The 576,716-nt window shown below is 38.9% G+C and overlaps 2 protein-coding genes and 1 pseudogene across 4 annotated transcripts; 2 read left to right on the top strand and 1 right to left on the bottom strand.

Annotated features, from left to right (window-relative positions):
• Nucleotides 1-214,676: 214,676 nt before the first annotated feature.
• On the bottom strand, nt 214,677-488,976 carry RNLS (renalase, FAD dependent amine oxidase). Of its 3 annotated transcripts, XR_005032408.2 has the most exons (8): nt 488,825-488,976; nt 487,925-488,030; nt 487,361-487,503; nt 471,583-471,741; nt 289,082-289,255; nt 244,903-245,078; nt 238,342-238,489; nt 216,526-216,665 (listed from the first exon to the last, which is right to left on the bottom strand). XR_005032408.2 is itself a non-coding variant. In XM_036924054.2 (7 exons), the coding sequence occupies exons 1-7, from the start codon at nt 488,940-488,942 to the stop codon at nt 216,513-216,515; spliced, it is 1,029 nt and encodes a 342-aa protein (XP_036779949.2). In that variant the 5' UTR covers nt 488,943-488,976; the 3' UTR covers nt 214,677-216,512. The 3 variants fall into 3 exon arrangements, 2 of the variants coding, with proteins under 2 accessions (XP_036779949.2, XP_036779952.2); XM_036924054.2 differs by lacking the exon at nt 238,342-238,489 and having other exon boundaries at nt 214,677-216,665; XM_036924057.2 differs by lacking the exons at nt 238,342-238,489; nt 289,082-289,255 and having other exon boundaries at nt 214,677-216,665.
• On the top strand, nt 488,941-511,722 carry LOC118931510 (lipase member J-like; annotated as a pseudogene).
• A 42,685-nt stretch (nt 511,723-554,407) lies between these two features.
• On the top strand, nt 554,408-569,342 carry LOC118931502 (gastric triacylglycerol lipase). The gene is made up of 9 exons (XM_036924094.2): nt 554,408-554,624; nt 554,790-554,907; nt 555,764-555,962; nt 557,063-557,172; nt 561,386-561,522; nt 563,032-563,178; nt 565,146-565,217; nt 565,646-565,717; nt 568,409-569,342. Exons 1-9 carry the CDS (start codon nt 554,520-554,522, stop codon nt 568,643-568,645), a joined length of 1,197 nt encoding a protein of 398 aa, XP_036779989.2. The 5' UTR covers nt 554,408-554,519; the 3' UTR covers nt 568,646-569,342.
• The last annotated feature ends 7,374 nt before the right edge of the window (nt 569,343-576,716 follow it).

Below are 576,716 nucleotides of genomic sequence, written 5' to 3'. Positions count from 1 at the left end.
TTTAGTTTGAGGGATAATTTGTGCTGGTGATGAGCAGCTAAAATTATTGCCACCAGCCACAAGACCTCTTAGGTGCTAAATCTCCTGGATTGATGCTCCTGGCCTTTGGAAGCCTGAACACTGCTGAGCCCCTTTCCCCAGGCCCTGGGGACAGGACTCCCTCCCTTCCTCCTGTTTTGCCTCTCCTCAAATCCATCAGGTGTCTTCCTCTTCCTTTGCCTGCCACTTCAGTTCTGAAGTTCCTCTGATTTTCATATGTAACCATCTTCTTTCCTCACTTCCTGCTCTTTCTGAGCAATCATCTCTCCTCTTACAATGACTTCATCTTTATTGTACTGAGTCCCAAATCTGCATCTCTGACCTAGGCTCCTTATGTCCAGGGCTGGGATACCTCTTCTTGGATATGCCGTCGGCAAGTCAAGGGAACAGAACCCTTGATGGTTTTCCCCCAAACTAGCTTCAACTGCAACCCCAAACCACTATGCAAATATAAGTGCAAAAATGATCAACCCAGGCAACACTGTAGTGTGAGTAAATTAAGCACTTCACCTTTTCTGAGTAAAATATCTCTCACTTTTCAAATGTCACCTTCTCTATAAAGACTTTGACTCAACCCATCATCTCCCTTTCTCTACTATTTGTGCATTATTACAGTATATATTTAAAAAAATTTTTTTATTAAGCTATCACTGATATACAATCTTACAAAGGTTTCACATGAGCAATATTGTGGTTACTACACTCACCCATATTATCAAGTCCTCCTCCCACACCCCAGTGCAGTTACTGTCCATCAGTGTAGTAAGATGCCACAGAGTCACTAGTCATCTCTGTGCTACACTGCCTTCCCTATGATCCCCACTACATTATGTGTGCTAATCATAATACCCCTTAATCCCCTTCTCCCTCCTTCCCTCCCCACCCACCTCCCCAACTCCTTCCCCTTTGGTAACCACTAGTCTCTTCTTGGAATCTGTGAGTCTGCTACAATGTATTTTATTCTATTGCTATGCTTCATTTATGTTTCTTTTCTTCTAGACTAGGAGGTCAGTAAACATTTTTGGTAAAGGGTCAGAGAGTAAATATTTTAGGCTGTGTGGGCCATATTGTCTCTGTTACAACTACTCAACTTTGGGGTTATAGTGTGAAACCAGCCATAGACAAAACATCAGTGAGTAAGTGTGGCTGTGTTCCAATAAAACTTTACTTACCAACACAGGCAGTTTTGGCTGGATTTGGCCCATGAGTCAGTTTACTGCCCCTGTTCTAGACTTTGGATTCTTCAAGGTTGCTTAGTAAGAATTTGTAGTTCAGAGACTCCTTGATCATCCAAATGCTATGAGAGGCTGAAGACCCAAAGTCAAAATAAGACTCTGTCCCTGACCTCTAGGAGCTCACATGGACCCCAGTCACATGCTGTGGCAGAGGTGTGGGTGACAGTCCCAAGTCTGCCGGAATAAGGTGCTGTGAGTTGGGCAATTTTCTGTCTCACAGTTTCTGAGGCGAAGAGTCCAAAAATCAAGGGGTTAGCAGGGCTGGCTCCTTCTGAGAGCTGTAAGGAGAATTTGTTCCCTGCCTCCCTTCTGGCTTCTGGTGGTTTGCCGGGCATCTTTGGCATCCCTTGGCTTGTAGATCTGTCACTCTAATCCTCTGCCTTCATGTGGCATTCCCCACAAGCCTCTTCACACAGTCTTCCTTCTGTGCAAGTGTGTCTCTGTGTCCAAATTTTCCCTTTGAGTAAGGACAGCAGTTATATTGGATTAGGGCCCATCCTAATGGGCTCATTTTAACTTGATTACCTCTCCAAAGACCCTATTTCCAAATATTATCACACGTTCAGAGGTGCTGGGGGTGAGGACTTCAACACACCATCTCTGAGGGACTCAGCTGAACCCACAGCAAGGCATCTGTATTTACTGTGTGTTTGCCCAGGGTGCTGAGGTGAGGGAGCCGTCCTGCTGGATGAAACAGCGTAGCATTTGGCCTGGAAGAGTGGCTAGTATTTTGCTAGACTGAAGAAAACAGAAAGAGAAATCCAGGCTGAGCAAATGGCTTGAGTGAACGCTGAGGGGCAGGATTGTAAGGAATGTATTTTGAAAAATTGTCCTGGTGCAGCTACAAAATGGTTAGGCTGGTGGAAGGGCTCCTGTTGGAGCTAGAAAGATAAGCTGGGGCGAGGCTAACTGTGCACAGTCTCAAAGAGTTGCTTGGGCAGTGTTTTTTGGTTGAATCAAGTAATGAAGCTGAAAAGGATGGTTGGGACCAAGCGACAGATGCGAGTCCTCCTCTTTCCATGGCGGGGGCTTGCTCAGCCTTCCAACTGCTCGTTAGCTGGGCTGCTACCCTGAAGCTCCTCTGTTCACTAGCCCTGGTTTGGGCTCACAGCTGCCTCATAATTTTTGTGCTTCTCTGTGTACTAGAGGAACTCAAGGACAATAGAACTGGAGGTCTAACTCAAAAGCAGGTGTTCTCTGATGGAATGTGCAACATGTCTATTTTTCAGTAATAAATATGGCCAACACATTGAATGTTTACTTAGCACCAGGCACTGGTTTAAGCATCTTATATGTTAGCTCACTTAATCTGCGTGTGCCTCCAAGATATGCTCTTATTTCCAGTTAATACATGGGGTAATTGAGGCTCAGAGTGATGAACTGACCTGATGTAACATAGCTGGTAAATAACTTACCTTTAGCCACTAGGCAATACTGCCTCCCTTTCTCTCTCCCTTTCCCATCTTCTCTCTCTTGCCATGTGGGTCCCTGGTGGTCCATCTTGGATGGATCAACCTAGTTCTTTTTGTTTGCCTCCACCCACCAGCAATTATTGTCTGACATTCTGATTCCTCTCTGTCTCCCACTTCCTCTTTCCTCCCTTATTTTCATGCTTTTCCCCATTGCCTGGCTCCTGCTTTACTCTTTCTACATTGGCCTACTGGTCTCTCCTACTTTTGATGTCAGCAATAGATCGTTATTTTAAAGGACTCTTCATTTTCCTCAACAGTTACCAAATGCTTATGAGCTGCATATAAAAATGTCATGCCTGCAAATCTTACAGCTAACCCACTCCCTGTTCAGGAGGGGCTGGAGGGTGTACAATTTGTTGCATGTTCAAATATAAAAATATGAAATGTTGTAGCCATCTACATTTCGTTGAAGAGGATTATAGAAATGCTGAAAAGAATAAACTTTTAGAACAGAGTGTACAAAACACTGCCATATAACGTGCATAATTTTCTGGACTACTGACGTTTTCCCCAACTCTGACTTTACCTGTACCCATTGTCCAGTATGGAAGCTTGAGATTATTTCCCTCAATTTGCCATTTCAGATTCTGTTGTGGGAATAGCTGTAGACAGAGCTTGCAGCTAATCATCTAACAGTGGCTCACTGGAATAAAGGCCATGAACTTTGTACTGAGGGAAGCTTTGGAATTTTAGAGGAGTAAGTCTTGAGAGGAATTTTGGGATGATGGTGGGCGGGAGGAGTGGTGGACAATGGGGCCATTTTCAAAATCATTACACTAGATTAAATTAGATTTTTTTCTTATAAAGCGTCCTTGAGGTGGCCTTGTGCTCTTTTCTGGTAACTTTCTTGGATAGAAAATAAACAGAGGGCTTTTGGCTCCTGACCACCACTGTACCTACAGAAAGCAGCTTTTTAGAAACTTGCGAGTGGCTTGTGTGTGTATGAGTGTGCGTGTTTGGCAGGAACTTTCTGGAGAGGCATGAAGCACTACTTTAATTCCCATGGATGCTGCTTGTTCCGCAGAATGGAAAATGTTCTATTTTTGGCCACAAGAATATTTCTGAGGGGGAAAAAAATTAAACAAAGCATGGTAACAAGTTCATGCATGTAGTTTTCCGAATTTGAAGAAGTTTCAAGTTTAATGCGTTTGGGAAAAGGGCAGCTTCTTGAAAGCACTTGTCTGTGAGTGATGTGAGGAACAGTTCCATGTGGGTTCCTGGGCCAGGATGCGAGGGCTCTGGGCAGAGGCTGCTCGGCTGGGTGGGTCCTGGCTGTGAAGGCTTGCTGCTCTGCCTTTGATGGACTGGTCTGGAGAAAAAGGCCCTTTGCACCTGAGCCGGGAAAACACTTCAAGACACGTGTTGTCTGCTTGTCTTAAACCTAGCTGGGATCATAAGGTGATATTCTCCCCCAAAGCAAGGCAGCCACAGGGGCACCCCAGCCTTCACATTATGAAGTTGGCTTAAGAGCCTTTCAAGGGAAGGACTTCCAGGGGCAGTTTTCATCAGAGTCTGATCTCAGGGCAAATCTGTGGGGGCCAGCTACATAGTGAACTCAACTTCTGGCCCTTCTCCCACCAGACACCCTTCCAGGGAACAGCTTTTTGCTGCCATAACATCTTCTGCTGCTGTTTAATATCCTTGATGTGAAAATTGAGAAGGCAGGTGAGCATGCCCTCAACCTGCAACTCTTAGGAAGCATTGTGTGTTGCAGTGTCTTATCTCAGGAGGCACAGAGCCGAATCAGCACAGCCCAGGCGCCTATGGGAGAATCTTGAAGGGGACAGGCTGGTTGTCATCTTTGCAGAAGTAGCTGGAGTGCCTGGGAAGAGCAATCCAGCATTTGGGAAACCCTAAACTCCTGGAAATGGTGCCGTGCCCTTCGGCTCTGATTAAGAAACAGAGGCTTGTGTAGAGGGCGCCTTGTAATCTGATGCCCTGATGCAAACTGGGGTGGAGTTCTGTGAGGCAGCCTGGGATTTTCTCTCCCTGCCGAGCTGTTGAAATTTTCTTGAATTCCAGTTGGTTGTTTCTTTCATCTGCTTCAGACCTAGCCCTTGGGTACAGATGCAGTCATATTTCTGGGTAACATTTAATTCTTGGTAGGAATGGCTCTCCTCGTCTCAGGAAGAGATCCAATATCTTTGGAATTACGAAATGAAGTGCTGGTGAGGAGACCTGTTATTACTTGTTCTGAAGCAAAGCATTTCTGAGGAGTGCTGTTCCTGAAAGTGGCTCTGAGTGGGTGCCTTGTGAGCTCGGGAATGTTTCGTCTGGGCTACAGTCTTTGGAAACACAGGCTCAAGATTGAGGAACTTGCATTGCACTGGGTCAGAAATGTATACATACGGGGCAGGGCACCTTTGCTGGGGCAGCAGGATTTCTTGCCCCTTTATGCTCATTATTTCAACATAAGTGTATTCACCTCATGTGTGTCAGGCATGACAGCAAGCACAAGAGACAGCCTCTGCTGATGTAGTACTTCCAGTCCAGTGTGGGGAGTTAGACAATACACAAATATATTCACATCCTGGGGAGTGCTGGAGGAAAAGAAGGGGGAACTGAGTGCTGGAGGAAAATAAGGGCAGATACACTTTATAAAGGGTGGGCAGGGATGACCTTTGAGGGAGGGTGAAATTTAAGTTAACATCAAAAGAAGAAACCAGTAATGTAAAGAAAGGGAGATGAGGATGAGGTTTCTAGGCAGAAGAAATAGCAAGTGCAAAGGCCCTGAGGTGAGAAAGCTAATAAATAATGAGTTAAATAAAATTCAAAGGACTGAGGAAGCTAATCACACCTGAGATGCAATAGAGCAAAGTGAATAAGGGTGAGGGAGGCCTGAGATGAGTTTGGAGAGTGAGCCATTGGGCTGGGTCACATAGTACCGTGTAGACCAAAAAAAGTAAAGGAGTTTAAAATTTATCCTGAGTGTTGGAAAGTCACTGGAGTGCTTGAAGCAGGGGTGTGACATGATCTCTCTTACACTTTTGAAAGAACACCTTTCTGCTATGTGAAAAGTGGATGAGGACAGAGCAAGGGTGGAAGCTTTAGAAGGCTCTGGCTGGCATCCCCGCAGAAGGGGCCATGGCTTCCCCTGGGGTGGGGGGTGGCAGCTCCTTCCTATCTGTGGTCATTTCAGTCCCTTCCACGTCTTACCTTCCCTGCCACTCTTTTCTGGGGGATAACCTGGTCTTTCTTCACAGCAAGTGCTTCAGAGTGGGGACAGGTGCTTTAGACCTCTCCAATGTTCTTCAAGTAAATCATCCTTCTTGATTATCTCAATAACCCTCTGAAAGAGACAGGGTGCTTAGGATATTGTTCACTTTGACAGGTAAGTAGGAGGGAGGTTGCAGAGGTTTTAAGAAGTTCCTAGCAGAATCAGGTTCTTGTACTTTCAGTCCAGGGAGCTCTGGGCTCCAAGTAACCTATTCTGTTGACCTATTTTTTTTTTACACAATCACTCTGGCTTACCCCTTATGTTAAAAACTAATTTTCAAAAAGAAAATCTTGACTTTTAGAGAAACATAAAAAGAACACAGCCAAGGATTTTATTTAACTCATTAATTAATGAGCAGACCAGTAAGATGTTATGAGCTGCTCAAAAACTATCTAAGAAGTGAGATTATTTACAGGCAATATAATAAAGAAATGTTAGGATAAGATTACTGGGTTAGATATAAACTGGTTAATGTCCAACAGGCCATAAATCTTAGGCATTATCTGTTCCACTGGACAGAAATTATTGGCAGACAAAAATCTGTAAGATAACAGGTAACTTCACTAAGTCAGGGACTTTTAGCCAATAACAAACAATGAGATGAACTAAGCGAATTCTCCTAGAAAAGGGGTTTTGGAGAGATGTGCTCACCATTTTTTTCTTTTTTGCCTGATTCCTGAGTTTTGGTGATTTTTATGGCACTGTTTCTTAGAGCTGTGAGGTGCAATGACTTGATTACATGTGTAGAAAGCCCAGGGAGAGAGATCAAAATGAGTAAGGAATGGATCAACTGAAGTGCCACCCTACCTACCCCAGAATGAGTTGGGATTCAGTCATTTATCCGACATATATTGAGTCCTGTACATAGATATGTGGAGCCCAGCTTGAGGCTGTGGGAACACAGAACTTCCTACATAACAGTTCCTGCCTTATGGACCTCACAGTCTAGACAGGGAGACAGACACAGAAATGGATACATCTAGCTCAGTGTGATTAGGGCCATGTAGAGATGTAGGGATTGTGGGGGCACCAGAGAAGGGAGCGGCACCCGCACCCTGGGGCAGTCAAGGACACTTCTCAGAGGAGGGGCATTTGAGCTTGAGGGATTGGAAAGTTTCGCCCGGTCGAGAAGAACTGGGGGCAGGGAAAGCCATTCAGGCAGGATGTTAGCTATAAACTTGAGAAATAGCATGGATGCGCGTGAAGAGATTCACCTTTTCGGTTACGACAGATTTAAGATTCTCTCCTTGAGTCTCACTGCTAGTTGCAGAATTCTGAGAATCTGTGGGGTAGGTAGGGGAAGGGATTGGAAAAGGGAAGGAGAAGTTAGCATCTCTTGGGCAAGCTTGCAAAATTTTCTTTAAATATTAGGTCAAATTCTCTATAAAAACCTTATTTAAAACTTTTTGAAAGACTTTGAAGTCCCAGAGAAGCAGGAAGTTAATGAGAGTGGCTTTGATATCTTGGGGTATGTTTTAACAGCTGCTTAAGACAGTTTAAACAATGAGAACTTATGTGGTTTGGGACATGTCTGTGATAGCTCTGGTCAGAATGAAATAGCATTGCATCTGAGAGCAACAGCAGTTGGCTTTAATTTTAGAAAGAGTTCAAGCCAAAAAGTTCTCTAAAACCCAAGAGAGGAACTTATAAAGAGGAAGATTGCTCCTAGAGAATGTGTTTGGGGGTAAAAGATGAATTGAGTAGGGAACAAATGATCTTAACTTGGTTGTTGGAGGAGCACAGGACACGTCTGAATACTTCTCTAAAGGTGGAATTAACCAGGGGTATTTGCTGGCAGCTGCCTTTTGTGACGGGAGGATTAGCATCTGTAAGGAGCCCCTGAAAAACAAAAAGGGTGTCCCACTAATTTAAATTTTCTGGGGGTTGTCATTGTGCTGGAATTAACACTTAATTTGTTTCCCTGGTCCACACCTTCAGCCTTCTTAATTATTACCTCAGACCCTGCCCCTGATTGGAGTTTCTCAATGCTGAAGAGCAGGTTGCAGAATCTTATGGTGATCAATAAAGAGCTGCCTGTGGAGTGGATTCCAGGAGTTTCCGGGAAGGCCTGTCCTGGAGGCCCCACGTGGGCAGTTTGCTCTGGGGCTGCTGGAGCTGCTGATGGGGGTGGTGGTGGTCGTGGTGGTGATGACAGCGATGTCAGCTAACGTTTGGAGGAGGAGCAGGAGAAGGATGTTAGCTAACATTTGGAGAGTTGACAGTTATATGATAGGCACCCTGCTGAACATTTTACACCTGTTCTCACTGAGTAGGTATTTTACTCCCATTTTTTAGATGAAGAAAGTGAGGCTCGGAAAGCCCAAGGACTTGCCAAGTCATCCATCCATCCACTAACCCTTTGGCTTCCATCAAGTTCGTATTTCCCAGCAATTGCAAGGGTATTGCAGCCTCTTTCCCCATTAGTCAATGCAAAAATTGACTGAACACATAAAAGTAGTTTGTAGAAATGTACTTTTAGCAATGGGCCAACTGCTGGCTGTCAGATGACTATATCATCCCATTCAAGAAATAATTCATCTTCCAAAAATATTGCCTTGGGCATGTTCTACCAATCTTCTGAGGCCTTTCCATTTTTCACAGAATAAAGACTGATTTTTCTGCCTAGGTAATACACGCTAGCCCACTCTGCATGTTACTCTTGCTGGGAAGGATTTGGGGCTTGACTGAGCCCTTGCTTGCTACTACAGTTGGGGATTGTCTTAATGAAGACTGTTTGTTCCTTAAAAAGGTGCTCTCACCACATCTTTTCTAGAGAAATGCTTGGATTTATTCATAAAATAAAATAAAATGAAAACTGCATGGACCATGTTTTGGCAGCACATACATTCACACTGAATGAACTGAGAAAAGATTGTATGGTTCTTGCACAAGGTAAGACAACCTGTTTTTTTAAAGTTCCACTTCTGCTGTAGTATTAGCAAAAGGAACAGCTTTGTGACTGGGGTGCAACTGTAAGTGAGGAAACTTGATAACATGCCCATGCACAGACAAAAAAAAATACTATGATAGTGAACTTTTCTTGATAAATTGTCCTCAAACTACTTAAAAAAATTTTTAGCAATAAATATAAATATGAAGTATCTTTATATTGATGCATATTTTTACCTCCATACTCAGGTTCACAAGTGAGGGGGGCTGCCCAAGCTCAGTGGGGGAAAGGGTACACACAAGACACATAAGGGAAGTTCAGATAGAAAACATGAAGGGAGAATCTCCTTTCTTAAACAGCAGTCACTTTCCATACAGAGGAGAAGGCTACGACAATATGTCTTAGAGCTCAGTGTCTGCCACAAATGGGAGGTGGGAGGTATAAAAATAAGGGAGCAGAGGAAGCTCATCAGCTTCTCTCTTGTCCTGCACTCACTGGCATCTTCAGTGCACACTGTGTTTTGGGGTCTCTGCCTCCTCCAATTTTATAGCTCATGGTCAGTTTTGACTCCTTTTTTGTCTGATCCACTTGGATAGGTTTTTTCCCCAGATCTTTGTTGTGCAAGTTTGGATGGAAAATTGCATCTAAGGTTCACATATCGTCTCTGGAAAACAGAACTTATTTTTCGTTCCTTTGGATTTAGGTTTGGCTTTATCTTGTTCTTCTTGGTCCCTGACATGCCACCAAAACCCTACAGATAGATGATATTGACCATGTGATGTCACTCCATCAAAAGCAGACTGAATTCTGCACACTGAAGGGAGCACTCTGGAGTTCAGAGCTGACCCCATGTCTCTTGCCTGAGAGCTCATACCAGCAGTGACAGGTTGGTATGGCTTGGGTAAGGGTCTGCTGCTACTGCTTCCAAAAAGCTAAAAAGAATAGGCTCTTGAGCATGCAAAATGATGTTCCACGTTTTCCACTCCACCATCTCATTGAAGAATTCTAGTGTTCCCAAATTTCTAATAGATTTTTGATCTTCAGGTTTGGGGGATGGAAAATTAGAAGTCTCAGAAGTTCCCCAAATCCTAAGTGACTCTTAAAATACTCCAACATTTTCATATTCTTTATTTATTATAATGGATATCTAAGAACATAATGTGTTTCATAAGTAAGAAACACTAAGTTTGTATTTGCAAGGAACTGTTGTCTATTACAAGTATGCAAATGTTTCAAATGCCAACAGATAATATCAGAAAATATTTGAATAATGTAACATTTGCTTTCTAAGAAAGGTTAATAGCACTACAAGGAACTCATGTTAACACTGCCGATTTAAGGACTTATTTTCCTTCCAAAACTTTTTATTTTTTGTTAAAACACTTATAGGACTTTCTATCAAGTATGTATGCATATAAATTTATTAGCACTACTTAAAAAAAAGACCATTGACAGCATTGGGAGCGCAAACACACACTCAGAACACAGCAAGTTATAAGCAAGACTGATTGGCTTAGGGAGCTTCCAGCCCATGTGCACCTGCCCCAGTTCCCTGAAATGCTGGCCTTAACCTTTGCCTGCGTGTGTCAGCTGTTCTGCTTGTTCTTTCTACTTGATGTCAGTGGATTCCTTCAAATCAGTGATGTCTCTATGTTGATTGCTAGGCTAGAGTTCTTGCAATGCAATTTGAATCCTTTCCCCCATTTTCTCAATTTCTTGACTAACTTTTCTTGGGATCTGGGATTCAAGAAAAAAAAAACTTTAATTTCTAGAGAAATGCTGGGAAGGAATTTGTTCATGGAAACACTGAAGTATTCTAATGTTAGTTTCTGTATTTTGTCCTCTTTCTTATCACATGTCCAGTCTTGGAAAAGGCCACTCTTTTAGGAGCAACCCACCAGTCAAGATGGGGATTGAGGAACTCACAAAATCTCTAGTAGCTGATCTCAGACATCTACTGCTGCTGTTACTCAGTGATGTTTGTGAGGTCTTCCCTTCAGCAAAGGACTGCTTTAAAAAATGTAAAAGCTGAATGACAACAGGCAGAGGAAATCCAGGCTAGTGTATAGCATCCATATGGGAGCCCTGTAGATCTTTGATGAAAGTGCCGTATTGGGCCATGTTGAAACCCTGAGTGTTGGTTACCTCATTTTCTCATGGAGTATAGAATAAAGACATAGTAAAGAGTACGAACATCAGACCACCTGAGTTGAAATTCTGGCACTAACTAGTTGTGAGACACTGGGCCACTTGCTTAACTTCTCTAGACCTTAGTTTTCTTGTCTGTGTCAACCTCAAGAATGGGTGTAAGGATTAAACAAAAATTGCATGTCATAGTGCCCTGCACATGCTAACAAGAAGAGCCTACCATTGTATTTTTTTCTTCTAGGAGAGAGCATATAGGATGACTGATGGTGCATCTTACCAGCCCTTTCATCCATTATTCAGAGGTCCAGGTGCCTGCAGCTAGGTGACAGGCAGGCTGGTGGTGGTTCAGAGCCCTGCCATCTATCTTGGCACTATTAATTTCTAGAACAGTGCTGCAATCCCGAGTCCAAATGCACAAAGGGCACCAGGAAAGGACCTTACATCTGGTAACTCTTCATGTTGACATGTCACAGGACTGCAAGGGGCAACGTTGGGCTCAAGCATTGTTATGAATGCATAGGCAGGGCACAGGCTGAAGAGATCAAGGTCGCAGCAGACTGGATATCAACCGCAGAGCAAGACAGACTCCCCATCCAGGGCAGACCTCTGGGTGTTCTGCCCATGCACAGTTTAGCCTGTGAGTGCAAGTTTTATAAGAGAAAGGGCATCAGATAAATTTATCTTTCTGAATCTATCTCAAAAAGATACAGGACCTCTCAGACATGGACACATAATTTGACATCAGAGTCCCTTGGGTAGCTTTGCTATGGGACAGTCAGTGGGCAGTTGGCAGCAGAGTGTGGTAGAAAATTGTAGGTTAAGAATATTGGCGCAGACTTTAGCACATTTGTGTTTAAAAACCTCTTTCTCCTTTTAGTAGCTGTGTGACTTTAGATGAGTTACTTATGTTTTCATGTTGTTTCCTTGGTTATAAAATGGGGATAATTATTGTACTAATCTCATAAGATTATCTTGAGGATCAAATAAAATAGTATATGTAAAAATCTCAACATGGATCCTGGAGCATGGTAAATACTCAAGAAATATTAGCTATTTAAAAAAATTATTACATTTGAGTCAAGGAATTATACAAATACTCTAACATACTCAAATGTTGCATTTTTGAATAGGTCAAAAGGAATTTTCTCATAAAAATATGGTAAAGAAGGGAGTGAGATGAGTTTAGTGACCCTTGGTGACATCATTTTCTATTATCCTGGCCTGTATTCATACAGCCTGATTCCTGGACATGGGCAGAGGAGAGAGGAGTGGGTGGAATGAGCGGAAGGGGGACGTGGTTGTGGAGGACAGGAAGGGTTCTCTGTGTTAGATGCCGGGGAGGAGGGTGTTGTGTGTGGTGAGGTTGACTTTCCCAGCATCACCAGAGGTTGATGGCTGGGCAGTCTTCTTCAGGCTCTTCCTGTTAGTTGTTTAGCTTATTCTGATCCTAGTCAGTTAAGTCACAAGATTTTTTAAAAAAGACTTGACCATCGCATGTGCTCTTCCCTAGAAGAAAAAATTCGATAGTAGGTTCTTCTTAGCTCACAGTTAGCATGTGCCAGGAGACTGTAACATGCATTATTTTATTTAATTCTTACACCCACTTACATGAATAAAGCTTTTAAACATCATCCCAGTCTGCCACCCACAATGTGCGGCTAGCAAGAAAAGCCTTTGCAAAGACCAAGTTTATTAGCAGTCGATCAAGTAAATACAGGGATGAGACTTCAGGGAAGCAAACATTACCTTTAATGACTCTGGATGGAAAACTATTCTTCAAGCACGTTCTGACCAGATACTGGTAGAGGTGAAGACTCCTGAAAGACCCCATTTTCTGATCCATCCTTACATTTCTGATCCTAACTTTTACAGTGAAACCAAAAGAAATGTGGAATGGGAAGGAAGGGCCTTCTTCTAAGATGGCGCTGTGAGTACTGTTGAGAGATTCCTGCCCCTTGATGTTAGCAGCACTCTCCAAGTGTCTTTCCAGATCACGTCGGACCCTCGCACTGTGACGGTGGCATGGATTCCCAGCACCCATGTATACTGTGTGAACGCCCCCTTTCTGGAATGATTTCTGATTTGGTGCTTGCATGATGACAGTCAACATCACAATAATAACATGGGCCATTTTGAGAGCCTGCAGTGTGTCAGGCACATTGCTAGAGAGTTAACTTAGTAGAATTATTTCCTTTAATTGGTACAAAACCAGTTCTGTACCAATAGCTCTAGTTTACAAGTAAGGATACTGAGGCTTGGAAAGACCACTTGCTGCTAATGTGAGTGCCCTGTTAGATTGACATAAGGATTAAATGAGCCAAAGATTTTATAACAGTGGCTACCATCAAGTAAGTACTCAAAACAGGTAAGCTACAAATAATACTGGTTTTGTGACTATTAATAGTTGTGCAGCGCAGCCTCATGAACCTGTGTGAAATTGAAAAAAATCAATTACTTAATTTCATTAAGCCTTATTTTCCCATCTGAAAAATGGGGGATAATAAATAATAAAAAGCAAGTATCTCATAGACTTGTATGCAGATTGAATGATGGACTGCACCCCAGACATGTAGCACAGACCCCGGTACATAGCAAAAAGTCTGAGAATGTAAGCTCCTGGTTTGTTCCTTGTTCTGCACAAGACATTTTTGTGTATGTGATATAATTTTATTTTCTCTGCATCCAATACAGTGGATGATATGATCCCCGCCTTATGGATGAGGGGATTGAAGCATGGGGAGGTTAAATGCTTTGCCCAAAGTCATACAATTGTAGCTGAGTTGATATAAGTTGATAAGAGTTGATAGAATCTTTAGGAAGTTCCTCTAAGCCCATAGGAAAAGGAGTTTTCAGTTGTGCCCAGTTCATGACAATACTGATTTCTACCAGAAAAGAATTAGAATTTTCATCAAAAGAGTTGGAAGTAACTCTATTGAATATTCAGAAAAATCAAAGGCAATCTTGCATTAATCTCCCCATCTGCTGTTAAAACCAAAACAAAACAGAAAAATTAAAATTCAGTATGTGAAACTTATGGCAAGATCCAAAATGAGAAACAGGTAATTATGGATTTCTGCTCCCTGGAGGAGAGGTCAGGGAGTTCAAGCCCTTGTCCCCACCTTGTCTAAAGGGTTCCACAAAGCCCTGAGGAACCCACTTTGAAAACCACTGATCTGGAACTTCTTTGACTGATGACAAAACCAACGGGAGAGGGATAATGTGACACTCCAATGTCGCACACCAGGGACTCAATGGAGCCAAAATTGGCGATTCCTCCTGTGGTTGTTCCAGCTGCTTACTCACTGGTGTTGCTAGCCACCCTGGTATAGTATGTAGAGCCATGAAGAAGCAAGCTCCTTTGTTGTCAAATTCACAGTACTGGCACTTGATTTCCTTTTTTATAATTTTCTGTGATTTCTCAATTTTATATAATAAATATGCATTACTTTTATTAGAAAAAATAATTTAAAAATATTAAGGTGGCTAAGAGGGAAGAGGCCATTTGTATGTCAAGCATGGATTAAATCCCAAATTTGCAGACTTTTCCTGTCTTGGGATTTCTCTGAGTGGCCTATTATAATGACTTTGGATTGGGTCTGCAGGTTGTTCCAAGGAGATAAGGTGCTATATTCTGTGAAGGTGTGCTTCATTTCTATTTGCATATTTTTAATGCTGCCCAAGATAAGGTTCAGCATTGGAGACTTTCCCTCAAATGTCTCTAATCCATCCCTCTAATATCATCTCCAGTGATTCAGTCCAAAATGGCTAAATGTCTGGCAACTAGACAAGCCAATTCCTGACTCTCTCTTTTTGCCCACATTGGTGCCTCTAAGAAAAAACCTTTTTCCTTTCTCTGCTTATCAGAATACTGGTATTGCTTTTCAAAGGCCCAAATTACTTCTACTTTTGTTCATTTGTTCATCCATCAACAAATATTTATCAAGTGCCTCCATATGTCAGGTGTTGACTATTCTAGACCCTAGAGCTAGAACAATGAACAGAGTAGACACTCTCTGCCATTACAGAAGTAAATCAGCGAGAGGGACTGACATGAAAGAAGCAAACATATGAATTCACATATTTATCTACCCATTTATATCTACAAATCTTTCTCTAAATCTGTCTGTCCATCCATCTATCCATCCATCCATGCATCTAATTTTAAAATGTGGTAAGTGCTATGAAAGAGAATACTAAAGTAGTCTTCTTTTAGAATGGGATTCAAAGAAGACCTTTTTGGAGATGTGAACTTTAAGGTGATAGCCAAGGGATAGAAGTGGAGGACTGTGAGAATGGTGAGGGATGAAACTTTTAGGCAGAGGATGTCCTTGGAGGAGCTGGAACACCTGCAGAAAGCCGAAGAGGGTGGAGCGAGCGACTAGTGGTCACCCAACATACTGTCTCACTTATAAATTTTCTTTATTATCTGCCTCCCTCCACTTGAGTGTGAACTTCATGAAAGAAAGTGCTTTTGTCTGATTTATTCCTTACTTTATCGCCAGTGCCTAACACCGTGCTTTAAATGTGGTAGGCATTCAGTAAGTATGTTTGAGCAAATGGACGCATGAATAAATGAGTTCAAGTCCAATGTAAGGAAACAAGAGAGGATGACAAGGGTGACATCATACAGGGCCTGAGGGTTGTGATAGGTGCTCGGTTCTTATTCTACCTGCATTGGCAACTAACAGGTATTTTAACACAAGAATTACATGATCTGATATATGCTTTTAAAGGATTCCTCTGATTTTTGGGTGTAACAAGAGTTGGAGACTGGCAACTGGAGAGTCAAGTTCCGTTAAAGGGCTATTGTGGTAACTTGGTGGGAGGGCTCATGCCACTGGCAGCAATGTAGAGAGGAAGGGATGAATTTGTAATATGTTTTGGAAGGAGGAATAACAACTTGCTGGTGGATTTTGTGGCAGACACTTCAGATTGATTTCCCAATAGCCCTTCTCCCCTTCCTCCTTACTAATAAAATGTTATGTAATGTAAATTATATAACATTTATAATATAGATGTTGTTTGGGGGTGAGAATGTGTCTACCCAAAAAAACCACACCAGCATATATTTCCCAGCTTCTCTTGCAGCTAATGGCAGCCATGTGGTAAAGCGCTAGCCACCAAGATGTAAGAGAGAAATCCTGGGCAGGAAGTGTGGGAAAGCTCTTTAAAAGGAAGTTTATTCCACTAAAAAGATACTCAAATATCTTTCCCCCTTACTCTCCCCCTTCTTCTTCCCTGGAAGGCAGTTGCTGGTGTGCAGCAGCCCTCTTGAGGACCAGGGGTAACAGAATGAGGACGAGGTCCTGCACTGCGGAGGGAGGAGGATGGGAGCTCCATCTCTGATGGCATTCTGGAGCTATCATCCCACCCCGGGCTGCCTATCTGGGGACTTCTTTTGTGAAAAATATAATCAAACTCCTATGTGGTTAAATCAAATCAAAGATCATTTTAAGTTTTTCGTTTCCACACATTACTATTTAAGTGGAAAACTGGATGAAGAACAAAACTTAAATGGGGGTCGTGTGTATCAGCATGTATATGTGTGCATGTGTATGTGTGTGTTAGAGAGACAGACAGACAGAGACAGAGGCAGAGAGATGGGAGAGAGATGGAATCCAAGACTTTGGTTTTAGGTATGTTAAGCTAGAGATATTTGTAAGACATCTATGTCGTGATATTAACCAAATACTCGATTATGTTACCCAAAGAAGAGACTGGAATAGAAATAGAAATTTGGCAGTTATCAGCATCATGATAGTACTTAAAGTCATGTAAATGGCTGAGATTTCCCCTAGCAGGAAAGTATAGAGATGGGAAACAACAAGGCCCCTTTCTAAATCCAGTGCATGTCTACATAGAGGCATGGAGGGGAAGAACTGCTATAGAGACTTAGGAGGAATAGCCATTGCGGAAAAACAGGAGGGCAACGTGATATGTAAATAGTGGGCTTCCTGGGTCCTTCTCACTTTTCCAAAGCACATGGTGTGTGTGCCGCCCACGTGACACTTTATATATCCTTCACTGGGAGGTTCTTTCTTTTTCTGTGTAGCTGCTTTCCCTGCAGTGAGACAGTGGGTCTCCAGGGGCTAGGATCATGTGCGTCCTCTGGAATTCCCCATACCAGGCAAGGCTCCTGACCTTGAGGGGAGGCCCCTTTGCTTGGCAATGATGATCTGTGTCCACTGGGGTCAGGGAGAGAAAGAGAGTGTTCAGAAAAGGGAAGCAGGTTTGGAAAGATGAAAACCTGGAAAGAGTGCTCAGTCCCAGGTTGAGAGACTCATTGAGCAGCAAAACGAGATAAGTTATCTGACCAGAGGGGAGCCTTTTTAGGAATAATTTAGAAGCACAAGTTGGTTGTATCTCATAGGGCCTAGTAAAAACCAGACAGATTAAAGATAAAATGGTGCGGAATCCAAGTATTCCACTGAGTGAGGGTTTAGGTGGCGAGCATAGCTCTGACCGGAAACACCAAGGGCTTCTATCAGCAGCTGAGCAGGAAAGGACAGAGTGTGCCAGAGCTGGGATGAGCTCATGGTGGCTGCTGGGGTGAAATAAAGAGGAAGGAACTATGAAACTCTGGCTACATGCTGACCCACAACATGGCATTGGTTGATTCTCAAGACTTCCTCTGGGGGTCTTTGGCATGAAATACTGATATCCTGCTATAGAGGCTTAAGGTATTGGAGAGATGTGGAGCCCTGAGATAGAAGGCCAAACTGATCATACATTCATTCATTCATGCATTCATTCATTTTTGATATGCAATTATTATATACCAAGTCCTGGGGATACAGTGGTGCAAAAGACAAAATCTATTCCTAATTTCCTTAAACTCATGTTCTATGAGTGAGGGTGGTTTGTGAATATATGAATACAATAACTGGAAAGCATTAATGAACAAGTTAATTTTATTTGGTGATAAGAGCTGTGAAGAAAATGATGATATGCTAGGGCTAGAGCCGTCCAAAGCATGGTCCCTGGATCAGCAGAATCATATCACCAAGTAGAAATGCGGACTCTCAGGAGACACTCCTGAGCTACTGAATCAGAACCTGCCTTTTAATAAGATCCCCTGAAGGCCCCCATGATTCTTATGCCTGTTAGTGTTTGAGATGCGCTGCCCTAGTGAGTGTTTGCAGAAGAGGTTTCCTTTGGGTTGGATGGTCATGGAAGGTTTCTCTGTGGCGATGGCATCTAGCTGAGATCTGAGTGAAGAGAAGCCATCTGTGTGAAGGCTGGGGAGCAGAGCATTCTAGACAGAGGGAATGGGAAGTTCAAGGGGTAGGGGAGTAATAAGCTTGGTGTGTCCCAAAACCAAAAGGACCTATTTCCTCCTCATGGACCCTTTTCTTCTTCCCTCCACACCTGGCTACTCAGACCTCAGTCTCAACCTCACTTCCTCTTAGAGGCTTCCCTGACCCCAAACACCCTTCCTGTATAATCCCACCCCCACTCTGTTCTAGTCCTGTGAGAGAGGTCCAGCTGTTTATCTCTCCAACGTGTCTGTGATCTTGGCACTGACCAGGTGCTCTGTAATTTTGTTTAACGACTATTCCAATGAATATGGAAACTCAGAAAGCTGGAACGGTCAGGCCATAAAAGCAGTCATACTGTAGCTCTGTTGAGGGTCAGGATCAGTAAACTCCTGAAAGCTTCTGGCTTTTGCTTGGGCAGATGCAGCCCACTCTGCTCTCAGTACCATTAGTCTTCATACATTTCCTTCCTCATGACCCTCATTGCTCTGTGATCTGTGGCCAGTCTCTTCTTAAATATTTCCTTTCAGTCAGAAATTCAGAGCCCAGCAGAATATATGAGGTATTAGGATAGGCAGTTAAATAAAATAAAATGCAAATACTAGATGTGGTTACATAGTTGAGAGCAAGTGACAGTTGGAGCTCAGAGAGGGACTTGTCACCAAATTCTGGAGGCATTCAGGAAGTTAATTCGAGTTGGCTTTTAAGAGAGGAAGAAGAATTTTTTTCAAGTTTAAAGGGGTAGTGGTGAGGTGGTGGAGGGGCAGTGATGGTGGCAATGTTGGTTTTGAATGGAAGTGGTGGTGGTGGTGGTGGTGGTGAAAATCACAGTGTCCAGTAGTGGTGAGGTGGCTGTGGTGATGGTAGCGGTCGTGGTAATCACAGCGATGGTGAAGTATATTCCAGACAGAGGCCATAGCATGCCCATGAGCATGAAGCTGTGAAAGCCCCCAAGTTAGGAGAAGTTCCCTTGCTAGGGAGGCTGCAGACAAGATGGAGAGGTAAGGTGGAGCCAGATATCAGGGCTTCATGGGCTAACACGGACCCCATTTCATTAAAGGTTCAAGCAGGTGATGGGCTTGGTTAGCTTTGGTTTGTAGGAAGAGAACTGGCAGCACTGTGTTGGTGGGTGGGGTGATATCCCCTGTCATAATCATCTCTCTGAAAAATATTATAATTGTCCAGTTAGACCCCAAATGGGAAGCATCAAAAGCATGTGTGGAATATGCACAAATCCACTTCTCCTTAAACTCAGCATTCTAAAAAAGGAAAGAATTTCTCCTTTCAGGCAGGATAATATTGAAATCACTCAAGAATGATACTTACAGAGCTTCCTTAACTTATGATGGGGTTACATCCTTATAAATCCTTCATAAGTTCGAAAATATTTTAGGTCGAAAATTCATTTAATACACCTACCCTACAGAACACCACTGCTGAGCCTAGCCTGCCTTAAACATGCTCAGAACACTTACATTGGCCTGAAGTTGGACAAAACCACCCAAACAGGACCTGTTTTATAATAAAGTGTCAGATATCTCATGTGATTTATTGAAGACTGTACTGAAAGTGAAAACACAATAGTTGTATGGGTGCAGAACGGTTGTGTAAGTGCGTCAGCTGTTTAGCCTCCTGATCACGTGGCTGACTGGGAGCTGAAGCTTGAGGCACGGCATCATAAGACAGTGTCATACCATGTATCACTAAACCGGGCAAAGGTCAAAATTCAGAATTCAAAGTTCTGATTCAACTGAATGCGTATTGCTTTCACACCATCATAAAGTTGAACCATTGTAAGTCAAGCCATTTTAAGTCGGGGACCGTCTGTAATTATCTCATTCATGAAATTGCTTTCATCTGTCTACTCAGTCATCCATTAATTCCTTTACTCATCCAGGTATTTTTACTGAATGCTTGCAAAGTTCAGTGCCTAGGTAGGATGGTCAAAAAGGAGCTGACAATCTAACAGATACAGAAGAGTCAGGACTGTGGGAAGCATGCAGAACCCAGAGCCAGGACTCCTGTGTGCTAACCCTGATTTTGCAGACAAAGACAACTCTTTAACTTGTCCATTCAAGACTTTTTTCCTGAGTCCTCAATGTGCTCATGGTACTATACAGGAGGCTGCAAGGATAAATAAAATAGTTCTTGTCCTGGACCAATTTAGTTTACAATCTAGGGAGGAAACTTCTCCAGACCCCCTATACTCTTCATCTATATTATTTATGCATCTGTGCATGAATGGGCATGGAGGGGTTGACGAGATAATTTTTAAGACCCTTCACAAATTTAATGTTTTATGAAAAAAAGATCCAAGATTATTATAGAGAGTGCTTAGGTTATAAATAAACCCAAAATTTATGCTAACTTTGCTATATGCACTAAAAATTAATTACGGAAAGTCTCTCCTTCCCCCCTCACAAACACAGCGTACGGTATTTAGGATCCTTGCAAAAGGCACGTGGTGGATTTGTGAGGGATTGTCAGCCAGTTTTCAAACCTGAGTGTAAAGCGTGGGACCATGCAAGGGAATTTCAAGACCCTGAAGGGTGTGGTGGGGGACATAGTCATATAATGAAAGACCCAGTTGTTCTCTGTTCAGGCTGGAGACTGTGGTTTGAGGGGCTGTGGGAACTTAAACTTTCTGACTTGCCATGTAACCAAAATCTCAACCCCCAAGTGTGTCAAAGTGGCTGCTCGGACACAGCACATGTAACTTGGCTTCCTCCTGATGTCTGTTTTTCTTGCTCTCAGAAGAAGAAATGGCCTAAACAATCCTCATGGGCCAGCAGTTGAAAAAATATTTGTTTTGGTTTTGTTGAGTGCTTTCCCTTTTAAAATGTGAACATTTTGAAGGGTAGGGAGATCCCCATTGCGTACGTTTGATTCATTTCTGCTTAACAGGTCAATTGTGTTAAGGAGAGATTTTATACAAGAAGGCTATAGAAAGCTTTACTGCCCCTTTCCTTTCAAACAGGAAGTTGCATTTTGCCAAAAGTAAACACATGTGAACTCGGGAAGGTTTGTTTAGTTTCTAACGCTGACTTCAGGACCCGAGAATGGAGTCTGTGCTTGGCAAAAATGCCTTCTCCGGGATCTATCTGGGCCAAAATGTTCTCTGCTCAGGACCTGGCCTTTGCGCTCTGGTAAACATCCTCCTCTCACCAGCCCCCAGAAATTCACTGCCAAAGTCCCTCAGCAGCTTTGCTTACTTATCAGGAACATTCTAAAGCTGATGGCAACTTGGAAACGTATTTTCAGTGGGACAAGCTTTCTGAAGAGTGGCCACTGTATGGAAATGGACTGAGGTTTGGAAATCTCAGGGGATGTGAATGCACTTGGACATTCCAGGTGCTCAGACATGGGCTAGCCCCTCTGGGTGGAGAAGCGTCTAAGAGAGTGACTGTTACTATTCAGCTAACACAGCAGTGCTAAACACTTTATAGGACTGATCTTATATAATGGTCACCCAAGCCCTAAGAGGAAGGTACTATTATTATCTTCAGCTTACAGATGAGGGAATTAAAGCTTAGAAAGAGTAAGAAACAGCTCAAATTCACACAACTAGTCAAATGGAACCCTGTGGTCTCTCTGTCTTCTGGTTTGGAGATTTTAACTAGTCCAAGACCAGTATCTGATCTCAGGGAAGTTATTAAATGTTTAGGAGAAACCAGCATGAGTCAGGTAAGGAGCAATGTAAGATAATTTACTATTACAGGTCAAAGAATTGAGCAAATAGCATTTAGAGCTTTTAATGAATATGTTTAATAATGAACCTGTCTTTTTAGGAAGGATTTAAGGCAGCAGATAAAAGTGGGAACATGTCTGAATCAGTAAAGATGGTGAGAGGTCTAAAGAAATCTGTGATGATTCTCAGAGAAGGAACTCTGGTTTACCCTGGAAGAAGGGGTGGGAATTAGGTAAGTGAGGAACATTTAAGATTTGGGGAATCAGAATCAACTCTTTCTTTTGGTGGCTACTTCATGAAACATTCCCAGTACACTTGGTGACCTTCCTTGGGCCTTGGTATTGCATACTGTGAACTCTTATATGATTGAGAGATATTTTATCCCCCTGCCCTGCCTTCCCCAACACCCCCAACCAAAACATACAAAGAAACATTTGGCCTGTGAACTAATCTATCATTGGGAGGCAATGGCAAGGGTCATTGATAGGGAACCAGAAACTCACCCTCCCGCACCTCTCCATTCCATCATGAGCCAATTCTCCCACATCCTAATAGCTCTAGTCTTGTTCTGGCTCTCAGAATGTGTTATTACTTAAGTGCATTTCTCTACTATAGTTTACAGGCATTAGCGCTAATCCTCATGACTACTCTCATATGGTAAGATTAGGCCCATTTCATAGCTGAGAAAACTGAGACTGAGAGATTAAGAACTTTGGCCAAGGCCATACAACTTCTTGATGGTGGAACCAACTAACTGATAGAAGACCAAAGGCTGCTTGCTGCCAGGGTCCATGTTCTTTGCATATACTACTGCAGTGTCCTTAGAATAGAATGAAGACTCCCCAGACAGTTTTCAACGAGTATTCTGGATTTGCTTCGAGTCCTTCTGAGATGTTAACAGCTTTAAGTCCCATGGTGGTGTGGGAGACATGACTACTTTGGTGTATTTTTTTTAAATTTGATCTAATGGGGACACCGATCTCTCTGGCTTCCCTTGTAGAAACCCCGTTTTGAAGTGTCTCTGTTTCCCTCATTCAGAAGAACAGATCAGCATCTCTCATGCAAGGCCTGGCTCCATGCCCATTTCACTTTTGCAATGAGTTTAGCAACATCTGCTTTGCCCATTAAAGTGATTTTTCTCTTCCTGGCCCTGAGCCTGTGTGCTTGCTGCAATTGATTACCAGCAATTTCCTTCCCAAACCAGAGGGTTCAGTGAACTCTTAATTGAATTGTTGCTCACTGGTCAATGCATACAGCTTACGTGCAAAATGGTCAAGCCACTTAGTTCCCGAATCTATAGGCTGATGATTCTGGTTAAATACAGGGGAGGACCTGCTGAGTGACATTTCCCATTTTTACACACAGAGGCCTAGGACTGTGGTCATCTCTGCGTTTCTCAATTTCAAACCTAAGGTGGAGGAAGGGGGTGAAGTCACCTTGTTAGGGCGAGGCTGTGCACACACTCCTGTCTTCCCGTGGCCTCAGACCTAGCTGCTTGGAAGGTTTGCTTAAGAGACATCTGAGAAAAAATTAGCTCTAGCTCTGGAAGTAGTGTAGGATGAGATGCAACCTTGTATCCTTTTGAAAGCAACTGGATCCCCCAAATAGTTCAGGCAGCTTTTCTCAATAAAGCAAAACCCCAGATGAAACAGAGCTTGTGTATCTGATTGGTAGATTCCTAGTCGTCCTTCAAGATGCAATCTGAACATTACCTTCCAGGAAGCGGCTCTCATGCCCCCAGTCCCACCACTGCTCATGATCTCTGGTTACCACACGTATCCTATTTTATTGCATTTGTCTGCTTACAGAGAGGCCTATTAAATAGGTCTTCCACCAGCCTGTGAGCTCCTCAGGCCAAGGCCCAACCTCATTCACTCCCATATCCCCAACACCCAGCACAGGGCATCATGCTAAGGCCCTCAGCAAAAGGGCGAGTGAGGGATGCCACTTGCCTTGTGAGATTTTGAATTGGTATTTTGCCCTGAGCTGTTCCTGAAATGTTTCTCCTCCCCCACAGCTGTGGCAGCTTTATAGGACAGGGAAGAATAGATGGTTACTTAGAGGAGTGGAATTCAGGAGTCTTCTCTACCCCACAGACCTAAAGAAAAATAAATCGAAGGAACCCATTACCCATTACTAATCAAATTGCTGTTGTTTATTAGAGTGGTTAGTTTAAAGGTAGGTGTTGAAAATAAGAAAAAGGCAACATAAATGACTGAATCTAGTAATTGTGACAATTACTTGAAATCATCTGAGTCATTGCATTTTCTGTTTCTTTGAGAAGACATGCCCATTTCCACTGCAACTGCTGACAGAAAGCCCACCTCTATCAGTAAGCACTTCTGAAATGATTATTGCAAATAAGGCTGCAAAAATCCCATTCTTGGGGACCTCTTTCACAAAAATCTTTGGCATGGAACTCGAGGCTCTTTGTTTTTGTTTCTGGAAGGAATCTCACTTACATTATTAACATAGAAGTATTAGAGCACAGTCTTCCGGAAAGTATGGCTTGGCTTAAAGCAAGGAAACCCATTCCTCATAACCAAGTAAATTCTGAGATGAACTTCCAAAGCTCCAAGGGAATCTTAGGGTTTTTTAGCTACTAGCAAGGCCTTCAGTTTATATTTAACTCCTGCACATTGGCAGGTGGCCTTGTAGACCTACTGAGGAAATGGGCTAGTAAAGTTCAAGGGAAACAGCTGGGCCTTCTCTGAAGCTATGAGTTAGGGAAAGGACATTTAGCAACTTTTTTTTTCAGCTTGGAGAACCTAACAGAGGAAAGGCTGGAAAAATGTCCCACTGCCTGCCCTTGCTCTGATAAATCCATTTATCAGCTGCAGTTAAACCTGGTACCCTTTCCCTCTATGGTCCCTGGCAGCAGAGAGGGAGGGACCTCAGCCCCTGTAATGACACAATGGGCTGCGCTTACGCTGTTTCAGTTCTGCTGCCAGGCACCCTGCTAGCTGGGATAGAGAACTCATTCTTCCCCTTTCCAGAGTTTCTGGCTCCAGTTGAACAGGACTTTTCTAAGAGAAGTGGATTACTCTGAGATCCCAGTCCATGTGTGGTCCAGGATGGATCAAATCATCAGGGATAAGGATGTACTCTAATTTATCCAGAGCTAACTAATCTCTACTGTCAAATCACCATTAGCGTCACCAAAATGACTGTTCATTTCAATGAACGCTTATCATGTACCAGCTAATGCCTAAGTACTTAACACACTCGATTCCATGTTATCCCCATACAGCCTCATGAGGTGGGTTTTACCACCCCATTCAACGAATGAGGAAACAGGCTCTAAGAGTTTAATTTTTTTAGCAACTAGTATTTGTTGAGAGTATAAGGCACCATGCTAAGCGCTGGGAATATAGTGGTAAATGAAAGAAGTGGTCTTTCCTTTAGGAAGTTTACATCCATCTAATAGGTGTGGCATAGCCAAGACTAGAGCCTTTGTTGGCCTGATTCTAAAGCTTGCCTTAAACCCTGTATATAATTCCCATAGTCTAAGACTCCTCTTCAGGACACTCTTGGAAACAGCTTATTCAGCATGGCTCCTGGTAGGTAGAACCTGAGCTGAGTTTATTTTTCAACACTATGGTGTTAGCTCACTTGGGCAAGGACCCTCTCTGTCTTTTTCTGCGGGGCACACGGTTGTCCCCAAGTTAAATCTGTGTTAGATGAATGAGTGCCAGAACTTGCATTCTGCGTTTGGGACGTCTGCCTGAGAGGGGTCCCCCCCAGGTTCACAGTGAAAGCTCAGTAAAACCCATGTGCTGTGATAGGCTACAGAGGAAGTCTTTGAGCCCTTCAAGTGTAGTGGGTTTAATGCTTCTTTTCTCTCAATTTTCACACGCCCCCACACTTCCTGCCCTTTCCTAGGCCTGGAAGCGGAAGTACTGAAATACTGAGACAAACTGTTCTTACGGTTTTTAGAGGCTGGTCGAAACCAGGGAGGACAGGAAATCAGAAGGCCAGCTTTCTCTGGGTTCTGTCTTTCTAAGAGATGAGCTGGGCACTGGGACCCTTGACCATGTTTCCTCTCCTCCTTTGACTGGTTGGCTCAGCAAGATCAGTCAAGGATTTGATTGTAGGTGCAGCTCCAGTGTTCAATGACAGGCCTATTACCATTCTTTTGACTTCATTTTCCATCTGTAATGGAAAGGGTATAGAGGGACACAATGCTGATATTTACTTCCTGATTATTGATTTGTGTGCACACTGATTTAGTCATCCAACAAATATTCATCAAGTATCCATTATGCACCCTCCATGAAGATTCCTCATAGAACTTACATTCCAATGGAGGAAACAAAGTTAAACAAAATAAGTGAAATATGTTTTAGATTAGAAGGTAAAACAGATGGAGAAAACTAAAACAGGAGGGGAATGAGGAGTGTTTGGTTGGAGCACTGCCATTTGAAGTTGGGGTATTGGGGAAGGCCTCAGAAGGCAGGGAACATCGGAATGAAGATCTGAAGGAATTGAGGTAGAATGCCATGTGAGTAGGTGGGAAGATGATTCTAGACAGAGAAAACAGCAAGTGCAAATATCCTGAGGCTGGAGCAAAGTCAGCAAGGGGAAGAGTAGAAAGCAAATCAGTCTAAGAGGAAATGGAGTCAGATTGTGTCATGAGGGCCCTGAGAACAGGGGAAGTCTTTAGGTTCTGTGAATAAGAAGGGGATCCTCTGGAAGGTTTGAGCAGAGGAGGGTCATGGGTTCATAAAGCAATGTTGAATCTGCTCTTTCTGCAGAAGCACTGATGCATCCCACTGACTGGCCTGTGCAAGAGAAGCAAGAGATAATGGGTTTGAAATAGGATTGAGCCTTCTGACCCTCCCTGATAAGGCATCATCCCATTTTGGTTGAGACCAAGGAGACTCAGAGAGTTTGAGTGACTCTCTCAGGCCATTAGCCATTCAGCTAGGAGATGGAGGAGGTAAGCAAGGCAAGCAGCATAGCTTTTGAGTGCCCTCTGGCTGCATTCCTTCTGGAGGTTCTAGGGGAGAACTTGTTTCCTTGCCATTTCTAGCATCTAGAAGCTTCCTGCATCCCTTGGCCTGTGGCCCCCCTTCCTCCATCTCCAGAGCCAGCAGAATCACATCTCTATGAGAGTTCTTCTGTGTCTTTCCGACCCCAGCTGAAAAAGAAAGGTGGTTCTCCACTTTTAAGGATTCATGTGATTAGGATGGGCCCATTTGAATGCTTCAAGATAACCTTCCCTTCTCAAGCTCTGTAACTTCAATCACGTCTGTGAAGTTAAAAAAAAATTAAAAAATAGAATATGTAATAGATTTACATAAATTATTCAAAACAAATTAATTAGTTAATTAAATAAATCATATACGATTAAAACTGAAATTGTAGGCCATGGCCAACACTTATCAGTGGTATAATGTAAATATAAATGCCTCAGAGGCCCATATTATCCTTAAGAAAGAAGGATAGTCAGGAGAAAAGACCAAGTAAGTGAAAAGAACAGGAGACCAAGAGGATGATACTTATTCTGAAAGAGAAAATGGGTGGCTTGCTATCTGTATTTCCACACATGCAAATCCAAACACAGCAAAATATCAACATGGAATATACCAAAGGGCAATGGTTCATTATATGTAATATATATGTATTATAGACATGTTTTACACATTATATATACACATATATGCACATATAATATGCAATAGTTATATCATATATTAATATATTTGGCATAACATAATTATAGAATAATTAAGCCTTTATTAATCTATATCAGAAGAACAGGAAGGGTCTAGGTACCTAGTTATGCTTGGATGTCTCTTATCTATGTCTTCCACCTTTAACCAATTCCCAGATCCTAAAGATTCTACTGTAAAGTTGTCATTTTGAGCCCCCAAATTCACACCATTGTTACACTTCTGGCATTCACAGTAACCAGGGTTGGGGCATCAAATAACCTTTACTTCCAGCCCATTTCCAGGCTTAGTTTCCTCCAGTCATGCAAATTCAATCATGTTTTAGTCCTACCTAATCATGCCTGATTTGCATCCTACATCTCAGCTAAGTAGAAGGAACTTTCTACCCTCATACTGCTTCTTTGCCTCTGTATCATTGCTCAAGTGTTTCTCTTTCTCTGCAATGTCTCCCAGCCTGCCTCCTCCCCACCCTCACCGTTTTGGGTCCTTGAAATTCTACCCATCTTTTCCCAGGCTTATCTCAAATGCCATATCAAATCTCCATGAAGTCTTCCTTGTCATTACTGAGCAGGAGTGACTTATCCCTCCTTCGAGCACCTTCTACGAGGACTGTGTACCTTCTTTTGGGGGCTTATCCTATTTTACAGTTATTTGCCTGCTTTTCTTTTCTTTCCTACTAAATTCTACTCTCTTTAGACCAGAGACTAGGGCTGCCTCTTAGTTAGGTTCCCCACAGCATCAACAGGTACTTAGTGCCTTCTGAATGACAGCGAGCTGTCTGCAAGGGCACGTGCAGTCAGAGCAATGCTGTGTATAAGACAGTAGCTTAGTTCATCATCAGTTGGGTGGATAATGGAGCAAATGCCCATGGAGGGGTAGTCAGAGCCTCTTCCTGTTCTATGGACCACAGGCATTTTAATTTTCACGTGCTGTATCTCAGTGAGTAAAAAATGTCAGTTCTTTGAGCTTTTTACAGCCATTGTTGCTTCTTTGTACCACCCTCATAATTTGCCTAACTAAAAAAAAAATTTGACTTGTTATTTTTATCTAGCCTTGTCTCAAGCCATAAAATCCATGAAAATACTGGGTCTAATGGTACTCACACCAAATAATTACAAAATAATTACAAACAATTACAAGTAGAATTTAGTAGGAAAGAAAAGACAAGCAGGCAAATAACTGTAAAATAGGATAAGCCCCCAAAACAATATAAAACATCTTCACTACATAATATTACAAGGAATGCACTTTGGAAAATCCCCCCTGAGGCCCTGACCTTGATGGGCTGAAGGGACTTGACCAAGATCACTGAGCTGTTTTGTCTCTTTTCACTAGGCCATCTTGCCTCAATACATGGGGCCTAGAAATAGGGTGTACAGAGCCCAGAATATAATAGCTCTGCCAGGACAGAAACCAAGCCTGTCTTGTGCACCACTGTGTGGTAGGTGCTCTACGGTTACTTGGAGAATCAGTGTGGAGCACCAGCCTGAAAACACAAACATGTGTCCATGAGCCTGCATGGGTACCTTTGAATGGAAAGTTGGTGTTTGGGGTCACTCTTGACTTTCCTCCTCATGTTTTTCACCACCCTGAACCTCTGGCTTCGGTGAGACTTTGCAAGCTGCCACTGCAGCTGCTCTGCTGGGGCCAGCTGATCCCTGGCTTATTGGTTCCTCCACCACCTCCTAGGGGCCTGGCCATTCATACCTGCCATACGGCTGGGAAGCACTTCCCAACACCTGGGCACGAGAAAGGCTTAGTAATCCAGGCCTTTTGGTCCTTGCTATGGATAGTCACAAGAACATCCATGTCTGTGCATCTCTGAAGTATCTTCACAGAAGGAAACAATTGCTCTGAAGTAAAATCACAGGCAGGAAATGAAGCAGTGGCCGTGTCACTCCAGGGCCACAGAACAGCTCCAAATTCCTTTCTCCTCCTTTCTCTCAGCCCCTGACTTTCCCTCAGAAGGAAAGAGTAACACTAAAAGTACTCAATGATTTTGTTCATCATTCAGTGTCATTTCACATTAGCTCTGGACTGGGACAAAAGCAGATGCTTGTAAATCAGAGATAGATTGCTACAGAATTTCTACAGTGGCACACCGTGCTTTGCTCTTCATCAAAAAAGTGTGTTCTTCAGGAGTTGACAGTTTCTGGGAGATGTTGCCTGGCATAAGAGGTGACAGTTATCTATGCTGCGTTTTGCTTTCTCACCTCAAACACCAGTGGAGAAAGGAAATGGGGGAAGGGGAGGCCACAGGCTCTCATAGGAGTCACATTCATAGGCTTTGAAGTCAGAAGGAGAGAAGTTCAAATCCCGGACCTGCCTATGGTAGCTCGTATAATCTTGAGCAATTAATTCACCTTTTTATGTTTCAGTTATCTCACTTACAAGATAGGAAGTAATCCCTATTTCTCAACATGGCTCCCAACATGGAAGTAGAGGAGGGAAAACATCTTATCACAGTGTCTGGCATGTAGTGGGCTCTCAGAACGTTCCGTTCCCTCCTGCTTTCTGGTAGATGTCTCTGCATCACCTGTGACAGAGCCACACTGGCATTGTTCTCTCCTTCATTAATGTTTACCATGTCTTCCACACAGTGAGCTACTGAGACAAAACAGACACATATACAGTGACTTAAAAATGGGCTTAAATGTGCAGCTTAATAGAGCTTACATTCTATGGTGATGTTTAGAAGGGGATTCTAAGCCCTGGATGGGATGCTGATTTTGAAGGTGTTCAGCTTGCCTTTCGGCTTAGTGTTGCTGTAATTTGGTAGTTTTTGATTTCACATCATAGATAAGGTATCATATAATTTATTGTCCTAGGGAACTTTTGAGAGTTTAAGAGGACTCTATTAAAAGTAAAACTGGTGTAAATTAGGACTGCTTCAGGCAAGTGGGGTATATTTTTACCCGAATTGGGGTGCACACTTTTGGCCCTAAACTCTGTGTGAGTTATAAACCTTCACACATACTGGTTTCCATGCATTTGAATCATGTCAGTTCTTTCCCTCTTTAGACAATGACTCTCATCACATAGACAAGGCCCTTCTGGAAGGAAGGTAAATATCCATGGCACAGTGCATAGGTAAGTGCATGCAAATAGCATGTCAGTTACACATGAAGGGACAAATGAAAGCCACAGGGTGAGCCAATTCGGGATCCAGAGACTATTCCAGCTCTGCCTCCACCCTCCCAAGACACTCACCCCAGCGGGCAGGCCTGCAGCCTCCACACCGACCAGCTGCAGAGGCAGAGCAGGCTGGGGGAAGGCCAGCCCCATGTGACTCCCAGGAAACCCAGGCCAAATTTGCTATCTGTTTCTGGGCTCAGCGGCTGGCTCTGATGTCCCAGGCTCCTGAGGATGAAAGTGGAAGGCAGAACTTTCATCACTGCGATCCTCAGTACCAAGTGAGCCTCTCAAAGGTCTCTGGGAGCCAGGATGCCATAGCTTCTAGCTTCAGCTCACAAAGAGCACTGCCCTAGTGCAGGCCTGGGGTCTGGGAGGCCAGTGCGGAAGCACAGACTGTGAGCCTTAAGGGTCTTTACTGGCTGCTGGGGGGTGAAGAGAAAGGCGCTCTGGGCTTCCAATCAGTAGAGCTGGGTATTTTCAAGAACCTCAGTGCCCTCACCTGGAAATTGAGGCCGACCTACCTATTGTGTCCACTGTCCAGGGTTACTGGGAGGATCAAATGAGGTAATGGGCATGGATGTATCTTACACACCGCAAGTCCCTATACAAGTGCCAGGCAGCGTCCTGATGGAAGATCCTCAATTCAAACCTCTTAATGTGCAAATGAAAATCTGGGGTCCAAGGAGATAGACAGTCTGGCTCAGTGTGGATGAATCCCTTTACAGAGAGAAATGTCGATGGCATGAATGGGATTGGGGCAGGGGCTGGTTGAGAAGGTAAAATTTAAGAAAAATAGAAAACTAGGGACAAATCAAGGTGGCAAAAACATTTGCAAGGAACTTAATTTAAGTCTGTGCTAGAAGAGATGAGAAAAATGATTTTGTGATTATTTTTTAAGGCAGCAGCATTCTTCACATCTTTTATTCCTCATTGTCATGGGCACTAGAGCTGATTTCATGTGAACATTTTCATCTTGAGGCTTTGAGGCTGAAGCTGATAATGCTGGTAATCCAGCAATGTTATTCTCATATTAAAAAGGCTTCTTTGGCCTGGCTGCTCTGCTGATGTTAACGTAAATGAGGGAGGTCTGGCCAGGTTAGAAAAAGAGATGATGGCCAGAGAGCATATTTCTTAAGTAGAAGGTTGGGGCAGTTTAGCAGAGCAACTAAGAGCAGGCTGCCCAGGAAGAATCCCAGTTTTGCTGCTCACCAGCTCTGCTGCCTTGGACAAATTACCTAAGCTCTCTGTGCCTCAGTTTTGGTATCTGTCGAATGAGAACATGAAAAGTACCCACAGGGTCAATTCGAGGCTTAAACAAGCTAATAAATGTAAAGCGCTGATAAAAGCACCTGGCACACATTAAATTCTGTTTACTTGTTTATTAAATAAAAGTAAAGTAAATGAGGGTGTAAAAGATGGGTATGTGTGAGAGGCAGTGAGGAGAAGCAGAAAGGACACAGCCTTTGTCATCGGACAGAGTTGCATTTGAATCCTAATTCCACAATGTTTTTCTATCAACATTTATATTTTTCTAATTATAAAAGGCATAGTCGTTTGTAGTAGAAAATTCAGAAAATCCAGAAGGCTAGCAGAAAGTAAATTAATACCAACCACATGGAGAGAGTCACCATGTAAGCATTGTTGGCAATGGTATTTGCACTGGAGTTTGCTTCTGAGCTTGTTGGTTTTTATTATTCCTGCTCTTTTTGCATACTTCTCAGAGAGAGATCCAGGAACCACTTAAGGGCAGGAAATGTAAATGCCTAGTAAATAAAAGATCTCTGACAATGATGAGCCCCTTGCTATGTACCTCAGAGCCCTTAATCTACACACATTTTACAATTCTCTGTTTCCGACTTTAAGGAGCTCACTTTTCCAGGGATACAGCATGCCAAGCCTTTAGATTGAAACTCATAAATTTCTTCTTCCAACTTGCCTGTTGTAATTACTTGGCCGCCCACATTATTGTTGCCAACTGCCAAATGTGGCCGGTGAGTGACAGGTGGATTATTTGTGCCTGATGTGGGTCACACTTTTGCTTGGGCTGAGCATTTTTGTTTAATGCTCCATGAGAAGGCCATAGATGGGTAGCAGAGGAGGAGTAACAGGAGAAGTCTACAGGGTGATGATTTGGCAGCTCAAGGGAAGTTGTAAATTAGGCTGTTAGGAGGGAACTTTCTGGCAAACTCAGTGAACAAGCACAAGGTGTGAGGTGGCCAGAACCTGTAATAAGCTGACTTTCTCTCTCACTGGTGGTTTCCTCTTGTTGGTCTTTCGGTGAAGTGGTTAGATGTGTTAACTATCGCTCAAACAGGACCGGGTCAGCTTTGGGCTTGGGGGTACGGGGGCAGCCAACAGTGGTAAGAACAGGGGTACAAACGTGCAGGGCCATGGTCAGAGCAGCATTCCGTGGGCTTTGGGGATTGGCTGATGGCATAACTGGATCTGTTCTTGGGCCTGATCCACAAACAATGTCACACCAATTAAGTTTCCTGGTCAGTTTATTTAATGACATCAGTTGGACAGTCCCCAATAATGTACTCTCTGCTTTCAAAGTCAGGGAGGAGAGCATCTATAATATGGAATTATGACATTAACATTACAGGAACTCTCAGAAGGCTCTTTCTCTCCTCTCCTATTTAGTGGATCAAAAACACCTTCATCTATTCGGCCAGTCCAATTGTATCAATGAACTTCCCTATTGGAACTTTCTTCTTTAGTCAGTGTGAGAGCAATTCACACTGATGACACACATAGAAACAGGTCTCTTTTTCCCACTGAGGTCTGTATCTACTTTAATTAGGGTGACCAAACATTCTGGTCTACCCAGGACAGTCAGAGTTCATTCCACCTCTTGTCTCAACCAACACATTTTCATAGAACCCCCATCTCATTCTTAAAAGTGTGCCCGTTTTCTGGGCCCCCTAACAGGAATGAAATCTAGGAGCAGCCTTCTGACAGACAGGTCTGCGTCCCTTTTCATATTGTTGTGATGCTCAGAAAAATTTCCAATGTTTCTGTCTAAAACACTCTTGGCCCTGGGGTCATGGTCTGACTTCTTTCATTTCTCCAGCAATATTCCTTCCCAGCCAGGGACTACTGCCTCTTAGCACATTTTCAAACTTTCTATCTGCAACAGAATCCACTTTTTCAGATGAAATGTTAGGCAGAGGCTCCAATGTTTAAAACAGATAAAGTGGAGCTTTTCCTGGTTGAAGAGAGGGTGGGGGGCTCAGACACCCACACATTCGGCTTCCCTCTTCCCTTTTGCTGTGAGTCTCTACTGAGCCTCATGACTTTATGGAGCACAGATTAAAATCCACTGCCAGAGCCTTTACTAACATCAATTTGAAGTGCTGCCACTTTATAGAGTGAATGTATATATTTTGTTTATTTGTGAATACATATTTTGTTCCCTAGTAAAGTTAGGTTAGCAATACAGTATTTATTTAAGCTTGGCACAAGTTAATAATAACCAAAGTCTTAAAAGCTATTACTACAAGGTTCAGCCTCTGAGGTAGGCTGCTCTTGTGGCCTTGATTCTTCAAACCAACTAAATCTTCACTGTTAGCTTGGTTGTCTTCCCATGGAACATGGCTGGGGAATACCATACAACCGCAGGTCCTCTGCACCCTGAATGTGGCGATTCCCTGATCTTACTTGTCCCCTTTTGGGTCCTTGAGCTTCATTCTGACTTTATGGTTCCTCCTCTGTAATCTTACCCTTTGCTGGTGGTTTGAAATGCTATTCGAGCAGACTTATTTCCTCTTCATCCTCTCAAATCTTGAGCAGTACATTTTGGGTCTTCTCTTTTGTTAAGTTCCCAATCCATTTTCAAGTTCCTTATATCTTTAAAGAACCTACCATACATATCAATGTATTTAAAACTTTCACTCACTGAATCTCAAGAGTCCCTCCCAGCTTTGCTAGTTCCATTATTTTAGACATCCTAGCCAAAGAGAGCCGTTCCGCAGAAATAGCCACATATGTGCTATTCCACACCTACATTTCAACCATAGTCAACTCATCAACCTGATGACCTCATCAATTCTTAGTGATTCTGGAGAATGGGTTATTTTTCTTGGTATAGACCCAAAATGTTGAGGCTAGAATTCAACATTAAGCTGGTCTCCCTCAGACGTCATTAAGAGAGTTTAGTTACTGAAACACTAAAGGATGTCCTAATACAGCACCCAAAATGGCTTCATGCCCCAGAGCATAGTGACTGTCACATTTTTAAGCTCTGGTGTCCGTGGGGGGATGGGGGGATGGGTCCAATCAGGAATGGATGCCTTTGCTTATTTGTTTATTTGTTTATCTAAAAATATTTGAAATGAAGTAGAATTTCTTGACAGCTCAGTAGAGGTACTCGTAATTATTTCTAGATGTACAGAAATACTCAAATGAAGGTTTTCTTCAGTCACTATTATTTGCTCAGGACTTACGGAAAGAGTCTTTTATGCTTTGAAGAAAGTACCCATTCACGTATATTGCACATTGTATACAGAAAGTTGTCTTGAATTTAAAAAAAGGATAATTTTTATATATTCAATAAAATTTTACCATACAGTTCCTCAGACTCAAACTTACATGCTCTTAGAAGATGGAAGAATCAAGTAATTTAAACTTAAACCATAGAACAGAGCTTCTCAACCTCGGCACTGTTGACATCTTGGTTTACTGGGTACTCTCTGTGGGGGGCACTGTCCTGTGCACTGCAGGGGTTAGCGGCTGCCCTACCTCCTGCCCACTAGATGCCAGTAACAACTTCCCTCCTGTCCAGTTGTGATAACCAGAAATGCTTTTAGATATTGTTGACTGTCCCTTGTGGAGCAAGATCACCCTTGGTTGAGAACCACTACCATAAAAACAAGAAAAAAGATGCAAGAGGAAGAATTGGAGGTGGAACAGTCCATGACACTATAGTGAGTTTAGCTCCTGTCCCTTACCATCAGCAGTGGGTGGGATGACCTGTTGGTTCACGTGTTGAACGGGCAACATGGAGCTGGGAGAGATTTTTTTCCAGTTGACCCTGGGACCTCTCCTAAGTTTCTCCTTTTACCAATTAACCCTGTATGGAAAGCAGTCAGAAATTAAAAATATAAGTCCTTAGTATTATTTTACTTCAGCTAAAATGAATGATTCAAGAATGTGCTGGTATTAGTTGGCGTTTGCTGCTTAACAAACTGGTCTAGAGTTAAGTGGCTGAAAAAGACATTTATTATGGCTCATGCATCATATTGGCTGAGGTTCAGGTGATCTAGGTTGGATTTGACAGGGCATATAGGTCTGTGTGTCACCTGGGGCTACAGCAGCTGGCTGAGCTCTGCTCCATGCCTCTCTCATCATCTTCCTGGGACCAGTGGGCTACTCAGAACATTTCATGGTGATGGCAGAGGTACAAGAGGATGAGCATTAACACATGAGGCCGCTGAAGGCCTAGGCTCACAACTCCCACACCACCACTTCTGATTCATTCTATAGGCCAAAGCACATCATTGGCTGAACCCAAAGTCAATGGGAGGGAAAACATTTTGCCCCTTTAGAGGGAAGAATGTGCCAAAAGGCATATGGATACAGAGAGGGGTGAAGAAATGGGGTCTATAATGCAATATATTACAGTCCTTATTTTTAGAGTAATTGTTCCACTTTTATATAATTTCATAACTGTGCTCCTTAATTTTGTGGGACACCTCTGTAAAGAGAGAATAGCTTCACAGGACCCTTTCAAGAATGGAATCATCTGGTAGGGAAGAGGGAGCCAAAAAAACTATCTGAAAATTTATTTTAACTCCAGTGAACTCAATCTTGCATGAATTAAGCAGCATTATATTTCTGTGGTTTTGGAAAATGGAAAAAGCTGGCTTTGCCTGACATGGAGGCAGAGAGGTATTTTCAAAGATATTTGTGAGATTAAGATGTAAAAAACTCTGATTTTTAAGGACTGGGAGATTGCTGTTGTGTTGGCCAGAGGAATGTTGAGTGAAAATATCTGAAATGTTCTAGCAACCTTTTAAATTTATTGCCAAGAAATGTGTGCTGCTTACCTCCTCTGCATCTTTTCAAAAGATCTCTTGTAAATCCAGGCAAGTCGAGTTCAGGTAGGGAGGTTTGGAAGCAGTGATAAGTGAGAGGTGTTTTCTGCAGCTGTGCCTCAGCTCCAGCTTGACCCAACAGCATTAATATGTAACCCAAATTTGACCACTTCTTTTATGTTTACATTTGGTTTCAGTATTATTTTTAACTGGTGAAAGAGCAGTTGAAAGTCATCTTTTTTTCTTGGCACTTACCCATAATCTCTCAAGGCCCAGTCACAGAATGGCAGTAAGTCACGTCAGGGGCATATGAGTCTGGTGGAAATAAAAATCACTTGCCCTATTACACACGTGATTGTGCTGAGGATGGATGAGTCAGTCTGTGCCAGGATAAGACATTATATGAGAAATAATGCTTAATTTTTTCTGCTGAGACCATAGATTAAGAGGACAACCTTCTACCTATTTGACCCACTTGTTCAAAAATGGGTGTGTATAGTACTCTATACCTATTAGCAGGGCTAACACAAAACAAAATAAAAGAAAACAAAATGCTGACAATGACAAGTGCTGGAGAGGTTACAGTACAATGAGAACTCACATATTGTTGTTGGGAATGCTAAATGGTTCCACCACCTTGGAAAACAGTTATGCTTACCCTTGGGCCCCAGAATCCCTCTCCTAGGTAGTTGCCTAAGAGATATTCACATATCTCTTATGTTTTCACACTCCGACCTCTATGTGAATGTTTACAGTGGCTTGATTCACAGTCACTAAATGTCTTTCAGTTGGTGAATGGGTGAACAAATTGTTCATCCATACAATGGAGAGTTACTTGGCAATAAAACGAAACGAGCTGCTGGTGTATGAAATAACATGGTTAAATCTCAAATGCATTACTTTAAGTGAAAGAAGCTAGATTCAAAAGACTATAAACCATACAATTCCATATATATGACATTCTTAAAAAAGGCATGCCTATAGGGAAGAAGAACAGGTTAGTGGGTGCCAGGCAATAGGGGTAAAGGCTACCCACAAAGGGGCATGTGGGAAACTTTGGGGTTGGTGGAACTGTTCTATATCTTGATTGTGGTACATATGTCAAATCTCATAGAACCATGTGTGAAGAAGGGTGAATTTCTACCCCAATAAGCCTGACTTTTAATAAAGTGTGTGGTTTATTGACCCTCAGAGTCTCCTGTTTTTATATTTGTCAATGTGACATATACATGGGGAGTTTCTTTGAAAGTGGTGCCCTACTGCTCGGTCCCTGCTGAAAGGGTGGGCTTCACCTATGGTCTTTTCCAGTTGTTTCCACACCCTGTCCTCACTTGATAGGACCATGGATGGACATGTACCCCAAACTAAAACAGTAACATGCTTTCTTTTGAGACTTCGCTCTGAGAGACATGGAAACCACAGTCCAGAGGGTGTAGATTTTGGCTCGCAGATATGTTTTGTTTGGCCCGTTACAATGTTTAAAGAAATTGAATTAATTGCCAACATTAAAAAATGGGAGATTTCACATAAAAATCCAGATTTCCGGCTTCTCTTTAAGCAATGGGAGGATTTAGTAGAGTGGAGCCCAATTCCTGCCTGGAGACAATGGCTGGAGCAGAGATCCCTCCCCTCCCGCACTCCAGCATACCCTCTCCGTCTGCATAGCTCTCACCACCCGCTTCTGAATACAGGCCATGGCTGTGCTTCTGCTGTTAGTTTGCTTGGATGGGGGTGTTCAGGGAAATAGGAAATATTTCTTGTACTTCTCTTTTTCTATCAAAAGTGGGAAAGCAAAAGGTAAGACCGTGTTTTATGATAAACAAGATGAGTGTGTCACTTGGTCAAAATAGCAATTATTCTAGTAGCTTATAATAAGCAAACCAAATGTGTCTCTACTGGAAAAACACAAATTAAGAATCCCTTTGGAACTAAACATGGTTCTCTACACTCATCCATGGTACCTGCCTGGCCTCTGTAGGCATATGAATTTGTACTATTTTCCCAGTCAAGTAGTTGAGTGGTAGAATGTTAAGGTGGCAGAAAGTTGAAGAAAAGTCAGCACCATGAAGCCTGTATCCATGTGCAAACTCCTGTCACTGGGAGGAGAAAAACAGACTTGCCTTACAAAGAAGCAAGTCTGTTTTGATTTTTAGATTCCACATGTAAATGAATTTTATGGAATTTGTCTCTGTCTGACTTACTTCACTTAGCATCATACCCATTGGGTCCATCCATGTGGTTGCAAATGGCAAGGTTTCATCCTTTCTTATGGCTGAGTGATTGCCCATGTATATATGTACCACATCTTCTTTATCTGTTCATCTGTGGATGGACACTTAGGTTGCCACCATTCCTTGGCTGATGTGATCAGTGCTGCAGTAACCGTGGGGGTGCATTTGCCTTTTTGAATTGGAAATTTTCTTTGGGTAAATTTGTAGATGTGGAATTACTGGGTTGTATGATTTCCTATTTTCTGATTTTTGAGAAACCTCCATACTGTTTTCCATAGTGGCTGCACCAATTTACATTCCCACTAGCAGCATAAAAGGGTTCCCTTTGCTCTACATCCTTGCCAACACTTAACAAAGAAGCAGAGGGCAGATTGGTGGGCACCATGGAGAAGGTAGGGGGATGGACCAAATGGGTGAAGGGGATAAAGAAGTACAGACTGCCAATTATAAAATGAAATACAGCATAGGGAGTATAGTCAATGATGTTGTAATACCTTTGTGTGGGGACAGATAGTAACTACACTTATTGTGGTGAGCATGTAGTAATATGTATAATTGTCAAATCACTGTTGTATACCTGCAAACAACGTAACATTGTATAGTAACTATATTTCAATAACAACTTTTAAGTATCATAAAAAATTGAAAAGAAACAAGACTGCAGAAATTTAAAAAAATTGTGTCTGCAGGTGTCTTGTGAGTGTGCAAGAGAGAGAGATTGCAAAGGGGACAGATGTTCAGAGGAGAGTTCAAGTGAATTTCCTTTAATCACTCACAGTAAGAAGTTGGGATTATAATCCAAATGCTCCAATCAGTGCTTCTCAAATGTTCATGTGCACAGGAATCCTGGGGGAGCTTTGAAAACGCCTACTTTATTCAGAAGGTCTGCAGTGAGGTCTGAGATTCAGCATTTCTAACAAGATCCCAGAAGATGTCAGCACTTCTGACTAGGGGACCACATTTTGAGCAGATCATACTGTCTCCAAAGAAACAGTGAAAATTTGCCAGCCTAAACTTCATTTTTTAGCTATTTGGTCTCCACTGAAGTACTAGTGGGTAAAATCCATCACTTACCAAGAATATCACTCCTTTTGAATGCGGGGTGATTTAAAAGAGAGTGGGGACTGGCACTCTGGGAAGCAAGAATCATTTTGTGATTAACTGGCTGGCATCTTCAGAGAAGCACCCTGGGTGAGCTGCCCAGTAAGTCACTGTGCAGCCGCCCTGCTTAGTCTTGGCAAATCGCTGCAGTTTCTGCTTTCTCACCAGTCAAAGGGGTGAGATTTTGACCTTGTAGGCTCTTATGAAAGATTTAATTAGCATTTGTGAAAGCTTGCAAGATCTATGGAGGAAAGGTACTTCAGAAGAACAAAATAATTTATAGTCACTATCATCATTTCATTACCGGTTCAGCTGATATGCCAGGCAGGTCAGTGTAGAGAAGCTGTCTTCACAATCTACAGCTCCCGCGAGGTTGAAAACACTGCAGCGAGAAACATTTCAGCTTTCTGGGGAGGAAGATAAATTGTACTTCTTTTTCACAATCCTTGATATTACTTGGGCGTCTACCTATTCAGGTTTTAATATGATAATTTTTTCATGTAAAGAAGGAAGATTCTCATTTCAATTGTCTCCTCTTGCCGAATATGGGCCACGGTGATGTCTGTTTAAAACTTATGGTCTCTTGTTTGAAAGGAATATGTCCTTTCATTTTTCTTCCTCTAAATCAGCAGTTTAGAGAAACTCTGTCCAAGACAAATATAATATAGGCCACGTATGCATTTAAAAAATTTGTAGAAGCCACATTGAAAAGGACAAAAAAAAATCAGATAAAATTAGTTTTAATGATGCATTTTGATTTAATCTAATAGGTCTAAAATATTTTTAATATGTAATTAATATGAGAATTATTAATGAGAAATTTTGTTTTTTTTTAGGTATTGTCTTTGAGATTTGGTATATTTTATACTTCAAATGGGATGCTAAATTTTCATTAAGAAATACTCTACCTGTGCTTAGACTTCCTAATATTTTCAGTTGAAATGGTAGGTTGTTCACCTATCCAACTTGTTCCAAACATACTTAACATTTTTCTAATGATTGAGTTGAGTTTTGGTTTTTAAATTTAAATGTCAGTTAGAGAATGAATTAACACTTCAAAATTAGTTTCTTGGTCACATTGGCCACATTTCTGGACTTGATAGCCACACCTGGCTAGTGGCTATAGTGTCCTGGAAGGGCAGGGCTGTACTCTCAGGGGAGGGCAGCCTTTGCCCCAGACTACAGAAGTTGTATCCCTACCCACACCAGGGCCAGGTATGTGTGTCCTTTGTTGATGGAGCTGCCTTAGAGCTGATAAGCCCTGTGAATGTGGTGGGAAGGCCTTCTTTCCATCAATACAGATCGTTTGCCCTCTACTCTTCCCAATGTTGCTGTTTATGGCTCATCTGTCTCTCAGAATGACCCACATTCCCCAGAGGGACCTCGCAGAGATCTGAACTGGGCGCCACTCAACTAAAACAGCATCTATCCACCCACCACTCCACTTATCCATTCAACAAATATTTATGAAGTGAGTTGCTATGCCCAACCCTGCTAAGTAAGCTCCAGGGACTGCTTCAGCCATGAGAAAGGACGACAGGGTCACCGTCCTCACAAAACTTAATGTCTGCAAGTGGGAGACATTAAATGGAATCACACAAATAATGAGTCAATAACAGTATGACATCCATAAAGAAAAGCAGAGGTCTCCAGGACACCCTTAGGGGACCTAACTCAGTCTGGAGGGTCAGTAAATCTTCCTGAAGAGTAGGATTTTCCACTTGGACCTGAATAGGTTGGGCATGAAGAGAGAAGCTTGTTCTCAGCAGACGAGACAGTGTGCTCAAGAAAGTAGCTAAAGGTCAGGGTGGCTGGAGTGTCCTGAGCTGGGAAGGATGGAGAGATGAGTAAGGGCCAGATCTGAAGGGCCTCGAAGACCTTAAGAAGGAACTTAGTCACTGTTCTGAGAACTACTGGAAGGTCTCTGAAGGGTTTTAAGAAGAATGACTTGATCAGACTCCAGTTCCCCTTTTGGGTTTAACAAGATGGCCTGTGGCTGCAGAACTTTCTTGGGATTGTCTCCTTAAATTCAGTCCCAGTTGAAAATAACTGTGGAAGCAAATTGACATCCTCATTTCATTGTCTTGTTCACTAGCAATGGGTCTCCAAATGCTCTGGGGAAAAATAGCCAATAACCGTAGTGAAGAGAAAGGCAACTTGATAACTCCAAAGGAATGAAATAAAACAAAAAGTCCAGAACAAACAAAACCCTGGTAATTCCAGGTCAAATTTAAGTTGGATCTGCAAGGGCTAAGACTCATCATTATTATGTGGTCATTAATGGTACTAGTACTAATTTTGATGACCCCTGCTACCATTTATTAAGGGCTCATTGTTTGCCAGTTGTAAACAGACAAATACATAAATAAATGCATATATACTAATGTATAGACACACACACACTACATATGTGTGTAAAAGAAAAACTCTGCCTGCAAGACAGATATTATTATTCCCATTTCATCTGATGTACAAGGACAGGGAGCTTCACAAAGTTTAAACAATTTGTCCAGAGTGAGTTGCTCATAAGCATAGAGGCAGAGCAGGAGCACATGTCTGTCTGTCGTTGGAGCCCTGATGTGGCCACATCATCACGGCACCTCTGGCCAAAGTAGAGGCCAGGTGGGTCTTCGTGTGACAGCTGAGAAACAATATGCACAGGCTTAGGTAGAAACCACACTGCTCACTTCTGTGACAAGCCAAAGATTAATAGTAGTTTTTGGATATTTGATACTTACCTCTACTTTGGATAGACTTGCCCTCAGAATGTTCCTTCCAGGGTGTCTTTTCCAAATGTTAGGTGTGTAGTTCCATTTTTTCTTCTCTCCTCTAAGTTTTAAACCTTTTCTTTTTCCCTCTTTCTGGTCCACAGTCCAACCAGCTTTTGTTGACTTGAGCTGGTCTCATGGTCTGCAGTTTGTGCAGTCGCTCAGTGGTCTCTGTACCTGGGCACTACCTCCTTGCTCTGCTGGGGTGGTATGTATGGGCAGTGCCTCCTGACATAGGGCAGAAACATGTTCTAGGCTCTAAGGTACAACAGACAGCTGACAGAGAGCAAGAAGGAATGGGCTCGGGGATAGATGTTTCTATGTGCATTTGTGTAACACCTCCCTGCCAAGCAGCTAGAATGCTCAGACTTTTCAATCCCTTAATCTCTAACGTTGTTCTCAGAGGGAGGGAAGTATTGAATATCCCCACAGAAGGAAACTAGCTTGATCCAACAGTTTAGCTTGTAAATCAAGAGGCTTATTCAAATTTCATTCATTCCACAAAACATTATTGTACACCTATACGAGCCAGGAATGGATCTAGGTGCTGGGAGGCAGTGGTAAACTAAATTGATTAAAAACAAGAAAACAAATAAGAGAAAGGATCTTATATGTTCCCACCCCAAAAAAGAAAAGATAATTATGTGATGGGATGGAGGTGTTAGCTAATGCTATGGTGGTAATCATTTTGCCATATGGAAGTGTATCAAATTGACATGTTGTACATCTTAAACTTACATAATAAATCAGTTATATCTCAATAAAGCTGGAAAAAAAAAACCACCCAAACACTCAAATAAACCACCATCACCACCACTACTACCAAAAACTACAATAAAAATAGAGTTTTTTTATAGTAGGGGAGACAGACAATAAACAAAATAAAATATAAAATACATAGCATGTTTGGTGATGGCAAAAAATAAAACAGGAAAATGACATGGGAGTCTAGGGAAGTCAGGCAGTCCTTGTCAAGATGACAGGCCTGAAAGAACTGAGGGGACAGATGATGGGAATTGGTGAGTGAGTGTCCGGGGGCAGAAGGTACCTAGAGTGTTCAAAGAACAGCAAAGAGGCCAGTGTGGCTCGAGTCATGTGTAGCAGGAGGATAGGTTGGAGAGATAATTGGAGGCTCACAGGGCCTTGCAGTCACTGTTAAGACCTTTGGCTTTTCCTTTGAATGGCATGAAAAGCCATTTGAGGTTTCTTAGCAGAGGAGAGGGATTTTTCAGGACCAGCAGTGTGGAAAATAGCAAGGACAGAAGCCAGATGAACAGTCAGGAGGCCACCGCAATCATGCATGTGAGTGACATGAAGCTTAGATGAGGTGAGAGCAGGGGAAGTGGTGAGAAGTGTTTCAATTCCACATATAGTTTGAGGAAGAGTCAAATAGATTTGCCCATGGACTAGATAAAGAAAGCAAATTATTTCAAGTCATTTTTTTCTCCCTACCCAAAAGTTATTGCAGCCATTTTCAGGCCTAGATAGGAAGCTATGTAGGTCATTTGTTGCCCTGGGCTGGGTACTTCTTATGTTCTTTTCATAATGTTTTAATTTTTCAGATTATGCATGTAAACCATCATTCTATTCTTCTTATGAAAAATTGTGTAGTGCAAATGAAAACTTCCATTTACTCCTCCACAGTTCTCATTTTCCAAGAAAGAGATCATCTCTGTTTGATTTTTTTTTCTGTGTGTGCATTTACATGTATAAAATGTTGTATTCTTTTATGAAAATAATATTGTTTATATTATGTTTAGTATGCCTTGATGATCTTTCCATGATAGTGCCTAGAGGTCCACTTCACTATTATGAATTGCTTGGGGAGTTCTCTAGAAACATATCAGACTCCTGCCCCTCCATTCTCCCAATCACTGTCCAAATTAGAGGATCAAAGACAGGTATCCATGCACATGCCCCTGGCTGAGTCTCTGCTTCCACAAAACATCCACAAAATGACATTTAACATCGAGAAAGAGCGAGCCCAGCATTCAGAGCCGATCTATTTGAACTATTTTTCCTCCTCTGGGAGGGGATCACAATTGCCTTGAGTCATTTTAGTTTGAAAGTACTTGTTCTGCGGAAAACTCTTGGGCATTTTGTGTCCTGGCTTCCCTATGCCTCGTTTCCTTGTTTGTGTGTTGGAGAAAGATAAAGAGCCCAGGATAGCAGATTTCCCAAACCAAAATGTAAACCGCTGACTCACCAAGAATAAATGATGTTATAGGCTGAAGAGAATACTCTCTCTCTATGTACGCTTCTCCCCAATTATTATAATGTTGCATTTTGTTGTCATTTATTGTAATCACATAGGTGATACATGGAGGTTATAGAGAAATTAGAAAAAATACAGAAAAAGCTTTCCTCAAAGCTCTCACCTAAAGATAGTTTTTGCTATTCACAAGAGGATTAGAAATTGGATTGTCCAGCTCATACCTGGTTTGCAAAGTCACCACAGTCCAAACTGCTAACTTTGCTGGTCTTCTGCCTGTGCTGGAAAAATATGTCATGAGGAGGTGGCAGGGAGTCCAAACACATCCTATTGGAGAGCCAACTCCAGGGGCTGCTTTTCAATGCCGGGGCCTCTTTAAATATATGGGAGGCAGTGTTATAATGCTAGAGGTAGTTGAGCTAGTGCACCATGATTTCCAGAGACTGGGACAAGCCCCAAAGTTTAGCAGCTGCCTTTTACTGTGCCCTTCTGGCCCCCCATAGAGGCAGCCGGAGCACAGTTCTGCTTTCCTCTGGTGCTTATTCACCTTTTCCAAACTGATGGCAGGGCCCCCTCCCTCAGTTCTCAGCACCTGCATCGATGGAGGGCAGAAGAGAATGGAAATGGGAAGAAGAGTCCGCCCAGCCAGGTGGGCACCTCCAGGACAGGAGGCAGCCAGATGAATAGGAGGATCTGGACCACAAGACGCACTGGGACTCAGCGCCTCCTGGCACAGAGGGGTTGCATGCCTGCTCTGTACCACGTGCCACTTTACTGGGCTTGGACCCGGTGCTGGAGACACTGGCCTGGGAAAAGGGAGAAGCACTTGGGTGGTGCCAACAAGGCTGCTGAGTGCACGTCAGTCCATCACTTTGGGGCAAGTAATTAGGCTCAGTGTTGCTTCTGAGGTGGCAAAAGCTTTTGTTTTTATTATTATGACAGTAAGAATAGTGATATTTATTAAACATATGAACAGTACTACAAGATCGGGTTTTAAAAGTATATTAGACAGAGTTCCTGCCCTCAAAAAACTGTCGCAATCTAGTGGTAGGGACAGAATGTGAGAGAGAAATAGTATTACCAGACAGCAAGGGGTAGTTGCTATCTGAGCAAACGGGAGATCAGTGTTAATGGTGGTCAGTGGACATGAGATAAAAGCTCCACAGAAGAGGCAGAAGGTGTGGGACTTAGAAGAAGTCCACAGTTTAGAGAAATGGACACGAGACTTGGAAGGGATGCCAGGCAGAGGACCTAGCTCTGGGGATGAAGCGGAGATGGGCAAGAAGTATTGCTGGTAATTATCGCAAAGGAAGAACCAAAAAGCACAGATGTGTGTTGAAAAGGGGAGGCAAGGCAGAAACATTTCAAGGTTGGGAAGTGGCATTATTGGACAAATGATGCCATCGACTGAAGTGGGCATTTCTGGAAGGCAGATTAATTTTGCGGGGAATGATGACTCTGGGACTTGCTAAACTGAAGGATGAGGATACATATGAAGGGGATCCTCCCATTGAAGAGGGCAGTCCAAGCTGGAAAAATGTATTTGGAAGTCACTTTCAAGGCTCATTAAAATGATATAACTGGATAAGGGGTCCAAAGATGAGCAGCTAAAAACCACTGCTAGAGTCTTGCTTATGCTCTCATGTTAGGGGAGGAAGGTGACACAGAGACAGATATGGAGCTCTGGTCTGCGGAGCACTGTTCCCTCCTCAACTGCCACAGGGAAGCCAAGAGTGAGCCCTGAGGATCAGCCACTAAATGTGGCAGACAAAAACCACTGGTCACTCTTGAGAGAGCAGGAGTGAGCTAGTCAGCATGGGAGTGTTTGGAGTGAGTTGTGATGAAATAAACATAGGGAGGATAGACCAGTGGTTTTTAAAGTTGGCTGAACATTCTAATCACCTGTAAGGAACCTGAAAAAATACAAATTCCTAGGGCCCACATCAGACCTAAGTCAATCTTTAGTGGTGAGCTCAGGGAACTGACTTTTTCCAGGCCCAGTCCACAGATCAGCCTTTGTGAACCATTAATATGTGATAAAAGGTGAGAAATAGGAAGTCCTTGAGGGGAGATAGGGTTGAGGAAGTCTTTTTGGTAGTTTCTTTTTCTTTAATTTTATTTTTAGGATAGAGGGGACCCGAGCTCTTTTTCCAGGCCATGGGGGAAATAATATGATTGAAGACACAAGAAAGATTGGTGATAGGGGGTGGTGAGGCGTCTCCATGGAGAAATCCGCTGTAGAAATGGGAGCGGAATTTCCAAGGCAGGTGCGTGAAGAACAGCTGGGGAGGTGGCAAGGTGGTAGGAGGTGGAGATTCAAGTGAAAAATCGAGGAAGTGAAAGGCAACTCCTGCATTCTTAAACTGAGTCCAAATCCAGCTTTGTGCGTTCTTCAAAAATCCATTCAATGCACCTGAGAACCTTGCTGATTACTTCTTAAGACCGTGTTGAGCAAATTACACAGCACTTTCGTCATGCCAGCTACGCCCGGGAAATGCAGGTTACGAAAGTTTAGAATTATGAAATGCCACAAGTTGTGTGGTTAAACATGAGCTTATCTTCTGAAAGTTTCTGTTTCACAGCTTCTGAGGGGATGCACTCTGCATGACATTTCATACCCGAGTTTTCAGGAGCTGGGAGCTGAGAGGAAGAGTTCACCAGGCGGCAGATGCAGCCCCAGACAGTGTCGTGGGAGAGTCCTTCTGCTGCGGGAGGAGGGACGCCCTGAGTGCCCTGCCCACGGGCATGTTGGAAATGCAGCAGGAAGTATTGGGTCACAAATTACACCTCACACCTTTCTCTCACTAGCTGGCTGGTCTCTGTGTGAAATCTGGGTCTGTAACCTCCTCCTCCTCCTGTTTCTCCCCTCTACCCAGTGCCTGCGCAGTCCAGCTGTCATTCGCCGATTATCTCTGCATCCTGTGAAGCACATATCTAGTTTGTTTCTATGATGGTAATGAATTCAGTGGCCCAGGTAGTAACCATGACACTCTTTTGAACTCTTATAGTGTGCATTTTTTCTAACCCCTCCCCCCACCTTTGAAATGTGCCTTGGTCAAATTTCTATTTTAATACAATAATTTCCCCTAATTATAAAAGACAATACACATATTATTACTAATAATAGGATTCATTGTATGCCAGATACTGTTCCAAGTGGTTTAGGTCTCTTGATGCGCTTAAGCCTCACAACAGTCTTATGATGTAATTGTTTGGATCCTCGTTTTACAGATGAGGGGATGGGAGCTCTGAGAGGTTAAGATGTTGCTCCAAAGTCACTTAGCTAATGAGTGGTGGGGCACCGATGTGAACTCCTGCCCATCTGACCCCAAAGCTGGGGCTTTTGACCTATAAATGATGAAATAGATTAAAATGTAGTTAGCTAGAAGGGGAATGTGTCTTTGGGAGTTAAAACTAGTCATTCTGATTGCTTCCTTGATTCTTCAGCATAATTTCGGCCAGGCATTCTTCAAATAATCTCAGCAGAATGCTTTCCTGCAGGACTCGGGCACCTCATCTGCATCGTCCACGAGTTGCTCAGGTTTAGAAAAGCAACCTGGATGAGCTTCTGCAAACCTGGAGTACCTTCCTGAGCTCCAGAACAGGTGAGGCAGAGGCCAACCCTGATGCACACATTTCAGAGAGTCGGTGGATCAGGGTGGGGGCATTCATTCACTCAAGGAACAGCCCGCATCTGGCATGCCTCTGTGTGCCCTGTTTGTGCTGTAGACACAGAACTGTGGGAATGTGCTGTCCCAGGAGGGGACACTCATGAGGAGACAAAGAGGACCACTGTGGGTGATCACCCCAGGTCAGAGGGCCCTAACCCAGACAGCAAGGTGAGCTGGAGGTGTGAGTTACTGTGAACTGGAGCTCACCTTGTGAGTGACATAGGGCAAAACCCATAGATGGCAGACTTTCAGGATTCAGGGTAGGAGGGTGGTGCATTCCTAAGATGTTAGGCCACAGGGGTGCTAGGAAGTGAAATTTCTTTCTCACCCATGGGGAAAAGTGTAATGATGGCAGTTTCCCCAGCAGCCACCTTGTGACTGTGTGACTGTCTGAGAATGCCAGCTCAGATGGAGCCAAGGACTGAGAGGGAGGCTGAGCTTGATGAGAGCCTCCCTATAATTTGCTGGTTGAGTGACTTGAGGCATGATATTCACCTCTCTGAACCTCAGTTTCTTTGCTAATAAAGCTGGAAATAATACCTATTTCGTGGGCTGCTGGGAGAATTAAGGACCTAATGAACATGTTCTGCCTTACTTCTAACAGATGCTCAAGAGACAGCACTGTTCTATGTTAGTGGTTCTCAGCCAGGGTCATTTTCACCTCTATAGGATGTTTGGCAACATCTGGGGACATTCTGATGTCACTTTGGGGAGGAGGATGCTACCAATACTATGATTATTCCCCTATTTTAGGTGAGGGAATATTGGAGAAATTAAATGCTTTAGAAATTAAATGACTTACCCAAGTTCAGGCAGCTAGTAAGAGCTGGGATTTGATTCCAGCTCCAGAGTTTCCACTTTTAACCATTTACCCTAGGTCGCCTTCTGTGGCAGTGGGTTGAAAGGCAGTGTAGGTAGGATATCCAGAGGCTTCCCTTTCCCTGTGCTAGTGATTCTTAAACTCTAGTGAGCATCAGGATGCCTTGAGGGGCAAGTCAGAAATGCAGATCCCAGGGCCCCATGCCCAGGCCATCCTGAAGTGGCTGCATCTGGGGCAGAAGGCTCTACACCAACAATCATGAAAACTTTCATGTAGCGGGGCAGCATGATACCAGACTTAAGATATTTCAGGTTGTTTTTATAACCCCAGTTTTTCAGGAAGTACTGTGTGAAAAGCTTAACATAATTTTAGGATATTGTCTAAGGGAAAAAAATTTGACTCAAAAGATTTCAAATCTGGGGATGACGATGTCTCCCTTTTAATAGAGGACCCTGTCTCTCTTAATTGTTCCTAGACTTTTCTCCAAATGAGAACAGAGCGATTGCACTTAGCTGTCCTCCCATCACCTCAAATGCTCACAGCTGGACTCGCTGTACCTCCCTCTCTCCACCCTCACCCTTGCCCCTTATGATATTGTCCACATTGCCATCCCAGGCCCCAGACCTCAAGCTCTTTGGAATTTGCCTTCCTTCCACTAATGCAGCCAGCAGTCAAGTTGTTAAAATTTTTCTTCCCTGACGTGTCTCCTGTTGAGCCCTAACTCTTCATGGCCACCACAGCTCTTCCAGTTCAGGTTTTTGCCCGCTGAGGTTCAGACTGCTGCAGCACCTTCTACCTGATCTGCCAGCCTCAACTCTTTTTTTCTCCAATCCATCTAGCCAGATAAATCTTCTGGAAATGCCACTATGTTTCCTTTGTGGAACTATGATTCGCTCACAGGTATTTATTGACCACTGCTCTGTGCCAGGCGCTGCCTTGTATATACAATGATAAACATGGGCCTATCAGGTGCCTTTCTCACTCAGAGGCCTCCCACTCCTTATACTATCACAACCTGCCCCCATCCCAGCCTCGCATTTCCCTATCCAGCCTCTCAGCTCTATTCATTGTCCCGTGTCCCCACTTTGCTCTTGACTACCTCGGCTGCTTTGTCATGCTCTGCTCTCCCCAAGATATCCTCTCCCTCTGATCCACATATCTAACTTCTATTCATCCTTCAAAACCCAGGTCAAATCTTTTTTCCTTAATGCATGCTTCTTTAACCATCCTACTCCAGGACAATTTCTCCACAGTATCTCCAGTCACCATTATTTTTGGAACTAGTACTTAACATACACATATGGATTCATTTTTATGCATGTCTGCTAGGGGAGAAAAGGTTGCAATCTGGAACAGTTTATTATAAAGGATTTAGTCACTCTGGGCGGCATGGTAGATGTAGACATAAAATAGACACCAGTCTGCCAATTGTAGTTTTAAATTCCTGTGGATGGACTGTAGAGCTCAGATCTGCAGGCTGTGTGCCTGGCTTACCCACTTGGACCAAGTGTTGCTACTCAGAATGGCCAAAATCCACAGAGGCCCCAGTTAGCATCTGTCTGGCAATAATTCCAAGAATTTCTGGATTTGTCCTTCAGTGATTCTTCCCAGAGTTCTGTCAGTTACAGAGAAAGAGGAACACTTTAGCAATGGCTAATATTTATTGAGCACTTACTACATGCTGGGTGTTGTGTTAGGTGCTTTACATGCCTTACTGTATTTAATTGTGTTCACAGTACCCACATAAGGGAGGTACTATCACGTCCATTTTACACGTGAAGAAATGGAGGCTAAGAGAAATTCAGTAACTTGATCAAGTTCACAGCTGGTAACAGTTGCAGTCAGGGGAATTCAAGTCTGTCTGTGTTTATTCTTAGCTTTTAATGCTTCTATGCAATCCAGGGTTAGGTATAAAAAATATAAAGGACACCCAGGGCTTTCCAATTTTTTAAATGAACCCTGGGACTTACAGCCTTTGTTATCTAAAAGGCTTTGTATTGAGGATTATTTTAGAAATGACAGGGTTTGCCATGTTCATTAAACATTTAAACAACTGCTGGTTAGTCATAAACCCATTTTATCCCTCAACCCAGCTCAGGACAACTGGAAAGATAGTCTGCAAAAGAGCACATGAGTTTCATTTTCTAGGAAAACTGGTGAGTGAAAGGATTCCTGAGAAATTTCTCACTGGAAAGGGATCTGTCGGTTACATATTAAGGCAGATAACGAAACATTTTCTTTTGGAGACATGCTCCTTGCCCAGCATTTATCGTTTTCACTAGTTCATTTGGCCTGAAATGCCTTATGTTGGAAATACTTGGAATTTCAGTTCCTGCATTGGTCATAAAGGATGAGGAACGTCTCTTAGTCTTATAAAGAGCAGAGTCATATAACTTAGAAAGGTAGAATTTGTACCCATTGCCAGAGTACAGATTTCATGGTTTTTAAGTGTCCAGTTGAAGAGGCAAACTTGATGGGGTAAATGGTAGCATAATTTTAAAAATTCACTTTTGTCTTGTTTTATAAAAATCCACATTTTGAGAAACATGTAGCTGAGATGAAATGAGCTAACATTTGGGTCCAGAAAGAAATGCAGAAAAGGAAGAAACTTTTGATTCTGAATACTAGGTCTTTTGGAGTCAGTTGTAATTTTTGTGTCAGTTCTTACTAAAGTAATAGTAGACACATTCATAATGAAGCTTTATTAAAGGTGGACAAGTCCCTGAGAGAATCACTAGCAGGAAGAAGAATTAAAAAAATGCTTCAGTGAAACTGCTTTTAAAATCTCCAGTGTTTAAATTCTCCTAGTCTCAAAATGCAGCTTCTCCCAGAATGCCTCACATTTAAAATTTTTCTTAATAATGTGAAATAATCAAGTCATTTTTACTCTTTTTAATTTTTTCCTTTTTAACATTAAACGAGCCTCATTTCATGTTTTCACAGTTAAGATACTTATGATAATGCTGGGAAAATGTAATTTCAGTTATGTTTCTTTCAGAATTTTCTGATGTGAAAAAGGTGTTTTTAAAAAAGATATTCGATTTAATGAGATGTCAAATTTTCTTCCTCAGTTTCTCAGAAGATCAAAGCAGAATGAAATAGAACACTCACTTTTCTTCCCCAGCTTGTGTTAGGTGTTAAATAGTCCTCGTTTGGCTGCCTTCCTGTTTATTGTTCAGTATAAGGATACTATTTTGGAGTATGCGACATAAATTCTGTACTAGTTAAGAATTACATTTGTTTGCTAGTGACAGAGATCTAGCTATAGTGCTTAAACATATGCAGATTTAATTCTCTTAACATTACAAAGGTTGTGATTTTTTAGTTTGGGTTTGCTTAGTACAGCAACTCTATAATATCATCAGGAAACCAGGCTTGTTTTATCCTTTGCCCACCACCCTGAGTTGGTGACTTCAATTGTCAAGGACTCATTATGGCCTAAGATGGCTGCTGGAGCTCTAGTCATTACTTTTGAGTTCTTATCAGGAAATAGGAGGAAGGCCTTCTTGACGAACTCATTGACTTCTACTTACAACACACTGGTCACCCTGAGCTGACATGTAATGTAATGTGATATGATATGACATGATATGATGTGATGTGATATAATATAATACAATATAATATAATATAATATAATGTAATGTAATATAATATAATATAATATAATATAATATAATATAATATAATATAATTTTGAGCTACACACGTTGCCCAAGATTCTGTTAGTAAGGAAAGAAGAGAGAATGGATTACCATCAGAAGTCCCCATCACAAGGCCTGTGTTTTAGTTTGGCAATGATCTGGTTAGGCTAGAATATGCTGCAGCAATAAAGTAACCCCCAAATCTTGATGACTTGATGTAACAAAGACATTTTCTTGCTCACACAAAGCCTGATGCAAGTCCAGGGGCTCTGAAAGTGTAGTGCCCCTCCATGTGCTGACTGCTTCCTTTCATGGTCCCTTCTTCCCAGCGTGTGCCTTCTGGGATGCTGAGGTAAAGGAAGATACAACTGGAGGGTCTCCCAAGGGCTTTTACTGCCTGGCATGGAGTGACACATATAACTTTTGCTTACAGTTCTTTGGCCAAAACTAGTCATCTAGTCCCTTTCAGTTATAATGGGGCTAGGAAGTACCATTTTCCTTATGCCCAAGAAGGATTGTATGGTGATAACTTCTCTGTGCAGTTCAGTCTTATTCCCAAACTAAGCCAGTTGGATTCAATAGGTCATAAAGCAATATAATAGCCTGTTTTCTAGCAACTGCTTATCACGTGGTTACTATGGACTGAAGCATGGTGTCAGATGCTCCGGGCACAGATGTGAAAAAGACAAAAATCCTCTCTCAGGGACCTTACTAATATAGAAGACATAAGCACATATGGAGAATAATAATGGTAATAATGAAAGTAAAAATCAGGTGCTCTGGAAATTGAAAGTTGGGAGGATTTCTTCTAGCTGATGCCCAGGGAAAGGTTTTTGAAGGTGGTGATATTTAACTGGGTCCTTGAAAGACTAGTAGAATTAACCTACGTGATGTGGTTCAGTCAATGGTGTTTCCTTCAAGGAGTTTTCTGAATTAGTTGTAATGTTAGCCTATACTTTATGATGCCAGCATCTAGCTATTTGATCGTAGACAAGATTTTCTCTTCCGTATGATGGGAGAGTTGGATATAATCATCTCTGTTGCCTCTTTCACCTCTACAAGTCTGTGATTCTTCTGTACTTCAACCAACATTCAAAAAGCTTAATGATATGGCTGTGGAACATACAGACAATAAAACCTCAAAAACAGACGGACAGTCAATGCCATTGAAATACATTTGGAAGAAAGGGGAAAATGGAAAAAATAATAATGCAAATATCAGGCAATATTCACTGTCATTTATTTTACTGCAGTTTCTTCCAGGAATTTTATGCATAGGCTTAAATATTTTGTTTTGATTCTTTTCTTTTGCACATATTTGCCAAACAGAGCATGAGCTATATTACAGAATTCTTTATTCTCTTAGTATACTACTGCAAGTAGGTTTTCCTAATTATTTCAAACTCTTTAGAAACATGAGAAAATGTGATAAACAGGCTATTCAGGTCCATTTCCATGCCTCCTGCTGATGAGCCATTTAAAGGTCAAGTTTCCTTCATGTACTAGTGAAACTTAATAAAAATGAAATAATATTGTAGTAACTTTACTCTTGTGACAGCAGGCACTGGGTTGATTTTCTTAGTGTTTACTCATTAAAAAATCACTATCTCACATTTGTTGGACACTAACTATGTGGCAGTAACTTTAACAAGTGCTTTGGATAGATTATTGACTCATTGCTCCCAGCAGCAGATACGATTGACCCCATTTTGCAGATGAGAAAGATGAAAGTTAGAGAGATCATGTAGTTTGCTTGGTAACTAGAAAGTGGCTGGATCAGGCTCCACGTTTCATTTCTGCGCTTTGAAAGCACCTAAGTACAGTGTGGTATTATCCGTTTCCATTGCAAATAACAGAAAATGAACTGAAGCTGCTCTAAGCACAAGGGTCTCATGTAACTAAAGCCCAGAGATAGGTCTGGCTTCAGGTAGGGTAGGATTCAGGTTTCCACTGGGTCTCCCTCTTGCCTGTCTTGCTGACCATCTCTTGGCTCTGTCCTGTGTTGCCTTCACTTACATTTAGGTTGTCTATGTGGTTAGCCTCTGGTGATTCCTAAGTGGCAACCTATCCCAAATGTCCAGTGAAACTGCAGCATTGGAGTCTCATTGGCTGGGCTTTTCCACATGATCATCCTTGACCCAATCAGCTGTAGAGGACAGAATATTCTGACTACTCAAGTTTCAGTCCCATGACCACCCTTTAAGTTGGTGGGAGAAAGGTGGTGACTGAGTTCTGCCCAGATTTTATGGACTGAGGAGGGTGGGTGTTCTCCAAAGGAAAACTAGGGCACTTTTTATCAAATATGGGCAGGCGAAACTAGTCACTGCCCATATCCGCCTATGCAGTTTTTCCTCATGAAGTTGTATTTTCCCCCATCCCCTAACTTACACTTGGCCATGTGGTGTTACCTCCCAAGAACACTTCACTTATGTCTTAGAAAAATAAATACACAGTCAATTTGCAGATTATGCCTTCCTTAGTTTTGCTATAAATTATATGACTTGTTCTTGGCAAAGCCTGAAGTCAAGGCTGGCATTTTTTTACCCCCCTCACCAACTCCAAGAATGGGTGGCATTCACTGAATCTGTGTGTCCAAGGACGATTTTGCCCACCTGAAGGAGATAGCTTAATTTATGGAAAGAATGGCAACTTTTCAAATAGTTTCAAGCCTCAGTGCCAGGGTTTGGAGCCTATGGGCTGGTAGAAAAAAAATTTTTTTTTTCTGTTGAACATGGGCCAAACCTTCATTTATGGTATTTATAAAATTAGTGAATCTGGAGGAAACCCATTATGGTCACCTCAGCCACATTAAAATTCCGAAATTTTCTCAGCATATGCCCTGTGGTTTGAAAACAGCATCATGTATAGTATTCCATTAGTGGGAAAAAACAAAACCAGGAATCAAGATGTCTGGGTTCTAGGCTCCACTCAGACCCTTACAGGCAGGGTGGTCTCAGACTGGTTCTCAGTTTCCTCCTCCATAAAAGAAGGATTCAGTTTATATGGGTCACTAAGCACTGGGGGACTGAGCAGTCTCAGCTTGGGTATCCATTAGAAATACAATTCACCAGCTGGTGGAACTGCTCATGAGAGTTGAACAAGACTCACTTGAAACTTTTCAGTATTCTTATTTTAAATCTTTCTGGAGTTTCTACTCCTGGCTATAATCAGCCTACTTGGTACTATGCCCTTCTCTACCTAGATCTGCTGTAGAGAAGAGATTGTCTTCAACCACTTAAGGAAGTCCAGTTAATTTTAATTTGGGAACTTTTAGATTTCAACATTTCACTTGATATAGCTGAAGGCATCTCAAGGTTTGGGAATTCCTGATTCAAAGAATTCATGGAATAAAGCTCTCATGGTGTTCATCAGACTCAAGAATCCCCTAGTCAAGGATTCTGGGAGTTATTCAGATTCTCGCTGGACCACTGTACTGATTCTATATGATTTGGGAGGCAAAGTCTGCCACACTTCCCTTTTATATTTTAAATTTGATGTATTAAAAAAATATTATCTATTAGGATATTCAGTGTGAGTTCTCATATATATTTATTAATTCACCATTACATTTTTTCTATTGGGTGCTATGAAAGGAATACATCTACTGACACAAATTTAAGTAAATAGCTCTGATAGATGAAGGCTCTTTATAAAGTAGAGGAGGTATAACTGGGAACTAATGTATTTAAGGCTGATTCAGTGAAATTTAATTCCATTTTTCACTCCTAACTTTTCAGTATCTTATAGTCTTTTTACTTAAATTTATTTTCACATTGAGATATAATTTCACATAACATAAAAGTCACTATGTTAAAGTGTGTACTTCAGTGGTTTTTAGTATATTCCCTATGTGGTATAATCATCATCACTATCTAATTCCTGAACATGTCCACCACCCTAAAAAGAAACTCTGCATCTTTAGCAGTTAGTTCTGATCTCCACTCCCTCACCCCCTGTCAACCACTAATCTGCTTTTTGTCCCTGTGGAACTGTCTATTCTGGACACTTCAAATGATGAAATCATACAATATGAGGCCTGTTGTATCTGGCTCTTTTCGCTTAGCATAATGTTTTCAAGGTTCATCTCTGTTGTAGCATGGAACAGCCCTTCATTCCTTTTCATTGCAAAATGGTATTCCATAATATGTATATACCCACCTGTTGTTTATACTTTTTGTGTATTACGAAAAATGCTGATGTGAACCTTTGTGTACCACTTTTTGTGTGAATGAATGTTTTCAGTTATCTTGGGTATATATACAGGAGGGGAACCCTAGGGGTTTTATGGCAATTCTATGTTTACCTTTTTAAGGAACTGCCAAACTTCTTTTCCAAAGTGGTTTTACCATGATACATTCCCATCTTTTTTTGTTGTTTCTACAGAAAACATATAATCACCCCATGAGTTAGATGAGTAGTTTTCTTTCCAATTTATTGATGAGGATGTTTAAGCAATAAACTAGAAAATTCCTTTCCAGGGTACAGATTCTAGGTTTATTTGTTTATTCATCATTTGTTGAGCCCCCTATTCAGTTCCTGGCATTGTTCCCAGATCCGTGGATACAGAGATGAGTACTGTGAAATATGTTGTCTGGGAGGTGTTGAATCTTGAGTCTGTGGAACTTCTGTTGGAATCTTTCTGCCCTGAATTAAAGGATAGACTGAAACAAATAGCCCTCAGGAGTGGATGAGCTTTGGATAGTGTTCCTTAATTATGGATCCAGCTCCCTAGTCTTCACGGTAAACTATCAGTTCATGTTTTATTTTCTTAATGGAGAAAATGTGTGAGCATCTGGCATCTGCTAAGTCTCTGAAATGAACGATTTTATTGTGAAATCATCTAATCCCAGGAGTTTGAGAATAAAGTGTGTAACATAAGTTGAGAAAGAATAACAATTGTGAACATTTGTATAATTCTTCACCCTTTCCAGAGCCAGTTTGTGTATGTTACTGTGTCTCATTCGACCACTGTCCTGGGAGGTAGTCCAGGCAATCACACATTTCCATCTCATGCATAATAACTGAGCCTCTGGGAAGCGGGAGTAATTTGTCCCAGGTCACATGAATAAGCCAGCAGAAGACTTGTCACTAAAGCAGTCATTCCCAAATACTATTCCTTGGACTGTTGCCAGTGTGGGATAGAGTTGTCACTGATACATGAAGAAAGGAGAAAAGCAAGGACAAAGTAGTGAAGTTTACACATCACATAATTTATCCAATGTTAATAACTGTCTTTACTCTAAAATTAAGTACCTCTTATTTTTATGTTCTTAAGATGTCTCTGTACTGAAATGTGGTGATAGTAGATAGTAATTTTATTTTAATATTTATTTTGCAGGATGTCAGCAACCTCAATTACTATTATTTTTTTGCTATTCCATGAAATCTGCTTTGGCAGGGTCAGGCCTGGTCGAACTGTTCCTGATTAATTACTTTGCTCTTTTTCTCCTGTGCACCTAGGTAGAGTAGAAAATATGTCTTCTTACAGATATGGCCACTTTTCCTATGTGCCATGTCACATCCAACCTTAGTATCCAGTCTCTTGGTTTCCAGCTAAGCCCTCTTAGGCTACTACATCTCACAGATTCACTGACTGGGGGATAACCATGTAGGCAGTGACCTTTTCAGCCTTTTGGTTTCTAATTGTGAGTAAATATGTCTTTTTGTTCAGTTTGTTAATTATTCTTGTGATTTTTTTGGGGGAAGGGGTTGGGTATGACATTTCTAGCAGGGTGCAATTGGCTATTTTGAAACTATGTAGCAATTATTCATTTTATGCATGGTTCTCCAGCTGGTAGAAAACAAGACTCAACTCAGACAGGTTAATTAACTGGCCCACATCACATACCAATGAGAGGAACTAGAAGTGGAAAGCCTTCTACTTCTAAATATTACTCATCAACTTTAAAATGTAATCGTGGGAACGACATGCAAATTACCAATGGAAAAATCCACTTGACTCTTTAGAAACATTGAGAAAAAAGATGCAGCAGGATCAGAGCGTTTGCAAGTCCCCCTTGGCTGTTTCACCCGGCTTGTGGGAGGGGAGGGTTCACTGAGTGACAGGTCCCCCTCCCCCACAGCAGCCCTCCCCAAAGCATCAACATCTGCTCCAGTGTTAGGTGGGATGGGGGTGCTGCACTCTGGTAAGTCTGGAGAAAGGGTAGGCTAAACAAAGCAAATCCTAGTTCTGTAATGTAGGACATTGGATTTAATTTATTACAGGGCATTGTAAATATCCAAGTGGCAGAGCTGCAACACTCAAACTTTTTGACTAGAACCCACCTTGTTCCTCTTGCTGCCCTTGCCTTCCTCTTCTGGTATCTCTCTGAACCAGTCTTCTGCAGGAAGTAGTGTTTCATGGGAATTTGAAGTACCTTCTTATTCAAGTCGCATGATAACTCTATAGGTAGTAATATTATCACCTTCATTTCATAGATGAAGTGCTCAAGACACAGAGAGGTTGAGAAACTTGCCCAAGTTTGCACAGTAGTAGGGTTTACAGTCAAACCTGACAACTGGGCATCAGAGGTAGCCTGTGAACTCCTGTGTTGTGCTGCCTCCTATGGCTGAGTGGCATTCTTCCTTTTACCCCACAACCATGTATTTCCTTATGTAAACAAAATTAGTAACCTAAATGAGGAAATACATTGAAAGTTCCCAGTGCACTTGGCTTGCAGGTGAGTCCATTGCAAATGGTAAGATCATGGACTTTGGAGCATAATAGCGGAACTCAACTGTTTTGGTAGCCATTTCCTAACAGTGTGACCTTGACTAGTCGGTTAACTTTAAGAGCTGCAAGTTGCTCATTTGTAAGAGAAAATAATGCCATGAGAAATCCTGCAAAGGAGTCAACTTGAGAATGTAAGTAAAGGCTCAGGAAGAGGATGGTGTAGAGCGCCCTATCCAGCCAGCAAGTGTATGCCCATTGTCCGCCTTCCCTCCTTCCCCCCTCTCCATCAAATGCTCATACACTTGGTGTTTCCTCCAATGACATGGATTTTGTTATGTCACCATCTGCACCATCTAACTTACACCATCTGCAGCTTTTACATGGAACAGGGCAAGGGTAATTCCTATGAGAAGCTGCATGACATAGAATAATGAATTCAGAAAGGAAGCGAGTGTGAAATGTAATGCTCTCTTAGGAAATAAGAAACAACACTGCCCAACTGAGAGAGTGGGTCTGTAGAACCCTGAATTGTCCCTGGGGAGTGTTTATATGGGAAGTGAAACATTGAGATTAAAGGACAAACTGAAAACCAGTCCCATTTCTCACGTGCTCCTGAAGGAAGAAGTGGGAGGTGGTGGGCTGGCGAGGCCACTCCTGTGGTGCCTTCTCACCACCCAGCTGCGTGGGCCTAGAGAATCTGGCTGCTCATCCCAGGGGCCCTCTTCAGAAAACCATAGGAATTGACCAAATTCAAGGAGATGCCCTTGCTTCTCCAGTTTTATTTTGAGAATGTGGAATGGATTATAATTTTTCCTATTACTCAAATCCTATCATCATAGGGAGAGATGGCCTTCTATACCCACTAGCTGCTTATTCTATGTCTCCTGGACAAAAATGAGTATGTTCATAATAACTAAATAGCAAAGGTGATGATTTGGCAACATTTAAAGAAATTCTTATCCTTTAATTCAAAGGATGAGGCAACAATATTAAATACTTTTTTTTTGGAAAATAAGATTAAAAAATCAACCTTGATGCTGCCATCTTAAATTTCTATTTTTATTTTTGTATATTAAATTTTAGTCTTTTCCTTCATATACAGATATTTTACATGGCTTCAATCATAGTGCATATGCCATTAGGCATATCATGGGCCAAGGAATTTGCATCTATATTCTTTATAGCTGTCATGCTAATAGGAGAGGATAGTATAGGTTCCTCTTAGGAACAGAGAAAGAGTGACTCCCAGGCACAATTATAATGATATGACATCATTTGCTAAACCATGTCCCTATTTGTGATTATTACCAGTTTTGTGCAATTATAGGTAATGCTGTTTAGCAGCTAAGAATAGCTTATAGCTACTAGAACCAGGACCTAAATGTAGTATTTTAAACACATCAAAAGAAAAAAACAATCAAAGGTGAGCTGGTCTGGTGTTGGAAGAGCAGTGGCTGCTTCTGCTTCTCTGCTTTGCCATCCTTTCTGCACGGTATCCAACTTCAAAGTTACAGTATGGCTGTTTGAACTGTAGCCTTAATGTCTGATTTCCAGACAAGAAGTGGGAAGAAGATAGAAAGGCAAAAGTTGTCCTTTCCCCACTTCTACTGTCTGTCTGTCCCCTTTCAGAGTCCCTTCAGAAGTTCCATGTCAAAGAGTCTCATTCTCTGTGTGAGCTTGGGAAAATTACACAACCTCTCTGAGGCTCAGTTTCTTCATTTATAATCCATACATAATTCAGCGATAATTCTAATAATTCACAGGGTGTATGTGAATGAATACTGTAAATCCAAAAATGCTATGCAGATGCAAGCATTAAATTAAAATAACACTTGTAGCCCAATGCAGATTGCAATAGCTAAAATATTTCTTGTCTCTGTTCTAGCTGCGAAAGAATACATTACAGTAATTTACCATCACTCCCTTTTCCCATCCCGAAGTACATTTGGGAAGGAGAGAAAGCAGAACCAGATCCTGTTTGGTTCATGTCAAAGGGAAGTTTGAGAGCTGTGAGATTCCAGACAGTGGTAGAGGTGATCAAACCCCAGAGCTACGTCCATGTTCCTCCATGCCTTTGCTGTCTGGGAGGGACATATTATACTGTAGAAATGGACCATCCCTAGGGTCAGAGGCTGAAAAGTCCTACCGGGCATTTCCTCAAGAACTCACAGACTTCTAGGCCAATGGACAAACTGCTGTAGGTGGAGTGGCCCTGATCTCAGTAATCACAGCTATAAGCTCCCTGAGGGCAGGGACCCTGTCTCTATTTACCACTGCAGTTCAATGCTTGGCACCTAGAAATACCTGAGTAAAATTCTATTGATTGATTCTAGCACCATTCTGAAGACTGAGAGTCACTCTTACATGTGGCTTATTTAAGCTATTGTGCTGCTTAGCCTGCTATGGTTGAACGGGGATAAGAATTTAGTTGAAGCATATTTTTGAACAAAAAAAATTGTAATGATAATTATAGATAATCTATTGTGCTTTTAGTCTGTGTAGGCACTTAGTACTTTACATGATTTAACTCATTTAGTCCTTCTCACAATAGTAGGTATAATATTATGCTTATTCTATAGAAGAGATAGAAGTTCAGACAAGGCAAGTAATTTGCCCAAGGTCACAAAGCTAGGAAAATGAGAAAATGGCTCAAATTTACTAAATCTGGACACAGATTTTCCTAGAAAATCACTGTTAAATTCCTCAAATAGAGTGTAGCTATCCTTCAGGGAACTTTATTTCAACTAATTCATTGATTCATAAATGGCCCTTAGGCAAATGATTTAGTTCCTTTAATCCTGTTTTTTCATCCTAAGAATGGGAAAATAATACTGCCCACTCATAGGGTTTCTGTGAGGATTGAATGAGATGAATGCATACTCAGTGTCTGGCACACAGCAAATGTTCAGTCTATTTTAACCATTATTTTTATTGCTAGCTTTGTTGATTTGAATGAATAGTTCTTTTTTTAATTGAGGCATATACAATAAAATGCACAAATCTAAGTGTACAGCTTGATGAATTTTGACATGTGTATGCACTCATGTAACCATCACCTAGATCAAGATACCAAGCATGATGAATAATTTTTATCAGAATCATCAGTGGATGATTTCTTTTCAAAATATGGAAGTCTGGGTCCCAAGTGGGGTATTTTGAAAAAGTTGTCCAAGTGACGGATTCCTATTCCCTAATGAGAATCACTGCTAAGTGTGACCAATATTCTTTAAGGAACTATTTGGTTTAGGACGTTATGTTAGGTGCTAAGAGGGATGTAAGAATGCATAATAATAATAAGCATCACATAAAAATAAGTTTTTAAGATAGGAGATGAGAGATGGGCATGCCCCTTCTTCTAGTGGGGGCAATCAGGAAGGCTTCATGGAGGTGGTCACAGTTGGGTTGGGCTTGAAGGCTCAGTAGGGTTAGTTTGCTAAGAATGGGGTTGGGGTAGTGAGTGAAGGTGAGAGGCAGGAAAAGTCAGCGGTGACACCTTTGGCTGGAAAGTAGTCTGCTTTGGTGAGATTCGGGAGGTAAGGCCAAATGGTTGGTGGGAGTCAGACAGTGGGAGGTCTTGCATTCCTGACCGGTTGGGCTTGTACTAAGTTTGGAAGATCATGGCAAGCCACTGAGTTTTTTCAAGGTGGAGAGTGCGATGCTCACAACTGTTCTCTTGGCAGATGAATCTGGTGCCCTAATGAATTAGACAATGAGGAACTCGAAGGCAAGAGAGAGGCAAGGCCAGAGACATCTATTGCATCTCAGAAGAAGAGTTTGGACAGGCAGGGCACTGAGAGGTGGTCAGGGTGAAGGAACAGTTATGCAGACTCAGAGCTGGGCTGGATGGTGGGGGAAGGGTGGACAGGGGAAGAAGTGAAGATGACTCTGAGACATGAGCCTGAGTGATGGGAAGAAGGGTGCTGTGACATGGAAAAGGGAAGCTGGGATGTGAGCTGGGCTGGGGGAGGTAGGATGACAAGGTTGAATGTGCTGAATTTGAGGTGCCCAGACACACTGACAGTTAGGTGGAAAGGTGCAGTTCAAAGGAGAGGGTGAGGCTACACACAAACACAAAGAGAATCAGCTGCACCATCAGGTGTTACCTGGAGCCTCAGCAGTGGAAGAGAGCAGAGCACGGTTCTTAGGCTTTTTGGGTGGGGAGGTACCTGCAAACTCATTAGCATTTTAAGCAGAATATTATGTTTATGAAAGAGTCCACAGTTTCGCTGGACAATTTACTTTAGGGTAAATTGCAGAGGTGCAGTAAACCAGCAGAGGTGAAGAACCACTGCTGTACACAGACAGAGGTGGACTGAGATGATGCCTGTGGAACTTCTTCTACATAGTAGGTACTGAATAAAATAACCCAGCCCATCTCTGCATTCTTGACTGTCATACTTGAGGTTGTGGGGTGGTTGTCCTTACCGCGGCAGATTCTTACATCACAGGTGTCTTAAAAATGTTTCTTCTTGTCAATGCAAATGTCCCTCAGCTGGTGAATGAACACATAAAAAGTGATATATTCATAAAATGAAAATTTATCCACCCATAAAGAGGAATGAAGTATTGATACATACTATAATATGACTGAAAACATTATGCTAACTGAAAGAAGCTAGTCACAAAAGGCTACATATATGATTCACTTAATGAAATATTTAGAATAGACAAGTCCATAGTGACAAAAAGGGGATGAGTGATTGCCGGGAGATGGGGGAGGAGAGGAATGGGGAGTGATGGCTAATGGGCGTGGGGTTTCTTCTTGGGGTGATGGAAATGTTCTGGAATTAGATGGCGGTCACACAACCTTGTGAATATACTAAAAATCCCTGGTGAATTTTATGGTATGTGAATTTTTATCTCAATAAAAAAAATTCTTTTCTTTCTTTTGTCTAATTCTATTTGCCCTTAAGTGGGATGGAAATAATACCCATTATCCAAGAGGAAGGAATTGCATGAACAAAGTCACAGAGATAGGAAAGTAAAGACAGATGTCAGGGAATGGTGGAGTTAGATGGAACATAGTTGTGCATATGGAGGAATCAGGAGATAAAGCCAAAAAGGTAAGCTGGGAGACCAAAACAGCAAGTTGGTAAGTCATTGAGTGAGTCATAAATATTAATGAGGACTCAGTGCTAGCCACTATTTTGAGTACTTGAACAAAAACACCTGGTCTCTACCTACACAAGGCTCAGCAGTCTAGCTCTGATGACATGAAGCAAATATTTAATTCAAATTCAATTGAATAATGATAAGGGTATGACTGGCTGGAAGTTTGGAGTGTTACAGAAACGTGTGACAGCAGATGCTCCTGGATGTGAGGGAGCTCAGGAAAGCTCTCCAGAGGAAGTGGAGGGTGAAGCTGAGAAGGTCTAACTTCCAGGCCAGAGGATTTCGACTGAATGTGTAGATACTCGGGAGCCATTTAAAGTGGTTGGCCCTGGAAAGAGATGTGATCTGAGCAAGGTCATAGGGAGAGTTAACCAGTGGTGGTTCTTAATCTCACCGTACCAGGCTCTTTCGGCTGCCAGTCTTGTCCAAACCCCTGGACTGCCAGCAAAGCAGCAGCAGGATGAGCATGTCTTCAGCAGAGACAGTTGGTGGGCCATAGTTAGAGGCGCTCTCTGTCATGCCCATCCTTCAGGTGCTGCTGGGGAAAGGACATTTGTGGCTTTTTGTGAAAAAGCGGACCTAGTACTGCAGGCTTCTCTTCCTTCTCGTTACTGAAAGCAGTTCACCAAGGGTCCTTCCCGTTTTTGTTTTTCTTTTTCTGGGTCAGGAAGATACAGCTTCATGTAACAGGGTTACTTCTTCACTGAATTTGCTCCAATGCGAGCTGTCAAATGAACTGCTAAGTCATGACACACCTATCCTCTCAGTGTGTGTGGGTACGTGTGTCAGCGAGAGGTGGGGAACAGTGCAGAACAATATTGTTTAACAAATCTCTCTCTCTAAATATATATTTATATATTACATAAATGGATTTTTACATATTTTATATAAATGTAATAGATTTAAAATATATTATATGATATATATCACATATATTATATAAATATATTTGTATACTTGTATAAATATATTTATCATATAAATATATTTATAAACATATTTATATATAGGAATATTTATATATGCTTATATATTTATAAATATATTTGTATGGAGAGACATGTTTATGTATTTTTATTATTTTATACACATGTATAATTAAAACAAAGGTGGCATACTTGGCTTCCTGGTGCCACCTGCACATTGGTCACTGAAGCCCTTTCTTTCACACCAGACAAGTCTGGTTTTAGAGCCAGTGTTTGTTAGGAGGTCTGGAGAAATTCTTGCCTTTATTTAAAAAGATATACCATTGCAAAGAAATCTTGGCAAAAGTAGCAAGCACCCTGTCTGCCTTTTTCATTCACTCCTCCACCCCCACATTCAAACGCAGCCCCTCAACCGAGGTTTTCAAATGCCTTCCAGCCATTCCTTCCTGGGCAGGTCTGCTGTTTGGAGAGCTGGAGTCTGGCCTGCAGCCTGGGCCACTGACATTCATTTTTTTCCTAGGATGGTCTATCTGGAAAGTAGGGTGACCAAGCCAGTTGGGTTGAGCACAGTGCTTTGAAAAAGTGAGAGCTTGGGAGTGGAGCAGCCAGGAGCCCCTGGCTAATAGGTGGTTTTCAGCCATCAGGATGCAAAGATGCTAAGTCACTTGGACTGCCCTGTTGTACTGGTTGCTATTGGTTTCTTTTGCTGGAATAAAAAACCAAAACAAAACCAAAGTGGCTGTTTGCTGAAGAGGCTTTTGTTCAGTGGGAAAAAGTGCTTCTACCTTAGAACAGGAAAGGCGTCAGCGCGGAGGGAGGCAGTGCTGGGCAGTCTTCTCATGGAGCCATCTGGTGGCTCTTCATAGTAAGCACCAGTCCTGCAGCTGCCTGCGAGCATGCTGAGCTCTCTCCCCATTTCTCTCCTGGAGAAAAGGCCTCCCCAGCTCAGGAAAGGGGCGCCTCTCCATGACAGTGTGCCAAATGGCTGTCCACTTTGATTTTCCTCAACGTGGCTTTCAGGGGCCTGAGGGACTTGCCCTGGGGCTTCCTGTCCACCCTTCTACCCCAGCTGCAGTCCATGGACCCTCTGCCCTTCCCAGGGCCTTTACATTTCCTTCTCTCTGTTCAGGATGTCTCTCTCCAGCATCTTCGCAAGGCTGGCTCCTCCACATTGCTTATATTTCAGCTCAAATGAGCTTTCCCCAGAAAGGCTTTTCTTGACTCCACTCTAAAGCAGTCCCTAACCAAGTCATTCTCCATGACGGTTCTTTCCTTCATTTTACTCGTAGGCCATTTAATGGTATCTAAAGGGACCTCATTCATTCATGTATGTTTTCCATGTCCATTGTCCATGTCATGCCTGAGAGAGCAGGGCCTTGCCTATTTGTTCCATCTCTGTACTCCTAGCATCAAGAAAAGCGTCCGGCTTGTATTTGACATTTAGTAAATAGATGTGAAAAAATGAATGAAATCGAAGGCAGAACATGGAAAGGGAGAAGCTTTAGAGCCCAGATGGGTCCATTTGAGGTTGTGCTGGAGTCCTTCTCATTCCCCCCATTTCCTTCCAGATAACAATATGACAGAGGGTCTATTCCCATGGCTATTTCTCTGGGATTATGTTTTGGTTGCTAGGAATTTGGTTCTTTCTCACCATGCAACCTGCTTTCTCCTTTTCTTGGTTCAGTTTTTCCCAGTGTATATTCATATACTCTCTTTAACAGCTTTCACAGAAGTTGTATTTATAAGGGAAAGTCGTCTTCCAAGTTTGAGGTGCCATGGCTTTTAGACATTTCCAAATATTTGATGTAAAAGCATTGAACCATGAAGAGAAATTCATACTTCACCCAGTGAAACTGGCATGGTCAGTTTCCCTCACTGTAGAGAGCACTTGGGTTACACATTCACATCCCTTTGCAGCCAGGAGCTGCCTCTCCCCCTTTCCCCACCAGTGATGAAGACTACCTGCTCAGCGTCTTCAGTGAAGAGCCCTCAGATTCCAGGGGACATCAGCTACTGTTAGCCAGGCTTCCCTGTATCTGGACCCAGATGTGGCCAAATATTCTCCATCAGCTTTTGCTTCAGTTTTTTCCCCAGTGTGTACGTGTGTGCAGTCATACATGCACACATAGTCTTGCTCCCTAAAGAATCTAGAAAAGGTGAGCTTGCACCACCAATACACTGACTGTTCAATGATTTCCCCAAATCCTTTGGGGGTTATTTTCTTGTGATCGTCCCTGGCTTCTAACATCTGCTGTCTAACTTCTGCTCTTCCATTTCTGTTATTCTGTTCCACATTTGACTCATCCTGAAATTGAGCCTCATCTCTGAGTTCCACCAACATGAACAAATAAACAAACAGACCAACACAAACCCCCCACTCATGCATGGAAGTCTATAGAGAAGATTTTATAGCAGGTTTGAGAGGAAGATGGAGGGGCTTTCATTGCAACAGAATACAAGTACATATTGGAAATAGATATGTAAGTTCAGGACTCCCACCGCTGGGAGTTGTTACTGGCCACTTCCCCCCAAAGGGAGCTCCACACTTACTCACTTTGCTGGCCCCTCTCTCTATCCACCTCTCTTTTTCTTATCCCCTCCTTCTTGCATTCTCCCCACCAGTTCTAACCTCATTAGTTATGCAGAACAGTTCAACCCTGTGACAGCCTCTTTTCCCACTCTGCTCTGGGCCCATTTTGCGTTTGCAAAGTCATCAAGGTACCTAGTAGATCCAAAGGGTTTCTTATTGCTACTCTCCTTAGAAGTCAGTTGTGGTTTAAGCAGCATTTTTCCTCCCTATGCAAGTGATTTCTCTAAGGAAAGGCCGGTGGGAACTTGATGCCCTGTGTGTCATCCAGAGGAAGAATCCAGAAAATACCAAAGCTGGCGTTGGGTTTTCAGAGGCCCACCCATTACCACCTACTGCTCTATCCTGAGATGGTAAATGACTTTCGGCCCTGTATGAGCTGCTCAAGTCAACTGCCAAAGTTTTTGGAGTAGCTTTGTCTCCATAGCACAGCAGAGAGCCCCTGAGGCCTGTTTGTCCTTTCACTGGGGATTTTCCATCTAGGCTGAGCTAGTTTTCATGAGCTTTCCTCAGCCTAGAACTTAAGAAAAAGAAAAAAAGAACGCAGTGGAAGAGCTGGGCTGGTGGTAGAGGATTTCCTGGGGCTGGAGATGTTTTTTGAGCAGGTTGTGCTGTGGAGGTACCCCAGGCATGAGAAGGAAATCCGAGTAATAGAGCGCCCAAGGTCAGTGGTCCTCAGAGAAGCTGCGGGCAAGTCGCCTCTCACTTTGTAGCTGCGGGATCCGAAGCCCAGATCGGTGAAGCGATTCATTTGCTCAGGGTCGCACATCAAGGTAGTGTGATTTATGGTCTACTGCTCGGTTGGGTTAGAGAAGTAGGAATCCCCTTGGACTTTCCTGGCTTCGGGAAGAGGCCCACGCCAGGCATATCTGGGCTGCTCTAGAGAACCCGCAGCTCTTTGAATCAAGGAAAAATGAGTCAATTGCTTGCTCTTTTCAGCTCTTGAACTTTAAAACTCTGAGTTGTGGTTCAGTATTTGAGGTGGTATGTGCTCTTGGTGAGGGGGTGGAAGGTGGCAGGGAGGATTCAGAAAATGGTGATTAGATTCTCTGAGATGTCTGGGGGAGGAGGAAGCACATGCAAAGGCAGTGGGCTCCTCCCGTCAGTGGAATGAAGACCTGTAAAAGGACGAATTGATGTCAGCTCTTTCCCTCCTGTACCGAAGTGCAAATAGCATCCAGTTGAGTTTTTCTTTGGCAGAATGACTGCTGTGTAAACTGGAATCAGAGCAAAAAATCTTGCATAGTATTGTTTGTGACAGAGAATCTGTTGTGACCAATTTAATTCAGCTCAACAAGTAATTCTCAAGCATTTAGTATATGCTCAGCACAAGGACAGATGTGTTGAGGAAACCGGAAAAAGGCTTTCCAGTAAGCTGAGTAAGAAATGAAGACCCATCTAGGAGGAGCAGATAGAAAATGAGACTGGAAAGTGTAAATGCCAGAAGTCATGGTACAGATAATATATGTTCAGAAAAGGGGTCAGCAGTAGGATCATGAAGAGGTGGAACCTGAGCTAGAGTAAAAGTTGGGTGTTTGGAGGGCTGTCTCTTCCTCCTGCATGAGGAAGGTGCTCAGTAAAAACCTCAGAGGTGGAGGGAGGGCAGGGTGGCCAAGAGCAGTGATGTGGAGGTGATCAGAGGCCTGCAAGGGCCGGAGCAGACTAGCAGGCACAGAGGGTATGTGACAGACTTCCAGGGAGCGCGGGAGGGCTGAGCCAACCCCAGGGCAGAGTGTGGACTTGCTGTGAGGCTCAGGGAAGCACCGAGAGGCAGGGGGCTCTGCTTTGGAAGGCCTGCTGGCCATAGGCAGGTTGGGGAGGTGTGGCGCTGGACAGAACTCGGCCCTTTCTCTTTGCCTTGGCCCTTTAACACCCCGACTGCAAAGTGGTGCCATGAATTCGCTCTCAGGGCTATGTTCTAGAGAATGAATCTCAGGGTGGGGTGCAGAGTGGACACTTGGAAGCATAGAAAACTTAGGTTCCAGGAACTCAGGGGCTGAGACATGGACCAGGGTGGTGGCCAAGGGAGCAGTCAGAAAGGGAAGGGTTCGGGATATTCAGAGGTGACTCTTAGGATGCTTTTAACTAAACTCAGTTGGGTTGCAGGTAACAATGGTTGGTTTAGGGGAAGAGAGATTTTTGGGGAAGTGGTACTGGAGTGTGTGGTGACTGTGACATGTCTTAGAAGCAGCAGGATTAGAGACTGGCTAGGCAAAGAAGGGGAGGTGAAAGTAAAGCCTTGGAGGGTGGCTTTGAATCCCACTCTAATGCTTACCAGCTGTGTGGCCTCAGACACTTGACTGGGGTAGGGTGACCAACTCACCCACTCTGCATGCAACTCGGCCAGTTTTAGCTCTGAAAGTACTACATCCCATGGAGTCTCCCAGTCCCAAGCAAACTCAGACAGCTTGCCTGGACCTGTCCTGGTAAGAAAACAGGAAGTCCCATATCCTGGGAACTCCCTTGGAGGTTGAAAAACTGGGATGGCTGCTGAACTACTTGACCCATTTTAGCCTCAGTTTCCTCATCTTAAAAGTGGGAATAATAACAGTCCCTTCCTCAGAGCTGAGTGTGGATTAAATAAGGTAGTATGTATAAAGTAGTCAGCATAAAGGCTGGCGCAAAGCAGTAGGAAACTAATCCTTGTTGAAAGGGTGAGGTAGCTGAGTCCAGCACATGAGTGCGCTGGGCGTAGAGGGGATGGGCAAAGTCCCCCCGTGTCCCCAGGGAACATCTGTGGAGCACTACCTTTGTGCAGAGAACTTGTGTTTTGGGATTCTACCTGTATTTGTAAATGAGGGTTTGCCAAGAAAATTAGTCATGTAAACAAGGGAAATGTTAGACCATTGAAGAGAGCAAACCTTAGCAGCAGCTTTTACATTTTAATAATGCTTTTGCTAATTGTAAGCGAACATTTCCCTTCTCCAGAGGATTTCCAAGACTCTCTAAAGATGCCCATCTCCACTCTGTGGCTCAGTTGACACTTGGCTGTACGTGCTCAAATGAAGTAACACCACAATGTGTTTCAGTGTTCACTCATTCGTTTATTCACTCACATTCAACAAATATTTTAGTATTTTTTTTTGTGTTGGGCACAATGCTAGGTTCTATGGAGGCTACAAAGAAATATGCAAAGTGGACTGTATTCTCAGAGAATTTATGATAAAATTGTTGTATCATTACACTTATTTTCCTTATTTAAAGTGGAACCATGATTCCCCCTCCCCTATGCATTCCCCACTAGCACCAAGGCCTTCTGACAGCTCTGAAAGCTCCATATAAGATTTTACACCACCTTTAGCGTTCTATAAGCCAGAAATAGAGAAATCTGGAAGTCCCCATCAGGGCATCTTGAAGAGATAGGCTGGGAGCAGGAAAAGATAGACCAGAAGAGCAGGAGAAAGGATGGGGGAAGGGAGGAAGGGGGAGGGGGGAAAGGGAGGAGGGGGAGAGGGGAGGGGAGAGTAAGGGGGCAGGTGGCGGGTGGGGAGCAGAGGGGAGGAGTTCCAGTAAAGCCGTCTAAACTGTGAGAGGCAGCTGGAGGGCAGGACAGACTGGAGAAAGGGGGGAAGCTGTGCACAGGGGGCAGGTGGGCAGGCGAGGCTGGAGGGATGTGCTCATTAGGCTATAGTCACCCCCCAGTTGAATAAAAATGGTGAAATTACATACGGGAAGGGTTTTGTTTTATCATGACTTTTTTCTTTAACCACGGCTAAGACACCAGGGCATGCGGATAAAGACGGGGTCCCCGCGCGAGCTTTGCATCTTCTCTTTGCCTGGCGGGTGGATGTCTCCTAGTCCCGGCGTCCCTGCCCACAGCCCCTTCTCCATACCGACCACCGGGCAGGACCTGCTCTCCCCGACCGAGGCCGCCGCCTCCAGGAGCTGGCAGCTCCCCTGAGCTCTGCAAGCCGCCGCTTCACCAAACTGCTTCCTTCTCAGAACCTTCTGGGGCAACCTCCGCGCTGCCCTTCCTCTTCCTTCACCTGAACAGGCAAAGCAGGGTCAAGGTGAGAACTCTGCGTCCGCCTCCTTGCTTTCATTTTCTTCAAAACACATTCCCCTTTTCCATATATCCCTGAGGCTTTCATAAAGTAAGAGATTCGGGATAAAACTGCTGAACACACCCCAGGCCTCAGAGGCCAAGAAGGAAGAGTTGTGTGTAATAATCGGTTCACTTTGTTTTGGAGAATGACCAGGCTGGGGGCCTACAGAGAGCATAACTGTTAGCCAAGAGCTGCGGCCCAGAAGGTGGAACAGTTCTGTGATCTGAGCCAAGTAGTCAGATCACTGGCTGCCTTACTCAGCAAAACCAGAAGGCAAGGGCTGGCCAGCCCCTGAATGGCTGCCCTTGCGGTGGGTTGCAGCAACCCCACCTTGGTTTACTTCCTGGGTTACGGTTTTAAGGGACAAAACCATTGTAGACTTGAGGCCTGACAGGAAACTGTGCTATTACATAGTGATTTGGGTACTTTTTTTTTTAATTACTCAATCTATTTGAAGGATGCACAGCTATTAAGTACAATCAGCCAGGCAATTCCTTTTTGAACATGGCTCCGCTGTGTATCTCAGTCCCTTTTGAATTCAGGCTTCTATGTTTCTGTACCTTGATTTTGCTTTGCAGCATTAGACTCCCAGGATGCTTTTAGGTATTACTCAACAGCCTGGACAGTCCATATTCCGAGCAAACTCACGGAGATGGCATCTGCCCAGTGTTTCCACAGGCACAGGGCTAGCTTGGAGATGATTACATTAAATTATGCTTGCCTATCACATAATAGTTTGCAAAGCACTTTCCCCATGCAGTAATTCACTGAAGCCTGAAACAACTCTGCCAGATGGGTATGATTATCCCCAATTTGTTGATGAGGAAATGGAGGTCCAGAGAGGGGACCTGCCTAACCGAGTCTTAGAGCTAGTGGCAGATTCAGATTTCCTGACTTAAATTGTACGCTTTCCCATCAAACCTGTTGTCTTTCAGCGACATAAAAATAAGATCCAAACTAATACGGATTGAGCTTTTACTGTTTGCCAGGCACCATGTTGAGTACCTTACCTGCGTAATCTCATTTAGTTTTAACAGATACACGAGGGAGCGATGTTATTATTCCCATTTTACAGATGAGAAAACCAAGGCTTAGAGGGATTAAGTAAATTGCTCACTCTCACATGGTGAAGCAGTAGGAAATGAGGGACCTAAACCCAGCTAGTTTGATCCCAGAACTGGAGTTCTTAACCCCTGACCACTCATAGTGTCCAATCAAACCTGGGCACTTCTATTTGATTGTCTAAACAGTTTATTTGTCTCTCATTAAAAAATTTCAATGGTCTGAGATACCAACAGAGTACAGGGCAACAGAGAACAGGGCGTTTGGAAGACCGAGGGGAGCATGAGGCTGGAATGGAGAAGGAGGGGATTTCCCATTCCACCATGGCCACAGGGACAAGGACTGAAGGGCAGGGTGGTGTCATGCATGTGCAGGAACACAGTGCCATCACTTCTTTCCAGCCATATGCACCATTGCAGGCTTTTTTATAGCACCACATATGGTACTTTCTTAATTGAATTTTTCATAATAATTGATCTGACCTGTATCATTCTGTTAGCTTTAGCAAAACAAATTCTGACAGGTTTTGATATTAGAACTAAAAATATGTTTCAGGCTGGCAGAGGAGCCATAAAGCAGGCTGAAATCATCCTAATGATAATGTACAATCTGCTGTTACCATAAAGTTCTTATTATTTACATGTAGCAAACCATCCAGAGATAATGTGAGCCTTGAGTCTCCTTCCAGTTTTTACTGATTTCTCTAATTTACCAAATGGGGATACGGGAGGGCTAGAAAAGGCTCCCCAGGTCACCTTGGCATGCCTGTCGTGGTGCCTCAGTGTGTCACGTGGAGTCTTTGTGGTGCTGCTGCTCATGAATCTTCAGGATGACCATCCTCATGGGGCTCGAGGGCTGTTTCAGTTAAAAAACTTACGGATCAGAAAGGGGAGATGCATGCTCGTTTTATCAGGTGTTTGGGGCATTTTCCCTGCAACAATCCTGATGGCATTCAGAGGGGTAGAGTGAGCAGAATGCCCTCAACCTGGGCGCCACTTTTATAGAGCCTGATCTGGACCTCCTCCTGCCACACCACTCCCTCAGGGTGATGATTCTGCAGGGCTGAGGCATGTCCACGTGGCGCCCACGACCTTCCATACTGCAGGCACCAGGAACCCCCACTGTGCCCTAATAGCCCTGAGCCCACCTCCACAGACAGGCCTCTTCTCTGGCTCTGACTACTGGGGAGGCCATCATACCGTTGGTAGCACACTCCTGAGCTCTGAGGGGATGCTGAGAGGCAGCCATTGCAGCAGGGGCTGTGGCTGGAGCTTGGACATGTGGCCAGAGGGTCTATATACACGTGAGCAAAGTCCCCTCCCAGTGTGGGATGGGGTATAGATGGGAGGGGATGGTGCTGCCTCAGGCTAGGGGCCCCCTTCTCCTTGTGTGTTGTGCTCACTGAGAAGTTTGAAACTCTAAGTAGTTGGAAATTGAACTTGGCCTTCCAGGTCATTATGAAGGTGTATTTGCCAAGAAGGACCAAAAGTATTTCCTGTTAGCTTGACTGGTTATACGCTTTGGTATATGTTATGTGAGCCTCCATTTGCATCTTGCTCCAGCCCATGAAAATGTGACCATGGGCCTGAGAGTGCAGGGACTGAACTTGGTGGACAAAATAGGTGAAGTCGGGGGGTGGCGGTCGGGGGGGAGGTGCGCAGTGTGCAGAACATAGGACTTCTCCTTCTTTCCCTCTCCCAAGGTGATGAGTTCATGGAAAGAATCTCACTAAGGAATAGAGAGCAGGGAAACTGGGGCTCTCCATTTTCATTCGTAATCAAGTAACAGAAAGTCCTGGGCCAGTTCCTTGGAGGGCCCCAGGTTCCCTACTGGTAAAAGAGAGAGGGTGTAGATTAGCAGTTCCCAAAGCGCATTCTCGACCACTTGCTCTCCCATATATCCTCTGAAAAAAGTTCCGTGGTCCATTGCTTTTGGGAAACAAATTCCCTCTTCTTTGAGTCTTAATGCACATTTGCATAATAAAGCCTTCTAAAGTCCTGGAGTTAAAAAAAAACAGATTACTTTAATTAGCCTAGTTTCCTTCACCAAGCATTTATTGAGTGCTTGCTGTGTGCCAGGGGCTATGCTGTGTGCTATATATATGCACATTTTATTTAATTATCACACCAGCCCTGTGATTTGGGCACTGTTAGTATCCTGTTATTACAGATGTGGAAACCAGGGCTTAGGAAGGCTAAGGAACCTGCCTAGGATAAGGGCTGCAGCCTTGCCCCCTGACTTTGGGGCTGAAGTCAGGCCTGCTCATCCCCACAAGCAGGCTCATGATCTCTTTTTTTCCTGTGGGTCATTAGGCATCTTTCTTATACTTTTCTCTTTTAGTGGTTATTACCACAGGCTCAGTGATCATATTTATGTACATCATATTTATATGTACATCGTATGAAAAAGAGACTGTTTTTGTTTCTCATTCTAAAAATCTTTCTGAATTGAAAAAGATTGGAAAGAAATGCCAAGCATACAAATGGCCAATAAGCAGATTAAAAGATGCTCAGCAGTATTAGTCATTGGGGAAATGTCAATCAAAACCACAATACCACTTCATGCCCACTAGGATGGCTCTACCAAGAAGCCCAGGAAATAATAAATGTTGGCAAGGGTGTGAAGAGATTGGAACCCTCCTACATGGCTGGTGATGATGTAAAATGGTGCAGTCACTTTGGAAAACACCTTCCAGTTTCTCAAAAAGTTAAACATAGAATTGCCATATGACCGAGCAATTCTATTCCCAGTTCTACCCAAGAGAAAGGAAAACATTATGTACACATGAAAACTTGTACACAAATGTTCATAGCAGCATTATTCATAATAGACAAAAGGTAGAAACCACCCAAATGTCCATCAATGGATAAGTGATAAACAAATGATGATATATCCAAAAACCTGAACATTATTCAGCCATAAACGGGGATGGAATACTGATACATGCTGCAAGATAGATGAACTCTGAAAACATTAAGCTAAGTGAAAGAAACCAAACACTAAAGAACAAATATTGTATGATTTCCTTTATATAAAAGGTCCATAATCTATACAGATAGAAAGTAAATAAGTGGTTGCCTAGGGCTGGGGGTTCAGGGAGACTGGGGGCAGGTGATAGCTGAAAGATTATAGTCTCTTTTTTTAATAATGCATATGTTCTAAAATTGTGGTGCAATACTAAAAACTGTGAAATATTAAGAGAAATTTACATTTTAAACGTGAAGTTTACATTATATCTCAGTAGATTTGTTACTTCCCCAAACCCCCCAACTGTATTAAAGACAATTAGGAAAAAGAGATCAGCTTGACTTCTTGAATGCCATGGTCTTTCCTATTTCAGCTTGTTCCCTTCTTGCCTCTGTTCATCACATTCCATGTCAGTGTGCATGCATTGTTGGTCACTCAGATAAGAGGACAGAGAGGCTAGTAGTGATGCTATTTATTCATTGATTCCTTTGCTGATTCACTCACTGGTCATTCTCTTATTTATCCATCCATCCAATGCACATCCATTTGAGCACTTCTGCATGCCAGGCACTGTGCTAGGATGCAGCCATGAGTAAAGTAGACAAGATCTTAGACAAGTTCACAAGGAGCTCACGGTCTCTTGAGGGCAATGGAAAAGCACTCAGGCAACTGTAGTGCAAATGTTGAGACAGTGAGGCTTTGGGGACGGTCACAGAAGCCCTCTCAAAAAAGTGACGTCCCAGCTGATTGCTGAATGAAGGGTGACATGTTTGGGAAATTTCTAGGGTCTCTACATACCAAGAGTCAGGGCAGTTAGGGAGTGGGGTGAGTTAAGGTTAAAGGCATAGGTACAGACCAGACAAAGCAGAGCCCAGTGGCCATATCACCAAGACTGTGTTAAAACCTGATGGCACCAGGGAGCCAGCGAAGGCTTGTAAGCAGGGCAGTGTTCTAAACACATATGTTATGTGGGCCTCCATTTGCATTCTTGCTCCAGCAATATTTTCAAATTATTGTAATTGAAATAACCATACTTGCTATGGTCTGAATGTTTGTGTCCCCTGCTAGAGTCATATGTTGAAATTCTAATGCCTGATGCAATGGTAATAAGAGGTGGGGTCTTTGGGAGGTGTTTAAGCCACGAGGGTGGGGCCCTTATAAAAAGAGGCTCCAGAGAGACCCCACCTCCTTCCACCATGTGAGGACACAAGCAACCCAGTCTGGGCTATTTTGTTACAGCCACTCAAGGACATCAGGGCAACACTGTCGTGTATTCTCTAACGTTTCATTCAAAGTATTTTTCTATGCATTTATGTAAGTTTATTAATTATTGTTTATAATGGCTGTATATTTAATCAAATGGACACTATGTCTTACCACAGTGTATCTCTGTCATAGGACATGGAGGTTTTATTTCCAGTTCTTTCCTCACAATCCTTCTATTTTAGTCAATATGGCAATGGATATCCTCACTTTCTCATGCATATATGCCCTCCCCATTCTCCATTCTGGTTAAAATTGTAATGGACATTTTACTTGTATTATTTTTCTAGGAATTCTTCCCAGGAATGATTATCAAAGGGAGTAAAATCTTTCTAAACAGGCTGTGTCAATTGATAGTCTCTTCGCCAGTACAAGATTAGCAGGAGCATTTCTTTTTTCTCCTTTTTCCTTTTTTTGGTGAAGGGAACTTCTGTCTGTGCATACCATTTGTCTAAATTCACCTGCTGAACTATTTATAGGCTGAATGGTTCATCCTATGTTAGACAGGACATCAAAAAATAAGAAAATCACATCAAATTTGAGATTGATTAGTGGTCAGGATTAGATACTTTGGAGAAAGAAAATGTCAGGACCATGAGTTAAATAAACTAAATTCAAGCTTAAATCACAAGTGCTGTTGAGGCAATTTTGCCAGGTTGCCTGCCCTACTGTTTCTGTCAGAATTAAAGTGTTTTCCCCAAGAGAACCATGGTTGTTTAAAAATAAGATTTTGTTATTTGCCATTTTGGAGCCTTGAGTCCATCAAGAGAACCCACTAGGGAAAGGCACTGGTCTTTGGTATAATAAAAATCTATCTAAATACAATGTGGCATTAATGCCCTCCTCTGAAATACTGTCAAAATAAAGATGACATTTAAACATCCTTGCTACTACAGCACATAAAAAGAGAATTACCTCTTATTCGGTGGATCCCACAAGTAATAATATATTTTTATAACAGCAGTAGCAGTTCCTTCAGTTGGATGCATGTTTGCCTTTAGCAGGAGGAGTTGGTTCCAGGAAGGTTTCTGCTGAAGGAGATTGTCTTGGCTAATGTTAGGCCTGTAGGATGGGGCATTATACAGCATGTTGGCTTCAAAATGATTGTTTTCTGTCTTGAATGTTGAAATCCATCATTTCCTCCTTGAGATCTCTCTGCAGAAACATTGATGTGTGGGAGACTTTAAAGGAGCACAAGGTGTGCTGTACAGAATCAGGAGAAACAGGAATCTAGTCTCTACTCTGCTCCTAATTACTTCACAATTTTAAGGCCCTGGGTAGGCAACTTTTTGAGCCTCCCAGTAAAGCGATGTGAATTTACTGTTAAGGAAATAAACAAGGGATAGTTTAGAACTTGCATGCAAAAGGAGGTTTAACTCTCCTAGATTCTCTAAACTGATGGCTGAAACATAGTGGCAATGTCTGGACCAGGCCAGCTTGTTCCGGTGGCTGAGGGACTCAGTAAAGGGAATGTTTGCTAGGAGGTAGTGTGTGGCAGTCGAAAGAACACAGTGTGGGTATCAGGAGGCTTGAGTCCTAGCGAGTCTCTTCTTCCTTGTTACTGGGACTTGAGCATTTCAAATATCTTCCCTGGATTTTAAGGAAGCATGTTCAACCTTTGAGTGAGTTTGCTGGTTCTGTGATATCTGGGAATTACTTCCAGCTAGGGCATTTGGCGGTTCTGTGATTTCTTTCTGAGGAAGTTCCAGCCTCTCCATTTATTTCAACATGGAATGTTCATGTCCTTCAATGGACCAACTCCTAGGGCCTTATCCCAAATGACCGTCCATGGAATCGAGGATTCTCCTGGGCCATTTAGATCACCATTCCCCGAAGGGTGGTTGGAATGGCATATGTCATCACATAGTGTCAAGTGGAAACTATTTTTAGGAACAGAGGAAGAAAAAGGGCAACACTCACATTTTATTCAGCTTTCCATCTGAGGATGCAGACAGGCTTGGATAATTACACTGGTAGAATGACTCACTTTGTGATGTAAGTAGAGGATCAACAGGGCATTCAGATTAGTATTTGGAAACTGAGGAAAAGTTTCAGGTGGTTCTGGGAGAAGATCCAGGTCCTCTATTTGTTGAAAACAGATTTTATTTGATTCTTAGCTCAGCAAGAGAGACTTCACAAAAGAGACTTCAATTAGTGCCTCCAACTGACAGGATACAGATGCAGTGTCATGTGAACATCTATTAGTTTTCAGATATCATATTCAGCATTTGACTCATGCACTTTGTCTTGGTGGACACAGACACCTTATAAATACTGTCATTTTCAGGAGCAAACAAGCTCCTCTTGATGTGTGAGCTGGTCACGCTAGTAGATGCTCAGAGTGTGCTGGTTGTATGGTTGAATCAATATAATGAAAACTCTCCTCTCATTATGTCCTTCATGGTCATTCTGATTTTCTATTTTATATTATTAGGTTTTATTCAAGTCTCAGGGTTGGCTTGGAAAGGAAATGTCTGAATCTCTTTAACTAGCTTTGTTTTGGGAGGGTGATGGTGAAAGAAGTATGGGTGGGGGGAGTTGAAAGGTGTTGTTTCGTCTCTGCTAAAGCCTTCTTTTTGAAGAGGATTTATATGTAGGATTTTGTGGGCCAGTACATTTTCTTCCATTGTTTTCTACCCACTGTTTCCATGAAACCAGCTTACTAGTAATAATTACAGGCTCTAAGATTTAAGTCCTGGTGTTGAATTTGTAAACATTCCATCATGAAGACGTTCTTCTAGGTTGAAAGAGCTCAGTTTAATGAAGATCACAACTTCCAAAAGGCTTTCTGTCCTGGGTTCTCATGACAGCCACCCACTTGGCTGTGCGATGTAGGAGGAGCTCATGCTCAGACACTGAGCCTTCTCCGCAGGTCTCCTCATTCCTTGGTGAAGGCGGCAGGTTCTTCCCATCATTGGTACAGCTAAACTGTAAGAGTAGGAGGCTCAGATAATGTGGTTCATGTACCTGTGGTTTGTCTTTCTGAAGGTGGTTGACAGTTGGGGAATCCCTGGGATTTACCAAATATTCTGTCTGTGCAGAAGTCAGTTATTGATTCAGGAGAATGAGAACTACATGTTATGATGGTTAATTTTATGTGTCAACTCAACTGGGCTAAGGGATGCTCAGATAGCTGGTAAACTTCATTTCTGGGTGTGTCTGTGAGGGTGTTTTTGGAAGACTCACATTTGAATCAGTAGACTGAGTAAAGAATATCACCCTCACCCATGTGACTGGGCATCGTGCAATCCGCTGAAGGCCTGCATGGAGCAAAGAAGTAGAGGAAGGAAGAATTTGCTTTCTGTTGAGCTGGGACCTCCAACCTCTCCTGCCTTTGGACATCAGTTCTCCTGGTTCTCAGGCCTTTGCACTCACCTGGTACTAATACCACTTCTCTTCTGATGCTTAGATCTTTGGGTTTAGGTTGGAACTACACCAGTTGCCTCCCTACACCTCCCGATTGCAGATGGCAGATTGTGGGACTTCTTGGCTTCCATAGTTACGGGAGGCAATCCCTCCTCTTTCTATATATTTATATATACCCTGTTGATTCTTGTTTCTCTGGAGACCCCTAACTAATGCACATCCTGAAGTCTTTTCAAATTATTACTACATTATTACTTTTATTAAATGCATAAGCATTTATTTTCTGAGTACCTAAAATGTGTCAGGCACTGGGGATACCTATAAATCAAAGATATAGCCCCTTACTTCAGGGAAAAGACCTGGAAAAGATATCCCAAGCTGAGGGGCAACATATGTGAAAAGAAGCCATAAAAAGGATGTACCTTTCTGGGAACCACTTGTAGTATGGGATAGTTGGAGTGCAGGTTGCATATGCATATCTTGGCCTAAGGTGGAATGGATAAGTGGTGGGAAATGAAGTTGGAAGTGAAGCAGAGATCAGGTAATGGAGGTTCTGCCTTGTGTATCATTTGAAGGAGTTTGATCTTTATCCTTGACTGATAATATGGGGAGGCATCCAAAGATTTTGAGCATGAAAGTGACATCCACTCAGTAATCCAACAGATATTACCAGGTACCTACCATGTACAGCTGTGGTTTTAGGCACTGAGGTTGTAGCCGTAGACATGGTGCTGGGTTCCTGTCAGACAGGTCTTGATGTGCATTTTTGAAGGAGTTGTGTGGCAGCGATGTGGGAGATAGTTTAGGGCCAAGTGAGAATCCTAGACTCTCATTTTTTCACCTGCATTAAGACTGTCTGGGATGTGTCAATCATTATTTTCAGCAGTCCCCAGAGCAAAACAGTGGCTTATTTGCAGTACTTACAAAAAATTCCAAAACATTGTCACCTGAGTAACTACTGATAAGAAGCCTGATGAATGAGCAGGTAGGACATTTATAGAAATAAAAGTCACCGTTTTTATGTATTAGGTTACAGAACAATAGAAACACGTGGAAGATAAGGGAAGTTGTGCGGCATTTGGGAAGTGATCCTAGGAAATACCTGTGGGGGAGCAGGAAAGTAAAAGAAAGGAGGGGGTGTGTTTTACAGCCAGCAGCCCCTGGGGCCAATAGAGCTGATCTCACAGGATTTGAGGGAGACTGGGTAGAACACACCTCAGAACTATCTCAGCTGAGGGACCAGGAAGCCAGGGTGTTTATCCACCAACTCCTCATCTATCAGTGGTCAAGGGCTGCTTGCAAGGGCATCGACTTCCAAACTGCCCTCTTCACAGGCACCATACTCCTGAGGCCTGAGAGTCCCAGGTATTCATGGGAAGTGGCCATCGGGGCTTTGAGATGGATGCTGAAGGGATGTGGGTGGGGGGCCCAGTGATAGCATCTGCTACAGGAATTAATATTTCTTGGGTAGTTTTCTGTCAGTCATTCAGGGGTACCGAACTCCATACCTGACAATAATACATATAAAACAACAGTCCTAAGGGCAAGGTTAGGTCAATTCTTCTCAATGGGGGCAATTCGGCCTGCCAGGGGACATTAGCCAATGTCTAGAATTGGGAGAAGAAGAGTGCTACTGGCATCTAGTGGGTAGGCCAGGGATGCTGTTAAACATTGTATAGGGCATAGGACCACTCCACACCCCAGCCCGGCCCAGCCCTATAAGAAAGCATCCATCCCAAAATGTCAGCAGTGCTGAGACTGAGAAACTTTGGGTTAGATCAATGTTGTTTCAAAAATAAGAACTCCAAGGTCTAGAGAAGTCGAGTAACTTTTTTTTTTTGTTTGGTTTATAAACCCAGTACATGGCCCAGCCAGGATTTGATCGAGGTTTATCTGTGTCCAAAGCCCATACTTTTTGATTTATGTTGCTCTGCCTTCCTGAGAGAGACGAAGAACCCAAAGCCCAGAGCTCACTGAAAGGACCTCAGCACCAGCATTGGCCACATCTTCTGACCCAGGACTTCAAAGGAGCCTGGAGCTGGCTGGGACTGGAAGGAGGTGGGGAGTACGCACCTTTCCCACCTTTCCCTCGCCTCTCTCCCTCTCTTGGGCAAGTTGGGGCAGGCTCAGTGGGCACAGATCCTGGATCTGCATACCAGGGCTGGCGCATTGCCCTTAGCTGGAAGCCCTGACTCCTTCCCAGAGCACAAGAACGCCCTTCTCTGCCAAAGCTGGCTGGTGGTTCTTTCTGGAATGGCAACTCTCCCCATCCCCCCAGGCTTGGGACGGTCTTCTGGCAAGCATATGTACTGAAGAGTTACAGGTGGTGCAGACACGGTTTGGAAGGAATCCCAGCTGGGCCTCCTCCCAGGAGCCTTCTGATCACTCACCAGATAACTCTAGCTGCTTGCAGAATCCCAGGAATCTTAGCTGCTCCAGGAAACCAGCTTCAAGGGCAACAAGAGCTTCTGAGAAGCTAGAATAATCTTGGAAGCTGAAATTGCTTTGTCCTTTTGCCTCCTTCGGGTAGAAATATTTTTTGCAATATCACTGAAGTCTCCATATTTTTTCCTTATGAAGGGGAGTGACTACAGTAATTGAAAGAGGAGTGGGAAATACGAGGGAAACAAGGACAGGCCCAGAATCTGGTGACTTTATCCAGATACCTTCAGGTCTCTGAACTAGAGTTTCTTTTTGGGGGCGGGGGGCAAAGTATATATATCACTTTGCTTTAGGCACAGGACAAAGCTCTTTTGAAAACTTTCAGCTCTGTAGTGTCACGTCTTCTGGTTTCCAGAGCTACATCCTTCCCCAGGGAAATTCACATCTATCACATATGCTGATCCTGGTCTGTTTAATCAAACTTTCATTTGATGTTAGTTGGAATTTCACATGTGGACCAATTATAGAAAAATTAAGTGATTCCAGCAGCTTAAGTCTAAAGGGAAACATTAAACTTTGGTATTAAATAAATTAAAATGTAGTATATCTCAGCAGCACAGTTTTGGAGTCACTAAGCAGTAGGTAGTTTACTTGCTTATCCATTACTTCTTTTTTTTTCATTCATTTGACAAGCTGTTAATGAGTACTTATCAGGGGGAAGGCTTTTAGTAGGTGCTTAGGGATATTAAGGCAAGTATGATGAAGTTCTTGCTCTTGAGAAGTGTAAAATCTAATGGGAAAAGAGAGATGAAAAGCTATCTCACATCACAGAATATAAGTATTACAAGAGAAGTATGGAAAATATTCTTTTCTGTCCTAGGCTATGAAATAATTCTGGCATGGTAATGAGGCAGCAAATGTGGGATACATTTTTAAGAAAATAGGCCTTGGAGAGGAAGAGAAAAACAGTCCTTTAGTCAAAGGGGTCGGTAAAATTTGGGGAAAGTATATCAAGCAAGGAGGCTTGGTTCCCAAATAATGTCTTTCCTTAAGAACTTCTTGTCCTCTTCTCCCATTATTGTATCCATTAGAGCAACTAAGTTATTGTATTACATACCAGTGCAGCTCAAATTGTGGCCTGTGGGCCGTTGCTACTATTCCATGATGAGATAAGTAGAGAAACTGATGGTGTTTAGAAACAGTTAAAACCATTTGACAATAATTTTAAGTCTGTTGACTCTAACAACCATAAGAAATTGGGGAATGTATTTGGTGTAATTTTAAAAAATTTTGTCTTTCTAGTAGTTTATTTTTGTTGTATTTTCCAACAGAATCAATCTGTGGCATATTGGGTAAAAAAACAATAAAAAGCTATTCCATTCCATCTATTACTTGAGAAGCACTATACCAATGATTGTTTACATCTGGCTTCCCATTAGACTGTGAGCGTCTTCAGGGCAGGAGCTAAAAAACATGTATTTTTCATGTTTGTATTTCAGTCCCAAGACTAAGAGTAAGTGCTCCTTAATTATTTGAGTTAAATGAAAACATAAATGAGATTTGGGTCAATCATCAGTGAGTTATTTTCACCTTTTAGAAAGCCTATATGTATTTCTCAGCTTGAATCAGCTCTTGGAGTCCACATTCATTCACTAAGAGAGCAGTGGGCTTGGATTTATTTTCTAGTGATAATTTTAAGCTTCAAGGTTGTAGCTCTGAATTAGTGTGTCCTGTTATTTTGTGGATGTATTCTTGCTCATCTTATCCATGTCCTCTAGGAGCCTAAAGATTGAATCCTCACCACCCCTATTATTTTTGTGTGACACTCCAAATTTAGCATATTGGACTCTTCCCAGTTTTATATGTTTCTTAAAATGCAGAAACTTAATATATCATTGCCTCTCTTATAATGCCCGTTCTTTTCCTGACATTTATTCATTCATTCTGTGCATTCATTCATTCAACCACATATTCCTCAAAATTTGTAAATACCTATTATGGGCCTGACCCTGTGCTAGGCACCAGGGATACAAAGAATGATAAACCAACTTCTCACTTTTAAAGATTTGCAGTCTGGGCACAAATACAAAAGCATACTAAGGAATTACAGGTACTAGGATGGAACTATAAGAGAAAAGAAAGGGCACAGATTGGAAGTGGTCTGTTCTATGTTGGAAGCCAGGAGAGGCTTCATGGAAGAGGCATTTCATGAGTTGAGGTAGGAATGTGAGAAGGTGTTCATCAAGGAGACAGTATCTGGCAGAGAACACTCAGTGAAGATGCATATATAGCACTGAGGCTGAGAGCACAGAACTTGTAGTCTGGCTCACATACTGACTCTGCTACTCCAAGCTGTGTGATTTGGGCAAGTTAGTTGCCAATCCTGGACCCCAGGTTCCTTATAACTTTGATGGGAATAATAATAGCCACAGCTTCATAAAATTCCTGTGAGTTTTAAAGGAGTGCTTTTGTACATAAAATGCTTATAACAGCATGTGCCTAGGGAACTCTATACATTTTGAAATGAAGGTTTGAGGGTAAAATACAAACCAGGACAGTTTCACTAGGGATAATATCAAGTGGAGCTTTCTATATACACCAAGGAATTTCTACTTTATCTTGCAGATTATGAGGAATTACAGAGGACTCTTAGCAGGAAGTAACAGGATCAGATTTATGTTTTAGAGTTACTCTGGCTCGCAATAGAGAATGAAGGGTGCAATATCAGAGTGAGCAAAACCACTTGGGAGGCTGTAGCAATCTTCCTGACGAGACATGATGAAGGCGTGGAAAGGGAGAGGAGATGGATGTGGTCAATATCACTGAGCTCAAAGCTGAAGAACTGATGGTGAATTACATGATGTGAGAGCACAATAGTCTAGGATGATTTTTCTATCACCTGGCTGGGTGGGTAGTTGGAAGGTAGAGGGTGGTAACTTTTACAGACATAAGGACTACAAAAGGAGTCAGCTCTGATGGAAAGGTGATGAATTGCAATTTGTACCTCTTGAGGTCTAGGTGTCTGTGTGAGATCCACATGGAGATGTCAAATAATTGGAGCTGTGGAGATGGAGTTCCAGTAATAGATCTGAAGTAGATATACAGGTTTGAAACCATCTGCTTATAGAGGGCAGTAGAACCTATGCAAGTGAGTGAACTGACTGGGGAAAGTCATATTATTGAAAGGGGCACATTGAGCTGACGTCTTCAGAAAATAATTGGTATTATTTACTTCAGTCTGGAGAAAGAGTTTGGGTGAAACTCTTAACTGGGTAGAATCATTTGCAGGGAGTAATCAGGATCAATAAGGTCAAAGCAAAGGCTCAAAGAAAGAAAACATTGTAGAGTGGGCAGGAATTGTTATGCAGGTAGGAAAAATAGAAATCAAGACCTGGGCGAAAACAGAGAAAACAGGAAGCAAAATCAGGAATTCAGGTGTTCAGAGAGAAGTTACTAAAGTATTTCAGAAGCCCTGGAGACCAAGAATTCGAGGGATGTGGAAAGCTCCTTGGTTTTTTTTTTTTTTTTTAAGATCTTTATTTATTTTTTTTAAATTTTGGTATCATTAATCTACAATTACAGAAAGAACATTATGTTTACTAGGTTCCCCCCTTCACCAAGTCCCCCCCACATACCCATTCACAGTCACTGTCCATCTGCGTAGTAAGATGCTGTAGAATCACTACTTGTCTTCTCTGTGTTGTGCAGCCCTCCCCGTGCCCCCCACGCACTATACATGCTAATTGTAATGCCCTCTTTCTTTTTCCCCGCCCTTATCCCTCCCTTCCCACCCATCCTCCCCAGTCCCTTTCCCTTTGGTAACTGTTAGTCTATTCTTGGATTCTGTGAGTCTGCTGCTGTTTTGTTCCTTCAGTTTTCCTTTGTTCTCATACTTCACATATGAGCGAAATCATTTGGTACTTGTCTTTCTCCGCTTGGCTTATATCACTGAGCATAATACCCTCTAGCTGCATCCATGTTGTTGCAAATGGTAGGATCTGTTTCTTTCTTATGGCTGAGTAATATTCCATTGTGTATATGTACCACATCTTCTTTATCCATTCATCTACTGATGGATATTTAGGTTGCTTCCATATCATGGCTATTGTAAACAGTGCAGCGATAAACATAGGGGTGCATCTGTCTTTTTCAAACTGGAGTGCTGCATGCTTAGGGTAAATTCCTAGGAGTGGAATTCCTGGGTCAAATGGTATTTCTATTTTGAGCATTCTGAGGAACCTCCATTCTGCTTTCCACAATGGTTGAACTAGTTTGAAAGCTCCTTGGTTTAGACAAAAAGTTGCAATTTATCAGACATGCAGGTATGTTCTCTTTGTCATATAGATTTTACATAGAATTTGAATTCTCAGCTTTTCTTGAAAATTGGAAAATGTGGCAATATTGGATCTTCACCTCCTTGTGGCATTGGCTGGCTAGAGCCGAGTAGCAGCTGCTCTCTGGAAGAGAAGTTCACCCTCTCTAGTTTGTCCCTGTCCCCATCATGCCCTATTTTGTCACCCACTTCACTCACATTTCCTGCCTGGCTCCTGGAGCCTACATTTTCAATCCTTAGAGAGAGGAGACACACATTATCTGGAGGAAAATGCTGCCTTGGGCCTGTATTTGGTCCTGAAAGGTAGTCTTTTGTGTTTAGCTGCTTTTTCCACTGATGCCAAGACCTAACATCCTTTCATAATCAGAGCGAATAGTTGAGACTTCATTATGTTATGGCTAGAGCTTGTGTATTTCTGCCAACATTTTGTTATATGATGAAGCCCATCTAGATATTGTTCTAATATGACCATCATCACCACCACTATCATCATTATACCCACTACACTGCAACCATCACTAACACCATCATTATAACTACCACCACCATCACCATTATCATTATGCCCACCTCACCACCACTATCACCAATACCACCCTTTGCTAATATTTATTGGTTACTTATTATGTTTTAGCATGGTGCTAAGTCTTCATTTGCATTACCTTATGCAAGTTTTACAGCCTATCAAGTAGCCACTCTAGCGTTCCAACTTTACAAGTGAGGAAATGGAGGCATAGAGTAATTAAATAATTTGCCCACTGCCTGCATTTAAGAAGTGGCAAGCTTCCAACTCAGGTTCATTTGACTTCAAAAACTAACCTTTTAACCAGGTTTCTTACAAGCCATAAAGGGTCTTCCTGATATTTAGCTCTTTTATTTTGATAGTCGTCTTTTTTGTGTTATTTTCAGGTATTTAAAATTTGCTTTTTAGGTTACTTTTTATTAGGCAAGATTATTCAAAGGACAAATCTCTGGGGAACCCCAGGTCAAAGTTTTTAACCCAGAGAAGTATATGATTATCTCAGTCTGTTGCTTCATAACTTAAAACCTATTCCAAAACCTTAAGATAGTCCCTGATGGTATGTGACCCAGGAATGGAATTTTATCAAGGATTTTTGAAAGTCTCAGAACAGTGTGTGTTACTGGTTATGCCTTATCTGCATACTTAGAGCAAAGATGAAAGTTAATCAATGGTGGAAATAAGATTGTGTCCTTCAGCACTTAACAAGTATCGAGAACTGTGCCGAGCACTTCATATGCATTATCTTACGTTATTTTCTCAACAGGGATTTGCTCACTGCTCTGGGTGTCCACAGAGCCTGTATTTTTATGCCATCACTTAGAAAAAGGAGTGAAAAGTAGGCAAGTGGGAATTTAGTGAAAATGTCAGCTTCCCAAATGGCTCTATCTTCCTGAAGCTCTTACCACTCTTGCCCCTAGCTTTCGAAAGCCCGTAGAGACGAGGCAGAGGAAACACCCAGAAACATTCCCTGTGCCCAAGAGTCTCCAAGCAATTTGGGGTGGTGCCGGCTATCATCCCTGTGGTTTTATAAGGCACTTTGCCCACATTCAGACACTGCTCCAAATGAACAGTGTGTCTGTTTTCCTTCCACTAATGGGTACAGTTGTTGATTGTGTCTCGACAATTATTATACTGAAAGAAACTTCTTAAAGTTTAATCATTGAGAATGCTTAGTCATGGAATATAATTTCTAAGGCACTTTAAAAACAAAGTACCTACCCTATAAGGTGTGGTAGGGGCCAAGTGAAGTGATGGGCTAAGTTTTGAAGATTACATGCATTTATTCAAAAAAATGTAGGATATGTTATTAGAGCTGGACTTCCTTGCCTTACAAGCAAGGACATCTCGGTGCAGTCAGTCTGACAGGAGATAAAGAAATAAAGTCTGGGCAGAGATGCTGTAGAGGAGGGACAGACAGTGTGCATGCTGTTAATCAGACACTGCACCTTTCTAGCTCTGTGAGTGTTGGCTAATTTTCTAATATCTCCAAGCCTCAGTTGCTTTATTTGAAGGATGGGGATACACAAGGCTCTTCCAGGGGTTAAGGCTATTAAATAAGCTAATACATGTAAAGTACTTAACACAGGATCCCAGAGTCACAGCAGCAGAAATGAGAGCCAGTCTCTTGTTTTTCTTCATCCTGTGTGATCTACCTGATAAACTCATCTCCTCAGACCAGCCGGGCAAGCCCCAGGGTGTCCACTGTTCTTTAGTACCACTGTTGTGATAGAAGACCAGAAGGCCACCTGGTTGCTGACCAGGGATTTTCTTTTGCCCATTGAAATGCTATTATTTTCTCTGTGTACACCCTCAGCACACTGGCAGAAAATAGGGCCTCGCCCACTCGGTTGCTGTGAGTCTGGCCTCACATAGATAGTGAGACATGAGGCAAAGGAGTGCTTTCACCTTACTTAGGGAGAAAAGATTCTGCTATTTTCTAAGTAGGGAATTCTGCAGATTGGCCAGAGTGTGTTTCCTCACATCAACCGTGTTCTCAGGTCCTTCCAAGGAAAAGAAAACCAAACGGAAAAGGGAAAACATGGAACTTCTGCTTTCCCTAGGCTGTTTCTTCAAATGGTAGGTTTGAGGGTGGCCCTGCTTACTGGCCACTGCATTTGGGCTTAATGATTTGGTCAGTTGTTTGCACCAGCACTTTTCCTAGTTATTTGATACTTGTTGCTGTAGGTCAAAGTGACTAGACATTCTGGTTTTGCAGGGACTGTTACACGGTTCAAAGTGTTTCTTTTCAGCCCCCTTCTGATATAATATGGCCTTTATTATTCCTCCAGCCCCACATGGACTGGAGACATGAAGTGATTGCTCTTGCAAAATGTTAACTGGAAGGATTAAATATCATGCCCCCACCTTTTTTCCTTCTTTCTTTTTTTAAATGGAGGCTGGAATTAAAATTGAGAAGGTCCAGGGTAGCCAGTAATTGCAATCTGTAAAAGCTGGGGATTCTGGAAAAGCAAACCGCAATGTAATTCTATGGAAGGAGGAGGCTCAGATTTGGTCAAACTAGTTTGGAGAGGCAAGAGAGTGGCTTATTAGAGCAAGCTGAAAATTAAGAATCAAACCACCTCAGTGTAGTGAGTACAAGCCAGGGTTAAGAAAATTCATCAGAGGAAAGCACTCAAATCAGGGCAAAGAAAGTGGCTCCTGAAATACCAAACTTGATGCTTACTACAAAGTTTTGGGTAAACACCCAACTGGATCTTTGTTGATTATTTTCTACTTGACATTCTACATTTTAAATGTATTATAGCCAATAGAATTCTAACATTCTATAATTAGAAGGACTGTTAGTGGTTATCTAATCTGACTCCTTGATTAGTACATTTTGAAAGCATATGTACAGGTCAGACTGTAGCTATGTCCCCATGTTCATTATAATGAGATCTAGAGGATTACACTGGAAATTTGTTGTCCATTTACAAAGTTTGAATTTTTCTTGATTAAGTTGCTTCCTAGTGCTTCTTTATGTCATTAGAATAACAAACTGTGGTGCAGAAGGTGCTTGAACACTATTATTGGGTTGCCTATCTGCCTTTGAGATATGGCAGTTTAATTGGTTCAGTTGTAGGCACAGTGAACACCAGCCATTTTAGAACAGTGCATGGTGTGTGTGTGTGTGTGGTGGAATGCGAGGCATCTGGCTCAGCCTTGGGTACTCCTGGTCATCAGAAGCTTATAAAATGTTGAATTAACTGGTAACTTTTGTGCAACTCCTGCTACACTTCTTTTGGCTGGACTTTGGGTCTCATAGATAGAAACAAAAAAAAAAATTACAGCTTAAAAATAATAATGATCAAAATAGTTATTTTGGCAGCTAATTTGAGTGCTTACCAAGTGACAGACATTGTTTAAATATACATGTATTATATATGTATTTATGTAATTACTCATTTAGTCTTTTATAAGTTAATCTTTACAGCAATCATTGAAATAGAAATTATTATCTTCAATTTACAAATAGAGAAATTGAGGCACAGAAAGACTGAGTGACTTGGCCAAAACTATTCAAGCTCAAGGGAGATGGGACTATATTGAAAGAATATTGTGAAGTCTCCATTAATAGGTAGGACAGTTTGGACCACAAGGAGGTAAAGTTGTTTTCTCAATAGGAGAGCTGAGACTAGGTCACAGGTCTACTTATCACCTTCTCTTTCACTTTACTGTAACCTCTAACCCCTGTTGTCTGGGAGTTAAACTATGAGGTTTCTAGGCTCCTCAGTCCCTAAACTGATATAATTCCATGAATCAGGGAAATGTGGAATTTCGATGTTGCCATGAAAAATCCCCTTCTAGTTGAAATTTTTTCCTTCAGAGGATAAGAATGTCTTTCCAGAAATGGACTTTAATAGTGAAGATCTAACCATTATTCAGATGAAGTGCTATGAAAAAAATTATTGAGGTGACCCTATACAAAATTACTGAGGTGATCTATCTATACAATAATGTATGCTGTGATATATGGTTGAAATAAGATTTTTTGAAGGGTTCTTTTGACTCTGTGAAGTTTTTCCCTTTAAGTTCAGGCTTTAAACCTAACAATTGGAAGAGATGTACTTCCATTTAAATCTACACACCAAATTCACTGCAAATTCAGTAAAACAATAATGGGAATAGCAACCGTTGCCACTGAGCTCTGTCAGTGGATTGATTTGGGGTTTGATTTTCATTTCTCTGATGATAATGATGGAATACTTTTCCACATGTTCATTGACCATTGGATTCACTCTTTGTGAATTGTCTGTTTATGCATGTCTTTTGCTCATTCTGTATTTTGGTCTCTGCCTTTTTACACTTGATTTGTAGGTATTCCTTACATATTTTGAAATTACATCTCTTTCAGATATTTTCTATCATTCTGTAGCTTGGTCTTTTCACTTGTAATATTATGTCATGTGATAAACTAAAATTCTTAATTTTAATGTAGTCAAATTTATCAGTCATTTCCAACATGGGTATTGCTTTTCTGCTTCTTGTTCAAGAAACTGTTCTCTTCCCTATGGCCATGAAAATATCTTCTATTTTCTTCTAAAAGTTTTATAGTTCTGTTTTTCTCTTTTAGTTCTACGGTCTCCCTGGAGTTGGGTTTTACATATAGTGTGAGTTAGGGGTTGATTGGCATTTTTTTCTCCATGAATTCCCAATTGTCCTGTTACAATTCATCAAAAAACTATCCTTTTCTCATTAGTTTGTGGTGCCATCTCTCATACACCAAATCCATATCTACATGTGTCTGTTTCTGAGTTCTACTGTTCTATTTCTTTATCCTTGGGCCAGTACTACATTGTCTTAGTTACTTTAGCTTTAAAGTAAAGCTTGGTATCTGGGAGAGCTAATTTTCTCACAATGTATTTCTTCTTTAAGAATGTTTTCCCTTTTCTTTTGCCTTTTGCATTTCCATACATGTTTTAGGATCAGCTGGTTCAGCCTCACAAAAGTAACTTGAGATTTTGATTGGAATCGCAATGACTCTTAGAACTCTGTGGGAACTGACATTTCTGTAATAGCAGGTGCTCCCATTCATGAACATGGAATCTCTCTCTTCTTTAATGACTCCCATGAAGGATTTCTAGTTTTTCCCATACTAATCTCACACATCTTTTGCTAGATTTATTCTTAGGAGATTGATTTTTTTTTTTTTGCATTTCAATAACTTTATTGAAAAGTATATCCCTTAGTAGCAAAATTTAATGGTAGTGAAGTTTGGGAAAACTGAAAAGTTATCCATAAAACACAGTTTACGAAAGTGTGGTTCTTGGTTTATTTTCCACTTATTTATTCATAACATGATGTCAAAATCGGGTACTGCCATCCTGGATGGACTTGGGCTGCACACCGCACTGAGTAACTGTTTACAACACTTTTAACGCTGTAGATCTCCTTACACTGACTACTTAGTAGAAAATCCTGAACACTACCTTTGCAACCTCATAATTATGAAGATACCTACTTACTTTTCTTAAGATTTTCTTTTTGGGGAGATTGATATTTTTGATGTTATAAATTATATATGTAAACATTTTTCATTTTCTAACTCTTTATTGGAAGAAAATAATGCAACTGATTTTTGTATACTGATTTTGTATACTGTTATAATTCTAATGATTGAAATACAGTTTGTTTTAAGTTTTCTATGTTCAAAATAATAGGTTGTTTCCATATCTTGACTGTTGTGAATAATGCTGCAATGAACATGGGGGTGCAGGTATTTCTTAAGAGTTTAGTGATTTCATCTCCTTTGGAGATGTATATCCAGTGGAGGGATTGCTGGATCATATGGTAGTTTTATTTTTAATTTTTTTAGGAACCTCCATGCTGTGTTCTGTAATGGCTGCACCAGTTTACATTCCCATGAATAGTGCAGGTAAGAGGCTCTGCATTTTGACTTTTACCTGCCTTACCCAAAAATCCCCCACAACTGCAGTGTAGATTTACAGCCTTTACCTTATATTGGCAAATGCCGTTAGCACAAACAACTTTGAATATTGGGCTTAACTCTCCAGGTTCTTCCTTTTTCTAGATGTTGTCCCAGGAATTTCCTTTGTTCTTAAGTACTTTTAATAGAATGCTTTGTTTTACTATTCCATCCAGTTTTAAAAATTGTTCTCAAGAGGAAGGTGGTTCTTGTGTAATGGTATTCATCTTGTATTTTAAAATTGTATCTTTTTTTTCAGCAGTGGGAATATTTTTTAAAATGAAATCTTAGGCAGATTCATGATACATACAATACATTAAAAAAGACAGCCATGCTTAAAAATTATGCGTGTGTCAGTGAACCATCCGCCTCTCCTTGGAGCCATTTATTTTCTGGGGTCAGGAATAACTTCCTGCTTCCTGTCTGGATTCTGAGGGGGTCTATACTTGTTTGGTACCATTATACCTCCAAATTTCACCTTGAGAGCCTTACCAGGGCCCCTCAGAAGTCCTGACATATTAAAGTATTAACAAGAAATTGTCAACGGGAATAAAAAATATTATGATTTATTGAAATTGCTTAATTAACTAATGCTTTGGTGAAAATGTCAAATGTTGATTCCCCTCCCAAACACAGGGCCGGGGTCTCACATTCCCCTCCTACACTGGTATGTCCAGTCTTACCTTTTGATCACTTACAATATGCTTTTGCTGGTATGAGCCCTTTGCTCATTGCCTTCAGAAAGATGGATTCACATGCCTTCAAGCCATGTGGCCTTTACTGCTTTCCCTACGTTCCTCCTTTCTTCCCTCCCTCTCTTCTTTCCTTTCTTTTAATACATTTGTCTCACAAATGAGTTTTGATCCACTGGAGTATCCTAATTCCTCTGAGGCTCTGGCCTAAAAGAACTGGTGAATAAGAATTTTTCATAGTGAGGACTTGGCCAATTGAAACTCTCTTCCTCAGTGATGAGGGAGGGTGGAGATGGGCAGGTAGGAAAGTGCCTGTGTCTGACCCAGTGGAGCTGACAGCCAGGACCAGTTTCCAGTGATGAGAAGCCAGAGGTAGACTTCTTTAATAAGTAGCTGTGCTCTAGGCTTTTTGCTTCCCATGTTGAGTGGAATCCAGGTGGATGTGCAGGAGTCTTCAACAACCCATTAGAACAGAATTTATTCCTGCTTTCTCCCTCCCAGGTCATTTGGGGAGAGGAAAGCCTTGGTTATTTCTCTTTTAAGTGAAGAACAAAAATGAAACAAAGAAAACTAAACAGACATCTGAAATGCAGCCACTAAAATGATGACTTAGAGCTTTGCCAACAGAAGGACTCTTTTCATGCATTTGAGAGCTTGGCTATGGGGTGAAGGTGGAGGGGTGAGCTGATGTATCCCCAGCCAACTCACATACATGGAGCGGCATTTCTCAGCGCCACTGTTTTATGCTAGTGCCCCACTAGCAAAGAAGTTGTCAGGCTTTACTTTCAAAGTTTGTACTATGAAAGCAACACATTTTATTTTCTAAATATGATATTGTATTATTATTTTGAATATGCTTTTTCAGAATACTGCTCTCCACTGCCCACTCCCATGTTGTCCCCTTCAACCCTAACCCTCTGCTTGGGAATCATGCAATAACACAATTCAACTGCCTACTCATGATACTAGGAATTGATAACCAATTCTGGCAAAAGTTCTCAGGGTATTCGCCATAGAAAATCCAACAGCAATCTTTGCTATATTAAGTAAAGTAGGAGAAGGTTTGGTATTTCTTTAAAAATATAATGCATGCGTAGTCGCCCAGGTTTCTTGATGAGACAGTTTTTAAAATTGTTACTCTGATATAAATATCATTGTTTGGGGTCAATGTGATTCAAATAGGCTATGAATATCATTATGATTTTTGACTGAACAAGATCTTTCATTTAGTTCTCCACAGGTCTTCGAAAGAAGCTTCTAATTTTTGTGTCATGTTGTGTGGCTACAGAAATAGATTGTTGGCAAATGAGGGAACAAGATACAAAGGGGCAAATTTTTCCCAAGAAATAAGCCTAAACCAAGAATTCTTCACAATTCCTCAGTGGCTATTATAGTGCTGGGTGTGTAGGTGATAATTAATAAATATTTTTAGACAAATGAAGTTCCCTGCCTAGACAACAACTGGAGGGTTAGTCTTGCTGCTTTTGGAGGAAGATGTTGGATGAGAGAGCAGGGGTGTAGAGGAAAGAGAAATAAGATAGATCTTGGTTTGAAACTCCATCTCTCCCTCTTATTATGTGACCTTGAAAAAGTTAATTACCTTCTGAGCTTCAACTGTGTCATCTGTAAAATAGGAATTACACACCTTGCCGTACTATTATTTATAGGGATTATAGTGTATGTGAAGTGCTTAGCACATGGTTGTTTCCAATTATTACACTGTTATTAGTAGTAACAAAATAATAATAATATTAACTATAGAATTCTTTTATGAGGAAAAAGCTTCCCTGAGCTAACTCCCTCTAAATCCCTGTAGCAGAATCTGGCTTTACCCCAAGTTTCTGAAACATGTAGCCTGGCGTGAACTCTGCACCCGGTCCCTTTTCTGTAATCCCCACAGACCCCAAGTTCAGCTGACCCCAAAGTGCCTTAGTCAGAAGGGAATTAATGGGACACTTGGCCAAAATCTCTAAGTGGAGATTTTCCAAGGACAGAACATTCTGGGACCTACAGTGTTTTATATCTTCTTCTCACAGTGACTGAGGTCAGTGCAAAGCTAGAGAGAAAGTTGTCTAAGGAGACCCAGTCCCAAAAAAGGCTAAGAACATTTTAAAAAATTTGTGTGCTGTAAATAATATGTATTGCATCATATTTAGATTCCTTTGGCAAACTGGCCGATCCTATTAGCAATGAAGTTAATTTGAAAAATGAAACAAATTTAGTGATCAAAAAGTAATACTTAAAAAATTTCAGTTTAATGATTTGAATAACATTTTTTTAACGTTATTGTATTAATTTTCCTTGCTATGGCTCAGTGAGAATTGTCCCATTTTAAATTTGATCATCTTATTTTCAAATACAGTTTTTAAAAATATGAAGGATCTATAATTGCTAAAAGTATTTTCTATTAAATTCCCTGGGGTGGGGCAGGAGGAAATGTTTTCTTAAATTATCTTGGTTAGAGGGCAAGTACTTTCTCTTATTCATCTTTGGAGACACAGAACCTATTTAGCACAGTGGCTAACATACAAAAGGTAATAAATAAAAGTTTGTTGAATAAATGGAAGAAAAACTAATTAAGATACAGCAGGAAATGGTGGAAAGAACACTCCACACAAAACCAGAAGACCTCCATTCTGGTCTTGGTTTTATCTAATTTTCTGTGTGACCTAGATGAGTGACATAACCTCTCGGAGGAAGACTTCTGACTGTGAGGCAAAGCAGGTGTAATAATACTTATTGAGTTGTTCTGTTTGCCTCACAGACTGTCACAGGGTGCAAATGAGACAGTGAATGTGCTTTGTAAATCAGAATGCATGGTATAAATTATGATTAAAAACAATAGGACTCTTTGCTGTTTCTTAATTTCTAAGTCAAGATGCCTACTAGTTTCTCAGAGGCCAACCCAGTGAGAGTAGCTAATATTCTCACTTTGAGTGTGCTCATTAATGACATAAATAATGATAATATTAATAATAACTGTCACTTATTGAGCAATATTTATAAGCTAGATCCTGTGCTAGACATGGAATATTATTTTAATTTTCACAGTAGCCCTATAAGGTAGGAATTACTATTATCTTTATGGACAAGAAAATGGGGCTCAAGTCATATCCATCACTTTGTCTGCCCAACTTCAAAATTCCTACTCTTTTCACTATGCCATAATGCCTCTTACAAAAAGTTTGAACATGTTTTAAGTCTATAGTGATACAAGTTATTTTATGTAGCAGATTTCATTGAATCCTCACCATAACCAATGAGGTAGGGCATTGTTATTATCACTCCCATTTTACAGATGATAAAACTGAGGTACAGAGAGGCTTACCCAACCCAGTGGGCCTGATTCCAGAGTGCAGCTGTGTTTACTACACAATGCTAGAATTTGTGATAATTCTTTTTGTGTGATTATGTAGGAACAGTGGGCTAGAGTGCTCTACTGTCTGCAAAGATGATAACTTAGTCATAATGTGTTATGCTCCTCCTTTAACAAGTGACATGTTTATCTGTAGAAAGAAATGAATGAAGAGCATGGTTTCGGGGGAAACCCTTCTATACGAGGCAGAAGAGGACCCAAAGGTAAACCCAGTGGAATTTGTGGATGGCGCTTGCCCTCTTAATTTTGTACTGTCTTTCTGATTTGGGGAGGGCCCATGTTATGAATCTTATTACCACAGAAGCCACAGAGTTCTCACCCAGACTCCACTGAAGTGAGGAGGTATGTCCTGGGGTCTGCATCCTGCCTTCTGCAAAGCCATTGACAACAGCAACAGAAATCAACTATGGTGAAAGTATTTATATCACAGAGAGGGGCAAATGCTACAAATCAGGCCTCCCTCACCTCCCAGTAGGTCAAACATTTACCAGCCTCTCACTGTCCTATCTTGTAATTTTGTACTTTTTGCTATAAGACACTTTGTGAAATGTTCTGTTAAGCCTCATTTAATGTTGATAGCTGTGTAAGACGTTTACTGTGAATCAATCTCAAATTGGAAAGCACACTTTTTAAGAATTTTGCCAGTGTTGTTTCCTAAACCTAGAAACCCCTTTGATTGCTCTTTTGCCTGGCAAACTGTAGGATCCAGAACAAATGTCACCTTCTTTGAGCCTTAACTGACTCTCTAGATAGAGTCAATGACTCCATCTTCTAGGCATGTCCCAGCAATTGTACATGAATGTACTCACCTTATAATTCTTCTTTTTTAAACATTTACGCACTGCTTACCTATGTTAGGTTCTGTTGTACTGCCTTAGTTGTACTAACTCAGTAAATCCTCAAAACTGCCCAATAAGGTAAGTACAATTATTAAGTACACCTATTTTATAGGTGAGACAACAGAGGTTGTTCTGTTTGCCTCACAGACTGTCACAGGGTGCAAATGAGACAGTGTCCTTCATAGTCACAAGTCTTAGAACCTACAGAATCTGGCTTAGAGTTTGTTCTCTAAGCAACCTTACTTGTTTATGCATTTTCCTCCCCTGTAGATTTTGCAGGTTGATTGCTTGTCTTTCTGTTTTCTTGTTTTTTGAGGGCAAGGTCTGGACTTAACATTTTTGGATCTGCAGTTCCAAGGGCTGTGCCTATATACCAAGCACTGTGTTCTCACCCCATGTGCATTAGAGGTGAGGATACACCAAGAGTTTCTCAGTCACTTGCCCCTTTTGAAAATGTGTATATGAAAGCATAATTAATAAGAGAAATAAGAGTGGAGCTGCTTTGGAGGGAAATGGCTCCCTTGGACTTTACCATGCTCCTTGATGCAGTCGCCCTGGGCTCCCTGTAGACCCTCAGGCTCTGACAAAAACATTTTGCATGTTGCAGAGTGGACCCATAGCTTGCAAGTTCCCATGTAGAAAATAAGGTCTCAGTTTTAGTTGATGTCAGTGCAAAATTTCAGTGCTGTTAGTGCTAGCATTAGGGAAGACTGAGGCCAGTGAAGAGCACAGGGGAAAGTCATTTACTGAGGAAGATATCTTCACTTCAAGGATAACTAGTTACCATGGGACATACCTTCAGGGACCTCAGGGTGGAAAGGGGAGACTGAGATATGATTTGGGAGGATGGAGGCCCATACTGCATTTTCTGGGCTGCATACATAGCAGAGCCTCCTCCTTGACCCACAAAAAAAGGACCATCTCAGGTTAGACCTTTGACTTGCAGTTCCTTCCACTACCTTGCTGGTGGGACCCTCCTACTCATCACCCAAGATCTTACTCAAATGTGATTGTCTCTAGGAAGTCTTCTTTTCCCTGTGCCATACCTACTGAGCAGATGAGGGGGGCCTTGTGGAATCCATCAAGGTCTATTGTTGATACAGCCAGCACTCAGTCATGGCATGCTGACTGCATGAGTTAAAGCCATGAAAGGAAGGAATTGAGGAGAGTCTTTCTGTAAAGTCCTTAAAGAGCCATCCTCTTTACTTGCATAATTGCCTCAATCCTCCACCTGCTTATGGCCATGGGGCCACAAGGGCTGCTTTGAAAGCTTGTATCCATCTCCCATCACATCTTTTCCTGTCAGAAGACTGGGACTGTGGAAGACTTCAGTGGTGGGGGATGGGAGAGTGTGAGCATGTGTCGTGGGGTTGCTGAACTGTCCTTCTGGCTGATGCCCCAACTCATCAGGCACCTCTCTGTACATCATATGACAGTTTCTTCATTCGTAGTACAGGGCCAGGGAAATGTTTACCATCCAGAGAGCTGTGGAGAACAGTCTATACTCCAGAATGCCCAAGCCCAAGTGAAGTATGCCAAGAGACAACCAATGATAATGCCAGGAGCAAAGTTCTGGTCAATTTGGTCTGTAATTAGGCAACATTCTTTCCAGCCTCCACCTCTGGGCCGTGTCTAGGAAACAGTGGTTACCTCCCATGGTATGTTGGGGCAGTCTCTGTTCTTCCTGGACAGCCCCAGGGTGGAGGCTATGAAGGAGACCAGGATAGACACAGCCTGTACAAGCACTTGGCTCATGGTTAGGCTCAGTAATAGCAACCACATGGTGTTGTAGAGACCTTGCCATGCCTGGAGGGCTTGGGTCCTGTTCTTATCCAACAAGATCTCTGACTACAGCCAGGTTGAAAGTGACATGGCCTTCTTAGTAACCCTCAGTATCCTCTTACGGGATTCTCTGACTCAGAACTCACAGACAGGATGTGATCTCAGCTCCTCACATACCTTCATGCACATGGGCACAGTTGTGTGTTTCCTCCGGATTTAGTTGGGGTTGGGAAGAAATGCCAAACATGTGTGTGTAGGAGACTAAGGGGAATTTCTTGGGAAGGATCTTTGGGGAGCTCCAGAGGATTGCTTTTTCTTCCTGACTTTTTACACTGTTGTCCAACTCTCAGCATTTTACTGAAGAATGACTACCCAGGAAGCACTTGGTTGTCTCCCCTACTTCAGACCCAACTCTTATCCACACAGAGATGCCAGAGCCACTGTACTCAAGCACTGCCTCATCATGTCCAGCTCTTCCCGTCAAACCGAGTCTTCCCTTCCCCATCCATTCCGGTCAACAACGTCGTCCATCAACTTACTAGCATTCCTATCTTCTCTACTTCTGATCATTCCTTCCTTTTGCTTTTCTGCTGCCAGCTTCTCAGTATTCTCATAATGTATCCCATATAGCCTGTCAGTTCCTACAAGAGTTGAAGTTTATCCCCACTGGAAAGGCCTGTGTACTCCACAAAGACCTTCCTGAAAAGACCTTCTTGTACTCCACCACCACCGTCATCTGTTTAGCATATCCTTCACATCCGGCACTGTGCTAAGGACTTTACATGAATTATTCCATTTAATTCTGTTGGTAATCCTACAAGGTAGATGCTATTATTATCCCCATTTTACAAATGAGAAAACTGAGGCTCAATGAGATTGACCTGTCAAAGCCTCAGGGGGTATTAAGCTTATACTAAACTGGGAATTTGAATTTAGATTTGTCTGATATCTAACCCAGGACTCTTAATTATGATAATACAGACTTCCTAATCAACCCCATACTACTTATTTTCTTACCTTGAATTCCTTCAGAGATTATGTATATGGTTTAGGATCCACCCTTGGGGCATTTGGCTTTTTGGGGGCAAAGAGGGATTTTTGAGATCAAATGGTTCAACACCAGTATTATTTTTAGTAGTTGGGAAAATTCAAGATTATAGGACAAAGAGACTTGTCTAAGGGGCTTAGTGGAGGAAACAGAACCTGGTTCCATGTCTCCTAACTCATGAATAACCCAGTCCTTGTTCTATTACAATATATATCATCCTTCTGTAGTCTTGAAAGTTGTTCTCCACCTATTTAAAAATTATATTGCTTGCTTTCTCAATTGTAATGTTAGCTCTTTAAGGATAGAGGTCATATCTTCTCTAAAAATATGTTTCCAGTTTTACGTAAGAAGTAAAGACTAAATCTTCAAGGAAAACAAGCAAGTGAGCTGGTTGGCATAAAAGGGATGCAAATGTTTACATGATAGTCATTAAGTGGAAATACAGGAGAAGCTGGCAGTGCCCGGCACATAGTAAGCACTCAGTAAGTACTTCTCAAGTGAACAAGTGGACGAATGAAATGGTATCAGGAAGACTAGCGTTGAATTTAAGCTGGGGGGTGTTTCCAAGAATACGGATGAAGTTTTGCAACAAAAATAACCAGCTTTGAATGCTGCTGACAAGATGGTCTTTAAAGAAAATTACAACACATGTGTATGCAGAGATGAGTCATTGGAGAAGAGTTATTGGACCTGACAGGCATGGTGAAGAACAGCAGTGGTCTCTGACTGCTCAACAAATATGCCGAACATCTGTTCAGCATCACCAAGACCATCTCTGCCTACTGGCCAGTGGGATGTGCCTCTGTGTCAAATGGTGGTCTCTCATGGTTGGCATTGTTCATCTAAGGGCTCTGAAAGATGTGATTGCTGCAGTGGGTAGAGTGCCAGGTGTTTTAGGCATACTAATATCCACTATTATCTAGTTCCGTGCTTTTCAAACTTTAATGAGCATATGAATCACTTGAGCATCTTTTTAAAAGGTGGATGCTAATTTAATAGGTCTTGGGTGGAGCCTAAGATTCTGTATTTCCAACAAGCTCCCACATGATGCTGCTGCTGCTGGTCTGAGCCACCAGGTTCTAGGTGCTCCTTGGAAAAGTACTTGAGATAGCAGAAACTGAAAGGCACTCTGTTCAGTTCTCCGCATTCTCCTCTGATCAGGAATCTCCACTCCATGGGCCAGCTCACCAACAAGTGGCTGGCCTCCCAGTTGGTTGGCTATGATGCTTTCTTGGGGACTGATTGGATTAGGGGGTCATGGAGTTATTATAGGAACACAAATAAGAAAACATCAAAGCTTCCTAGGATTTACACCTAAAATCCACACATACAAGATCTGCACTACTTAGAGATTTATGTTTATTTCTGGGGCCAAGCACATAGCAGACCATCCAAAATGCCAAATGAATGACCAAAGGGTAAGGGAGGAGACTTTAAACAGAGAATCTATAGTCACACTACATCTCTCTAAAATTAACTTCACTTATGGGATTAAGAACTAAGCCAGAAAAGCATCCAACAAAAATAGATGTTTCAAAGACCATACATTAAGTCTTAGTCATATTGCTTACAGAGGGATTTTAAGTCCTTATTTGAAGCTTATTTGTGTTTTTTATTTTTAAAGAAGAGTGAAATGGCTTATTATCAAGATAAACAGAGTGATGTGATGTCTCACCTTTTCTAAGATTTTGTAGTCAGCAATTAACTTAAAAAATAGCTTTACTGAGATGTAACTCATATATCATAAAATTTACTCTTTAAAAGTGTTATTTGTACATATTTTACAGCCTATTTTACAAAGCTTAGTTGTCCATAATAGTTGAGAAAAGACAATTTAAAGGGGTTTGGAGAGAATAAAAGACAGGACATAATCAGGCAAGGGAAAAAATAGTACTCATGGCAAGAGACAAGAAAAAAATAATATTATAAGAAACACAGAGAAATACTAAGAAAGTCCACTGACCTAGAACTATATAGTTTAGTGGAAACTCCTTTCTAATATGCTTCAAAATATCCCAAGAAGACATTATTCCAGGGTGTCTGTATATAACCCAGTAAAATAATGGTTGTTCATGATGATGTCCTCAAATTGTCAAGGAAAGGCTAAGTTATACTCCATGCACTCTGCTTCGAAGGGCAAAGATGTCTGTGATCTATGACATATTTTCATTACAATAGGATAGTAATATATGTAACTTTCCAGGTGCTTTAGGAATAAGTCCTCAGCTCTTTTTACAGTGATTCAATCAATGGGGATTCCAGAAGGTTGATGTTTTATGGTATGAGCTGAGAGATGTGACCAAAGGGCAGCCACATGCCCTCCACCCTGCTGGCTTGCAGGAGGAAGTCTTCACCAAGCACCATGTGCATAAGCAAGGATGTCCAGGCTTCCGTGTCATGTCTTTTTCCCATGGCTGACACCCTTCCCCTCCCCTTTTGCATCCTGCTGTCTCCTGAGATCCTCCTGACCATAAAACTTAAACCTTTCTGGTTGGGGATCAGGATGGTCCCACCTCTGAGATACAAAGAAAATCTGGAAGATTTATGCTCAAATTTTCCTTTGCTTTAAAAATTGGAAACTCATTTGCTCCACTGACCCTTCCCTAGCTATGATGGGGTACAGACACCTGGATATACAATGCCAGGATGCCGCTCTTCAGGGCTATTTTATTTTTGATTGTGCAACACACTTTCTAGTCCCTTTGCTTGAGGATCTGTGCCCCTGCAGTATCCGGCAACTTTCTTTCTGAGTTTTAGTTTCCTCACCACACAAAGATGGCAATGTATGTCCTGAGCACCTTACAAGGTCAGTGTGAGTTTTATTAATAATCTTAAAACGTTGATAAAATGTACTGAGTGCTTAATATTTTTTTCAGGCACCAAGTGAAGAGCTTTGTATATATTATCTTATTTAATTATTGTACTAATGTTTGGAGTCAGTAGTTTTATTATCTCCATTTCACAGATAAGGACGATTCAGCTCACTGAGGACAAGGCATGGTCCCCATGGCTAACAGTTGGTGGAGACTGAATCTGATGACACACCTTTTCTGAGTCCAGAAATTAAATGGTACAATGCCTACAAAAGTGTGTTGGAAGCTCTGAAGGTCTCAGTTCTAAATGAGATTCATATTCCATCTAGGATTAATTTGCAGGACCACGTTAAAGCCCTCCTGCCTTAAAACTTCCTAACTTAGTCTTCCTAGCTGGCCCCCTTTCCAGACCACAATGGGCTTAGGACTTCCACAGCTTCTTATACTGCTTTTTGTGACCATGGCATCTTTGACTACAGGATCTTGGAGCTCACTGCTGGATTTGAGTCTTTGACATCACTGGTATTTGACATATTGTTGGTATGGGCCTGACTCCTCACTGGGGAGAAATGCTTCCCTGAAAGCTTTGGTAAGGAAATGTCCAAACTGTTATCTGCTCTATTTCATATCTGGGAAGTGCAACACTTTGCTTCTAGGATCGAACGACTTGGATGACATCTCCCACAGAGCCCTGTGGCTGCTGTTGTTCTCTTCCCTTCCCTATGCACTGTCTCAGATGGACTGTTACTGCCTGTCTTGGAGCATGCTGCCCCGTAGCTAATCTCCGACACTCTGAAGTAGGAACTACAATGCCGATGGGGGCTTCAGACCTCTGAATAGTTCCAAGACTTCTGAGCCTTTCATTTCGTTTATGGGCTTCCCCTTCTGTGTACACTGTCTGCCCCCTCCAGTGCGCATGGTCTGCACTAGGAAGAAAGTCCTCATCTTCGGGTTTCCTCCTGGCTCCTGCTTGCTTCGTCCCAATGGTCTAGTCATTTTTGCCCTAGTGTGTGACTCAGTCCAACAGTTTTATCCAAGTTTATCCAGCTTGTAAACATAAGTTACTTTTTTTCCTACTATATTTCACACACGCTATCCCAAACTCAGCATGATTTTCTGTTGGGGCTCAGAGGCACAGTGTTTACAGGCAAATGCTGTGCTTTTGATTCCTCTTTCAGCCCGTTTTGGCTTTCACCAATCAAAACCTCTGATGACATCAATCCTTTATGGCCTGCATCCATGCAAGCCTCCGACATGACAGAATCTTGCTGATGGCCATGGCCAATGCCTCTTGCAACACCATCTTGATAGGATGCCATCAGCTCTCTACCTTCCCTGTTTCCCTTCTGATCCCATGGCTCCAAGTTCTGTCCCTCCCTTCCTTTGACTTCATATGCTTGCTTTTCAGACAAAGCTTAGGAAGAGCTTATGGTTGGACCAAGGAAGAAAACAAGGCATCCAGATGACAGCATAACTTTTTCTTGGATCAGTGATTCATTTTGAACCTGAATGTTTGAGGAAATCAAGACCCAGCCTGACATAGTTCTTTACAAACAAAAGAAAAGGAGCAGAAGTCTACAACAAAATACAATTTGGGGCATGGACTGAACAAAATAAAAATATCTTACAGAGTGATAAAGACTGTGTAAGCTTCTTTACTTGCTTTTGCAAAATGAAAGGGCATGGTTTATGTTTTATTTTGAAATTTATCTGTCTTACATAAACACAGAACTGTGACTTTTAACTTGTCCTGAATGGAAGTACCCTAAAAATCTTATGTAATTTTAATGCTGCAGTTTAATGGAAGGCTAAGGTTTAAGGCACTGACCTGCAGTAAATGAAATGCCCAGCAAAGGAGATTCTTCCCCATACACATGTGCATGGATCCTCTCTTCTTCTAGAGAAGGCCATGGAATCAGGGATCTCAGGGATGACAGACAGGCTTCAGACGTCTAAGGTGCCCATAAATGAGAACAACTTGGGCCCCTTTCCCCCAAATGCACCTTTTGTTCCCCACCAAGCCTATTTCCTGCTTTTTCTGTTCTCTTGTGCCTTTATTTTAGTCTCTTCATGCTTCTATCAGCTCATGTTTACTTGCTAAACCTTGGCATTTTTCATGTTCCTCCCTTGATAGGTGAGCATCTTGGCAGCTCCTTGGGCCCCTCTCAGGTGAGCCCACCTATTTCCCCACAGAACGACCAGCTGCTGGGCCCTGGTGCACATGTTGGCCAAAGCCTGCTCTGCTATCTGAAGTCTGAGGGTCCTGAGGTCTCAGAGACTTGAACTGTTTCCTCACTGATGACTTCCAGAATGGCAGGATGTGTTATTTAAAGAACATAAAACTAAAATTTAAAAAATGCATTTGGAAGTAGAGGCATGTATTGAAGTCGTTTGTTACTTCATTTTCCTATTGCAGATGTGGCCCAGTTTAATCTAATGTGTGCTTTACACACATCAGCACACGAACACATGGATATCTCTCCTCTTTGTGACCATTGGACTTTCCCTGGATTTGGGTTCTCTTTGCAGGACCACTAGTTGGCAATATATTTTGGCACTGGGGATTGTGGTATATTCTTACAGGGAGAAGAAGATCTTGTATCAAAGATTGTCTAGCCCAGCTTTTAAATAATTTGCCTTCACTGGGAGTGACAGACTTCTGACAGGTTAGATGACTCTAAGAACTTAGGCAAAGCTGCTATCAATGTATTTCTAGTCACATTCATCATGAATATTCCCCTGCCTAGAAATAGGTTTGAAACAAAGAAAAGTATTTTGTCATCAGTGACATTCCCTCCTTTTTTTTTTGAGCAGTGAGGAGTCCTTTAAGGCAAAAGTACACACTTGAAGAAAGGGGAGTGCAGGCAGCCTCAGAGAGGAGGCCCACTCAGAGGCTTAGGATTCTGTCTTTAAAGGCTTTCAAGAATGGGGCACAGGTCTGGGGGACATTCTCTCTTTATTCTTGACCAAGTTTGTCTTCGTACATATGTATTATCTCTTTGGCCTTGACTTTCCTTCATATTTAGATTTAGCTACTGTCTCTATAGGTCCTGATGATAATTTAGATAAATTCTTAGTTATTTTTTAATTGATATTTAAGAACTGCTAAGAAAACAGTCCATTCATAGTAAGATCCTCCCACAAGATTTTATATCTACATAACATTTAATTTGCCACCTACTTCTCTCCATACAAAATAATATCCAGAAATGCCATGGTTTATCCCAGTGATAGATGCCTTTCAAATCTCCAATTTGACAAAATAACTTTTGAGATATAAAAGCAACCAAAAGCATAAAATCAATATCTCAATATCTCAGTGCTATTTCTTCAGGTGCTATTGTTTGGAAGTGATTGAATAAAGGATCTAAAGATCTATCTATCTATCTACCTATCTATCTATCTATCTATAGATATAGAATAGGATCTTCTGTCAGTCATTACTGATTTTTTTTTGGCTTTATTTGGCATAGTTCTATAGTCCATTGAAGAGAAACTTATGATCAAAATAATGCTGGAGTTTTTGAAAGATATTCACTGTATCTCTAACTGAGCAAACACACACACACAAAACAACAACAAAAAACACTGATTGTCAAATTACAGATGATGTAGTAAGAGAATTAGCACAATGAAAATAAAGGGGCATGTGGTACCAAACAGAAAATTACTGAACAGGGACATTCCTGAGTAGAATTTTTCACTATCTCAGGAAAGACTCAGGGAACTGTACTAAAGGTCATAGCCATGGGCAATCTAGCTGTGGTTGCTTTAAAAAAATTAATGGATTTTACCTAAGGCTGTGGCCCTCTATCCCAGCATTACCCAAATGACATCTGTACATCAGTCCTACAAGATGAGTGAAGTTTCTGTGGTGGAAGGTATTTGAGATGCAAATTCACAAACATATTAGCAGTCAGAAATCATTTAAATCATTATTTAACCCAATATTTGTCAAAGCTGTCCCCCGTCCCTTTTCTCCCATAGCAGACAGACCTATTGCTACCCCGTGAAAGCAGTCTCACTGATCAAGCTTGGAAAATGGCTGTAACTTCTTACTCCTTGGCTCTTTTCTGTGAGTCCTGCTGTTGCTAGGCAGCTGTGTCTGGGGATATCTCTCCCTGCATACTAGGGGAGACCACACTGGGACACGGGAGAGTTCTTGACTCTGATAGAAAAAGAATTCTGGAACAGGTAGGACAAGTGTAGGCAAGGAAGGAATTCATTAAAGCGGGTGTAGTAGTGAATGGCAGCAGCCGTGCAGGCAGCAGAGAGCAAGGAAGAGCAGAGGGAGGAGAGGGAAGCTCATGGAACTCCTGCTCTGCATAGGGCAGAACCCTTGCCAGCTTGTGAAGCTATAGTCACCTGTCATCCAGTGTCTGCTTTAATTTGCATGGCGTGGGAACAAAGCCCCTTTCACCCCAGGATTTGGAGGAGCCGCAGAGCCCTGGATGGAGTGAGATTATGTTCTGAGATCTTCCCAAAGCAAAGAAAGGAGATTTTTGGGCAGGCAACAAAGAGCATGATCATATAGCTGCTGTCCTGTCTGGGTCACCCAGGCAACAGGAACTTGCAAGCCTAAATGAGAGATCGTACTAGCCCCTCCCTACTTGTCTGAAGTAGAGCCCAGAGAGTGAAGACTTGTGTTTAGGTCTAGAAAATTGAATGAAATAGAGAAGTAACAAAAATGCTTACCACTGGGAAAGAGGTCTCTTATTAATCTTGGAAGAGGCTTGAAAGAGTGCAGAGACAAAACATAGTAAGTTGAGGAGCAAGAAGTCTTTATTTAAGGCAAAGTACACACTTGAAGAAAGGGAAGTGTGGGCAGCCTGAGAGAGGAGGCACTTTTTAAGGGTTTAGGGTTTGGGGTTATATATAGGGTCTCTTGGGTAGAGGTCAGCATAAGGCATGATGTATACAGATGATTCATAATTCCTTTGAAGTTTTCTCTAAAGAATTGGGTTATTTAGGTGACTGTGTTGATCTGGATCTCAGCATTCTTTAACCACATAGGTTCATTTACACTTCAGAGGTCTCTCTCTCTCCCTGGTTATAAAGTTACTTAATTCATTAAGGGGCTGGAAGAAAAGAAAGAACAGCCTATAGATTAAGTTAAAAATAAGCTGAGACTTTCTCCACAAGCTAAGTATATTTTACAATGGCACGACCCTTGTCCCATTTCCCTGCTCTATCTCACTGCAAACATACGGCTACCTGGTGGTGTTTATGAAGAGGGGATGATTTTGAGGCCAGACAACTTTCTAATTGATTCTTAACAGTTTTGCTTCTTCCATTCTTGGCAACATGGCATTTATAATCTCAACTGAAAAAAAGGAGAAGTTGAAGATGACCTGAAAGTCCTAAAAGAACTGTGGAATCCTCATCGAGTCACTGAGCTCTCCAGTCTTTTCCTTCAATGGTGAGTTTGGGGACTGAGTACAGGATCCCCTCCCTTTCCCCAGGGTTCTCCCAGCTCTGATCTCCAGTGATTCCGAGGTGCTGTTTCAGGTTTCCCCTTCTGCTAATCAGCAGCATCCCCACCTGCTTCTGTCTGTATCACTGTTGTCAGTGGGAATTCATTTTCTATTTCTGACATTGTTTTCGTATTGAGGAACACACTCTAACTGCAGGACACCCAGACCCTTATCCTGTCCCTGCCTTGACTCCTGGGGAAGGGGAGTCTTCCTGGACTGGCCAGTCTGGGAGAGGAGCCAGGTGTGGATAGCCCAGCTCCTCCTTCTCTTTGCCTGTCGGAGTGTGCTTCCACTAAGCACATGGAGTCCTACGTGCTCTTAATCACACAGCAAGCTCAGTGGTAGGTTTAAGGGAGGTCTCTGGGGAGGCTGGGTGGTTAAATCTGACTGATTATGAATTCAGGATTCAGGGTAAATCACAATACATCAGAATTAATGATGATCAGCCTTTCAACAGTGAAAGTGTTAGCTGGGTCATTTGCCTTCCTCTTCTGGGTTGTCTCTAACCTGGAACTCAGCAGGAAAGAGAATTGCTGTTTATGACCCCCCTGGACTCTGACAACTCTGACCTGACCATTTATCTCACCTTGAGGCAGGTCGGACTGGTTGAGCTGAGGACCAGATGCAGGTAGTGCTGCCACCTCTCCTTTCCCTTGGAATCCATTTGTACATTATAATGCAAGGAAAGTTTTGTTTTATTACTGGTGGAGGAGGGGAGAGTTTGGATTGATGGGAAGAGCAGAAAAGCTGGTGTGAATAAGAGAGTGTTTTACCCTGCCTAAGGCTTTTATTGGATTTGAAATTTCATGGTCAGAGGAGGCCTCCAAATCACAAAACTCTTCAGGAGTGACTGCCAGCCTTTGGGCCAAGTGGAGCAGCTCTGGGCCCTAGTACAAAGTAGGGTCCAGACTTGGAGAGGGGAACATTTTTTCAACCTTTGGACTAAACCCTGATTGTTTTCTTAAACTAAAATTCCTCAAAGTAAAATTGCAGGGCCCAAAGCTAGGAACAGTTTTAAGGATTTTGATACATATTGCCCCATTTGGCCTGATACACAGTGAGGGGCCAGGCTTGCTTTAGCATAAAAGGCATAGAGAATAGAGGTCCTGTTTTGTTTTGAGCAGGAGGGCAACTAGTGCACAGAAGTTTTACAAAAATGCAGCGTCAGATCTCTCCTTGGTGAAGTGAATGAGCAGTCCCAAGAGCTCAAGGTCACTGGGGAAAATAGCCACAAACCAGTCTCTCATTTTTCCTCTTTCTTCTCATCCCCTATGCTCTCCATGATCACGGGGTTCGACAGCGCTTCAGTGCAGCCAGGTGGGAGGGCCTTTCTCTGACTGCCTGGGGAAGATGGCTTCAGAGTCAGGGTGCTCAGCCTGTTCCAAGGAGCAGAGTCACTGTTCCTTTATCAGTCTGGCACCAGTGCCTTCCTAGGGGAGGGCTGCAAGGAATTCCTGTGTGTCTCATCAAAAGATCAGGCCCTTTGGATTCCTTCTTCCTCATCTGAAAGCACTTGCTAGAGGTGTGCTCGGGAAATACCACACATTGCCTGAGAGTGGTGTTGGCTGACTGAATGGTTGCATGGCTGTCCCAGCCCTGCTTGAGCTGGAAGTCCTGTCTGCTCTGGTGACCAACCGTGGTGCTGAGGGCCCCAGGCAACCGGGATAGTTGGTCACCCTGTTCCCGAATAAGTGCCGGGCCTAAAATTCCCACCTTTGGGAGACTAACAAGTTAGCCAATCAGAAGGTGGAGATAGTGACTCTTCAGGGTCTCGTTAAATGTGGTGAAAATAATTTGGGGCTGGAAACCAGAAGCCCTGGGGTGAATTCCTCCCTTCCTTTTGTTGTACGCTCTGAGACTTGGGGAGTTAACACTCCTCCCTGTGTTCCTTTGCCTCATCTGGAAAATCTGAGCAGTAAACTTGCCCTACCTACTTCCTAGAATGGCTGCAACGATCACACGTGATGTTGCCTAAGAAAGATGTTGTAAATGCTAAGAACCTGGTCAACAGAACGTGGCTTTATTGTTCTAACGCATTTATGGTTAATTAAACATGAGTCTCTGTGGTGATTTATTCCATTTATTCTGAATCTCATTTCTCAGCCTCAAATTTAATTCAGGGTAAACAAACACACACATCAAATGCTATAGACTGTGACAGGGGCAGAATCTGAGGTGGGGCGAGGGTGTGGGTTTCCAGCAGAGCTGCTCCGATGCCACCCTGAGAAAAGGCTGCGTCATTACGCTTGGGGATGACGGGTGCCTCACCATCTGTGGGGCTTCTCCCCCTGCCATCTCAAGGGAGGAAAAGTGAGCTTGGGGTGAAGGTGAACTGAAGATTAACACAATTCTGGAAGTGATGGAACAAGCTTCTCTAATGGGCAATCCGTACATGACTCAAGGATGGCAAGAAGGAGATAAGTTGCCTTTTGCCCATCTCTTCTTTATTTTTTCCATTTTGTTAAGGCCCAGTTTAGTGAAACGGGACTTCAGTGGGATGCGTTTTAAATGAGACACTCTGAGGAGCACAAAACATGTTGGGCAATGTGAATTGCTTTTTGTGTTTGGAGTTTTTGGTGCCCACATTTGCCTGACTGCTGTTCACTACTTGAGAGGAATCAAATGGAAAATGCTGTAGGCACTACAGAGGACCCATTATCTCAAAATAATTCTTCCCTTTTAGAAAGTCACCGCAGCAAGGCTGGGGGCAGAGAACAGATGTGGCTCCTAGTCAAGAATACATGGAACCCAAACCAGAAATCCAACTATGGGAATTGCTGACATACAGGACGAAAGGCCATCCTTGGCTTGGGTCTTACTGAGCAACAGTGTCAGGCCCCTCGAAATGCAAATGCTGCTGTCTGCAGCACAAAAGCACTGATTTTTCCTTCAACAGAGCTTGTACTATTAAAATAGCATGTCTATGTGTAGTTGCCACACATTCTTTCCATTTTTTTTTTTTCTGTGTGAGTCAGAGTGCAGATTCTCGACAAGGCCGAAAAGAAAGAAGGCCATCTAATTTACATGGGCAGAGTATCCACATCTGGATGGAGTTAGAGTGAGCGGGAATTACTTGCAATATTTAAATATAGGCATGCAGAACTTCTTTCTCTTGACCATATGAGGCATTCACATATAATTCCATGAAAGCAAACCTAAACGTCTCCTTCTTATTCAAAGGGGCTATTACTAGTGTGATTCAGCCATTACAGGAACTGACCCAAACTTACAGGAACTGACCCAAGCCTGAAGGCTGACAATGAGTGGCACAAGGCCACCAGATTCTCACCACCCTCGGATGCCCAGAGTTATACACCGCTGTTGGAGGCATGCTAGAGCCCACCATGTCTGTGCCAGGATGCTGGCAGGATCTAAGACCTGCCCCACTGGGGACTTCCAGGCATGGTAGTGAGTTGCAGATGCTGGGAAAGCCGGATGGAAATCATTGATCATATCAGGCCCCACTCTGGATGGACCTTGGGCATATGAATGCCAGCACTGACTGACATGTCTTCAGCTCACATAAAGGTGGAGACAGAGAGTGAAGAGCAGATACCCAGACACCAGGAAAGAGGATATGAATGGCTGGTACAGTCACTGGGAATACAGGGGAAAAGAGAAATGGCTATGTTCTGAAGCTGAGGGCTCACAGATACCCAGTTCCTGGCATCTAAAGAACTATACCATTTTTTTGACTGAGCAGATTCCTGCATTGATGGCATGTGGATGGCGGTAACATTGTTAAAGACCTCAGTGAGGCAACTGGGAGACAAATATAGAAGATTATATTGTTAGAGGTCTAACAAGGCAGAAAATAACTATCATTTTATGTACTTGTTCTCAAAACAATTCACCAAGTGTTAAGACAATGCTCAGCTCTATGGATTTGCTGGATCCTACTTTCTCCATGTTAGATTTTTGTTAGGTGACATCTGGTAGAATTTTAGGCATCTGGCCTTGACTTCTGTATCCTCGCCTGGGTCGCCTGACAGGCTTCTGAAGCAGCATGATAATATGATTTACAGTTGACTCCATCAGAATTTCTTTTTAGGGAAGGTATATCTATCTTTACTTAGGGCAAGTCCTTGATAAGCTATTAGTGATACAAGTGAGACTCTGAGGGCACGGGTTCACCCTTGCTCTACCCTGGGTCTGGGCTGAAAATTGAGAGAGGGAGGAGGGAGGGGAGAAAAGGAGACTGGAAAGGGCCCAGCCCTATGGCTATTGGGGAGCAGGAAAGTGAGAGTAGGGGTGTCTACTCTTCAACTGAAGTTGCTTTAATTATTGTGGTGGGAATCTGGCCCCCCCCAAAGCCATGTCTTCAGTAAAGTCAACCTCTACAAATGCAAATTGCCTGAGTGAGTGAATTTTGGGAGATGAAGCCACTAATTTAGTTTGGTGAAATAATGAGTTGGGAGATAATACATTAGCTAAGGAAACAGGAATTTTCAGGCAGAGGTATTAGTTGATTCCTAATATCCATTCTTTCTCTTTCCTATCATAAAAAAATATTTGCTGAATTTTAGCTAGGAACACTGTTGTCCAGGTAGAGACTACATTTCTAAGCCTTTTCTGAAGTTATGTGTGAACATGTGACTTGAGTTGGCTAATGGATGTGGTAGAAGTGATACGTATGAATTCTAGGTTGTGCCTTTAAAAGGAATGTATATGCATGTCCTTGACTCTTTCCCGTTTTTGCTGGCTAGCAAATGATGGAGGAGCTGGAGCAGTCACCTTGGACCACGTGTTGAGAATGGTAGAGCTGCCCTACCAGTCCTGGATTGTCAATATCTGGACTGTTTTATGAAAGAAAAATCCAATCTGAGACTTCATAAATTGCAAAAGCCCTGTTATTTCATATAACCTCAAGAAGAAAAGCACACATAGCCAATTAAGCTATGACACAATGCTAAGATGCTATCAATTGTGACAATTCCAATTTCAGAATTGCTCAAAATGAAAAATTTATATTTTAAAATCATTGCAATATAATAAATCTGTTTTGTTTGAGCCACGGAACTTTGGGTTTCACCGGGACGGCAGCTACTGCTATATCCTACCTAACACAGAATTTGCCATCAGAGGTGGGATGTTACTATGTCAAAACCAAAAATAAGTGGCTTTGTGACAGGATAAGTAGGAGGCAAAGAAAAACACTGTAAACTGGAAATATGGTGATTCTTGTTATGCCATGGTGAAATATTTGGAAAAGCTGTTTGTAATGAAACCTTGGAAGACAAAATACATCATGCTAGCTCCAGAAACTTTGGTGAAACTGGTTGGGAAAATTCAGACTGTTGACCAGTCCTAGAAATCTCTTGCTGTGTTGAGATGGATGACTTCAGGTTAATTATAAAAGGTGACTCATATTCTAAGGGAGAAGCTTTAGCAGGTGAAAATATTATAGCCCCAAGACCTCCCCAGCCAACACTTCCCAGTAAGACTTCTGGTCCAAATAGTGGAAGCTATCTCAGAAGCAAAAAATCAGATTCAGGGTGTTGTCTTCCCACTCAAACCTATTTTTTCAGATGATCCCAAGGGACCTACAATTAATGAGAGAGAGAAAGAGAGAGAGAGGTGGAACACAAAGACAAGTACATAGAAGATTAGTTAAAAAAAAACCCAAACCCCACAACTCTATTTCAATGAGCTCTTTGGCTGTAGTTACATATACGTGGGATCAGCTGGAACCAAATAGCCAGAGGCCTGTAATTCTTCCATCCCTAAAACAACCCTAATCCCTCAAATATGCCCCAAGCAGGAAGTGCATTACAAAGCTGTATAACTCCCAAGGAAGGCCTGCTCCAGACAAGTGAGAGTAATAGAGAAGGAAGAATTTCTCAGAGGGCAGAAACAGGATCAAATCAAGGAACTTAATTCATTCGTGGGAGGGCAACTTTGTTAATTACTATGGACAAGTGACTGCCGTGTTTTTCCATCTTCCCTTTTCCTAATGGGAGTTTTAAATGGCAGTTTGTTGTTTCTAGTCCATCATTGTATATAGGGTGTGTGTGTACGTGGAAGGGGCAGAGAGCACTCCAGAAGACCCTGTGGAGCCGCATCTCGATGATGGAAAGTGTTGCTCCTCTCTGGAGAGCCCAGGCTTGATGCTAGATACAGTAACTAGATGGGATATTGGGTTGATTTCTCTCAGGGATGCAGCAAGTAGGTTTCATGCTAATTGTGGGAAGAAGAGTGTGAATGGATATTTGAGAGGCTGGACGGGGGACTGCAGTGGAGACAGCTGTTGTCTTCCATCATCCATTCTTTCCTTACTTTACTGATATGATTTCTTTTTGTGGTTAGACCTAAGACAGCCCACATAATGGCTCCAGTTCTAAGCCTTTTTGCAGCTAATTGTGCAATATGATAAGTTCGAGGCAATGGGATGTGAGCAGATGTGATGTGTGCCTTCTGCCTTATACCTTTATCAGGCATAAGCATGAGCTCTGCATGTCATTTTCCTCTTCCTGCTGTCTGGGATGCAGATGTGATGGCAGGAGCTGGACCAGGCACCTTGAACTTGGGCGTGTGCACTGAAGATGACAGAGTGGCTTTGCCCTCCATGTTCTGGCAACCACTGGACCATTGCTTGAGAGAGAAAAAGCTTCTTTCTTGTTTAAGCCAATGCGGTTTCAAGTCCCTTTATTAAAGCGGCTTAGATTGCACTCAAAGGAATATAAGCAGGAACCAAAAACATACCCAAACCATGAATTTACAGAAATCTTGAGTTCAGCTTCTGAGTTAGGGATTCAAGCCAAATCTTACCTATATCTCAAGGGGTTGATGAAAAGAGAAGAGAAGATCTGGATGTCCTGTGGGCCTTCCATTTCCCAGAACAGACCAGAAAACCTAGATGGGAAGCAAAAACCTAATATTGCTTCAGCAGCCGAAAACTGGCCAGGAGGCAATGTGAACCTCACTCTCTGCCCAAAGATGTGGATGATTTTTATTTGCTAAGTGTCATCAGGCCCCTTTCTGACTCTGTTTCTTATAAACCAATACTTTACTTCTGTCAGGGATTAGAAGAGAGGCCAAAACATTAATTTTTTTCCATAACAGAAAAATTTATCCAATGGCTATTAAACAAAGAGAAATGCCAAAGATACTCATTTCTAAATTTGTCAGTCACTGGATGGACTAAACTGGGAGAGTCCTGTTATGGGTTTCTTGAGAGATATTATACAAAACCATAATGAAGATTTCTTAGGATCCCTGGAGCAGTCTTTCCTCGTCAGTCACCAGGATGTCTGGCCAGAGGTGAAGTGGAAAATGCAACTTGCTTTGCTGCTTACAGCCAGAGCTGTGACAAGGGCAACTGAAGCACTCTGAGCATATGGGCATCAAATAAATGCTGGTCCACTGTTTCCTCATTCCACTCCCAACATGACATTTTACATCCAAATGAGCCTTGACCACTCACCTGGGCTTTGTTTTAAAGTCAAAGAGAGCCAAAGTGATCCGACATCTGGGGTAGCAGTGGGACTGGAGCGCCGTCTCCCTACACCCAGCCAGCTGTTCTGCCTCACTGGCTCTTTTGAGAACTTCTACTGGGGACTCTGTCAGGGGAGAGGCACACAGCATGTTAGACTCCCATTGGGGTTTTCAACCGGTTGCTTAGGGTTCTGTGAGTGGAAGCTTGCTATACCCACCCTCCTCTTCAGATGAAGCCTCCCCTCATGAAGGTAAGGTGCTCGTCCATGCATTGATCAAGTATTTCTAGAGCATCACCTACAAGTCAGGGGCCCTTGTAGGTGCTGAGGATACAGCCACAGGAGACAGACAAAAATATCTGTCCTCCTGGATTTACATGACAGCAAACCCAATACATAAATTATACAGAATGTGAGAAATGCAGTAGAAGAAAAGAAAACAGGTAAGGGGAATAGGGAAGGCCAGACTGGGTGAGGGGAGGTTGTCATTTTAAATTGGGTGATCTGGGTGGGCTGTCTTGAGAAATTATTATTGCAAAGTCTTGAAGGAAGTAAGATAATGGACCATGAAGGTGTTTCAATGAAGCACCATCCAATAGAGGGAAAAGCCAATTTAAAGGCGTGAGGCAGGAGGGTTCCTGGCTAGTTAGCAGAACTTTATCTTCTTGCACTCTTTGTAAATGGTCATAATTCTCTTAAAGAGCCTTCCTTCCCTCATCCTTCCTTCCTTCCTTTCCTCTTTCTTTCCTCCCTCTTCTCCTCTTCCTCCCTCTCTTTCTCTTTAATGATCGATAATATCCTAAATAGTATTGCTGTCTCCTTTACTTGGTTCCCTTGCAATTACTACCATATACCAGACAGTGTTCCAAGTGCTTTATGTATTTAGTTCCTTTAAAGCTCATAATGGTCCTAGGATGTAAGTAATATTATTAATATTCGTTTAACAAATTGGGGCACACAGAGGTTAAATAATTGGCCCTTGGTAACACAGATAATAAATGTCGGAGACAAGATTCGGATCCACGGATTTTGTTACCTCAGGATTTTGGTAGGAAGGCCCACATGTTGAACCACAGTGCTGTAAGAGGCCCCATCAGTCTGCCACTGAGAGGACACAGTCTACATTTGAGTCTTAGGGAGAGTCAAAGTCTTTGCTAGGTCTTCTAAGAATGAAGCCCACATTTGTGAATGATTCTAAGTATGGTCCCCAGGGTAGAAGTGGATCTTCCATAAACAGGAATTGTTGGTGAGGGGAGAAAAAAAAAAACCCTCTGTTTTCTTTAGAACAAAACATTCAAGTTACATGGGAAAGCACCACATGATTTTTGTGAATTGGAGTCAATTTGGCACCAACAGAAATAACCTTAGGAACAGAGTTTGTATACAGCATGTTCTTACGGAAACCGCAGTTAGAATGTAGAGTAAACTGTTAAAGATAGACCCTTCTTTCTGGACGTGCTTTAGCTGTCTTTGGGTGGGGACAGCAAATTGTTTCGTTTATAAGCTTTGTACATCAAAAGCTAGATCTGCTTACACTTTAAGCCAAAAAGAAGGGAAAGACTTATTTTTAGCTATCTGGAATTTAAACCAAACCCAGCATTGACATATGGATGTTTCAGGCTGCACCATGTCAGAAAATTTCTGAGATGACATTAAACAATAATATATTATTGCAGCTGTAGAAAGTCAGTGAGGTTCTTCTCTTATAACTTGGTTTAATAGCTATTGGGCCACTGGGCTGAAGATATTGGATTTCTCAGAATTAGGGCAGGCCACCTGGGATTGGCCTAGTCATGTGGGAACTGAGTTCAGTCCCTTGAGAATGAGAATATCACTGTATCAAGGAGAAATAATTTTTGATGTTTTGGGTGGGTCAATTGGCTGGCTGAAGGGCTACCCACTTCATTCAACTTATAAGAGAAAGGTTTAATCGTTACATTTCAGGTGTGTGTGTGTGTTTGTGTGTGCTGTAGATGACATACTAATCTTTTAGGTAAGTTCAAAAATAAATGTTAAGTAAAAAAAAAATCACCAGTAATCCCCAACCTCAAATAAACCCACAACATTTTTGGGTAGCCCTTTCCATCCAGATAGATGTATACATAGTGAATAGATGTAGAGATAGAGACAGATATTTAGACATATCAAACTACTATATAGATTATTTTTACTGCATAAAACATGGGATGAAACCGCCCATCTTATTGGATAGCCTGTTTTTAAAAATTTTACTTCAATGTTTTTGACGTGATACTGCACTTAGCATTTTTCCATGCATTCGTTTTCCATACCATTATTTTTATTTAAATTCCATTTAAGTCCCTGCATGTTTCACACATTACTCAACTGACACCCCATTGTGGTGGGCCCCAAAGATTAACACGCCCTAATCTCTGGAATCTGTGACTGTGTTAAATTACATGACAAAATGGATTTTACAAATGGAATTAGGGTCACCACCTTTAAGATAGGGAGATCATCTTGGATTATTGGCTGGGCCCAATGCCATCACATGGGACCTTCATAGTGCCAGAGGCGGCAGAAGAATAGGTTGGAGATATGACATGAGAAGAACTGGCCCCGCTGTTCCTGGTTTTACAGATGGAGGATGGAGACCATGAATAACAAATGCAGGCAGGCTCTAGAATCTGGGAATGGCCCTCAGCTGAAAGCCGGCAAGAAAATATGCTCTCCTACACCCTCTGTAAGGGAATGCAGCCCTGCTGAAACCTTGACTTTAGCTCAGTGAGACCAGAAACAGAAAACCAGCCAAGCCCACCAGGCCTCCCAGACTGTGAGATAATGAATTTATGTTGTCTCAGCCACTGAGTCTGATGTAATGTGTTACAGCAGCAATAGAAAGTTATTGTGTCTCCTGTTCTATTTCCAGGACATTTTCGATTTCTCACTAATAAAATAATGCTGCAGTGAACATCCTTGTAGCTAAACCTTGCTGTACCTCTTTATTGTTTCTTTAGGACAGCTTTATTTAAGGGGAACTACTGAGTCAGTGGGATATGAAATTTTCAGGCTCTTGATGTGCAGTACAATGCCAAATTTAAAGAGAATAATTTTCTGACTGGGGGTGGGGCAAAGGGGTAAAGGAAGGGCACCATTCCTTTCTTTCAATTTGGTTCCAGCCGTTGGTTTCCACAATGTATACAGTATAATTCTTTCCTCTTCTTAGCTGGCCATGGCAGTCTTTGTGTTTTCTGTGTAGACTGAAATAATTGCTGCATTAATGGAATCATGGCAAACTCAAGAGTTGTTTGGGAAGATCTCTATGGTGAGGCCGCTTCCTAAAATTTGGAACATTAGTCAAAGTGCATCAGAGCGAACTTTGGAATCAAAATGTAATTTGCTTTGCTCTTCAAAAACCACTTGTGCTGGCATTAGAGAGGGGTAAGGGACAGGTCAAATACCCATTACTGGGCAAACAATTTGCTGTATGTTTATTTTATGGGGTTCTCTTCATATATATGAGTCAGTATTGGTCAGAGGCTAACTACCTCTTTTACGAGCCTCAAGGGGATCTGTGCTCAAATACATTCAACAACATCAGAATCAGAATTGTTGGTCGGGAGCTGCTGATGTAGCTGAAGCATTTAGAGCAAAACATCATCCCAGGTGCCTACATGTACCTTAGCTATGTTCTCAGCTCTAAGCCAGCACTCATCATATTTAGGATGGCTTGAAGTTTAAAACAACAGTAAGTTTCAGATAACACATTTAACATTTTGGCCATTTATTCTCTTCTGGAGCCACACACTGATCGCACATTTTTTGATTCAAAATGCTCAGGGATAAAGCTTTAGGACTCCTCAGTTACATTCAGTTTGAAGCAATGAACAATAAATAATAAAGTAGCCGTATTAAGAAATTTCACTTTACAAAAGGAACCATTCCAGTATTCTTTTAAATGCTGAAAGTCTCTAAGAAATTGAACATCACAGTCAATTTTTAAAAAATTGGAGTTACAGAAATAGTGTACAGTGGGGATATTTCTCCCTTTTCCTGTCTTTTTTTCTGTCTCTGTCTCTGTTTGTCTCTTTCTGTCTGTCTGTATGTGAGATTTTAAGTTCCCACAATTTAGAGCACCTATTGCATTTGGTAAATCAGAAACTCATTCCTGAGAAGTAAATTCATCAACAGTGAACCATTTTTTTCTAACTTGGGACTGTAGTCATGACCTTGAAAATGATACTAATAGCAAGTTCAGTTGTGGAAAGACAGCCCAGGAGAGTGGAAAGAACACAGACTTGGATGAGGACAGACTGGCTTTGAATCCTACTTCTCTCACACTTATTAGTTGTGCTTCTTGGGAGCATTTCCTTTAAACTCTTTGAACCTCAGTGTGTAAAAATGAGAACAAGAATAGCCTGCCTGCAGAGTATGGACACTGCCTCTCTCACTGCTTGGCACAGATTTGGGGTTCACTGAAGAAGGTACACATTAATTGGCTATTACTTTATAGTAATATTATTTAGATGCAGAAAGGCAAATCCATATTTTCCTTTGGATGCAGGGGCTTGAATGAATTGCACATAGAAGGAGGAACGCAACAAATGAACAGATGAATTAATAAAGGAAATGTGAGGCTTTTCTTAACCTCATCTTACATTCATGTGAGCTAAAGTGTGAAGTTATCTAGTGGAGTTAATTTATCAGACAGATCAAGCCTTTTCACTTCTGTAAAACTTCATAGATATCTAGAAAAGTGTACTTGTTCATATATGCTCTCAATTAAACATGATTTTTCTATAAATATATAGCCTTACTAATTTAATATACCTTTTTCTCCATGAAAGAGCATTTTTAGTTGAATATTTGAAATTAGAGTGTCATTTGAACCCAAACAGCATTGCCCTGTTCAAAAATATTCAGTGATTTCCCACATTGTTGAGCAAAAATCCATATCACTAAAATTATTGATCATACCTCAGTACTTCCTCCTACCATATTTTCATGAATCCAATAAACTATGTTTTTGTTGTTGTTGAACTCATATTGGTCTACATAACATGCAGGTGCATTAATGCTTTAGTGAACATCTCTTGTTTTGTCTTTTCAGTAATATCCAACACAGCCAGTTATGTTTGGCTCCATTCCCTGGATCCATGGTAAACATGTAATGCAGGCTTGACTTATCAGTGTATTTTATCCTCCTGACCATGGGAATTGGTTCAGGGATGGGTAAGAAACTCGAGGTGGTCCAATCAGGCAGTCCTGAGATGGATCAACTGGAAAGAAGTGATATTTTCTTTCTTAAAAAAAAAAAAAAATCAAAGCATCACTGATATGCAATCTTATGATGGTTTCAAATACACAACACAGTTGTTTAACATTCACCCATATTACTGAGTCCTCACCCCCTCCACTGAGGTCACTGTCTATCAACGTAGCAAGATGTTACAGAGTCGTTAATTATATTCTCCGTGCTGTACTACCATCCCTGTGACCTAACTATATTGTGATTGTGAATTACTGTGTCCCTTAATCCCCTCTCCCTCCCCATCACCTTCCATTTGGTAACCACTAGTCCTTTCTCTGTGTCTATGAGTCCACAACTATTTTGTTACTTCTGTTTTACTTTGTTTTTATACTCCACAAATGAGTGAAATCATTTGGTATTTATTTTTCTCTGCCTGGCTTATTTCACTGAGCATAATACCCTCTAGATCTATCCATGTTGTTGCAAATGGCAAGATTTCTTTTTATGGCTGAATAATATTCCACTGTGTATATGTACCACATCTTCTTTACCCATTCATCTATTGATGGACATGTAAGTTGCTTCCATATCTTGGCTATTATAAATAGTGTAGCGATAAACAAAGGGGTGCATATGTCTTTTTAAGTCATGGATCTGATTTAGGTAAATTCCTAGGAATGGAATTACTGGGTTAAATGGTATTTCTATTTTTAGTTTTTTGAGGAACCTCCCTATTGCTTTCCATGGTAGTTGCACCAATTTACAACAGTGTAGGAGGGTTCCCCTAGGAAGTGATATTTTCTGCTGCTCTGTTGGGACAGTTGAAAAGAGAGGATGTGAGCTTATAGCCAATGTCAGTCAGTTTTTGTGACATGTTGAGGTCTTCTTGAATGTAAACTCAGTACAGAGAAAGGTAGAAGTGGGAGGTGAAGAAAGGCAGAGTTCTGGTGGTGGCGTTTAAATCCCTGTAGATGGACTCCTGTTTGTTTCAATGAGAGGAGCCAATAAACTCCCTTTCTTGACCCAGTGTGAATTAGACATTCTGCCTGCCTAACACAAATTCTTTCTTACTTGAGATCATGCTTCTCACTTTCCAAATACTCTCTCTTCTTCTTTGCTTACTAAAAATCTTCATTTCCATGAAGACCTCTTTCAAGTTCCAGCTCCTTGATGATGTCTTATTCAACCACCCAGGCCATGGGACACCCTTTTCCTGTAACTCACTGACAATTAGCACATGTTTTCTTAGATAGTTATTTAGCTCTTTGAGTATATGTTCTGATTTCTGATCCCTCCAATATCTTGCACATTCTTCAGAGGATGTTTTACTGGGGAGACTGTGGAATGGAATTGTCAATATATGTCTCTTTTTAAGCTTAGTTAGAATAATCATGCTGGAGATAGGGATAGGTCCCTTTTCTCCTTTTCTTTCTTTCTTTTTTTCTCAGCAAAATGCCTGAGAAAGAATACTCAGAATTCAGTTACCAAGTCTTCCTATACATTCATAAGAACCATTATTATGTCTGTGACCTTAGTCTGCTGAGGTAAGATGACTCATCTTTTTGGTTATATAGGTCACCTGAGCAATAGCCCATAAAGATTGCTCAGACACTGTGTGTAATGGAGGGTAAACTATAAAGTTCTTATTATTTGTGAATGTCATGCCAAGCCTATCTAGTAATATATGGATTCAAATAATAATCAATAATATATCAAGTTTATCTCTAAAGCTCAGCACTCTAAATTGCTCTGTTGTAACCCTACCTCTGCCCTGAGAAGTGTCCTTCTGTGCTCCCGAGGCACCCAGGTCTTAGGTTGTCAGTTAGCTCTTTGGCCACCAGCGTAGCAATGCTCAGAGGTGGTGTCTTCAGTAACCCTGTGCTCTTTGTTTATTGGTGTCCTGCCCTTGTTCAGTCTTGAGGCTATTAAGATAAGGGAGGAACTAGGTTTTAAAAATCTTCTCTTTCTTTGCCTTTCCTTCAGCATCAGCTGATCAGAAATATGGACACTAAGGCTAAGGTTATTGGCTTTAGAGATTGTAATAGATGATGAAGACAGAGGGTGTCAATGATCCAGTAAATGCAGACTGGATGTGCCATCAAAAAGAAGTATGGAAGACAGAGGTCATCTAGAAATACTGGTTTTGCCTTTTGCCTTCGATATAACACACCTTCATGAATTAATTGTTTGTGTCTGTTATTTTCACGTTTCAGTCCCTTTTGCCTCCACCTCATTGGTTACTGAGGTTTGATCACCTTGCCTTTGAAATATCTCTCAGTCTGTCCCTTTCTTTTCATTCTCACTGTCACTAGACTAGTTTGGGTTTTATTTAAACTGCTGCCTCCTTTACTGGTTATTTTTTCAATCTAGTCTTCATGCTGGAAAGGTTATTTTGTTATAATATAGATGAGAAAATATACTATCTCTGCTTCGAAGTGCTAAAGGATCTCCATCGTACTTAATACATTCCAAGCTCCTCACCACAGACCTCAGTATTTTCCGTGGTGTGCTTCCAAACTACCTTTCACATATTAATTTGGTGAATTGTGTTACATAAGGACACAGTGTAGATTGAGCATTGTGTTCTTTACTCAGTAGATATATCCTTTAACTAAACCCTATAAATCAATCAAGTGCTGTTAGGTCAGTGCTCTCCTGGATATTTTGAGAACTGTTATGTGATGAGAAGTTAGAGTAAAAAGGAATGTCAGGCTTAAGCTAACAAAGAGAGGTAATTTTAAAAAATTGAGTGTTAAATCTGCATCACTGGGATACAGAAAACAATAATAATTTAATCAATATCCTTTGAAATAAAACGTTACCAAGCACATTGGAAACACTGCAAAAACATCTCTTGGTTTTGATTTTAATAATCAATTTTAATGGAAAAGCCTTTTCACACTGATGTCTGTTAGTATTTCCAGGAAACAGGTCCTCAAACTCTTCTTTCCAGGAAAGTATTGCTCAACCATGTATTTCTAATGTAACGAGCCCAGAGATTACAAGTGAAGACCAGAGGAGATGAGGAAGGTCACAGTTTGAGGAATCCCAATGTAAATAAATAAAATTAAATCAGCTGCTAAAATGAAATAAGCATGTTTTCCAGCTTGGTTGGCACACATGAAGGCAGAGGGTTTAAGCTCACTTGTACAAACCCATTATTTTTTAATAAACGAGCAGAGACTAAGAAGTTAAGTAGGGGACTCTGGAGCTTGGGGGGAATAGAATTATGGTAGAAGACCATTCTTGATTCATATATTTTAGTGGAATAGTCAGAGCAAAATCTGCAAACCCCATTTTTTTAAATCCTCAGGATGGAGTTAACATGCCCATAAATGTTGCATATTATATAAGTGCATAACCAAGAATTCACACCTTGCTCTTAAATTCAAGGAACACCCTCCCTTTTCTTCAAAGAACATGTATTTTACACATGTCATCTCTGTTCCTGTCTGTGGAAATCCAGCAGAAAAACGTTGAGTGACTCCGTCAAGGTCACACAGTGATGGAAGTGCTTGTGAGTTGGAAGGGAACACCAGACACCCCTTCCGGTGCCATACGCCTAAGCTCACACTGCTGGGTAAAGTGCATTGCAACTGCATGTGTATTTAAGTGACATATCAGTGCTAAATGGTAACACATGTAACGCTTCCCACTTAGATGTGTTCTTGGCTAACTCTGTTGGAAAATATTATATGGAGACTTCTCCATGGTAGAGAAAAAAATTTTTGAGCAAAGTTTAAGTAAAAAAGAACACATTCTGAAGCCCAGAAATTCCCACCCTGTTTTTCCAGGAATGGCAGTGTCCCTAGCAACCTCCCTTTACTGAGGCTGTAAGCATGAAGGCAGAATCACACAGTTCAGGTGTTCTTTCTAGAGAGCATCATCAAATTCACATAAGCAAAACCATGTCCTGAAGTGGAAAGTGATATTACAAAGCCAACTTCATGGAAAAGATTGCCCTTTTTACAATGTGGTGCACTCAAGTCTCCTAACTGCCTAACCAGAGTTTCCCGGGGGCTTGGAAATGTGGATGTACTGCTGGAGTTGAGAGCCAGCTGGTACACTAGGAGTCCAATCCATTTGCAGCCTGAGAAACACTGATGTCTGCTGAGAAGGCTCTCAAGAGTCGCATGAAGGTAAAGAGACTCCTGAGTAATCAGTTATGGGTATGAACTAATCAGTTCCTAGCATCCAGGTAGGCATTTGTCAGAGTTTAACAAATTAAAAAGGGGCTGGAGAAGACCTCCTGAGGAGAATGATTGGGTTTAACCTCCAACTTCTCCCAGCAGACTAGGATCACACAATGCAACAGATATTTACTTCCCACTAAATACCCACGTGCTTCCCCCATCTCTCAGCCCCCTTGCACGTAGGTAACCAATGGGCTAAAGCATTTAAAAGCTGATGTGCTACCTTGAGCTTTCTCTTCTGCTGCCACAGTGACCTTGAAGCTGTGTATTCCAGATTTCATAGCTATACAATGCAAACTGATTGAGCCCTGAGTTGCTGTGGAGCACCCCTGCACAGGCAGAGGTGCTGTGGGATTGAGAAATGAGTGAATATTAAGCCACATGGATTTAGGGAATTGTTTGTTACCATAGCACAACCTAGCTTATACATACACAACCTTTGTGTATCAGACGATTACACACAGGATTGGAATAATTTTCTTGTCCTAAGGGAATTGAATAATTATGACTAAGATCTGACTTTAAAAAAGTCAACTTGTTTCTGACTTTCTTAATCTTAGGGTTATGATGATAAAATCTCAGCCAATCCTTTCACATGGACAATAAGACCATATACTTAGTATTAAATTTACATAAAAACAAACATGCACCTTGGCAATATTGGCCCTAAAATATTGGTGTGTCTCTATTGGCCATGTGCTATGTTCTTTGCTTAAAAATAATTCCTTATCTGTTTCTCTATCTTAACATTTTTTTTAAAAATGCACTTTCCATTCACTTGACACCCAGTGGACTTCATTCATTAACTTTTTGATAAACTATTCATCCACAGTATCTTGGATAACCTCTTTTCTCACCAAGGCAGCATTAAGGAATTTTTCACTAGGCTGTTAATATGACATTTCTGATGTTAGATGTATTCTATCACAATAGCTATTTATAAAAATCAGGCTTTACAAGCAAGAGTATTATACCATAGGTGATTGTCAAACAGTGATTGTGGTTACATGGCTTTTCCCTTCAGACCAAACCCTCAAAACACGAAGGCTATAACGATACACTACTCAAGGGCCCAAGACAATATGGCCACTGCCTGAAGTCCGACATAATTATAGTCCGAACACTAAGTTGTATGTCTTTTTGGTTTATTTCAACATGAATCATTTAGCTTTTTAAATAGCCAGCTCTGGTTTCTAGGAAATACACAATGGAGTCAGTTATTCCTAAAGTCACCAACTGCATAATAAGAGTGAGTAGAATATTTCAGCATTTCACTTTTATTTTATTAGTTAAAATTATCACACTTTTGTTAGTTAAAATTATCACATTGTTCTGTGAAAGCTGTGTACCTTCTCTGGGTGCAGGGTCTTCCATTTAAATTTGTATAAACCCTTAAAATGATGTGGTTTGAAACATCCTTTGCTGGTAGCCATTTCTGAGTATGCCTTCTGGTTTCTAAACTAATTATCTAAATTACAGTTTCATCATCCCAAAAATCTTCTTAGAGCTTATCAGTTCTAAGATACTAAGCTCTCATGGTTTAATGTATGTTTGAAGGACACAAAGAGAACCATCTGTAGGTATCTACATATCTAGCTAGATTAATGTGTGGGTGTGTATAAATAGATAAAGTACACACATTTTCTTACTATTTCAGGTATGACTATGAAAGCTTTTAAGGGTGGCTAACTAACATTTGAGTACCATTTTCCTAGGTTATTCATTTTATAATAATTTTTGTTTTTCCTTTGGAAGTGTCAGTAACATCCTTTCCCTCTATTTTAGATTGAGCAACAAAGCAGAGAAACAATTTGGAGCTCTACAAAAATGTAGAAATAATTTTGCTATATAGAAGATTTGGGATGAGATATGACCTGAAAATATGAAAATCGCTCTTCCAAGTCAATAAAAAACACTCAAGAGGAAGGAGAAAGGAAAGACAGCAGGAAGGTAGTAGAACTTTTCCATCAGGCTGACTGGGAAGTTTCAGGATGCTAGGACCGATTGTTGGTGTTCCTCCCTGCACAGTCACCGAGCTTACACGGAGCCTGGTGCACAGTTAGGCAGTCCGTAATCTTTGTTCACTGAAGGACAGTTTCAGAGTGACCAGATGGAACCAAAGCTTTGACATTTAAATAATAAATGACTGAATAAATTACTCATCTTTGACTGGACAAACAAAGCAGCAAAGCACTGGAGATAGAGTTCAGGACACCTGTGGTGTTCCTAGGGCAGAAGAAATGTTTTCTGTCTGTTCTTTGCACCTCTCAGGTGTCCTAGTCAAAAGTGTTAGGCATGTTTAAAATTCTGACCAACTGCCCTTTCAACACCACCACTCCCCCACTTCAAAATATCATGACCACACCTGTGTCTGTCTCCTTCTGTGAGCCAGGATGACTAAATGATAGCAGGAAGAATGATTGTAAATGAGGGCCTCTGCCCTGGGATCAGCCCTAATTTGGGGGTTCCTGCTCTTGGTACTCTTTCTTCAACTTCTCTGGCCTGCTGAGCTCTGGATCTCTCCTGCCTTCATCTTAGGTACCTGCCTAACTCCTGAAGATATTTCTGTCTCCCTAGACTTTCAACTGGTCATCTGCTCTGACAGCCTGAACATCCTGAATGAACGGCCTCATTCTTTCTCTTCCTCAGACCTGGACTTCCCGTTCACCATCTGTTCTCCTCTTGGTAACCTGAGACCTTGGCCCACATCTGAATCCTTGCTGTGCTCTTCTGCAGTCTACACCCTGGCTTGCCCATGGAGACATGACAAACGCAGGCAAAACAATCAGAGTCCATGGCACAGAAAGGGAGGTCTGTGTGGATTACAGAGATTAGGAAAGATTTTTCAGGGTAGGTGGAATTTAAAGGGCAGATTAACTCTGTGTTCTCTCTTCCTGTTGGTAGAAATGTTGCATGTACCCACATGTAATAAAACGGAATGTCTTTAGTATATTATAATGTTGTGGCTCTTCATCAATTCATACCAACCTTTCTAGTTTCCATATATTATAGTATTTTTATTTCCCTGTATGCTATAAACTTTGTGATTTGAGTTGGCTGGGCATAGGATTCTAAGTGATCTCCCTCACCCTCTTCCTCCCTTGCTCATGTACATCTATGCTTGCTCATTTTCCATCTTCTTGGGTTGTAGTTCAGGATCTGGAAAACTCATCTCAGAGCTGGGTTCCCTCTTGGGGAGCAATGGATTCATCCATGTCTGCCATATTGTGTGCAGCCACCCGCCATACATACTGAATGGCAGAGAGTGTGCGTGGCCTCTTAGCAGTGAGGTCCAAGGTGGGTCTGGGCCAGGGCACAGGAAAGCTCCAGGGCTGAGAGGCAGGCCTACCCGGGCTCTGCCTGACCTGATTCAGGACTTGGAAAGGGACGCAAAGAACCATGCCAGGAACTCTCTAAAGTCTCCTGTCCTTAGACCTGGCAGGCCTGGCTCGGTGACAGTGACTTATTTGGGGGTAGAACATATGCTCCTTTGCCAGGAACTTAGGCAGCCCCTGTAGCTGTGGGGGTGGCTCCTAGTCTTCCGCCCACACCGACCTTCACAGGGGGCTCATCTCTTATCCCCCATCAACTCAGCAGCATCCTTCCTCCAGTGAGCCTTGTATATGTGTTTACCTGTTGTGGCAAGTAGGAGAGTTTTGGAGGAATTAAGAAATTACAGCCTGTGCTCTGCAGTCTTATTCCCAGGGAGTTCAACAGGGTGAAAAGAACTTTGCTCTGAAAAAAAGCATGCCAGATGTTTTGATATTTTTCCTCATTTAAGAAAACCAGATGCAGAGATTGGAGGGCAAAGAGGTAAGTCAGCTGGGCCGTGCTCCTGGGCTGAAGCATGCTGTGGTAACTCCATGTCAGGAGAGTCTCGTTTTTGACGGCTTCTGTTGTCAGGGTGGCTCCATCGAAGCTACTCTCAATCTGTAAAATTAGAAGCAATGGAGTTATATGTAGGGACAAGTCTGAGACAAGGAAACAGGAGCCCTGCTGGAGCTGTGAGCCTTTGGGCCACACACACTCTCTGTCAGGTCCACGTTCCTCACTTGTGGGTAAAGTGAGAGGTGTAGACGATGCTCCCGAAAGTCCCCTCCAGGGGACCAGTCTGGGATTTATGATCTTGACTCTGGCTTCAGTGTACCTCTGAGCTCACACTGCCCTTGATTTGTATGTCCTATTGGCAGTTCCACTGTGGCACTTCAGCCTGTGCTGGCTAATGTGTCTCCTTGCCTACCTTTGCCTCTGGCCCATGATAATGCAGAGTGTTTGTTAAACCAGAGCACAGATACCAGTGGGGCGTGCAGAACTAGCAAGCAGATAGGGAACTTTTTAACAAAAGAACCAGATTCCCTTCCCATTTTTTTCCCAGGGCAGCCCCTCTAGGACACAGTATTTCCCACGCCATGTTCCAGGTATGGATTAAGAAACTTGCACTGTGGAGCTTTGCTGCATGGATGACATGGCAAAATAACACCCCTGTACCCCCACGGGACACCTCAGTTTCCTTAACTGTACAATAAATGAATACTATTTGCCTTACAGGTGTGTTATAGCGATTAAATGAGCTAATATTTTGTAAAATATTTACACCTGGGTACACGGTCAGGGCTTGTTCAATACCTAAAGTACCCATGAAATGTTGGTAGGTGAGCTACTAAGAAATAAACAAATGTAGAGATCCCCAAATAAGACGTTTGTTTGGAAAATCTGGGTTGATCAAAGTCCAGTACATTTTTTTTTCTTTAGTACTCAGAGCATTTAGTGTCATGCTGTGCAGGGGGAATTTGGAAACTTCACTGGAGACTATGGAAGGCCCAGAGTATTCTTTGGAATTTCCCAGGCCTATTTGACTATGGAGTTGTTTGAAACCCAAGTGTGTTTCTCATGGAACACTGAGAAATGTGGCACCAGGTCAATGGAAGCTGCTCCCCAGCATGTTCGACCTTTTGTCAAGGGTCTCTTCTGCTTGTTTGGTCTGCAGACTCTCCTCCTCTGGGGGGTTGGCTATCTTTCATTCTGTTGTCTTGTCTTTACCCTTTTCATGTTAGTATAGAAACTGCCTTTCATATTTATACCTTTACTTGCACAAGTACTTGGTAATTTTAAAGATTGAGAATAGTTTGGCTGGAGCCATCCCACTGAAAGAAGCAACCAACGATGAGTCTGTGCCAACATGGAGTTAGTGTGGGCTGTTCAGCCCAGGAGCCCAAGAGCTAACTTACCTCTACCCTCAACCTAAAAGCAAAGGGCTGGCTCTGCTGAGGAGAGGTGGTCTGTGAGCTCCTAGGGTTAATGAGAGACAGGAGCCTGACTCCATGGGACTTAGGAAGGCATTGTTTCTTTATACGCTGGAAATCCTTCTCCTCATACTCCTGATGCAACCTGCAAACAACCAAATGCTCTTACCTGTCACCTTGAGGTCAACAGGCCTTCCTGAGAGCCCAGTCTGCAGCCAGAAAATGTGAAGCTGTGGGGCTAGACATCCGGGGCAGTGTGTACCCATATGCCTATTGATTTTGCTCAAGAATTGTTTAGAGCTATAGGGATTGGATTAGAGATTAGAGTCTCCTGCAACAAAGGTCATAGGTGGCTGCTATTATCCAGAGAATAAAGCCCAAACACATTGGCCAAGCAGTCAAGGCCTTCTAGCCTGGACCAACTTCTTCTCTTCCTCACATATCAATGAAACCTTGCTCACTCTTCTGGGGTCACCAACCCCACCAATGTCACCCTGCATTTTTTGCTTCTGAGTAACCTTGTTTGCTTGAATAACCTTGCTTGTATATCCTCTATCACAATCATACCAGTGTTTCAGAGATTCAGGATCCCCCTCTTGTGTTTACTACAGTCTCATATGCTCTATTTTGAGTTCATCTCTCTCTCTGTCATGACTCCTGTGGTAGACATGATCTCCATTCATAGAAAATAATTTATTTGAGGGCAGGGACAATGCTTTATTTATCCACATCCCCAGCCACATCTTAATGGGTTTGTGTTTAAAAAATAATTGCTCAAATCAATTGCTAGTTAGAGTCACTGATCCATCGTGATGTGGTTTCCTTTGTGTCCAAATTCAACATGCATATGTCTACTAAGAGCAATTTATTTTGCCTTGGTTATCATGACTTAATCTCCTCTGGGCTAATTGTCTGGCGGGTGGTTTTCCTTATTCTTCTAAGCTTTCTAAATATGGAACAGTGTGTACACACCTAATTAGGGCATTCAAGAACCTTCACCATCTGGGCTCAATATACCTTTGAGCACATGGGGCAGCAGTGTACACTGCCCAAGTTCTCTGAGGAATAGCTGGGTCTGCTGCAGAGTTTCTCTACCTCAGCATGGTTAACATTTTGTGCCAGGTAATTCTCTCACAGGGCCGTCCTGTGCCTGGTGGCATGTTTAATAGCCTTCCTGTTTCTACCCACCAGATGCAGTAACACCCTTTCTTATTCCCCAAGCCCTGCAAAATGTGGAGGGCAAAATCACTTCTAATTGAGAAGCACTGACTGTAGGTCTCCAGCGTTTGGCTCAGCATCTTGGGATCAAGATGGCTTATGTCTGCCTCTCTAACAACTGAGGCATCTCCCTCATCTGGAACCTGAAACACATGAGTGAAGCCTGGGTTGCGCCAATGCTTTCTGAAGAGCAGGAACAGGCAAATTTCACTGGTACAGTCAGAAACAGATCATGATACAAGTGTCCAAAGAAAACCAGAGACGTAGTTAATCAGTGCTTCTCAAAGTCTTGTTCATAACCACATCTTTTGGAGAAAGGATTAAAAGTAGAGATTCCTGGGCTCTTCTCTGGGTTTACTATATAAAATTTGGATTTTTACCTCCTGAGGATTATTATGCTAAGAGTTTGAAAACCCCTGCATTGGACAACAGTGCTTATTTATTTATTTACTTATCTTATAAAGATTATTTTTAAAAAACTAGGGACAGTGTATTAATAGCACATGCCAAAAAAAAGAAGAAAGAGACAGAAAGAAAGAAAGAGAAAGAAAGAAAGAAAGGAAGAAAGCAAGCAAGCAAGCAAGCAAGCAAGAAAGAAAGAAAGAAAAGAACTTGGCCTTGATATAATAAAAAATACTGTACCTTTGCTTTCTTTTTTTAAAATGTTCTCTCTTTTTTATTTTTTTCACTTAACTGCCTCCTAAACACTAACACAACCCATATGTTCAAAAACAAAACAATGCCCCCAGGATGTGAGGTGGGCCAGGCACACCGGAGTGAGTCTGTCCAGCCCTCCGACCTGGTGGGTGCTGGTCCCAGTTTTCTCTCCAGCACAATATGGCCACCCAGTGTGGGCAGCACCCTTTACCCATCTGCTTGGTCTGTGTGTTTTTTTCCTGACCTAGGAGAAGGTATTTTTGAGACTTAGAAGGAAAAGTGAAAAGGACAGGGAGCTCAGATAAGGTGCTTTTTGGCAAAAGAATAGGATAAAATGCATTGTAATTGCTTCTAAATTAGTTACCTTATCTGATTTAGGTCTGTGTTTTTATGAACAAAGCCCAAAGCTCTTAACCCCCAGCTCACCAGTTGTCATGCAACTGAAGTCTCTTCTGCTCCAAACCTGATGGCTCACTGGATCATAACCACCTTTTGGGCAAAGAATATATATATTTTTCTTCCTTCATTACCTTTCATTGCCTGGCAACAGTGCCAGGCACCCTGAGGGAGACCTGAACTCCTTGCTGATTGGAATTCAGGGCTGTACTACATTGTGGGCCCTATAGTTTGTCACAAAAATGCATCTGGATATTGACCTGTGCATGAAGCTACGGGGCAGGGTTTTCTGTAGTTCATAAGAGATTAGGAGCAGACGGGACCCAGATACTGCAGGGAACTCTAGAAGGGGCTCATCTAGGGTCCTTGCTTCCTGGAAATTGAAAGAATTGGCATGGTGAATTTTGCCTGAATAAGAGAGAAAACAGAAAAGGATGCCAGGGGAGATCTCTAGTGAAAAGACAGACCAATCCAGTTTTCCATTGGAACAGTGCTGCCCTGTTCAAAAACAAGCCCATCATTAGAGCTGCTGAGCCAACACAATGAAATGTAAATACAGCAACATTCAGTAACATGATACACCCAGAGGCCTACCCTGACTTTCTGCAATAAAATCTGGCCACAGTCCTTTCAGATTAATGTAGCTAGGGGCTTTCCTTGTTTGCTTTATTAGCATGCTTGTTCCTATTTGTCAAGCAGTTAGGCAGGTGTCCATGTGTAGATGACAGGGGTGTAGCTAAAACACCAAATGGGGACTCTGAGATCCAAATACAGAGGGACAGATTTTTCACAGCCATTTGCCAAACGCTACTTTAATTCATGGTTGAAACTTGAGATTGGAGGGATCTCTCCTTTTAGCTAAGCTTGCCTAATATTCTGGCATCCTGCAATTTTGTATACTTTTTAAGGAAAAGGGAAAGGAAAGTAGAAGGGTGGGAGGGTTTGTCTTTCATTATCTTGGTTGTAGAAATGAGGAAATGTGGTGTTCTATTCACAGGCAAAGTTCTTTAAGCAAATCGTTTGAAAGTCAGTGAGATTTTCTAGATCCTCTCTACCTACTCCAACCCCCTCTATTTTAGCCTCCCTCCCCAAATCAGAAAATGTCTTCAGTAGATGGAATGATTGACCTCAATTCTTGATCCACACCCTTTGCCATGTGACTCTGCAGAGTCTCCCACAAAAGACAAGTAAACGTCCCCACTGGCTTGTGACTTGCTTTTGCCAATGGGACGTGGGTGGCAGTGACCATGTGCCAGCTCTGCACTTGGTGGTAAGAGGCATCACTTCTTCCATCCCTGACAGAAGAGCTTTCCCTGGACAGCTGCTTCTCCTCTGCTTGAGGCCCAGATAAATACCCAGGAAATTTGCAGCATGAAGCCAAGTGCAGCGAGACCTACAGCTTGAGGCAGAGCCACCTAGTTGAGTGCAGAGAGGTGAGCAATATCCAGCTGACCTGTAGACCTGTGAGCAAGGATAAAGGATTACTCTTTTAATCCACTGAATTTTGCCATGAATTACTTGTTACACAGTAATAGCCAACTCATACATTGTCCTCAATCCTTTTATCTCTCCAATTCAAATATACATCAGTTCTCAGCTCTATATGTTGAGGGGCAAATGTATACTTTTTCTAGCCCTTTCAAAATGCTGCAAGAGCTGATTCTATACAGTGGGTTCAGGGACAGCACACTGCTGGAGACCAGCTCCTTTTCTTAATTAACAATGACTCTGGGGAAGGGACTACATCTTCCATTCTCTGTGTCCAAAGCACTGAGTTTGTCCATGAGACAGTCCAGCCTAGGAGGAAGTGCATGACTTTGAAATCCATCAGTTTTGGAATTAAGGTCAATCTTATGCCACTTAATAACCATGTAACTTTGGTGAGGCCATTTGACTTTTCTGAATCTCAGATGCCCCATTTGTTCAGCTTGTTGGGAGACAGTACAGATAATGTACATAAAGTGTTCAACACATAGTAAGCATTAAATAAATGGCAGTTTGGGATGTGGGTGTTTGTGGAATAAATTATGTTTGTGGAATAAATCAATGACTAATGTTTTGTGCCAGATTGGTGACCTGGTCCTACATCATTATAAGGTCCTTCCTTCCTGCCAAATATGCCACCTTTCCTGGGCTTTTCCCAGGGCCTGCTGGGTCTGACATTGCATATCAGCAGGAGTCTTCTTTCCCTGGTCCCCACTCAGGAAACTCCTTCCCCAGTGGTGTGCAGCAGGAGACCTGGCTATCCTGGACTTATGCTCTACGTGCTCTGAACTCCTAACACAACAGCATTAGCAGCAACAATAATAATAATAGACATTATCAAGTGCTTACTAGGTTCAAATATTTTGCATGGATGAGCTCATTTAATCCTTAGAGTAATCCTGTGTTAGGGACAGAATTGTGTCCTCCCCAAATTCATATGTTGAAAACCTACCCCCTAACGTTACTCTACGTGGAAATGCAGCTTTTAGGAGGTACAGGAGGGTAAATGAGGGTGTCAGGGTGGGGCTCTTCTCCAATGAGGTTGGTGTCCTCATAAAAGGAGAAGGAGACACAAGCTCTCATTCTCTCCCTCTGGGCACACAAAGGAAGGCCATGTGAGGACACAGTGAGAAGGCAGCTGTCTGTCTACAAGCCAAGGAGAAGGTCTCATCAGAAACCAGCCATGCTGGCACCATGATCTCAGACTTCCAGTCTGAGAGACTCTACAGACTGTGAGAAAATAAGTTTCTGTTGTTTAAGCCACTTAGTCTGTTTTCTTATGGCAGCCAAAGAGACTAAAACTCCCTATATGGTTGATATTATCACCATTTCTATTTTACAGCTAAGGAAACTGAGGTTCAGAGAGATGAGGTAACTCTCCCCTGGACATACCTTCAGCAAATGACACAGCCTGCATTCGCATCTCCACAGCTCTACTCCAGGGCCTGTGCGCATAAACATTGCTCCTGGGGTCACGGTCAGTCTGGACCAGTCCGGTTGGGTCGTGGCAGGCAGCTCTCAGGCCTGAGGTAGACAGTGCATGTAGCTGCCAATTCACCAACTTGTGGAAGCCCTGATCCCGAGAAAGCAGACATAGGCCCTCAGCTCAGATTTCAGAGATGGAAAGGAGCAGGAATATGACCTAGGAATAGGGCTTCTTTTGGTCAGAGTAGAACTCTAGAGAGCAGCCCAATAGTATTAGAAGGGTGGCTGCCTAGAAAAAGACTTCACCCCCAAAAATTGTTTTGTTTTTTTGGGGAAAGTAATAAATATTTTATGGTGTAAGTAATTCCATTCAATGCATATTTCATCAAGTCACTGCCTGGCATAAAAGTAGCTGGTTATTTATTATTTATAAATGTTAATAAAAGTACAATAGAGTATTTTTTGAAATAACCTCTTAGTTTATCTCCCCTCAGTGATAAGTCAACTTCTCTCCTTGCACTCATTCTACAATTTGGGCCCCAGAAAAGGCCCCAGGGCAGATGCCATCTAAGAAAGGAGATGGAGCAAATGATGGGGAAAATCTCTGTGTCTTAAGAAAGGCTGGGAAAGCCCACTGTTTCTGTCCCCTGTGAGGAGTGAGGAGAAGAGAAACAGTTGGAGCATGGTGGTGAGGCATCCCTACCTCCCTGCTCACCCTGAGCTCAGCGTGCAAACAGGGGCCAGGGGAAGAGGCTAGCAGTGCTGGGTGGTAGAAACGTCCAGGTTGCTTTAAGGAGGATGAGAATCATGAATCTAGTGGCCTGCTTTCGTCAGTGTGCTGGGGGTGTTGGGTGCCTTAGGACAGACTTTGCTCAGCCTTGGTGCCGTGGACATTCTGAGCCAGGTAATTCCCTATTACTGGGCTCTGTCTTGTGCAGTGTAGAATGTTTAGCCGCATCATTGGCTAGTTCGTATCTACCTGTTAGATGCCAGTTAGTATCTTCCCCATTGTGATAACCAAGTATAAGTCCAGAAATTGTCAAATGTGTCCTGGAGGTAGAACTGTGTCCCTCTCCCCTTAGGAACCACTGTCCTAGGAGACAGCCAGCATTTGGTTTCAAGCTGGAGTGGCTCAGGTGGGAGGAGGTCACAGGTAGATGAGCCTGAGGTGGGGCTCCTGACTCCCTAGGAGCTGTACATGGAAACCCAGAAATTCCATTTGTCCTGACGATGAGGCTCAGAGGTGCTGGGAAGGCAGTGGTACTGCGGAGATCTGGAAGCAGAGATGGCTGGGGCGCTGGCTGTCGGCACAGTCAATGCTGTTGCAGGACAAGGCATACCCCACGCCACGGACAAGGAAGAACCAAAGGAGGACCAGGGGTTCCAGGCCCTCACCTTCCGTTTATGTTCCGACTCCATTTTTGGTGAGAAGCAGTGGGGAAGCGGACACTCTAGATGACCTAAACAAGATGGCGCCATCCAAAACCATGTTCAAGTGGGAAGAGAGTGGGGTGCTACTGACATACTGAAAATCTTCCCTTCCCAACTACCTAGTACAGTGGGGGGACTCCTGAGGAGTATCACAGCAGCAATGAAACAATTAAGAAGCTACATTTTGTTTGCACACACATGTGATTATGTGTGAGTCCAGGACGTGGTAATAATAGTAATAACAGCAGCACGAGCATGTATCAAGGGCTTACCGTGGTTGAGTGCTGTGCCTGGATCATCTCATTTATGCCTCAGCAAATGTCCTATGAGGAAGATGTTTCCACTGTGGCCTTTTCCTTACCTGTGAGGAAAGCAAGGCCCAGCTAAGAGCAGCCATTGGTCCAAGGAGTCTCAGCAAGGAAGTGATGAGCCTTGGATACAAACCCAGGCAGCTCCAGAGCCTGGCTCACTGCCCTGCTGTGCATCTCCTTGCTGCTGTGGTGCTTTTGTGCTCAAGTCCCACATTCATTCACGTATGCCTTTTGCTGTGCTTGTTGGACAAATGGAGCCATTCCATTTCTTTCCTGTAGCAATGCTTAAAGAGAGCATTTCTAGCATTTAATTCCTATGAGTACTGATTTCTTTGCTCTCAAGAGTTCAAATACTCTCAAGACTGAGAAGGAACTAAAGGGAGCATTTGTTGCAGTAGATTATTCATGGTAAAGAATTTGCTGCACCCAGAGCAACAAAGATCTGTTTGTGCAGAGGCTGTAAGGGTGGCATCTGTGTGGCACTGAATACCATAAGCAGAGCACTGAGTGAGGCGCTTAGTGCTGGCCCATGAAGAGGCCCTCGGTAGCAATGCTTTGTAGACAGAGTTACTGGATACTTCTAGCACTTTCCATGTCACTCTTCCTGAAACCGCCAAGGACTCAGCATTTCCAAAGACAAAAGTATATTAACATGAGTCTTTCTGTTTGTTTTCAACAGCTATCAGTTTCTATTTGAAAATAAGCTTTTTGACCTGTATACAGGGTCTTCATGACCCTGAACTTCCTCAACAACCAGCTTCTTGTCTGGGCATGAAAAGTCCATAAAACAATCACTGGATATCCAAAACTGCCTCCCTGTTTTAAGAAGGCTGTATTCAGTTTTGTGAAAAAAATAAGTAAATTTTTCTTATTTTTTGAGTCATTGGTGTTGGGGAGATCCAGTCATATTGGAAATTCATTTCTATTTTTTATTTAAATGCTGACTGTAGTAGATTACAGATTGGGGATTTTCTGACACTCCTCCCATTGGGCAGTGGGTTCTAGTTTTCCACCTGAATCTGGGTTGGCTTGTGATGTTTGACCAGTAGTAGGATACAGTGGAGTGACCCCCTGCCAGCTCTGGCCTGGCCTTTACGAGGACTGGCAGCTCTGGCATGGTCTGTTGGGCACCAAGGCTCTCACCAAGGGAGTAGTCTGACTGCCCTGAGGTTGCCATGCTGTGCGAAGCGTCAGGCGTGTGGAGGGGTCCTGGGGGATGAGTTGTCAAGTAGACACAGAGATGGAGGAAGAGAGAGAAACAGGGAGGGAGGGAGAGAGGGAGACAGACAGACAGAGAGCATGAATGCAGCACAGTGGCATCAGATAGATGAGGGGAGAAGGCATCCTGGAATCTCAGAAATGGATCCTCCAGGCCCAGCTGGAATCAGAGATGAACCACCCAGGTGGGCTCTTTCTAAATTCCTGACCCACAGAATTACGAGCAAAATAAAATGGTTGCTTTAAGCCCCTATGTTTTGGAGTACTTTGTTACATATTAATAGGTAACCAACTCTTCAGCTACTAATGATTATTGTACCAAATCCTAAGAAACTTTTTGGATGAAGCTGAATTAGAGCTGGAACCAGTCACAGCAATCTTTAACTCGGATCCCTTTATTTTACAGAAGAAACTGAAATCCAGAGATGTTAAAACAGAGGACTCATGGTCACTTAGCTGTAGAGTTAGGGGGTTAACTGTTTTCACAGCTTTATGACAACTTTCCCAAATAAGAGCATTTCTTGGCTTCAAATTTCCTGTGAGGATATTTACTGCTGCCACTAAGCTCAGAACCTCTTGTCACATCCTTCCCCAACTCAGTACCTGCTCTCTGAGGTGGGCTCCTTCTGGTCCTGGTATCCAGCACCCTTCCTCTGTCCTTCCACCACCTCATCCACAAGCAGCGAGGACATTGTGATTCATGTTATCAAGTTCTCTCCCTTCAGAAAAGGCACCTGGGCCCGTCCACTGGAAGCCGAGAAAGGGTAAATCCTAGGACCGCAGGTTTAGGGAAGGTTCCTGTGATAGCTGCCACTTGACTGGGTGCCTGCTTCACTTCACACTTGCGCACACAGCAAACCAAAGCCCTGGATTCCCCACAACACACATGGCAGTGTTTCTGTGGCCATGTACTCTGTGCAGAAGTTGACCACATAGATAGCTTGTAAGTTAACAGGGAAAGGACAACTCACAGGAGACCCAGTTGAGCTGATTTCTCAGTTTGAACTGCTGTTGGTGGGGAGACCCTTAGAAAGGAAACCTTCTAGGTATTTTCTGTCTTTGTCTAGCTGAGGTCCCAAATTAGTGACCCAGCCCTGCTCAATGAAAACTCACTGTAGCTCTCAAAGACTAAATAGCTTCCAAAAAGGGGGAGGGGGGGAAATAATGGAAACTTATGCTTAACAAGAAAATTGGGGAAAAGAGTTAAAAGTACCCCCAGATAAATACAAGGACAGAAAAAAAATATAAAGAAAGAAAAACATAAATTTAGACTAGCATTTTTCAGAATGGTTCAAAGACCATTTACATCACAATTACATAGGATGCTTGTTAAAAATAAGGATTCCAGAGCCCCGTTCTGCATGGACTGAATCAGGCTCTCTGGGGGTAGAAATAGAAATTTTCAGTTGTGTTCCAGGTGGTTCTTGTGCTTATTGAAGTTTGAGAACGGCTGCCTTAGAGTTAGTTATTTTACAAACAAATTTCATGAAACATTTTCTGGGAAGTCAATGCAAATTTCAGCTTTGATTTTTTGCACCTTCTTAATGCCTGCATTTGCACGAGTACATATGTACACACACACACACACACACACACACACACACACACACACACACACAGTTGTATAAGCTCTAGTGGGGGAGGAGATGGAGGTGGACTAATTTAAATCTTTTTGTGTGGATTATAGACCTCAAGACCCACCCCCTTCACTTTACCTTATCTTCTCCCTTTTAACATTTCTCTTATGCATGGCCCCTCTTTGGTTTTCTACCCACAAGGGAAATTCCCAGGTGCAAGAACAGTGGGTCCTCAGCCTCAGGAAAGACTCTGATGTGGATCTTTGAAGATGGAGGAACTTAAATATTAAAGGATCCACCAGGTGCCGATAGAGTTGAGTGGTAATCCCAAAGAGGAATTTGTTTTCAACATAAATACTAATAATATAGTAAATGGTGAAGCAAATATTTATAATGTGTTGAGTGTTCTGATCGGCACTGACCTTGCTCTCTTTGGGATGTGAGGCTGGGTAAGTCAGACGAAATATGGGAAAGTGATGACTTAGGGAATTGGTGTTGAACATGCATTCCTTTATCTCCTTCCTCCTGGACAATTTTTGGTTCCAGGCCTCATCCTCATCAACCCTTCAGTAACGGAGCCTTCCACAAAGGGTCTTACATATTGGAGAATATAAAACTGAGAACTGATTAGAAACTTTGTCAGGTAAAAACTCCTATTTTCATTCCTTAGATACAGAGTAGCCAAATATTGCTTACCTATTCTTCAGGATTTAGCTCGAATGCCCAATTCTCCACGATGCACTTACCATGTCACAAATAGTACTATTATACTATTCATTTTATACTGATTAATATTATAATAATCTGAACAGTAGTAATATAGAGACATATACATAATAATATGCTAGTAGTGTTATTACATGATACATTAATGCCTCTAATAATGACCAGAGATTGCCATTCTCTAGTTAAAGTAGTACTAACTGGCCAGTAATAACAGTCACCACAACACTGGCTAACATTTATTGAGCATTGCCAGGCATTATGCCCAGCCTTCCACAAGGACTATCTCAGTTAATGCTCAGCACCGGTCTACAGTTGGATATTTTAGGTGCTCTTGTTGTATATGAGGAAATCAATTTTCTCTCAGCCAGTAAGTGGTGAGACAGTAATTTGCACGCAGAGTCCATTCTTGCATTAGGGAGGTCACCCCTCCTCATTCCCTCAGGTCCAGACCATGGTCTGCACTTCAGTTGGTGCACTTGATCACATTCTGCCTTCTCTTACAGTGACTTATGAGTTGCCAGCTCCTGCAGGCCAGGATATGGTTTATCTCTGAAAGCTTCAGAATCCTTAGCCCTGTGCCTTGAACATACAGATAAGTGATGTTCAAATGCCTGTGGCATCGGTTAGAATTGTGCACACTAACAGAGTCGGGCTTGCTGGTGACAGCGGCAGCCCAGGCTCTCCTGTGTGCTAGTTACTGACAGCTTATTTCTAGTGTTAGTAGATGGGAATTCCTGCATGATTTCCAGGCCTGTTCTTCTAGCAGGGACCAAGGCAGTTACTACCCACACTTTTACAAAGTGTCAACCAGATTTAAGATGCCTTCCATTAAACTATCTAATAATGATAATGTGAAAGGTGACCATGGAGCACTCACCCTGTGCTGAGCACTCGGCTAAAGCCTTTGCAAAATTAGTCTCACAGCCCGTACCACAACTCTTTGAGGTAGATGCTATCTTTCTTCTGTAGATGAAAGTTGAATAACTTGCCCAAAGTTGCTCAGCTAGTGAATCACAAGGTTTGGATTTGACTCCAAAGTCTATGCTTTTAATCATTTAATCACTATTCTAATCAACACTTTTTCCCTCTTCCTTCCTCTTTGCTTTCCTTCCAAAAACATTTATTGAATGTTTCCTTTGTACTAAGCCTGTGCCAGGAGAATAATGCAAAGGTGAGCAAGCAAAACAAGGTCCTTGCCCAACAGGGTACTGGGCGAAGTCAGAGATGAGATAAGCAATTATAAAACATGGTGGCAAACATTGTGATAGACTCTACAGGGCTGTGACAACAGACACAAGATAGGCATGATTCCTGGTACATGGCTTGGCCTTTGAAGTGCAGCTGAATGCTCACGGCACCCCCCTGGACTGCCGTCATTAACCCCATTTGTATGTGATGGTACTGAATTTCAGACAGGTCAGAATAGTTGCTCAAGGTCACACAGACAGCAAGTGACAAGGTTGTTCTTCAAACCCCAGATTGTGCTAGACCAGGTCACCTGGGACTAATATAAAGTGGACTAATATGGAATGGCTGCTATTCTGTACGGTGGGCAATGTGTTTTCTAGTAGATAAAATGGAGTTAGCATTTTTTCATAGCCAAACTACCATCCTTCCACATGCTTCTGGAAAAAAAAATGTCAAAAATTCCTGCATTTTATGATTATTTTTGTGAGGGACATGGAAGAAACCCTTAACATAGTCAACAGGCCCCATAATAATTTTTCCAAGTTCTGCTGTAATGAGGAGTTTCCTAGGAAAGTTACTCCTTACTTCATATTTATTTAAACTTCAAACCTTCCCATCTTGGATTCATAGCAAGAATCAGTAGCTTCATTTTGGGCTTTGATGAGCTGATCAAGGACTAGTACTCAATGCAGAAAAAAATAACAGAGGCCAACATGTCTGCTTGCTGGTGCAAAATCAGGACTTGGGATAGAGGTAGCTGGGCCTTATCTGTTGATTCACTACAAGTTTCAGGCCATTTAACCTTTGCTGGTCCTCTGGATTTCCTTATTTTTTGTAAAATAAACCCATTAACATGGAATGGCTTCAGAGGAAGGATCAACTCTCCTGCTGTTTTGAGAATACCACAGATGCCCTGGAAAGAGGAGATGAAGGGGCTTCAGAGGCAATATTCTCCTTTAAGGACCATGGAAAACTTTCACTTCTCTGAAAATGCTTTTTACGGGAGGTCAGTACTGCTTCTGAACCATTGTTGAAACAATCAACAGAGTAGCAGAGTCTCCAATGTAAGTTCATACTCGATCCAAACAAGCATCTCAGCTGTAAAAGAAGTTTCCTGGGTCTGCAGAGCACTGGGACTCACTAGTCGCCTTTGCCCCTTTGAAGTTCCCGAAATTGGTTTCAGAGGGTCTAGCAAAACTTTCTCTCAATAAAAGGCTCTGCTAAACTCCTGGTGTCCCTTGCCTGTGGACCGCCCATCTGCCTGATGACATTCTTAAGCCTCTGCGTTCTCGGGGCACATCACACATTCGGAACTGCACGCTGCATTTTAGTGGTGTCTGATTACATTTTTAAGAACTGTTCTTGTGAACAGTGTTTGGACATGAGACAACTAATTTCCTGCATCATGTGTGGATTTCCAGAACAATGCCAGAGGGTCTAAAGAACACTGTTTCTCTGTTGACTACACAAAAGTGCTTTAACATCTGCCCAGGGCCAGAATTTTGTCTCTCCCAGTAAATGAAAAATACTATGCTGGAGTGTTCGTGTTAAAGGAAGAACACGAACTAATTTAATTAGTCAAGTGCTTTTGAAATCATCTTTTTGAGTTCTGAGATAGCGCTGAAGGATAAAGGGCCCCACTGGCATTGACCCTAACCTGAAAACAAAAGGTAAACAGGAAAAGTTGGGTTTCCCTCTGCTCCTTCCCCTTCACCCCATCATCTCCACAATTTATTTTCTCATTAGTTGAAGTTCAGCACGAGTTGGCTGACGTGGTAGACTGTTAGTACATTAGACAAGTGAATGTCATTTTCCTCGGACCAGAGCCCCAAGCAAGTTCAAACTGAGGAAAACTAAGCCATCATTTTCTCAATACCCAATGAAAGTATCGAGACACCCCAATACTTTTTAAAAAGAAAGCACTGATCTTCTGTGTAAAGAAAAGATGACTCTGAACAGGACTTACACAAATTTCTTATGAAAGATGATGTGTTGTGGAAAATTTAAGCAAGGGACTTAATTAGCCTTGCACAGTATAAATTAGGGATATGAGAGATCATGTTATAAATGAAAGGTTAGAAATAGGTGACCCACAGGCCAGATGGAGCCCATAGAGGTGTTTTTTTTTTGCCTACACAGAACTCTCTAAGAATTTAAAATAATTTCCAGCCTTTTAAAATGGGAGTAAAGAAAATATAGAAGAACATTTTAAACCCTAACACCTTTAATTAGGCAAAAACTTCTTAGATCACCAAGAATCATGATCCGGAAGAAAAAAAAATGCTGAACTTTGACAAAATTAAAAAATTATGCTTTTGAAAGACACTCTTAAGACAATGCAAGACAAGTCATGGAATGGAAGGAAATATTTGAAAATCATCTATCTGCTAAAGGACACAGATATAGGTTATATAAAGAATTCTAAAAACTCAATAATAAGAAAAGAAATAACCTAATAAAATGTGGACAGAAGATAAAAAGACACTTCACCGAAGAAGTTAGGTGGACAGTGAATAAACACATAAAAAATACTCAACTGCATGGTCATTGGGAGGATGCAAATTAAAACCATGAGATACCATTATACACCTATGAAAATGACTCACATTAAAAGGCTGATGATACCAAGTGTTAGAAAGCATGCAGAGCAAATGGGTCTCATACACTCTGATAAAAAAGTGAAGTGGCACAGCCAATATGGAGACTGTTTCTTAAAAGGTAATACTTAGCTATTGTATGACCCAGCTTCTCCTCTTCTAGATGTTTATCCAAGAGACAAAGTATATGTCCAAAGATTTACATACAAATATTACAGAAATTTTATTTTAGTAGTCTGCAAACCAGAAACAACCCAAATGTCCATTAACAGAGGACTGGGTAAACAATGTTGGCATATGCAGACAATGGAATACTATTCAGCAATAAAAAGGAATGAACTGCTGATACACATAACATGAGTGAATCTCAAAATAATTATGCTTAGAGCAAAAAACTAGACCAAAGTAAGTGCATATAATATGATAAAATTCTAGAAAATTCAAATGAATCTATAGTGGCAGAAAACAAATCTGTAGTTGTCTAAGAATGGGATGAGGATGAGAAACATGGATTCTAGAGGGACCAAAACAACTCTTGGGATCATTGATCATGGATCTGGCTCACAGGTTTATAAATTTACTAATTTGTACAGGCTGGAACTGAGGAGCCACAGCTTCTGTTAGGCAGGTTGTTCTATTGTATTCATTGCAGCTTAAACCAGCTCCACTTCACTCGTGGAGGTTACCTGCCTGGCCTTTGCAGGCATTCATTCACTCTTAGGATCCCAGCTCGCCAAGGCTCTTACAGGCATTTCAGTTCTCAAGTGTTCTCCTTGCTTCCCAGATTCAGTTCCCTTTAGAAAAGTTTTTCAAGTGTGAGCCTGGTGCCAGTGATCACTATGACAGAAGGGAATCAGGGAACTTTACGAGGGTGAAGCATTTCTTTTGGCTCTACCAGCAAATGAGACAGTTGTTCCCTTGGCTGCTTGGGAGGCTGATTTCAACTTTTCAACTCATAAATGACACTGGTCAGCATAAATCGAAGGAATGCTTTATTAAAAGAAAAGAAGAGTTGATAAGGCTTCTATAATCTTCTAAGCTAAAATCACAGGGCTCAAAGGTTGAGTAGAGCAGTCCTCCACATGACACTAGGCAGTCCTTGAATGCAGATTTTCTTCTTGCTGGACTTAGCCTGATGTGGCCCACAGTTCTTTGTTACTCTTCTAGAATATCTGTTTGCTTTACCAGGGCCTCTGACAAGTCTCCCTGGGCTCCCTAGACTTTTGCATGGAGAGCCCAGGAATCCCTGTGCAGATCTGGGCAATCATTGTAACCCTTCTGGCCCCCCCAGGGGCAGATTAGGACTTCCCTCCTTCCTTCCCATAATAAAAAAGATTAGGTATGCTTTTTTATGTCTTAGCTGCCTCAACAGATAGGAGACCCTAGAACGGGTCATCGTGTCTGCTCAGCCCAATGCAGCCAAGCTTGGAGCTTGGTCTAGACCACAGGGTAGCAGCATACCAGTGATTCAAAACTCTCCCTCCTACCTTGGTGTGCGTCCCATCTCTCTCTAGGGGGAATTCTAGGGTTCTTCCTCAAGAGACCACTCCCTGTTTATACCAGTACTAATTTACTCCTGGGTTTCTCTTCAGAAGAGTCACAGACATCTACCACCTTTAGGTACTCATACTTCATGGAGCTTGTCTTCAAGTCCTATGTCCTTATTTTTCTTTAGTTAATAGCTGATTTTGCCAGCCTGGGGCAAGGAAATTTTCTACCATTTTGGAAATCAAGACTCTGTAGAAATCTTAGTTTTGAGCATCTGTCTTCATCTAAAATCTGCCTTCTTCCATGGAAAGGTTTCAACTGAGTCTAGAGAACATCCTTGTCTTTCTGTTTGCATCAGAAGTTAAATGCTGCCCATCTCTAGAAATTTATGCTCTTTGTACAAATGCAAACTGTATAAGCACACAAAGCTTGGAGTCTGGGTGTGAAAAGGGAGTAACTCAGCTCAAGTCTGTTTCTGGCCAGATCAAATTTAGAGGAAAAGGCCACTTCATTGCAATTAATTAATAAATTAATTTTTTGAGAGGACAGCTCTTCTAGTCCCTTTGAGATGACTGTCAGTTGGTCACCATAGCCATGCACGTATGTACCTGCCATTCTACATTTGTAGAGGGACAAAAGAGTGGTTTAACTAAAATGTTTAAAATCATGGGAAGACATACACAAAGTCAGATATGTTGGTTTTAAATTAATCACGATGGTGGTCAAGCCATATTTTCCAACAAAGCTGCCAGCTGACACTCTTCATGTCTACCTGGAACCTCAGAATGTGACCTTGTGTGGAAAGAGGGTCTTTGAAGATATAATAGGTAAGTTAAGATGAGGTCACATTGGCTGAGGGTGGGCCATAAATCTTATAACTGGTGTCCTCATAAGGAGAGGACAAGAGACACAGAGACACAGAGAACAAAGAGAATACCGTGTGATGATGAAGCAGAAACTGGGTGCTGTACCTACAAGCTAAGGAATGTCAAGGCTTGCTAGGGACCAGCAGAGCTGGGAAAAGCCACGGATGGATCCTCCCCTAGGGCCTTTAGAGAGAGAGCATGGCCCTGCTGATACCTTGATTTTGGACTTTTAGCCACTAGAACTGCGAAGGACTCGTTTCTGTTCAAGTTTTTCAGTGTGCCGTACTTTGTTTGGACAGCCCGAGGACACTAACATGGGGATTAGGTTGTATGACTCCAGGAGTAATCAAGCTGACTACTTCTGCTGCTGGTCATAAAATTCTGTGACAAACCTAATAAGACTGATTTTATCCTATAGATTTAAAACTGAACTTAAGTGTCACAAGTCACGGTTGCCTTTGGTGGTGAGTGCTCTAAGATGGGTACTTTTTGGCACTATCTCATTGATCCTCAGAACACTGCAGGGTGGTATCTTTTCTTCATTTTACAAGAGAAAGAATCTGAGGCACTGATAGGTTAGGGAACTTGCCTATGGTCATGCAGCTAGTGATGGTCAGAACTCAAAGTTTATGTTTCTTTCACTACACCACGTTGTGTCTCAGAGTCTGAAGATGCCTTCCCCAAATGCTTGAGCAATAGACATATCTCTGAACTAATTATACCACGCCCCAAGGTGAAGGATTTGTAGAACAGCTCTCTTGAAGAGTAGGTTCTGGGGTTTTTTTTTGTTTGTTTAAAAAATTCCCAGTCATGACTTTACTGCCACACCTTGTCTATATTATGTTGGATTCTTTGCCTGTCTAACTTATATTATCACTCCCCTAGGAGGGACTAGGACTTCTTTTCCATCTTGTACAAAACTGAAGAAGCTGTCAACGCTTAGTAAATAACCAGTATCCATGCCAGCACAGTGATCCTTACAAATTATGACCCTCAGGCTCTGAAGACTTAAAGAAATGTTCAGTTGTGCAATTTTCCACTCTTTTAATAATCTTAACAGTGTGGGTCATGTTAGTCTGAGTTTAATATTATAATCCAAACAACATTTGACGCTGAATGCAGAGCGAGGCTCGGGAATCACCCAGGCCAATGTATTCAAACACTACTCATGGTAGCTGGTCAGGCTGTTTTGACCTTTCCAGTATCTGCAGACTGGCTGGGCTTTTTGTCCCTCTTCTGCCTACATGGCACTTACCACGCACATAATAGTAGAACAATGGTAACATTTTAATTTTTTCCTTTTCTTCTTCTTTTTTTTTAATCTTGTTAAGAAGGACCAGCTCAACCCTGCAGTTTAGGTAGGCTGAAGACCAGCATTCTGGTTTGAATGAAGTCATGCTTGAGAGTGTCTGTCTCCTGTACTCAGCTGTGTATCTTTATCATTCTCAGTCCCTAACCAAAGAAATGTGGCTCACCCAGATGCATAGGGTTACTTACAAACTGTCCTTGAAATTTCTCTTTCCCGTTTTTCTGTGTGTGTGTGTGTGTGTGTGTGTGTGTGTGTGTGTGTGTGTGTCTGGGTGAGGCATATGCCAGTGTTTATGACATAGTCTTGAGGGAGGATGGCCTGTGTTTGGTCCTGAGGGCCAACTTTGGGTTAAACCCAACCTTATAAGTCCCCCAGTACTAGCAAATTCTGTAAGAAGCATTTCTAGACTGTGCACTTGATTTCATGCCCCCTTCTTTTAAACCCTTTATTTTGTGAAATGAAATCTGACCACTCTTCCTTCATTCTCCAATCTTTCTCTGTAAAGTCAAATGTATTTATTTTTTCTTTTGAATATCAGTTTCACCATCCTTTGTTTTGACACACTTTATCAAAATAGTTTGGTAATTAGGTGCTTTCAAGGTAAAATTCAGAATCCTTGCCTTGTCATTCAAGGCCCACCATAATCCTCAATCCCCTCCCAGTTTGTGTGTACAACTTTCATTTACTCAACAGGAGGCACAGGGTGCTTTGAGAGAGTGTAGGAGGGACAGTTTGCTGAGGTATCTAGGCTGAAATCAGACCTGTGAATAGGAATTGGCCAGGTGAGAGATAAGGGAAAGCTTTCTTAGTGGATGGACTACCATGGATGAAGCCCCGCGGTGAGACAGCATAGCACACTTGGGAACGGAAATGATTTCAGTGTTGCTAGAAGGCAGAGTCCAGGACACGTCTTGGAAGTTGAAGACTGAGGGCACAGAACAGGGTACAGATCCTGCTTGGCTTGAAAGTCTAGTGATTTAAGACTCTGTTGTAAGGTCAGTGAAGAACTATTGTAGGTTTTCAGCAGGATTTACTTTTTAAAAAGATTATTCTTGCTGCTTTGAGGACAGTGGATCAGAACAGTGCAAGACAGAGACCAGAAACCCAGTTGATCAGTGGATCAATCTGGGGATTCATTCATTCGTGTGTTCATTGGCTTGTGCTTTTATTCATTCGACATACACTTATTAAGTACTTGCTATTCTCAGGCTGTTTATCTGCTTTTTATTGAGCTTCTCATTTCATTTTGGGTACTGTTTTTCATCACGGAGTCAGACCCCTTCTCCTGTTTGCCGTATAAATGAGGATTGAGTATACTGGACATGTTTTTCTGCTATAAACGCAGCTTAGCACACAGTCCCCAGATGAGCTTTCTTACCGCAGAGGAAGGATTTAAGGTGTGGAATAAGTCCTTTGCTTTCCCAGGTGGAGCACTAGCCTTCTGGAGTTGGCAAATGTTTTGCCTGAGGGACTTAAACTTGGGTATTTGAATGTGTACTGGGCTGAGTTAATCCTGTCCTGTTTTTTAAATACTTTAAGCAGTTTTTTACCCAGTTGAGGCAGAATTAAATTGTGCCAGTTGCTTCAAATGCATGAATCAGAGGAATGTCAGAGTCCTAATGAAAAGTTCTTAATGTAAAGATACATTTTGGCTTTTGGCCCTGTTACCTCTCCAGCTCGCAGCCTGCTGCATTACCCCGCACTCCACCCTGCTGGGGCCAGTACTGGACTAACTGCGGCTTGGGACAGGGCTGCTGAGTTCCAAGGATCTTCTGAGTGGCGCTGGCTGTGATTTTCATGCTAGCCTTGATTCAAAGATCTTTTTTTGGCAAAGAAGTTGCCATATATGATTAAAAATAATTTGGGGGGCAGGATTTCTACCAGGAATTGAACAAACAATGTACTGTCTTAAGCCGGTTCCAAATTCCTAATACATCTGCTTTGTACAGTCCCCATTTCATAAAACTACAATTCCTCGTTTGTCTGAGTTCCTTCTGCTTCTGTGCTAGAGGAGTCACACCCCTTTATTTCTGACCCTAAAGGCACCTTCCCAAGTTTGGGAAAGCCTCTTACTTGAAGTCACAGAAGCCCTAAGTCATGCAGTCGTTGCAATTATCACTGTTCAGCATTTAGCAAGCTACCTCGTTGCTTTTCCTGATCAGGGCAGATGTAAAACGGCTGACTCCTCAGCTAATTTCCCAAAGAGACCTCCCAAGCCCTGATCGTTTGCCTGCCAGAGCCACCATCTTAGATTCTGACACTTTTCCCAGTTTCTCTCTCGAAACTCCCCAGCTGAACAGATAGGACCACACACTGTTAATCACATGTTTTATTTGTTTGCTTAATTATTTCTTTCTGAAGGTGCATGAGGAGTCTGTGAAAAAAAAACTTGTAGAAATTTCTAGGTTCTACAGGCTGTTGTGCTGAGTCTCACTAGCCCACTTGTGATCATAGGACTTTTCCTAATTTGCATATGTCTCATTTAGATGTAGAAATTCTTGATTTTGAATGCTTTTGATACTGGATCTCTGTATCAAGGGTCGCTTTAATTTGCAAGTAACAAAATCCTAGCCCAAACTGGCTTAAACAAAAAAGGGATTCATGGGCATATATAAACTGGAAAGTTCAGGGGCAAGGTTAGGCACAGCTGGACTCAGTTTCTCTCCCTTTCTTGGCTTTGCTTTCTGTTTTTGTTGACCTCCGTCTCATGCTTCAGGAGCAGGAGTTGCAGCAGTAGGAGAAATGCATCCTCTCATTGTCCTGTGGAAAAAGGAGATTGCTCTCCCCAAGATGTTCAACAGAATCCCGAATCTGGCTATCATTGGCCAGAATTTGTTTACACACCCAGACCTGAGCCAGTCACTCTAGGCAGAGGTGCACTGTGTGGTGCAGAATTTTCCTGAAGCGAGGAGATTAGATGGGAGTCACGGCACAGAGCCTTAAACAGAACAGACATGAGAGATGCCCATGTCAGCTCCTAAGCTGGGGAGGGTTTGGACAGACTACTGTGACTCCCTTTTCTCTTCCCTTTGCTTATCTTAAGACCCAGGTTTGGGTTTAAAGGAGATCCAACCTGTAAAACCATTTAAAACTCAGTTATCAGGATCTGAGTGAACTATAATCATGTATGTGTACACGTTACTCTCACATGTATTGACATGACTTTATTCTTGTGTTTGGTTCTTGTGATATTGCTGTGTGTTTTTCAGTGTTTATCTTTAGTTTAATTTCCTTTGTATGGTGTATTTTAAAAATGGAGTATTCTACTGTACGTTTTCAAAATTCTCTTAAAGATGAACATATTCTGGGTGTCCTTTGTAGAGGCTGGACAAATGAAAACAATGCATTGGATTTTATCTTTTTATAAATTTTATATAATTCAATGATTTAAGAAGCTCTTTGAAGCATTATCTTAAATGTGAGGTTTCACCTGAACTGAAAGTAAGCACAGATAAATGTACAAAATCCTGTGTTTGAGAAATTTGTTTTACTTAAAGTACTCTGGAATGGCCTCAACAAAACTGATCCAAATGTCCTATCTTTTGCTCTCCTAATCCTTATGTGCCAGGCTAAGAGGACAGTGAAACCTACTTATGGTAATTACCCTTAATGCTGTTTTCTAAGCCTAAAATTCCAGTTATCCACACACGTGAAATTTACATAGGAGTAGGTAAACTCCTATTGCCTCTATTATTATTATTGTAATTACTACTAATAATAATTATACTAATGATGGCTGCCAATTATTGAGTGGTTCCTGGGTGCTAGTGACTACATAAAGTACTTAGATTTATAATTTCATTGAATATCCTCAACAACCCAATGAGATTGGCAGTATTATTCCCATTTCTAGGGGAAGAAACCAAGGTTAAGAAATCTCTCCTGAGATTTCATACAACTAGTAAGTTACAAACCTTGGCATCTAAAAGCATGTTTGCCTAATTTCAAAGCGTACAATCCTTGTTTAGGTCCTGTCTAGGTCTATGGACCAGAAATGACGTCACCTTGGGCAGTCCTTTCCCAGGCCCTGATTGGCCAGTTTTGGTGCTTCGACTGGATTGTGTATAATGTGTTCACTGTACGCTTTGGGACTGAGGCACCCGTTCTGTGCTCCAGACAAGTCTGTGTTGCTTCTTCTCACATGCAGAGCTTTCATTGTCTGTCAGTCCTCACACAGGTACACTGTAAATTTTGCTACTGGATCATTACTTTGCCACGTTTGGGAAGAAAAGAAGGATATTGATTAAAATGAGTTGGAAATGATTGTAGTGTTCCTAACAGCTACATATTTCTACACTGTGTCTTACTCAGTGGCTAAAGAGGGATGAATCAATCCATTCCTAGACTTGAACACATCAGTAAAAATAGGAAGTCCTCCATTCACAGTAAGGCTCACTGTATCAAGGAGAGAAAGTCTGTCAAGGAGAGCATACTTGCTCAAACTGTTTTAAGCAAGAAAGGGAATTTTTTTTGGCTTAGGTAATTGAAAAGTTCAGGCAAGGTTGGCTTCAGGCACAACTAGGTCTAGGGACACAAATAATGTCACCAGGCTTCTGTGCCTTTCCACCTTGCGTCTCTGCTTTCCTTGCTCGGCTTGGTAGTCCAGAAAGTTTTCCCCTTGTGGTGACAAGATGGCCACCAGAAGCTTCTTGCTTACAATCTATCAGCTTTCAAACCCAACAGCAAGACAGTATGTCTTTCCCAAGAGTCTCGCGGACCTCCTGAGAATGGCACTTTGGCTTGGCTGGGGTCACACACCCACCTCCTGAGTCAGGTCCTGAAAGCAGCAAAGAGAACTGGTCAGGCCCGGAATGTATGCTGTTCTCTGGAGCAAACGAGACAGATGAACCCCTCCAGAACCATAAATGCTGGAAATGTGTAGAAAGATGATTTTCCAAAAGAAAGTCAGGAAGAAGGTGTGTGTGTGTGTGTGTGTGTGTGTGTGTGTGTGTTTGTGTGTGTGTGTAGCAAATGAACAAAACAACCAAACAAACAAACAAAAAACCCAGGTGTCCACCTTACTTTTTTCTAGAACTCAAAATTTATTTCTCCATTTGGAAACAAATCCAACTCCAGAGTACTGTGTTCTTGGATCCCCACTGATGTGCTGAAGCAGGCAGAGAAGGGTGCGGTGTGGGCTGCTGCCAAGCATTGGTGAGGGCGACAGAGAAGGGCCCTGGGTATGCTAGTGGTCAGGAGGCCTGGAGGCTATGAAAACTGAGAGGAGAGTGCATCCTAATTTGGATGTGTATGAGAAAGCAAGATCAGTCCTGAGGGAAAACAGATTGGTTTTCAAACATCCATTTGGGGTGGTTATTAAACAAGCCTTTCAGAAGACTTCTAAGGCCAGCATTGTGTTATCCCCTGCTGGGCTGCATTCTCAAGCCGTGACATTGGGAGATAACACCCACTGTTGCTAGTGACTAGAAAATAAGGATGAAGCGGCAAACTACGTCAAACAATACAGGACAGTCAGGAACAGGACAGGCGTGGGTGGCACTGAGTTAATTAGAGGTCTTCTGGAAGGTTATAGATTCCTATATTTTGCACAAATTACTTTTTCATCAGTTGGGTAAAAATATTAAAGAGATCCATGGTTTATGTTTCAACATTTTTAATAAAAAAGTAGAAGAACAAAACCCAGAGAAACATCTTGTGTTCCCATTAGTAGAAAGTGACCCTCATTCTACAAGCGTTATTTGATATCGATAGCCAGGAAAGCTTGGGTTCTGGGCAGGGAAACCTGGGCCCACACTACTAGATAATAGAAGAAATTGTGGGCCTCCAGGAAAATAAAGTAGTGGGCCTCAGCTAGAAAAAGAAACCAAAGTTGTGGAGACCCTTTGGGAGTCTAGATCAAATAAAAATTCTTTAGACTTTTCTAAACTCAGAGATGTAATTCAGTTTGATGTTAGAGAAAAGCTCATATTGCTTTCAAATAAAAAAAAAGGGGCAGAAAAAAGAACACCCTATTTTCTGGTTTCCTGCACTTGACTAGTGCCAGAGAGCTGGGCTCCTGGGGCTAACTAAGGCCACCTGGAATGGGTGCCCTGGCCACTCGTGGCCAGCACTCAGCATGGACCGAAGGAGCACCTCCTCCATCCTGAAGCAGATGCTGGCCAAAGCAACCAGCCCTGTCAAAATATAAGCTAAGTATGGCATATGGGATTAGAGAGGGATCACAGAACCTCAGACATTTCCAAGAAAAATGAATACTATAAGGCCAGGCCTTGGACGATCTGCATCTCATTATTCCCCCCTTTCCACAATGGTGGGCGGGCTGCTGGGATGTGGCTGCAGATGGGAAGCATACTTTCCCGGGCTTTTGTTCTATTCTCTAGGCTCCTTTTAGGCACCAGAAGTATTCATTTCCTGGCACAAGCAGGGATGTGGAGCTCGGGTGTCCAATTCTCTCTTTGGACAGCTTGGACAGCTGGCTAGGCCCTGAAATATTTGAAAGGGCCAGTGGGAACCCACTGTTAATGACAGACTCAACGACTCAGACTTCCAGCCCCATCTCTCCGTCCTGGGTCACTGGTGTAACACCCACCTGATCTCTCCTTTCTCAACTCTCCTGCTTCTGACCCACTCCAAACAATGCTGCTGGATTCATCTTCCTAAATCACCATTTAAAGTGATGAACGCTGTCTCAAAAGTTGGCAAGGATTCCCCTTTGTTTCCAGGAGAGCTTTGAACACCTCCATCTCATACCAGTGTCCCATCCCCTGTGCCCTTCAAACACTCTGCTCATGCCTCCCTCCAAAGTTTTGCCAGTCTTTTCTCCTGGCCTGGATGATTTTCTTTGCACCAGCACCCCCTCCCTGCCCTATCACCTGCTCTATCCATACCATTCCGGGGGCCCAGGAAATTCTCCATTAACAGATTGCTTATGTCATACATAGCTGCACTCCTCCTTGGAAAATTAAATGCATCCTATTTTCTCTTAAGCACATTTTTATACACTGATGTTGATGAAACTCTCAATTTCTTCCCCTCTTGTATCTCCCAGTGGGATGAACACAGAGGAGATATTTAATAATTATTTATTGATTAGATGAATACGTAACTAAATGGTATTGGATGGCACTAAAAACATTCAAGTTATTTGAGTAAAATACAGGTTAGAAAATTATAACCTTCCCCCATCTGCACTATTTCCAAATCTGAATTTGATCTGCGAATAGGTCAGGGTGACCTCCCTACCAGTTGTTCTAATCTGCAACAAGAAAAGATACTAGAAACTTCTTCCATCAACAGACTACTGTCCACCCCTTGCTTAAAACCTATAGCAATTTCCGGTTGGTAGTATGTTAATAACCAACCAGCCCCTCAATTTCTCTGGTCTCTCGACTCCTTGCTTTTATCAGCCCCCAGCAAACTTCTCTGACTGGTTTTTACCTCATTCTACTTCCTGGTTGTTACCTCATTTTCAGGGAGGGTGATCAGTCAGCCTTTGCCACTTCCCTCCCCCAGTCAATGGCTGCTTTCCCTGCCTCCTGGGCACAGAGCTAGGGCCTTCTGAAGTTTTTTAAAGCTGTGTGAAAGCTCCTCTGAAGCTGGAGTACTAAAGGGGTGGGGGGGCAGGAGGGTGGAGGCAGAAATCTGATTTACCATTCAGTGTCTGTGACTTGTTGAGATTGAAAAAATAAACAAATGCAGGCATATTTAAAGCATTAAAGACACATCAATTACTTCCAGCTTGTGCTATTTCCTTTTGAACTCTCATCTTGTGCATGTTATTGTCTCCCTGCTCCTGAGTGCCTTCGCCCTCTTCTGGGGTCTAAGCCCACCCTTCAGGGAGATCCCCACCAGGGAACAGGAAGCCAGGGGAAGTACAGCAGTTCCTGAGCCAAGCTGGCACCCTGATGGGTTAGCACACCCTGCCGCTGAATGAGCTGGCAAGTTGCAGATCAGGGCCAAGGCTGGATGGAGTGACCTGGCTTATGGAGGCTGAGCAACCTAAGCCCTACTTGGTGGTCCCTGATTCACACCTGGGAGACCAGAAAGAAAACAGAGCTGGTGATGGGAATTCTTATGAAGGGGCAGAGGCTACACCTCATCACCAAGTCTCACTTTCACCCTTTGCTAGCCCTTGTTCTAAAATCTGCTTTCCTTTGCTTGGAGTCAGCTCCAGGAAGGAGCAGATCATTATGGGATCTCTGGGCGGTCAGGGTCAATCTGCAACATGAGTCAGCCCAGGGACTGCTGAGGTCAAATGCTGCATCTGTGGACTACTTGGGACTGCAGTCTCCTGGCAAGGGCAGTGCCCAACTCACAATGGAGCTGAGCATCTGTGACAAGTACAGAGGTCAAAAGAACATTATTGCTTAAAGGGATCTGAGAAATCAGTTATAGATGGGTGAGAAAACCAGAACCCACCAAGTTTCTATAAAATCCTTTTTGGATTTTGTTATTTGTTCATTCATTCATTCTGCCAATATTTATTTAATATTTACTATGTGCAAGGTAGAGGGTCCATCACTGGTTTGTAAGCAGAGCTGGGACCAGAACTCAGGGCTTCTCATTCCTGGTGCAGTATTGTTTTCCCCACAAAATCTAATAAACCAGCATATTGATTAATTACTTGACCATTTGCCCAAAACCTAACCAAGTCTAGGCACTGTGTACAGGTGTTTGACATAATCACCTCAATTAATTTTTTATAACATCCTGAAAGATATATGGTAAGGAAACTGAGGCCTAAAGAGGTCACCCGGTGCTTTGGGATCCTGCAGCTGAGGTGGAGTCAGGATTGAGCTGAAGGGCCATCTGACTGCAAAGTCCAGGCTCTTTTCACCATGGTCCATTTGCTTCTCAACGGCTCCACGCTCTAACGGGGCTGCCCTCACTCCCCACCAAAGGGTTCCACTGCTGTGCACTGCCACAATTCCTGCTTGGCATGCCCTCCTTTCTTCTCCTCTACCTCTGCATTCCCAGTTGTCCCTAGCGGCTCACATCTTGATGATCTCACACTCAAGAATATTTATAGATGATGAAATCTTGCCACCAATATCAGCTTAGCTGAGCTTGCTGTTTAGAGAGCCAGCATTCCTTCAAATGCATTTTATTTTGTTGGGTCTTACTGACAAGCCCAGGTCAGACTGGCAAACAGCACCATTACATCAATGTTTGCCACTGGCCCCCTAGAAAGAAGAAAGGCCTTGACCTGTCTTCTTTTCTCTTTTCTGGAATAAATTGCTACTTGCCTGGGGGATGGTTATTTGCTATTTTCAAGCAGAGTCAAAGAATGCTCTGAATAATCAGATACTCCAATGACTAGAGTTACATTACATGGATCATCAGCTTTCAAGGAATTAGAAGGAAATACACTTACTACAATACTGCACTAAGCGTAATGTAATTTGCTTGCTGGATTTTGCTGCTGATCCTGTGAGCACCAGTTATCACTTGACAGGAGTTGAGGTGTTATGGGCAGAGCCATGGAAGCCAGGTAACTGCCTCTAACCTGCTAAGTGGTTTGTACACATCCAGCCTTTCATTTTGTAGTCCTATTTCCTCTTCTGCAAAATAAACATGTTGGATTAGATTCAGTCTGGTATACATGCTGCATACATGCCCTAGTTCTCTACTCCTGGGCCCATGTCAGACATCACTAATCAATTGTGGCACTTTTTCCTTTGATCCCTGATAGCTTCAGGATCCTTCGACACACAATGTTCCAGCAGCAACCCTCAGTGGATTGGTGTTGGCACATGAAATAAAGTCTATTCGCTATCACTGAACTGGATGACCTCCAGGGTTTCAGCTTTTATGAATTGCCTGAAGTGAGTGCATGCTGGATGGAAAGCTGGGTAGCGAAAAGTGTAGTATTGTCAAGCATCAAGTATTGGACCACTCAACTGAGCTTTTTTTTTTTTCTTTTCTTTTCTTTTCTTTTCCTTCAATTCAATGACATCTTGGCCAATGTGGCTACTGAAAACTATGGCAGGAATTATATCTAAAATCCTGGGCAGGTAGATCCAATTGAATGGTGACAAGGGAGGTCTGGTCAGCTTGATTCTGTGCCTGTGTTTGAAACAGGCACAAACCACTGCTGGACATGGACTTGGACATAATGTGAAACCAGGAGCTTATATGTTGCCCTTTAAAAATATATATAGGAATATGTACCTTCTAAGTAGACATGACTTTTAGTCTTCTTTTCCATGGTGGGGATAAATTTGCAAGGGACCATTATCAATTCATCATTCATTTCTCCTGGAGACCAGGGCATGCAAAAAAACCATTTTGCAAATGGGACCCCACCACATCCCGAAGTGGGTGGGCCTGGGTCATGCTGTTTGCACACTCTCACCACACTACGGCTTCGCTGACTGAGATCATCTCACTCCAAGGGGAGCCACAGGCTGGCTAAGCCAACTGGGTCCCTTCTTTAGAATTTTTAAACCACAGAGAGGAGGATTCCAGTTGTTCTAAATACTTAAGTGGGGAGAATAAGGAGACTGGGCAAAGATAATTATATTGTGCCATGCCTCAAATGAGCACCCAGAGGAGAAGCACAAGGAGAGAAAGAGAAAAATGGAGTAGATGCAAAAGGGTAGTGAAAACATTAGAAACCACGGGAAAGACCATGCAGGTTTTGGCAAATAGAGGGACTGTTTTCCAAGCCCCAGGTTCTGTCTCTAATCCATGAGGTCTGTTTGGACTTCTTGCCCTAAGATGTCCCCATATCTGAGCAAAGCGTGCCAATAGCACACTATTTATTGGATGAATTATTAATTAAATAACCTCCTTTTTCCTTAGGCTCCTTTGAATGGCTGTTCCTTATATCCAGAGGAGCTTTGATTAGATTCATAGAGCTTTCTCTGGCTGATAATAGGTTGGTGGCTCACTCCAACAATCAGGCAAGGGTTCCTCATTTTTATTTTTAATGTGATGATTTATTGTGTGCTTAACATATTCCAGAATCTGTGAAAAATATATTTTACCTTATGATCTCATTTAAGCTACACAGCAACTTAGGTCAGTACATACAACTTATTTCCTACAACAATCAGCAATAAATATTATCTTAACCCAATTTTATAGAGTATAAAGTAAGGATGAGTGTAAGAACAAGGAATCTGGCCCAAGGTCATGCAGGTAATACATGACAGAGCTCCTACTGAAACCTTGAAATGGACAAGTCTTTAACATTTCTTAACTTCAGTTTCCTAACTATAAAATGGGACAATAGTAATTGTGAGGAAGTACCATTTTGAGGTGTAAGGACAGACATGTGTAAAAGTGACTAACACAGTGCCTACCCAACAGCTTTCGTGAATATTTGTTTAAAATAACAGCACGGCAAGGATTTAGTTGGGGTTCATGGATGGGCTCCAGGAGATTCGTTCACTTCCCCACATTGCACACAGTGTTGTGTGTATATGTCAGTGCCCATGCTTTTCTTCAGGGAAGAGTGAAAAGGGTTCTCAGACAAGTCTGTGTGGCCACCCCACACCGAGCCCCAGCCAAAGTGAAACGTATATACTTTAAAGGAAACAAGCTTCTCCTTTGACCAACTCACCACCCACTTAGCCCCAAGAAGCTCTGTGATGCCATGGTAAGCTGGCTGGAGCTTTCATGGGGTAAGGAAAAAAGATAAACGCTTGAATTCAGCATGGGAGTCCTGGCCCTTTGGACTGTATTCAGTGTTGCTTTTCTCCCCCGGTGATCTGCTTGGTGGAAACTTATTAACATGGGGCCATCTCCTGCCTGGGAGATATTTGAGGACTGGCGTGGTCCTTTAGGCCTCCCTACCTGTGGCAAGATAAATCTTTACAAGTACACAGGTCTGCATCTCACTGGTCAGAGGGCTGGGACCAAAGTCCTGGGGTAATCAAGCCTTCCTTTGCCTGGTCTCTTTATCTGGCCCTCATGGGTGGTGGCTTTTCAGCAGGAGAGAATTTGGAGGTCAAGATCCCATCTGATAGCCCTCCGTCCCTCCATAGAATAGTTTAGCCACTTTTTTTTTTTTTATCATCCTTTGTAATCACACACACACACTAGCAAAGTCTCAGATAGAAGGCTTTCAACCATTTGGCTGCTTTTAATTGATGAAGATTTAGACAATTTTATTTTCTGTTTTAGTTTCAAAATTTGGGAAAGTAATTCCATAAATAAAATCAGCCATTTTTGTCTCTTTTTAACATATAATCTGAATAATAGCACAAAACATTTACTGAGCATTTAATATATACCAGTAGCTAAACTAGTTATTACATGCATCGTCTCTAATTCCTCTAGCCACTCCCATGAGATCAAGCATGTTATTATCCCCATTTATAGACTAAGAAGCGAAGTGTTGGAGGGGATAAAGAACATATCCAAAGTCACCTGATAAGATATCTTACTGGCACCATAAGTTACTAAATTGCCGTTGGTTTGCTTCATGCTACAATAGGACATGTGAGGTGTTTATGCATGGAATGCTGTCTGTGAGGACACTTGGGTTTCATTTTCATCTCTCCCACAGCTGGAAAAGTCAATCTCTGCTTCTACACCCAACAAATCAGATATCCTGATGGCTACCTCCTATATATCAGTGATGAGACCTCTTTTAAGCATACATATGCATCCACGAAGACAAAAAGGTTTTCAGCTTAGTTCTCACATTCCAGATTCTCAGGGGTCAGCCAGCAATGACATGTATAGAGAAGAAAATCCAGACTTGTTACTCTATCAAGCCAGCAAGGATTAGAAAGTAGTTTCAATCACGCCCTTCTCTCTTCTCAGTTCCCCACTCAATAAGAAGAATTGTATTAGCTGGCTGGCGCTGCCATAATAAAATACCATAGACTGGGTGGATTAGACAACAGATATTTATTTCTCACAGTTCTGGAGACTGGGAGGTTTGAGATCAGCTGGTCGGGTTTCTGGCGAGGGCCCTCCTCCTGGCTTGCAGACGGCCACCTTGCTGGGTCTTCGCCTCTCCTCCTCTTCTTATATAGCCACTGATCCCACCATGAAAGGGCCACCCTCATCACCTCATCTAACTCTAGTCACCTCCCAAAGGCCTCCCAAGTAATCTCTCTAAATACATCACATTGGGAGTTAGAGCCTCACCATATGAATTTTGTGGGGGACATAACTCAGACCATAGCAATTGTACCGATATAGGGTTGCTAACGTTATTTAACTATTTAATTAAAATGAATTAAATTTGATTACTTAACATAAAAATAGAGAGATAAAAGGAAGGTTCTTTAAATGGAATGCACTCAGCTATACAAAATACTTAAACTAGTGTCCTAATTTTTCTCATCTCACTATAGACTGACAGAGCTTTGTCATGAAATGCATTTTGTGAACAATTGCTGTTGAAAGGTTTTGTATTTTACTGTTATAGAGACTGAAAATTTGCTTTGATTTTTAAAACATGTTTTTGGGTTGGACTAATTTGTGCACACAGTTTTTGTAATTTTTGAACTGTTGGGATTCTGCTTTGAGGCATTGCTTAGAGGCAAAGAACTTGGAAACATTCAATCATTGATGGATGTTACAATTTAAGGCATGTTTATTCAGTCCCATGTCAAGGATGTCAAAGTGGACGATTTTAGCTCTTTAGCTCTGCACAGTTCATACAACCCTTAGTTATCTAGTATAAAATGGTAATTTCAATCTGCAGTAAATAACCAGACTCAGAGGTATTAACCCCTGCAATTAATGTCTATCTCAACTAACCATATATGCCTCTGGATATAGTTGGAGAAGAATTTCAGTTATCTAAGACTAATGAGGTTCCAGCTCCAGCTGGGACTTCAAATCATGTTTCCAGGACACAAAGAACACTTGATAAAGCCGGAGAGAAATATTTTTCAAAAATATGTCACCAGGCAGCTTGGGAGTGATTTAACAGAACCATCCTATAGGGTATGAATTTAACCTTTGATCTCTGAGATGAAGGTCAGCAAATTTGTTTTTACTCTACATCTCTTATAATCAACTCAATGTCTGGGTAAATCAGTTTCTAAAGAAGAGGCTGTGTTTGCAGATAAGTGATACTTTCACCCTTCAGTTTTTAGCCACTTAACCCCCTCTTCCCTGAATTAAATTCTATTGCTATCTTCAACTTTGTGTGTGTGTGTGTGTGTGTGTGTGTGTGTGTGTAGTAGAGGAATCTAAAATCTTTAGATGTAATATATTAGAAGGAGGAAAATGTCATATTGTTGCCTGCAGAAGAAGTAAAATGTCCAACAAAATGTTTTAGTTATTATTTCCTCCTAGGAGATGAACACATGAAAAGATAGTGATTTTTTTTTTAATCAGTTCACCTGAAGTCTTTCTGCTAATCTAAACTTTAAGTAAGGGTTAAGCCCATGAGCTGAATCTAACCCACTGCTTATTTTTGTAAATAAAGTTTTATTGGAACACACCCATGCTCATACATTTAGCTATTTTCTCTGGCTGCTTTCATGGTACCGAGCTAGAATTATATAATTAAGTAGGTGCAACAGAAATTGTATGTCCCACAAAGTCTAAAATATTTACTTTCTGAGACTTTATACATAATGTTTGCCAACCACTGCTGTAAAGCAAAAAAAAGGGGCTTGGAGTGGTGACGTTGAGAAAATACACCCTTAGCTCAGATACAGCAGTGGCTTGGGAGTAAATGAGGATGGACACTGGTTTTAATCCAAATATTCACTTTGCAGAAACAGTCTTAGAATAACATCAAGGTTATGAAAAGAACACTAGTTGGTGGTGCATTGTAGTGAGGAATGGACATAGTAACTAAATTTACTCCTCTGATTCTCCAGCAGCCTATCTAATAAAAATACACTTATGGTAGAGATGAGTGCAGAATCATCAGCTCATGTCAGAAATTTGGGAATCAGAGTTCCTTCTCTGCAGCAGATGTGTGGCTCAAAGTTCATCATGAGTGCACTCACAGAGAGAGCACAGCTTGTGTTGTTCTGCAAGGGGACCAGCTCTGTCCTGTCAATGGAATAACTAATTTCGTTAAAGGACTTGGGGAAAGAGTGGGGGTGGAGTGGCAGCGGGGCTCTGTGATAACCTGGGAAGAACAGTGTTAACCCTTTCTGGGCATGACTTTATTTTACTTGTTAAATAGTGATGATTCAGTTGAAGAAATGCCTATAGAATTTAAACCAAAAGAATGAAAATGCAGTCTGTAGCAGTCCTTGCCAGTCATTCTTTGTGGACAGCTGCCAGGAGGCTGACCCACAAAGGCGATCAGGGCATGCATGGCTATTTCAGTCCTAGACGCTCGTCATCCCTTGAAATTGCTCCATTCTGAGGATTCCAGATTCCAACCTCCACTCTCCTGTCTCAGAAGTCAAATGCATAGGCTGATGTGGGGGGGGACTGCCTTGACCTCCCTCTCCATCCTGAATGGCCAGGTATTCTTTGTGGATCTGGCTTTTTGCTTCTTTCTTGGAAGAGGGCAGAGTGCCCCCTGGGCTTGTGCGCTGCCAGAGGTCCTGTTTCCTTTCCTCTGTCACCTTTAGGTTCTTCCTATCCACTGACTCTTTCCGGTTTCCTAACAAACAGGCTTGGGTCTCACTTGCCTTAAAAATATAAAAAATCAAAAACAAAAAAAGCAGCTTTCCTCTTTTGCTACTTTCCCACCTTTCTTCTGCTTGGCTATCTATTAGCAAGGATAGGACTCACTTGCAATAACAAACAACTGCTACAAACTCAGTTGCTTGACCAGAAGCTATTTCTTTTTTGTGTAGTGATCATAGATCAGGTGACCCTCCTTGAGTGTAGTTATCCTCTATTCTGTGGCTCAGCAATAAGGGTCTTCAGTCTTTGGTTTTGTCATCTATGAGACGTGATGTCCTTCATGACCCCTGTGGCAGGGAGAGAGGGATGGAACAATCAGGTATGGGCTTTTCACAGCCTCAGTCAGGAAAGGACTTCACGTTTCACAGGAGAACTGTCCCATGGCTTCTCCCAAGCATGAGGAAGCTGAGGAGCACCATCTTCCAGGTGCCAGGAAGGGGAGCGCAAGCAGATAGATATTGGTGAGTACGGTAATGCTTGCCCTAAGGACCGAACTTCTGTAAGGAGATGCCTACACTCTCGCCATGACTTCCTCGGCGTCCACTCACTGTCCCCCCAACTCATATCTTCTAAAATCTGAGCTTTGTCATCATTGCTCCACCAAAATTTCCTTTTCTTCACAATGTCCTCCTACTTGTCTATCTAACCATATTTTCTCTGCTATTTTGTCGTTGGCTTCTTTCTAGGATTTGACCCAAACTTCAATCCTCTTCTTCCCAAATCTCCTTTTTTGATTGCTTGGCAGCTTTTGCAGCATGGCCCAGCCTTCTTGTGTCCTTGTCTACGCTTTTTCTCAGCATCCTTCACTAATCTCTCTTGCTCCTCTTTCTCCGTGTAGGGAGTCCAGGCAGCTCAGACCCTGCTCTCTGTGCTCGCTTGGGCTTCCGCCTTCCTCTCTGACTGTGTAACTCCCGGGCCACCCATCCATCCCTTTCCCAGAACTCTGAACTACACCCTTTCACCTGGATTACCCTTGCACTTTTAAATTACGTAAATTCATAGTCCCTCTAAGAAACCAGTTCTTCTCCTGACCTAAACATTTCCCTTAATGGAACTATATCAGTAAGAATGCTTACAAGAGACAGAATACCCCAACTCAATTGGCCTAAATATAAGGAAATTTATTATCTGAGGTAATGAGAAGTATGGGTGCTTCTCTGGGCTTTGGCCTGCTCTGTGAGTCAGTTCTGACTTCTGCCAGCTTCTGTCATGGTAGGTAGACTTCTGAAACAGTCCTAGTGATCATGTGCATATACACTGGCCTTCAGGAAGGGGGGCCAACTCTTCTTTGTGTTTCTTTTTAAGTGATGAAATCTTTTCCAGAAGTCTCCCTAAAAGTCTTCCTTTTAGTTCTTTGAAAACATTTTAATAATATCTATATGAGATATAATTTGCATACTGTAAGTACAGCTATTTAAAATGTGTAATTCAGTGGTTTTAGTCCATGTACAGAATTGGGTGGCCAAGACCACAATCAATTTTAGAACATTTTCATTGTCCCAAAAGAAACCTTGTATCCATTAATGATCATTCCCCCTTCCCTTCTCCCTCAGCCCCTGACAACTGCTCACCTATTTTCTGTCTGTGAATTTTCCAATTCTGAGCATTTTATTTAATTTGAATCATATAATGTGTGTTTTTTATGTCTGGTTTGTTTCACTTAGCATAATGTTTTGAGGTCTGTCCATGTTGTACCATGAAAGAGTATTTCATTCCTTTTTTATTGTCGAATAATATGCCACATTTTGTTTATCCATTCCTTCGTTGGTGGGTTTTCAGGTTGTTCCCACTCCTTTGCTTCTTTTTGCCAAGAATTTCACCATGTGTTCATCCCTAATCCAATCACAAACAAGAAAAAGGAGTCACCAGGGTATCTTGGGCAAATCAACACCCACGCCCTGGTGCATCCTCTCTGGAGCAGGGCTACTTAGAGGAGGAATATTTGAGCAAAATGTTGGGAGGGAGTAGTATGGGGAATGTGGGGTAGACAAAACAGGGTCTGCTACAGGCAAAAGGCAATACTTTTTAAATCCTGAAACTTTGGCTCTTTCTTTTCCCTGACCTGTGATATCCAATCAGTAGCCAAGCTTGTGTATTTGACCTCTGCACTTCCTTCTCTCTCCCCGCTTCCCTCATCCCACCATGTAACCTCTTCTTTCCCCACCTCATGGTCATGTTATTTCTCATGTATTTTTACCCTAACAGCTTCCTGCTTATACCAGTCTTTCTGTCCTATCCTTTATTTCCTCCAGCCCATCTTCCACATCTTCATGAGTGCTTATCATGGCATGTATCTACTAGTGATGTCACAGCCCCTGTCCTCAAGTCTTCTATAGCCCCGTTGCCTATTAAACCAAGTCCAAATTCATCACTCACACAAGGTCAGCCTCATCATAACCTTAATTATTTATTCTTCAAAGTTACAAATTTCTCTATTTATGAAAATCCTACTCATTCTTTGAACCATCTCAAGTAGTCATAGCTAACATTTACTACACTGTTGTTACTTGCCAGCACTAATACTTACTGACATTATTCCATTGATTCCTCATAAGAAGTCTAGGCGGTCACTCTCTCCCTCCCTCTCTCTCCCCTTTTCCCTCTCTTTTTCCCCTTTTTCCTTCCTTTCTCTTATCCCCATTTCTTAAAGTAGACTTCAGACTCCCAAAAAAGTTTTGTGGTGACCTAATTCAAGTCCATGTGGTGATCTGATCACTGGCTTGGAAGGTGATGAATCTGCCAGACAGCTTCAAACTTGAACTGGGCAGGGGCCTCAGGGAGAGTGATGGAGTCATCTTTCAATGGAGTTACCCCTTCTTGGTTACAGGGCTTCACAGCCTTCTGGAATCCATGTTGCTGCATTTCTCAGCTCCTGGTTTGAGTAGATTCTATTCTAGGTGTCACCTGTGTCACCTGTGATGTGTGACATGCCAAAGAGACACAATAGTAACAACAGTGACTGATTTTTTTTTCTAAAAACCATTTTTTTATGGAAGGATAGTTGACATACAATATCATATTGGTTTCAGGTGTACAACCCAGTGATTCAACAGTGATCAGCATTATCAAATACCGTGATAGGTGCAGTTACCATCTGTCAACATACAAAGAAATTAAAATATTAGCAATGAGTAATATTAAAAGTGCATCTGTGACGGGTCAGGCACTGTGATGAGCGTTGTACATGCTTCCGTCTCATGTCACCCTCATCACAACCCCGTAAACACCCTCATTTTACCAGTGCAGAAACTGGGACCCAGAAAGGTTAAGCAACCTGTGTGATGTGTCACAGGCAGGAAGTGGCAGAGCCAGAATTCCAAACCAGGTCTACCTGACTCCAAAGCCTGTATTCTTTACCTCTGACCCCCTCCTCACTGCCTCCACAATTTGCAGGCCTGGATGGATTGCAGTCTGAAAGCAATTAGCAAAAGCAGATCTCTAGCAAATCCAGAAACAATCCAATCTGTAAAAGGGGAGGAGAAAGCCATCTTAAAAGACAAAGCTTTTATCGTGTCCAGCTGGTTGAGGGGGAGCAGTTTGCCACAGGCTGCTGAGGGCAAGGAAGGGGCAGAATGTTCACTGAGTGGTCATTCTCCCAATTGTTTTTCTATGACATTGGGCTCACTCTCCAGGGAAAATGCAGGGCCTGCATTGAAATGTCGTCCAAAGCCATTCAGCTAGGGCTTTAAAGGAAGCTTTTGTTGGCGAAAATCTCCTTACTGTCCTGACTCTCCCTGAGTTTAGGGTTGCCTGATAAAATTCAGGATAATCTATTTCATTTGAATTTCAAATAATCAACAAGTAGTGTTTCAGAACAAGTAGTGTTTCAATGTAAGTAAGTCCCATGCAATATTTGGGACATACTTAAGCTAAAACATTACTCGTTGTTTATCTGAAATTCAAATTGAACTGGGCATCCTGTATTTTATCTGCTAAGTCTGGCAGCCCTGCTGGGGCTTCAAGGAGAAACCTTCTCCCTTCCGCCTTGCCGTCCAACCAGAATCCAACAGGTTGTATCATTCCTGGAAGCAAGAGTCTAAGGGTGCATTCTGGAAGTTGCATGCTTATGATTCTATCTTATTCCTTTAGGAAAATTTTTACAAAATGACTTGGGCTTTGTAAATAATAATAACAGGGATAATAATAATCCTTTCAGCATCTGGGAAATGTCTTGAGGATTTGGGGAGAGTCAACTTTCCACAAAGGTTCCTAGAAACTGCTCAGTGTATTTGTATTTAATAAAGAGCAACCAGGCTTGCTGCCGCAGCATCTTGTGAGGGCAGCCCACAGAGGAAGTGGGGCACAGCCCTGACCTCCCTGAGGGGGAGGCCTCACCCTGGGAATTAGGGTTGAACTCCTAGCTCCACAAGACCGAGTGATGGTGGAGCGTCAGGTGTAAGAGAGGGAAATGGAAGAATGCAGAAGCAAGAGGGAGGAGGCTTCAGTGCAAAATCTGTGTCAGTTTCTCCACTGCCTTGTTCCTTGCTCTCCTCTCAGTTGTAAAGCTGAGAGCACATTCTTGGCATTGCGACTCTCCTACTTGGACCCTCTCTTTCCTTGGTTCCTGGCACAGGGAACTCGGCCATTTGCTACAGTGATGGGCCATTCCAGGGAGCGCCCCATCTAGCCAGCAGCAGGCCAGCTGTCAGAGAAGCCTCTTGAAAAGGGAAGACACCCTGGGAAGGAGAGTCTTTGCCAAACAACTAAGTGTCCCCATGTTTCCAGGTGTTCAGTGTATGTTTGTGGGTGTGCACAGCCGGGAATACAAGGACCCACTGTGTTCAGCTCTCTGAAGCTGGCTGAGGGCCTGGTAGCCAGGGTGGGTCACGATTCATTGCAACTCGACACATTTTTATTGAGCTTCTAAGTTCCACGCCCTGTGTTCAGCCTATAAAAAATGTGAAGATAAGACTGATGCCTGCTTTCAAGGCACTTAAAATCTAATAGGCGAGAAGGCGAGGAGACGGCAACACAACACGCAGAGCAGCGTAAGGGTTCTCAGAGGGGCAAAAGCCAAAGTGTTTCAGATGTTCGAGAGAGTGAAAACATTCTTTTGGAGGTCAGATCAGGAAAGGTGGAATGGAGGAGGAGGCATTCAAGATAAGCCTTGCAGGATGGGTGAGGTTTCATTAGGTTGAGAATGGAGGGAAGGACATATTTGACAATTGGTGTTTTATTGTGTTTCATATAGAAATAAATCCATTCCTAACATTCCAAACAAAATTTCGCCTATGGGGGACAGTATTCAAAGGAGACAATCATGACCAAGTTTATTATAATGCTTCCTCGTCTCTTGGAGTAGCCTTGGTGATATCAGTGACTGCCATGGACGGCTGAAACAGAGCTCCAAGCCCACAAGCCAGACATTGTGCTGTGTGGTTTACATAGAACTTCTTCTTCAGTGGGGAAGAATGGCAGCTTTCTGGAGAATATTACCATCTCAGTTGCAAGATTAAGAATATGGTCGAGTCAATTTATGCATGCCCACCTCGTCCACCCATCCCCAGATCCAGGCATTCTTCACTGGTATTACCAATCAATTTGTCTACCATTTCTTTCCCTCCAGGTGTTTTTCATCTGAATATAGTTTCTGTCAATATGTAGACTGAGTAAAAATGACCAATGGGTACTGTTATATGATCTATTACTCTTCTTTCCTTTTATTTATATTGTAGAAGTATTGCATGGTGGAGCCTGTAATGCATCTTTCTCTAACACAGGTTTGGATCTCATAGTCATGTGCCATGTTGAACCCTGGTTATCACTGTGGGCTGCTGTGTATGAAAATGTAACATGTTTCCTTAATTATGAAATTATATAGAGTAAGTTTCTGGTAGTCCCTGATCAATATGTCTACCTCTTTAGAAATGTTTGATCTTTGAGTATTTATGTGATGATTGCTACTGAACACCTGTATTCTGTTAAATGCTTAACTATGTAAAATGTTTTGAGAAACCTGTGGCATAAGGCATAACATTGTTTGGAAATGGCTAGGTTTTGCTTAATTGTGTCCTAACATTCCGGAGAAGTAAAAGCCCCTGGCTGCTTCAAGAAAGGGGTAGCTGGCTTTGGCCACCTGTAAAAACTGGTAGGACACTCTTTGACATAGAAATCACTTTCCAAGTCAAGAAAGTCTTGATAAAGGAGGAAAACAGAGCTCCAAGCTGGCTCTATGCAGGCCTAAGTAACCATTTCCTGGTTTGAAAAAGAAAAGGTCATAGGGCGACACTATTATGTAGGGCTTGGTATTTAGCTTTCTTTGTAGCTAATTTTCACGGGATCAAAAGAGTTGTTTTCAACTATCAGCAAAAAAGAAGGAATACCCTTGAAAGCAGCCTTCCAGATAATAATGAGAAGTGGGGTGCTTAGGTAAATGGTTGTCCCGTCCCAGGAGGGCTCTGTACACATGTATGTAGTCAGAGAGAGGTGGCAGAAGTGAGGGCTCAGCCAAGATCTCAGGCAAGTTACTTATTCTCTTCCCATTTCAATTTCCCTATCCAGTGAATGGGTATCATGCTGTCATTTCTTAGGGCTAATATGAAAATTCATTCATTCAACAAATCAGTATTGAGCACCTCCCATGGGCTAGCCCTCTGCACATAAAACAGATAGCGCCTGCCTCAGTGGAGAGACTGAATGAGAGGATGCCTGCAGCGTCCCACGCACCGAGGCAACACATGCTGTGAGAAGCCCAAGTATCTGCAAAGGGCTCATCTCCCAGGCCTCTTTTGGAAGAATACTGTCATCTGAAGCTCTGATAAGTAGTGTTACTCTGAAGTTCTGAAGTGTAGGTAGACACACAGAATCAGCTTTCTTGAGGCCTAGAAGGAATGTGGAATTGGGCAAAGTGGTCTTTGATAATAAAAATGCTTATGAGGAAAAGGTCCTCAAATTCTATTTCTAGGGTGAATTTCTTTCTTTTTTTAAACTTTCCTATATTGATGTATTTGTTGTGCATACATGTCAGCGGTTAACAAGTGGTTAAATCATGTATGTGGATACTTTGACAGAGATTTTTTTCTTTCAGGTTTTCTTTGCCTTTCATCTCTTCTTTCTTCCCTCCCTCCCTCCCTCCCTCCTTCCTTCCTTCCTTCCTTGCTTCCTTTCTACAAAAAGCATCAAGACTGATCTTGTACTCTGAAGAGCCTAATTAGTTCATCAACAAAGGATCTGTCATAATTAAGGCTTCTCAATCTACTACAAAAATGGCTGTCATTGGCCTATTAGGAATTAACCAACGCCTCTGTCAATCAACAGAAAGTGTCACTGCAGTACTGCAATATTTGTGGTGAAAATATTCATACACTTGCTATATTATTTTACTGTATGAAACTCATTATTCCTTCTTAAACACGGGTGTCCGCAGCTTACTTGAGACCACAGAAAAGGTCTTTCACGACAACATTCCTTCTAAGTATGCACTATGAAAAAGTAGCAAAAAATGGAGCTTTTTTGTGTACTGCAACTTTAGCTGCCATGTGGTACAAACCAGATTATATTCCTAATATCAGTAAATGAACAAATCAATCAGTTATTATTAATAACAAATAGTTATTGAGTGTGTGCTTTGTATAAGAATCCATGTTGGATCCCAAGGGAGCTACCCCTGAAAAATTAAGTAAACAAATAATAAGACAGAATTTTCCCTGTGGGGATCACCAAGTTGGGGAGATGACATGAAGTTAATTAACCATTCAGTGCCAAGTGACAGTTGTTCCTTCCAAAAAAGACAAAAGAGAGAGTATTGGGAGGGCTTTGTGAGGAAGGTTGCTCTTCAAACACAAGGGTTTAGGTGCTTCACTTTCTAAAACCTGTGCAATGACAAACCAGGGACCAATGGCTTCCTAGAAGCTTCAGTTGCCATGTGGTACAAGCCAGACTGTATTTCTCATGTTTATCAACTGACAAATTCATCAGTCAACAAGCATTCCTTGAATATCTGCTTTGTACAAGAATCAATGCTGGATCTTTTAAATTTGTTTCTTAATTTTGGAACTTAATGAATTTCAGAACATATGTGTTGAATATTTGAGGACAGACTTTCAACCTCTGTCATGTTCTGGGAGAAGCGGAGCCAGGCTTCTTAGAGCCAGCCTCTTCCCCCACTTCCCAGAGCCTCCGAAGCTGTGCATTTGGCATCCCCCGTAGCATGGATCAAGTGTCAGAACGATGGCATTCTGCTGAGCTCTTCCTTGCTCACAGGAGCTTTGCTCCTGAGTGAAAGGGAAGTTGAGGCTAGGAGGCTGATGAATCTTGAGGGCTACTTTCCTAAACTTTAAAGCAGCAAAGTTTCCCTGCATCAGACCATGGAATTACTTTGGTTTAGAAGAAAGTCAGGTGCACTAAACCTGTAACTCCCAAAGTGAAAATCTGGATTTGCTCCTTGTTCATTTCTAGGTCTTTTGGACCCGAGCCATAATGAAGAATTTTGGCTCCTCAGGAAGGATATGGCCATGCTGTGGGGCCACCCATGTTTTATGATTCTGAGAGTGGGTTACACAAAGTGCACAGAGGGAGAAAGGGAAGATGTTTGGAAATATTTTTCTGCTTAAAGCCCTGAGATTGCAAGGGTTTTCTTAGCCCTGTGGAATTCCTCCAACTGCCTGGGGATTTCTAGGTTTCTAAGAAGCTTGAGGTGGTTGTTAACCTAATACACAGTTGCAGGGAGCCAAGACAGCCTTCTTATGCCAGCTGTGTGGTAGGATGTCTTCTTAAAAGACTCTGTAAAATCAGGCATGTAAGGGAAGCCTCCTTTCCTGAACTAGGGCCTCTGAAACTGGGTCAATGGTTCTCATCCTCATCTTCCTGCTTGCTTTGCTGAAACATAGTGTAAGCAAATAAATATCAATGAGTTGCTTAATGATTTTCATAAGGCTCCATATTTTCAAGGCAAGGGGCTCTCCTGAAATGTTTGATCTACTCCATATGAATCTGTTTTCCAAATGGCCAGCACATGTCGAGGCCTGCTGTCCTCTGGGTTACAGGAAGATGCCTTTGATGGGTTAACCGCAGAGTAACTCAACTCTTTTCAAGTCCCTTTCAAAAGTTCCTTTGCCCTGCTGTGGATCTTGCCACTTGGATCGGATCAGCAGGAGATTGCTCCTGGCATAGCGTTGTAGTACATTCTCTTCTGATCTGGGTTTTGTCCCTGGGTAATGCCATCTGTAATCTGGTGTCCCAAAGGTTGATGTTTTAGTACAAGGCAGTTATGAAACAATTACCAAACTGTAGATGAGCCACTTATACTTTGCCAGGCTTCTCAACCCAACTCATATCCGAATGAATTTCCTTAAAGCCAGATGAAATCATCACCATTCTCAACCGTCTTGGAGAAGGTGGGTCTTTCTTGCTATTAGCAAAACGTGGTACCTGCCTGAAGCTGCTTTCAGTGGGATATTACTGCTTTCGACGTGACCTTCCATGCTCCATATTCTTATCCATTCTTTTCCCGGGCTCGGTAGAAATATTTAGACAATAACTTTCTTGACACTTTGCACATGCTTGGTAAAATGGTGATTTGGTTTGATTTACTTCTGTAGATTTGATACATATTTAAAGTCACAGCCTAACAAGTGGGACACGCATGGACATTAACTAGTTTGGGAAGGCACATTGGAGAAACAAAGGGAGAGGAATAAAAGGCAATTCTGGTAGCTGCCAACATACAAATTCAGTGTCTTGGGCACACAGGGATCATTGTGGACCAAATATTACATTTTGTTATTTTTCTGTAGAAATTAAATCTTTTGTGAACAAAGCTCAACTTTTAACCCAAAAATACAGTAGTAGCTATTTATACATAACAAAAATATATGATAGAGTAAGATCTAAGGAAACAAAAATCTTTCCCTCTTTGCTCGGTTTTCAATGTTAAAAATATTTCTATCATTAATATTATGATTATTAGGTACTTCTTAACCCTAGATTTACTGTATACTTCTGAGATAACCTTTATTTTTTGTGGCCTGTTGGGTGTCCAAAAGCACTGGTTCCTCACCTGTCCACACACTCTGTAAATTGCTGGTAGCTTTCGCGTAAGTAAACATTTATCAAGTGCCAACTTCGCCAGGCCCAGCACCAGCTTGGCATTCAAAATCAATACTCTTTCCCACTCTCTTTCTCTCTCTCTTGATATTTAATTGAAATCAAGTATGGCAAAAGCTCTTCTACAGGCTGCTGGCACTCAGTTCTCTCAAATAGTACTTTCCCCCTCATGCAAGAGAGACTTGCTAATTTCAGACAGACCTTCAAACTGCATTTTCTATTTTGATTAATTGAATTAACATCCACACTGCCACCTAGTCCAGAAAGCTGGGAGCTGTAACAGACTCACGTCCCCTCATTTCAACCCTTCTCCCACATGCAGTCAATCACTGGCTTCCCTGTCTTCCCTCTTAATTACTACCAAAGCCCGCCCTCCCCTCTGTCTCTGGGACTCTTCTCCAGTCTTCCACATTTGTGTCTTTTATCTATATCTGGATTTGCCACCGTGACCTCCTAATCATTCTCTGCCTCCATTCTCTTTCCTTCTCTCATCCATTCTTTTCTTTTCTCCTACAAAACTTAGCTCATTTTTACCTGAATTAAAACATTAATTAATAACTTACAAGGCATGGAACTAGGATTCAAACCAGTTGGCAAAGATTTTTAAAATTATGAATAAGTATAGAATGTTAACTGTTTCTATTATCTACTGTAATACATAAATGTGATAAATTGTATGACTGACATTCTAATGTTCAACAATTCTTGTGTGTCATATAGAATATATTTTACACAATATTTTATATACAAACTCAGTTTGGATTTCTTGCTTGTTTTTATTTAGTATTTTTGCCTCAGTGTCCATCTGTGAGACTGATTCTTGTTTTGTCCTTGTCTGGCTTGGACATCAGGATTATAATGGCTTAATAAAATATACTGGCGATTTAGCCCTTGTTTTCTATTTCCTAGAAAGGTTATTTGTTAGGAGTTATTATTTCTCCCTGGAATTTTTGGAAAAAAATTGTCCTCAAAATATTCTGTTGCTAGTACTTTTTGTGGCATGTAGTATATTGTATACATATGTATATATTGCTGTGGTATATTGTGGCATACTGTCGAGTGCTATGTTAATTTTTCTACTTACCAGTTATAGGTTTATTCAGTGTCAATTTCTTCTCCAGTTGATTTCCATAATGTCTGCTTTCAAAAATTACACAGCTTATCTCAGCTTTCAAATATATTGGTCTGGAGTTGTTCATGTGATTCTCTTATGATTTTTGAGTATTTACTTTTGCTGGTTCAATGTCTATTTTCATATCTAGTACTGTTTATTTCTGCCTCCCCCCAAAATCAGTCATGCCCAAGTCTATCTAATTACTTTTCTGAAACAATCAGCTTTTCATTTTGTTGATCAGTCGACCAAGCATCCATTCTTGACACCACCCACAAGAGTAATTTTTTTTGGAAACTGAAATCCACTTCTGAAAACCCAGCAGGGGCTCACCAGCTCACTGCCCTGTTCCGACCTCCTAAACTACATCACCAGTTCCTCTCTCCGCACTAAGCCTGTGTGCACTCCCCTGTGGGGTTAGCAGATTCCTTCTAGACCCCAAAATGTCAGCTCATTTCATGCTCTGTACCTTCGTACACACTTTTCTTTTTTCTTCCATTATTCACGTGGTCAGAGTCTTTAAATTCCGGCTCAAGTTTTCCTTCTCTGTGAAGCTTCTCCTGGCCCTTTCCTTCTCTCTCTCTAGGTAATTACTTGTCTGCAGCACTGTTTTTGTCCCTTGTACATATTCCTATTTTGTGTCTGCCTCCACTTCTCGACCATGAGATCCTTGAGGGCAGGTGAATTCTCCTTTTCATCTTTATTACTAGAACTTGGAACTTAATTCTCCTGTCCCATTATGATTCCCTTTTCAAACAAGAAACAGAATAGAGAAAAGGTTATTCGTCTATTTTAAGAAAGGTGGGCATCCAACACCTCCAACTGAGATGCTAACTAAATTAACTTCCCTCTTCCTACTTTGTCAACATATACTTATGCATTGGATCACTTATTTGCTAACATCTTTAACTTTCCAACTTTTTAAGCCAGTATTTTCCTCTTATAAGGTCTACACTATTTTATGTTTAGACATTTTAGTGCATTTCAAATACCAGACCAGATTTTAATCAAGTTATATAATGTCTTCCTTACTGAGAGCTTGTTTATAAATGTATGCACTATTTAATTAAAAAGGAGTGATAATATTTTATGACTATCCACTACCTTCATATTTAGGCAAAACGTTGCAAGTAGGTAATTCCAAAAAACCTCCATTGTAGCTCATAATTTTTCTCATCTAGGAACTTACACTTTCCAATGGTCAGCCTAGATGTGGAATTCACAAAATAATATGCAATTTACAAGTGGCAATTGAGTGGTTCTGAAAAATAGGAGTTAGGAAAACTGGATTTGAAACCCAGCTCTACCACTTACACATGAAAAGGGGCTTTAATCAGTTTAAGTCTCATCAGTAAAATAGTGACAATAACGTAAGACCCACCACATTCTCATGAAGGTTTTAAGTCATGTCATTTGTGGGAATATGTCTTCCCCAACACTGGGAACACAGCAATACTTACTAAATTTTAATTTAACTTGCATGATGAGAAATCACAAGTATACCTACAGTGCAAATGACAATTTCACATTTATAACATTATTACTGAAGCATTCAACATCAGCCCAACTAAAGAAAACCTGAGGCTGTGTTTGCTTTCTAGACTTTGGAGCCTGAAGCAATAACCTTTGCTAAACCATTATGTTTTCATTGTTTTAGTCAAAAGACAATGAATCAGACATTGAGATTTGGGAGTCTTGAGCTCCATTTTGAGCCTGCACTCGCTCACCGCCTGCAACTAGTGAGATGATATTCTCTCACGGGCAATTTTTCACTGCCCTGAAGGCAGAGCATCATTCTTCCTGTCTGTCTGCTCAACACTAACTTGGCAATGCCTGTTACCAAAAAGTCAGAACATCGATGTTTTAGTTCACAAGAAAAATCCAATTCATGCACTGTCTTTATCCGTGTATGATCTGTGGGGGAAAGGCAAGTCACCAAGCCTAAATGTTCAGCGGAGAGCCTTTGCCAATATCCCTTTAAGGTAATAATCTCTCTGGAAGGCTGGCAGCTCTTTAACTGACACCTCATTTTGCTGTTGAAAAGAAAACCTTTTCTGCACGCACAGCCTCCACCTGAACGCTTGGTAATTGAAAGTCATTTTGTTTCGCCAAATCACCCTCGGCAGCTACGTGCACATTACCCGTCCACTTCGCTATCTAAATCAGGAGTTGAGGAAAAATTCCCTGTGGGAAACGTGAATGGCCAGCAGCTGTGTTTGGCCTGGCCAGCGGAACTTCAGCCTGCTCCTTGGCCCAACCCCAGAACTGATAAAGCCCTTGCTAAGCTTTAGCTCTCCCCAGCATTTGTGAGCAAAATGGAAGGGCTGCTTTTGTCTGTCTTGATGGGCCCTCCGTGTTCTGTGGGCCTGTCTGCTTGTTTGGGGCAGGAAGAGAGTGAGGGGTAACTGGGCCTGTCTGAGCTCAAAATGTCCAGCCAAGGCTGGCCGATGTTCCAGTGACACACACCAGATCTGAGCAGGACTTAACTTCCTAGGGAGCCGCCCTGCCCTCCTCCTCCTCCTGCCTTAGCCAAGAGGGTGGCCGGATCTGCACGCCGAGTTCTCTCTTGTCAGCCTGATGGCATGACAGGGGAAAAGGGGACAGAGGTTATTAGGGGGTGCGGCCCCACCACATGAACCTCAGGGCCGCCCTACACTGTATTCCCTCCAGGGAATACAGCACTGACCAGGAGGGTGCAGAAAAGTCCATCCCTTGGGTTTGTTCAAAATCATTTCCTTCCAGCCATTGTTTCTGGAATGCTTTGCTGCATTTCTTCAGAGTGGGCAGATGGCAGGATCTTGTAGGTGTAAAACAGCTACAAAAAACAAGATGATTCACACAGAAGGACTATGTAAAAACCCTGCTGGGTCATCCCAATACTAATCAGGAGAGTTCACTTTTTGTGTTTCCTTTCCAGGTTGGTCAAAGTTTTCATGTTTTTTACCCCCCAACATCCCACCCCCTACCCCTTTCCAAAAGAAGGACAAGATGTATAAACAGCCGCTTTGGGGGCTTTGGGTGGGAAAACTGGTGTCATTTTTGGCATTCATTTTATTTTGAGGGTGAGCCCAGTTGAAAGGCTTTGGAAGACCATCACTTTGAGTAGATGGAGGAAAGTGAAAATGGAACTCCCGTTGAGGAAAGCTGAAGCTGGGTAGCCAGGATGGTGCCACCCGAAGTATAGGAACCGTGCCTAAAAGAGATCATTTTGAGTTGAGCTGTGGTTTACCACAGTGTCCTCGTGATCAGTCGAGTGGTCAGATGTCAGGGGTGACTGCAAAGAAGTTCATTTTCCCACACTGAAAAAAAAAAAAAAACTTTTTGCCTGTACAAAAGAAATGCTTGCACATTTGAGAGCTTGGCTGGAGAAGGTTTGAAAATGTACTATCATCCATGTGACTTTTGTGAAGAAAGTGGAAGAAGAAACAAGTTATTGCCCTTGATTAGTGTAACATTTTACCAGCCTGTCCCCCCACCCCTACTTTTTTCCTGAGAATCACAAATAGTCTTTCATGGGGTGATTGCTCTGCCCCATTGTTTGTAAGGCTGAAAGATCTGGGAATGGGGTTATGCATTTATGCTATTATTACTGCTGGCAGGGAGAGAGGAGTCACAGGATGCTCTCAAGTGATCATGCACAGGGAGCTCAGGAGCTGAGCACTAACCAAGGGTCTCTAGACCTTCCCACCTCCATCTACAGTGTAGCCTGGCTTTCTCGGGGGTGGGGGACAGCTGCAGAGGCCTCTCTTTTCGTGCTGTGGGTGCAGGAGGACTCTGGGATTCAAAGTGTTAAAGTGTCATCTGTACTGGGAAAAATGGCTTAACCACAAATTCATCCTGTGTTGGCCTAGTTATGTGTTATTGTGTGTGCAAAATTATTCTACTCCTTTTCAGATGCTATTCTCCTTCATGATCTCATATCCTAAAGTGGCTTCTTTCTAATTTAGTGAGAGGAATTCCATGGCTCACCACCCAGAAGAGGGTCCTTTCTGCCATCACACATGCCAGACCAGCACGGAAAATCTCAACGGTGAAAACCCAGAGCAGACTGAAGGCTTGATTTAGAAATCACACACTAGGCAATTCTAAACCCCACTGTCCTGATGCCTTTTCTTTCTCTGTGTTTTTTTTTTTTTTTTTCATAATGTAGGTATCCTGACCTGATCTCCCCCATGTCACTGAGCCTGGAGCACCTTGAGAAATTTGGTGGCTGTAAAATCCCCTGCTGACTTTGTTTTGGTTGGAATTGTAACCCACATGTGGGAGAATTAAGCTAAAACATCACAGAGCTAATAGTGTGTCTCTGTGCAGTGGCAGCAGACGAGTAGGAAAAAGGTGACATCATTGATATTCCAGGACTTCAGGTCTGTGGTGTAAAGCAGCTTCCCTGCTGTACCTCAGAGTCAGAACCTGGATTCAAGACAAAAACAACTCTCCCTTCCCATAAATATCAGCTCTGGGGCTAAGTGCAATGGCTCAGAAATGGTCCCTTTCCTTGGAGATCCATATGATTTTCCAAATCCAATCACAAACTTCTTAATAGCATGTCATGAACCTGTCAGCTCATTATTTGTCTTCAAAGCCCTCCAGTTTGCCAGCTTAGGGCCTGTGAAGTGCTGTTTGATGATGTGCTTGCTGCACCCATAAATAAATGCATAGGACACGGTAAAATCCATCCTTCACTACTTTTGGCTTTCCCACCAGGAATACTGCCATGTAATCAGAGATGTGTGATTTGCAGCAACTGCTCTGAATTGAGGGTGTGTGCGCGTGTTTTTAACATGTCCAGTGGGTAATGTAGGTAATACAGCAGATTTATCACGTTTATATAAATCCTGCTTTTTGCTCTTCCTGTTCCTTCCCCTCTCCTCTCACCCCTTCTCACAGTTAGGACATTGGAAGCAAAGAGTAGGAATATAGACAGACTCTCTAAAATAGCAATCACAGCTTTAACCATTCTTTGTGGTGGGAAATCAAGGCATTGCATAATTTACCATGTCTCTAATGCCCAGTGTTCCCTTTGATGTTTTTAAGTTGTGAGCAGACAACCATTTTACGTGTGTAACCAGCCATGAAGGTTAGCATACAGAATGGAGGTTACTGTTGTAATCAAATAGAGCTCACACAAGCTAATCTGACATGTGTTTTGACTAACATTTTTATTATATGGTAATTAGACAAAAATGGTAAGCAGTTGACCCAAATAACTGCCATCTGTAATCTTTTGTTGCAAATCGTGGTGAGATTAAGATGGTTCCTAGGTGGGGACATAAGAATACCTGAATCTTATTGTCAATCAGCTTCCTTTCCCTGCAGTCACTGAGGGCAGTATATGCAGAGAAAACAACGGTGTGCAAAGGAACTTTTAGTAATACCTGGGCTGTGGACATAACACCCATTGTATGGCCCCAGGGAGCACCCCTAGAAATACTGTTAAGTGCAGCATGTTTAAAAAACAAATACAAAAACTTGAGTTCTCCAGAAAAATAGAACTGATAGGACTTATATCTTATATTGAATACAATATAATAATAAAATAAAATAATATATATATATTATAAATTTATTGTAGGAATTGGCTCATGTGTTTATGGAGGCCAAGAAATCCCACAATGTGCTGTTTGTAGTTGGAGAATCAAGAAAGCCAGTGGCATAATTCAGTCTGAGCCCAAAGGCCTGAGAATTCTGGGGGTGACAGAGTAAATCTTGGTCTGAGCCTGAAAGCCTTACAGTCAGAAGCACTGATGTCAGAGGGCAGGGACAGATGGGTGGCTCAGCTCAAGCAGGGAGAGCACATTTGCCTTTTCTCCACCTTTTTGTTCTTTGCAGGGCTTCAGTTGATTGGTTCAGGTTCACCTGAATCAGGGAGGGTGTTCTTCTTTACTCAGTCTACTGATTCAGATACTAATCTCTTCCAGAAACATCTTCTTGGACACTCAGAAAAAACGTTTTGCCAGCTATTTGGGCATACCTTAGCCTAGTCAAGTTGGCCCATGAAATTAACCATTACAGTAAGAATTTGTGGAAGCAGAATCTTTGGCCCCCTAAAACGGTCACATCCTAATCCCTGGAACCGACAATATGTTGTTATTTATGGTAAGGAGAAAGTAAGGGTGCAGATAGAATTAAGGTTGCTAATCAGCTGACTTTAAGATTACCCTGATTACCTTGGGAGCCCATGTGGGTGATAACCCATATAATCACGAGGGTCCTTTAATTGTGGAGGAGGGAGACAGAAGAGTCATTGTCAGAATGATGCCCTGCGAGAAAGCTCAGCCTGCCATCGCTGGCTTTACAGATGGAAAGAGCCACTAGGCAAGGAGTTCAGGTAGCCTGTAGATGCTGCAAAAGGCAAGACAACAGAATCTCACCTAGAGCCTCAAGAAAGGAACACAGCCCTGCTGACACCTTGATGGTAGCCTTGTAAGACTCATTTCAGGTTTATGACCTCCAGAACTGTAAGACAATAAATTTATGTTGTTTCAAGCCACTGAATTTGTGGCGTCTTTTTTTACAGCGGTCATAGGAAACTCTTACATTACTTGATAGATGTTAGCTGATGGTTTAATTTTTTATCTTGTTAAGTAATATCCCTTTATAATTAGCAAGTTCAGAGAGATCCATATCATATTTATATATCCAGTGTCTAAGTCTGGATTCATTTTCACATCAATAAATGCTATAAAGAACAATTAAGAGTGCATATTCTTCTTGTATTATTGTCTGACTGCCAGCAACAGAAACCAAATTGACTCAATCTAACTTAAGCAGGAAAGGAATTTGTTGGGCAAGATACTGGGTAGTTTCCACAATTAACTGGAAACCTGGAGGATCAGACTTAAAAAATTAGCAGGAGTTGAGAAAGATCATGCAACAGGCAATAGAGCCATGATCAATTCTAGAGCACTGAGCTTCAATTTTTTTGTCCAAACAATGGGGATTAGAATTTCTACTGATTCTATTCTACCTGCAAAGCAGGGTACATTCCAAATCTAAAGAGCTACTGTAAGTTTCCTGACTGTGAGAAAGCACATTCACACCTTTGCTCTTCTTTTTTGTTGGAAATATTATCCCTCTTTATCTATCTTGTAACTTTTTACTGCTTTTTTAATACCTAGTATGTTAGTCCTTGGCCCATTTGCCCTTAGATCCATTTCTTGCCTTCCTCTGCTGTGCTCTGTATTGGAAGGGACACATGCTTGTAGGCTGTGTTTTCTAGGCTTTTAGCTGGGTCAGGCCAATGGGAGGCAGCAACAGAAGATGTAAGGGCAGAAGACAAGAGACATAGTATTTCTCTTATTCCTTGGGTAGTATTGTTACCCACAGCTGTTTCTTCCATTGTTCCCTTCTTTCTGGAAGGCCTGTTCTAACTTCTGCCAAGTGACTTGGATCCTCAGCCTCATCAACACCAACTATTCTCTTTGTCCCTCTAGCCTAGAGATGGTAGCACTATGTTTCCTGCTGTTGCTAATTTATGGGTTTTCTTCCTGTCTTGTTTAGCTTCTTAGCAATTCCATACCCTATAGTTCTGGATATTGTTTCTATGGAGCAAATTACCCCAAAATTCAGTGGCTTAAAACAGCCACTCCATGGGTCAGAAATTTGGACAGGGCACAGATGACAAGGTTTATCTCTCGTCCCCAGTGTCTGAGCCTCAGTTGGGAAAACTCAAATACTGGGGGTGATGTGACACCTAGGGGCTGGAATGATCTGAAGGTTATTTACTTACATGTCTGGTGCATGGGCTGTGATGACTCAAAGACTCAGACTGCCGACCAGAGCACCCACACATGGTTTGACATGTGGTACGACTTCCTTAGCACGACAGCCTCAGAGCGGTCAGCCCGTTTACATGGTGGTTCAGCATTCCGAATGTGAGTGTTCCAGAAACATATCAAAACTCCCTTTTATGTCCCAACTTCTGAAGTTGTGCGGCATGACTGTCCCCCTACTATATTAGTTAAAACAGCAAAGTCCACCCAGATTCAAACAGGCAACTGGGACATAGACCACACCGCTCAATAGGAGGGATGTTAAAGAACTTTGGAGTCATATTTTAAAACCACCATACCTAGATTATCAATTTGTAATATATAACAACTCCATTTTCCTTACCTAGAAGGTTTTCCATTTTCCTAGCTGGACCCTGAACATTCAGTTCAGTTATTGTTTGCCCTGTTAAAATTCTTTAGATTCCCCTGGTTAGAATTGGTTGCTTCCACCTTTGTGCCTCCATGACTCACCATAACATTTGGATAAACTGTTCTAATCACTTACATGTTTCTCTCTCTCACTAGACTGTCAGCTCCTGGACAGGCTGAACCTTATTTATCTGGATCTTCCATTCTTAGCACATGCCTGGAACATAGTAGACAATAATATGTATTTTAATAAATTCAATAATTTAAATAATATTTAACTCCACTGATCACCAAAACCATTTTGCACTCAGGGAAAAAATTGGTTGGAAGCTTCCACAGTTTTATAAAGGTTTTGACCCTTGATATGGAACAAAGGCCATGAACTCAAATGCCAGCAGGGCCTGGCACATACATGAGTGAAGCAGGCAGGTATAGAGGAGAGCAGAGGTAGGTGGACTATGACTAGTGCTTGCCATCTAAAAGGCCACCCTGCACATAGCTCTAGCCAATTCATGCTGTTGGTGTGAATATAGTTAGCTCTTTCAAGAACTTCTGGTTTTGTAGAAGAAGCTAGAATCTTGATTTTTATATAATAATCTCCTAATTTTTAAGTATTGTAATTCAAAAATTTAAAACCTCTTACATGGCCCAAACTCTGCAAGCCAAACCAAACATAACCAAAGGCTGGATTTTGCTGGGACCACTCATTTGTGGTCTGATTTAGAATTCCCTGGGAATGATTCACAGATAACTTTATTAACCTAAACTTTAGAGGCCTGAGATCATCATCCCCAAAATATAATATCTGTGAAAGAGGCATATCAATCAACTAGACTCTAACACAAAAAAATAGGTAATAATCTAATAGGTTAATATAGTGATCTACACTTGAACTTGTTTAATTCACTTCACTTTGCCAATGTTGGTTGTTTCAAAAGCGGTATACTTGAAATTCACAAGTGCTTTATCTTTTGAGGTTAAATAATTTCCTCCATATTTTGCCATTGATCAAAATGATTGCACATTTGGGAGAAGATACAGATTGTTATCAAGAGATTAGATCACTCTTCCAGCTCCTCATAAAGATGATAGGCAGGTTGATGCCTCTAACTTAGATACCGTGCGTAGAAGACAGCATTTCCAGAGTCTCCAACCTGGCCTTAGTTCATTTACAAATCAATAGGTATTTACTGCTGTAGCCTTCCTCCTCCCCTCCATTCCTGGTAGGTAATTGGTCTGGCATCTGCCAGTCACCAAGGTCCTGCCAATGGCATTACTCCCAGAAGGGGCAGGCGGGAAGAAGAGAATGTGCTGTGGTGGCGGAGCGCAAGCTGCTGCCGGAGGAGGCAGACCCGGCCAGGCCTCGCTAGCAAATTCAAGCAAGCTGGGTTTCTCCCAACCTATCTTTCCCTTGACTTATTTGGGTTTCACCAGTTTCACAGGGAATTCTTCCAAGGCTGGGAACATCCTTCCCCACAGGGCTACAAATATCTAAAATGTAAATTCCAGAATATAAAAGGGGAGCACTGGCTTGGAAGTCCAGATAACTGCCTTCTAGTATTCAGCTCTGCAGTGTCCCACATACAATGCCTAGCAGAAAGCAGTCACTTACCAATGTTTACATGAATTTATATGTGAAAGAATGAGCAGCCATGGGACTTTGAACAATTCATCTAAGCTATTTCCCTATGTGTAACATGAGAAATTTGACATTTTACTCTTGTTATCACTGGTAAAAATGCCAAACATATGCTGAGCCTCACCATAGACCGGTTCTCATTGAATTTCTTTGGCCCACATAAATTCTATAATTCTATAGAATTCTATGGTCCTCTAAAATTCTATAAACAAGGGGTTTCTAAAGACTAGAGATTGGCTGGTTTTGTAACTACCTGATGGACATCTCTCACCTTTACTTTTGAAGGTGAGAATGGACAGAGATCTGAAATTCATCAGAAGTCACAGACTGCAAACATCACCACACATGTGCACACACACATGTGCACATAAGCTGGAATAACACACTTTGGCCTTTAACATCTCCTTGTGACTTAGCTGCGGTTATTAGGGCAGATGCTTATGGAAATTAAATCTCTGAGCCCCCTTTGAAGATTCCTTCATCCATATTCCAGTTAAGCTTTGCCACAGTCACAGGGAGAAATTTAAGTGGGTCATCTAAGCTTTTTTTTTTTTTACTACAAAGCCTCTCCCAATGGTGTGCCATACCACAGCACATTTATCCCTCATTTGAAGCATGTCGGGGACAACTGGCAAGAAATGCTTTATTTTGCTGAATTGAACTGCTTCTTCCAAGTGTATCCATTCCTGTTCGTCTCAGCAGAGATGAAGTTGTTGGTCACAATTGTTGGATGCAAACCAGCCAGTAAGGTGCCACTGGGTCCCCTAGCCTGTATGATGTCTTTCCCTTCTTCCTTTCCCTTCCTTCCTTCCCTTCCTTCCTTTCCATCTCTCTCTTCTCTCTCTGTCTCATGGAATCTTACTTATTTTTCTTCTCCCACTACCTGGAACAAAGTAGGTGCTCCACGTATTTGATCAACTTAAGATTGACCTGACTAACCTGTTCTGACTGAAGTTGAGACAGCTCTCTAAACTGCCAATCGGAAGGCCAGATTTTGTAATAATTCCTGAAAGAAAGAAGCCTTTGCTTTTATTTCTCTGTGTCCAACTTTTCATGCCATCCCTCTCCTCTCACAGGCAGACAGGCTCTTATAGACAGAGAGACCTACCGTGCTACTCCTGCAAACAGGCCCACAGCTGGCCCTCGCGCTATGAGGTGGGCCAGAGGCCATGGCTAGAAGGCCTGGGCCTGTGGTTGTGTTCCCCGTCTTTATCTGCTTGCACCCTTGACTTCCTTTAGGACCCTGCAGGTCTAGCCTTTGCTCTAGGACACTGTCTCTGAACCTTTGAGATCCTGTTAAGTTTCCTTCAGATGCACCATGCACCTGTGATGAATCCTACTAGCATTTATCATGATCATATGGGGGCATCATATTGGAGCAGGACTGAGTCATGCTCACCATTTTATACTCAGCTCCTAACACACTATGGGGCTCATATCATAGTAGGCACTCAATGAATAGTTGGCTACCTTAATGAATGTATGGCTATCTTCTAAATGTGCTATGTAGGTAACTGTATGGGTCTACCAACAGAGGACAGAGGCCTGAGGCTATAGATAAACGCTGCTGAAACTGCACAGGTTGGTGATATTAAGGGCTTCAGTTAGGACCATAGTTATGGAACAGGAAAGGAAGGGCCTCTGGCAACAGGACCCTGGATTGTCTAACCCTGGGCCTTGAACACTGAGGTAAAGCCCTCAGGCTGCCGTGAATTTTTCTGGAGCTTTGGCCTTATATAGCTTTGCTGAAGATAAAAACAGTATTTAAGGAAACATTTGGGCAATGTTTCAGGGCAGCCAACTTGAGCAATTTCAAGAACACTGTTTCCATTCTGCAGATCAGGCTGTGGATGTGATTTGCCCACTGCATCTCAGAGCCTCTGTCACTGTCCAGGCCTGTGTCTCAGGGGTCTGTCTCTGGGGTAGGAGTTAAACTCTCACGATGATCTCAAAGATACTTCCTAAGTCTTTGGCTTTAACATGACAGTGACCATCTGTTCCATCCGGTCCCCAAGGGAAACGCGGGAAGCAGCAGCACACTGACATTCCGGCGAGAGGAAGAAGGGTGCTGAAGCCCAAATGGAAGGACTTCTCCTGGGCCATCCTCATGTGTCCAGGGGTGGGAACAGGAGACGGAGCACCAGCTGGCCTTGGAAACTGCTGGGTTGTGCTTGTGGGAGTATTCGTTGCTATGGGAACGTTTCTTTAGGCTGTCTGTAGGGCCTTTGGGGGTTGGCACCTGCCTTGCTCTGAAAGCCGTGTGGTGCTCTTTCTCAGTGTTCTTGGTGACTTTTTTCTTACCAGAGGAGTTTTTGATAGCTTCTCTGTCTGCTGCCTGGAATTCACTGACATTCTGTGAAAATACAATGTAGGCTTCAGAATTCAAAGCTAGGTTTCTGTCTTTCCAGGGAGACAGGGCCTGAGTATCTATACACTGTGAAGAGCAGGAAGCTTGTCCCCTGTGCCCGTGGCACTCTCCTGCTCCCTCCCTTTCTCCTCCAGGCCCAGATCTGTCCCCTGGGGCCTGGCTCTCAGCCAGGTGTGCACTAATCCTTGCTAAGGCGTTAGGTGGCAAAGGCTCAAGGGTTATTAATCCTTGTAGGAGCTTTCCACATTAAACAAAGTTTTGTTATTAAATCAAGGAGTGTTAAAAAATCATCACCATAACATAAACACAATTTCTTTATGTTCCCTATAAATCTTTGCCTTTATAAATGAATATAGTTGATCATAACATATATATAGCATTTGGGGTAGTTTTCCACATGGAAGTACATTTCACACATTTCTAAATGTCCCATTTTCATTGTTATAACAGTTTGAAGGTAAGTTTTGCAGCGTCTGCCCGTCTCAGAATGATTTCTCCCCAGCAAAGCAAACTGTCCTCCTTCTCTGCCAGCTTCCCCACCAAAGAAGTGGGCCCATTGTGGAGTGTCACCCCTGCCTCCACCTTTGCCTAACCCTTGCCACAGCTGAATGATCAGGGCGAGCACCAGATTCAAGGTGAGTGAACAAGTCTTTCTCCTAGAAATGTGAAATTAAGGCCGGCAAAAAGACTAGTCTTCTTTGTGGGGCAGGGGTGGCTGGGGGGTGGGTGGCAGGTGGGTAGGTGAACTACAAGCTGTCAGCTTCGATGTTGAGAGGTGCATTTTCTCCAACAATGGTATGGACCTGAGAAGAGAAGCCAGGAGAGGAGAACAGAGCTGATGAGCAGAGAAGGGCAGAGGTGATGGTACCTGCCTGAGTCCCAGGTACATGCCCACTCTTGGTTTCTGTGAGACACTACCTGTATTCTTTGCTTAAGCCAGCTGTGGTTCATTCTTACAATTGCAAACAAGAGAGTCCAAACTAATTAAAGTAATGATGATGATATTGACTATACTGAACTTTTGCCAGATCCTTTACTCACGGTGGTTCCTTAATCCCTTCCATTGCCTAATGAGTTAGCACAGAGATATTTTTAGTAATTTTCCCAGGTTAATACACCTTAGTGAATTATGGGCTGGGATTTGAACCCTGATCTATCTGAGACTACAGTGTTTGGTCTTAACTATGATCTTACATGGGCTCCTAAGTAAGTGTGTCATTCCAAAAGTGGGATGAGTCGAGGGAAGCTATTGACATGCCTTTCAGGAATAAATTGCAAACACTCTAATTCCAGGGGTCAGAATGAAGATTCTTGGGGGCAGAAGTCCCTCCCTGCTCAGCTCCCTCACACAACCTCACTTCAGATGGCACTCTTCCCCCTGTGTCCCAGCTCCTAGCTGTTCTTCCCTGGGCTCTGGTACCTCTGAGAAGACTGCCCTTTCTCTACCAGCAAGGGAAATGTGGGCTGAGTCAGTTTCCTGCACACAGGCATGACAATTTTTGGATTATCCAGGTTACCTTTGTAACCACCTCTCCTTGCCTCTGGATGGTATATTCTTAAGATTTCAGACTAGTACTGGTCCCTTGTGCATTTATTCACAATCTATGAATGTTGGTTGGTCACAATCTATGGGCCTGTCCTAACCTTGGGGATACAGGACAAATCAAATACCATCTCTGTTTCCTTAGAGATCTCAGTGGCATTTGTAGATACTGCCTAACAACACAACACATTAATACCAGATAAAAGGCACACCTGGGCTGTTGGGCTGTCTTGGGAGCTCAAAGGAAGGGGTAACTAACTCTGTCTGAGGAACTGGGGAACACTTAATGGAGAAATGGACTTTGGAGGCTATGTGCTTTCATGCTAACCTAAGTAAAGCAAATTCACAAGTTTTAGTCTACTTGATAGATCATCTCTTGGAAACCCATATATTGAGTTGCAAGGTTTTCCTTCCCATGTCTCCCTTCAAGGGAGGGGAACAATGATCACAGGAGCTGACAGGGTTGCATGCTAAGGATTCCTGGCCAATCATCCAGGAGTATTGGTCCAGCAAAAAGAGTGTCTGAGGGAAAGCCTGGTTTCACAGGTCTCCTGAGCAACAATGCATCTCTTCAGAAACATCACTGCAGTGGAGGAAAAGGACGATTCGTCCACACTTTGACATCGTCAAGGATGGCAACTAAGAATTGTGACCATATGCAGAACTTCTCTTCCTCCAGGATGGGAGCAGTGGAGCAAAGTCATAGCTGGACCAGAAAGGCAGCTCAGAGTGGAGAACAGAATTTCAGGAAATTCAGACAAAATGAACCTGTTGGGAATTCTTTTTAGTTCCAGGGAAATGACTGGATAGGAATACAGTCAGTGTTCCAGTGTCAAATCTTGCCTTTCTGGCTGTTGATCTCACAGAGATTCAGAAAGCAGTTCATGAGGAAATGGTCACTCTTTCCCTTTACATAACACTCCTAAATGTGCGGGTGAATTAAATGTGTCATAGATGAAACTGCCACCCAGAATACCACAAGGCTGTCTCATGTGAGCTGTGCTTATGGATCCAGGGTTCTCCAGTGAGCATCGCAAATCCACATCATGTTCCTGAGGGCTAAATTTGGAGCTCTGATTTAGCTGACAGATGTTTAAAATCACATTTAGTTGGACAACTCCCTGAGGACGACACAGCTGCAGATGTGAAAGAGAGCAAGTAATTCCAGTTAAGGTCGGAGGGAACTCAGTCCAAAAATCTTCCATCTCAGTTGGCCTTCTTCAGCCAGGATGACATGGGTGAAGGAGCATTTTCATGCTGATTCCACCCACCTTTGGCCAAACCTCACTCACTTGTTGAATTGTTGCCAAGATAAATGCAAAAGTTGGGTGCCCCAGTCAGCCTTAAATACAAAGGGGGCTCTTGCCCTTTAAAAAATCAGGCAGAATGCTGCATTTTCACTTGCCCCTCTGGTGGCATCTTAGGCCTATAAAAGAGTGTGATTCAGGAATTTTGCACTTCAGGATCTGTTACTCAGATGTCACTCACTCTGGTTAGGTTCAGTGCTGAAGGAGGACAGAGAGGAACATGGTAACATTCCCCCTCGCTCCCTCCTCTGACATCCCAAATAGTTCTTCCTTCATTTTTTAACAACAAATTTAAAATTATCCTAGACTCTTCTTTGCAAAATTACATATTTTAGATTTGTTTCAAGCCTCAGACTGAAATGGATTTGTTTAAAAAAGTTGTGTATTTGATGTGGGAGACTAGTGACCTTTGTGACCTTTGTATTTTGTGTTTAAAAAAAAAAACGTTTGATGTCTAAAATTTCCCTACTGAGCTTGTATTGTTTCTGGTGTCTTTTGGTGATTTTTCCACCCTCCATCATTCCCCACATTCAAAATCAGTTCTTCATTTAGTCAACAGAGGTTCTGACATAGTCATGAACTCATCCTTATGGCAGCCTCAGATCAATGCAAATCACATTATGGTGTCAAAGTTGACATGATGTGAGTGTAAGTTAAATGATCGTAAAACAATTTTAGGACAGAGCCCAAGAGACACTTTTACACTGTCAAGAGAATGGCAGGAAGGGATTAATGGAAATTTTGCTGCATTCATATCAGGGAGCACTGTGTGGACCAAGATTTCAGTCTTGATTTAAAGTTCTTATAAGTTATCCTTGGAGACCACAATATACCCTCAGTGGAAGTTGATGTGCAGCTGGCTAGGGTGACGGAGTGGGTGTGGCTCACAATTTTTATCCACTATGATGAACAGATACTGTGTCAAGTGGGTGACAGACTGGGAACATACCACGCTGAGCCAGTGCCGATTAAGCCCGGGAGCCTAGTTTGTGAGTGGTCAGGCTGGGAGGCCTGTAACCAGGAAGAGGGATTTAGTCATGGGATGAATGGGGGAGGCAGAAGTAGACTTGAGGGCCAGTGAGAGAATCTCAGGTGTGTTCCTGTGCTCAAAATGGTAGAAATTTTACTTGTTGACTTTCTTGAGGGGGTGGCTTTTAGCACCTGACTCGGTCTATGATACTATCTTTGAAACCTGGATTTCCATAGTGTGGAGCAGAAGATTATACACCAATCCATTACCATGGAAAACTTCAGGAGAATGGGACTGGAAGAAGAAAGAGGAAGGTGATTAATCTCAGAGACAGATCTGTACTGCTTGGTTTGTTGGAACTGACACTTTTTCATTTACCTAAAACAATTCAATAAAATAATTGAGGCACACATGCAAAGATACACACTCCTCCTTCCAAAAGAAATTTCACTGGATTAAGAGTCAGGAAGCTTTGTAATCATCTAGACAAGTTTTTTGACCTAATCTCTGAGGAATCATAGTATTTCTGGGAGAATAAAATGCATCAATAGATAGGGATAGTACTTGGAAAAGTTGAAGGGAGTCTAGAATGCATCTAGAATGCTATTGCTATTATTCTTGGTAGGACACAAAGGGTAGTCTATAAATATTGTTGACTGACTGTGACATTAATAATTCCTGTAGGAGAGTCTTTTAGGCATGCATTTTCAGAGGACTTTGGACACTGAAGGTAAGTGTTTAGGGCTATGCCTTTGGGATCCATTAAATAAAACTGCATTTGACTTGTGGAAAGAATATCTTAAAAGTCTGTTTTGAACCCTGGTTCCACAACTCACTTGTTCTGATACTTCTGGGCAAATTAGTTAATTTATTTGAGCCTCAGTTTCCATGGCTGTGAACAGAGAATAAAATAATGCCTTCCTCCAAGGGCTATGGTGAGAAATCCATGAAATGATTAATATTACCTGAATAACCCTGGTATGTATGCTAATCATGACTGCTTACTTCATTAGATGTCCATGCAAAGGGCAATCATTATTTGATTATCACAAATATTCATTTTTCTCTTTTACCAGTGAACAAACTGAGATACTGGGAAAAGTGATCAACTCAGAGCTGCAAGGTGAGTTAAGGTGATGGTGAGGAATACACCTCAGGACAAATATCTGGCCATTGGGCCACCATAGGCACCATCTGAACAAATTCTGCAGAGCTGCTCTTACCTTGGGATTGTTGGGGCTTGTGATGTCTGGGTATTGGAAAAGACAAGGGCATCCTTTCACCAGACACCTAGGGGTCCCTGGCATGGGGATCATGCAGAAGTGGGGAACAAAAGTGCAGTTATGAGCTCAAATCCCTCAATATATCAGATACTTATCAGATACTAGGCAACCATGCCAAGGGCTTTATCAATATGAACTCGTGTAAGGATGTAATTCTTGTAACAACTGTGTGAAGGTAGTTATTATTTACCCATTTTGGATGATAAACATGAGATTCTGAGAGTCACAACACAAGTTAAGAGGCAGAGTTTGGATCTGAACTGATTGACTTTGAAACCCTGCTCTTAAACACTAGCTACTACTGGCCTGGCTACCTGATCTTGGATTATTCATGGAGGTGGCATATGTTATTTCCACTTAAATTTCAGTTGGCCAAAGGAAGTCATGAGGCCATGTCTAACTTCAAGAAGAGAACCGGAAGTCTTGGAGAGCACTGGTGTCCCTACCACACTGTCCCTTTATGTTTCTGTGGGGATTAAATGTTAATTATTATTGTTATGATATTTTTTTTCAGTGCCCACTGCAGCCTAGGCTTTAGGTAACTAAAAATGCCCAACATGGACTCTAATTTTAAGCAGTTCAGAGTTTAATGAAGGGGAAAAAACTAAACCAAGAGCCAAAATATAATGTGGGGAGTGCCGGAAGCTCTGAGGACTGTGCATGGAGAGAACAGAAGAGGGATCAAACCAGTCCTTTCTGGGTGGATGGGTGGGGAATGAACAGTCTTCATGGGAGGCTGCACTGTGAGCGTGACACTTCCAAGTTTTGACACATGAAGGAGCTCATATGGGGAAGGATAGGAAGAAAGTTAATTTCTAGGTGGAGAAAAGAGCCTCCACAAAGCCTTGGAGCTGTGAGAGTTGCTATGGATTGAGTGTTCATGTCCTGTGCCCCAAATTCTTATCTTGAAATCGAATCCCCAGTGGGATGGTATTTGGAGGTGCAGCCTTAGGAAGTAATTAGGTCCTGAGGATGGAGCCCTTAGAATAGGATTAGTGCCCTTAGAAGCAGCAGCTAGGGAGCTAGCTCCCCGCTTTCACCATGTGAGGATACAATAAGTGGCAGCTGACAATCTGGAAGAGGGCTCTCACTGGAGCCCAGTCTGCTGGCAGCCTGGTCTCAGACCTCCAGTCTGCAGAACTGTGAGAAATAAACTTGTTTTGTTTATAAGCCACTGGTTGATGGCATTTTGTTATAGCAGCCCAAAGTAAGACAAGAATGCATAGTGAGTACTTACTGGAAAATATAAAAAACAAGGGTTCATACTGGGGACCAGTGGAAGATGATGGTGGAGAGGTAGACAGACCAGGCCAATGAAAACCTCGTCTGTCTATCTCATAGACAGAAAATTTTTTAAATTGCAGGATTACTGCTGCTAAGCCCATCATATACCTTAACTAGGAGATGGCATGGTTCAGTGTCAAGTCTGCTATCTTAATCCCATAATCTGTCCAGGTAATTGTTTGAATGGTGGTGCTCTTCAGCTCTGTGGCATCTCATGGTCCCACTGCCTCCATCTGTAAATGAAGGATTTGAGCTAGTGGAATTTTGAAGATCCTTCAAGCACTGAAGTTCAAGGAGCAAGACTCAGATATGCACTCCACATGGTGCTTTAGCCCCAGGAAGTCTGCCAAGCCAGTTTGACCAGATAACTTTACACAACCCTCACCTAGTTTCCTCAGGCACCACTCCTGCTTGGCTACTAGTTTTCAGGGATAGTGTACCTTTCTGGTACAGGTAATTTGATAATGACCATGAAAGTATACTACTTATGGTAAGAATGTAAATTCTGGCCCTGCCATGGTTGTTATTTGGGCTTCAATATTTGCAGCCCAGGTAAAAATGTATGTCCTATCATAAAGCACACGTTTTCAAGGCCTTATCTGTCTAAGAATTGCTGATTAGACTTGAACTACATTTTTGTTCTTGCATTATTCACAGGTTCCAGAAAAGGGTTCTGGCCAAAGGATTCAGTCTGTGACTTATAGAATATCTAGCCTTATTATTTGTACTTTATCAAGACCTTGCAATTATTGTACTTTATTCTAGCCTCTGTGTTAATGTCAGATTTACCTGGGGTGGCTGAAGCAAAATGGTATGGGAGTTAAGAGTGCAGATTTCAGAGACAAACTTTATAGTCTCTCAGGGCCTCATCTGAAAAGTGGGCATGATATTAAGTTTTTCAATAGGCAATGAGAAAAGAGCTCAGAGCAATGCCTGGCACACATAGTGACATTAGCTATAATTATAATTACTTGTAAGAAGTTGAAAGTGAGGTAGCACCAATAGAGATGCAAGGAGAACATGAAGAGAATTTGTGCAGGTGAGGTATGACTCAGATGCAGCGAAATTATATGGTAGTTGGAAAGTGGGCATGTGGAGTCTCTGAATGCTGAGAACAACTTTGTTATCTAAAGTAAATTTTAAAATCCTAAACAAAGCAGATTTTCATATATTTGGATTTGAAGAGTTATCATTACCTTTTATATTAACATTTTTGGCAATAACATCATTATCACAATCAGAAGTAGACCTACTGTGAAGCTAGTGAAGCCTAAATAAGCTTTCATCTCCCTCATTTACCTGGACACCTTCTAATGCCCTGTATTAAAATCTGTTTTTGTATATATTTTTTCTTTTTCTTAAAGAAGGCTGCCTTTCCAGATGTATAAGCTTCAGTCTCCCCTAAGCCTGGATCTGCCCTGATCACACGAATTGGGAGATGGGGAAGTATGGTTAAGGGTACAGGCTCTAGAGTCAGAATGGCCTGGGTTCAAGTCTCAGCTCAGCCATTTGCCACCTGGGTTAGTTTAGGCAATTCCTGAAGCACTCTGGGCCTTGGTGTCCTCATTTCTCCAAGGAGGATTATGAAAATACCTTCTTGATGGGGTTGTTCTAAATATAAAATGAGATCATGCAGAAGTGTGTAATTAATATTGGTGATTATAACTGGTTTGTCTTTTCCTTTTGAGTAAGAGGAGGGTCTGGGTTTGCTCACTGGTGACATGAACTGGGAATTAGTCTTTCCTCTAGGGCTAATATCACGCACTACTTTTCTTTGAATTCCTTTCCTTTCATCTCCCAGCAGCCAGCAGGTCATGCTAGAGAAATTTGCATAGAAAACATCATAAAGATTGTAGAAATGATTGTCATTTCTTGGACTTTCCTATATGGGACACTTTCTTGGCAGAAGATGAGTTGGTAAAATTTGGTATATGTAAGTACATTCTGAATGGTTTTTTCACAAGGCTGGTTATGACCTAGGTGACTATGAGTCACCATGTTCCTGGGATATGCAGGCAAGTCACTTCCCAGGAAAGCTCATGTGCTCTAATGACAATGATCTGCTTCTCTGCAGCCACCCTTGAGAAGGTAAATGCTGGATTAGTAACAGATTTGTGCAAAATGCCCTATGAAGAAAAACGCAGGGCACAGAAAAGCACTCTCCAGGCTTATGTTCTTCAGCCCTTTGGAACTCAAATGGTAATGTCTGGGTCACCGATGAGGCTGCTCCCAAAATAACTTCCCTGATTTCTGGCCAAAACAGAGGTCTTTCCCTCCCTTTATGATTAACACAGCACACTGAATGCCCAGCAGCCCCAGAATACTTTGCACTCTTGGAATTTCTAATTCCATTCCTTTTTAAAGTGGTGAAATTATTCTCTTTCAACCAGGCCAACAGCCTAGAAGCTGGGGGCAAGCTTTGTCTCCCACGCAGAAAGATTCTATTCTGGGGTTCATGGTTTTATCACGTCACCATCACACCCCTACTTTCAAGGCTCTTCTTTCTTTTAAACACGCATGCACACCATATGCCAAATGACTTACAGTTTAAAAAAAATACCCACAATGCTTTTTGTACTGCCAGGCAGTACCCTGCTCAGATGCATCCTTAAGAGAAGGTGCAATGAGGAAGGCAGTTGGCTGCACCAGGCAGACTGGGGGCCTGAGGGCTGGGACATTTCTTCCCCTAAAAGGCAATCTTAGTTCTGGGGCTCTCAAATGGCCAGCCTGAGCAATATGAAGATTACTCCATACGGCTTTTCCTACCCAGCCTCTCTTCTTCCTTCCCTTTCACACCTGTCAGACGTGCACCATGTCTGAAAGCTCTCCGTAGCTACTGCTGCTCCTTTTACTCTTTATCCTTCCCAGGCATTTCCCCTCCACATCTAATTTGATATTAGTGCCTGCTTTCCAGAGTGCCAAATGGATACACCATAAATTCTGTTTGTAATGAATTACATCCCACAGAGTGAGACCCTGGCAGTTTGGCAGATATCTGAGGATATGTTGCTGCAAACCCAAGAAACAACATGGAAGCAATGCTATCAAACACAAGGAGTGGCTGGGTTGCTGGAGGAACACACTATGGACACATACTCCAGCCTAACTAGGAAGAGCATATAACCTATGAGTTATAGACATTTGAACAATACAATTAGACCACATGTTGGGTTTGGGTGCATTTTTAAAAAAAATGACAAGTGATGGAAGGGAAGCATGAGAAGAGGGGGTAAGAAAATCAGAGGTGCAGATTGAGAAGGGCATACATGATCCAGAATCTTCCTAAGGGTCTCAAGGGCCACATTTGGAAAGGATGATAGCCTGCCAGAGCTGGACTATTCTCAAAGAAAACTGGATCTTAAATATCTTGGGAAAGAAGTGGAATTCTAATGGGGCTGTCATCATAGGGAGAAATTTTGGTGTAAGATTTTCTCCTAAGCAGAAAAATTTCTACGAATGTCTGTAGTGATCAAAGGATGTATAAAGGATGACACCTTGTTTCATTATGTGCTTTACATAGACTTCTGAACTTCATTTTATTTTTTATTTTTCTATTAAAGTAATACTAATTAAATCTCTTTTACTGTCTGCCACCAGTTCTGGGTTGGGTTATTTCAGTACCAAACTTCATTCTTGGGGGCTTCTCAATGGTAGCTATGGGCAGCTTGGGGGGGATTATCCTTTGTTGGGCAGGGTAGTCCTGCACCTTTCAGACCATCCCTGTCCTGTGTCACTAAATGCTGGTTGTGGCCACATCAGTCAATCAATGTGATATCCAGAGACTTTCTAAAAATACTTCTGAATTCCCTCCCTGCTTTAGGGGCAGGGTACTATGTCTGGTTGAGAATAAAAAGCAATTGCAATTGGCTAGATATAGCCATAATATGAAATGGGGTAAGGAGAGGGTTGACTCCACAGCTTCCAGGTGCCATATATGTCTCTCAGTAGAATGAAAGATCCTTAAGGACAACATATGTCACTTTTGTCCTTAGTGTCTACACAGTGTCCATCATATAATAGGTGGTCATGGGCTGTGGGGTTGGGCACACTGAGTTTTAAATTCCATCTCTGCCACTTTCAAGCTATTGTGATGTTGGTCACCTCAGTTTTCTTATCTGTAAAATGCAGATAATAAAAGTACCAATTAGATGCTGTATGGAAAGCTGCAGGTATAGTGTGTAGGGGAAAAAGTCCTCAGTAAGTAGGACTTACTACTTATTCTTCTAGTGCTACAACTATTGCTACTATAGTATTGTTGGTGGACTAAATACACAGAAATCAGAAAAAGCAAAAATTCTTCTATCCTAGGAATAGCTCTGTGGTCATTGTATAAACTGGAACTCACTTTGTTACAAGTGACATAAATAAACTGACTCAGGTTGGCTTAAGTCAAATAAGAATTTACTGATTCATGTAATTAAAAAGGTCAGGGCAGGATTTAGAGATCAGATGATGTCTGCAGGTCTCAGGTTATCTCCATTTCTTGGCTCAGTCTTTTACTGTGTTGGCTTTCTCCTTGACCTTACTGTGGAGGCCCCAGTAGCCCTCAACTTGCCTTATATAGTGGTGTGGCTATAGCAGTTCCAGCATCAGATCTTCTTAAATTCAAGTCCAGTGGGAAACTCTTGCCAAGTCCTGAGCCTAAATCTAATACAATTAGTTTATTTCATGTTTATTTTACTCCTGAGCTAGTTCTGTGGCCAACAGTGTGAAGCACCAATTAACTCGGGTCTAGGGGTTATACCCCTCTTCCCAAGTGCATGGTGTGTTGCCCCACCCCAAACCACGTGGACTGAGGATAGAAGGGAGAGTACCCAAGTGAAGACTTCAAAAGGGAAGATAATAGGTGTTGAGGAGACAGCTGACAAATGCTCACTAGGGTAAGCGAATTGTTGGAGTCTATGAAAAAAGATCAGTGAGGTTCAAAAAGACATATCCACTTTGGGGTAAAAGCAATATAATGCAAAAATCTAGGTGAATGAAATCTATCAGACATCTTTGGCCAATTTAAAAATATTTAATAGCCAGGAGATTGAATAGGACGTTTTCATGCGGAAGACCCTAGTTTAACATTCACAAGGAATTATATAAATTGACAGTTCTCTGAAAAAAGGAATATTTACGGTGAGATTCCTAAGAGTAGGTTCTCTATATGTAAATAGGATATACTAAACTAAGGTCCCCTATATGTAAATAGGTATACTAATTTAAGGTCCTGTGCAGGAAAGCATTTTATTAGTTTTTTTCTCACTTAATTTCATATATTTTCGCTGCTTGTTTGATGATGTGGCAGAAACCAAAGCGAGAGCAACATCAGCCACGTCTGATTGTCACTCTCATCCATCAGCAAACCAGAGCCCAGCCTATCCCACTCCCAGAGGACATACCTGCTGGAATAGCAGACTTGGGATTCACAAGGTTTAGACACTTTATTTGGATGGCTTCCTCATAATGGGCAAGGACAGAAGTCCTGACATTTGAGGGACATCCATAGCAGGGTCACAGAGTTACAGAATCAGACAGCAAGGACCTAAGCAGTGCCCCTGATTGGTGGTTTAAATCATACTATGAGGGAACCTCAGAGGAACCTATCTGGGGGTACTGTTTCAGCCTGAAGAGCTGCTCCTCCTGCATATGACTGATTGATTTACACAGCAGTAGAAGATTTTGTTTGAATAGCGACTTTAAAATCCATTTAACTCACTAAATCCTTCATGTTTCTGGTGAAGACCCGAGAAGAGGTCCTAAAAGACAGCTGGGGACATCAGCCTTCTAAACTTTGAGGCCATTTTAGCTTCTGGGAGAGAGAGCATCTCTTTGATGAGAGGAAAGAGGGGTGAAGGAAACAATGACATTTATTTCTACATATATAATCTCTATCTGTTGACCTTTGTTCCCCTTGGTGAGTCTTAACAGCCAAGGGATGCAAATTACATCGCTTTGAGCCCCTGCTGTGGTCAAGATCTTCTCCCCATGAGACTGTGGGGCAGGCTTTGTCTTCTAGCTTCTCTCCACATCCTTTTTTCTGCAGATTCAGCTGACTTTGCCTCAGTTTTCCAGCCAGGCACTCCAACAGGAATTTAGGGGTCAAGCCTTGCCTGTTAGGTCCTGGTTTCCTACAGCCTTAGTTGCTGTCTTGTGCTTCAGGGGTTGCTAACTGCAAGGGGTGGTCCGGAGTCTCTTCCATGTGCTGTTTCACTGTCTTGAGAGGGGAACCCATGCTTTGACCTGCTCAGTATTTCCCTCCATGAGCAGCTCGAGTCTGGTTCTTGGCATCTTCTGAGAACTTTGCACAATGACTGGTCATATAGCAAATATTCTATACTGTTTGTTGATTTGAATCTGTAGCCAAAAGCTATGGGAGGAGAAGGCCTTTGTGAAATCCTGCCCATTCATTTTTTGCTAGTTGGTGAGATACCAGTTTTCAAATTCTAGTATCCCACCACTGGGCAGGAGATGGATACAATCTCAACTCCTAAGCAAATTCCTTTTCCAGATGAACCTTGTAGAATTCCAGGGATGAGCTCCTTTCTGAGAAGGTATTTCTTCATGTAAATATCAAACCCTTGCTTTGGGGGATAAAACAAGAAGTTCCTGTGGGATTTCTCTTCTCAAGAGTGTAGACAGGCTTCTGCAGGCTGAGGCGACTTCCATCTTCTTCATACATAAACTGCTCTAGGCGGGCTGGTGGCCTGTTTGGTATTCTGAGGTCTAAGCAAAGATTTAGCTCCAGGTCACCAAGAGGTCACGGGCTCAATGATTTCCTCTGTTATTTATCTTTGGCTTGCGGTGTGGGAGGCTGCCTTTGATAGAGGGCATTTCCACCACAACGGCACAGAATCTGGCATCTCAGTGCTCTGGTTTGAGGTGGAGCAGGCTTGCCTTCTAATGCTGTGAGAGGAGCACATCTGATAGCAGCTGGTTCTGTCCTTTTCTGATGAGCAAATTCATTGCTGGGAGTTTACCAGTGGCATTTCCCAGAGTTGGGTTGGGAAAGGAATTGTCCTGGTGAGGTCAGCAGCTTTTAGTTTGAGTAATTCCATTTTCAGTTCCTTACAAGACATTGCTCTCGCCGCGGTCAGGGAGACATGTGACGTTTCTCAGGCCTCCAGAGTGTGTCTCTACTTCTTCATGCTGTTTATGACTCACCTGTGACTGCCCTCCATGCCACTAGAGGACCGTTTATGCTGAAGCAGCCTTCGGATTGCTCTTTTTTGTGACAGCAATAACTTCCGTGCCAGCTCACCAGTAAACCACAGGAGCATCCCTGGTCTGGTCAGGTCAGCAGGCTCTTGGGTTCCCAGAGTGCCTGAGATGACTTCTCAGCTTGTTTCATGTGGGTTTGTTCACCCCATCCTGTTTCATTTTGATTTAAGACAACGGTTATCTCTCATCTGGGTCAGAAAGCATGGGGTGTGTATGATTTTGACCTGATGTGAGCAGCCTCAGTCAAATACACAGCACTTTGGCCTGGAAAATTGGTTGTGTTAATGCTCTCTGCTCTTTTCTTTCACAAAAGTATCCTAGCAAATGGAAGCATTTGGTCCCAGGAGCTCCTTTCTGTCTGATGTTCTACCTCTTGCCGCACAGTGCCAGGAGAGAGTGTGTCGGGTCTTGCCATGTCTATCAAAGAAAATGATGTAACGTGTGCTGGAGATTTGCCATCTGTGGGAGACGGTAGCATTGGGCTCTACCCAGGAGCAAGAGAAAGTGCTCTACCATTGGGCATTAGGACCTGTGAGTGAAATTCCCAGAACATCCTGTCCCTTATTGAGGCAGCCCATGTGCTCCAGCCTCTCAATGCCCCCAGATGTGGACCAAGGGAGAACTACTGGGAACAGGGGCTAGTGAGTACAAGAGTAGTCATACATTTTATATATCTTATATTCTAGGTTTTCCAGTGACCCACTGCCCGGAAGCCAAAGTTTTATGAGATAATAGCTACTCTTAGCAGATATCAGAATCTCATTCTTTTCTCTCCTTCTGTTATTTTAATTAAAAAAAAATTCTTGGCTCACTGAATTGCTATCAGAAACCATTTATGGGACAAAGCCCATATTATGAGAAACAATACTGTGTTAGTGTATCTAAGCAGTATCTTAGGAATTTTGTAAAATGTGGATCCCTGAGTCCTTTCTGGAGATTCTAATGCAGTCATTCATGGGGCCCAAAAATATGCATTTTATGTTAACCTAACTTAAATATCATCATTGTGAAGGCAGGAAACTGTTTTGATTCCTGGTATATCCCAAGTGTTTTGAAGGGAGAGCTTGGTACCGAATAGGTCCTTGATCATATCTGTTGAATAAATGAATGAATGGAAAGGCATGCCTGGTGATTTAGGTTCAAGTGGCTCAGAGATTACAATTGTGTTTAATATGCCTTTTTAGTTCTCTTTTCTTAGGGATAACATTTTATTTCAATATAATTTCAAGCTTACAGAAAAGATGCAAAACTAGGAAAAAGATCTTCATTTACCTTCTACTTAATTTTTACTTTAATCCCGTTTTATTTCTCTCAATTTTTCATCTACCCATTTATTCATCTACCTATTCAATCATCTATCTATATCTATCTATCATCTATCTATCTATCTATTTATCTATCTATGTATCTATCTATCATCTTTCTATCTATCTACTATTTATATTCCTCTGAACCTTCTGATAGTTGTAGACAAAATGTCCCTTTACTGTTAAATACTTCAGGGTATTTTCTGGGAACAAGAGCATTCTCTCATGCAGCTTACAAGGTGAGGGCCTTTAGTCCTGAGGTTAAATGCCCAAATAAGTAAACAGTGGGCAGCACTGATCTTAAGTGTCTCCATCCTCCATCCCAGCCTCATCCAGCACACTTCCCTTTGTATCTGTCCTTGATTTTACAATGAAAATAATCAAATGGCTCTAGACTTTTGAGCCTCAGAATTGCTTTAAGACCCCACATTGGAAGCAGCCTTAAATCTTCTAATCTGGGGATTCTTAAATTCAAATATTATCTGACTGCCGCTGAATCCCCTGGGGAAATTAAAAGCAAATGCAGATTTCCAGACCTCAGCCCTGGAGCTTCAGTTCAGACAGATGGGATGTGTGGTCCAGGAATCTGCATCCTACTGCTTCACTCTCCACTCCCATTCTCTGCCCTTCCCCAGGTGGTGGTGGCTCAGCCAGGGTGGGGAATCACAGTTCTTGTGACCTCTCCCCACTTGGAACGCTGATCACCCAGCCTCTCCTGGAGCAGTTCCCTGGATGGTGGAGACAAGCCCCCAGAGGTCTGCCCCACATTGGAAAGTTCTGCTTGTTAGAATTCTTTTCTGATATTAACTTCATTTGCTTTCCTACTTCTACTGGTCTTGGTTCTGCCCTCTAAATTACCTTAAAACAAGGACAACTGGCTGCCTGTTTGCTCATCATAAAAATACAGAGTGTAAAATATGGAAAAATAGAGAAAAGCATAAAAATTGCTCAAAATTTCACCTTGAGAACTTAAGATTTTAGTATATTTTCTCATGATCTTCATATATGTGTACACATAAATGTACATTACACACACATTATGTTTTACAAGAATGAAGGTTATAATATATTTTGGTCTTACAGATACACATTTTGGGTTTTCACTCTTAGCATTTTATCATAAGAACTATCCCAGATAGGCAAATGGGCTTTGGAAGCACATTTTCAAGTGACTGCATTTAATTCCACTGTTTTGAATCATTGGAATTTATTCAACCATTTCCTATTAGTCTCTCTTGAGGTTGTTTCCAGTTTTTCACTATTATAACTAATACTTAAACATATTACAAATAAATCATTGTCTGTATCTTTGATTATTTCCTTGATCTAGACTCCTGGAAGTATATCATTGAATCAGAAAACATGCTTGAAAAAACATTCGATACATGTTGCCAACCTACTCTGTAGAGAGGTTGTGAAAATTTTTACTTCTGCCAGTTTTGATCTGTTTTTAGAATTCAGTAATTTTTAAAAAGATGTCAGTTGGCATTTTCTGTGTTTTTTAACCTGCATTCTTTTGTTTATTCATGAGGCAGAACATAATTTATACACACACACACACACACACACACACATATACATATACACACACACACATATATATGTATTTTGATTATTTACCAGGTAAAATATGTTTACATATATTTGTGTATGTGTTGTACCCATTTTTTTGACCATTACTGTTAAATAGGATGTTAAGGGCAAAAGAAATGGACTGAGTCTATTTGAGTCTATTTTTCTGTTGGACAGAGGGACCCTCACTCTTCCCTTATAAATTTGTAAATGGCCTGCTGCCTCTCTTTTAAAAGTAAGAAATACTGATTTTTTCTTTTAAAAAAAAATTATTTAAAATTATACATAACATAAAATTTGCCACTTTTAAGTGTACAGTTCTGTGACATTCAGTAAATTCACATTCTTTTGCAACCATCACTGCCATCCATCTCCCCAATTTTGCTGTAGTGCCTAACTAAAACTCTGTAGGCATCAAACACTAACTACCCACTTCTCCCCTCCACCAAAGCCCCTGGCAACCACCATTCTACTTTCTGTCTCCATGAATTTGACTGTCCTAGGTACCTCATATAAATAGAATTACACACTATTTTTTGATTGGCTTATTTCACTTACCATATCTTCAAGTTCATCCATATTGTAGGATGTGTCAAAATTTCCTTCCTTTTTAAGGCTGTATGATATTCCTTCATATGTATATGCTACATTTTGTTTTTGCGTTAATCTGTTGATGGAAGCAATTTTGGTTATCTCCACCTTTTAGCTATTGTTTAGCTAGTTAAAGCTACTAGGAACATGGGTGTAAAAATACCTGCTCAAGTCCCTGTTTTCACTTCTTAATATATGAGCAAAAATGGAATTGCTGCATCATAAGGTAATTCTATGTTTAAATTTTTGAGGAACTACCATCCCATTTTGCCACAGTGGTGGCACCATTTTACATTCCCACCAGCAAGGAATAAAGGTTCCAATTTCCCAACATCCTCTCCAACGTGTTATCTTTTTGTTTTTGTTTGCTTATTTGTTTTTTGGTAACAACCATCTAATGGCTATGAAGTAAATATCATTGTGTTTCTTTCATTTTTTAATCAATAAAATATGACTGCCTGCCCTGATTTCTAACAGTCAGATGGCAAATTCAATCTCATACATTTTGGGGACATTCCCTATTCTCTAGAATCTCACCAGCACTTAGTTTGAGAAATTAGAGTAATGTCCCTCAATCCAACATTACCACAGTTCCCTCTAACAGTTCCTTGTCTACTCTTAGTGGCTCTTTGCTCAGGAAACATGTACAGACTCAGAATGGGTAGGGTTCTGGCTCCAGGGGTGGTCTTCCTCCTCCTTGAAGATCTGTCACCAACCAAGCTCCCCATTTCTTCACTCCTATCCCAACCTGGGCCCACCTATTTTAATTATGAGAAATTTTATCACTTGGCTTTAAAGTACTCTGCATAATCTTTTTCTTTTCTTAATTTAAAAATCATTAATTATTTAAAACATATAGATAAAAAATACAGTATATTCCCTTGAACTCACAAATCAGTTTTAATACATTTTAACATTATGCCTTGTAAAAACTCTTGCACAAGAATAAAAGAGATGTGTTCAAGGATATTTATTATGGCAACATTTGCGATAGTAAACATTTAAAGCTACTTAATGTCCATCAGTGGGTAACTGGAGAAATAAACTGTGATACATTTATAAAATGAAAAACAGTAGTGAAAGTGAATGAACTAGATCTATAATTATCAACATGGAAAAATATTAAAAATATAATATGGGTGTGGGGAGAATCTCCAATGGTTGCTTTCAATATGTTGTAAATTTAAAAACTCAGAGAATATTACCATATTTTTATGAACATGTATTTAGAAAGTCAAAAAAAGACTATATGGGAGTGTTTTTAAAAAGTGCATAAATGATAAAAAACAAAATGATAAAAATTTTTAAATATGGGAGTAGTTTCCTTTGTGGCAGAAGAGAGAGACTAGATGGAAATAGATGAACCTTCTATCTGCATACTTTTTAATTAACAACAAAAAAACTGAACTAAAATTTTAACCTTTGTTAAGAACTTTTCTCCAGATTAAGGATATTATAATTTTACTATAAGTCATTTTTAAGTGCTCTTTTCATTATTGGTCTGTGAGCTTTTAGTTTTGTTTTTGGGAGTTTTAAATATTTATCCATACTTTCCTCTATTTTTTTAGAGAGGCATGTATATTTGTTTATATTTACCCCTTCAATTCATGTGGAAATTATTGTAATTTATGGTATAAGGATGGAATCACATTTTATTTCTTTTCTTTTTCTTTTACCAAGTAGCTAGCCAATTTCCCTCAAATCATGTGTTAAATAATTCCTCCTTTCTCAGTGGTTTTTTTAATACTTCCTTCATCATAAGTGCTTTTATAGCCATTATTTCCATTGACTGGTGTCAATTCTAGAATAATAAACTGCTTTATTTATCAAATTTTACAATATGTCTTAAGAGCTGATAAGTTTCATGTTTATGACTTTCTCGCTTATAAACTTACTAGTTATTTTCACCTGTTAATTTTTTCCAGATGAATTGGAATTGTAGAATTATGTTTCTTCATGTTAAAAAAAATCCCATTGTGATTATGTTTAACCTACAAATTAATTAAAAGAAAATGGAAAAATTCATAATAATTCACTATTTCCCTTGGGGAACATGGTATATCTTCCTACTTATTCAAATCTTTTAAAATACCATTTAGTAAAATTTTGAAAATGTTTCCTTCTATACATTCAGGATTCATCTTCCTAGAGATATTTTTTGTATTTTATGTTTTTGTTAATAAAAAGGTATACAAGATATACTTGCATTGATTATGTCATATAGAAAGGTTATTGATCTTTGAATATTTATAACTCAGCCATTCAAGTCACTTCTCAGTTCTAAAAGCTAGTTCACCTGAGTTTTCTAAGAGTGTAATCACACTGACAGCAATCAGTAACCATTTTGTTTCTTTTCCAATGTTCACATTTCTTAAACACGTTCAATGACTGAATGCATTCCTAGAAATTTCAAAACACTGATGCAAGGATATTTGACCTCTTTCCAATTTAATATAGGTGGCTCTGGTAATTTGTTCTTAACTGTAAAGTTTGTTATATTTTTAAAATAGTCTTCATCCCTTCAAGGTGGCATCCCCTTTTCTGAATTTACCATAAGGTTTCACCTGGAATGTATGTTAATTTTATGAGATAATTTGTCAGCATCCATTGACATAATATGGTTTTTGTTACTGCAACAAATCTTTGTTGAATGAATGGATTTCTTGGTTACACATTCTTTGAACTCTTTCCTATAACAGAGCTACTTGTCAGAGTGCTGTTCACCCAAGACGAGGCATTTTTCTCAGTTGAGTGACATTCGCCAATTTTTTTTCTCCACAGTGGTCTCTGTATCATGAACATTTTGTTTTCTGACACTCTTTTGGTTTAACAGTGAACGGTTATGGTTTTCCAAAGGATAAGTAAACACAGCTAACTAACGGTTAAAATATATTGCGTGAGTTTGAGGTTGATGAGTTTCTTATAGAAGTGTGCGTCCTACGCTAGGTCTGACTCTTGCCTGCTTTAAATCAATTCTAATAAAAGGAGTAACAAGAAAATAAAAATGTGAGCCAACAAACTGGGATTGCATGTGGTCGGTAGGTGATAAATCACAATGGCAAAACACACTGTCAGAGTTGCTGTGCTGATTGTTTGCACAGGGAAAGCATCTTGTCCTCCCTCCCCAACCCTGGCACACGTGTGTGCATATGCAAACACACAAACTATGCAGAGATGGTCCATTTTAAGCCCTGTATTTCTAGGATAGTTTCTCTTGGGTTCTTTAGGATATAGTCCTCATTCACTTAAACTTTTCCTTCTTTAAGTCATTTGATCATTCCTCAAAAATTTGCTCAGGGTCTACCATGTGACCTGTTCTGTGCTAGGTTTGGGGGAAACAATTTAGATAAATCAGACATGATCCCTGTCTTTATGGAGCTTACTTACATATTCATAAGTAAGAAAAGTTTTTCCATTTTCATTTTTTTGTACCTTGTTAGTTTTTCATATCTTTGCTAGGTGTTTCAATTATATAAGATAGCTTCCTAATTGCTGATGTTCTAAATATCCTTGAATTAGTCACTCACTACATAGCCAGGCACTGTTCTGGATACTGGTAATTCCAAAGTGAAGAAAAAAAAAGACAAAATTCTTTGTCCCCATGGAGCTTACTACATTTTAGTGAAATCCCAATTCCAAGGCTTTGTGAGATTCATTCAACTTCAATAAGCTTTTTAGGCATAACAAAAAGAAGGAGGAGGAGAGGAAGGGAACCAAACATTCTGGAAAGACAGCGGTGCAGGAGTTAGTGCAAAAAAAGGATTTCTAGTCAATAATTATTTAAATTGTAATTCACTTAACCTCCCTCTCCAAGTAATTCAAGAACATGTAGTTCTAATAAACTCTAATATATATGATGCCAGCTGCTCAGGTAGGACACCATGAAATAGATTCAGTTGGCTTCTGTAGCCTGGTAGTTTACTTTGCTTAAATTTTTGGCTTTATAGGCAAAAATCTTTAAATAGTAGGCAAAATGAAAAAAAGTAAAGTACAATTATTTATTAGGTAGTTTCAAATGGTAGAGCAGTTTTCCCACATGCCCCAACCCTCCAAAGAAGAACTTTCTAAATAATGGGAGCCAGCATAAGGTAGGGATGTTCTGAGGTCACCTATTGATTCTGAATAGCAACTACACAAGGAGAATGTGAGTACTGTTGCAATCACCTCTTCTATTGAGGATAAGATTGTTAACATTTTTGTTCCATGGCATAATTCTGTATCAGCAATGTTTTCCTCTGGCAGTTATTGAAATTAGACTAAGAAGTATTATTAGCCAAATTCATTCATTCAATGGGGCAACAACAGATTTTTTACTGAGCACCTCCTATGTGGCAGACCCTGCTTTTGTGGCTCTTGAAATTTTGGTGGCAAATAGATTTAAATAAGTACACAAGTAGTATCAGAGTGGGGAGTGTAAATGGGTTGGGGGAAATAGGGTGCTGGTCAAGGTATATTAAAGAGCATGACAATAAACCACACTAGCACTTATTTATTCATTACCTCAAGGGTCAGTAAGAATTTCTGAACAGAAATGACTCTGAGGCCAAACTTACAGTGGTACTTGAATACAGTCCCCAATGAGTTGTACAAATACTGAAGTGGCTTCCTAGATAGGTCTAAAGCTACTTATAAATGGAGTGATGGTTATGAGAGGGGATTATTTTCCTACATAATATTTCATTAATATGTAATTATAGTAATAATAACAGCTAATGTTCATTATTTTCCATGTGCAGAATATGCTAAACACTTTACATGTATATTCTACAACCTTCAGAATAACCCCAAAGTAGGTGAAATTAGTATCCCTATTTTACAGATGAGATCCTGAGACTCAGAGATATAAGAAACTGGCCCGTGATTACAAGTGATGGATTCAGGATGTCATGAAACTTACCACAATATCATGGAAATTACCAGGAGTCGAGCTTTTTAAAATGAAGGCCAGGGATGGGAAATGACTGCATACTTAGCCAAACATGTTAAGAATGTGAAATAACTCACTCCCATTTTTCACAGTGTTTCAGAGATCAAGTAAATAATCTTCAACAAAATCCAATCCAAGCGTGTAATTCTTTGCATTCAGCACACAAACTTGCTGGGGAAAGACACCATTTATTGCTGAGAATGCTTCTATTTTATGCCATCCCTACTCTGGCTAATGACCTATCCTGGTTTGTTTTTGAGGACCACATTAGAACAAATCACCTTTTCCCCACCTGACAAGTGTCTATTCACCAAATGGAACAGGAAAAGAGAAAAAGGCCCACAGATGGTCTCAGGTAGACACTACTATTCTGTTTCATGAAGCTTTTACAGAAACCTGGAGCTCTGGTTTGCATCACCGTCACCTCTCCTGAGGGCCCTAGGTAAATGCAGAAGAACTGGACTCAAGGGTCTCAGAAGCACCAGCAGGATCTGCTTGTACTCTTCCTCTTCCTCTTTTTTCCTCCCCTTTATCATCATCATCACTATTGCTATCATTAATTAAGCACTTACTAGGTGGCCAGCACTCTGCTAAGCTTTTATGTATATTTATGTATAAGCCTCACAACAATTTTACGAGGTTGCTACCATTAACTCATTTTTCAGATGATAAAGGAGGCTGTGAAGCTGTTTAACTGCCTCAAGGTCACACAAGGTGGAATAAAGTCTAGATTCAAACACAGATTTCTTTAACTCCAGAGGATGTGTTCTTCACCTCAAAGCTGTATGTTTGCCTTAAAGGATTTAGAGTGGGGCACGGGATCAAGGAACAATTGGCCAGATGTGTGGATCTAAGATAGGCTTGTTTTTACATAAAGTGATAGGGTTGAGATTTAGAGGTTCTTAATCTGGGGCCCATAGACCCTTGAATGTCTAAAAATAGATTTTGGAGGGTTTGTAACCCCCAAAACACGAGTCAGCAAATTTTCTTTTTAAAGGACCAGGTAATAACTATTTTAGGCTTTGCAGGCCATATGGTCTCTGTCATGAACACTCACCTTCACTCTTGTAGTGCAAAAACAGCCACAGGCAATACACAAATGATGGGCAAGACTATGTTCCAATAAAACTTTATTTACAAAACAGGCAGGTAGCCAGCAGGATCTAAAATGGTATGTAAATTCTATGTGCATATGTGCATAGTTACTTCTGTTGTGTTATTAGGAGAACAGCCCGTAGCTATTCATTGCTTCTCAAGTAGATTTAAAACATGGTTTAGAACTGGCTTAAATGGTCTCCAGGCCCCTCTAAACTTAGACATTCCAGGATTCAATGATTCTACATGCCTTTTAAATTAATACTCTCTTAGGGATTCTTTCTCCTTAGCAGGCTCATTTGATGGATTCTGCTGTGAACCCTCAAGTGGACTATAATTACTGTCTGTTGAGAATGAAAGATAGGACACATTGCCATTTCAAACTTCTCTTTTTACATGGCCAGATGACACTGGCTGAAACACAATACAGTCCAGAATGGAGAACAGCAGATCCGTCCTGCACCAGCAAGCTTCAGGGTTGCCAAGGCTTTTTCTTCTTCCCAGAGACCTCTTTCTGTGTTCCACTGAGTCTTTTCCACAGGAAGCACTCACTTATCCTGACCACACTAATATGCAGGTCGAGCTCCTGGAGTCTGCCAAGTCTGCCCAGGTATGGCATGGAGAGGGTACATAGCCAGATGTGTTTAGATGATATATCTCTGCATCTAGTCAGGGGCCCTCTCTCATGGAAATATGGTTCTTTCTCTTAGATTCCCTGCTTCAGGCATTACAGCATCTTATTTACTGCCTGGGATTACATCAACATGCACCTTACCCTGCCTCCCACTCCATGAGACTTGTTCCCTAGCTAGAGTCCTTAGGTGACACTGCTGATTATGTCCGCCACAGAGCCTGGTCCCAGGCAGGACTGAGTGCTTTCCATTTTAGAAAAAAAGAGATATGCTAAATAAAAAAAAATCATTAAAGTACCATGCATCATAGTGTGATTGCATTTATATTCCAGGTCTCTTGAGGGTGGAGAATTGGGCATAAGGGAAGAAGCAAGAGAAAAAAAACCAGAAGGGGAGAAAGAAATGATAGATGAGAGAAGACTGAGACAAAAGGGAATGAAGAGCCAAAGAGGAACACTGAAAGTGAGAAAGCCGAGGGCGTGTGTGCTGACCCGCCGACCGCGGCCAGGCCGGGATTCCATGTCATTGGGGTGCAGCAATTTCTCACAGCAAATGACCCCCAAAGAAGGAAATAAACAGGCAAATGAAAATAATGGGAACATGAATCATTTATCCAGTGCTTATGGAGACTTTATTCCATACTGGACTCTTACACGTCATGTCAGGATCAGTGTCAGCTCTTTGAAATGAAACAGCGGTAAGAGGACCACGCAGTGCTGCCTGCATCCTCAACCAGTGCTTCAGTTCAGCTTTAATTATCACGCTCATCTGGCGGCAGATGGTGCCATGCAAATAGACATGGGTCACAGAGGCCAGGCTCTTGTCCTGGCATATCATTCTGTGACCTTGGTTGCACAATCTCAGCCTCGGTTTCCTCATTTGTCAAATGTGAATAAGAATTCCTTGCTCTGCTTATTTCACAAGGGTGTTAGGAGGACGGCAACTGGAGATTATATATATATATGTGTGTGTGTATATATATGTATCTGTATATATACATATAAAAGTGGATATCTATATCTATATCTATATACACTTGGATAAGTATAAAATGCCAGATAAATGTAAAATTGACCCTGTTCTTTTTACTTAACAAGGTAGTTGGTAGGCGGGGGGTGGGGATGGTGGCATTTTGCACAGAAGGCTTGGTGACTCAATGAAGTGTCTTTTTTTCCCTTAGTAATATCTGGTCTGGGATTATTACTGCTTTCTCTATGTTTTTAGACATACTTTTCCCCTTGCTGAAGGGGAAAAATACTATTCTACTGCTCTAAGTTGTCACCATTGCTGCCTGAGCAAGACCTGTACAGACAGTTTAGTAATTAAGCTTTTCAACACTGCATCATAAAGTTTTATTCTGGCAAAGGCTATATTTATCAGCAAACAAGTATTAAATCACCTCAGTCCTCAAGCCATTTCTCACCTGAATATGCTCCTTTCAAAATAGAGCAGCTTTCCTTAGCTGGCTTGATTAATAAAAGTTCCTGTTTAGAAATATTGTGGTGCTGGGTGGTCCTGTGGGCTGACAGACGCGCATCTTGGCAAATGTTGCAAATGACACTGACCCCTGCTTCCCAGGGGATGTGGATCACTGAGCCCTGGGTCTTCCAGGGTACCCTGGCCATCTGAATTTCATGGCAATCTGGGATGGCATCCAGCACAAGAGATTTCTATATATATTTCAGTTTCTAAAGGAGAAGAGGTAAATGAAAATAAAGAACATAGGCATTTGATACATTTTCTTTCTTTATTTGACCATTAGGGAATTGGTCTGTTCTTATCTGAGATGGATCTAAATGTAAAATGAGTTTTCAAAATGATGAACATAGCAAAGTAACAATGATATACACACTAAGCAAGGCTGAGTCTTTTCTCATATTGCCAGAGTCTTCTCAAACCAGATGCAGATTATTAGGGAAACATACTTAGAATGAATAGATATTAAAAATCATCAGTGATAGCTTAGAAGAATACTTTCTCTAGGGGATCCATCCCACCTTTATAAATCATTTTTTTACTGTCTTCTTCGGGGAATATCCATTCATGAGACATATATAACATCATTCTTAAAGCTTCAGGATGCTTTCAGTCAAATTGTTCTAATATTTTATTAGTCAAAAACAAAATAGTTAATACATTTGAATGTATTTTCTACCATATTTTAAGGGCAACACCAAAATAAAGAGAAATGCAAATATGGGCCAAAATGGTGAAAGAAATAATATTTTTCATATATCATACCAGAGGTCACATTAATTTCCCTTTTCCTTTTTTTATTTCAAAAATAAGTGATTGACACTGACCACATGTAGGCATTTCAGTTTTCCATCAGTTGATTGCTAAAGGGACACATATAACAACATTCCACAGGATCACAAAACCCACTTTGTAGATACATAAGCAAATTCTTTCCAGGCTTATGCATGTTATATGTAATAAATGAGCATTTAAGCCTAAGACTTTAAATATTACCAAGATAAGAAGTCTTTAGTTGAGCTTTTCTTAGTTTGAGAGGCTGCAATAATTTCTTTCCCTTTAAAATGATAAAACAGAACTTACCATTTTTGCTTTCCAAATTAGCAACAGGTAGGTTGTTTGGGAGGCTGGCAATCAATTTCTTTTCAGAAAGCAAGTCATGAGGTTGTCACTGAAGCACGTGGGTGATATGGTGAACCATTAGGTTGCAAATATTAAACTATTTTAAGTGCATTTATTTTCTGGTTCAGCCCAATTTTTTTGGTACTAAATTCATTAAACTTGACATAGTCTGAATGCCACAGCATATACTGGAAAGCTCATGAAGATAACAGCACATGCCATAGGAGATAGCAAAAGGTAAAGATCGATATATTTTCTCTCAGTTTCCATTTAATTTGTATCTTTCATATTAAGTTTGAATTTTTTAAAGGTGAAAAGTATTGTACAACTTGGAAAGTCAAGTTGAATCTCGTTATTTTCTGATAATTTGAAGAGGGGGTTCTCTGTCAGTCAAGTTGCCTTTCAAACTATGATCATAAAGATGATGACAAATACAACCTGCAATTCAGAGTCATTTAATAACTTGGAAGAGAAATGAGAAACAAAAATTATACTTTGCTACCCACAGTTTGAGAAGTCTTGTAGTTTGGCAATTTGCAAAAATACTGAATGGAGGACATAGCTGAAGATGAAAAACAAGGCTTTGATAATGATTATTGTGTATTTGGAACTGAATTTTTCAAAAGAATAATAAAGGTTCTGGAACATGAACTGTTACTTTGATTTGATGTAATCTGGGGGGAAGGGTCATTTGTTATTCTTAAGCACTACTCTTCCTCCAACAAGTAGTTCATGGCAGTGCAAAAAAGCAGTGAAAAGTGTAAAGTACAAGGAAGTTTCATTCTAGCATGGGTGGTTACAACCAAAATCATAAAATTGATTTTATACCCTGTATGAAACATGATAATAAGTGATAAAAAAATTTCCCAGTAATTACTCTCAAACTAACAGAAAACAAAATAATCAATAACAGAAAATTGTGGCAACAAAAACCCAAAGTGTATGTAGAGAATAAAGATAAAGGTACTAAATATGATTCTTTAAAGCATCTAGAACACACAGGGCAGAAGTGATACAGCCATCAAAGCTGGACTGGGTAAATCCATCCCCTCCACACACAAGGAAAGGTTTGAGATGAAGAGTCATGTGGCCAGGGTGGTTGGCAGCAGCATTTGTAACCTGAAAAAGTAAAAAAAATTAAGGATTGCAATTGACATCCTGTGTCCTCTTGTGCTGTCACATCTACCCCCACCTGGGGAAGGCTCTCCTACCTGGAGAACTCAAGATGACTCACAAGGAGCAACAGAAAGCCAGACCAAGACCTCGAACGTCCTCCCCTCACTCAACTGTTTACACTGACTTCTTAAATGATTAAATTTTCAGTTATCTGATAAGCTAATCAGAGGTGTGTTGTCCTTCAAAATTAGTAGATCATGATAAACTCAATTAGTTGAAAGTACAGTGATTTTTTTAATAAGGGGAAAATGATATATATTCATAAAATCACCCACAACTGAGTCCCTGCTATGTGCCAGACAAGGTGGACAGAAAAGACACTTGAGGACTGTGTCCCTAAGGAATTTTCAGTTGAGTACTGACTGCTGGTACAGTGTCTGAGGACTAAGACAGGATGCAGGACAGGGTGCTGTGGGAAGACACAGAGAGGGCCTAACCCAGCTCACCCAGAAAGAAACGGCTTCACAAGGGAGGTGGCTGGTCATTTCACTTGAGTTCTGATGGTTGTGCAAGAGTTGGCTAGCCAACGAAACAGGCAGAGAGAATTCCAAAGAGAAGAAGCAGTACACGTAAATGCCCTCAATCTATGGGCAAGAGAGAACAAGGTGGTGGACATGGCTGAGAAGCAAGGTAAGAAGGATATCGCATTTCAAATTACTATGCATAAAACTTACAAGTGAAAGTCTATTAAAAATGTTGACAATACTACTTTTGAGCCAAAAGTAGGGTAACCAGCTAAAGTCTGGGATGAAAAAAGTATAGAGGTTCTTTCCTGGACAAAAATTCTCTCAAAATTAGGATGGTTGCTGCTAATAAACATATACAACCAGGAGAATGAGGGGGAGGTGAATACAGTTATCCTGGACACTGATAGTCTGGCTACTGAGGCATCAAAAAAATTCTGAAAAAAAATTATGCAAAATTATAGAGGCATTGCACTTGGGATTTCTTCCCTGCACAACCTCAGGAGGTACCACTCAACAGACCACAAATTGGCAGTTCTGGTTTCTCAGATGGTGTTTTCCTGAGAGTAGCAGCATAAGGCCCCTGAGGATCTGCTTGTTTAAAAATCACACACACACACACACACGAATCAAGAAATACAATGAATACTATTTAGCTTGTAGAGCTGAGATTTTGGTCCTAGATAGGCTGAATTAGTATACATTTTTATAATTTTTTAAAACCAGAAAGACTTTGCATAGATATTTATTTTTATTCCAAGTTTTGCTTTAAAAACAGAGGGGGTACAATTATTTCTTTATCAAATCTCTAAAAATATGGATCTGTGACAACTTGTGTTGCTCAGATGCACATGTAAAATGTGTCCTCTGGCTTTCTGGATTCACCTGATAGCATCATCATCTATCATAGACAATGCAGATAATCTTTTTAAAAAAAATTGTGTCATAGTTCTAGTTTATTATGTTGAATTCTTATGGAGGTATAATTGACAAAAAAGTTGTATATATTTAAGGTATACCACTTGATGCTTTGATACATGTATACATTGTGACATAATCATCACAATCAAGCTAAATAACACATCTGTGAGCTCACATAGTTCCCATTTTCTTTTACTTTTTCTGGGGGCCAGGAACACTTTATGATCTATCCTCTCAGCAAATGTCAAGTATAGGATACAGTATTGTTAATCACAGCCATGTTGTTGCATGTTACATGTCCAGAACTGGCTCATCCTGCAGTACCATAACTTTGCACCCTTTAACCAACATCTCTCCGTCTCCCCTTCCCACCAGCTCCTAGTAATCATCATTCTACTCTGCTTCTATGAACCTGATGATTTTAGATTCCGCATATAAGTGAGATCATGAGGTATTTGTCTTTCCAAGGATGATAATCTTGAAATGAGCAGGAAAGATCTTTAAGTAGCTCAAATAGACAGCACATAGTACAGATTCTGAAGCACAGACCTGGGTATCCAGTCAGAGCTTTTAAACTCCTGCTTAGATGGAATGTTAGAAGTTGAATTATTTGTCAGTGCAACACTAAGGAAGAAAACTGTTAGTTTCCTACATAGTAGCCATTTCAAGATGGGATGACTGATAGCATGAAAGCAAGGGATGCTCTATAAATACTCAAAGACCAGGCAGGACTGGGAAGAAGCCTGGCAGTCTAGGCCACTTGGTGGAGGCCTAACTAACTTTCTGGCTCTCAGTGGGCCCCAAGGGTGCCAGCTATTAGTTTTCCTATAATCATTAATGCTCATGATGATGGCCTTAACATTCAAGAACCAGTTCTAATACTCATGAAGAATTGCTAGCATTTCTCAGAAGTTCACTGTATACCAAAATGCTTTACAAGCATACCCCATTCAATTTACACAGCTACCCTATGAGGTGGTTACTATTATCCTAATTTTATAGATGAGAAAGCTGAGTTTCAGACAGATTGCTATTTGCCCAATGAGAGAAAGCTAGGAGGTGAAGAAATGGATTCAAGCAAAGCAGGCTGAATCTAGAACTCATCCAACACTGTCAGAAACATTTCCATAAAGACTTAATTCAAATAAAACACAAATGTTTGATAGTCATTTAGTTTTACACATCTGGAGAACTCATATAAATGGAATAACTTATTTCATATATATATATATATATATATATATAAAATACATCACACACACCATATATATAGACACATGTGTGTGTCCACATGTAGGTATAATTTAACAAAACACAAATGTTTGATAGTCACTTAGCTTTATGTTTCTGGAAAATTTACATAAATGGGATAGGTCATTCATATGCACTCATATATTCATACATATGTGTGTGTTTATATATAATTTATATATATATATATATATATATATAAAGCTCTATTTGTGGTAAAGTCTTGATACATTCTGGTTAATATCCCTGTATAGATAAACCACATCTCTATTAAACATTATTCAAGTATTAGGCAGGGGGGAACTAAGGGAAAAGGTTCTGCCTGGGGGTGAGCTGATAATTTATTGGTGCTGTGTAATTTCATTTGATGAGTGGTAAATGCCAGATGCCAGATCACATGGCTGGAAAACGGAGCCACTGATTAGGCAGTCTGCAGTTTGGACGAAATCAATCTCATTGCATTTTGGTGGAATCACCCATTTTGAAATTACCCAATGAGGAAAATATGAAAACATGACATGTGTGCTGGCAAGCTCCTTTACCCATGTGAAGTACAGGGCCCTTTAGAGGAGGAGCACGCAATTGTCAAAGCCACAATCTCTCACAATAACGCAGCCTTTGGCTATGCCTCCAGCCACAGTGAGGAACCGCAGCTCAATGACCATGTTTAAGAGAGATGTCAGGGCTGAAACAACCCCTTGGAGATCCAGGTTGCATTGGCTCACAAGTGTGCCAGGGCTGGTCAGAAAGAATTCTGGCTGCAGAAGCTCGTGCTCCGAGGCCGTTAACATAATGTTTTGATAAACATAGGTGATGACTGGGCTGGATGTACAGATTCAAAGCAGAAAAAGCAATTTTATTTCTAAGCTATTCAAACCCATGTGAATGCATTTTTGTGACTTCTCTTCACCTGCAGAATAAAATGCAAACTCCTCGGCCCCATGTGAAGGCTTTTCATAACCAGATCTTACTTCCATTCAAGCCTCATCTCCAGCCACTTCTCTCACCTTTGTCACATGTCCTATCAACATTCAAAATAAGGTTCTTCAGATACATCCTTCTTTGTTGTGCTTCTGTGACTCTGAACAAGCCATTCTGCTTGGCAAAAAGCCTCTCTTCTCTGCCAAGTAAATTGCTTATCCTTCAAGAACCAGCACAAATGTCACCTGCTCTGAGGTCTTCTTGCTCTGCTAGGCAGAGTAAGTGCCTTTCAGCAAGTTATTTATATCTATTATGTTGCTTGTTATTTTGCACTGTAATTATGTCCACGCCTGTCACCCTTCCTAGATTGTGTGCTCCTAAGAGTGGGGACTGTGATGCACTAATCTTTGTATCCAAACCTGGGAATGGTGCCTACCCTCTATTATATGTGCAATAAATGTTTACTGAGTTAAGAAAAAAAAAGGATATGGTACACACAGTTGATCAAATGAAGGTCTTCACAGGGAACCATGGACACAGAAAATGTTATTTAGAGGCTGCCAGAAGCTCATAGGGAAGAGCTCTTGCATTCAGACAGCTCTAAATAATGATGAATAGAGGGCTGTTTTTCTGTCTCTGATTGTGAACTGTTTTACGTGAACATCTCGTGTGTCATGTATTAAGTTGAACTGTACAAACTTGCTGATTCAGTAGTTCAGAAATGGTCGAATATTGTCAATTCTTACATGGTTTAACCTAAGAGCTTCTTTGTATCATGATTATTAACTGTAAAAATTCACACAAAAAGTCTCTTTGGTGTGGGAATGAAATTAAAGATGAAAAGGAAGAGGGAGGCACACAAGTAGGTAAATGGATAGTTCCATGAAATGATAGGTGACAATTAGCAAAAAAACATCCAGTGGCACATATGACAATTGCATTCTTGCTTCCCTACCTACATGACAGCTGAAAATTGTCCTTGGACTGTCAGACATCCACCCAAATAGAACAATCTTGGTTTGGTTTACAGAATGGCTCTATTTTAGACTGACCAGTTCTAGTTGGCCATCCAGCCATGATTTGGTTACTTAAAACCAACCTTTCTGAAATACGGCACTGGGGATATTCAAGTGGGCGAGGCAAGAATTAAGGTTTCATAAATTCTAATCTAACGTGCAACTAGGTTGATGAGAAAACTGGACAACCTGTGAACAATCAGGCTCTGGGTGCTGCATTTCCTCACTTGTTATGGGAGTAAATTATACTGCATTTCATTGAATCAAAGCACTGTCAGTTGCACAAATGAGAAAAAAATATGGTGTCAACATGACATACAACACTTTATTTTGTACTAACTAAAAAAGTTATTTTAGACTTATCAACATGAAGATCTTTTGCAAACATAAAAAAGGAAATAAAAGAGGAACACATTGGGTTTTTCCAGAAATTTCTTCACATTCAGAGTCTGACTTCTCTTAGGCACCCTAACTCAGAGCTGTTGTCCATGCTCTTCCCCACACAGTCTGTCCTCTGTGCTACCCACAGCACTGGCGAGGCCGCATTTCTTTAAGAGTCTCTACTGAAAGATACTTTCTGGAGTTTTCTTGAGACACTAACACCTTTTTTGCAAGTTCTGATGGTGCACTTTCTCTTTGGTGGGACAGTAAGGTTTTCAGACAGCAAGTTTTCTCTAACGGTCCTTAAATAATTTGTTTATTTAAATATTGAGGGGTTACAGTGGTGGTTCCACTGTGAAGCCACCAGAAATAACCAAGTTCACATGTGTGAAAACAATATCCTGTCTCCTAGGGTATACTAACTTGCTGTGATCTTATAGTTGATGAAATACGGAAAATATTAAATAGGGGGAGGGGAGAAGTAAGGGGAACAGTTAATAGGTAGTAAACGCAAAACACGTCAAAAGGTAATGAGTGGCAGGATCCTTTAAGCAGGGCCTTTTCTGGTATTGGCATCTCAGAGTCAGGACTTGTCCTTCCACATCGCTGGCTTAAACCTTCCATTTTCTCAGTTCACCCAAATGAACAGCCCCAGGTGAAACTGACAGAGATAGACTGGTTATCAGAGGATCGATTTGTTCATTTACAAAGGTAAATGTACCAATTCCAGAACCAAGTCTGGTTGTCTTCCCAGACCATTCATCTTAGTAGGCTAATTTCCTCAGCTGTTTCACAGGGGTGACACACATGCGGCAGCTCCTGACAGACATCACTAATCAACTGTGGCATTCTTTCCACTGAGCCCAGAGTGACTTCAGCATCCTTCTCACTTCATTGCTCCAGGCAGCCATTACCAGGCAACTGCAGTTGGCACTTGAGAGGAATCCTATATACCAATCATGGAGCAGAAGATTGCAGAGCAAACACATAATTAGAAGTAAGGGAATTAAATATTTTTTATTGGATTTTTTTCTTTTTTATTAAGTCAGAATAATCTGATGCACTGCCTTCATCCAAACCAGAGATACTTCAATGCCAAGAATTAGGATCACATCAGGAGCTATTTCCTCCAGATGATGCTGGAGGCCCAATTCCAATTCCTTCTAATAACTTTCTAACAACCTCCCTCCAGACCCCTCTCCTTCCACTGGTCACGTAAGGGCTTTGACTGCCATGTGGAAAGAAAATACAGGTAGTTTGGCTACAACCGTAGTTCAACAAAACATTGCATTAAAAATATCAAGGCTTGTGGGATAAATAGAGTTGGGGCAGATAATTCAAAACCTGTGGAATTTTGAATCAAGCACTACCGAAAACCATAAACATCATAGGAAAGTGACTAGCACAGTTCGCATCCTCCCAGCCTCTGCATCTAGCAACATCTCTGCAGCCTAAACTCTGGGATTTATACTTCCTTCTTTGAGATGTAGGTCCTGGAGGGCAGTGCTTGCTTCATCAGGACTCGCACCTTTGCTGGACAGCTGAACATGCTAGAAAACCCAGTAGTTCTTAAAGCCACTGCAGTTTGTATGTTACATTACATTCCTAAAGGTCACTTGAATTAGACTTGGGTATGCCTGAGTCCTGACAGCAGATGGAGATGTCTAAGCCATCACTTGTGCCTTTGATACTCACACTGTATCTTTTAAATTGATTTTTATCAATTGCAATGTCTGAGGGTGACTCTTTCCTTAAACTGTCACTGGATTCTAGGGAACTCTTATTGTCTCGTAGTGGCACAGTAACTTGATTGGGGGCAAACTCTGAGTAATAATCTCCTTGCACTGGCATTTCCCCTGCCCACTGTGTGTGTGAGGTGCTGACCACACTGGCAATACAAATAACTAGGAAGGCTGAGATGGAATGGAGCTGATTCTACATTTCCTCACTTCCTCTACTCTGTTGCCAGGGTAAACCTGAACCCACGCCATGGTACATAAACAGCAGAAATTGAATATTTGGTTAACTTATTCTTTTATAGCCCCTATGCTAAGCTCAAAGCTAGTGGTTCCCAAAACTCAATCTATGGCAAGAAGAGAAAAAATTAAGGAGAATTATGAGCTTTTACATAGAGCTAAATGTATTCTATTTATAAATTTCTTAAGAGGTTCTGTTTTTATTATTTATTTTTGGGGCTTTGATTCTTTTCATTCAATTCTTGTAGCTGTGTTTTTGCCTTTTAAGTTCTTAATTGAAGAATAAAAAGATAGCAATATTATATTGGTTCCCAAAAAAAGTTAGAGGAATTTTATTGGTCCATGAAATGAAAACTCTTTGAACCACTGTTCTGGGGTGAGGTGTTTGATGTGGCCCAGGGCAGCCTCTCTTGTCAGCCTGAGGAATGTTTTCCATAAAGGAATTGGTGGGGAGCAGCAAAGGTTGGCTTTGAAAAGCCATCAGTAAACTCAGGTGGCACTGGACAACCTTAGTTTGGACTTGGTGAATGATGAGTAATTTCTAAAATTGGAATAAAATCTTGGGAAAGATGTATTGCCCAGGGATGTACACAACGTCTCCATACAAATACTAATCTAGACAGAATTAGACTCTGGGGTAACACATTCTTCATTTATTCACTGATGGCTAAATATTCAGGTAGGAACCTTAAAAACTATGGAGAAAAATAGCCATGGGGGAAAAAGACTTTATCCAACATAAGAGTAAGTTGCATGTACCTCAATAGTAAACGTGGCTTGTATTGATTCTGTGTGCACATCTTCCCATTCTTACCATATTCTCAAGGCATTGGTGATAAGCATTTATCATATGCCTGTTTACAAAAACAGGCATAAATGTAAATAAATGAAGAAGAGACCAGAGCTTAGACTGATGTCAATAGAAATGTCTGCTTATGTATTTACTGACAGGGAACTAGTCAAAGCATTCTCAAGAAGATGAGCCTGCAGTGTTGTGTCAATAGTAAAAAATATTATGAACCCCTACGCATATGGGAACCTTCCATATGGGAAAGGAAGATCTGAGAAATGAGAGTTGAATACAGATTTTTTAATTTTTTTGAATTCAAAATGTTTTCTATTGACCAAGTAGAATTTTTTTAAAATCCCCTTTCTTTTATATTTTAAAAGTCAGTCCTTCTGGGGCTTGATGAAAATGCAATAATGTGTTGCTGATTCTTCCACACATAACTCACCAAACTGCAGCTTAGTAAGATATACTTGATATTTAAAAGGTCTTTGAGTCTTCAGAAATAGCAAGCTACAGGGAATGTGTTTCATTTATTTTTGTACTCCTGGCATTCATTCCCCTATTGTACACAGTAGGTGTTGAATAAATGTTTGCTCAAAGAATGTTTGCATGATGGCCAACACGAAACCAATTCAAACTTCTAAAAGTTTTAAATTTTCAGAGTTCAAATGGTCTTTAAACATGGTGGAAAGAAGATATTTTCCCTATGAAAATAATATTCTATTGTTTCTCCATCTCTACACTCTCCTTTTTCTTTCTTATGTTATTAAGCTCCTTCTGTTTCATCACAATTGGTACCTCACTGTTCTAACCTAGTTTCTTGAGAAGTTGCACTGTCCCAGGACGCAACTATTCTGATGCCCATAATCCTTGCTCTGACATTTATGTCATCATCCTTAAAAAGCTGAATTCTCTGCCTTCAGCTCACTTTGTATAGATACCAGGCAAAGGCACCAGAAATATCTGAATCAGCTTGAATTTCAAATAAGAAGTGATGATGGTTTCTTACCCAGATAATTCACCTCTATTTCATGAAATGCCATTGTAAAGAGCATCTTGAAGAGTGTGTAAAATGTAACTAGATGAATGTGCATGTGTGAATGTATATGTATATGTATGTGCACAACAGGACATACTGATGTTTGCCTTTATTTTCAAGGACACACCATAGTGACATGCTCCGTGCTATTTCCATAGTGAATAGTTAAGTTGTGGTGAACCTGCACAGACTAAAGTCTAGATGATCCTTTCAACTATTTTTTTTTTCTTGGGGTATAGTAAATGCATTATTTAAAGCTTATAGGTGTCAGAGAGAAAAGCAACTATTTTTTTCTGAATGACCTAGCCAAAATTCTTTCTTAGAACAGCTGACTTTTTATGTCCAGATTTTTGTGGCACAGCCAGAAATCATACACACATGGAATATATTTGCTACATTATTAAGAAAAATGATGATGAATATTATTTCTCTACCACATATTGCATATTGTTGTAAGATAAGTGATCCTCAGAACTGGGATAATAATGAAAAATGATAAATGTTGATTTTGTCCTTGAACCTATTTTTAGGTTTATTTCCTTAAAAAAATGTTGTACCTCTTTTGGTTATTGGGGTTTGAAGCTTTCAGTCCTATATTACCTACAGTACTTAATATTCATAAAGAGCTGTATCCACACATGGGTGCTTCCCCACAGAGATGGTATATTTGTAATTGGTTTTTATGTGTTATGTTCATCATTTCATCCTGCTTCTGTTCTATTTGTCTCTCCTGTGTTCCATTATATTTAATGGTGATTTTATAAACCTGGTTATTTGTTGTGCTTTAGGGAAAGGTTTGCTTATGGTGTGGGCTCCTGACTACCGAGCTCTCTATCTGGTGCTATAGAAAGCTGCTGTAAAATTACTATTGGTTGGGAAACCCTAGGTGTGAACAAAGTGATACAGTTTGTTCAGTTCTCAGCGGAGCCTTTCACTGTACTGGTATTTATCTATTCTATTTTAATAAACTATTGGATAGATGCAGGCAGAATGGGCCACAAATCAATTATATGATCCATGCAGCAACTTTAGTGAGCTAGAACTGCAAAGGACATACTTTGCTGAAATTGCATATTCAATTGCTGAAGTCTACATTGAATCTGTTTAGATCTATTTTATCTTTAAGAGACCTGAAAACACTTGAGCAGTCTATTTTGATGAGTTGTTCAGAACAAGCACACAATAAAGAATGAGATACTGTTTTCTCTAGCACTGTAGCAGTAATAACAGACAAAACAATAGTTGTATTACATTCCCCTTCAGAGTTTTTAATTTAATAGAAGATTGTACTGCCCTTCAGCAAGTTTTAGTATATTCATTCATTAGCTCTTCAAATATTGGCTGTGTCGCTTGTAGTTGCCAAGCACTGCATAAGGGATGAGGGTACAGAAACCAGTTCCTAGCTATAAGGTGATTTAACAGGCTGGAAACCTTTTGTTTTCATCTATATATAAAAGTTGCACCACAATCTCTCAAACGATACAATTGCTTGGGATGCTAGGATGTAGAGGTTCCAAAAATGCTTTTGACTTGTGAGTCTAGAGATAAACCTAAAATCACCTTCCCTACTAAACAGAGCCTGATCACTACGGTTCCCCATTTAAGTTAATAGCTGCTGAATTTCCCATTAATTCAATCCTTCATTCCTTCTCTCATTCCCTTTCCCTTGTTCTTGATAACCCAGAAACACAGTCATTTTTTCTGGTTCTCATTCGTGTTGAATGGATCCAGTGTTTTTTTGCTTGGGCCATGCGATGATGGCAAGAGGACATAGCGGCTGTTCTACTACCTTCAGTTCTAGAAACAACCTTCTCTCTGCTTTTAACAATGAAAATAAAACGGTCAATACTTGTGTTCCATGGAAAGACAATAATGGCAGATAAAAGACAAGTGGTTTTACGAAAGTTTCTGTGATATGACTGTCCTTGCACTGTTCACCATGTAAGAACTTGTTCACCATGTAAGAACTTGTTCATTATGCTTCAGAAGATTGGAGACTGTTGAGAATTAGGCTTGGGGTGGATTAATGATTGTGCATTGAGTCCCCTTTACGAATTTTATTGTTGTTTACAACCATTTGATCAATAAATATGAGAGATGCCCTCTCAAAGAAAAAAAAAAAAGACAAGTGGTTTTAAATCAGCTTAATTGAGGTATAGTTTATGCATAGTAAAATTCACCTCTTTTTATGTGTCCAATTTGGTAAATTTTGATTATGTACACCATTGTTAATACCACCATAAACCATATAGAAAACATTTCCATCACCCCCTCAAAATTGCCTTGTTCCCTGTGTAGTTAATCCCCTTCTCTGCCAAAATGTTTTCTACAATATCCGAACCAATTTACATTCCTACTAGCAAGGTACAAGCATTCCAATTTTTCCACATCCCCACCAGCACTTATTATGTTTAAAAAAATATATAGCCATCCTGGGAAGTGTGTAATAATATTTCACTGTGGTTTTAATTTGCGTTTCCCTAATGACTAATGATGTTGGGCATCTTTACATGTCCTTGTTGACTGTTCCTATTTCTTCATTGGAAAAATGTCTATTAAAATCCTTTGACAATTTTTAAATAGGATTGTGTGTTTTTTTTGCTGTTGGATTATAAGAGTTCTCTATATATTCTGGATAGTAGACCATTACCCAGATAAGTATTTCATAAATATCTTCTCCCATTCTATGGGTCGTCTTTTCATTTTCTTGATAATCCTTCAGTGCATTTTGAGATAATTAGGCCATTTGTTTTCTTATTACTGATTTGTGAGAGTTCTTTACATATTCTGGATACCAATCTTTTATCTGCCACATGTTTTTGCCAACATTTCCTCTAAGTCTGTGGCTTGTGTTTCATTTTCTTAACAGTGTCTTTCAAATATGTTGTTTTAAATTTTGTTTAAGCCCAATTTATCAATTTAGTCTTTTATGGTTTGTGCTTTTCATGTTCCATCTAAGAAATGTTTGCCAAACCCAGATCATAAAGATTTTCTCCTATGTTTTCATCTAGAAGTATTATAGTTTAAGCTTTCATATTTAGGTCTGTGATCCAGGTTTAGTTAATTTTCATACACAGTGTGAAAGGTGGACTTTTGATTCCAAAGTGACATTTCTAATTTCTATTTTGCTGTTTACTAGTTGCATCATGTCAGGCAAAACATTCAGCAGGAACCCCAGTTTCCTCACTTAAAGATATTCCTGATCTGTGAGAATTATTATAAGGATCAAATGAGAACAAGAATAAAACTGCTTTCTAAAATCAGAATATAAATGTTAATTATTATTTTTTCTAGCTGACAGCAGCAAAAAAATATGGCACAAGAATGTACTGTAATTGGGAGGAAGCCAGAACCCAATTACCAGCAGTAGACTGAGGCATATAAAAGCACAAGTGTTAAACAGACCTGTGTGTGGATTCCACTTTTGCCACTTTCTAGAGAAAGAACTTCACACAAAGTACTGAGCTCTCTACTTCCCAATTTTCTCACCTAGGCAATGGGGAAGGGAAGGACTATCAACTCCACAGGGTGGTGGGAAGATGAAGCAAGTTACATACAAAACCTGATGAGCTACACCGAGTAGGTGATTAGTAAGTGGCACTTTTGAAAGAGAGAGTAGATGAATATATCTCTATCTATCTCTACTGTCTTAATACAAAGGTGATGTGGACTGTCATGGTTTATAGAAGTGTAATAACAGGTGAGGGCAAAGATCAAGGTGAAAAGAAAGAATGGTCCTTGCTCTCCCCTGCCTTTGGGAAGTGCACATACTGGAACATCATTCCCTTTGCCTGTCTGACTTCATCTTGTAGGTTTAGCTCAAGTGACATATTTTTTTTCAGGAAGCTATTTGTTCCCACTTTTTCCTCAAATCTGCTCTGTGTTCACACACTACATTGTACATACCTTTATAGCAAATGGCATGATATAGTGATTATCTGCTTATTGGTCAGTCTTCTGATTATATGGGCAGCTGCTTGAAGGACGGGACCTGTCTTTGAGTGTTGTGTTTAGAATCCAGTATAATGTCTGGCACAGGGAACTCAATAAATGTGTGTTAAATGAAAAGATGAATATATATTATTAATTTTTAATGTGGGTAAAAATAGCTTTTGTAAACTGAACTTTTCTGTTTGTTATTTTTATAGCATAATACTGATGTCTGCTCTGACTGGATGAAGTAGATGTACTGTTTATGGAGTAGGGATGAAATAAGGCCTATTTCTCTTAGGGTGTCCACACCCATATAATAACAACTATCATCCAGTTATAAGTAGTAATACTGGGTACAGATGAATATATAACATGTGTCCAGGAAAAATGACACAGACTCCTTTTCAAAGTTTTCTTTTTTTTTTTTTTTATAGATAATTATTTTTTATTGAAGGGTAGTTGACACACAGTATTACATTACATTAGTTTCAGGTGTACAACACAGTGATTCAACATTTATATACATGATAATTTTAGGTACCAGCTATCACCATACCAAGTTGTTACAATATTTTGACTATATTCCTTATGCTATACATTACATCCCAGTTACTTATTTATTTTACAATTGGAAGTGTGTACATTTTTTTTTGTTTTTTGTTTTTTTTTTTGTTTGTGAGGGCATCTCTCATATTTATTGATCAAATGGTTGTTAACAACAATAGAATTCTGTATAGGGGACTCAATGCTCAATGCAAAATCATTAATCCACCCCAAGCCTAATTTTCGTCAGTCTCCAATCTTCTGAGGCATAACGAACAAGTTCTTACATGGAGAACAAATTCTTACATAGTGAATAAGTTACATGGTGAATAGTACAAGGGCAGTCATCACAGAAACTTTCAGTTTTGCTCATGCATTATGAACTATACACAGTCAGTTCAAATATGAATACTCATTTGATTTTTATACTTGATTTATATGTGGATACCACATTTCTCTCTTTATTATTATTATTTTTAATAAAATGCTGAAGTGGTAGGTAGATCCAAGATAAAGGTAGAAAAACATAGTTTAGTGTTGTAAGAGAGCAAATGTAGATGATCAGGTGTGTGCCTGTAGACTATGTGTTAATCCAAGCTAGACAAGGGCAATAAAACATCCACATATGCAGAAGATTTCTCTCAGAACAGGGGGGGTGAGGTTCTAAGCCTCACCTCTGTTGATCCCCAATTTCTCACCTGATGGCCCCCCTGTGACTGTGCCTGTCTTAGGTTGTTCCTCCCTTGAGGAATCTTACCCGTCTCTGGCTAACCAGTCATCTTCCGGGGCCATACAGGGAAATGTAAAGTTGGTAAGTGAGAGAGAAGCCTTATTGTTTGAAATGGTTAGCTTTTTATTTCTTTGCATATTTATGCCCTGTAGCTTCTATGCCCAGCATTTGTCTTGAGGTATCTTTACCACTTGGCAGAATTATGATACTCGGTAAATTTGATATGAGGCATGAATTCTATTTAAGGGTTGTAATTAGGAAGGAAGAAGAAAAGCTATAGAAGTAGCAGGCGGAAGAAAACATGGGAAGATTGACTATTTCTTTGACATACCTTCTTGTAGAGTAACTTCAGCATGTATAGGTTTTAAGCTACTACTTAAATTGCACACACACATTATCATAATAGGAGTATACTTACATAACCAAAGCATACCTGTAATTACCAGCCATCTCCAGTGAAACCAAGAAAACCAGTTAGGCACCTTAGGCATTTGTGAAACTTATCTATGATATGGTGGATATTGTCCAACTGAACTTGAACAGTCTGAAAGAAATCAGACAAATTAAAACAACCCATTCCTGGGGAATGTTCACATCCCTTATGTTCTTTTAACAGTAAATAGTCCGTAGTTGTAAGATTTTGGAGCGCTACAATTTGCACTTCTCCTAATTCTTGATTGAGTTCCAACAGTATAGATCCAGTCAAATTTGTTGTTTTACTGTATGCACAGGCCAGCTTAGATATCTCCTTCTTCATTCCCATGAAAGTCCAGGAACTGGTAGGATGAGTGCATCTACAGCTGTAGCAGTGTGTGGATCTTTGTTGGGGTTTTTTGATGATCATCTTCTGGCATGAGTCTTCCAGAGAGTGCTGATGTTGGAAGTTCTTTTTCATATCGTATCTTAGTTCATTTTTGGGTAGCCCAATTAAGCTTTGATCCTCTGTATAAACACAAACAGACCCTTTGCCTACACTTTTATATGCCTTTTATACCCTTGTGTAGAACTCACTGGAGGTTAACAAACAGGAACTGCCCTTTTTTTGTTGTTGTTGTTGTTTTTTGTTTTGTTTTTGGTATCACTAATCTACACTTACATGACGAATATTATGTTTACTAGGCTCTCCCCTATACCAGGTCTCCCCTATAAACCCCTTTACAGTCACTGTCCATCAGCATAGCAAAATGTTGTAGAATCACTACTTGCCTTCTCTGTGTTGTACAGCCCTCCCTTTTCTCCTACCGCCCCATGCATGCTAATCTTAATAACCCCCTACTTCTCCCCCACCCTTGTCCCTCCCTACCCACACATCCTCCCCAGTCCCTTTCCCTTTGGTACCTGTTAGTCCATTCTTGAGTTCTGTGATTCTGCTGCTGTTTTGTTCCTTCAGTTTTTCCTTTGTTCTTATATTCCACAGATAAGTGAAATCATTTGGTATTTCTCTTTCTCCGCTTGGCTTGTTTCACTGAGCATAATACCCTCCAGCTCCATCCATGTTGCTGCAAATGGTTGGATTTGCCCTTTTCTTATGGCTGAGTAGTATTCCATTGTGTATATGTACCACATCTTCTTTATCCATTCATCTATCGATGGACATTTAGGTTGCTTCCAATTCTTGGCTATTGTAAATAGTGCTGCGATAAACATAGGGGTGCACTGATCTTTCTCATACTTGATTGCTGCATTCTTAGGGTAAATTCCTAGGAGTGCAATTCCTGGGTCAAATGATAAGTGTGTTTTGAGCATTTTGATGTACCTCCATACTGCTTTCCACAATGGTTGAACTAACTTACATTCCCACCAGCAGTGTAGGAGGGTTCCCCTTTCTCCACAGCCTCGCCAACATTTGTTGTTGTTTGTCTTTTGGATAGCAGCCATCCTTACTGGTGTGAGGTGATACCTCACTGTAGTTTTAATTTGCATTTCTCTGATAATTAGCGATGTGGAACATCTTTTCATGTGTCTGTTGGCCATCTGTATTTCTTTTTTGGAGAACTGTCTGTTCAGTTCCTCTGCCCATTTTTTAATTGGGTTATTTGTATTTTGTTTGTTGAGGCGTGTGAGCTCTTTATATATTCTGGACGTCAAGCCTTTATCGGATGTGTCATTTTCAAATATATTCTCCCATACTGTAGGGATCCTTCTTGTTCTATTGATGGTGTCTTTTGCTGTACAGAAGATTTTCAGCTTAATATAGTCCCACTTATTCATTTTTGCTGTTGTTTTCCTTGCCCGGGGAGATATGTTCAAGAAGAGGTCACTCATGTTTATGTCTAAGAGGTTTTTGCCTATGTTTTCTTCCAAGAGTTTAATGGTTTCATGACTTACATTCAGGTCTTTGATCCATTTTGAGTTTACTTTTGTATATGCGGTTAGACAATGGTCCAGTTTCATTCTCCTACATGTAGCTGTCCAGTTTTGCCAGCACCATCTGTTGAAGAGACTGTCATTTCGCCATTGTATGTCCATGGCACCTTTATCAAATATTAATTGACCATATATGTCTGGGTTAATGTCTGGATTCTCTAGTCTGTTCCATTGGTCTGTGGCTCTGCTCTTGTGCCAGTACCAAATTGTCTTGATTACTATGGCTTTATAGTAGAGCTTGAAGTTGGGGAGTGAGATCCCCCCTACTTTATTCTTCTTTCTCAGGGTTGCTTTGGCTATTCGGGGTCTTTGGTGTTTCCATATGAATTTTTGAATTATTTGTTCCAGTTCATTGAAGAATGTTGCCGGTAGTTTCATAGGGATTGCATCAAATCTGTATATTGCTTTGTGCAGGATGGCCATTTTGACGATATTAATTCTTCCTAGCCATGAGCATGGGATGAGTTTCTATCTGTTAGTGTCCCCTTTAATTTCTCTTAAGAGTGACTTGTAGTTTTCAGAGTATAAGTCTTTCACTTCTTCGGTTAGGTTTATTCCTAGGTATTTTATTTTTTTTGATGCAATTGTGAATGGAGTTGTTTTCCTGATTTCTCTTTGTGTTGGTTCATTGTTAGTGTATAGGAAAGCCACAGATTTCTGTGTGTTGATTTTGTATCCTGCAGCTTTGCTGTATTCCGATATCAGTTCTAGTAGTTTTGGGGTGGAGTCTTTAGGGTTTTTTATGTACAGTACCATGTCATCTGCAAATAGTGACAGTTTAACTTCTTCTTTACCAATCTGGATTCCTTGTATTTCTTTGTTTTGTCTGATTGCCGTGGCTAGGACCGCCAGTACTATGTTAAATAACAGTGGAGAGAGTGGGCATCCCTGTCTAGTTCCCGATCTCAGAGGAAATGCTTTCAGCCTCTCACTGTTCAATATAATGTTGGCTGTGGGTTTATCATAGATGGCCTTTATTATGTTGAGGTACTTGCCTTCTATTCCCATTTTGCTGAGAGTTTTTTATCATGAATGGATGTTGAACTTTGTCAAATGCTTTTTCAGCATCTATGGAGATGATCATGTGGTTTTTGTCTTTCTTTTTGTTGATGTGGTGGATGATGTTGATGGACTTTCGAATTTTGTACCATCCTTGCATCCCTGGGATGAATCCCACTTGGTCATGGTGTATAATCCTTTTGATGTATTTTTGAATTCGGTTTGCTAATATTTTGTTGAGTATTTTTGCATCTACTTTCATCAGGGATATTGGTCTGTAGTTTTCTTTTTTGGTGGGGTCTTTGCCTGGTTTTGGTATTAGGGTGATGTTAGCTTCATAGAATGAGTTTGGGAGTATCCCCTCCTCCTCTATTTTTTGGAAAACTCTAAGGAGAATGGGTATTATGTCTTCCCTGTATGTCTGATAAAATTCCGAGGTAAATCCATCTGGCCCGGGGGTTTTGTTCTTTGGTAGTTTTTTGATTACCGCTTCAATTTCGTTGCTGGTAATTGGTCTGTTTAGATTTTCTGTTTCTTTCTGGGTCATTCTTGGAAGGTTGTATTTTTCTAGGAAGTTGTCCATTTCTCCTAGGTTTCCCAGCTTGTTAGCATATAGGTTTTCATAGTATTCTCTAATAATTGTTTGTATTTCTGTGGGGTCCATCATGATTTTTCCTTTCTCGTTTCTGATACTGTTGATTTGTGTTGACTCTCTTTTCTTCTTAATAAGTCTGGCTAGAGGCTTATCTATTTTGTTTATTTTCTTGAAGAACGAGCTCTTGGTTTCATTGATTTTTGCTATTGTTTTATTCTTCTCAATTTTATTTATTTCTTCTCTGATCTTTATTATGTCCCTCCTTCTGCTGACCTTAGGCCTCATTTGTTCTTCTTTTTCCAATTCCGATAATTTTTGTGACATTAGACCATTCATTTGGGATTGTTCTTCCTTTTTTAAATATGCTTGGATTGCTATATACTTTCCTCTTAAGACTGCTTTTGCTGTGTCCCACAGAAGTTGGGGCTTAGTGTTGTTGTTGTCATTTGTTTCCATATATTGCTGGATCTCCATTTTGATTTGGTCATTGATCCATTGATTATTTAGGAGCATGTTGTTAAGCCTCCATGTGTTTGTGAGCCTCTCTGCTTTCTTTGTACAGTTTATTTCTAGTTTTATGCCTTTGTGGTCTGAAAAGTTGGTTGGTAGGATTTCAATCTTTTGGAATTTTCTGAGGCTCTTTTTTGTGGCCTAGTATGTGGTCTATTCTGGAGAATGTTCCATGTGCACTTGAGAAGAATGTATATCCTGTTGCTTTTGGATGTAGAGTTCTGTAGATGTCTATTAGGTCCATCTGCTCTACTGTGTTGTTCAGTGCTTCTGTGTCCTTCCTTATTTTCTGCCCGGTGGATCTATTCTTTGGGGTGAGTGGTGTGTTGAAGTCTCCTAGAATGAATGCATTGCAGTCTAGTTCCCCCTTTAGTTCTGTTAGTATTTGTTTCACATATACTGATGCTCCTGTGTTGGGTGCATATATATTTAGAATGGTTATATTCTCTTGTTGGACTGAGCCCTTTATCATTATGTAGTGTCCTTCTTTATCTCTTGTTACTTTCTTTGTTTTGAAGTCTATTTTGTCTGATATTAGTACTGCAACCCCTTCTTTCTTCTCGCTGTTGTTTGCCTGAAATATGTTTTTCCATCCCTTGACTTTTAGTCTGTACATGTCTTTGGGTTTGAGGTGAGTTTCTTGTAAGCAGCATATAGATGGGTCTTGCTTTTTTATCCATTCTATTACTCTGTGTCTTTTGATTGGTACATTCAGTCCATTAACATTTAGGGTGACTATTGAAAGATATGTACTTATTGCCATTGCAGGCTTTAAATTCGTGGTTACCAAAGGTTCAAGGTTAGCCTCTTTAGTATCTTACTGCCTAACTTAGCTCGCTTATTGAGCTGTTATATACACTGTCTGGAGATTCTTTTCTTCTCTCCCTTCTTATTCCTCCTCTTCGATTCTTCATATGTTGGGTGTTTTGTGCTGTGCTCTTTCTAGGAGTGCTCCCATCTAGAGCAGTCCCTGTAAGATGTCCTGTAGAGGTGGTTTGTGGGAAGCAAATTCCCTGAGCTTTTGTTTGTCTGGGAATTGTTTAATCCCACCATCATATTTGAATGATAGTTGTGCTGGATACAGTATCCTTGGTTCAAGGTCCTTCTGTTTCATTGCATTAAATATATCATGCCATTCTCTTCTGGCCTGTAGGGTTTCTGTCGAGAAATCTGATGTTAGCCTGATGCGTTTCCCTTTATAGGTGACCTTTTTCTCTCTAGCTGCCTTTAAAACTCTTTCCTTGTCCTTGATCTTTGCCATTCTAATTATTATGTGTCTTGGTGTTGTCCTCCTTGGATCCTTTCTGTTGGGGGTTCTGTGTATTTCCGTGGTCTGTTTGATTACTTCCTCCCCCAGTGTGGGGAAGTTTTCAGCAATTATTTCTTCTAAGATACTTTCCATCTCTTTTCCTCTCTCTTCTTCTTCTGGAACCCCTATAATACGGATATTGTTCCTTTTGGACTGGTCACACAGTTCTCTTAATATTGTTTCATTCCTGGAGATCCTTTTATCTTTCTCTATGTCAGCTTCTATGTGTTCCTGTTCTCTGGTTTCAGTTCCATCAATGGCCTCTTGCATCCTATCCATTCTGCTTATAAACCTTTCCAGAGTTTGTTTCATTTCTGTAATCTCCGTTCTGGCATCTGTGATCTCCTTCCGGACTTCATCCCATTTCTCTTGCGTATTTGTCTGCATCTCTGTCAGCATGTTTATGATTCTTATTTTGAATTCTTTTTCAGGAAGATTGGTTAGGTCTGTCTCCTTCTCTGGTGTTGTCTCTGTGATCTTTGTCTGCCTGTAGCTTTGCCTTTTCATGGTGATAGGAATAGTTTGCAGAGCTGGGACAAGTGACGGCTGGAAGAACTTCCCTTCTTGTTGGTTTGTGGCCCTCCTCTCCTGGGAGAACAGCGATCTCTAGTGGCTTGTGCTGGGCAGCTGCGCGCAGACAGGGTTTCTGCTTCCTGCCCGGCTGCTATGGAGTTAATCTCCGCTGTTGCTGTGGGCGTGGCCTGGCTCGGGCAGCTGCTCCAAAGTGGTGGAGTCTCGTTGGAGGGGGAGCTGCTGGGAGGCTATTTATCTCCGTAAGGGGCCTCCCTGCTCCCTGCAGCCCAGGGGTTAGGGTGCCCAGAGATCCCCAGATTCCGTACCTCTGGATTAAGTGTCCCGCCCTGCCCCTTTAAGTCTTCCAAAAAGCACCCGCCAAAACAAAACAACGATCACAAAAAAAACAAAACAAAAAAATTTTTTAATTAAAAAAAAAAAAAAGTTTTAAATTAAAAAAAAAAAACAAAAAAACGTGGCTGCTCATTTTTCTTTATTCTCCGGCACCAGCCTCAGGCATGTGCTCACCAGTCTTGCTGCCCTGTTTCCCTAGTATTGGGGTCCCTATCCCTTTAAGACTCCAAAAAGCGCTCGTCAAAAAAAAAAAAAAAAAAAAATTGGTCGTTCGCTTTTCTTATGTCCTCTGGCACCAGGCCTCCAGTGCCTGCTCACTGTTCTTGCTGTCCTGTTTTCCTAGTATCCAGGGCCCTGCACTCTGGCCCGGATGGCTGGGGCTGGGTGTTCGGCAGCCCTGGGCTCCGTCTCCCTCCCGCTCTGCCTGCTCTTCTCCCTCCGGGAGCTGGGGGGGAGGGGCGCTCGGCTCCCGCGGGGCCGGGGCTTGTATCTTACCCCCTTCGCGAGGCGCTGGGTTCTCTCAGGTGTGGATGTGGTCTGGATATTGTCCTGTGTCCTCTGGTCTTTATTCTAGGAAGGGTTGTCTTTGTTATATTTTCATAGATATATGTTGTTTTGGGAGGAGATTTCCGCTGCTCTACTCACGTCGCCATCTTCCGATCCCCCCTCAAAGTTTTCTATAAAGTAATACTGTTCAAAATAATTAGTTCTTCTAAAAAAAAAGTGTGATTATTGACTTCATGGCAGGGTAAGTCCTACAAACACTTGAGAAAAAATGATTTAAGTAAACTCGAATGTTAGAACACTTAATAGTTCATATAATATGGAATTTTGTGAGAAGGGGATAATATCTGCCCATAAAAACATCAATTAGACTGTGAGTGCCCATCCCTAATTCAATGATTACAATTTTTTAGCTGATGACCTAACACGTATGGAACTACCTCATAATAAATGGAAGAAGCTAGTTTGTTATGAGCTAGTGACAAAATGTGGAGGTTACTCACTGGAATGCTCAGGACTGACACCTGGTAGATTTCCTGCTGTTGACTGGATCATGCCATAGTCCACCAAAAGGCCCGTTCTTCCTACATTACTGTAAAGTCGGTTCTTCACACATTATTGCAAACTTATGGCATGTAGGCAAGAGTGCTCCTATGGCCAAAATTTTATGCCAGGAAAGGTTGATTCATGGAATAAATGTGTTAAATTACCAAATACTGGAAAACATGCAAGTTCATTTAGGAATGAATGGCAAGAAACTGAAAAATTGTTAAAAAACAAACAAACAACTGACATGCATTCTGTGCATCCACAGAGATCCACCCCTTTTTCCTCACCTTGTTCTGATGTTCAGCAGTCCCTAGAGGATGTGTGAGTGTCATAGCCCCTGGAGTTGAATCAGTCCTTTGGAAATACTGCTGTCCAGAACTATTTGTACGTGTGAAACAGAGAGAAAAGAACAAAACCCCCTAGAACAGAAGGAGTAAGGGCAAAGAAAAAGGGGGAAAGCCTGTGGTCATGAAGAGAGGTGAATAGGAAAAGAGCAGGGGATGCAGAGCGCTAAGCTACTGAGAAGTGACCATCGGCGCCCCTCATCCCGCCTCCTCCCCATTGGCTCTTGCTGCCCCTACTTAGTAATATTTATTGAGAACTTGCTTTGTACCAGTGTCTGTAGTAAATGTTTTCTACTGTGTTCTCTCATTTCATTCTAGCCACAACCCCGTGAGGCAGGTTCGTTGTTATCATTTATAGATGGGGCCCTGGAGACTTGGGGTTGCAGTCTAGCTTGCTCAAAGGCTGAGGTTGAACCTAAGTCTGTCTGACTCCAAAGTCCAAGATCATAATCACGCCACATTATTTAAAATCTAAGGATTATAAGGCACAAATATGTGAGAAAAGTCATAGGACTACTGGCAGAATGACCCAAAAAGCATGATTTTACTGTAGAAATAAAGTATGAAAACAACATGCCTAATCTACTCTAACTGATAAACACAACTGATTATTGTCTTTCAAAGTACTAATCACAGAAGGTCAAATGTTTAAATTTGTAGTCATGCACTGGCCAGTGTCTTTAAGGGGTACCAGCTTTAAAACTGTTTTCAGAATCAGCTCACTAGCCATATTAAAACGAATAAACACACCCAGCTATATTTCTTTAGTTACGTGTGTAAAAGCATTGAAGTAAATTGTGAAGATTGACCATCTACCTTATTAAAAATATATAAGTCCAAATGACTTTGTTTCTAAAACATCAAATTCAAGCTCAAATTTCAAAGACCTGATGCAACTGATGACACGCTGAAGAGTAAGCGTGAGACTGAAAGAGATGCCCTGCCTTGTTGAAATAATGGCACAGCTTGTCAAGGTGACTGACTACTTTGAAGGGGACAATCTTTCAGATTTGCAGTTTTGGTATAGTCATACGATCAGTCACTGCTTTCTAACCCACCTAAAAGAAGAAAATAAGGATAATAACATAGAAAATGGGTAAGAAAGACAAAAGAAAAAAAAAATCACTGACCATCTAATACTGAAATTAGACACACTCACTCACCAGAAATTAACCTCAGGAGGGAATAAGTACATGGGTGGCCTCAGACTCTTCAGTGTACACACTGCTCCACCACCAAACGGAAACCTCAAAGGAAAAATCCGGCCTCAGGCTGTTGCACATTTCCTCTTTTTCTTTTTTAATTCCTTCTAACTCCTCTCTGTAGTGCTATGCCAACTAGGGTAATTGGTTGGGGGCAATCTGAGGGAACCGGAAGGGGGGAATTTGCATTGAAAAGGGCAAAGATTTACTTGTCTAAGAGAGAAAAAAAGAATAGAGTTCAAAGTGATGAATGTGAATGAGAGGCTGAAGAGAGGAAAGATAGAAAAGGAGACAAGCCCAGATGGCTGATGATCAGCGAAAATTTTGTGGTCAATAAATGAGTTTAGGTGCAAAGAGAAGATTTGAGGGATCTTCCAGAAGTGGGATATACAGGGAATGAGAAGAGACTTCAAAAAATACTGTGAAGAATGATGAATTTTGGATATTTTTTAAAGTTTTATAAAACATAACAGTAAAGATTCTAATTATTTTAAATTCCTTTTGATTGCTGAATTTTGTTTCTTTGGCCACAAAACAAGCCAAACTGTGAGGGGCTCTTCCCTTGCTCAGGTAGCAGCACATTTACAGTGGGCGCTCTTAACGTGAACTCGTGGGAGGACTTTTGGTTGCTTATAAATTCTCATAATTGTATGGAATTTTTGTGTTTATGTGTACATGTATATTTTCAAATGATGAGAAACTTAAGGTTCATAGCTTTTTAACAGATTCTTAAATAGTTCATGATCCTTCTCCTTAAAAAATATGAGACTATCACTGGGGAGAAAGAAGGCACCATTTCAGTGTGAAAGACCAAGTAAAGAAATGTAACTATAGAAAAGAGCCGATTTTTTAATTCTTTAACTTCAAAAGCTTAATAGGTTAGTCCGAATCCATTCATTTTGCTGAAGATACCGATGTATTCATTCACCACCTCCCTTTCCTCCCTCCCCCTAGATTTCTCTTCTATTCTCCTTGGTATTTGAAAATACATTCAGTTATTTTTAAAAAACAAAGTAATACATGAATGTGTTAAATAAGGTGGGGGATGGGGCTGCTGACATTTGCAGGAAGGAAGAAACACGGGGGAAAATCGGAGTTAAACTTACAAGCGGACCAGACATGCACTATAGTTTGAGAAAGGCATTGTGATAAACCCTGGAACAAAAGAAAGCACAGCAAATAGCAATGGTGAGAGTAATAGGATTACCAATTGATTAAATGTCCCCTGTCAAGGTAACTGGAAAGACATTTTCAGTTATTACTCTCTGCTGAAAAATTACATCATACTTGTCTCAGAACCTTGATTTGATGCGTCACAGCCTACGCATCAAATTATATTAACTAGGTAAACATTTAAATTATGGAGGGTAAATAGCTGCAGAAGGGAGGAACTGAGAACCGCAAACAATCTGCCATTGCTTTGCTAAGTTTGTCTGAACCACCTACTCAAGTGTTTTATTGAAACCCATAATGGGAGGCACAGAGCAGCTCCAGAGTCTCAGACACGCCTTTTTTCTTCATCTGCCTGTTTCCTCCTCTAAGAACAGCACCCTCAAGAATGCACCATTATCTTACTCAAGACAAAAAATTAAATTTACTCTCTTAGGAGAAGGCCTTTAGCAACTATTAGTCTCTAGGTTTCCATGAGCAGAGTGTAGGCAGGGTGCAGGCTTTGGTTAAATGCTTACCGAATAAATGAGCACCCAAACGAACAGATGAACAACCCTTCGTCTCCCTGCAGCAAGTGTGGAGATGTGACGTTACAGGCAGCACTGGACATGGGACAGCAAAATCAAGCAAGTGCTCCACACAAAATTCCCCCTTTATCTTTCAGACAGTAGCTGCCTCCTTAGCACCTTGAGCCTTAAAGGGCTGATGCTCTCCCCAGAGGTTTTATGAGGGGAGTAGGAGGAGCCTCCTAAAGGAAACTACCACAGAATCCTGGGGGAAGAGGTAGGCAGAAATAAAGCACATCTGAATTCCTAGAACCTATAAATGTTGTTATATGCCAAGGTAGAATTAAGGTTGCAACTTGAATTAATGCTGCTAATCCCTTGAATCTGCATTGGGAACACTATTTGAAATTACCCAGGTGGGCCCAAAATAATCACAAGGGTCTTTAAAGGAAGAGGAAGGAAGAAGAGAAGGTTAGACTGATTCAATAGGAGAAGGGCTTGACCCTCTGGTTCTGGCTCTGGAAGATGGAGGAAGGGCCTCCAAGACGAGGAATGTGGGCAACTTCTAAAAAATTTAAGAGGCAAGAAAATGGATTCTCTTCTAGAGCCTACAGAAAGAAACACAGTCCTGCAGACACTTTGAGCCCAGAAAGAACTATCTTGAATTTCTGACCTCCAGAACTGTAAGAAAATAAGTGTACGTTGTTTTATGCAACCAACTTGTTGTAATTTGTTGCAGTGGCCATGGTAAGGGGAGGGTCAGTAGGGAAGAGGGAGGGGCTTGAGAGGCAGGTGGACAGTTTTTGTCATTACTAGGCTTGGTACCTCAGAGAACTTATTTTGTGTTTTTGAGGCTGTGTTTTTCTCGCCACTATAGTAGGTTAAAACTAGCAACCTTATAAGGCTACTTTTGGTATGAAATGAGATCACATCTTTGAGTTGCCCAGCTTTGGGCCTGCCACACTACAGGTGCTCGTGAGTGCTCATCCCTGCTCTCTCTCCCTTCCTTCCTCTTCTTCCTCTCTCCACAGACACTGGGTACCAAGATACAGGGTCAGGATCACAGCGGAAGAGAAAAAGGAAGAAAAATAAATGAATGGAAATAAAGAGTTGAGCCTGAGGGGTCTAGGATGGGGAATCCACACCACCCTGGGTCCCCCAGGTATGTGCTTTAGCTAGGGTTTCATAAAATGAGGGCTTTAGGGCACTAATATTTGTCAAAGAGGGAAGAAAGGAAGGGGGTGGAGTTTGAAGGGTAGGAGATGGTTTAGGTGGTGCAGGACAGGGGGAGGAGGAAAAGAAGATGAGCACAGAGTGAGGCCCAGGCTGGAGGAAAACACAGGTGGGATTTTCCCTACAAAGGACCATACCTCTATTCAGAGATGAGGCAAACTTCAAAGTCAGCTAGCTGTTCCTCTTTTTTTTTGGTCCCTATTTCTTCTATACCATCTTTCCCTTCAGGTTAAGCACTATATTAGACCACATTCATACACAAACATCTATGAGCTCATAGAAGGTAGATCACATGTCTTGGGATGGCAAAGGAATAAGGGTGCATATCTTCAAGTCAAATTTCAGAGGTTAGGATGGACCTTTTAAAAGCACTGGAGATATCTCTTGGGGATGATAACTGAAAACTAGTTAACTCCAATTACATCTCTGAATCTTTGGGTAAATACTCCTTTTTTCTAAGGTGGTACGGTTTATCTAGCTATCTATCTCACAATGTAGGTAAGATCTCTGCCATAATGACAATGCTATGTTCTGTACAATGATGCTCAAGGTACTGTGAGAAGGACATGAATAGTGGAAAGAGCAAACTTCTAAGTTTGAAAGCCTTTTAGGCTTTGCAGCCAATGTAGATTTCATGACTACGCTGTAAATGTACTGGGATAATTTCAAGAGAGGACATCCAAATTGCAATAAAAATCATTGCTAGGGTTTGGATGTACTTTGTGTTCAAAGATTTTTTAATTAAATTTTGTGATATTGCACAACTTTGAATAGGTCATTTTGTGGTTAGGTCAAATCTATTTCTATTAATGCATTATTTTAAGAAATGCGTAGATTTTTAATCCATCCTTTCAGTTTCTTAGGTTATTCTGAGGAAGTCACAAGAAGAAACCTACAAACTATATTGTTTCTTTTAAGGGAATATTTATGAATTGCTGTGTGACCTGCTGTGTATTATATCTAGCTTCAAATTCTATCAACAAGATAATTTCCCTGTCTTCTTTTTCAAGCCAACCTAAAATTGAGTTAAATATTTAATGACATTAGCCATGAAGATTTTTCAATGTTTTTAAAAGGGAAAAGTAAAATCTTCTAAAGTGACCATGATATGTTTAAGTAAATATTTTCCCCAAAGGTTTACTGTATAATTTAACTTGAGAAGACATGGGTAAACATGCTATTTTAGGAAGTAAGTTACCATTTCCTCTGATTTTGGAAAGCCCTTTAAAATAGACAAACTATGCTGTGATTTCTCACAACACCACTTTTTCTAAAGGCTTTACAGCTTAGATAACCAATAGTGCTGATAAATCAGTTAATCAATGGGCTCAAAAATCTTAGGAAAAAAATAGACAACTCACTGTTTTTCTCCTCTGCCCTTTGCTCCATTGTCCCTAAATGACTTCACAACTGAGTTTACAGATCAAAAACACTCACAAACTTCTGTTGGAATATGCAGAAATTTTCAGAAAAGTCAACATTTACTTAACAAGCTTTTAGTTTGAACTAACAGAGAGATCAGTAGGTTTATCTAACCCTGAAAACACCTCAACTAGTTGATCTATGCAGGTATTCATCTTTCTCCCCCAAAAGGGCTCTGCTGGCTGCAGTAAAAACCAAAAAGTGGGAACTTAATGAAATGAAAATTGTGGTAACAAAATACACTTACAAGGTTAATTTGACATATTGCAGAAATTTGGGAGGTTATAGTGGTTTCTATATAACCACACTACTGAGTTAGAAAAACCCCAGAGAAACAGCTGCATTTTGATACATGCCCTGTCTTGTTTGCATAGGAAACCCCAGATTTTCAGGGTGTGTGTCTTGAGATGCTAAAATTTAAACATTACTTTGGGGGAAATTATACACACCTCCTATTGAGGAATAACAGGATAACTCTCAGAAGTTTACACCTACACATTAGGCAAACACATATTTGCTCAAAATATCACATCATTCATTTCTTTTCCTAAAGAGTGGCAAAGGACGAGAAAAAGCAGTTCTGTTAACTTAGTTCTGGTTAAGAAAATTGTGTTCATACTGCTGGATCCTCTGAATACCTGGGAATGTCTCCATTTCTGGCATTTGGTGGCAATGGGCTGAGGCAAACCTGGCAAAATATTTTCCAGCTGTTGGAAGATTAACTCCTGCACATCGTCAGTGCTGTGTTCCAAGTATGTAACTCCAAATGGGACAGTGGTGTGGATCACAAGGGAAGGCCCGATTTCTGATGACTCTAGGATAAGAGGAACATAAGGATACATCTTAAAGTGGATCATATGGGAGTGTCTTTCAGCATTGCAATCCAGATTTAAGAATTAATCACAATAGCCAGACAATAAATGGAAGGAAAATAGATTCTAATCTTTGAAGCAGAAAATTAGGCTATTTCTGAAATTCAAAACCAAGCTTCTCTGAAGAGGAGGACAGTCAAGATGTATTTCAGAGAACAAATTCTCAGGTCTTGCTAAAGAACCAGAAGGAAGGGTGAGAAGAGCACCTAATATGTACTGTGTGATTTATTTTATTGCTGTGTTTATCTTCTCTTAATTTATTGCTGGCCTTAAATTATAAGCTCTTCAGGATTGGAGCTATTTTTTATACATAGGTATATTCTCAAATTCTCAAAGTAGATGTTCAATACTTACTCATTTTATGTTAAATGGATTGCAAAAGATTTTGTTGAAATTATATAAATGCCATAATAAAATATCTTTACCATTTTCAAAAAAAAAAAGGAAAACAAGGTTCTAAGAAGTCTTGACCTCATAATATTCTTCCTCATCTTTTAAGCAGCATTAAAAATAGAAGTTTGCTTCATTTACAACATGGAGCTACTTTCCATTTTTTTGTGCTGCTGACTTTGTTTTTGCTATATTTTTTTTAATACAATTTGTGCAATTACAAATAATCAATGCCTGCTTTCACTCTTTATTTGATTTTCTCATATTCTACTAAATTTTGAAGTTGAAAGCAAAGTGATGGAGGCATTAGCACATATAATTTTTGGAAGAATGTTAGCAAGAATTTGCTTGTTATTATTATTTGTTTAAATCATGCAGAAGAGAATGCTGAGGGGAAAAACTAATATATCTGAAATGCATGAAATAATATGAAAGTTGGTGCTCCCCTCTGTTGACAGAAGAGAATATTAAGGTGTATAAGGCACTGATAGGGGCTGGCAAGCTCTATTAGCTCAAACGGAATCTGAAAATTTTTTGAGATTGTAAAGGGTAAGACAATGATCTATTTGATCATTGGTTTGGTGTAGGTTTGCACAATTCTACACAGAAAAAATTATTGTACAACATCAGTTATTTATTTGCTATGTGCCCACTTAACCACTTTACATTTCACGGTTATCTTGTTTTTTTTTTTTTTTTTTTAGATAATTATTTTTTATTGAAGGGTAGTTGACACACAGTATTACATTAGTTTCAGGTGTACACAGTGATTCAACATTTATATACATGATAATTCTAGGTACCAGCTATCACCATACCAAGTTGTTACAATATTTTGACTATATTCCTTATGCTATACATTACATCCCGGTTACTTATTTATTTTACAATTGGAAGTGTATATATATATATATATATATATATATACATATATATATATATATATATATTTTTTTTTTTTTGTGAGGGCATCTCTCATATTTATTGATCAAATGGTTGTTAACAACAATAAAATTCTGTATAGGGGGGTCAATGCTCAATGCACAATCATTAATCCACCCCAAGCCTAATTTTCATCAGTCTCCAATCTTCTGAAGCATAACGAACAAGTTCTTACATGGAGAACAAACGGTTATCTTGTTTTGTTTAATGTTTTGTAAAATCAGAATGTTGGTACCTACCACATAGGTCTGTGGTATGGCTTAAATAGTGTAATGCCTGTGAGGCCCAGTTTCTGGGACAGAGTAGGTGTTTTGTAAATGGAAGCTATGGTGTGTAAGCAATCAACCAGATAAATATGAGGGAAAAGTTCCCTTGGTGTTGCTCAAATGATAGGTGTGAGTTATTTTTCATAAAAGTGCTTCATTTTTTCCACTACTCTCTACTCAGAGAACCCTGGATTATGAACTTTATAGCAAAACACAAGACAAAAGAGTCCCAAAATGCTGTGAGGATTTCAAAGTGAATTGTGCACTTCCAGACATTTTCATATATATGAGGTGGAAGATCTGACTTCAGAATCTGTGCAGTAAATGCAATGGTGAGGAGATTACCCACTGTTTTCCCTTCACAGTAGCTGGAACAACTTAAAAGAGGAATTAGAGGGGCCATCTCTTGGAACGTTCAATGTTTAACCTGTCAGCGTAGACTTTACAGGTACCACACAGAGGGAAGGATTGAGGAGTGAGAAATCTCACCTTCTTTCACTGAATCCCACAAGGAGAAACTGTATATTGCCTTGGGAGTGTTATTTATGTCATCAGTTAATAAATTCAGGGAGGTTTGTTCAGAGCAATGCCACCCCTCTTCCACAAAGCACCACATTTTCCCAGAGACAGAGAAAGCTGCTGGGTCAGTACTGTGAGGCAGGAGAGTTTGGGTTCTGAGTTGACTTATCTGCGACTTCAAAAGAAAAGGCATGCTAGCTGCGTGCTGAGCATCCAGAAGTTGCACTGACCCAGCAGCCGTTTGTTCTCCAGGAGTCATAAAATTACTAAGGGCAAGGATGGCGCCTTGCCAGGTTTCTCCCATTTGCATTAGCCATCCGCTTCAAGAAGAGCAATAAAAAAGGAAATTTAAGACCTCAAATGAAACAGTTCTTGCATAACAATGAAAGAACAACCTGGCTACTTGTTTTTATTGGAGTCAGAAAAATTTTTGAGAATTTAGGTTCAAATTTGAATAGCTGTAACCTAAAACCATGAGTTTGAAGGGAAAGCTCCCCCAACCCCCAAATTCAAAGGTACTTTTAGATGCTCAAGTCCAAATACACAAACAGCCAGCCAGAGTTTAAACGTGACCAAGGTTTGGAAATAGAACTCTGGAAAAAGCCACAAATATGTTAATACGATTCAGAGCATCAGTTGAGTGTAGTCATTATTCCTTGGTCACTGAGAAGATAATGATGTTATCTTTCTTTTCTTTATTCAGTTTAACAAGCACAGCACTTTCTTTTTGGTATTTTAAATGTAAAGTTCATAGTAAGTTGACAACTATTTCTGTATGTTGGGAGGTCAATGGACTTAGTCAGAAAATAAGTATTTGAACCCTTGTGTCCTTAATAGCCCTGTGGACTTGGACAACTTAATCTTGCAGGCTTCACTTTCTTCCATCAATTAAAAGGGAGTAATACTACTTACCTTATAAGGCTGTCTCAGGGATTAAATGGGCCAGGAAACATAAAAGCCTTCCTTCAATATAAAGCTCTACACAAACATAAGTTAGTCCTAGATAATAGTTTTATGTTGACCTCTATGCTGTAGTAAGAGCAGCATTAGAAAGGGATAAAAGGGGTGACTTCTCTCAAAGTATTAAGATTGGTAATTAGATAGATAGATAGAAAGATAGATAGATAGACAGATATAGATGGATAGACAGATACACAGTGGCAGACTATTCTTAGTTATAGGGACAGCAGGTTGTCATTGTTTATTGTGATAAAATATGCACAACATAAATTTACCATTTTAACCTATTTTTAATGTACAGTTCTCTGGCATAAGTACATTCAGACTGTCCTACAACCATCATCACATCCAACTCCAGAACTTTTTTTATCTTCCCAAACTGAAATTCTATACCCATTAAACACTAACCCTTCACTAACGCTAAATCTCCCCATCCCCACCCAGCTCCTGGTAACCATCATTCTCTGGCTCCATGAATTTGACTATTCTAGGTACCTCATATAAGTGGAAACATACAGTATTTGTCCTTTTAGGCCTGGCTTATGTTACTTAGCAAGACGTGTTCTAGGTTCATCCTTGTTGTAGCATGTGTCAGAATTCCTTCCTTTTCAACATCACACAATATTCCACTGTATGTATATACCACATTTTGTTCACGCATTCATCCATTGATAGAACCAACTAGGGTTGCTTCTAACCTGGCTACTGTGAATAATGCTGCAATGAACATAGGTGTACCGATATCTCTTCAAGTCCCTGCTTTCATTTCTTTGGGGCATATACCCAGGAGTGGAATTGCTGCATAATTTGGTAATGCTATGTTTACATTTCTGAGGAACCATCATATCATTTCCCACAAAGGCTGCATCATTTTTCATCCACTAGCAATGAACAAAGGTTCTAATTTCCCCACATTCTCACTAACACTTATTTTATTTTTTCTGATAATGATCCTCATAGGTGTGAAGTGGGCACAGCAGATTTTAGTCTAAAGTTTTGGGTGGGGGTCAAGACCCTGGAAGTTGATGATAACAATAGCAGCATATATTAACAGGTTGACTTCTTTGTTAAAGACATATATTGTCATAATGGGTCCAAAAATAATATCTACTTACATGCTGCTTCTAATAAAATACATTTTTAAAACAAATCCTAACTCACTTGTGTTGAATAAGAGAATGTGATCTGTATGATACTTTAAGATATGTGAATGACTTCGTACATAATCAGTGTTACATGTATGCTTGCGAGGAATTTTGCAGATGTTGAATTAAGACTTTAATAAGTCTATTAGAATAATCCATTCGAATTGGTTCTAATCAACTGTATCCTTATGAACTTTTTGTCTGCTTGATCAGTTATTGAGAGAAATGTGTTAAAAATCACTTCTAATAATTGCAAGTTTGCCAGTTTCTCCTTTTAGTTCTGACAATTATTGCTTCATATTGAAGTTACGTCACTGGTTTCCTGCTGTACTGATACCTTTTAACAATATGCTGTGCACATCTTTACATCTAGAATTGCCCTTAACCTTAAAGTTGATTTTCTGCTTTTTATTTGTTCTGTTGTTTCAACATTTCTTTCTTTTCAAAATTGTTAAAATTTTTGCCACCTTCTTTATTAAACCACTTCTTCTCCTTTACTAGTTTGGGAGTAACACAGTTTATTACTATTTTTAGGGATTGTCCATAAATGTAAGTATCCATATTAAAGTCAAAAGTTAATATCTTGATCCTCCTGAATAAGATTAGAAACTTAGAATTCTTTAACTCTGATTCTCTCTGCCTTTGTTGCCCAGCACCTACTTTGGTTTTGTTTTAATACAGCTAACGAAGCTTACATCATCCTCAGCTTCCTCAGTGGATTGCACATCTCTCCACAGTCATGCTTCTCTTCCCACAGTATCTTCTGAAATTCCTTAATGAAACTCTATTGAAGGTGAACTCTCTCAGTTTTTGTTTTTTAAAAATCTCTTTATTTCACCCTCATTTGTGAAAGAGAGCTCTTTGTACATAGTAATGGGTTTTATATACTTTGTCTCAGGATTTTAAAGATGTCACTTCGATGTAGTTAGCTTTTACTGATCCTGTTAAGGAATCAGCTCTTAATTTGATCGCAGCTCCTTTGCAGGTGATTTTTCTTTTATATCTGGATGCTTCTGTTTTCTTTTCATTTTTCCTCTTTGCCTTTGGTGTTCTGCAGTTTTACATGGTGATCTTGGGATTTGAGTTTCTTTTTGTTTACCTTCATCGACTTGAGTTTTTTGAAGCTAAAGGCTCTTTTTGGTCAGCATTTTTAGAAATTTCTCAGACATTAGTTTTTGCCATTCTCTCTATTCTGTCTTCATGGAACTCTAATTAGAGATAGAGTAGATATTATCATTCTATCTTTGTGTGTCTTCTTCTCTTTCTAATATTTGCCATCTCTGTCTCTTCATGCTACATTCTATGTAATTTCTTCTGATTTATCTTTCACTTCAGCATTCTCCCTACATCTGTGTTTACTGTGATGTTTATCCTTTGGTTTTAAGTTTAAATTATTTTATTCTTCATTTGTAAACATCCTATTTTTCAAGTCTGCATGATTAATGTTGACAGTTTCTTTCTCCCTAGACATACTGTCAGTATTCATTTTTATTTCTTTAATATTCAAAATGCTATGTGTTTGGTTACTCCCAAATCTGCTGTCTTGGATAGGTACTGTTCATGATGGTGTGTTTCTTTGTGTGTTTTGTGATTTTCTTTTTCTCATTTCTCATTGTGAGCCTGAAGTTCCTAGGAAATTTATCTGAGAAATTCTTTGAGGCCCAAATTTAAAGGGTGTTCCTTTGAAGACTTACTGTCATTTCTGCTAGATGCCTGGCGGGGGCAATACAGCCCCTGACCTACTCTAATTAGATTTTTATAATATACTGGTAGAATGAATTGTGGCACCAAATCTGCCTGAGGGTGGATATGAGGTTTGGCATTTTGGGAGAGACATTTTCTTTCTTTATTTTTTCCATTCCATTCAAAGGTAGGCAAGCATCCACATTGTCTTCCTCTGCCAGATAGGATATATTAGATAGAGAGAAGTTTTTTAAAGCCATAAAAGGGTACACATCCATGCTAACAAACTTTTAAACCTTAAAGAAATGGCGATTTTTTTTTCTGGGAAAAGAAAGTTATGAAAATTAACATAAAATAAATCACTAAATCAAAATACATAAAAGAAATCAAAGACAGTCAATAAGGTAATTTAAAAAAGAGAGACTTTAGGATCTGATTGCTTTAGTTGTGATTTGTTTAAAATTGTCAAGTTAGTATAATGCTTGCAGACACATGCATCACATTTTCACATATAAACTACACACTATTCTATTAATAGGTACATTTTTCCATATTAATAGGAAATTAAGAAAAGTATGATAATATATATTTAAAAGTTGTCCATTGAGATACAATATCACTTCATGGAAAACAAATTACAATATGAAAAAAGGTGATGACTTTTTCAAAATGAGATGGAATATCTTCATTAAGCTGATGATTTGTATCATACTTCACAATAAACTAACAGGTTTTCACAGTAAAATCAGTATAAAAGGATGCTTGGTAATAGCCTCTGGTTGGTGCATTAAGATAAAAATAGAAATAAAATTTCTATTTTTTATTATTTATCTTACTATTAGGAAGAAAATCATATGATTGAAAAGATAGTAAGCCAATATAAATACATCAAGTCAATGAAAAAAATTTGATATTAAATTGATTTCCCTTAACACCAGCAATAACTAGTGAGAAAAAAATTCTTAATTTAACAAGAATTTTTTGGAATTTGAAAAAAAATGATTCTAAAGGAAAATATAAAGCAATGAGAATATTTAATTTTGTTTTGAAAAAAAATCAGTGAGACAAGACTCACTTTGCCAAATTTTTAAATGTATTATAAAGCCATAGTGATGAAATTAAAATAGTGCTGGTTGACAATAATAGTCAATGAATCAGAATAGATATCTTTGAAAAAAAATCCTAAAATATATTAAGTATTTAGTATGGGATAATAAACTTAAATCAATAGAGGAAGACATATTTTTTATTTTTTATATTTTCCTAGAAAATTGGACATGAAGAAAAAAATTAACTTAGAATATCCACCTCTCACTTCTAACTGATTTGTCACCATTTCTGATTTTCTGCTTCTATAATCACATGAGGAACATACATTCTTAGGTCACACAGTAAGCTCAAACCCTCACTGAGACACCCATATTCACACACAAATACATCAGACTTTTTCCATCTGACAAATTTTATTTTTGACAGTATGTCTCTAGACACAGAAGTTGGGCCTATCAAGGACAGAAGTCTAAGCCAACTCTAGATTCCATTTCTCCCAGGGAAGCAGGGGATTAAAGAAACTTCTGGATTGGCAGACATTATAGCTGCAGGCCAAGAGCATCAAGAAATGGGTGAAAATGTTTCTTTAATTATTGATTCGGTCAAATGAGTGTGTGGATGTCTAGTGCAGTGTTTGCTACAAGGACAAACTCAACTGAGGCCTTTTAGAAGCTTACCTCTGTAGAGGGGGAGATGACACAGAGGCAAAACCATTAAAGAACTGTTATCTGCTAAATGGTATTGTATTGACAGTGTGTGCAAATGAAGATGAGGAAACAGACTCATGTGAAGAGAGGGACATGTGAAGGAGTTGAGATCCACACAGTTGGGGGTTAGGAGCGGTCTCTTCCCTCCTTCATCCTGGCAGTAGAAATTGGTGGGAAATTTCCCTCTTGCTTCTCCATGTCAGACTGGCTCTACTATCTTTGCCCTCTAGCCACAAAAGCTTTTTATTACAATTTAGCTCTTTCTCATGGCTCCAGGGCCCAGCAGTAAATGTAATGGAGAGGCAGCCAATCACAAGAGTACATCCAACAAGAAACAATCTAACCCACCCTTGATGATGAAAGAATAGCCTGGGAAAGGAAGGAAGACGTGGTGGTGGCAGGGGTGGTGGGATGACTAGGATGGAAAGATAGGTGCTTCTGATGTCTTTCTTCCCTTCCCCACCTTCCCAGAAGAGACAACCCAAAGCACTCTGCCTTTTGGCATTCCCCTTGGCAGTGTGTCTGCTGTTCTGTGTCTACTACTGGCCCAGAACCAGAAACTAGGCCTCACGATTCAGAGAGAACACCTGCAGTTCTTATTTGCTTTTTAATAATCCCAAACATATTTCTTATGTACAGGTTACAGAGGCCAAAAATTCATCTACGAGAGCCCTACTCATGTCATGGAAAACTTTATCACCCGCTATTCATAGGCCCTACAGGCCACTTCGTTGCCTCCAACTTTATCTGCAGGAGTGATTTATATTCATTCAACACAATCTGATGGTTCTAAATGAAAAGTAAGTTTCTGGAATGTGTCAGAAATTTCAGAAATGTCAGCTTCTAAAATGACAGCATGGGCCAGGCATGGAGAAAAGATGGTTTGATTCACAATCCTCCCTTTTACTAATTTCATTTTTATCCTATCATCTTTGAGGAGAAATAGTTATTTTATTTTCTTCCTTAGTATTTCCCTGGAAGTAGGGGACTGTGTTAATTATAGGAGCAATTGCTTTAAATATCCAATGGAAATCAGTGAATAGGTTGGAATGAATAGTCTCACTTGGGAGATGTAAGATAATAGTATCTAGAGAACTGACAGGAGAGGGTAATTGGCCCGAAAAAGATTCAGAAAGAGAAATGAATGGGTAAATTGTGTTCTTGTTAGCAACTAGATACCAAAGTTACCAAACAAGTCCCTGTTTCCCTTTTTTAAAGGAAAAATGTCAGTAGTTATGAGACAAAACAGCGATGAAATTCTTTAGACAAATTTCTTTCTGAAATGCCTGTTTTAAACAAAATAGGACTTCTAAGAGCCCCAAATATGATTATGTACAGTGTTTCTTTAAAAGAAAGATAATATGAAATTACTTTTGGTGCTTAAAACTACTTTAAGTTACAAATTATACCCAAAAAAAAAAGTTTACTCAAACACTGTGAAAGGGTATAAAGTAAAAAATAAATAAAAGCATTGCTTCTCTCTTAGACCTGGCAGTCCTAATCCCTGGGGGTAATATTGGCAATGGTTTCCTGTGTATCCTTCCAGAAATTTCCTACACATGAGACTGCATAGCTATTCCTCTCTTTAAAATGGAAATACAGTCTTATTCTACTTATTGTTTTTGAACTTGCTTTTAAGTTCATTTAACATATCTTGGATAGCTTTTTATCAGTTCATGTGGACTTATTTAATTTAATAGTATGTAATAACCACAGTTTATTAACCAGTTTTTCACAGCTGTATATTTCATTTTTTTTCCAGTTTGCTGTTGTAATAAGCAATTCTGTAATGAGCATATTTCTTTGTATATCTTTGTTACACTTATTGTGAGACTACAGGATAAATTCCTATAAATAGAACTGCTGAATTAAAGCATAAGCACATTTAAAATTATTTCATATATAGCTAAATTGTCCTCCAAAATTTCATTTTCCCCAGTAGCATATAAGAGCTCTTGTTTCTCCATACTCTTACCAGCACTGGGCATTTTTTGCTAATCTGCATGTTTAAAAAGTATTTTATTTTAGTTTTCAGTTAGTTACATACGAGTGTGGTATATTCATACAGAAGCCCAATTCTTTATTCTTTTTGGTAATCTTTTCCTTGTCCTTCTTGTAACCATAGTGCCAACCTCAGGATGACTGTGCAGAGGAAATCCAGTGTTCAGTGAGAAGGTCAGAGTTTGGCACACACTAAGTGCTCATCCAGTGTTACTTGGAAAACCTACCTATCAAGGCCGACTCACTCCATTTTCAGAGGATTAGAATTACTGAGGTTTTATTGTGCTATCACACTACCTTCCACTTTGTTGATGGGAAATCTACATCTCAGAAAATGATGCACCATGGAAAGAAAATGTGTCCCAGAGTCAAGATACTTACCACATTGCATTTTAACTGATCTACTTGCCTGTTTTCCCTCTAGACTGAGAGCTACCTGAACTTATGGAACCTGTCTTACTTGTTTTATATTTCCAATACCTACCTCAGGATCTGGCACATATCTGTTGAATACTTGGGAAAAGAGATGAATGAAAGAAGAAATAGTTCTGTTGTCTTGTCTGCAAGTATAGGGCCTGGATAGGTACAACAAGCTTTCCTCAGTCTATTGAATAAATAGGACAGGGTCAGCTCTATGGACAAAACACATTTAGAATCTGATAGCATTGAATGCTCATAGCTGATCAATTATAGCTCTGGTTCCACATTGGATCTAAGAAACTTTTCCATCATTGAGGTGGAAATACTTAAAAAAAATTAACACACCTATTAATTTCTTCTCTTGTTCGATCTTTGACTTGTTATTCTAGGCCTGTGGGTACTAATATGTCTATGAATATACACATTTGCCTTTATTTAAATAAAGGGTAGGAAGGGAAGTTTTAAAACTGATACACATATATGTTCATAATCCTTGTTGTCCCAGGCTACATATGTTTGGATTTCTTATGTTTAAAAAGACACACAGACATCATCTAAACAATCCCACATAAGAAGATCATTCTGATTGTCATTTAGTTAAATATAAACAAATGTGTAGAACCCCACACGATGAGTTGAAAATAAAATGAGAATTCCCCTAAAGTTCATACTTCCAGTTTCAGAAGATGTTTCCCCATTGCTTCAGTATAAGTAAATGTATATAAATTCAGGAAATAATCTTCCAGTAAACAATGGAAAATTGTTCACAGAAGAGTGTGTTCTGCCTTCAGCTGAAAAAGTAAATGGTAACATTCACCAGTAATCCAAGCTACTTGAATAATAAACAACATGTTATGTACTTCCATGATACCTGAGTGCTAGATGCTAGAAGCTTTGAGATGGGGTCAGGAGAGTGGGGACAGGGACAGGGCTGGGCCACTGTAGATAATTTTCTACTGATTAGAGGGGCTTCCCATAAGTCCTGAGAGTGGAGTACATGTAAGAATCAAGACTTTGAACCAGTTTTTCAATGTAAACAAGACTTCACAACAGACAAGGTGATCAGTGGAAAGGGCTGACTTAGGGGTGAGGGATGACAGGCGGGGCTGGGCATGGAATACTAGTTTTAGGGAGAAAAAATACACACTGCCTACACAAAGTCATTATATTGTTTTTATGCCTATTCGATTAGCTCTGGGTCTCTTAAAGGGGCTCAAACCAGTTTACTAATGATGAAGGTCTTTGGCCCGGTATTCTACTTAATAGATTAAAGAAATCTATTGTGGTGTATTATAGTTAAATATTGACCTCCAGACTAGTTATGAGGTTCAGATGAGCAAATGTCTGTGTGGTAGACATCACCTGCTCAGCATCACTGGCTCTTTTATAGCAGCAAGACCAAAATTTTGTTTTGGGGGATTAGACTTGCCCACTTCAGCCCTGATAAAGGCAGCCTACATTTGAACTGATCAGGCAACCCATTCCTCCTGGTCACAGTGATTGTTTCAGCAATGGGTATACAATCCAAGCCAAACCAATCAGGTCAATAGGATTCAATTATGCGACTAGTGGTGAGCTTATTGGGAAATGGCTCTTTGTGTTTGTAACTTGAAATGCTTGTACTACCCGATGTCACCATAAATGAATCCAATCCAGCAGAAATTAGTTAAGAAATGGGGACAAAGTCTCTTCATGGCATTGACTGAATCAATCCAGACATGCCTGCAGTTTCACTTCTAGATTTTTCAGAAACAGTACTACTGATTTCCCTTTTTTGACATAAAATGATCTGAGTAGGGTTTTATGTCACGTTGCAAACTAAACTCTCTTAAATGCGTGAAGTATCTAGTACTGTGCCTGGCTTATGTATGCTTGCCCCTACAAATACCAGTTTCCTTTTGCTCTTCTGTCTTCCCACCTGCCCTTAATCTTACTTTATATTTCCACATATACAGATAGGATTTTACCAGTTTCTTTACAAAGCTCTTGACCAATTAATCATGAGAAAAACCCTCTGGGCCTCAGTTACTTCATATGTGAAGTAAAGGCATTAGAAAAGTCCATTCTCTTAACATCCCTTTAAGCTTTCATTTTCTGTAATTGCATAAAATAGAGGTCCAGTGTCAGTGACAACTTGAGAAGTAAAGCTCATCCTTTCCCTAACCACTCCATGCGGTCACTATGGTAGAAACTCCATGTCTTCAAAGAGGAGACTAAACCTAGGAACCTCAGGACAACTGTAATGAAAACATTTTAGTTCATCTGAGCTTTCTTGATCCTTGAGTTTGCCCTTGATTTTAGGGCCTTAACCTCCTTTCGACTTTTGAGCTTAAATACAATGAGCTGGTTTGCAGTATGGTGTGGAAAAGTACTGTGTTGTTCAGGGACACCTGGGTCTGTTTTCATCTCTGCACTACCTAGAACAGTTCTTGACACAGCAGATACTCACTTCACACAGTGAATAGATAAATAAGTTTCCAAGTGTACCAGCTTTGCAGAGAATCATGTGTAACCACTAAGAGTTAAATTAGTATACTCAGGATATTGATTTTTGCTTTTTAAAGATGTATTAAGCTGGATTCAAGTTTCCTTGGAAAATAACATTACTCTTGCTTACATGTATTTTGAAATAGGTGATCTTGAGTGTAAGGGAACACTGGGCTTCTTGGGATTCCCAGTAACCTGAGTTATCCTCATGAAGTGTGCCATGAGTGTGAACATCATTTGTCCTGTGAGCTATGGTAGGAGCACTAGATTTCCAAGGTTCTTTTGTTTCCAGGATTCTCAGTGGTGGGCTGGTGCTGGCAGTTGTAGGAGTGCGCTGCTGGGGCTTGTGGCAGAGGCACACACTGAGAATCCAGCTAACCCAAATCTGGGAAGGGGCCATGGGGAGCAGGTGAAATTTCAAATAACACTTTTGGTATTATAATCCCATCTTTAGGAAATGAATTTTAAATCCTACTGTTACTTTCAATATACAGATGACAGAGAGCATGTTTTGGGGTTAAAATATGAAAAAGTAGAGTCTAGTTTCCAGGTATCAGTGTTCTAGGGTAGGTTGTGGGGCAAGATATGTAATCATGGGAAGTTTTTATTAGGCTCTCCAGGATAGAGATTTTTATTTTATCACGTAAGTATGATTTGGAGACAAAGTTCAGGCTAAAGTCATAGTTTTACTTAATTTGTCTAAGGCTTTAGTTTCTTCATCTATAAAATGGCACACAAAATGGGGATAATGACATTTACCTCAGAGAGTTGTGAAGATGAAATGCAATAGATCATGTAAAGCACTTAGCCAGGCACCTCGCTTCCAGTGCCTGGCTTAATAAAGATGATGGGTACAGAGTTTTTACGGTTAAACAACATTTCTGATCTTTCATTTCATCACTTTATACTTTTCAAACTTCTAACAAGCTGTTCTAAGTTCAGGCTATAGAAAGCTTCTCTTTGCTTCTTATATAGAAATAAGTTGTTATAGAGGCAAAATATATTTTCTTATTTGTTATTTGAAATACACTTAACTCATGCATGAACAAACATATATTTATACATTGATATAGCAAGAGGGAAGAGGAGGGTAACTCAAGGCTGTGAGGCAGACCCACAGTTTCCCCTAACCCCAGATATACATTGAACAAATCAGAGCTCAAGACTTTTAAGTATTTCTACATCACACAGTGTCTTAGATAACATTTCTCCTACTTCCCATTCTCAGGACTTGAGACTTCTTTGATTATTTCAATCACATTTAAATACAGAACTGGAAATTTCGATTTTTGTCAAATCATTTTAAGCTTTTCAGAGGAACCAATTTCTTGAAGGTTTCCATTGTGGCGAACCAAGGAGGTAAGATTTTCAGGTTCCATGGCAAAAATCCTTGAAGAATCTCTGTTAGAGTGCCTCAGGAGGTCCTGTGCCAGTCAAGTTTTCCACTTGGCCAAGAGCTCCTGGTTGAGTCCCTGCCTCTCCATCATTCCTTAGGCTCTTGCTTTCCTTTGCATGTATGGGAAATAGATCAGTTTTGTGAGACAGATCTCTTCAGAGAATTATCCTCAGGCATGCTATATAAATAAGGATAATCCTCAGGAGACTGTTTTCAAATTAGAGAACTGTTTCCATCTTCTTTGACGGAATAGGTATAATCTCAGAACTTTTTACTGTCCCTTTAAAACAAGATACATTAAAAAAAAAATATTCCTGTTAGTGTAACTCAAGGATTGCTAAAGATCTGACTAGGATTATTGACCAGATGAAAGACAATGCCTCATGGAGATACTAATGTTCAGTTTCATAAACACTATAGACTTAAAAATACGTGCTCTCAAAATTTTTGCAGAAATAAAACAAGGAAGGAAGAATATTAGATTAAACACTATTGAATTTTGCTTATAAGAAATTCTATATTTTTATTATCATGCAGGAATATGTTTTAATATTCTCAGTATTCTCTGATGAGTGTAAGCACTAGGAGAGCTGTCTTAACTAAACACCTAGGACAATGTCTGGCCCATAGTTGGAATGCAATAAATAAATACCCACTGAATGTATAACTGATGAGTAACTTATGTAGACATAAATAATTTGGGGAACAAAGAGAACATGAATATAATCCTTTCCTTGTAAAGATCATTCTCCTACAATCAATTTTTGGGTTATGATCTTTCATTTTTAAAAAGAAATGTGTCAAAATGGATCAAAGACCTGAATGTAAGTCATGAAACCATAAAACTCTTAGGAAAAAATTCAGGCAAAAATCTCTTGGACATAAACATGAGCAACTTCTTCATGAACATATCTCCCCAGGCAAGGGAAACAAAAGCAAAAATGAATAAGGGGATTGTATCAAACTAAAAAGCTTCTGTACAGCAAAGGACACCATCAGTAGAACAAAAAGACATCCTACAGTATGGGAGAATGTATTCATAAATGACATATCTGATAAGGGGTTGACATCCAAATTATATAAAGAGCTCATACACCTCAACAAACAAAAAGCAAATAAGCCAGTTAAAAAATGGGCAGAGGAGCTGAACAGACACTTCTCCAAAGAAGACATTCAGATGGCCAATAGGCACATGAAAAGATGCTCCAAATCACTAATCATTCAGAGAAATGCAAACTAAAACCACAATGAGATATCACTTCACACCAGTTAGGATGGCCAACAATCCAAAAGACAAACAACAACAAATGTTGGTGAGGATGTGGAGAAAGGGGAACCCTCCTACACTGCTGGTGGGAATGTAAACTAGTTCAACCATTGTGGAAAGCATTATGGAGGTTCCTCAAAAAACTCAAAATAGAAATACCATTTGACCCAGGAATTCCACTCCTAGGAATTTACCCTAAGAATGCAGCAGCCCAGTTTGAAAAAGACAGATGCACCCCTATGTTTAACGCAGCACTATTTACAATAGCCAAGAAACGGAAGCAACCTAAGTGTCCATCAGTAGATGAATGGATAAAGAAGAGGTGGTACATATGCACAATGGAATATTATTCAGCCATAAGAAAACAAATCCTGCCACCATTTGCAACAACATGGATGGAGCTAGAGGGTGTTATGCTCAGTGAAATAAGCCAGGTGGAGAAAGACAAGTATTGAAGGATTTCACTCCTCTGTGAAGTATGAGAACAAAGCAAAAACAGAAGGAACAAAACAGCAGCAGACTCAGAGAACCCAAGAATAGACTAAGAGTTACCAAAGGGAAAGGGACTGGGAGTATGGGTGGGAAGGGAGGGATAAGGGGGGAAAAGGGGCATTATGATTAGCATACATAATGTAGGGGGTGGGGGGCCACAGGGAAGGCAGTATAACACACAGAAGACAAGTAGTGATTCTATAGCATCTTACTATGCTGATGGACAGTGACTGTAATGGGGTATGGGGAGTGGACTTGATAATGGGGGGGAGGGGGGGAGAGGGCGAGTCTAGTAACCATACTGTTGCTCACGTAATTGTCCATTACTGACACCACAAAAAAAAAAAAAAAAAAAAAGATTCTGTTTAAGTCTCTAGAGACAGTCAGTAGAAAATAGCCCTCCAGCCACCATGGATTCTTTCTGTTTGGTTTTGGCAGTGCCCAGTCATAGATTCAGTGGTACAGAGAGGCCCTTCTCATTTTTTCTCACCTCGACAACTGAATTGCTGTAATAACATGCGTCTGGGCTTTTGAAATCAGTGGATTTTATGATGTTTATGAATGTAAAGAAGTAATAACCAGATAAAGAGGGAGGTTTGGACTCTCAAATAAACACGTCACTCCACAGCACACTCTTTGCTCCCAACTGCTCCTGTCTAGAACTTGGTGTTCCTTTTTATTTGTCCCTCCTCCTATCAGTGGTGACGCCGATGTACCTCAAACATGGTGGTGAGCAAAGCACCAAGTTTACTCTTCTGTCTACAACAGGCCTGTGGTACAGGTCCTCTCAGAGGAAAAGCAGTAGCAGCGGGAGAAAACCCAAAGACATAGAAATAAAAGACAGTACAGTACAATGAAAACTGACACAATGAAGGCAAGAGAAAAGAGACTTCTAAGACCCATACTTAATTCCTTCAGAGACATGAAAGAAGCCGCCCCCATACAACAAAACTACGCCACTATGGAAAAAGCACAGGCAGAGAACAAGAAGAGATCTGGAATCTTATCCCACTGGGCCAGAGAGAGGAGTCATTACAGCAGCAGCAGCAGCATCTGGGGCCTGCCCCACATGCTCTGCGCTCATCGCTGTTGAAGATAAGGTTGTGGGCTCGGCTCACTGGGCCTCTCCCTAAGCACCCGGAGGTATACACTGCGACGACTGAGGGGTCGTCGGTGGCATCTCGCCCACATTCACATTCTGCATGGTTTGGAACATAACAAATGGTTGGCAAAGGAGCGAGCGGCACCAGGTACCACTGAACGGGCAGCTGAGCTTTGAAGCCGAGTCCAGTCATTCACTGTCACTGCTGTTCAACAGATCCCGTGACCTGAAGAGTGATGTGCACGAGCTTACACTTTCACATTTGATAAGGGAGGTTCTCACCAAGTACGGGGAAGGGAGAAGAGGGCACACCTAAGTAGGAGTGCACAGGAAGCCTCCAAGAGGAGGTGACTAGAGAGGTGGGTCTTCAACAATCCATGTTCTACTGGGGTGAAATGTCTTAAAAACCAGAGGTAAGAGGTGGGAACCCCCAGACGAAATAATTCAGAGATGAAAAGGCATGAGACAGGATGTTTTCAAGGAGCAGGGAGCTTGGCTCATAGGGATGGAGATGTAGACAAAGTTAAGGCCAGACCATGAGTTGGGACTGGGAAATTTCACATTTTATTCTGTAACGATGTCAGTGCTTCCACAGTAAAACAGTGAGCTGCAAGCAGGGACTAGGTCCAACAGGAAAGACCTGAGAAACTAGAAGCAGAGTTACTGACATGGGACAGGAGGTTCACAGGTCATGACATAAAGGATGAACTGTCAGGATCGGGAATGGACAGGTTGACTGCTGAGAGGAGGCAAGGTTGCCCTGCAAGCTTCCAGCTTGGCTGACGGGCAAGAATGGCAACACCATCAAGATGAAGAGTCTAAAGGAGATACATTTAAGAATAAAAAGTGTTTCCCAGTTTACTGTGTTGTGTTATTCATGTACGAGACACAGGCCCCCAAAACTAGACCAGAGAGAAAATCTGGGCGGCTAGGCCCAGTGAGAATGCGGGATGTGGCTATGCTGAGACCCGGTGGTCCCCGACCTACGCTTTCTGTGAGAAGCAAAGAAAGAACCTGCCCGCTAACTAGAAAGGCAAGTCATGGGGTCTGTGCCCTCCTCAGAAGTCAGCCGCTTGGCTGGCCATGGCTGAGAAGGCATGCCTGGCTCCAGGTGTCCCAGAGAAGCTGGGAAGGCCCAGGAAAGGGCGGGCCATGCCCTGGGCAGCCTCTGGGTGGCTCTGCGCTGGGCTGTGAGCAGGCCCTGGCCTTTGGCAATGTGGGGGCACAGCATTGGCCGCCCGCTGCACCCCGGGTGCCGAGCCCATGCAGAGCTGGCACCCAGGCGGGCTGAGCTCTGACAGACACAGGCACTGCAGCCCTTGATGGTCTGCATGGTGGCCTCGTTGGTCCGAACAGCTGCACGGCCATCAGTGGGCAGTCCCGGGGGCTAGGGATTCTACTGGGGTTGGCCTTGGGGCCATGCCCTGTGGCCTTGGCCCAGGGTCTCCTCTGGGCAGGGCCAGTGTGCTCAAGGCACTGGTGGCTTGGTGATGCAGCCCCTCAGTGGCCGTCATCCTCCGGTCCCCCCCGGCCCCACACTAGGCCATGGGCAACACCATCGCTGGCCTCCTGCGCACCTCAGACACCCACTGCGGGCCAGTCATCGTCCGGTCTCACCTGAAGCCATACGATGCCGTAGGAGGCACAGCTGACGGCCTCTGCTCTACCTGCAAGTCGGACAATGACCCGATGGGCACACCACCACCCTTGGGAAAGGCACCTACTAGTCCTCCCCGGGCCCCAGACAAGGCCATTGGCAGCAAAAGCACCGGCCTGAAGGCTCACTCTGACTCTCAAGATGATCTGATGGACACGATGACACTGTTGCTGGCCGTCATCTTCTGGTCCCCAACAGACCCCATACGAGGCCGTGGGCAGCACCACTGCCAGCCTGAAGGCTGACTATGATGCTCAAGATGAGCCGATGGACACGACACCACTCTCGCTGGCCATCATCTTCCGGTCCACCCTGGCACCACACCAGGCCGTGGGCAGCACCACTGCCAGACTCCTGTGCACCTCAGACACCCACTACGCGAGTGGTCATCATCTGGTCTCACCTGGAGCCATACGATGCCGTGGGAGGCACAGATGATGGCCCCGGCCCTACCTGCAATTCAGACTAGTACCCGATGTACATGCCACCATCCTTGGGAAATGCACCTACTAGTCCCTCAGGCCACAGACAACGCCATGGGCAGCACCACAGCCAGCCTCCTGCACACTTTGCACACCCACTGAGTGGGCATTCATCGTCCGGTATCCCCTGGACCCATACGATGCCGTGGGAGGCACAGACGACGGCCTCGGCTCTACCCGTAAGTTGGACTAGGAGCCGATGGGCATGCCACTGCCCTCGGGAAAGGCACCTACAACTGACCCCGGCCCCAGACGAGGCCGTGGGCAGCACAAGCACCAGCCTAAAGGCTGACATTGACGCTCAAGATGAGCTGATGGACACAATGACAGCCGTGCTGGCCATCATCTTCTGGTCCGCCCTGGCGTCACACGAGGCCATAGGCAGTACCACAGCTGGCCTGAAGGTTGAGTATGATGCTCAAGACGAACCAATGGACACAACGCCACCCTTGCTGGCTGTCATCTTCCGGTCTCCCCCGGCCCCACACGAGGCCGGGGGTAGCACCACCATCTGCCTCCTGCAAACCTCAGAAACCCACCATGCAAGCAGTCATTGTCCGGTCTCCATTGGACCCATACAATGCTGTGGGAGGCACAAACTACGGCCTCGGTCCTCCATGCAAGTCAGACTAGGACCCGATGGGAACAGCACCGCCCTCGGGAAAGGCACCTACAAGTAACCCCCGGCAGGAGACAAAGCCGTGGGTGGCACAAATGCTGGGCCAAAGGCTGATGCTGACGCTCAAGACCAGCCGATGGACACGATGCCACCCTCGCTGGCCATCATCTTCTGGTCCCCCGCGACCCCACACGAGGCCATGGGCAGCACCGCCGCCAACCTCAAGGCTGACTATGACGCTCAAGATGAGCCGATGGACACGATACCACCCTCGCTGGCTGTCATCTTCCGTTTCCCCCTGGCCCCACACGAGGCTGTGGGCAGCAACACTGCTGGCATCCTGCACACATCAGACCCCTACCACGCAGGCAGTCATTGTCCGGTCTCCCCTGGATCCATACGAAGCCTTGGGAGGGACAGACGATGGCTTCGGCCCTACCTGCAAGTCGGACTAGGACCCGATGGTCACGCCACCACCCTCGGGAAAGGCACCTACAAATCCTCTGTGACCCGAGACAAGGCCATGGACAGCACAAGTACTGGCCTGATGGCGGACTCTGACGCACAAGACGAGATGATGGACATGACGCCACCCGTGCTGGCCATCATTTTCCGGTCTCCGCCGGCGCCTCACGAGGTGTAGGCAGCACCACCGCCAGCCTGAAGTCTGACTATGACGCTCAAGAAGAGTCGATGGACACGACGCCTCCCTCACTGCCGTCATCTTCCGGTCCCCCCTGGCCCCACACGAGGACATGGGAAGCACCACCGCTGGCATCCTGCACAACTCAGACACCTACTGTGCGGGCAGTCATCGTCCAGTCTCCCCTGGACCCATATGATGCCGTTGGAGGCACAGCTGACGGCCTCTGCTCTACCTGCAAGTCAGACAATGACCCGATGGGCACACCACCACCCTCGGGAAAGGCACCTACTAGTCCTCCCTGGGCCCCAGACAAGGCCGTTGGCAGCAAAAGTGCTGGCCTGAAGGCTCACTCTGACTCTCAAGACGAGCTGATGGACACGATGACACTGTTGCTGGATGTCATCTTCTGGTCCCCAACGGACCCCACACAAAATCGTGGGCAGCACCACCGCCTGCCTGAAGGCTGACTATGACGCTCAAGACGAGCTGATGGACACGACACCATTCTCGCTGGCTGTCATCTTCTGGTCCCCCCCGGCACCACACCAGGCCATGGGCAGCACCACTGCCGGACTCCTGTGCACCTCAGACACCCACCGCATGAGCGGTCATCGTCTGGTCTCACCTGGAGCCATACGATGCCGTGGGAGGCACAGATGACAACCTCGGCCCTACCTGCAAGTCGGACAGGACCCAATGTGCACGCCACCGTCCTCGGGAAACGCACCTACTAGTCCCCCAGGCCACAGACGACACCATGGGCAACACCACAGCCAGCCTCCTGCGCACTTCTGACCCCCATAGTGCGGGCAGTAGTTGTCCGGTCTCTCCTGGACCCATTCGATGCTGTGGGAGGCAGAGATGACAGCCTCGGCCCTACCCGCAAGTCAGACTAGGAACCGATGGGCATGCCACTGCCCTCGGGAAAGGCACCTACAACTGCCCCCCGGCACCAGATGAGGCCGTGGGCAACACAAGCACTGGCCTGAAGGCTGACGCTCACACTGAAGACGAGCCAATGGACACGACGCAACCCTCACTGGCCGTCATCTTCTGGTCCCCCCCGGCGCCACACGAGGCTGTAGGCAGCACCACCGTCGGCCTGAAGGCTGACTATGATGCTCAAGACGAGCCGATGGACACGACACCACCCTCGCTGGCCGTCATCTTTCGGTACCCCACAGCCCAACATGAGGCCGTGGGCAGTACTACCGCTGGCATCTTGCACACCTCAGACACCTACCGCATGGGGAGTCATCGTCCGGTCTCCCCTGAACTCATACGATGCCGTGGGAGGCACAGACGACGGCCTCGGCCCTACCCACAAGTCAGACTAGGACCTGATGGGCACGACACCGCCCTCGGGAAACGCACCTACTCGTCCCCCCGGACACCAGACAATGCCGTGGGCAGCACCACTGCCACCTACTGTGCACCTCAGACAGACACCGCACAGGCGGTCATCATCCGGTCTCACCTGGAGCCATATGATGCTGTGGGAGCCACAGACAACGGCCTCGGCCCTACCCGCAAGTCAGACGAGGACTTGATGGGCACGACACTGCCCTTGGGAAAGGCACCTACTAGACCCCCTGGTCCACAGACGACACTGTGGGCAGCACCACCGCCATCCACCTGCTCACTTCGGACACTTACCGCGTGGGTGGTCATCGTCTGGTCTCCCGTGAATCCATACGATGCCATGGGAGGCACAGAAGACAGCCTCGGCCCTCCCCAGAAGTGGGACTAGGACCCGATGGGCACGCCACTGTCCTCGGGAAAGTCACCTACAACTGCCTCACGGCACAGATGAGGCCCTGGGCAGCACAACTGCCAACCTGAAGGCTGATGCTGACACTCAAGACGAGCCAATGGACACGACGCCACCCGCACTGGCCGTCATCTTCCAGTCTCCCCTGCGTCACACGAGGCAGTAGGCAGCACCACCGCCAGCCTGAATGCTGACTATGACGCTCAAGACAAGTCGATGGACACAATGCCACCATTGCTGGCCGTCATCCTCTGGTTCCCCGCGGCCCCACACGAAGTCATGGGTAGCATCACTGCAGGCCTCCTGTGCACCTTAGACAACCACCGTGCGGGCAGTCATCGTCCAGTCTCCCGTGGACCCATACGATGCAGTGAGAGGCACAGAGCACGGCCTCAGCCCTAACTGCAAGTCAGACTAGGACTTGATGGGCAAGCAACCGCCCTCAGGAAAGGCACCTACTAGTCCCCCTGTTCCACAGACGACACCATGGGTAGCACCACTGCCAGTCTCCTGCATACTTTGGACACCAACTGCGAGGGCAGTCATCGTCCAGTCTCCCCTGAACCCATATGATGCCGTGGGAGGCACAGATGATGGCCTCGGCCCTACCCGCAAGTCAGACTAGGAACTCATGGGCACGCCACCGCCCTTGGGAATGGCACCTACAACTGCCCCCTGGCCGCAGACGAGGCCCTGGGAGCACAAGCGCTGGCCTGAAGGCTGATGCTGACGCTTAAGATGAGTTGATGGACACGACGCCACCCTTGCTGGCCGTCATCTTCTGGTCCCCCCTGGCCCCACATGAAGCCATGGGCAGCACCACCGCTGGCATTCTGCATACCTCAGACACCTACCACATGGACGGTCATCGTCTGGTCTCCCCTGAACTCATATGATGCTGTGGGAGGCATAGATGATGGCCTTGGCCCTACCTGCAAGTTGGACAAGGACCCGATGGGCATGGCACCGCCCTCGGGAAAGGCACGTACAAGTAACCCCCAGTCTGAAACAAGGCCATGGGCGGCACAAACGCTGGCCCGAAGGCTGACGCTGACGCTCAAGACAAGCCGATGGACACGATGCCATCCTTGCTGGCTGTCATCTTCCAGTCACCCCCGGCCCCACACAACACCATGGGTAGCATCACCGGAGGCCTCCTGTGCACCTTAGACACCCACCATGTGGGCAGTCATCGTCCAGTCTCCTGTGGACCCATACGATGCTGTGGGAGGCACAGACGACGGCCTCGGCCCTAATTGCAAGTCGGACTAGGACCTGATGGGCACGCCACCACCCTTGGGAAAGGCACCTACTAGTCCCCCCGGGCCACAGACGACACCGTGGGCAGCACCATCGCCGGCCTCCTGCGCACTTCGGACACCCACCACACAGTCAGTCATCGTCCGGTCTCCCCTGGACCCATACGATGCTGTGGGAGGCACAGACGACGGCCTCAGCCCTACCTGCAAGTTGGACTAGGACCCGATGGGCACGCCACTGCCCTCGGGAAAGGCACCTACAAGTCCCCCCTGACCTGAGATGAGGCCGTGGGCAGCACAAGCGCCAGCCTGATGGCTGACTCTGATGCTCAAGACGAGCCAGTGCACACAACACCACCCTCACTGGCTGTCATATTCCAGTCCCTCCCGGCCCCACACGCAGCCATGGGCAGCACTTCCGCCGGCCTCCTGCGCATCTCAGACACCCACCACTTGGACAGTCATCGTCTGTTATGTGTTGGACCCATATGATGCCGTGGGAGGCGCAGACGATGGCCTCGGCGCTACCCGCAGGTTGGACTAGGACCCGATGGGCACGCCACCGCCCTCGGGAAAGGCACCTACTAGTCCCCCTGGGCCCCAGACGATGCCGTGGGCAGCACCACCACTGGCCTCCTGCACACTTTAGACACCCACCGCAGGCGGTCATCATTCGGTCTCCCCTGGACCCAGATGATGCCATGGGAGGCACAGATGATGGCCTCGGCCCTACACCTAACTCGGACTCCATCCCGGTGGACACGCCAGAGCCCTCACCAACGGCACCTACAGGTCTCCCCCAGCTCCAGACAAGGCCTATGTCCGTTTATAGGGGCTTCACATCCTCCTATCCATTTAACAAAATCTTTCCCAGAATATGTGTGTATATTATATATTCACATTAAACCCTGTTCTTGCTAATATGCCTCTGCTGTGTTTACTCTTTGGCTCAATGACAGAGGTAGAACACACATACATGAGTGATAATATTCTCAGCCACGCTTAACTATGCAACGTGTCCCACGCCCCAGTGACTGGGATGTGGAAGTAGCTGCGTGTTATGACTGTCTGTGCTCACCGCGAGGTCTGCGTGCTGAGCGTTTAATGGATGACAACCCAGGGGGAGGCAAGTCCACAGGAAGGAGGCCGAGCTGGCTTATGTGGCCCCTTCCCTCTCCTCTCCCACTGCTCGGAGCTCACCGGAGGCTAGGGAATCCCTGCTGTGACACAGGAAACCACTCTTATCATTTTGGTTTTTAAACATGTTTAATTCTGCATGTGTGTGTCTTGTGTAACTTAGACTTTGGCCGATCATCCTCACACATTCCCACTTCCCCACGAGAGAACGGATTTGGCACCCAGGTCCTCAAGGCTGGAGGAATGACAGAAGGAAGCGCTTCTGCCTGCTATATGATTATTGAAAATTTAAGCTTACTTAGAATCTATCAAGTAGTGTAGCAATATCAGAAAAGGTCCTCTTTAATGACTGGCTGGCCTGACTCTAACCTAAACTGCCAAAATGTCAAACCACATTGAGTTACAACTGTGCCTGCTTCTCACTGACCCTAGGGTCTGCAGGGTCTCCACCAGACTTAATACACGCACAATTCCTAACTCGGGGAGACCACATTCTGCTTGGAGGGGAGGAAAGAGACAATGAACATCTGTAAGTTTTCTGGTAGCTTAGCCGGTAACAAACACTATGAAGAATAAAAAGCAGGATATGGAGGACTGAGATTATAGGCAGAGAAAAGCAGGGCTTTCAAAATGAACAGTGGACAGGGTAAGCCTCACCAGGGAGGTGGGACTTGAACAGTCTAGAAGGAGGTGACTGAACCAGGTATATGAGGGAAAAGCATTCCATACAATGGGATAAATTACTGAAAAAGCCAAGAGGAAGGATACCTGTGGTCTTCAGCGAGCAGTCAGTCAACAAATGTGGCTAGAATATAGTCAGCAAGGAGGGAAAAGAGGACCAGGGACAGAGATATGGGTTGAAGTCCCTGCACCACCATTTACTTGTTGCGTAATCACACGCTGTTGACTCGATGTGCAAATGTCTCAGTGAACCCAGTGCTGTCTCTAGGGCCTAGTTATTTTGCAAGTTTTTGGAAACATAAGTAGGGAAGTGACATATAAGCCATCTTGTTAACTGTTCTGTATATAAGGATAGATGGGTAGACAAAAAGATGATGATAGATAGATAGATAGATAGATAGATTAGATAGGATAGATGATAGGTATAGATAGATAGAATAGATAGATGATAGATAGATAGATAGCCATGTTAGACAGTCATGTTGTTAACTGTTCTGTATATAGGATAGATGGGTAGACAAAAAGATGATGATAGGTAGATGACAGATAGATGACAGGTGACAGATGATAGATTAGATAGATGTAGACAGATTAGGTAGATGATAGATATTCATAGATTAGATGAATAGATTGACAGATGATAGATAGATAAGATATACAGATGACAGATGATAGATAGATAGATGATAGACTAGATAGGATAGACGATATATGTAGTTTAGATAGATTAGACAGATAGATGATAGATATTGATAGATTTGATAGATGATAGATAGATGATAGATACAGAGTTATGGACTGAATTTTTGGGCCCTCACCTCACCATCTCCCGCTCCTCCTATCCGCCCCCCCCCCCCACCACACACACACACACACAAATTCATATTTGAATTGAGTCAGGGTTGAAGCCCTAACCCCCACTGTCATGGTATTGGGAGGTGGGGCCTTTGGAGGTAATTAGGTTTGGAAGATATCATGAGGGTGTGAGTGGAGCTGCCATTATGCAATCAGTGCTATTAAGAGGAACAGAGGACAGAGCTTTCTCCCTGGATCCTGTGAGGACACAGAAGGGATGCGGCTGTATGCAAGCCAGAAGAAGGGACCTCACCAGGAACTGAACCTGCCTTGGTCTTGGACTTCCGCTTCCAGAACGGCGAGAAATCAGTGTCTATGGATTAAGCCCCCACTCAATGACAGTCTGGTTATCCGCCTGAGTAGACTAACATAGATATGTAGGTAAACAGAGATGCACTTAGACGATGGATGGAGAGAGCCTACGCATAGATATTTATGCTTAGGTGTCTGCATAGGTATCTGTGCCCATCCACCTCTGCACTTTGAAGTCTGCTCCCTATGGGGGGAACACCAGGAGCACAACTTATGCATTTTTTTTTTAAAGTGTGGGCTGCAGTTTCCGATAACTGGGGTCTCCGTTAAGTCTCAGCCGTGTGTGTGTGTGTGTGTGTGTGTGTGTGTGTATCTGTGCGTGTGCATGTGTGTGTGTGTGCACACCACTGCCCCATCGGTCTACAATCACAGAAGATGCAAAAGTAACAAAGGAACGCAGGATAGAGCAAACATCTTGCAAACTGTGACCAGAAAGAGTAAAATTTGCCACTAGCCTCTGCGGATATCTTTGCCAAGTGTTTCTATGCAATTTTAGAAAGATCTTGCTGGAAATGTTGCTGGGACCACTCTGAACCATCAAGTTAGTTAAAGTAATAAGCCAGGACAGGAAAGCAGCAAAGAGCACCCACGGTGTATCTCCTATGTATCAGGCCAAGGTGTACAGGCTTTAATTCTACTACATCACTTCATCTCACCATGGCTGATGTGGGATGACCTTATGCACCACCTTCATCCATGAGTAAAAAGTTACTTCAGAATCACTTCCCTTAACAGAAAATAAATAAATGCAGGGACATAAACATTCCTAGAATTCCTGCCACCATCACCCAACTCAGCACCCTTTTCTTATGAACAGAAACATAGCTCTCAACGCTACTATTTCATTTCAGATAGACCTCACTCACATCTAAATGCCTAAATGCACTGAAACTCCACCTCCACCTTGACAGCAGAGGGGAGCAGTTTCCACACAAGCTAGCTGGCCTCCACCTCAGCAAGCCCATGGGCCACCGGCCCACAACAGCCCCGCGTGTCACCAAAAGGTAGTTCCCTTAACCAGTGACTACATGCATGCTCTCTGGAGATGGGCCATCAAGCAGGGCCGCCAAGGTGACATCGGTGCACAAGCACAAAGACCTACTACTGGGCATGCACCTGCCTTGGCCCCCCGCAGGCCAGCCAGGGTGCTCCCTGCGTGGGGCCTCGGATACGCCCCACAGCTCACGCAGCTGCCCCAGCAGGAATGGCCCTGGGGCAGAGCAGCCAGAGGGCCCCAGCCCACACAGGTTCAAGAGTCCAGCCCGCCAACCACACCGTCCACACCCAGCAGACTCATGCCACCTACCCAGGAGACGTTCCCACCCAAGGCCACTCCTCTCAAGACCCAAACACATAGCTAGCTCACATAAACAAACACAAGGATTAGAGACTGAGAAGGACACAGAGGAATGAATGTGCACCTAGTGACAGAATGTTGACAAAAGTGAGAAAATAGATACATAGATACATGATTGATAGATAGATCAGATTAATATACATACATATAGATGATAGATAAATTAGATAGATACATAGATGACAGTAGATAGATGATAGATCAAAGATAGATGACAGATAGATAGATTAGATTAGATAGATAGATAGATAAAGAGATAGATAGGTAGGTAGATAGGAAAGCATAATACTAAACAAAGCTATCGTTCATTCAAGACCACCTACCTGCTCCCTTACAGGAGACTCACTTGAGATCCAAGGACACAGACAAACTACAAGTCAAAAGGGTGGGGACAGGTACCCTACACAAGTGAAACTGAAAAACAGAAAAAAAAAAGGGATTCTGTTTGAGTCCCCAAAGACAGTCAGTAGAAAATAGCCCTATCTAGTCACCATGAATTTTTTTTGTTTGGTTTTAGCAGTGCCCAGCCATAGATTTAGTGGTACAGCAATGTCCTTCTCATTTTTTCTTATCTCAACAACTGAATTGCTGTAATAATATGTGTCTGGGCTTTTGAAATCAGTGGATTTTATGATGTTCATGAATGTAAAGAAGTAATAACCAGATAAAGAGGGAAGTTTGGACACTCAAATAAACATGTCACTCAACAACACACTCTTTGCTCCCAACTGCTTCTGTCTAGAACTTGGTGTTCCTTTTTATTTGTACCTCCTCCTGTCAGTGGTGATGCTGATGTCCCTCAAACATGGTGGTGAGCAAAGCACCAAGTTTACTTTTCTGTCTACAACAGGCCCAGAGGAAGGATACTTGTGGTCTTCAGGGAGCACTTAGTCAATGAACGTGGCTAGAATACCATCAGCAAGTGATAAGGAGGTAAAAGAGGACAGAGGACAGAGATAGGGGTTGAAGTCCCTGCACCACCATTTACTGGTTTTGTAAGCACACGCGGCTGACAAGACCTGCAAGTGTCTCAGTGAACCCAGTGCTCTCTCTACGGACTAGTTACCTTGCAAGATTTTTGGAAGCATAATGTAGGGAAGTGACATATAAGCTATGTTATTGACTGTTCTGTACATAAGGATAGATGGGCAAACAAAAAGATGATGATAGATAGATAGATAGATAGATAGATAGATAGATAGATAGATAGATAGATAGACAGATAGATAGATGACAGATAGATGATTAGATAGCCGATAGATAGATAGATAATAGATGATAGATAGATAGATATAGATACATATCGATTAAAACAAAGCTATTGCTCATAACCAGGAGAGCAATGATGAAAGCACAGAGTGAAACTACAAACAAAAAAGAAGAATGAAATCCAGTTTAAAAAGTGCAATAAGCAGTCATAAGAAGAAAACAAATCCTACCATTTGCAACAACATGGATGGAGCTAGAGGGTATTATGCTCAGTGAAACAAGCCAGGCAGAGAAAGACAAGTACCAAATGATTTCACTCATCTGTGGAGTATAAGAACAAAGAAAAAACTGAAGGTACCAAACAGTAGCAGACTCACAGAACCAAAGAATGGACTAAGAGTTACCAAAGGGAAAGGGACTGGGGAGGGTGGGTGGGAAGGGAGGGATAAGGGTGGGGAAGAAGAAAGGGGGCATTACGATTAGCACACATAATGTAGCCAGGGAGGGGGGACACGGGAAAGGCAGTATATACAGAGAAGACAAGTAATGATTCTATAGCATCTTACTACACTGATGGACAGTGACTGTAATGGGGTATGTGAGGGGGACTTGATAATAGGGGGAGTCTCATAACCATAATGTTGTTCAAGTAATTGCACATTAATGATGTCAAAATTTAAAAAAAAAGAAAAGAAATGTGCCATAATACCCTTTTAAAATGATCAAACTTATAGAACATATACAAAAATTATGGTCATAACATGAAATTATTATAAAATAAGGATTTTCCTCTATTAGACAAAAGTCTTTGTAGAAAAGTGTCTGAGGGAGACACACACAGGAAGACACTAATGATTACTGCCAAGTGAGATATTACCATAATGAAGTAAGTTAAAAGTTAAGAAAAGCCTTTTTAAGTTGGTAAAATATATAATCTGTAGTATACCAATATGTAGGGCTTATAGTACCTTCATACAACCAATCTTGTTTAATATTAGAAAATATATTTTAACTATTTTTTACATTCTTGGCAGAGATAGTTCATTCTCATCAAATATGCTGACAATTCTCAGTGTACTCTGTAGTTAAGCTGAAGACATGTGACTAGTTTTGGTCAGTTGGCTATGAGGGGAAGTGAAGTGTGTCTCATCTAGTCCAAGGCTGTTAAAAGCCATGTGCTTCCTCCATTTCTTTAACTCTGTGCTGGTCTTTGGAGCTTGTGTTCCAGATAACAGAGCTATGAGATAAAAGTAGAGATGTCCAACCTGCATACAACTTTGTGTAAGTCACCCTCTGTCAACCACAAGTGCCTCTGTAGTATTAAGATTTGGGGTATGCCAATTAATTACCTTGAATAGTACATTTTCCTTATTCAAGTGTAGAACTTCTAAAATTACATGTCTTAGAAATGAATGGATTTAAAAGAATCTTTTACTTCTTATCTGAGCCCAAATTAGTATCTTTTGTTTTCTTCTCTCATGTTTTGATTAGATCTCATGAATTCATTATTCATTTAACAAACATTTGATTGAGAGATTACTGTATGTTAAGCACTATGCCAGCTGGAGACACAATATAAATTTAAAAAGGTCATGATAAGGATTTGAGACTTAATCCTGTGTGCAAAGGGAAAGCATTACAGGGAAAGTGAGTGGCATGAACCGATGTATGTTTTAAGAAGAGCATTCTGGTTATGTGGAGAATGAACGAAAAAGGAGCAAGTATGGAGAGGCCAGTTAACGTAAGATGGGGTCTTGGTTGTTACGGTGGTGATGAAGAGAAGTGAATCCAATGTCTATTCTGGAAACAAGATCAGTATGATTTGGTTACAGAATGCATATTGGGGTGACAGAAAGGAAGAAACCAGGGATGATTCATGTTTAAGGAGCTAGGAGATTGGTGGTTCCATTTTCAGAAATAGATGATTGAAGAAGGAACAAATTCTGAATTTTGAAGGCAGGCAATCAAGAGCCACTCCTGCACATGTTAAGTTTGATTATATCATATATAGATTTAAAATAAAACAACTCTGACAAGCATATTCTGAATTCTACTTGCTGGCCAGAGCTGAAATAATCTTTTCTCTATGTTCCTTGCATTAATTTCTTTAAAAATTCCATAGATTCTACCCGTTTAAAGAAAGGGGCCATATTTAGTGGGACCGCATATATTTCAGGATCTGTTTGGGAGAAGTTTTTTCTTCGGCTAAGACCTCCCAAGTTTTACGAAAACATCTATTTATCCTGAGACACTAGGAGATTTTCAGCCTGTTGAAGCTTTTATTGGCACAGCCAAAAGGAAAAACGGAAGGGTTTCAATAGTCCTTTAACTGAGCCCCACCCAGGTCCCTAGAACAGAGGATCCCTCCTCTCGCACTGAGTGATCCAGGCTCTCACTGGAGTGCTTCTGCAGTGTATAAGAAGGCTCTGTTTTTCTATGATGACAGTCCACTAAAATGCTTCACTTTCCCTAGAGTCACCAGTGATAAGCAGCCATCCCTTATTATACACTGTTGTTTTGGCCTACTCAGCAACATGCCTTATATGAAATTTTGTGTTAAGTGGTATTATGATTGGACTCTTTTCCTGAATTGGGTAAGGTTTTTCTCTTGAGCCAGCATACTGGTTTCCCTCTAAGAATATCATTTTATCGCTGTAGTTGCGTAATTGGGTCCAGCTTTAGATTTGTAATGCTTCAAAAGGATTCCATGAATGGATAAAATATATCATCTGTGGGCTGGAGAATTTGACCTAAAGCTTTGCTCTAGTTCATTTGGAGCATTAAAGAGTTTTTGCCTTTACATATAAAATGTTGAATTTGAAAGACTAAGACTAATCAGATGGTGAGTTTTTATTTATGATTGTGTCACAGGCCTTTTGTATAGAGGAAATTTATTGATTTACTGTGGACATTCTTATCTCCTTTACTAATAGGACCAGTGGAATTCTTCTTCCTGTTATATTTTGACAGGAACAAAAAAAAGAGATTCAATCTGGGTATTTTGGCAAAAGTTCTTAGAGGGACTATAATCTTTATGATATTGTTAGCTACTCCCGAGGAACAACTATTATGAATATAGACAGTGGAAAAGGGAACAAATGAGCATTTTATTTTTAGGGAACAAAGGGGCATTTTATTTTAAAAACATAGAGTGGATTGGGTTCAACTGAGCTCAAGATTTGAAAAATGCCTTTCCTAACTCTATTAAGTAATGCAAGGATATAACATCAACAACAAAGAATTCACTAGGTATATGTATAATAGAAATCTATTCAGTGAGGAAAATTTTATTTTAAATTCAAGGATGCTTCATTTTTACAAACATGAATTTGGAATATTTTACACTGAAGAATTCCCCTAGTCCCACGAACCATTTATAAATATTAATGGAATTTCAATAGATTATTTTCACATTCCAATTTTTAATATTCATTCATATTATTCAGGGAATTCAATGTCCTATACAGTACATGTGGCTTCTTCTCATTATCTAAATGAGCACATATATGAAATCTGTATGGGCAATGATCACTAATAAAAGGGCCCACATGTGATCTTAGAGGGTGTAATCACAGCCTTCTTAGCTCACTTAATAACAAGAAAGTCACTGATAATAAAACCGAAGAGCTCTGTGAGCAAAATTGACTCAATGTCACACCTGGGCAAAATGATGGATTGGTGATTCTGGACAGAGTTAAAAATGCTAACCAACAATAGAGTATTTAGGAAACACAATGCAGTGATTTCCTGTGGAGAGATTCTGCAGGCAGACTTCGAAACCTGCTCTTGAATTTGTCTCTTCCCTGAGTTTGCTGACAATTCACGTCATAGTGTCTCGCTCTTCTCAGATGAGTTACAGTGTAAGGAATAATTCTTATTCAAAATGTGATCTGAGATTCCATACAAAGAAAAAAGAATTTCACCTAACTTAATGTTCTGTGTTTAGCATCTTATCCAGGTCATGAGATATTGTTTAACAACCATAATGTAAGTGTTACTATTTTTAACAAAATATAATACAATTTAACTAAGATTTCACTATTAACATTTTCCTTCTCTCTTTTCTTTCTCAAAGTGAAAAAAAATTCATGTAACTGATAGTCTGAAACCATAAAGTCATGTATCTGTGATAACTATAAAGCCAGCACTTATTAAGTACCTATCATATGCTAGGAGTTTCGGGTATACTCTCTCATTTAACCCTTATAACATTTCTGGGAGGCATTATTAACCTTACACTTATAGTACAGGAAGTGAAGCTCAGAACAGTTAAGAAACTTACTCATGGTCAGAGAGCTATTAGGTTGAATCACACAAAAGTGCTGGTATAAATGGTTCAACTTAATTCTAAGTTTTAAGTTATAATTTGAAACTAGGACTGTCTGACTGCAATGTGCACTGCACCATGCTAGAAAACACTAGCTATTGTGGACCATCCATAATAATTAAAACCAAATCATGAATTATATAACAAAGAATTCATCACTGAGCAAGTGTGGGATAATATGAACTCATCACTTATAGCAAGGTTCCTATGTAAGAGATTTCATTTTAATGCCATTGTGATATAAAAAAAGAGTAACTGCTAAACCATAGCAGAGAAATGGCCCATTTGCAGAGCTTATCACATATTTTCTAAGTTAAATATCTCAGCTGGAGCACAGTTGTTCTTTAACCAAGCATTAAAAAGAAATGTCTTTCATAAAAAGAAGAGCGGGAGTCTTTGAAGTATAACCTTGAAAATCAAGGTCTATGTTACAGGGCATCATTCAAAACAGATGTATATTCTCTAGAGACCATAGTAAAAATTGTTACTGAGAATACTTGTACCTGTTTGGGAAGAGGGCTTGCTATAACTTCCAGGTCTTACTGGCAATGCTTCTGATATTATATAACCACATATTCCCAATGTTCTAGACATGGTACTGAGCCTCCAAAAGAGGCTTCTGATCATTCTAATTGCCAAGAACTCACATATGCTTTTCAATGGTTTCCATATTCAGCAATTAAATAGAGAGCTCATCCATTTAATATGATTTAAAGGTCAGTGGTAACAGATACCTAGATTGTCTTAGGGATGAACAATTTGCTGACTAAGTCATTACTTTTCCTTGCCTGCTAAGTGAGTGAACCAATGCTAAAGTATTAATTCTCAATGTTATTTTGGGACCAAGGAAGGGCATCTCAGAGCCACATAAAGGATGATTAGCTCAGCAAATAATTATTGAGCACCAAATACACACTCCTATTATGCCATGACTTAGTGTCTATCTCTTATTTCCAATTTTGAATAGGCTAAGAGGGATTAACTGACATACAGCATGTATGATACAGAGTGGCATGGATTCTGCCAAAGGAGAGAGTTCCTAAAGTGGCGGAAAGCAGCAGGCTCTGCAAACAGGTCATATCAATTATTTAGCCTATGAGACACTTAGATAGATCTGAAGACAAATTTTTGACATTATGGAAAATGGTGAAATTTTTTCAGAGCAAGCTCTAGGCAAAGGAAAAGCCCCCACCTCTTTGGGATACTGTTGTCGTGGTTCCAGGTAACAGTGGACCAGAATGAAGACTTGTCAAACTCTCCTTCAGCTCAGTGAGTCTTTACCATCTCTCAGGGCCTGAACTCAAAAGCTGTCTGAGAGTTACACAGTTTTACAAGACTGTTCTCAACTTGCAAAGGTTTCGAGATGCCTCCAGAATGACGAAAACCAGGCTCTTGTCTGGGAAGCAGAGCAGAGCACATCATTTTGAGTCCTGGCTTCCAACCCAGAGTGTTGACAGCTTCACTTCAGACTGCAGTAAGGACTTAACTTCAAGATCCTTCAGAACAGTTCAGTCCCACAGAGAGAGCCTTTTCCCAGTTTCCAGTTCTCTCAACAGCCTGATGTGGTGGCAGGTATTGTGGAGACAGCAAGTTGAGCTTGCTCTATCTGAGGTTCTGTTTTGATTCAAAATGAGGTTTTTAAGTAGGTGTGAGGGTTGCCATACTCCAAATTTCTGCACAGAAATGAACCTGACGAAACCATAAAGTTCCTAATTCCATTCTGGCTATTCTGGAAAGTGCCTGGACTAAGTTGACTTAAGTCAACAGCTCCTCAATAAAAAGAAACCATGGATTTAAAGCGATTGCTCAATCCAGAACTATTTGGAGGTTGTAGGGGGAGTATGTAGGGGGACTCACAAAGTAAATTACATAGCAAATAAGTTACCAATCTACACAGTAACCCTTTGGGTCAAGCCAGAGTCTCTCACAATCTAGTTTTCTTTTTGTTCTTTCCCCTTCTCTGCTCCTGGCCCTTCCCCTTGGGATTTTCTCTGAATCCCAATTTTTTGTCTGAAATTTTCTCCTCAATTAGGCAAAGCAATTTAGATCTCCTTATTTCCACTTCCAAACTGGCACCTAATCTCTTCTTGGTGCTCAGTGGACAAAAGAACTATTCCTTTAAAGAACTGTAATTATAAATAGTAAAATTTAGATGTGATTACATTTAATGCAGCAGATTCTTCATTTGACATGCCAAGTTCTATGACCTTTGTGAGTGAAGAGGTCAGAGAGACTGTGACACTTCCCACCTGTGCACCTCTGCTGCCTTCCCGACTTGTGGTGCTTCGGCCTTCCTTACCTCCTTACCAAGTCAGCAGAGGGTTTTTTTTTTGCTGTTTCCTTTCTAAACCAACAGCAGTGAGGCAGCCTCTGCCAGTTTTCTGTTGCCCTCATCTATCATCTGTGAATTTCAGATCGTACATTTATTCATCATGCTCAGTCATCTGATTCTCATTCTGCTTTTCTCCCCCACTAATAGTGGATATAAACTCCAGACAGTCACCAACACACTTGGCTCTTGTGTTCTGGACCAATTCTTGCCTACCTGAAGGTCTTTTGTGAATCTCTGCCTGATGGTCCCAAGTTGAGGCCAATACTGTGAGTGAAAACACCACTTTTCAGGGGGCAGGGCGGGTGGACTGCTGTGACAAAAAGGGACTTAGAGTATTTCATGTTTAAGAATCACTTCTTAGTATGCGTGCTATGGAAATTTGTAATTGACAATTGTTTATAGTAACAGAAATGCTAGGCAGCAGTTACAGACTCCTGATTTTCTTTACCTTTTTCTCACTACTTGGACATGTCATGATCCATCTGCATTTACTGAACATTTTAGCAGCCCCAGGAGAAAGTTAAATAATAGGCTATATTAAAGTTCTGATTTATTCATGGATTACAATGTTCCATAGCCCCCATCTTTCATTTCTTTGCCTACAGAAAGAATATTATCAGGTTCATGTTGACAAAAGGCCCTGAGTGTTCTTTAAAAGCTCACAATACTGTTATGAGGCAACATAAGTGTTCCCGTTTTGATTATAGATGTGTTAACACTCGATTATATATATATCAATGCATCCATTTATATTTATGAGGACTCTTGCTTGACTCTAAGTCACTCGTCCAACAAACCCTCATGTATCTATTTCCTTCAGAATTTCTCATTTGAATAGAAGTCATGAAACTTTGCTTCACGAGGGCAGAAACTATGGAATCCTCAGTTCTTAGCACAGTGCCTGGCACACAGAGGCATTCAATACATAGTTGTAAATAACTGTTCACCTGAATAAGCTGAGAATGGAAAACATAAATCAAATATTTGTGAATTCAATTTTTTTAAAAGAAACTTCCATAAAATGTATTTACCCTCATAATATACTCCATAGGATATTTTTAAAAGCTTATTTTTGATGTTATATGTTTAGCTGTTTTTCCACTTTCCCTCTATCTCTGGCATCGGTTTTCATATTGAATTAACTCCCTTGGCAAGTGGGAGGACAAGTGCAATCTGGATGTAAGTCGTTCCCATTGAGGATGGCTCAATAGGTAAACCAGAGGCTGAGAGAGTTTTGTTTGTTTTTACTTTGAGTGCAAATGTTCTCCTTACAAAATGGGCTGAGTTATTTCATTCTCTAAAGAAGACCCGTTTTGTTCTGAGAATTGGCAAACATTATGTGAAAATAAGACCAGTCTATTATTTATAAGTTGTGCCTATTAACCTAAATGACAAGAAATAGATATTTATTTTATGTATCCATATATACATATTATAGACACATATATTTTATATAAGTACAACTGTGCATTATATATATGTAAACATACATACATACATGTATTTTTTATTCCTGAGAGATCATCCCAAGACTTTGATACTATAATCATGTAATAGTCTATGGCATCATTATAATAATGAGATGGCTATTTGTAATTAGTATTTGACTGCTGTTGAGTAAATTGTCTTAATAGATTTATATGGACAGCATCAGCTACATAATTGAATTACAAGTAACTATATCTATTGTACAAAAGACATAATATCATGAATTGGAACTGGTTACTGCTTGTTATTTTAAGATGATGATTGTTATTTTATCTGAGATCTCTGCTTCTGGAGTTGGTATGTTAAAACAAAAGCCTGAACTGGAAACCTGACAGTTTTTCATGATTACAGAGACTTCCCTTTCCTTCTCACCCCTTGTGCCCTTTTACTTTTTTGTTCCACTTATCAAGTGTTACCTATCTGGATTGTATTTCTGCAAAAGTTTTCTGCAAATAATAATTCCATATTTATTCAAGTCCTAAAGCAGACCATTTTGTGTTGCCAATTGCATGGCTATCTGCTTAATTGGAATTATCATGAACGCCCTTAAGTGGCCACAAGGTCACTGGATTTAACACTCTGGGCCCATTCCAATTATTTCTAGGATTTCATAGTATGCTCCTGTCTTTTATAAAGAATTGATGTAATAAACTGCTATATGGAATAATATTTTGGCATTTTTTGGTAAAACAGCTGTTAAAGGCAATATACACCATATTAGTGTTTGTTATTCAAAGATCCTAACAATAAAATCCTTGCAAGTATAAATTCTATGTGATTAAAAACATTTGTTCATTTGTTTGTTTTCCTTTTGGATAAGTTGGATTGTTTCCTTTGGGGAGATATCGAAAGCTATGTAATTATGATTATTGGCCATCACATTTCTAGAGTTGCAGATTGTATTAATCTCTTCAGATTGCTGCCTACTAGCTATTTCACTGATCATTAACACTTGTCCAGATGGTGAACAGGGAAGGACGCTAAAATTATGAGCAATCATTTGCAGCGTAACATACATTTCATTTATTTAAGCTGTCCTAACTCCTGTCTGCACTAGTAACAGAGGGTTGTAGTCACCTAAGTTAGGCTTTTATATTTATGCACTTTGCTTTGGAGAAAATAATATGCGAATTAAAGACTGGAATTATTACTTATACTAATATGTACCATAGACACTGTCATTATTTGCTAAGTGCCATTGAATCTCTTTTATGTTTAAATAATTTCATTCTCAACTCCTTTGGGGCTGGTATTATATTTTTCATCTTATTGACCACTAAAGAGATAGTTTGAGTGATTTATTCAATTCCACACCATTGGTTAGAGGTAGAACTGAGTTGAATCTAGGAAGTTTGACTCCTGGCCCGCATGACTCCAAATTTAAGATCTTGAGAGGGACCTCAGACATCTTCTTGGGAGGTGTTAAATAATAGAAATATATATATATATGCATATGTATATATATATATATATATATATATATTTGGTTCTTGGCCCAGAGCTCCTAAAATTCTTGTTATTTCCTAAGTGATAAGAACAGTAGAAGCAACTTATGCTTCAACATTTGGTTTTTGATCCTGGTTCCTGACACAGAACTCCTAAATGCCTTAGAATTTCCTGGGTAATAAGAGTGTCTTTTGTTCTATTGAAGAAATTCTTCATGGGCTCTAGGACGGCTTCAGGATGGAGGCTGTCACTAGAAAGAAGAAGTCATGATTAGAGGCTCAAAACCTTCAGCATCATTCCTCATCCTTCAGAAAGGGAAGAGGGGCTGAAGATTTAGTTAATGATTGATTGTGCCTATGTGATGAAGCCTCCATAAAAATCGCAATAGAACAGGTTTAGAGAGCTTCTGGATTGGTGAACATGTCCACCTACTTGGAGGATGGTGCATCTCAACTCCACAGGGTCAGGAGCTCCTGTACTTGGAACCCTTCTGGACCTTACCCTATGTTCCTCTTCATCTGGCTGTTCATTTGTATCTTATGTCAATTCCTTTATTACACAATAACCTGGTAATTAAGTAGGTGTTTCCCTGAGTGTCTTGAGATATTCTAGTAAATTACTGAACTCAAGGAGTGATCATGGGAATCCTGGTTTATAGCTGGTCACTTGGAAGTATACCTGATAACCTGGAACTTGCAATTGGTGTCTGAAGTAGGGGCTTTTGTGTGGGACTGAACCCTTAGTTGGTGGGATCTGATGCTAATCCAGGGAGATAGGGTCAGCACTGAATTGAATTGTAGGACACCCAGCTGGTGTCAGAGAACTGCTTGATGTGTAGAAGATCCATACCTACGGTGTCAGAAATGCTGTGAGTGTGGCAGTAGTGTTGGAGTAAAGGAGAAACACACAGGTATGTTTTTCTTATTTAGGGGACAAATGTATTTCACTGTGGCAGTCTCCCTCCACATGACAGACACTGCTGATTGTTGGCAGAATCCCTTTCTGAGGAATCTAGACCCAGTCTTGGAATCATTCTTATTTTTTGCCCTAGAAGATGACTACCTGTTGAATGATTTGCACTTTTGTTGAAACCTACTTATCACCCATGTAGGTCTAATTTGCTCCTTTCACAGAAGGACTGATGCTAAGTGTTGTAGCAGAAACTGGCTAGATGTTCATTAAACCCACTTTTTATTCTTCCTACATACACAGGTAGACTGCATTTCTAGTTTCCCTTCCAACTGTGGCTACATACCTGTTCTAACCAATAGAATGTGAGCATTCCTGATGTGCCCTTTTCCAGATGTAGGCCTAAAAATATCCCATGTGCTCTCCTCCATTTTCTTTCGCATCTACTGACTTGATTCCTCTGAGCACAGTGACTCTGTAAGCTGCCTGATGAAGATGGCAGGGTCAAAACATGGAAGGAGTCTGAGTCTCTGAATTACATCTTTGATGACAGCTACTTACTAGTCATAAACACCTGTTTGGGCTTTATGTGGGCAAGAAATGAACTGTTATGTTCCGGCCATTCACATTTTTGCATGTATTTGCTACAAAAACTAATGTTACAAATACAAGAGTCATGCAAGATCATATTATTAGCATGTTTCAGAGCCAGAATTTGAATCCAGATCTTCTAAGCCCAAATTCTTCCCACCATGCCAATTTTATTGATAATTTAAAAATGATCTATGTTAATGATAAAGATCTTACTGCAACCTAAATTGTCTCCAATTCTAATGCCACCAAGTTTTCAGTTCATCTGCAAGAAAGCTTTTTCATCTCTAAAAAGTCTCAGTATCTCAAGTGATGTTTTTAGGACCAGACTTCCCCACCCTCTTCATCTGACCTATAATTCCTGCCCAGGTATGAAACATAAATGGTGACATCAAGTCAGTGTTTCTTAAGTGTGTCCTGGGAAGCGTTTCTGTGGAATATTTGGTTAGATGCCTAAATTAGATGTTTCATGGTAAAGAACATTTTGGAAATTCTAGATAAACTTAAGTGAGAAGGTATCATTTTTGCAACAATATCTTTTAATAGGATAACTTACCCAAAGACTCTCCAAAATGTGGGTAAAGTTGGTAGCATTTTGCAAACTTAGTTGGCAATGAGCCCCTTACCCAAGAGCGTATCAAGAAACTGGTGTTGCATTGAACCCTTTTGAGAAACACACACCTAAGTATATTGGGTCATACCCACAACTATCAGTACTTGAACCTGGGTCAAGTTAGACCTGCTGCCTAAGGGGACTTTGGTTCTGGTTGTGGCTTTCTGGATTGACTGCCTATTCCTGACATCTAACAAATTATTACTTCTTGACCTTTGTTTGGTTTGGGCCACTAATCCTTTATCCTTTGACCTTGGTTTGGTTTGGGTGACTAATCCTTTATACTCTCTCTGTAACACTGAACAACAAACTATATTTTGTGAACTCAGCCCTGCCACTGTTTCATTTATTTTGTTGCTGCCCTACCTCTGGAGAACACAAATGTCTCCCTTCATTAGTTGAGTGTGTGTATATACAGTATTAATTCTTGATTTAAGCAAACACCCCAAATAAAGAGTTGGTGTGGGGCAGTGTTAGTAACATAAAGAGATAACTCTTACTGGTCTACTTAAGTATCAGTGGAATTACAGCATATGGACATCCATATTATATGAATTCAACAAGACACATTTAGTGCCCTGTCTCCAGGTAGTGAGAAAAAATAGTTTAAACGAAAGGCAGTTAGATTTTATGTTAGGGAACGCATTACTGGAGCTTCCCATAATTTAAAACTTGCATAATCCAAGATTAGTTTTCCATAAAACTGACAAAAGCAGGGAGGTATTTCTTTGCTGTTTGAAGCGGCACCACTATGGGCTACAGCAAAATGGTTTCCAATTCACCTGGCCGTCCAACTTTAAAATTTGTAATTATTAATATAAAAAATACTTTAATATTTTTATCATTTCAAGTGCTGCCAATAATGTGAGAATTTATTAACATTTTTATGTTGTATCTTTCAAATCTGCATAACTCTGATTTTATGAATTGCTACTGTGTATAGTATGGGGGCTTTTACCACCATCCCACTCCATTTGTATAGCAATTTAATCTGTTAGGAGATATGATTGCTATTTCTTTCTTTTCTTTGTGTCTTTCATGGTAGAAAATACCACCCTTTTCTGTAAATACAAACCACCTAGTTCACCAGGCCCTACCCAAAGAAAATGAAATCTACTGAATGTTGGAAAAATGGCTATACTTCATTTACTTAAAGTGATGTCACTTTCCAAAATGCCATGCAGTTTTAAGAGATTTTCAAAGATAACAATTATTCTCTTTATATGTAACCTTTAGAACACTACCTTCTCCATGAGATGTTCTACTTGAAGACAATAGGCATTATTTGTTGCCCACCTAGCATCTACTACTTCCTTCTTTCTTCCTAACAAAGCCCTCTTTTTTCCAGGTATTTACCTCTCATATGGCTAAAGAAAAGATGATCCTAATACCAGTTCCAGCAGTATATCTTGATTTGTCTAGGTTTATCATGGAGTCCTATGCCCCTTGCCAGTGACTGGTTTCAGACTGGTCAAGTAACCTAATTTGAACTGTGAGATACAAGATGATGTCATTTGAGGGGTTTCTGGAAAGATTTCCTTGATTCTTAGAAAGGAACAGAGACAGTAATAGTCTCTTATTGCAAAGCATATCTTTGGGTCTAAAGATATGCTTTGGGTCTAAATGTGACTCCAACAGTTACCACCATCTTGCCACCAGTCCAATGAGGATGTCAGTATCAACAGCGGAAGAGAGCAGAGAAGGGTAAACACAAGGTCCTTGAAGATATTGCTCAGGTCTTGAATCAACCAATCCTAAAGTCTCTGTATTTTCTTCCTCTTGAGTATGTAAGTCAGCTTGGGCTGACAAAAGAAAATATCATAGGCTGGTGGCTTACACAGAAATTCATTTCTCTCAGTTCCAGAGGTTGGAGTCTAACATCAAGTGACAACTGATCTGGTTTCTGGTGAGGACTACTCCTGGCTTGCAGATGGCCTGCCTGCTTTCTCACTTTCTCCCTATGCTCAACACGACCTTTCCTCAGTGTGTATGTAAGGATGGCAAGAGAGCTCTCTCTCTTTCTCATTTTATAATGCCGCCAATCATACCATATTAGGATCCCACCCTTATGACTTCATTTAACCTTAATTACTTCCTAAAAGCCCTATTCTCCGAATATAATCATCTTGGGGTTAGGGCTTTGACATATGAATCTGGGGGTAATGCAAGTCAGTCCATAGCAGATAATATAACAAATATCCTTATGTTGTTCAAACAAGTTTAAATTGGTTTTTCCATTATTTATTACTGAATATATCCTAACAGATATATTTTATGAAGCAATACAGAAAGGATAATGTCTAATTTGTGATGTATAACATGAGACGATCCAGGGCTGTTTTCCTTTTCTTAAAACAAAGCAGTTGTAGAGTTCAAAATGGTTAGTCCATTGCTGTTAAAGGGCATTTCATGAACTGCTGATTGTACATATATGTGGTATCATGTTAACATAAACAGTCCAGCCCTTAGGGAGTTATAAGTTATAAAAGAAACATTTTTCTAAGATCATGTGTGCTCTGATATAAAAACCATACTCCAGCCCGGTTCTATCATTATAAAATTCTGGCAGGCCAAGAAACGTTACTTGGTGATTTTATCAAGCAAAACTTCCAATTAATGGCTTGATGAAACCATTGCTACACCATAAAACACCATAACAAATTGAGATTATGATTCCTTTCAAGAATTTAGTCATTTTAGATCATTACTGTTCATTCCCCAAAAAGCAATATCTCAGGATCACTACAATCCTGCAAAGAAGATGATATTTTCACCTTTATGCCAGAAATGAACCACTTGTGTTTATTCTTGCAATTCAAATCTAATTTTAATAACTACTCTTCAGCAAAATAGGGTGGAGTATAGATTCTATCCCATTCTATAAAGCTGTTATAAAACATCTTACCTGTCATTTTAGTTACACTGTATACAAGGGAATTTTATGTGGTCTTCCAGATGAAAATTAAATAAAATTATACTGAAGTATAGGATTTTCACAACAGAGTAAAATTCACTCTTTATTTCTAGCCTGGGCAGTGGAAAGAGCGGCACTTATCAAATTTTAGACACAAAATCAACCAACCAAAAACCAAACTCCACCAAGAAACAAATGATGAGAGAAACATTTGCATACAGATGGATTCATATTAAAGCAATAGAACTTGGGCCATTTTGGAATCTTAAACCTTCTGACACTATTTTCATGAATTCAGTAATACAAACCATATGGTGAATGATTTTCTGAAAAACTTTGCTGGTTTCACTGTATATTTTATTATTGGCCAAAAGTGATATTAAATTTTATCCCCTGTGGCTTGGAGTTAAATGCTTGCTCTGTTCAGAATGGCAACACTCAATTAAACCACATTTTTCATGATCTACACTCTCCATTGTTACTGTATTTAAGGGAAATAATGGGGGTACTGACCTATATTGCGTTTCTTATTATCATTGGAGATGAAGCGTACGCAGGGATTACTGGTGATGTACTGCCCAGCCCAAGGGACATCAATCTTCGTGCCAGCTTCATAAAAGAGGCCCAGAGCGTAGCGAGAGGAGTAGCTCACAGACTCCAGTTGCTGCCTTTGGCATTCGCTAATTACTGTGGAAGAAAAAGCACAGGGTATCAGACTTGAAAATATCATCTTTCCTTTTAGTACATCAAATGCAAAACGCCTTTAAACCAGTTCCAACTGTTTGCAACTTCATCTCACTTATGATGAATTTGGAAAGGTAATGTAAAATAGCATCAGCTCTGATTTCTTTCCAGAGTGATTACTGACCTTGGCACAATTGTTTTTATCAAGCTGAAAGTCCAAACTCTTTAGACTGGCATTCATGGCTCTCAAAATCTGGCGCCAAGTTGCTTTTCTAGCTTTGTAGCCCAGCTATTATCCTGGGACTGTCTGACAAGATTATAGATTCCATATACTGGGCACTTACTATGAATCACGGTCTTTGCCAAACACTTGACACGAGCATTGCCCTCTGTGCTAACAACCACTATGTTATGTTAGGTACAGTATTATTCCCACTATAGGCAAGGAGCCTGATTCTCCCACCCTTAGGCATCTCTTAAATTCTTCCACATCATATAATGATTTGTCTGTCTGTCATCCTGCTGCCAGTGGATTATAATAGGTCCTTAAGCACAGGGACCACATCTTAGGCGTCTTTGTTATATGTCTTTACCCTACTTGGTATAAGCATAGCAAGGGTGAAAGTATAAAGGGATGGAAAGGCAAATACAGCATGCAAAGTTAGTTGAAATGTAACAGGTGAATAATCAACAAGTAGAAAAAGACTAGGAAATGAATTAGGCAGTAAGTGACTCTGCCACTTACTAGCTATGGGATATTGTTCAAGCTACTTATTCTAATTATAGTCCTCTTGTCTATAAGGGGCAATAACAGTACAGGATGCATTAGTCTGTTATGAGGATTACACGAAACAGTGAATACACCAAGTACAATGCTTGATGTATGGTAAGTGTTCACTAAGTTTCTTTTTCTATTATGGAGAGGAAAATATTTAGGAAATGGGACAATATTCCATCCTGGGATGGGGAAGGAAAAGATTTCCCCCACTTTTTCATCCCCATCTCTAATCTTCCTATCCTTACGAGTCTCAGGGAGCTGCTTGCTCATTTATGTTCAGCATTAATAACTTGGGTTTCAGAGAATGCCATAGCTCTATTCTGAAAGCTTAGCTAGGCTAGTTCAGAAATGGCACATATAAAATTTTTTTATTTAATTATTGAAAAATATCCTAAACTAAAACAGGATAGGTATAGGATGCAGGTAGCTTTAGCTAAAACTTGGAGAAGTGGCTTTAGGAGGTGGAGAGAAGGCCATAAGGGCATTCAATGAATTATTTAAGCATCGTAATGATCCTGTACATTATCAGAGAATATTCTTGGCTACAAAACATTTTAGAAAGAAGGCTTTACTTAATCTTCACAAAAGCTCTGCAAGAGAGATATTTCACCATCCTTATTATACATCCCTAGGAAGCTGGATTCAGAAAGGTTAAGTAAGCTGCCCTGGGTCACACAGCTTGCCAAGATGTGTGGTCAAGAAGAAGCCAGAATTCCCTTATAGGAGTCGGGCTCATATCCTTATTACTCTATTCTTTCCCCTCTTGAGCTGCAAGTCTGAGTTTCCAAATGAACTTTGTCACTGTTTCTCCTCTGACATTAATGGTTATTTTGCACTCCCTTAGAAGTAAAAGTCATCGTTCTCTTTAACCATCATTTTATGCCTTATTAAAAGATTTACTTGATGAGCAAATGATCTTCTGACGTTAGCCTCATTACATTCTCTTGAGTTTCATTTTATTATTTAATCTACTTTTAAAGTTATGGCTTGATGTCATGTTACTACTTTTTGAGAGGGAGAAGGTGAAGGAGACTAATCCTAGCAGTTGAGCACATACTATGTACCTGGGGTCTTATCACCACATTTCCCATTTTTTCAGTTAAAAAGCAAATGAACAAAACTGTGTAGTCAGCTATTTAGTAACTGAAAGGGCCTAACATTCTCTTCTTTTTTTTTTAAAACTGAACTGAAGGGTCAACTAGGTCGACATCCAAACTGGACCTCCCCACTGGCCCACGTTTGTACATTTAGCTAGTTTTTAGACAAGCTGCCAAGTGGCAAATCCCACTGGGGAGCCTTTTGAAAAGGTAACTGATACCTATATAGAAACAGAAATGAACCTTAAACACCCTTGTCTGCAACAGGAGCTCCACAACTCATTCTGAGAACTGAAAGGTGAGACTTCTGGCTGAAATAATCTCAATTTCCAGATATATTCAGTTACAAAAAAATTCATCTTCAGGGCCTTACAAGTTTTTTACTGTTGTAAAACCTAACAAAGGTATTATTTTGTTTGAAAAATTTTCTTACACAAGATGCTGAATGGAGCAGCTCTAGGTCCCAAATACATAGAGTTTTGGCAAGAAAAATGATAGGTTCTCTACTATCATGTATTCAAAAGGACCATTTATTTAGAAAACAAGTTCCCATTAAAAATACCTAATTCAAATATAATGAATATTTACCTTGATGTCATCTTCATTTAATTTGGAACCACTAGAATTATATAATCTTTCTAATTATACACACACATGCATATATATTATATAGTATATATTTTATGGCTATGTGATATGATTAAGTGGCTATAAATTGTAATGAACAGAGTAGTTTACATGCATTGTTCAATGAAGGAGGATAACTGTCTCCATTCCTTTCTCCTTGTGCCTGTGTGTGCATGTATATGTATATGTGTGGGTCTGGGGGAGGGCAAGGGGAGGGAGAAGGGGAGTGGAGAAACAGAAGACCTGGGATGAACTCCTGAAAATATCAAGTAAGTCACTTCAGTTTTTTGTTTACTAATGAAATTTCATTCTTTCAGTTTCCTAACCTATAAAAAAGTCTAAACATGCATTTTCTGCCTATTTCCTATGTTTTTGGATGAGGATCTCATTCATTCATTCATTCATGGCCTAAATATGCCAGGCACTGTTCTAGATGTTCCATTGTAAATAAATAACCACGTAAGTGGTAGGTTAGTTAATGATAAGAACTGTAAAGAAAAATAAAGCAGGGTAAAGGGATACCAGGAATAGGTGTGGGTAAGGAGGCTATTTTATACAGGCTCTCGGGAATATAAATCTCTGCTACGGATTTTATTCTAATTGACATGGGAAGTTCCTACTGGTTATGAGCTGAGGACAGATATGATCTGGCTTGTGTTTTAAAAATTATTGTTCTGGCTACAGGTGAAGACTGCAGGAATACAAGAGAGGAACTGGGGCAAAGAGCTGTTGCTGTAGTCTTGGTCTGGGGAGAACAGTAAAGGTCAGAAGTAGTTACATGTTGGATGGTATATGTACCTGCATGTGTGTGTGTATCAATAAATATTTATACTTTCTATATGTGTATATATGTGCATCACATATATATGATGTGATTTCTAATTGAGGTTTAACATACATACAGAAAAGTATGCCTTGACGAGTTTTCATAAAATGAACACACTGGTATAGAAACCAGCCAGATTAAGAAACAGGTCATTACCAGAACCCCAGAAGCTACCCTCCCCTCTTTTCAGGCACTCCCTGCCAAGGGTAATCAGTAATCCTGAATTCTAACATGGTAGATGATTTCAGCTGTTTCTAAAAGTCACACACACAGAATGAAGTGATATGTACTCTTTGTGCCTGGCTTCTTTCACTAAATATTATGCTTACAATATTTATAAATGTTGTTACATGTAGTTAAGTCTCACCGTGGGATCGTATTGCTTATATGTATATTGTACACTTTATCCATTCTACTGCTGATGGATATTTGGATTGTTTGTAGTTTTTGGCTGTTACAAATGGTGAAGACTTTATATGTGTGTTTTACTTGGTATATACATACATGCACCTAGTATTAAAATTCCTGGATCATGTGGTTCCCTTATATTCAGTTTTAGTAGATTCTGCTAAATGGTTTGTACCAATTTGTACTCTCACCAGGGGTGTTAGAACGTTCAGTTGCTCCACATCCTCATCCTCATTTGCTATTATCTGCCTTTTGAATTTGGTGTGTAGTGATACCACATTGTGGTTTTAATCTGAATTCCACAACGACTAGTATTTGGAAACCCTTCTGTGTTTATTTGGATATCCTTTTGTGACTGCCTGGTCAAATCTTTGCTCACTTTTCTTCTGGGTTGTCTGCCTTTTTCTTATTGCTATGTATGAGTTCTTTACATATTCTGTATATGAGTCATACAAGAATTGGAAAACTTTCTTCTCCTTAGTGGCCTAACTTTTTACTCTCTTAATCATGTTGTTTGATGAACAGTTTTAATTTTAATTTAGTAAAATTTACTATTTTTTTTCATTTACAGTTAGCATGTTTGTGTCCTATTTAAGAACTCTTTGGCTACTCCAAAGCCTTGAAGATATGTCCTTTTTTTTCCCTGAAAGCTTTGTTGATTTACATTGCACAGGGTTTTGGATATATTCTGCAGATAAAGCAGCCAGGATTCCTGTTGGCTTTGGAAAGGTGGTGTGAGGCAAAGAGATCAAATGAGGAATAAAAGGGGTAGTAATTCTCCTCCCTGACCCTAGTTAGATAATCAACAGCTTTACAGTTTGATAACTTTTGAAGTTACAGTATAAAAATAAGACTAGATTGTAAGCAAATTGAAGCAAACACTGTGCCTCATGAGCTGTGTGCATACAGGTCCCAGGACAATGGCTAGAGCAGTGTGGGCATTCAGTAATATTAGTAAAAACATTCTCAGTTTAGGATATTAAGAGAGTACCCAAAGGCATAAAGAGGCAAAAGGGGAAAAAATTCTTATTACCCAAAGAAACAACTATTAACACTTTGACATTTTTCCTTTAGTATTTTCCTTTTTCCTTTAAACATGGCTATGATCGTACTGTATATACAATTTTGCACACTGCATTTTTGCTTACTATATGACAAAAAAATCTCATTGTAAACATAAATTTTAATGCCTTCATAAAATTTGATGGAATGGATGTAATTTGTTTAACCATTCCATTAATGTTGGACATTTGTTTTCTTTTTGTCTATTATAATTAAAGCTGTTATGCACATGTTTATCTATGTTTCTAATTATTTCCTTAAGACAGAAGCGTGGAAGTGGAATTACTGTTAAATTGATTTTCAGAAAGACCGCATCAATGTACACTTTCAGTAACAGTGTATGAAACACCCATTTCACTGTATCCTTGCCCATATTACATATTACCTGTTTTTCTTGATAATTAGGCAGGAAACATAGATCTTATTTTAGTTTTAATGTACACTTTTTTAAATACTGAGAGTAAACATTCTTCATCTGTCTACTAGCCCATATATATTTTCTCTTTTGGAAATAATCTGTTCATATCATTTCACTAATCAGGCTATAGATTCTTCATGTTTTAAGTTGATTTTTATTGATGGGTGATAGATGATAGAAATTCTCCAATTATTGGATGTCATAAAATTTTTCCTATGTGCTCTTTACATTTTAGTATCATATAAGATACTATAATATTTATGTAGAAAACCTGTCAGTTGTTTTCTCCCTCCCTCTTTCTTGCTTAAAGTACTTAGCTTTAGCTGGTTATTCCTGCTGCCTGACATCCAGCCCCTGGCTTCTCTGCTCTGCTCTGCTCTGCACCCAGGGTGTGATGCCCTCTCTATAGGCTGAATTCCCTTGAGCTCTGGTTTCTGGATGGTTCTGGCCAGAGAGAGGCACAGGGAGGAGACTGCAGTGGGGAGAGACCAAGGCCAGAATAGTGATTCCTTCTGCTCTTTCCTGCTTTGCCAAGTGCCAACAATGCTGAGCTCCTCTACAGTCAAAGTTTCTTTCAGGCAGCTCTTCTTCCATGGGTCCAACTCTCATGGGGCATCAAACACCTTGCTTTCTTTCCTCACCCATTTAGGCCAAGGAGTAGTAGTGACTTTCTGCTGTTTCTGCCCCAAGTGCCACAATATTCTTTGCTGGTTGCCTTAACCCTAACCACTGTTGCTGTAAAGCCCTTTCATCACATTCTTTCTGCTAAAACCTTTTTGAATGTACCATCTTTTACTTGCTGCACTCTACCTGAAACAATATCTAACTTTTTTTCTAGATTCTTCTAGGAAAGTACTCTGAAGAAAGCAGGATACATTCTGCTGTTATGGAATGGTAGAGATCAACCTCTTAAGATCAAGTCCGTGGGCCCAGAAGTATTCTGAGTGAGAATATTTCATGATTTATGAAGGTCTGTGTTTTCATAGGTAAACAAAATACTGCTTTCAACTGTATTTCTCTTAATCTAATACTGACTTCTTTTGGCATGACAACAAATATTTCAATCTTAATAGCAAAACAAACACCTTGTAGCACTAACTTGACATTCACTATCAACATTGTGGTTAATGGTAAATGCTGCTCACACTGATGACTGGCGCTCAAAGCCTTAACCTCTTTCTAGAAGTTTAGTTGTTTATAGCAAATTAGAGAGGATTGCTAATTTCTGGATTTGCCGCTATACATAAAGCATTCAAGCTCATGGACAGTTGAAGTTAGAAGTCATTTGTATTTTAACTATTTAAGTTCTGCTCTTGGTTTACTTATTATTGCTTTTTATCTTTTATGTTGAATTCCAAAAGTGTCAAAAAAGTTCATGCACCAATTCAACTTCTAGCACTAGGCTATCTTGTTCTTTGGGGACATGAAGCTAATAGTATTTTAGCCAGAATAACTGGTTCCTCTGCACTCAAAATAGCTGTAGAAATAGTGCAGAAAGACTCATTTTCCATAAATAGTTCTCCTAGCAGGCCAGTACAGAGTTTGAACTTTTACCATTCATTGAGTCATTCCTTTGGAGTGAAAGCATCACAGAATCAGTCTCATTGCACTTCACCTGGAATAAATTGCATGTTCACAAGGACTGTACAGGTATAGAAGTCATTAAGCCTGGAAGCACAGTTTCAAAAATAGTTTTGACAAGCAATAAATCTTGAGTTTGTAGGTGACAGACTTCAGCAGATTTATCTATGTGGGATTTCCCTGGGGAAATATTTCCTTGATCCTGAGAAGCATCTCTGGAGTCAGAGAAGAATTTGGGTTTGAATTCTGGTTCTGACATTTATCTATGTAACCTTGGTCAGTTGTTTAATCCCTCACAGCATCTGTTTTCCTATAAAATGAGAATAATAGTGCCTGCCTTAAAGGATTGATAAGAAATTTAAATGAGATGATAGTAAGTGCATAGAACAATACCTGGCACAGAATAGGTATATTGCAAAAATCCAAATTATAGTTCTAGACTTTAAAAGCCATTAGGGGTGTATATGTGTATATCATACTTCAGAAAAAAGTTTTTTAAAAGCCTCTGGAGGCAACATCCTAACGTTCAAGCATATCAAGGTACTTCCAAATCAGAGACATACCTTCATCTACTAAAGTATATGGGATATACTTCACTTTTTAGAGCAGAGGTTAGAAAAACTAATTTTTCCTTTGAAAAGTAAGGAATATTAAAGAAGCCAAAAGTATTTCAGACAATAATTTTTGAAAAATTAGCATAAATTGTGGAATTCTTTAGCTATCTAAATCAGAATGCTGAATGTTCAAAGATTTGCCTTTTGGGAGGAATGAAAACCTGTATTTTGGGCCAATAACTCTAGTATGTTGACATTACATTTTCTTAATCCTAATCCCATCCCAGGACTATCTAAAAATAAAAGGTGCCAAATAAATGCATATGCATTTCTCTATATTGTCCATTAGTCACTTGATAAAAATTCAAGATTAAACTGATTTTACACTCATATGTTCTGCTGTTATGCTTTCTTTGTTTAGGGGGAAATGCTAATCATTACCTGAATACAGACCTTAACAGGCATATTTCATCTAGTTGCTATGCATAGTGTTTCTTGGAAGTCATCAGGTTATATTAAAAAGCATAGACATGAAAGTCATTAGAATGCATAAAAACTTGGTCAATTAAGTTCATACCTAGTAAGAGAAGTTTATCCTAATGCTACCCAAATTTTGTGGGACCGTAATAATCAATTCATTAAGTGGCATTAAAAAGGGAAGAAAAGAACATAAAAATATCTAAAGTTTCTAAAATATAATATGCTGCATTGATCAACTGACTGTCTTATTTTGTTTCCAGTAAGGATAAAAATAAAAAAGGCATTATTTTAGGAGCAAGTTCTTAGGCTTCCTCACTGGGGACAGATTTCAGGCTAAAATGTCTGGCAGCACCGGGAAGCCCCAAACTGGTAGGGTTAAATCTGGTCCCTTCCCCTCTCCCAGCAATCCAGGAGAGATTTCTATTTCTCTTTGTCTCCCCATGTCTGAAATCATGAAGAACAATCTGTCAAGGACAAAAAGACAGTGTTTTCTCCTACTAGTCTCTGCTTCTACTGCCTTCTATTATCCCACTGGCCTTTGAAAAAAGCATATGTAGCTATATAGGTGTGGCTGCAGCTGTCTTTTGATAAAGCCTCTTGGCTTTCTCCCTATCCCATGAAGTCTCTGCTACTTTGTAAACTCACTGCCTACTTTTTTTTTACCTGAACGGAGGGCCTGTGAAGATAAAATGATGGTCAACTGTTTCTATAGCAACTAGTTCTAACCACAGGATTAGAAAAATAAACACTAACGTAGGAGCTTTTTGCCGAAAGAATGTGGGATTATTTAACTCAAGCATTGTTTACTGTAGGTCCGCTCCACATCAGGAAGCAGTATGCCAGTCACTATAAAATACCTCCTAATAAAACACTTAGCAGAGTCTAGGATAGATTTTGGACTGAGACATAAAATAATTTTACCCTGGTTATTATCAGTTTTATCCTTGGGAATCTTCATTTTGGACTGCGGAATAGAAATGTAGTTGGCTTTCCTGTTCTCTGCCAAATATACACAGAAAGTCTGGAAACCACAATAATAAGGTTAGAAAATGTCAGTCTTATTTCAATGAATTCTAAGATTTTAGACTACTATGCCATCATTCTTTCTGTAGGAAAGTGCTGAGTTTCAGATGAGAAAGAAAATGAAAATAAAGCATTGTGTGTGCTATTACGCAAAATGTCACAGAATATCCTACATATTTTACAGCCATTCTTCCCAGCCTATCCATTTAATTATTTTATGGCCATGTCATTCATGAGCAATATAGTCATTCCAAAATTCATAACAATAAAAACTTTATTACATGTCACCTCATATTTTTATACACACATATATATTTATATTTATGTTATAGTTACTTTATGTTGAGGCAATGACTCAGAGAATTAATATTCTAATTCAAAACTTTAATAGTTTTAGAAGTCAAAGAGCAATGTTTGCAAGGACCTGGAATCTGCAGTATTGAAACAAAATGTCAGAATCTGGTGGTGTAAGCTCTAGGACACTCAGAAATATGTTCATTTTGTACTTTGCAAATCTGCTAGCTTCTTTTCTGTTTACATAAATGCAACTCCCCACAATGCTTAGCTAAAGCCAAAGCAAATAAACTGGACTTAAGGGAAAAAAAAACTGTAAGTGGCACCAGACTTCACTGAGTGGAAGCCTACTACATTTTACTGATTTTAAAATCAGTATATTCCCCTAACAAAAAGCTCAATCTGATGAAAAGCACAATTATTTTTTATCTTCATACCAGCTTACCTTTTTTTTGCAGTGCTTTTAAAGCTTCTTTTATTAACATACTGGTCTCTATGTTAGTAAAATATTGGTCATTTTTTTGTGTGTGTGATCTTTCTTTGGTTTCCATTTTATTCGTGCTATGGAACTGTAAATTTTTACTGCCAGATTTCAATCATTTCCCCTGTTTTTCATCATTCTACATCACTGTAAATGGGCATCCTAAAAGATTTGATGAGAGAGATTATACTTAACTTCACACTTGCATTTCAGAGCCTCAACAAAAATCTTTATATATATAAATAAGTGCATATCAATATATAGTGTGACATACATATTTCACCTTACTGAGTTTCAGTTTCCTCCTCTGTTAAGCAGTGGTATGATGTAGCTTAAAGGGTTATTAAGGTAAAAAATTTTATATTCTAAATATTACAAGTTTTATATATTTTATGTTCTATTATTTTAAATTATGTATTTTTAATTATATAATTAAAAAAAATATATATGTATACATACACACACAAACACACACACACACACACACACACACACATGATGCCTAGCACAAAACAGAGGCAAATAAAAAATAATAACAATTATGGTTGTTACTGTTGCAGGGAAGGGATAAATAAGATTGCCTTACTGGTATAGGAAGGTATAATTATTAAGAGGAGATTTAGAAGTGGGAGCCAGGAAGGAAGAGTATGAAGAATTTTTCCTAGCTCATCTCTGGAAAGACATTATTTTTATAGCCAATTTATAGCTTCAAGATGTTTGCTTCTGATCTATAACTTAACTTCTTAAATACCATTTTATCAAAGATTTTAGTAATTTTTTTAAACCAGGTATCTGTTTTTACTAGGCATCTGTTATGAATCAGTTAGTATATAATTTAACACTAATGAAATTAACCAAAGCACCTCCATAGCCTGGAACACAGGAGGTAGTTTTCCTCCTTATGACACATTCCCTCCCACCCTGTGATTCTGCCATTTACAGAGTCAGAAACATAAATTCCTCCTTTGCTTTCCTTCCCTAACACACCTGTTTACTCTTTGCTTGCAGGTAAATGTGTACATCTGCTGTGGTGTGTTCTCCATGATGGGATGACAAATGGGATCTTGTCATTGTATTATTTAAAGAGCAAATTCCAAAGATCAAACCTATCTCAACACCTGTGTCTGCTTAGGGATGTTAAAATGGAGCTAGTCTCATTGATGACAAGGAAACTTCGAGTAAAATTGTTGGGTTGCCTGCTGAAATCTTTTCAGACATATCTGGTTTCACCTTAGGTTACGATACGCCATGTACACGAGAATTCAATGCAATTCCTGTCCAAGCTTCCCTTTACTTACCTTGTCCTCGTTTCCAGCTCAGAGAACAAACAGGCTGCCCTGGGCAGAGAGACACTTGATGGCTTTGCCCTTGCCACCAGCTTTCCTCCACTACCACCCAAATACCCTTTCCTCACCCAATTGTCCCATAGTCACAGGAAGATATCTTTGCAGCTCCCCAACTGCCTTCTCTCCCCTTTCTCTTTTATTCTATCTATAAACAAGTCGTGGGCCACCACCACCACAACAGAACAAAAAATACTCCTTGCCTCCCAAATAAATTGAAAATGGCTTTTATCATTGGTGCAGGGATAAGGAAAGCCACATATTTGGTAGTGAAATTATAAGTAATAAAAGATCATAAATTGTAAGAGTTCCCTTAAACCCCCTTCAGGATCTCACAAAAGACTTCATCTACCTCCTCAACTGGCTTTTCCTCAATAACTCATGTCCAAAATAAATAGATCATATTGCTCTCTATTTTATTCAAGCAAATGGGTAGTATTTCTATTTTATTAACGATAAATAAGTTTTTGTGGGCAAGACTGAGAAAGCAGATTAGAACATTGGTTGTACAGGATGCACATTCCTAATGTGAAACACCCAGATTACCAACAGAAAGTTTATAAATTGAGAGCTGCCTGGAGTAGGAACTGATTGATGCTCTGGTGTCTCACTCGGTATCAACTTCACAGTGCTGGTTTGTTCTCTTGCGTAAAGATTCAGGGACACAGTTCAAAAGGAGAAAATCAGAAGAGGCAGCCTATAAAAAAATGAATTCACCTCTCTTCGAAATAATGCATATTGAGAAATTGAACTGAATGATGTAGCAAATAAAATATTTATTTCTTATATGCAATACAGATGAATCAACATCAGTCTGAGAAATTTAACTTTTTAATTTGTTAACTTGGTGTTTGTATTTTATTATAAATTGTAAAAGAATAATATATTATTCTCTTGCAAGTGACAAAAAGATGACATTGTGGGGAAAGCAGCTCCAACTATTATTCCACATGGCTGGAAAAAACATGGACTCTTCCCTGTTCTTGGCTAGTCTCTGAATCCCCTGCCTTTATTTCTAAGGTGGAAGGTGCCAAAATAAGGGTGGGATTATGAACTGTATAACAGTATATAAAGCAATCCAGTTGTGTGAAATATATCCAAATCTTCTACGTACTATGTAGTGAATTACATCATTAACATTATATGAATATCACAGGTATAGCAAATAAACATAAAATCCTACATTCACATGTATAATATTAAAATAACCCAGATGACTTTGGTAAAGATCATAAAATCATTTCTTTTTGGAAAAGATTTTCTCTGTTCTAATAATCTTGATAAAACTGTTACCCTATATGCTAATGAACTTAATATATAAAAAACAATGTAACAGTTTAAACTTCACCAGAAATATCAACCCATTAATTACAAATCATTTATTAAACTTAATGAATTCTTTTATATAGGAAAATTCTCTGAGAACAAAATAATATTTGTATGGCTTATTTAAAAGAGACAAGATTAGCTACAGTAGAGCCTCTTACTATCTTGAACATAATTAAAAAATATCTTTAAAAAGCTCAAATACAAGGTGTATTCTCTATGTTTGCCTCCCTCTTTCTCTCTCACACACACAGAAACTATTTTTGTTATTCCCTTCTAAACTTATTCACCAAACTCTCAGTAGAAGACAACTATAAACTATGGGGAAAAATGCAGTTTTATGTTCAATAGAGTGTGTATGCTCTAATGTTGAAGAGTGAGTTAAATTTAGGACAGTTTCTTTGCTTTTGCTTATTTAAATGGAAAATGTTGCTATTTAAGCAGAATGTGCAAGATAAATAATTTTTCATAATCAAATACAAAGGCCAGTTTTTAATAACATTTTGAGTGAAAAGCCATTCTTCCCAAACCAAGATTTTTTTTTTTGTTTCATTTTGTTTGTTTTATAACTAGGGAAAAACACAGTGGTAAAATTTAGTCCACTGTTTTTGTTTTTCTTATCTTCCTTTTTATTCTCCCTTCCCACTCTGCCTCCCACAGAATGAATGAAACTGGAAAAAATTATCAGTCTGATGTGTGATAAATGGTCTCAAGTTATTTGATTTACATTTTCTTGATAATAAGTGTAGCAGATATTTTTCCTGAATGATTGCAACAATATCTATTATGCTACATTCTCTTCTTAAATCCCTTCTATCAAGAGGTAGGGTCTATATCCCCTTCTCATGAATCTGAGAGAGTTTGTGACTAAGGCAGAAAAGACAATATGTGACTTTTGAGAGAAGTCATAAAAGATGACACAATTTATGCCTGGCTCTCTTGGGACACTCAATCTTGGAACACAGCCACCATGTTAGGAAGAATCCCAGACCACATGAGAGGGTACACAAGTTTCTAGCAGACCACTCCAGCTTACACCAGCATCAGCCCACATCTGAGTGCCGATGCCTTCAGAGTATATCAGCCTCCTAGTCACCCCTCAGCTTTTGAGTCTTTCCAGCTAAGACCCAGACATTGTGGAGCAGAAACAAGCTGTCCCCACTGTAGCCTGTCCAAATTTCTGACTGGCGGAGTTCTTGATTTAATACAATGGTTGTTTTGTTACTAAATTTTGGGGTAGTTTTGTTACAATACAAGAGAAATCGGCAACAACCAGGGAGATCAACCATCTTTTTATATGTTTATTGACCATTTGCATTTCTTCCGTGTATTGCCTGATTTATAAACTTTGCCTGTTTGGCTCTTGAGCTGTTTTTGTTTTGTTCTTATATTCTGCATAAAACCCCAGACTTGTTACATATGTTGTAAAATATTTAATCAGTTCCTTATTATGTGATAGAAGTTGAAAAGAAGTAATTTATGTAGTGAAATCTTTTGATTCTTTTTTCCTTTTTTAGTTTTAGGATTTTCTTTTTTTAAGGAAAGTCTTTTCCAATTGAAGATTACAAAAATATCCTATATTTTCTTCTAGTACTTTTATAACCTGTATTTATGATTAACTCTTTAATCATCTTTATTATTTTATATGGTATGAAGTAGGAGAAACTGAACTCTTAAAGATAGTCAGTTGTCTTTATACCACTTGTTTAAACAATCCATTCTTTCTCCACTGATTTGTAATACCTCTTTTATCAACTAAATTCTGAAACATATGTCTATTTCTGGACACTATTCGGACCCATTCATCGACCTGACCTTTTCTACAAAAAAATGCCATTTTAATTTCTATAGCTTTTTGGTATGTCTACATATCTGATAAACCAAGTAACCTGGCCTCGTTTATATTTCACCCCAAAATTTCTTGGCAAATTTAAACGTTTCATCTTTCAAATGAATTTCAGAGTCAACTTGCCGAGCACTTTGAGAAAAATCGCTTTGACTTTATAGATTAATGTGGGGTCAATTCACATATTTATTATATTGAGTCTTCTTATATATGAACATGGCATATTTTCCTATTTATCCAGGTCAACTTTTAGGTCCTTCAGTGAAGTTTTATTAGAGTTTTCTTCATTCAGTTATTCTTGCTGAGTTGATTCCTAGGTAGTTTACTGTTTTTGTTACTCTTGTGGATAGAGGTTTTCCTTTTTTTTTAAGTATTGTATTTTCAAATTGATTACTGGTATAGCATACCAAAATTACTGAATGTTGTATGTGTGTATTTATATCTGCATGTATCAAATATATTTTATATTTTTTATATTCAGCTTTATTTTCTATTTACTCCTTGATTAATTGTGATGGGATTTCAATTGATTCCCCTTGAGTTTCCCTTTGAATTGCTGATGACCATTGTGTCATCTATAAATAATGACAGAATTACCTCTTTTTTTCCAAAATGTATACCTTCAATTTCTTGTCTTTGCATGACTGCATTAGCATCTCCTTTAACCAGTGCTTCTCAAACTTTAATGTGCATGCGTATTACCTAAGGATCTTGTAAAAGTGCTGATTCTTACTTTAACAAGCTGCTAGGTGATGCAGACCACATTTTGAATAGGCAGGTCTCTACTACATTAAGTAGGAGTGATGATACTGGTCTCTTTGTCTTATTTATGACCTCAGTAAGAAATATTATCATCTACTCCATTTATGTGGATGAGGAAACAAATTTAAATATATTAAGTGCCAAGTAACAAATGCAGACTCAGCCCAAAGCCCCTGTTCTTTTAATATTTACACCAACTTTCAGTGATAAAACAAAAATTAAAAAATGTTTAACAGAGCCTGGTTTAAGTGCATATCAGGTATCACCTATTCTAGAAAAACTAACCAAAGTTTTTATATAAAATAATATTTAGTTACCTAGAACAGAGGTTGGTAAACTATATCCCATGGCCCATACATGACCCCTGCCTTTTTTGTATGGCCCTCCAGCTAAGAATGGTTTTTAAATTTTTAAATGATTGAAAAACAATCAAAAGAATATTTTCTGAAATATGAAAATTACATGGCATTCAAATGTCATATCCATAGATAAAGATTTACTAGAACCAGCCATGCTTGTTTGTTTATGCAGTGTCCATGGCTTTCCTACTACAATGGCAAAGTAGACACAGACAGCATATGTTGCTCTGATGACTTTGCAGTGTTTCTAGGTGCACTACAAACCACATTGACGCAGTTACAATTTGACTTTGTTTCAAGTGCCATGCTGTACTGTGACATCTTTTAGTATATTACTTTTTAAGTACTACTGCATATCATCATATCAAAAAAAGAAAAGTGGACTTCAAATGGCATGTACAGTGGAGTGTGGATGACTTTGTATCAAATTAGATGGAAAAGCATTGTGTTTATTGTGGAATGACACTACAGCTATGCTCAAAAATTATAACACAGGCATTACTGGATTTAAACACTCATCACAACTTACAGGAAAACAATGGTTATAAAAATTTAAAAAGATTAAATGAATATCTCATCACAGCAGAATTATTTTACAAAAATAAAAAGTGAAAAATGAGGCTACAATACAAGTAAGTCTCTGAGTGGCCCACTAATTTCCTTAGCAAGGGAAAACCATCTGCCAATAGTAAGTAAATTTAACTGTTTGAATTGCAGCAGTTGAAGAAATTGTCCAGAGAATTTAAACCTATGTAAGCTATCAGCTTTTCAGTGAGAACAGTTGCTTGAGGAGTTTGGACTATTGGAGCAACATCAATAGTCAATTAGAAAACAAAGAAATGGCTTTGAATGGTTTTCCTTGGCTCTTTATTAGTTGACAGTTGTAAAGATACTGCTCAGTTGTTATTTATTTGAGGAGACAATCCTGCTTTTGAAGTGACTGAAGAATTAATCTCAATGAGCAGTGTTCATTGTAAAACAATAGGTAAGAACATTTTTCAAAGAAATTGAGATAACACTATTTGAGTTCAATCTGAAGGGGAATCTTCTAAGATGTGTTCTAAATGATGGTGGTAGAAAGATTTGTTTTTAAGTAGAAAAAATTTACTTACACAAATTTAAGAAGCTTGCAAAAATATTAGACATTTTAAACCTATGGATATTTGTTTATATTATTCACCAATAGGTGAACAATATAATGTTTAAATCTGTTATGTGTAATTGAAAGAAAGTTAATGGTGAGCTACATTCACTTTTATGGACTAAACAATCATCAGTTCCGCAAGATTTGTTATACTAGAATCTTAATATCCTATTTCCCTACCACATAGCAGATCAATTGCTAAGCATTGTAAGATTTTATGATGATCTTTTAGAGGGTAAAGGTTGAAATTTTTGTGAATGAGATGTACCACTCTCAACTACTATAACTGAATGCTAAATAGTTTTGAAAATGAGTTTTTGTTGTGGAATTGATAGTTTCTTAATGAATGCAACCTAAAATTACCAGGCAGAACAGCACTTAAATGTGAACCTTACAATGTGGTAAAGTCATTTCAATGACAACTAATGTTTGAATCACACGTAATGTCAAGCTGCTTTATACATTTCCTGTGCTGTCAAAAGTTAAAACAAGAAGCAAGACCTCCATTTCCACACAAATGTGTACCAGATATATCTCCTGAGCTCAAACTACAGTTCCAGCAGCACTTTTTTGGACCTTGATGCAAGTGTAAATGAAATTTCCATATTTCAAAGTCCATTTAACTGTGCAATTAAGGAGCTTCCACCTACTCTTCAACTGGGAATGATTAATTTAATGGTATGCTGAAAAGACAAGTATCAAGAGAAAAATCAAAAAGTTATTTTCAAGTGCCTTCCAAGCAATGAATGTGCTCAATTAAAATCATGTGCTCATAGACAGTTCATCTTTGAAAATGTCTTTTTATACTGATAGGTACTACCAAATACTAATTTCTGAGCAAATGAGCATGAGCATATGATTTTGTAGAGCACATAATATTTAAAATCTCATTCTGAATCAACATTAACAGATGGACACATGCAATCAATTTTTATGATAGGAAACACTAACTTTGAACCCCAATTAAGAAAAATTGTTATCTGTCCTCCACAATGAAAGAACTACATATATCTCATCAATAGACCTATATATGACAGAAAATTGTATTCAATTATTGGTTTTCAATTTTCAATTTTGCAAATAAAGATTTGTGGAAATTCATCCTCTCTCTTGTTATGTAATTGCCTGCATGAGATCCTTGATTTTGCCTGTTGGACTGGAAAGTCTAATATACTGACTCTCTGGCCCTTTGTAGAAAATTGTTGCCAATCTTTGACCTAAACTATTCTCTTATGTCTCTTACTTTTATAGGTGTTCAGTAAAGATAATTCTCAAAATCATTTAATAAGCTCATGTTTGTTGAGTGCTTACTATGTGTAAACTTTTTCCTTGTGGGAGGGCACAAAAATATCCAAATTATGGTATGGAGAAATTGAGGTTCAGAGGCTTTATGAAGATGGTACACTGTTAAGTGAATGAGCCATGATTTGAATGTCTCCCTGGCAGCAAAGCCTAGGCTACCAGGCTTGGAGGGAAGTTACTTAACCTCTCTAAACCTGTTTCCTCATCTATAAAATGGGGATTATAACTACAGTATTACCTATATCATAGGGTCAGTTTAAGCATTAAGTTAATTAATATATGGAAAGCACTTAGAACAGCTCCAGTGGAGAACAGTCAGAAATGGTCTGGAGGTCCAGTAAAGGGAAAGATATTAATGGAGTAGTTTATCATTTAGAAGGAGTTGATGGAGCAAAGGTCCTAAGTCAGCTAGCATTAGAGCTTTTCACTTATTATGGAATCTGTGCTATTTGGATTAAAATTTGTTAAGAACCTAATACATTATAAACATGCAAAAATTAAACATTACATTTAATCTGACTAATGCAGATATACTAAAGTAGTTGAGAAAGCCAGTTGGGGGTCATACTCATCTGAGTTATTTCTAGCTTTGCTATGTGTTAGCTGTGTGACCTTGGTCAAGTCACTTAACCTCTCTGATCCTAAGTACCTTCTTTTCTCAAATGTGGACCATGAGTAGCCTATTGTACAGGAATGATGTGAAGATTTTAAAAAAAAGCATCAAAAGTACCTAATGTAATGTTTGACATAAAGATGATCTCAGCAAATGGTCATTCATTTCCCTTGGTATTAGCCTTTCTAAATTTACCCAAAGCTTAAAAGCAAAGCAAAGCAAAACTGAATAACAACAAAACAAAGCAAATAAAAACCCCCAAACAAACAAAACCCAATTTATTAATTGGGTGTTGGAAGGTAGTAAGACTACAAGGAGGGGAAAAAGAATGAAAGGAACTTACTAAAGTTACCAGATAAAATACATGACATCCAGTTAACTTGCAATTTCAGATAAACAGAGAAAAAAATTTTTTTTTGTTTTTTAGTATAAGTATATCCCAAATATTGCAGGGGGCATACTTACACTAAATAAGTTCTTAATTGTTTATCTGAAATTCAAATGTAACTGGGTATCAGGTATTTTTATTTACTAAATCTGGCAGCCTAGATATGACAGAATTTAGTAAGACATCTCTTACTATGCACAGCCAACAGGAGTCAGAATTCGGAAGAGCTTAAAGTGCTTCCAGCTCCCTAACTGTAAGAGCCTCAAGGTTAAGGTTGACTCTACCCTCCTTGTCTCTGCTAAGCCAAGGGTCCTGATAGGAACCCCCGCTGAGCGAGTCCGCCTCCTGTGCTCCCTCTGTGAGATCCTGGTGCAGAGGCTGCTTGGAAAACTACAGTTGCCTGTCCATTGTCCCCTTGGGTCCCTCTGCCCTAGGCTTTCCTTTGGGTGGGGCCCTGCGGTTACACTGTGGTGACTCTTTGTATCTTCACCCCTGCCACGCCCTGCTTAGTCCACCTGGGGGTGAGGGTGTGGGAGTGGAGGAGGGAGAAAACAGGTTGGAGGAGAGAAAAAAGGCTTATTAATTTAGCATTTTTCTTAGCTGGTTTGTGCTTTGCTCTTCTGGCCTGAAAACCTTTAATTACTACTTTGATGCAGAGTGGCTGCAGATTGTCATTGCTAGGCCTGATTTAATAGCCTGCTTGCACAAAGTCCGACAGAGATTGCTTTTGTTGCACTTTTGAACAGCTCGTGATGGTGGCTCTTTTACGTTAAGGAGGAAACTCTGTGGTTAAACTGTAGCCTAGGTATTTTTAGAGCCGTTACCATGTTAACCGTATTTCGTACATTTCACCTGCAGGATATGCAGTAGTGCTGAGGGCCTTCCCTAAACTTTAACAAAAAAAAAATGATTTAATAGTTATTAATACTGCTTTTAGAACCAACTCCATATTATCGGAAAAGCTACTCACCAAATATGTGGACTGCTAAGAATCCCTTTTTGGATGGATGGTACTGTGCCACTAGGGAGGACTTTTTCCTTGATACATAACGATTTGAAGGAACCTAACCAAAAGGCTAAAATTGGTTAGTTCTAAAGGTCAGAGCCTGAAGGCAGTGACCTATTTGTTAATCATTAAGCCTTTCTAAGCTGTCTTTGACAGAATTCTGGCTTTCTGCCACTTCTCTGGTCATTTTAAACTGCAAATTCTTGTACTGTTTCAGTTTTTAAGTAGGTAGCAAAGGTTATGAGAAAGACATCACTTGTTAGTTATTTTACCTTATCAAATGTCTTTAGGATTTTGGAAGGCAGAATGGTTCTGTGTTAAGGGAATCCTCTTCACATCACTATACAGCATTTAAAGATGGACAAGCAGGTCGTCTAAAAAGGGAAGGTTTCTAGCTATTATTGCCATGTTAATTAGCTTTCAAAGATAAGCAGAAGTGAGAGTACAAACATTTAGTGATTAGGTATTAGTTTCCAAATCACTGCTATCCACAGTGGTCTTCTCCAATAATCCCAGCATTGAAAATTCAAGAAACAGGAGCATAACGACCACAATGTATTTATCATCTTCTGTCATCAGTTAAAGACCCGAAGAGCTTTAAAATATTTTGAATGTATTTTGTGAAGCTCAGTGATGTTCAAGCGATAGGACGTTTCATTCTCAAATTTACTGCCAGTTTATGCTCTAGTCTACCTGAATTAAAGTTCATTTGTACACCAAAAAAAACCCTCCCATAAATAAAAGGAAATTTTATGTATCCAAGGGACATTAAGCTGCTAAAACACTTGCTGCAATATTGAACACGGATAGTTGTTCTGTATTTCTCAAGAGAAAAAATACATAGTCAAATCTTGCTTAGTCGTAACCCTAATTTCCAGAAAGCTTAAGTATTTGGAATTGCTCCAAACACTGAAGGGGAAAGGGGGAGAGAGATTGAGAGGGAAAAGGAGTGGGGGGAGAGAGAGAGAGAGAGAGAGAGAGAGAGAGAGAGAGAGAGGGAGAGAGAGAGAGAGAGAGAGAATGAGAACTAGTAGAAAGCAAGCAAGTCAGCTTTTAGAAGTCAACCTGAAGCCTTAGCAACACTGAAAAGAGACCTGGAGGTTACATCTGATTGGCTTACAAGCTGGAAAGAATGGTGAGCTCTGATTGGCTGGTGATGATGTCTCCAAATAACCAGCCTTTTTCAGGAAAGCAAATTTATGTGGCAGAAGGGACAAGAGACCCAAGAAGCAGGCAAGGAGAAATAGGGGAGAGTACAGGCCAAAATGAATGGCAGATTATTTGTAACAGGTGATGACTGAGATTAAAATGAGAAAAAGAAAAAAATGTCACCTATTTGTATAACTGCTTACAGTTTACAAAGTGCTTTTACATGTAGTCATCAATATTGTCTTTTCAAAGAGCTGCAGGGCTCCCAGAAGTTAAATAGCATGCCCCAGGTGACTCAGTGAGGAAGAAAAATAGGAGGTTTTCTGGGCACAACACAGGTGTTGTAGAGATAGTGATTTGGAGTTGTCCTGCAGGACAGAAAACAGTAAATGCTCTGATTGCAGAAAAGAGGATCAGAAGCCACATCAGCCTGTAGTTTCATAGGAAATGCAAATGGGGTTGACTGAGCTCTCAGTCTTTCAAGTCTGCAGACTTTGAAAACACAGACATAGGGAACATCTCTGTGGGTGTTTGGAAGGGGAGATAGCAGTCATGCAAATGTGACCTATGTCTTGAGAGGTGAGGGGCAGCCCTGTGTATATTTCATGGGGTGTTTCACAGTCTTCCTGAACTTATCATGTGGAATCTGGATACCTAATAATCCCCACTCCTACCCTCCAACCCACCTCTCCATGAAGGCCATCCCTTCCTAGGCTCAGTAAATACAGCATCACCATTCATTCACCCAAGCTAAAAATTGCTCATTCATTGCTCAAGCTAAAAACCTTAAAGTTATCTTTGTCTTTACTTTCTCCTCATATTAATTTCTCTCCATATATAATTTCCCAGTAAGTCACATAGACTCCATTTCCCAAATGTGACTTGAATCAGGCTACTTCTGTCCATCTCTACAGCCACCACTGTTTTCTCCTCCTGGGCCACCTCAATAGCTTCTCAATTGATTTCTCTAATTTATCACACCCCTATCTTCTTCAACTCTTGTTCACTTCCCTTCAAATCCATTCTCTGGACCGTGTCAGTTCCATTTTTAAAATTTGCTCTGAGAATGAAACTCAAAATGCTTAATATGATCTGGCCCCAGTTTACTTTGCAATGCTCTGCCTAGAACTCACTGCTCCAGCCATGGAGGCCTCATTTCAGTTATGAGAACACACTGCAGTCTTACCAGCTGAAGAGCTTTCAGTTTTTCTGCTGCTTGTCTTCTTATCATCAATGGCTGGCTCTTTCTTCTAATTCAGGTAAACTACACAGATAGGGCTTATTTCACAAGCCTATCTAAGTAAGAGCTTACCTTCATTGTCACTCACAGTACCTTTTTATTAACTTTCTGTGATTTCTCAGTCTGAAATTGCATTTGTTTTTGATTCCTTGTTTGCTGTATTTTTCTTTTTTTAATATGTCATCCCTGTACTAGTCATCAAGCTTCACTGAGGAAAAGACCAAGTTGATTTCCCTCACCACTGTATTCCCAGAACCTATAACAGCAGTATGTGGGAAATAGTGTTTGTTGAATGAATGAATAAACGTCAGAGCATTAACATGCCATATCACCTATGCACTAATAGAGCCATGGATGTAGGTATACTGTGCTTCCTGTTTGTGCCCTGTTATTTGTTGATTTCTACTGAAGTTGTGTGTACGGATAAAACTGCCACCATTTGGGAAGATTTGTGGAATCTCAACACAATGATTTCTGGAAAAGGGAGTGGAATCTTGTTTGGGTTGGGACTTGGGAGATGGTATAAATTCACTCCCAAGGTCTATTAGTAGTAAACAACTGAAACCTATCCTGAAATTGGAACATTAGTAAAGATAGCTGTTTTGTAGCATGTAGGAAAGTGTGATACTGGTTTGCCTACTGGGATTCATATGCTGAGATATTCATTCTTTAGAGCCAGAAAAGTAGAGGTCCCAACTCCTCAACTGTCCAGAAAAATGTGCTGCTTTCTTGACAGTCTGTGGAGCTCAAACATTGGCCATTAAAAAGGCCTGTACCTATTTTTGATTTGCCAAAGTTGCGCCTATGAATGAAGAACATACCCTTACAAAAATGAATCATCCTATGGAGATTTCAAAATCACTATGGAATCAGTATCTTCGTTAAGGTGTTGCTGCTTTAATTACATTCATTGAACATTATCGTTTTGGGGATTTCTTAGCAGACATGTTATAGGTCCCTTTGAAAATGAAGTTTACCATGGTGCCCTCTGGTGGAATCAAATTTGGACATTTTTAAAATGAAAGCCTTATCTAGTAAAAATGTGTTACTCTGTTACAGAAATGAAAGAAGCAATTTTAAATAAAAATGTCAATAAATTATAAGAAAGATTTTCTTGCTATTGGGGGACTGTAAGAAATACATGCCTAAGAATATCTGTAGATTCAGGGATATAGCATGCAGGTGCTGCACAGGAAGGAGCAACATGTAAATGCATGTAATTCCAAATCCATTAGAATGAAGGCCAGAAGTCACAGCATATCATATCATCTGGCAACATGGAAGCTGATAATTAGGTATGATATTCAGAAGGTCAAAAGAAGGTTATAGCTATTACAGCATTTGCAACAATATTCCTAAACAGTCATGAAAACAAGAGGAAAGTAGAATTTGATTGTGGTTCATTATGAACCAGTGTAGGTTCATTTCATAGGACTTTTGTCATTAGATTCCTCATCAGAGTTGATAAAACCACAAGGTGCTCATCAAAATGGCAAGGGTCTCAGTGTTAGTCCTTGAAACTGTTGCGACTATGAAGTTTAGTGACTCCATAAAGCAGCTTTCACTTATCTCCACAAAGGGACAAAGTGAAGGTTTTGTAGAGACAATCTGGGTCACATACCACAGGGATACTACTGAAGGAATTCAGGTCATTGGACCAGCCAACGACAGAAAGATCTCTTTGGAATTACAAAGGCCTTTTCTGAGGACTTAGGGTCTTAAGACAGAGGGAAGCACTGTGATTCCATGTGTATCAATTTCTAAATGTATTTATTTGAAAACACTAAATAAAACTCTCATTCAAAGTAAAAATTTAAAAGGAAAAAGAGAAAACAAAGTGGTTGAGCATCAAAGTGTCTGCAGATTATTTAGTGATTATTTCAGTATTACAGTTTCCTGAAAGGTAGAATGTGGGGCACAGTGACAGTGAGTTGTGAATACAGCATACTGGTATTTGATTACCTTGTTGTTTTTCTTACTGGGGACCTTTCTTTAAAACTTGCTGCACTTCAGATTAAAACAAAAATAACTACCAGCTCATCTAAAGCAGTGGTTCTCAAAGGAATGGTACTGCCCCCTAGGGGATATTTTGGGACCATTTCTTTGTGGAGAAGGTGTCTCAGAGTGTGTAATTAATTGATACAGGGCTATTACTGATATTCAGTGAGTAGTGGGCAAGGATGTGAGGAGCAGTTCCATACCATGCTAGATTTTCCCACCAACCATTCATATAGTTTAATAACCTGTAAGTAATTATCTAAGCCTAGGACCAAATTCAATTTTACATAAAAGCACTAATATTTTCTGCAAGGTTTTAATATATATTTCAGAATTTTTCAGAAATGCAAGTCCAATGTAAATCAAGGGAAGATTATACTTTGTTTTGTTTGGAAATTTATGAGGAATTGTTCAGCATTTTTGAAAACTGTAGTATCAATAGCCAAATATGGCTTCTGAGTACTCCAAGAGCACAACTGTAATTATTTATAACTGTAAAATCTGATCAAAGCAATTCTACAAATAGGTGTGTCTGTCTCTTTCACTGTATCTTCTAGTGTGGTTGTACCCAAGCATTTTCAATTATTATTAGTATAATCCTTCCTTCTTCTTTATGTAATAGTTAGGCAATTATATTGATAGTCTTGAAATTATGTGTATTGGTAGGTTATATTACCCATGCATTCCTTTTAGGATAGTAAGAGATGTTATTAAAAATTACCTGTTATTAAAAAACTATTTTGGAGTGATAAATGTCAGCATTGAAAACTCTGAAAACCCTCTTCTCCAAAACACAATGAAATTACTGGCAAAAACTGTTAGACTGAGCTTTTTCAGAATTCTGGAAATTAACCACAGGCCTGAAGCAATCAGGGAAGCTTTTAGTCAATGGTTGAATATCAGTAAAAAAAAATCTGGATAACAGTAAGAACAGTGAAATTTGTTTGTTTAACCTTGCTCTATTCCCATCATGCCCCTCCCCAGCACTGCAATAACTATGAAAATCAAGAGCCTGTAATCATGGTAAAAAGCAGCAGCCATTGGAGGGACAGAATAGGGCTAGAGCTCCTTCTAAGCTCCATTCCCATAGAATTGTTACTATCTGACCTGTCTAGTGGTTCCCTGGGAGCATCCCACTCAGAACACTATCTATATGAAACTTGACTCAGAGCTCACCCACTCACTGTAAATAGCCATTCTCTTAATAGAAATGTTTTTCTATTATTTGTATAAAAAGAGGGGCAATTGTTTAACATTATAGCTGCTAGAGGCAGTAGGTAACAGTTGGGGCAAATAACAGGCTTACCAGAGGCTTAAAATGAAAAGCTAAGGAAAGATAACTTCATAGGGATATTTGAAATGCACAGACATATTACTGGAGTCTAGAGGGCCAAGCAGGTGCAGAGGATGTGAGCATACCCAGGGCTATGTTCAAGAAAGATCTGAAAAAGACCTGAACTTTCACTTCTGCCTAACCTGAGGCTACATGCAATCAGGAAGTAAAAACTAAGGCAGAATTGCGTACTGCCTGTTAGAGTGCTGAAGAAGAGCCCCAAACACACACAGGGCCTCTTGGCAAAGACTGGGAGACTTCTTGGCTTCTGGAACTTAAGGAAATCTTTGTCCAGTCATAATCTAAACATTAAGCTAGCCAGCAGAGACTCCAGGGGCCACCCATGACAAAGACATCAGATATTAGAGAATTGGGCCAGAAAACTTGACCAATGAATCATCAGCAAACAGCAACTATAATAAACTATTGGGAAGTGGGAGAATCTTATTTTAAGAGTTGCTAGATTATATTATTTAAAATGTAAGTTTTCAACAAAAAAATAGGAGAAAAAGAAATGTAAGAAACAAAAAGTATGGCCCACACACAGGACACAGCAGTCAATAGAAACTGTCCTTGAGAAAGCCCAGACATCATGCTTACTAGACAAATATTTAAATTAGCTATTTTAGTTGTTATTTGAAGAACTAAAGAAAATTGTATATTAAGAAATAAAGAAAAGTATGAGAGTGATTTCTCATCAAATAGGAAGATAAGTAAAGAGATAGAAATCATAAAATAGAGTCAAATGGAAGTTCTGGACTTGAGAAGCAAAATAACAGAATTGAAATTTTCAGTAAAGGGGCTCAAAATAAGATTTGAGCAGGCAGGGAAAGGAATCAACAAACTTGAAAATTGGTCAACTGATATTATCAAGTCTGGGGAAGAGAAGAAAAAAATAAACAGAGCCTCAGCAACCTGGGGAACATCATCAAGTGTACGAACATATGTATAATGGAATCACAGAAGTAGAGGAGAGAAAGAAGCAGAATGAATATAGGGAAAAAAAAATGCCAAAAATGTTCCAAATTTGATGAGAACCATTAATCTACATATCCAAGAAGCTCAACAAACTCTAAGGATAAAATTAAAAAGATTTACCATTTGATACAGCATAATCAAACTGTTGAAAGGCAAAGACAATCTTGAAGCAGCATGAGAGAATGACTTATCATGTACAAGGAATACTCAACAATATTGGCAGCTGATTTCTCATCAGAAATCATGGAAATAAGAACACAATAGCAATGACATATTCAAAATGCTGAAAAAAAAGTCTAACAACCAAGAAATGTATATGCAGCAAAACTATCCTTCAAAAATGAAGGTAAAATCAAGACATTTTCAGATAAACAAAAAAACTGAGAGAATTCATTATTAGAAGACTTACCAAAGGGAGTCCTTCAGAAGAAAATGAAAAGTCACTAGACAGTAACTTGAATCTACATGAAGAAATAAAGAGCACTGGTAAAGAGAACTATAGACATAAATATAAAAGAATAAATATATTTTTTGTTTTTAACTTTTTATCTGATAAAAGACAACTAAAGTAATAATTATTAATGTATGTTGATGCGCACATGACAAAGCAGTCAATAGAAACTGTCCTTGAGAAATGTAAAATGTAATTTGTAAGATTATACCAGCACAAAGGGAGGAGTGAATGGAGCTATATAGAACCAAAAGTTTTGTATACCATGGAAATTAAGTTGGTGTTAATCCAAATTAGATTGATAAAAATTAAAATGTTAACTTTAGGCCCAGAGAAACCACTAAGAAAATAACCTTAAAAAACACATTAAAAGAAATGACAAGAGAATTAACATAGTACAGTAGAAAATATCTACTTAATATAAAATAAGTCAGTAATGGAGAAATTGAGGGTAAAAAGGCATAAAACATATAGAGAACAAATAACAAAATGGCAGACACAAATTCTACCATTCCAGTAATTACATTAAATGTAAATGGCTTAAGAGCTCTAATTAAAAAGCTGAGGTAGGCAGAATGGGTAAAAAACCCGAATCAACTCTATGCTGTCTACAAGACACATACTTTTGATTCAAAGACACAAATAAGTAGAAAGTAAAAGGATGTAAAAAGATATACTATGCAAAAAGAAACCAAAATAGAGTTAGAATGGTTATACTACTTCTAGACAAAATAGACATTAAGATGAAAACTGTTACTAAAGACAATGAAGGACTTATTATAATAACAAAAGGGTCAATCCACCAAGAATATAAAACAATAATAATAAATATACATGCATCCAACAACAGAGTCCCAAAATGCATGAAGCAAAACCTGCCAGAAGTGAAGAGAGAAATAGTTGGAGAATGAATACCCCATTTACAATAATGCATAGAACAATTATAATATCAATAAGGAAATAGAAGATGTGAATGCTATAAACCAATTAGACCTGGGAAACACATAGAACACTCCACCCAACAAAAGCAGAATAACGCTTTCTTCTCAAGTACAATATGGGACATTCTCCAGGGAAGACCTCACGTTAGGCTATAAAATAAATTTCAGTAAATTTAAAAAGATTGAAATCATACAAAGTATGCTCTCTGATCACAAGGGAATGAAATTAGAAACCAATAACAGAAATTCACAAATATGTGGAAATTAAACAACACACACCTAAATAACTAATAAGTCAAAGAAGATATAACAAGGGAAATAAGAAACTCCTTTGAGATGAATGAAAACTAAAACAAATATCAAACCTTGTGAGATGCAGATAAGCAGTGTTTAGAGGGAAATTTGTAGCTGTAAATGTCTATATTAGAAAGAAGAAAAATTCCAAATCAATAAACTAACCTCCTACCATAAGAAACTAGAAAAAAAAAGAGTAAACTAAATCCAAAGGAAGAAGAAGGAAGAAATTAATAAATATTAGGGTGGAAATAAACAAAGTAGAAAATAGAAAACCAATAGAGAAAATTAATGATCTACAGGTTCAATACAATCTCTATCAAAATCCCAGCTGCCTCTTTTTTTTTTTTCAGAAATGGGCAAGCTTATTTTAAAATTCATAGGAATTCAAGGAACATAGAATAGCGAATGCAATCTTAAAAATGAAAAAAAATAATGGAGGGCACAGTTCCCAACTTCAAAACTTACAGAGCTACCATCACCAAGATACTGTGGTACTGGCCATAAGGACAGACACATAGATCAATGCAACAGTACAGAGGGTCCAGATGTAAACCTGTATGTCTAATGCAAATTGATTTTAACAAGGTGTCAAGACTATTTAATGGGGGAAAGAATGGTCTTTTCAACTAATGGTGCTGGGAGGATATCCAATGAAAAGGAATGAAGTTGTGTTTTAATACAGTTTTTTATTATTTTGGTATCACAAGGCCAGCAGATCAGGAGATGACTTTAATTGAAAAGACAGTCTGTTATACTCATAGATTCCAAGAGAAGCAGGAACAGTACACTACGGGATGCCACACTGGGGAGGAACAAGTAGGAGACAGAAGAAGCAGGGAAAATGGTGTACCTTTATTGTGGTTTTTATGGAAAGAAAAGATGATCCCAGGTAAGCAGGTTTAGAACTGGCTAGTTTGAGTAATTTTAGAAGGCTCTGGGTATAGGAGCTGCCCCTAGTTGTCTGATACCTGGGATAATTAGGACAAGTGAATTGTGGCCCAGAAGTGGTTCAGTGTATGGGCTCTGGATTCGTAGGCTTGCATTTGAAAGGAATTCTTGTGGGTGAGTTCTTTACTATCTCTAGGAATTAGCTAACCCTGGGAGGGCCAGTCTTTCCAGGGTCAGCAAGGACCCAGATGTCAAATCAGAATACAGAAATTAAAGACACAGTTAATGCAAAGTGGGCCCCTATTTTACATATATTCAAAAATTAACTACACATGGATCAAAGAAATAAATATAAGAGCTGAAACTAGAAAACTCTTAGAAGAGAACACAGGTATAAATCTTCATGACCTTGATTTAGGCAATGATTTATTAGATACTAATAACATAAGCAACGAAACTAACTAACAATACATAAACTGAATCAAAATGAAAAATTTTTGTACTTCAAAGAACACTATCAAGAAAGTGAAAACACACACACAATGGTGAACTATTTGCATATCACACATTTGATAGGTGACTTCTATCCAAAAAACATTAAAAAACTCTTATAACTCAATAAGATAAACAACCCAATTAAAAAGTAGACAAATAATCTGAATAGACAGTTTTCCAAAGAAGATGTACAAATGGTCAATAAGCATATGAAAAGATACTCAACATCATTAGTGATTAAGGAAATGCAAATCAAAACAACGGATAATACCACTTCACACCAACTAGGATGGTTATAAAAGGGATAAAATCAAGTTCACAAGGATGTGGCAACATCCGAACCCTTGTACATTGTTTTGGGGAATGCAGAATAGTGAAATTGGTTTGGAAAGCAATTTGGCAGTTACTCAAAGAGTTATACATAGTGTTACCATATGACTTAGCATTTCCACTTTTAGGTATATACCAAGATAGTTGAAAATATGTATCTACACAAAAACTTGTGCATGAATGTTTACAGCGATATTACTCGTAATAGCCAAAAAAGCTGAAGTAACCAAAATGTGCAACTGATGAATGGATAAACAAATATGGTTTATCCACATAATGGAATATTATCCAACCAGAAAAAAAATGAAGTACTGTTTCATGCTCCAACATGATTGATCCTGAACACATTGTTAAGTGAAAAAAAGGCAGACACATGAATCCACAAATTGTATGATTCCACTTATATGAAATCTCCATAATAAGAAAATCCACAGAAATGGAAAGCAGATTAATTGTTGCCAAAGGTGGGAATGGTCAGTGACTACTAATGAGCAAGGTGTCTTCTTTTTGATATGATGAAAATGATCTGAAATTAGATAGAGATGATGGTTGCAAATCAAAACACAATTTTGTGAATATACTAAAAAACGCTGCATTTTGAACTTTAAGAGTGAATTTTGCAGTATATGAATTATACCTCAATTAATAAAAAAGGACATTGGGTTCGCATTACATTAGTATCCTGTGTCTGCTATAGCAAATTACCCCAAGGTTAGTGGCTTAAAACAAAATAAATTAATTTTCTCACAGTTCTGGAGGCTACAGGTCTGAAATCAGTTTCACTGGGCCAAAACAAAGTTGTTGATAAGGTTGTGCTCTTTCCGGAGGTTCTCGGAGAGAAACAGGTCCTTGCCTCTTCCAGCTTCTGGTGGCTACCAATTCAGTATTCCTTCGCTTGTGGCTGCAGCACTCTCACTTCTGCCTCAGTGTTCACATTGCCTCCTCCTTTTCTGTGTTTGTGTTGAATCTCCTCCTGCTTCTCTCTCCTTTTTAAGAACACTTGTGATTTGATTTAAGGTCCACCCTGATAATCCTGGGTAATTTCCCCATCCACAGATACTTAATCATGCCTTCAAAGACCCTTTTTCCTTAGAAGATAACATTGACAAGTTCCAGGGTTAGAACCTGATATATTTAGATAGTTATTATTCAGTTTACTACAGGTAAGTTGAGAACCACCAATCTATAAGATCATGGTGGCTCAGTATGAAATACAGGAATCTCAATTTTCCTCCAATCTCCCTTTATAGCTTCATCTCTTCCTCCTGGATTCTCTGTTCTAGCCACACTGATCTTTATGCCAAGTTTTGTCATACCTCCATGCCTTTGCATACATTGCTCCCTCCGGTTGATGAAAAAAGCATGTTGATTCTTATTTATCTTTTGTCACATTGATTTCTCACTTGATTTTCTCAGAATAATCAGAAATGTATTTCTCTTAACTGGTGTCTTTCCTAAAGGTAAAATTTACCCTACAAACTAATGGCAGCCATGGGGTTATAAAGAAAGAAGGAAAAAGTTGGGGAGAGCCCTGGAATTTAACATCTAGTATAATTTGAATTCTGTTTTCTGAAGGAAAATGAAAATGTTTTGTTAAAGGACAGAACTGAATGTTATCTAAATATTATAATATTTAAGAAATAACATTCAAACAATTAACTGAATAGTTCACTGAGGTATTTCAGTGACATACCTGTATTTGTAAAAAAACTAAGATGTTCTTCTATACAGATCTAGGTGACATAGGATCATTGAGATAACTCTCAAAAACTGAGAAAGCAGAATCTTTCCATAAGCAACAGTGGTTCTTAAGGAGTAGAATTTAATTTGAGCCTGCTTTTAATGAACAATGATTGCTTGGGTACTTATAATGACATATTGATAATCAACTGTTAACTCGTCCACCAAAAGACATGCATTTTTATGCCTTCTATATGCCAAGCCCTGTGCTTAACACATATGTACATTAATATGATATGTCCCTGTTTTGAAAATATGGTCTAGTAGGATAATTAAGCATGCAAACAAATTAATAAAATGCCAAGTGTTATGTGTCAAAATAGAAGTACCATGGTAATAAAGAGGATAGAAATGTCACCTTTTAGAGAAGTTGTGAAAAGATTCAGAGAGGTGATTAATAAGGACTGAAAGACTGGAATGTGACAAAGAAAGGGCAGAATAATTTCCCTAAGGTTGATAACAGCATGACAGAGAGATGTATGATAGGAGTTCCAGAAGAAGAAAAGCATAGCAATGGAATAGAACAAATACTAAACATTGCTTTTTTAAGAAATATGATCAAATTGACATATTGGAAGAGTGCATTATGTACCTGTAAAAATCAATCATGAACAGTCATTGCTGAGATATATTCTAAAAAATAAGGGATTTAATTCATTTTAAAGCTAAAAGTTTCTTTAAAAAAATAATAAATCTTTTGAGTATCCAAGCAAAAAGACAAAGTCATTTTTAAGAAAAAGAAATTCAGATTGCTATCAGACTCCTTAATAGCAATGTTTTATGCAGAAGACAATGGAGTATCACATTTTAAACACTCAAAGGAAGAAAACATAAGCCATGCATTTATAACCAGCCAATATGATCTTCAAGGATAAAGCCCACAGACAAACTGTCAGGAACAGGCAAGAACTCAGGAAACATTATTCACTTACACCTTTTCTGAGTAATCTCTAAGAGAAAAAACCTTAAGCAAGCAATTACTGAAGAGATAGTGACAAAAGTACTGATGAGCAATCCACTAGTTACTGAATGGAATGTTTTTTAGAAACAATCTAGCTGACAAAGTAAAATATCACATTTTTTGAAATCTCTAATTAATTAATGGATTTTGGCAATGATCACCAATATTTGATAACAGCTTACCTCCTGAAAGAAGAATACACTATCACTTGTGAAGTGGTCTTCTTTGCCCCCGAATGAATCTGAATATGATCACTCCTCTCTATCTAACCATCAATTTACAGGAAATACAAGGTTCAGATGAACATGTTAAGTGACACCATGAATATGTGTTCAGCAAAATGTACATTGCAGAAACCCTATAGGATAAATAATCTCTGATTTCCTAGACAAAAACTGCAAGGGAGAAAAAGAAAAGGATAGGGATATAAGACATAGATCAAAGATGTTGAAGACAACAAAATTAATGGAAAGATATATTGTGCTCATGGACTGGAAGAACTAGTATTGTTAAAATGTTCATACTACCAAAAAGCAATCTACAGATTCAGTGCAATCCCTATCAAAATACCAATGGCATTTTTCATAGAACTAGAATAAATAATTCTAGAATTTGTATGGAACCATAAAAGATCCTGAATAGCCAAAGCAAACTTGAGAAAGAAAAAAGCTGGAGGTATCACACTCCCTAATTTTATACCACACTGAAAAGCTATAATAATCAAAACAGCACGGCACTGGCACAAAAATAAACACATTAAATCAATGGAACAGAATAGAGAGCCCAGGAATAACCTCATGCTTACACGGTCAATTAATCTACAACAAAGGAGACAAGAATATGAAATGGGGAAAGATAGTGTCTTTAATAAATGGTTTTGGGAAAACTGGTCAGCTACATGCAAATGAATGACACTGTAACACTGTCTTACACCATAAACAAAAGTAAACTTGAAATGGATTAAAGACCTAAATGTAAGACCTGGAACTATAAAATTCCTAAACAAAAACATAGACAGTAAACTCTTGGACAATAGCAAAGCAATTTTTGTCTGGATACGTGTCTCCAAGTTAGGGAAGCAGAAGCAAAAATAGACCAGTGGGACTATATTAAACTGAAAAGCTTCTGCACAGCAAAGGAAACCAGCAACAAAATGAAAAGGCAACCTACTGAATGGGAGAAGATATTTGCAAATGATATATCTAATAAGGGGTTAATGCCCAAAATATATTAAGAACTCATAAAACTCAATACCAAAAAAACTAAATAATCTAATTAAAAAATAGGATGATCTGAATAGACATTTTTACAAAGAAGACATTCAGATGGACAACAGACACATCAAAAGGTGTTCAACATCACTAATCATCAAGGAAATGCAAATCAAAACCACAGTGAGATATCATGTCACACCAGCCAGACTGGCTACTATCAAAAAGATGAATAACAAGTGTTGGTGAAACCCTTGTGTACTGCTGGTGGGTGTGCAAATTGTTGCAGCCTCTATGAAAAACAGTACGGAGTTTCCTCAAAAAATTAAAAATATACATACAATATATATATAAAATTAAATATATATAGAAAATAAATACAATATATATGTAAAAATATAAATACAAAAAATTAAAAACATAGGATCTAGTAATTCCACTTCTGGGTATTTACCCGAAGAAAACAAAAAACACTAACTCAAAAAGATATATGCAACCCTATGTTTATTGCGGCATTAATTACAATAGCCAAAATTTGGAAGCAACCCAAGTGTCCATCTATAGATGAATGGATAAAGAAGATGTTGTATACACACAATGGAATATTACTCAGTCATAAAAAAAGAATGAATTCTGGCATTTGAAAGACATGGATTGACCTAGAGGGTATTATGCTAAGTGAAATAGGTCAAACAGAGAAAGACAAATACCATGTAATTTTACTTATATGAGAAATCTAAAAACAAAACAAACAAAAATAGAAACACACTAAAAAATACAGGTTGCCAGAAGGGAGGAGGATGCCAGATAGGTAAAGGGAATAAAGAGCTACAAACTTCCAATTATAAAATAAGTCAGTCCCAGGGATGAAAAGTACAGCTTAGGGAATATAATCAATAATATTGCAGTATCTTTATATGGTGACAGATGGTAACTATACTTATCACAGCGAGCATTTAGTAATGTTTATAATAGTTGAATCACTATGTTACACACCTGAAACTAATATAATACTGTATGTCAATTATACTTCAATTAAAAAAAGATCTATCTAATAGAGTTGTTGAGAGGTAATAATGTATATCAAGTCTTATCTTAGTACCAAGCACCCAAGAAAGGAGCATTAATGAATAAAAGTACTATTCTCACTTTCAGATGAAAAAATCTCAGCCTCGTAGTAGTTAAGGAATATGATCAGAGTTACATCTCTATTTACTATTAAAAAGAAGAAGAAGGAAAGGATGGAGAACCCATAGATTAAAAGGGACTTAAGAGACATATAAGTCAATTGCTTGTATTGCAATTGCAGTTAATACTATAAAACCTTATTTTGATCTAGATCAAATACATAAACTGTTAAACATATACACACAAGTGAAAATTAGGAAAATACGAACACTGGCTAGCTATTTGATAATATTAAACAATTATGTCACTGTATACATGATATTTAGAAATTATTGTTAATATCTGTTGGTGTGATAACAAATGTGGTTATGGTTTTTAATAAGCATTCTTATCTCCTAGAAATTCACACTGAAATATTTACAGATGAAATTATATGATGCCTGAGATGTCCATGAAACAATTGTGTGGATGGTGAGACTACAGATAAAACAAGGTAGATAATTACCAAGTCTGAATTCACTATTCTATACTGTCCATGTTTGTACATATTTGAAGATTTATATCATAAGAAGTTTAAGAATAAAATATGTTCAGTGGAAGAGAACTATTTTGATTTAGTGAAAAATTTTTGTAGATTATTTTTTTGGCTAATTGAAATACACGTTTTCCAGTATACTATCAGATGAAAGTCTGGTTTATAATGCATACACTATGCAATAGTAAGATTTTGTAATTTACAATAAAACAGTTTCCTATTAAATTCCTTCAAATTTACAATCTTTATGCCTTTCTCATTCGTCAGTCTGACCTTGTCAGCTTTGTTAGTGTAACACAAGGTGTGGTTGAGAGGCTTCAGTATGTTGCTTCTAGAAAGGGCATGTAACTGAGAATCAGGTGACCTTAGTTTCAGTCTTGTCTCTGCTCCTGGGAACCTTTGTGACTTGGGACAAACTGTTCAATCATTCTAAATCTTAGTTCCATCATCAACATAATGAAGGAGTTGGACTTAGCCTTTTTTTTTTTCTTTTATTTTGGTATCATTAATCTACAATTACATGAAGGACATTATGTTTACTAGGCTCCCCCCTTCACCAAGTCCCCCCCACATCCCCATTCACAGTCACTGTCCATCAACATAGTAAGATGCTGTAAAATCACTACTTGTCACCAAGTTCACAGTCACTTGGACTTAGCCTTTTATACAATTCAGACCTCTGCTATCTTTAATGTGTTTAGTTTTTTTTTTTGTTTTGGACATTGTTATTCTGCTGAAAAAGTATGAAAAGATTTTCCAGAAACATATAGGGAAGAGCTTAAAACTATTTCTAAACTCTTAGGTCATGGGCCAAGCGACATTCAAAATGGAAGAGCAATTTATCCAGAGTAGGACACATACCTCTGTATTAGAGAAAGGGGAAAACATAACTCCAGTTTACCAGGGAAGATCTGAACATCTAACAGATCCTGAACTTATCAGGAAGTAGCAAAATGGTGCTGCAAAGGAAAATTCAAGCTTGATAACACAAAATGCATAAATTACTGTAGCCAAGAGAAACTACAAGGTAACCCACATACTTGACTGAACATTGCCAAATTCCATCTAGTTTATTCTTAATTTTAGTAAAATGCAGTATACTTGGGATTATCTAAAAGATAAACATTAAAGTGTTGAAAGGGTTACAAAATAGGCAAAGCTAAGGGAACTAGGATCAGTTGGCTTAGTGGGGGAAAATGCTGGAATAGAGGGAAGCTGTAATAACAACCTTCAAATAAGCAAAGAAATATTATCCAGATGAAGATAAGGAGCTGTTTTAGTCAGCTGGAGAGTCAGGGCTTACATTACAGAAGAAAGAATTGTAGTTAGGCTTAGGAAAAACTTCCTGGCACCTGGGAAACTGGAACTGTTTCTTCTTTGGGGATCTTTAAGCACAGGGAAGACGACTACCTTGAGCGGATTTGAGTGTAGCTTTCTTAAAGCTGTGAGGATAACCAAATGAGGCATATCTAGTGATTTACGTTCAAATCTCATAGATGTGGGTGAAAATAATTGCTTTGGTGTGGACTGCAGATACAAATCTGGCAGACATAGATCAGGCCTCATTTCCTTCTCTGATTCTTTCAATTTCCTGCTCCCTTGAACTATCATAATCATCAACATCAAAAAGTTCTTATTAAGCTCTAGGTACATGTGGAATATGCCAGTCTGCTCACTACCAGTGAAAGAATATAATCTGCACCCTCTCAAATGTCTAGTCCCTCACCCCAAGACAAAAATACAACATGGAAAGGCTGGCGTGTAGTTTCATTGTTGGTTTAGTTTGGTTTTTGATTCCTTTTTTTATGGCTACAGTTCCTTAGGTTCTTTTATGTTTGAGAAGGTGAGGAAGGGGGAGATGATTGCCCTATATGACTAACACGTTAGGAGAAAATTAATACTTTGGAACAGAGAAGTAGAGGGTCACCATAATGAATTAAGGCACAAGGTGAAATCATTGTAAGGGGAAAATGGAAGGAAAATAGCAGGAGTTAGCATAAATAAATGAGAAGCCAACTCTAGCTCCTTCAGTAGGTTGACAAATATTAAGTGCTAGGAACAATGCAAATAAAAGAGGCATAGTTCTAGCCCTCACGGTGCCTGCAGCCTTGCTAGAGCTGCTGCCCTAATGGAGGGGATCATAATTACTGGGGCTAAGGACAGCCAGGTCCCTGCCTTGAAATTCATTACTAGAGCATTGTGATTTCAGTGTTAGTATTTACTCTGTAATACATGGAAATCAGTTTTTGTGGGCAAAACATGAACTTGTAGACTGGGTTAACATGTAGCATAAAAACGCTTCCATCTAAGGAAATCATTATTAGGATGATCTTTGCTCCGCTGTCCTCTCTACTGTTTTGCTGGAGTTTTTTACTTGCCTTTACTCCCATCCCCCACCCCGATCCCAGCAGGGGTACCAGTGAAAAATGAAAGAAAAGCCAAGTTCTTAAAGAGATAGTACACATATCATATAAATGCATTTACTAAATGTGTTTATATACCTTTAGCATCTCAAGTAAGGGTGTCTGGAAAATAGCCAAAATATATCTTAAAAAGATAATCATGGTGGCTTTATGAGGAGAAGAGTTGTTCAATTAGATGTGAAAGCTTTTCTTTTCCATTTCTTTTTCCTTTTCATGTAAGCTGTAAGCCTTATGCAGTGGGATGAAACTTCTCCCTTTTCACACTGTAGACATTGAATAATATTGTATTTTCAATTTGGTGTTTTACATAATGTATTTTTTTTTTTCCATTTTTTATTAAAAAATTTTTTTTTTTGTGTGTGTGTGGTCGTTGTTTTGTTTTGGCGGGTCATAATGTATTTTTTGATTTGCAAAAAATGTTTGGGCTTATTATTTTTATAACTCTCCTTGTTTCAGGAAGGATTTGAGTTGGCTTACTAGGAAATTATGTTTCTTTATGAAAAGTGTCATTTGTTTTAATTGTGGGTATGTGCTTACTTTTTAAAAAATACGTTGAGAAAAAACCTTAGGGGAAGGGGAGGCTCATTTCTTAAAGTACAATTTAAATAAGTAGGAAAATATGATTCAGTTTAGAAAAACGTTATTTTACACCAAATTGTTCAACTGTTCAGGAAATTATCTACTCTGAAAATTTTTTTACACATATGGTGTGCATAAGAACAAATAAAAGTCTATACACAATGTCATTTAGTCATTAGTTGAATGTGCACTGAGGCTGCCATTTCCAATCAGAGGGATCAGGAATGACTTCTTATTCAGGTATTGCTGTGAACATTTTCACAGTAATGTGATTGGTAACTTAATTCAATTAGCCTTATTTTCCATTTGGGATCCAAAACCAGGAAAAAAACATGTGTAAGAACACACATCTCAAAGCATTAGAATTGCATTTCTCCCCCATGTGCCCTAAGAACAAAGCTGGTGCACTAATATTAGATGAATCATGATTCCTTTCTTACTTCTGCAAAAGCTATCACATATATGAATCATTAATTTCAGTTTCAAATCATTTAAATAGAGCCCAGAAAGATTTTATGAGTCATTAAGGCCTCTGCCTTAGATAGTGATTTTATATCTCATCTTGTCTACTTAAAAAAAAAAAGTCAGTTCTAGATTTAGATAGGGCCATCTCCCCTATAACCGAAAATGAATGTCACTTAATGGTGTTCAAAAGATTAAGTAAAGTAATAGAGCCAAGTCTCACTCACTGTGTATATAAAATGCTTGTTACATTAACTTTCTAAACACATTTGGTGGTGAGCAAGGAACTTGAGAGTTATTTGAAAAAATTGCTGGTGAAGCTCAAATTCATTTATGATAGCTGAGAGGTTTTTGTTTTCAAAATCTTTATTTTTCACTTTTTAAGAGAAATTACCCTAAAGTCTGTCAGCTCAGTAGCTCAGGGTTTTATGCTCTAAAGAGCAGGACTTATTTATTTGTCTTACTATCCACTGTCTTAGGAAAGGTCAGCAAACTTTTTCTATAAAGGATCAGATGGTAAATATTTTTGGCTCTGTGAGCTTTATAGACCCCACTGCAACTACTCAACTTTGACATACAGCACAAAAGCAGTCATAGACAAGACATGAATAAATAAGTATGCCTGCATGCCAATAAAACTTTATTTACAAAAGCAGGAGTCAGCCTGGATTTAGCCCATGGGCTGTAGTTTGCCAACTTTTGGTCTATATCATAACAATATTCACAAAACAGTGGAGAATATAGGAAACATTTAATGCCAAGTTTAGTAAAGGAGTGAAAATCTAAAGACCTTTTTTTAAGTTTATTTTTTTATGGCTACAGTCTTGCTATACTTTTGTTGACATATAATTGCCATATAATATTGTACTAGTTTTAGGTATACAACACAATGATTTGATATATGACATATGTGAAATGATTACCACACTAAGTTCAGTTAACATCCAGCACCTTACATAAAATTTTTTTTCTCATGCGGAGAACTTTTAAGATTTACTCTCTTAGCAACTTTTAAATACACAGTACAGTATTGTTACCTATAATAACAATGCTGTACATTACATCACGAAAACTTATTTATCTTATAAATGGAAGTTTTTACCTTTTGACCACCTTCACCCATTTCACTACCACTGCCACTTACCCCCCACCCTGGCAACCACCAATCTGTTTTCTGTGTGAGTTTGTTTTATCAGATTCCATGTGTGAGATCACAAAGATGTTTTAAGAAGTCATTAAAAATATTTACAGTTTTATTATCCAAATCAAGTAAGTTAGAGAACTCAAAATTTTGATCAAATTTCAAAATCACAGATAATGATTTTACTTTATAGTTATTCTATTTATTATTCTCATTCTATTCTTTTTTCATTGCAACTTCAGAAAATAAAACCTGAGTTTGGACCATATCAGTATAAAAGCCCCAAAGAGTTAAATTTACAGAATTAACAATTGTACTTTCTTGACAATTTGTTACTAAGTTTCAAACAAGAAAGGTACTCTCACAACTGAGGCTAAAGCTTAATTTCAGTTCCAACAAGTCACAAAATAAAATAGTCACTAAAAAAATATGATTTGTGTTTAAGAAATTAATTCAGTGGTCAATGCTACAATATAACAGTCTGAACCATTTAGCTGCACAATATCCCTAGCTCTTTCTGGTGTTATTGAGGTGGTTCAAAGGGAATCTTTAGAAGGAGTTAAAAGCCTTTGAAACATGAAGAAACACAATTTCAACATTCTTCTATTGGAGTTGTTATGTGGCTAAGCTCAGATTCCCTCTTCAAAGTAGGCTAAATTCTCATGATTCCAAAAGACAAGGCTCTTTCCTGTAATGCTGCCTGCTTTTCTCATTTCAGTCAATGAGTTCTACAGGAGTTGACCACTGCATGGTCCACTGATCAACCTCATGGCAGTCCTGTAGACTCATCTTACTCTGTGCACTCCAAATAATTTACAAATGAGCATTTGATCATTGCTCCATGTTGTTCTAGAACTTACATATACCCCTATCTATTCCTTTCCTTTTGAAAACAGTAGAATCTGTTTTCTCACTGGACCATAGGGACAATACATGTTGTACAAGTTTGTTGTTAGATAGACTCTGGAGCCATAAGAAACTGAAGGGGGGAACTGGTGAGGAGACCACTGAGATAATTCAGGGAGGAGATAAAGAGGACCTGAGTAAGATAGTAGCAGTGGGAATGGAGGGAAGGGAAACCCAAATAGAACTCTTAGGTTGATCCTATTATTATACTATGTGTCAGTTACTGTGCTTTATCTTCATGAAATTCTCACAATGGAAGGAGGATGTTGAATGAAGCTAAGAGCACCTCATTTTACAGATGAAGAACTAACTTAGGTTAAGTAATTTGCTCAGGTTCACAAGATCACAAAGATGAGGTCTGAACTCATATCTCTGTGGTTCTAAGCTCACCTTATAAATTTTTGGAACACACTTCATCATTGATAAGAAAACCAGGGAAGGTGAGAGTTTTAACAAAGAATGATCAATAATATCAATGCTTCAATAGAAGTTGAAAAAAGAAAGACCTGAAAAATGTCCAAAAATTAGCATGGATTACCTTAGAGAAGGGTAGTTTTCTTGGATAAAAGACGGTTGAGATCAGATGGCTCAGGGAAGAGAAATGAATGAGGGGTAAGAGGGTGTGTAAACCATTCTCTTGAGATACTTAGCCATAATGAAAATAAAGTGGTCCTAAATATTCTGTGGTTTCCCATTTGCTCTCTGCAGATTATGTCTCAAACTACTGAATTACTCAACATAAAGAAAACTACCCATGCTTGGAATAATACCTGTTAAATAGTGGGTGCTCTCTAAATATTGAATGAATAAATGTTCATCCTTAGCATGATTCTGAAGAGAAATTAGAGAGTAAAGTCTATGTTTTGGACATAAATTTGTTGATGATGTCCAGCCCTAATGGAGAAGTATTTTTTCTGTGTATATATTGTGCTTGAGAAATCTCTCATATCCCTTTAAAAGTGGGAGAAAATGTCAACTTCTGCTTGAAAATGTCAGATTCTCTGAGGTCACATAATGCATCAAGGTGGAGTTGGAAGACAAAGGTCTTCTGGTTTCCATTTAAATGCTTCCAGATTCTGTTGCCCCAAATCCTCTGCTCTGACAGTAAATGTCTTCTTTTTCTCTTGATCTTTTCTTCTGCCTTGCTCCTCTTCACTAAGTTAGATCTTATGCTCTAATTCTGCTTCCAGCTTTTTCTGGCCTACAGTTTCTTCCATTCTTCTCATGTGCAAATGAACTCCACTCTCAGGATTCCCTGGCATTCACTCATTCATTCTACAAATATTAATTGAGCATCTGTGTGCCAATGTTGCTTTTCGCACTGTGAAAACAGCAGTGAATGGCAGTGTGTTCTCTTTGCTGATAAAAGAGGAGTCCTCTTTTAAGGATTTCTCCCCTACTTGGTCTTACACTGACTTAACCTTACTCTACCTTGATCTTACACGATCCCTGCTTTGTATTTATGTAGCTTTCCTCCAAGGAGCCAACCCAAAGCTCAGTGCTGTACTGTAGCTTGGCCCAGACTATGAAGCATCACTGAGGTGAAACAGGGGTGGGGGAGTTGGGTCATATTTTCCATTTAAGTTTAAGGGCCTCTTCCTTCCTCTTTCATGTATCTCCTTTATGTGCTTCAGTGGTTTTTTTTTGGTGGGCAAATCAGACTCTTTCGCTTTGTCTCTAATTCTCATGTTCAGATATGTTTCAGACAAGTTATCTGAGCTAATCTGACCCATTGAATTTTCTATTCCTCTTGCAGACAGTGATGAAGTTCCACATGTCAGTAGTTTCTACTTGTCATTTGAGTTTAATAGATAAGCCACTGAGACTCCTAACCTTATTTTGGTCCTCTTATTTCATATTTCATACCAAAAAAAAAAACAGTCTTCACAGTCATAGCTGTACCAAAATTAAAGATACAAAAAAATATTTTCTATCTGAAGAAATTGATACAAATAACACAAGTCATTTTCTTCCTTAAGCTGGTTCTATAAATACACGCCTTCCACTCCAAAGAAACTGTAAGGAGTTTTGGTTTGTTGTCTGTTTTGTGAGTTTATTTTTGACACCTGGTTACCATGAAGCAAATGTTCTGAATCCATTTGGAGAAGTACACAGAAGGCTTCTGACTTGATCTCTTGTTAATCCAAGTTTGTCTTGAGAGACTGCATTACCACCGCAGGAGTGTAATCAAAACAAGCTTACCATGAGCATAAAAAAAGTATGGTCAAGATGTCCTAGAGCTTCACAGACATTAGAGATTAGGAAATTCACATCACATAACTTTAGAGATGAGGAAAGTGAAGCTGGGAAGGACAACTTTGTTATTTAAAGACTGGTTCAGGGCATAGTTTTCATATATTTTCTTTTCTCTGTAACTGCTTACATTATGGATCTTAATGCAATATGCCATATGTGTGTGTATGTCTGCATATCAGATTCTTGAAGAAGAATAAAACTACCTCTTGAGTCTTGATTTTAGGGGTTCAACTTTGACTATAACATCTTCCTATGTGAAATCGTAAAATATAAAAACTCCTTTGAACTTTATAGTCAAATGCAGCCACTAGCTAACTTATAGCCCTTAACTTTTATTTTACTGTAGTATAGGGTGGGTGTTAGGAGCTGTAAGTATTGAGAAGACTCTTCCTCAGAAATGACCTTTCCAATCAACCTGTGCATTAGGGATTCATTTAGCTAACCAAACATACCTTTCAAATTGATTATAATTAGCTCACCAGATCGATTCTGCACTCCTTAGATCTACTGCAATGAATAAGTTTGATCTTGGGCAGGGAGGAATACTTTTAAGTCAGGAAATCAAACTGTAGATGGCTAGAACTCTGGGAGAGAGAGGTAGAAAGGGGGATGAAAAAGTACCAAAAATCTCCTTTGGTGTTCAGTGTTGCCTCCAACCAAAGTAAGAATGCAAATACTGTAAAGTACATATGAGCAATTAGGTAGAGCATGTTCCAGGCATAGTAAGAAGGTCGAACTTTGAATAAAGATGTTCTAGAGTGTTGGAAAGGCAACAGAGGATCAAGGTGAAAGTTGATGAGCATATAGGAAAATGACCCTCTAAGAGATGGTTTTGAGGGATGGTAAAATAATTACTTCTCTTTGCCTGTTAACGTTGTCAGCAACCACCTCTCCCTAAGTAAACAATTCATATGGACATAACTAGAACTCATTATGAAGCTTAGGAAAGGTATATGGCATTTGAAATGCTGGAATTCAAGAGTGCGTTGAGGTTGTGCTTATACTCAAAGGATAGATTACTTTTTGTGATTACATTCAAAAGACAGATTAATTTTGACTGGATTGGCTGGACTGATTTCATATCCAAAATCTAAACCATGCTGTTTATTAGACTAAGTTGATGTGTGACTTTCTGAATTGCTTTCTTCCCCCCTCCATCAATAAGGTGAATACAGTGAGACTGTATGCCTACAGAAACACTCAAAGAATAAAAGTTGACTACATACACATTTATCAGTTATATGATTGAGCAAGTTACTTGATCTTTGCAAGCCTCAATTTTGCTCTCTGTAAAATAGGAATAATAGTACTTCTGTCTCTTGGGTTGCTGCAATCTCATTAAGATTAAATGAATTGTGCACATACAACCCTTGGAATAGAATGTGGCACACACTAAGTATTCAATTACTGTTAGCCATTGCACTCTGTGAAGACTAGAATGCACATCTATTAGTTAACCTGAAAGTCAAAACCAGGTAGAAGAAGAGGACACATTATTAGGGCAGTCATTCTGGTCCTCTGCGTTTTCCTCTTTGTGACTGGCATGACTTCCATCCTTCATTGGTGAGTCTGACCTGTGGGGATCCTCCCACCTTGCTCTCCTTAGATCTTCAGTATTCTGACTATGACTAGCATGACAAAGCCTGTTTCTGCCCTTCCATGACCTTGACCTTGATTTCTGTTTCTGTGTTTGCATCACAGCAACTCTACCTTATGAGTGGAAGCACATTAAAAATGCCCACTCTCTTTTCCTTGGAGAAAATGCTATAGTGAATTCTAAGTAGGTGAAGGTTTCAAAATTATTCAATCACCACCTGATAACCTGACCTCAATTTTCTTTGCTCTGAGAAGAGAAAGATGAGTATTACATTAATTGGAAAGGTCTGTTAGTTTTCTTGAGGACTTTTCTTCTGCTTTATGTACATCTCTATTTTTCAAAATGTTTTACAACAAATCTATGCCATTTTTGTAATACCCTTACATAGGCAAATATGATCATATTGTCATTCTACCTAAAATTTGATTTTTCCTATGTGTCCTAACTCCCACCTCATGTAACATTGGATAAAAAAAGAGTGGGGTGATTTTACAAATATCCATATTTCCTTTTTGGTAATGGGGTTGCTGAGTGACTGATTTCTTGGGAACTCAAGAAAACAGTGTATTGGGGCCCCAAATTATCTTTTCCCAGTTAACATTTGGGGCTTAATTGAGGGCAAAGATCCTCTCTTAAAGAATTTTATGTTTATTGTTTATAAACCAGATTCTCATCCTATATAGCTCTATGAGAATTTCCGCAAGGGAGGCTTCTGAATTCTTTCACTGACTTCCCTATGGGAATTCTCACAGAATTATATAGGATGAGAATCTGGCCTTTCTAGGCTTTATGGTATGTTTAGAGAGGGGAGTGGGTGCTTAGTTAAGTTATTTTTATTTTCTACTGAATTCTTCTGGGGGAGGTGGTATTTTTTGAATCAAGATTTTATGTTTTAAAATTTCCAAAGGCTTTTTGAACAGCAGCTTCTAAAGAATATAGTATTATTTGGATAGCCTAAAACCTGGATTTGTGTATACAGTTTGAGAAGGTATTTCCCAGAGCTTTTAAATTGGTGTTTCTTCTGATACACTTTCTATACTTAGAAAATCTTGGAATAAAATACCATCTTTAAGTTGGAATTTGGATTTAAAAGCCTTTTATTAATGACATTATTCTTTTTTAAATGACAAGAGTCCACATTTATGGGGAATTATCATCAGTAAAACTTTACACAGAACAGCTGTAAATAGTCTACTATGTTAATTTGACAGGAGAATTAACAAATAGTGTAACAGTGTGAAAGATAATACAGCATGTTTCCCAAGGAGGTCAAAGTGCCAACAGTGCTGAATAAAATGGTACTCTTGTTTGTTGAGATAAAAGCCAGCTCCTAAAATATGAGTTGCAGCCCTTTAAATGTCTACATTATTATGACAATGTCGAGGACTTCAGCCATAACCTTGGTATCTACCCTGGACGACAGGAACAAAGAAAGTGCATTAAAGATGTTCTTCATTTTCACTTAATGAAATTTCAAGATTAGAACTTCAGCAGATTATTTTCTCTGGAATCTATGACTTTGGCTTTTTGTTTCCCACATAATTTTATGTACTATAGATGCCTTCTTTTTTAAGGTACAGATATGAATACAGTTTTATATGACAGGGTTGACATCCCTGACTCGCTTTATATTCATGTGTTGTGTAATTACTCACTTTGCCTTTTGGAGTGAGTGGTCTGAAATGGATATCCATGGACTCTTAAAAATACACAAAGGTGTCTACATAAAATGAAGCTAAGGTTCAGTAATCATCCAGAAAATTCAGAAAGGAAACAATGAGCCTAGTCTTTTTTTCTTTCTTTTTTTAAAAATTCCTTGCTGGAGATGCAGAAATAAGCAGCCATGTTTTTGACTTGAAGAAGCAAATGATTCAACAGAATTATTTTTCTGCATGCCCATACATGCTATATGTTTTCACATGTTACTGCATTTGCTCCTTGTAACAACCCTGGGAAGTAGGGATAATTAATCCTGTTTTACAGTTGAGGAAATAAAGTTTCAAAGATGAAATGAACTTTCCCAGGTCACTCAGCTAGTCTGTGGCATGTTTGGGAATTCAATCCAACTCGGACTCTGACACTGGGCTCTGGTCACTGTAATGCAGCATAAAATTTAGAGTCTTTTAGATAGTTATTCTGGGGGGTTTAGAAAGCTTGTGATGTTACTCCATCATATTGTATCATAACTGTGCACACTTATTTAATTATGACATTATCGAAAATAGCAGTGTGCCCTCAACTTTGGCCATCTAAAATGGTGGTTTTGTTTCATCAAAGGCTTGCAAAATCTGGCTTACTCTCCTGAATAAATGGCTAAAAAGTCTCTCATTTGTGATAAGGACCAAATATACACTCTTCCTCTTCTGCCTCCATTAACAGGACTCTCATGGAATTGCACAAGCAGTTAAAGTAGCCAGATGTCAAGCTGGCTAAACATCTCCATCTACTACTTCTGACTGAGCACTCTAGGGGTATATGTATATACACTGAAGGATAAACTACACATTTTGTTTATGTTCCTGGGCTAAGAGTACAAATATTATAGAGAACTGTAGTAGTAGTGGGCTGAGGCAGATTATCTGTGAGACCCCAGGGAAGAAGTCTTTATGGCAAGGACTGCATTCTCAAGCATACTGTAGACATCCCCCTTAAAGCAATTTCCTAAATGACTACTCTGAGAGGCTGGCCTACTCTCTCATGTTCCCTCTTGCTTAACCCTGATGGGTGAACCACAATTTAAGGAGAGCTGCTCAAACACTCCATTGGTGGATGTCAAGGAACAGCGTCAGGGTTAGAGAGGCCCAGATTCCTTAGGACTCCCTGAAATTCTGTTATTTCCTTAGGTTATTTGCTAAAGTCTATTACAGGGTGAATGTGACTCAAAATAGGGCTTTAGCAGCTCCCCTCATGCACAGACACAACATCTAAGTTCAAACAGTGCCTTTGAACTAGAAAAAAGTTAATTTCTTCATTTTCTAACTTTAAGAAGTGTTTTCCTCTGAAGACCCTGTTCTCCTGCACATATGCCATTTAACAGAAAGAGCATCAGATTTAAAGCTAAAAGGTTCAACCTTGCCTCCAGTTAGAAATGTGCTTTTAGCTTCATTTGGTCACTACTTCATCATTTATAATGTGGTGGTTTCATCCTATGTCACTGTTTTTGGGGGGAGAATTAAATGAGATAATATCTAGCAAGACCCTGTGGTGGGCCTACTGGATAGTAGGCACTTATTTTATAGAGCCACTATTATTATTATACATAATATCACAGCCTAAATCTGGTTTTTTTTTTTTTGGTCATCAAAGTGACCAAAAAAATATAGATATAAACCATTAAGACTTACGGTCCATGAAATATAAAGCTGGCTGAAGGCAACTGATTTTTTTTTTTGGTATCATTAATATACAATTACATGAGCAACATTGTGGTTACTAGATTCCCCCTATTATCAAGTCCCCACCACATACCCCATTACAGTCACTGTCCATCAGCATAGTAAGATGCTATTGAGTCACTACTTGTCTTCTCTGTGCTATACTGCAAAAGGCAACTGATTTTTAATATAGTTATCTTAGTTTCCTAAGTTGCCATAACAAATTACCACAAACATAATGGCTTAAAGCAAGAAAATTCATTCTCTTATAGTCCTGGAAGTCAGAAGTTCAAAATCAAGGTGTTGGTTGGGCTGCACTCCCTACAGAGGCTCTAGGGGAGAATCTGTTCCATCACTCCTCTAGCTGCTGGAGACTTCCCTTTCTTGGCTTGTGGCTACATCACTCAAACCTCTTTGTCATCACATTGCCTTTTTCTCAATGTTTCTCTTATATGGACATTTGTCATTGGATTTAAGGCCCACCTGTATAAACTTCTTATCTCGGGATCCTTCATTTACATCTGTAAACACTCTTTTTCCAAATAAGATAATATTTACAGGTCTCAGGGATTAAGATGTAGACTTACTGGGTTTGCGGGAGGGGGGAACACCATTCAACCCAGTACAACAGCAGTTTGAGTTTAGGCACTAATGCTTTGTTCAAAATACAAGGTGTGACTGGGTTTGGCTATGGTTTGTTAAGGATTGGGGAGTGACTTGTGCCTGAGCAGAATATCACCTGAATGCCTGGCTACTCGTAGTCAGATCAAGTCTACACTAGCAACCCCAAAATAGAGAGGGCCCTGTCAGGCAATCTCAGGCAAGACCCTGGGTGTGGTCCAAGCTGTTCCTGTGATGTCTGGTAAGACCACTGAGGAACACGCCAATCTTCTCTCTCTGAATGAGGAAGAAACCAGTTTCCTGTGGAGCCATAGGGTGCAGGAACCAGTCCCCCACCTTCCCCAGCACAGTAACCACCTAGAAAGGTAACTGAACTTAACTTTTTCTCTAAGGATCCTCCCTTTTCTTTCTTACTGGGTGTCAGGTAGACAGGAAGCATTATTTAATATTGCTAATGACATTTTGCCTATCTTATGATTTGTGTGCTACATCCTTTTTCTGCAAAGGCCTACTGACTTAGAATAAAACAAAGCTACTCTTCATATGTGTGGGGGAAAAAAAATCCTTTATCAAACTAACAAACATGAACAGTTAAGGGTCCAACACATTTCTGGTTATTCAAGCTTTGAAAATAAGTCATTCATAATAGAGTCTTGTCTCTTGTGCAGTCACTCTTCAGGCAGCCCCCACATCTTCCAAAAGTTTCTCCATGTGTCCATTTTCACTCTCATCTCCCTATCTGTGCTGTCCACACACAGCTGGAGGTGTGACGTGGTTTCCTAATTAGGTCACCTGCCTTGAATCACTCTCCTTTCTAATCCATATTGTATCTTAAACAATATGTATACTCCTTTGCCCCTATTATACACGAGATCAATCAAGATCCTCAGAGGCTGTCTTATTACCGTCAGAAGGAAAGCTTAATCTCTTAGCCTGGCATTTAGGGCTCCTTATAAAATAAACATAACCTATTGTTCCTGCCTTTTTCCTGTTCTAGCTAGTCTGGTCTGGTCCATGGTATGTCTCAACCATGTTTTCTCTGACCTTTGCTGCTGGCCCATTCTTGTGCTTAGAATGTTCTTTACCTTGTACTCCTCCTCCTTTAGGAAGATCTCACTGAAGCCCACACATAATTGTTCTTTTTACTGCTCATTACACAAGGTTCCACTGTCTAATAATTCATCTTTTATCGGCATAGCTTATCACCTCATCTTGGCTTGGTTCCTCATGGGTGGGATTTTTTTCTTTCTTTCTAGGCTCAACACTTCTGTTCTTCATAAGTAGCTAACTCTTGATAAGGATAAAGCTTCTGGAGGGAAAAGCTCTGCCTTTATTTCACTAACTTATGCCCTTTTTGAAACAGTCACTTAAACATTAAATGATAGCTCCAGATACTAAAGGTGGCCTTCCTATAGAAAGAATGCAAAGGAACTCTTCCCTGATATTTCTTCTTGGTTTTTACTAACACTGCCATATTCAATGTACTCTTGAATTGAAAACTATCTTGGTTTGAAGCATGGGAAGCCAAGAAGAAAAAAGTAGTTTCTCAGAGGTGTATGATTTTACCTCGGATGGTTACTGTTTCAAAACAGATCTATGGCATATAGCAAATCACTAAAAATATAGATGGCCTTTTCAGTATTTCTTTCAAGGAAATGAAAATGAAATTTTTTCCTGGTCTGGATTTCCCTTAATAGAGCAGCTGCTGTGAAAGTTGCTGCTTCCTTACACTTTCCTCCAGATACCTGGAAATTCTGAGGATTAACTAATTTAAGCATCATCAGCATGTTTTGTTCAGTAATTGTGACTAAACCTCAAAACATATAGCTGATCTTAGGTTTGAAAATGTTCCTGTTTCATGACTTAGCTTTCTGTAAATGAGAAGCTTGAAAGAAATCCCATGGAAGATAAGATTTTTAAAAAAAAGGCAGTGGAAGAAATTACTTCCTATCTCTCTTGTCATACAGTTATTGACATTTTCCCAGTTACATAGATTTTAAAAAGGGATACTTTTCAAAACGAAAGGAACCTTGGTGATAAATCCAAAAATCACTGAATACTAGCTGTTTTAAGGGAAGGTGTTCTATTCTCTTCATGCTTTCAGAACATTGTATATTACTCCAATTTCTATTTTCCCTAATAGTGCTGTTAATGACCCTGAGTTGTAAAAAAAGACAGCATGATTAGGCTTGCCTTGTGTTTGCATTCATGCTACACATATGCTGACACATGACCTGTCAGCATTTTCCATATCTCTTGTCCCATAAGGATGTGCTCTATTTATTTGGACCCAGGAGTATTATTAATAGGCGCTGTGGTTCAACCAGCACTCTTAGCACTTCTTTAGAAACTAATTTCGTGGAAATGGACAAAGACTGACTTTGTTAAGGTTAATTACTTAGTATTTGCCGCATCTGAAGGAACATTGACTGAGAGAGTTGCTTTATTGAACAAGGAGTGTGATGCGCAGTTTATGGGCTTAAGAGTCTCCTGAAATTAGCACTGCTTATAATTGTAATAGATTTAAATTGGATAGAACAATCTCAAATGGAGACTTTTATGTAAATGCTTACAAAGCCTACTGATTGAATTTAAAAATTAGCTGACTATACTGGTAATCTTGGTATTTATCTGTTAAACCTTGTTTGTTGGTTGGTCTGTTTTCAGTCAATGGGACTGTGCACTGGTATTGTAAATTCTACTAAATTCCTTGGGTCCCAGTACTGTGTGAATTCCTGCTAGGATTGCAGTGCTAGCTCCAGCAGGTGTGGAGCTTTTCCTAGAAATACTTTCAGCTATCCATTATAGGGTGACATAGGATCAAAGGTATAGCTTGGCACCATGTGAAAAGCATGGGCTCTTGAGCTGGTGGCCTGGTTTTGAATTTGGCTTGGCCATTCTCCAAGTATGTGACCATGGGACAATTGCTTGTCTCTTGTGTGTCTCAGTTTTCTCATCTGTCATGTGAGGCCTTGCCTCATCACCCATCTCCTCCCCAACTACCTCCCATCATTTCCCCTTACCCTGTTTTATCCTTCATCGCTCTTATTCTCACCTGGCCCATGTGAGTTACTTTATTTGTTTACTCTCTGACTCCCTCCACTGGAATTGAAGCTCCACGAGTGCTGAAGCTTTGTCTTTTTCACCCAATACATATAATAATGTGTGGCACAAAAGAAGTCAACCTATATAAGTTGACAGAGGAATGAAGGAAGGAATTAGCAAATGGAAAATGTAGAAAGAAGCTCAATGCATGAAAATGTCAGCTTTCTGTGATGCCCTTGGAAGAGTGACCAAATTAAGCAGAGAAGAAATGAAAGCTCATCATTGGAATAGAGTAAATAATACAAGAATGGGAAGAAAACGAGTTTAATAACTCATAGAAAGAAGAAAGGGGTGGGTGGCGTTAAAGCAGTTTTGTGGAAGTGCATGGATGGTGAGTCTCTCAGATGCAGGCCACGAGAAAAGCAGTGAGGCAAACTGAGATGAGTAGAGGCTAGTTGGAGGAGATGACTCTACTCCTAGCTGATGACTTGGGGCAGCCCACACCAATCCTCAAGTGTTCTGTCATATCCTAAAACAAATGGGACACTATTCTCTCCTGTGTGGATATACAATCAAAGGCAAGTGTTGACAGAGTCATGAGTGAAGGAAGCTGCTGATCTAGCTCCATACCATGCTGACACATTACCCAGGTGGTAACATTCAGGCAATGCAGAGATATAAAAATTTTAATGCCTGAATGCAGAGTAAGGAAAATGTGTGGGACTGGATGCTTTTGGCAATGGAGGCTGAGGAAGTGCCCAATGTCAAAGACAACCTTGGTCCTTGGCACAAGGTCTGCCGTTATCATGGCAGCTCCAAGATTTGGAGCAATGATTGGTAATTCTCTTCCCTTCATCTGCATTTTAAAAAGACTCATTCACCAGGACTTAAAATATGGAACAAGAATTTACATGTCCTTCCAACATTCTGCTCATTTACAGTTCTTTCCGCTGCTTTGGATTTGGTAGCTCTATATATTGTGATAATCGGGGTGCTCAAATACATTGCCGCACACTGTAAATCTGGGTGATATCCACACCATAGTCATTAGCACCATGTTCCTGAAAGGTTTGACGAGGAGGAGGGAAATGTGCATATAACACTTCACCCCCATCTACGCCTTCCTCACACTTCTTCAGAACAGATGGCAGAGAGGCATTAGTTGTCTCATGTTTTGTTTTGAAATGTTTTGTTGTAAAAACAAACAATTCTGCAGTAGTTTTTAATTGTTAGTGCATGCAACTAAACTTAAAGTTAAATGCCTTTACCCCACTTCCCCTGCCCCAAGGCACAAATTAAACAAAAATTAAAAGATGTATCAAACCAAGTAAAAATAAATAATAGAGTCAAAAGGAACTAATAAAGCTGAAACTCTATATCTTTATCCTGATGGGTTTCAGCTCATTGCATCTTCCTATTTACCCACAAATTAATGCTTTTATTGTCCTTCATTTAGTTTCATTTTGCAGTGTAGTCTGACCAAGTCACCTTAGCAATAATTATTTATTATTGCAATGACTGCAAGACACAATGCTAGGTGTAAAGCATAAGACTTGGTCACTGCTTTCAAGGAATTTAAAATCTGGTTAAGTATTTTTCTTATAAAAAGATAACTAAAAATACACAGCAATATATGCTGATAGATAACTGGTTTAGACACTACAGGAGGTCAGAGGAAAGTGAAATGACTTAGAGTAGGAAGAAAATGTTCTTGTGAGGCGTGAGTTGAGATTCAGATAAGTAGAGGAGGAGGGAAAGGCAATCCAAAAAGAAAGAATAGTGAAAGTAAATACAGAAATAAGAAAACACAAATAATGTTTTTGGGGGATAATGAACTATGGCAGGAATGATGAAAACTAGGGAGGTAGGAAAACCTAAAAGAAGATGCATGAGAGTAACACTGAAAATTTTAAAGTTCCAGGATTATCCTGAAACCAACTTGGGAATTTAGCTGCTGAACAGAGGGCTAGCATAGTATACTTTGAATGTGACTCCATTCATTCATGTCTTCATTTAATTATGTGGCAGTTTACTGAGGATCACTGGGTATGAATTAGGTGCTGCAGATATAATGAAGTTAAGATACGTTCCTTTGCCCTCAAGAAGATGACAGTTTAATGTGGAATACAGAGATTCAGACAGTGTAATGTGGAGTAATGTGAGCTATAACCCAGGTTGGAAGTCTCAGCCATGTCAAAACTGGAACACATTTGGTAGTGCACTTGTTTTAATGAAGTGGGCTTATGTAAAAAAATTGGCATTGGGGCGCTGGCCTTAAAGCCCCAACAGCTACTTCCTGGCGATGCAGAACGACAATGTCCCAAATGCCATGTGGATCTGGGATGTGCAGAAGCTCTGGCTCTTTGTGGTGCTGAAGCAGCTGCGCCCACTGTGCTCCTTCCACTGGGACCCACAGCAGCCCTGGCTGGCCACCTACACTGGAGGCAGCAAGCTGTAACTGTGGTCGCCAGCAGGCTGTGTCTCAGTGCAGGTGCCTGGGGAAGGGAACTTCCAGGTGCTTTCTCTGTGCTGGCACCTGCACGGGGGCTCACTGGCTCTGCTCAGCAAGGACCACTTCTGACTCAGCTTCCTGGACACTGAGGACGTTGGCATGACCGGGGTACAGCAGGGTGACCACACATAGCGCCATGCAGGCAAGGCCATGTGAGGGCAGAGCAGAGCACCAGGGCCCAGCTGTGGGAGGATGAACTCTGGGGACGCTCTCCAGCGATGGGTGCAGCTGGAGAGGCCTGCTTTTATATTCCTACAGCAAGGCCCTTTTGTAAATATGTACAATATAAAACATTCTTGTTATTTAAAATATTTGCTAATTCATAAAAAAAATAAAAAAGGAATGGGAAAAGAATGGGAAGAATAATGAGGAAGCCAGAAAGGCAGTCAGGGAGGCACTCACCATCATTTGTATCTTCAACACTGCAACATAGGACACCCGTATTGATTATGGATGCTGTAGGCTGTATACAGATAACATTTTGACCTCTTTCTTTTACTATTGGGAACAACAACAAAAAAAAGAGATCAAGGCAAAAAAAAAATCCTCACAATAGGAAGTCAGGCCCCCTGAATACAAAGGTGCTTTCAGAAGATAAAAGATGAATACATTTTGCTATTCCTAATTGCTAGCATTTAATCACAGCTAGTACTTATAGATCACATATTCCTTGCCTGGCACTGTTCTCGGTGCTTTACATGTATTAACTCAATGATCACAACTCCAGGAGACAGATACTGTTATTGTTCCCCTTTTATAGTTACCTAGTGGTTTGATAAAGTTGCCCAAGGCATGCAAGTCAGTAAGAGGAGGAACTGGGAGTCAAACACAGCAATGTTCTTGATCAGTATGCCACAGTTTTTCATACATGGGAAGCCCCCATGGGGTACTGGTGGTAAGGGCAAGGGGGACTCTTCACAAAAACGTCAGATAAAAGTTAAATCTAAAAAAAGTTAGAATGGGTGGAGCAAAGTGATGTGAAGAGCCCACGTTTTGTTGCTGTTTTGTTTTTACATTTTTTTCATTTTATAACACTGTGGCTGGAATTAAATATAAGCAGGGAATGGTTTCTTCTAAATAATTTAAAATTGATGGGACATTTATATGTGCTTGTTACTCTGCATGGGTACCATTATTAATCACTGTTTTACAAACAAAAAAAATTTTTTGAAGAGACTCATTAAATAGGGGTTTATTTAATCTTTATCGCAATTCACACTGTTAGCAAGGAATCAGCTTGTGTTAGTGTGTCTGACTAATCTTTACCATCACACTACATATTAATTATACCTTCAGTTTATTGGACTAGTGGATAATTTGGGTCTGTGTTTCTCCTATAAATCTGTTAGGTTGCCAAAAGCCTGACTGTGCGAGTTAAGGCATGGAATTGAGGGGATAAGACTGTAGCTTTTTGACAGTGTGGCTGGCTCTTCATGGTATTTCAGAGCAAGAACTATTTCAGAAGTATTTGGGATAACCCGTGCCTCTGCCTCCACCATACATGTGGGAAATTGTGGATCTCTTTCTAATATTGAATATTTAATATTTATCTATTAACTTGTCCTTTTCCTCAAGTAAGCTATTTTACTTACCTGACACACTTTAAGTTATAAACTCCAGAAACAGAACTGAAAAATCACAGCTAACTTCAAGTTCCAAGAACAGAAAATCACAATCATCTGAAGTACAGAACTTGGAGACTGAATTATTTCTATTAAATTTATGATTCCCCAATAAGAATTTATTTACTGTTTGCACCAAATAAAGGTACATGCATCAACAATGGTATAGAACAGAGAGAAATTAGTCGTATTTTTAAACTCATTTAGGGGAAAGATAAAATGATGCTTATTTGATGTCGTCTATCTGCCTGTCATTTTACATATTTCATAGTAACTCATTTGGCTCTTACAATGATCCATGGATTATGACCTCATTTTACATTTGAAACGATTGAATTTCAGCATGGCTAAGGAAGTTGCTCCCAGGTCAAACAATTAACAAGTGCCAGAGGCAACTTAGGATGCCTATATTCTTTCTTTAACCATGAGAAACAAACTCTTTGTCCCTACCAGAACTGCTACAAAGACAAAAATACCCTCAACAATAGGAACTTATAGGCAATAGCTTATAGGCAAAATATAATACAAATCAAAAGGACAAAAACTATTGCTAGAGTCAGAAAAAACATGTCACACTTGATGTAAAGTATTTTACTTCCAATCATAGATTTCCACACCTCTTACTACGTTTGCTTTTTGGCTTGACATGCAAGTACAATCCTGGAATTATTTTCCTAGGGAAAGGACTAGGCTATTACTAATAAGAAAATGAATTCCTCTGGGTGGCTTTATAAAAGGCAGCACCCCCCTCCCAAAAGTTAAATGCTTGGTCATAATGTAAAAAGCTCACTTTTATTCTTAACCTTACTCAAATACTGTCTTTGCAGTAAGTGTACTGGTCTAAATTTGATTCTGTTAACGACACCTTACTTTGGCTGTCAAACAGCTTAACTGTCTAGAACCACAGTTGAATAATCTGACTGAGACTGATAAAACTGTTCATGTGGTTTTGACCCAGAGAGAGGATAGTGGGAGAATATTATCCTTTCTACTGTGTGCCATTCTCAGACGACAGTCACAAACGTGTAAACAAATGTGAAAGAGAAATAAAGGGGATAGCCAGATTGCCAGAGATCCATTACCTTTCTCCTGGGGTATGTGGCTATTACACAACTGGGGCAAATGCCAAGAGCACTGAATTCAAAGCAAGGCTCCCTGAAGTGAGTCATCTGAGAAATAGCGGGTCAAATCCTACTGGGTGAAGAGGTTACACCACGGGCATCTGACAGTCACTTTGGGAATTATATTAATTTAGGGCAACCTGAGTAGAGTGGCAAAATCAGTAATGGCTAAGGCAAATTTATTTCTAGTCAAGATGGAAAGAGCAGTTGGTCATGTCATGCATCTTTTCCCTTTAGCCACATTTGCAAATATGATGGCAGCCATGGTAGTTTGAATGATAAAGGATAAATATCTAGTTTATTAAGTAATATTAAGTAAGTGTCTTCAGGGAGTTAATGCTATCATTAATCTTCTCATCTAGCAGTAACTGGCTTCTTTTTTAAAAATCAGGGACCAATTTGCCATTCTATATAGAGAAGCAAAATGAGACAGTAGAAAAACAAGGAGACTCAAAAGTTAGGGAACCTGTGTTAGAGCCTGGCCCTGCCTTTTCTTAACAGTGAATCTTTGGGCAAGTAACTGAATCTCTCTGAGCCTCAATTGAGTCATGTCTAAGATGGGCATAAACAGTATCCTCTTTATAACACTGCTATGTAATTATGATGACATATTGAAAATCCATCTGTAACTGGAATGCTATACAAATGTTAGTCTTTATTGCTTTATTTAAAAGTTAAAAAAAAGGATTGTTAGGCAATGTAAGTCAAATTTTAGTTTGGTGAACTGGAATGTTGAATGAACTTGGAGTTCAAGTTGATCTGTTTTCCAGGATTAGGAAGGATGAGGGTGGCTAGAGTTATTCACTGAACTCAAGTCCCATTCATTAACTTGTTCTTTTATGATTCATGCTTTTTGTATAATAGAAAAGAAATCTTTGCCCATTCCCAAGCCACAGAGATTTTTCCTGTATTTTCTTTTAGAAATTCTATAATATTAGTCTTTATATGTAGGTCTATGGTCCACTCTGAATTAATTTTTTTATTTTGTGAGATGTATATGGAGTTCTTCTTTCTTTTCTCTTTTCTTTTTTGTGTGCAGCCATCCAGCTGATCCAACACAACTTGTTGAAAAGATTATCTTTTCTTCACTGGATTGTCTTTGCAATTCTTTGTAAAATCATTGCAAAAAATCAATTGTCTATCCATGTGAGGATCCATTTCTATTCAGTTCTATTGACTACATTCCTATTTTCATGACAGTGCCACACTGTTTTGATTACTGCAGCTTTTTGATATTCCTGAAATAAGGTGATGTTAGCTCTTCAATTTGGTTTTTTTCTAAGCTGTTTTCACTATTCTAGGTCCTTTGCATTTACACATGAATTTTAGAATTGGTTGGTCAATTTACTCAAAAAAAGCTTGTAGGGAATTTGACTGGGACTGCATTGAATCTACATATTAGTGTGGAGAAAATACTGCCTTCCTACCCATGAATAAGGTATATCTATTTAAGTCTTCTCTATGTCTGTCAACATTGCTTTACAGTTTTCGGTATATGGATCTTGCATATGTTTTGTCAGATACATCCCTAAGTATTTTGCTTTTTTAATGGTATTTTACATGTATTATTTTTTCAAAAAAATAATTCTGATTTTTGTTAGTATGGAGAAATACAATTAATTTTTGCATACTGATTTTATGGCTTGCAACCTTGCTAAACTCACTTAGTTTTACTGCTGTTTTATATATTTTATTGGATTTTCCATATAGATGCTTAGGTCATCTGTGAATAAACAGTTTTACACTTTTCTTTCCAGTCTAGATACCTCATATTTCTTTTTCTTGCCTGATTGCACTGGCTAAATCCCCTAGTATAGTGTTGAATAAAAGTGGCAATAGCCATCATTCTTGTCTTGTTCCTGATCTTAGTGGGAAATAATTTGGTCTTTTATTATGAAACATGGTATTGGCTGCAGGTTTTCCACAGATGCCATTATCAAATTGAAAAGTTCTCTTCTATTCCTGTTAGCTAAGAGTTTTTATCAGGAATGGATATTGGTTTTGTTAAATGGTTTTTCTGCATCAATTGAGATGAACATAGACTTTTTTTGAAGTTCCTTAATATGAAGAATTACATGGATTTTTGTGAGTTAACTCACCCCTGAATTCATTAGATAATTCTCATTTGCGCATGATCTTTTTTATACAAAGTTGGATTCCATTTTGGTTTTGTATCAGGGTAATAATGCTGGTCTCATAGAATAAATTGGGAAGTATTTTTCTACTTCAATTTTCTGGAAGAATTATGTAGGATAGGTATTACTTTTTAAATACTTGGTAGAATTTCCTCAGTGAAATTATAAGCCTGGAGTTTTCTTTCTGAGAAGGTCTTTAACTACAAATTCAATTTTTTAGGAGGTCTCATGCTATTCAGGTTTTCTATTTCATCTGGAGTAAGCTTTGGTAGTTTGTGTCTTTCAAGAAATGTGTCCATTTAATCTAAGCTGTCACATTTACAGGCATAGTTGTTCATAATATCCCTTTATTATCTTTTTAATATCTGTGGAATTTGTAGTAATGTTACCTCTCTCATTACTGATACTGGTAATTTGTGTCTTCTTATTTCCATGATCAGTCTGGATAGAGATTTATTAATTTTATTTGATCTCCTCAAAGTGTCAAACTTTGGTTTCATTGATTTCTCTATTGTTTTTGTTTCCAATTCCACTAATTTGTACTTAGATCTTTATTTTTTCCTTTCTTCTGCTAACTTTGGCTTTATTTATTTTCTAGCTTCTTAAAGTAGAAGCCGAAGTCACTGATTTAACACCTTTCTTTTTTTATCAATACAGGCATTTAATGCTATATAAATGTCCTTCTAAACATTGTGTTAGTATTATCCTACAAATTCTGATATGTTGTATTTTCATATTCAGTCAGTTCAAAACACTTTATAATTTCCCTTGACCTACGGCTATTCCACTGTGTGTTATATAGTCGCCAAATATTTGGAGATATCCAGATGTATTTCTGTTATTGATTTCTAATTTAATTCCACTGTAGACAGATAACATACTTTGAACTACTTAAATCCTGAGTATTCCTTTAATTTACTGAGAATGGCTTAGGATATGGTCTATGTTGGCAAATTTTCCATGTGCATTTGGAAAGAATGTATATTTTGTTGTTATTGGGTGGAGTGTTCTATAAGTCAATTAGATAAAGTTGATTGAAAGTATTATTCAAGTATACTGCATCATTGATGATTTTATGTCTCCTTGCTATATAAACTGTTGAAAAAGGAGCACTGATATCTTTGACAATTATTGTGGATTTGTCCACTTCTACTTGGAACTCATGCAGGATTTTTTATAAATATATATTTTGAAATTAATTAGGTATATATGCATTTAGCATATGTATCTTTGGTCATCTTGAATTGGTCCCTTTATCATTGTGAAATGAATGAAAGGAAATTCCTTTCCTTAATATATTTTGATGCAAAATCCACTCTGTCTAATTTAACATAGCCACTCAACTTTCTTTTAATTAGTGTTAGCATAGTATATATTTTTATCATTTTTACTTTTAATATATATATTTCTTTATATTTAAAGTGTGTTTGCTCTTGGCAGCATATGGTTGCATCTTGATTTTTTTTTAAATTCAATCTAACAGTCTCTGCTTTTTAATTAGGACATACAGACCATTTACAGTTAATATCATTATTGATATAGTTGGGTTTATGTCTATCACTTGCTGTTCTTTTCTATTTTTACCATCTGTTCTTTGTTCCATTTTCCCTCTTTTTTCTGTCTTCTTTTAGAATGAATGAATATTTTTTATGTTCCCATTTTATCTCCTTTGTTGCTTTACTCTTGGTTTTGTTATTTTAGTGATTGTATAGAGCACTTTTAAAAGTCAAAGTTTTCAATTCAAATATCAAGAAGGATATAAATCTGACACCTTGTAGGGAAGTCCATGGTTATGTGTATTGTCTTCAGTTTTTGGACAAGCACTAAAATGAATGGACTGAAAAGATCAAGCTGAAATCAGTGTTTGCAGCTCAGTCTTTTAAGTGGAGCCCAAATGCCAGAATACATTTTACTGTTTTTAGCCAAATTCAATCACAGCTAGTATAGAGCTGAAATGAGATTTTTGGAACCAGTAAAAATTCTTATTCTTAAATGATGTATAGCTTTTAATGGGGTCATGCTGAATTTCTTTTGTTTTTTCATGCTGTATTTTTTGATTAGTTTTAGATATCAAAAATTGTGTTTATCTATGTAAAACATTAATAACTGGCACTCAAGATAATTGACTAAAAAGTCATGTTAACCTAATGGTCACAGACAGGAAATTTCTATTTCAGTAAAATAAGGAGAAACATTATACTCAATTTCACATATCTCTTTGATTTTCTACTCAGCACATAGGTAGGTATGATGAGTTGAGTTGGAGGGTGGAGCAGAGAAGTTCCAAGAGTCCTGTGGTGTCAGTGAATCATCAGACCCACATATCCACAAGGTGAACATCTGCATCTGAGAAATGGAAGCCAGTATAGACAACTGCAGTGACCCAGACTTGTTCTTCTGATTACTGCTGGGGCAGCAAGGCAGTGTGGCAGAAGCATGGGGTTTCAGAGACGAATAATGAATATGAGTTTTAATTTCAACACTTGATTTGTGCTTTTAGCTGTGCTATCCAGGATAAGTCACTTAACCTCTCAAAATACATTTCTTTATCTCAATATCTAAATATCACAATACTGATTTTATAATACTTTGATGAGGCGTTAAGAAGCAATTTTATAGAAAATCATCTATGATTGATCAAGCAATATCAAGTTTGTTCCTATCATTTACTTCCTTTGCTTTTCATTAGTACAATAACAGAAGTTAGGCAGTAGGGATAGAATAAATAGGACAGAATTTCCTTCTTGGAACCCAGATATTCATCTCAATAGCTCTGGGAACATAAGGGGCTTGTTGTTTTTACCGGTATTATTAACAAAAAATAACTAATGAAGGAGTAAGTGAGGACTGAGACTAAACCTCTTCATTCAACAGAGGCAATGGAATTTCATTTCAGCCATGCCACTTAATGTCGATATCTAATGCTTTCTTCTTCCATACTCCCCCACCCAGAGTACAGTGACCTAGGTAATGGCACCCAAATCAAACTAATGTAATGTAGCGTTCTTATGATTGCTTTTTTTTCTGCAGTTGATAATGACAACCTGTTGGAAACCTTCAGTGCAATGTGGTTGCTTAAGAGGAGCTTGGTATTATTTGAAGTGTCTACTAGCACTATTAAAAATCAGTCTGGTACACTGGACTCCCCAGTTGATTAGATTCTTCAGTAGCTTCTGATTTGTCAGCGTTTTCTCTTTGATACAGCTAGTTCTCTCTTGTTTCCAAGCACATTGCATAGCTATCTTAAAACAGGATGTGTAACTTTAGGAACATTGAGGCCATATTGGAAATCTGGCAGACCCAAAGGCTAATTCTTTGATGTATACTTGCATGAAAACATCAATCAATGTGTTATTGGATGTAGTCATATAAAAAACAAGGCAGGTCTTGACATATGAAATCTTACAAGAGAGTACGTGTGTGTGTGTGAGGATTAACAAGGTGATTTTGAAAAAGTGATAAACAGGATCAATACAGGACCAAGAAAATTGAGGTGGTGAGGCTTGATATAAAGCTGCTTAGACAGGCTGAGAATTAGGAAACTTGGGGCCTATTTCAGATTCTATTCTATGAGGTGTTGGGAGTTCAGGGGCATAAAGCTTTCCTTTGTATACTGAGTTCTTACTAGATGCCAAGCATTACTCGCTGCATGTGTGGAAATATTTGCTATATGCCACTATTAGCTGTGAGTTCCTGAGCTAGTCACTTAACATTTCTGTTTCCTCATCAATAAACTGGCGACAATAATCATAGTACCTTACAGGCTATCTTGTGAGGATCAGTGTCACTGTATGTCATTATATATAAACTGGAAAGCCTATACTGAAAATCAGAATATATACTGATTGAGAACATAGGCTCTGGCATCAAAGGATTTGGTTCGATAGGTAGGATCTCAGATTCTTGGGCACATTCTCTTAGCTAATTATAGTTATTTCATCTTAAAATGGGAATAACGATTGTATCTAAGTGGTGGATTGAATCTAAGAATCCCTATTTTCTCCCATAAAAGATCCCATGAAATAACAGAAAAGGTATCTTTTAAAATAATTATGAAACTACACAGAATTGGAAAATAAGGATTTATGTCGTTAAAGCACTAGAAATTTTGAAGAATTCTTTAAAGTTAGAAATCAGATGGAGAATAAGATTGGAGGAAATTATGCCCTGAAATACAAGCAGGAGAGCATTTAATATGAAGGTGAGAGCATTTAAAATGCACTCTACACTTAATGTAAATAGATAAAAGTAGCAGAAGCATGTCTGTGTGATTAATTGGGGAACTAAATTCTGATTGGCTATCTTGTTACTTCACCATCTCAACTCCTGCATTTGCTGAAACAGTGAGAAAGGTCCCTATGACTTGGAAGACAGGCACCTCCAAGGATAACTAGAGACTCTTAGAAGGGGCAGACACTCCAAACCCAGAAGAAAAGCTTCCAAAAATACTACAATGAGCATATATCTTTCCTTTTCCTTTCATCAAGAGCACTGTAATTACAACCTGCATCTTCTCATGCTCCCAATCCCCAACCCCAAAGATTTTTAAACACAAAGTAAAAAGATTAATAAGAATCAAATTGCCATATGATTTCACTTATTTGTGGAATATTAAAACAAAGCACAACAAAATGAACAAAATAGCAGTAGACTCACAGATGCTGAGAAGTGTTACCATGTGGGAGGGGTTGGGGCAAGTGGGTGGGGAAGGTGAGGGGTTTAAAGGGAAAAAGAAATTCTCAATCATATAAATTGGTCATGGGGATGGTAGTACAGCATGGAGAATACAGCCAGTGATACTGTAACATCTTCCTATGTTGATAGATGATAATCATGCTACTTGGGGTGAGGATATAATAATATGAGTAACTGCTGAACCACTCATTGTGCTGTATATTTGAAACATGTAAGATTGTATATCAATAATACTTCAATTAAAAAAAAATCAAATTGCCAAATATTTGGGGTAAACCAAAACAACATGAAAAACGTAGGCAAAGATCAACAAATATCCAAAAAAATAAATAAGGCAACAGAATTAATAGAACTAACAGACTACTTCAATATTTAAATAAAAATAACATTCTAAAAGAGAATCTAGAGAGCAGTGCCATAAAATAAGAAGAGACGGTTATGAAAATGGAACCACTAAAGACTCTGGAATTAAAAATTTTCAGATAACACAAAAAGTGCTTCCATAGATGGCTGGAAAGCAAAAGAGTATAGCCACAGAGGAGAAAAAGAAAAAGAACATAAAGGCACAAAGTGAAGATCATAGTAGCAGCTCCTCTTAGTGTTGTTTAGAGGATTAAACAAGAGAAACCATGTAAGATTGTAAGCTGTGGTGGCCAGTGGTGACCTTATAGGAAGGTTATAATAAAGATCTATTTTATTATTATTATATTTGTGGCAACCATACTATATAATTGTTAGCTACTCCATGTTATCACTGTTACTATATCATCACTAAAGTGAGGTCTCCATAGTTGATTTATCTGCAAGGTCCTAGATATAACTGTTACTCTAAGAGCTGATGAAGTTTAGGAGAGGGACTTGGACAAAGGTGTGAGCAAGAAGAAAGGGGCAGGGGAGGAAAAGAGGAATTCCTCACCTGATGTTCAGGGAGCAGTAGCTTCTGGGTTGGTGTTATGGGCTCCTTCTGGGTTCTGATGTAGTAACTTGCTACCCTCACCGAGTGATGGTATGATAGTGCCAGGGCCCCTTTCTATAGCAAATCCACAGACATAAGAAGGCTTTACATTTTATTTCCATCAGAGTTGACAAAGCCACTCACACTTATATTTCTTAATCAGTCAAAGCTTCTAACACTTAATATGAATATTGGTAGCAAAGCAATTTTCAGTTTGCTCATGAGATGTGTTGCCAGTCCATAGACCATTATAAGTATCCACAAAGCCCTAACGCAGACCTATCCCTAAATGCCTTTTAAAAGAGTTGGTTCTTTAAAACTGTCTTTTGGGCTTCAATTTGGTCTTTGTCCCTCAGGATTCTATCATTTACCCCTCTAACTAAATAAATGTCTTTATTTTCAAAAGAGGGATATAGGACAGCTGGGGACCCATTTCTAGATGTTTTATAAAGTACTCATCCAATTAAATATTATACTTCATTACCAGTAAGTGCCCAATAATATAATTAGTTTGCAGATACCATCTACATTTCCCTATATTATTTATACAAGCTTGAGGTTATAATTTTAATACCAAAAATGTTGACAGAAATTTACATATTATTGAAATGGTATAATTTATTGATGAAGCACACAAATAATAGAGGTGATGTTTACAGCAGTTTGGAGGCTAATGTATAATTTACAATACTAAACAACTTTACAAACAAGAGTGAAAATTACACATTAGGCCCTGCCTGAGAAAATACTAGCTATAAAACTAGGCATTTTCGCTTTATTTTTTGTAACAAGGGTATCTTTGTGAGAAACTGGTTAGACCATTGGCTTTCAATCAGTGAGATAAAGAAGTATCAATCTGCCTGAAAAGATAAGGCAGGCAGTCATCTTCCTGCCTGCTTGCCTCTCCAGTACTCTAGTTATACCAACCTTTCATTAACACTTGAATGCAGAAAGGGTATCAATAAAATGTTGTATTTAAAGCCCCATATAGATGGGACTGAATTTCATGTCAACAATGTTACTCAAAACCAGACAAATTTGTAGTTTGAAATAATTTGTTTTGAAATCAGATCTTTGTATTACAATAAGAATTATTGCAATTATTCTACCTAAGGTTTACATCTTAGGGGTAAATACAATTCAAAGTTTACCCAATGGACCAGTTTTCTACAGAGGATTTCCAGATCCCATGATAATGGACTATGTTGGACACTGCTGGAAGTCTTCCCAATTCCTGCTTTCATTTAATAATTATATAAGAGCACTGTATATAATTATAAGAGCACTGCTTTCTAATTCCAATACCCTGCTTTCTAATAAAATTTTGATTCCATTCAAATATCCAATTAATCTCCATGTGACTCATGACTCACACAAGGCTGACTTTATCCCCATTTTCAGGAAATGGGGGAAGGATGTTATTTAGTCTATGCAAATCATGGAAATCCCATTTCCTAGGCTTATAAGTGCTCCTGAGCCTGAATTCTATCCCAAAAGATGTGAAGGAAAGTGCTGAAGGTGCTTCTGGGAAAGGTTTCTTTACTCTCAAGAAAGATACTCAGGAAAAGGCATTCCTTTTTGAGACCTGGCCATACCTGGGTGTGATGCCTGAAAATGCTGCATGATCTTGCAGCTAAGAGCCAATCCTGCCAGAAGGCACATTCAACACTGTGAAGATGGTAGAGGGCAGAAATTGGGAAGAACCTGGGACTTGGTGACTTCATAGAGCAGCTGATTCAACCAATCTTGAGAGAATGCTCCAACTCTGGACTTTTTGTTATAGACAAGCTAATAAATTCCCTCCATATTTAGGTATGTTTGAGTAGAAATTCATGTCACTTGCAGAATTAAAGGCACCATAACTTACTTAATGACCGTTTGCCAATATTTGGCTGCTCAGCATCTGTTCGCCCATCCTAATGCCACCTTTTAGAAATTTGCTTATTACTGATGTGTCAGTGGTAATCTTGGTGGGAGAGTATGCGTCCTAGTTCTGAAGCTTAAAAGGTCAGATTCTTTCTTTCCTCTACCCTGAAACATCAAGGGAATGGACAGATGATCTGAATTTGGCTGATCATCCAAATGTTTCACCCCTTTCCTTTGAATTTCTAGAGCAAGAATGAAAGGAATATGAATAATAATACTTATTGCCATAGTATCATTGACCAGAAGGCCACTGGGGACTGACTCCCTTGGTTGATGTCCATTCTCAAGCCTAGTCTTCTAGCCTCCTTTTTATTTTTTGAGCTGCACTCAATATATACATCCATGTTCTTCCAATAAATTCCCTTGTGCTTGAGTTAACTAGAATTTATTCTGAATCTTGCAAAGAACAACAACAAATTGACTGATATCACCAGGGAGATCCTATTCTTAGCACCAAAAACCAAAAGTGAACTTGCACTGATATACCCAGGTCAATCCAACATATTCTCATGCACAACACAATAGTTTCTCTCTCCCTTTTTACGTCTTGTTTTATTTTTCTTTTCTCATATATCAAAAAAACATTTTAACCTTAATAGAACTATACCAAGCTCTAAATTCTTTTCTGTCATAAAAGGGCAGGCAGTTGTTGTTACTATGGCTGTTTTAAGTCTCAGAGGCCTGCCAGTGGCTTTTTCATAAGAATATAGAATCTTAAACTCCAGGTGTCTCTGGTGCCATTTAATTTAATCTTTTACTTATTGCTAGTATTATAAGCTCCAACAATTCCAAGTGACTGTATCAGATGATAGCAAATATAACAAATGTTTCTTTTCCTCAGAGCAATTTTGGACTCTGAAACCAAAACAGAGATCTCTTGTCACCATTCTCATTAATTGGTAAAAACATTTTTGTGAGTTAGGAGGGTTCCCAGGACTTACTCAAGCACCACACATTCTAAAAAGGAATATGTAAGTACAATTAGGGTCAATTTTTGGCCAAAGAATATGGCAGCAAAGTTCATGGTAAAAAAATGAAGTAGATTGTATATAGTATTGGCATCTCTTGAGGCATTTGCAGAACAATGATACAACAAGAGTTGGGAGATCTCTGACAAGAGAACCCACCCAAACTTTCATTTTACAAATAAGGAAACCAAAGTCTAAAGTATTGGGAACTGATTTGCCCCAAGTGACAGGGATGGAACCCAGACTCAGATCTCCTAGCTCTGAGTCCAGTATAACATCCCACATTAAGGTCTTGTTTTATAGTGTCTCTCAAGTAAATATTTTAAATGTCTGGACTGTCCTTTCTGTACTTCTTGAAATCCCGCCTACCCAGATCCAGGTAAGATGTCATTTCCTGTCTGAAATCTTCCTCAATTCCTCCTGCAAAAAAGTAATCATGCCTGCTCTCAAAGCTCTCCATTTACTCCCACACTACTGATCCCTTCTGATCTGTTTGTAACATAGCTAATTGTGTGCATGCACATCTGTCACCCTTATGGACTGTACATTCTGTAAGGGCAGGGGTTGTCTTCTTCAATTTCATTTCATGAAAGAAATTTAATTTCTTTATAGATCCTAACAGTTTATATGTGATAAATGTTGGTGGAGTCACACTGAAATGTGCTCAAGAAATGTTTATTACTCCCACAAATGTTTGTGGGAATTCATGGCTTACAATGTCAGTCCCCTGGGGATCCTAACAAGCACCTCCATAGATACATAGTGCTTTAGCCGAAAGCAGTCATTCATGGCCAGGATTTCAAGTCTGGTGTTAGACAGGAAAAGAGATAATCTGTGTCAGGTACTCCTCCAATCAAATCAGTAAGGCAGCCTCAGACTTCAGTTATTTGCAGGGTCTGCCCAGACATGCGTATAAAATGTTAATCATAAATGTATTGCTCAAGATACTTTCTGATGCAAAGAAAGAAAAGCCCCATTCACTGTGACTTATGTAATAAGGAGATTAATCATCTCACAGAATGGGAAGCCCACTAGGAGGAAAGATTTCAAGTTTGACTAATTCAGTAGCCATATCATGTCCCCTCAGGCTAAATTCCTATTATCCCTCTCCTCTATATATAATTTGTGGTATTGGCTTTTTCCTAAGGCTGGTTCCTTTCCTCTTTATTAGACATCTGCTGCTAGCAATGAGGACTGCACACTTCCTTATTCATGTCCTGCATGAGAAAGAAAAGCCTTCTCCCGACTATGCAATAAAAATCCTTCCCAGCAGGCTGAATCTAGGTCACATGACCAACTAACTAGACCTACTATGTTATTGCAGAAAAGTCTGATCCTGCCTACTTTAGAAATTCAAGCCTGACTCTGGAACTGGGAATGTGTTTGGCTTCCCCCTCAGTCACCTGGGCTGCTTGGGGGAGGAGTGGATACTCAAACAGGTTCAGGTTCTGTTTGGCAGGAGGAAGGAGGATGCAGGCTTGGTAGGGAGTCATCAGCATACATGATCTAAGGATGACAATTTTTCAAACTGTGAATTAGCACAAACACCCCCTTTTATGGAATTTTGAGTTAAGAAAAAGAAAATAACTCTTTCTTTTCAAAAGTAATCATGTGTTATAAATAATACATATTTCAGTGTTACCTTTCCATTCGATCAAGTGAGTTATATCCTCAGGGCTTATGAATTGACAGATCAGGGGAACATTCTTCTTCGTGTCTAGTAATGTACTTTTGGGAATCCATGGCAATTTATAAACCCCCAGATTGAACAATTTCTGTGTCAGAAATTCACTTTCATTTTCTCTTCCAATTCTTCCAAATTCCTATGTATGCAATGCTTATTTAGAGAGCTCTCTCTCTTCCCACCTACTTATATGCAAGTTGATGGTGATTCACTGAAATCGTGCTATGCTGACCATGGAAATAGGAAAGAGAGGAGTAGTAGGAAGTGGGCATTTTTCTCAAGATTAAAATAAAATGACACTGACAGGCAAATTACATACTTCAAAGTCTCCTAAAATACTTGGAGCCTTCAGGGCTGTGCTCTCTGTATGGAGGTGGTCAGTGCTCACTCTGGGTGCTTCATGATTTGGGATATTTGGAAGTGATTCTATTTCCACAGTCAAGCATAAGTGTGATCTCCTCAGTCCCACCTTCGTGGACAGAGCAGTGAAGGCTGCCTTTCCACGGTCTGTAGATTAATTCAAGGGAAGAAATCATTCTCTAAGCATCAGAAATCTGATAAACAAACATCTAAAATAGGCTGGAGATGCAATGGCTGTTCTCAAATGTTACTGTGTTTATTCTGCGATTGATAAACACAGAAAGGAAGTGGAAAACCTTGACAGGTCTTACAGGGCTCCTGAGGAGGACAGCTACCAGCTATGATGCTTTCATTTACCCACGCAGCCAACTTGAGGCTTCTTGTGTGCAAGGAAGAAAATAGCTCCTTTGAGGCAAAGGTGACAGGGTTAGTATACCCTATGGTGACACCCTCCCACAGCTTCTCTCCAACAGGAATGACAAGCTCACATATGACAAGAGGCTGGGAACATTTCTTTGGAATTTGGAAAATGTTTTATAGACCCTCTGCAGAGACATGAATCCTCATGATCATTTGACATAAAACAGAAGGGGATATAATTCTCTTACATGTAGGATAATACAGTTTTATGTAGGATTCTGTTGTTGTTACTGTTTAGATTTTTTTAGAAAGTTCAGAAAAAGCAAGCAGTTTACTGCTACAGAACATTACTCTTTTAAGTATATTTTGTACATATTATTCTAAAACTTTATTCTTTTAGGAAGGATGTCTCTATGCCTTACTGAAATGGGTTTCCCTTATATTCACATATCATGATTGGACATTCACTTGATTAAAACTTGGTTTGAATACTCAGAATCTGGTTTAAGTGAAAAAAAAAAACAATCCCTCTAACCCAGATTCACCACTCCCATTTTTCTTTTTCATTAATATTCTAGAAAAAGCAGAGCTCACTACCTATTCTTTCCCTAAGTCATGGAATTCTGATGTTCATAGTCTTCACTTGCTTCCTGATTACTTTCCTATCCTTCATTTACAGGGGCGGTGTTACAAGCAGCTCTACTGACCACACCTTTTTTATCTCTCACATCTCCTGGATTTTATGGCTTTCCTCTGTTCCTCCCAGGAGTTCTTTTTTTACTGGCCTCTGAGGCTTCCTTTTCCTTGGTCTGCAGCATGATCCACAGGATTTTCTTTTCTGCCTTTTGCTTCTCTATGTCTTCATTTCTGATTGATTGTCTTGCCCACACTCAAGCCTTGAGCAATCACATCAATACTTCCATCTCCAACACTTGTCTGAGCCACATATCTTAATGTGAAGCATTCCACCAGACATCTCTACTTCATGTGCCCTGTTCATGTCAAATTCAATACAGCCAAATCTGAACGTGGTGTTTCCCCTCAATTTGCCCTTCCCTGATTAACAGATTGAAACTGTTTTCACAGTCACTGAATGACTAGAAACCTCAGTGCCATCATCCCTCTCCTCAACTCTCACATTCAAGGCCTAAAGATTAGACCTGCTACACATCTTCCATATCTTCCCCTCCTCTGTATTGCTTTGTCTGTACCATTTTCTTACCACTCATCTGAATTCTGCAATAATTGTCTGACCTGTATCCCTTCTAACTTGAGACGCCCTCAATAAAAATGCCAGTCATTCTGTACATGTGGCCAGAGTAAACTTTGTAAAATCCTTTTTCAGAATTTCCTTTAAAAGCATTAAATCCTTTTATAATTCCTCACAGTTTTCATAGTTAAGTTCAAACTCCTAAAAAGCTTAAAAGATCCATCTTGATCTATTTATTGAATATTACTCTCACCTCTCACTGCCTTCTTTTCTGACCACCGATGACTCTTTACTTTTCTAGGCACAATTAAATGGTTGTAATTCTAAAATATACCCCATTTATTCATACATTCAGGTCTCTAGGGATAGAATAAAACTCTACTCAATGTATGTAACTCACTGAACCTTCAAAACTCAGCTTAAGTGTCATGTCTAGGAGCTGTTTGGGATTTCTATTGTGATTTCTATTCTTCTCCTCTCAGTTATCTTGGTTTACTTTCCACTTTCATTTTATTACCTAATAGTAATTTTTATTAACTCATGAACTCATGAAGGGCAAGGACTGTTATTCATCTTTTTTGTCAACAGGATTCAATAAATGTTTGCCTAATGAGTGAAAGAATGAAACCAGGTGCTCTGAGGAATACAAAATACTTTTCTGACTCACTCTCTGCTCTAAAAAAAATTAAAATTTTGATAGTAGAATTAATAAATTAGAAGACAAAAAATGGAATATGAAAAGTTGGTATGGCCTACTAGTGTAGCAAAAGTCTTATGAAATCCAATATACTTTTCTTTTTCTTAATAAAAAAAATTTTTTTTAGCCTTTCTAACATTAAAATAAGGAAGGCTAAAGTTTTTTGCTTCAGGGCGGGAGTACACAAAAGCAACATCAAGAAAAAATGTCCAATTTTTTGACTTGAGTTCCAAAATAGGCCCTTGAAATGCATGGTAAAATGACAGTTTTGAAAGCCAAAGCGTTTTTCATTTTCAAGGGCTTGGCCTTTTGAGAAGAAAAAATAAGATATTTGTAAGTTTCAATTGAGTCTGGAAGACTTTAAATGTTCAAGTTATATCAAGAATCTTATAGAAGGGAAAGCTGCAGAACTTGATGCAACAGGACGAGAGAGGAAATCAAACCATTCTTGGTACCAAAGGTGGGCTTGAAGAGAGATAGGATGAAGAAAGAAGTGTTAAACATGGGTATAGGATGCCTACTTTTTGTCCCCCACCCAAGGTTGAGTCTTTCAGAATCAGATGATAGAAAGCAAGATAAGTTGGGTAGAGTCTACAAAGGGGTCTCAGGGTAGAGCCTGGGAAGCCTGTGCATATCAAAAAATTCCTACCATAAGGTGTCATCTGAGAGTTAGTGTTTATGCAGGGGGATCTGAAGTCAGACATGGGATTTTGCATACTCCAGCAGGAGGAAGGGAGAGAAGCTGAGATTTCAGAGCCATCTGAGGAAAGTCCATAAGTACTGAGAGGGCTATCAGACTAGGGATCATGGGAAGACCGTGATTATCAGAGGCCAACATATAGATAGCAGTGCAGACCGTGTGAAACTGGAGTAGGTCAGGGAATAAAGAGGAGGCCTGCAGACCAATCCCCTTGTTGGAACTCAGATCATCCATAACCTAAGAGGAAGAGATGAAAAGGATGGAGAGAATCTTGAGTCATTGAAAATGATCACTGTTAATCAGCACTTAAGTGTCCTTTAAAGCATCCTTTCTTTTTAAGTTCTTCCCCTATATCTCCTACTTTGATATGAGTTTTCTTGTTTAGTGTTTACAAAATGTTCTCTTGGATATCTACTCTGATTATATAGCTGTCTCTGTTACTAGTCTGTTTCTTAAAGGCAGGAATTCTTATCTTTGTATCCCCACTATTTACTACTACACAGTAAGTAATTTGTCAATAAATACTTGTGTAATAAAAAATAAAAAGAATATATTGATCTAGAATATGGATAGTGGTCTGAAAATTGATGTAGATTTCATGGAGTTATTGGAATACAGACAAGAGTAGAAGCTATGAGAGTGATGAAGTTGCTGATTGATTATGCATAGAGAATAAAAGATGGTTTATCACATTCTTTTTTTAATGGCTGAGTAATATGCCATATAGATGTGCCACATCTTCTTTATACATTTATCTATCAATGGACACTTAGGTTGCTTCCATATCTTGGCCATTGTGAATAATGCTGGGGTAAACATAGGAGTGCCATAAAAAATAATGAAATCTTGCCATATGCAACATTGATGGACCTAGAGTGTATTATGCTTAATGAAATAAGTCAGAGAAAGACACATACCATATGATTTCATTTATATGTGGAATCTAAAAAACAAAACAAAAAGGAAAGTAGACCCATAAATACTGACAATAGACTGTTGGTTACCATAGAGGAGGGGATGGGGGAATGGGAAAAATAGGTGAAGGGAATAAAGAGACACAAACTTCCAATTACAAAAAACAGTCATGGGGATGAAAGTAGAGTATAGGGACTATAGTTAATAATGTTGTAATATCTTTGCATGGTGTGATAGATGGAAACTACACCTATCATGTTAAACATTCCTTAATGTATATAATTGTTAAATCACTGTTAAATGTATATATATTGTATATATATATAATGTATATATATAATGTATATAATTGTTAAATACATATGAAACCAATATAATATTGTAAATCAACTACATTTCAATAAAAAAGAAAACATTATTTTCTGAAACCAACACAAAATTTAACATAATAGCATAGGGATTAGCCATCAGAGCATATTTTTAAAAAATGGTTTATCACAGAACCCTAAGAAATCCCAACTCACAGGGAGTGAAGAGAGAAAAGAAGAGCCCATGAAAGAATGGTTGGTAAGAGAAAAGGCTATGGTAGTGTTCTGGAAGCCTAGGGTAAAGAAAAATTCAAGAAGAAAGCATTCAAGAGAACCAAATAACAACTGGAAATCAGTAAGATAAAGACAAATAAATGACTATTGGATTTGATAATTAGGAGGCCACTGGTGACTTTTTCCAGTGACATTTTGGTGGCATAGTGGGAGGAAATAAATTCAGAGTCAGTTTTGTAGATCTAACTTTTCTCATAGGTAGTTGCTTCATTGATGTCTGGAGAAGTGAGTGTGAAGCAACAACTTCTGCTTCCTGTTTAAGCCATGTTCTCTAATCCCACATTGGCAGGGGACTTTGTTCTTTAGGAGTCTAACAGGGCTCCATTAATTATGTTTTTATATGCACAGAGCTCTTTGTATCTATTTTCAATAGTTAGAATTTAGAGAGATCAGACATATGATTATAACCTTCAAACCTCCCACAAAGTCAACTCCTTACTGAAGGTTATAAAGCCTAACCAAGAATTATTTAGAGCTCAAATAAACAGAGGTGGTTAAGTCACTCAAGGGAAACATATTAAAGTCAATTACAGCTCAGTATGAGTCGGTTTATCAGATTTCCTTCCCCTGTGGCCAAAGAAGCAAGAAGTAGAACTTGTTCCAAAGCGTGGGGATGAAGGTGGGGGTGTACCCAGGGTTGATGGAGAACACATAGGCCCAGAGCCCAGGTAATTGCACCTGTTTCCCTGAGGGTCAGTTAATCAAGGCTGGACGTGTTTCCTGCATCGGAACCATCTGATCTTTGAAATACTCATTCTAATTCAATTCAACAAATACCTATTGAGTATTATCTGTCAGGCACTATTTTAGCAACTAAGGAAAAAGATCCAAGAACTGAAAATAAACATAAACATGAACAGCATGGTTCCTGTCCTCAAGGGATTCACAGACGAAGCTAGAGAAACACATGAAATTTCCATATGACTCCAAAGGGATTGTAAGAGTGTTACATACAAAGCACTGTGGAGACACAGAGGAGTAAGTGTTTCAGTCAGCATTGGGAGGGAGGTACACCCAGAAATGTTACAGGTGTGGAAGTCAGTTCTTGCAGGTTGATTAGAACGAAAGGCAATCAAAGCAGAGGGGGAAAAGTCTATTGTTTTCTAAAAATCTATAGAAATAAAAGGTTTCAAAAGGTCTAAACTTTCTAAAGCCACAAATTCAGGTCTTTTAAAACTTATTCAGGGAAGGAATTATTCTTGTAATTACCTCTAACTTCATCTCCTTATAATACTTTTAAGCCCTCTCCTTTCTCTTTTTACATGGAGGAAAAAAATGGGAACAGATAGTTCACATGATATTTAGATTTCCATTAGAAATATCTCACAACCACTCTGTTATTTTACAGAAAACAAAACAAAAAAACTCCCCAAACCACTTTATCCCAATGCACACCCATTCATCACTTAGTCTTTTTGTTTTAAAGTGAATACTAATCTACTTGCATTAAAAGCTCCCATGGGGCCTTAGCTCCAGTGAACATGAAACAGTTTTAACTGATGGGCTTAAGGGATGGAAGAAGTTGTACTCGATGTCAGTGAGAACATTCTATGATAAAACTAGCCCTAATCAGAATCCTTCAGATTTGGAAAGAGAATCACATTTGTCTTACTGTCCAAGGACTCTCTAATTTCCTGTTTCAACTAAATGAATTAGGAATGGTTATTTCCATGGTATTTCTCCCTATGCTGGGCACTATATCTCAAGTTATTCTAAACTGTGTTTCCAGGAGGGCTGAATAACACCTAAAGCTTTAGCAGTATTAAAGTTCTTATAGCTTTCCTGAGGTGTACTTTCAGCTTGCTTTTGTTTCTATTACCTCTTTCCTTGATGAGATATAAATATATATAGATATTTTTTCTTCTAATGCATTATACTGGTAATGACTATGAAATCCATATCCAAAAACTCTTAAATAATATTGAGAAAAAGAACAAAAAAAATGTCTATGAGATCATTTTAGAAATAGGGCTATAGGGAATGTTTCTAGATAAGGTAAAACTAAGGTCCTATGACTTGCCCAAGGTCAAGTAGCTATTTAACAGCAGGGCATAGAACCCAGGTGAAGGAACCAGGTCCTCTGTCAGCTACATCACAGGCAGCTACATTCACTACTCACAACTCAGGGCACATAAAAGAAAACACACCCTGATTGTGTAACAGGGACCAGGCCTGGAACCAACCCGGGGGTGGGGGTTGGGGGCTCTGATGACCCCTGTGATATAGCTGCCTCAGAGTCACCAGAAACCTATCAGGAGTTTCACTATTCTTCTTTTTGACATGCCTGACTAAACCAAAACAATTCCAGGAGGGAGGTCTCCTGCCGGTTTTTGGTTTTTGTCCCTCTATAGGGTTGGCTTCCTCACAAGAAGGGGGAGGCCTTGTGGTTAACCAGCACACCTCACCATAACCACTCTCATGATTTAAAATGTTTTCCTTACTGCCTTCTTGCACAATATCAGTGGCTCTTGGAACGATCCTATTGAGTCATATTGTAGGATTTATGTGCATAAGCCTTCCAAATGGATGATAAAGCAGAATAGAAAATAAAGGTGGCTTCCCTCCTCCACCCACAATAAGAAAAAAATCTACAAGTTTTAGAAAATATCCTATCTCTAGCTAAAATCCTTGAAGCCCCTGTGAAGCCTCAAGAGTTTTCTTCCCCACAACTCCCTAAGAATTTGCATAATGGTGGTAGAGCAGTGGCCTGAGGAATTTTAACTTGAGGCAGCTCTCCCCGTTTATGCTGTTTGAACAACAGTCACTATACACACCACAGTTGCTGCACCCACCAAGCCTAATGTATAGCACTTGTTTTCGAAAAGAGTTTGGGTATTTGTGAGGCTAAAGGGTGTAACAGAGTGCAACAAAATCATAATACTAATAATGTTTGCTCGTTACTGGAAGCATTGGTCCACCTCAATGAGAAAAACGGCTCCGGTGTGGGAACAATGAAGAGGAAGATGATGCAAATCATTAAAAGAAGCCATTTACTGCCTCAACTGCATAATAAAGCCAATAATGCCTGCATAGCCCACATTCATGGCAGCCAACTGGAGTTCCTGCTGAATGAATGGAATGACACTCAAACCAATATGATGTATTGTCTCTGGTATGGGGTATATTATGAGAAGAAGAATGTGGGGTCCCTGATGTTGCTATTATGCAATTTTTAGCAGCGGCTTTCTGTCTTCACTCAGACCCAGAAGGTGCGTTTTATTCGAATGAATTCCTATTGGTCTTCAATATCTAGATGTTTTCATCAACAAGGCCTCCTGAAGCTAGATCTGACCTCAGAGGCAGGAGGTAGTGGGCAGGAGGTGGGCCACTTGCTGGTGTTGAGTGTACCTCTGAAGACACACAGGCACTCAGTGTGCTCATCTCCCATCCTGGAGAGTGTGGGGTCAGGCGGACTCTTTGAGAAGAAGGTCCCCTTTTACATGTAACCTTCAGCCTCAATGGTAACCTCTTGAGTATCTCTCCTAATTTCTCACTCAAATCCTATTAAGGAGTCTGTCCACCCAGGACATCCTTCTAGCACAGCACATTAGCTATGTGAGTTTCCAATAGTTGTCACTGGCCATACCCCACAATTCATCTAAGTGTTCAGACACCTCCATTCTTTTTTTTTTCTTTCTTTTTTTTTTTCATTCTTTTTTGTTTCTGTGAAACAAAGACCCTTGTACACAGTTCTGGTAGCAAAATCTACCAGGTGCCACACAAAACAGTTTGTTCTTTTTGTCCATTTTGTTGGGGAAATTCCAAAAGGAGCATGGAACTTCTTTTCTGTGAAACAAAGACCCTTGTACACAGTTCTTTCCTCCTCTGGTAAAACCTTCCCCTTCCTCTGCTTCCTCTCCACCCTTCCACCTTCAAATACTTCCTCCACTCACAACGACCCAACTTCAGGCCCCAGCCCTTCCTGGGAACAGTTCTCCATTCTCTGTTGAATTCCTATTGGCACCTGTGGCACAACTCCTTTATGAGGAGGACATACTACTCAGTTGGCCAATTTTCTTTTTCTGTATAGATGTCTCCAGTTCAGTGGGCTATAAACTCTCTGGAAAATGGGAGATTGTCTGATTTGTCATTCTCTCTCCCTGTAGAATACTGAATACAAAGGTTTAAAGAAAGAATATTTGTCAATGGATTAAGACAGAGAAAAAAAACATGATAGCCCTCAGCCTGGCTTTGAAAAGAGAAAATGTGTTCCTCAATCCTACTTTTGCCCTGGTTTATATTTTAAATATGAACCTCTGGCTAGAAGCCAAAGGGCACTGTTCCCCAGGGAACACTAAAAGATGGCTTATAAAATGAGCAGGGGAGGACTTTTCAAATGAGAAAGGAAGGAAGGAAGGAAGGAAGGAAGGGAGGGAGGGAGGAGGGAAGTAAGTAAGGGAGGGACGGAGGAAGGAAGGAAGAAAGGAAGGAGGGAAGGAGGGAGGGAAGGAAGGAAGGAAGGGAGAGTTAACTAAATCATAGCATGGGACCTTAAAGCTGGAAATTTAAATTTTTCCAATATTTTTTCATAAACCAGAAATTCAGTGTTCAATAGAAAAACATGGTGTGAAGCTTTTGTTTCTTTCTTCCCCCCTCTCTCTCTCTCTCTCTCTCTCTCTTTTTTTAATATGGTGGCAGTAGAAGGGAAAGGGAATCTGACCAAGATTTGTGGGGGAAGGGAAATGGGAGAAGAAAGAGGAGGGAATGCTTTCAAAAGATTTAAGGTGGATAAAGGCTTTTTCCCTCCCTTTCGTTTTTTTATTTTGCTATTAAAAAGATGCATTTTATAGCTTCTCTCTTTTCCGGCAGTTATGTCCTTTAATGGAAAGATATTCTGATGTTTATAGTGATTAAGTGTGTCAGTGGGTAAATTCAATGTTCAATTTAGAGACAAAGCCACAAGACCAAATCCACCACCTTTGACTGGAAACATCGAGCCCAAGGAAGAGAGGCAGTTCATTAATTTTAAGCCTACAGGGAGCAGCTTGCTCTTTTTGTCTGTTTGGTATTAGAGCTTAGCAAAACTGTTATGTGTACGTTTGCTACTAAAACAGTCCAAGCACCCCTGGAGCTCGCTAATCAATTTTGGTTAGAGTCAACAGAGCCACAAGACACTGTTAAGAAATTCAAGGTTTTCAGTGATAGTTGAAAAGGACAACAAATGATGGGGTCTGCTCTTCTCTGTGTTTCCAGCACTGGGCGGAAGACAAATAATGTTCACTGGTGACTGAGACTGTGATGTACCATGGACTTCTTTCCAGCATGACCTAAGCTGCTCAGTTCAGCCCTTTGTTCACTGAAAGGCACTTGTGTTCCCACATAACTGTGCTCGCAATTAAAGGGCACCGGATCACTCCAGAACTCTAACAGTCCTACATGGACTATTAGGCAGAATTGAAATCAAAGTGACCCCTACAATTCACAGCTCAGAAACAAACTGGCGGCCAAATAATTACTTCATATCACAGACACTTTCAACATGGCATTGGGGGAAAAAAAGGTAACAAGGGAGCAAGCAAATATTGATAGAGCATTTGTTGAGTTCAGCAGGGTGCTAAGTGGTTTACTAGTTTATTTAATCCTCACCAAATCTCTCTGAAGGGTTTTTATGCTCCATTTACAGAACTGGAAACTAAAGCTCAGATAGTAAAGGAACTTTGTAACCCTGTGGGCAAGTGATATGTCCATATAATGCATGAAAAGCATCACTCTATGGAAATATGTGTATTAGTAGACAGGACAGCAAGCAATCAGTATATTTTTATTCTTTTCTCACTTCCATTTTCTTGCTGGTTAAGTGAAGAATAATGACACCTACTTCAAGCAGTTATGAGGTATAAATGAAATAGCTCATGTTATCTTTATATTTGCAGTTCCTTCTGCCCCACTTTTTGCATAGCTGACTCCTCATCCTTCATATGTTAGCTTAAATGTCATTGTCTCCAAGAAGTCTTCCCAGATTAACAATCTAAAGTCTCCTCAACCTCCTGACTTGGTATCATGATCCCCACTATTGTCTTATCCATCCAATCTGTAATTATCTAATTATTCATCTTCCCCACAGATTTCAGCCTCCATGAAAAAGGACTGTTTTTATTTTTACTTATGCTCTATGCCTAGTACTTAGAACAGTGCCAGACACATATAGTTGCTGCTCAAAGATACTGAGAGAATGAATGATAAATCACCTAAAATTTAGGACTACTAAATAAATGGAAGTCTCCTTCTATGTCTCTCTTTCTCTCTGCTGATTTTGGGGTCACTTCCATTCGACCTCACTTTACAGCTCAGTGACCAGTGATTTTGTCCATGCTACACTGAACTGTAGATGAAGCTGGAAAGGAAAGCCAATGGCTCTGCCTGCAGCAAAAGGACTTGGGCTACTTTTCTCTTATGTCAGGGCAGAGGCCTCTCTATTTTGGACCTGAATGGAGGAAACGTGAGCTCTAATGACACCCGGATCTGTAGAGAACTGGAGAGACTTAATAATGGGAGGGAAGAAATGGCTCTTGTGGTGTAAAGAAACTTGCCCTAACTATCCCCCATCCTCTCAGGGAGCTTCTGAAAATGCTTCTTCACGGTGCCAATCTACATTCACGTCAATGGTCAAAGGCTTCTTGGATCTTGGACTTCTACACTCAGGTTCTGTCCTCAAGGTTCAGGATCTATCCTGAGAGCTCAGGCAGGTTGGGAAGGGTACCTGTTCTCAGGAAGAGGAGAGGAGGAGGCCTTTGGATGCTTTCTGTTGGGCTCTGCAACCCTTGAAATTGATGACCTTTCAGCTGTCAATTCAAAGTCAAGTGGGGTGAAGATGGGTGGTCTGACCACCCATTTAAAGTGTGCACAAAATTTAAAGCAAGCAGGTTTTCTTCAAGAGAGTCAACTTCTCTCTTACTTAGGTAACCCTTTCAATGATCATAGATCAAAGCACAGGTCAAAGTCTCCTAGCCTCTGTGAAGCTTCCCTAGGCACACAGAAGAGCCCTCTGGTTTCCCACAAAACCATCTCTGAGCCTCTTCAAGATTTACTTACCTTGTGTAATAGAATAGTCACTTCTTATGTGTCTTGGACCAAGTCCAGCTCATGGATCCATGGAGGCAGTGTGTCTCATGTATTTTGTATTCTTCAATCAAGATCCTAATATCTTGTCAGATGCTAGGAATATAGTAAGTGTATAATATATATATAACTGTAGGATATATATTTGAATAATAGAATTTTGAAGCTAAAGGGGGACCCCAACTAGTGTTTTGATATTTTATAAGACCCAAAGAAAGACAAAATTATTATCCAAAGTAGCTACAAAGTGGCAGATGGGATATACTCAAATAAATATCATATATTACTTGGAATCAAACTGTCATGATAAAAACAACCAAAAGTTTTAAAATCTAAAACAATTTGAAATTCTGAGTAAAATCAAAAGCAATCTGAACTACCAAATTTTAATGCTTAGAGTTTTAAAACTTTCATGGGGTTTCAAAAGATAATGTTTTCTTTTTTTACTTCTGAAAATATGTCAGCTAATGATCTTGAATTAAGTATTAGTTTTTCCATTATCTTTAAAAATGCTTCCTTGGTGAATACTAATTTGGGTTATTTACCACTTTATATTTGTGTATATTGACAAATCATTGGCTAGATACTAGGTATATAAATTATATTAGATAAAATTTTATGGGAGACTTCTAGTTTTAAAATGATATGCCTCTATGAACTCTTCTATGTTGATTTCCTTCTTTAATGAGCTTTTATTGGGTGTCTAAAATATCCCAGGTATTATATGCCAGCCACTATGCCAAGTACTGGGGAAATAGCACACTGTTTTATAAATAAGAGACAATTCCTGTCTTCAAGTTATTCACAGTCTAATGGAGGAGTCAGGCATAAAAATAAAAAAATATTCTAATGAATGCAGAAGTACTACAGTAGAGGCATGTACTTAATATTGTGGGAGTACAGAAAGGGAATGATGACCTGCTTGGAAGGAATTAGAGAACACTCTTCTAAATGACCTTTTAAATGAATTGGAATTGGAAGTCAAAAATGAAGAACTTATCAAGAATTCTATCAGAGTAAATGAAAATATTTGCCCTGCTAAGAAAAAAACACAGACAAGAGGAAAGCCTACAAAAATCAAGGCAGTATTTCAAGGTGATGAAACAATTAATCACATTCTTAATTTCCAGGTAGTGTGGTCTTGAATTACAGGGACTTTATTTAAAAGTACATGGTGGATTTAATGGTATTAAATGATTAATTTAAAGTAAATACTTGCCACTTGCATTTTCTTTTCCTGATAGATGACATACCGTATTGTCTATATTTACATTTTTCCTATTTGATGTAGCTAATCAAAGAGTTAACTTTTTCTTAAATAGATAGCATTATGGATTTTGAATTCATATGTTGACATCTTAAGCACCAGTACTTCACAATGTGACCTTATTTGGAAACAAGATTGTGGCAGATGTACTTAGTTAAGATGATGTCATACTAGAATACAGTGGGTCCCTAATCCAATATGACTGATGTCCTTTTATAAAAAAGGGGAAACTGGGACACAGATATGAAAACAGGGAGAACATTAAGTGAAGATAAAAGTAGAGAGCAGGATGATGTTTCTACAAGTCAAGGAATGCTAAAGATTGTCAGCAAAGCACCACAAGCGAGGTGCTATGGACTGAATATCTGTGTTTCTCCAAAATTCATATGCTGAAGTCCTAACACCCAAGGAGACAGTATTAGGAGGTGAGGCCTTTGGGTGGTGGTTAGGTCAGGAGGGGCAAAGTCCTCAGGAATGCAATTAGTGTCCTTGTAAAAGGGACCCCAGAGAGTTCCCTTGACCCTTTGTGTGAGAAGACAGTTATCATCTATGAACCAGGGACAGGTTCTCACCAAACACTGAATCTACCAGTGCCTTGATCTTGGACATCCCAGCCTCCAGGAAGAAGTGTGAGAAATAAATTTCTGTTGTTTATAAGCCCTGCATGTTCTGGTATTCTGTTAAGCAGCCCGAATAGACTAAGATACTAGTGAAGAAGCAAGGAACAGACTCCTCCTCACAACCCTCAGAAGGAACCAATCTTGCTGACACCTTGATTTTGGACTTGTAGCCACCAGTACTGTGAGATCAATTTCTGTTGTTTATGCCACCTAGATTGTAGTAATTTGCTATGGCTGCCCTGGCTAAGTATAAATTATAAATTATAAATTATAAATTCTTTTCAGAGACATGATTAGGGACCATAGGAATTTTGAACTAGATTCTACACAACACTAAATGTTACCTCCATTGAGGAAAAAAAAATCCAAAGGAACTGAAATCTTATTACTCCTTTTTCAAGTTTTCTATGAAGTAACTTTCTACTAGCATCAAATATATAACATACACTGTTTTTTTAAACCTTAACTTTAGGTCAGTCTAGGGTTTGGCTAGAAAATAAAATACAGTTTTTATATCTCTTTCTGCTTGGCTCTTGAAAAGCTACTCTTGTGGTTGTGTGTGTGGTATTCTTTGGGAGCTTAAATCTATGAGGACTTTAAGCTTCCAAAATAATTGGCTTTTACAAAGTGATTTTTCTTCAACTTCTCTTCCTAAGGGGCAATATTGACCATTATATCAAATGAACCTTGAGGATGTGGAACAATAGAAAAGAACACTGAACTGTATGTCTGAAGCTAGGAATCGAACCTCAGTTTTGGCCTTAAGAAACTGTGCGACCTTGGACTGGTGCTTAATTTTAAAACAGATATCGGCTCAAGAAAAACTTGGGCCAGAGCAGCTCTTGATATTGGCCATAATCCACTGTTTGCAAAAATTTTAATATCCATGCTCAAATGAGAAAGAGCTAGCCAAAAGCAAATAGAATAGCACTGCAAATCGACATCATCAGCAAGGAAAAGAGTGATGATGAGAAAATTATCCCTTTACTTTCTTCAATTTAACAAAAAATTCCCTGCTCATCATATTCCCCTTCTCAGTGTACCTTAAAATGTGAGTTAACAAAAGCAAACAAATCAGAGCTAATATTTTGTTGTCTTTAAAGTTACAGCAGCATCAAATGATTTTATGGCCCACTGGGGCCAGAAAAATCAGTCGGAAGCAGAGTGTACCTACATGCGCAAGCTGTACTACATAAAGTGGCAAATGACCTTAGACAATTACAGAAACCTTTATATCTCAATCAATACCATGGAGACAGCTCATAATGTTGGTATATACTGCTAAAACTGTCAGCAGTAAGAGGTGAGGAAAACCCAAACCAGAACTTTTAACAAATTACGAGGTTCTGAAATAGAGCAGAAACCTCTGCGGTAATGGTTTACATTAACAATACAGCTGCCTCTTCAAGCTCCTCAAGTCATAAAACACTAACAGCGAGGAACTGAAAGAAAAACATGTGCCTGCTACAAGGAACGGGAGATCAGGAGAAATGGGCTTCCCACGGGGTCATAACGGCTACCAAAGGAAACGCGGAAGACTGCCAGTCCCCTGGTGTGAAGACAGAGCCAACCAGGATGCACTCGTGGGAAGGGCCACCAGTGGGCCCGTGCACCTCATCCACATAGCATGGTGCCTAAAGGTAATTCAAACTGGAATGGCTGGGCTTGAGCCCGAGCTGTGATGACTTGGGCAAATAGCTCAGTTCCTTTATCTGTCCCATATGGACAAGAGCAGTGCAGACCATATAGGATGTTGTGAAGATTTGATGAGTCACAACAAGTAAAGCACTTCGAACAGTGCCTGGCAATTGAATACTCAATACATATTAGCTATTACTCCTCCTCCTCCTCCTACTACGACCAGGCAATGACCCCTTGTCAAATAAAACAAGATTGTTTTCTCCAAACATTCAGATAAAACCAGGAAGTATTATAGAATACTGGCAAATAAATTCAAGAATTGTTATTTAGGCACAAGTCCCAATGTTTTCCACCTTATTAATTTATTTGGTCATTGATTTATACAACAAATATTCATTGAGCATGGGGCTAGGGCACTGTGCTATGCATTAGGGTTCCAACAATGAGTAAGATACATAGTCTGGATCCAAGGAGCTCACAGACCTATTGGTAGAAAGCAGACATACAAAAATTTCTGAGGAGTTATGTTTGAGCTGAGTGTAGGGGACAGTGGGAGTACAAAGAGTGTGGAGGGAGGAAGGAGGAACACTTGATCCTGATTGGGTGGGTGGGTGGGTGAGGCAACGGCCAGGCATCATTCCCTACAGGTGAAATCTAAACTAAAATGTGAGGCAGTACTGTTTTAGTTAAAATAAAGATGTCCAGTCAAATTGAGGACAATAGCCAGGACACCGCGAATTCTTTAGTGCCATTAACAAAGAGCCTAACAAAGAGTGTTTTTTTAATTATGATTACTGCAGTATCATTGATATATAATCTTATGTTGGTTTCAAGTATACAACACAGTGGTTCAACAGTTGCCCATATTATTAAATCCTCACCCCACTATATCAGTTACTATATGTTAACATAGGAAGATGTTACAGAATCATTGACTGTATTCTCCATGCTGTACTACCATCCCTATGACCAACTTACATTATGATTGAGAATTTTTGTGCCCCTTTATCCCCCTCACACACACCACCCACCCACCCCAACCCCTCCCCCATAACCACCAGTCACTTTTCAGTGCATTCTACAAATAAGTGAAATCATATGGTATTTGTGTTTCTCCACCTGGCTTATTTCACTTAGCATAGTTCCCCTCTAGGTTTATCCATATTGTTGCAAATGGCAGGATTTCTTTTTTCTCTATGGCTGAATAATATTCCATGGTGTATATGTACCACTTCTTTATCCATTCATCTGTCGATGGACTCTTAGGTTGCTTCCATAACTTGGCTATTGTAAATAATGTGGCAATAAACAAGGGGTGAAAAGTATGTTTTAAAGTTAATGTCTAACTTTGTTTTTTCTTCTATTGGTAGTTGTCCTAATGGAATATTCATATATCATGAATTTATGTTACTTTTTCTTTCAATGGAAATTTTACTCTTGATGATAGCATATATTTGTGAATGGTAGTTTGCTTCATTCATACTTATGTAAGGTGTGTTTGGAGGCATGAAATTCTATAAGGCTTCAGGTTGACCACTACTGACCAATAATAAGGTTCTCTAGACTTAGGGCCCTAGGGTAGAGCTACTCTGGGCACAGAATGTAATTGGGTTTTTGTTATGCCACAGTCAGGCAGGAGGGAAAGGTGATGACTTGCAGCCATTGTCAAAGGGAGTCAGAAGAAAGGATGGAAAGAACCTCACCGTGAGTGGATGGAATGCTAAGGAGAGACAAAAGGTGATGTATGGTGAGAAATCCAAGGTTGTCCTGCTCAAAATACCTTTGGAGAAAACAAGCTTTACTAAAGGAAGGCAACAGTTTCTTTCTGACTATGAGGAGAGGGTTATCTTAATACTAATAAGCAGAGATCAAGATTTCTGTCATGAAACCAACCAATGTTAATTTTAATATGTGCTTATGCCTGAGAGACATTTTAAAAATCCTTAGAGAAATGTTCAGTGAAAGCCTACAAACAGTGAATAGGCCTCCTATTGTCCAATTCAGCTTTCTTCTTTTGTAGCCCTCCTTTTAAAAAATGAGCAAGACTGAGGATCTTCAAAGAACAAATCCTGCCCCACCCTCACTTTGCCCAAGAAAAATAGCAAAGGGCATTTTACTTCCTTCTTATTGAGTTGTGACCCTCAAAATGCATTTCCCTAACTCAAAGAGTCCCCCAAAATTTGGTAATTTAAACATTTGGTTTAAAAATATATGAACAAACTAGGTTTCATTTGTTAGAAATCAAGACCACTTGGAGCAAAAAATAGACATGCAAAGAATGTCTGGGCATCTTTTTTTTTCCTTTTAAAACCATACTTCACTTGCTCAATGAAAAAAACTTCCTTTTATTTTTAAAACCTCTTTCAAGCTGAAATTGTCTATGTCCAAGCCACAGCCTAGAGCAAGATTTTACAGTTAAGTAACAAACCTCTTTGAACTCAAATTTATAATAGAAATATTGTATATGAGTTAATTACAGTGGACTCCAGTAGGATGTAATACTTTTCATCAATTTGGAGTTTGGAGGGAACACCAGCCTGATGTGACCATATATATCCCTAGCCTCAGATTCCATTATTTCATTTTGTTGGGCTGCATGGCAAAAGCCAGTCAGCAGGTCCCTCTTTTCTTTACTTGGTAGCTTCAGTCTGCCCAAAGGTCTCAGGAAAGGAAATGTTCTTTCAAGAGGACCACATTCAGTAACAGTTCTTTTAAATTAGGATAACCTAAGGGCAGAAAGCAGTCCTGCCTGCTTCTAAAGGACAAAACACAAATGCACTCTTACTAAAACAAAAATTTTTTAATTTTTAAATCTTAGCTCTCTTTAGACTTCTTTTAGGACTTTAATGGGGTAAGATTTATTCTTCCTAGGAGGTCTGTTTTCTAAAATAACTGGTGCCTCACCAATGGCTCTAGACTTTAGTCTGTGATCTAAGAGATTGGGTGAGACAAGCTGCCAACCTTTTGTTCTAAGCTAGTGCTTCTCAAATTCTAGAATCACCTACAGGAATTGTAAATGTGCACCTTCCTGAGTTCCAACACTAGAGATTTAAATTCAATTAGCATAGAGGGTCAGGAGATCTAAAAGCTCCTTAGTAGATTTCCAGGACTGCCAATACTCAGAATCAGTGCTCTATGCTCTTCTTAAAAGTGGAAACCATGTACCAGAAGCATTAGCATCATCTGGAAGCTTATTAGAAAGGCAGGATCTCAGGCCCTGCCCCTGACCTGCTGAATCAGAATTGTATTTTTTTAAATTTTATTTTGGTATCATTAATCTACAATTACATGAAGAACGTTATGTTTACTAGGCTCCCTCCTTCACCAAGTCCCCCCCCCCAAACCCCATTACAGTCACTGTCCATCAGTGTAGTAAGATGCTGTAGAACCACTACTTGTCTTCTCTGTGTTGTACAGCCCTCCCCATGCAGAATTGTATTTTGACAAGATCTTCAGGGAATTCACAGCACAATAAAGTTTGGGAAGAACTGTCCTCTACTACAGTCATCCAAACAACCTCCTGACAGTCTTGCAGTCAGTCTTACAGAAATTCCAAATACCCACTGAAAATATGATCTGCTTTACATTTCATGAAATAAAAATAGATGGGGAGTGTTATTTCATCTGATTAGGAGCTGGAAGAGAACAAAAGGATGGTGCTGATGAGGCTGGTGTCTCTACCGCATTCTGGCCTCCAGATCCAGGGCAGATACAGAGCCCAAAAGTTGTACTGTGGGAGGGAGAGGAGAAGGGGTAAGGGAGACAGTGGCTGAAATGAGTTATGATTCATCAGTGTTTATAATGTACCAGTCATTAATTATTTTGTAATTCATCTGTGTTTTTCTGTTTTGGCCACTCCAGAGCATTTCTTGTCATTATGTGCATGCCAGCTCTTTCCATCACAGGGTCTTTTCACTGGGTTTTCCTTCTGCCTGGAATTCTCTGGCCAACTACTTCTCAGCATACAGATCTCAGCCTGTCACTTCCATAGCAAAATCTTTCTTGACTGCCTAATCTAAAGTAGCTACTCAGCCTTTTATAAAATTATCCTCATTTTAATTCTTTTCATAGCACTTATTATATCTGATGGCTTTCTTATTTATTGGTTTATTCTCTCTCTCTTCCCTCTTTAAAATTTATATGTCATGAGACTAAGGACCTTATCTTATTCAGTGGTGTATCTGCATTCACTTACTCATTCAACCAGTATTTGTTGTTTATTGGCCATGGATTACGTGCAGGTGGCTGGGGATACAGCACTTTTAACAGTTACCTGACCTATAGTAACGGTCGACTATTTATTGTTGAATTAACTCACACTCTTATACAAACATTTATTTAAAGGCCATTATAGATATTGTGGAAGATGGCGGCGTGAGTAGAGCAGCGGAAATCTCCTCCCAAAACCACATATATCTATGAAAACATAACAAAGACAACTCTTCCTAAAATAGAGACCAGAGGACACAGGACAACATCCCGACCACATCCACACCTGCGAGAACCCAGCGCCTCGAGAAGGGGGTAAGATACAAGCCCCAGCTCCCCGGGACCCAAGCGCCCCTCACCCCAACTCCCGGCGGGAGGAGAGGAGTCGGAGCCGGGAGGGGGAGGGAGCCCAGGACTGCTGAACACCCAGCCCCAGCCATCCGGACCAGAGCACAAACACAGTGCATGTGCGGGGCCCTGGACACTAGGGAAACAGGGCTGCAGGACTGGTGAGCAGGTGCCTGAGGCCAGCGCCTGAGGACAAAGAAAATCGTGCGGTTTTTTTTTTTTTTTAATTATTTATATAATTTTTGTTGTTGTTGTTTTGTTGTTGTTTTGGTTTGGCGAGTGCTTTTTGGAAGTCTTAAAGGGGCAGGGAGGGACACTTAGTCCAGAGGCAGGGAATCTGGGGATCTCTGGGCACTCTAATCCCCTGGGGAGCAGGGAGCACTGAGGCCCCTTACAGAGATAAATAGCCTCCCCCCCGCCCCCTCTCCAACGCGACTCCACCATTTTGGAGCAGCTGCCCGAGCCAGGCCACGCCCATAGCAACAGCGGAGATAAACTCCATAGCAGCCGGGCAGGAAGCAGAAGCCCTGTCAGCACACAGCTGCCCAGCACAAGCCACTAGAGGTCACTGTTCTCTCAGGAGAGGAAGGCCACAAACCAACAAGAAGGAAGGCTCTTCCAGCCGTCACTCCTAACAGCTCTGCAAACTATCTCTATCACCATGAAAAGGCAAAACTACAGGCAGACAAAGATCACAGAGACAACACCTGAGAAGGACACAGACCTAACCAGTCTTCCTGAAAAAGAATTCAAAATAAAAATCATGAACATGCTGACAGAGATGCAGAGAAATACGCAAGAGAAATGGGATGAAGTCCAGAGGGAGATCACAGCTGCCAGGAAGGAGATTACAGAAGTGAAACAAACCCTGGAAGGATTTATAAGCAGAATGGATAGGATGCAAGAGGCCATTGAAGGAATAGAAACCAGAGAACAGGAACGCATAGAAGCTGACATAGAGAGAGATAAAAGGATCTACAGGAATGAAACAATATTAAGAGAACTGTGTGACCAATCCAAAAGGATCAATATCTGCATTATAGGGGTACCAGAAGAAGAATAGAGAGGAAAAGGGATAGAAAGTGTCTTTGAAGAAATAATTGCTGAAAACTTCCCCAAACTGGGGGAGGAAATAATCGAACAGACCACGGAAATACACAGAACCCCCAACAGAAAGGATCCAAGAAGGACAACACCAAGACACATAATAATTAAAATGGCAAGGATCAAGGACAAGGAAAGAGTTTTAAAGGCAGCTAGAGAGAAAAAGGTCACCTATAAAGGAAAACCTATCAGGCTATCATCAGACTTCTCGACAGAAACCCTACAGGCCAGAAGAGAATGGCATGATATATTTAATACAATGAAACAGAAGGGCCTTGAACCAAGGATACTGTATCCAGCACGACTATCATTTAAATATGATGGTGGAATTAAACAATACCCAGACAAGCAAAAGCTGAGGGAATTTGCTTCCCACAAACCACCTCTACAGGGCATCTTACAGGGACTGCTCTAGATGGGAGCACTCCTAGAAAGAGCACAGAATAAAACACCCAACATATGAAGAATGGAGGAGGAGGAATAAGAAGGGAGAGAAGAAAAGAATCTCCAGACAGTGTATATAACAGCTCAATAAGCGAGCTAAGTTAAGCAGTAAGATACTAAAGAGGCTAACCTTGAACCTTTGGTAACCACGAATCTAAAGCCTGCAATGGCAATAAGTACATATCTTTCGATAGTCACCCTAAATGTAAATGGACTGAATGCAACAATCAAAAGACACAGAGTAATAGAATGGATAAAAAAAAGCAAGACCCATCTATATGCTGCTTACAAGAAACTCACCTCAAAGCCAAAGACATGCACAGACTAAAAGTCAAGGGATGGAAAAACATATTTCAGGCAAACAACAGAGAGAAGAAAGCAGGGGTTGCAGTACTAATATCAGACAAAATAGACTTCAAAACAAAGAAAGTAACAAGAGATAAAGAAGGACACTACATAATGATAAAGGGCTCAGTCCAACAAGAGGATATAACCATTCTAAATATATATGCACCCAACATAGGAGCACCAGCATATGTGAAACAAATATAGATGGACCTAATAGACATCTATAGAACTCTACATCCAAAAGCAACAGGATATACATTCTTCTCAAGTGCACACGGAACATTCTCCAGAATAGACCACATACTAGCCCACAAAAAGAGCCTCAGTAAATTCCAAAATATTGAAATTCTACCAACCAATTTTTCAGACCACAAAGGTATAAAACTAGAAATAAATTCTACAAAGAAAACAAAAAGGCTCACAAACACATGGAGGCTTAACAACATGCTCCTAAATAATCACTGGATCAATGAACAAATCAAAATAGATATCAAGGAATATATAGAAACAAATGACAACAACAACACAAAGCCCCAACTTCTGTGGGACGCAGTGAAAGCAGTCTTAAGAGGAAAGTATATTGCGATCCAGGCACACTTGAAGAAGGAAGAACAATGAACCAATAGAAAGAGAAATCAGGAAAACAATTCCATTCACAATTGCATCAAAAAGAATAAAACACCTAAGAATAAACCTAACCAAAGAAGTGAAAGACCTATACCCTGAAAACTACAAGTCACTCTTAAGAGAAATTAAAGGGGATAGTAACAAATGGAAACTCATCCCATGCTCGTGGTTAGGAAAGATTAATATCGTCAAAATGGCCATCCTGCCCAAAGCAATACACAGATTTGATGCAATCCCTATCAACTTACCAGCAACATTCTTCAAGGAACTGGGACAAATAATTCAAAAATTCATATGGAAACACCAAAGACCCCGAATAGCCAAAGCAATCCTGAGAAAGAAGAATAAAGTAGGGGGGATCTCACTCCCCAACTTCAAGCTCTACTACAAAGCCATAGTAATCAAGACAATTTGGTACTGGCACAAGAACAGAGCCACAGACCAGTGGAACAGACTAGAGACTCCAGACATTACCCCAAACATATATGGTCAATTAATATTTGATAAAGGAGCCATGGACATACAATGGCGCAACGACAGTCTCTTCAACAGATAGTGCTGGCACACTGGACAGCTACATGTAGGAGAATGAAACTGGACCATTGTCTAATCCCATACACAAAAGTAAATTCAAAATGGATCAAAGACCTGAATGTAAGTCATGAAACCATAAAACTCTTAGAAAAAAACAGGCAAAAACCTTTTAGACATAAACATGAGTGATCTCTTCTTGAACATATCTCCCCGGGCAAGGAAAACAACAGCAAAAATGAACAAGTGGGACTATATTAAGCTGAAAAGCTTCTGTACAGCAAAAGACACCATCAATAGAACAAAAAGGAACCCTACAGTATGGGAGAATATATTTGAAAATGACAGATCCGATAAAGGCTTGATGTCCTAAATATATAAAGAGCTCACCCACCTCAACAAACAAAAAACAAACAATCCACTTAAAAAATGGGCAGAGGAACTGAACAGACAGTTCTCCAGAAAAGAAATACAGATGGCCAACAGACACAAGAAAAGATGTTCCACATCGCTAATTATCAGAGAAACGCAAATTAAAACTAAATGAGATATCACCTCACACCAGTAAGGATGGCTGCCATCCAAAAGACAAACAACAACAAATGTTGGCGAGGCTGTGGAGAAAGGGGAATCCTCCTACACTGCTGGTGGGAATGTAAGTTAGTTCAACCATTGTGGAAAGCAGTATGGAGGTTCCTCAAAATGCTCAAAATAAACTTACCATTTGACCCAGGAATTCCACTCCTAGGAATTTACCCTAAGAACATAGCACTCAAGTTTGAAAAAGACATATGCACCCCTATGTTTATCGCAGCACTATTTACAATAGGCAAGAATTGGAAGCAACCTAAGTGTCCGTCAGTAGATGATTGGATAAAGAAGATGTGGTACATATACACAATGGAATATTACTCAGCCATAAGAAGAAAACAAATCCTACCATTTGCAGCAACATGGATGGAGCTAGAGGGTATTATGCTCAGTGAAATAAGCCAAGCGGAGAAAGAGAAATACCAAATGATTTCACTCATCTGTGGAGTATAAGAACAAAGGAAAAACTGAAGGAACAAAACAGCAGCAGAATCACAGAACCCACGAATGGACTAACAGTTACCAAAGGGAAAAGAACTGGGGAGGATGGGTGGGTAGGGAGGGATAAGGGGGGGGGAAGACGAGGGGGGTTATTAAGATTAGCATGCATAAAGGGGGTGTGGGAGAAAGGGGAGGGCTGTACAACACAGTGAAGGCAAGTAGTGATTCTACAGCATTTTGCTATGCTGATGGACAGTGACTGTAAAGGGGTTTATAGGGGGGACCTGGTATAGGAGAGAGCCTAGTAAACATAATATTCTTCATGTAATTGTAGATTAATGATAACAAAAAAAAGGGGGGGGGGATTACTTCCTGATAGGATAAAACTAACTGTAAATCAACAATTAATGCATGCTTTAAATATCCTTAATTTTGACCATTTAAAGGGTGTCAGATGATCAGCTATGGAAGTACACTTTTCTAATAATATTCCTTTCTCTTAAAAAAAAAAAAAGCAGTTCCTGTGTGGTGACCTCCAATAAGTTCTTCACAATGGTATAAAGGGCATATCAAAGTGTGGGCAAAGGGTCTGTTTGTGTTTATACAGAGGATCAAAGCCCAATTTGGCTACCCAGAAAACGAAATAAGATATGATATGAGGAAGAAGTTCCAACATGAATGTACTCTGGAAGAGTCATTCCAGAAGATGATCATCAAAAAATGTCAGCAAAGATCCTGGCGCTGTTGCAGTTGTAGCTGCATTCATCCCACTGGTTCCTGGACTTGCCATTGGAATGAAGGGGGAGATATCTAAGCTGGCCTGTGCATACAGTAAAATAATAAATTTGACTGGATGTATACTGTTGGAACTCAACCAAGAATTAAGAGAAGTGCAAGTTGCAGCACTCCAAAATCTTGAGACTACAGACTATCTACTGTTAAAAGAACATATGAGATGTGAATAGTTCCCAGGATTATGTTGTTTTAAATTGTCTGATTTTTCTCAAACTATTCAAATTCAGTTAGACAATATCCATCATATCATAGATAAGTTTTCACAAATGCTTGGGGTGCCTAACTGGTTTTCTTGGTTTCAATGGAGATGGCTGGTAATTGTATGTCTGCTTTGATTATGTAACTGTATTCCTATTATATTAATGTGTGCACGCAATTTAATTAGTAGTTTAAAACCTATACATGCTGAAGTTACTCTACAAGAAGATATGTCAAAGAAATAACCAATCTTCCTATGTTTTCTTCCGTCTGCTACTTCTATAGCTTTTCTTCTTCCTTCCTAATTACAACCCTTAAATAGAATTCGTGCCTCATATCAAATTTACCGAGTATCATAATTCTTCCAAGTGGTAAAGATACCTCAAGACAAATGCTGGGCATAAAACCCACAGGGCATAAATCTGCAAAGAAGTAAAAAGCTAACCTTTTCAAACAATATGGCTTCTCTCTCACTTACCAACTTTATATTTCCCTGTATGGCCCCGGAAGATGACTGGTTAGCCAGAGATGGGTAAGATTCCTCCAGGGAACAACAACCTAAGACAGGCACAGTCGCAGGGGGGCCATCAGGTGAGAAATTGGGGATCAACAGAGGTGAGGCTTAGAACCTCACCCCCCTGTTTTGAGAGAAATCCTCTGTATCCGTGGATGTTTTGTTGCCCTTGCCTAGCTTGGATTAATATTTAGCCTATAGGCACACACCTGATAATCTACATTTGCTTTCTTACAGCACTAAACTATGTTTTCTACCTTTATCTTGCATCTACCAACCACTTCAGCATTTTATTAAAAAATAATTAATAATAATAATAATAAGGGAGAAATGTGGGATTCACATATAAATCAAGTATAAAAGTCAAACAAATATTCATATCTGACCTGATTGTTTGTAGTTCATAATGCGTGATCAAAACCGAAAGTTTCTGTGATGACTGCCCTTGTACTGTTCACCATGTAAGAACTTATTCACTATGTAAGAACTTGTTCACCATGTAAGAACTTGTTCGTTGTGCTTCAGAAGATCGGAGACTCATGAGAATTAGGCTTGGGGTGGATTAATGATTGTGCATTGAGTCCCCTGTACAGAATTTTATTCTTGTTAACTGTTAACAACCATTTGATCAATAAATATGAGAGATGCCCTCTCAAAAAAATAAATAAATAAAAATAAAGGCCATTATAGACTATTCTAAGTGCTCTGAGCTAGAGAATTGAAATGCAGTTTCCAGCTATGGAGTTCATATTCTAGTATAAAAGACAGACATACACATATTTAACAATAATACAATCTGAAAGTTACTAGAGTAGCCTTCAGAACAAAAAGCTAGGGTATGAGAGCAGTGGGTCAAGAGTTCTGCATAAAAAATATTGAGGAGAAACAGCGTTTGGAGATCATTTCAAGAGGAGGTGACATTTCTAGTGTACTTTGAAAGATAAATCAGGAGGCACCAAGCAGAGTAATGTCAGAACATTCTAGGCAGAGGAGAAGGCTAAACAAGAAAAGTTAAAGAAAATGAACTGAGTGGTATGATGAGTCTCAGGCCAATGGGACTGGAAGGAAAGTTACAGTCAGGTAGAAAGTGACAAAAATGACACCAGAAAGTCAGGTGGGGGCTCAGATGTGTTAAGTGTACTGCCAATGAAATTTTCATTTGGTATACTTTCCTGGAAAATAATTTATTCTATGTACCACTTTTTAAATTTACTACTTCTTGTGGCTCAGTATTCCTACTTCTTAGGATTTATTTACTTTAAGGAAATAATCACATTTGGACAATGATCAATGTTTAAGAATGTTTGTGGGTAAAGGGTTTACAAAACCTTTCCTCATTTCTGCATGAGAATTTGATCTTCAGTTACCTGGTAACCTGATGAAGGGGCATGTTAAATATATTGACAACTAGTCTACATGACTTACAGTAAAACTAACCCTGGGACTGGTAAATGGCATTTAGACTAGGAGAACTATACATAACTAATGGGAACCATAGCTTTGAACTTCCCTGAGTGTGATTCTGTTGTAACTGGATATGTCCTTTACATGGACCCTGAAACGTGTCTCTATGGAATTGCTATAAAAGCTACTGGTCCTTCGGAGGAATATGGCTGCTAAAGAAGTTCGGTTCTTGCACGTACCTGATGTGCATCTCAGCTCTTTGCACATGAGGTGCTGTGGATCAAAGCAAGGACTTCTATAGGAAAGGGATGACCATAGCTGCCCTTCTAGCAAGCTGTCTTTCCATCCAAACCCTTTGGAATGGAATGGTTTCAGACATGGTATCATGAGTCTCAATGTTAAGTTGAACTAAGAACTCCTGACACTGGATGTGTAACCCAGAACTTTTTAAAACCCAAACTAGGGACAAACTAAATGTCTAACAACAGAGGAATATTGTTCATTCATTAAATATAGCTCACTCATAAAATGGAACATATGCAGCTCTAAAAGCTCATGTTTCTGAAGAAATTTAATATCAATGGAAAATAAGAGTTCATGATATATTAACTGACATAGTCCCTAAAAGGACTCAGGGATTCTTGCCTTACATAAATATATTAGTAATATTTCTAACATATTACTTTTTTGGCTACACCAATATTTAGGATCAAGAGTCCTCCTCTTTTGCACACAAATTTTATTTTTATTTTCAGATCTTCTGTCTTCTCTGTTTCAAATACTTGCATGAGGGCAGCCAAGTTTATCATATAATCATCATTTTAGCGTATTAAGAGGAAAGAAGTTACTTGTTACCTGTTTAGTAAATTAATAAAACTTACTGAATTTTTGTTCCCTATTTTCTAAATTTCCTACATCTAAAAATTATGTTTTTGTGAAACATACTAGGAGATTCAACCAAAAACTACAAAAGCAGCATCTTGTATTTTGTCATCTTTTCCCTCTTCCTCTTTCCTTGAAGCAACTAATTTTCCCCACTCAAATATTCATGATTCATGCCATATTGGCCATCACAGTGCTCAGCAGAAGAGGGTGCTACTTGCTGCCTGCCTTTCTAAGAAGGCAGTGTGGAAGGGAAGGGATTTTAGCAGGCTCGGGAAGAAAGACTAGGGTGTGGTGAGGCAGAAAAGAGAAGGTAGTCTTGTGTGTCAGAGGGGTTGTGTCAAGGTACTCAAGACCATCCTTAGGTTTCATGACTCAAGAGACTAATCCACAGGAATCAGAAAAGCAGTTATAGTCATGTGTTCCAGTTGATTACAGTGAAAAAGGATACAGATTAATATCAAAAAAGGGAATAGGCATGGGCAGAAGTCCAGAAGAAACTTCTAGAGATCCCTTCCCAGTCGTGTCTCATGGGGATGCATTTAATTCTCTCAGCAATGTTGTGTGACAGCACATGTGAAATGTTGCCAACCAAGAAGGCTCACCTGAGCCCTGGTGCCCAGCATTGTTATTGGGCGTCAGTCACAATAGAAGTGTACAGTCCACCTGACTCAGCTACTCAGAGTCCAGTCCCCTACTAGAGCCAAAATAGGACTTCATCATAAATCACACTGTCAGGATAAACTTACCTGGTCATACTGGCACAGCATAACCCAAGGCCTCAGACACACAAATAGTTGTTAAGCATAAATACAGCATGGTCCAAGGCCGTAGGTATATAAAAACACACTTATAAGGAAGGTAAGAGTTTCAGGGGCACAGAGTTTATCTCCCAGGAGCTGGCCAAGGACTAGTCCCAAAGACAGGCATTTCTTTAGAATGTGTAGGATTTGAGCAATCCAGGCCTGCTAAGTTAACCCTTTTCTGATTTCATGGGGGGATGGCATGAGCAAAGACAGGGAGGTGGGAATGCATAAAGCATAATTAGGGACAGGAGTATAAACCAATATGGTTAAAGAGAAGGAGAGGAGAGGGAGAATAAACAGAAAAGCAGCTTGGATCAAATCATGAAGGGTCTTCTATGCAGATAAACATGGATTTGAGGACAATTAATTTGGTAGTGGTTTTCAAGATGAGTTAGAGTAAAAAGGGTCTGGAGTCCAGAGTATCTGTTAGCAAGCCATGAGACAAGAGGGCCTAAGCAGTAAGACAGTCAGAAAAATGCAAAGAATCTGTTCAAGGCAGTGAGAAACACCACAGTAAGACTTCCAAAGTCACTGAAAATAGGTGGGCAAAGGGGAGGGAAAGGAAGGGTTAAAGCATCTTCTAGGATTGTAAGCTCATGTGGTTTGAGGTAAAAGCCTCCATTGACAGGAATAAATATGTCGGGATAGCCTTCAGATACATTCAACAACTATTTATCAAGGGCCTACTAAGTGTCAAATGAATTGTGTTCAAAGTATGGCTCATGAGCCATCTACACTCCATCACTGGTGGAACTTCTTGACGGGGCATATTACTCCACACAAGAGCACCCAATTCAAGTCTCTTAGTGCAGGTTTTGGAAATCTACATTTTTAACAAGCTTCCCAGATACTCTTACCACCATGAAAGTTTGATATTCCCTGTTCTCTGTGGTGCCCAGAGAATCATCTGTATTGGAGATTTAAATATATTTCAGGTTGTGAAAATAGGGAGAAAAATAGTATAAAGAAACATACTTTTTTTTTCTCCAGGCAATTCAGGATGAGAATTACAAAGGTGAGGCTGAACCTACTACTGCATTTTTCTGGGTGGCAAAAAATGGCAAGTGGACTTTGATGTTAGGAAAATGTGGTTAAATATTGCAGACTCAGGGCATGTTCAAGTCTATGGCCCAGGCATGGAATCTATGATTATGAAAAGCACAAAGTATGAAGAATGACAAGGTCTTTCACAACCTATGACTGCTGCAAAACATATGGCATAATTTGGACATAAGCACACTAAAGAGATGCCTTAATGTATACAAAGTAAAGAATCTCATTCAAATTTGGGCAACCCTTTTTAGACCTTAGAATGTTTATGAAGGAGAGTTAAAAAGATCAAGTTTCAGAAGAAGCAAACATTGCAGGTGACAGCTCAGAGCTCAGTATATAAGACTCATTAAATAAAAATCCAAATATATTTTTTCTCTATCCTAACCTCTTCACCTAGCTTTCCCCACACCCTTTTTTTTTCCTTTCCTGAATGAGTCCTTTCCACTCCTCATTGACAGTGAATAAGACAGCATGCTCCAGAATATGCAGCTTTCTTAATTTAATATAACGTTGATGGTTTCTTTCATTAAGTTTTAGCATCCTTCTAAAAATCCGGCAAATACTATGATACATGCTATCTCCATTAAATGTATTAAAAGAACATTCAATCAGGAAATTATTAACTAGTCTGTAAATAAATTACATTTGAGATATTACATATAAAATATGATAATTCTAAGAGTAAATCAAATTATACATAATATTTTAATGTTCTGTTGAATAGAGTGAAAAAAGAATAAGCTTTACAGCCAGACAAATATCAGGTTGATTTATGGCTCCAGATTCAGGGAAGTTATTTAGGCTTTCTGAATCCATTATTAGACTCTTATCCATTATCATTGTTTTTGAAGGCAGCATTATCAGCATTTGAGGCAGGATAATTTTTGGTTCTGCGAGGTGGTTCTCAGCATTGCAGGACAGTTCTCACCATTATACTCCTCCTTTTTCTAGTTACTAAATACTAGTAACATCCCACCACCAGAAAGAACAACCAAATACTCCTACACATTAGTAAATACCCCCTAGGAGGGTGGTGATGCTCCTAGTTAAGAATAAGTGTATTAATTGGATTATAAGAATACCTCTTTGAGTTGGGAGCATTTTCCTGGCACCTTTGAGTAAACAAAGGGGCAAAGGGGTAGTGAAGAGGTCAGTCAGACCTGGGCATAATCTCAGCTCTGTCAGTAGTGGGTATGTTTAGCAAGTTGCTTAATCTAAACCTGAGCATCTTATCCATAAAATTACAATAGGAGTAATAGCTGACTGAGAGGACTACTGAGAGGATTCAGGAAGTACTATGTTCTAAACACTAAGCACCTGGCCTGGTGCAGAGTAAGACCGCAGCCAAGCTAGCCATAGTTACTGCAGTCGTTACTGTCATTAAAACCAGATGCCTGAGACTAAGAAGAGGGGAGGTGGCAAGGAAGTAAGATATCTTCTTTAAGAAGTTTTGTAAGAACAGGAAGTGGGAAAGGAATACAAAGTAGCTGGAGAGTATAGAGTTGTCAACTTCCCCTCTCCTCGCCATCTCCAAAACAGGGAGCACTGCACAGATTTGAAGACAGAAGGAAGATAGATGCTGGTGAAAATGAGGCTGGGATTCACGAGGGTAGAAAGGGTGCCTGTAAAGGTGACGATGTGATGTGAGGAAGCCAGCGGGCTTAGGCACACAGGGAGAAAAGGGACCACTGGAGGACCACTGTGGCTTTTCCAAACTTGAAGCTGTGTTTACGGTCATGGAGTGTGACCAATTTCACCAGGATTTCTCCTGCTCCATACTTGATTAGCACCTAGCTCTCTAACAGTGATGCCAGCAATCAGCAGAGCTGCTTTAATGGTATCAGGCTCAAGAAAAAGGAACCTGGAAATGAGAGTGTGCTGGTTAAATAAGGGAGACCAGTCAACTATGAAGTGAAGCAGTCTCTTCCCTATTACTTGTGTCTGGCACTAGATCTTGGCCCCAGAGCTCTATCTGATAGCACTTTGAGGACCACTTTTACATTTTTTCAAGTACCTTTTCAGTGACTGTTTTAAACCTCATTGCCCTTTCTTTCTTTCTCTGCCTTCTATCAGTCGTCCTTAAAAGCTTTTTTGTATCTGATTCCTTCCAATGGTCTTTCTGTTCCTAATATCACCTTCCTATGCCAAGAAGTATTTTCCAACAAAGTTATTTTCAAGACATCGCTCACATAAACTGCAGAGATTCATTCCATAGTCCCTGTGATGACCCAGAAATCACAGGAAAAATATAGTCTGTGGCTTCCAGGAGGTAGGACTTTGTCTCTTCTTGACCGATTGTTTTTTTTTTTAAGTAAGTGAAAAAAAAATCCATGCTGTTAGAAAAATGGTAACATTGACTACAGTGGTAACATTGTAGATCATTTATAAAAAATTTAAAAAATAAGGAAAAAATCAAGTTTGCAGTATTACTGCACTGGACTAAAGATGTGTAAGAAGTGACTGACAGCTAAAAATGTCTCTGGAATACTACTGTATTCATAAAGTGACTCTTTACAGATGCTTTACAAATCCAGGTATGAGATCAGAGCTGTTGCTTACCTTCCTTTACTCCTCAGGGTTCACAATGTAGTCCCTGAGGAGTCCTGAAGACAGGAACTTATATGACTCATTTATCAGTTCCTCTCAGACTTATGTAAGCATGGCATTTTTAATGGAATACTTATTAACATCCCACAGAATTCGTGTTCTGTAGACCAATGTGGTGAAAGACCAGAACTTATACTTTTGTTTCGCTTTTGGTTATTGTTATTGTTTTCATTTTCTTTTAAAAACATTCACTCAATGATGACTACGATTTTTGCTAAATACCAAAGCAATGTGTTTGGATGTCACAGCGATGTCAGGTAACTATTGAAGTTTCTAAGCACATACTCTCAGTATCTGACTTGTCTTGTCATAGACTGGTAGCAAGCAGTTTGCAGGTGGGCTCTGCAATCACTACTATTATTAAAACCAGATACCTAAGACTAAGGAGAGGGGAGGTAGCAAGGAAATAACTGTTTAAGAAGTTTTACAAGAACTGGAAAGTGAGGAATGAAAGAGTAGCTAGAGAGTATAGAATTTTCAGCTTTGCCCAGGGTACTGTGGGCCCTACTGAGAAGCAGCTCAACAGCTGTGTACCACCCTTAACCTTGGAGGAATGCCTGTCCTTAGAAAGAGGACAATGGGACACATAAAATTAGCTCCCTCACCCTCCAAAATGAGTAAGTAACACATTTTCTTAAATTTTTTATTAAGGTATTATTGATACACTCTTATGAAGGTTTCACATGAAAAAACAATGTGGTTACTACATTTACCCATATTATCAAGCCCCTACCCATACCCCAGTGCAATCACTGTCCATCAGTGTAGTAAGATACAACAGATCCACTATGTGCCTTCTCTGTGCTACACTGCTCTCCCCGTGATCCCCCATACCATGTCTACTAAACATAATACCCCTCAATCCCCTTCTCCCTCCCTCCCCACCCGCCCTCCCACACCCCTCCCCCTTGGTAACCACTAGTTCATTCTTGGAGTCTCTGAGTCTGCTGCTATTTTGTTCCTTCAGTTTTGCTTTATTGTTATACTCCACAAATGAGGGAAATCATTTGGCATCTGTCTTTCTCTGCCTGGCTTATTTCACTGAGCATAATGTCCTCCAGCTCCATCCATGTTGTTGCAAATGGTAGGATTTGTTTCTTTCTTATGGCTGAATAGTATTCCATTGTGTATATGTACCACATCTTCTTTATCAGTTCATCTACTGATGGACACTTAGGTTGCTTCCATATCTTGAGTATTGTAAAAAGTGCTGCGATAAACATAGGGGTGTATATGTCTTTTTGAATCTGACAAGTTGTATTCTTTGGGTAAGTTCCAAGGAGTGGGATTCCGGGGTCAAATGGTATTTCTATTTTTAGTTTTTTGAGGAACCTCCATATTGCTTTCCACAATGGTTGAACTAGCTTACATTCCCACCAGCAGTGTAGGAGGGTTCCCCTTTCTCCGCAAACTCACCAGCATTTGTTGTTCCTAGTCTTTTCAATGCTGGCCATCCTTACTGGTGTGAGGTGATATCTCATTGTGGTTTTAATTTGCATTTCCCTGATGATTAGTGATGTGGACCATCTTTTCATGTGTCTGTTGGCCATCTGAATTTCTTCTTTGGAGAATTGTCTCTTCATATCCTCTGCCCATTTGTCAATTGGGTTATTTGCTTTTTGGGTGTTGAGGCATGTAAGTTCTTTATATATTTTGGGTGTTAACCCCTTGTCAGATATGTCATTTACAAATATGTTCTCCCATACTGTAGGATGCCTTTTTGTTTTGTTGATGATGTCCTTTGCCATACAAAGACTTTATAGTTTGATGTAGTCCCATGAGTTCATTTTCGCTTTTGTTTCCCTTTCTTGAGGAGATGGGTTCAGGAAGAAGTTGCTCATGCTTATATTCAGGAGATGTTTGCCTATGTTGTCTTCTAAGAGTTTTATGGTTTCATGACTTACATTCAAGTCTTTAATCCATTTTGAGTTTACTTTTGTGTATGGGGTTAAACAATAATCCAATTTCATTCTCTTGCATGTAGCTGTCCAGTTTTGCCAACACTAGCTGTTGAAGAGGCTGTCATTTCCCCATTGTATGTCCATGGCTCCTTTATCATATATTAATTGACCATATGTGGTTGGGTTTATATCAGGGCTCTCTAGTCTGTTCCATTGGTCTTATGGGTCTGTTCTTGTGCCAGTATCAAATTGTCTTGATTACTGTGGCTTTGTAGTAGAGCTTGAAGTTGGGGAGCATAATTCCCCCAGATTTATTCTTCCTTTGCAGAATTGCTTTGTCTATTTGAGGTGAGTATGTAACATATTGATACACAGCATTCCTTTCTCTTAAGTAATGTTCATCAATGCCACTTCCTAAGTCAACAATCTTACTGCATTTCAAAGCAGAAGTCTGGGAAAAATATCATCTATCTCCCTAAAATGTTGTATAAGAAGACCATATCATCTTTCCCTTACCCCAAAGATACAGGGCATCCCTTTCCCCATAGACTTATGCATTTAGAGATAAAAAGATGGTCAAATCCTTCCCATTACCTATTGTTTTTCTAACTTTCAAAAACAGAGTTGGGAAGTAGATAAGATGGGTCAGTTCTCCATTCTTTGTTTCCCAGGTACTGATGTTCATGAAAACAGGCAAGCCCAAAGCAAGATAAACAGCAAACACAACATTGCTCCTTAGGTAGCAAGGCTTGAGGAATTCAAATTTAGTTCTCTCTCTTTTGAACAGGGAATATGTCTCTAAGTACTTATGTCATGCTCCTATACCACAAAAGTTAAGAATGCAACAATAGTATGACTTTTTTGAGCAATTCACCTGCTATAATATAGATGAAACTCAAATTCTTCAATTAACCCCAAGGAGAACAATTCCAACAAACTTTTTTTTTTTGTATCAATGTCATTAAATGATGGATAACTGTTAGAACAAGAGGAGAATGGCACAATGTGACCAGAACTAAAACTGTTCAGGGACTGTTGCATGTCTAGATTTGCCTTTCACATGGTTATATCCAGGATCTGTTCACAGAAAAACTGAGTAATAGAGCAATAAAGCAGGGGTTCCACCATGCAGACCAAAAATGATAGGGTTGAGGGTGCCAATGGGGATGATGGTGGTGATGGTGCCAGTGATGGTAGGGATGGAGATGAAGGTGGTGCACAGAGGTGCTGATGATGACAGGGAGGACAGTGATGATGGGGATGAGAGGGGTTTGGGGATGATGGCAGACATTAACAGTGGCATCTAACCCTCACTGGATTGAAGTCTATACATATCACTGCACTTCATTCCCCTGACTTTCTGATGAGGTAGACACTGCCATTTTCTCTGTTTCACAGCTGGGAGTTTTAGGATCAGAGAGGACTAGTCCTTTGCCAAGTTCTCACAGTGCAGGGGCTGGGCTATGACCCAAATTCTGCCTAACTCTAGAGCAAAAGCTGTTGCTTACCAAAATATGCCTCCATCCACCATGTAATAATGTCCTGGGGTTCTGCACGCATGTGGGAACTTATGAGGCCATACAGTCCATTACCTATTTCAGATAGATTAATATTTATCCTAGTTGGATTTTCATTAGGTTTCTTTTTTCAAAATCCATACATACTTTAAAAATCTATTCCAAGATTTTTGTAATGGTTCTCATATTACCTCACATTTTTTAAAAGTTTACTTTCTTCCACCTAAACACTTTCCTTGTGACAGTTTCCTAATGTCTGCCCTTAGTGCCAGTCCCCTAGTCTGCAAGATCCCTAGGCTTGAAAAAGTGAGGCCATCTGACTCCTCCCTCCTCCTCCTCCTCATATCCAGCCTTTGATACTTGGCACTGTTAGATTCATCATTTCCTTTTGATTCCCACCCTCATGCTAGTATTTCATCACGCCGGGCCCAGTTGTTGATTCTAACTATATGGCTGGGTTTAATCAGACCACTTGATTCCTTCCTGCCTGTCAACTTAAGTTCAAATACCTCACTCTGTCACTATACAGATGACCCCTTTCTACCCCATGCTTATCTGCCTCTTGTCATCAAAGCATGCCTGGGCAGGTGGTAGCCTTGAATGCTCTCCATGGTGCCCCCTGATAAAGAAAACCTACAATACACATGCTCAACTCACCTTTCCAGCTTCAAGTCCCTGATTACCACCTTCTGTGGTAATACTTCTGTCACTCTGAACCATGTGAGAGCTCTCATGTGCTCTTCTCGTACTTCCCCGCAGCCCCTTCTCAAATAAGTTCATTCACACTTCTCCATTAAGACCCAGGAATGACAGGCTTCCCCTGTAAACTTCGTCTTATCCTCTGCACGACTGACCCTTCCTTGACTTCTCTACTAAGGCACTAACCACCCTGTATTGTCATTATTTATGTTTGTTGCCCTTTTCTCTGTTGCCTTTTCATATCCTAGCAAACAGCACAGGGCATGACTTGCCTAGGGGTCTTAATAAGTTACTTATAGAATTCATTCAAAATACTTATCAAATGAATAAATGAGCTGTTCATTCCAAATGTGCTCTGCTCATTCCTACACAACCCACATAAAATGGACTCCCTAATATTTTCTAGTTGCCCCAGCTTATCTCTTTAAGAATGATGAAACTACTTGCCCAAACAAGTTCAAACTGAGTTCTCCATTATCCTGACTTCACATATAGCCTTAACTGCTTTGCCTTACATTGTATCTCTCTCTCTCTCTCTCCACCCCCAACCACCTCCAGGCACCAGAGGAGCCAGATCACCTCTGTTTGAATCACAATTCTATCATCAACTAGCTTCTGTTTCTTATCTGTAAAATAAGAATACTAGTAGCCACTGCTTGGGTTGTTGTGAGGATCAAATGAATATATAACAATTGCTCAATAAATGTTAGCTATAATGATTATTAGGGCATTACACATATTTGATTCTTTTTTTTCTTTGTCCTATCATGGCATCTAGAACCATGGTAAGCATATAGTAAGTGTTCAACAATGTCTTGTTGGCTTTAATTATATCAGAGCAAAAAGTCAATTACCTTCTTTGAAGCCATTTTTTCCTTACTTGGTCTTTAAGAATTATGAAGTATCCTCTACATAGAATTCCTATAATTTAGGTAAACAAATAAACCTTGGGAGCTAGAGTATTGCAAAGCACTTTTTTAAATTTCCATCTGAAGCAGTAAGACACATTTTATTGGCCCAGTTTTACTTGAGGAAAACTATATTCAGTTTCCTAATCTGAAAAATGGAACTAATTTGAGTATTCACCTCAGAGTATGATTTTAAAAATGAAATGAGGTAATCCGTGTAAATAGCAAGCATTAGTCCTCTATAAAATATTAGTGGCAATTCTAGAAATACCTTTGTCATCATCATCATCATTGAACTTGTCTAAGCAATAAAGAACTTTAATGGAAGAGTCACTGATTCTTGGCCTGGTTTTTAAAATCATGTTGCCAACTCTTAGGCCTGCCCCATTTTTGGAAACTTAACCCACAGTCCTTTTATATTTGCCCTTATGAAGGAACTGTTTTCCATTTATTGTTCTTCATATCAGCCACTTTTCTCTGTGTATAATTTCAGTTTATATATATTTTAAAGGTAACAGTAGAAAAAATTGCATGAACATATGAAGAAAAATTCACCAACAGATCATAATAAACAGGTACCCTTTTACAAGTTGTAGATCACATACTTTTTAATATAAACATGTTAATTCCATGCACCAAAATAGCACAATCCTACATTCATCAAGTGTTCACCCATGATTTAAGCTCTTTTTTTCTCTTAAATTTAGGATTAGTCACTCTTGATCCATCATATTCTTTTATTACTACATTTTTGCATTGTACTTGCTTTGCCAGAAATTCACCTAGTTTCTGTAGGCTTATTTTCCTATTTAATAATAATTTTGAACTTTAATTCTACCTTTGAGAGCATTAGAAGTGTTATCACATATGGGACTTTTATCTAATAAGTATATTCTGACTTTCATTTCCTAGGTCTTCAGTTAAGGACAAGTTCTTGGACATAATTGTGGGATGAGTTTGATAGGTGCTTCAAAGATGATGCCTAAGCACACTGATAATTATACTGTAAGGGAAACATTTAGAAAAATGCAAATTTTTCCTTTTCTTGAAAAGGTCAAATTAATATCTGACTTTAGTCAAATTAATATTTTTCTAAGATTCTCATGGAACTGAAATCAGTATTGTTCATTCCTATATTGTGTATGTGTGTGTATGTTTGTGTGCATATAGCATATATAACAAACATAATTTTTATTGGTCTGGTATATTATTATTTTTACAAAGACATGACTGGTAACACTCAAATATTTTATGATTTTTACTTTATTAAAATTAATAAATTTCCATAATTTGTTCTAAAATCTTCCTTCAATTTTGTCAGTTCTTACTCCGTGTATTTTGGGGCTCTACTGTTAGTCATGTGTGTATATTTATAATTGTTATATCTTCCTGGTTTATTGAATCTTTTATCATCATAAAATACCTCTTTTCTTTCTAGCAATATTTTTTGTTTTAAAATCTATTTTGTCTGATATCACTATACTATAGTTTTCTTTTGGTTACTGTTTGCATGACATGTCTTTTTCCAGTGACTTACTTTAAACAGATTCCTGTCTATGAATCTAACTGTGTCTCTGTACAGTGTATAGTTGGATCTTGCTTTTGAAATCTCATATACCAATCTGTCTTTTGACTGAGATGTTTAAACCATTCATATTTAATTAACATGGTTGGATTAACATTTTTCCATTTTGCTACTTGTTTTCTACAGGTGTTCTTGTCTTTTTTCATTCTTTTCTTCTTTCACTGTCTTACTGGTGGTAAGTATATTTTTACTATACTATTTTAATGTATGTGCTGATTTTTTAATGATTTTATTTGGAATTATTTTCTTAATGAATACTCGGGATTACAAGATACATCTTGACCTATCTCAGTCAACTGCAGACTAATAATAAATTAATTGCAGAAATAGAGAAAATTGGCTTCTTTATACTTCCATTCCCTCCCCATTCTTCATGCTATATTTGTCATATATATGAATGTACAGGTATATATATATATGTAAATACAACAGTACAGTATTATAATAATTACTTTATAGAATATTGTCTTTCTAAGAGGTAATGAGAAGTGATAAAAATATACTTACAAAGCCTTTCATATTAACTTACACATCTACTATTTCCCAAGTTTTCCATTTAATTTTGTGATTTGCATTATCTTCTGGTGTCACTTCCTTTAAACCTGAAAGATTTCCTGCATATTCTTGTAAAGCAAGTCTGCTAGCAATGGGGCAATGAGTTTGCCTTTTTTTTTTTGTAAGTCCTGAATGACTTTATTTCACCATCACCTTTGATGGATAGTTTTGCTGAATATATAATTCTTGGTCAGTATTTTTTTCTTTCAGCACTTTGAATATATTATTCAATTGCTTTCACATGAGAAGTTCGTCAATAATTGCACCAGTTCTCCATGTCATGAGCTCTTTCTATATTCTTGCTTTCAAATTTTTCTCTTTTTCTTTGGCTTTCAACAGTTTGATTATGATGTGTTTAGGTATGGTTAGTTTTGTTTGTTAGGAGTCATTGAGTTTCTCAGATGTGTAGAGTAATGTTGGTTTTAAACTTGGGAAGATTTTCGCCATTATTTCATCTAACATTTTTATTTGCAGCTTTCTCTCTTTTCTCTCCTTTTGGGATTCCTATTACATATATGTTGGTTGTCTTGATTTTGTCTCACAGGTCTCCAAGGCTCTCCTAATTTTTCTTCAGTCCTTTCTCTATGTTCTTCATATTGGATAATTTCTATAGACTGGTTCTTTCTCCTGCCAACTCAAATGAGTCAATCTGGTGAATTTTTACTTCAGTTCCTGTATTTGAATTTCAGAATTTCCATTTGATTCTCTTTCTTTTTATAATTTCTATCTAATTATTGAGATTTATTATTACTTGCTGATTAATATTATCATAATTTCCTATAATTCTTTAAAAAGGATTTCATTTAGCTGCCTTGAACTATTTTTCTACTAAGTCCAACATCTGGGAATACTCAGAGACAGTTTCTATTGACTGCTTTTTCCCTTAGCTACACTTTACAGTTGCCTTTTAACTTTTTATTGAAAACTGAACATTTTAGATAATATATTACAGCAACTATGGATTCTGATTTATTCCCATGATGGTGGTAGTTGTTGCTGTTTAGCAACTACCTGGGCTAAATCTGTAAAATCTGCTTCCCCATGGAATGCAGCCACTGATGTCCCTGCCTAGTTTTCTTTTTTTTTTTTACTCTTGTTTTAATTTTTAAACCTAGATTTCTAGGAATTATACTTGTGACTGCATAGCTTAATGGTCAGCCAATGATTAGACTGAGGTTGTCCTCAAAGATATTGAGGTAGTAAAGCATCCATCCTCTGATGGATAGATCCAACATTCAATAGGTTTTAAAGCAAAAAGCTTCTCAGATTATTGTATGACTTTGATTCATTCTACAGCACTTTTAGTTGTTTTTTTTATTTCAGATTGGTCCAGTTTTATAAGTGATTTTGGGGGAAGAGGATTTGCCAAGCTCTGCAATTGGCCACAATGAGAAGTCCTTGAAATCAGGGGCTTGACTTCATCTCTGCATTCCAGAGAGTACAGTAAATGATGGCAGAATTTCACTTTTTAAATTTTTTTTAAGATAAATACATTTCCTAAAGACTGCATGGAAAATTTTCTTGTTAACTGTGATTTTTCAAACCAATGACTACTGATTTCATGATGACATTTATAGGTCCCCTAAATGCCATATGATGCCCATCACAGAACTTGCTTGTTTGAATAAATTTAGTCTTTCTTGGTATCCTTCTCCTCACCCCAGGTTTACTGACATATAATTGACATATAACACTGTATAATTTTAAGGATTGTAGCATGATGCTTTGATACATACATATATTGCAAAATGATTATTTTGGCACTCTTTATTTCTTCTCTTTTTTCAGTTGTGTTTTTATGTTTCTGTTTCTCAAAGACAAAATGCAATTTTTCTTTTTGGGTTCCATTCTTTCCTTGCTTTTCTTTGTCCACAAAATCTCCTTCTAGAGAATCAATAACCTCATACTACATAATTTTTTAAAAATTTGTATTTTATACAATGCAATTCTCCTCTAAATTAAATTACAGAAGAACCTTACAAATTGGGGGTAATAGCTGAGAGTCTTTTGCACATTACCTAATTTTGCAAACTAAAAATCAAGTGAATGTAATAAATATAATTAGGAATATTGTATCACATTATGTATTCTTTTCTTTGTTTTTTTCTAGAGTAATTAGTGTTTTAATTACATTATTGAAGATACCCTTATAAGTAACATTCATTTTCTCACACCTCAAAATTCTGAATAGTCAAGTCTTGGTAACATATAAATTATATGTTACCTATAATTTATATCAAGTCTTTGACAAGAAGAGAACCAAAAGCAAATTTTCATAAAAATTATTTATATGAAGTATGAATAACAGAAATTTATGAGGTTTCTCATTAATAGCTTGTTTTGATCTCTACAGCTACCAAGCCAAGTCTGTTAGATCATTTAACCAATTTCAAAATTCTAAATATTTATTATAATGACAAATTTTCAAAAATATAGGCTTCTCTCTTGAGAAATGCACTTCATATACATTCTAACTATTCACTGAAAAATGCATTAACAAATTTAGAAGGCAGCATTTGATATATAGAAGTGTATGTTTATACTTCCCTACTATTTCCAATCATCCTTCATTTTTGGAAATAAGGGGCACTGAATGGGGACAGGAAAGATACATGAAATCCCTAACACAGCCTTCCATCTCTTTTTCCATAAATGCTTTTAAAAACAGAGAAAAAATAATTGATGAGTTCAGTCTCACCTCTTCTCTCTACCCCTGTCTACCTAAAAAGACACTAATGAGAAGTGAAAGTGCCAAAAGGTAGACAGAAAAATGGAAGTAGAGAAAGAACAAAGTGTCTGGATAATACATAGAGCACCTAATGATACCATGAATAATTTATTTATAAACACTGCTTTTCTAAATTTTCCATCACTCACTTTTTCATTAGTATCTGAAGGTAGAGATAAATTACACATCTATCACATGTTAATTTCTTCGAAGTTGGACTATAAGAGAGAGAATGAAGGAAAAAATAACAAGACAAATTCAGCATGGCAAAATTTTTAAATGGCTGGTTGAAGTATATCTCTCTGTGTATTTAGGTCTTTAATTTCAGCAATCTATTGTGGTTTCAGTGCATATTATCTCACACATAGTCAGGTTTATCTCTAAGCATTCCTTTCTACTTTATGCTTTTTCATAGGTCCAAAAACTAATATTGTTAAGATGTCAATTCTCCCCATGATCTACAGATTCAAGAAAATCCCAGTCAAAATCCCAGAAAGTTTTCTTTTTTTTAAGCTGAAAAGTTGATTCTAAAATTAACATGGAAATGCAAACAACCTAGCATTGAAAAAAACAACTTAAAAAATGAAGAAAGAAGTTGGAGGGATAACACTAACTGATTTCAAGATTTATTATAAAGCCACAGTAATGAGGACAGTGTGGCACTTGTGTAAAGACAGACAAATAGTCAATGGAACAGAACAAAGTGTCCACAAATGGACCCACACATATATGAACAACTAATTTTTTGTAAAGGTTTATAAAGGTAAATCAGTGGAGAAAGAATAGTCTTTTCAATTAGTTCTTCTGGAACAATTGGATACCCATATGTAAAATACAAACTTTGTTCCATACCTTACACTAGATTTAAAAATTGACTCAAAATGGATTATAGGCTTAATGTAAACTTAAAGTCTTAATGCTTCCTAAAGTAAAGTTTAAAAAAAAATCTTTGTGATATCAAAGATATGATCATAAAAGAATAAATTCATAAATTTCCCTTCAAAAGTAAAAACCCCTACTCTTCAAAAGATACTGCTAAGGAAAGGAAAAGAGTCACAGGCTAAGAGAAGATGTTTGCAAAACATGTATTTAATGAAAGAGTTGAATCTAGAATACATGTAAAGAGATCTCAAGGCTCAAAAATAAGAAAAGCAACTGAATAAAGACACACAAAAGAATTGACAGTTTGCCGAAGAAGCATACATATTGGAGATAAGCACATGAAAAGATGCTCCATCTCATTAGTCATTAGGCAAATGTAGATTAAACCCATGATGAGATCAATCTACACACTTGTTAGAATGGCTAAAGTGAAAAAAACTATACCATGTGTTGTCAAGAATTGGAAGAATAGGAATTCTTATACCCTGCTAGTGGGAATGTAAAATGGTATAACCATTTGGAAATCAATTAGACAACTTCTTAAAATATTAGGAATACATCTAACGTACGATCAAGCCATTTCTCTCCCATGTATTTACCCAAGATAAAAGGAAATACATGTTCATACAGAGACTTGGACACAAAGAGTCATAGTAGTTATAGCCCCCAAATAATCCAAATATCCATCAAAAGATGTATGGATAAACACACTGCTATATAACTACACACAAAATACTAATTATCAATAAAAAGAAATGAACTATCGATACCTGCAATAACAAGGATAACTTTCAAAATAATTATTCTTAGTGAAAGAGGTAAGATAAAAAAAGAGTACAGACTTTATGATTACATATATATATAAAATTCTAGAAAAGGCAAATGTATCTATGGAGACAGAAAGCAGATTGGTGGTTGCCTGGGGATGCAAGGGCTGTAAGAAGGGAGGAGGAATGGATTACAGAGAATCATGAGGAAATTTGGAGGAATGATTTAAAGTGGTTTAAAAGGGGATATATATAGATATATATCTATCTATATATATATATAAAACATGAGATTGTATACTTCAAATATGTACAGTTTATTGTATGTCAAGTACACCTCAAAAAATTAAGAAAAAAAATGCCCAAATATTACCTGTTAAAAATCTTAAATAGATTACTATGAAGAAAAGTCCAGTAAGTAAATTAGAGAAAGTAAAACATAATATTAAAATATGAGAACACAAATGAAAAAAATGAAATAAATGTGAAGAAAAAGAGGTTAAAATCTTAAATAGATTACTATGAAGAAAAGTCCAGTAAGTAAATTAGAGAAAGTAAAACATAATATTAAAATATGAGAACACAAATGAAAAAAATGAAATAAATGTGAAGAAAAAGAGGTTAAAGACTAAAAGAAAAGAGTACCAGAAGCCAATTTTTCTATGATTACTGTCACAGCAATGAGCATGCTACATTCTTATGTAAAAGCAGAACATGAAGTAATTTGGCTTCAGTTAAAATGTTTGAGGGAGGAATTTGGGTCATAGTTGTGAATGGCAAAGCTGCCAACATTTAAAATGAAGTGTATGCATGCAAGTACTTAAGAGACTTCTTTAAAAAATATTTATGTACTCAGTTCAGACTGCATGGCCTCTTTAAATTGCGCTGTGCTCTTCAGGACAGACAAGTGAATAAAGTGAGGATCATTATCTGTAATAAGACACACTGTATACAGTGGGTCTTGTCTTGAAATCCAAGTTTGGAGTCTTGGTCCCAATTCTATTATGGACCTGAAATTAGCCTGAGAGCAAACAATTTGCTTTTTCAATATCTTCCAATTTAAAAACATGAAAATAGAGGCCTGTGTTCTATCTGGGGAGAGGTCAAGTAGGGTTTCCAATATTTTCAGTTATCTGGAGATAGTCACTGCCCAGGTGAAGCTATTAATTAAATGACATCTTTGCCTTTACCATGGCTGTTCTCATAACATAAATAGTAAGTGTCCTCTCACTCCCTTTGCCTCTAAGAAGACTGCTTTTGTCTGTTCAGAAAAGAAAAGAAAGAAATCAATCCTCCAGTACACTGACTGATTACCTAGGTATTTCAATGGCACTTTATCACCATGGTACCCAGGTACTCAAATCCTGGCAATAAATTGGGAACAAAAACATCAAAACCACATCTCTGTGTGATGAGGCCAGTATGAATTCTAGGACATGAGTCCTTTGAATCTGTTCCATTTGTGTAACCAAAGGATAGAAAGCCAAAATGGATGTGGAGTCTATGGCTTCCAAAGTTATTCAAATTGAAACTTAATAGCAAGGACCTCATTAATCTGAGTTCCCCATTTCCTCAAAAGAACAGACACGTCTTGCAGAGGCCACATCAACGCATTCGTGCTGTGCAGCGATACTCGTGCCAGCAAATTCAACCAAACAGTCATCTCTTTTGGATCTTTAAGACTCAGTACATCCTCCGATATTTTAAGACCATCCATTTGTCAATTGCTACATCAGAGCAATTCAAAATACTGAATTAGAGTATTCAGGCTGTAATTTCTTGTGAGAAAAGAAGGAAAATTCAAAAGTCTGGCTTTGATCAAACTATGAACTATTTTATGAGTTACTGATTTTCTGTATTGTGCAACTAGATGTGAGATATTGCTAGAAGACTGTCCATTGTATGGCTAGAGGGTCCAGCTGTTTGGAAAATTGGGTTAGAATAACATGAAAAGTCCCTTAAAACTCTTTTAAAAATAAACTTTCTGTATGGGTCATGGAAGAAACTGTTGCGAAGGCTGATTTTGGAGCAAACTGTAGCAAAACACCTTTTAGAAACATGATTTTTCTCCCCAGTTTTTGGTGTGCAGTTAACTAATTAGTGAAATTATTTTGCACTGCCTTAAGGTAATTCTCTAAATTTATTAAATACCAAATAGTCTGAAGTCATTTTCAAAGAAGCATATATAGTATGCAGTTACTTTAATTGTAGGTAATTCACTATTGAAAATTTTTCAACTGGAAGATTTTCTTTACTTGGATCTATGAGCTTGTTAAGCTCAGTAGTGGGAGCACCTACCATCTTAAATAAAAAGAACTGTGCACACCTGATGTGAACATTAACTACAACTAGGACAATAAACCAGACAAGATCATATAATATAAAAAGTTATCTACTTTTTTTAAGGTCAAGAATCCTGTTTATTTTTAGCAAATACAAACATACTTTTTGCAGAAGTAATGTATTCTAGCTCTCCTAAAAATAATTTTATAGGCTGCAAGTTACAGTAACAACCTACTTAAAAATATATCTATTTTTAAGCTTCAATTTATTTATTTTGATGCATGACCTGATCAAATTCTCAGAATTCTGTTGTTGTACAGTAGAGCATCAAAATATCAATCTCCTCTTACCTAAAGCTGGGATTTTCAAAATTAAAAATTGTGTTTCTCTTGTAAAATTTCTTGAGGTGCCTAAAACTATATAATTAAGCCACTGCATACAAACCACCTAGGAGCTGTAACACAGTAAAACCTAACAGAGGGAAAAACACAACCAAAACCCTATAGCATTTCAGACCTTGTATAGGAAATAATTTTCCTGTGTCGTGGACCCAAAAACTGGATTGAAATAAATTCTATTCTATCAGTTGTCAATATCTCTTGAATATACATGAGCCAAATAATGAACAAACTAAGTAACTAACAATTCCCAGAAAGTTTATTTAGTACTCAGGCCTGTATTTCAAAACTGTATTAAAGATGTCAAACTTATTTCTTATTAACCTACCATTTATTAAGAGTTCCTCATCACAGTCAAACACTGTTGAGAGTACTACTCCATGTATAGCCCCGTGTATCTGTGGAATATGCTGAAGGAGGACAAGCACTAATTACCTGTTACAATGATCGCTGACAGCACTGCAGATCATGAAGAGCTAGTGATTATGTGAACAGGAGGCAGTGAAGGACCAAGAAGGTGAAGGCTTGTACAGTGTTTCCTAAAGAGAGTGCTGGTGCTTAGAGATGTTAAAGGGTGTTAGAGCAAACAAGAATTTTTAAAATAGGGTAAAATAAAATAAGCAACATAAAAGGTTAAAATAGTAAAAAATATATATATCCATAGTAGGGTTTGAGAAAAGTTGAAGTTAATTTGCTTTACAGCAAAAAGTTTCATATGCTAATACATATACTCTATGTCAGAAGGCAAGTGTGTGAGAACCTCCCAGTATGAATTTGGCCTTCAGTACCACCCCCCACCCCCACTGCCCACCCACCTGCAGAGTATTTCCTAGAATACATACTGGGAAAAGATGTTCTACTGCATTTTATAAAGTAATGTTCTAGTTAGTATTTAGTCCTCTTAAGAAACATCAGAAAAAGTCCAAAGGTGGGGATTGGGACAGCTCTGGGAAATAGCATGCAAGCTGCTAATGTATTTATAGGAGTAAAATATAAATTATTGCCCTGCTTTTTATGATTTTTTTCCAACATGATTTTTCTCCCCAGTTTTCGGTGTGCAGTTAACTAATCTTCAACTTCACCATCCCCAAATATTTACTAAAAGGTGATTTGTAGATAGTTCCTAAAAGTGCACAGATGGAATGACCAAACTTAAAGACATGGAATTTTCTCTTCTCTCACAAGGTTTACAGTAGTCCCCTTTCCACCCAAGATAAAGAACTGAGTATGGGATTTCAAAATTTTGAAACTGAATAATAGTATGAAATTATTTAAATATATTTCACAACTCAAAATATTTGTGGACAAGTGTAACTTACAATGACAGCTTATACTTGTCAACTTTTTCTGTGTTTTAAGAAATTAAATCAGTGTAATGGACTCTCATTTTTTAGTATCTCACTAGCACACATCATCTCTGACTCTGATATGTGTTTATTTGCAAGCCAGCAATAAGTGAGCCATTATGATAATCTGATGCATGGTTGAAAGAGATAATAAATGGACATTAAATAGGAGATGAATGTATTACAATTTTTTTCATCAATGATGTATATATTGATATCCTGGCAAAGTAGATATAAGTGTAGTAAATGGATATTTAATAGGGGCTTAAGCAGATGAGAATCTTGTTTTTCCCTATATCATGCAGAGTATCTTCTGATGTTAATAGAAACTATTTATAGGAACCGAGGGAAGCATGTAAGTTAGGCATCAGTTACTAGTCAATGGGTAGCCACCATATGACATCATTCTATGATTTTTTTTTTAACTTTCAGAGAGTTGTCCTCCCTAAATCACTTTCTAATTTGTATATTTTTCAGTATTTTCTTCCCAAATATTTATTTTTTCAATGACTGCTCTATTTGTTCTTATTTTATAAACTAGCTCAAAACCACTGTATTATATTATTTCAGGGAAAATCTATGAATTTAGGTCTTCTCTTACTGTGGGATACACAGTTTCCCTTCCTTTTCTCTTCTTCCCCTGTCCTCTCTTCTGCCCTTCCGTATTTGCTGTAACTGCAACAACTTGAAAGGCACAAACCTCAAATATCCTGATTGTTTCCTTAGATTTAAGAGGGGATGTGAAGTCATTCAAAGCTCTATTTGTTGATGTTGCTTTTTACCGCCGCTGATGACTGGGTTATAAAAACATTCCCAGACAATTCTGAACTAGCACAGTATAAGCAAGACAGAAAACACTGGAAGACCTTCAAATGACAATGTCTTGACCTCTGACTCTGAAATTAAGCTAAAAGAAAACTGATTATCCTCTGTCATAATAGTATGAGATGAATGCCAAGAGTCATGCCAGATAAGCACAGTGGAAGCATACAAAAAAGTCAGGTAAGCGGGGGAAAAAAGGAACATAAGGATTCTGTTAAAATACATGCACTGACAGTGACAGGTTTTTTAAAGGAATAGGAGTTGGGGATATTCAAATTTTGAACAGCACTGCAATTAGCTTCAGAGTGGAGAAAGTTAACAGTAAGAAGTTACGTAGCAAAATGTTACAGATTATGTTTTAAAAAAAGTGAAAATCTGAAAAAGTTTGGTGGCTTTCCCTTTCTTAATTATCAGCATACAAATGGAATATCTGCTCATCAATCCATTCACCAAACATTTTCTTCAGTCGTGTGAACAGGCTCTGTTTGGGGCCAGTTGGAGACACAGGGATAAATAAAGAGCTTAAATGGGAATGAATAAAATTAATAAAACAGAATAATTTAATGGAACCATATTTATTAGTTCCTTTGCACTTCTCTACTTGAAGCTCTACATACTTTTCAAAAAACTTCATTGCATTGTTTCCAAGGTGACCCAAGATTGTTCAGAAACCATGTGCAAAGTCTTTTTGAATATGAGTGGTGTCATAATCAAAAGCTAGCCTGACAGAGGGACTATTTTCAAAGGCTAATATTATCAATGATGGTGGAGATATATCACAAGAGCATTAGACCTTGGTCTGGAGAACTTGGCCAAGTCTTGGTCCCACTGCTTTTTCAGCTGTGTCATTTGGGACAACTTTGATAAGTGCCTGCCAAAATCAGTACAGCTCTAGGCCAGATGTAATTTTTATTTTTTTTTGATTAAACAATTAAGCAGAAGTTTCAGGATACCAATATACCAGCTAAGCAGTTACTCTTCTGCACTTACATTCTATACTCAAGAGAACAATGAACAACTTTCAAACATAATTTTTTCTGTCTGAACAAATCTAGACACACACACCTCCCCTTAACTTTTTACAGGTTATATACTGAAATTTGCCTCAAATTCAGCATGTATTTTGATAGGGGAAGGCATTCTATACTTTTAAAAAAATTACTTCTCCTACAAGAGATATAAATCCTGGTGATGATAGCAAGTCTTATTTCTATTACCTAAGTTTAGATTTGTTAAAATGTCCTGCAGTGTTTTTAAGAAACAAAGTTAATAATCTGGCACAATTTCCAGACATATATTTTATATAGAGACTTTCCAATCATTGCATGTTTTACTTATCAAAATACAAAATTTATCTTCCTGAGAAAGGTGCACACAGATGAGTTAAGAAAAATAGTTAATAGCCTTAATCTGTTGTTATCTTCATCTTTAGTTCCAAGAAGGAGGGGAGATTATTAGATAAACTGAGTGTGATAAGGGAGCTCTGGGACTTCTGACAACTGACTGTGTTGGATTAGACAGACACATAAAGTAAACTTTCTAAGCATAAGATGGAACATTTAATACATTTGATCCCACTACTTCACAGAGATAATCTCCATTTAAGTGAAGGGAAAATACTGAAAAGACAGGAAATCAAAAGGGGCTACCAGTGCAGAGTAAGAGAGGAGGGAAATTGTGGGGAAAAGCAGAGAAGGAGAAGTGGGAATGAGAGATGGCAGCATATGGGCAGAAGGGGTGCCCAGGAAGGGGTAGAGAAGGGGAGGAGGGAAGGGACAAAAAGGAAGGAATATGACAATGTGGTTTGGCCTTAGCTAAGAGCAAAGCCTAACTGACAGGGGACTTGAAGATTAAGGGCAATGGAAGCAGAAAGGAGAGTGTAGTTGTGTGTGTCTCAGCAGTTTTTCTTTTCGTTCAGGATTTTGATGAATGTCAGCTTCAAGTGGGAATTTTGAAAGGAAAAAGTTAGAGCATATCTGAAAAACTAGGGCAGAGGAGAGAAGAGCAGTTTTGAAAGGTTTTGGTGGGGGATGCAAGAGACAAAAAGGAAAAGAAGGGCAAACATTTTTCTCTTACCTATTTTGCTTTCCATATGGGTTTCAAAAGGCAGAGGGGACAGATGGAAGAGGGGAGAAAATATTTACACAGCTACTTGAAGGGGAGAAGTACTCCCAGAAGGAGACTTTTAAGAAAAAACGATTTGAATTTATCTTTGAAAGCAGGACAGCAAATGCCCGATAGACAGTGATTATAGATAAGACTATGAATCCACGGCAATAAATTAAAACTCCTGGAATTAAGGAATTGATAGGATTTTCAAACTGTAATACTGTAAAGCTGCATTCCCTTGGGAGATTATGAGGAAAGCATCCAAAACTTCCAAGAGGACGATTTAGAATTTCATTAACTTAGCAAAGGCTAAACCCCTGTGCACACTTTGAGAATGGACATAGGAGAATGAAGACTCTGTGGCTTGATGACTTACTTCTTCACACATGGAAATGCAGAAAACAATAGCCTGATTGGCTTTTGGACTGAAGAACATGAACTCGAACCAGAACTTGAGAAAGGGAGGCAGAATGCTTTTGAAAATTTGATGAAACTATAAACCCTCCCTCAGTAGAAATGTACAAAACTGCACACAATTCAAAAGACTTCACAGGCTATCTGTGATCATGTGCCACACTTCCTCACCATAGGAAGCACACAACTGGATTCTTTTTAAAAAACATTTGAATTCATGGAAGAGAAACATTAAAGCTGGGATAGGTAAATATATGCTAAACAGCTCAAGAAATGGCAGTTGCAATTCATAAAAAGCATTTCCCTGTAGTCTATAGCCAGGAAGGTTGAGAACTACAGCTTACCCAGTATTTCTTAAGAGGGAAACTATATGGAAATTTTGTGGGAACATAGACATAGTACTGGAGATGGCCAAAGTGTAGAGCACTCTAAAAGGCAGGAAAGGATAGATATGCTGAAGGTTGCCAATCTCAAATTGAATGTATTGCTTCCCTGGGAAACTATAAAAATGAAAATGAAAGAGAAAAGTGAACAACTGTGTAACAAGCCCCAGTGAGAATGAACTTGATTGCTAGCAACAAAATAGGGTGGAGGAAGATAAGAAATCTGAAATAAATGGAAAAATGAGTAAATTAATTTTAAGAAGTGGGTTCTAAGCTGATTTGGAAGACAGAGTGAAATTGCTGAAAATATTGGAGAAACACAGCTTAAAGAAAAAAGAGTAATACAGATAATGAACACAAGCCAGTTCCCCAGAAGCAGAGGAGATAGAAAGGAACGGTACTGAATTAGCTTATTTTCATGTGTTAGTGTTTCAAGATGAAAGAAGATGACAATCATTGTGACGCAGGCTTCAAATTACAGTAGCCCACACTGAAAGAGATTTAAAAAGGAGTGATGAAGGTGATTTTTCAAAAGCTAAAATGGGAGAGACACAGAAAGCACACAATAAAGAAAATGGCAGATTTGGAGACTAAAAGCCATGGTTTTGAATGCAACTAACAATGGGAACGTTTTCTACAAAGGAAGATGTTAAAGTCCTAAATTTGAGAAACAGAAGTAGATGTATTTGAGGATGTGGGCATTTAAAAGAAAAGATTTTTGTTTAAAACGAGGAACAGGCGGGAGAGAAACTAGGACGAAGCAGAAATGTCATGCAAAGTATCTTACATAACAAACTGATGGCTGAAGCCAATAAAAGTTCTGGGAGCACCTGTCCAAAGGGAAGGTGTGAAGAAGAAGAGACACAACAACACCTGGTCTCTGAATATGCCACCAAAAGGGTTTTGGAGCCAACGAAAGTACTTAGTACTTCAAAAAGTATCAAGATCGTGAAAGACCAAGACTAAGGGACTGCTCCAGATTAAAGAAAGCTAAAAAGGCAAGACAACTACATCTAACATGTGATCCTGGATTGAATACTGGAGCAAAAAATAATAATAATTTCTTTTCTGTTATTATAAAGGGCATTACTGAGACAACTGGCAAAACTGGAAAGAAGTCTGTAGATTAGAGAATAATACTGCATCCATGCTAATTTCCTGACCTTAACAATTGTACTACAGTTATATAAGAGAATGTCCTTACTTTAAGGAAATACACACTGAAGTACTTAAAGATACACAGTATCATATCAATTCTGCAATTTACTCTTAAACAGAAAGAGATATTAATAAAATAATCACAGGTAGATGAGAACAAATGGAGTAAAGTGTTGAGGAATCTAAGTGAGAGATAGACAGGGGTTCTTTGCATTATTCTTGCCGTTTTTCTCCAAGTCTGAAATTATTTCAAAAATTAACAATGAGAAGTTCTCTGGAGGGAACACACTAATACAGTTCATGAACTTTGGATTCTGGTTCAGGGAAAAAACAGCTATTTTGAGAAAATTGGGAAAATCTGAATATGGACAAAGTATTAAGTAAAATTGTGAAATTATTGTAATTTTCTCACGTTTGAAAATGATAGTGTGCCAATGGAGAAGACTGTCCTTAGTCAGCTGGTGAGTGCTAAGGTAGTTACAGGTGAAAGTGCCATGTCTTTTGGCACTTTCACAGTAAAAAGCTGCATTGTCGCTCCCTAGACATGGCAGTAGCAGCTGGGCACACACCAGTCTGCACCCTGCAGGGCACAACACTTCCTCTGTTCCACTGCTGGGCACCGTGTTTCTTTGCCAGTAACTGTCTTGATCCCTGGAGTGCAAAAGCTCCCATTTGATAAACACTGCTACATAAGTTTTAAAGCAGTATTTCTGGGTTCCAATGAGTTCCAAAAATCAGTGAAAAAGGTCATTTAGCATTTCCTTACAGCTGTCTCTCGCCCTAGGACTCAGGTCTATGTAACAGCTAATACAGTATAAACTCTTACAATAATTATTTGTTATTATGACTGCTTTATCAGCGCTAACTTTTTTTCCTAAAGGGAGGCATAGTTTGCATTCTCCCTACTCATACCCTCTCATAGGAGATCTCTCAGCTGCTCCGCAAGTAGATTTTTGGGACCATGCCCACAGTCACCAGTCATGAATCCCAGAAATGGACAGAGCCTGAGTTATTCCTCAAAATATTTTGAGGCTCTTCTCCACCCCCAGCACCTTGGGAATCAATTTCTATCAGGTCTGACCCAATATATTTGTCCTTATAATACCCAAAGCCCAGTGGTGGGCCCTGTTTATCACCCAGCTGAGACCCCAAGAAGTACATTTAAGAAGTAGGCAGATAAGCAAGAAGGATATACTGCCATCTAAAGACAAGAGCCAAGCAGAAAAAAGAGGGGAAGTAGTAACTTTCTGCATGTATTTATAAGATAAGCAGGTTTTTAGCTATTTTCCCATTGGCAAGATGATGCAAAGAGAAAAGAATTTATGTAATAATCATAAATATCCTTTACAATGAACCTGCAATGACTTAATGAGAGCAAAGCTCTGCTTATTGTTAGAACGCAATTTTAATAGTGTTTTCTAGTTAGCCACTTCTGTTGATCCACCAAACAAAACATTTGACTAAAGGGACATGAAATTCGAGGGCTTATTCTCAAATATGTTAGCTTTGATTTAGTTCCTGTCTGTCTGAACAGGGGGTCACTGATTCATTTTTTACCACAGAGGTCACCAGTGTCCCTGGAGGTATCGAGGAGGGCCACATGTCTCAGGAAACTGGGATTAAGACAATGAAATAACTTGTTTCAGCACTTACATTGGACATGTTCTAGAGCTAAACGTACTCTTCTGCACTTGAGAGATCTGTATTTTCTAAGCTAGAAGTAAAATTTTCTCTAGAATGATGCTGGGTTTGACTAGAGTTAGTTCTGGACAACTGCTGAGAACACATGATGGATGGTTAATAGTTTTTAGTGGTGCTTTGCCTCTTTTATCTTTATTTAGCTTCATTCAAGATGAAGTAGTTTTTCAAAACTGCAGATATAAATGAAGGCGAGCAAATCATGCTATTTAATGTTGACATTTCTCTGAATCAGAGAAGTATAACTCTCAATCATCAGTGTTTAATTCAAAGACACATTTTAAATCATCATCTTAAAAAAGTTTGGCATGGCTGATATATTTTTCCTCTGATTTTATTCATCCCTTTAAGAGATTACTGACAAGCAGGGTAGTTGCAGGAGAAATGCAATAAGAATGTAACTCATTTCCAAAAAGTAGAAGAGGAGGGAATACTCCCAAACTCATTCTACGAGGCCAACATCACTCTAATACCAAAACCAGGCAAAGACACCACAAAAGAAGAAAATTACAGACTAATATCCTTAATGAACATAGATGCAAAAATACTCAACAAAATATTAGCAAACCGAATTCAAAAATACATCAAAAAGATTATACAGAATGATCAAGTGGGATTCATCCCAGGGATGCAAGGATGGTACAACATTCGAAAATCCATCAACATCATCCACCACATCAACAAAAAGGACAAAAACCACATGATCATATCCATAGATGCTGAAAAAGTACTCAACAAAATTCAACATCCATTCATGATAAAAACTCTCAACAAAATGGGTATAGAGGGCAAGTACCTCAACATAATAAAGGCCATATATGACAAACCCAGAGCCAACATTATACTTGTAACAGTGAGAATCTGAAAGCTTTTCCTCTGAGATCAGGAACAAGGCAAGGATGCCCACTCTCCCCACTTCTATTCAACATAGTTCTAGAGGTTCTAGCCACAGCAATCACACAACACAAAAAAATAAAAGGCATCCAGATTAGCAAGGAAGAAGTTAAACTGTCCCTGTTTGAAGATGACATGATATTGTACATAAAAAAAACCTAAAGAATCCACTCTAAATCTACTAGATCTAATATATGAATTCAGTAAAGTTGCAGGATATAAAATTAATACACAGAAATCTGTTGCATTTCTACACACTAATGGTGAACTAGCAGAAAGAGAAATCAGGAAAACAATTCCATTCACAATTGCATCCAAAAGAATAAAATACCTAGGAATAAACCAAACAAAGGTAGTGTAACACTTATACTCTGAAAACTACAAGACACTCATGAGAGAAATTAAAGAAGAAACCAATAAATGGAAACACATCCTGTGCTCATGGATAGGAAGAATTAATACTGTCAAAATGGCCATCCTGCCTAAAGCAATATACAGATTCAATGTAATCCCTATCAAAATACCAACAGCATTCTTCAATGAACTAGAGCAAATAGTTCTCAAATTCATATGGAACCATAAAAGACCCCAAATAGCCAAAGCAATCCTGAGAAGGAAGAATAAAGTGGGGGGAATTACACACCCTGACTTCAAGATCTACTACAAAGCCACAGTCATCAAGACAATTTGGTACTGGCACAAGAACAGACCCATAGACCAGTGAAACAGACCAGAGAGCCCAGATAGAAACCCAAGCATATATGGTCAATTAATATATGATAAGGGAACCATGGATATACAATGGGGAAATGACAGCCTCTTCAACAGCTTGTGTTGGCAAAACTGGACAGCTACATGTAAGAGAATGAAACTGGATTACTGTCTAACCCCATACACAAAAGTAAACTCAAAATGGATCAAAGACCTGAATGTAAGTCATGAAACCATAAAACTCTTAGAAAAAACATAGGCAAAAATCTCTTGGATATAAACATGAGCAACTTCTTCATGAATATATCTCCCCAGGCAAGGAAAACAGAAGCAAAAATGAACAAGTGGGACTATATCAAACTAAAAACTTCTGTACAGCAAAGGACACCATCAATAGAACAAAAAGACATCCTACAGTATGGGAGAATATATTTATAAATGACCTATCCGATAAGCAGTTAACATCCAAATTCTATAAAGAGCTCAGACACCTCAACAAACAAAAAGCAAATGAGCCAATTAAAAAATGGGCAGAGGATCTGAACAGAGACTTCTCCAAAGAAGACATTCATATGGCCAACAGGCACATGAAACAATGCTCCACATTGCTAATCATCAGAGAAATGCAATTAAAACCACAATGAGATATCACCTCACACCAGTTAGGATGGCTGCCATCCAAAAGACAAACAACAACAAATGTTGGTGAGGGTGTGGAGAAAGGGGAACCCTCCTGCACTGCTGATGGGAATGTAAACTAGTTCAACCATTGTGGAAAGCAGTATGGAGGTTCCTCAAAAAACTCAAAATAGAAATACCATTTGACCCAGAAATTCCACTCCTAGAAATTTACCCTAAGAATGCAGCAGCCCAGTTTGAAAAAGACAGATGCACCCCTATGTTTATTGCACTACTATTTACAATAGCCAAGAAATGGAAGCAACCTAAGTGTCCATCAGTAGATGAATGGATAAAGAAGATGTGGTACATATACACAATGGAATATTATTCAGCCATAAGAAGAAAACAAATCCTACCATTTGCAATGACATGGATGGAGCTAGAGTGATGCTCAGTGAAATAAGCCAGGCAGAGAAAGACAAGTATCAAATGATTTCACTCATATGTGGAGTATAAGAACAAAGAAAAAACTTAAGGAGCAAAACAGCAGCAGACTCACAGAACCCAAGAAAGGACTAACAGTTACCAAAGGGAAAGGGACTGGGGAGGATGGGAGGGATGGGAGGGATAAGGTGGAGGGAAAAGAAAGGGGGCATAATGATTAGCATATATAATGAGGGGGGCCCATGGGGAGGGCTGTACAACACAGAGAGGACAAGTAGTGATTCTATAGCATCTTACTATGCTGATGGACAGTGACTGTAGTGGGGTATGTGGTGTGGACTTGATGATAGGGGGAGTCTAGTAATCTAATATTGCTCATGTACTTGTACACTAATAATAGCAAAATAAAAAAATGTATATCTTACAAGAATGTAAAAAATATATTTCTTACACTTGAAAAAAAAAGAAAAAAAATGTACTCAGTCTAGCAATCAGATGAATTAGGTTGCTTTCCTTTACCCTAAATACACAGCCACCTCTATAATGAAGTTACTGTCTTAACTCAAGATGCATGTTACATACTAAACACTATACCAGATTTGTAAGTGATCAATGTAAGTTGGATAATATTTTGCTGCTGCTGAACTAGAAGTGTCTTTTTCCCATTTGTCTATTATCATAAACACTTAGTATCAACAATACTCACTTAATTTCATACTAAATGGCAAATCATTTCATCACTTGGGGGTATATTTTACATTTATTTAGCTGTAAAAGTCATTACTTTTAAATCTATGTCCTCATCATTAAAATGGGGATAATGCCCATCTCATAATTTGGTTGTAAGGAAAAGTGAAGATTTCACAGCAGACATTTGAATTAAATGTTAGTTCTTTCCCCAAACCCTGTGACCCTCCACAACTACGCACAGAGTAGCATACAATCCTATTCACAAAGTAGATTTCAATTGGTGAATGAGGCAGCCAGGAAACACCTGGGTTCTAAAAAGTGTAGGTTCCTAAGAATATGTCAGTGTTCCTGCGAAGATCTGAAGAGTTAAAAGAATGACTCTGCCCATCACTCTCTTGAGTGACTCTAAGGTCTTCCATGACATTGAAGTGAGTTGAACTTGGGAGCTACGATGTGTTAGTTTTTAAATTACCTTTGTCTTTGCACATTTTATAGTCAAAGTGTATGGATTGCTCTTTAATCAATAACCTAAAACCCTGGAACTTATCAAAGGTGTCATCTACAAAATGAATAATTTTCATCATTTGTCAAGACTACCTTGAAACATCTGACTCTTTAGAAAAGCAAACAATGATATATTCTTCTATATTTTCAAAGCTCTTATTATATTCTGATCATCCAGACAAGAAATTTGCTCCCATATGATCTTCGCTTCTTGCTGAGAGCAAGTAGGATAATATGGATTCAGCCCAATTCTTTATACTCCTATGATAATGCTCTTTTTCATGTCTTTCTCTACTAGTTTGCAAGTTTCTTTAGGAAATACAGCATATAGCATAGCATAAGAGTATCACATTCATCTTTGTATCTATCTTACTGCTTTACATATAAGAGTACCCTCACTGCAAATCCATAGACTAGTGTACAGCAAATTGGGGTCCATCTATCACTGGAATCAGAAACACCAGGGGTGTTTCTTAAAAGGTAGACTTTTTTATTCTAACAAGATCTTCTAAATTATAATTGCTGGTATTGGGACCAGGAGACATTTAAACAAGTTCTATGGGTGATTCTTACGTAAAGTTTAGGAACCTTGTCACAGAAGAAGTCCCGCCTATTAGGAACTTCAAGTTCCTTCTGATGACTAGAAAGCTTGATGATTATCAAAGTAACAACTAATCTGCTTTTTTTAAAAATGATCAAAGCACTTAACATTCCTTGCTGCAATAAATCTTAACAGACTGAAAATTAAAAGAGATAGGTTTTTTCTTTCCTTCCCTCCCCTCACTTTTTTTCATTTTCTATATTAGAAAACTTTAAAAAATATATAAAAGTAGACAGAATTGCATATGAGCCTCCATACAACTTTATCAATCATCGACTTATAGCTTCTCTTTTTTATCTATTACCCTGCCCATTTCTCTCCACTCTAGACAGGGTTTTATTTTCTTGCTTTCGTTTTTTATCATTGTCCTCAAAACAACATTAAAACAAATGCTATGATACTGAAGAGCACAGATTAATAAGACAATCTACTGAAATTTAACATTAAGAGTATAGTCATAGAAATTGATTTCTAACCTGGCAACTCATTAAAACTATAAAGTTGCAATTTGATAGATGTGTAGTTCTACTCTGAAACAGTACAAGATGGCTGTTAGGATTATTGAGATAATATTTGTAACATCACTAGTACAAGTGTTTTGAGCTTGAAGTCTCTGTGTAGACAATGTTGTAGTTTTACAAATGTTCACAGATTTTTCAACACTCCTACCCACAAGAGGTAGATCTTAATCCCTTTCCCTTGGTGTGGGTTGGACTCAGTGATTCCCATTTAGTTAAAATATAGCAGATATGATGACACTTCCAGTATTAGGTTATAAAATGACTGTGGTTTCTGCCTTGGATGTATGCATAGGTGGGTGAATGTGATTTCTGTCATGTATTCTGGAGGAAGACAGCTATCATGTTGGAAAGTCGCCCAGGGCAGGGGAATTGAACTGTCTGGTCAGGCAGCCTTTTACAGAGGCCCAAGCAGCAGGGGAAAAAAGGCTTACTAGCAACCATGTGAGAGCCAGGAAGTGGATTCTCCAGTCTTAGTTGAGCTATAAGTAACCAGCCCACAGCCTGATTGCACCTCATGAGAGACCCTGAATAAGGCCAGGTAAAAGCTGCTCTTGTTATTTACCACAGCAAAATTTTGGAAACAACCTGAATGTTCATCCATAAGACACTGAGTGAATTATCTACAATGTACAATGGGATGTACACTTTTGAGAAAGAATGAGGAAAATCTTTATGAAATGACATTAATGTGATTCCCAGAATATATTAAGTCAGAAAAACAAAAAAACAGTGCCAAAGAATATATATAATATGTTCCTTTTGTATTAGAAAGGAGGGAAAATGTACATGTATTTATTTTTGGCAAAAGAAACACAGGAAAAATAAACCTGAAATAAATACAAATGGATGAAATTTTTAGATTTTTATGTAATTTTTACTTCAACCATGTAAATATTATACATATTAAAAACTTAAAATTCAATCCAAATAGTTGGAAAAAACAAACCCTAAAATAGAATGAAAATAGAAACAACTACAATAAACTATATGTCAAATTGATAATAAACACAAAAAATACTTTAAGAAACTTCTGAACACAGCACGCAGACTCTATATAGTCTGTGTGGCATGTTCAGAAGTTTCTATATATATAATATATATATATTCTATAGTAAATTCTATGGACAAAAGATTACAGGGAAATCTAATTTTCTTAGTAGTTTTATTATTGTTGGTTGAAGTACTACTGCTGTAATTCTGAATCTATTCTGTTTGTACTAGAGCAAATGAGCAAATACATACTCAAATTTTAAAATATATTAAAAAAAATTTTTTTTTGAGAATTAGAGTGCTCACAGTTTGCTTATGGTGGATGAATATGGACACCAATGGGGACTGGAGTAAGGTGTGGAAGAACTCTGTTGTGCTGCCCTTGAACTGAAGTTATCAGCATGATCTCATCACTTCTTAAAAAACTAAATCTTAGGTCTAGCCTCTGAAAGAGCCTATCAGCAATGACATTCCAGTAGAAATTAGAACCCCCCCAGCACCCAGATTTGGGCTTCTAAATAAGATTCCATACTAAAAGCAACCAGTTCTCCTTAGAGAAATGGCTGATTCCAGGTCTAGAGCAAAATAAAGTACAAGGCAAGATTTGAACATCTTTTGCCACAAATAAGGAAGCACCTAATAGTAATGGCATCATTTCAAAGGGACCCAGGAGAGGCTGTCACTGGATAAATCTGAGAAAATTTGAGTCTCAAAAATAATAATAGTAATAAATTATAGCATACTGAATTAAAAATATCTTAATCCATAATGAAACTCAGAAGTGGGGTAAGCAGGAGGGAAGGAGAGGGAAAGAAAAGGGGAAGAGAGAGAGCAGAGACTGGGTGTGAGAGAGAAATTGTATGTGTACATAGTGTGTGAAGGAGGGAGAATGAAATAACGATAGAGAGACGAGAGAGAGACATAAATGGCTGAGGAGAGAGAGAAGGAGGAAGAAGAAAACATTCCTCTTTAAAGAACAATAGAACGACAACTAATTCAAGCAAGGATTATCATTGGTTGCTAAAACCAGGTTGTTAAGGAATAGAAATTTACATTGCTTCTCCCTATAAATTACTTATTAATCACAGAGTATCATTCCACAGATGCTATTAATTAATTACAGAGGAGAAAACCAGCCCTTTACCCTGGTGAGGTCTAGCAGTCCCCATCCTAGTCGGAGGAGCAGCACAGGGACAATCAGGAGCAGAACAAGCCACTGCCCTGTGCTCTTCCTGGGACACAGTGAGATGAATACACATCACATACATCAAAAATGGCTCCCGGTGTGGCCCCTGACCGACAGCATCAGCAGCGCCTGAGAACTTGCTAGAAATGCAGGTGACTGGGTGCCAACACAGGCTTGAGGAATCAGGAACTCCAGGGGTAGGCCACGTCGTCTGTGTTTATGAGCCCTTCAGATGATTCCAGAGCACATTAAAATTTGAAAATCAGTGGTTTGACTTGAATCTAATGAGGAAACAGTGAGACCAATTCAGATCATCACATTTTCTACTGGCCTGAACTCTTCCAATAAGTTAAGGTGGCAAATAACATAAAAGTAGAATCTGGGAGGGGTTGCAGGAGAAAACTTTTCCATTAAAACTAAGGAGATGAAACTACCTAATTCTGAATGAATTTTAATTGGATCCTGAATTAAAAAAAAAAAAAAACCTGTCATGATATCTGCAACTGATTAACTTATTTTCAAATGATTCAGAAAAAATACACAAAAACAAGCCAAATTAAATAAAAAATAAACAGATAAATAAAATCTGTATATTGCTATCGGAATATAGAAAGAGAAAATAAATCTGAAATAATGGTTAACAACTGATGTGTATAGATGTCACTGAGCTATTTTTTTCAGCTTTTCTGTGATTTTGAATATTTTCATAATGAATTAGACAAAAATTAATGCAAGATATATGTCCAGAAATCAAAAGAAAGGTGAGAATTCTAAAAAAAAAAAAAAAACCCCAAACAAGGAAGTCAGCACCCAAAACAATTCCGTGACTTTGTTTTTGCAAAATAAAGTGCTAAAATATTCTGGGTCAACTAAATGCTTCACGATGGAAGTGATGGAGTTGAGGTACCTGGGTTAGTCACTTACTGAGCTCTGATAGAGTTTTCTCAGTCACCCACATGCGGACCACATTAAAAAGGGCTTCACTTTCAATTTATCCCTTTACTACAGAGGAAGTTCAGAGAGAGTTAATAACATTATCAACCATAAGCTTTTAAGGTTCAGCATCTACTAATAAAACTGATGAATCTTGACTTGCAGCCTCAGCAGTTAAATTACTGCTATGAAAATCACTGCCAATGGCCAAGTTGCATGAAAGAATAATTATACATGTTTACTGTTAATCATCAGTCAAGTCCAAGAGCTGTGAGATGAAATATGAAATGCAATTAAATGTGAATGCATAGTCTGAGGGCCTACCTACCCAAATGATATACACGCAGATGTGCACACGAAATAAGTATAATAATTTTCTTTGGATATTTTTTCTGTAAATTTTAAAAAGGTATTGAAAAATACAACACAGGAAGTCCTAAGTGACATCCCTACAAGAAGGTGTCCAATCAGCTGCAAACAAATTAACAAAGAAAGCTCTGTGTTAATAGGAACATTTTACAATCATCTGTTCTTGAGCAACCATACTACCCATAGCAAGATGCTAATATTTAAAGTGCATGATTTATGGCTGACTTTCTTCTACGGATTTTACGAGTAGGCATTCTTTAGCTATCCCATGTGAGTTGCTAACATCTGCACTGATGAAAGAACTGTAAAGAGCAAAATTCACAAAGGATTACAACTATCAGATTTTTTAAAAGAGAAGCAATACATTATAATTTGATGTACTGATAGTTTTTGAAGTGCTTTCCAATGTAAACTTCAAAAGATCACAATGAATATTTAATTTCAGTGCAGAAAATATTGAGAGTTCAAAATTATTGGCCACTTAGATATTAAATCTACCAATAAAAGAATGTAACCATTTATTACATCCACAGGCATGATTTTGAGCTGTGATTATATGTAAATTATGTCTCTACAATTGATAACTGTGGGATTAACTGGATATTTCTACAACCTTAAAATAAACAGTCAATAGAGGAAGGCGTTAATCAGTTAATGGATAGCAGTTGCAGCTGCAAAATGAATCACCATTTTTGAAATCTGAATTTTAATCTTGAATGGCCTCTATACTATAAGCACTATTTGAAGCCTCTTATTAAGGTCTCTTATCTTGTCTTCAGTTGTCAGCTGTGCATCCATTGGGTTTGGGAAAATAGCAAATTCCAGGGATGAAAAGCTTGAAACTGAGGGTCCTTAGGTGAGGGTTCTTGGGTGAAACAGAGCTCTAGAGAGGAATTGTGTTCTACGCAGATGGACCTGTATTTAAATAACTCCATCACTTCCACGCTGTGTAAACTAATGAAAATTATATCAGTTTTTCAATTCTTTATTTCTCCACCTGTAAGATGGGAATGTTAGTAATTGTCTACCACAAGGGTATGCTGTGATGATTCCACAAGATAATGTATGTGAGTGATGTGCCAGAATGTCTGACACATAGTAAGAGCTCAGTAAGTGTAACTAGGATTACTGCTGCTGTTATTCAGCATTACTGTTTAATATAATCCTAATAACCTTCACTAGCATTTCCCCATCAGTAGCTTGAGTTGTTGGTGATGGTGGTGGTTGTGGGGGTAGCAGCTGTGGGGGTGGGAAATTAAAAGACCACAGCCTGAAACTCTGTGTGTTTTTTGTGGAGCCCCTTTCTCATAATTCCCTTCTACTGCTTCCCAGTATTCTACCTCATCTAAGAATGTCCTTTTGAAACACTGCTTATATAGATGAAAACTATGTAAAATTTAAAGAAACATTAGCACTAGTAATGTCAAATATTCCCATTTTTGGCTAAATCTCTAGATACAACTGCCAACTTATTGACTGACTATCACTTTCCTACATCCTTTCTCAAAGGCACTGCACATTTCCCTTTGGGTCACAGGATACAATAGTTTTAGAATGACTGCTTTTTCTTTGGCATTATTATTATTATTATTATTATTATTATTATTATTATTATTATTATTATTATTATTATTTTGGCTGCCTCTTAAACCCCTTCTAAGACTGCCCCTATGGAGTTCTCCTGCCTTCCTGAACTGAATTCCTCTGTGGTCTTTATTTGACCCCCAGTGAAGTGATACTGAACAAATGCAAAACTCTGAAGTTCAATGTCATGACACTAATGACTGTCTAAATGGACTCCTCACTTTCTTCTCTATTTGTTTGATCATGATTTTGTAGCAGGCTGGTCTTTGACATTGGCAAACAAATACAGTTGACTATTGCCCATAATCCTAAGTGAGGGACAGAACTGCATTTGTCTGTGAGCTCCAAGAGGAAATGCACCATATACATGTTGTTCTCCACTGGACTCCCAACACCTAGCATAGTGGTTGGTGTGGGTAGTTATTAGGAAAGTATTTGTTGAATGACAGAATGAATGGCAGAAAGAAAGTAAGACAGAGGATGAGAGGGCAGAAAGAAAGGACAGTTTTGAACTCAGGGTGAAATACATAAAACATTTGATTGCCTTTTTAAAATGCCACAAAACAGTTAAGTGGAATGTTTAAGAACAGTTTAGGATTAAAAAATGAAGGATTAGGGGACAACTCAAAAATAAGTGTAAATAGTAATTATACAGGTGAGCTATTCTCTACCAAGGATACAATATAGAAAAGGAGAGAGGCTTAAACAGTAACCTGTAAGTCAAGATATCCTCACAGCTATGATTATTAAATACTAAAATCAGATACCAATTGGTCAGATAATCTTTACTCCTCAAATATCTTTGAAAGCAATAACAGTGATACCCATCTGCCTGAAACAATTTAAGCCTGTTTCTGCCAAGATGACTTAACAAGCCCCATTCCAACTCTGATAAATTTTCCATAGTCTTCTTCCCAGCTATGCCCAAATGGCCATTGTAAGTAATCCCCTAGGATATTAACATTTGGAGTACATGTGACTACCGAGGCTTTTAATATAAATGAACATTTAGAGAATAATTTAGAATTTGAAGTCTTAACTATTTCAAGTTTCATGAAAGTATGTCAGATTTATGTCAGACTTTCAGATAGAGAACTTTATTTTTCCCCATAGAATAGCATGATATGTATATAAATTGAATGCACACTTGGGATAATATGCAACTGCATGGTGTAACAGAAGAGAGGAATCCACATTGAAAAAATTAAAACAAAAATAAAAATAAAAATATTTTTGGGCAGATATTTCTAACCATTCTGATAGAAATGTGTAAGTAAATAGCACAGAAAAAGATAAAAGAAACCTCTTAAATTTCTTCAATTATTCAAACTAGCAAGAAATTATTTAAGTGTTAAAACTTCCACTGACTCACATCACAGTTTCAGAGTAAAGCTTTTGCCAAACTTCTCCTATCCCTAAAATACTTCATTCAGTAGTGATCAATTTATAGTAATATTTCTGTTAATAAAGAGGATATATTTGAATTACCAGAGATGAAAATTAATAACAGATAAGTTAATATCTATTAAAGGCTTACTATGTACCAAACACTATAAAAATTAACACCTTACATACACTAAAAACTTTAATCCCCATAAAGACCATATGAGATATAAATAATATTATGCCCATTTTACAGATGAAAAAGAACTGAGGTTTTGAATGAAAACAATGGGAAACAATATGGATCAGGGTCAGGGAGAGATCTATCTATTCTAAAATGTAGACTCAGTGGTGCATTATCTCCTTCTGTCTCTATCAGGCCAGTCAGTGGTGGGTTCCTGGCCTTCCGCAGCTGCACCAAGACACTCAGGTTCTCATTTCTTGGGAGAATCATTTCTCAGTGACACACAGACCACAGATGATTGCAGCAGCTTCCTTACTTCCTGAGTGTGGGGTATGAAAGAGAACAGTCAAGAATAATGCCATAGCTTCTGACTTGAGCAATAATTGTAGTCAGAATTGTTACTTTATTGAGTTGGGGAAACTATAAAGGGAGAAATCAGGAGTTTACCTTGGATGAGTTAAGTCTGAGGTGTTTATTAGACAAGCAGGTAGAGTTCCTGAGTAGGCCAGAGTTCAAGAAAGAGACCCAAGCTGAAGATGAACAGTTGGAACTTAACATCACAAAACCAGAAGAGGAGGGTGTAGATGGGCAAGGGAAGATTGGATTGAGTCTCAGGACACTCGAGCATTTAGAGGTCTAGAGAAGATGAGAGAAATTGAGGACACTGAGAAAAGTGAGAAGTATGAAATAGGAAGTGTTGTTCAAGAAGCCAACTGAAGATGATATTTCAAATAGGAGGGAGAGTCATGTATACTCTAATACCCCAGGTAGGTCATGTATGATGAAGGCTGAGAATTAATAGTTGGATTTTGCAACCTGGAGATAACTGACACCCTTGGCAAACTGATAGCCATTATATAGCTTCAATTCTGTTTCCTATTTTTTTCATTTGCCCTTAAACCTTCTTTGAAACCATGTTTTGTAATACCTGCATAATATCCCATAATATAAATATACAATGATTTATTTAATCAATTGCTATTATGGCTATGTAGATTCTTTCCAGTTTTTTACTTTTACAAATAACAGTGCAAAATCATTCTTGAATGCAAATCAATAATACCATATTTAAGTGAATTTTAGTTGAGTATTATGCACTAGTACAAAATACAAAGGAAATTTTGTGACTAGCATTTTTATAATGGTAATCATTCATAACATCTATATTACTGTAATAACAGTTATAACACTATAACACAGAAATTGGGAAAAGTCTGGGACATAGTAATCCCTCAAGAGAGTCAACTATTTTTATTAGCTATTATTATTTTCTTATTTACAGGAGAGTGAGATTTAGAGAAAAAGTTTTGGCACCCTTTTATGTTAGGAACAAGTCCCTTTTGGCCATAATTCTTGCTGCAGTAAATTGTCTGTGGAAGTTCTATTTGAGAGGTTTCTATTGCATGTAAGTTGGGTCTTCTTCATATTTGCATATAAAATGTAAACACGACAAATTTTAACAAAAAGTGTCCTGCAGTTCACAGAACATTTCCCATTTCAGGACTTGACTGGTCCTCAGAAAATGACTTGAGTAACAGAAGCTCCCCATTAAGGCCACTGTCTGAACTTGACATTTTTCACTCTTCTCTATCCCTTACCACACATGATCAAAAAGTAATTCATCTTTAACATGGCTTCTAGGAGTCTGTAGAGTACAGTACACATTTCTTAATGAGGCACCTAAGTTTCCTTTACAGACTGACCTGAAGTTTTCATTCTCATTCTCTCCCATTAGTCTCCTTAACGCGTTCTGCACTCCAGCTATTCCGGTCTGCTCACAGCTGTCCAGTGAGTGCTTCCCTTTCCCACTTCCGTGTCCTTTCCTCAGGCTGTCTCCTCTGCCTGGGGTGCTGTGCTTCTATACTGCTTGGCAGTGCAAAGGGCAACGTTTTGGGATGAGACAGACCTACGTCCTAGCTGTGTCTTTTTCACTTACTAGTTGTGTGGCCTTGGCAATTATAGAGCTTCCCAGAAAAATCTCTTTTTCTCATCTGCAAATGGTGCTAAAAATACCTACCTTGCAGAATGGCAGTGAGAATTACATAAAGTAAGACATCAGAAGTATTTGGCTCAATAACTATCCATTGTTTTTAAACTCTACTTTTGTGTAGATAGTAAATGCATGATTTAAAACTCAAAATGTACAGAGGAATAGATCTCTCTTCCACCCTATCCCCTAGACGAAGTTCCCCTACCAGAGGCCATATTTTTTGCACATCCTTTCAGAGATATTATATACAATGGTGATACACATACACAGTCTTTGACATCCTTTTATCATATCGTATCTTAGAAAGTCTTTGCTGCCTGTACATAATCGTATTCTTCTTTAAAATGGTTGAATTGTTCCATGTATGAATACAGCATCATTAAATAAGCCATTCCCCTATGAATAGACTTTAAGATTATTAGCAATATTTTTTCCCAACATTTTATTATAAAAGTATTCAAACATATACAAAGTTGAATTTTATAATAAACACTCATATACCCACAAGCTGGATTCTATAAATAATATTTTATTATAAACTTGCTTTATCATCTACCTAACCATCTCTTCATTCCTCTATCCATCATTCTTGTATGTTTATTAATTTCAGAACATGCTGAAGATATCATTGCACCTCCCTCAAAATTCTTAATGCATATATTTATTATTAGATATTAAACTCCTGCCATTGCAATTAGTGCTGTAATAAAAACTTGTATAAATTCTATTTCACATGGGAGTATTTCTTAGAAATAGGATTTTTGCGAATGTGTACTTACAATTTTGAGGGATATGGCCACATTTTTCTCTGTCAAGACTGTAACAATTTTCTCACCAGCAAGGCAGGCAAGTACTCGCTTCTCTTTACCTTTACCATACATTATTATCACATTTTTTAATATTTATCATTACCAAAGGTGAAAAGCTACTGTGTAGTTTTATTTCACATCTTAGTTTTTCCATATGCTTAAGAGCTACTTGCATTTCTTTGTCTTTTAATTCTTTACTCATAGGCCTATCTTTCTGCTAGATTACTGGTCTTTTCACACTGATTAGTGGAACATTTTATATATTAAGGAAACCAACTCTTTCTGATTGCAAATATTTTTTCCAAGTTTGTCATTTCTATTTTGATTTTAGCATGACATTTCCCAAGCATCACTTTATATTTATGTAAATTTATTTCCAAGCAGTATTAAATATGATTTACTATTTTCCCATTACTGACAGCCCCAGTCTTAACCCTCATAACTGCTCCACTCAAACTACTGAATTATTTCCAGGGTCCAATTGTGCTGTGCCATTCCCACCTATGGGCTCTTACAGGTGTTGCTTCATTGTGGAACATTCTTTCCATTCTCCTGGCTGATTGCTACTAGTCATTCAAGACTCAGCTGAAAGGCTACTTTTACAGTAAAAATTTTCCTTAATTCTCCAAGGCAGGTTTCAATAGTCTTGCCCTGTCCTTTCACAATGCCTTATGTGCACCCTGATCAGAACATTATCCTTTCAGAATGTAATTAACTACTTCTTGTCTTTTTCCTAAGTGCCTATAATTTATTCACTCATCATTGTATTTTCAGCCTCTAGCCCAGTACCTGGCATAGAAGTAGGTGCTCAATAAATGTTTAAGGAAAAAAGTAAGGAAACAAGACAAAAGGGAAGGAGAGAGGGAGAGTGGGAGCAGAATACAGAGTGTGCTGTGAGCTGAATGGTGTCCCTCCAAATTCATATGATGAAGTCTTAACCCCCGACCCTTCAAAATGTGACTGTATTTGGAGATAGGGTCTTTAAAGAGGTGATTAAGTTAAAATGAGGTCATGAAGGTGAGGCTCTAATCCAATCTGACTGGTGTCCTAATAAGAAGATATTTGGACACCCAGAGAGACACCAGGGGTGCATGCACACAGAGGAGAGGCCATGGGAGGTGGCTGTCCGCCAGTCAAGGACAGAAGCCCTAGGAGAATCTATTCACACCTTGATCTTTGACTTGCAGCCTCCAGAACTGTGGGGAAATAAGTTTCTGTTGTTTAAGTCATCCAGTCTATGGTATTTTGCTTGGCAGCTCTGGCGGACTAACACACTGTCCTGGGAAACTAATACAGTGGGTTAGAGGTCACAGAAGGGAAGATGGCTGGGTTGTAGACCGTTAGAGGCATATGGAAGATTTATATGTCCTGGCAAGGATGTCACAACTGAGATAAAAAGGTCTTTATTTTCCATTCACAGAAAAGAGATGAGGTTGATTTTAAACTAAAACCTCTATGTCCAGATTAAAATGTGAACATATAATTAAATTTGATTTTGATTGACTAAGGCTCTCTCAGTTATAATTCTCATGGAGTAAAGTCATAAACCATAATGGATTTACATGGTGTGAGAATTTAGTCTTATTATAATAGGCCACTCAAGCTTTAAGGAGGCATATGCATTCACAACAATATTGCATTGGTGGGACTACTGAGAAATCCCTATAGTTTTTAGTCCATCTATAAAGTTGGGTGGTATTTTTCTGATTAAGTATTTCCCTCTTTACCATGAGGTTAGTTTGTTTCAAACAGATCCTTTTCTTAGAAAATGAAATTTGACATACTGTCATACTCAATGGTATTATGAAAAAAGAAAATCATGGGACATGAAGTCCTTGAGAATGCTTCTGTGGTCACACATTTCATCTCTGATGATGCTGTAAGTTTGTATTAAAAACTATATGCCAACTTTGACAAACTGTTCATTTCCCCTCATATTTTGGGTAAGTTAATATATCTATGATAGTACATAAATCATTAAGTGGAATCAGTAATGTCTGGTTTTCATCTCAAAATATGATTGAAATGTGTGAAATTATATTGTCTATATTATATTCTGTCTATATTATGATAGCTATGATCTGGAGGCTACATAGTTAATTTCCCTGACAGACTATAAAATCACCCAGCCACGAATGGTGAAAGCTGTTAATCAGGAAGATAACCTTTGAAAGCCTTGCTCCTTTCATAATGGTTGCTAGTTAAATACGAACATCTGGGAAATCATTATGAATTCATTGTGCATAAATCTATTGCTCTATGTACAGAACTCCTTTTTATTACAAACAGACTTTACATAATAAGGAAAGAATAAATGTATCAACTTTTTTTTACCATGCACATATTTGATGCAATATTTATTAACAAAAATTGACATCACCTTGGATGTCCATAAAACAGAGAATAATATTGAGGGGAAGACATATCTAAAAGGTTTAATAGTCCAGCAATGCGTTGATAATTCAAATACTTTGTGCTAATTTTTATGATGTTGTCTCAGAGGTTCACTTTGGTATTTATCTTACGCGTGTATAACATAAACTGAATGAAACAGCCTTTTGCTTCACACTGACATACATACATAAAACAGGTTGATAAGTTTAAGAAGTGATTTCCATTAGCTGGTCTCTACTTTTCTAATATCTTTTACTGGTAATCTAGGAGAATAATCTTTCAGCACGGACACCTACAACATTCAGTGAGGACATTTCTTCCAGACTCATCATAGCCACAGTGTCTAAAGGTCTGAATCATTAATGAGAAGTGAAAAGTCAAAGAGGGTGATATAATTTTTAACTGAATAAAGATTTTTCCACCTAAGAAATCTTCATTGCCAATGTCAGAAGATTTTGAGAGGCAATTCTCAAGCCACTTGAAAAGGAACACTGAATTTTACACAATAGGAAACAATGAACAGATTGCAGCTCTGCCTAATGGTGTTAAAACACTAAGACTATTCCGTTATAAACCCTAATTTTCTGAAGTATGTAACTGAGACAGACCCTAATCCCAAATGAAACTTAATTGAAAACTGTTTTTAAAAGCATGGTAGGAGAGATTTCTCTTTTTAGTGTTGCCAAATAAAACTGACTGGACTTTTCTTCATTGTCACTTCAGGTTAGACCACAATAAGAACAAATCCTTTTGTCTTTAACCCAACAGCTAAATACAATTTACATCTAGTTCTTTATTAAAATACATGAAAAAGGGCTTTCAAAAGCTTGGCATTAAGGATTTACATATTTATCATAACTGTAATGAACATACATATGTATAATATAACCCACAGGCAAAATATAGTGTGCATCTGTTAATTTACACTGGTGGATAAGGGATTTCTATTCTCTACAATATCATTCCTGCATTATATTGGAGATAAAAGTAGTTCATTATATCAATATGAAGAAAAATTGTAGCTAAAACAGAAGACAAAAACACTATGTAAATTAAGAAAATCTTGTTCGAGACCGTTATAACATATAATTTACATTTATGACACTTAACAAAACTGTAAATGAATAAATATTGTTATAGTTGATCTGTTGTTCATCTCCCCCACGTGAACTGGGGTGCTGAAGCACTTGAAGAATTACTGTTTCCCTAGAGAAAGGTGAAAAGGGCACACAAGAACAACTACCACTTGGGTCCACCTCCTCCAGGTCAGCTCCTATGGTATAGATGTTCCATTTCTTTTAACACAACAGCTCTGGACAAAAGGTATTAGAATCTCCATTAAGCAGCTGGAAAATGACATAAAAGAGACAGGTGACCTTCTCCATGAGCAGCACTAAGTCCCCCACTAGATCCCAGCCAGGTACTTTTTCCATTTGACCACGGTGCATCCTCAAGGGAGGAGAAGATCATCCTTTGGAGTTTGTTTTTATAAGACAAAAAACCAGTACTTTCTCCAGTATCCAATCAGTGGTTCATCAGCTTGACTGCTCATCAGAGTCATCTGAGGAGCATTTAAAAAATATCTGGGTCCCACTGCCACAGACCTTGACTCAGAAAGTCTGGGATCCTCCCAGGCAAGTCTATTTTTAAAAATCTCCACAGGTGAATATGATGCATGCTCAGGTTTGAAATTCTATTATTTTCTAAGCCTAGCAAATGTTCCATCCTTATCCTTTCCTAAATTATAAATGCTTTTCTGGTTGAAAGGGAAAGATTAGAAACATATGCACACTAACATTTACTGAACATCTACTTAAGTTCCAGGCATTGTATTAAAGATTTCATCTATCTCACCCACCTCATGTAATCTCAGTTAGTAGGCAGCAGACATCAGATCAATACATACATAGGCATAGTTACCATTTCTTTAAACTTATTAAAACCATAAAAACATAACTTATTTCCAAAACACACTTTACCTCTCTCTTAAAAATTTCAAATAACATTTTTCAAGATTTAACTACTAATTAAAAAAAAAAAAACAGAAAAAAAAAGTTTCCCTTTAACCTCAAGAAACTTAAGAATTCATGTTGTGCTACCTCCTGTCTCTACCTATTACAACACAGATTTCTAATGCCCTGCAAAGCCTTTCACAAATATTTATGGAACTCCAAATGTCATCTCATGTGTGCTCTTGAACAAGCCCTATAAGCTACTATATGGGGTCTGACATTTTCCTCTTCTGCTTTGGATAGACCCCACCCCCATGATGTCTGGAACTCAGCCTCTGAGGTGGTCAGTGTTGCCTAAATGTGCTTATCAACTGTCTCGGGATGAAAGATCACTGATCTGCCACCATAACCTACTGGACACTGTTGCCTCTGCCAAGCATTATGCCCTTTTCCAGTGGATATCACTATCTCCTGTTGCTTTCCTGCCTGAGCCAGAGTCTTGGAAGAGCTAAAGTTATTTTGGGTCCTCTGAAGATCATAATATGTAGAAATTACTCTGAATTGCATGGGAAGTGGCCAGGTGGCTGGAAATGCCTCATTCTTCATTCAGTGTTATATTTTTCCACACTAGTACAGAAGCATTGCTCCAAAGGCTTCCAGAACTCTGGTGTGAAGTTTTCTGTTCTTTATAATTTCCTCTGGCTTTTGTCCCCCTAAAAGTCACATGTTATTTTAAGTGGGAATGGCTGATGGACAAATCAAGTGTTGGGCACTATGATATTCTCAGAAATACCACTTGCAACAATTACTAAAGCCTTATTACTAGGTCAGCTTTGCCTAACTTAATCTTCCCTGTGAAGGAGTCCTCTCACCAGAAGTTCTACTAGTCTCTCCTATAAATTGCCTCCTGGCCACTCAGTTGCCCCAGTCCTACAGACCTGATCAGTCATATTTGAATTCTGTTGATGGGTCTGGCTTAGGCTCCAGCAAGGGATCACCATGATACCTACACCAATATGAAAATGCTTTCTAGAGTAGAAGTTAAGAAAAGAAAGAGATAATTAAGGTGGTCAAGGGACAGGTAGCTCTATACTTTTCCTTCCTCTATATCTCATACATAGAACATGGTCTAGCCACATCTCTGAACAAATATCTTACTGAACTTATGCAGAAAACTTCCACCTAGAGGAAAAGTTCTAAATCCAGATGTCCCCAGAATACTGGCCTTTTGAGAACAAACCTGGTAGTTGTAGGTAAGTTATGAGAAGCCAAGATTCTATGTTAACACTCGTTTATTCCAAGTTATCAGACAGCTCTGGGGTTTTCACTTTTTTTCTTTCTATGAATCTGTTCTTCACTTCTCCCTCCATCAAAGGCTTTGCTAGGCTTCTTGTTCTCCCCTGTGGGGTATCTTATTTATGTCCTGTACACTTGTATTATCTTTTTCAAAACTTGCTGAGAAAGGTGCTTAAAACCTTTTCTGTCCAAAACATCTTGTTCCTGAGTTAATCTTCCTAACTATCTAATCTATCAGATCCTAACCATGGGTATTCTTTTTTCCTTGTCCCAACTTTCAATGATATTGCCTTTTAGGGAATTGATTGGGTGGTAATAAAGGGAGGCAGGGGCAGTGACAGAGCAAGGCTCTAGAATAATTGTGTTTAATATTCTGACCCCATTTTGTTCCGAGGTTTTGGTGTCCTAAAATATTGGCACTTTATTCTGTACACAGGGGAGAACTGGAGGTTTTTGAGAAGTGTTATATGATGAAATTCAGTCTGCCCATAATTATGAGTAATATGGACTAATGAAGGAGGAAACCAAGGCAGGCAATTATCAGAAAAAAAAACAGAAGAAAAGGATGACAGAATAAAAAAAAGAAGAATTAGTTTTGAGTGCAGGATGTATATGTGAGCAATAGAAATGCAGCTATCAGAACTGGCAAATAATTTGGGAGAGAATGAAGTTACTAAATTTGGGATAAAACACATTTTAGATAATGGCATTTGAGATAGCTTAATGATACAGAACTGGAGCTTGGATAGAGAAGGTATAAACATAAATACAGAGAAAGGAGAGGAGACTAAAAAGCACATAAATACAGAGAAAAAAGAGCTAAAATTGTGGCATAGGATCCTATTCCAAAGAAAAGAACAGAGAGAACCAAATACCAAGAACTAATGAATAAACCCTGGGAACAATCACAGTTACCAGAATGGAAAATACAAAAGGGAGATTTAGATTTTAGACAATAAGTGTACATCAAAGGGTAACTTTTAGCTTAGCTCTTGTTAAGTGGTGTTACCCAAGAAACAGTAACTGTTGCTTCACTTTTAGCCTGGAGTAAATGCTCCAAAAATGCCCTGGCAGGTTCAGTTCACTGATTGGTACTATACCAGGACATGACCCTAATGCTGTCTTTGAAGACGCATCTAATGAGGACTTCTTAATACTTCACTAACTACATTGCCCTAAAATGAGGCCAATGCACTCTTGCCTTAGACTGAAACAAAGTTGTAGTGTGATTCCAAAGTATTTGTCTATACATTTAAAATTTGCATGATAGGCAGGAAGAGTTCAATAAACATAGCTGAAGGAATAAATGAATGATTATGCAAAACTTTAATTCTGCACAAATTGGATAGAGAAACTGGAATGCTGAATAAAAATTCTAAATGTCAATGATATTGTCAAAGTTGGCAAATAGATGCAACAATAAAGATTCAAGAGTGTAGATTTTTCTAAGCAAAAACATTCTGAACCAACAAATATTTAGCAAGCTTGCTGTTGAGTATCCATGACACACAAAAAACCTGTGTCCCTAGGAAAAATGCAGGTTAAATATTAACCAGTGATGCTTTGCTGTAGTTTAAAAACCAAGTTTTGTAAAGGAGTATTTTCAGTATGTTACTAATAGGAAATACAGGGTGATCACCTCTTTAGGCTCAACACTGGGCAAGCCTTTGTAAGGGTACTGATTAGCTTCAGTTTTAGGCCGATGAGTTGAAAACATCTCTAGACGATTTGGAAGAAATCTCAAGGAGACTGATCAAAGAGATTAAAGGAATAAAAAAATGATAAGAAAATTGTCCCCAAACAGAAAGACAAAGAAATGTGGTTTATTTAACTTAAAAAGAGCAGACTGACAAGCAAATAACAGTCTTCAAGCATTTTACCAATGTGGCAAGCAGCTGTTCTATTTCCTAGTAGGCAGGACAAGAGAAAATAAGCCCCACGGTGGAGGCACCAGAGTGGACTGCATCGCTGGGTTTTCCCCAAAGAACTTCCTGCCTGCAAGGGCTGGGACTCCCATCTGATAGGACCACTAAGAGGCAGTGGCATTTCTCTTTCTCTTGACCTTCCGAAGCATGAGTGTACAGCTATGTACCTAAACAGCTATCCAGGGAAGAGGGGGATATTGTATAAACAAAGAAATCCTTTTCTGTTTTTACAGTCCTCAAAATCATCACATATATTTTGGCCTCAAGAGATGTGAGAAGGAACTTTTGGAAGGGTATTTTTTTCTTTAAGATTTTAAAAGGGTAAGTTCTGAACCTTGAATCATAAAAATATTTTTTAAAAAGAAAATATTGCTATTGATTAGGTACTGGTCTGCTTTGCACATGTCCATTTATGCCATTCAGAAAATAACTTTTTTCAATTATTTATATTTCTAGTTAAGTGTAAAAGGACACTCTACTTTCTGCTACTCCATAAAACTGAACGTTTGTAGACTTCATGAAAATAAGTTACAATTTTTCTAAAAGGAATTATCCAAATACCAGCTGAAGCCTCTAAAGCAAAATGACTAGATGGTGGCATTTATTATTGTCCTGTTCTAATTCTATCTCCTGTAGAAGTAAGGGGTCACTCTGCATCAGGTTCTAAGCTCAGGAACATTTGGTCACAGTCACTCTTTCCCTCTGAGTTTAGAAAATTACAAAGAACAAAATTAGGGATGACTCTTTCCCATCTCTTCCTTGGATTCCAAAATCTCAGACTTATGAATCACTGGCATTTTTTTGGCCGCAGACTCAGTTTAAAAAGAAGCCAAGGAACATGTTTAGTAGATATTGCAAGGAAATGCAGACTCTAGCTGGGATAGGGTGGTTTCAGAATCACCTTCAGAATAGCAGAGTCACTCTTCAAATTATAATTTCACCCTTTCCTCCTTACCATTGAGCTAGGATAATACATAAGGGAAATGAGTGAGTGGCAGGCTCATATCTCAGTCAAACTACATCTCCTTGCTTGACGGATCTCACCAGGGGGTTACGGTCCCTCAGCTGTACTTCAAAACAATACGGTGTCCTTGCTGAAGAGCAGCTTCCTGGGATGTGCCATTCACTGTGCTAATCTTGTAATAATTTTCACTTGGCTTTGGACCTTGTTTGTTTAAACTTTTTGAGCTCTATCTTCTGGTAAGTTTTGACTATACATCATTTCTTCAAACATTAATTATAAAAATTGTTTAGGTCTCTTGGCTTCTGTCCACTTTCCCTGGCTGTGAGCAACATCCCTGATGGCTTCCTGGGCCATGATCTTTTTCTATCCTGTTCCTTAACAGCAACAGAACCATTGGCCCCTCCAACCTCAAATGGTCAACTTCACATATAAGTTGTGGCCTTATATGTGGTTTCATTTATTTGGTACCCAATTCATCAACAGAAAACTTGTTTACCTCAATATCTAGCATAATATAGTAGGTGTAGCATAGTAATATATAAATATTACTATTTGTTGAATAATTGTCTGAATGAATGACCTGTGCCATAGTCAAGCTACTGGCAATTGCCATTTTATAGACTAGATCTGCTGCTCAAAACAATTTTATCCTGTTATCTATATACGCAGGCAATTGTAGAAGAACACCTATTATCTACTATTAAAATGTCAGTCCCTATAGAACACTAAACCTATTTCAAGTGCTCAACAGCCACATGTGGCTAGTGCCTGTCAATAAGACAGTGGAGATACAGAACATTTCCATCAGAAAGTTCCATTGGACAGTTTTGGATCACACCATTTTCAAATGTGTCAATACAATATTGTTCCTGTATATAATCTTGTGCCAAATACTGGCTATATCTAAACTTTAAGTCCCCTTCAACTACTAAAAATCCTTGCCCTAGTACAAAAGTAGATCACACTGCAGTTTAGCTTCCCAATCTGGCAAAGCAGTGGCAAGGACCATCTATACTCCACAAAGAACCACAGCAAGGAGGAACTCTACTTGTCTAAGGAGTCTGAGGTCCAAAAGATGTTGTTGTGTGCATGTAAGACATACATGAACCAAAGACTTAATACCATAATTAATTCTTTCATTCAACATAAAAATCCTGTTGATCATCCCTGATATGAAACATATTCTACAGAACATAAAGAAACCAATAATCCTCCTCTTTTCACAATACAATAAACTTTATTCACATTTGTAAAGGCCCTAGGAAAGTCCTAAAAATCTGCATATAAGAACCTGATAATAAAATACTTCAAATGGATGAATCTACAGCAATGCAGAAGGGCATTCAAAGCTAAGGGGAGAGTATTTTCTCTAAAAAGATTTCTAGCAGGTCTCATTTTTATTTTTGATTTTATTTATTTTTCTTACCACAGAACTGTGTTCACAAATAATGCTCTATAAGTTTGCAATCATAGCTTAGGTGTGTAGCTATACATACACACGTGCAAATGCTGACTGCTATTCAAATGGACCCTGTGGAGAAGGAAGTGATACTCAAACATCTAGATCAGTATATCTAACTAAATTAGATATTCAGGCTTATTATTAAGATCTTACAAATCAATATTCACCCACAAATGGTAGTACAGTATGGAGAATATAGCCAGAGATTCTGTAACATCTTCCTATGCTGACATATAGTAACTGCACTAGTGGGGGTGAAGATTTAATAATATGGGTAACTGATGAACCACTATGTTGTATACTTGAAATCAATATAAGATTGTATCTCAGAAATACTTCAATAAAAAAAAAATTCTCCCACAAAGAATAATAATTCAGATCAAGTGGGTGGTAAAGAATACTCGTTTTTGTTCATTTGACTAGATACTATTAGGGAGTACAACAAGGCTGCTAAAATCATTACATGGTCTGGTACATTTCTGTATTATTTTACAACATTAAATCACAGTTTTAGCAGATGCTGGAGATTATTGCACCTCCTAGTAACAATACAAATAGGAATTAGCTACTCACGTCTCCTTAATCCCTTAGGAAATCACAATATAACTTCCACTAAAAAATGCTGGCTCAACACCCAGAGAAGCCAATCAAGATCTATGCGACGATGTACGGTCCAAGTGAATGTGCTCACTAAAGTGCAATGAAATCAGTAAAGCTGCACCTTAACCATTGTTTAAATCTACCTCATCTTCACAATCATGCAGTGGAACACAGCACCTCAACAACTGCTAATGAAAATAAAAAACAGATTCCATGGAGTAGGATTATTGGTTCCTTTTAAAAGATCGAAAAAGCAAGAGCAATGCAATGCATCAACTACAACCTTGAGCAAAATATATCAAATCCTTAACTATCAAACTTAAGAATATCTGATGCCATTGGATGGACTGAGAGAATCTTTTCAATTGTGCCAGATAATCTGGCTATGAATTGATGATTAATGTCCTCAAATTCCTCATATTCCATGCATCTGAAGTCACAGGAGGCAGATTTACTTTCAGTGGGTTGGAGAAAGTAGCAGAAGCATTTCCTCCTTGCTTGTCAGATTTCCTCTATTTTCTCTAAACTTTCAGTCTCTCCTTCCACACCTCAGTTCTCAACAGTTGTGAATTGAGGCTAGAGTGATCATGAGAAGGAACTGGGTATACATAGCTCACCTTTTTCCTTCCTTCTGCAGGAAACCTGAGGTCTAACCTTGCTCCTCACTGCCATAAATTTTAAGGGACAGGTCCTCCCCTACAAAAGTCTATGATTCTGTAGGGTTACTTCCCATTGGGTGGGTGGATCTGTTCAGTATTAAAGCCCAGTTCTGCCACACATCCAATCACATTCGCCAAGAGGCCTTGTAAGTAACATAGGTGGGAGCTTCATTTGTATTTGCCTGACTCCATTATCTCTCTCTCAGCTGGTTCCAAATTTGGGTGGACAAAAGGACTGTTATTTATTGCTCTCCAAACACCAACATTGTTAGGATTTTGTATATGTGTAACAACCGGTAGTGGAATATTTTACTGAATGGACAATATGTAAAAAGGACAATTACTCATATTTAAAATTAAGGATTAAATTACTATTACCCAGGGTATAAAAGAGAGAAAAGTCTACATCCTGTAACTGTTTCTTTGCATTAAGGAAATATTTTAATTGTGAAACATTCCAAATACACAAAAAGAATTTAAAAATAACATGAAAACACTCATGGATCATCAAACAGCTTTAGCAAATCTTAACATTTTTTGACATATTTGCTTCATACTATATAATAAGAGCAACCAACATATAACAGATAGAGCTGAGGTCCTCAGAGTCATTTATTTGTTTCTTTTCTAACTCTCCAAAGGTAACCACTATGCTGAAACTGGTAAGTATCATTCTGTCATTCAGATGAATGTGTTTTTCTAAATACTTTTGCCATACACATATGTATACATACCACATAGTAGTGGTTTATCTGTTTGAGCATTTAAATTTGGTATCATATTGTACATAGAATTTTGCAGTTTATGTTTTCCAGGCAACATTACCATTAAAAAAGTGGTATTAGTTGGTAGTAGTAGGCTGAAGAGCACCTTTCTTGGATTAAACCCTGGTTGCAAGGTCTTTAAATTGCGTGAATTCTGGCAAGTGACTTAATCTCTCTGTACTTAGTATCCTTCTTTAGGAAATGGGGATAACAATTGTCCCAACTGTCAAGAGTGAATGAGTTAATACATGGTTCTCAGAACACTTCTGGCACCCCCCAGAGTATCTTGTTTCTTAATGATGACTGTTGGTTTATATGATATTGATTACTAATTCACTGAGCTTATTTCTATCCCCCTATTTTGTGTTTTCTCTTTTCTTTGGTTCATTTACTCTCTTCTTGACTTCATTGAACTAACATTTCCTAAATTCTATGTCTTTCACTGTCAGTGGAGGAGGTATAATTTTATTTAGCTATTTTTTTGTGTGTGATACTATAAATATAACCACCCATTGAACATATATGTACACACAACCTCTGTTGTCAGCTAGCATTTTAGTTTAATGTTTAAAAAATACAAAAAATAGCTATTTGTTTACAGTAGACAGTTAATTACACTTACAAAGACATTTGCAAATCTCTCTGCTCACCACTGCTTCTTGCATCTTGTGTTTTTTCTTTGGTTTTGCTTTTCTTCCTGTTTAAATACATCCTTTGGACATTCTCATAGTGATCATAAGTAAATAATAATAATCTCAGAAAATACGGCTTTGGCTGTTGTTGAATATAATGCCATGCTTCAAAAAAGCTTTCTCATAATAAATATGTTGCTGATTAGCTGAATAAATGAATAGATGAATCCATAGGTCACAGAGGGGGAGTAACAAGGATCATCAAAGAAGGCTAATGAGATAACATATAGTTTCCGGAAATGCATGTTGGCTCACTCTCTAATAAATTTTAAAAATGAGAATTTATTTTTTAAAAAGTTTGAGGGGTTAGACCAAAAAGTTTGAATTAAGTTTTATTTAATAGGAATTAAATGGAGCAAATATTTCTTAATCAATATCCCTAAAGTCACTGGCCCCAATACCTGACCAGTATTTCCAGGTAGAAGAAAGTAGAAGTAACCCATTACAACTGGAGAGAACAGAAAATAGCATTAATTTCAGTTGTCATGATTCCATGGCTCTCCTGAAAGTACATCAGAAAGGCAGCTTTCCTTTACTAATGACCTTGCATATAAATCGGCATTGATATGCCAATAAAGAAACACAAAGACAGAAGGGCATATTTGGGTAGTGAAAAGAAAGGAGAATATGAAAGAATGGTCTCTAAACTCATCTTTTGGATAATCTGTCTGCTCACATTTATCTCAACCACAAATAATATTTATCAGAATATCTGAAAAGCCCATGTTGGATTAGGTGCACAACAATTCCACTTAGTCTAGATAAAAACTTTATAGAGAGAGCAAAGACATTCAAGTTATGGAGACAATTTTCTTTTTCCTTGCTAGATGTTAGCAATGCAGGCAGTAACCACCTCAAGCCACGTCATAGATCTCAGTGTCACTCGATCATAGCTGCATATTCCCTACCATTCCTGGATTTTTGCCACCTTTATTCATTCAGTGATTTTCATATAATAGCACATGCTAAATCAAGTCAAGTCATTATCTTCTGCCAGAAATCTCCTTTAAAATGCCCATTCCAATGACCTGATAATAGCTTTTATGGCTTTCCAATGATGTGTGAAGTATTCCCATGAGTAAATATCAAGTAAAATGACATAACTACTTTTTGCTCTTTTGTAGAATTTATTTGCTCTAAGAGTAAATGGCTGTAATTGTATAAGGAGAGGGTAAATGAAGAAAATGATAGATCAGCTCTTCAGTGGTAGAAGCAAAATCATCATCACCTCCCAAAGCAAGTATTGAGTAACTTCTACAGTAAGATGAGGCAAATCTAAGGTCAACAAAATTGTTTGCTTCTCCCAATCCCCATTTCTACTTCCTTAGGAGTAAAGGAAGTATCTGCTCAAGGAATATTTGAAGGAGATTTTTTAAAAGAATTATTAAAATCATTCTCCAAAGCCCCTTCTAAATTCTGGAAGGAGGAGAGAATTAATTGACAATTAGAATTTTAATTGGCATTTATGACAGCTTTATATTTATGTTACATGCATAATCTAATTTGTATTTTACATTTTATGTGCACGTTGCAATATACAAATAATCATTGTATGTGATATACTGATAAACATTTTACAAGACTTGGAATAGTTTTTACTTGTTATCATAGAAGATTTTAGTTACCTTATCTTTTATTTTTTGATACACTATTGGTTATATTAAACTGTGGTCCCATTCCCTGTTTGAAGTGAATTCCATTTGAATGGTCTTTTCCCTAATACCAATCATCCTTGGTTGCAAAAGACCACTACCTATTTCTTCTGGATAAGTATATAAGAAAGGGATACCAGAAGGTGACCTTGAAGGATGAGTTGGGTCTTAATAGAAATGAGGAAATGCTTTCTAAAGAAAGAAACAGTATTACAAAAAGATACAGAAATGGGAAAGTATAGACATGTTAGGAGGAAAAAAATAGATTAACGTGATCTGGAAGATCAGTTGAAATCAGATAAAAAGGGGCTTTGTAGGCCCCAAATTAGTTGGTAGGCACTAAGGAACCCCTCAGAGTTTATTTGCATAGGAGAATGACAAGCCATTGGGATGACACTGCACTGAACATAAAGGAAGGAATACATTTGGTAAGGAGAGTAAATGTTGAAATTAGCTTTGTACCAGTTGAATTCCACAAGCAGCCTGAATCCCAGATCTAAATCCTAGAAGAGAAATCAGGCTGAAAATCAAGTTTTGGAGTCTTCTGCACAGAAAGCATTGGGGTACATGAAAGCACTAACAGAGAGAGCAAAGGAAAACAGAAGGATGCAAAATAAAGCCTTGAGTACTGCCTATATTTAAGAAGGAAGGAGGATGAATAACTAACAAAGAAGAGAAAGTGGGATCACAACAAGAAAGAAAACAAGGAGAGTTCAACTCCAGAGTACCCAAGGGAAGAAGAGCTCCACAAAGGAGGCATCAGAATGAGGTGGACAAAAACTGAGGAAGACTTTAAATGTGATGATGAGATAGACACTAGGGATGGACTTGAAGAGAACGGTTTTATCAGAGGATTAACAAAAGAGGTTTAAATTTAAGTGTATCAAGCAAGACTATTGGTACCATTTTTCCAACAGCACCTGTTCACTTTATGTCCCTGTGTCACATTTTGGTAATTCTCACAATATTCAGCTTCTTCATTATTATTACATTTGTTATGGTGATCTGTGATCAGTGAGAACAACTTGCTGAAACTGAGATGATAGTTAGCAACTTTTTTAGCAATAAAGTATTTTTTAATTACAGTATGTGCATTGTTTTTAGACATAATGTTATTGCACAATTAATAGACTATAGTATAGTGTAAACATAACTTATATATGCATCAGGAAACCAAAAATTCATTTGACTTGTTTTATTGTAATATTCACTTTATTGTACTAGTCTGGGACCAAACCCATGTTACCACTAAGATATGCCTTTATCAACTCAATACAGTAACTCTGTGGTTGGTGCATGCTGATCAGAAATTCTCAGTTATATAAGTTTTTCATCAGTAAATTTGAAAAGTTAAAATATGTTGATGATCTCCTATGTACATATCCAAGAGAAACATATACAAATTGTTCACCAAGAGAAATGTATTACCATAGGAGCATTACCATAATAGCATCAACTGGAAAACTACCTAAATGCCCATCAACAGTGAACTGGGCACAGTGTATAATACAGAGCAGTAAGAAAGAACGATTTTGACTACATGTTTAATAAGATAACTCTAGCAAATAATGGTAAATGAAAGAAGGTAAACACTTAAGAGCACATACTGCTTGATTCCATTTAAATGAAGCAAAGAAAGAGGCAAAAAAATATAAATTTATGCTGTTAGAAATCAAGATAATTTCTACTGAGAGGATGGAAGAGTCAGTGACTGGACAGTGGGAGCAAGGGGCACCTCTCAGGGTGCTAGGGTATTCTGTTTCTTGACTGGGTGCTGGTTATAGGGGTGCATGTTCACTTTGTAAAAATTCATCAGGATGGGTATTTAATATATGTGCACTCTTCTATATGCTTATTTCAATAAAAAGTGAAAAGAAAGGAAGGGGAAAAAGATGGGGTAAATGATGAGAATTTACAACCCTTTCCAAATCTAGGGTCTCCAAGGGGCCTTTGGAGGAGAAAACAATGACATACTTGTTGAGTCACTTAAAAGTTTCAGCAGTGGGAAAATATTGATGCTCGGAGATGGTTAATGTAGCACAATTGTGTGGAAATAAAGAATTTATATATGAATTCAAAACAAGCCTCAGATGCCGAGAACCAGATGGGACCTTTATTTACTTATATGTGATTCAGACTGGAAAAAAATCTGTCTTAGGAGATTAACCTGTGACTCCCACAAATTATGAAAGTGTCTGGCATGCACATAGGGGAAGGTTGACTCTGGGCCCAGAAGTTTGCTGTTTTTGAAAGGGATGTACTAAGAAAGAACTTTATTTAAAAGAGTTGACTAGAAACAGCTGCACTTTGTCGTCAGAATAAAAATCCACAAGTATTCTAAAACTTCAAAAAATATAACAAACAATGTGACCTCATTAACCCTTAGAAAGGACATTTCTGCTATGGTTGTATTCAATTACCATTTCTCTCATCAAAATCTCTTACAATGCCTGTCTTCAGAGATGCTTCCAGAAAAGCATAAAGGAAACAGAACTTGGAAGAAATAAAATACTTTTTTATTCCTAGTGAAAAGCAATGCTAGTGAAATCTGTTTTTCTTTTCTTAAGTTTTGTGTGTGCAGTTTATTCTTAAGAGGGGTTAACTATGGTTTAGGCATTTAAGATAAAAGCAAACTAACAGGAAAACTGAAGAGGATTTAGGGGCTAGTTTTAGATGTTATCCTGTCATTTTCTTTGTTCCAGTTTTCCACATGAAGGAACATATTTAAGAAAACTGATTTACATTAGTGAGGGACATTATAACATCTCTGTGCTGCAAAATGTTTAAGAAAAAAGTTAACTGGATCTTTTTAGCTATTTGGAATTACTTCTCCCAAAAGGCAGTGGCCAAATAGGGTGTCTTCCAGATTTATGACTTCATTTTTGTTCTCTGCTTCCATAAACAATATTGAGAGTCTCTCTTTAATGGGGTGACACATTCTGTGCCCACTAGAAAACGTAAGCTCTAAATGTTAGTGAACATAAACTATAGTTTCAAGGGATTTAGAAATTGTTTCTACCAAGATCAGTGAGGTGAACAGTTGATAAATTAACCAGCTAGTTCAGACAAAAATATCTCCAATTTTTGAGAGGAAGGAAAAAAGACCTTCAGATGAGGTGTTTTCTTATTATCTGCATAATTGATTCATGAGTATCCATTGTGCTTTGAGTAGATACAGCTCAAAGGCCTCCTTGTTGAATAATAGCACTACCTTAGAATTAAAAGATTTTACAGTTTACAAATGCTTTCACATTATAGCCGAAAATACTAAGAATTAATAAATTAAGTTGACAAAGGAGAATTCAGAAAATTATAGCATAAATTCTAATCTGAGTGGACTTTAAAGACTATGAGTCCAAATTCATTACACTTCAAAGTAAAGAACAAAACCCAGAGATTGGGATTCGAGCTTATCCATGAAATACAGAGTTGCTAGGAAGACTCCTCATTTGGTTTATTCTTTCTGGAGCCCTACAGCCACTAGAGTATAAGATCCATTCAGCAAGGATGTTCACTACCTGCTTTTCCACCATCTTATGCTTATCTCCAGCATCTAGTGCAGCATCTGGACCCACAAGAGTTACTCTGTACATAAGTATCGAGTGAATTAATTTCTGTAACTATCTAATTTGCTTTGTAACATGGACACATCTTATAAGTTTCTTGAATCTGATTTCAGGTTCATAATTTTGGAGTCAATGTAACATATTCAAAAGTTGAATCATTCAAATTAAAGATGTACAAAAGTAAATCTGTATTTACTTTTCAATACCCATCAAGCTATTGTAAGGTGTCATATGTTCTTCATGACCTAATTTTTCAGTACTCACATTTATTTATTCTATCAGTAGATTTTTAACAACCATCTATGAACAAAATATTGTTATCAGTTTACTAATATAAGCCACAAACTAACACAGATGAATCAAATTAGATACTACCTCCACCAGAATATAATTTCAAATATAAAATTTATATTGTAATAAAAAAATAATTCAAATACCTATCTGGTTTTCAAAATATAGGGTTTTTTTCTCTATTTTGTTAAGCCTTGCTTTGTTAATACACATTTTTACTACTAATAGATGTAGTTTAAAAAAATGGATGGAACAACTATGCTAGGTTATGCTATCATGACTCCTGAAAAATGACAAGATCAGTATTTTTCCAAAAGTCAAAGACAAGTACATTTCATAAGTTATTATGGAGGCCATTAGAACAGCAATTGTATTCAGGTTCAAGGATGTGCAAAATTTTCAAACAAGGCATCTACTACCTCACTGTTAGACATGTGGCAATATAAGTATTATATTTTTTAACAAACATGTAAGAACTAACACATCCAGATGATGGTGATGTTTCAAAAATGATGCTGTTTACCAAAATTGTTACTACTATTACAAACATTTTGAAAGTCCCCTTCTGGAATTGCTTTTAGCAAATGCAATTCATTCTTTTGAATATCTACAAGGATAGCAAATCTTTTTCCTTTGAAAGTGGAAAATAGTCAGAAGATTCAAAAGTTATTCAGGCCATGGCTAGAGAAGTAGGTGTGTATCTAAAGGAATGTGTGACTACAATAGCAATTTGAAGAATTTTTCCAGGATGACTCCAAATTACCAAATCCATTCTTACGTAGTTCCAAAAAAATGCTTTGTTCTACTTTTATTTAAAAGAGTTGACTAAAATCTTATTTAAATAAAGAATGTTTCAGTGGTTTCAAAAAAATGTTTAGAGAATTATGGGATAAGTACAAATTCCCAGAGGAACTCTCTCTTTCAAGTACAACACGTGTTTGTGTGTGTGTACATGTGTATAAAGTCAATATTTTGAATATGACTCATATATACATAATATATGTATAGTCATATATGTGATATATATATATAAATATATGTAATATACATATATATATAAAGTCAATTTTTTTAATATGATTCAAAATGTCTGTTTTATATTGAATGAAATTATTTTCTTTTCAACTTTTGACCCCCTTCAGCAATTTCTCCACCACACACTACCAATCCCCCACCCCTGGCAACCAACAATCCGTTCTCTGTAAACATGAGCTTGTGTTTTTTTTAGATTCCACATATAAGAGAGATCATACAGTATTTGTCTTTCTCTGTCTGACTTATTACCCTTAGCATAATGCTCTTGAGATTCATTCATGTTGCAAATGACAGATTTTATTCGTTTTTATAGCTGAGTAACATTCCATGTTATATATTATACATATACCACATTTTCTTTATCTATTCACCATTGATGCAGTTAGGTAACTTCCATATCTGGGATACTATAGATAATGCTGCAGTGAATATGGGGGTAGATATATCTTTCTGAGTTAGTGTTTTCATTTTCTTTGGATAAATACCCAGAAGTAGAATTGCTGGACCATATGGCTATTTCTATTTTTAATTTTTTGATGAGCCTCCATACAGCTTTCCATAGTGACTGCACCAATTTACATTCCCACCAACAATATACAAGGGTTCCCTTTTCTCCACATCTTCAATGAACTTTTGTTATTTTTTATCTTTTTGATATTAGCCATTCTGACAAGTGTGAAGTAATATCTCATTGTGATTTTGATTTGCATTTTCCTGATGACTGATAATGTTGAGCATCTTTTCATGTATGTCTTCTCTGAAAAAATGTCTGTTCATATCTTCAGCCAATTTTTTACCTGGATTGCTTTTTTGCTATTGAATTGTATGAGTTCTTTAAATACTCTGGATATTAGCCCCTTGTCAGATATATAATTTGAAATATTTTCTCCCTTTCAGTAGGTTGCTTTTTCTTGTTGTTGATGGTTTCCTTTGCTGTGCAGAAGCTTTTTAGTATGATGTAGTCCCACTTATTTTTGCTTTTGTTGATTTTGCTTTTGGACTTATTTATGCTTCTGTTGCTTTTGCTTTTGGTGTCAAATTCAAAATATCGTCACCAAGACCTATGTCAAGGTAGCTTACCATTTATGTTGTCTTCTAGGAGCTTTATGGTTCCTGGTGTTATAGTTAAGTCTTCAATCCATTTTGACTTAATTTTTGTGTATGGTAAAAGATAATGGTCCAGGGGTTATCATCTAAAATATATAAAGAACTCAGATACCTCAACACCCAAAAAGCAAATAACCCTATTAAAAAATGGGCAAAGGATATGAACAGACGCTTCTTCAAAGAAGAAATTCAGATGGCCAACAGGCACATGAAAAGATGCTCCACATCATGAATCATCAGGGAAATGCAAATTAAAACAACAATGAGATATCAGCTCACACCAGTTAGGATGGCCAACATCCAAAAGACTAGGAACAACAAATGCTGGTGAGGATGCAGAGAAAGGGGAACCCTCCTACACTGCTGGTGGGAATGTAAGCTAGTTCAACTACTGTGGAAAGCAATATGGAGGTTCCTCAAAAACCTAAAAATAGAAATACCATTTGACCCAGGAATTCCACTCCTAGGAATTTACCCAAATAAAACACATTATCAGATTCAAAAAGACATATGCACCCCTATCGCAGCACTATTTACAATAGCCAAGAAATGGAAGCAACCTGTGTTCATCAGTAGATGAATGGATAAAGAAGATTTGGTAAATATACACAATGGAATCTCATTCAGCCACAAAAAGAAAACAAATCCTACCATTTGCAACAACATGGATGGAACTAGAGCATATTATGCTCAGTGAAATAAGAAAGGTGGAGAAAGACAAGTAACAAATGATTTCACACATCTGTGGAGAATAAGAACAAAGCAAAAACTGAAGGAACAAAACAGCAGCAGACTCACAGAACCCAAGAATGGACTAACAGTTACCAAAGGGAAAGGGACTGGGGAGGTGGGTGGGAAGGAAGGTATAAAGGGAATAAGGGGCATTACGATTAGCACACACAATGTAGTAGGGGGCACAGAGAAGGCAGTATAGCACAGAGAAGACAAGTAGTGACTCTATAGCATCTTACTATGTTGATGGACAGTGACTGTAATGGGGTATGTGGGGGGGACTTGGTGATGGGGGGAATCTAGTAACCACAATGTTGCTCATGTCATTGTATATTAATGAAACCAAAAAAAAAAATGAAAAAAAAAAAAGATAATGGTCCAAAGACTGACCAAGGAAGAAACAGAAAATCTAAACAGATCAATTACCAGTGAAGAAATTGAATCGGTAAACAAAAAACTACGCAAGAGCCAAACTCCTGGGCCAGATGGATTTACCACAGTTTTATCAGATATACAGAGAAGACATAATACCCATTCTCCTTAAAGTTTTCCAAAAAATAGAAGAAGAGGGAATACTTCCAGACTCATTCTTTGAAGCCAGCATCACCCAAATACCCAAACCAAGCAAAGACCCCACCAAAAAAGAAAATTACAGACCAATATCCCTCATGAACATAGATGCAAAAATACTCAACAAAATATTAGCAAACTGAATTCAAAAGTACATCAAGAGGATCATACACCATGATCAAGTGGGATTCATCTCAGGGATGCAAGGATGGTACAACATTCGAAAATCCATCAACATCATCCACCACATCAACAAAAAGAAGGACAAAAATCACATGATCATCTCCATAGATGCTGAAAAATCATTCAACAAAATTCAACATCCACTCATGATAAAAACTCTCAGCAAAATGGGTATAGAGGGCAAGTACCTCAACATTATAACGGTCATATATGAAAAACCCACAGCCAACATCTTACTGAACAGCAAGAAGCTGAAAGCATTTCCTCTAAGAACGGGAACAAGACAGGGATGCCCACTCTCCCCACTGTTATTCAACATAGTTTTAGAGGTCCTAGCCACGGCAATTAGACAAAACAAAGAAATACAAGGAATCCAGATTGGTAAAGAAGTCAAACTGTCACTATTTGCAGATGACATAATATTGTACATAATAAACCCTAAAGACTCCACTCCAAAACTACTAGAACTGATATCAGAATACAGCAAAGTTGCAGGATACAAAATTAATACACAGAAATCTGAGACTTTCCTATACACTAACAATGAACTAATAGAAAGAGAAACAAGGAAAACAGTTCCATTCACAACTGCATCAAAAAAAATTAAATACCTAGGAATAAACCTAACCAAGGAAGTGAAAGATCTAAATCCCGAAAACTACAAGACATTCTTAAGAGAAATTAAAGAGGTCACTAACAAATGGAAACTCATCCCATGCTCTTGGCTATGAAGAATTAATATAGTCAAAATGGCCGTCCTGCCCAAAGCAATATACAGATTTGATGCAATCCCTATCAAATTACCAACAGCATTCTTTAACGAACTGGAACAAATAGTTCAAAAATTCATATGGAAACACCAAAGACCCCGAATAGCCAAAGCAATCCTGAGAAAGAAGAATAAAGTAGGAGGGATCTCACTCCCCAGCTTCAAGCTCTACTACAAAGCTACAGTAATCAAGACAATTTGGTACTGGCACAAGAACAGAGTCACAGACCAGTGGCACAGAATAGAGTCTCCAGACATTAACCCAAACATATATGGTCAATTAATATACAATAAAGGAGCCATGGACATACAAGGGGAAATGACAGCCTCTTCAACAGCTGGTGTTGGAAAAACTGGACAGCTATATGTAAGAGAATGAAACTGGATCACTGTCTAACCCCATACACAAAAGTAAATTAGAAATGGATCAAAGACCTGAATGTAAGCCATGAAACCATAAAACTCTTAGAAAAAAACATAGGCAAAAATCTCTTGGACATAAACATGAGTGACCTCTTCATGAACATATCTCCCCGGGCAAGGGAAACAAAAGCAAAAATGAACAAGTGGGACTACATCAAGCTGAAAAGCTTCTGTACAGCAAAGGACACCATGAATAGAACAAAAAGGTATCCTACAGTATGGGAGAATATATTCATAAATGACAGATCCGATAAAGGGTTGACATCCAAAATATATAAAGAGCTCGTGCACCTCAACAAACAAAAAGTGAACAATCCAATTAAAAAATGGGCACAGGAGGTGAACAGACAGTTCTCCAAAGAAGAAATTCAGATGGCCAACAGACACATGAAAAGATGCTCCACATCGCTAGTCATCAGAGAAATGCAAATTAAAACCACAATGAGGTATCACCTCACACCAGTAAGAATCGCCACCATCCAAAAGATAAACAACAACAATTGTTGGCAAGGTTTTGGAGAAAGGGGAACCCTCCTACACTGCTGGTGGGAATGTAAACTAGTTCAACCATTTTGGAAAGCAGTATGGAGGTTCCTCAAAAAGCTCAAAATAGAAATACCATTTGACCAAGAAATTCCACTTCTCAGAATTTACCCTAAGAATGCAGCAGCCCAGTTTGAAAAAGACAGATGCACCCCTATGTTTATCACAGCACTATTTACAATACCCAAGAAATGGAAGCAACCTAAGTGTCCATCAGTAGATGAATGGATAAAGATGTGGTACATATACACAATGGAATATTACTCAGCCATAAGAAGAAAACAAATCCTACCATTTGCAACAACATGGATGGAGCTAGAGGGTATTATGCTCAGTGAAATAAGCCAGGCGGAGAAAGACAAGTATCAAATGATTTCACTCGTATGTGGAATATAAGAACAAAGGAAAAACTGGAGGAACAAAACAGTAGCAGAATCACAGAACCCAAGAATGGACTAACAGTTACCAAAGGGAAAGGGACTGGGGAGGATGGGTGGGAAGGGAGGGAGAAGGGGGTGAAGAAGAAAGGGGGCCTTACGATTAGCATGTATAATGTGGGGGGGGCACAGGGAAGGCTGTGCATCACAGAGAAGACAAGTAGTGATTTTACAGCATCTTACTATGCTTATGGACAGTGACTAATGGGGTATGTGGGGGGGACTTGGTGAAGGGGGGAATCTAGTAAACATAATGTTTCTCATGTAATTGTATATTAATGATACCAAAATAAAAATAAATAAATAAATAAATAAACAAATAAATAAAGATAATGGTCCAGTTTGACTTTTTTGCATGTGGCTGTCTAGTCTTCCCCATACCATTTATTGAAAAGACTGTTCTTTCCCTACTGTATATTCTTGCTCCTTTGTTGTAAATTAGTTGACCATATATGTGTGGATTTATTTTGGGGCACTTCTATGTGTCTGTTTTTAGGCCAATACCATATAGCTTTTTGATAAAGTCTGAAATCAGTGAGCATGAAGCTCCTAGCTTTTTCTTTTTCAAGATTGCTTTGGCTATTTAGGGCTTTTTTGTTGTCATACAAATTTTAGGATTATTATTATTTTTTTAAAAATGCCTAATTCGTATCTTGAAAGGGATTGCACTGAAATCTGTAGACTGTTTTCAGTAGTATGGGCATTTCTAAAATATTGATTCTTCCCATCCATAAGCACAGGATATCTTTCCATTTATTTTTGTCTTCTTTGATTTCTTTCATTAATGTTTTATACATTTCAATATATAGCTCTGTCACCTAATTGGCACATTTCATTCCTAGGTATTTTATTCTTTTTGATGCAATTGTAAATGGGATTGTTTTCTTGACTTTTCTTTCTGATAGTGTATAGAAACACAACAGGTTTTTGCATACAGATTTTGTGTCATGCAACTTTACTGAATTCCTTTATTAGTTCTAACAGTTTTTTGATGGGAGTCTTTAGGGTTCTGTATGTAATATCTTATCTTCAGATAGTGAGTTTTACTTCTTACTTTCCAATTTGAATGCTTTTTATTTCTTTTTCTTACTTAATTGCTCTGGCTAAGACTTCCAATACTACATTGAATAGAAGCTCCTTGCCTTACTCCTGATCTTAGAGAAAAGGTTTTCAGATTTTCACCATTGAGTATAACGTTAACTGCGGGCTTACTGGATATGACGTTCATTATGTTGAGGTACATTTCCTCTATACACATTTTGTTAAGACTGTTATCATAAATGGATGTTGAATTTTGTTAAATTCCTTTTCTGCACCTATTGAGATGATCATATAATTTTTACCTTTAATTTTGTTAACGTGGTATATTACACTGACTGATTTGCAGATGCTGAACCATCCTTCACCAGGCTTGTAATTTTTTTTGTGTGGCACCCTTGTCTGGTTTTGGTATCAGTGTAATAATGACCTCATAATATGAGTTTGGAAGTATCCCCTCCTCTTCTGTTTTTTGGAAGAGTTTGAGGAGTATTGGTATTACTTTTTTTGAATGTTGGTAAAATTCACCACTGACACCATCTAGTCCTGGACTGTTGTTCACTGAGAGGTTTTTGAGTATTGATTCACTTTCCTTGCTAGTCATCAGTGTGTTTGTATTTTTCTATTTCATCATTATTCAGTCTTGGTACATTGTATGTTTTTAAAGTTATCCATTTCTTCTGGGATGTCCAATTCGTTGGTGTATAATTGTCCATAGTAGTCTTTTATGATCCGTTATATTTTCTGTGGTATCAGTTGTAACATCTCTTTCATTTCTGCTTTTATTTGAGTCCTCTTTTTTTCTTGGTGAGTTTAGCTAAAGGTTTGTCCATTTTGTTTATCTTTTCAAAGAACCAGATCTTAGTTTCATTGATCTCTATTGTCTTTTTAGATTCTTTCATTTATTTCTGCTTTAATCTTTGTTTTCTTCCTTCTACTAAATGTGGGCTTCATTTATTCTTCATTGCCTAGTTCCTTGAGATGTAAAGTTAGGTTCATTGGACACTTTTCTCATTTATTGAGGTAAGCATTTATCACTATGAACTCTCTTAGAACTGTCTTTGCTGCATCCTGCAAATTTTGCTATCTTATATCTCCATATGATTTGTTTTGAGGTATGTTTTGATTTCTCTTTTGACTTCTCCTTTGATTCATTGGTTATTCAGTAGCTTTCTGTTTAATCAACATGTATTTGTGATTTTTCCAGTTTCCTTTGTGTAATTAATTTCTGGTTGCATATCACTGTGGTCAGAAAAGATGCCTCATATGATTTAAATCCTCTTAAATATATTAGACTTATTTTGTGGACTAACACATGATCTATCCTGGAAAATGTCCCAGGTACACTTGAGAAGAATATATATTCTGTTGCTTTTGGATGGAATGTTTTACATAGCTGTTAAGTCCATCTGGTCTAACATGTTGTTTAAGCCAATGTTTCCTTATTGATTTTCTACATTTTTAACAAATTAGATATAAATAACTTAAAAACCAAGTCTCATTACTTTATAGGCATGCCACATACAGTTTCTTCATTTGGCAAATCTACATTAAGCAACATGCATGGTAACTGCTAGAAAGCAGGATAATAAGCTTCCCTCAAACAGAAACCAAGTTTCGGAAACTCTAGGTTGCTCTCTCACCATCATCAGGAATCACATTCTGATATAGTGTGATCACTATAGGTCTCTCCTTACTGCATTCCTTAACTAGCTTGAAAGTAAAATTCTAGAATATAGTTACAATAAAAATAAATGTCAATGTCTACCAGTTGTCTCCCCTGATAAGGCTGCTGACTGTGAAAACTATAGCCTGAGCACTTCTATTATATAGAAATGAAATGTTTACACTTCATGAGCTATTTCAGGATGGAACACAAATCAATATGCAAACTGAATTCTCTAAAAGTTTTCTAAATTGCAAGGAAAAGCTTAACACTTTTTAAAAAAACAAGGTTAATTTAGTTACAATTGAAAGGAACAACATGTCTGTGTACATGTCTTAACTCTTTTTATCAGGATGTAATTCATTTGTTTCATGTTGACTTTGGCAGATTTTGGCTTTTCTCAATGAAAACAGATACTTGGCCATGATCTGAAATTAAATGCTGAAACAGGATGAAGGATATCCTTGAATTCCCACATATCCTCTTTCATTTATACATAGTATGTTATGCAAATGACCCACTGTATATCTAACATATTCAATCCCTTTGGTCTTAACAAGTAGCAACAAATAAGTACATGAACCTTTCTAGACTGTTCCAAGAATTAGTCCTGTGATCACATTGTACTATAGTGCACCAGAAATCAGGAATTCAGGGCAGGGAGATTATGTTTGTGAAAGAAAATAATTCTAACCTTCTTTAGCTTGAGAAGACAATTGATTCCAACACCTCTTTCTTTAGCCTTACAATTTATAATGCTACATTCTGGTCAATCTGAGTCTGGATCAAACTGACCCCTGACCAAGGAGAAATAACCTTGCTGTGCCACTTGAGTCAGTGTGGGGTACTAACATGGACTGCCTGCCTTCGATATTTACTTGAGGATTTCTTTATGGAGGAGGAAGCCTCAGCAGTGAAAGCATCTATCTGGTGAGGCTGGAGTTATGGGAGCAAGGGAGGTTGGGAGGGTTGGAAGAATCCTCCATAGCCCATTTCAAGGACATGAAGAATCATTTCTGAGGGCAGGGGTGCTAAAGAGGGGAGAGACATCTTTGCACTTTGCTTGGAGGATCAGTCATGCACTGTCAGAATCTCTTTTCACTGAGTTTCTTCTTAATTACAAGCCTTGATTAAAGATGAATCCTTATGATTTGAAAATTCAAGTTTATAGTGAATTGAGGGCTAACACATTAAATTAATGCAAGCCTCCTTAACAGTACCCCCTTCCTAAGTTCTTGAACCTAGAATCTTGGAATCAGTTCTGAGAACCTAAGTGTAAGGCTGAATTCAAACATGATTACTCTCCACTGCAAGCACAGGAGCTCTGATGAGTAGAGAAGGAGGCCCAAAGAGTCATTCACGCGACTAGGAATGAGGAGCACACGTCTCCCTTTTTCATTCTGTTGTGGACTTGCTAAGTGCACTTGAGGAAACAGGCTCTGGATTGCTTTCATTTCTTCATCTGAAAAGACAATATGTACATCTTCCAGAGAGGGTGACAGTCACAATTCCAGCACAAACTTTTTTCTGTCAATGTAAAGCTTTACTTGGTATGACACCAATGACCTCACAGGGAGGCCTGGGTGTGGGGCAAAAAAGGTTAAATGATTAACTTGCCATATTCAACTGCTAGGAAGAGATGGGACAATTCCAGGCAGTATAAATCAGCTATGCATTCAGAACCTATTATCAGGAGCACTAGCCAGCACTGCATGATGGTCTGCAAACCACAAGTGATGTCAAAGCTGTGAGGCTGTTGGGCTGCCAGAGGCTCAAGCATGATAATAGATGCTAAAATTACTGCTGAAGAAGCATATTTGATTATGAAGGGACCTAAGAGCAGTAAAGCCCTTGGAAGGCTTCCCTCTGACTTTTACAAGAAATAAGATAAGCAGCATCTCCAACACTGTAATCACAAAATACAATAAAAATGCTCTGGGCTCTCACAGGACTTACAAGTTTATCTCCCCTGAGTGACATAAAACCATTCCTTTCCTAATACACAACAATGATGAAGACAAAGCTACCCTCAAATTAAGGCAATATCTACTGGTCACACAGACAGCTCCACAGAGTCTTTTTTAACTGCTTTTAAAAGTAGTGACTTATTTAAATCCATCCTGTGCATTCCCTTCTCTCTACCATTTCCATTTGTCCTCATGTCTCAGTTTTACAATTATTTTTGCTCAATATTTCCAGCCTAATTCCTCATGCTCTTCGATGACATGAATGTGGCTGCCAGCTTTCCTACAACCCCTCCATCCCTGCTCTCTCTACCCCATCCCTTGCTCTCAGCCCCAGCTTCTAGTTTTCCCACCCTAGGTCTTGTGCAAAGTCTCTTTCTTCACACTTGTGAAATGGAAAGTTCAAAGACACTGATAATTGTCAGAAAAAATAAAAACCTAAATGTGAAGATGTTCACTTCATTATTTAAAAAAAAAACCTTCTAAAATTGGTTATCTAGGAGCTCCCCATCTTCTTCTGAAACTTCTTGAATGCGACTTCTTACTTACTTGTTATATATTTTAAAATTTAGATGGACCAGTGGGTTGTCTAGTGGTTGTCTTGTACAATCCAAATAATCTTTTTAAGGAACTTTATGTTTTTAAGAAAGATACATAGGAGATGAAGAAGTTTAGATAAGATGTCTTTGGAAAAGCAAACCTATAATACACAAAGACATTTATTTAACAGAAACAATCAGTTAAAAGTACTAACTACACACAAAAATACTTTATAAACCTTGTAAAATATTTGTAAATTAATCATAATAAAATGGCAGTGGTCTTACTTAGTTGGTAAGTAGAGCTGCCTTATAGAAATAAAGATTAGTTATGTCTATAAAAATCCTTCAGCTAGCCATCAGAAAGATAATAGTTTGCTTTTCTTTAGTGAGAGTTCAGTGAAGGAACAGGACAAGAGGAGGACTTTTTCCCCCTTTGGTAACTGATTTTTTTCCTTCAACATAGCGTAGGGAGGTAGTAGGTGAAGGGATAGTTGAGGCTAAAAAGAGTGCAGATTGAAGAAGTCTTACTTTCTTGTAGTTGTCCACAGCGTGTAATCAAGTACACTGGTCATTTCTTCATTCAATTAATAATTAATTAATTCAAGAAATATTACTTGGGGCAGCGTAAGGTGGTAGAGATAGACTAAGACTCAAGGAACTCAAGTTTAGTGAATGAAAGATAAATAAATCAGCAATTAAGAAAAATGCCAACTGAATCTTGAATTGACTGTAAGCCTTTTTATTTCCTCCCCCAAAATGTAATGTGTTCAGGAAAAGTGCAAGTTTGTTAAACAAGGTGTTTGTAAACAACAATGAAATTTTTATCTCTCACTCACCTGCAATACGTTGTGTAAGCACACTTTCTGATATCTGTATCCTACGAACTTATGGTCAAATAGCTCACATATCAAACAGGGATTATGCACACACACATGTGTCTTTTTACAGAATCATTTTAGACTGGATTTTAGATTGAGAAGGGATCTTGGAGATCTAGACTTCCATGGTCACCTTTTACAAAGGAGGAAACTGAAGTCCAGATAGATTGGCATTTTTGCTCAAGGGAACCACTTAGAAGTTGATACTGAGACTTCTACATAGAATTCTAATTACTCTAATTTAATTTAATAGTTTGTTCAGCTTCTCTACAGAAAATACACACCTACAGGTTCCCCTTTCTCAAATCAGGAACTCTGGCTACAATGAACCCAGAAGGCAATGCTGGCTCAGCAATTGAGCCACACGGGTCTCTGTCCGTTTCCTTCATTATATCATCTCTGTATGCCTGGTGTTCTCAGGCTGCCAGGGACCAAATGGTACAAAATAAAGACAGAGAATTTCTCTACCAAAGTAAGCACAGATTTTCAAAGTTTACCATTTATCATTGAAGAAAGTCCAAATACCAAAAAACCTTTTATTAAAAATCAAAGTGATAAACTTTTATCAAAAATTTAAAAAATATTTCCAAAAGTCTACAGAAGGAAGGCACCCCCCCACACCACACCCCCGCCACAGCCCCCTTAAGAAAAGTCTACTTTCAGTTGATACAAAAAAATCAACTGATACAGGGGGCGAGATCCAATAACTATTTGGAGAAATTCGGTCTGTTCATGGACTCACGATATCTATTTCTTAACTTGTTAATGACATCATCAGACATTCAGATTTTGTTTTTGAGTGTTTGCTCAAATGAAAACTTCCGCTTGTGATCATAATGCAAATTCACTTTTCAGAAAATTTGAAAGCATTCAGAATTAGAAGAATGTGTGGTAGTAAAAAGATGACAGGCTTTTAGAGTCAGTATTTTGGTCCTAGTAGGTAGTTTCATAGCCTTACAAAGTAACTTCTGTCTCCCTTGGTCATCCTGTATAGGGGGATAATAACAATAATGGATTGTTTTAAGGATTATTGACAAGTCATATAAAATATCTAGCACATAAAAGATGCTCATAAATTGGAGCTGTTGCTATTTAGTCTAGTTCTAAATTCGCACCTGGCCATGTGTTCAAAGAATAGATAGCATCAAGGGAATAAAAAGAAATGAACTTTAACAATAAGCTCTAGGCATGTGACAAATGCAGGTTACACGGCAGCAGCTTCTTTCCCTGACCACTGATCACATATCAGCAATTTACAAGGTGTTTTAATACATTATCTTATTTAATGTCCTCAAATGCCCTGATGAGGTAGGAATGATCTCAATTAGCTGTACCCCAAATGTACAGAAGAGGGATTGAGGAGTCAGAGAGGTTAAGTAATATGCCTGAGATCACACAGCTAACAAGAAGAAGCAGAGCCAGGACAAGGATGAAGGGCAGAAGCAATGATCAAAACTTGTTGTAAGCCTAATCATATACAAAACAATGAATTTCAGAAGCAACTGGAAGAGAAGCACAACAGACAAACTTTCCTACTATGAACTCTTTAAAAACTGGGGCTAGAGCTCATTAATCTATATGAACTCAGAATCTGGGGCAATTCCTGGAATATAGTGAGTGCATTATAATTAATTGGAACACAACTGGCAATGTGGGCAATAAGGAATCATATTCTCTCAAAGCAAAGTCTTCGTGATGACAGCAAATATAAAGGGTGGAGGAATAGTGAGAACATTTATGCATAGAACAACAGTCACATATTAAAAATATCTTTATACATTTGCTGTCTGATAATGACTACTGTATACATAGACCTTTCCTCCATTATATTATTATTTAAAGATTTATATCACTGCAAGTGGTACTACCTTAGAATGAAGGACAATGAACACACACACACACCTTTATTTTGGGAATGGTTGAAAATTCACTCTGTTGTATATGCTATGTGGAAAAAAAATCTACATGAAATAAAATTCTTTATGAAAGTTGTAAAAGTGAATCAAAAGCTTAGTTCTCTTTTATTCAAATGATATCCATAATTTAAAGTCATGGCAAAATAAATTTACAATTATATTAGATATGTACAAACTACATTTATACAAGTGAAACCTCAGTAATTTGGCAACTTGCTCTTTCATGGAGCAGGGGGTGGAGTATTTTGGAAACAAAGAAAACTTTGGTCTATCAGAATTTTCATAGAAAATGACACTGGCCAAACCAACATTCCCCACAGCAACAACCTACATACAGCCTCAGGCAGTGACTAAATTGTGTTTATGCTTTTCTTAAGCAGTGGAGTTCACTCTGGCAATTTATCTACTAAGAATTGTGCCAGAAAACTGCCTATTCATTTCCTATATTCTGTTTGGCAAACAAAGCATGACACACAGCAATATAAAAGAAAAATATAATCCTGGGATGCATTTGCAACCATGGCAGAGAAGTGTTCTAAATTGTCTTAGGCCTGTGGCATAGGCTTTTGGAACAGCATTTAAACACTGCCACATGCTGTTCATCTGTGGGTCCTGCAGACTCTGAGTACCATGCCTGGCCTCAAGAGAAGCATGAATCAATCACAGGCAGGATTTATGGAGCTGTTCACTCTTCAAAAAACACCAACTGGTCTTGGAAAAGGAAAGTACCCCAATCTTGAGAATTAGTAATTCTTTAAGAATTAGTAATTACTGATTAAGATACTGTGTAGAGCACAACAGTGGTCATGGCAAAGCAGCGGTCTCTATGAGCACACGATTCCTGTTGAAAGGGCAGAGGCACTACCAAAAGATTTTGTACATAACAAATTATACTTACTAATGTGTTTGAATTTTTTACTTTACAAATTTCATGATATTCTCTCATTTCCAGTGCAAATTCTATGTGGTGCCACATAGGAACCATGTCCCCTAAATTTAATAGTTTGAGTACATCTTTATATAGTCAAAAGAAAAGTATATATACCTCTTCTAAGGTACTAAAAGTAGTACAACATCCCGATGTCTGAAATGTACTTTAAGGTAGTAGTCACATTATGCTCAGTTTTGTCCTTCCCTTGACCTATAAGAGGAGATGTTGAGAAAATGCTTACTGAATGAATAAATGATTCAGCACACATCAAAATTTCAGAAATTTCTACTGAATGATTACCACATCCTCAAAGAAACTACCATTTACTTCTCACTTCCTTTTTTATTAAAATAATATATTTAGAAAGAGATTCAAAACTATTTGTAATTTTTATATCCTCTTTCCATATTTAGCAAAATCATCAACCAAAATTTTGGCAGTAAAAGTCCTTGTTGATTTTAGTTACTTTGATCAGAAAATTCTAACTAGGGTGTGCTATTCTATGTTCTTATCTAAAGTTCATAATTTTAACAAAATCAAGTGTAAAACATTCCTATTAAAAACACGTAAGTAGTAAATTGAAGAAATCTTAGGTAGCATGAAGCATAAACTCAGTATGAACTCATTTCATTCATTTATTCATTGACTCATTTAAAATCCCTAATATGTTAAGATCAAGTGCTGGAGGGAAAAAAACATTGACTGGTCTCAATTTAAACTAATAATCACTAACGTCATGCAGGTCTCATGCTACCTAGCTATCCTACCATATTCTACTCCATTCACTCCCTGAGATGACCACTCTTCTCTCCTCCCTTTAAACCTTCAAAATCTCCTCCCCGTCCTCAGTCTCAGCAACTGATCTTGCTTCTTGCTTCACTGGAAAAACAAATCAAAGAGGACTTACACAGGATCTCACCTCGGAAGATACCATCCTATCTCCATGTGTGCTCATGTCCTCTGTCTTCTCTCCAGTTATATTGTGAGAACTGTCTGGCTCCAAGCTAAGTCCCTGTCCTCTATTTTTCTCAAGACCATGACTCTTGTAACTGCACAATCTTGTTTGGCATCATCAATTTTCCCCTTTCTACTAGGTTTTTTCCATCAGCACACCAACATGTTATAATGCATCTCATCTTAAAAATGTGAAAAAATAAAAACATGATCCAACCTCCTTCTCCGGCTCTCAGCCCAACTCTTGGCCCATCTTCACAGGAAAACTCCTCTAAATGATTTAGACAATCATTCCATTCTTAATTGGTAATGATATCACCCTCAAAGAGCAAAATTTGATTCTTACAGGGTAAAAAATCCTTATTCTTTTTATACATAAAGCATATCCACAAACACACACAATATGTAGAAAATATAAAATACTTCTAGTACATCTGTGATATCAGAATTTCACTGGGGTGAGGGAAGGACACTTAGGAAAACAGAACTAAAAAATCTTATTAAGGAGATGACAATGAAAAAAAGATGGAGGAACACTGGTCTAAACCTCCCATTTCAATGTCTTCTCTTCCTGTTTTTCCTCAAGCCTTCTCCAATTTTTTCATTCCATGTATTCCATAGTTGCTATTAAGACACTCATGTCTTCCATATTGCTAAATTGAAAAACCAGTTCCTACATGGAACTACAGGCTCTCTGTTATATTGGGAGAACTGTCTGGCTCTAAGCTAAAGCCCCTTTCTCTCTCCTTCTCATAATGGATCACTTCCTCTGTGCTCTTCCTTGGCAACACTAATGCTTGGTTTTTGCCCTATCAAACCCTTGAGATACAATATCATGAACAGCACTGATGCAAAAACTAGGGACTCTTGTACATCTGGATTGCAACCACTTTTCAACACACCACCAGTACTGTGATAGTCCAAGTCACCTTCATTTCTGGCCTGTATTTTTACAATATCTATCCTTCTGGTCAGCTTGGTCCTCTTATGGTCTAACTTCCACACAAACAGCAAGGAACACCTCCTCAAATCTAAGTCAGATCATGTCATTACTTCAATGGCTTTCCATCTCAGTGAAACCAATGTCATTATCATGGCCCACAAAGCTGGACCTAATTGGGCTGCCTGCTTCTCTCTGCTCTCATATCCTACCACTGCCCCTCCTCACCCACTATACCCAGTCACACTGGCCTCTTTGTGAAACTGCTCATTCCTTGGGGCTTTTCTACCTGCAGGCACTGCTGCTTGGATATCCCTCTAGATATTCTCATGGCCCTCACTTTCACTACTTTCAGGTCTCTGCTGCCCAAAAATCACTGTCACACACTTGCTCACAGTATATACAAAATTACTCCTTGTCACTCTTATTCCCCTATCTTGCTTCATTTTCTTTCCCAGAACTTACTATCATCTCACATGGGTATTTATTATTTCTTCTCCTACCACTGGAATAGAATAGTATGGCCCCTCCCTCTGGAACAGAAGTTCCTTAGAGCTTTTATTGTTTGGTTCACTGCTATACTCAGAGTGTCTAGAACAGATTCTAGGACATAGTAGATGGTCAATAAATGTTTATATTATGAAAAAATGAATTCAACATCTGAATAAGAGGTTACAAATATCATTTTTTAAGCAATAAAATTAGATTTTAATTTCTCTTCTTGGAATAAAATTTATAATTTCATAATCCTATAACAAGTAAAATTATAAGATGTCAAAAAATATCTAACAACGCACAGAAGTGAAAAGCAAACTTGGCTTTGGGTACAGTGATTTTCTTTGGCTATTTCATGGAAGAAATTTTAGGAGAGACCAACATTTTAAATAGCTTCCTCAAACCAACAGACACTTATATACTGGTAAACATAAAATGTTCTGTGCTAGCTATGCAAATACTCTTTAGATTCTCTCTCATTCTTTTCTAGAAGCAAACATTCAAGGCAGAATGAGAAAATGTCAGAGTCTGGAAACAGCCTCAGAAGAATAATAGATGATCAGAATGTCTGGGCAGTGTATAACCGTGTCTCATAAATCTGATGCAACAGAATAAGAAACTTCTTAAATGAGATGCATTTGTGAAACAGAAAAACAGACTTGGAAAAGGCTTTATCCAATGCAGAATGCAAGTATTCTCTTATCCCTTTCATCTTAATGTTTAAAATTCCCTACTTTAAAATTAGCAGTTGATTGTGACAATGCTTTCTTATTTGTGTTTAACACATTTTGTTTGAATCCAGAAATTTCTGCCAGAAAGCTAAAAATCTTAGTTCTTAAATTTCTTCTCTCTTCAAAACATCTTTGCCAGCTCAGATGGGAAAAAGTTTAATTCAATTCACTTGGTGACTCAGTTGGTGATAATGATGCAATTCAATAAATTATAGCTCTCTGCTCTTTCATCTCACCCCATCTCTAGTTTTGATATATATTTTTTAAAGCCTTTCTGTTTTCGAAGAACTGTAAATGAAAAGTAAGTTCTAAGTTCGAAGGATGTACACAGTCAGTAAGGCAGCATTAGGAAGGGATTTTGTCTTCCGTAAGAGTAGCAACCTGATGGCCTAGTTTCAAACATCATACTTCTATTGGCAGCGTGTGTACAAGAACAAAAAAGTCAAAACGTTTACAGTATTGATGTGTTTATAACAAGCATGGGGAGATCACACACATTAGTTCTGGGTAAAGAGGCAAAAAGGCACACTGCCTCCATTCCTATAGAATATCAATCACTACCACTTCAAGTGGGTCTTCATGCTGCCTAGCTACCCTACCATATTCTACTCAATTCATTCCCCCACATGACTATATCACCCCTCTCTTCCTCTTTAAACCTTCAAAGTCTCCTGCCCCTCCTCAATCTCCTGATCTTGAGAATGATCTTGCTTCTTGCATTACTAGAAAAACAAATCAATCAGACGAGGACTCACACAGGCTCTCACCCCCAGAGATATCATCTTAATATCATTTTGTTCATCATCATTGAAGTAATGACACCACCTGGAGATCTGGATGCCAGATCTGCCACTCAATAGCTATGTGACCTCAGACAAGTTAACTTTTCTGAGTCTCACTTACCTCTTCTATAAAATGGGGATAAAATAGTTATTATGAGGTGGTTGTGAAGAGTAAGTAAACAGTAGGTAAAGAACTAACTTAGTCTAATAAGTATTCACAAAATGCTGTTTGATGTTGGTTATTATCGCCTTTCAGTTAGCCTTCTCACTTTTTTTTTTCCAACACAAGTAATTCCTTCTCCAGAGGGACACTTCAGTAGGGAAACTCTATCTGTCCTGCCAGTACCTGGCATGGGTAGTAAGCACAAGTAAAAGTAGTGCCAGCTTGCTCTAAAATTCCAACATGAATGGGAGTATCTGCCATTTCTGCTGACTCCTGAGTTTCTGGAGGGAAGCAGAAGGGCAAAGACTAGCTTGGGTTGTCTCTCTGGTACTTAAAAAGAGAATGAAAGATTAAACAGAACCAACTCTCAGTGTCTACTATTTTTCAAAGAATAATAAAGAAGGACAGTAGATGAAGTAGATATAAAGGGTGAAGATCAAGGCATAATAAATAAAGGAAATTTAACAGTAATAATTGCTTTTCTAAAACTGAGCTCTCAGTGCAGCTCTCAGTTCATAAACTTGTAGGCAGCCCAACAGAGCAGCTAATATCTGAAGAAGTTTAGACACTGAATTATTTCCCCTCCTACGGAGATGGTCTGCTGGAAAAAGCAATGGAGCACACTACTTGATGAATAAAAGATTTTGTTTCCTGTGCTTCTAATCAAAATCTTTTCAGCAAAATGTCAAAGAAAAATGAAGAATTTAAACTTCTTTTAGTAAAAAATTGGTTCTCATTTTTCCATCAAGGATGATGGGAGATTCTAGAAGTTGTTGGAAGGAGATTGAAGGTATTCATTATGAGCAATATATTATCATTATATTCTATAGTACATAATAAGTTCTGAGACTGTGCATTTTGGTAGCTCACTGAAGTTCTAAGTGTCTGCACATAGGTTAAGAATAAAAGCCTTTTGAACAACATTCTCCCAAGGCCTGCAAATGTTTTCTCCCTCCCAACCCAATTAGATATTTACCATCTCCATGTATCCAGTCAGGTTTTAGAAGGTCAGTGAATTAGGACCTCTGTTGTTTGATCAACAGATGCTCACATACAAGGTTCACCACACTCTGCCCCAAATCCACATTCCCAGCTTTATCTCCCCAAATTCCTCATGCCTTTTCTCCTGCTATGACAGTCTATTTTCAGTCCCCAAAATATAAAACAAGTATTTCTATTTCCAACTTTTTGCTAAGGATTTTTTTTCCTCTCCAAAACATTCCCTTCCTTTCTTTCTCCCTGCCTGCCCTTTAAGACATATTTCAGACCGTGTCTCTCATTCATTCAGTAAATAGAGATGAGGCCCACCAAATGTGAGACACTCATAAGGGGATCCTGGGAAAACAGGAACAGGAAAGTCAGAGCCAGTTCCTGTCTTCATGTACTTTATATGCTACCAGGGAAGACACACATTACACAATGGTTAGGGCATTAATTAATTACAACTGTGTGATAAGTGTTAAAAATATCAGGCACAGGAAACTAGGATAACATAATAGAAATGGCCTGGCTGTGGGTTGGGAAGACATGCTTGAGGAAGTAGTTTTGAATTGAGTTTGAAGGATGAGCAGTGGCCTACAGTGGGGCAGAGGAAGGTCAATGAGTAAACTGTCTTGATAGGGACATGGTTATTATTAAATTGGGAAATATTAATAAAGACATAGTAAGGAAATTCTTGCCTTCCAGACTTTGGAACTGCAATAGTATTTTTCCCTATTATCCTGGCTCTCTGAAAACCTGGGGACAAAAAGCAATAATGATCCTACATTTGAAGTTCAGGAAGCCACCAGGAACAGGACCTAGTCAACTGCCCATTGAGAGTTCTGAGGAATTACCAGTAAGAACTGGCTTTACTAATCTGAGCCCCTCTACCTGGTCAATATAGGAAGAAGACTCAAAGGGATGTGAAAGCTCAGCATTATGAGTAATGTCATATTACTGGGGATAGTTTTTTGTTCCAAATCCTGTGAGCAAGGAGAGTTCCATTAATCTAAGCATTTGGGAGAAAAGCTGAGAAGCCTTGTGTGAGATTAAGCACAGTTTAAGAGAAGAAACTGTCCATGGTCCTCATTCCTCATAGTCAATCACCATATCCACCTGTTTTATTTTACAGTGTTTATGCCACAACCTTTCCATTGCTTCTGCTACCTCCCGAGCAGGAGAATGGAAGAACTATGCCAGGGAAGGCAGGTATCTGGATTTTAGGCCCATGTGTTCCATTACAACCTAGTGAAGAGCTCTATTTTAGGAAACATGAAATTAAGACAATAATGAATGTGAAAAGTGCTTCCTTTTTCAGGACTATACTGTCTCCTGTCTACCCCCAAATAAGTTGTGTGATCTTGTCTGAGGCAGATAATACCTTAAATTTCTCATCCCTACAATCACGGTGGAGGAAGCAATGGTGCCCAAGGTTCCTCCTAGTCCTAAAATTCTAGGATCCAGCCAAGGTTTACCATTTTCTCCTAGCACTGTGCACCAGGTACCAAGCCAGGACTAATAGTCTCTAAGATTATCTGGCTTCAAGGAACATATAATCAAATTGGTAAAAAAGAAAACCAGAAGCTCATTCATTCAGCAGATACCGACTGAACAATACCAGTACTGTGGGGGTCTGCATGTTACATGGTATTTGATGCTAAGTGGGGAGAGAGTGGCCTATAGGACCCCTTTCCTCATAGATTCTATGGCTTAGTGAGGAAGACACTTAATGAAAAATAAGGATCGCAATAAAACCTGATAAATATGACAATGCAGAATGTCCCAAATAGGCCTAACTGGGAGGAAAAAATTTCCAACAGGTGTTACAGAAACAGATTCCCAGTCCTCCCCAAACCATAGGATGCAAAATCTTCTCAAAAGCAAACATGGCGATCAAGAATGAGCAGGATACTATGGGAACCCATACCTGCACAAAATAATCAGTAATGGGATAGTCTAAGATGGAAGTACCCACTACAGAGTCATGGATAACAGTGGTTAAGAGTGTGGGTACTGGGGTCACACTACTAAGGTTCATATTTCAGCATCACCAACAAGAATGGAAGTAAAAGTAATAATGCCTTAGGATTGTTGTGAGGATTGAGATTATATTTATAATATTAATATATAGAGAAATAGCACAGTTATGGAACCAGAAGGTGAATCAAGAATCATAAGAGATTCACTGTATGGTTGAAAAAGCTTCCCTGTTCTCCCTACTGGGAGAATGTAATATAATACGTAATTGACCAAAAAAAAAGGAGTTCTTCTATAAAAAACAAAATAGGGAAACGAAGAGTTGGAGAGGGGAAAATCCAGACATGCTATAAAAGAATGGTATTCATGTTGATCTTAAAGGCTAGACATGATTTAGAAAGAGAGACAGATGAAGAGAAAAGCACAGAGAAAGTCAAAGACACCGAACTGCTCATAGGTGGTGAAAATGAGACCTATAGCCCTGTCCTAGTTCCGTCATTAATTAGCTAGCAGCTTCTTGGTAAATTGGCTAATCCAGGGCCTAAAATTATTTTCCTGTGATATTATGGTGTTTTGAATTATATTATAGTTATGCTTTAATATATAGTCTATATTTTTATATTCTTCACAGTCCTCTATTAAAAAATTCTGAGGGGAACTACAATATATACAAGATCCACTAGATGGCAATATATGGCTTTGTAAATGGATGCCTTTTCATAGAAACTGAGGCTACCTAACAATCAACCAAGAGCATATTTAAGGTTCTCCAGGAAACAGAGAGAAGACATTAACTAATTTCTCATACTGAGGCCATTATTGATGTTTGCAACATAAAGAGAAAGCATATGTTTTTAATTCCTTTGTTTTGGACCCACAGATATTATAGGGCTGTTTGGACATTTCATTTTAACCTTTTACTGCCTGGGTGGGCTATTTCATAACAAAGTAAACCCAGAATTATTTGCATAGAGTCCAATTCTGAATTGAGTCCATACAACACCCCAAATACTCCTACCCTCAGTCAAATGTACCAAGTCAATTATTCTTAAACTTTTTCATTGTAAAGTGCCACCATACTCCTCCACTAAAAAAGAAAAGGGAAAAAAGATTTATTTCCTTTTCAGCATATACATTTTTTAAATGGTGTTACCATTATCATTTTTTATAGTAAGAGTAAAATATCCTTACTTTTAAAGTTATGCTACTCAAAAAACTGTAAAGAAGAAAATGAAAATCATCCTCAAGTAATAACAATATTAATATGTTTCAGACAAACTAGTTTTGGTAGATGGAAAAGACAGATGCATCTTTTTTATGTTAAAAATATTCTGAAAGCTTTCCATGTTAATAAATACATTATTATATTAGTGATCAGTAGCATTCAGTCATTTACAGGTAAATATTTGCACGATTTATGCAGATAATGTTCTGAGGCAACATACTTGAGCTGAAATATCTGGCCTTCCCCAACAACACTATTTTTCACCAAACTGACAGAATTGGTCCCATTTAAAGATGATACCTATCAGAGAGGGCCCTACACAGAAAAAAGGAAAAAGACAACAGAACATATCAGAACCTAACAAATGAGCTAATAGAAAAACTTGCCAGAAGTGGATTAGTCTAACAAATATCAGGCAACAACTTGAAAACAGTGAAGGAATATATGACCTCTCTGACGGTCATATGTTGTCAGAAACAACATTTCATGGAAAGGCACAAAGGAACACTTTTGAAAACTACATGGGTGACATGGAGAAAAGGCCAGAAAAAGAAAGTACGAAGTAATGCAAAGACCTGAGTTGAAGGTGAGTTGAGACAAAATGGCAGATATGGGAGGGAGATACTTTGCATTTTTTAGACACTCTGAGATCATAGTTTTTGAAACAGAAATAAACTGTCAAGTATTAGAAGGAAGCTTGGCTGAAAATAAGGGAAAAGCTGAATTTTTAAGTAAAAAAAGGGACATGTCCCAGGAAAACTGACACAAACTATTAACAAAAAGATATATCTTTATGAAATTAATGGATTTGAACAAATACAAAAGAGGTACCTCTGAAATAAAGCATCTCCGACAGGCTAAAAGTAAAAAGGATGTACCAGACAAATGAAAATAAAATCTAAAAATGAGCATCTCATTTATCAAAGTTGATTTGAAAAGCAAAACAAAATTAGAATAATAATAAAGAGAGAACCTTAACAGTTAAAGGGTATAATTGCAATGAAGATATAATATTAATCAAATAACATGGTATCAAAAATGATAAAGCAAAAATTGACCCAAAAAAACAGGAAAGATGGAAAGAAAGACAATTAATAATAGGAGAATTAAGTTATCTCTCAGAACAACAAAGTTCAAGTACTCAAAAACAAATAAGGATATAGATCTAAATAAAATTAGTAATTAGCAGTCCCTTAAACATCTTAGGAGTCAGTCCATATGGTATTGTGTTGTATATATCACTAATATAAACACTGAGAAATGCTTTCAGAATGAAATGTTGAAGGATCTCTCATCACATACAAGACTATGTAGCTTTTGAAAATTGGAATATGCAATTTATAGCACAACAGAATACACTGAACAATAACTGTGTTTTTAAATGTTATAGTATATTATTTAACAGTCTCAAAATCAATCCAATTATTAGAGACTCCATGGCAATAAATTATCCTACTTTGACAACAGACTAGAGGCAGACTCCTGAAAGAGATCTTTGAAATTCGTTTTCTACTTTTCTATAGCTATCTAATAAATATTCCAATCCCTTCTCTATTATTACACACTGTAGTATAAAAAAAGCTGTCTTGTTAGTGCATGGTAGAACTGATATTCAAGGAAAAACAAATTGCTTTCAAGATGTGATAAGCAACTCTATTCTTTCTCAGAGAACAATTTCTATTACAGTTCTAAATCTAAAGTCTATGAACCATATTTATTACCAGTTTTATTTCTAATAGTGGCATAAGCAGCCATTTCTCTATCAAATCCAATTCAACGTTTGTCTTGGAACAGTCAAAAGCTCCAAGCATCTCAATATCCACCACCATCCCACATCTCCTAAGCCTTAGCCATCCTCACCAGGCTCTGCCTTGTTATAGCTCATGGGTTTCAAGACAAGTGAGGGATCTTCTAAAGGTCAATGACTCTGATGTGTCAGACTCAGTCTGTCTCCTGATAAAAGACAGGAGGAAAGTCAGTGAAACCTGACATAGGTAGAGGCAAAGCAGAGCCATAGGAAAGCTTTTCTTAAGACTCCAGGTAACAGGGAAACCTGTAGATTTCAGATATGGAAAGTAGATTATTGTTTGCTTAGGGTTAGGAATAGGGAGGGGAATGGAGAGATGAAGGCCATAACTTTAGGATATGGGGTTTCTTTTTGGTATGATAAAAATGTGCCCAAATTGACTGTGGTAATGATTGCATATATTGGTGAATATACTAAATACCACTGATGTGTACATGTTAAATGGATGAATTGTATAGTATGTGAGATACATATACATATACGTGTAGTATGTGAGATACATATACGTGTAAAACGGATGAATTGTATAGTATGTGAGATACATATATACATTTTTTTTCTTTTTTTTTTAAAGGAGGAGGGAGAAGCCAGGTAAAAGGTGAGACCCAAGTCCCAAGCAGGGAAAAATGTAAGACTTATACTCAAGAGCAATCCAAGATAAGGTTTCCCAGTGGTTCACATAACCAATTTAAATTATTATTCTTTCCTCCAGGGTGGTCACAAAAAGACTACTCTTCTTTTAGGCTAAAATACTGTATATCCGTCAAAAACATTTACTTTTTAAAGGCAAGGGCAATAAGAGAAATGTTCAACTGTTAAATGGTCAAAAAAATTCTTTAGGTTTCAGTTTGACCTAGACTAATATCATGAACCAAATCATAGTATCAGTTTTTAAAACATGCAAATCAATAGAATCCACAATATACCCTTTGCTTAGAGAGTCAAACTGAATTCCTGTTCTTCAAAGAAATCCCATTCCCTGAGGTAAACAGCACAGGCTGAGACTCACCATTCACGATGTCACCTTGAAGCTGGAGAATTTGAGGAACTGGCATCGTGAGGATAACAATATCAAAGTGCTCAGGGGAGCCTGTTTCCTTGGAGACTTCCCACTTGTCATTTCTCAGGTTGATTTGGGTCACACATCGTCTGAAACAGACATCAGCACCTGTTCCAAAAGCAAAATCAAGTTCATACAATCGGGGTTGTCCATTTGCATGAGGGGGAAGAGAAGAGTCACAAACTGGGTCCACTCAGGTGAATAAAATAGTGAAGTTCATCTTCTGCAACCCCGGGGGGTTCACTTTCTTTACTTTCTTTCTTGTTTACTGGGAATTCCTGTCCTTCTGTCATCCTTTGACCTCCCTATCAATACCTGTTCTGGGGAAAAATGACTACTACTATAATTAATACTAATAGGAACCATACTGCCTTTAATTAAGTGTTTACTATATGCCAAAACTATGAAAAGCACTTAATATACATTATACCAATTAATTTCACAGACTCAGAAATGCCATGATTTAAAACTACATCCATGTAGCACTAAAGCTCGTTATCTTTGTAGGGCAAGTATTCATTTTAGTCAAGGCATTAAAAATTCTCTCTCATAATACAAATAAGAGAAATATTCCCTATTAAAGGAATTAATATTCCCTATTAAACCTGAAAAAGGTCTCTATAAGAGAAATCCAAGTCCTTACTTCTATTAAGAAATTACCTTTATTAAGAAAAATCAGAATTGAGAGAAATATAATCTAAACCATCCTCTCACCACATTTTTCTTCTTTGCACTTATCCCAAAAGTATTTTAATAATTGATTAGTTACTTGATTCACATTTTCTTTCCTTTTTATCTGTAAATCCCACTGTCAGGAATATGGCTTTCTTGTTTCTATGTATAGTAATATAGCATATACAGTATAGTACTCAGCACATACTCAGTGTTTGTTCAAGAGAATGGATTTCTGAATCATAAACTGAAAGATAACATATAATTGGATCATTACCTCTCCTTGGTACATTAGCATTTACCTCACATAGCAATTTTCAGAAAACTTTGATTTAAAAACAAATCCTCTTTTATGCAGGCTCAGGATTAGAAATGAAAAAGGAGCAAGGAAAAAGCACACTGAAAAAATGTTCCATGTTATCTGGGATGACTCATGTTCCTGGCTGCTGAAAATTTAGCGTAAGTCCAAACTTGGCCATGAAGCTTCCTTTCTGTGTAGTTACTCCAGCTCAATGTGATCTTTCTCATCTATGATGCCCTTCAACCATCATTGCCTTTACCTCTCACTCTGACACTCATCCACCGTATCTGCATGTTTTAGGTAGCTATTATCTATCCAAAAATACCCCTGGCTCCTCCATGTGAGGTCTCCATAGCTCCTATGCCTTTACATCTCTCACTGTCCCTTGAATAATGCTACAACATAGTAAGTACTTCCTAAAACTTGTTTGTAGGAAATTAGAAATCAAATGCAAGTGTGTTAGAAGGAACATGGTGCTAACTAGGCCCAGGGATCAATCACTTGGAGCCAATTAGCATGCATATGTTCAAAGAATAGAGCAAGGGCTTGTAAAAGCAATCCGACTTGCCTGGAGTTTTCTCTGAGGCCGCTGTTTGGGGAAGATGCAAATAATTAGTGCTTTCAGCTCACACCCACTACCTCCTTTACTCCAATCAGGACAGCTCCACTTCACTCTGTTCTAATTTTTTAGGATGTCTCACCCCTGACCAAGTCACTGCTCCTGCCTCACCCTAGTCCTGGCCCTCACCTGGATCTCAACTAAGTCAACTGACTTTACATATTTTATTCCATTATGTCTTCACATAATATTCCCTTTAAAAAGGGCATTACATTGTTGTTGGTGGTGAGCAGGCATGTCTGTTTAAGGGAAGTGAAGTCCATTGACCTGGAAATTCTCCATATCCAGAGAAGCATCTTGGACATGTATCCCAACGGTCCCAAAATGTTCTGCAAGGTGTATGCAGTGGCTCTCTAAGGGTGGACCTCAGGCCAGCAGCATGAGCAGCAACCTGGGACTTGTGAGAAATGCTCTCTCAGGCTCTAAGCCAAACCTACTGAATCAGAAGCCTTGGGGTTCAGGCCCAGCAAAGAGTATTTAATAAGCCCCCTCAGGCTTGTTACAATGCACACTACAGTGTGAGAACCACTGGGGTAGGTAGATAAACCCAAATCTAACATCACAGCTATCAAAACTACCCAAAAAATGGTCTTTGTCATGAGTCGAGGCAATGGTATTGCAGTGCTTACTAATCAGGAACTTTTCCTTTCCAGATGCTAGGAGTGACATTTCTGGGAAAGTGGCATTTCCTTGTGAAGGTAAGTAATGACTTTCAAAAGGACCACATGTTAAAATCTATAGGCTCTGGAAAGTCATTTTAAAACAGAGACCTACAGAGGGGAGCCAAGATGGCGGCATGAGTAGAGCAGTGGAAATCTCCTCCCAAAACCATATATATTTATGAAAATATAACAAACACAACTCTTCCTAGAATAGAGACCAGAGGACACAGGACAACATCCAGACCACATTCACACCTGCGAGAACCCAGCGCCTCTCGAAGGGGGTAAGATACAAGCCCCAGCCCAGCGGGACCCGAGCTCCCCTCCCCTCAGCTCCCGGTAGGAGGAGAGGAGTCGGAGCGGGGAGGGAGAGGGAGCCCAGGACTGCTAAACACCTGGCCCCAGCCATCCGGACCAGAGCGCAGACACAGTGCATGCGTGGGGTCCTGGATACTAGGGAAAAAGGGCAGCAAGACCTGTGAGCGGGTCCCTGAGGCTGGCGGCCAGGGACAAAGACAACCAAGCAGCATTTTTTTAAAAAATTATTTATTTATTTATTTTTTTGCGAGTGCTTTTTGGAAGTCTTAAAGGGACAGGGACCCCAAAACCGGACACTTAGTCCGGCAGCAGGGAATCTGGAGATCTCTGGGAACTCTAACCCCCTGGGCAGCAGGGAGCACGGAGGCGCCTCACGGAGATAAAGAGCCTCCCGGCCGCTCCCCCTCCAACGCGGCTCCACCATATCAAAGCAGCACAAGCCAGGCCACTGCCCACAGCAACAGCGGAGATTAACTCCATAGCAGCCAGGCAGGAAGCAGAAGCCCTGTCTGTGCGCAGCTGCCCAGCACAAGCCACTAGAGGTCGCTGTTCTCCCAGGAGAGGAAGGCCACAAACCAACAAGAAGGGAAGTTCTTCCAGCCGTCACTCATGCCAGCACTGCAAACTATCTCTATCACCATGAAAAAGCAAAATTACAGGCAGACAAAGATCACAGAGACAACACCAGAGAAGAAGACAGACCTAACCAGTCTTCCTGAAAAAGAATTCAAAATAAAAATCATAAACATGCTGATGGAGATGCAGAGAAATACACAAGAGCTAAGGGATGAAGTCCAGAGGGAGATAACAGATGCCCAGAAAGAGATTACAGAAGTGAAACAAACTCTGGAAGGATTTATGAGCAGAATGGATAAGATGCAAGAGGCCATTGATGGAATAGAAACCAGAGAACAGGAACGCATAGAAGCTTACATAGAGAGAGATAAAAGGATCTCCAGGAATGAAGCAATATTAAGAGAAGAGTGTGACCAATCCAAAAGGAACAATATCTGTATTATAGGGGTACCAGAAGAAGAAGAGAGAGAGAAAGGGATAGAAAGTGTCTTTGAAGAAATAAATGCTAAAAACTTCCCCAAACTGGGGGAGGAAATAATCGAACAGACCACGGAAATACACAGAACCCCCAACAGAAAGGATCCAAGGAGGACAACACCAAGACACATAATAATTAAAATGGCAAGGATCAAGGACAAGGAAAGAGTTTTAAAGGCAGCTAGAGAGAAAAAGGTCACCTATAAAGGAAAACCCATCAGGCTATCATCAGACTTCTCGACAGAAACCTTACAGGCCAGAAGAGAATAGCATGATATATTTAATGCAATGAAACAGAAGGGCCTTGAACCAAGGATACTGTATTCAGCACGATTATCCTTTAAATATGATGGAGGGATTAAACAATTCCCAGACAAGCAAAAGTTGAGGGAATTTGCCTTCCACAAACCACCTCTACAGGGCATTACAGGGACTGCTCTAGATGGGAGCACTCCTAAAAAGAGCACAGAACAAAAGACACAACATATGAAGAATGGAGGAGGAGAAATAAGAAGGGAGAGAAGAAAAGAATCTCCAGACTGTGTATATAACAGCTCAATAAGCGAGCTAAGTTAGGCAGTAAGATACTAAAGAGGCTAACCTTGAACCTTTGGTAACCACGAATCTAAAGCCCGCAATGGCAATAAGTACATATCTTTCAATAGTCACCCTAAATGTAAATGGACTGAATGCACCAATCAAAAGACACAGAGTAATAGAATGGATAAAAAAGCAAGACCCATCTATATGCTGCTTACAAGAAACTCACCTCAAACCCAAAGACATGCACAGACTAAAAGTCAAGGGATGGAAAAACATATTTCAGGCAAACAACAGAGAGAAGAAAGCAGGGGTTGCAGTACTAATATCAGACAAAATAGACTTCAAAACAAAGAAAGTAACAAGAGATAAAGAAGGACACTACATAATGATAAAGGGCTCAGTCCAACAAGAGGATATAACCATTCTAAATACATATGCATCCAACACAGGAGCACCAGCATATGTGAAACAAATAGTAACAGAACTAAAGGGGGAAATAGACTGTAATGCATTCATTTTAGGAGACTTCAACACGTCACTCACCCCAAAGGATAGATCCACCGGGCAGAAAATAAGTAAGGACATGGAGGCACTGAACAGCACAGTAGAACAGATGGACCTAATAGACATCTATAGAACTGTACATCCAAAAGCAACAGGATATACATTATTCTCAAGTGCACATGGAATATTCTCCAGAATAGTCCACATACTAGCCCACAAAAAGAGCCTCTGCAAATTCCAAAATATTGAAATTCTACCAACCAACTATTCAGACCACAAAGGTATAAAACTAGAAATAAATTCTACAAAGAAAACAAAAAGGCTCACAAACACATGGAGGCTTAACAACATGTTCCTAAATAATCAATGGATCAATGAACAAATTAAAATAGAGATCAAGGAATATATGGAAACAAACGACAACAACAACACAAAGCCCCAACTTCTGTGGGACACAGCGAAAGCAGTCTTAAGAGGAAAGTATATAGCGATCCAGGCACACTTGAAGAAGGAAGAACAATCCCAAATGAATAGTCTAACATCACAATTATCGAAACTGGAAAAAGAAGAACAAATGAGGCCTAAAGTCAGCAGAAGGAGGGACATAATAAAGATCAGAGAAGAAATAAAACTGAGAAGAATAAAACAATAGCAAAAATCAATGACACCAAGAGCTGGTTCTTTGAGAAAATAAACAAAATAGATAAGCCTCTAGCCAAACTTATTAAGAGAAAAAGAGAATCATCACAAATCAACAGAATCAGAAATGAGAACGGAAAAATCATGACGGACCCCACAGAAATACAAAGAATTATTAAAGAATACTATGAAAACCTATATGCCAACAAGCTGGAAAACCTAGAAGAAATGGACAACTTCCTAGAAAAATACAACCTTCCAAGACTGACCAAGGAAGAAACACAAAAGTAAACGAACCAATTAGGAGCAAAAAAATTGAAACGGTAATCAAAAAACTACCCAAGAACAAAACCCCCAGGCCAGACAGATATACCTCGGAATTTTATCAGACATACAGAGAAGACATAATACCCATTCTCCTTAAAGTTTTCCAGAAAATAGAAGTGGAGGGAATACTCCCAAACTCATTCTATGAAGCCAACATCACCCTAATACCAAAACCAGGCAAAGACCCCACCAAAAAAGAAAATTACAGACCAATACCCCTGATGAATGTAGATGCAAAAATACTCAATAAAATATTAGCAAACCAAATTCAAAAATATATCAAAAGTATCATACACCATGACCAAGTGGGATTCATCCCAGGGATGCAAGGATGGTACAACATTCGAAAATCCATCAACATCATCCACCACATCCACAAAAAGAAAGAAAAAAACCACAAGATCATCTCCATAGATGCTGAAAAAGCATTAGACAATATTCAACATCCATTCATGATAAAAACTCTCAGCAAAATGGGTATAGAGGGCAAGTACCTCAACATAATAAAGGCCATATATGATAAACCCATAGCCAACATTATACTGAACAGTGAGAAGCTGAAAGCTTTTCCTCTGAGATCGGGAACAAGACAGGGATGCCCACTCTCCCCACTGTTATTTAACATAGTACTGGAGGTCCTAGCCACGGCAATCAGACAAAACAAAGAAATACAAGGAATCCAGATTGGTAAAGAAGAAGTTAAACGGTCACTATCTGCAGATGACATGATATTGTACATAAAAAACCCTAAAGACTCCACTCCAAAATGACTAGAACTGATATTGGAATATAGCAAAGTTGCAGGATACAAAATTAACACACAGAAATCTGTGGCTTTCCTATACACTAACAATGAGCCAATAGACAGAGAAATCAGGAAAACAATTCCATTCACAAGAGCATCAAAAAGAATAAAATACCTCGGAATAAACCTAACCAAAGAAGTGAAAGACCTATACCCTGAAAACTACAAGTCACTCTTAAGAGAAATTAAAGGGGACACTAACAAATGGAAACTCATCCCATGCTCATGGCTAGGAAGAATTAATATCGTCAAAATGGCCTTCCTGCCCAAAGCAGTATACAGATTTGATGCAATCCCTATCAAATTACCAACAGCATTCTTCAATGAACTGGAACAAATAATTCAAAAATTCATATGGAAACACCAAAGACCCCGAATAGCCAAAGCAATCCTGAGAAAGAAGAATAAAGTAGGGGGGATCTCACTCCCCAACTTCAAGCTCTATTATAAAGCCATAGTAATCAAGACAATTTGGTACTGGCACAAGAGCAGAGCCACAGACCAGTGGAACAGATTAGAGACTCCAGACATTAACCCAAACATATATGGTCAATTAATATTTGATAAAGGACCCATGGACATACAATGGCGAAACGACAGTCTCTTCAACAGATGGTGCTGGCAACACTGGACAGCTACATGTAGGAGAATGAAACTGGACCATTGTCTAACCCCATACACAAAAGTAAATTCAAAATGGATCAAAGACCTGAATGTAAGTCATAAAACCATAAAACTCTTAGAAAAAGACATAGGCCAAAACCTCTTAGACATAAACATGAGTGACCTCTTCTTGAACATATCTCCCCGGACAAGGAAAACAACAGCAAAAATGAATAAGTGGGACTATATTAAGCTGAAAAGCTTCTGTACAGCAAAAGACACCATCAATAGAACAAAAAGGTATCCTACAGTATGGTAGAATATATTTGTAAATGACAGATCCGATAAAGGCTTGACATCCAAAACATACAAAGAGCTCACCCACCTCAACAAACAAAAAACAAATAATCCAATTAAAAAATGGGCAGAGGAACTGAACAGACAGTTCTCCAAAAAAGAAATACAGATGGCCAACAGACACATGAAAAGATGCTCCGCATCGCTAATTATCAGATAAATGCAAATTAAAACCACAATGAGGTATCACCTCACACCAGTAAGGATGGCTACCATCCAAAAGACAAACAACAACAAATGTTGGCGAGGTTGTGGAGAAAAGGGAACCCTCCTACACTGCTGGTGGGAATGTAAATTAGTTCAACCATTGTGGAAAGCAGTATGGAGGTTCCTCAAAATGCTCAAAATAGACTTACCATTTGACCCAGGAATTCCACTCCTAGGAATTGACCCTAAGAATGCAGCACTCAAGTTTGAAAAAGACAGATGCACCCCTATGTTTATCGCAGCACTATTTATAATAGCCAAGAGTTGGAAGCAACCTAAGTGTCCATCAGTAGATGAATGGATAAAGAAGATATGGTATGTATACACAATGGAAAATTATTCAGCCATAAGAAGAAAACAAATCCTACCATTTGCAACAACATGGATGGAGCTAGAGGGTATTATGCTCAGTGTAATAAGCCAAGTGGAGAAAGAGAAATACCAAATGATTTCACTCATCTGTGGAGTATAAGAACAAAGGAAAAACTGAAGGAACAAAACAGCAGCAGAATCACAGAACCCAAGAATGGACTAACAGGTACCAAAGGGAAAGGGACTGGGGAGGATGGGTGGGTAGGGAGAGATAAGGGGGGGAAAGAAGAAGGGGGTATTATGATTAGCATGCATAATGGGGGGTGGGAGAAAGGGGAGGGCTGTACAACAAAGAGAAGACAAGTAGTGATTCTACAACATTTAGCTATGCTGATGCATAGTGACTGTAAGGGGGTTTGTTGGGGGGACCTGGTATAGGGGAGAGCCTAGTAAACATAATGTTCTTCATGTAATTGTAGATTAATGATAACAAAAAAAAAAAAGAAAGAAAAGGGGGATTACTCCCTGATAGGATAAAACTAACTGCAAATCACCGATTAATGTATGCTTTAAATATCCTTAATTTTGATCATTTAAAGGGTGTCAGATGATCAGCTATAGAAGTACATTTTTCTGATAATATTCCTTTCTCTTAAAAAAAAAGCAGTTCCTGTGTGGTGATCTCCAATAAGTTCTTCACAATGGTATAAACGGTATATCAAAGTGTGGGCAAAGGGACAGTTTGTGTTTATACAGAGGATCAAAGCCTAATTTGGCTACCCAGAAAACGAATTAAGATACGATATGAAGAAGAACTTCCAACATCAACATCCTCTGGAAGAGTCATTCCAGAAGATGATCATCAAAAAACTTCAACAAAGATCCCGGTGCTGTTGCAGTTGTAGCTCCACCGGTTCCTGGACTTGCCATTGGAATGAAGAAAGAGATATCTAAGCTGGCCTGTGCATACAGTAAAACAACAAATTTGACTGGATCTATACTGTCGGAACTCAACCAAGAATTAGGAGAAGTGCAAGTTGCAGCGCTCCAAGATCTTGCGACTATAGACTATCTACTGTTAAAAGAACATATGGGATGTGAACAGTTCCCAGGAATGTGTTGTTTTAATTTGTCTGATTTTTCTCAAAATATTCAAATTCAGTTAGACAATATCCATCATATCATTGATAAGTTTTCACAAATGCCTAGGGTGCCTAACTGGTTTTCTTGGTTTCACTGGATATGGCTGGTAATTGTAGGTCTGCTTTGGTTATGTAGCTGTATTCCTATTACGTTAATGTGTGCACGCAATTTAATTAGTAACTTAAAACCTATACACGCTTATGTTACACTACAAGAAGATATGTCAAAGAAATAATCAATCTTCCCATGTTTTCTTCCATCTGCTACTTCTATAACTTCTCTTCTTCCTTCATAATTACAACCCCTAAGTAGAACTCATGCCTCATATCGAAATTGCCGAGTATCATAATTCTTCCAAGTGGTAAAGATACCTCAAGACAAATGCTGGGCATAGAAGCCACAGGGCATAAATCTGCAAAAAAGTAAAAAGCTAACCTTTTCAAACAATATTGCTTCTCTCTCACTTGCCAACTTTACATTTCCCTGTATGGCCCCGGAAGATGACTGGTTAGCCAGAGACGGGTAAGATTCCTCAAGGGAGGAACAACCTAAGACAGGCACAGTCACAGGGGGGCCATCAGGTGAGAAACTGGGGATCAACAGAGGTGAGGCTTAGAACCTCAGCCCCCCTGTTTGAGAGAAATCTTCTGCATCCGTGGATGTTTTGTTGCCCTTGTCTAGCTTGGATTAATACTTAGTCTATAGGCACACACCTGATCATCTACATTTGCCCTCTTACAGCACTAACCTATGTTTTCTACCTTTATCTTGCATCTACCTACCACTTTAGCATTTTATTAAAAATAATAATAATAATAATAATAAGGGAGAAATGTGGGATTCACATATAAATCAAGTATAAAAATCAAACAAATAATCATAATTGACCTGATTGTTTGAAATTCCTGATGTGTGATCAAAACCGAAAGTTTCTGTGATGACTGCCCTTGCACTGTTCACCATGGAAGAACTTATTCACTATGTAAGAACTTGTTCACCATGTAAAAACTTGTTCGTTATGCTTCAGAAGATTGGAGACTGTTGAGAATTAGGCTTGGGGTTGATTAATGATTGTGCATTGAGTCCCCTATACAGAATTTTATTGTTGTTAACAACCATATTATCAATAAATATGAGAGATGCCTTCTCAAAAAAAAAAAAAGACAGAGACCTACATAAAATCTCTCAAGAGTCACTTCTGAGCTTAGTAAATCTGGCCATGTCCTTCCCTCTTTTGTATACTATGTGTTTATGGCTCCCTACTGCACTGAGATGAAGAATAAAATCTTTAACACTGCTTAGAGAGCCCCTGCCTCACTCTTGAACTTCATCTCCTACCACTTTCTCCCTCATTCGCTGCTCTCCAGCTACAAGGACCTTTAATTCCTTGAATGCATCAACTCCCTCCTACTTTAAAACAGTTCCAATCCAATGTACCCACTGCATACAATTCTCATCATTTATCTATCAGCCTAGTTCACTCTTGCTTACTTTTTGGGCACCAGTGAAAACAATAGTTCTGCAAAGATGCTTTCCCTGACACAGTCTCCCACGTTTCTCTGAAACTCACATTAGGTTAGGTCTTATTATATGCTCTCTCAAAGTTCTCATTCTTTCTTCTTAGCATTTATTATGCACCTTGTGTGTGTGTGTGTGTGTGTGTGTGTGTGTAATTAATTGAATGTCTTTCCCCCCGTCCCTTCCCTCAGTACTCTTTGTATTAACAAAGGCCGGGGCCATGTCTCTCACACATCACTGTTTCCCCAGCACATAATATTTAATAAGAACTTAAAAATCTGCAAAATAGCTATAAAGATATCAGAACAGTGTATTTCTGTTATACACTTATTCCATTTATCCCTGCCTTTCTCCATTTTAGAGAGAAAATACAAATTCATTTTCTTCCCATAATTCACTTCAAATGGGTTTTAGGGAGCAGCAGTTCAGAACAGTTGAGGTAGAACAGGAAGAGATGTGAACAAAGTCTAACTAAATGCATTGCCTAAAATAAACAGAAGATGCTTAACCAAGACTCACAGGCTATCTGCTAGCTTCTCTGAAGGACACTCTTATGGATGAGGGCCATGATCACCTGCCTGGGAGAAATTTTAAGGCAGAACTGCCTAGGTTCACTTCCCCTACACCAATTTTATAAAGAAAATAAACACAAAAGTAAAAAGGTATAATCTGCAAATTAAACCATCTTTTCTAATGAAAAGATCCTGTCAATTTTGACAAGTTACATTGTACATGTTGACTTCCCAGATTGTCCCTTTTAGAGTAGACAAAATGAAAACAAAAGAAAGCAGCAATAGTTCTTCCTATTGGCAGGCAGGCCAAACCAAAAACAAAAGAAAACAAAAAATGTTACCACCCTGACCTGGAAGCTAAATTCATCCTCTTATGAATGGCTTGGTAATATAGGTCTTACTCAAGAGCAAAAGGACTTTGTTCATCACTTCACAAATGTCATTAGGAAGGAACCATGACGTGAGTGCTCTCCCTGGATGCATAAAGAAAGAAAATGGCTTTATTCCTTCCTAGGCCTTTCCCCTGGTGATGAGAGAGGGAGAGTACAAAAGGCACTATGGGACTTTTCTTGTGAGCCATGTGCCCACTGACCTGTGCACCAGGGTGGAAAGGGAGTAGTCTTACGTATTGTAGAGGAAAGGTCAGGAAGGAAATAGAAAGCCCTATAAAATAAATGTTAAATCAGAGAGTATGAGCACCCCTCGTTGCCTTACATGCGCTAGTTAATAGAAGACAGCTGGGTCAGCTGGAATGGCATTCTGGTTAGTCACTTACTAGCCAAGCCACCCTAGGCAAAGTACTTAACATTTTTCTCATTAGTAAATGGTGTAAGGATAACTATCTTGAACAATTGTGAGAATTAGAAATGACATCTGTAAAAGTGCCTAACATAGTGTCAGATAGAGGAGCTTTTGTTATTTTGAATTTATCCTATCTCAACAACAATGAAAACCAAAAATATAAAACAACAGGAAATTGCATTTTACTCATTAAAGGAAAAAATTGTATTAATGAGGAAGGCAGGCAGTTGGTAAAACTGATGTCAATAAACATAGTTTTCTCTCTAATATGTTTAATGGGAATATATCAGAATAAGAATAGAATAGAAGATCAAGAAGCACACATCTATTTCACAACTTGTTCTTGTTCTAATTATATATTTCCTATAGAGATTTGAACCTGTTTCAAAGTATACCTGATTAGACATCATATGTAGATAGTTTCCCTGGATTTTGGTCCCTATCTAAATGACTATTGGTTGGTTCATCAGATTATGGGGTTGCAAGTTCAGTTGATTCCAAAACAGAGAGTAGTTTTGGAATGACTTGCCCATTTGGGTTCTTAGGCACTAGGGACATAAAAAGGTCAGCTTCATTCAAGTAGTTCATTATTTAAACCAATATTTATCAAGTGATTACTATGTACTTGGCCTGTTATTTGCTTGGCTCAACAACAAGTGCATTATACCCTTTATTCCTCACAACACTTTATGAGGTACTATTATTACTCTCATTTTTCAATGAAAGAACTAGGATATAGATTTTAAACCTTTCTTAATATTACATAGCCAGGAAACAGTGGCAGATCGTTAATCTGACTCCAAGTCATGCTGATTTCAAGAACTCTCAACTTACATTGTGGGAATGCTAAAACACTTCTGTGGGCCATTTAGAGGCTATTTTAAAGAAGCTTAAAGGGTGTTTAAAGGGATATAATTGTAAAGTTAAAAATGGTATAGACAGGGTCTACAGATCCTATAGTAATACATCTGGGTAGAGGTAGGAAAGGACTCTTGAAACATTACAAAAAGAATATTAAAGTAAAGAAAAAGTTTAAATACACTCAAATTATGTAGACCTTTAACTGAATTATATAAAAATTCATTTTCTTAAAGCAGAAAGTATATCAGAAAATAGACTTATTTATTTATATAAGGACTTTTATCCTGCTATTTTCCTGTGTTTTCCAAATTTTCTACTAGTAGTGTGTAATTCTCTTAAAAGTTACTTTTTGAAATAAACAGCATTTTACATAATGATATGAAATTTACAGATGTAATTGTTTCAAGAGGCTATACAAATTGAAAATATAAAATGTTTTCACTAAGAATTCGCTAAATTAGAACTGTCATCTAATATACATAAACATATGTATTTTTCAGTTTAGTTATCTAGAAACAATACATATATATTAGAAATCTATAACACTCTACTTACCATGTGCAAGGTACTATTCTGTGTGAGGTACAAATAACAAAACCTCTTTTCCCAAGAGTTTCCAAGGCAAAACTGGAAGATAAAACATAAATTCTCCCAAACACCTAACAAAATAAAGATGTACGTACAATGTATGCAAGGACTGTCCCTCTGCCAGAACATCAGCTATATGAGAGCACAGACTTTGGCTCTCCTATCACTAGTGCCTAAAATAGTGTCTGACATTAAAAGCACTCAATAAAAGTTAGGAAGAGTGGATGAATTGGTATGTACATGCATGAATAGATAGATACATAAATCAGTAAGTAGTTCAGAATTTCAGTAAGCATGCACATCTAACTTGGGTCATGTGAAAATAATGATAGAAATGTATTTTAAAAAGCTATGTGGTGGCAACATATAAAGCTGATGGTGACATTCTACAGAATATCCAGCAGTGTCAACATCTGCGACAGTTAATTTCATGTGTCAGCTTGACTGGGTCATGGGGTGCCCAGATATTTGGTCAAAATTATTCTGGGTATGTCTGTACAAGTGTTTTTGGGTGAGATTAACATTTAAACTGGTAGAGTGAGTAAAGCAGATCTCTCTCCCTAATGCAGGTAAGCCTCATCCAATTGAAGGCCTGAATAATACAGAAAGTCTGACAAAGAATTCTTCCTGCCTGAACAGCCTTTGAACTAGACAGCAGTTTTCATCCCTGCCTTCAGATTCAAACTGTAACATCCTCTTCTTGGGTCACAAACTTGCAAGCTTTCAGACTAAAACTTGCAAGGCTCTCAGGCTTTCGGAAGGGAATTAAATCATTGGTTTTCCTGGGTCTCCAGCTTGCCAACTCGCCTTGCAGATCTTGAGACTTGCCAGCTTCATAATCACATGAGCCAATTCCTTATAATAAATCTGTCTCTCTCCATACATATATATGTGTGTGTATATATATCCTATTGGTTGTTTATCTGGAAAATCATGAGTAATACACATCACAGATTGAGTCCTAGATGCAGAAATGATGTAACCCAGAATTGTGTTCTCATGCTAGATATTTAATCTCATTGACCTCTCCCATGTCAGTGATGATGCAAAAATATTTAAAGCATCCATTTTTACCAGAGTTAAACTTTGCCTCTTTTAATAGTTTTTATAATAGTTAGTAGCTATAATAATAATTATATTATCATTCTTTATGATAATAATTATATTATCATGTCAGGGATTCTTGGGGTTCTCCCTAAGTAACATTTGATGAAGGAAACCAAAACATTAAATATTCTAGAAAGAGATTATGAAACAAAATAAATTCTCAGCCTATACCTTCCATCAGTGATCTTGGATTGGGCACTAATTTTGATTCTTCAAGAAGCCTACTTCTGTTAAAAAAAAAATCATTTATTATCCAAGATCATTTATCATCTTTTTTTAAAGTACACTTTCAAAACACTCATTAAATATGTAAAGACCAAATGAAACCTAATAGAAAATGAGCAAAGAGTATAAGTAAGAAATTCACAGAAAAAAATTCAAAGGGCTGTTTAGCAAAACAAAGATGCATAAACTCATAATTAAGTAATGCAAATCAAAACAAAAGATGATACCATTTTAACCTATTATATTGGCAAAAATTTTCAATTTCCATAATATCAAGATGTGCAGATGTTCTCATTCACTATTGATGATTATACAGTCTTTAAGAGAAATAGATGGCACAGCCTAGTTATATGAAAAATGAGCATATCATTTGATACAGCTATGGTATTGTTAGCAATCGGTCCTACAGATATGCTTACAAAAGTATGTCAGGGTAAGACACTGCAGGAATATTGGTGTTAGCAAAATTCAAAACAATCCCACACCTTCCAAACCTAACTATTTACCAAAAAGTTAATAGTTAAATAAATGATGGTACAAATATACCATGAATAGTGGACAGGCACTGCAAAGAAGGACACCCATTGAATTTGCTGATATGAAAACAGACCCAAGATATGATTCAGTCTATGATGATGTATTAGTCAGGATTCTCCAGAGAAATGGAACCAACAGTATATATATATAGATATAGATAAAGATAGGTAGGTATACTGATTTATTATAAACATAGACAACACAAGGCATAGAATGGTTATGTAAAAAAATGTACTGTGTGTATATTAAAAAAAATAAATATAAACATACATGATAGATAGAGACAGCCATGTAGATCAACAGATAGAGTCATAAACAGCTTTCTGGAAGCATACATTGGAAACTGTTATTAATGATTCCTTCAGAGGAAGGAAACTAGCTTTGGAGTCATGAATATGAGAACAGCTATTTTATTTTATAACTTTCTTTATAGTATTGATTATTTAATTATGTGTATAACTTTCATTTTTAAATGCTAATTTAAAAAGAAGGCAGAGAAAATCCTATTCCCACCTGATTCTTTCAAGTACTGCTTAGTAATTGAAGAAACTCCTTGAGGTGCCACAAAGTTACAATTTCCTTCTTTTATCACCATTCCTTCAATAGGAGAGGCCAGAGGCTTCAAAATGCCATGAGTTATCAGTTCATCATAAAAACTGAAATAAGACAATATATATGTAACATAATTATATACTATAATTAGCTGTAAAATACTATATTCTCTTCTGAGAATTCTTAGAGATTATAATCCTAAATAACAACTAGAAATCTTCATATGATCACTCAACATGTTTGGTGTTAATAAAACTTATAATTCAGGTGAAAAACAGACATGTTTTGAGAATCCATAAATCTGATCTTCACAACAACCCCATGTGCCATATAGTACAGTTTTCCCACTTAGGTCAGTATTTTATTGTTAATACTATCAAGAAATATAATATAATTATTATTATAGCTACTATTATAAAAACTATTACCAGAAACAAAACTTTAACCCTGGTAAAAATGGGTAATTTAAATATTTTTACATGATACAATTAGTAAGTCTGATTCCAACCCTTTTAACTAACTCACCTTTGGTGTTTTTTGGCATAATGAGGAGTACAGGTGATATACTGCGCACCCAAGTCGACGGTGCTCTGTGGATTCTGAGGGTTGCTGGCGGTAGTCATTCTTCCCCCTTGGGTTAATCCACAGGAAAGTCTCTTAAATGCATTAGAATCCATCTTTCCCAAAGAATGCTATTCACCTCAGGCTACCCCAAATGGATTATTTTACAGCTGTATTAGAAGACGTTTTGTTTTTGTGTTTTGTTTTTCGGTTGAAGGCTTTGTCATCTAGTCAGGAAGTAGTTAACAGAGACAATCTGTTCTCCAATTTTTTAAAAAGGACACAGGAATAACGCAGCAGTGTTCAGCACTGTGCCTGCTGCATACCTTTACCAATTTAATTAAAATGAATGAATGGATAAGATAAAACAAAATAATGGGTGAAATGTCAGAGTGAATCCCTTTCTGATTTATTCATTCAGGCTATCACTCTTGCTGCCAGGTTTCATGAGAATAACATAACTGTAAACTAGACTTTTGTAAGGCCTTGGTCAGTGGGGTCTTCGGATCCTCATAATCTGGAGGCCAAGATGAAAATTCACTTATTGGCGATAGGCCCAAGCTTTGCAGACTTTGACCAGGTGTCCTCCCAGCCCGCTGGGCCTCCTCCAAAGTGTACGCGGTGCTCCCGCAGGGCCCCAGAACGGCCGGGGTCGACCCCCCACCTAATAGGGATCAGGCCTCACTCGGCAACGGAAACCCCCGGTCACGTGACGCGGCGCCTACTGCGCATGCCGCTGCCAGGCCCGGCTGGGAACCCAGCCGCTAGATTTTACTCACAGACTTAGCCGAGTGGGACTCACGCCACCTCAGGAGCCGGGGCCAAGCTGGGTTTTTTTCCCGATTTCGGCGGTTAGAGACCCACCTGAGTCCTCAGCCTTGTCCCACACAGAGAGGTGCAGAGGGCCGTACGTCTCCTTCCTCAGCAGCGCAGCGCACAGGCTTCCTGTGAGCCCGGCGCCCACGATCAGCACCCGCGCCATGGCCCTGCGTCTCCGCGGCCAGGCTGGGGGCCGGCAGCTGGTGGAACGGCGGCCTGGGGCGCCTCCGCGCTCCGCGCTCCAGGCCCCGCCGGGCTCCTGAGCAGTACCCGAGCCTGCCTGCAGGGGGCAGAGGAGGCGACCCGAGCTGCGTGGCCGGTCAGCGTTGAAACCGCGGTTTAAGGATACAGAGCTGGACTCCAAAGACGCTGAAGCCGTCAGACGAGCTGTCACCTCTGGCCCGGAAGAGCCTGGAAATCGTGTAGGTTAGAGTGTGAGAGCCGCCTCGCCACAGGGCTGACACTGACTACAGCGGAGGCCCAGCCGAACCTAACTGCTAGGGTAACTGTCTAAGTCTATTGGGACCTTTTCTGTCTTAATATTCCAAGTCTAACTCCAGAACAAGCTTCCTTCCAGTACCTTCATGGCCACTGTTCACATACTAGAAAAAGATTTTGGAATCAAGGAAAGCGTTTTCTTAAACTAGCTCTCTGGCTTTATCTGTGTTATGTAACCTTTATCAACCTCAATTTGTCCATCCTGAAATGGGGGACAATAATGTCCTGTATTCCAAATTTGTGGAGGTTAAAGATATTTATTTGGTTGACCAGGAAACCTTAGGTAACTCATCCCTCCAATAAATACTAAATTTTATATCAGATCACATTCTAAATGTTCTAATGGATGCAAAGACGAACAAGATAAGATTTCATGCCATTACCACCGTTTTTTTTCCTACCTAACATTGTCCTGAAAATTCTCAATGAAACAACAAAAAACTGAAGTCTGAACTATTTAAAAATAAAGAATTAAGTTATACTGAATTGTAAATAAATTATTACCTGGAGAACTCTAGAGAAACTGAATAGCTCTGAGAACTAATAAGAAAATTGACATTAGTAGCAAATAATAATGAAAACATTTAAAAATCAGAAATTTTACATTATGTCTACATAAATAACCAGGTATCAAATTAGTGATGGATTAATATTGTGTATATCTAATAAAAGTTTAAAAAACTTGAAGAAAATATAGGTGAACATATATAGGCTAAGAAGACATTTCTAAGCATAAAAATAAAAGATGGAACTGAACAAAAAATGTATACATAATTTACAACGTGTATGTTACTAAGTACAAATAGTGAACAGACTTTTGGAACATGTATTCAAGATAAACATTTAATACCCTTGTATAAAATCTTAAAAACATTAAATGCCAATACCCAAAAGGAAAATCTTCACAGATTGAATAGAATTCTTGAATAGAAAGAAATACAGTCTGATAAACATATAAGAATGTTTAACTTTTCTATATTCAAATACAAATTAAAATGTAATACCATTTTTCTTTTTGGGGTAATTACTTTTGAAAATGTTAGAAAACATTTTCTTGCTTGCATTTGGCAAGAACATAGTAAAATGCACCTTAATGTGTTATCAGTGGAAGTGTGACAAGTTACTTGTCAATTTGATAATATATCAAAAGTCTTAAAGATGTGCCTTTTAAATGAGACATTCCAAATCTAAGCTTTTAAGAAAATAATCTACAGATGTACATTAACATTTATGTAAACTTTTGGTTACCTCAATGTTATAGAAACATTGAAGTATACAAATCAATAGAAGATTGATTCTATTAATCCATACATCTATAAACATGTTTTTGAATGTATAAGTACATATAAAAAGTTAATTATCCCATAATGCTGAAAAACAGGCTACAAAACTAATAAAATTCCATATTCTTGTAAACACACACACACGCACAGAGACACAAATACATATGCAGTATTAGAGAAATATGAAAGGAAGACGTACTTCATTAATTTTAACCATTTTATAAAGACCATATATTTATAACCATTTACTTGTTAGTTAAAAACAAAGTAAAGTGAATAACAGAATAAGTAATAAGTCTCTGCCTTAAAGCTGTTTATAGTGTCAGAAATTTCTGTGAAATTAACAAATAATGTGATTCACAGTCACTTCTAGAATCTCAGATGTCTAGCTGGGAAGGGCATTTGAGGTAATCTATTTCAACTACCCCTATCACCACCATTTTACATACGTAAATATAGACGCCAAGTTTAATTGAATTTGTCCAAAGTTACACAGTATCTCAATGATAAGGCCAGGGCAGATCCTCATGGTCTTTGAGTATGTACCCCCTTTTCCATTATCTGCTCCTGCTTCCTCACTTCTTGTTAACAGTCTTATCTTGCACAATCAGGCCTAAACATCATAGTCCTCTTCAATAGCTTCTTTTTTCTCATCCCTAATATCTATCAGTTCTCTGGTGTTTTTGACCTCTTCTCTCTCTTAAATCCAATCCCATGCAACTGTACACTAGAAAAGTCCAAATTCTACTTCCACCAGCAATGGTACTAAAGTGCTAGTTTTACTACATTCTTGTCAATGGTGGACATTTAGCGTTTTGAAAAGTACTCACCAACAAATTAATTTTTACTTAAGTTCAAGCAATATCTAGTTCTTACCTGAATTTTACAATAGCTTTCTAATAGGTCCCCCTACTCCTAGTCTGTATTCTGCACCAAGCATCTAGATGGGTCACTATTATCCTCAAAAAACTTTCAGTAGTTCTCAATTTCATACAGTGTGAAGTTCAACTGCTTGGCATTTAAAGAATTCAGTGATAGGAGTTCCCCAACCCATATGTTTATTATCTTGGTAACCTTTATATGACCTGTGCTATGGCCAAGTTGATTTATTGTATGTTCCCCAAACACATCAGATTTTCCACTTGTTCATGGCAGTGCTAACCCTTTGCTTATGCTGTTCTTAAATATAGAACATATATTTTGACTTGTGTTTCCAGGAGTTGTAAATTGCATTAATTTTTCACTATCTTTTTCTTCTCCTCTATGACCAACAAAAAGTTATCCAGAATTTTGGATTCTTATGAACCACTGAAGAGAGGTAGCCATGGTGGCTTATGACTTCTCATTATCTTAATGTTTATGATTGGGATAGCCACTCCAACTTCCAGGAAGGGTTATATTAGTCCAGAGCTGTAACCATAGGGTTGTGGATCCACAGTTGGCTACTGGTACCAGCGTATCTTTGGGAATGACTAGATGACCTACAGAGAGTAGGATTGAAAATAGCTGGGACAGATTTACTGATATTTAACTCTTCCTAGTCACTGTGACCTTTTCTCTCCTTTTGTGTTCCTGATCTTTGCAAGGCTCTCTCCTTCTGACCATTCAAGTCCAGCTTAAAAGTCACCTGAAACAAGGCCTTTAACATTTGACCTAAAGAATGGCTACCCACTGACTCTCTATCCACTAACGTTTTATTTTCTTTGTATCACTTTATCACTTTTAGAAGTTATCTTGCTTTTTTGCCTGTTTATTCATTTATTTCGTATTGTCTTTCTCCTACTAGAATTTAAGCACCAAGAGGGCAGAAATATTGTCACATTCAGGAAAGTATCCCTGGCAACCAGAATCAGAGACTGAGATCACTAACTGTTTGCTTAGAAGGTTTACAAGCCTTTCGAGGACAATGCTTAAAGTAAGATAAGCTGAATGGTGATATTTCAGTTGGGTGATTTCAATATTAAATATCTTAGAGAGTGCATTTTTATGTATAATGTGACTGTAACAATATGAAATACCATGCCAATCAGCAAAGAATATCTACTTGTGTGATTCACATCTCTGTCCTTACTTAACTGTGTTATTATCAACTTGGATAATCATTGATGGCATATCTAACAGGTTTTGGAGGGCATAAAATGAAGAATAGCCCCATGAGGCTATTTAAAATCAATATTTTAAAGATTTCAATAGGCAGTCACTGAGACAAATTTAACCAGAAGAAAAGTGAACAAAGGTATTCAAAATTTTACCCTTGTATTTAGAAAATAATTTTACAGAATCAGGAAAAGAGCTTAGAATTTTCGTTAACCCTAAGCTTATTATGAGTTAACTATACTAGAGCAAAGAACCTCAGCTATGATAAATGAATTATAGTGTGCAGAACAACAGAGGTGATAGTCCCACACTGTTTGGACTGGCTGGACCACATCTAAACTACTATGTTCAGTGCTGGATAGCAGATTTTGAGAGGGTCATTCAGAAACTGGTACCATTCCAGAGAAAAGAGACCAGGATGAGAAGCAGACTTGAAATATGTGAGCAGGTAAAGAGGATGGAAATTTCTAGCTTAGTGAAGACTTTGGGGGAACATGAAAGCTATGTTTGAGTATGTGAAAAATATTAAGGGAGAAAAACAGTTGGAATATCTACCTACATTTCTACCATTTCCAGTGTTCTTTATTCCTTCCTGTAGATCTGAATTTCCATTTTGTGTAATTTGCTTTCAGTCTAAAGAAATATTCGTGTTTTAAGTTGAGCATATCAGCCTGTAATGAATTCTCTTGAGCTTTTATTTGCCTGATTATGTGTCCACTTCTGGATGTATATAAAAGAAGTGAAAGCAGAGACTCAAACAGATATTTGTACACCTATGTTCATAGCAACATTATTCACAATGGTCAAAAGGTGAAATCAACCCACTGTCCATTAACAGAGGAATGGAGAAACAAAAGATGGTATGTACATACAGTGGAATATTATCCATCCTTTAAAAGTAAGGAAGTTCTGATGTGTGCTACAACATGAATGAACCTTGAAGACATTTAAGTTTAGTGAAAAAAGCCAGTCACAAAAAGGCAAATACTATATGATTCCACTTCAGTAAGGTAAGTGGAGTAATCAAGTTTATAGGAACAGAATGGGGAGTTGTTTAATGGTCGTGAAAAATTTCTGGACATTGGTTGCACAACAATGTAAATATACTTAACACTGCCAAACTATACACTTAAAAATGATGAACATTGTACTCAATTAAAACTTGTTCAGGAATACATGTGATAGAATTACCAATACATTTTTCAAAATTAAAAGTATGGAAGAAATTTCAATAAATCTAGATTCCTGAAATTAGATAGCTGGAGCACTCTCCATTGTGATAGAAAATAACTTCCTCATATCTAGCTGAAATTCCTTATAAAATGTAAAAGATTTAAAAAATATCTGCACTGTGAGTTTGATTTTTTTTCAGATTTTTTTACAAGCCACAGATTGACATTTCTTTGTAAAGCCATCTCATACAAAATATACCAAGTATTAATTGCAGTCTTATATTTCACATCATCTAAAACTAAAGAAAAGTATTTGAAATCTTCCAAATTTTGAATCAATTGATTTTTATATTCTTAGAAAATTTCTGTATTATATAAGCAATTGTTTGGTGGCTTAATTGAAGATCTTAAATTAGTAAAATTTCATTTTCAGGCTTTTCCTATAATTCTATAACAAAATTTCCACAAGTGTACTAATTTTTGTTCAGCATTCACCTTCTGAAGATTTGTGTATGTGTGTGTGTGCAAGGCATCTTACAGTGGTCTAAATTTATAGGTTTAGATTTTGTTGAAATTGCTTCAGAAATGTTTGTTGGACATTAAATTCTTGTTTTAAACATTTTTGTTGATAGTTTCTGACTTCTGTTAGAAAGTCCTTTTCAAATTCACTGTGTAATTTTGTTGAAAATGTCTCAACATTGTTTATTGTATCGTCTTTAATTTTTTTTTATTACAAGAATAAAAGGCTTTTCATTTTGGTCTGCATGGCAAGTTGCAATTGCTATTCATTATGAAAATAGGGACATGGCTTTTTCCAGTCTTATTTTTTCATTTATTGACCTGGTTGTAATACTAGCTTCTGCAACTCCACTCAATTTTGCATCAGTAATGTGATACTGTTTAATTTAAGAAATTGTCCACACTTAATTTATAAGTTAGAAAAATAACTAAAATAAATATTTCAATTGAAATACCAACTATGATTTATATGACTGTCTCTGTAACTCATGTTGTCTGTATAAAATGCTAAACACATTACAGGTTATATCAGTGAACACAATATATTATCCAAACAATGAAATCCAGTGACACTGACTAGATTGGTGGTGTATTTAGATGTAATATTGCAAAATACACGTGCCCAATATGCTCATTACAATAGCACAATATCTTTTGTAATGCAGCAATTCAAGTGAAATATAGTCTTGTTAAAATAAGAAAGTTTTGTTTAATAGAAAAACATTCTATGCTGTTTTAGTTAATAAATTAAAACAATTTAAATAAAATTAAAATTTCATTTCCTCAACTGGCCATATTTCAAGTGCTCAGTGGCCACATATTGAACAGCACAGATACAGATTAATGATCTTTTTCATTAGTTGCTTTGTACACTTGGTAAGTTACTGTAAACAGCAAATAAAATGAATTACTTAATTTAGTTTAAACATATCCCATTGGTGGTTGTTAGGACTTAACAACAACTGTATGCCAAAGGTTCATCTGTATTTTCTTAGGATAAAAATATCAAAATTTGGGGAAATAAGGATATAAATTGTGTGGCCATGAGTTCTATTTGCCAAGGACAGTCCAATTTATGCATGTTTTCTAAGTTAATTCTTAATATTTCGTTTTCAAAAGTGTCTCATTTTGGATAATAAGCCATGTGCTTGTTCTAAATATAATGTAAGTACTTTAAAATCTCTGCTAGGAAACAAGCAGTGTATGTATAGTAAGATGCAAATCCAGTTAATACAGACAAGAGGAAATAGCCCTTTCCATCCTGTTTGCATGAAACTATCCAAGATAAGTAAGTAACCTTGCTGCCTGACTAGTAGTTCCAAAAACATAGCCAAGGAGGAATATCTAGGCTGTGAGTACAAATGTCAATTTTTTTTCTTATGTGCTTAAATTAGCAGTGTACTCTGCCTTTGGCAGAAAAACTTGGAAATGCCATTTTGAAATTTGCTTTTCACTTTCAGTGAAATTTTAACTTTCAGTGAAAAGCACAAAAAAATTGTACCAATTACAATACAAACCTAGACCAAAAGGAGAGAAGTCCAGTTTCCAGAAACTAAAGCTTTAAATTGGAAAATATTTTTTAAGAATGCAGTTTGAAACTTTTAGACCCACATAATTTTTGGCAAGCTATTAAAATGTTGCACTGGAGACTAGCCAAATATGTGAGAAAGACATATCAAATATTTGCGTATAAATTATTTTCCTAAATTGCTAGTAAGTAGTTTGTTTTGTTAACTGAGGAAGTCTAATATAGATTAAATGTTGGCTGTGTAACTGGTATACTAAAAAAGCATCATATCGTATTTATCAAATTTAACTTTTATAGCAACTGTGGGAAGTAGGTATTATTCACATTTTATAAGTAGTGAAACTGATGCTCAGAGATTTTAAGTAACTTGCTTTAAGTCCCTGGGCTTGTGAGTGGTGGAGTAGGGGTTTTATAAACTCTGCATAAAATCCTCTCAGGCATAGTGGCTGGTTTATCGAACAAGACTTTTAAGATCTATAAGCTTTTGGGGAGAGAATTCAGTGATGGTCTCTGTGGTTCCCTGGTTTCTTCTTTTAGAAAGAACTTAAGTGTCACGGCTTCCCAGAATTTAGTACTCAAAACTCACTTCTCTGTAAATGAAAGCCAAACTCGGCAAGACTGAATGATAATTAAGTTATCCAAGCTTCTTAATCTACCCACCTGCCTCCCTTCCCTCCCCCAAACCCAATAACCTTTAGACATACTTGAAATAAATGTTAATCTTGTAAGAGTATTATTACACTATTAATTCAGGTATCAATTAACTTGTAGTATATGATAAATCTCTCAGAATCAGGCTAAATAATACTATAATGGAGACTTCAAAAGGAATTTATGCTACAAAATAGGTAGTTGGAAAGCTTGGATTTTGGAGTGAAGCAGGCCTGACTCTGAATCCTGACTGCCAATTATACATATTGTGTATGTGTTCTTAGACAATTTAGTTAATTTTTCAGAGGTTCAGTTTCTTATCTGAAAATGGTAATATTCCCCACCTCACAGAACTATTTAAATAGTCAAATGGTATTACTTGGTACAATTTTAATAGTATTAACATCTCCTTTTAAATATAGATCCCAAATGTGGTACCTTTTCAAAGTGATGTCCTTCATCCTAATTCTTAGAACTACTCACGGTGCCTTTCAATATTGAAGATCTGTGAACCCTGAAGCAAATATAAATACTGTAAGTTGGTAAGGAATAAGTTGCTAAAATAATAAGGAATGCTACTTTTGAATTTTTGGTTTTTAACAGATCTACAAATTTATATCTCTGCATTATATTTTGATATGGGTCAACTAAATATTCCACACCTACTATTCTATAGCTCAGTTTCTCCTTCAGCCTTATTCTGTTTCTGTGATGAAAATATATGGAAATATATCCATATCTTCTTGGAGGACTTATAAATTATCTGTTTTATATATGAACATACATACAAATTTCACATACAAGCTTAGCTATATACATAGACATGCAGTCATTTATGGGTAAATATATTTTAATTTTTTATGGGTGAGTAGGTAAAAGTATGAGTGATTAATAGTTACAAAAGCATTAATGGGTTAGTTCTTGAGATATCTCCTTGAGGGTGGAGGGTTTTACTTTTATTCATGAATCCCTAGTGTATAAAACTGATGCTTAGTAGGTGTTCTATAAAACTATTTATTATTAAATGTATCAGTGAATTAATGAAAATAAAAATAGGACAGAGGTTGATAGAGAATACAAAAGTGCATTATTACATTGATAGGTTAGATTAATTAGGTTATATTAATTAACTAACAATCTTATTCTGAAAGCTTTGCTTTTTCTTTATCTAGAGCCAAATTATTTCCTACTGGGGCTACCCAGATGAAGCATATGATATTGTAACTGAAGATGGTTATATCCTTGGCCTTTATAGAATTCCTTATGGGAAGGCAAACAATGGTAACAATTCAGGTAATATTCATTTCAAGATAAATTGGTGACTATCTGGGACCTGAAGTTCTTAATTTTCCCATTTCTTTTCAGTGAGTTAAGGACAAAAAAAAGATCTGAATATTAAGTGAATAGTTAACTTCTCATATATCTCTACATGTGTCAAGAAAAGTCTAATTCTCCAGTGGCTTCCTGTTCACTGAATAGTTTTAAAGTATGGTGAAACACAAGTTGTTTCTCCCATGTTTTCTCTGTGTATCACTTTACACATACATGTTGATTGTCTAGAATTTTCTTTGCTTAACAAGGAGTTAGAAATGCTCTAAAACACAATCATATTATTCTGTAGGTTTTAAGAATGGCTTGTAAATAGTTCCTTCCTTGTCTTTATGGTTCTTCCCTCTAGTAAAGCAAAGACATCAAGTTAGTAGCAGCCTCATGGCTCTTTAGTCCAAAAATAAGTACATTACTATTAGAAGAGTGAGCCACAAAAACAAAAGGGGTTGGGAGCTAGAATTTGTCACTAGGTTTATAATCCTACATCTGACACTTACTAGCATAACATGTAACATTACTTTTGCTTATTTATCTAATTGCTCAAAAGCCAGGTTTTTTTCTTCTTTTCTCTTTAGATTTTCTGATAGGATATCCACTCAAGCTCTCATTTTTAACATTAGAGTGCATTTCAGAGAAGACACATTAAATGGAAACATCAATCAATGTAATTTTGGATCCTTATAAGGTCACATTTACTAGGCAGAAAATGTAAACTTAGATTTAACATAATTATTATGCTCATTCCTCAGGGTATGACCAATTTTGCAAATACTGTAATAAAGGATTTAGAGATAATTTTAAAATACAGTAAGTGGCTTAGAGTTCTATAGAAGCAGAGCCTGAGACAGGTTCAGGTGCATGTGTTTTATTGATGGAATACTGTCAGAAGAAAGTTACTGGAAATCGGGGTAGGGCAGGGAAGGAGCTAAGGAAGCATATGACTCAGCCAAGTCTAACTGCAATAGGATCTCAGAGGAGCTCATAGATCTGTGAAATTGTACTACAGAGGTGGCCTCATCCTGAAGTTAGGGAGCTAGCTTTTTGCCTTCCCGTGTCAGTTAATCATTGCCTGAAGGTTACCCATAGAAAGAAGTGTAATCCCCTGGGTGAGGAATTCCCATTTGCCTGGGGGCATTTCTACAGAGGAAGAAGTAATAGTGAACCCTCTGAAAGCAATGTTAACAGCTAGAAGAATGGTGCACCTGCTTAGTAAAGGAAATCTAGATAGAGCACCAAAATAATCTAATACAGTGCACCCATTGCTCCACTCAGCATCCACTTGTTTTTCATGTTAATTTTATTTCATCCAGGTACACCTTTTCCAGGATTCTGGCAGGTCAGAATTTCTGGGAAATCTACAAGGGGAAGGTTAGTGAGGCAAATTACAACATCTGCTATTATAGCTGATCCTAACACCGTAACTGTACTTCTCATCCATTCCCATCTCGACTACCCACAGCTGTAGATTCTCTTCCTTCTCCGTAATATTCCCTGATGTGGTAAGCTGAACCCTTATCCCTAATGGGTATATGTCCATAACAGGTCATAGCTGCTGTACTCATACATGTACAGTTAAAACAAGACATGGGAGTAACAAAAGATGCCCCAGTGGATCATCTGAATACCAAATATATTTTTCCCTGTCTTCATTATTTATCAGCAGTCCTACTGCTTCATGATGTTCAGGGCCAGTTACTCCTATCAGAATAGTAATTCCTTTCCTTGCCTCCCAGTCTTCTAATGTGAGGAGCCCAAATCAACCAGGAGCAATCACTACTTTAAGTTATTAAGTTGTTTACTGTGTCCCATTTGGCATCTCCCCTGAGCCTTCATGGTGATGTGTCATTGCTCTCCCAGACTGGCAGCCTCTTGGTGGTTGTTATGTGGTAGGACCAGTGGCCTTCCATGGCCATGTGGCAGTGAGTGCACCTTCTTTGACCTGAAGTATGTATCCCTTGATTCGAGGTGATGTTATGAGGGGTTCTATGTGGGTTGATTAGACTCTCCATGGAGTCTTGTATGGTGGTACTGGCTGTGGTACTGTGTGGAAGGAAAGGCAAATCAAAGCAGACATGTATATCAATCCTAGTCATAATGGCTAGTTGACCTTTCCAGGAGAGAAAAGGTCTGATTTACCCAGCTGCCGGGAGCCATGCTACTCAAGCTGTGGAGCGAAGCTCAGGCTGGAAGAAGACCCCCGTAAGGCAGGGGCCATCGCAGCTGGCTCCCTCTATTACCCACCTTGATTTTGTTATTTTCCATTATACTATTGGCTTTGTTTTTACTTGCATGGTTGCCAAAGACTAAGCTAACCTTTGCAGCACAGAAAAGATGAGAACATAAACTTCCCAAAAGCTTTTTAGGACAGTGCTCCTGAAGAATAGAACACGCAGGGGCCAAATGGCGATCTTACCATAAAGTACCGAAACCTGCTGTTAGTCAAACATTCACCACCCTATTTCCACTGAGAATGCGCCCCTTGTTTACAATGCTAGTGAAACTAGTGATGGAAAGTTTTCTAGAAATCAAGTTATGAGAGAATATTGAATAGAATAACCCTGTTGACAATTAATCATTTCATGTTTTCTTCCCTCTACTAATTCTATAGTTTGTTTTTCTTCTTTCCTAATTACAGCCCTTTACTAGAATTTGTGCCTCATACGTGAAATTACCAAGTACCATAATTTTCCAGGAAGTAAAGATACCTCAAAACAAGTGCTGGGCATAGAAGCCACGGAGCATAAATCTGCAAAGAAGTGAAAAACTAACCTTTTTGAAGAATATTACTTCTCTATCACTTACCAGCTTTACATCTCCCTGTATGGCCCCATAAGATGGCTGGTTAGCCAGAGATGGGTAAGATTCCTCAAGGGCGGAACAACCTAAGACAGGCACAGTTGCAGGGGGGTCCTCAGGTGAGAAAAAGGGGGCCAGCAGAGGTGAGGCTTAGAACCTCAACCCCCAGTTTTGAGAGAAATCTTCTACACCTGTGGATGTTTTGTTGCCCTTGTTCAGCTTGGATTAAGACCTGGTCTGTAGGCACAAACCTGATCATCTACACCTGCCTTCTTACAGTTCTAAATCATGCTTTCTATCTATATCTTGCATTTACCTACTACATTAACATTTTATTAGATTCACATAAAGTATAAAAATCAAATGAATAATCATACATTATATTTGGCGTGATTGTTTATAGTTTAAGGTTTGTAGTTAAAACAGAAACAGTTTCTATGATATGAATGCCCTTGCATTGTTCACCATGTAAGAACTTGTTTAGTCCCTGCAGTAGTGGAGTCATGGAGACCTGTGTAGCCTATGTTAGGGAGATTCTGGTATCCACACAGAAGAAAGAGAAATGTAGATAAAAAGGAGAAATTTAGTTTGCTGCCTACTGTGCCCTATAAAGGGGTATAAGGTGAAGATATGAGTTTATGATTTTAGATTGATTATAAATTTATTAAAGCCTCTAAGAATATTTTTGTGGGAAAGAATCCTAGCTAACTGTGGCACTAGGTGACCTGTATTTCACCCTGAGCTGATAGACTCCATAGTCGCTGCTACATACTGCACGCTCCTATGGTCACATGCACTACTTAAAAACTGCATTGCATAGAAACATAAAACACAATAAAGTACATGTTGATAGGAAAAGTTTCAGTCAAGGAAGAGAAAAACAATTACCTGTCTAACACTTGACCAACCATGAATAGATTAGAAAGGAAAAGAAAGAAAAAAAGCTTGCCTATATTTATTAACCAACTGCCTATACTAATTAATCATCAGAAAAATAAAAAATAATCATATCCTTGTGCAAAATGGTATAAATAAAGCTGTCATCGACACTTTGTTGAGAGACCACCTCCATCTGATTCTGTGTCCTGTCTCTCCGTACACCGACTCCGTCTCATCCTTTTGGGCTTCACACACACCCCCCACCCCACCCCCGCTGGAGCTGGACTCCGGCACCCAGCTTGTCTCCAAGCGACTGGTTTGGTCTCCTAGAGAGATAGTACCATGGTGAAAGCTCTTTTGCTGTTAGGTCAGACCTACTTCCCTGGCAGCAGACAGATCTGCCTTGTCAAGCGGTCCCATAATGATGGGCCAGTGTGCAGCCCATATCTCTGCCATCATGGCTACTGCTTTTTGTGAGCCCATTGCACAGCCCAGGGCTGGCTGAAAACAGCATCTGGATGACAACTATTGGTTGAGTCATCCTATGCATCTAGTTGGTTAGTGCATCCTGTGTACTGTTTGCTCCCCTACCCCACACACAGATTAAGTGCAGTTCTGGAGGGCAGATCAGGGGAAGGATCAGAGGAGAGTTGATTGCCCCTCCTGCATAACTGCTGTTTCCTCTTACAGGTCTGTGCCACAATGGACACTTTCAGAAAACTCTTTCCAATCTTTTCTGTGAGGTTCATGGGAAAGAGCTTGCAGGAGGGTATGGACTTCCCCAGTTTGCCCTGCACCCAGAGGCTTCACTCTCTTCTTGGAGCCTATACCTGGCCTTCACTAATTCTCCAGTTATTCTATCTGAACTATTCTGATTGTGTCTCCCTCATCAGGGAGTGCTTATTTCTGTCTCCCTGCAAGAACCTGTCTCTCTTCAAATTTTGGGCAAGATTTTTGCCCTGTGATATCAGCTCTCTGATGAGTTTTTTTTAAAGTCTTGCATTTGAACTTAGTTCATTATAAAAGTGGAAGTGGTACTTCTTCCATATTACTATATAACCAAAATGAAATCAGAAGTTCCCTACTTCTGAGCTTCCAAATTCTGCTGCTGTCCTCACCAGTATATTTTTTTCAACTTAGTAAATAGAATATTCTCCAAGCTTTCTCAAAGCACATTACAACTGGGGGATTTTCTGATCATATTTATAGATTAAGCATATCTATATCCAAAACCTTTTATTCTTTCCACCATAATCTGTTCTTGCAGTTCTGGAATTTTCTAAGCTTCAAAGAAATCTGAGCAGAGTATCAATACTGACCTCTGAAACCATGCCAGTGTGTTAAATCCTGTGTCATAGGAAAATAGTCCCATAAGGACAAATTCTCCCTCATCCAGGCCTGTGTGCATGTGTATGGTCCCATTTGATCCAACACCTAGGTGTACTCTCCCAGTTTCTGCTATTAGCCAGATTTTGTAGCTCCATTAGTGTATAATCTCTTCTCTCCTCAGCAAGCCCAATCCTTCTTCAATTAAGCCATGTGAGAACTCCACAATAGTTACTGATTGAGAATCCAGGAAGGGTTTGAAGTGGATCTTGAGATGGGGACACTTTGTTCTGAAAGATACATAAAGCCAGGGCAGCATTATCCTCTAACAAAGAGGAGTGGGTCATCTCTGTATTCCCAGTGAGTTCAGGTAAATCTGGGATGCAAGTTTCTGAAGTTTGACCTGGATATGCTCATCTCAAGTCTCAGAGACCTACTGTTAGGAAGGAGTTTGGTTTGATGACAGAGAAGCTGAACAGAGTCAAACTAAAGTCAAGGAAATTAAAAAAGCAAGCAGGTTTATTACACTGTGTAATAGAGTGGGCCCTGACTTAATGTCAGACAGGCCTCAAATATTCAGGGAGAGTTTTTTTTTAAGGGGGTTTGCGCAGGGTTTTTAAGAACAGTAGTCTTATGCAAACAAATGTTTATTGATGAGCTAGCATAAGCTAATTTTTATGCTCTTAGAATTCTCCATGCTCACTAAGAAGAGCTAAACTGCAGTGCAGAATTATTTTAATGACTTTATAATGAAGAAAAGTCACCTCAAGACACCCCAAGAGTATGCCCAATTAGACTCTAGCTTGTGGAATTTCTCTAGATGGTTTTACTCTTCTTACTAGGGATTTTCCCATTAGCAGGGGCTATCTGTAGTTTGAATCTACTCTGTCCTTTCACTTATCTCTGGCTTCTGGCTTTAACACTATTTCCCCATCAAGGCCCTGAATATGACATGGGGTTCTTCCCAGTTCTGAGAATTCAGTCTTCCTGCAGTTCTACTGTTCGTAGAATTAGGTTCTGACCATTGACTTTTCATCTCAATTTGGCTACAGAAGAGGGGGGTGTCAGATGCTACCAAAGAGGTCTTATGACTTTCACACTTTGAGCTGTGATTGATCGCCCTGAGTCTGTAATTTTCTTTTTAGAACATCATTGACACTCAGTAACATCTACCCAATTCCCCAGACCTGATAAGTATATTTCCCCTGTACCTCTTAACTGTAAGGATCTATACAAGCCAGTCATCCTTTTCCTGTATTGTAACAGGAAATGAGGCTATTTCAGCCATTGGAGTGCCACAGCACGAAAGGTTTTTTTGTACTCACCTACAATAATCCTCCTTGCCAGCCAACCAGCAAGTAGTCCAACCCCATAATCCCATCACTTTTTTTCTTTTATGGATTGTATGTGCTGTCCCATGTGATAGACACTGTCTTGGAATTATTAGAGCAGCTGAGTGCAATGTCAAATCTAACCATGGCTCTGCTACCAACTACCGAGCCGTATGACCTTGAGTAGATTGTTTCTTAACTTTGGCCTTTGATTCTTCATTTATATATTGAGAGTATTGTTTCTTACATTTTCTTCCAGTTCTTAAATGTGGATTCTGTATTGACAACTTTAGTAGCTATTACCCTCTTTTTATTTTTAATTTAATTTTTTAAACTGAAGTATCATTGACATACAATCTTACATTGTTTTAAAGTATACAGCACTGTGGTTCAACAACTACCCATATTATTAAAACCTCAACCCTTCTACTGTGGTTAATATCTGTCAACATAGAAAGATGCTACAGAATCATTGATTATATTCTCCATGCTGTATTACTATCCCCTTGACCAACTTATATTATCATTGAGAATTTTTGTGCCCTTTTGTTCCCTCCCCCTTCCCATGGTAACCACCAGTCACTGCTCAGTGTCTGTGAGTCTAGTGCTATTTTGTTCCTTCGGTTTTGCTTTGTTTTTATATTCCACAAATAAATGAAATCATATGGTATTTGTCATTCTTCATCTGGTTTATTTCACTGAGCATAGCACCCTCTAGATCCACCCACATCATTGCAAATGGCTGGATTTCTCTCTTTTTAATTGCTGAATAATATTGCATTATGTATATTACCACTGTATCCATTCATCTATTAATAGGCACTTAGATTGTTTTCATATCTTGGCTATTGTAAAATAAATAATGGTGTGATAAACATAAGGTGCATGTATCTTTTCAAATCAGGGATTTTGTTTTCTTTGAGTAAATTCCTAGAAGTGAAATTGCTTGGTCAAATAGTATTTCTATTTTTAGTTTTCTGAGGAACCTTCATACTGCTTTCCATAGTGGTTGTATCAATTACCATTTCTGCCAATAGTGTAGGAGGTTCCCACTTCTCCACATCCTCACCAACACTTGTTATTTTTTGTCTTTCAGGCAGTGGCCATTCTAACTGGTGCAAGGTGCTATTTCATTGTGGTTTTGGTTTGCATTTCCCTGATGATTAGTGATGTGGAGCATCTTTTCATGTGTTTGTTGGCCATCTGAATTTCTTCTTCAGAGAACTGTTTATTCAGGTCCTCTGCCCATTTTTAAATTGGGAATGCCATCTTTAAATGTCTGCTTCCTTTATCATTTTTGGCAGTATCTCTTCTTTTAATTTTTTAAAATTGAAGTATATTTGATATACAATATGATATTGGTTTCAAGTATACTACATACTGATTTGACAGTTACCTACATTATTAAATGCAACCACCGCCCTCCATTGTGTACTTACTGTCAACACAGAAAGATGTTACTGAATTATTGACTATATCCTCTATGCTGTGCGTTCATCACCATGCCTAATTCATACTATGATTGAGATTTTGTGCCTCTTTATTCCCCTTGGTAGTAACTTTTAGCTCAAGTTCCCTAAAAGCAGAGCCTGTGATGGAGATTTAAGTGCACATGATTTAATGAGGGAGTCTTAGAAGCAGTAATGGGGGAAGCAGAGAGAAGCAAACGTGTGCTCTCAACCAGAGTCTAGCTTCAGCCTGGCCACTTGCAGAGATGTGGAACAGGAAGTGCATGAGGACGGGTCGGACCTTGAAGCAAGGGAGTCAGCTTTTTGTACCTTTGTGTTAGTTGGTCCAAGTGTAGGTCCTCTCCTTTCTCCCCTAATGTGGGAGCTGCCATTTATCCAGTACCTCCAAGAGTGCTTCTCCTGAGAAGGAGCAACTGTGTACAGTTAGCAACTAAAAAAACAACTGGAAAATAGGATCAGCCTAGTTAGTTGAATCAGTGCTGGGCACCAACAGCATTGCTACAATACATGACAATGATGTGGATTATGTGTGAATGGCAACTTAGGGCTTCACACAAAGTTAATAATGAGCACACCTTACATTATTCAAAAAGTGCTATTTCTCAGAAACCTTGGTAGTATATAAATTAGGGCTCTGAGAACTCTGATGGATGACTAACACAGTGGTTCTAGTGATAACATCTATATTGAATATGGCTGTGAAGAATGTGATTATTATACAATTATTTTGTGAAATGAAAAAGTAGAAAATCATATATAATATTTTATATTTATTTATAATTTATATGAGTGCCCAAATCACTATTAGATAGTTGAATATTCTATATCCTTTAAAACTTATATATTTAAGTGGGACATCACCTAATTGTCCACTTGTTCATTTGAAAGAAATTCATTAGTGGACTGTGTTAAACAGCTCTGACATACAGTGGGACTAAACATTAATAGCTACCCTATTTATACAATTTTTAAAAATCTTCAAACTGTCATTTATAAAAAGATTGAATTTCAGGTGAGATATTCATGTAGATACTACAAACTTAAAAAGGAATTTCTTTGCTGTTTTTTTTGTAGCTCAGAGAATTGTTGTTTACTTGCAACATGGTTTGTTTACATCTGCCAGTATCTGGATTTCCAATCTTTCCAACAACAGCCTGGGCTTCCTTCTGGCAGATACTGGATATGACCTGTAGATGGGAAACAGCAGAGGAACTACCTGGTCCAGGAAACACTTATACCAAAAAACAAATTCCAGGGAATTTTGGGCTTTCAGGTACAAATAAAAATCAAGTAATGATTCATTTTAGCTTACATGTATTGAACATTTTTTTCTTTATGAGTGAAATAAAATATAAAGTGTCTTTTCTCAGCTCAGAGCTTTCAGTAGACCATCAAAATTTATGTACATTTTGTCTTAAAAATTAGAGTGTTTATGTTATTTTATACTTGCTTTTCACTTTTCAGCAATAACTTTTATTGACTAAACCTACTCTTTCTTTAGCTGTTCTTTCACTCTGTAACCTATATATTTAGCCTCACGGTATTTAGAATATACAAACACCCTCCTTATAACGCTGTTTGTGGCTATTTTTTTTCCTTGACTTTATGTTTTCACAGAGTCTCTACTCAGTAGGTAAATCATACCACAACTACCTTTCAATACCCAAACAGAGTTGAAAATTGCTTTTATTTATTTACCTATCCATTATCTTCAAATGTTAATATAGCATTAGTAGAATTGCATGTTTATTTTCCTTTTTCTTTTGTAGTTTTGACGAGATGGCTAAATATGACCTTCCAGCCTCTATTGATTTCACTGTGAAGCAAACTGGACAAGAGGAAATATTTTATGTAGGCCATTCACAGGTCACTACTATTGGTATAGAAAGAAAGATTGTTGCTAATATTCCTTAATTACTTTTTAAAGTTTGTAAATATACTTTCTAAGGATATAGGTAAGCTTAAAGACCTCTCAGTAAAATAAGGCAGAATTGTGAGATAAGCATAGAATAGTCAGTGCCCTGAAAACTTACATGCTGCTTTGAGTCCATGTAGTCTTCTCTAGTCACAAAGAATTGTTTGTAAAAATAAGGTTTGTGGTTTTGATTGTTTCCCATTGTATAGAAGGTGGATAGCCATCTTAAAATCAAAGTAAGATCATAATTATCAGCTGTTCCACAAATATAAATTTTGTATTTTTTAAAAATAATGTAGCCTAGGGTTTTGTAAGTGAGAGACTTGAAAATGCTATTTGTGCTTTAATGTTTAAGAGTGATTAAGAAATGCACAAAAATGAGGAAAGCCTTCCTGTATTTAAAGATGACTGGAAAAGAATTTTCATCTCTTCACAGCACTAATGCTTCTGTCTAGGAACTTTACTTTCAGAGAAAAATTCCCCAAGACCTAGCATAATTCCCTTACATGGTGTTGTAAACCTGTTTACTCTTATTCTTTATACTTTGCAAGTAGAAAAGGCCATTTTATAAGAGAAGCCAATATTTTATAAGAGTCTTGTCTAGGCTGTGTATCATTTCTTATAGGAATAATTCATTCCCTACTAGAAAGATTTGTTGAGTAAATCTAATTCCACTTTTCGTAGCTCTTTACTCTGATGTGAATTAACTACATGCAACTTTTAGTCTTGCCAGATATTCAATTATCTGGGAACAGGAATCTCAGAAAATTATTAAGTAAGAAAAAAATGGGTGATGTGTCAGAGCTTATTGACTCATAATATGATGCATAATTCTTCAGTTATTTGGCTTCTCAGAATCCAGGGTAAAAAAACAACCAATAAAATAGAGATGTGCAGATTAGATTGTGAGCTGCAGGAGCACAGGCCTAGGATGAACATTAGTAGTTTCATGTTAAAATTTGGTATGAGCAAGTTTATTCTTTTTAGAATATATGTTTCTTTCTGTCTTGCCAAGGCAGCAGAAAAAATTGGTGTTATTGGTTGCAGAAAGGGGACCTGAATGGCTGAAGAGGGTGAAAATTCTTAACACCCTTCATTGCTGTGCTCAGGTATTATTACCTAATTAAATTTCATTAAAGCATATGTAGCATGCTAGGACCTTTTAGGGGACAGTTTGTAAACCTCTTATATTTGGTTTTGTAAATAGGAAGTGATTTAGCGAAAGCCACACAGATCTGTAAGATTCCACAAATTTCGCTCTTGGGGAGATGTTTTGTCATGACACACATATTCCCTTTCTGATGTTATCTCATTATTTTGATACCAAAGTTTCTCTGATTAGACGTGCCTGTGTTAGGCAGGAAAATAGATATGAGCAGGGTGGAAAGAGAATATGGTGAGTAAAGCCCCCTAGAAAGGATTCAGTTATCCAGTTAAAATGAAAGCCAGAAAAGATTCAGAGTTAATCAGTTAAAGCTCAAAAGGTCAGGAGCAACTTGGCCTTGAATGTTTGAATATTCCCCGGAAGAAAAGTATTTGAGCATGGCCCTTGTCTTCATTGTGTCAATTAGATCATGTCATTGTAAGATTTACTCTAGCCTGCTAAAAGGCTCACCTATAAACAGCATAATAAAGACAGGAAGATCTTACCTTAAAGCCAGAATTGCATTTTTAAAAATCCAGGAAGTTAAGAAGTAAGATTCTTAACATACCCTTTAGCAAACGAAAAAAAAAAAAAAAAAGAGATGTGCAAATACATAGTTTAATAGGATGTCAAAAAGTGAAAAACTACTATTTGTCATATTAGTGACTCCAAACTCTCAATAAAATATAAATTTCTGTTTAATATCCTCTGTACCAGAAGGCAAGAAAGTTCTAAAATGTATTTGAAACATTACAATTTAACATTTATTGAGTCTCTCACCTAAAGTATAAAACTCATCTATCTGAAAAATTAACTTACCTCATTTCCACCTTCACCAGTTATACAAATGTTCAGTATTATTTCTGAATTTTTAATTGTTGTGTACAAGGATGATTGCTGAATTATCATTGTTTATCATCTATATATTTCTTCTCAATCCTAATAATCAGCATTATGTTGTGACCAGTATGCATCTTTCATACTGAGTAATTAACAATCGTTTGTTAAGTGAACTTAAGAAATGAATGAGTAAATTAATTGTTCAGAGCCTATTGAACTTTTATTTGCCATGGTATCATTTCTTATATGTTAGTAATTACTTGAGAATAGCTGATTTATATTTTATTTTCTTTCAGCTTTCATAACATTTTCCACAATGCCAAAGATAGCTCAAAGAATCAAAATATTTTTTGCCTTAGCACCAGTTTTTTCCATTCAATACTCAAAAAACCCTTTACTTAAAATGGCATACAAGTGGAAGCCAGTGATCAAGGTATGTTATTCCTTTCCTTTATGTGGTTGATAACTCAAAGTGACCATGATTCTGTGCTTTCAAAATAAATGTCTTGACTATGTTTGCACGGCCACATGTATGAATTGGATATTTGGTTACCTTTACCCTGGATTCTTGCCTTTGTTTCTATAAAGGGATAGGATTTTATTTATGACACCTTTGGACATATCATTGTGAAAGAAAATCCAGCTGCCAAATCATCTCTACAGGCTGCCCCCAATATGGCCTTAATTTAAATGTTTTAAACTACTGTGAGATAATACATTTGGTTGTAAGCATAGTGAACTCACCACAGCATTTCTTGACATTGTTTTGGTCTTCCAAATATGAATAAAGTAAATTTATTTTACAGATTTTTGCTGGCAACAAAGATTTTTTTACCTAATTCATCATTTAAAAGATTTGTGGGTTCAAAGGTGTGTCCACTAAAAATTTTTGGTAAGATTTGCCATGATATCTTGTTTATGATGTCTTGATATAACCGGAAGAACTTAAATATGGTGAGAACAAGTTGTATTTGTATGTATTTTATTAAGTTTTACAATAGTGATTATTTTATGCCTTGTTAGTCATTTTATGGTATACCCATTTATACTAGTAGTTAGATTCTTAGCCTTTCTGATTTTGTGACTATACCAACAATGAAACTAATTTGCATTGCCATGCTGGAATTATTTGACTTCCATATTTGTCTTCCACTCTGTAAAGAGCAGAGAACAGCTGCTGGGATGGGTAGCTTTATTATTAGTCTTTGCTATTCGGTGTTAATTTCTTTATATTTCTTGCATTAAAGTTGTCTTCTATTGACTTATTTCCAATAATTCCTCCTCTTCTGTCCTGGTTCCTAACACTCTTTCCCGTCCTTGTTGATCCTTTTGTATTAGAATTAGTACCTTCTAATTATCTTACATGCTTCTGGAATTCATCAAAATTCCTGGAGTGGGAAATTGTTTTGATGCTTAAGCTACATGGCCATTTGGATTGATCGATTGTTGATGCTCTTAGAGGCCTCTTAAAAATATAGGCATTCATTCTAAGATTTTTTTCAGCACATTAATTTAAAAATCCAGATTTAACAGAAAAATTGTGTTATTTGGATTCATGCACATGGACCCTTTAAGAGCTTACCAGTGAGAATCAATTTATTCATTTAAAGAAAGAGACGTGTTCTCTTAATTCCCAAGTATTTTCATACAACAAGGATATTTTTATTTTATTCAGTCTCAAAAGGTCTTTTGCCCACTCATGGAGAGCTATATAGACAATTATATAATTTGAAAGATATTGAAAAATTGAAGAAACATTTCAGAGTAGAAGAGATGAATTCAGTTCTTTTTCTTTTTCCCATAAAGGTGAGAGGAAGCTTACTTTTGCCAAAGAAGATAAAAAAAGAATACTTTAATACCTTCTCTTTCTCATATTCTTCTGCCACCTACTATTATATATACCTACCATCGAATGACTGGAAGGATCATAAATATAATTTTTATTTTTTCTTGCCTTATTCATTCATTCTATGTTTTGGGTAATATATTTGGCCATTGTTGTATTTTACATAATTACACTGTGGTGTCTTTGAGAGCTTTTTTTTATTTTTCTTTGTGAACTATTAGGAAAGCTTACATCCTGACTTCTTAGCATTTAAACTTGTTTGTCTCCTTTCTGGGACAAAGGTTGACAGTAGTGTACGTTGTAATATGGTTGTCTCCTAAATTATCTGGGATTGGGGGAAGTTTGAAATAAAAAAATTTCATGCACATTGTGTATGGGAACAGTGAAAGTGATAGTGTGGTTCAGTTTGATTCAGTCCCTTTGGGCCTATTAAGTTCTTTGAGGACGGTAGTGTCTGACTTAGGATTCTTCCCTATAGACAGTATGAAAACGCAAAAGAAAATCTTGCAATTTGTAAAATGACAGTTAGTCAGGCCAGTGTCACTCAGGCATGAAAAACCAAATAAAAGAACTGAGAGCAAGCTATCATGCAAAAAAGTCCAGGTAGCAAAATCTCTCATCAATGTAACTTGGGGAAATATATCATCAAACTACCCAGAATTTTGACTTGATCTAATCCCTATGATTCTTTTGTGGTGGTTTACAAAAATAAATTCTAACATATATAAAGAGAAATGAGCCTGAGATATCTGAGTATAGTTATCAAGTATGTGTGGTTATGATTTGAATCCCTTTAGGAACTTATTACATCTTTGATAAAGTTGAAGTAGAGACTCTGATATACATCTCACATTACTCATGGATGGGCATAATGGACATTTATGAAAGCCACTTGTAAGCTTCATCATCCATGGGACAAGGTGGTTTGGGTTGAGTGAGCCTCTAATTCATATGAGGGTAAAGAGTAGAGACCTCTAATGGAAGCAGTATCTGGAATATGCGCATCCAGGATAAACACTATATTAGAACTTATTTCAAGCATAATGAAGAATTGTAGTTAAAGGATCCAGTGAATACCTAACAGTTTTAATTATACAGTGTTTCTGTTAAAAAGTTTTGTATAGGCCATTTAAAGTTATTCTATCAGAACTTTACTCTTGCCAGTTCAAAGTGCCCTGAGTTGCAATGGGAACAAAAGAAAATTTTCTTTTCAGCCCCCAGGTAGTCAAATGGCAAAACTTTAAAGAGGTGACATAACAATTAAGAATATATTATGAGGATTTCACTTCTGGCCATGAGTTTGTAACAGAGTCTAGAATTATCCTCTCAGCATAAATAGCTATAAAATTGGTAAAAATATAGGAAAAAATAACCCAGGTGTGAAAGGCTGGGTCAATATTAAAAAATCAATTAATGTAATCCATTATATCAATAGGGTCAAAGGAAAAATCACATGATTGTATCAATAGGTAGAAAAAGCATATGACAAAATCCAACACCCATCCATGATTAAAAACCCTCAGTAAACTACAAATAGAAAGGAATTTACTCAACATGATAAAACATATCTACATAAAACAACAGCTGAAAAGATGATGTCGTGAGAGGTGAGAGGCTTCCTCCTAAAACTGCATATAATATGAAAATATAATTAATAAAACTAACCCTGAGAGAGCAACAGGAAAGAAGACTGTGCCAGACTGCCTACACCTGGAGAAAAGAACAGACCTCACGAAACAGGGTAACATACCAAAACTGTCGCCCAGCAGGACCCAAGACTTTCACCTACCCCAGCTCACCTAAAGAAGGAAGAGAAATGGAGTGGGGAGGGAGTGTAGGCCTGGGACTACTGAACACCTAACTCTGGAGATCTGCTCTGGGAGCACAAACCTACATTTCATGGTGCTTTCAGGATACTCTCATGATTACAGGGTTGGAAAGCTAAGACAGGCAGAATTCCTGGAGAGAATGAGATTCCAGCTGCTTGTGGAAAGCAGGGATCCATATCCAGCTGCTCTGGGATAAAAGCTTATACCTGTGTGCTTGGCCCACTGGTTCAGGCAGTGGAGACAGGCTTAGCAGCTGGGAAGCAGGAAACAGTTCTTTCCTCCCCCCAGGCACCAATCCCACTCCCCTGAGACCCCTGACATGGCTTCAGGGGCTTGGCAGCTCCAGAGATAGAGCTTCTAGGCACTAGAGGGCACCATATACAAATACAAAATGCCAAAGGAACCTGGTACAGAGCAAAATTATTAATACAACTCCCGAGAAAGATTTAAATGACATGGACCTCATGACTCTACCTGAAAGGGAGTTCAAAATAAAAATAATTAACATGCTAATGGAGGTATGGAAAGATATTCAAGAACTCAGGAATGAATTCCAGTCGGAGATCTAATCATTGAAGAGCACAATGGAGGGCATTAAAAGCAGATTGGATACGGTGGAGGAGATGACAAATGAAATAGAAACTAGAGAAGAGGAATACAAAGAAGCTGAGGCAGAGAGAGAGAAAACGATCTCCAAGAATAAAAGACTATTGAGAGAACTGTGCGACCAATCCAAACGGAACAATATTCGCATTATAGGAGTACCAGAAGAAAAAGAGAGAAAGGGATAGAAAGTGTCTTTGAGGAGGTAATTGCTGAAAACTTCCCCAATCTGGGGACGGAGATAGTCTCTCAGGCTATGGAGTTCCACAGATCTCCCAACACCAGGGATGCAAGGAAGACAACACCAAGACATATAGTAATTAAAGTGCCAAAGATCAAGGGTAAGGACAGACTATTAAAAGCAGCCAGAGGGAGAAATAAGATCACATACAAAGGAAAGCCCATCAGGCTAACATCAGACTTCTCAGAAGAAACCGTTCAGGCCAGAAGGGAGTGGCATGATGTATTTAATGCCATGAAGCAGAAGGGCCTGGAACCAAGATTACTTTATCCAGCAAGATTATCATTTAAATTTGAAGGAGGGATTAAACAATTTCCAGATAAGCACAAGCTGAGAGAATTTACCTCCCACAAACCATCTCTACAGTGTATTTTAGAGGGACTGCTATAGATGGAAGTGTTCCTAACGTTTGATAACTGTCACCAGAGGTAATAAAACCACAGTAAAGAAAGTAGAACAGCTAATTACTAAGCAAATGCAAAATTAAATTAACTATCCCCAATGTCAATCAAGGGTTAGGCAAACAATACAGAATATGATACCCAATATATAAAGAATGGAGGAGGAAGAAAAAGGAGAACAAAAAAAGAACCTTTAGATTGTGTGTGTAATAGCATATTAAGTGAGTTAAGTTAGACTCTTAGATAGTGAGAAAGTTAACCTTGAACCTTTGGTAACCACGAATCTAAAGTCTGCAATGGCAATAAGTACATACCTATTGATAATCACCCTAAATGTAAATGGACTGAATGCACCAATCAAAAGACAGAGTCACTGAATGGATAAAAAAACAAGACCCATCTATATGCTGCCGGCAAGAGACTCACTTTAAACCCAAAGATATACACAGACTAAAAGTGAGGGGATGGAAAAAGATATTTCATGCAACTAATAGAGAGAAAAAAGCAGGTGTTGCAGTACTTATATCAGACAAAATAGACTTCAAAACAAAGAAAGTCACAAGAGACAGAAAAGGACATCACATAATGGTAAAGGGGTCAGTCCAACAAGAAGACATAGCCATTATAAATAACTATGATCCCAACACAGGAGCACCTACATATATGAAACAAATATTAACAGAATGAAAAGGAAAAGAGAGTGCAATGCATTCATTCTAGGAGACTTCAACACTCCACTCACTCCAAAGGACAGATCAACCAGACAGAAAATAAGTAAGGACACAGAGGCACTGAACAACATATTAGAACACATGGACCTAACAGACATCTACAGAACTCTACACCCAAAGGCAGCAGAAAACACATTCTTCTCAAGTGCACATGGAATATTTTCAAGACTAGATCATATCCTAGGCCACAAAAAGAGCCTCAGTAAATTCAAAAAGATTGAAATTGTACCAACCAGTTCCTCATACACAAAGGTATGAAACTAGAAATAAACTATGCAAAGAAAATGAAAAATCCCACAAACACATGGAGGCTTTACAGCATGCTCCTAAATAACCAATGGATCAATGACCAAATAAAAACAGAGATCAAGTAATATATGGAGACAAATGACAACAGTAATTCAACACTGCAAAATCTGTGGGATGCATCCAAGGCTGTGCTAATAGGAAAGTATATTGCAATACAGGCATACCTCAAGAAAGAAGAACAATCTGACATAAGCAGTCTAAACTCATAATTAATGAAACTAGATAAAGAAGAACAAATGAGGCCCAAAGTCAGTAGAAGGAGGTACATAATAAAGATTACAGCAGAAATGAACAAAATCTAGAAGAGTAAAGCAATAGAAACAATCAATGAAAGCAAGAGCTGGTTCTTTGACAAAAAAAAACAAAATAGATAACCCCCTAACCAGACTTATCAAGAGAAAAAGGGAGTCTACACACATAAACAGAAAGAGAAATGAGAAAGGAAAAATCACTACGGACATTACAGAAATACAAAGAATTATTAGAGCATACTATGAAAAATTGTATGCTAACAAACTTGATAACCTAGAAGAAACAGACAACTTTCTAGAAAAATACAATCTTCCAAGGCTAACCAAGGAAGAAACAGAGAATCTAAACAGACCAATTACCAGCAATGTAATTGAACTGGTAATCAAAAAACAACCTAAGAACAAAACCCTGGACCAGATGGCTTCATTGCTGAATTTTATCAAACATTTAGTGAAGACCTAATACCCATACTCCTTAAAGTTTTCCAAAGAGTAGAAGAAGATGGAATACTTCCAAACTCATTCTATGAGGCTGGACCAGATGGCTTCATTGCTGAATTTTATCAAACATTTAGTGAAGACCTAATACCCATACTCCTTAAAGTTTTCCAAAGAGTAGAAGAAGATGGAATACTTCCAAACTCATTCTATGAGGCCAGCATCACTCTAATACCAAAATCAGGCAAAGACCCCACAAAAAAAATTATAGACCAATATCCCTGATGAACATAGATGCAAAAATACTCAACAAAATATTAGCAAACCGAATTCAAAAATACATCAAAAAGATCATCCATCATGATCAAGTAGGATTTATTCCAGGGATGCATGGATGGTACAACATTCAAAAACCCATCAACATCACCCACCATATCAACAAAACGAAGGACAAAAACCACATGATCATCTCCATAGATGCTGAAAAAGTATTTGACAAAATTAAACATCTATTCATGATAAAAACTCTCAACAAAATGGGTTTAGAGGGCAAGTACCTCAACATAATAAGGGCCATATATGACAAACCCACAGCCAACATCATACTTAACAGCGAGAAGCTGAAAGCTTTTCCTGTAAGATCGGGAATGAGACAAGAATGCCCACTTTCCCCACTTCTATTCAACATAGTATTGGAGGTCCTAGCCATGGCAATCAGACAACACAAAGAAATACAAGGCATCCAGATTGGCAAGGAAGAAGTTAAACTGTCTCTGTTTGCAGATGACATGAAAAAACCCTAAAGAATCCTCTCCCAAACTACTAGATCTAATATCTGAATTCAGCAAATTTCGAGGATACAAAATTAATACATGGAAATCTGTGGCATTCCTATACACTAACAATGAACTAGCAGAGAGAAAAATCAGGAAAACAATTCCATTCACAATTGCATCAAAAAGAATAAAATACCTAGGAATAAACCTAACCAAGGATGTGAAAGACCTATACCCTGAAAACTACAAGACACTCTTAAGGTAAATTTAAAAAGATACAAATGAATGGAAACTCATCCCATGCTCATGGATAGGAAGAGTTAATATTGTCAAAGTGGCCTTTCTGCCTAAATCAATCTATAGATTCAATGCAATTCCTATCAAAATACCAACAGCATTCTTCAATGAACTAGACAAAATCGTTCTAAAATTCATATGGAACCACAAAAGACCTTGAAGAGCCAAAGCAATTCTGAGAAGGAAGAATAAAGCTGGGGGGATTATGCTCCCCAACTTCAAGCTTTACTACAAAGCCACAGTAATCAAGACAATAATCAAGACAATTTCGTACTGGTACAAGAACAGACCCACAAACCAATGGAACAGACTAGAGAGCCCTGATGTAAACCCAACCATATATGGCCAATTAATATATGATAAAGGAGCCATGGATATAAAATGGGGAAATGACAGCCTCTTTAACAGCTGGTGTTGGCAAAACTGGACAGTTACATGCAAGAGAATGAAACTGGATTTTTGTTTAACTCCATACACAAATGTAAACTCGAAATGGATTAAAGACTTGAATGTAAGTCATGAAACCATAAAACTCTTAGAAGACAACATAGACAAACATCTCCTGAATATAAGCATGAGCAACTTCTTCCTGAACCCATCTCCTCGAGAAAGGGAAACAAAAGCAAAAATGAACTCATGGGACTACATCAAACTAAAAAGTTTCCGTATGGCAAAGGACACCATCAACAGAAAAAAAAAGGCATCCTACAGTATGGGAAAATATATTTGTAAATGACATATATGATAAGGGGTTAACATCCAAAATATATAAAGAACTCACATGCCTCAACAACCAAAAAGCAAATACTCCGACTAAAAAACGGGCAGAGGATGTGAAGAGACAGGTCTCTAAAGAAGAAATTCAGATGGCCAACAGACACATGAAAAGATGGTACACATCACTAATCATCAGGGAAATGCAAATTAAAACCACAGTGAGATATCACCTCACACCAGTAAGGATGGCCAGCATCGAATAGACTAAGAACAACAAATGCTGGCAAGGATGCAGAGAAAGGGGAACCCTCCTACACTGCTGGTGGGAATGTAAGCTAGTTCAACTATTGTGGAAAGCAATATGGAGGTTCCTCAAAAATCTAAAAATGCAAATAAGATTTGATTTGGGAATCCCACGCCTTGGAATTTATCCAAAGAATACAACTTCTTAGATTCAAAAAGACATATTCACCCCTATGTTTATCGCAGCATTTTTTACAATACTCAAGATATAGAAGCAACCTAAGTGTCCATCAGTAGATGAATGGATAAAAAAGAAGTGGGACATATACACAATGGAATACTATTCGGCCATTAGAAACAAACAAATCCTAAATCCTACCATTTGCAACAGTATGGATGGAGCTGGAGGTCATTATGCTCAGTGAAATAATCCAGGCAGAGAAAGACAAATGCCGAATGATTTCCCTCATTTGTGGAGTATAACAATGAAGCAAAACTGAAGGATCAAAATGGCAGCAGACTCAGAGACTCCAAGAAGGAACTAGTGGTTACCAAAGGGGAGGGGTGTGGGAGTGCAGGTGGGGAGGGAGGGAGAAGGGGACTGAGGGGTATTATGTTTAGAACATATGGTGTGGGGGGTCACAGGGAAGACAGTGTAGCCCAGAGAAGGCAAACAGTGAATCTGTGGCATCTTACTGCACTGATGAACAGTGACTGCTTTGGGGTATGTGTGGGGACTTGACAATATGGGTAAATATAGTAACCACATTATTTTTTCATGTGAAACCTTCATAAGAGTGTATATCAATCATGTTATTAAAAGAATAAAATACCTAAGAATAAACCTAACCAAGGAGGTAAAAGACCTATACTCTGAAAACTATAAGACACTCAAGAGAAAAATTTAAAAGACACCAATAAATGAAAATCTATCCTGTGCTTATAGGTAGGAAAAATCAATATTGTCAAAATGGCCATCCTGCCCAAAGCAATTTAAAGATTCAGTACAATCCCTATCAAAACACCAACAGCATTCTTCAATGAACTAAAACAAATAATTCTAAAATTCATATGGAACCACAAAAGACTGCTAATAGCCAAAGCAATCCTCAGAAAGAAGAACACAGCTGGGGGTATTACACTCCCTGACTTCAAGCTCTACTACAAAGTCACAGTAATCAAAATTTCATACTGGCACAAGAACAGACACATAGATCAATGGAACAGAATAGAAAGCCCAGACATAAACCCACACAGATATGGCTAATTAATATATATCAAAGGGTCCATGAATATACAATGTGGAAAAGACAGCCTCTTCAACAACTGGTGTTGGGAAAACTGGACAGCTACATGCAAGAGAATGAAACTGGATTATTGTCTAACCTCATACACAAAAGTAAACTCAAGATGGATCAAAGACATGAATGAAAATCATAAAACTCTAAAATTCTCAGAACAAAACAGGCAGAAATCTCTTGAATATAAGCATGACCAGTTTTTTCCTGGACACATCTCCTCAGGCAAGGGAAATAAAATAAAAAATGAACAAGTGGGACTATATCAAACTAAAAGCTTCTGTACAGCAAGTGACACCGTCAGCAGAACAGAAAGGCATCCTACAGTATGGGAGAATATATTCATAAACAACTCATCTGATAAGGGGTTAACATCCAAAATATATAAAGAGCTCATATACCTCAACAACCAAAAACAAACAACCTAATTAAAAAATGAATGAAGGACTTGAACACACATTTCTCCAAAGAAGAATTACAGATGGCTAACAGGCACATGAAAAGATGCTCCACATCACTAATCATCAGGGAAATGCAAATGGAAACTACCATGAGATATCACCTCACAGTAGTTAGAATGGCCACTATCCAAAAGACAAGGAATGACAAATGATGGCAAGGATGTAGAGAAATAGGAACCTCCTACTCTGTGGTGGGACTGCAAATTAGTGCAACCAAAGCAGTATGGAGATTCCTTCAAAAACTAAAACTAGAAATACCATTTGACCCAGTAATCCCATTCCTAGGAATTTTCCCAAAGAAAACAAAAACCCTGACTCAAAAAGATACATGCACCCTTATGTTTACCACTTTGCAACAGTCAAGATATAGAAACTACATAAGTGCCCATCAATAGAGGAATGGATAAAGACATGGTACATATACACAATGGAATATTATTCAGCTGTAAAAAGAAAAGAAATCCTACCATTTGCAACAACATGGATGGATCTAGAGGGAATTAAACTCAGTGAAATAAGGCAGGTGGAGAAAGACAGATACCATATGATTTCACTCATTTGTGGAACATAAAAACAAAGCAAAACAGAATGAACAAAACAGCAAAAGACTCACAGACACGAAGTGACTAGTAGTTACAAGGGGGAGGGGGTGCGGTGGGTGCTGGGTGGAATGAGAGAGAGGAGGATAAAGTGCACAATAATTCACAATCACAGTATAAACTGATCATGGAGGCTGTTGAACCATTGTGATGTACATTTGAAACCAACATAAGATTGTATATTATTGATACTTAAAAAAGAGATAACCAGGTGGTTCTTGAAAAGTAAATGCAGATTGTCTCCAAAAAGGAAAAGAACGTGTTTTCTTGTGAAGTAACTGAAACCAATGTAGTAATTTAAAAGAAATAAGCATGATCTTTTTGGCTCCAGATACACTTCTAGGATTTGAAATGTTGGTCATTAACATGTGAGAAGCCAAAATCAACCAATCAAAATATGAGTGAATAAGCAAGGAGACAAGTGAGTACTGCTCTGCGAGCTGCTACAATACAGAGGAAGGGGAGTCGAATGCTGCTGGATGTAAAAACATCAAACTTTGAGTGACTTGACAAGAAAGTGCGTTCCATGTAGATGTCACTAGAAAAAACAAAGGCTGAGATTCTGCTATGATATTTCTGCATAGAAGACAAAGAATCAAGGCCACTAAAATTCAGAGGGAACTGGTAGCAGGACTAAAAATTTTCAAGGCACTTTTCACAACATATATCAAAATTTACATATCAAGAAGACTGAAAGAATTTGAAGTTTTCATCTGACATTGAGACTCACAGCAACCCTTAGTCTTCTAAACACCTTGCTATGTTCCACTAAGAGAAAACCCTCATTTTTTGAAGCTCTTTGACTCACAGAATAATGTCAAGCCTAAGGACATTCACATAAATGCCAGTGTTATCAAGAACATATCTTGAAAAATGAGACTACCTCTCTGATTTTTGTGTTTTGATGAATTTGAAGAATATGAAATTTTTCAAGGTTCTGTCTAGATCAAGAATGATTTTATAATTAACTCGCTTTTGGAAAAGAGGAACTAATAAGAATCTGTCAAAGTTTAGATTTGTGTAATTAAAGTTAGCTTGGAAACACAAGCTAAAGTTCTGGAGAAAAAAATCACAAGGAAAGAGTATTAGGAGGAAGGAGGACCCAGTAGATTAAAATTAAGAGACATAAGAATCAATACAGCATGTGGATCTTATTTGGATTATGATTAACACAAATTTGCTGGGAAAAGAAAAGCATAAGACAATGAAGGAAATTTGAAGAGTGATTAGTTATTTGATGATATTAATTAATTAGTGAAAATGTTTTGTTAATTTTATAGTCATTTTATTTTAATAAATAAATATATTAGTAAATGTATATTTATTTTATACATTCAAGTACTTACAAAAGAAATGATACATTGTTTCAGATTTGCTTCAAAATAACTCAGTGCAGGGGTGGGTAGTTTGAGGTATAGATGAAACAAAATTGGCCATAAATTGGTGATTGTTGAATTTAGGTGCTAAATACATGGATATTCACTGTATTATTCTCTTTAATTTTGTACTCTTCTTTTATTTTCCATAAAAAGGTTAAGAATAAAAATATAAAACATTTAAAACTCTCTTTACAATATAATCAAAAAATATAAAATACTTTAAAATAAATCTAGCAAAAGATGTCAGGCCCTTATTGATAATTACAAAATACTATTCTGGAAAACTAAAGACTATTTAAATATGAGGAGAGATAGAGCATGTTCATGATTGAAGATTTAGTATCCCTCAAACATCAATTTTACGCAAATTGAATTATACATTTAATACAATCTCAATTAAAATTCTAAACAGCTTTGTTTGCTTTTTGTAGGGAATTGCAAATTAAACCTAAGGTTTACCTAGAATTGCAAATGGTCAAATATAGTGAAGAAAATGTTAACAAAGAGGTAATGACATTGGAGATTTGCACTATCTAATATCAAAAATAAAATTATAGCAATCAAGGCAGTGTAAATTGTTGCAAATACAAAAAAAACATGCTTATGGAACAGACTAGAGAGTCCAGAAGCAGCTTCACACATGTACAGTCATCTGCTTTTGACAGAAGTAACAGTGTAGTGCGGAGAAAAAATTGGGTGTTTACAATAAAGTAAAATATGTGCATACAAATAAGTAAATATTGACTCTTGTTTTGCTTGAACACAACGGTTCAGGTGAATTGCAGACCTAAGTGTGAAAGGCAAAACAATAAAGCTTCTAGAAGAAAATGTAGTATCTTCATGACATTGAAGCAGGCATAGATTTCTTGAACAGAACACAAAAAACATAACCATAATGTGAAGATCCATAATTTAGATTATATTAAAATTAGGAATTTCTGTTTATCAAGATATATCATTAAGAAAATGAAAAGGCAAGCCCTGGTGTGAAATACATAATTCTGAAAATTCTCAATTATTAATAAACTGCTCAGTGTATATAAAGAATTTTTTTAATTTAATTTAAAATGCAGACAATACAGTTTTAAAAAGGAAGAAAGAGTTGAAGAGGCACTTTATAAGATATTCAAGCAGCTGCTAAATAGAAGATGCTCAACCCCATTAGTCATCAGTGAACATAGAAATACCCTAAAGGCCACATCAGAATGACTCAAATGATTGACAATGCCAACTTGGTCAGTACATGGAAAAGCAAAACTGTTATACACTGCTGATGGGAGTAACATAGGGCAATCACTTTGGAGACTAGCTTAGAAATATCTATTAAGGCTAGGATATGCATACCATATGACCTAGGAATTCAAATTCTCAGAATACAGAGAAATCAAAACATATGTGCACCAAAGCTGTGTACAGTAATGTTCATAGCAACATTCTTCATAATATCCCCAAATGGAAATAAGTCAAATGCTATCAACAATAAAAATGGATAGAAAGATTGTGGTGTGTTTTCACAAAGAAATGTTTTCCTAGAGTAATGAAAGTGGTTGAACAGTTGCTACATACAAGAACACAGAGAATCTCCAACCCTAAATAAAACTTGCCCATCATTTCCATTCGTCTGTTTTCCCCTCATCTAATAATTCTCCTGACAGAGCTACCATAGAGAGGAAAAAAGAAAAGTGATATTAGGAACACACTAATTGTACCTCAAAGCCACAAACTATACACATAAGATGTGTGTGTGTGTGTGTGTGTGTGTGTGTGTGTGTGCAAGCGCAATGTACATTGGTTGAGTCATTGCTGTGTAGGACCTGTCGCAGTTTTTATTACTAATCTTTATTATACCCTTGTAAATTACAATTCTGAGACCAGCATAGATCAAACAACCAACTGAAAGCCAAAGTAAAAATAAATGGCTGAGAAGGGGTTGAAATCCAGATACTCTCAGTACCATCATCCATTGTAGTGATTTTGAATAGTGGTTTGGATCCATGAATCAAAGTTTCTTCATCATAGGATGGTTAGAAGAGAAACTGGAAAAAAAATAAGAGGAACTGAAATAATATATTTCTGCCACCAACAATGGAGACTCAGGGAGTAGTAGCTGCTTTTTCATCACTGTAATTGTCCTTTGAGAAGATGCAGCATTATTGTTCAGCTTAATGTTATTATATTTTAATCTTAAGACTGAGACTGTCACAAACTTACTCCTATGTTCTAAGTTGCATTTTCCTTGGCAACTCTACAAAAAGCCTAGAACTGAAGAACCTGAGGAGTTCGAAGCAGGAGGCCCCCAAAGGGGGCCAGCGCATGGGGGAGGAATTTAAAAAAAAAAAACTGACAAATTTGTCCTTAGCAAAACAATGGTGACTTCCAGGGAGACCACTCAAATATGGCATAGATGCAGCTAAGTGTCCATGGAGAGTGCAGAGCAATAAAGATGCCACATCAAGGAAAAGCTGGTCACCCAGGGCTTGCTGGAGTCTGAGGACCCTGGGGGATCCTGAGGAACACATGAGGGCACCAGGTAGCCAGTATCGCTTGAAAAGCCTGAGGCAGTGGAGAGAAATATGATGTAAGATCAGAATGTTGCCTGGAGGCAAAGTCATGAAGGATGATTTAGGTTATTAAAATCTGTAGATAAATTGTAAAGCCATTTGTAGTTAAATTTTAAAGCCATCTGTAGATCCAATGCAATCCCAATCAAAACTCCAATGGCATTTTTCAAAGAAATAGGAAAAATAATCCTAAAGTCTTTATGGAACCACAAACCCTGAAATAGCCAAAGCAAATCTGAGAGAGAAGAACAAAGCTCTAGGCATCACACTTCCTGATTTCACATTATACTACAAGGCTATAGAGTAATCAAAACAGTATGGCGCTGGCATAAAAATAGACACATAGACCAGTGAAACAGAATTGATAGCCCAGGAGTAAACTCTCATATATATAGTCAACTAATATTTGACAAGGAAACCAAAAATAATGGGGAAAAGAGTCTTTTTAATCCTCATCTTCTATAGTGGAAAACTAATCAGGCAATATCAGCAAAAGCATATAACTTACAGTTTTGTAATACCAACATAAATAACTAAAAAATAGAAATAGTTGTCTCAAGTGAGCAGGAAATGGAAGTGAGAAAATTTGAGGGAGACTAATGTGTTTTATACATCTATTCAGATTTTTAAATTTGAAAAACATAGGTTTGATAAAAACAAAACCCTAATTGTTGAGATATCAACGATTCAGTTTAACTTTTCAGACATGGGCTATCTGCATTGGAAACCAGTCCATACCTCTCATTGTCCAATTTGTCTCTTCAGTAAATTTTGGTCAATTATGAAGCAGTCTACATTACATACCTTTTGACTAGTATGATTTGGTTCTTGTGGTTACTGAAATAATAACAAGTAAATTATAATTGACCCTTTACATTCTTAATAAAATACACATATTTAGAGATCTTTGATGTATCAAGTTATTGAATGCCTTTCCCCAAATCACCTTAATATCAGTTACTGCAAGGGCATATGATAATAGATAATAGATAATAGAAGAAGAGAAGAAATGTGCTGACATTCAGCTCTCATTCACATCAAGTGCCTACTTAGCTCTTGGGTCTCTGAGTACTCATTTCCTACTTTCAAATTTATGCTTTTTACATATGGAAATGTACTGAACAGCCACTATAAATTGGTAAAACCATAATAAAATTAGAATTCTAAGATTTTGAATGGCAAAAAGAAGGCAGTGTGAGAAATGTGGCACAAACCTCATCCCCAAATCACATATAACACAAAAATAAAGCAAATACAACTAATCCTGAGTGACCTGAAGACTGCAGGACAGACTGCCTACATCTGGGGAAAAAAGAAGACCTCACAGAAAAGAGTAAAGTAGCAAAGCCACAATTTGGAAGGACCCAAGACCTCCCCCACCCCAGCTTACATGTGGGAGGAAGAGAAATAGAGCAGGGAGAGAGTAGAAGCCCTGGATTGCTAAACACTGAGACATGGAATTCTGCTCCAGAAACATGAACCCACATTACGTGGTGCTCTGGAGTATAGTAGGGTTGGAAAGCAATGACAGGCAGAATACTCGGAGAGACTGAGAGTCCAGCAGCTTGTGAAGAACACAACCAGCCACTCTGGGACAAAAGAAAGATGGGCACTTTGAAAGACTTCTCAACAGCAAGAGGGGTGATGAAGGGGCAAAGATTACAGAGCTTGCTGCTCAGGAGAAAGGGTAGGTGGATAAAATCGTCCCAGCACACTAAGCCCAGAAGATTGGGAACTTTCAGGAGCATCAGAGGCTCCATATCCCTGGCTGGAAATGCATCCCCAAGGCCCCCCACTGTGATATGCAGCTTGACACTCCTTCCTCCTGGCAGGCACTGGTCAGCACAACTATTGCCCCCACCATTGTGTCAGTCCAGCTGGAAGATGGCCCCACCATTGGCAGCTACAGGGCTATAATCCAGAAGCTCCTCCCTGTGCACTCGGCCCACTGGACCTGGCAGTGGAAGCCGGCACTACAGCCAGGAAGCAGGTAAGAGCTCTTTTCTTCCAGCAGGCACTGGTGCCACTAGCCTGTGACCCTTTCCATTGCTACAGGTAGTAGGAAGCTCCAGAAAGTAGGGCTTCTGGCACTAGAAGTCACCACCTACACAAAGTTATTATTCCATAAGAATCACTAGAAAAATGAAATGGGGAAAAAAATTTTGTACAAACAAAAATTCAGCAGATGCCAGAAAGAGGGCTGAGTGAAACTGAAATCACCAATCTTCAAATTGATAAAGATTTCAAAATAAAAATCATAAACATGCTCACTCAGCTACAGAAAAATATTCAAGATCTGAGGGAGGACTTCAAGAAAGAGATAGGAACTTTGAAAATTACAGTATCTGAAATGAAACATACAATGGATGGATTTAAAAGTAGATGAGGTAGAGGAGAAGGCAAATTAAACAGAATTTAGGGAACAGAAAAACAAAGAAGCTGAGCCACAGAGAGAAAAAAGGATTTTTAGGAATGAAAGAATAATAAGAGAACTGTGCAACCAATCCAAATGGACAATATTTGCATTATAAGGATACCTGGAGAAGAAAACCACATACTAGGCCACAAAAAGAGCCAATCTGGGGGAGGAAATAGAGTCTCAGATCACAGAAGTCCAGAGATCACCCAACACAAGGGACCTTAGGAAGACAACACTAAGACATACAATAACAAAAATGCCAAAGATCAAGGACAAGGAGAGAGTATTAAAAGCAGCCAAAGAGAGAGAAAAAATCACATATAAAGGAAAGCCCGTCAGGCTATCAGCAGACTTCCCACCAGAAACCTTACAGGTCAGAAGGGAGTGGCATGATATATTTAATGCAATGAAACAGAAAAGCCTTGAGCCAAGAATACTCTACCCAGCAAGATTATTATTTAAAATCAAAGCAGGGATTAAACAATTTCCAGATAAGCAAAAGTTGAGGGAATTTGCCTCCCACAAACCATCTCTGCAGTGTATTTTAATTTCTTTTATTTATTATTTTTTTATTAAGGTGTCATTGATACACAATTTTATGAAGGTTCCACATGAGCAACATTGTTGTTAACTACATTCACCCATATGATCAAGTCCCCTTCCACACACCATTGCAGTCACTGTCCATCAGTGTAGTAAGATGCTATAGAATCACTACTAGTCTTCTCTGTGCTATACTCTGCAGTGTATTTCAAAGGGACTGCTATAGATGGAAGTTCTCCTAAGGCTAAAGAGCTGTCACCAGAGAAAATTAAACCAAAGTAAAAGAAGTAGACTAATCTCTAAGCAAATGCAAAATTAAATCAACTACCCACAAAGTCAGTCAAGGGATACACAAAGAGTACAGAATATATACAAAGAGTAGAGGAAGAAGAAGAAGAAGGGAGAAAAAAAAGAACCTTTAGATTGTGTTTGAAATAGTGTAGTAAGCAAGTTAAGTTAGACTGTTAGATAGTAAGGAAGCTTCCCTTGAACTTTGGTAACCACAAACCTAAAGCCTGCAGAGGCAATTAGTACATATCTATCTATAATTACCCTAAATGTAAATGGACTTAATGCATCAATCAAGACATAGACTTACAGAATGGATAAAAAAAGACAAGACCTATCTATATGCTGCCTACAAGAGACTCAATCCAAACCCAAAGATATACACAGACTCAAAGTGAAGGGATGGAAAAAGATACTTCATGCAAATGATAGGGAGAAAAAAAGCAGGAGTAACAACACTTATATCACACAAAATAGATTTCAAAACAAGAAAAGTAACAAGAGACAAAGAAGGACATTGAATAATGATAAAGGGGTCAGTCCAACAAGAGGATATAACCACTAAAAATATCTATGCACCCCATATAGGATCATGTAACTATATGAAACGAATACTAACAGAATTAAAGTGGGAGACAGAATACAATGAATTCATTTTAAGAGAATTCAACACACTACTGACTCCAGAGAACATATCAACCTGACAGAAAATAAGTAAGGAGACAGAGGCCCTGAATAACACCCTAGAACAGATGGACCTAACAGACATCTATAGAACACTCCACCCAAAAGCAGCAGGATACACACTTCTCAAATGTACATGGAACATTTTCCAGAATAAACTACATACTAGGCCACAAAAAGAACCTCAGCAAATTCAAAAAGATTGAAACTGCACCAACAAACTTCTCAGACCACAAAGGTAAAAAACTAGAAATAAATTATGCAAAGAAAACAAAAAAGCCCACAAACACATGGAAGCTTAACAACATGCTCCTAAATAATCAATGGATCAATGACCAAATTAAAATGGATCAAGCAATGTATGGAGACCAAAGCAAACAACTCAAAACCCCAAAATCCATGGGATGCAGAGAAGGCAGTTCTAAGAGGAAAGTAAATTGCAATACAGGCTTACCTCACAAAAGAAGAGCAATCCCAAATGAAGTCTAACCTCTCAATTAATGAAATTAGAAAAAGAATAACAAATAGGGCTCAAAGTCAGGAGAAGGAGGGATGTAATAAACATCAGAGCAAAAATTTAAAAATTGAGAAGAATTAAACAATAGAAATAATCAATGAAACCAGGAGCTGGTTCTTCAGGAAAATAAACAAAATAGATAAACCTCAAGTTGGACTTACCAAGAAAAAAAGAGAATGTACACACATAAACAGAATCAGAAATGAGAAAGGAAGAATCACTATGGACACCATAGAAATACAAGGAATTATTAGAGAATACTATAAAAAATTATATGCTAACAAATTGGAAAACCAAGAAGAAATGGACAACTAGAAAAATACAACCTTCCAAGGCTGACCCAGGAAGAAACAGAAAATCTGAAAATACCAGTTACCAGGAATTAAATTGAATTGTTAATCAAAAAACTAAGAACAAAAATTCCTGGACCAGATGACTTCACTGCTGAATTTTATCAAACATTATAGAAGACCTAATACCCATTCTTCTCAAAGTCTTCCAAAAAGTGGAAGTGAAGGGAATATTTCCAAACTCATTCTATGAGGCCAGCATCACTTTAATACCAAAGACACCACAAAAAAAAGAAAGTTGCAGATGAATATCCCTGAGAACATAGATACAAAAACACTCAATAATATGTTAGCAAACTGAATTTAAAAATATGTCAGAAAGGTGATCCATCATGATAAAGTGGGATTTATTCCAGGAATGCAAGGATGGCACAATATTCAAAATCCATCAACATCATACACCACATCAACACAAAGAAGAATGAAAATCACATGATCATCTCTCTAGATGCTGGAAAAGCACTCAACAAAATTCAACATCCATTCATAATAAAAACTCTCAACAAAATGGGTATAAAGGGCAAGTACCTCAAAATAATAAAGGCCATATACAACAACCAACAACCAACATCATACTTAAGAGTAACAAACTGAAAGCTTTTCCTCTAAGAGCAGGAACAAGACAAGGATGCCCACTCTCACCACTTCTATTCAACGTAATACTGGAGGTTCTAGCCATGGCAATCAGACAACACAAAGAAATAAAAGGCATCCATATTGTTAAGGAAGAAGTTAAACTGTCACTGTTTGCAGATGACATGATAGTGTACCTAAAAATCCCTAAGGAATTCACCCAGTACTACTAGAACTAATAACTGAATTCAGCAAAATTGCAGGATACAAAATTAATACACAGAAATCTGTTGCATTCCTATATACTAACAATAAACAAGCAGAAAGAGAAATCAGGAAAACAGTTCCACTTATAATTGCATCAGAGAGAATAAAATACCAAAGGGGTGAAATACCTATACCTTAACTACAAGGCACTCATGAGAGAAATTAAAGAAGAAACTAATAAATGGAAATACATCCCATGCTCATGGATAGGAAGAATTAATATTGTCAAAATGGCCATCCTTCCTAAAGCAATCCACAGAATCAATTCAATCCCTATCAAAACACCAATAGCATTCTTTGATGAACTAGAACACATAGCTCTAAAATTCATATGGAAACACAAAAGACCCCAAATAGCCAAAGCAATCCTAAGAAGGAAGGACAAAGCAGGAAACAGATTACGCTCTCTAACTTTAATTAAGCTCTACTACAAAGCCACAGTAATCAAAACAATTTGATACTGGCACGAGAACATACCCATAGATCAATGGCACAGAATAGAGAGCCCAGATATAAACTCACACATATATGGCCAATTAATATACAATAAAGGAGTCATGGATATAGAATGGGGGATTGACAGCCTCTTCAAAAACTGATGTTGGCAAAACTGGAGAGCTACATGTAGGAGAGTGAAACTGGATTATTGTCTAACTCCATACACAAAAGTCAACCCAAAATGGATCAAAGACCTGAATGTAATTCATAAAATCATAAAACTATTAGAAGAAAACATAGGCAAAAGTCTCTTGAATATAAACATGAGCAACTTTTTCCTGAACACATCTCCTTGGGCAAGGGAAACAAAAACAAAAAGAACAAATGGGACTATATCCAACTAAAAAGCTTCTGTATGGCAAAGGACACCATCAACAGAAAAAAAAGGCATCCTATAGTATGGGAGAATATATTCATAAACAACTTATCTGATAAGTGGTTAACAACCAAAATATATAAAGAACTCACATGCCTCAACAACCAAAAAGCAAATAACCCAATTAAAAAATGGGCAAAGGATCTGAACAGAGACTTCTCCAAAGAAGAGATTCAGATGGCCAACAGGCACATGAAAAGATGCTCTACATCTCTAATTATCAGGGAAATGCAAATTAAAACCACAATGAGATATCACCTCACCCCATTTAGGATGGCAAACATTCAACAGACAAGAAAAACAAATGCTGATGACGATGCAGAGAAAGGGGAGCCCTTCTACACTGCTGGTGGGAATGTAAATTAGTTCAACCATTATGGAAAACAATCTGGAGGCTCCTCAAAAAACTAAAAATAGAAATACCATTTGACCTGGGAATTCCACTCCTAGGAATTTACCCAAAGAAAACACGATCTCAGATTTAAAAAGATATATGCACCCCTATGTTTATCGCAGCACTATATACAACAGCCAAGATAAGGAAGTAACCTAAGTGTCCATCAGTAGATGTATGGATAAAGAAGATGTGGTACATATACACAATGGAATATTATTCAGCTATAAGAAGAAACAACCATTCGCAACAACATGGATGGAACTAGAGGATATTATGCTCAGTGAAATAAGTCAAGTGGAGAAAGAAAAGTACCAAAAAATTTCACTCCTTTGTGGAGTATAACAATGAAGCAAAACTGAAGGAACAAAACAGCAGCAGACTCACAGGCTCCAAGAAGGGACTAGTGGTTACCAAAGGGAAGGGGTTGGGAAAGGTTTGTGGAGAGGGAGGGAGAAGAGGCATTTTAACTAGCGTACACAATATAGGTAGGACCTGGGGAAGGCAGTAGAACATGGAGAAGACAAGTAATGACACTATAGCATCTTACTACACTGATGGACAGTGACTACAATGGGGTAGGGGGGTACTTGATAGTACAGGCAAATGTTGAAGCCACTTTCACTGTTGCTCATGTGAAACCCTCATAAGTTTCTATATCAATGATACCGTAATTTAAAAAAAGAATCCCAAGATTTGATTTTATTAGAATATGGATCATGTGGCTCAGTCCCAGAGTGGTATTTCAATGAAAAGAAGAGTTGACTAGGATTTCAAATTAGTAAACACCTTGCTCAAACACCTTGAAGTAAAAATGTATAATCTTCACCAAAGATTTTTTAACTGCTCTTATTTTTTCTTATCCCTGACCCAAAGGAGCCACTCTTTTCAAAAACATTATAAACTGCTTCAGACTTGTCCCTGAATCCTTTTTTTGTCCCTTCTTTTCTTCCTATTTTTCCCAATCTTCATCATAAAACCTTGTGTCCCAAGATGGCAGGATGCAGGACTCCCTCTGAAAAGAGATAAAAAGTATTCTTGATAATACAGCGGAAAGGAGAACGATGGGAAACTCATAAATTAATTATCCTATGAAAATAAAGTAGTTCATTTTTTAGGATGTGTCATAACAAATATAATCACTTAGTGAATAGTTACCACTAAATCAACTTGAAACTAATGTATTTATATATGTCCACCATCTATCTCATCTACACCACCCACAAACCAACTTAAGAATCACATATTTTTAAAAAACAACTATAGTTCCCTAATATTGTGATATTTTTCAGCCTGTGTTTACTTATAAAACTACCCTTTTCTTATGCTCCCAGTTAAGACCAGAGATTTCCTAGAATTGTCTGGTATGGGATGGACAAGGGGAAGATAGGGGGATGTGGACATCAGGTGGTAGTTAGAGGTAAGTCAGACTGTGCAGAGCCTTATAAGCCATTGTTAGAATTCAACTCTTACATAGAATGGAATGAGAAGCCACTGCAGTAAGTAGTACAGCTGAAAGGGACATGGCCTGATGAATAATGCCTTAGAAAGTATCATTCTGACTGTTACATTAGAATGGACTGGAGGAGGCATAAATGAGAAGAGGGAGACCAGCTAGAAGTGTAGTAATCTACAGGAGACATAGTGATGACTTGCCAAGATGGAAGCAGTGAAGGTGTGAAAAATAAATGATTGTCTTAGCTAATGCAGTAAAAAAGTAGAAGAAAATAAAAGTATACATATTGAGATAGAAGAAGTAAAACTGTTCACAGGTGACATGATCATCTGTGTAGAAAATCTGAAAGTGAAAAAAATAAAATGTATAGCAAGGTGGCAGGATACAATGTTAATATACAAAAGTCAATCTATTTTCTATATGCCAGCAGCAAACCAGTGATATTTGAAATTAAAAGCATATTATCATTTACATTAGCATCCAAAAAGTAAAATTCTTAGGTATCAATGTAAAAAAATACATACAAGAGCTATGTGAGGAACACTTACAAAACTCTGATGAATGAAATCAAATAACTAAATAATTGGAGATATATCCCATGTTCATGGTTATAAAGACTCAATATTGTGAAGATGTCATTTCTTCCTACTTGATCTATAGTTTCAGTGTAATCCTAATCAAAATGACAGCAAGTTATTTTGAAGATAATGGCAATCTGATTCTAAAATTATACTATATGGACAAGCAAAAAACCAGAATATACAAAACAAGAGTGAAGAAGTAAAACAAAGTTGAAGGCTCATCATTATCCAACCTCAAGACTTAGTGTATTTACTATAAAGCTAAATAATCAAGACAATGTGTACTTGGTGAACAAATTGACAAATACATGAATGGAACAAAACAGAGAGCCCAGGAACAAACCCATACAAATACAGTCAGTTGATCTCAGGAGCAAAGGCAATACAATGGAACAAAGATATTTCATTTCAACAAATGGTGCTGAAACAATCAGATCTCCACATGCAAAAAAATATAGACACAGGCATTATAAATCTAGACACAAAAATTAATGCAAAACTGATCATACCTAAATATAAGTGCACACTCTAAAACTTCTAGATGATAACAAAAAGGAAACCTAGATGACCATAGGTATGTGATGACTCTAGCTACAACACCAAGGGCATGACCCTTGAAAGAAATAATTCATAAGCTTGACTTCATTAAAATTAGGAGCTTCTGCTCTGTAAAGGACAATGTCAAGAAAATGAGAAGACAAGAACAAGCTGTTAAAAAATATTTGCCAAAGGCACTTCTGATAAAGGACTGTTAACCAAAATACACAAAGAAATTTTCAAAGTCAACAGTAAGGAAACAACCAACCTGATCAGAAAATGGTCCAAAGACCTTGACAGACATCTTGCTAAAGAAGATACCCAGAAGGCAAACAAGCATATGAAAAGATGCTCCATATCATATGTCATCATGGAAATGCAATTTAAAACATTGATATACCACTACACACCTATTACAATGGTCCAAATATGAACATTGAAAACATCAACTGTTTGTGAAAATGTGGAAAAACAGGAAGTCTCATACATTGCTGGTGGGAATATAAAATGGCACAGCCACTTGGGAAGACAGTTGGCAGTTTCTCACAAAACTAAACATACTCTTACCATATGACCCAGCAATCTCACTCCTTGGTATTTACCCAAAGGAATTGAAAATGTATATCCTCATAAAAACCTTCACACAGATGTTTATAGCAGCTTCATTCATAAACATTTTCAAAATATGGATGCAACCAAGATGTCCTTAAATAGGTGAATGGCTAAATAAACTGAAGTATGTGCAAACAATGGAATATTATTCAGCACTCTAAAAAGAGATGAGTTATTAAGCCATGAAGACATGGGGGAAACTTATATGCATATTATTAAGTGAAAGAAGCCACTTTGAAAAGACTTCATACTGTATGATTTCAACTATATGACATTCTGGAAATGGCAAAACTGGAGACAATAAAATGGTCAGTCAGTGGTTGCCAGGGGTTGACATCAGAGAGGGATGAATAGACAGAGCACAGAGGACTTTTAGGGCTGTGAAAATGCTCTATATGATACTATAATGATGGATACATGGCATGTCATTATAAATATTTCCAAACCCCTAGACTATACAACACTAAGAGTGAACTGTAATGTAAACTGTGGACTTTGGGCAATTACGGTAAGTCAATGTAGGTTCATCAGTTGTAGCAAATGTTCCACTCTGGTGGGGGATGTTGACAATAAGGAGCTTATGAATGTGTTGGGGTATATGGAAATCTCTGAACCGTCTCCCAATTTTGCTGTGAACCTAAAAGTGCTCTAAAGAAATTGTCTTTTAAGAAAAGTAGATGATTTATGAATGTATTACTTTAAAAGAGCCAATAGGATTTCCTGACTAAATGTACAATGTGAGAACAAGAAAACAGTGAAGGGTGACTTGAAAGTTTTTGTTCTGAGTGACCAAAAGGAAGATTTCACAAAGGAAATGACAATTTCAAGGCCAGAGAGCTTCAGGAGCCCACTAAAGAAGTGAGAAAGAGCCTAATGTTCTCAAGTATCTATGATCAATTCAGGAAGGCCTGGTTAAGAGCTCATTCTTCTCAAACTAGGGCACTGATAACCCATAAAACACACATACATGAAGGAGGAAGTACCTGAAGTCATCAGATAAACTTGCAAGTCTTCTTTGTGCATCACTTCACTCAAATTTTAAATTCCTATTTTATTATGCATATATATGAACTATAATGCAAAGTCATAATAGCGTTGAAGGTAAGCTGAGAACTGTAACTTCTCAACTGAGGAATCCCTTCAGACTGTGTCAGGGTCAAGAAAATTCCTCTGGAGTTGAAGAGCCCTGGTGAGCGTTTTGGATTTGGTGGGATGGGAACAGTGATGTACCAGAAAATATTTAACAACTTTCTCTCAGGGGAAAAAAATGCCCTGATTTGTAGAGTTGGTTAATTTTCATCTCACCAGTATTCCTAGTAGGACTGACTTTAGGCTATCATCATGGAGTCCCTGAATACAGAATTAAAAAGAGGTGTACACCGTCCCTTATCAAAAGCCAGTATAAAGTGGTTCTAGCACCCAACTGGGCAGGAACCACGCAGAGGCTAAAAGACAGGATCATGGAGTGTCCTCTCTGACAGCACATTACCCTAGGACCAATAGTGAGGCAAAAAATATGGGCTGGGTAAAATTTTAGAATTCAGAAATCTCACTTTTCTAGTAAGATGAAGGAAAGATTGTGTCTGAGACCAAACTGGGAAGAGGTGAGCAGGTAATGAAGCAACAACCCAGACAAGAAATATTGAAATTCCTGGAGTAAAGTAAACAGCACAGTCAGAGAGGGGTTTGATGAAAATGTGATAATCCTTCAGTAACTGTAACTGTTGACAGGGTTTCTATGTGGTGGGGGTGAAATGATCACAATAAGAATTCCTCTCATCCCTTGTTAATTAGTTAATCCAACAATTTTTGAGCACTTACTATATACTAGGTGCTCTGCTGGTCTTAGGGATAAAGCAGTAACAATACAAGGTCTTTTCCAAGGGCAGTTACATTCTATTAGGTTAACACAGACAGTAAATAAAAGAAACAAACCATATAGGGGGTAACAAAGTGCTATGTGCTATGAAGAAAAATATAGTGAGGGTGGGTGGTATAAGACTTGTGTTATAATTTTTAATAGAATGTTCTGGTTAAAGTTTAATTGAGAGGGTGGCACAGGATCTAAGACCTGAAGGAAGTGTCTGAAAGACAGTTTTACCTTAAGGGTACATTAAATCTATTAGCAGAAAATACATTGAGCTTTCAGAATGATTCAGTGCATGAACTCAAGAGGTCCTGTAGCCAGGGGCCTACAGCTGATAAGGGAGACAAAAGGGCATTTATATGGGTGTGGAAGGAAAAGGAAAGTGGTATTTATTCTGTCTGAGACTTGGCAAAATGCTATGGTGAAGGGCAGGACAAGTGAGGGTCAGCACAGGTACCTTAAGATAAGGGGCTTAGTGGGGGTGATAATGATGCATGGAGAAATCCAGAGGACAAATATTACCCTTTAAACTTCTTGGCTAAGACTATAACTGTGAGAGAGGTTTGCAGGAAAGTAGTCATTTGGAGATAAACTCAAGAATCATGCATGGGCCAGTTAACAGACTTCTTATGAGTCTTACATCTTCCCTCTCTCCTTCAATGGTCATATACCAGATTCTAGTGGAATTGGAAATGAAAATGTCAAATTATGGAGATTAATTATAGTGTGTGCTCCTCTTCATTGGTATTTAGGGATTCTTGGGTCAGATAGTTCTGATCTTTAGGGGCTTTGTAACCTTCAGATCAGAGGCTCCTGCCTCCACCTCTCCATTGCCCATTATCTCAGAAATATCAGTTCTCTCTTCCACAGTCTCTTTTTCCCTTAATATTGGTAAGTAAAGAGAGGATTTCTTAGTCATTTAATGTGAATAACACCACTGGACATTTCTTAAGTTAAGTCTATTTAATTAACTTTTATGTAAATAATATTTCCATACATCAAAAAGTGAAATATTTAAATAATTATTTGAAGTTTTGTACTAAAAAATACTGACTTACATGTCACTGTGATTTAGAGGTAAAAATATTCCTTTAAGAATCATGTCTATTTTACATTTTAGTGAAATTAATACATTGGTGGAAAATGAAAAATGTTTAATTTTCAAGCAATCTTCAGTCAGCCTGAAAGAGGCAGCTGAGTACAGTAACAGGAACAATGGCCCTTTCTTGGTCAAGAAAATTGGTGTTAACCCTTTACAAGTAACCAGTGCATTTCTGTTCTGTGATGAATTACATGTTGTCATGAGTGTGAAAACTATGACATTTATTTAGTTCTATATTTTTTTATCCAAGTTCCCTCTATATATTTTTTTAAGTTTAACACTCCTTACGGAGACTAGAATATGTGTCAAAAAATATTTGATGAGTCATTGATAGGAGTTAGGGGCTCATGGATATATTCACTGAAGTAGCATTTACTATAAGCATCTTATATTGCTAGAATAATTCTAAAGCTTGCGAGGGAGACATAAATTACTAGAAACACTGTCTTTCCTTAAGCAATCCAATAAAAGGAAATGCAGTTAAAACACTCATTTATTTTACAGCAGTGGCTTTTCTAAATCAGAATGATAAAATTTATATAATGAAATCAATTATATTTGCTTATTGGACTATCTCTTCTAAGCCTATGAACTCTTCAGAATAGAGAGGTTCTCATCTAAGATGTTTAGAAATTGTTCAGGATGGGAGAAAAAGTGCAGAAAGGAAAGAAGAAATCAGAGAGAGACACATGATACCAGTTCTAATGTTTCTTTTTCTCTGACACTTTTGTGGCTGGACCCTTTCTCATACTCCCTCCAGTTTGCTAGCTGCGTTCATTCTTGCTAGCTGCGTTCATTCCTCTACCTTCTCAGCTACTCCAGTGATTGGTCCTGTCATTGATTATCTCTGTACTGAAGGCTGGGATGGGTTAAGGTAGCTGCAATCTAGAGTGGTCTGATGTGTCTGGTGAAGACTGGGGTAGGGAAAAAAAAAGCACGAATTACAGGATTTCCAGGTCATGGGGTAGGTACAAGAGAGGAGCACCTCTGGAGGCTGCAAGGAAAATTCAAACAGTAAAGTGTGTATGGAGCTCAAAGTCTCATTTCTACTTTGAGGAAACAAAACAAATCAGCTACCCATATTCTTTCTTTCATTCATGAAACCTAAATTCGGCCAAATCACTCATAGAATTGCCAGTGTATGGAATTTATATCTATCTATTGTCTATCAATCTATCTACTTTGTCTGTCTATCTGTCTGCTTACTTACCTATCTACCCACCTGCCTTTGGCTTGAGACTGATGTTAGATTATTCTGTTTCCTCCTCTATATACCTATCCCAATTTCCAATATTTACCTTTCTCTACATTTAATTCATTTTTTTTTATGTTTAGGGGTATATTTAATAGTAAAAGCAATAGTCGACATATAAGAATATTTGCATGAAGTGGGGACTCTCTTGTCCCCTCAGGAGTTCTGTCCTCTTGCTTTCTCTCTAAATAAAGCCTCTGCCTTGCTCTCCTTAAAATAAAAAAAGAATATTTGCATAAAAGTGAATGAATGTACCTTATCATTCAAAGTGAAAATTTTCTTATATCACAACCCATATGGATTTTATGAAATAATTGGAGTTCAAACAGCCATCACTTTTGCCACACACAATATTACCTAATGCTTTGTTTGAGAGGTAGAAGAAAGGGAAAAAAGACATCAACTTTAAATATTTATACAGATATTTAGATATATTTGAGAATATGGACTGATGAGTATAAACCAATTTAAAACACATTGAGAATAATTTGGGTATCTTTTCAATCAAGATGCCAATCAGGAATTACAGAAATTTTACACACACACACATACATCATGTTAAACACATATACGTTCTGGTGTGTGTGTGTGAGTGTGTGTGTGCATCCATAAAGACCCCACCTTGGAATGAAAGAAGCTATTCTATCAATGACCCCCAAACTTAAAGAAATTATTAAAATATAATACTTTTCTAGTTTAAAACTGAAGATACACAGTGCTGGAAAGGTGGAGGGAAAGATAATTTGAGCACTCCCATACATTTTTGGTAGCAGGATAAATTGCTAATATAATTTTTTGAGGAATTTTATATTATTTACCAAAATTTTAAACTGTATACTTTTGACCTCACAAATGCACTTCTAGGTATCTATCTTACAAAAATAGTTGTAAATTTGAAGGGGTATATTTTTTAAAAGTATCACCCTACATGGCTATCAACTGAAGAATAGTTAAATATTAGTTTATGGCATATTCATACTATGGCACTATTCATACTATAACATACAAATAAGTAGTTTGAAAAAGATATATATTTGTTACTTATGATCTCTAAAATATATTTATATGTGAAAAGCAAACTAATAAAAATAAGTTAAATATTTTATTTATATATTAAAAAGTGAATGTATTTATGAATGCATATTTTTAAAGTAAGGAAAGGGTCACAAGTTGTTAATACTGATAACCTCTAGATAGGGAATGAGATTTCCTCTCACTATAAAATTTGATTGCAACTTGTTCTTTTTCAAGATTGTTTAGCTATTCTAATTCATTTACTTTTCTAAATGAATTTTAGAATTAGCTTGTCAAGAGCCACAGAAAGATCCTCCTGTGATTTTGACTGGGATTGTGTTGAATCTGTAGATTAATTTGAAGATAATTACACACAATATAATGAACACACAGTATTTCTCCATGAACATAATTTATTTCTCCATTGACTTAGGTATTTTGTAAATATTTTTCTTTTTTTTGTAGTCTCAAGCATACAGATCTTGCACCAACTTTTTGAAATGTATAGTTAGCATTTCCTGTTTTCTAGTGTTATTATAAATGTAGTTTAAACATATTTTTACTTGCTTATTACTAGTATTTAGAAATATAATTGATATCTTCATATACTGTGACTTTATTAAACCCACATATTAGTTCTAATAGCTTTTTTGGATAAATTTTTGGGGATTTTTAATGATGATAATTATCTGTAGAGGCAATTTTGCAACTTCTTTTTAATCTGTATATCCTTTATTTACTTATTCTTTTTATATTGCACTGGCAAGGATTTCCAGTATGATGTTCAATAGAGTTGACAAAACTCGGCATTCTTGCTTTTTTCCAGACCTTAGTAAGAAAGCATTCAGCTTTTCACAATTAAATATTCATACCTATATCTAAAATTTAGACATACTTGTAAATTTAAAAAATTTTAAGTTTTAAATTTTTAGCCAAATAAAATTCATTCAGAACTATTCACTTAAAAACTTCCCAGGTATAATATCTTGACAGTGATATCAAGACACTGGTATAACAAGATAGTAAACCAAGTCACAATCAATGGTAAAATTATACCAATGGACTACATAATTTGATTAAATAATCAATTTAGCTTTACCTGACTTCTGATTTTATTTTCTTAAATAAGATATATTTTAATAAAATGCTTTAATTAAATATGATGTGACTGGCTTTCCCTATTCTTAAGTATACTGGTCTACATGAGAGGTTAGTGTGGAATTTTCTAACATCCTCAGAGGACACCTAAGACTTAGTGGAGCTTTTATTATCTTCAGTAGATATACAAGAGAAAATTGGGAGTCTCCCTATGCGAACAATAATGTCTTAGTTTTCTGTTTTGACTCGTTTATGAAAACTGGAATTGTCTGACAACAAAGGAATTAATGAATATCCCACTAAATATGTGCTCTATAGTTATTTATTTAGCATGCCATTGTTTCCAGAAAAATATTTCAGAAAATAAATTCTACAAGTCTTTAGAATTCTGCCGGCTAACCTTACTGCTCCAGGGCGTACAGCAGCCCTTGGCTTCCCTCATCCACATTGCTCTGGGTATGTGAAGATTCCTATCTTCTGATTTCCTCCAAAGCACAGAGCTTCCAATCAAGTTGTTAACCAACTAAATCAAGATTCATATTCTTGAATGCCAATTTCCTCCACTGCCAAACATTTCACTTGGCTTCTGTGGTTTTGGAAATCTGAGTCAGCCCTTCTGATATTGGGGAAGTCTTAATGGGAATGGATGATGACATAACTTCATAATAGGAAGCAAGTTGATAAGCAGAGTTTGTTGACTGGTTTCTCAGTTGTTTCACCTTAGAAAAATTTCTCAGGAGTCATGGGTGACCAAGAGAACTATTTAAAACTGCTAGTTTTATATCATCATGGAATTACCCTTGACACCTAGTTTTCTAAGGTAATGTGGTAAAAAATTTCTTAATAAGAATGACTTCAGTGGAAAAAAGGACTGGACTCCTCTTTCTTACCTTTTACGGCTCTCAACCAGGAAAACGACTTCAAAAAAAAAGTGTAAAGTTTGGAATGTCTAAATATTCTAATTGAAGCTTATAAAACATTGATGTTGGTCATAATATTCAAATCAGAAAAAAACATTTCAGGCACTAGAAATTTCATTTTGATTATGAAATATATGCTTAACATATGAAGTGAGTGAAACTATCATTTTGAAATTGATGACTGTTAGAGGCTGAATTGTGTCCCCCCAAAATTCATATGCTGAAGTCCTAAACTCTAGGACTTCATAATGTGACTGTATTTAGATATAGAGTCTTTAAAAAGATAATTAAGTTAAATTAAGTCATTAGTGCAGGCCCTGATCCAATATGACAGATGTGAAGAAAAAGTTGGGACACAGACAGGTACGGAAGGGGGATAACTTGAAAATACAGGAGAAAATAGCCATCTGCAAACCAGGGAGAGAGGCCTCAGAAGGTGTCAACCCTGCTGACACCTTGGTGTCGAATATCCAGCCTCCAGAACTGTGAGAAAATAAGTTTCTGTGGCTTACCCACCCAGTCGGTGGTACCTTGTAATGGTGGCCCTCATAAACTAATATGGTGACTTCGGATGGGTGCTCCAAAGACCCCAGGGGAGAGCCCGGAAGGAGAACTATGTGCACCATCTGAGGCCCTGCTCCTGGCTCCTCCAAAAGCCTCCTGCACACCCTTAGCCAAATGAACCCACCGGAGCTCATTTTCTCATTTGTAAATTGAAGGCAATACCTACTGACTGTCTTGCCAGCTGGCGCTAAAGATTCGATATAATAATTCAAGTAAAAGCATGAATGACATACAAAGTGTTTCTAAAGCTAATGGAATCTTAGTATTTTTTAATCTGTTCAACCCACTCTGGGCATCACATGACACAGCCAAAGACAACTTTGTTCTCATGCTTCTGTCACATACTTAACATATTAATTGAAGCAGCAGATTCTGCCTATAAATTCTTAAAACATCCAAGAGTTTTCTCTTCCCAAAACAGTTTTCCATAATTCTATCCCAACACCTCTCTGTCTTTTGTCCAAAGCCTCCTCAATTCCCTTGCTCAACTTTCCACTTTCCCGCACTGTGTAAAGGACTCCTCTAAACTTGTCTTAGCCAAGTGGTGGTGGCAGAGGAGCAGGGGCACGGTCTCTGCAGGATTTGGACTGGAACTTGTTTAGTCTAGGGTGAGATCAACACCGTTATCTCTAGACCTAAAGGATCATTTCAGACCAGTTGCCACATTGGGAAAATAGCCAGCAACTCAAACTAGTCATTATCGAGAAACTGTAGAACACACAAATCTTTGTTTCCTTGAAAGAGTCAACAAAACAGATCCTGTTTGACTTTCAATAATCTATTCCACTGTTGCTTTAAAGATTAGGAATAAAAACTTGGTCTCTTCTGCAATCTCAGCCTGTGTGTAAAAGGGCACCTAAGCTTGCCAGGTATAGCTACGATACTGTGGTATGGGCCTTTACACTTTGCTAATATACAAGTGGCCTTTTTTCTCAAATCTATACATTTTAAAGCAAATTCACTTTCACCAATAATAGTAATAACATACATAAAGCATAGTTTTATAAAACCACAATGTTGCTTTTTAGTATTATCATTTATGAAAACTCGTTTCTTTTTCGGTGTTCACTTAGCCTCCTCCACAATACCATGTGACTACAAGGGAAATCCCAGCTATGCTGTGGATAGGAAAAGGTCTTCTTGTCTGACCCTATGGATGCCAGCAACTTACTCTATCAAATCCCTGACCTCATTCACCTTCTGTCTCTGTCTGCTTCTATCAGTTGGATTTTATCTAAGGACATGGAACACTTCAAGACATAAACTATGAAATTCATGTAATTGTTTGGCGCAATAAAGGAAGCCTTACTAGATGCAAAGCTCTGGGTTTTATTAACAATGGTATTTTTTCCTTAATGCTATCGGTTATTTTTTATATTCTTTCACAGTATTCCATAAGTTTACTGTCATATTTTTGTTTTATAAAATAGAATTACACAACTTATTGTAGAATTTATTGTAGCGCAACTACTGCATTTATTACCTTATCATTTTTCATTGCTGAAATTGAATTTATAATGCATGCAAAATAACCTTGTGCATGATATTTTTTTGCCTATCGAGAATCCGTTTGTCTTTGTGAATATTCTTCCCTCAGCTTTTCATTACCATTCAGTCTCATTCAACATGCATTTATTGAGCATTTTGTAATTGTTATATAAAAATTGTTAGTTATGATCCAGTCTTAATGATTCTTAACCTTTTTATGGGTAAAGGATAAATTTGAGAGTCTACTGGAAGCTCTGGAGCTACTTGCCTTAGAAATGTATAGACATGAATAATACACATTTACATGGGCTCCAGGTTGGGAACATTTGTCCCTTCCAATGTCAGTGTCAACTATTCAAAGTGCTAAGGGCCACTGTAGGTTTCTAAAAGTTGTAATGACAATGTAATCAACCCTGAGTGGTGAAGAAACATTGGCATTTTATGAAGATAATCAAATAAACTCATTTCCTAAGCACCACGAGTTGTCTCACATATTTGTGAAATGATGCAGAAAATAAGCTAATACATTTAATATCTAAAATACTAAGTTCCTACTGGGTGAAAAGCCCTTCACCATGTTCTGTAGTGATAGAAATATGTGTTCTAATGAAGTTCATTTTGAACTAATAAGGCATGCTCTGAAGTCATTAAGAAGCAATACAAAACAGCAGAGATATAAAAGTTTTACTGTCTCCAAAATACAACAGGAAGTCATAAAGAAAAGAGACATCCTTGGGGGCTGGGAATTTTAGGAATGGTTCATTCCCTGGAACAGGAAATTTTCTAAAAATGCCTATTCATTCATGAAATACACTCTTTTTTATTTGAATTCTATTCTTGGGACAGTGGGAGCCATTACAAGTTTTCAAGCCAAAAGGTAGTATCATCAGAATTGTACTTTAAGGTTCAAATTTGGTAACACTTTGATGATAATACTGAATAATGGAAGATTAGAGGCTAGAATACCAGTTAAGAGTGACAACAAAAATCCTAAATGAGATGTAACAAAAGCTTAGATTAGAATGATAAAATTGGGAATGGAAATAAATGAACAACAAAACAGTGATGTCTCAAAGCCAGAAATAGTAGGACTTGGGACTTTCAGAATTTAAAGAGAAAGAATGAATAGGTAGCTTTATCAAAAATGATTCTAGTATTTTGAATTTACACATTGACAAAAAAAAAATCCCGCACTCTCTGGAAGACTCATGCCAGAAGATGATCATCAAAAAACCCCAACAAAGATCCACGCACTGCTACAGCTGTAGATGCACTCATCCCACCAGTTCCTGGACTTGCCATGGGAATTAAGAAGGAGATATCTAAGCTGGCCTGTGCATACAGTAAAACAACAAATTTGACTGGATCCATACTGTTGGAACTCAATCAAGAATTAGGAGAAGTGCAAATTGTAGTGCTCCAAAATCTTACAACTACAGACTATTTACTGTTGAAAGAACATATGGGATGTGAACAGTCCCCAGGAATGGGTTGTATGTTAATGTGTGTGTGCAATTTAATTAGTAGTTTAAAACCTATACATGCTGAAGTTACTCTACAAGAAGATATGTCAAAGAAATAATCAATCTTCCCATGTTTTCTTCCACCTGCTACTTCTATAGCTTTTCTTCTTCCTTCCTAATTACAACCCTTAAATAGAATTCGTGCCTCATATCAAATTTACCGAGTATCATAATTCTTCCAAGTGGTAAAGATACCTCAAGACAAATGCTGGGCATAGAAGCCACAGGGCATAAATATGTAAAGAAGTAAAAAGCTAACCTTTTCAAACAATAAGGCTTCTCTCTCACTTACCAACTTTACATTTCCCTGTATGGCCCCGGAAGATGACTGGTTAGCCAGAGACGGGTAAGATTCCTCAAGGGAGGAACAACCTAAGACAGGCACAGTCGCAGGGGGGCCATCAGGTGAGAAATTGGGGATCAACAGAGGTGAGGCTTCGAACCTCACCCCCCCTGTTCTGAGAGAAATCTTCTGCATACGTGGATGTTTTATTGCCCTTGTCTAGCTTGGATTAACACATAGTCTACAGGTACACACCTGATCATCTACATTTGCTCTCTTACAACACTAAACTATGTTTTCTACCTTTATCTTGTATCTACCTACCACTTCAGCATTTTATTAAAAATAATAATAATAGAGAAATGTGGTATCCACATATAAATCAAGTATAAAAATCAAATGAGTATTCATATTTGAACTGACTGTTTATAGTTCATAATGCATGAGCAAAACCGAAAGTTTCTGTGATGACTGCCCTTGTACTGTTTACCATGTAACTTATTCACTATGTAAGAATTTGTTCTCCATGTAAGATCTTGTTTGTTATGCCTCAGAAGATTGGAGACTGACCAAAATTAGGCTTGGAGTGGATTAATGATTGTGCATTGAACATTGACTCCCCTATACAGAATTTTATTGTTGTTAACAACCAGTTGATCAATAAATATGAGAGATGCCCTCACAAACAAACAAACAAACAAAAAAAGTACACACTTCCAATTGTAAAATAAATAAGTAACTGGGATGTAATGTATAGCATAAGGAATATAGTCAAAATATTGTAGCAACTTGGTATGGTGATAGCTGGTACCTAGAATTATCATGTATATAAATGTTGAATCACTGTGTTGTACACCTGAAACTAATGTAATACTGTGTGTCAACTACCCTTCAATAAAAAATAATTATCTAAAAAAAAAAAATGCCCAATCATTGCCACATTAGAAAAAATAGAAAAGGAAACATGACAAATAGTCTGACTCCTAAAAGGCAGTTGTTCAGCTGGAACAGATATTCTTTGCATATGAATTTCACAAACCCTCAAAAATTATAGGTAACATTTTGTGTATATATGCAATACATCGCTGGGGAGAGGGTCCATAGGTTTCAGTAGATTTCTAAAATGTGCTTGCCACCCATTGTTATTAAGAACCAGAAGATGGTTGAACAGTGTACACAGGCATGGTCCCACTTAACAAGGAAGTGCCTCTCCCATTGGTCTTGCTCAGTTCTTTCCACATTCATCTACTGGTTCAAAGCAGAACAGTGACATTTGATTTACTGTCAGATTCAAAACTGAGCTACAATATGTATGCTGACTCTTCAGTTACTATGTTGAAAGCCATTCTGAACAGGAATGGTCAGAATTGAGAGTTGTGAAGGTTGGCAGTGAATGTGGGAGGAGGCCAAAAATTATCCTATATGGATTGAGAGCATTTGAAATATCAGTGAGAGGACAGGGGTTCCAGGAGCAAATACTTCCTTATTTTATTGCATTCTACTTAAATGTCAAAGTAGAGTGGTAATTCTCAGGTCTTTTGATCCAACAAATAATTCGTGAAAGTGTTAAGGACTCATAAACCACATTCTTCCCTCACCTCTGCCATTTTGTCACAACATTTTGTTAGAGTTTGAGGGAAGATTATGGCCACTTTTTAGAATATGGGTAATCAATGGAGTAGTATAGAGAGTTCAGAAATAGGGCCAGACTTGACTAATCATAAAGGTGACATTGCAATTCAGTGGGGGAAATGTTGCTGCAGCAATTAGGCATCTACATAGCAAAAAATTAATCCTTGATCCTTCCTCTCCCCAAGTATAAAAATTAAATTGACATGGGTTGCAAACCTAAATATTAAAGGTAAAACAATAAGTTCTAGAAGACAACATAATTTCATGACCTTGGTGTAGTAAAGATTTCTCTGTGACACAAAAACACCATAAAACAATCAAGAAATTGCATTTCATTAAAATTATTGTTCTTTCCATCAAAAGTTGCCATTAAGACCATTAAGAGACTAAAAGCAAGCCACTGAAAAACTAGAAGAAAATATTCATGATACTTACATCTAATAAGTAACTGATATCCAAAATAAAGAAAGAATTCTGGTAAATCAATAATAGAGAATTTGATAAAATTAATCAAAAATTTCAATAGGAACTTTCCAAAGAAGATATGTGTCTAGTAAGTCTATGAAAATGTCTTTTGATATATATCAGCAAAAGGCAAATTAAAACTGCAATTAAATATCATTTCACACCTACCAGAATGGTCAAAAATAAAAAGGATGATAATATTAAGTATTGGTGAGTGTATAGAAAAATTGAAACTCTCATTTATTGCTGAAGGAGGTATAAATTGATGCAACTCTTTGGAAAACTCTATGGCAAGCTTTAATAAAGTTAGATATACACATACCCTAGTGACACAGTAATTCCATCCCTAGGAATATACCCAGCAGAAATGTAAGCATATGTCTATCAAAAGACATGTATAGAATGGTTATAGCAGCTTTATTAATAAATGCTGATAAACTGGAAGCAACCCAAATATCTCTTAATGGGAGACTGAATGAATTGTAACAAATTCATTCAACTGAAACCATGGAGTTGTAAAAAGAACAAATTATTAATATATGACATAACAGTTGAAGCTCACAGAAATAAAGCTGAGCGAAAGAAATAAGAAACAAAGAACACATACTTACAGGAAGTTTAAAAATGGGAAAAACTAATCTGTACTGTATTAGTCAGAAAACCAGGATAAGACCATGGAGGGAACACAGGAGATCCTTATGGGGTATTGGAAACATTCCATATCTTGACCTGGATGGTGGGTTACCCAGTGTTGTACATGTACACAAAGTAATCAAAATGTGTACTTAAGATATGTGCCCTTGACAAAATGTATATTATGCTTCAACAAAAAATAAACTTAAAAACACTATATTTGTCCTTATCACACTTGACCTCTTCGTAGCACTAAAACCAGTTAGCCACACTTTTTCAAAACACTTTCATCTCCTGAGGGGAACCACATTTGTCTGTTTTCAGCCCAGCTGGCTGCTGCTTGTCAGTGACCTTTGCTAGGATCTTGGGTCTCTATGTATGGGGGAGCCCCAGAGATCAATCTGGGACTATTTTTTCTTCTCTGTCTACAATCTCTCCCTGGGTCAGGTTTTCATCTCTCATGAATGCAACAGAATTAACATGAAGTTGTTGTTCTAACTAATGGGTAGTTACCACCATAGAATTTGTGATTCAGTTGATTTGAACTGGAGTCTAGCCATCTGTATTTAAAAGTTCCCCAAGTGATTTTAATACATAGCCAAAACTGAGAGCTACATCTCCAGGTGGTCTCATCCTATCCCAAGGTTTAGATGACATCTGTATACTAATATGCCCACATTTATGCCTTCAATAAGGATATTTTTCTTGAACTCCAGACTCATATGAAAAACTGTCTACTTTTGTCATATAAGTGTCAAATGTATTAAAAATGGATTTCTTGACTTCCTACCTTCAACCCCATCTCTTCCTTCCTTAGACTTCTCTCTGTAATTGGCCTCACCATACACCCAGCTGGTCACTGCAACAGCCTAAGGGTCCTCCTTGATTCCTTTTTTACCTTCACCCTGTGCCCTGCTAAATCTGATGTGTTAGTGAGATTCTATAAGACTAATGTTCAGAATTCATCTTGAATCAGTTCTTATCTTCTCTACTACCATCCTGATCAAAGACTGTGTCATCTTTCAACTGGAGCATGGAAAAGCTCCTAACTGGTGTTCCATTCTCATTCTTGTTTTCTATTATTCTTATTTTTATTCTATCATTCTTAGTTTCTATTATTCTCTATATTATTTTCTATTATTGTTCTCAACATTTCTTACTAACATAAGACATAAGAGATGGTAATACTTTAATATATATATACATCTTTTCTCATGTATTATGTAATATCCTTTGTGTTATACTTCCATTAAATTAATTACATTTGTTATGTCCATCAGGCCATTCACTATTGTAAAATGTATATTTGGAATGTTTATGCATAAATATGTATAGGTGATTTTGTAATTGTTTTTCTTTCTTTAATTAGATTTTTCATCAAATATTTATTGATCATGTACTATGTTCCAGGCAAGTGGTAGATACTGAGGATAGAATAATGATTGAATAAATTGGGACCCCCTGCACTTAAGGAGTTTACGTGTGTGTATGTTGTGTCCAAATATAGAGAACTAACAGCTTATTCATGAATAAGTCTTATATTAGGGATAACCACTGGGTTCCATGTCAATATACAGAAAAGAGTTGCCAGCCCAAAATGGAGAGATGAAAGACAGTGTCAGGGTGATGTTCTTCAGTGAACACCTGAAGATGGAGAGGTAGTGAGGAGAAAAGGGGAGTGGAGCAGGGTTAGGGATGAGTAGAGAAAGTATCATGTTTCCTCATGGGCCTTGGTACATGCATGAACTGGAAATGAAATCCCCTTTATTGCTTTATATGACTCCTGTAATTATCCCCAGCTAACCACAATTTAAGGCATTTATGAGGAAGCAAGAGCATGTCTGGCTGTTTGACTGCCCTGTCATAGTAAGAACCACAGATCTCTTTCAAAGACTACTATAATTTATATATACCCAGACTCTGACTCTAGATTCTTTCCAGTTTCAGTAAAAGGCAAAAAAGGAACACATCGTGCATTTTCTTATTTCAATTTGTGCAAACAATAGCATGAAGAAACCAAGTTAATCTGCTAGTTAAGCAAATGCAAATTGCATTAGGATAGTTAGAGATACCCTCCCTCCCATGTTGATCATTATGAGAATGTGTTGCCATCTTTTCCTTTAAAATGTCTGCTATTGCCAATGACAATCAACATGAGTTAAGCAAGGTGACATTTCAGTAACAAAATATGAAAATACATGTGGTATTTGATATACTCTTCTTCCTAGTTTATTCAAACAATGTATATCTAGTTAGTTGTGTTTTGATGCTTGGTGAAAAGCTGTTGACTTAAAGCCATTTTGTTCTTTACAAAGTAATTATTTCCTCATTATTTCTGCTAGGTATTTAAGTATTAATTTGAAAAAGTAATGATTTCTGAAAATAAATTGCAAACTATTTTAACATGTCAAAATATGATTCTCTTTTTCTTTCACTATGAGCTACAGATGCTCCTGTGGTTGTAAAGGATCAACTATATTTTTTAATGTAAATTTTTTAATTGCATGACTCATTTATAAACACAATCACATTGTTCAAACTCCAGCCAATAATTTTATAGGAAGAAAATCTGACTCCACTCATGTTTTTAAAGGGCAGTGGCTAGGTTTTCTATATTAGGTCATTATCTGCAGAGTTACAGATCCTTGCCACAGACCATAAAAAAAAACAAAAAAAAAACTTTTGCTGATTACATTCACTTGCAGGAGGTTATCTAACCATCCAGTCAGAATAATGTATCCTTCACATTCTTAAAGAACAAAAGGAGGCCTTTTGTCACCTTAGGCCCCTTTGTCTGAGCCATACTAAACAATCATTTGCATTATACCTTTGGCTCAACAGTTTTTATATATTGAAGCTATCAAGAATCATTTTTAAAGTCTCCTAAATCATTGTTAATCATAACTCCTTTGGCCAATATTTGTAATCATTGAAAAAAGGTGCAAACTCAATATGATGTGGAAATGAATACAGTATTTGATTTTTAGATTTTCCCTTTTACAGTTAGTTGATGTCCTGATATTAAGACTTTATGGCAATTTAATCAGTTGGTGAGTAATACTGGCCATTGTTGAAGTTTTATATATAAGTAAATGCAACACTAACCAAAACATTAAACGCTGAGAGAAGCATAGTTCTGTTCCTGAACACTGTGAGTACTATTGTTGAGCAAAGTTAACATTTGAATTATTAATTTTTTTCTTTAACCTAACTGTTGCATTTTTTAAAGGCTTGGATATTTGTTGCATGTTTATCTATATATAGATGGGTCTTATTAAGACTTACTCTTCTAGAATTTGACTTATTTCTTCTTTTACTTTTTAATCTCTACATGAAATACTTAACAATTGGATGACTTTTATTTGCTTATTAATTCAGTATTTTTGTAATGAGTGCCTAATGAGAAAGTCTAGTCTCATTTTTCCTTTTGAGATGAAAAGATTAGTCCTCTAACATTATATGAACTGGCTGTATTAGTATGCTATACTGAATAATGTAATTTCATACACATCAACTGCTGTTGAATTAACCATTATTAATACTATTGTTACACTTCCTAAGCTACTAATATATTTCTTCAAATTATACACACCTCACCTCAAAACAAGTTTGAACCAAATTATATAAATCTCTTAGTGAATGCCTCATGTAGTTCCTCATAGATGCTCTGCTAGGGTCTCCTAAAAAAGAATCACAGTGGAGAACATAACCTTTGAAGACAGACTATCTAGTCTCAAATATGGGGCCAGTTGCTTCCTATATACTTGTTAGGAAAATCCTAACTTGGCTTGCTTATCTTTAAAATGGAGATAAATTGCTACTTCATACAGTTATCCTGAGAATTAAATGGAATGATAGTAATAACACAATAATAAGCATTTCTTCAGTGTTTACTACATGCCTAAAATGTTGTTAAGAACTTTAATACTTCATTATCTTAATGAATTTTGATAACTTTGAGGCATTTTCTAGAAGAGGAAATTTACCTTCATTCACTTATACATGTAACTTATTGAGCACACTGCCCAGCCCATAGTGAACCCTCTGTAAACATTAGTTAGTGCTATTATCAACAGGTATTTTGCAGACACTTATTCTGCCCCTGAACATCATTGAGCCCATGTATAGGATGGGTTGTGGAATATCCCACAGCATAAACCATTAAGTGTCCTCACTTTACAATGGCTAATTAGACAAGAGGTGGTAAAAAATAATTATATATATATATATTCCTTTATAAATTTTTTTCTTTATCCATTTACCTATCAGTGAACATTTAGGTTGTTTTGATGTCTTGGCTATTGTAAATAATGCTGCAATGGAGATGCATATATCTTTTTGAATTAGTGTTTTTGTTTTCTTTGGATAAATACCCAAAAGTGGGATTGCTGAATCATACAGTGGTTCAATTTTTTATTTTTTTGAGGAACCTCCATACTGTTTCCTATGGCTGCACTAATTTACATTCCCACCAAGAGCATACAAAAGTTCCCTTTTCTCCACAACCTCATTAATATTTGTTATTTCTTGTCTTTTTGATAATAGCCATTATCAAACGATGTGATATATCATTGTGATTTTGATTTGTGCATCACTTTTTTCTTTTCAGCAATATGCATGACACTCTGTCATATTTTGTACAATTATTTATATGATTTTCCCTACTGATAGGCAGTTAGGTAATTCTCAATCTTTCATATTATAAACAATGTTGTAATGAACATACTTTATACAGTTGTAGATATATTTGTGATTATATTTAAGGTTAAATTTCTAAATGTGGTATGGAAGGAACACATATCTTAAACGTTCTTATATATTGCCAGGTTCCTTGAAAGACCTGGCAAAAAATTATGCTCCCACAAACAACGCTTAATGGGTCTGTTTTATCCAAATTTGCGATCACTGTGAATTATCAAAACTTTTTGTTAGGTGAAAAATGTTATAACATTATAGCTTTAATTTATATTTCATTAGTTGGAAATGTAATTGAAAATATTTGCAAATATATTTAAGTCTTAAGGTTTAGGCCACTTTTCCTTTTATGAGAAACTTTATCATGTACTATACCAATATTTATTGGTTTGCTGATCTTTTTACTGATTTAAAAAGCTACTTAGATACTAAGAAATGAATCTTTGTTGTAAAAGTTGCAGATATCTTATGGAGGTTAACATTTGATTTTTACTTTTTTACCTATCAATTTTGAGAGAACAATTAAGTGAAAGATTGATAATTTAAACAATAGTAGTAATTCCATGTACTTGGAATTATTATTTAGTCATCTAAGAAGCGGGTTGCTCTCTCTTACCTGTTTAACTCTAGTGGGTTGAATCAGAAAATCACTGGAATCTTTTCAAATTTTCATATTTATTTTCGTTTTGTTGTTACACACTTGTGAAAAAAAATGTAACACCCAATACATTGTCAGTTTATATTTGTCAAGGCCTATCTAAAAAATCAATGAGGCAATATCTCAACAAAAATTTAAGAATGAAAACTTTCCTGAAATCATATTCGCACATTACCCTGGCTATGACAGATTTTGAGAAGATGGTAGAGCTTTTAAATCCACATAATTACCTCGAATCAATGAATATTTATGGAGTGGCTATTATGAACATTATTAAAACCCTTATGATAGGTTGGAATGTATGTTGAGATTAAATCTACAAGAGTCTAATGCCCACACAATGCCCTCCCAACTCTGGGCTCTCAAAAGAAGTTGGCAAAAGCTTTAAACTTAAGGCATAATAAGAATATGAAATTATGCCAGCCAATTAGAAGTCCTTTTTTTATTAATTAGGGTTTGTTCAATATAACCTGAAAATCAAGTGGGAAGTATTCTTAAATAGAAGGAATCAAATAGAATGAAAACATGTTAAGTGTTAAAATGCCTATATTGACGTTTATTGTTACAGTTTGTTGCCCAACAATATAATTAAACCTAAGCATTTCTCTATTTTGAATGAATGTAAAGTTAGCACAAAATATGAGTAATAGGTTAACCATGACACAGTTTTTATTCTGTTTCAGGCAAAACCAAAATGTGGTTGTTATTAACAGTGGCAAGTTTGATATCTGCACTTGGAACTACACATGGTTTCTTTGGAAAATCAGATCCTGAAAACCCTGAAGTGAATATGAATATTGTAAGTTACCTGGAAGAAAAAAACCTGTAAAACTAAGAGATTGCACCATGATTAAGAATCACAGTGGATTTAAACTTTTACATGACTATTTAGAAATAATGATCAATATCTACTCACTAGATGTATTTAAAAAGTCAACTAAAACTTAAGTTTTTTCCTCATCAGAGTCAGATGATATCCTACTGGGGATACCCAAGTGAAGAATATGAGGTTTTTACTGAAGATGGTTATGTCCTTAGGATAAACAGAATTCCATATGGGAAGAAAAGTTCAGAGAATAGAGGTATAAACTTTTTTCCTTTCTTCCTTTTTCTCTCTTTCCTTCTCCCCCTTTCCTCTTCCTTCTTACCTTCTCACTTTTTCCTCACTTCCTTCCTTTCTTGTTCCCCCCACTCTTTTTTCTGCCTTCCATCTATTTGTAAGGTCTTAATGAGTCTCGCTCATTCTAGAAATGCAGTAATGATGAGGCCATATCTCCAGTCTTCAAGAAGATCACCATCAAGTCAAAGAGATAAATGAACAGATAATTATAATAATATGTGATAAGTGTGATACGAGAACTGTGTACAGGCTATTAAACCAGAAGTCCTAACCCAGGCACCTAACTTGGCTAGGGGAAGTCAAGGCAAGCTTGTTCTCAGATATAATGACTACCCTGAGTCCTGGATGATCAGGAAGGATTAACCACGAAGTGTGTAAGAGAAGGGAGAATAAGGAGGCCATTCGAGGCTCATTTCCTAAACAGTAGTTTTTTGCTAATACTACTAAAAAGTTAACTTCTTCTCATTGCAGAAAAATTGTGAACTACAGAAAGAATACACTTACGCAGGACCACCCACTTTGCCCCTCAGAGTCCATTTAAATTAATATCATGCTGAGTATCCTTGAAATATAATTTTTTGCAATAGCTTTTTGATGTATAATTGGCATATGAAAAACTGCATATATTTAAAGTGTACATTTTGAGAAGTTCTATCATTTGAGAAACATCACCATAATTAAGATAAGATATTCCAAAATGTTCATCTCAATCAAGCAGACTTATTTAATTCTGGTCATATGAAAGCCTATTCTCTCTTCACATTTATCCTAGAATAAAGAATGAGTTTATAAAGCTTTTAAATGATTTCCTTCTTTAGGCCGGAGACCTGTTGTGCTTTTGCAGCACGGTTTGCTTGCATCAGCCACAAACTGGATTTCCAACCTGCCCAACAACAGCCTGGGATTCATCCTGGCAGATGCTGGTTGTGACGTGTGGCTGGGAAACAGCAGGGGAAACACCTGGTCCAGGAGAAATATATACTATTCATCAGACTCAACTGAATTCTGGGCTTTCAGGTAAAGAAGAGGGACAATTAGAAATGGGCGATTAAAAATAAACATTGAGTTTTAAAAGCATGGGTATCAGTGCTTGGGTATATATCGTGCAATCCAGTTCCATCTTAACATATTACATTCCAAGAAGGAAACTTGGAATCCCCTCTTGGAGTCTTCCATATATCTCAATCCAAGGGTAGCTTTTCTTCCAAACTTTCTATGATATCAGTATCTGTTATGAGGAGGCTCCCTTAATATGCTTTTCCAAATAGCATGAGCAAAATGGCTGACGCAAGGAAACTCTCTGCCCCAAGCAGATTCTGAAAGGAATGTCTACATGGATTTGGGTTGGAGATGATATTTAAACCCAGTTGGAGTTCAAGAACTGGGGTCATCATCAGGAGCTAGATGGGGGAGGGGGAGAATGAAATTCAACACCATGGAAAGAAAAGGTTTCTGTCACTGGCCCTCCTGTTCTTGGAAATTCCTGATGGAGTGGAGAACAGAAAAGATTCTGGCTGGTTATGCTGAGACACAAAAGTGCTCTGACAGTTCTAGGACCTGAAAGGAAGCTTGTGTGTCCCGATTGTCCTGAGGAAGAGAGAGAGAGTGACAGCACAGGAGGGGAGATACACTAACAAGGGCCAGGTGAGGAAGGGCCGCGTAGGGTCTTCCTAAGTCCAATGAGAAGCCACTGCAAACTTCTCAACAAGGGAGTGGCATAAGGCTGTTTTCATGTTGAAAAGATCATTTTGGGCGATTTGTGAAAAATTAAAAAGAGAGATAGATGATTCATCTTAAATGGCACTGAAACACTGTGTACAAATGATTATTAAATTTGACATTCAGTTTTAAAGAGAGAAATAATCCCCACTTACAGACACTATCTTATTTGGATTAAATTGAAGCTCTAATGCTGTGCTTCAGAAATGAGGTCAGCTGTTTATAAGAAGCCTCCCCAAGGAGCCCCTGACAGTCACTAATGGTCTATAAACAGCCATGCTTAGAGAATCTGGTTTTCTATTTCTCGAAGGGAGACTTAGTGATAAGTATGTTTGATTTTTAGAAATTGTAACAAGAAAATGTATTCAGTTTTATTTTGTCTTTTTTTTTTCCTTCAGCTTTGATGAAATGGCTAAATATGACCTTCCATCCACAATCGACTTCATTTTAAAGAAAACGGGGCAGCAGAAGCTACATTATGTTGGCCATTCCCAGGGCACCACCATCGGTAGGTAAAAGCCTTCCAGGCTGGTAGGTAGTTTAATTCTTACAGACCCCCTTTCCAGTGGTTATGCAGCCATTTTGGTCATCATGCTAGTTGTTTTCATTCGTCATGTGATGGAATGCCTATAACAATCCAATGATATAGGGACAGTTATTATTCCTGTTGTGTATACAGGAAAACAAAACGGGGGTAAATAATTTGTGCAAGGTAACACAGTTATTACAAATAGGGTAGCTCAGACACCAACTCAGGCAATCTGACTCCCAGACCCACACTCTGAAATATGGTACCACATGGCCTCCAGACTGAATTTATTCCATTGATTCCACCATATTTTTGGAGCACCTTCAATGTGTCCTAAGCATACAGCAATTACTAAAATAGATTCAAATCCCTATCTTCATACTACATGTGTTCCAGTGGGAAGATGCAGAGAAAATAATAAAAATTAAAAAGTAAAATACTGAATATGTTAGATAGTGGCAATGTTATGGAGAGAAAAATAAGTCAGGGAAGGCCAATAGGGCACATCTGAGGGGTCCACAGCAATTTTAGGTAGGGAACAACACCAAATGTTCTCTGGGCACAGACATGAAGGAGGTCAGGGAGTCAGCCCTGTGTGTATGTGGAGGACCGATGTTCCAGGAATAGGGAACAGCAAATGGCAAGGATGTGAGGCTGAAGCACACCCAACATGCTCAAGGAATGGCAGTGACGCTATTCAATGGGCAGATGAATCAGAGAGAGAGAAGGGGGTTTCAGCTTTCATTCTGAATGGGAAGGACAACCACAAAAGAAGTTTGAAGAGAGGATTCACACGATCTGTCCTCATGATCCTCGACAGGATCGGGAGTTACATGATCCTGTTAACAGGATCCTTCAGTTGCTGAAGGGGAAAAGGCTGGAGAAGGCAAGTCAGTCAGAGGACTCCTGCAGTAATCCATGCAAGAGATGACCGTGATCTAGACAAGGGGGTGGGGTTAACTGCGGAGACAATGACGTGTGGTTAGTTTCTAGATGTATCTTTTTAGGAATATGTTGGAGCTGGAACCAACAGGGTTCACCTCTATATTGGATGTGGGGTGTAAGAGAAAGAGATGAGTCAAGGATGACGGCAGGGTTTGTGGCCTGAGCAGCTGGACTGATAAAGAGCCATTAACCGAGATGAGGAAGAGTCAGGAGAGCTGATGTGGTAAGTGAGAGCAGGAACTCACTGTGGGAGTTGCTAGGTGTTGAGTGCCTACTGGAGATTCAAGCGCAGGGATCAGCCATCAATTACAAATACACATCTGGAGTTCAGGGGAGAGGACTGGGCTAAAAATACAAAATGTGAGTCATCAGTGCATGAAACAGGATGCAAGAACCAAAGGAGTGAGTTCAGACAGAAAAGAGAAGGAGTCCCTGGACTAAACCCTGGTTAGAAGATGAGGAGGACTCCGGTAAAGAAAATGGGAAATAATAGTGAAAGTACCATAAGGGAGGCCAGGAGTAACTGGTGTTCTGGGAGTCAAAAAGAGAAAACAAACTTTTTTGAAGTATTAGTTTTGATGTACCGAATAGGGATTTGGCAGTTACATACATTACCAAACACTCACCATAAGTGTAGTTTTAAGGAGAATGTGGTCAGCTTTGGAAGAGGCTATTGATATGTCATATGCAATGAAGTCTGGGAACTGACCACTGGATTAGACAGCCTAGAAGTCATAGGGGACCTTTGTAAATAACAGCAACACTGCCCGAGCGGTTGGGATGAACACATGAGCAAGTGAGTTCAAGAGAGCATGAGAGAAAAACTACAAAGGGGGGAAATAGGATGGAAGCAAAAGGGGGCATGGGGAATCATATAGGAGAAATAACGGCATGCTTTTAGGCTGATCCTCACTCTCAGCTGATGATCTGCTATCCTGCTACAATTCTAAGCAATCAATGTCCATATGTGGACACATATGAAGAGAAGTAGATGAAATTGATGGTGGGAGCTTAGAATTCTCTTCCTAATGCTTGTTTATCCTAAAGCATGCATGTCACCTGTAGAATTCTAGACAGACAGAAAGGTCAATAAGGAAGAGCTTTCTAATGTCCTTTGTCATTGTGTAATAGATCATGTTCCCAAAGAGATGAAGATTAGTACTCATGATATTTTTTAGAGAAACACTTTTAGAGTAAAAGCCAAAAAAAGAAAAACAGGACTAGGCAGAGGGAGAAGTTGGGCTGTGATTCAGTCCTCAAAAAGCCTCAGCCAGCTCTGTGAGATGGCTCTTCAGCATCTTTATACATGGAACTAGGTGGCTGGGCCTTTTTATCCACTTGCTGAACAGGCATTAAAAGCTGGCTGCCCTGGAAAGGGAGCATGACCTTGGATTCCTTGTGAGCAGAAGCAAAATCAGAGAGGACTCACATCCTCCTCTGCAGCTGGGGTTGAATAAAAGCCTTGGACGTGAGAGGGATCTGAGCCACACAGCCCAGCGTCAATAACCCATGGTCAACAATCAATCCAAATCTTTTGTTTAAAAGCAAGAAATGTTCTAAATTGCTAAAATTTACTCCTTTAATTTCCAAAACCATACAAAAATTTAACCATTTTAGATGGAAATCTGCCTCAAATTATGACACATATTAAACATGGTCTAATCTTTTTCTCATGATCTAGGGTTATGAATTTCCTTAGGATTTATTGAGATAAGCAAAACTTCTTGTCCTGACACCAAATAACTCCAACCTAACCACTCTTGTGAGTTATTTGAATTTTAACATTTCCATTTCTTCTTTCTCACTAGTGGACAATTTGTCTTTGCTGTCACCACACTCATATTTCTGGAAGTAGTTTTTGCCTTTGAATTTACATCTTCCTATCTTCTGTGCACTGGGAAGTCTAAGTGTTCCTGTTAGACTTGTGTCTAAAATAGGATTAAGTTTATCTGATTGCTGAACGGTCCAGACTAGCCACAGATCACCCAAAGTAAGAATCACAGACAAAGAGCTCAAGTGGGTGTCAGTAGATCCATGCACTGTCAGGACAGGTGACTTCTCAGAATAAATTTGCTTGTTCATAATTAAGAACCTCATAATAAACACAGTGCTCTTAGAAAGACCATTCTTCCTTAAATAGAATCAGGCTGTATGTTATATAGGTGAGGTAGTTGTCTAAATTTGAAAGCATTTTTTTTTTTCAGGCCATCCATGAGTCTCATCGCTATGCCATTATTAACTGTGGAGAGAGATTATCTTATGTAGCTAGACTGTATAGAATTTAGCTTAATAACTCTTTGATCATATCCAGTCTGCTAATATATTACTGTCCATAAAACTGGTTAATTACAGACAGGAGCTGAGTATATTTACTAGGTATAGATATTTGAATTATCTTAGTTCTTCATTTGCCAAGCATTTACTATGTACCAAATGTCTTGGCAAATACTTTGCATGGTTCACCTCATTTAATTCCTAAAAACCTAAAGAAGCATTCATTATTTTCCCCACATCTCAGATAGAGAAACTGAGACTCAGAGTTTAGGTGTATTCTCCAGGGTCACAAAGCTAGTAAACCACAGAGCCAGGGATTATCAAATCCCATTGGGTAAAACTTCAAAATTATGCTTTGAATCTTTCCACTTATATATCCTACTCATATATATCTTTTACTTTATTTTTATTGAAGTGCATACAATAAAATGCACAAATCTTAGTGTACAGTTCAATTAATTTTCACATATGTATACACTCATGTAAGCATCACCCAGATCAAGATAGCCAACATTCTCACTAACTTTTCCCCTCTTTACCTATTTCACCCATTTCACCCTCCTCCCCTATGGCAACCAGCAGTCTGTTCTCAGTTGCACCCTACTTATACATTAAGTAATTATGTCATTTGTTGACATGAATTTGAATTCATCAAAAACTGTATGTGGTATAACAAAAATAGTCACCATCTGATTATCCTAAAGTTGGCCTATTTTCTAAAGCCAGATAAACTTTTTAAAGTTCTAGCCTCATGTCCTATAAAGAATCTATGAAAATAAAGCAAATATACTAAAATCTGATAATTTCAAACAAGCAGAGGTTGTTGGTTTATCAGGTTGTCTTAGATGGCACTCTTAATAAATACAAAATAATGTCACACTTATAAACACACACACACACACACACACACACACACACACACACACACACACACAAACACTTTGTTCACTGGTCCCTTGTTGTTCTGTTTCAGGTTTCATTGCCTTTTCTACCAATCCTGAGCTGGCTAAAAGAATCAAAACCTTTTATGCATTAGCTCCTGTAGCCACTGTGAAGCAGAGCAAAAGCCTGCTGAAGAAACTTACACGTGTTCCTCCATTCCTCTTAAGGGTATGTGATTCTCTTAAACTGAATCTAAGATACCAAATTGTGGATTTCAAAGTGATGGGAAGAGACATGATCATATTAATATCCAGGAATGGAAATGTGCACTGACTATGTTAGAATCCCCACTGTGCTTGCTAAGATCTCCATTTCTTCATTCTTGTTTGCTTTATGTGGGTTAGCAATGCCTGGGAGTGGTTTTACTCCTTCATAGACAGTTCGTGTACCAAATACTCTGCCCAGCTATGTTCAGGCTGTGATTCCACCCCTGGACCAGGAAAGGGGAAATAAAAATAAAACAAAATGTTCAAATAAGAAGCCTAAACTATGTGGCCCAAGAAAACTGGGAAGAAGGAGGATAGATAACAAAGGGAAGGGAAAGCAAAAGAGAAAGAGGAAAAGAAAGCAATGGGTGAGACAAGAGGCTCCAAGCTTTTTGGAGTTGCTTCCTCTTTAAGTGGAGTTCAAAAGGCAGTAGCATAGATTTCAATAAACTGTAAATATAAAGTGCTTTGTAGGCATCCACAGGAGAGAATTAGTACTCTTTATTCTTTCTAATGTATAATTCCCTACTTCTCCCACCCACCAAGAGCCAACACATATATACATACTCAGTTTCCTTTAGCCAAACAGTTTAATTTCAGGCTATAAAATATAATGATGCCATTTCCTTCTGTGGTTTTGTGCTCTTCATTTCTTTAATTTGTGTGTCTATAGTCTAAGAGACTTTACCTCCAGTCAAACAACATTTGTAAAATTTGTATTCAAAATGCAAAATTTTGTGATGATCCTGAGTGTATTTACCAGTTACACTGATGCAGAATTTGTTTACTTTTTTACTTGTAGTCAGATTTTTCTGATAGGCGACATAGAGCATGGTTTAAAAACCAAAAACCAAACAAAGTATTAGTCCTTACTCAGAGGCTTGAGGCTTAGGTCAGGATTCTAGCTGCAGTCCAGTTCTAATTAGCCTAAGACCCTGACTATTTTATGAGCCTCATATTTCTCATGTATAAAATTGGGGATGACAAAATGTCTCTTTTCCTGAAGAAGAGTTGGGGCAAATCCTTTCAATTATTATAATTTCAAAACTGCCTTGTCTCATTGTCTTTCTAAAGGCTTTGCTGAAAATATGGCTCAGAGTCACCATTTCCCCTCCTTATCATTTCATGATTCATTGCTGCAATCACACATCTTGGCACTTAGTTACGACATTCTGCCATGTTGTTTCATGATTTTATTCCATCCCTCTTATTACCCCAAGTAGATTGTACATCTCATACTTCCTCAGTAGCCAGTACAGTTCTCAATGCAACAATAAATGCCCAGTATTGATATCTGCCCTTTCCATTCCACAACTAAATGAGAGAAAACATTTGAAATTCCTAAAACAGCATGTAGAAATATGAAGTTCTGATCAACCTATTCATACCTGTACCAGCAAATTAGACAAACATATGAGTCTTCTCTGCAGCTTGAGTTTTGCAAACCTCTAATGATGTTTTTATTTTTCAGATTATATTTGGTTACAAAATATTCTACCCACACAGCTTTTTTGATCAGTTCCTTGCTACTGAAGTGTGCTCCCGTGAAGCACTGGATCGCCTCTGCAAAAACGTCTTATTCATCTTTTGTGGATTTGACAATAAGAACCTGAACATGGTTTGTATGCATTGAAATTTCTTTTCTGAATATTTTGAGCAAAATTTTTGTTTACTTGTCCCATCATAACTTGGACATGGTACTTCTAGGACATGCAACCTAGAAGTAGCTTCAGAATTGTGTCCTGGATATGTAGGTGAGCCCAAGAGAAGTCACAAGTCATTGCTCCCAGGTTTGTCTCCTCCAGCTCCTTTCCATTACCCTAACTGCTCCCCTAAACTAAACAGCATGTAGGAAAAAAAAAGCTCATTAATCACTTCTGACCACTTAAATAATTGGTGTAACATTTTAATTCTGTGAGGAGAGGCATTGAACCATGTATTTCGGCAGGCTCCTCTGTAGGAAAAAATATATCTAAGCATTGGGTACATGTTCTTAGAAATATTTTTAATGCAAATGTATATGAAAGAAACTATTTATGTAAGATCTCATCCATACTCTTTATCTGTTATCTCACTTGCTTTGCATTGAGTTGGGGTTTTAAAACATACATGATGAAATGCAGTATCATAAAGTAGTTAAGAGCATGGATTCAGGTTAAGAGCTTAAATTCAAATCCTATCTTTGGAACTGACCAAAGCTTCCCTGTCTTGATTTCATCATCCACAAAATAGGTTATTGTGAAGAGTATATGAACTGATATATGTAAAGTATATAGAATATAATTCAAAGCATATAACTCATAGTAATAGCACTATTACTAAATGTTTATTGCTAATACTATTAGACATTGACAACTATCCTCGCTCAAGATTATCTGTTTAGTTACATACTCTTGATACCTAAGAAAATCAAGTTTATTGATAAAAAGGTATAATTTTTCCTACAGGTACTTACTCAATAAATAGTATTTATGGGGCACTATTGAGTATTGCTCTTACTGAGAACACAGTGGTGAAAGGACAGATATGGCTCCGAACCTTATGGAAATCAAGGACTTTTACTTTCTTAATGCTGGTGACTATTTAGGGATATGTTAAAAAATATATAAAACAAAGGAGACTCCTTAGTCCCTATTTTGGATGATAATTAAAAGCCTCCTCTTTCTCTCTTGGAAAGGAGTCCCTCTCCATGGTTCTGAGAATGTTTTTCCAATTTGTTTGTGGAGTATAACAGAGCAGTCTGTCCCTATCACACTAAGAAAAGGTAGTGCATGGTAAGAAAAGGTTTTCCATCAATAAGAGCCTTATAAGAAAAATACTAGTGAACTAGAGGCATGAGCAAACAATGGAAAGTAGAGATTTCATCTTCTGCATGGTAATTTTATGGAGAGACACTTTGGTCCCCTATGAAGATGGTCAATTTGTTTGACTCTATCCTCTGTCCTCTATACAGCAGCATTAAGACCCATTACGAACTAATCCATGCAATCTGAGAAGAACATTTCGGTTTGTTGTCTGGGATTTGATCAAGGTGGATTAGGTACTGATAAGATAGCAGAATATATAGCAATTGGTAAATATACTATGTATGTGTGTGTGTGTGTGTGCGTGTATACTATCACATATATGAGTATACATATATATTTTTAATGTATAGTTATGTGTATATATATATATATATAGTTCTGCAAAGCAAGATGCCTGTGTGTGGACATTACATTCACTGCATTTTGGCACTGAGTAGTGAAAGATAAAGACCTGAGAATTAGAGACCTAGATTAAAGTCTCTGGCTCTACACTGTTACTACCCTGTGATATTGGACATTTATCTGAACTTCTCTGAGCCCCAATTACCCTTTTGATAAAATGGAGATGATGAGTTATCTTCATTGAGTCTACCAATTTTACACAAGTTAGCTCATGCAATTGCACTTTGCAATCTCTGAAGTGACAAACAACTGTGTTACTCACATCCTTTCAGTAAACGCTGCCCTTACACACTTGACCTGAATCCAAAAAAATTAAATCTTACCTCTTTCTGAGGTACTGAATATATACCTAAATGCATGTGTGCTTGCTTTCTAGAGTCGCCTTGATGTCTATCTATCACATAATCCAGCAGGAACTTCAGTTCAGAATGTCCTCCACTGGACCCAGGTATCATTTCTCAAACGCTGGTAAAACTTATTTTGTGGACCTGAATCCTTGGTACTTTACCTAACGCACATTCTTAAAACATTCTATTAAATATTCTTGTCAGTAAATTTTTCTGGCATGTGACTACCTGCTGAAAATAACTATCAATCCATATAAATGAAAATGCTGTGGAAACAGGCACCTTGAGTAGCAAAGAAATGAATAGTTCTTATGAAGTAACATGCAAGAAAAATTATTTTAAGCAAAACTACATTTAAACTTGCATAAATACTTTGTCCTGAATGATAGACAGTCTATTTTGGGGATGAGAAAACTGCTTTTTAATAATTGTTTAAATGAAAGTAAACTACTGGGAAATGTTTGGATTTTATTTTTCACATAACCAGGAGAGTTTTTATTTCCTTGTGTCCTTCATGTCTCTACATTAGGCTGCTAAGTCTGGGAAGTTCCAAGCTTTTGACTGGGGAAGCCCAGTTCAGAACATGATGCACTATGATCAGGTAAGCTTCTTAAAGTTGAAATTACACACATTTTGTAAGACAATGATATAAAAAAGATGAAATTAAGGTAATCATACATATATTTCCCAAAGGAATGTTGGTGACCAGCCTTCAGAAAATTATACAGTAGATGACTGTTTCCTTGGAGTCCCTTTATCATGTGGAACATCACCCAGCCTCCCAGCCTCCCACTGGGCACTCGTTATTCAGTCTCCATGCCCATCTAAGCTGCCCTCAAAGTACCACATTACTACATGTGAGAAACCTCTAGGACTTATCACCCTGCACCACATTAGACAGACCTGCCCTGTGTCCCAGCCCCCCAGTATGCTGACCTTGTCTTTCTGAAGTGCAATTAAGTCATATAATAAATGAGCAATTCTAACTGTTCATGAAATAGAGCTGGAATCTCTGGTCTTCTTAAACAATACCTTCTTTTTTGTTGACAGCCAGAGAAGTGGTTCCACCATATTCCCAGATATAAGAGAAGGACAGGTCAAAGCTGGAAATATTTTTCAGCAGACAGGGGCCTTGTAATATAGGCAGACACACTGACAACCCCTCCCACTTGTTGTAGCACAAGGAACTCAGGCTTTGGAATCCATCCTATCTGGTGTCAACATGAGTTCAGAAAATAATTTCTTCATCTGTCCGCCCAGACTCAGGGAGTTATTGGCAATATTTAATGGGGTAATGTCTATAAGCCCTTAGCTCAGGGTAAATGCTCAGATTATAACTGGTTAAGTTCGAACAACTGCATTTTTTTTTTGGTAATCCTTTTCCCTTTCTCCTTACCCCACCCCAGCCTTTTTCTACCCAAGTAGTAGCTTGAGCAACCCTACTAATTTTCATCTGTTTCCATGCCTCAATATTTAGAAGGGATTTATACCTTTTCACCATAATATCCTATTCATAGAGAAGACGGCCCCTCCCTTTTCTACATCATTGATATCTTTAAAGAGATTTTCAGAACACCATGAGATTGAGCATTCTGTTGAAAACACTTTTTCCCACCATCACCTCCTCAAACCCCCAAAACAGACTTGCTTTGAATCTATCTTTGTACTGGGCTCTAATACCAGTAATCAGAAAACTCCACTTTGGAGAACCTGGAATATTAAATCTCAAGTCCATCCTTCCTTCAACCACACCAATAACAGAGCAGGACAGTCTTCAACTAACTGAGGCAGTGATGTTAATTTAGGAGCCAGAAACTAGCATCTAGGAAACTTTTTGAACAATGGCATATAAACAAAGGAAACAAAGTTTATTATTATAGATATTCTCCACTTCCTTCTCCAGTATATAAGGGATTATAATAAAGAATTAAAATACTATTGAAAATTGCATATGATACAATATTTTTGCAATTGGCTATTATATGAGATGAGATTAGAGAAATTTTTAGTATGTTGAATTAGTATTGTTGAGAATATAATTCTAAAAAATGAACAAAATTCTCTCCAGACAGTTGGAAAGTTGGTGGTGATTCTCTTATTCTCTTGACACACTTCACAAACCTCTTTAAAATTTATTTATGAATGATGATTTCCTAGAAATAAGAAAAGGGACTGTCTATAGTTCTTCTCAGAAATTTGAACCAATATTTTTAAAATCAGGTAAGTTATCAACAAATACAACAACTTAAATGAACTCACTGACTTACTGACTGACCATACTGGTAAGTCAACACAAAGCCAAAACAAATGACTCAGGACATTTTAAGGAGATCATACTTTAGAGTATTTGCATAGAAACGATTTATTACTCAATAGTAGAACACAGTCAAGTCCCCTTCCTTCAACTTGAGTTGAAATTTAGGTTTTTAATGTGTAATGATTGTTACCTAAAGCCTTGCTATTCAAATCACAGTGCAGGATGAGCAGCATCTCTGGTACCTGGGAACAGAGATTCTAGGCTCTTCCACCAAAGGACTGTAGCTGAATTTTCATTTTAACAAGATCCCAGGTGATTCACAGACCTGTATGAATTTGAGAAGCACCAATATAAAACATACTGCATCCATGTTGCTCTGTGGACAAAGGTGACTTTCTCTGAGCAATCTCTGCTCAGAAGGTCCTTATAAAACTAGGGCATGCCATTTGTCACAACACGGATGAAACTTGAGGACATATGCTAAGTAAGATAAGTCAGACAGACAAAGACAAGTGCCATATGATTTCACTTATATGTGGAATCTAAAAAACAAACAAACAAAAACCAAACATCTGAGCTTGTAGATACAGAGAACAGACTGATATTTGCTAGAGGTGAGAGGTAGAAGGTGGACAAAATAGGTGAATTTGGTCAAAAGATATGAACTTCCAGGTGTAGAATAAATAAGTCTTCGGGATGTAATATATAGCATGATGACTACAGTTAATACTGTGCAGTCTATTTAAAGTTGCCAAAGGATTAGATCTTAAAAGTTCTCACCACAAGAAAAAATAAATTTATAATTATGTGCGGTGATGGATGTTAATTAGACTTATTTTGGTGATCATTTGACAACACGTGCATAGATAAAATCATTGTATTGTACACCTGAAACTAATATATTGCTGCATGTCAATTATACTTCAATTTTAAAAAATCTATGTCAGTTAATGTTACGTAATCTACCCAAGGAATAAGTGTCCAGGTTTACAATGCAGTTACCTCTGAAACTGTGGTTTCTCTCTTGTGTTTTAGCCCATACCTCCCACCTACAATTTGACAGCTATGCATGTGCCAACTGCAGTGTGGAACGGTGGCAATGACTTGTTGGCTGACCCTGGAGATGTTGACGTTTTGCTTACACAACTCCCTAATCTCATTTACCACAAGAAGATTCCTCCTTACAATCACTTGGACTTTATCTGGGCAATGGATGCCCCTCAAGAAATTTACAATGAAGTTATCTCTATGACGGGAAAAGATAAAAATTAGTTCTGGGTTAAAGAATTACCATTCATTCCTCAAAAATATTGTCTTCTCTCATCCGTGCTTTTCTGTAATGATTGATATGCAGTGCTCCTTCCTGTCATTTTGACTTTAGAAACATGGTCGCATCAACAAACTTTCCATTTTCATTTTGAATTTAAATTTTGGCTTTCTCTTTATACATTTTGAAACACTTGAAGGAGCATATTCCTGGGGTGGTGAAACTTCTCTTCCAATCCTTTCCTTCAGTTTATCTTCTAAACTCAACAGAGATTATGAGCCATGAATCATGAGTGTTGCCAAGACACTGGGATTTAATATTGACACCTCTTGTGCATGCTGGAGATTGAATAAATTGCTTTGCATTGTCTATTGTTGTTGAAGCTCAGTCTCTCTGTATGGTGGATCTATCACTTGCTCTTTCGTGAGTTTAACTCCATGGAAAGGCAAATTAGGCTAGAAACTGAATGGAAGTCAGCTCACTTTCATTTCTTGGGAAAACAGGTTAGGAATCAATAGGCAACCCCAGCTGAAAACACTGGGAGGTAAAGGATATGCTCTCCTACTGCTATTCTGCCCCCATATCCACAAAACACACACCAAAAAATCAAAAGATCTATGAAATCACTACCACTGTCATGGCAGCCAGAGGGTCCAGAAACAACCCCACTAATATTTAAGTCAGGATGTACAGCTGCCACCAGTCAGTGTCCTCTCCCACAAAATGGCTTTTCCGAGCTCCCCGAAGTTTTGGTGAAGTACAGCCTCACCTGGGAAATTCTATTACCCCATAATATTGTGACTTTATGTTTTAAGCAATTAGGCTTTTGGTCCCACTTAGCATTCTATGGTAAGGCTTAATCAATAAAATGTAAATGAGATAAAGAGTATCTTGTACCCACATAACATATAGATGGTGCATATTCACAAAAATTTGTTGATGATTTTTATTATATTGTCAGGTCCCTCAACTTTTGCCAGAAAGCCAAACCTTTCTTACTTATTTTTGCCCCCTCCCCTTTATTTTTAAAGTGGAAACAAGAAATTGCTAAAAGATTATTTAGGAGTCTTTATTTCAATATTTTAGTGAACTTTGTTGTCAGTCTGTAATAAACTGACACGAGAAGCTCAGTGACTAGAGACAAATATTTATGGTGGTGCATCCAGTTAAGGAGTCAGATGTTTCAATAACTTTGCCTTCTCAGGAAAGAACCATCAGTGTATTTTAACAGTCTGCTGGGCTTTTCCTGCCAATTGCCTTTCCTTTAGTCTGTTTTTAGCAAGCATGAACAGCGCTGGTTTTAGTCTTTGAACACTAGTAAACACAGTTGTCCCACAGCAGCTCTGCTAATATTTCTTTGTTCCTAAATCTCAACTGTCAACATATAAGCTGATCTTTAAGGTTTGATTTCCCTATCCTCTTCTCTCCTCCCAAATTAATTTGAAGCTTTTTGAGACATCACATATTTCATCCACGAGCATTTCAGGATGTATTTCTAGAAGAAAAAGTCTTTTATTAAAAATATAACAATACCATTCTCACACCCAAAATTCCTTTAATATCATTAAATATCCCATCACTGTTCAAATTTCTAATTGTCTCATAAATGTCAAGAGTTTTTACAGTTTGTTTGAATCAGAATCCAAATAAGGGCTTCTCACCTTTCATTGACTGATTTGTCTTTTTGTCCCTTTGGGTCTATAGGTTATCTCTTTCTTTTATTCTTTGAATTTTTTGCTATTGTTGTTGAAGAAACAGTAGCAATTTTGAGTCTTTCTTCACAAAGTTTCATATTATTGGTATTTTGCTGATTATATTCCAGTAATATCACTTAACATGTTCCTCTCCCCTTTGTATTTCCTATCAATCAGGATTTCTGAACCAAAAAAAAAAAATCGACATTTTTTTGCCAGATATTTTATTGCCCTGGGAATTGTAAGATATTTAGCAGCATCCTTGCCCTTTATCTACTGATGCCAGTAGTATACACACACCCCAAACTGTGACAACCAAAAATGTCTCTAGACATTACCAGATATCATTTTAGGAGCAAAATTGCCCTCCCTACTAAGAATCACTCTTGATCAGATTAAGATTCCTTTGGAAAAACTGCTTATGAAATCATAAATTGTATTCTTCTGTAATGAGGATTATAATGCCTAGCTCTCTGTCCCACAGGATTTCAATAGCCATTTTTTGTCAGTACCCAGATCCAATAGTTCATTAGGGGTTAGAGAATGATGACATTCTAATTTAATCATTTCTTCTTCATTTATTAGCTGGGATACTTCCAGACTTCCATATGAGAAAATTTTCTTCATGTACCCTTTGGTTACCCAAAATGAATATTCCTTTCCCTTTTCCATTTTCCAAAATTAATTTTCCTTCTTATACTATCATAATAAATTCATTTTCCTATGCACATTTGATGTTTCATTCAATGCAATTTTTATCCTTATTGATATTAAAATTATTCCCACTATTGCTTGTGATGACAGCCTCTATAAATTGGTTCCAAGAACTTTTGAATAAACTTTTCATTTTACATGCTTGTTGCCCCAGCTTTGGCATCAATTATTTCTCTGAATCCTGGTTCCGTTTAGGAAATTGTATTCTACTAGTGAGGGTGATTAATATACCATTATGATTATGATTAACATACCAAACTAATTCCTAAGATCCTTTTCATTCTTGAACCTCTTAAGTTCAAATTCTTCAACCTGCCACTCTAAATCTTCAGAAATCTAGTTGCTTATCTCTACTATCTCTTCTCCTACTTGTCTTTAACTAGTAGTCTCCCTTCTGGTCACAATATCCTTCATTATATCTCAAACGTACCTCTTAACTTGTACTATTATATTGTTGCTCACATTTCCCCCTCAAAATTCTGCCTAATTTAGTTTGGGGTTGCAAGTAAATACATGTGATTTGTGCATAACTCACATGAACTATGTTGTAATCTAAAATCTACTAGAAATAATATAACTCATATTTTTAAAACTCATAGTATCTTAAAATTAAGATATCTAATCAATAATCCAGTTCAACATTATTATTTCCCAATAAGGAAATTAAAGGTCATAGGTTGACCAAAAGCAACAGGATACACATTTTTCTCAAGTGCACATGGACCATTCCCCAGAATAGATCACATAATAGGTCAAAAAAGAGCTTCAATCAATTTTCAAAGACTGAAATGATTTCAAGTAGCTTCTCAGACCACCATAGTATGAAACTAGGAATAAATTACACAAAGAAAACAAAAAAGCCTACAAACACATGAAGGCTACACAGCATGCTTCTAAATAATCAATGGATCAATGAACAAATTAAAACAGAAATCAAGGAATACATGGATATAAATGAAACCAAAAATTCAATATTCCAAATTTGTGGGACACCACAAAAGTGGGTCTAAGAAGGAAGTACATAACAATACAGGCCTTCCTCAAGAAACAAGAACAATCCCAAATAAACAGTCTAAACTTACAATTAATGAAACTAGAAAAAGAAGAACAAATGAATCCCAAAATTAGTAGAAGGAGGGACACAATAAAGATCAGAGCAGAAATAAAATAGAGAAGAACAAAACAATAGAAAAATCAAAGTAACCAGGAACTGTTTCTTTGAGGAAATAAACAGAATAGATAAACTCCTAGCCAGACTTACAAGAAAAAAAGAGAGAAGACACAAATAAACAAAATCAGAAATGAAGAAGAAATAGTCCACAGAATACCACAGAAATATAAAGAATTATTAGAGAATTCTATGAAAAAGTATGTCAATTATTAGACAACCTAGAAGAAATGGACAAGTTCATAGAAAAATACAACCTTCTAAGACTGACCCAGGAAGAAACAGAAAATATTAACAGACCAAGTATCAGTAATGAATTTGTGTTGGTAATCCAAAAACTCCAAACAATCCAGAACCAGATGGTTTCACAGCTGAATTCTACCAAACATTTAAGGAAGAGCTAATACCTATCCTTCAGCAAAGGACACCAACAGCAGAACAAAAAGGCAACCTACAGTATGGGAGAATATATCCATAAATGGTTCATCCAATAAGGGGTTAACACCCAAAATATATAAATAACTCAACACCAAAAAAGCAAACAACCCAATTTGGTGGGGTACCTGAACAGACATTTCTCCAAGGAAGTACACATGGCCTACAGGCACATGAAAAGATGCTCCACATTGCTAATCACCAGGGAAATGCAAATCAAAACCACAATGAGATATCATCTCACATCAGTTAGAATGGCCACTATCCAAAAGATAAGAAATAACAAATGTCTGTGAGGACATGGAAAAAAGGGAACCTTCCTACACTGTTGGTGGGAATGTAAATTGGTGCAGACTCTGTGGAAAGCACTATGGAGAGTCCTCAAAAAACTATAAACAGAAATACCATACAACCCAGTAACTGCACTTCTAGGAATTTACCCAAAGAAAACAAAATCTCTGATGCAGACACAAACACAGGCACACAGTTTTCCTTGCATAAATAATCTGCCAAACAATCTAATCATCTAAGCATTAATATATACCCTTTCTGAGAGCTTCAAAAATTGTATTCTGGTAAGCTTAGAATTCTGTGTTTCATGCTTCATTGTGAAACATCTGATAGCATATATTTACTATTCTTCAGAGTTCTAAAGTCTGCTTGAATTCAAAACATATCAAATCAACCAAGGAGACAGAAGTGTACAAGATCCACAAATGTTTTAGCTCTAAAGCAAGTTCAAACCAAAAAAGAGGTGAAAAGATATTGGAAATGATATCCCAGAGTTACTTTATATACCTTCTGCCAAATGCATGACAAAGTAATAAAACAAAATGTGGCTGAATTTATTATCAAAACAGGCCAAAACTGATCTATTTAGTTGAACTTTTTAAAAAAGCTTCTTGTTCTATTAAATTTATACTGTTTGTGGGAATTATTTATATTCATTTAATAAACTTAAATTATATAGACTAAATTACATTGTTATTCATTTGACCAATATTTATACTTAATAAATATTTTTATCAGGAAAGACACTACTCTTGGTGCAGGAACAAAAGACAAACTCCTGGCACTCATAGAGCTTACATTTTAGTGGTGAAGATTGGTAATAAAATATAAACAAATACATGTTATAGTGTCAGGTCGTAATAATCCCTGATAATAAAACCATCAGGAATGTCATAAGGTATTATATTAACCTAAGTGATTAGGAAACACCCAGAGAACCAACTAACACGAGGAAGATCTAATCTATTTAGAGGGTTCTGGTTCAGTAGCTCTGAATTGCCAGATGGGAATAGTCTTGTGAGGAACAAAGGAGGCTTGCCACAATTTCATGAATGTTGGCAGGAGACAGAAAACTCTGGAGTCAGAGACAAAGGACTCTATTACTTACTGTTATTTAAAATAATATTTTCATATTCACAATCCAAAGAAATCTGGTGGGAACTATGCAGTTACCCAAATTTGCCAGCAGAGGGTAGGTTTGGAGATTTGCTTGTGTTTTTCCACTTAATCCAAGTCATTTATTCTTTTTAATCAACAGAAGGTGCTTGTGCTCACTTGATTAGCACGTTAAGTCCCTGTGTTAAAAATTGGGGAAAATACATCTTAAAAAAAAAAAAACTTGAAATTAAGTCTTAGAGAATTTCACAAGTGGATGGTAGGGAAAACTAACACCCTGCTAAGTACTTTATATGTGACATCACAGTTCCCACAAATATACTACAAAATTGGTAGTATTATACTAATTTTACAAAATAAGGTTGCTGAAGGATAAATTATGCAAAATCTCATGGTAAACAGTGGAGTTAGGATTTGAATTCAGGTCTGCTTGAGTCCAAACCCAAATTTGTCTAATTTTCCTTCCACACTAACAAATCAAATCCTAAAACAAATAAATCACATGATCCCATGCAACACAGGCAATATTATCTTGGTTACCACTCTTACCTCTTTGCTTTGTACAGTAGGTATGTGTGATACATTTTTATCATTGCTTCTAGATTCATAAACTCTATAAATTTCATGCTTCTCATTTTTTCTTCCCTACTGCATGGCACAGGAAGACACTTAGGAGTTTTTGTTTAATTATTGAAGCTTATTATTATTTGCCTCTATTATAAATGTCTTCACTAATTTTTATTAACAAATAACATAATAATTAATTATTGTTGTCCATATGGCTAATCTGTCCATTTCTTTAATGTGCCAGATTCTCTTAAAACCACATGTAAGCAGCAAATACACTTGGGATTGACTTGATTATTACAAAGCCTAATCCTAAACTTAATAGAAAACTTACAGATCCCTGAGTTTAATTTACTTCATCACCTCATTAGTTATTTTTTTCAAAACTTTCATTTTTGAAGTTTTCAAACACAAAAATTGAAAACATAGTATAACCCCCAAATATCTATCTTCCAGCCTGTAGTATTATTGGTATATGGCCAATTTTGTTTCATATTATTTTATACCACTACCATAAACAGATTGTTTTAAATCAAACATCCAGATATCATCATTTCATTTAGAAATACTTTATTATTTACAGATTTAAAATAGAAGATTTAAAAACATTACCACAATATCAATATCATGCCTAATAAACAAGCAAATCAAAAAAGCTCCTTAGTATTACCAAATATCCAGGCAATGCTCACATGTCCATGATTGTCTCATCAATGTATTTTTTTAATTACTGTGTCCAAGTCAGTATATAAACACTCCCATACATTTTATTTGGTTTATCAGTATCTTAAGACTCCATCACACCAGTTCTTTCTTCTTGATTTTTTTCCTTCTTCCCATATCTTTATTGATGATATTCCTCATCACCACAATGTAATCCATCCTTGAGAATATTTTATATTGATTCTTTTTTTTGCCAAGTGTAATCATGTCCCCTAAGACCATAAGGTATCTCCAATTTATATCCCCATTTAAGCTTTTAATGTTTACCTTTTTTTCTGAAAAGGCCCTATTAAGGTCAATCTATGTGAGCACTGTATTTCCATAGCATTCCACTCCCAATGCCTCCTGCTGTCATCTTCTCCCATAGCATCAATACTATAAGTCCCCGTTCTCAACTTTACATGCAGCCGGAGTATCCCTGTGCCTTAGCTTTGTGACTCCACCTCTCCTGATCAAATCGAACATAAGCACGCTCTCACAATCTACCTTTTCATTTAACCAACAGAGGGCTTAATTCCTTAATCAAAATCAAGTTTATTTCTGAGTTTCTTTGGAAAAAGACTTTTTCCATCATGATATGACAGACCTGTAATATTAATAATATCTTCATATATTTGGGAAGGTGTTGCCATTCCCTGATTTCCACCATCCTATCAATGTATAAAGGTATGCCTTCAAGAATAATTAGTATGTGATGGGGAGGTGTGTCCATGTCAGGATTTGATTTCATTTACATCATTTCCAAATGAGGTAACTATCCTCATTAACAATTAAAGTTCTTTCTGGAATCTCTATTATATCCTATGAATAAGCAGCATGGAGGACTCAGAAAGACAAATCCACCCAGAGGAGCTCTGATCAAATACACAGTAAGGTACCGTCATACACAATGAGAAGCACCATGCCTGCCACTTGTTCTGCAGGAAGACACCAGCACAAAGCCCAAGTTGTTAAGGCAAATGTCCTCATTCAAAAGTATCTCTTGGACCCCAGTTGCAAAAGATCCAGGATGTAGCTCTTCCTGTTTTTGACAGCTGATCTCAAAACGCAGCACAATTAGGAAATTCACTTAGGTTGATTACTAAGCACTTAATTTAAATAACTGCACTGTCAGTCTGAAGTGATCCAGCCAAAGAGCACAGCCAAGCCTATGGGCTCTTAATAAAAGAATCTTGATCCTTAAAAGAGTTTAAAATACTTATTGATCTTATAGCCTTGGTTAGCTTATATAGAAGATATAAACATGGGCTGGTGAAAACATTTTTTTCCCAGTGTTTATTCCTTATCTTTTTTTTTTTCTTCATTACCACAAGAACAGTATAACAAAGGCTTTGAAGCTGGGTCTGAATCCAAAGTGCAATTCATTAT

The sequence above is a fragment of the Manis pentadactyla genome, chromosome 8 (genome assembly GCF_030020395.1).
Source record: "Manis pentadactyla isolate mManPen7 chromosome 8, mManPen7.hap1, whole genome shotgun sequence".
In the NCBI taxonomy this organism is placed as follows: Eukaryota; Metazoa; Chordata; class Mammalia; order Pholidota; family Manidae; genus Manis; species Manis pentadactyla.
The sequence above is the reverse complement of the archived record's forward strand: the minus strand, read 5'-3'. Positions and strand labels throughout refer to the sequence as shown.

Excerpts from the sequence above, each read along its gene's own strand:
- RNLS (XM_036924054.2), bottom strand. The coding sequence starts at position 488,942 with ATGGCGCGGGTGCTGATCGTGGGCGCCGGGCTCACAGGAAGCCTGTGC. Across the intron at positions 487,504-487,924 it reads TATGCCAAAAAACACCAAAG|TTTTTATGATGAACTGATAA; the intron begins GTGAGTTAGTTA and ends GTCTTATTTCAG. Across the intron at positions 216,666-244,902 it reads AGAAATGGAGACATTCCCAG|GTTACAAATGCTGCTGCCAA; the intron begins GTATTCAGAGGA and ends TTACTTTTTCAG.
- LOC118931502 (XM_036924094.2), top strand. The coding sequence starts at position 554,520 with ATGTGGTTGTTATTAACAGTGGCAAGTTTGATATCTGCACTTGGAACT. Across the intron at positions 554,625-554,789 it reads CTGAAGTGAATATGAATATT|AGTCAGATGATATCCTACTG; the intron begins GTAAGTTACCTG and ends TTTCCTCATCAG. Across the intron at positions 561,523-563,031 it reads TTCCTCCATTCCTCTTAAGG|ATTATATTTGGTTACAAAAT; the intron begins GTATGTGATTCT and ends TTTATTTTTCAG.